The 480,301-nt window shown below is 33.3% G+C and overlaps 45 protein-coding genes and 3 long non-coding RNA genes across 110 annotated transcripts; 18 read left to right on the top strand and 30 right to left on the bottom strand.

Moving 5' to 3' along the window:
- The first annotated feature begins 2,061 nt into the window (after positions 1 to 2,061).
- LOC132940764 (uncharacterized) lies at positions 2,062 to 9,008 on the top strand. Of its 2 annotated transcripts, none has more exons than XM_061008500.1 (2): positions 2,062 to 2,636; positions 5,854 to 9,008. In XM_061008500.1, exon 2 carries the CDS (start codon positions 5,883 to 5,885, stop codon positions 7,344 to 7,346), a length of 1,464 nt encoding a protein of 487 aa, XP_060864483.1. In that variant the 5' UTR covers positions 2,062 to 2,636; positions 5,854 to 5,882; the 3' UTR covers positions 7,347 to 9,008. The 2 variants fall into 2 exon arrangements, with proteins under 2 accessions (XP_060864483.1, XP_060864484.1); XM_061008501.1 differs by lacking the exon at positions 2,062 to 2,636 and adding an exon at positions 3,572 to 4,178.
- A 9,437-nt stretch (positions 9,009 to 18,445) lies between these two features.
- Positions 18,446 to 35,271, top strand: LOC132940092 (pancreatic lipase-related protein 2-like). Its single transcript, XM_061007511.1, has 7 exons — positions 18,446 to 18,831; positions 26,681 to 26,804; positions 28,764 to 28,918; positions 30,399 to 30,647; positions 33,466 to 33,654; positions 34,489 to 34,657; positions 34,877 to 35,271. Exons 1-7 carry the CDS (start codon positions 18,768 to 18,770, stop codon positions 34,908 to 34,910), a joined length of 984 nt encoding a protein of 327 aa, XP_060863494.1. The 5' UTR covers positions 18,446 to 18,767; the 3' UTR covers positions 34,911 to 35,271.
- Positions 35,272 to 38,119: 2,848 nt separating this feature from the next.
- Positions 38,120 to 45,542, top strand: LOC132940088 (inactive pancreatic lipase-related protein 1-like). 6 transcript variants are annotated; one of them, XM_061007502.1, is made up of 7 exons: positions 38,123 to 38,360; positions 39,310 to 39,436; positions 39,527 to 39,678; positions 41,841 to 42,089; positions 43,679 to 43,870; positions 44,963 to 45,140; positions 45,209 to 45,542. In XM_061007502.1, the coding sequence occupies exons 1-7, from the start codon at positions 38,264 to 38,266 to the stop codon at positions 45,249 to 45,251; spliced, it is 1,038 nt and encodes a 345-aa protein (XP_060863485.1). In that variant the 5' UTR covers positions 38,123 to 38,263; the 3' UTR covers positions 45,252 to 45,542. The 6 variants fall into 6 exon arrangements, with proteins under 6 accessions (XP_060863487.1, XP_060863485.1, XP_060863486.1 ...); XM_061007503.1 differs by having other exon boundaries at positions 38,130 to 38,360; positions 44,963 to 45,125; XM_061007507.1 differs by having other exon boundaries at positions 38,241 to 38,360; positions 39,302 to 39,436.
- Positions 45,543 to 47,922: 2,380 nt separating this feature from the next.
- LOC132940091 (pancreatic triacylglycerol lipase-like) lies at positions 47,923 to 52,253 on the top strand. The gene is made up of 7 exons (XM_061007510.1): positions 47,923 to 48,111; positions 49,777 to 49,900; positions 49,982 to 50,133; positions 50,523 to 50,771; positions 50,893 to 51,081; positions 51,573 to 51,735; positions 51,821 to 52,253. Exons 1-7 carry the CDS (start codon positions 48,030 to 48,032, stop codon positions 51,861 to 51,863), a joined length of 1,002 nt encoding a protein of 333 aa, XP_060863493.1. The 5' UTR covers positions 47,923 to 48,029; the 3' UTR covers positions 51,864 to 52,253.
- Positions 52,254 to 53,747: 1,494 nt separating this feature from the next.
- LOC132940089 (pancreatic lipase-related protein 2-like) lies at positions 53,748 to 60,548 on the top strand. Of its 2 annotated transcripts, XM_061007508.1 has the most exons (7): positions 53,748 to 54,056; positions 56,640 to 56,769; positions 56,895 to 57,046; positions 57,274 to 57,525; positions 58,600 to 58,788; positions 59,330 to 59,498; positions 60,044 to 60,548. In XM_061007508.1, the coding sequence occupies exons 1-7, from the start codon at positions 53,966 to 53,968 to the stop codon at positions 60,066 to 60,068; spliced, it is 1,008 nt and encodes a 335-aa protein (XP_060863491.1). In that variant the 5' UTR covers positions 53,748 to 53,965; the 3' UTR covers positions 60,069 to 60,548. The 2 variants fall into 2 exon arrangements, with proteins under 2 accessions (XP_060863491.1, XP_060863492.1); XM_061007509.1 differs by lacking the exon at positions 60,044 to 60,548 and having other exon boundaries at positions 59,319 to 59,344.
- Positions 60,549 to 61,333: 785 nt separating this feature from the next.
- LOC132940086 (uncharacterized) lies at positions 61,334 to 116,749 on the bottom strand. Of its 2 annotated transcripts, none has more exons than XM_061007498.1 (30): positions 115,427 to 116,749; positions 114,354 to 114,602; positions 114,054 to 114,218; positions 113,783 to 113,866; positions 113,556 to 113,714; positions 80,752 to 112,524; positions 80,018 to 80,347; positions 79,563 to 79,871; positions 79,213 to 79,494; positions 78,792 to 79,085; positions 78,457 to 78,729; positions 78,135 to 78,386; positions 77,732 to 78,067; positions 71,299 to 71,811; positions 70,760 to 70,927; positions 70,197 to 70,691; positions 69,514 to 70,076; positions 69,140 to 69,446; positions 68,946 to 69,080; positions 68,642 to 68,790; positions 68,370 to 68,565; positions 67,947 to 68,276; positions 67,599 to 67,805; positions 67,153 to 67,526; positions 66,897 to 67,071; positions 66,619 to 66,819; positions 65,962 to 66,096; positions 65,579 to 65,851; positions 64,486 to 64,541; positions 61,334 to 62,468 (listed from the first exon to the last, which is right to left on the bottom strand). In XM_061007498.1, exons 1-30 carry the CDS (start codon positions 116,738 to 116,740, stop codon positions 62,252 to 62,254), a joined length of 40,314 nt encoding a protein of 13,437 aa, XP_060863481.1. In that variant the 5' UTR covers positions 116,741 to 116,749; the 3' UTR covers positions 61,334 to 62,251. The 2 variants fall into 2 exon arrangements, with proteins under 2 accessions (XP_060863481.1, XP_060863482.1); XM_061007499.1 differs by having other exon boundaries at positions 115,422 to 115,560.
- A 136-nt stretch (positions 116,750 to 116,885) lies between these two features.
- Positions 116,886 to 191,762, bottom strand: LOC132940087 (muscle-specific protein 300 kDa). Its single transcript, XM_061007501.1, has 95 exons — positions 191,501 to 191,762; positions 183,236 to 183,553; positions 176,200 to 176,261; positions 176,039 to 176,134; positions 175,890 to 175,973; positions 175,701 to 175,793; positions 175,592 to 175,627; positions 175,294 to 175,451; positions 175,003 to 175,198; positions 174,730 to 174,927; positions 174,490 to 174,636; positions 174,254 to 174,418; positions 174,036 to 174,197; positions 173,435 to 173,854; positions 173,224 to 173,364; positions 172,984 to 173,148; positions 172,794 to 172,923; positions 171,975 to 172,168; positions 171,726 to 171,911; positions 171,508 to 171,642; positions 171,303 to 171,440; positions 171,088 to 171,249; positions 170,709 to 171,023; positions 170,413 to 170,637; positions 169,819 to 170,346; positions 169,389 to 169,671; positions 168,943 to 169,196; positions 168,575 to 168,877; positions 167,848 to 168,047; positions 166,095 to 166,326; positions 165,719 to 166,011; positions 162,353 to 165,569; positions 162,152 to 162,295; positions 161,946 to 162,085; positions 161,690 to 161,888; positions 161,455 to 161,616; positions 161,222 to 161,386; positions 160,994 to 161,153; positions 160,633 to 160,921; positions 160,189 to 160,509; positions 159,914 to 160,109; positions 159,557 to 159,815; positions 159,317 to 159,494; positions 159,056 to 159,251; positions 158,404 to 158,478; positions 158,018 to 158,167; positions 157,125 to 157,934; positions 156,886 to 157,046; positions 155,905 to 156,067; positions 155,691 to 155,840; positions 155,282 to 155,449; positions 154,786 to 154,956; positions 154,543 to 154,698; positions 153,014 to 153,166; positions 152,626 to 152,947; positions 152,389 to 152,564; positions 152,158 to 152,289; positions 151,903 to 152,097; positions 151,558 to 151,842; positions 150,549 to 150,926; positions 150,300 to 150,482; positions 150,001 to 150,207; positions 149,636 to 149,824; positions 149,347 to 149,574; positions 149,073 to 149,279; positions 148,905 to 148,997; positions 148,174 to 148,820; positions 147,909 to 148,093; positions 147,120 to 147,765; positions 146,745 to 147,057; positions 145,639 to 145,812; positions 145,320 to 145,421; positions 144,846 to 145,127; positions 144,424 to 144,705; positions 143,900 to 144,272; positions 143,625 to 143,803; positions 143,415 to 143,538; positions 143,136 to 143,332; positions 142,705 to 143,034; positions 142,342 to 142,608; positions 141,954 to 142,277; positions 141,039 to 141,350; positions 140,625 to 140,960; positions 140,263 to 140,550; positions 140,036 to 140,187; positions 133,852 to 134,026; positions 133,224 to 133,337; positions 124,523 to 124,717; positions 120,840 to 121,019; positions 120,202 to 120,348; positions 119,973 to 120,131; positions 119,690 to 119,902; positions 117,659 to 117,808; positions 117,466 to 117,576; positions 116,886 to 117,026 (listed from the first exon to the last, which is right to left on the bottom strand). Exons 1-95 carry the CDS (start codon positions 191,652 to 191,654, stop codon positions 116,916 to 116,918), a joined length of 23,619 nt encoding a protein of 7,872 aa, XP_060863484.1. The 5' UTR covers positions 191,655 to 191,762; the 3' UTR covers positions 116,886 to 116,915.
- Positions 191,763 to 200,730: 8,968 nt separating this feature from the next.
- On the bottom strand, positions 200,731 to 202,476 carry LOC132940652 (uncharacterized). Its single transcript, XM_061008363.1, has 3 exons — positions 202,270 to 202,476; positions 201,602 to 201,818; positions 200,731 to 200,876 (listed from the first exon to the last, which is right to left on the bottom strand). Exons 1-3 carry the CDS (start codon positions 202,474 to 202,476, stop codon positions 200,731 to 200,733), a joined length of 570 nt encoding a protein of 189 aa, XP_060864346.1.
- Positions 202,477 to 222,059: 19,583 nt separating this feature from the next.
- On the bottom strand, positions 222,060 to 291,804 carry LOC132940534 (cell adhesion molecule Dscam2). Of its 50 annotated transcripts, none has more exons than XM_061008252.1 (35): positions 291,541 to 291,804; positions 274,586 to 274,767; positions 271,404 to 271,542; positions 262,143 to 262,310; positions 261,108 to 261,257; positions 254,267 to 254,390; positions 252,001 to 252,182; positions 251,621 to 251,878; positions 251,416 to 251,560; positions 251,099 to 251,361; positions 250,870 to 251,031; positions 248,698 to 248,994; positions 231,990 to 232,109; positions 231,733 to 231,915; positions 231,524 to 231,671; positions 231,254 to 231,402; positions 231,051 to 231,182; positions 230,811 to 230,978; positions 230,532 to 230,754; positions 230,109 to 230,350; positions 229,886 to 230,041; positions 229,672 to 229,811; positions 229,386 to 229,542; positions 229,056 to 229,325; positions 228,763 to 228,994; positions 228,510 to 228,686; positions 228,268 to 228,434; positions 227,954 to 228,133; positions 227,005 to 227,166; positions 226,708 to 226,854; positions 225,961 to 226,148; positions 225,631 to 225,796; positions 225,251 to 225,400; positions 224,013 to 224,076; positions 222,060 to 223,326 (listed from the first exon to the last, which is right to left on the bottom strand). In XM_061008252.1, the coding sequence occupies exons 1-35, from the start codon at positions 291,593 to 291,595 to the stop codon at positions 223,254 to 223,256; spliced, it is 5,919 nt and encodes a 1,972-aa protein (XP_060864235.1). In that variant the 5' UTR covers positions 291,596 to 291,804; the 3' UTR covers positions 222,060 to 223,253. The 50 variants fall into 50 exon arrangements, with proteins under 50 accessions (XP_060864235.1, XP_060864187.1, XP_060864215.1 ...); XM_061008204.1 differs by lacking the exons at positions 227,954 to 228,133; positions 254,267 to 254,390; positions 262,143 to 262,310 and adding exons at positions 227,734 to 227,922; positions 259,623 to 259,746; positions 263,150 to 263,314; XM_061008232.1 differs by lacking the exons at positions 248,698 to 248,994; positions 254,267 to 254,390; positions 262,143 to 262,310 and adding exons at positions 241,069 to 241,356; positions 255,529 to 255,652; positions 263,887 to 264,051.
- Positions 291,805 to 323,361: 31,557 nt separating this feature from the next.
- Positions 323,362 to 327,111, bottom strand: LOC132941654 (uncharacterized). The gene is made up of 2 exons (XR_009664182.1): positions 326,105 to 327,111; positions 323,362 to 323,480 (listed from the first exon to the last, which is right to left on the bottom strand). It is a non-coding gene; the product is annotated as an uncharacterized LOC132941654 (long non-coding RNA).
- A 1,098-nt stretch (positions 327,112 to 328,209) lies between these two features.
- Positions 328,210 to 329,005, bottom strand: LOC132940404 (histone H1A, sperm-like). Its single transcript, XM_061008000.1, has one exon. It carries the CDS (start codon positions 328,930 to 328,932, stop codon positions 328,318 to 328,320), a length of 615 nt encoding a protein of 204 aa, XP_060863983.1. The 5' UTR covers positions 328,933 to 329,005; the 3' UTR covers positions 328,210 to 328,317.
- A 144-nt stretch (positions 329,006 to 329,149) lies between these two features.
- LOC132940405 (histone H4-like) lies at positions 329,150 to 331,610 on the bottom strand. The gene has a single exon (XM_061008001.1). It carries the CDS (start codon positions 331,572 to 331,574, stop codon positions 331,137 to 331,139), a length of 438 nt encoding a protein of 145 aa, XP_060863984.1. The 5' UTR covers positions 331,575 to 331,610; the 3' UTR covers positions 329,150 to 331,136.
- A 6-nt stretch (positions 331,611 to 331,616) lies between these two features.
- Positions 331,617 to 332,169, top strand: LOC132940406 (histone H3). Its single transcript, XM_061008002.1, has one exon. It carries the CDS (start codon positions 331,754 to 331,756, stop codon positions 332,162 to 332,164), a length of 411 nt encoding a protein of 136 aa, XP_060863985.1. The 5' UTR covers positions 331,617 to 331,753; the 3' UTR covers positions 332,165 to 332,169.
- A 1,812-nt stretch (positions 332,170 to 333,981) lies between these two features.
- LOC132940407 (histone H2A-like) lies at positions 333,982 to 334,469 on the bottom strand. The gene has a single exon (XM_061008003.1). The coding sequence runs from the start codon at positions 334,403 to 334,405 to the stop codon at positions 334,028 to 334,030; it is 378 nt and encodes a 125-aa protein (XP_060863986.1). The 5' UTR covers positions 334,406 to 334,469; the 3' UTR covers positions 333,982 to 334,027.
- Positions 334,470 to 339,241: 4,772 nt separating this feature from the next.
- On the top strand, positions 339,242 to 346,570 carry LOC132941651 (uncharacterized). Its single transcript, XM_061009795.1, has 2 exons — positions 339,242 to 339,541; positions 345,841 to 346,570. Exons 1-2 carry the CDS (start codon positions 339,274 to 339,276, stop codon positions 345,930 to 345,932), a joined length of 360 nt encoding a protein of 119 aa, XP_060865778.1. The 5' UTR covers positions 339,242 to 339,273; the 3' UTR covers positions 345,933 to 346,570.
- LOC132941650 (histone H2B-like) lies at positions 343,387 to 345,136 on the top strand. The gene has a single exon (XM_061009794.1). The coding sequence runs from the start codon at positions 343,422 to 343,424 to the stop codon at positions 343,800 to 343,802; it is 381 nt and encodes a 126-aa protein (XP_060865777.1). The 5' UTR covers positions 343,387 to 343,421; the 3' UTR covers positions 343,803 to 345,136.
- LOC132941653 (uncharacterized) lies at positions 345,782 to 349,150 on the bottom strand. The gene is made up of 2 exons (XR_009664181.1): positions 348,524 to 349,150; positions 345,782 to 345,900 (listed from the first exon to the last, which is right to left on the bottom strand). It is a non-coding gene; the product is annotated as an uncharacterized LOC132941653 (long non-coding RNA).
- A 90-nt stretch (positions 349,151 to 349,240) lies between these two features.
- On the bottom strand, positions 349,241 to 349,955 carry LOC132941649 (histone H1A, sperm-like). Its single transcript, XM_061009793.1, has one exon. It carries the CDS (start codon positions 349,903 to 349,905, stop codon positions 349,291 to 349,293), a length of 615 nt encoding a protein of 204 aa, XP_060865776.1. The 5' UTR covers positions 349,906 to 349,955; the 3' UTR covers positions 349,241 to 349,290.
- A 5,305-nt stretch (positions 349,956 to 355,260) lies between these two features.
- LOC132940356 (histone H2A-like) lies at positions 355,261 to 355,748 on the bottom strand. Its single transcript, XM_061007901.1, has one exon. It carries the CDS (start codon positions 355,682 to 355,684, stop codon positions 355,307 to 355,309), a length of 378 nt encoding a protein of 125 aa, XP_060863884.1. The 5' UTR covers positions 355,685 to 355,748; the 3' UTR covers positions 355,261 to 355,306.
- A 6,899-nt stretch (positions 355,749 to 362,647) lies between these two features.
- LOC132940840 (histone H2A-like) lies at positions 362,648 to 363,423 on the bottom strand. Its single transcript, XM_061008627.1, has one exon. The coding sequence runs from the start codon at positions 363,069 to 363,071 to the stop codon at positions 362,694 to 362,696; it is 378 nt and encodes a 125-aa protein (XP_060864610.1). The 5' UTR covers positions 363,072 to 363,423; the 3' UTR covers positions 362,648 to 362,693.
- A 22-nt stretch (positions 363,424 to 363,445) lies between these two features.
- LOC132940843 (histone H2B-like) lies at positions 363,446 to 365,199 on the top strand. The gene has a single exon (XM_061008632.1). It carries the CDS (start codon positions 363,485 to 363,487, stop codon positions 363,863 to 363,865), a length of 381 nt encoding a protein of 126 aa, XP_060864615.1. The 5' UTR covers positions 363,446 to 363,484; the 3' UTR covers positions 363,866 to 365,199.
- A 645-nt stretch (positions 365,200 to 365,844) lies between these two features.
- Positions 365,845 to 370,043, bottom strand: LOC132940841 (histone H1-like). 2 transcript variants are annotated; one of them, XM_061008629.1, is made up of 3 exons: positions 368,778 to 370,043; positions 368,587 to 368,702; positions 365,845 to 365,963 (listed from the first exon to the last, which is right to left on the bottom strand). In XM_061008629.1, the coding sequence occupies exon 1, from the start codon at positions 369,966 to 369,968 to the stop codon at positions 369,354 to 369,356; it is 615 nt and encodes a 204-aa protein (XP_060864612.1). In that variant the 5' UTR covers positions 369,969 to 370,043; the 3' UTR covers positions 365,845 to 365,963; positions 368,587 to 368,702; positions 368,778 to 369,353. The 2 variants fall into 2 exon arrangements, with proteins under 2 accessions (XP_060864612.1, XP_060864611.1); XM_061008628.1 differs by having other exon boundaries at positions 368,587 to 370,043.
- Positions 370,044 to 370,184: 141 nt separating this feature from the next.
- Positions 370,185 to 372,534, bottom strand: LOC132940847 (histone H4). The gene has a single exon (XM_061008635.1). The coding sequence runs from the start codon at positions 372,482 to 372,484 to the stop codon at positions 372,173 to 372,175; it is 312 nt and encodes a 103-aa protein (XP_060864618.1). The 5' UTR covers positions 372,485 to 372,534; the 3' UTR covers positions 370,185 to 372,172.
- Positions 372,535 to 379,450: 6,916 nt separating this feature from the next.
- Positions 379,451 to 380,001, bottom strand: LOC132940844 (histone H2A-like). The gene has a single exon (XM_061008633.1). It carries the CDS (start codon positions 379,872 to 379,874, stop codon positions 379,497 to 379,499), a length of 378 nt encoding a protein of 125 aa, XP_060864616.1. The 5' UTR covers positions 379,875 to 380,001; the 3' UTR covers positions 379,451 to 379,496.
- A 6,835-nt stretch (positions 380,002 to 386,836) lies between these two features.
- Positions 386,837 to 387,612, bottom strand: LOC132940845 (histone H2A-like). Its single transcript, XM_061008634.1, has one exon. It carries the CDS (start codon positions 387,258 to 387,260, stop codon positions 386,883 to 386,885), a length of 378 nt encoding a protein of 125 aa, XP_060864617.1. The 5' UTR covers positions 387,261 to 387,612; the 3' UTR covers positions 386,837 to 386,882.
- Positions 387,613 to 387,673: 61 nt separating this feature from the next.
- LOC132940653 (histone H2B-like) lies at positions 387,674 to 388,054 on the top strand. Its single transcript, XM_061008364.1, has one exon. It carries the CDS (start codon positions 387,674 to 387,676, stop codon positions 388,052 to 388,054), a length of 381 nt encoding a protein of 126 aa, XP_060864347.1.
- A 1,979-nt stretch (positions 388,055 to 390,033) lies between these two features.
- On the bottom strand, positions 390,034 to 394,232 carry LOC132940842 (histone H1-like). 2 transcript variants are annotated; one of them, XM_061008631.1, is made up of 3 exons: positions 392,967 to 394,232; positions 392,776 to 392,891; positions 390,034 to 390,152 (listed from the first exon to the last, which is right to left on the bottom strand). In XM_061008631.1, the coding sequence occupies exon 1, from the start codon at positions 394,155 to 394,157 to the stop codon at positions 393,543 to 393,545; it is 615 nt and encodes a 204-aa protein (XP_060864614.1). In that variant the 5' UTR covers positions 394,158 to 394,232; the 3' UTR covers positions 390,034 to 390,152; positions 392,776 to 392,891; positions 392,967 to 393,542. The 2 variants fall into 2 exon arrangements, with proteins under 2 accessions (XP_060864614.1, XP_060864613.1); XM_061008630.1 differs by having other exon boundaries at positions 392,776 to 394,232.
- Positions 394,233 to 394,373: 141 nt separating this feature from the next.
- Positions 394,374 to 396,723, bottom strand: LOC132940848 (histone H4). Its single transcript, XM_061008636.1, has one exon. It carries the CDS (start codon positions 396,671 to 396,673, stop codon positions 396,362 to 396,364), a length of 312 nt encoding a protein of 103 aa, XP_060864619.1. The 5' UTR covers positions 396,674 to 396,723; the 3' UTR covers positions 394,374 to 396,361.
- A 4,595-nt stretch (positions 396,724 to 401,318) lies between these two features.
- LOC132941419 (histone H3) lies at positions 401,319 to 401,827 on the top strand. The gene has a single exon (XM_061009463.1). It carries the CDS (start codon positions 401,412 to 401,414, stop codon positions 401,820 to 401,822), a length of 411 nt encoding a protein of 136 aa, XP_060865446.1. The 5' UTR covers positions 401,319 to 401,411; the 3' UTR covers positions 401,823 to 401,827.
- A 1,812-nt stretch (positions 401,828 to 403,639) lies between these two features.
- Positions 403,640 to 404,127, bottom strand: LOC132941421 (histone H2A-like). The gene has a single exon (XM_061009465.1). The coding sequence runs from the start codon at positions 404,061 to 404,063 to the stop codon at positions 403,686 to 403,688; it is 378 nt and encodes a 125-aa protein (XP_060865448.1). The 5' UTR covers positions 404,064 to 404,127; the 3' UTR covers positions 403,640 to 403,685.
- A 4,772-nt stretch (positions 404,128 to 408,899) lies between these two features.
- LOC132941422 (uncharacterized) lies at positions 408,900 to 416,228 on the top strand. The gene is made up of 2 exons (XM_061009466.1): positions 408,900 to 409,199; positions 415,499 to 416,228. The coding sequence occupies exons 1-2, from the start codon at positions 408,932 to 408,934 to the stop codon at positions 415,588 to 415,590; spliced, it is 360 nt and encodes a 119-aa protein (XP_060865449.1). The 5' UTR covers positions 408,900 to 408,931; the 3' UTR covers positions 415,591 to 416,228.
- LOC132941423 (uncharacterized) lies at positions 415,440 to 418,808 on the bottom strand. Its single transcript, XR_009664160.1, has 2 exons — positions 418,182 to 418,808; positions 415,440 to 415,558 (listed from the first exon to the last, which is right to left on the bottom strand). It is a non-coding gene; the product is annotated as an uncharacterized LOC132941423 (long non-coding RNA).
- A 90-nt stretch (positions 418,809 to 418,898) lies between these two features.
- LOC132941418 (histone H1A, sperm-like) lies at positions 418,899 to 419,613 on the bottom strand. The gene has a single exon (XM_061009462.1). It carries the CDS (start codon positions 419,561 to 419,563, stop codon positions 418,949 to 418,951), a length of 615 nt encoding a protein of 204 aa, XP_060865445.1. The 5' UTR covers positions 419,564 to 419,613; the 3' UTR covers positions 418,899 to 418,948.
- A 3,031-nt stretch (positions 419,614 to 422,644) lies between these two features.
- LOC132941420 (histone H3) lies at positions 422,645 to 423,106 on the top strand. Its single transcript, XM_061009464.1, has one exon. It carries the CDS (start codon positions 422,691 to 422,693, stop codon positions 423,099 to 423,101), a length of 411 nt encoding a protein of 136 aa, XP_060865447.1. The 5' UTR covers positions 422,645 to 422,690; the 3' UTR covers positions 423,102 to 423,106.
- A 1,812-nt stretch (positions 423,107 to 424,918) lies between these two features.
- LOC132941208 (histone H2A-like) lies at positions 424,919 to 425,406 on the bottom strand. Its single transcript, XM_061009150.1, has one exon. The coding sequence runs from the start codon at positions 425,340 to 425,342 to the stop codon at positions 424,965 to 424,967; it is 378 nt and encodes a 125-aa protein (XP_060865133.1). The 5' UTR covers positions 425,343 to 425,406; the 3' UTR covers positions 424,919 to 424,964.
- Positions 425,407 to 430,183: 4,777 nt separating this feature from the next.
- On the top strand, positions 430,184 to 430,564 carry LOC132940654 (histone H2B-like). Its single transcript, XM_061008365.1, has one exon. The coding sequence runs from the start codon at positions 430,184 to 430,186 to the stop codon at positions 430,562 to 430,564; it is 381 nt and encodes a 126-aa protein (XP_060864348.1).
- Positions 430,565 to 432,542: 1,978 nt separating this feature from the next.
- On the bottom strand, positions 432,543 to 436,741 carry LOC132940364 (histone H1A, sperm-like). Of its 2 annotated transcripts, XM_061007915.1 has the most exons (3): positions 435,477 to 436,741; positions 435,286 to 435,401; positions 432,543 to 432,661 (listed from the first exon to the last, which is right to left on the bottom strand). In XM_061007915.1, the coding sequence occupies exon 1, from the start codon at positions 436,665 to 436,667 to the stop codon at positions 436,053 to 436,055; it is 615 nt and encodes a 204-aa protein (XP_060863898.1). In that variant the 5' UTR covers positions 436,668 to 436,741; the 3' UTR covers positions 432,543 to 432,661; positions 435,286 to 435,401; positions 435,477 to 436,052. The 2 variants fall into 2 exon arrangements, with proteins under 2 accessions (XP_060863898.1, XP_060863897.1); XM_061007914.1 differs by having other exon boundaries at positions 435,286 to 436,741.
- Positions 436,742 to 436,884: 143 nt separating this feature from the next.
- Positions 436,885 to 439,345, bottom strand: LOC132940369 (histone H4-like). The gene has a single exon (XM_061007922.1). The coding sequence runs from the start codon at positions 439,307 to 439,309 to the stop codon at positions 438,872 to 438,874; it is 438 nt and encodes a 145-aa protein (XP_060863905.1). The 5' UTR covers positions 439,310 to 439,345; the 3' UTR covers positions 436,885 to 438,871.
- A 6-nt stretch (positions 439,346 to 439,351) lies between these two features.
- Positions 439,352 to 439,904, top strand: LOC132940374 (histone H3). The gene has a single exon (XM_061007928.1). The coding sequence runs from the start codon at positions 439,489 to 439,491 to the stop codon at positions 439,897 to 439,899; it is 411 nt and encodes a 136-aa protein (XP_060863911.1). The 5' UTR covers positions 439,352 to 439,488; the 3' UTR covers positions 439,900 to 439,904.
- Positions 439,905 to 441,716: 1,812 nt separating this feature from the next.
- Positions 441,717 to 442,204, bottom strand: LOC132940377 (histone H2A-like). Its single transcript, XM_061007931.1, has one exon. It carries the CDS (start codon positions 442,138 to 442,140, stop codon positions 441,763 to 441,765), a length of 378 nt encoding a protein of 125 aa, XP_060863914.1. The 5' UTR covers positions 442,141 to 442,204; the 3' UTR covers positions 441,717 to 441,762.
- Positions 442,205 to 446,981: 4,777 nt separating this feature from the next.
- Positions 446,982 to 447,362, top strand: LOC132940655 (histone H2B-like). The gene has a single exon (XM_061008366.1). It carries the CDS (start codon positions 446,982 to 446,984, stop codon positions 447,360 to 447,362), a length of 381 nt encoding a protein of 126 aa, XP_060864349.1.
- Positions 447,363 to 449,341: 1,979 nt separating this feature from the next.
- LOC132940365 (histone H1A, sperm-like) lies at positions 449,342 to 453,539 on the bottom strand. 2 transcript variants are annotated; one of them, XM_061007917.1, is made up of 3 exons: positions 452,275 to 453,539; positions 452,084 to 452,199; positions 449,342 to 449,460 (listed from the first exon to the last, which is right to left on the bottom strand). In XM_061007917.1, the coding sequence occupies exon 1, from the start codon at positions 453,463 to 453,465 to the stop codon at positions 452,851 to 452,853; it is 615 nt and encodes a 204-aa protein (XP_060863900.1). In that variant the 5' UTR covers positions 453,466 to 453,539; the 3' UTR covers positions 449,342 to 449,460; positions 452,084 to 452,199; positions 452,275 to 452,850. The 2 variants fall into 2 exon arrangements, with proteins under 2 accessions (XP_060863900.1, XP_060863899.1); XM_061007916.1 differs by having other exon boundaries at positions 452,084 to 453,539.
- Positions 453,540 to 453,682: 143 nt separating this feature from the next.
- LOC132940370 (histone H4-like) lies at positions 453,683 to 456,143 on the bottom strand. The gene has a single exon (XM_061007923.1). The coding sequence runs from the start codon at positions 456,105 to 456,107 to the stop codon at positions 455,670 to 455,672; it is 438 nt and encodes a 145-aa protein (XP_060863906.1). The 5' UTR covers positions 456,108 to 456,143; the 3' UTR covers positions 453,683 to 455,669.
- A 6-nt stretch (positions 456,144 to 456,149) lies between these two features.
- Positions 456,150 to 456,702, top strand: LOC132940375 (histone H3). The gene has a single exon (XM_061007929.1). The coding sequence runs from the start codon at positions 456,287 to 456,289 to the stop codon at positions 456,695 to 456,697; it is 411 nt and encodes a 136-aa protein (XP_060863912.1). The 5' UTR covers positions 456,150 to 456,286; the 3' UTR covers positions 456,698 to 456,702.
- A 1,812-nt stretch (positions 456,703 to 458,514) lies between these two features.
- LOC132941752 (histone H2A-like) lies at positions 458,515 to 458,938 on the bottom strand. Its single transcript, XM_061009908.1, has one exon. The coding sequence runs from the start codon at positions 458,936 to 458,938 to the stop codon at positions 458,561 to 458,563; it is 378 nt and encodes a 125-aa protein (XP_060865891.1). The 3' UTR covers positions 458,515 to 458,560.
- Positions 458,939 to 462,678: 3,740 nt separating this feature from the next.
- On the top strand, positions 462,679 to 463,059 carry LOC132940656 (histone H2B-like). The gene has a single exon (XM_061008367.1). The coding sequence runs from the start codon at positions 462,679 to 462,681 to the stop codon at positions 463,057 to 463,059; it is 381 nt and encodes a 126-aa protein (XP_060864350.1).
- A 1,983-nt stretch (positions 463,060 to 465,042) lies between these two features.
- LOC132940366 (histone H1A, sperm-like) lies at positions 465,043 to 469,241 on the bottom strand. Of its 2 annotated transcripts, XM_061007919.1 has the most exons (3): positions 467,977 to 469,241; positions 467,786 to 467,901; positions 465,043 to 465,161 (listed from the first exon to the last, which is right to left on the bottom strand). In XM_061007919.1, exon 1 carries the CDS (start codon positions 469,165 to 469,167, stop codon positions 468,553 to 468,555), a length of 615 nt encoding a protein of 204 aa, XP_060863902.1. In that variant the 5' UTR covers positions 469,168 to 469,241; the 3' UTR covers positions 465,043 to 465,161; positions 467,786 to 467,901; positions 467,977 to 468,552. The 2 variants fall into 2 exon arrangements, with proteins under 2 accessions (XP_060863902.1, XP_060863901.1); XM_061007918.1 differs by having other exon boundaries at positions 467,786 to 469,241.
- Positions 469,242 to 469,384: 143 nt separating this feature from the next.
- On the bottom strand, positions 469,385 to 471,815 carry LOC132940372 (histone H4-like). Its single transcript, XM_061007926.1, has one exon. The coding sequence runs from the start codon at positions 471,807 to 471,809 to the stop codon at positions 471,372 to 471,374; it is 438 nt and encodes a 145-aa protein (XP_060863909.1). The 5' UTR covers positions 471,810 to 471,815; the 3' UTR covers positions 469,385 to 471,371.
- Between the last annotated feature and the right edge of the window lie 8,486 nt (positions 471,816 to 480,301).

Here is a 480,301-nt window from a genome sequence, read left to right on the forward strand (position 1 = left end):
TATATAATATATTATATTATTTTATGTCGTATACATACTGTCGTAGATACTCGCGATAAAATATAAATAACTACTGGCATGGCTATACTACTAATCGCATTCCACCGTGTTTTTTCCTTTGGAATACTTAAAATACTGTAAATATATTATTGTATATAGATTTATTTTTTTATATCGAACTGGGTAAATTACGACGACGACGCCATATAGCCATATAGCTAGTGATTAACAACTACAACAAGTATAAGTCTGATTTTTATCTCGAAAATCCATTAGAACCGTTGTTGTCTGTATAGTATATGGTTTGAATAATTCAGTTATTCACGTTCAATTTTTATTTTCACGAACACGTCAGGAATTTAAATTAATTTTTATACAAATGACTCTTTTTTATGCGATACATGGGCAAAATTGTTGTCTTACAAACAATAATTAATTAAAAAGGTTTATTGTATGGCTATTCATAATTATATTATTTATCCATCTCTTTCACTTGAAAAAAAAATCTCCCGGAGATAAGTAGACTTACACTAAACATAATACCAGGTAGGTACTACGTGTAGTTAAACTACAGTAGTTGTACGTAGTCGTTGAAGTGTTTGCTTTATTCGTCGTCGTATTTTATTGTCTCATGATTTGTGTGCTCGTATTGTGCCTAATGATCATTTAAATCACAAATCAAATGTATACTCGACTAATTAGCACACATAAAAACAACCACGTGCAGCAGATGAAATACACACTACATTTGCCGAAAACATTGTCATCCCAATCTATCGTTAATTATAATATGTTGTAGTGTAAACAAATGGAAATTTTAAACGTATGTTTTCAGAAGTCGTCTGACGTTAATTTTAATTTAAATCGTTCGTAAACGCTCGTGCAAAAAGCATAAATACCAAATTATCTATCGATAAAATGTAAAAATAAAAATAATTATACAGAAACAGAATAATCATTAAGACAATTCAAGGCGATAAAATACAGATGGAATTACTTCCAAAAGCCATAGGTTTAAGCTGGGTGCAACAGTTCAAAATGGTTATTAAAATGCAATTAATATGAATACGATTTCGGTACAACACAAGGGAACATAAAGGAAATAATAATTTAAACGATAACGACATGAGACGTTAGACGTATAAAGAATTATCTGTGTTTAATGTAATATCAAATCATATTCGACTTTGGAACATGGCAAACCAAACTCGAAAGATTGAGTAATATTATTAGTTTATTACTTATTAGTAAATAACAACTAACAAATAACAATGCGATTACTGGTTACGCTAAATTCTTTCGTGCTTGGGCCGCAATACTTGTCTTTATTATTGCAGCCCGTGAGCTGTACACGTGACACACGAGCTTATAAAACACAATATTTTGAAATTTAAACGCCAGAATGAGCACCTGCCCGGAACTCGGCGTAATAAGGTCATTACGAGGAGTCGACTTCGAAACGGGCTGCGTGTTTCGCGCGACACCGGAAAAACAACGGAGGTAGAAACGAAAACGATTTTTGTGCACGGAACGTCCGCGTATTGTAAAGCCGCGGCGACTCGGCAAGACATTATTCATAAAATTAATTAATTACATGGTTCATTAATTATTACATTATATTGCGTTTATAAATAAATTAATAGATAACATAATTATAATAATATAATATAATATTTATTAATATTGTCTTTGGCGCGACGAGTCGAATCCGTTTGGCGAGCGTCGTGCCGGCGATGGTAATGAAGGTGCGGGCGGGTGGGAGAGGAGCGAGCGGCGCCCGTCCGCCCGTCTTCGCCGATGTCGCGTTTGGTTGTCGGGCGCTCCGGCGGGCGGCGCCACATTACGGTCCGACCGTCGGGCGGCGGGCATGACGTCACGAGAGCACACGGTAAAGCGCGCGCACACGCACGCACAAACTTACGAAGCGGCGGCGGCGCGGCGGCCGACTCACATAACGGAGTTCCCCCCACCGTTCGGACCGTTCGGCGACGGATACAGCTGTGCGGTGGCGGGGTGGCGGCGGGGGGAACGAAAAAAAACGCACACGACGCGCGCACGGCGCGCCGCACATTCTCCAGTTCGCCTTCTGCCCGTCTGCCGGCCACAAGTGCCAGCTCTCGTTCCGCTCGCTCATCACACGGCTGCCGCCCGACGACGACGTCGCTACTCGCTCGCTCCGTGACCACCGACGCCGCCGCCGCCGCCCCGCCCCCGCGCCCACTGTGAGAGCGCGCGCGTGTGTAATTGATTCCATAATCTGTCCCAGTCTAATTTCGCGCGCCCGTCCGTGTGCGTCGTCGTGTCCGTCCGTCTTGGTGTTTTGCGGTGCGTTGTTTTCGTGTCTCCGCGCGACCGACCGCCAAAAATCGCATACGACTATTTACTGATATTGCTGATTTTTTTTTTCTTGTTAACCGTGCGTTGGTTTATGTGCTGCGGTGTTTGAATAATTATTTTTTGCGAAAAACATTGTTTTTTTCCGACTACTAGCGATTGTGCGTAATTTTTTTTTTTTTCAATCATCCAATCAATTATTGGTTATACCCGGTTCGTACCGAGATCGTTGACGATATTAATGGTGCACATCTGTTCCGGACACATTTTCGGATTACCGTTCTTCCGCTCCGGATTCACCGGTAAGTCGGATTTGTATTTACAACACCCACACTCCCGACGAAATCCATATCAACCAGTTCATCCCGCGTATAGGTCGTCGCGCCGAGTCTGCATGCGTTGCGAGGCTCGGCTCCGACGACGTCTTCTATCCCTCCGGCGCCGTCTAAGCTTAATCGCACGTGGCGGTGCTATGCCAGAAAATTTATTTTTCGCACGAAAATAATAGTCTTCTATAAAATTTTTTTTTTATTATATCTCGAAATTCGCAAATCTGACGTTTTCGCACGACCATGAATTTTTTGCAAATTATTTCTCGTCCGGAAAATGTTGACATGTCTCCCGTCGATGAATTGCGATTTATATTATGAATAATTTTTCTACTATTATTTATTAATAATTGTATAATCGCTTTCCAAAAGATATCTTTATGATTATTATTATGTTATTATAAAAATACACCTGTGGGCGGCGGCGGCCTAATAAGCGGCCTTGCCTGCGGTGTACAGTGTCGTTGCCGTCCCGCCCCTGCCACCGCCAAAGACTGGTAACCCGACAAAACCGGCCGCCCCTCCGCGCTCGCGGATATGACGCCGTCGTGTCACGACTTGCGGCCAGCCGCGTCTTCCGCGGTGAGGTGGCCTACATAATCGCCACCGATCCGCCGACACATCTCTCGTGGCCTAGCTTTTTCCCTAAACGTCGTATCATTTTTTTTCGGACCCGTTTTATTTTATTTTCGTGGATGGAAAAAATTCGCGAATTATTCTCAGACCGCAAAAATTACTCCACTGTGTAGGTATACGGAAAATCACGTTTTCCGTCTCGTTCTCCTCTGGCTGAGATTACCCATTCGATTTCAAGACGTTCCTTTCGCCGCGACTGTTTTGCCGTGTCGCGCGGAAATCCGTCGAAGTATTAATTTGATGATAATAACCACACGGTGGCGGCGTAGTCGCGGCACGCGCGAAGGTTGCGTGTGCGAGTGTGCGCGCCGTGTTGTGCTGTGCTCCCACGAGAGGAGAATAATATCTCCTGCTCCGCGGCAGAGGGGATCGAAAAAATAACAAAATTTATTATCTGGGTCAATGTCGCGGACGCCCGCCCGCCGGGGGCTGCCGTGGCCGTTTCAGCGGCGAGTGTCGTTCGAACGTTTATCGTCGTTACGTTTGTCGTTACGTTAGGCGTGTCGTTATAATATTTCCAGTTGGATCCAGCGTTTTAATTACAACGATTTTCGTGAGAACGATGTACAAACGCGCGCGTGTGTGTGATCCGTTCAAAACGTCAGTCGGACGGTCGTTTACCCGTTTACTCGATTTTTCACTCGTTGCCACCGCCACCGGTTGGCCGCCGTACTTGCGGTTTTGCGTTTCGTTCGGATCATTCGTCACGCACCGGAATGGCAACTGCGCAGCGCCGCGCCGCTTGGACGGACTAGAGAAAGTGTTGTCGACTTGCGATCGTGTTGTTTTTTTTCCCCACATAGGTTGCTTATTTAGATCTCGTGAAAATTGCGTCTCGGAACGATTTCCGATTGTACGGCAGTCTTGCACCGATTTGTGGTAGGTTTATAACACACCACCCACTCCGGTAGTTGAAAATATAATTGTATGCCTAATGGTCATAAAAATAATAATCTAATAATATGTCCATCACCAGTAGTTCGTTTAGCCGTCTAATTGGTTCGTTTGTAAAAACTAATAAGCAATAACAATTGGCGTACTTGCACAACACGACGTTTTGTCGTCGGTACCAATTACCAATAGTTTTTGCTGTAATACGTTCGCGAACAGTATTACGTTACGACCTTGTGGTCTTGTCCTTTTATAGTTTACCTTGAAGCCGAGATATATCGTAACGTCGACGAAAAGCTTTTCCGGTTAATTCGTATATTTACGTTTGTAACTTAAAATAATAATACTCCGTATCAGTAGTGTTGTAGGTATTACGTTTTTTTTTGTACGTAATTAATGTTTCGACAGCAGACCACTTTCTTTGACATTGGGATTCGTTCACGATCCGAGAATTATATTATATTATATTATATTATATTATATCGAACGTCGCCTCCGGCGTCGACTAAATACTCGCGTTGGAGTGTAATTCGACGAAATACCTAATATCGGTAGTCTTTGAATCTGTGTCTTTGGAAATCCATGCATTAACGGTTTTCAAATACAATATTCATCGCGTACTCGGTAATTGCCAAGGTCAATTTGGTGCACAATTTTTTTCTAGTCGTTAACTGATTTTTGCAATGACGTTGTGTTTCACGGAGTCGATGGTTTTTGCCGCACGCGTATGTTTGTGTATGTTATGATGTGCAAGTCGTGTACATCGTCTCGGCCTTGCCTTGGCAACCTCCAAGCGGCAGCGATGACGACACGCGATGACCTCCCGACTAATATTTACGCGTTAAATTTTCTCTCTCGATTGCTGTCACGACGCCGCGATTTTTGTGAAATTATCATCGCAGGTAATATAAATAAAAAACCTCTGAAAACGTCGTTGCTCCGTATAGGAGGACCACAGTATTACACAATCTCATTTTCGTGTCTTTTCGCAGCATAATATGTCGACAGCGTTTATCTTAAAATGACGTATTATGCGCCACAAGTACCTATGTATAATAAAAATATAACCTATTCATTATTATTGTTGTATAATATTTACACGCAGCGCGCGCATTAGAGTCTCGTGTTTGTTTGACACGGCGCAGCGGCAGTCTCTCTCACTCTCTCTTTTTATGTATTTGCATTACGGACGTCCGATTTCGGTTTGTTTCCCACACACCCTCCTCGAGGGGTGCTAACCACCACCGTCGTCGACGCAGTCGTCGTCTCCCGCGCATAGGGGTGCGGCATGCATGGGTACACAACAATGTGACGCCGAGGGGCTCTTTATATTAAAAAATACCTGACCCGTTGGCAAAAATGAATAATATTATATATACCTACCTACCATCCGTCCGTCGGCGAACCCTTTCCGAGATGTAAAAATTGATTGTTGCCGATCGTCGTTTTTTATGAAAATCGTTTCACCCCACCAACCACCACAATCCCTGATCGCGAATATGCGTCTAGTCTCTTGGATCTGTTATAACAAACACGGTATACCTAAATTATTCCAACAATACAATACGCGCGTATTACCTACCTATGCATGTATATTATAATATGCGTATGATATCATTTCAAACCGATTTTTAACAGTTTTTTTTCCTTGTTTCGTTTTCAGAATGATATGCTATTGGTGAATCACGTCAAATGCTTGTGGAAATGAGACCCGTTGAGTCCAGCGAGAACATAACGATCATGGACGAGATCGACGAGCTGTTAGGCACCCGGAGGAGTTACGGCTGGAACTCGGGTTCGCGGCCATCGATGATCAGTGCCAAGTACCGGCTGAAGGAAGAGCGGCGCAAGGTGCTCAAGATATCTGTAAACAAGATGAAGAAGATCGACGACGCCGAGAGCTCGTTGTGCCGGTCCGTGTTGATCAACAACACGGTGAAGAGGCTGCAGGCCGAGACCCGGGACGACCGGACCACGGGACGGACGTCGCCCGCCTCGCCACCCTCGCCGACGTCCACCGGTTACGGTTACCACAGTCCTCAGCAGTCGCAACCCTGCGGCGGCCAGGGCGGTAACCCGCAGCTCGTGGATATCACCAACCTCAGGGAATCGTCCTGCACCAACGGCACCGGCGGCGTTGGTGTTGGCGGTAACGCGGTCACGGTCGGCAAGACCCTGGCCAACAACAACAACAACAACAACAACAATATAAGCAGCATCAACAACAACAAACCGCTGACCGAAGCGCAGTCGTTGTTGTTGGCGGCCGACCACCACCACCACCATCACCACCTACTACACCACCACCACTTACAACACCACCACCACAACAACAACCACCATCACCACCACCACCATCAACAACTACAACAGCAACAACACCACCATCACCTACACCATCACCACCACCAACAGCAGCAGCAGTCGTCGTCTGCGACCGCGCCCGGTGGACCGTTACCGTATGGGTACGATGACGAAGTGGACGACGAAGATGTTGACGACGAAGAAGTGGACGACGACGACGTGGATGACGACACGATCGCATCCATAATGATGCATCTGCCATCGTCGTCACCCCGTGGCAAGCGGAAGCGGTGCGTGGACGAACCACTCGACGATCTGCTGTCGCAGTTCATCAACAACAACCAGCGTGAGGACGAGGATGTAAACGTGGTGGACCTGGACCTGCACGAGTATCCGGCAGCCAAAAGACTGAGAACGGACGAGGCAGCCGCCGCAGCGGCCGCAGCCGCAGTTGCTGCCGTCGTGGCGGGCACCACTCCGTCAGCAGCAGACTCCACGCCGTTGGCCACCGACCTGTGTTCGCCCGACTGTTGGTCGCTGATGGACGCGTGTTGCGACGACTCTCTCGACCTGTACGGCGGCCAGGTGCCGGCCGCGGTCGAACATCAGGACGTGCTGCTGCAGCCGACCTCCGTCACCGCCGCATCAGTGGACTGCTGTTCGTCGCTGTCGCTACCGCTGCCACCGCCACCCCCGTCACTCGACGAACAGCATCAGCATTACGGCGTGGGCGCATCGTCGTCGGCCACCGGGTCCACGTCGCCAACGAACCTGTCGTGCGGACAGGCGTCCATGTTCAGCGAGATGCAGTCGGCAATGTTCCGCAACCTGATCGCCTCGCTCGAGTCTTAACCGCCATCGCTGTCGTCACCCGACGACGACCGGAAATGTGGTCGACAAACCTAAACAAAAACGTATATTTTTGTTTTCACTTATACGACTGTCTCCTAAAGTATATATATATATATATATATATTTCATTTAATTGAGTACACACCCGTCTTTACGACACGTGTGTGCGGTGTGCGTCTTATCCTTTTACTACGTTTTTATGCACACGATCACGTGCGATATGTGTTATTATTTTATATGCAGTCCGGGAGACTTATTACAAAAAAAAAAAATGACCATTTTATTTTATTTTAATATTTTTATGTGCAATAAACGACCAATTCGCGCAAATGTTTTTTTTCGTTTTTCTCTGTATCTATTATTTTTTTTCGTCATTATTATTATTATTATTACTTTATATTACTATTATAAATATATATGAAATGTATCTTTTTTTTTTGTTTTTAAAACGTTTTTCATTGTTCGTACGAATAAGTATAATGTGCATTTGATTGTGTTCTTCATTTTACGCATGATCATATGTATCGTGAATGACGTGTACATAGATAATCATGATAACATAATTATGAATATTGTATTTTTTGTTTTTTCGTAACTGTAGATAATCAAACAAGGGCTGTGTTAAATTCATCCAATCGGTCTCTTTTTTTTTTTAATCGAACGAAAAGAGTATAAAATAAATTTATATAATATTATATTATAATATGTACGTATAAAATTAAAATATAATATTATGAGAATGTATAACTATATTATATGATATTAAACAACATAGACAATATATTATATTAAAGTAGACAATTTTATAGAAAACCGATTGGGGTATAGGCTAATCGGTAGTGATAGTACAAAAAAAAAATAAGAAAAAAAATGATAAATTTTAACAGTTTGTTTTTCATTTTGTGTTTTTGTTTTTTTTTTCGAGTAGAATCAGGAGCACAAGGGAGGGGGAATACTTTACGCGAGTTCTCATATTCGGCAGCCGTTTTCCTATTTAATACGTATATACAAATATTATTATATGATTAAATAATTATAATAATATTATATATATCGATATAATATATAATGATATGATAAAAGAGAGTTGTTTAACAATTTTTGTTCATAGTGTTTTTCGCTGCTACTAGACAAAACTTTTTTTAGTGCGATTATAACGTTTAAGCTATGTAGGAACAGTCTTCCTGACTTTTTCCAAACTTAATTTTTTTTAAACTGTGTGATAATAATATATTTACTATAGCGAGTCTAGCATAAAATTTTGTATAAAACGAGACGTATAGGTACGCGTGTAGACGAAAATAAATAAACAAACAAAATATGAACACTGTCCGGGCGGCTAATATTTATATCGTATTACGTTAGTAAAAATTGTTTTGTTTCTTAAAAAAAGAAAATAATAAAGAACCGCCATCATAACCTAACCCTTTAATTCACACTACGCGTGCAGGAGAAAGTGCAGCGGTCTTTCGCGCATTTTGTTTTATTCGTTTGATTATGTGTTGTTAATAATATTGTTCGTTTAGTGTAAAGTTCGCGAAAACGAAACAGGCCCCCCCTCTCACAATAAATGAATAAAAATACTCGTCTGGGCTCCGTTACTTAAGTCTTCCTTTATTTATTATTATTATTTTTATTATTATTATATATTTTTTTTTTTTTTTTTAAAAAACGTGAGATTATCAACAATATTTAATTGATGAGTATAAAATATGTTACCCGGGTGATAAGAAATAATAATTAATTGATACAATTTTTTAAACAAAACAAAAAAATTGATAAAACCGTAGATACGTTTATATAATAATGAAATTATATGAATATATTTTATTAATATTATTACGATACGAATAAAAAAATATTATATTGTATTTTTTTTAGAGCTTTATTATACTGATTATGTATGAAAAAAAAACATATGTATTCGCTAATAGAAGTTGTTTTTTTTTCGATTGAACATTACTTTTTTTTGTGTAAAATATTGCGAATAATATAATACATTTTGTTATTCCTTAAATACGTTGCGTTTTGTTCATTTATTTCTACCTTTCCGTCGCGGCGAAGACAACGTTGTCGATTTTCTCTCCTCTATAATAATACCTATAGCTATAGCATATTATCTATCGATTTATATTTACTGTACCTATTAAAAACTGGTCTGAAACGCGAAACGAAATCGCAATGCAGAGATCTGCGATTGCATGTTATAATATTTGGGTATGGCGAAAAAAAATTTACGCAATGACATGATATCACGACATAATAATATACGCATCAGGCGTGTGCGTCGGACCACAACCTGGCGGCGGCGGCGGCGGCGGACGAGTGCGAAAGTTGTATGTACATAATATGATATTATAGGGGCTCTGTGGAGGACGATTTTTTTTTTATTCAATTTAAATAGCACACGATGGTTCATAATAATAATATCAACTATTGAATTGATCGAATATATTGCGCACACAATGTATCGGATATTCTTTTTTTCTAAATTTTTTATTCTATCCGGGAGGGGATATCTATACTTTAAAGATTGTCTATACGCCAACGATCCTGCCGTTCTACTGAACTATTTTACTGATACACACTTATCTATATAATATATGTAGGTATTATATTATATACGCTTGACCAATAAAGTAAATCTTTCGAAGTTCAATCGGGGTGGCTATAATGCCCACCACCGTCCCGAAGTCCATCCACCATAACGATCGTCCAATCAGCTATATATAATAAATTATATCTATATGTATACCGCCGAGACTCGAGGTGATTGGTTTGGATCAATTGCAGGACAATACAATTATGTACCCAGAGCTTACTTTAAAGATTTTACAGAAGTGCTCTTGACTTCGATTCGGTGCACACTCGCACGATTACGGACCACCAACAAAAAATTGCACCACCCTCCGTTTTTAGGCCTGCAGGGCTATACGCGGCGTTCGAAACGCTGCAGAATACGCCGTGTACAGCCCCAGCCTTATAGAGCTACCTACTCAGAGTACATAAGTCCAAAAAAGTTAATGCTTTTGAAACAAGTCCTGCGACATATAATATACCTATCGTATATCGTGGAACACATGCGTGAAGTGTACATTTTTCAGGCCCCAAAACGTCCTTAGTTGTGCCAAATTTGTATCTCGGGCACTTGGTATCTACATACCTATAAGTATTTAGATACATAATAACATTATACTTTTAGGGCGAGCCACTTACAATAATTGCCCGAGTCGCCCACGCGCGCAACAAGTGCCTATGCGAGACCGTACACATAACCTCCAGCAGCGGTGTGCTAAACTTGAATTGGTCTAAATGGGCGCTCGCTCGGAACTATATGGGTAAAATAATCGGTGTGGCGAGGGGGGAGGGTTGGTCCGTGTCATATTTATTGTGCCTAATGATATACTGTCCACAGTGGTCGTGATAGTACTCACTTAGTAGCTATCACGGGGCCAAGTGTGACAGTGGCCCTGGGCCCCACAATATTGCGTGTATATATTTTGAATTTTTATAAAGATAATATTAGTTAGGAGTCCTGGGTTTTTTACTGCCCGGGGCCATTTACCATCTAGTTACGCCACTGCACGGTAGGTTTAAGTACATTATGCAATACCGTTTATAGTCGATAATATTATGACAAAATAAATATCTGACGTATATTTTGCTTTCCTGGTAGGAAAAACATCACTCACCACGTCACTGGTCACGACGCGTAACAGAATAACGTCTCTTCGGATACTGCAGGATAGCTGTTCACGCGATTGACAATCCCAACGGTATTATACAAAAATCGAGCACGAAAAAAATAAATCATCGGCCCGCGAGAAAAAATTTGTATTTGACGTTTGGGGAAAGGGTAAAATATATTGTATACAAATAATATAATAAAATTAACTAAGAATGGTTTCGGCGCAATAATCAAATTTCATAAAAATTATTACCTATGTATTTGTGTTACAAATAAAAACTTGTTATCATTGTATAAACAAATTAAAAACCAGCAACGTGAATGGAAATCCAAGACATAAAATAATTATTGTAATATTGAAACGGCGTGCGGAAAATTTGTCATGGGCATTAGAAAATATACAACAAATGTACGGTTTTAAAATACCTACCTATTCATAACTTGGTTTAAAATGAAAATATCAAAAAAAAACTTACGCTAGACCCTAGGGCCTAGATAATATTCTTTCTTTTAAGTTTGATAATAAAGTTCATCTATATTAAAAATAACAAATAGACAATTTTTAAGGAGTTCTGTATAGGCAATTTTATAACATATGCTTGCATGCGGGTCTTGAAAATGTATGCATAGCAGGGGTTCATTATAGTGCATGTGACTGTTGTATAAAATAAATAGCTCCCACACAGGTAGAAGTCACCACCGCGGTGTTGGAGACGTGAATGGTAAAGAATGTTTGTTTAATGCTCATTATTTATATTATGTACGTTTTATCAATCCTATCAATGGACCTGCCAAAGTGATGAGACTATAGAAAACTGATTTAAATTCGTTAAAAACTCTGCGCTTGTGGTCAATCAGGTCACATCCTAAGATTTTTTTATTTCGATTTCAGATAATCAACATTCAAAATGTCATACATTTAAACTAAACTCATATAGGATTCGGCGAACGAAACCTGAAAAAATTTGCCTGATTGATTTCAAATATACATAATGACAAATTCAAATCTGTTTTCAAAAGTATAATCGCATTAGTGCATTATTATAGGCCCCATCTGTATGACTAACTAAAAATTGGTAAATTTTGATTGAAATAACTGACCGTTCGCAATCCCCGTAAATGGTAATCTGTATCCTGAACATAAAATTAGCAGGAAGACGTCCTCTTGACTTGCAGGCACGTACAAACATCTAATTCTCAGTTTTAAATCTAGGCATTCTGTGTTAAGTATACTGTTAACCAAATGAGATCAAAAAACAACGAACTATAAAAAAACAAACAAACAATCAAATAGGTTTAACGCTTATAGTTGGAATAAGTTATGCCGTTATGGAGTGAACCATATAAGTGATTATACCAATGATTGATACCATGGCTTGGAGCTTACACCGAGTGTATATCCACGTTGTACGTACCTAGGTATTACTAGTAATATAATGCATGGATAGGGTTGGGAAAAAATACTATGATTTAAAATTGATATAGGTAAATACTAGGTAATATTTGTCAGTACTAAATGGTTCAGATGGATCGGCGGTGATTTAAGGAGAAAAATATAGGCAAATTTATATGACAATATTATTGTGACTTGTCGGTGTGGTGGCAAGTTAATTAGCATAAGCGTGTGTCGCGTGGGCGAGTCTTATCTAGAAGTTTTATTTTCACCTACGTAAAGTTGTCATCCCCTAAAAATAAAACCTTGATTGCAGTGAAAGTATAGAGAAGCAAATTTAAAAATGTATCTCGAAAATAGTTGCAAATTAGTTTAAGAATATTGACATGGGCTTGGAGTCAACAAGCTCATATCAAGGGACAAATTTCACGGACGTACTTGTTATAATATCTACTAAAAAGTATGAAAACGATAAAATGTTGTAACGAGTTAGGAGTTACATGATTTTTGCTGTATTTTTGAAACTTTGAATTATTATTGTTCTCCTTCATTAAAAACTAAACTAACTGAAAAATTTAAGTTTTTTTCAATATGTTATCAATTGACAATAATTATGTAACTCAATAAAATGGCGCGTTTTTATGAATTTTTAAGTGCTTTTAAATTATTTATTTTTTTTTGTAAATTATGCTACCCATGGCAGGCCATAATTTATATACATTACGTTTAAAAAAAACTACATCAAATATAATTTACAGTGGCTATACCGCATGGCTTTTTAATTAATTAACATACAACGAATAACTTTATAAATATCGAATGTTTCAGAACCAATAACAGTTAATTATTTATACAAGCATTTTCAGTTTTCGACGATCGGATACAGCTTTAGTGTAGACTCCGTAGAGGCAAACATTTGCGGGAATATTCCACCCCTTATTCCCCTCTCGTCGAAACTTGAAACGGTTTTATATAAAATAAATAGACAACGTTATGTATCGGGTTCGACGTTCGGTATTTTTGTGTATTGATGCCTTGAAAAAATTCTCTCCTCGAGAATGCGAAATCAACAATATTAGAATTTAAAGACAAAGCGAAAAACCCACGGAGAGAAGAATAGCCCTTTGAGAGCTTTATATTTTAGACATTTTATTTTTTATCATTATTTTCGAGTTATAACGAATTAATATTTATATAAGATTTAAGTCGACATTGAGGTGAATATATAAAAAGTCGATAGCGTTACTCGAGTTAGTATAATTATAGATATTCTATTCTTATGTAGATTAATCAACTTAACTTTAGTTTATTTTTATCGAAAAATCATCTTGAATAATTTTACAAATTCCAATAGTTATTATTTAAACAAAGGTTTAATTAATCAATTATATTGTCAGTATTAGGTACCATAAATAATTCACTTGTCATTAAAAAATTGTAATCTCTCTGTAATCTCTAATGAGCTATTTTTACCTCTTCTGATTTTAGATATACGAAGAATATGGAATATTAAGAAATGAAGGGTACCTAAATTTGTAGTATTACAATTTACAACTGGTATTCTCACAGAGGCATAATTTTCTTGAAAAAATCGGAATAAAAGCAAGCACAATGATAACAAATAAATAAAAGTACTGTACCCATTTATTCTTAATATTTGAACAAACAAAACACGGAGAAACCACAAACGTGTGTAAAATAGTGCCCGCGTGTCTGCCCTATTGTTTATTGTCGATATAAAACAAATACATTAATGATAAATAATATATATATCTTTTAAAAATAGTAATAATAAAACAATCAATATAATGATAGTTGCATTTATAATATTACATAATAGTATCTTACCAAAGTCGTTTCGAGTCTTCGACCTCAAGAATCGCACTGTATAATATCTTCGTATACCACACGTCCACATCTCCTATATCATTAATTATAAATAATAGGTAGTCTTTATAACCAATGGTAGGATGTACAGAGTGATACACCAAGTATGCTCACCCCAATTTTTCCTTTAATTTTGCTTGAAATCAAATTCTAATTTTTGGAATTTTTAAGCATATTTAAGATTATATTTTCAATGAATTATATTTTTATATAATTTAAGAAGTGTCTTGTGGCAGGTTTGTAAAGTTTCACCATTTTTTACTCTAAATTGTTAAGTAGATGATTTCAAATAAGTTGCTTTCAAGCTGTAAAACTTTAAGTAGGTACTATAAGGTCCAAGGATAATATTCTCTATGAAAATAGGGATTCGATGGGATTTTTAAAATTATAGTGATTATATTATATTAATGTATCAACATATTATAATTTATAAAAATTGTCGGAGTACCTATTTAATAATAGTAATTATTAGACTAAATACCTATTACATCTATTTAATAATTTTGTGAAACCATCATTATTAATAGGGACTATTATCCTTAGTATAAATACATTTTAATAATTTAAAAACTTTGTAAGTTCTTAAGGTGAGTCGCATTTTATTTATTAAATTGTTTTTGTTTTAATTAGATACATTGACATTTGAAAAAAAAATCAACGGCTTAATAATTTACAGTAGGATAAAGGTTGGTTTTCATTTAAAAAAAGGGAATTGAATTGCCACAGAGCACTCATTTAATATTGATATAAAATCTAAGAATCTATTTGAAAATACGATGGTCATTAAAAAGTAGGTGTACTAAAAGTTCTAAAATTCAGAATTCGAATAAATGCATAGAATCAAAGAGGAAACTGGTGGGGGGGGGGGGGTGAGCATATTTAGTGAAACACTCTAGCTGAAGTATAATAGAATATAATATATATTATAATATTACATTAAATTTTGAATATTATTGTGAGTGTGACTGTGCAATAAAACGTATAATTTATATACCAATATGCCTGGCTTAAAATAATATATAATTGCAGCACTCGACTGCGTGTTAACGAGTTTTTTTATTTTGTGCTGCATTTAATGGTGACGACAAATGTAAGTTTCACGTCGAAGATAATGTTTTGTAAATAAATAAATTTAAACTCGATCAATGACGAATGTGACTCTGCAGTATACATATTACATAATAATAATATTATATAGTATTAATGTATTATAATATATTTATACAATATACATTACACTGCGACGATACGACTGAAATCTGAAATAATATAATATTATAATTTTTATATCTGACGGTGCATCGAACAAGTATTAATATTATTATCCAAGTCATCAGCGTGTATCTGCACATTTAATAATAATATTATTATATTAGGTACGTTATGAGTTATGACGTTATTCAGTTTGCGTATTATTCCGTATTTATACATCACGTATGTCGTATAATGTCGTTTTAATATTGTATTAAATACGTTAAATAAAAATAATAATAATAATAAGTAGGTAGTAGGTATCTAAATAATAATAATTATATTAGTTTATAAGGTATTTATGATTATGACGTTTACGCGGAGCCTTATTATTAAAAAAATATTAAATTTTACTTTTGAAAGAGTAGTTTGTTCTCAGTATATATTGTAATCTGAAAAATCCTTGCAATTTTTATGAAAACAATTTTCGAAACAGCGTTCTGGTTGTAAAAATATATTCGGTAAAATAACTGAATAAATATTTATGGCGAGTGTTTTAAGCTTATAAACTTCGAAGATTACGCTGCCAAGAATTTCGTGCCATAAATAAAATCTTTTAGTATATATTATATTATTATATTTTGGAAAAAAAATAGTAAGTTTACAATAGCTTAGTAAGTATTTATATATTTAGAAAATTATATTTAATTGTAGGAATAATTCTATATCCTATAATAATTATGTTATTATACTACCGCGCAGTGTCGTGGTTAGACGATGAGACATACAAATCGGGCATTTTGACGTTTTTTGACTCTTTTGTATAGTTATCATATTTTTCCGAGTGTTGTTTATAAAGTGCATTTTATACAATATTATACTCACATTATATGCGTCCAGGTCTCAAATGTGTAATCGGATTTATGTAATTGCATTTTAAGAAACGATAGAGTCGTAGGTAGGTTAATCCAGCGGTTCTCAACCATAGGGTCGCCAATAATGTTAAATGGGTCGGCAACAATTTAAAACGTTGATATAATGTTTTTATTTTCGAGTCTGGCTACCTATATGAAATAGTTTTATAAATGATAAATCAAACCGTTTTTGTAAATTCATCTAAGAGTTACCATTATAAGTCATTCACAATATTGATTTTACGAATAATACGAAATTGGTACTCAGTTATAAAATGCTTATCAAATTTAATCGTTTCATTGAACATTATTTATAAAAAGGTCGCATGAAAAATTTGGTAAATATCTTATAGGTCGCCACTCGCCATTACATTGAGGTTGAGAACCGCTGGGTTAACCTATTGCAGCGACGCACAAGTTATAATTGTATGTGTAATATGTATAATTTAATGAATACTTTTATCAATTGTTCAGGAGAAGCAAAACAAAATTCTTAATCTCATTCACCTTTATGGGCGGGAAATAATTCTACTTCAGATATCTTTGGAAATAATAAAGCAATTTGTCTGATTGTTCTACCAAAATACAGATATTTCTTCCATGAATATTGAATAATATTCCACGAAAAACTAATTTTTGATAAAAATGGACTTGTCTGGTTGTTGCACGGAACCCTTCAATTCACCGACGTTTTTACCTGTACACATACAAAAATACAAAATAAATCGGATCAATTCAAAAAGAATACAGACTTCAAGAACGACAAACTGTACAGCGATTGCAGTTGTGCGTACTGCAGGTAGGTACAGTGTGGAGTGCAGTGAAATGGAAAATATTGTAATATTGGAGGAAAAACCAAACACATTTTATTAATTTCTATATAATATTATATAGATCGAGCTGTCTGCGGTTATGTTTTTTATGCTCACGGCGTTATTAATCGAGACGGCGGGATGTGCAAAATTTTCACGACGATTATATAAATCAAACTCTTATAGGTTATCAGCTGGTTTGTGCAGTGAATTTTGTCGTATATTTCCGAACCGTTTATTTTCCAGTAATGTGCGACTATATTATATTCCACGTCCACGGCCCCACAACCTGACGACTTGAGATTTGACTTTTAAAACTCTACTAAGATAATTGCACAAACACAAGTTTTTGTGTAGAACCTAGAAAATTAGCGCTCTTGCAGTGGAACTATCGTATTCGTTTTTATGTTTTATGTTTCTGCGAAGACTTTGCAGTGCAAAGTAAACAATAAAATATATTACAAAATGTAAGCGCACATGTTTTAAGTAGGTATGTTACAAGGTGTAACAGGATGACGTGACAAATGAAATAATTTTTGTTTCAAATAATACTTTAAAAAAAAAACGTTTTCATGTATAATTTATAGACGCTTGCACCATACTGCAGGTACAGTCCTTACTTTAAAATAAATAGTTTTATTTTTTAATATAGAAAATAAAAAAATTGAATTGAATTTTATTTTTATTGGAAAATTGTTATGGTAAAAATGTTTATTGAAGTCTAGAAGTTTATTTTTTTTAAATTATATAAAATATCAATATTTTCTGGATTAAATCCGTTTGAAATATAATGACATTTAAGAATATTTTTTTTGGGAATTTTGAGACATACCTACGAAAACCTTAAATCATTTATTATCCATAATATAATATTCATAGTTTTTTTCACGCGTTTGACTTGTATATATTTTTCATTTTTATTAGTCAGGTCTTCCTGTCACACCCTGTATATTATTGTTCTGCAGTGTTCATAAATCGTGATATAATAACTCATAAGTACGTTAAAACGAAACAACTTACGTCTAACGAGATCCGAGCGTAGGTACGGTTCAGTTTTCCGATTTCTCATATCGTATCGTTCTGTCGTCCGCCGATAATCTGCAACAGTATGCTTATGTGTGTAAGTGCGTATGTGCTTATGTATAATTATTATATTATTGATACGCGCTCGAGATTCACTCGAAATTATTGTTATTGTGCATACCTATTATTGTACAGTTATCGCCGGATCGTAGGCAGTACTCATGGCAGTAAATTGATTTTTCGTGTTTTGGCCAATAAATCCCTATCGGTTTGTGTTATATCGATTAATTGATTTTTTGTGCTCATTATACGGTGTCGTTTCGCGATTCGAGTGCGCTGATCCGAGGCGCAGATGGGTATTACAATATAATAGTGTATAATAAGTCTTTATGAGAAAACCACCGAGTCGTCTGACGATATTATATATTATTATATGCGAATTTTCCGTTTGTGATTCGAAAGGCGACCACTTACTATACCTTGGTAACCTGCGGCTGTGACATTTTCGACAAGATGTTGTCATCACTAGGCCGCGTCCAGTTTTATCTCCTTTGCTTGCAGGTATCGCACTACTACGGTAAGTACAGCGACGCGTGCTGAAGTTTGATTTTCGTTCTCAAACCTCTCATATAACTATACCGGTTTTTAAGTAGGTACGTTTTTTTGTATTTTTAAGCGGTCGATTCGTAACGGTAAGATTTTCTTTATTAAAACAGGCGATTTATTCCAACGCGAGAGTACAATATTTATAAAATATACTTATGAGTGAGATGATGTGTGATGTATTTTCCGTTAAAAAAAATGTGTATATACCATAACTTGGTGGCATAACCGACAACGAACGAAATTCAAACACGTGACATTGTAAGTTCTCAACGCTTTGGGTCGATGAAACTAAATCAGTATCACCTATCTATATGTATAATGCGCCACCACGGTCATTAATGCGTGACACATTTTTACTTCACCGGTGTTACACAATATTAATATATATTATTCATCGAAGAGAGATAAATCTGCGAAGGAACGAGTGGCGAGAGTGTGAGATTATCGTGTTTGTTTGTTGTATGAGTAAATATATCGCGGGAGTCACGTACCTATATATATATGCATACTAGATACATATGCATTACATTATAACACGACCTTTTTAAAATGTGAATTTTCCGACACATTTTCAAACCTTTTGTCCACCTCATAAGAGCCACGTCTATAATAATAATATACTTTATATAGTAATATTGCAGTTATATTATATGCTGGTCGTAATATAATCGTTTCGGTGCATAATATTATTGTATTGTCGGGTTACATTGAATTATTCTGAAACAACCGAGTTTCGCGGTATAAAAAAGGAGGGTACGAATAGATCCGGGAGAGGTCATCAATTTAAAGTGTAATCACGCACAAATAAATTTTTCATACGTTTTTGAATACTTTATAATATTATACAAGTAGTTATAGGCACTAGAGGTTACACTAGTTATACACTAGGTATACCTGCACTCTGCAGTATCATAATATGTAATAAATTTCTCTTTTTTTTATCCACGGTTAATGTCATATCAATTTCCTAGATTTAAGACTGCTTATTATTTAGTTTAAAAATCATTGACGTCGTTCATAAATAGTAATAGTTAAATTATAGGTACCTACCTAATATATATATTTAAATCTGTAAAGCGATCGATTAATGTGTTTATTATTTCTTGACGAATGCTCAATAGGAATATTTTAATTTCCATGTATCATTTATATATATGGTTGTATATTTAAATATAGGTACTTATGTTGTACGACATGATAAACGGAAGTCGGCCATTTGACGTGTTAAGATAAAACCGTTAGTCATATGAGCACGATTTCAATGACCGTATTTGCGTGCTCTATGTCAGGTTAGGATAAATCGTTTTATTGGGGATGTCAAGAGTGCGTAACGTTTTTACATTTTTACACTCAACCAGACTTAAAATCTGTAAAAATGTGTGTAAGCCAAAATAATAAAATAAACAATAATAACCAACTATAATAGTGGTATGCACCCTGGGTAACTTAAATGAACTGGAACGTATTCGGACTAGGTATACATAAAAAATATGGTATTTTTTTCTCGGGACGCACTCAGGTGATACCTTATTCCGAATGCACTTAAAATGAGGGTCTTTTCGATACATACTCGGGAAACTACTTTTTTACTCAAGTACATGAGAAGATAATAGTTCGACAGTCCAAATGAGAACAATTATAAAATATTCGATTTACTTTATAGGCTTATATAGCTTTTAATTTCTAGTACTTTATCATATTATTTATTTTTTACAACGAGTAGGTTCATGCATTATTAATTTAGTCTATGTTTAGTTAAAACATTTCAACTGTCGTTAAATTCTTTTGTTCTTAAGTACTTACTATTATTAAATACATGATGAAAGTGCTACAAAAAGTATTTTTAACAACAGGAATAAATGTTTAATTGATGATGGGTATAAGTATCAATTAACTAAAATTATTAAATAAATAATACAGTTTATTAGGTAAGAAATTTTATAAAGATAGAAGAAGAATAAATTATAAAAAAAATATTCGTTTATAATATAAACCTACACACAGACATGAGTGAAGTGAAGTAAATTATAGACTAATTATTTTTTAATTTACATAACAATCCTCGTTTAACACTAATAAGTAAAACTCGATGCTCAAATAAATTATACAAACAAAGCTTAGATGATCCATGGTAATAATTATAAGGTAAAAATTGTAATCGTGTTCAAATGGACAAAAAAGTTTGATAAAATTACTTACGGTAATTTTAGGGTAAGGTACGCGTGTGTTCAAACGGGCTACGGCGCAACGCCCTAATATAAACAATATAAACATTGATTATAATATACACTCATTTTATTATAAACGTATACAATTTGGACAAAAATTCAAAATATTATTAAATATTATTGAGTTACATTTTTTTCAAATTGAAGAAGTGTGTCCACCGGGAAGTCCGTAGCCCTTCCATCCACCAATATAGGTGTTGACAAGGGCAATAAAAGGGTCAAAGGTGATATGATGCGCGTGGAAGCCACTTATCGTGTATTATGATTATTATTTTAAACATTTGTAATACTGAAGGTTCTCACAGTAGAGATAGGTTTAGTAGCTATACAATATAATATTATATAAGTAGTAATAATGTTTATTGATTTTTAAATCACTTTTCAAAATTACATGTATTTGATTGGTATACATTTATGCGAGTACACTGTTATATAGATGCACATTGTCTTGTGTCTAGTCCACCCCTCTATTTTGTTTCATACCCAACTGTAGTAAATCCGTCCCTGCAATTTGGATTTCTCGATAATGCGCGTGTTCATTATAACTTTTTAGTTTTTTCGATTATAAAACGATCTTACGAGCCTTGGGAAATCTATACTGGTACTGAACTGCTCATAAATATGACCCTCTGGTAAACCACCTCCAAAACTGTCGAGCGATTCGTGTTATATACTATGCAATAATAGTCATACTAAATTCCGATATTCTTGACCATCGCAGATTACGGACAAAATTATTCTTAGGTACAATAAGGTATCTATACTTCTTACCAACTTAGAATATTATATTATTATTATTTCCAAGTCAAAATTAAAAATATGATTATTGTAGGAGATTTTTTTTATAAAAACTGTGAATATTAATTTTTTACATTGTGTAGTTATATTTGACAAAAATACGGAGGATGGCGGGGGTGAGCCAGAGGGGGGTGCATGGTCATTTTGCCCCTTGGAACTTGGATCCGCTACTGTACATATTTTGATGATGCCCTGTATATTATATTATCATGTCGTAAATATTATCATTATGACATTATATTCGTGTACACACACATGATATCGGCGTCACCACGCGAGTCGAACAATTTGGCAGACAAGGTATTGAATATAGGCGAAAACGTCCAACCGCGAGCGCAACACGTTCACAGACGAACACGCGTTGCCATAAATTATGATAATAATATTATTATGGAATTAAAAAATATTCGATAGCTGTACCTAGAGGCGTGCTCAGGAATTTTGAATGGGTGGGGGGGGGGAGGGAGGGGTTAAAAAAATAACGAATTGCCTGATCTAAAATTTAGAAATACAATAATATTTATAATTATATATTATGTATAAGTACATATACTACATATATATTTGTCAAGTGTCCATTGGGGAGGGGGGGAAGTTTGAACCTCCTAACCCTCAACCCCTTGAGCACCCCTCTGGTTGTACCATATGTATGCCGTGTGCGGTATTGATCTATACCGAGCGGTGTGCGAGTGTCAGAGGCTTCGTCTCTCTCGTCCGTCGCCGCGGACATGACCACTGTGTTTACGATAATATAATATTGTGTTATATTATGTATGCGTGCATTATGACGAGCACGACCGTAAATTGTAAAAAATATTATCATCGTAGGTGCGTGCAGTGTGTGTAGTTGTGAATTATTAGTAGGGTCATCATTATCATCATATTATTGTGGTTATAATTATCAATTTTTCGCGTTTTTTGCGTGGGCGATAAGAAACCGCTTTCACTATAATATTGTATGATGGTAGCTATATTATACACGTACCTACCGACAAAAATCTGATGCACACGTCTTGTTTCGCAAAAAAACATAGCATCTAAACGCGTATTTAAAACTAGCTGGAATTTCGAACGTCTGTTCCTAATCCGTTTATATACTTTATAATGTTACCTTCCGTTTATATCATTGTTTTCGCCACAAAACCCTGCAGAACTCGCTTCCTCTTCCATATTATATATCCTAAAAAAATCATTAAAAAGAAATATGTAACCACGGCGCACGAAACCCAACGTTTTATTGACTTTTTAAAACGCAGTAAACTACAGACGACAGAGAAAAACGTGTATACTATACTGTGTATTATTTTATAATAGCGGTGGTACGATCAAGTACCTACCTATACCTATATACTGTGTAGTGCATACATGTATTATGCATACACGTACGTTAAGCCCCCCTCCCAATCTGAATTTTGCAATTTTTTTTCGACTGAATAATTAGTGCCCATTTCCTGTGAACTCCAGACCGGCTTTTATAATTGTTGATCTACCCGTTTTCCCGGAAAGTCAAACTTTCAGATCTACCCACCTTATTCTAACTTTTTGCGTATCATTTACGTCGTCGCGGTGATGGACGAAAATCGCTTATATGTAACCAGTGAAAATAGATTGCCCAGTTTTTGACTGCATAATAATGATATATTATCGACGAGTAAAGTAATATAATAATTATTGATGATTCACCGCGGGTGACTGCCAATATATCTGTCACGAATGATGAGTTAAATTACCATGATAGCTCCATAATATAACGTCAATGGTTCAGAATTGTCTGTCTCGACCGCTCGAACATACAGTTTTTGTAAAAATAATTTGTACCTATATAATATTTTAAAGTTTGAATTTCACGGGGTGTCGCCAATGGGCAACTTCCCCCTCCTGTAAATCAATTTCCATCACATTTACTTATTGTATAACTTGTAAAGACAGATTGTGAATATTATGTTTTGTTCAATAAAAAAAAAAAGTTTGAATTCATAGTTCTTACGGTGGTCTCGATGAGTTATCGACGATGACTGCAATATAATAAGTAATAACGTAACCCTGGAGTAGATAAGTATGTCGAAACTCGTGTTATTGTTAATAATTGCAGTAATATCACATAAAACTAACATAATATAAAACGCAAATACCTTCGATCTTCACGGTTTTTTTAAAATAAAAATACTGTTTAGGATTACATACGAATACTTGTATTTCATACAAGAAGCGTCGAATTGAATGCGTTTTTGAATAATGAATTCTTTATAGAATATTATATTTTTTTGGTTTTCCAATATCATCCGACCAGCTATTAAAGTATATACCTACCTACCTTATATTTTTATATGCAGCTTTATAGATTCGTAAATTACACTTTTAACACACACACACGACACGTATAAATCCATTACGGTAGCGTGTGACCTTGACATAATCAATCATATATTACCGTTCCATGTACCTACCTAGATAATAATACCTACGCAAAATATAATTTTGCCAGTCGTGTTGATTTTTGTCATCACATATGCGAGTATATACGACATAGTATATAAATTATTATTGTTACCAATACCGTTTTTAACCATTACATATAGGCATAATTATTATATTTTAACAGGACTTAATTTTTGTGCCAAAAAACACACAAACTGCAGGATGTAGGAATGAAAAAAAATGAAGGCCTAAATATAAAATGTTCATTTATATCTATTGTTAAGTCATAAAATAATTTTTATTAATAAATAAGGTACTCGATTGTAGCAGACTAACAAGTGATAAACCAATACCTGGGTATAATTCTCACCCAGTTCATCTTGACACTCTTTATATTTTAGTCATCGGGATTATGCTTTTATTTTTCAATATAGATATAATATAGTTTTCGGATCACTGTTTTTTGAAATTGTAACGGTTGCCGAGTGCCTAGATAGTTATAAGTTATAACATAATATTATAAAGTATAGGTATTATATAAGTACCGTTAAAGAACATTGCCTAAGTATACTCCTTTTTGGTAAATTAACTAATATAAACGAGAAAGAATCCTTGAAATAGTATCTAGGGGGGGAGTTTCAAACCCCATAACCACCTCTCGTGACGACCCTTCTACAGCCACTTTAACACTTCCATATAATATTATAGAGGTGTCATGGCAGAGTTTTTAACGTACTTACATCACTTTTTTTGCATACATCGCACGGTAGCCAATATAATATTATTAATTATTGTACTTTATTTATATTGTTATTCATACATGTTTTATAATATCATGTATATTGTATATTCGTATATTATATCATTTTGGTAGCGTCAATAATGGTTTATATAATATATTGTAGTTAGGTTGTCTGAATGTATTGACTTGATTGGGAAATAGCATAATAGCTATAATATATAACGTTAATGATTGATTATTAGTGTTATCCGTATGTAATAGATTAGGTAATAAATATTACGCGTATGGAAATCAGGAAGTATTATTGGAACGATTGTGTTTTTCCTCACTTCTTTTATGTTTTAAATAATAACTATAATTAAAAAATAATAATAACAATATTGAATTCATATATTTATAAACCATACAATTTTATAATACGGAAAATCACGTTAAAAAAAAAATGATCTTATATTATCAAAATGCTTTTGCCAACTAACATATTTTAAACAGTTGATAGATTAAAAAAAACATGTCATACGTCACAGGCACGCCGTAGAATTTATAATTATAGATATTCGTAACACTCAGTGCAAAATCGCGACAGCGCAGTCCCGGAAAATACAGGAAAGTATCTATAACCTCAATATCAAAAAATAAAGGTAGTGTACCCACGTCCATTACATACGACATTATACGAATAATCATCGCGGGTAACCTGCACCGCGAATGCACATAATACAAATTTCCAATTAAGGTAAACATTGTTTACCATCATAAGTGTACGCCGCAGGTTCTCTTGACGGAGGAGGAAAGCGCGCATGCTTATGTTGCTTGTGTCGCCTCGTCATTTGTTTTGTTCACCAAGAAATCGTAAAAATTAACGTTTCGCCAATGTATGGATAAAACGATAGGTTAAAGAAATAGGTCAATAGGTGAGAATCGTTATCATTGACACCATTGTTAAATTTTTAAACGCATCAGCCGCCTCAAAAGAGATTTGTCCGGAGGATAATATCCTCTTTGTGTAATTATAAGTAACATATATTCAAAATCAAATTGTAGTAGGAGTTGCGACCATCACGCGTAGGTATAGTATTTATTTTAACAAAACATATTATTATACTCATTGTATATTATATGTTTTAAGACATTGTAAATATTTTCTATTTAAAAATATCGCATCCGTGTGCGTATCGATGTATGATTTGAATTCATATATGATTCGAATTGGCAACCGTCATCGCTATAACGGATGTATAGGTAAGCGCATTGTCAGTATGTATCATAATATCTTATATTATATTATGCACATTCGCACAAACTATTCATCGAATGCGACATTGACAATACTCAACAAGTGTCGTTTACCATACGAGATACATAATATATGTATATATTGTGTACAGGAGAGGTTCGTTTTTATAATGTCGATGCAGCTATATACGATATATTATATACTCAACATTTTCTCAATAAATTAAACAGGATACGATGATTTAATAATAATGTATATAGTATAAATTTTATATTATTAATTATATATAATGTGACATTTTATGTATACGCGCGTACGGCCGCGGCGGCGGAGGTACTATACTATAATATTATATTGTATAGACTATTACAGTGAAATGTTTATTTTATTCTTGCAGTGTCATCGACTCAAGTGAACTCGTTCGACAATTTATTTCATGGTAAAACAGGAAACTACGAATCTATGATGGACTCTTCTCGCGTCAGCGTAAACGAATCTGTGACGTTTTGGTTGTATACGAAGTAAGAGTTATAGGGTTGAAATGAAACTGTTGTTTTCTTCCAACAACAAAAATACAGTTCAAATCAGTGCTTGACTAGCAAAGGAAACTGTAGAGTTACCGAAAAACAAATGTTCGTTCCTATACCTAAATATAATATGTAATAATTATTATAACCAAATAATTTATGTTCCATATTATAGCTTATTAACTATTAAAAGTTTCAACCATGAGCGTGCACAGGTAGTTTTGTTTTTGTCTAAAATGTTTGAAATCAATTCCCAATATAATTGTATAAATATAACAAGAAACATGTAAGGTTGTAAGGACTAAATTGACAGTGCCCATAGGTTATAACTGTTCAACGTAGTTTATAGTATACATTAAACATTGTAAACAATTAACCTGTGGAACTGTGGGGTTTTGAACAGGTGTGTGTTTGTTTTGGCAGAATTTTTTTAAGTGGGCACCCGTAGGTATCTGTCGTGCCCGGGTGGGGGATGGCGGCCTCTCTCTCCGGACACCGTAATAGCGCTCAAGCAACGTTGTCGTAAATCGATGCCATCTCGATCGTGAATTTCACAATTACCTACACTCGCGTAAGTTTATGACATATCGTTACACTTGCGCGCAAGCAACACCGTAAACCGTAAACTTCCCTCACGGGCGACATCGTCATCGCCAGCTTCGGACGATCATCGCGGCCGAACAGGTCGTACTTCAACTTAGTATCATTTTTTTGTTGTATATCAACAAGCGATATTATTTAATTAGTCAATTTATCGTTATTCATTATGAATAATTATAATTTTGTTAAATCACAATATTATATTGGTATCTATGTAATTTGTTTGCTTATGATATTCGGCGTTTTATATTACGATGCATTGTAATACCATTGTTTAAACTCTATCCATCCTCCTTTTCTTTTTTATATACAGTCCACTTTTAAAAGGTTTCGTGTGCAACCCACTCGCATAATTGTTAACTTTGTAATTTTGTAAAAGATTGCAAATAAAGTACCGTTGTATATCTAAAAAAATAGGGAATATTCGTAAAAAACGTTATTATCCTACAAACGGTGGTTTATTGGACAAACCATAGTCACCATACACATTTATGACTTATAGAGATCATTGAAAAGCAAAGGATTTGCGAACGTACACGAACAATTTATTATAGGTATTTTTTTAACAAATTATGTTGAAAATTATGCGATTCAGGTTACGATGTTCAAGAAATCGTCAGACGACATTAACGAAAAAATAATTTATTTCTTGTGATGGTACCCCATCTGCGTTCGATTTCCAATTTATAATTAACGGATACATTGAACTTTTGAACCTCTCTTCTTATACGCGTAGGTATCCACATTTTTTTTTATCCTTTTCACGGTGGGCGGGTGCGTATGAGCTCACTAGTCATCTCTTATACCGATTTTAATACAGTGGTTGAATATTCATTAGCCTGTAATCGTGTGATATATATATATTTAAATATCCCATATGGAAAAGCTTATATTATAGAGTGTTATTTTGGGTAGCCGTCGATCGCCACCGTTCCTCTTTTAAATACACGATTTATTTTCGATCTTCACTGCGTCTTCATCGTCGTCACGAGGACTCAGATTTACATACATATATGTATGACGTTAAATTTAGTACTTACGTATAAAACAGACAGGTGCGATTGAATGAAAAAAAAATAATAATTCATATTAATCATACATTTTGGATACCTATAATAGCCTTGATATCTATTTACGTTGACAGTAGAGTCAGTAGATTTAGTTTACGATGTAGATACTTACTTACCTGTATAATAGGTACACACTTGACGGGAAGTATGTTTTGTTACTTCTCCACACGATGGATGACGGGATGATAATCTATTATTGACGTTTCTCGGAATGACCAGCGCCATCTATGCGTAGCCGTCGCGGACTTCAGTGTACTTGACGATCTGTATATTTTGTTTGTAGACAGCGCTCCAAGAACAGTCGAAGGCTGGTGCCTGACGACCCGAAATCTTTGGAGTCATCGGGCTTTGACGGTGGTAAACCGACCAAAATCTTGATTCACGGTTGGTTGGGTGACAGTGAAGACGAGCAAAGCGTCTGTTTGGCTTTGAAGACGGGTGAGTAGCTATTGGCAAAACATAATATATTTATTATTGTTGTTAGTGACAGTGCGGTCAGTATAGGTGCCAATATTGGGTTGGGTTATAATGATTGCAAATAGTCAGTTTTTAAGGAGATCAATATGGGCAAATTTTAAATTGCATGTACATGTGGGTTTTTTAAATGTGGTTATTAGTGTGTGTGTGACTGTTGTAGTATAAAAGATATAGCTAAGCGCTCGTATACAAGTCACCACCTCGGCGTTCTGCGCATGAACGGTAAACAATTCATGCTCATTTGCATGTATTTTTTTTTGTCAATCTTACCAATGGGCCTGATAACGCGGTATGACTTCTGAAAACTGATTTGATTTCATTAATATTATGTCTGCTTGAGACCGATCAGGCCGTATTTGAAGATAATTAATTTAAATTTCGAATAATCAACATTTAAAATATAATACATTTTAATTAATCAAACAAACATTTTAGGAGTTGACTGTTGTTAAACAATATTTAAAAAAATAGTGGCCTGTATGATCTTAAGTAGACATAATACTAATAATAATTTGTGTAAAGGTATCTTTGCTTTATTTTTTTTTATAAGCTGTACATTGAGTACGGTTCCGATTTATTTCAATGAATGGTTTTCGGTTTTTGTGTCCGTCTGGAAAATTCGATGTGCGTCGCGGTTTTCGCAACAAAACTAGATTATTTTGCAATCAATCAATTGGAGACCCGGGCTATATATGAATAGACACATTCAGCGAATTCTGTTGATTTGTTCGATCATTACCAAGAATATAGGTTGTAGACCACCGGGTCGAGTGCGCCAAACATCCAAGGTTACTCGTTCGGTGGAGATATGTGTCAACAGCATAATATTATAAAAACCGTCAAGAGCACTACAAAGTACCTATAATAGTGCATATAATATATCGTCCGTTAATAAAATAAACGATTAAAAATATTAAATTAAGCAATATGACGTGTCTTGAAAAAAAAATTAAAAAAAATTAACTGTCTTCCCAGGTGTAGATTACAGCTCGTTAAGTCGATACACATAAATCACAGGGTTGAACTAATGCTATATCTATGTGCCATTCGAATATCTATATTAAAAACATCATATAATAATTAAAATAAACAATTTATTATACTGGTAATTTCTTCAATGGGAGAATTTTTCATTCAGTGAATCGTGCCATTATTTTCAAACACATCATCACGCATTCGTTTATTGTTCAATACAACAGGTATTTATGAAACAGAATTTTTTAATTAGCCCATCTTATTCCCAGAGGTCTAATCTATCTCCGTGCCAAATTTTTATATAATATAGATAATAGGTATCTTGACAGTCAGTATTCTATAATTTATTTTTGGCTGTTGCATTAATTTAAAATTTACCTCTATAGATCCGCCACCGGCAGCCAGTAAGTTGCGGTTTTGTCGGGATTTCCTTTCAAAAATGTTGAAGCATTACAATTTTTTTCAGAATATTTCGCGTTGTACGATTACAATGTGGTGTGCGTGGACTGGAGCGTGCTTGCAGTGGATTTTCCGTACTTTACTGCTCGGATGCGGTGCAAAGAAATCGGAAACTATGTAGGTGAAATGATAATGACGATGACGGAAAACACGCCTCAGACCAATGACGATGTACACATAATCGGTTTTAGCATGGGCGCCCACATCGCCGGTTATGCCGGCAAACGACTTGAGGGAAACGTGCACAGAATCACTGGTATGTATTAATATAATAATTCCTATATGTAAATGAAATATCGAATACTATTATATTTTTTTTTGCGGTAGATATATTAAAAAAAAAATTGACGTTTTGTGATAGAATAATGATGAAAATAATATAGGTACCTAATAGCTAGGTGTATAATAAGTACTTACCTGTCTATGGTATGTAAGTATGTATAGTGCCCTGGTTTCGTACATTTGAAAATTTATCATAGTTTTTTTTAAAGAATTTAATTGTTTATAAGTTTTTGAAAACGACCATTTTGCGTATTATTTTTTTTTTATGCTTCATAGTACAAGTATATCTGTATATCGAAACATAAATTTTTTTTTAACACATTAGACATTTCAAAATTATTGTTTTTTAATCTAATAAGACCATTCGAACTTGTTTGGCTAATAATACTAATACGAATAAACCCGATTACTTGTAGCAGATTTTGTGCAGAAACGTGTGCGGGTGTAAGAGACACAGTACTTTAATGTATTGTTGATGACTGTTCAATACATTGAGTGGATACTCGACAAAAGATTAAACTGTTTAATTCAATAACAATGACTAATAGAAAAAAAGTATAGTGTGGATTTTGTAAGAGATCGGGTTAAATTCCATGCATAATTGAATGTTTTGATATCATTGTATTCCGTTTTTTGTTCGAATGAAAATGGTCATATTATAAATGTAACATTGAACAAGCCGTATATTTTTTGTACAGTAATAATTTGTCATTGTTATGTATGTATTATACAATATAGACGTATATAGTCAATATACCACTTGGATGGGTTCCTCGCAGATGTTGTTGAATTGGAACGGAATAAATACACATTACACACACACACACACACACACACACACACACACACACACGACACACATATAATTATTAAATCTAATTTACTGATGGATAAATCACGTCCTGTGCTTAGAATTGCATTTAACTTTACACACTTGTACTGGTATTAGGTATTCAATATAACATAATATGTATAGTCGTTAATTTCAAATTTTTTCCATTCTTGAGTTTTTCAAATCACACGTTACTTTTGTTTTATTCCGAAATTGTATGGGTACTTACTGTACGTTTATATTATAGGTGTTGCTTGTAATATACTCGATTTGGTTAGAAGCACTAACACGGTGACCTTTTGAAAAACAAATGTGGGTACTAATTAATGTATAATATACTAGCTCCACTATTTATTTATTTAATGTAGCACATAACTACAAACTTACAGCAGGCTGGAGCCAACAACAATATAAATTAATAGAACAAGTCTAATGAAATGTATATCAAGAATATTTAATTACAGTAAAACAAAATATTTAATAAATTACGATAAAAAAAAACGTGTATGTACCTAATAAATGACAAATGTATAGACGAGTTTTCACAGATGTGTTCAAATTAGCTAATGACATACGTACATCAGTGATGGAATTCATTATATTCATAATGAGTAGCAGATCTATAAATATGGGATTATAGAACCGATTAGCGAGTATAAAAGGTGAGAGAGGATTTTTAAAAAGACATAGCGACAAGCGATAGAGTCAGTTTTAACTGTTCAAGAGGTTATTCGGATAATGTATATTTGCCTGCGCCCGGCCAGGGAGTTTAAGTCCAGATGTTGTACCTATAGGGGAGTTAAACATGAGGTGGGCATTTGACATTTAATACGTAAGCAACACACTTTTAAAACTTACTTAGCAGTTGAAGCTGTACCATGAATAAAAAAAACTTATGAATTTAACGAGAGACGAAAGAGGTATTAAAATTCCATATGCAATAGAATTATATATACGAATTAGTCTTGCAGGTGCGTAATATATCTTTATATGTGTATATATATTTCTTCTGCCTGTGTGTATGTCTCCGAACTCCTCCTAAACGGCTGGACCACGTTCGATTTATACCAAGTGCTATATCCAATCCCACCACAAATGAATTGTCCAACTTGGTCGATTTAGTTCGCAAATTTGCATGTGAACTGAGGTAGGTAGGTACATTAAAACCAAGATACACTTATATAATCTAAGTTTTGTATTTTTGATTTTTTCACGTTAAAATCGTGTTATACATCTAAAATTGGATGTTGGTTCATCCGAAGTTAATAGCCTCAAAAAACGACTAGACCGTTTTCAATAAAAGTTACATCAAATAGATTACTTGAAACTTGAAGGGTGTTTATAGCTTGATTTTTCAACTCATATAGGCTATAGATAGCTAAAGGGCAGCTCACATAATAAATGTTTTTTATTCCGCTTACGAAAAAGACAATTTTTTTGTTTATCTAAATGGTTGTAATTGGTTATATATTATATTAATATTATAATTAGAAGAAATACGGTATATACATTTTTTACAAATATATTTATTAAAAATACAAATCTTTGGCGTGGAAAACGTCGGGCGGGATAGCTAGTTATGGTATAATTATACGATCTATGAACAATAATCGCGTGTCTAATGAAATCGTATTTGTTTTATTTTAAACAAATTTCTTTCTTTGCTCGCGAGATGAAGAATCAAGAACAACGCATATAAACATAAAGTAGGTAAATATAAATACACCCGCATCCACCTTGTTAACGCTTTTACATTTACTTTAAATACTTATGAATATAATTTGCATCGATGGTTGCTCTCTATACACTTCAGTATACCTGTTATCGAAAATGACATTTTTTTACGTTTGAAAATTCGATTAGCCCTGCATTACCGCATTGATTTTGTTCACGTGGGAAGGGATTTTTCTTAAACTTAAACGGATATTATTATGTTTTGTTTACGACGTACACGTTCCAGGCTTGGATCCCGCTAAGCCGATGTTCTCCAGCAAACGGTCCGCCGAGAGACTCGACCGAACCGATGCGCAATTTGTGGATGTAGTGCACACGACAAGTTTGGTGTTGGGGCAGCACAAGCCGATAGGAATTATCGATTTCTATCCGAATGGTGGAAATACGAAACAACCGGGCTGCGGATACGATTACGGTAGATATAAGCATACAACAACAACAATAATAATAATAATATCTATATTACGGTATAATCAATACGACCATATCGTATATACTGTCAACTCGATTATTTGGTAACGGTAAATAATAAGGGTGAAACCTATATAACGTTATTTTTTCGGTTAATATAATATATACCTATGTGTGTTCACTGATCAATAATAACTTAATAATTTGAATATGCGTAGGTACCTATATAGTATAGGTACCACTTACCTACTACCGAACTTATAATATATATATATTCATTCTGACAATATGCATGTTCTCGGTATTATATTATGTTTTCGTGTTTAAAAGCTTATATTATTTTTATTGGATATATTTAAGCTTTTCTTCACACTTAGGTACAGGTTTATCGCTGTTAGTATTTTTTACGTATCTAATGGTTTTAATTCTGTGGTTAACCAAAGACAATTTTTATCTTATTTGACGCTGTAAATAACTATTCGTTCATATAAAATATCAGAACTTTTATCATCTTGTTTCTAAGACAAACTTATATTGATTTGTATACAACCGTCTTAAAAAATAAGCTGAAAATGTTGATCTTGTATAATATGAGCGTAGTTATTAAAATATGTAGCTGAAATAAAAAAAAAATATAGTGGAAGGAGAAAAAACAATATTGTACTATACATCAATAGATGCATTTCAAGAATAATACGATATCGATTTGAAAAAATGCTTGAACATTATTATATAGCCGAAAATCGATAACTAAAATAATTAATACACTCATTGAACAACTAATAAAAAATTATAACACAACTGCAGTGTAATATCACAAGTCTTACATATTTTTTAGTGTACGGTGAGGTGTGTAGTCATTTTAAAGCCTACGAGTTTTACGCACGGTCCATCCGGTCCAAAGACGAATTCAAATCGATCAAATGTGACAAATGGAAAGATTACGAGCAGTCCAAATGCGAAGATCCCGAGAATTACACGTACTTGGGCGAATCCGCAAATTCAAGGTGAGTGATTTTTTAGTGATAACAACTACGATAGTAATATATTGTGTTATGTTTTATCACTTATCACGCGTTCAATAATTGTGGTTTTAAATACGGTGTTTTTGATATCGTGATACCGCATTATTGATATATTTCGTTCTGACTGTTTCCAACACATAAAATACTATACGATTAAAAGCAAACGATGATTAAACATATATATTTTTTAATTTTTTACAGTCTTTCGGGCAATTATTATTTGTCGGTTCTTTGAGCTGTGTCGATGATCGTGTATCGATATATCATACAAAAATTGTCCAACATTTTTTTTTTTTAAATTGGATGTGTTTATATATATTAACTAATAATTATATTATAAATATATACATAATCGCTTTATCAGTTTAACCATATTTAACGTTTTAATTAATACCTGTGTCCAATAGGTTTGATTTTATATAATCATTTAGGATTATATTATTATAATATTGCTAATGCAATCTAAACGAACATATCATATTATATTCATATATTATACAAATAAATAATAATTATTATATTTGTATACATATTTTCAAGAAGTGCATATTATACTCAACAAACAGTGATGTGTTATTAAAAAATATATACATCTATAGTATAATGTACTATTGGTTTAACATAAATTAAGTGTTTTTTTTGTTGTGCCTGTCATCATCACGTTTTGTCACAAATCAAGTTTGTTATTTTTTTGGGGTGATGGGGTGGGGTTCAAAGCAGTAAATTTCTAATACTTTTCTGAATAATTGAGAAAAAACTAAAAAAAAATCAGCTGGAAAATGGGAATGTTTACGCAACACATCCAGGGTTCGATTTGTATAATTGATTCTGGTTCTTTGTTGTAATTCAGGGGGGAATAATATCGTGGCGACTTGACATTTTTCCCAAATATGGTACAATGCTACAATATATTATGTACATCCATTATTGTAATACCGTGACCTACTTAATGGCAGGGTATACACTCGTAACTTACTTTGCATAAGAGAGTTTCCCAGTTTTCATTATTATTTATTTAAAAAGTCAATATTTAAATATATTTTTTTTATGCTTTGATTTTGTGACACCATCATTAATTTCGTCGCAGTCGTAATATAAAAGATTTCAGTACGGATGAAAATGATGGATTGGCCGATCGGTTACCAATGTTTAGTCCGATGTTGATTCTAACGGAGGTTTATACATCACCTATATAATGGCATATTTACAATAATAAAATATTTGTATTGTACCTATCTTTTTTAAAATTTTTTTTTTCAAAAGTAATTGCATTTTATAACGAACTACCATCACCAGCTAGCAGTAGTCTGACACAATGCACACTGAATAATAATAAAAAATTGATACCGGTCCAATAGGTCATCATTATTATATCGTGATTTACCCAATAGACGGACAACTGCATCAGCTCGCCTGCGGTCTATTTACTTTGCAATAGGTATGTATATTATATTATTATGTAATCTCAACTAGAGACCACGCTCTATTGTCTGCCGTATTTATTAAGTTTTTACGTTTTGTCATAGGAATTAAAATAAACATAAAAATATCATTTCACATCATTTTCACCACATAATTTTCTTAATTTTAGCAAACAAATATATTTTTTATGGAATTATTATATGTAGGACGTAGGTACAGGTAGTATATAGTGGTTACATTCAATTATATATTATGTAGATAATTTATGTAGGTATGGCGTTTATTATACTCACATAATATATTTTATGCAAGTTCATAATTTATTAATAAAGTTTAAATCTAATGATTTAAGCAAATTCAATTCAATTTGTCTTTAAGTATATGGAATTATTGTAGTTTGATTATTAGAATCGGAACGGATCACTGTCAAATATGTATCCATTGGTTTTCCAACAGTTACGTGTTTTAAAAAAAAAAAACCAAAAATGCATCTATTTTTGCTACAGAACAAAAAGCTCAAAAAGTAGAAACTCTACTTAGAGTGGAATCGGAACACGCTTGCATCTTGCACTTACCATACCTAGATCATCATTTATCCATACAAATAATTATTAAAATAGTCGATAAAAATAGCTGCAGAACAATTAAAAATACCTACGCCTAGGTATAAATCTCATAGGCGTGACTAGACTTAATCCGCAGTGGCAGCCTAGATAATGATCGGCGCTACCTTAATGAACCGAAAAAAATCTCTATACACCCATTCCGGATTTTTTTAGAGCTCCCTCCTAATGAAATATTTATATGACTTTAAAAAGTCTGTACTATACATTTTAAATTAATACCACAAAGTATTTTCAGTACCTACCTTTAAATTTTAAATTTAACTCTAGAAATATTTTCATCTATACATCAGCCCTGGTTTACACCACTTAGCTACAAATTCAAAAAATAATAAAACAATTATATTCAATAATAGGTGCCGTCCTCTGTGGTTTTCATTGTATAAGTTTTGTATAAGTCTGGAAATCATTTGGAAAATACATGTTATTAACAAAATAAAAATAGGATCTACCTAATTTTGTCGAACATACCTTTATAATAAGTAAATAGTAATTTATTTTAATGATGGATCAAAGAATTTTTTTTTTGAATAATAGTTATAACTCATATCTGACTGAAAACTCGGTTTATTACGATTTTTTTGAATTGAAACTATTAGGTAATGAACTTTGTTTTTATCTTTTAAGAAATAAAGTTGATATTTCTGTAAGTACAACTGCGTGCTTAAACATTTTGGAATTGTGATAAAAAAAAATACCAGTTAAAAAATAAAGCAACATTTGAATGAAAGCTTACATTTATAATCCCATATTTCAAACTTCCAAAGAGGAATATTTTTCTGATAATTTCAATGTAATATAAAAATCAAATTTCGTTCGACAAGGCGATTAATAGGTTGGGTAATAGTTAATACCAATTTTAAGTTTAGTCAAGTGGAATGGAGTGGCATAGGGGTACTCTGAAAAATGTAGCTATAAAAATGTAACTTATACACATCGATTGATGCGTGGGTTGAAATTTTCTTTTGGAAATCATCTATGAAAATAGATATTTGTACCAAAATCATAAACACAACGTTATTTACGATAATAGACGATAATAGTTAACAACACTGTATTATTATAAAATATACCATTTACGTTTTTTTATTTTTCCAGAACCGTTGTACATATAGTAAATGAATGCGCAATGCTTATCTTAAAATTTACATTACAATAAAATATGTGTATGACGAAAATATTTTGTAATTAATTATTTTCTACATTGTAGGCATTAGTAATTATTATTAATTATACCTATTTAATAAAATGTAATTATAATGAATTGCCTTGATTGATCAAATAATGTTATCTAAATATTATCTATTGTGCAAGAATTCAATTAAAATATAACACCTATATATATTTAGGTACATACATACATATATATAAAAATATATTTAGGTATTTTATACAAATGTATACTATTGACATAAACACAAGTGCATGTTAAAAAGACCGTTCGATTGAAATTTGTATCGTATAATTTAGTAGTATTTATGACAGTTGTATGTGTCGACTATTATAATCCAATATTTAGACACTGTGAAAACGATTTTGTCAAATGTCAGTTAAATTGTTAAATTATCCAATTACAAAGAAAATGGTGTTTTGCATGTTGACCATTTTTATTTTTAGCTATGATATTACATTGGGAAGCGGTAAGTTGTTTTATTAAGTCCACATACTTACCTACAGTTAAATTTGTACAACTAGGTCGATATTACTTTAATATGTATGTAATATGTAATTTAAAAAAAAAACAAATTTTTACCATTAAATAGTTCTAAGAAATAGTTTTATAGTCATTAAAATCAAGTCTATATCAATATATTAAGTTACCTTATGTATTCTTCAATCTGAGTTAATTACAGATTTCAGAGTTATTGTTATAATAATGATCCATTATTACCTTAGCCACATAATTACGTATTACAATTTAAGCCATTGTAAACAAAGTAACAATGGAGAAAAAATGTAAAGTAGCTACCTATAATCAATGAATTATAATTAATTATACAAATACGTACGTATTTTATGATTGTATGTTAAAATAAAAATAATAAACTATGTTTACCTGCAACTGTTTGTAGGCATTTATCCCAATACAAGATAATACGTTTATGTGCGTGTGTGAGTCATTAGATTAGAAGAAGTATATAATATTAGCATAGTATTTGGATTGGATAATTTAAATTTTGCCTTTAGGTTTTAATGCTGCTTCCTCTTTTAATTTTTTTAAAAAAACTAGGCTATAGGATATTATCGCGATATGAAGTAGGTATGACGTATGAATACTTAGTCATCAAAACAAATTAAATATATAAACACGTGATGTGGGAGAAATATTGTTAAAAATTATACTTAACAAAAATAGATAATTTTTTCTATGTATTTTTCTAATTTTTTAAATTATTATTTGAACTTATATTTGAAGTAAAATTAATTATATTTTCGAGGAAGAAAAGATAAAATCAAAAATGGGTTTGACTTGAACTAAATTCACGTAAGTTTCACGCACTTCAATAATAATATGATTGAATATTAAAATATTGTATCCTTACTAAAAATACATTTTTAGAATAAATATTAATCTTGACAGTTTTTCAGACTCATACGAACTTTACAATGAAGTGTTTGAAGATAACATATACAATTTTTACGACATTGATATTTATCACGAAAACTACGCACAATACCAAACGGCGAATCATGTATTTTACTGGCTATACACGAGGTTTAATTGTTAAATAGTATAATAACTAACGACTTAATTCGATTTTTAAATACAATTGCTTAATTGAAAGGTTTTTTCTTCAAATTTTAGAGATGATACCGATGGTCAAATGTTAAACAGAAGTGAGCCACACATGATCGAGTCGACGACGTACGATCCAACAAATCCAATTAAAGTAATAGTGCACGGTTGGCTTGGATCTACTCAAGAAAAATCGGGCGTTTGTTCGTACAACGTAAAATGTAAATTGTAATTTTTCTTATTAAATAGTGATAAGAAAAATATTATCTATATATTATATAAAAATGGAGCATGCAAAATGTACGTTACCTCATCAATCGAGAACGGCTGGTCCGATTTGGTTCAAATTTTTTTTAAGATGTTCGTATTCGCCAGGAGAAACCTTTAGGAAAATCCATTGGAAAAGTAGGAAATCTGGATGTAAAAAATACAATAGTGGCGCAACAGTGTATTATATATTGGTTGCTATTGGTTAATCGGACATATTTGTTGATTTGTATTATTATTTTTTGTCAACATATATATTTATATAAATGAATGTTTGTGTGTAGATTAGACCTCTGGGAAGAAGGCAGGCTAATTTAAAAATGGTTAAATTTGGTTTTTTTGTATTCATCTGATATTAGTAGGGTTAAGTTAGGTTAAGATTTTGTATTAATTGATTGTATTAATCTACCATAGGTGGAATACGACAAACTTGGTATAACTTTGATACTTTAGAGTTAAATTATAGACTTACGTACAAATAGCACGAGTTCTGCGATCTAATGCAGGTATATTATTGCCTACCTGATAATATACTGCTGCGAATCAGAATTTTTATCCTGGGAAACGGAAAAGTTAAGATAAATTTTGAACACCATACACCGAATATTCAATAACGAATTGAACAAAGTTTGAGTCATAGAGTCTAGAGTTGGTACATTTAACGGGCAACGAAGTGCACGGGATCAGATAGTAAATATAATATAACTGTTGACTTTTAATGAATTGCTTATAGGTAGTAGGTACCTGATAAACCTATTATTATTTATTATTAGATCTAGGATTTTACAGGATTTTATATTTTTTTGTTGTGATTTGTAAGATATTTGTCTTTCTAAGTAGGTACAAAACTTGATTCTGATACCAAAAAATTCAAGTATAATATTCTTTTTAAGGATTTTATTAATTTTGATGGTTGATTTTTATTTAAACATTATGTGGATTTGATTATTTTAGATTATAGATTACCTATTTATAAATTGTAATTTATGAATTCTAAATAAATTCTAAATAAAAATTTAAAAAAAATATAATATATTATACAGTGTAAAAGAATAAGGTCCTGACCAATAAAATATTGATACTAATTAAACGTATGATAAAAATTATGAAAATTGTATTGGTAATAAATAGTTTAAGAGAAATATAATTAGGTATGCCAGGAAATTTCCAATAAAATTATTTTGTAAACAGTTATTGCGTTTCAAATTAATTAACTCCAAAAAAAATAATGATATTTAAACAATTGTAAGAAATAAACTACTTGACTTAAATAAACGTTTTTATCACGAAAATTTGTCTAAAATTTAATTATTTAAAATAGTTGTATGTTGTCTTGAAATCTATCAAAAATTGGTACTTGTCAGTTATCGTACTCCATTGGCCGGTGGATCTGGAATTACGGATCCCATAATCGTTCTCCGCACTGTATTTAAATAATACAACTATCTGGTGTTACAATATTATACCTTCTTTATTTTATAAAACAAAGATTTAAAACATAAATTTAACTATTACTATGTAAGTATTACAATAATTATTTTTTAATAAAAATATATGAATGTAAAATAAAAATATTTTTGAAGAAGGCATGCATTTAGCAATGCATATTATAAATTGAGTAAATATTATACAGCAATTACTTGAATGTTTTTGTCATCAAAGTAACACACATACCTTGTGTAAGAAATAAGAATCTAACATGGACCTATGAGATCCCGATACCAGATTGACTTTTATTTTCTTCTTTAGTCAGTCACCATAGGCGTTCAACATGTTGAAATTTAATTTTATTCCATCATGTAGTATGATATCTGAAAAGTACCAAAATATTGACTTAAAATATCTGGTTGTAACCCTCAGCAATGTTGCAATGTGATAGTAAATTAAACTTAATATTTAGTAAGAATATAAGATATTACATAACATGAACACATGAGATAATTTTGTTTGTAGTATTAATTAATGAAAATAAATATAAATGTGATTAAATAAAAATGTATAGGACATTAATAGATGCGTTTACAGATGCACATTTTTAAAAATATTTTTTTAGTGCTTAAAATCTTAGCGCCCGACTATTATATTAGTTATTATACTTTTAGAAAATATTTTACAGCGTATTTTGAAGTGGGCAATTACAATGTGATCTGCGTGGATTGGAAACAATATTCGACTGATTTATCATATGCGGTCGCGAAGAAAAGATCCAAATACATTGCTCTGGATATTGTTAAGGTGTTGTTGAAGATTACGTACAACATGACGATGGGCTGCTATGATACTTTGCATGTAATAGGACACAGTATGGGAGCACACATTGCCGGACATGTTGGGAAAAATTTGCCCGGCGTGGATCGGATCACAGGTAACCTGCAACATGATGCATGCTGTGTGTTTAAGGGGAATAGTTGAATAGCATTGAACAATTCTATGAAAATGTACTTTTGTATTTCCAATAATATGGTTTATTGAGTGGTTTGAGAGTAAATACGCCTATTATCAATATTGTAGAAGAGAAGTTAATTTATGTCTGTTTAAAAGGCAATTTTAAATATTTTGATTACTAAACTCAATAATTCAAATTGAAAAAGTAAAATATCACAAGTTTTAGAGTTAAATATTGGACTTTGAAAATAAAATATCGAAAATCGACTCCTATACAAGCCTAGATAAACTTCTTCTCTTCAATTTGTATAATAGGTGTTCATACTGTAATGTCACTCAGTAAGCTATATTATTGGAAATACAAAACTAAGTTTCAGTGTTTCACTAAAATTCACATAGTTATAAATCATAATTATTCTTCGTTAGCTGAGTTTTCACTATAGACACATGCGCAATTACGCCCTTACCAATTAATGTACATAACCTTTTCACAAATACTGCAAACTGAAGACTATTTATTAATTATTCTAATTATTCAAGGGTCTTTAAACCACAGCCCTCTTGTCTTTAATTGAGGCCCATGAACACATTGTAAGCATAGAAATTTTAATAATTTAATACTATTTTTATCACAAACACGGCACGCGAGATTTTTTAAAAATAATATGTGTCCCGCAGCCCAAAAAGGTTAAGATTGAGGTTTGAGTCCCCTGTTTTAATTAGTGTTGTTGGGTTTTTCTTTGAAGGGCGCTAATAATGTGTATGCTTTACACGCAGTTTTTGTTTAAGGGGTCTCGGTACTGCCGTCAATTTTAGTTGAAAAGACCTAAAGTATTGACAAAATTAAAATTAGTTAACGTTGTCCGATTTTGATTCTGAAAAAAAAATTGAACTCACCAGAAAATTGTCCTACGAAGCACTTTGTAAGAACTAAATTTATTATTATTGTGAACTGTAGTTAAAATCTTGAAAATATGAACTTTTTCGAATCATAATTAAAATTAAAATTAATATTAAAAACGGAAAATATTTCGTACGATCTATAGACATTTTTTTGTTGAGTTCAAATATTTTTTCAGAATCAAAATCAGACAACGTTAACTAACTTTAATTTTGTCAAAACAAATGTATGTTTTTGTAAAATTTGTGTGATGAAAATCATAATTTAGGGTTATCTAGTTATCGACTTGTTCATTCGCATACGAGAGAGGTTTCCGTCGATACTAGCATTTAATTTCAATCATACTAATAATCATTTACTGCCAATACATAGATCCCGGGCGGCTATGACAATATTAAAAATTGCCTAAATGTTGCCTCTTAAATAATGACCGTAGTGAGGCCCCTTAACTAGGGTCTTCCATAACTCATACGTTTAGTATGCTGATGCCGACATTATATTTAAGGTTTCGGTTCCCATACAGCTATATAAATTTGTGTTTGTAATCACTTTCATATACGTCATAGAAATATTTTTTTAATTTTCTTAAAATTTCGGGGAGGGGGTTCTATGCACCCCCCTGCTACTCTACTGATGTATTTAATGTTTTTATTATCAATTTATTTCAGGGTTAGATCCTGCAAAACCGATGTACGAGAAAAGTGGACCAGATGACAGACTAGATATGACTGACGCGAATTATGTTGATGTAATGCATACTAACGCTGGTCAAAACGGGCTTAACAAATCTATTGGTCATATGGATTACTATCCAAATGGAGGAACAAAGCAACCCGGCTGCGTTGAACGTTCAGATAAACGTGATTAGTTAGAATATTAGTCAATATATAAAAAAAAATACTATAATTTAATGTAAACACCATCAATAGCCGATAGTTTCAGTTTTTTTCACTCATAGGTTTTCTCTTTTTTAAAAATAGGAAAATTTCTGTTCTCCTGATTGATCGTCAAATTTTTAATACTAAACAACTTTAATTTTATAATGCATAAAAAGCATAGTTTTCAATCATTATCGGATTTAAATCAATGTTTTTTAAACTAGTGTCCGTAATGCTCACAGTTACAAAACAGTAATTGGTTCACGGTCCAAGACCATTGACTCGAGTTTATGAATTAACACACACAGTTCTATCACCGTTATACTCTCTCATGTTATCACACAAAAAATCCACCTGATTGATACGTATAATAAGTTGCCTATCTAATTCCTAAAAATAGAATTGTGTAGATAAAATATAATATGATATACATATTATTATTATTATTATCTATTAATTACTCTCGATACACTTGTGAGTAACTTTGAATTAAATCTTAGTATTTAAATATATTTAAGGTTTAACATTTTAATTATACTCAAAATTTCATTAAAATCGCATAAATAAAACTATTTTAATAAAGTATTTGCGAATCGTCATAGAAACTCAAATTATCGTTGACTCAATACTACAAGTCTACGATATAAATTCATATGTTTTTGTTATGCCTACTTGAAACTTGGTAATTAAAAACCGGTAACCTTACTGATAACTGAAAAAAAACATCTTAGATGCTTAAGAAACCTTAAGCATTCCTAAATATTTATAAAACTAAATATGTATTTTTTACACGCATTTCAAAATATTCACGAATCACCTGTCGGAGTGACACAAAAACTTATATTTTACCTGCTCAAAATATTCAACATCAATTTTGTCAAAACTGTTTTCATTGTGTGGATTATTAGGGATGGGATTTTTACCATAGATGTAGACAAAGTTTGTTGGACATATTGTATAATATCGCACCGAGTGGCGAAATACCTAAAGCCGATCCTGCACGACGCCATAGCGGTGATGGCGAATTGTCGCGCATATTATTATATTTTAATGATATATTGTGTGTTTATATAGCTGGTGCGTGCAGTCACGTTAGATCCTATCATTACTATGCACACTCCATATGGTCCAGAAACGATTATATCGCATATAGGTGTTCCAGTTGGGCTGACTTTCAAGCGAATCGATGTGAAAATGCTTCCAAAAATCTGATGGGCGAATATTCAGACCGGGAGAAGTTCGTGGTCTATTTGTACACATTTTCCAGTCCGTTGTTTAAATATTATGTATTAAAAATATGATACGATTGTTTTGTTTCAGGGAAGACGGCGATTATTATTTAGAAGCACTCATCCAAGATTAGTAGACACACAACGTGACGTACAACACTGTTTCTGATTTACTGGACAATTTTAAATATAATTGTTAATTATAAGTATCAGTTTTAAACGTATTTGATATGTATATTGATGCTCGGTGGATGTCCATATTGATACTGTCCGTATCGATACATTTTAGTTTATTTTACAACACATAAATTAGTTTTAACTTTTGATCAACTCGGATCAACATTATTCTATAGTCTATGCTACGCTTGTATAATAACCGTACATTGAATCAAGTTAAATATATTAATATAATTATGATATCATGATTTATACTGTTAATAAAGTATTTGCTAATCGTCATCGAAACTCAAATTATCGTTGACTCAATAATAAAAGTCTACGATATAAATTCATACGTTCTTGCTGTGCCTACTTGAAACTTGGTATTTGAAAACCGGTAACCTTACTGATAACTGAAAAAGAACATCTTAGATAATAAATCTTAAGCATTCCTCAATGTTTATAAAATGAATGCATAATTTAGACGGATTTCATGTTATTCATGTGATTGCTTAAGACAAATGAATCACTTGTATAATTGCTGTAATCGGAGTGATACAAAGACTCATATTTTTAAATTTTTTAATTACCTGCTCAAAATATTCAACATACATTTTGGCAAAACTGTTAATCCAGATACCTGACTTTTCCTATAATGTTCTTTCATACAACCCCTGTCCTGACAATTACAAACAAAACAAAAAAATAATTAGTCAAATTGGTGCATCAAAAACACTTGTGGCCCTTGATTTTTATTTATAAGATTATAACAAAACAACTAATTATATATTATAAATATAATAAAATAAAAGAAGGTTGAGTATCCACCTTGACAAGTGGGCACTCTGCTGTACAATAGTTGTCGTGTATGTTATTGTAATGGATGTGTTAAATTTGAATTCGATGACGAATATCATCGTATACGAAAAACGATTCTGATCAAAGCCGGTGAGTCAGCCAAGCATACTTAAATAAATAATCAAATTTAATAATTAAAATAATATTAAGAAAATAGTAAATTAGTCATGAGCCATGATTATATAAATGGCTCAAAAAGAGTTAAAATATTTTGAATATTATAAATTATTTACTAGCTGAATAAAACAGCTTCATGTGCAGTTTTTTTGTGTTATAATTTTTTTCTGAAAAATCCGACCAAGAAATGACGTTTTGTATTTTTACAATTTGGGAAATTCTTTCTTGGTGGGTTTCTACATCATTGTTTGGTACGCTATTAATGTTATCGGTAGAACGACGCAACACCGGCCGGGTGTAACCGTGTCAATATAATATATATTGCTGTAATCAGTCGCACTTCCGAAAAGATCGGCGTAAATTGTAATATATATGCAACGTATTCGAGTTCGATAATCGCATTATTATTTATTCTAAATTACATTTGCATAAACTAAATAAAGAAAAATTATAACCCGAAAATCCAGCGTGAAAATTAATTGATTCTTGAGTACATAACGTAACAAGAACATTACAATCATAAAATAAAAAATAGTCCTTGATACGACGGATCTAGTTTTTGTTAATATATTCAGCTATTTTTTTTTATGAAAATCAGTCAAAAACTGGATTTGCATTAGGTCCATCCGTTTTAGACCTTTGTTGTTATATAATAGATAGCTGTAAAACCCGACTTCGCCCGGAAAAAATGAACATAATATTATGTAAAATACAACGCTATGTATATCGATTTGAGTGTACCTATCTCAGTTTTAGTGTATTTCACTTCACGGGCAAATCGTTGTCAGTGTACTTAGCTTTGAGAAATAATTCGAAATAGATGGGCAACCGAAAGCCGTGGATTAGATTTAGGACTTGATATATTTTGTAAACTTTTTTGATATTTCTAAAAACAATAGGTATTGCGGAGATTTTTGTCAAAATCAATCGAGTAACTTTTGATATAATATATAATTTCTGAAATAACTTAAAATATTGAACTATGAATTAAATCGTAAATTATGAATTGTTTTTCTTCTTTATCTTGTATTTATGTATTCTGTATATTTTTGTATATTATTGCTAATTGTAAATACTGCACTATATCTTAAATGGGTTTCCGCCCGTCAAGCTTAATTAAATAAATAAATATCTATGCTTTAAGTTCACCGGGCATTTATAAGTAAAATAAATAAATATATATAGTGGTAAATGGTGGTATAAGTATTACCTACTTAATACTTACATGGGGATCATAAACACGAAATTCTGTTAACTTCGTATGATTAATATTCTTCAAATAATAGTCTTGTAACCTAGTCATAGCAAATATTGATATGTTTAACAGTATTTCTGGATTATCCAATACTGATATCCAGTCTTCGTCCGTATCTTTGTTTTATGAAGATAGTGTGTATCGTATATAGGTTTTATTATTTTAAACTTACGGTGGCGTATGACCATCCTATGATCACATATATGTTTAAAAATGAAGTCAATTAAAATTAAACGCATTAGTATAATATATAATTCATTAAAATAAAATACAATAATTATATTTGATCAAACAGTGTTATCTATAATATAGTTTCTATATTATAATATAATTTATCGGAATTGAATAAAATAGCTTTTAAATAAATAAGTGCTATATTGACATGATCATAAGTATGTGTTAATTAAAGTATAAAATCATCATTCGATAGAAATCAGTGTTCTTCGTTAGTAGTTTTTGTGACAGTTACATTCAATAGTTGACTATAATATTATGTGCAATTTTGAAAAATAAGTTTACAGAAATGTTTAATTTTTTGAAATATTTTTTCATCAACATTTTGTTGATTGTAAGTGTTTATGCTTATGATATTCAATTGCAAAACGGTGAGTTGTTATTATTAATAATATACAGTGCACGTTTTAATGAAATAAATTAGAAGAAGTAATGATTTAATTTTTATCGATCACATTGTATAAATTTTAATATTCTACTTCATAAGAATATTATTGCCTGTTATGAAGACGTAATATAATAAGTAGGTTAGTACCTATAGGTATATCCTATCCATAGTATAATAAATTACGAAGTATCAAGTGGCTCAATTTGATAGCGACAATCGTTTTTATCCAATCACCAATAATAAGTAATAATCTAAATAGTTTGATTAAAAAAAAAATATATTTATGATTTCGTATAGGTACCTACAACAGGTGCAAGTACAACAAACCACATTACAAAGTACAAGCGCCTGCATTGAGTATACAAATAATATAATACCTAATAATATCCTGTTTGTATGTTGGTACTTATTTGCAAGGCTGGGCAAGTCATCGATTTTTTTTAACTCGTTAAGTTAAGTTAAGAGTTACTCGTATTTTTTTTCGTTAGGCGCCCGGTGCTGATGCCTTTTTATCCTCAAAAATGCACTCTGTGGGAATAACGATACCACCTTGTAGAATTAACCAAATTTCATAATTTTTTTTTTTTAATTGCTAGAAGAGAATATTCTACAGTCCACATCGATCTCTGTTTTTCAATATTTTATTCCAAACTTTATAATATGTCTAAGAAAATATAAGATAAAAAGCATTTTTTTACACATTTTTTAATACAATTATTCAAAATAAAATACAAAATCAGAAATCGATGCGGGCTATAGAAAATCTTCTTCTTTCAGTTAAAAAAATAGTCATCAAAATCTGACTATTCTACAAAGCTTGAGAGTTATTCCCGTAAAGTCATTTTTTTCGATATAATACACCCAAGTAACAACGCCCCATAAATAGGTATCGGGTAGTAGATTAGTGGAAAAGTCTTATAATTGAGGTGGCAACTAAAATATAAAATTTAATTTTCACATTTTATAGAACTGTGGAAAATTTGAAAAACTGGCACCGGGACCCTTAACTCGCTAACTTAAAAGTTAACTTTTAAAAAAAAGTAACTTAACTTACCTAGTGAAAAGTTAAAATTTGCTAATTTGCAAAAATAAAAAATTCTAGACTATAATAGGTAGTGTTTATTAGATAGTTTTTCTTTACGCTCAAAAAAATTACTGGGGAAATTTAAAATGATAGGTACATTAAAGTAAAAACGCATTCAAAAATTTACATTATGCTTCGGACGAAAATTAACTTAATTTAGATATTTTTGAAATAAAATGATCTTGAAGTTATAACTCCTTAATCTTGAAAAAAGTAACTTATTAAGTTAAAAGTTAATTTGAAAAAAGTAACGGGTTAATTTACTTAACGTTTTAACTTCATTTTAACTTGTAACTCGTCAATGCCCAGCCTTGCTTATTTGTATGTAACATATTGTATTATGTATTTATGTGATTTTTGTAATTTCTCCTTTATTATTTATTAATAGGTATTACTATTATACTATTAATACTATTGACTATTTCCATTATTCAACATGAATGTATGTATTATTTTTCAATAGTGTGGTGCGTTCCCTCACAATTTTAAATTTTTAGTCGACCACATTGAAATGTTTAAAAATATTATTGTGGAATAAATATTAATCTTAAAATCTTTATTCAGACTTAGTCGCCGTGTCTAACGCACTTAATGATGGCTATAAAAACATTAACGATATCGACTTTGATGATGAAAATGACGGATTGTACCATACATCGAAACATGTGTTTTACTGGCTTTACACGAGGTTGAATTGTTTAAAAATCAAATAATTTATTTCAATTATTCAATATAATTGCTAAAGAATTTCTTTATGTGTGCGTTTTAGAGATAATACTGACGGTCAACTTTTAAACAGAAGTGAACCACACTTGATTGAGTCAACAACGTACAATCCAGCAAATCCAATTAAAGTAATAGTGCACGGTTGGCTTGGTACCACTCAAGAAAAAGATAGTCTTTGTATGTGCAACGTTAATTGTAAGTTGGTAATTTTTCATAATTACCTATTGTCTATTGAGAGTTAGAAAAATATTATTTCTAATTATTTACTATGCATACTTATTTGTTCTAAATAAAATCGATACTAATATCGATTGGTTGGAAGAACATTATTATTATAAAATAAATATTAAGCATTTTTAGATAACGATATTCATATTTATTTATAGTTGTACACACCCGTACAAAAACTATTTTTCGTATATAAGACTTATAATTAGGAGTATTTTGGTATCTCCGCTACTTTTTTCTTTTATTTGTCTAATGAATAATCGTTTATAGATATTTGTACAGTATACCTACTGCATATCCTATTGGCGGAAGTTGACGTAGTTAAAAAATAATTTGTTTCATCAAATATTTTATAGCTTATTTTAAGGTGGGCGAATATAATGTGATCTGTGTGGATTGGAAACAGTATTCGACTGATTTATCATATTCAGTTGCAAGAGCACGAGCCAAACACATTGCTCACGATATAGCTAAAATCCTGACCAGGATAACGTCTAACATGACAGAAGGAGTTGAGACTTTGCATTTGATCGGACACAGTATGGGAGCTCATATTGTCGGATTCGTAGGGAAAGAATTGACCAATAAGATTCCTAGAATTACCGGTAAATACCCATATACCTAACTATAAACGTTCCTAGCAATGTATTTTTAAGAAGGTTTTTTTTTTTTAAAAATCAATACGTTTAACACAAATTGTTGTATTTTTTGAAAAATGTATTAAAGGATTGGATCCTGCGAAGCCACAGTACGAAAACAAAGGCCCAGCAGACAGACTCTATATTACCGATGCGCATTTTGTAGACGTCATGCACACTAATAGTGGCAATAATGGGATTAAAAAATCAATCGGTCATATCGATTTCTTCCCAAACGGAGGAAAGAGACAACCCAATTGTGGATTTTCAGACAGAAGTAATGTATTCGAAAATAGGTCCATGGTGTAAATAGCATACAATTAATCCAAATAATAATATACGTATATAATTTCTAACACAAGCCACCAGGGAAGTTGAACATTGAAGAATTTTTAATGCTCCAAAAGATGATACAGAAAAAAAACCATTTAATTGTACATATTATCTAGGTATATAACTAATATATTTATCCATATTTGCTGCTCTACTCAGTTCAGATCTAAAATTTATTCTTAAAGACAATTTCAATATTGAAATAATGTTTCGATTGCAGTTAACGACCATTTATATAAATATTTTAATTGAACATTAAGTAAAATGAATACTAAATTGAATAATTTTGATTATTGGTTCATCGAAAATACGTTTGTCATTTAATATTGTAAATCAACTTCTACCGTCCATTTTAGATAGTACTTTCAAACTTCCAAAGCATACAATAACGGTAATAATATTATATATTTATTTTGCGATTTTATTCGTTTTTAGCTACGGGTTCGTGTAGCCATATCAAAGCCTATCATTACTACGCACACTCTATATGGGCCAAAGAAGATTATGTGGCACGTAAATGTTCCAGTTGGGATGACTATAAAGCGCACAAGTGTGACAAAGCCAACAGCACTTTTATGGGCGAGCACGTGGACATAGAGTGCGTATAGTTTGTTGTCGAACGTTTTTATCATAATAAATTACGTAGCGAAGTTAAAATTAAATTGATCAATTGATTTCCTTAGGCAAACCGAAGATTATTATTTGGAAGCGTGCGAAGAGGATTGAGGCCTGAGACCTATAATTGAGGCCATATATTATAATCGCGTTGAACGATAGAATTTTTATTTGATTCGTGTACTTACTATTTAAATACAGTGCGCTTAGGGTAATTCTTTTTTTATGTCAATAAGGGTTAATATATAATTAGTTAAATTAATTATTATTTTTAATCAACATGCATTTATTATTCAAGGGTGGTTTGGGAAAACATTTCGGTGTGGGAAAATTGTAAATAGATCAGCACACAGCCAGGAGGTTCATAACCTCTTATGGTGCACTCACTTTTATATTATCTGATTTATCTTTTAATTAAACTTTTGTTTAAAACATTATTTTCTTAAATATTGTTAGTTGCCAGTCAATACATTGTGTTAAAATAAATATTTTTGTGGCTAATATATGTTTTTATTTATATATTAATCCGCAAGCACTTTTCTTGTCATACCTGCAATGCCTCCACCTAAATACACAGAACATATGCCCAGGGAAAAAAATATATTATTGGAAAGGTATTGTAGAGTAGATTTGCATAAAACATTTTTTACAAATAATATTATTATGATGACGTTAAGGTGGGTAGGGTAAATTACGAAAATAGAAATGATGTTGTAACCTGTTATGTAAAATATAATAAAAAAAAAAGCGGGAAAGTGGGAAACGTTGTGCCGTAGTTGTACATTTGGTGTCTAGGGAGTCACTGTAAATTGTAATGAATGTATTAAATTTGAATTCAATGATAGTAGGTACCTATACGAAAAACGATTCTGAGCGAAGAGGGTCTGTCAGCCAATATATAATATTACTAAGTACCTAACTATACTAGTATACTAGATGATATTATTGTAATTATTAAAGTAATTAATTTTACTATCAGTACAACAGTAGGTTAAATTAATTTTTTCTAACAATTTGAAAATGTCGTAGCGTGTATAAAATATTATCATAATATACTCGAAAAGTTTCATATACCCAAGAATAATATTTTTGAATTACAACAAAATATCTAAAATCTTGTCTTTAATATGTAATTTCGTCTAAACATGAACATAAAATGTACTTATGTAAAAAAAAAAAACTGTGTTTATATTTTATATATTTTTCTAAATGTGTTGGTTGCAGCATGAACTATTTATGAGTGAGAACCCGTGTTTTAAATTTACCTATAGGCTATAATAGGCGAATATCCTGAACAAGCTGTATAATATTTTATAGAAATTAAAAAAAGTCGTAATTTTAAATTTGTGTTATGACATATTATTAGCACAATATTATATAACTATATAAGCACAAGACCTGCGATGATAGAGTTCACAGCGAAACCATATATGTCATTACTTATTAACCAGGAAATTATGTAATTTTTCACTAATCACAATAAAATATAGGTATCACTCGCACGGTTAAACTTAAAAATGTGTGTTTTTTTATCTGACATTTTTTCATCAGAGTATTATTATAGGTATAGTAGGTATGCAATTTGTTCATAGTGTATCATTATATGTGTCATCGTTAAAAAGTATAGGCATACAGTTATATCATTGTATATTTACATAATCATTAACCAATGACAATTAACTGATAATACCTATGTAGGTATAATATAATGTGTCGTACGATTTATTGGTTACTGGTGTATATAGATAGATGAGCCTACCTACCTACCTACCTACCTATAGAAATCGCAATAATAGGTGTTTCGTCGTATTATTTTACGATCGGTATTTCGGGGTAGATGGTAGCTCGCCAAAATTGATAAAATCACATCTTAATCAAATAAAATATTTTTACATAATTGAGAGAGACGCACACACACACACACACACACACACACACACACACACACACACACACACACACTTACTTATATCTAGTCTTTTTGAGATATGATTCTTCACAAGTGTAGTACAAGTCGGCCGCGTGAAGTGTCGCATAAACAGTACAATATTATCACACTATTCGACAATAATTGTTTATTTACAGATAATTATACAATGTATATATAAGTATATTTCATTTATTTTCACGTTAAAGTGGCGGTGAAATTAAATTCGGTTATAAATTATTACGCACACCAATATTTTATATATTCGAAATATCGTCGTATAAAAATGATAACGGCTTCAATGTATTTCGCGAGTTGCAGCAAGGTTATGCTGTTAGCCATATTTATTCTGAAATATGGCATCGTGTTACAAAGCGGTAAGTACTTTTCATTTATGTCGACTTGACATTAATTGTGACGTGCCTTGTTTGGAAACTCTATATACAGCGTTTTCATCGAAAAAACTCCAAGTTAAAATTGTACAGCCGAGTCGATGGGTCTTGATACTATAGGTTTTGATAATTATTTAACAAAACGGCAGACAATTGTTTTTGGACTTATTACGGACGAATGAAGATTATTGTAATAATGACCGTTCCGATGACTTATGCTGTAATCGTATCTCATTACGATTGATTTTTTAAATTCTCACATATTATATTACAAATATTTTTTTTATGGTCCAAAATATATGGGTAACCATATGTTTAGGTAACTTTGAACCCCTCTCTCATGATATAATTTTGTAATAATCACGTTAATAATTATTAGCAAATGGTCGACAGTTGGTACACTATTGTTAGTCGTTTTATTTTCACGTACAAGTGGATTTATGTATTATTCGAGAAGACATTTCGTCCGTCTTAACTGCACTATACGCCTTATAGTTATACAATGGCTCGATAGTATAATATACTATGTCCTAAAGCTGTGCTCGGATCGGCAAAATTATAGTGGCAGGTCAATAATTATTGCGGTTTACTTACAAAAAAAAATCAGTATCTCCATCACGTCTTTTCCTGGCGTTAATTACACGACGACGACGGAGGTGACTAAAATACCAAATAAAACGTAAAAACTGTACAACAGTTAGGTACACCAAATAGAATAAAGATAGTCTATATATGACAAAGTCTTAAATTTAACAATAAAATAAATTGTGAATTATACAATTTTAATATTAAAAAACAACCAAACGGATTGACCATAAACATAGGAATTCTCCATACGCAAAAAATTATTATAAATCGATGCGTGTTATATTGATTGATGTAAAATAATATTTACAGTCAAAACATTTTATACTATAGAAAATTGCCCGATATGAATTATGTTAATCTTATGACACTGTTGCTATTGAGGCTAACGGAGCTTATCGCAGTTAGGAGAATTAGTCAAACCTACTTGTTCGTTTCATTATCTACAGCGTAAGTATACATAACAATTGTATATATAAATAATATACTATACAGAGTGTATCTTATATTCTTACGTACGCGTGCTGTTTTTAACAATTATAAAATAAAAATATAATTTCAAAAAAAATTAAAAAATAAACGTTTTACCTATCTGCACCTATATAATGTACCTATTGTTACGTGTTTGTCTTTTTAACGGGGATTTTTTTTTCACGATAATTTAATATGTCTTAAATTTTCTTTAGAGGAAGTATCGTTCTCGTTTGTGTTCTTTCCGTCTTACGTTTGAATATTATTATTTTGTCCTCTTGTTGGTTATTTATATAATATTTTAATTTTCAAGCGAGTTATAAGCATTTTTAAATATCAATATTTATATACTCATAACAGTCATAACATATGCTTAAACATTTTAAAAACGTATAAAACTAATTGAGAGAACATCGATAAATTTCGCACAAATTTGTTAATACTTGCAATTCATTCTAATATTTAAGCTAAGAATATAAAACTGCAACTATAGCAGTTACCGCTAAAAATAAATTTCGGTACCTATGTTCTGCAAGATGGGAAAAAACCATGGGTATAAGACGTCCTCATAAGCACAAAATTATAGTAACAACAAAATCAACCTTATTTTTTTTTTAAACGCTTACAATTATTTTATCAAACGTCGACAGTTATTTCTGTTAATTAGTTCTAGAAGTGCTCAATTTTTTTGAAGTGTTTATGGTTGAACATACGTAATATTTTAAAGTCGTAATGCAAGTCCCATTTAGATTAATTATAATTGTTTAAGCGGCACGCCGCTGCCAAACCGCGACATGTCGAAGTTTGTAGCGGCAGATTTCGGCCAAACGCGGTAGAAACGCTGCAGTGTGTCGCGTACCATATATAAATATGTGTTTAAATTTGGCGGTTACGCGGCCCTAAGGCTATATGACACAAAATACTTACTGGCTGCTCCTTTGTTTTGCTAAGGGGCCTCACTACTGCCGTCAATTTTAGCTGAAAAGACCTTAAGTATCGACAAAATTGAAGTAAACATTATCCGATTTTGATTCTGAAAAAAAATTTGAAGTCGCCAGAAAATTGTCTATAGATCCTACGAAGCACTTTGTAAAAACTAAATTTTATATTATTGTGAGCTGTATTGAAAACTTGAAAATATGAACGTTTTCGAATCATAATTAAAATTAATATTAAAAACGGAAAATGTTTCGTACGATCTACGGACATTTTTCTGCTGAATTCAAATATTTTTTCAGATTAAAAATCAGACGGCGTTAACTAACTTGAATTTTGTCAAAACAAATGTATGTTTTTGTAAAATTCGTGTAGTGAAATTTATATGGTTATCGAGTTATTGACATGTGCATGGGCGTACGAGAGAGGTTTCCGTCGATACTCGCGCATTTCGCTCACACTAATAATCATTTATACAACTAATAATACATATAAGATCCCGGGCGGCTATGACAAGATTAGAAATTGCCTAAATTGTATAATTATTAATGTATGCAATAACATTTAAATGTTTAGAGTTGGCCCACGCCATTGATTATTCGGTCAAAAACCAAGACCCTGCAACGTTCAAAGAAGTATATTTATTTTCCGACAAATATAAGATCTACAATATGTCAAATCGCGTGTTTTATTGGCTGTATACTAGGTAAAGTTTCGTAGTATGAGTCAAATAACGTATTGTTTGATATTTTAATAAACGTGGCAATATGCAGCAATATTCGCGTGTCTGTATCATTTAATACGTTTCACGTGTTTATTATTAAATTTCAGAGAACAGCCCAAAGGTCAACTTTTAAACAGAAGTGATCCGAACATGATAAAATCGACAAACTTTAATGTCGAAAATCCAACAAAAATTCTCGTACACGATTGGCTGGGAAGTTTTTACGAAAAAGAATGCTTTTGCGCACACATAGTGCAAGGTTTGTGATTATTTCATTCGCGCAACCTACCTACTGCAGTGAACCATTTTTAAATTAATTTTTTTAAGGAATAAACACAATCATGGGATTATGGTGTAAATCATAGTAAATAGAATTACATTATAGTAATACTTACGGTGAAATCGAAACATTTTTTTTCATACGATAAACGACAAATTTTTTTCCACATAATATAAACTTTTTCATTAACAAATATTTGTTTGCAGCATATTTACTCGTGGGAGTTTACAACGTGATTTGCGTGGATTGGATGCAATTCTCTTTTGATATAATGTATGCATCGGCAAAAATCAATGTTAAATACATCGGTTACGATATAGCTAAAGTTTTGAACATTTTATCGAATGACATGTCGAGTGTAGGGTCTGAGAATATCCACTTGATCGGTCACGGCTTGGGAGCCCATATCGTCGGATACACTGGGAAAATGTTAAGCGGTAAAATTTCTCGGATAACCGGTAGGTACCTACTTAATGGTTTTTTTTTTTAAGAAATATAACAGTTAAAATATGGTCTAGTATAGAGGTTCTCAAACTTTTCCCGGTATAAACATTTTGACGACTCACTTTTTGATTAGTTATCAAAATGTTTGCGAAAACTTTTAGTCGAACAGCGTCTTATGGTGACACGTCACTGGCACACTTGTAATCGTCGTGGATAACGATCAATGATAAAACTTAAATCGAACATCAATGTAAGATTTAGTTACACGGAAAATACTAAGTCATATTTATTTTAATTTACATATTATTATAGTATATTTTTTTCCTTTTTTATATTTAAATATTCTAAAGAAATCTAATATTAAATATTTCATATTACACGGATGTATAAATATTCCAAAACATTATGTGACCCACCAAAAATATAACGATGGTCAAAAAGTGGACCGTGACCCACAGTCTGGGAATCTCTGGCTCTAGTATTTATTGGATAATAACATAAAATTATTTTTTGACTCGGAAAATAGTTTTTACAACATTGTTTTGTTACAAGAAAAATACGTATAGGTAGTGTTCGTTTATTTTTACAAATACAGCCAATATGATGTATATTTTATAAATGTTTATAGCGTGTACCGTTATATTATATTAATAATTACGGTAATACAATTTCAACAGTTATTTGTTTTACATCATTCGTAAAAATATATAAATCATCTAGAGCAGCGTTTATCGACCTTATAGGCACCTACGTGACCCAAGATTTTTGTTATGACCTTTAGAAGTGACCTATAATATTTGTTGGCAATCCATTTTTTGCGACTAAGTGCCCGTTTTACGATCATAGTTTAAACCTCGGGTTACGCTTAACCCACTGATTTTACCGGCCGAATTCGGCGGTTCAACCATAGTTTAGCTATTGTAATACGGGCCCTAATAGGCATAGGGCCGAGAAAAGCAGATTTAGATTTTCTTTATTTTTGAGTGTACCGTGCATGTAGTGGTTAAACGGCTGACACTATATTTCTTGATTTTGTCTCGTTATTAAACTACCTGATACAGAAGATGTTTTTATTATGTATGTTTAAGGATTAGATCCTGCTAAGCAACTATACGAAAATACTGATCCGAAATACAGGATCAATAAAAATGACGCGACCTTTGTAGACATTATACATACAAACGGAAATGGTTTCGGGTTGATTGAGCCACTGGGTCATATCGACTTTTACCCGAATGGAGGAAAAACACAAATGAATTGCAGACTATTAGATAGAGGTATGTACCTAATTGCTTTTTAAGTAAAACATGTTAATCATCGGTCCGCTCAGAATCTAAAATGATGATATTTTAATATATATGCGTAAGACGTAGAAAATATAAATGGTTATTGAGAGATAATCAGTCAACTTAGGTGAGTTTCAATTTTGCTGGCATGAATAATAATAATAAAACTTGCAGACCAAAGATGGAGCTTGATTTTTGTCAGTTCTAAAATTATATGTCATTTTACCTCAGATCTCATTGTAAAAAATATTGTAACATTGGTATTGCAGTTTATGATTTTTAAATATATTTATCGAGAAAATGTGCAAACGATGTCAAACCAAAACTGCAGTAGAGAGTAATGGTGTGCATAGCGCCGGTTTTGATGAAAAACTCGACCGTTGTATCGTTATACACTTATATGATTGGCAAATTTTAATCGCGAATAGGTTTTAATATAATGTACTCACAGATTTGTATATGCATTAATATGTTTAGGACTATTAAACACTACTTAACCGTGTAATAATTAATTTGTTGAGACCGTTTCTAGTTACCGGCGGTGCGTGCAGTCACACCAAAGCTTTCAATTTTTTCGCCCACTCCATTTTGGCTAGAAAAGAATGCAAAGCACTCCAATGCACCAAATGGAGCGAGTACGAAGCGGGCGAGTGTGGTGAATTCGCCAAAAGTACATACATGGGTGAACACGTGGACAAAAAGTACGTATCTTTTTTGATCTCCCAAAAGAAAATATATTATCCATTATAATATAAAGTCAGTGGCGCCAGTGGTTTTCAACTAGTTAATAGGTCGCGATCTATGTATGCGTATACCCTATGGCCTATACACCTATATATTATAATGACTCATATTAATGAGTAATGACTTTTAAGTTTTAAATAGTTAAACAAATTTATAATTTATCAAAATGATTAATGTAAAACAATACATTTCCAGCGGCAAAATAACGAAATAAATATAGGTAAAAAAAAAAGTTAAAATAAAAAATTCACATTAGATAGTACGTTGGATATGCGTTAATCTGAAATTTTAATTTATTCCAATAATCATCAATAACCTGCATATGGGTCTCAAAAAAATAAAATATATTCACCGAAACGGGTAAAAATAGTATATTATATCGCGATATTCGAAGACCACTGGATTAGGTGTACCGTGTATAATAAATATAGATATAGATACAAATATAGATACCTACCTACCTGTAAACGTCTTACCATTTCAGTTTTCATATTTTTTTTAGTCAAACCGGAATTTATTATTTATGAATGCGACTCGACTGCGTGTACCATAATATCATAATTATTAGATGGACTCGGATTGGCTCGGACGTATTTATGTACATGAATATCACTGAGTATACTGAAACTGTCATTATAAAAATATGTAAACCGCAATACGTGAATATATATTATACATATAGCTGCTATGTTAACGAATAGTGTCGTATACATGTTATTGTTATTTTTATCTGTTGAAACTTTTAAGTGTATACAACTGTATAATATTATATATATATATATATCAAATGTAAGTTTGAGTCAAGTTTACACGCGTATTTCGCGGATCTACCAGACTTATTTTGTTTAGACTGTTGAAATTAATCTGGACCTGCATCCTCGCACGGATTTCAAATCCTCTTATTTTTAATCCGTGCGTTTATTTATTAGAAAATAACATATTCATTATCCGTCCTTAATTTGTAATGACTAATAACAATTATAGATAATATAGAATTTAAAAATGTATTTTTTTTTTTAATATTTTAAATTTGATGCATTTAATGATCGAAATAAATGCAAGACGAAAATGGTTGTTAAACACGATGAGTATACTTAATACATGGTAGTGATATTGTTTTTTTTAAGTATTGTATAAAATTGTTGATTTTAGTTTAGAGAGGTATATGATAATTCTATATTAATAATTAATTGAATTAATGGTTTAAAATGATTCTGTTACAACTAGTACTTTCGCAGGCACGTCAATGATTAGAGTTTTATCTACACAATATACATATCAAACGATCGAGTTGAATAAACATATTTATCTTCTCGCTGACTTTGTATTATAGTTGTAGATCAATAATATTCATAATTTTGTTGAAAAAAAAAAAAATTTGGTTTCAAAACTGTACTGTGTATAATATTAGTTACCTATATATCATTAATTAATATATTAACTCATTTTAAAATAACAGACAAATAAAACTTTGATGATAATGATATAATATATTATATATATATATATAGTCAATATCAATCAATATATTATATATATTATGCTAAAACCAAGAACAAAATCTATAATAATTTTAAAATTAAACATAAGTTAAAATATTTTATACTTTAATAAACAATAATAATATGAGAGTTAGTAGGGTTAATATTAAGCACGAAACTTAAGTTGATATATTACTAGGTAATAGGTATAAATGTTTTAATTAACCTTAAGAACGACAACGCTTTAATCATTTGTAACAACAATAATTAGGTATTAAAGATATTTTTTTTTATGGACGCAATATGACGTATTCAATATAATAATTATGCTTATTATTACTTTAAAAAGATAAAAATAAAAAATATACATAAATATGTATTAATATCAATAATAAATTGACAGTAATTTTAAAACGTACAAATCACACGTGTTCACAATAAATTTGTATTAATATTTTTTCAACAATGAACACAGAAAATATATATTTATATATAGATATTTGTTTCAACTATTCGTTAATAAATTAACGACTATTTTTTTTTTCGTACCCTGCACTTTGACAGTCTCGTATTATTATAATATCATCTTAGTTTCATTTTGATTTAACGTCGTATATATCATGATAATTAGAGTGAAAATCTAATAAACAAATTACCGTCAATATTACTATATAATATTATTGGCGAACGAGCCACACTAAATTACCAATAACATTATCAAAAAAATCATCATCGGCAACGGCAGCGGGTACGCTGTAAAAACTAAAAAGTGTTCTCAAAGCACCGCATCGGACGGACGAACTTGGGAAATGTTTAAAGCGTTCGTTTTACATGACAATATCTCTCGTGTGTCTACAATACATTTTGAAAACAGACATAATAATCTAAGGGGATAGGTTAGGCGTAAATCGCCGTCGTCGCTATTCGTACGTCATTATTACAACATAAATATTAAACATTACAGCGGTAAAATATACGAATAATATTATATAAACGATTTCGACAGGGGGCGTGTGTATGCGTGCGTTTAAAAATAATTGTACATAATAATAGTTACAATAAGGATAGTAATAATAATAGATTAAGAATAAAAATAATACAAAATAATGACAATAATGATCATAATATAGTGTTGATCGATATGGGTGATTGTGGTGGTGGTAGGGGGGGGGGGCACGTATTATTGTATGTGGGGTGTGTTTTGTGGCGGGGTGGTCATCGGGGTCGCTCTATACTGGTGGCGGTCCCCCGGGGTAGCGGAGTAACGGGTAAAGGCTCCAGGCGATGCTGTTGGACTCCATGCAGCTGAACTCCTCGTCAACGATTGGCACCAGAGAGGCGGCGCCCAGGACCAGCAGCATCAGCACCTGGAAAGGCAGGGACGCCCGCATCACCCGGCCGAAGAATCTGTAGCCGCGTCTCAGCACCGTCTCATCTCCGCCAACACTGTTGAAAAACCGCGTGGCGCGTGACGTATTATAATAATAAGTCAACTATATTATTATGTATTTATTACGGTAGGCATTGGTAGGTACCATCGTAACAACATTTTTTGCGACAATCATATTTTATAAAGTACGAACAACCGTGAGTCGTCGACAGGATATAGGTATAATATTGTAAATTATAATGTATGGCTTGTTATTGTACAACAATAATTTTTAATCGAATTTTTCGATAAAATAGACTGTTTTAAAGAATAATTGCTTAATTTTCTAAAACAAAAGAGAATCCTGTAAAATACAATTAAAATTTATCTAGAACAAGTTCTAGTCATCGAAATTAATCGAGTCTTACTAAGAATGTCAATAAATCAAAATAGACTAAAACGTCGAGGTAATTATTACAATAGAATATAACATTGTCACATGTCCAAATTCAAAAGATATAATTAAACGATTTTGCTATAAAAAATCTATAAGGATAATTCTCTGAAAAAATACCAGATAATCAGTATATCAAAATTAAAATGCATCCTTATTAATATTATATTATATTTATGCTTAAAAACATACATCTACGAAAATATGAATTTTTTCTTTATGCGTTTTGGTGTACATTTTTGGGGATGGGAAGAGTACGAGAAGTCATAATTGTACACTTTGCTCTGGGTAAAAATGTCTAAATCCGGCATTGGATATTATTGTTATCTAACACCTACGTTATTTTACACCATAAATGTTATCCATTGGTATCTACGATGAGATTAGGAAACAGTTTACATTGTTGGCTGTTTAGGAATATCCATAAACGCTGACGACTTGAGTTCGCGCTAAATGGAACTGGAGGATATTTTGATTTTAACCGTCATCAGGATTTTTAAGATTCGTGTTTTTAATGTATCAAAACGAATTTCCTAAATTCCAATTTCCAACATACCAACTCTGATCCGGACCATGATTTTTGGTCAACCACGTAATTTAAATACTAGTCAACGATAATAGACACCGACCTGTGTATGATGATTGATATCAGTATTGTTTTTCCTGATTATATTATCAAGTGCAAATATAAATAAGACGATATATAGGTATACTAAGTACCTATAGGTTAAAAAAGTATTATCACCACATGCACAACTAAATTTGTGTGTTTTTTTAATGTTTTTTTGATTTTTATATTGTTTTTTATTTTATATTTGTTTATATTATTAATAAAACGGATAGAAAGATCTACTCTCAATTATTAGACAACTCAATTTTCCGGACAATAACAACGTAAATGCTGTATAATATGTAAGAAATCGCAGAATTATGTGATGGTGGTATACAGTGGAACTAAAACGGAAATAGTTGAAATTAAGAAAGTTGGATTGCATCCAAATTCTAAATTCAGAATGTTTTCATCCCCCCAGAAATAAAGTGTCTATGATATAAAGTATATATATTTGTATATACATATAATATACATGTGTTCCTATAAACGGCACATAGGCATAGTCCATAGTATTTTTCGAGTTAACACGTGTGAAAATTTACTGAAAACTGATAAACATTTAAAAATATTTATTGCTCAATAACGATACTATACAATGCCCTAACGAATCTTGTAGATACGACTAAATTTTTTAGTTCTATCTATGTAAGGTCTCAATACAGTTAACTGTTAAAAAAATGTATTGGAAATGATTTAGAAAAAAATTGTATCCTAAAAATGTAATACGACCATAATAAATTATTTAAGAATATTATACTTAGTATTTGGACATATAGTTTAACTACCATCACCTTCTATTCGCACCCATGCATAGTAAATAATATTTAAGTATATCCAAGAATACCTATTTGAATAGGTAGGCTAGATACGCATTATTTATATAAATTTTATAGTTTGTTTAATTGTATTATATATTTAATATTATTTTTTTTTCATTAAAAATACACTATAGATAAGCCAAAAATAATAAAAAGTGTCACCGATAAATAATAAATAAGTACTAATAAAAATGTGCAGAGATATTTACTTTGTGTTCGGTTCTTCTTCGTTGGATCGATTCATAGCAGTGCTGGTATCGTCCACCTTTAAAACGGGAACAACAAATTATAAAAAAAAAACTGTGCAGACTAATCAAGACAGTATATGTCGTATGTGTATCAAAAATAAAATATATATATATAATATATAAAATACTTAAAAAAATAATAGTAAAATAAACGATAAAAACAACGTTACGGTCTACACAAAAATACTGTATAATATATTATAATTTATTTATAATATTATATATATATACGTACAACAGTAAAATATGTAGATCACGTCCTATGAAAATATTAATACATATAATGCTATTACAGTCTATTGGCGGTCCGGCGTATGTATTACAAACATATAATAAGCAATAATAATATAAGCGAACGTGTGAAAAAACGCGTTCCCGTCGAAATGCGTGTAAATAATTATTGTAAAAATAACGAAATGTCGGTTTTAAAAATAATCATATACTCATATAATATTATAATTGTATAGTAAAATTCGAGAATGAAACGGGAACGGAAAATAATACGAAAGTGACAATAATAATACCGACCGCCACACCGTGGAGCTCTGGTCGGCTCGTGTATACATATAACTACCCCTCGAGAGCGAAGAACTAAAATAAATATAGCCACACACGTTTTTGAACTGTGCTCGTCCAAAACGAGAATATCATTAAGTAGAGCGGTATATTATAAGGAACGAACTATGAAATGGATACAGAAATCTCATGGCGCCCAGTAGACATCTAATTACCGCACGTGGTGAAGATGTGTATCACAACATGTAGTACAAATGCGGTATGTTCAAATAGTTTTAAATGTTTTAATTCTAACGCGGATCGCTGCAGCAGATAGTACGAGAGAGTTATGTAAAAGCTTTTTAAAAAAAAAAAAATACCCAAAGAAAGTCGGGGTGGAATCGATACCCCCTCACCCGCACACCTATTCAACCGGCGAAAACGCATAGTTTCGCCTCTATAAGTACGCATAGGTACTATAATATTATATATTACAATAATTATTATAATTTGCGAAAAGTATGATATTTGGCTGGGGCCTGATCGCCGCGCATCGTACCTGGTGGAGTCTTATGCAAACGCTGTCCGGCGTCATGTCGTAGCCCAAAGTCGTGCCAAGTTTTGTCGTGTAGCTGGCCGTCATGTTTATCAACACCGTGAGACGGGCCCTGAGGTGTGACAGTCTCGCGTGAGAGTCGACGATGGTCTGATCGGATGTGGAGGCTGAGTGCGCCGTGGCGCCAGTTTTTTCATTTGCCTGGCGTAGCCAGTCGGCCGCCTCGAGCAGAGATACCACTCGTGGTTCGCACCTCTCCAGTTCCGTGTGCATGTTCTGACAAGAGAGAAAACAAATATAAGCAAAATAATCCGGTAAAAGGAACGCCGTTTTCTGTATTCAGATTTTTGAATTCAATTCAATATTTCCAACTTGTATTAATATACCTTAAACTTGTTGAATTTGTCCACTATGATAACCGTGTCCTCGGCCAGGTCCACCGGTTCGGTCGTTTTGATCGCTCGTTCCGTCTCGTCTAGCCAATCGACGAGCTCGTCAATAACGCCGTAAAACTCATCGTTCTGGAATAAACGCGAAATAAGATTAATAAACGAACTGCACGTTAAATTCAATACTATTAAGACTACGATTATTTCGAGATTTTATAAGCCGCAATAAATTATTACTCATAATATGTAGTAGGTACGTTTATAATGTATTGGATATTCGTTGTATGATATTATTGTCAACGATTCATGTTGAGACAAGATAAAGACCAATTTTAATATCACATAGGTACGTGAATCAGAGACGAGCTCAAGAATTTTGAATGGTGGGGGGAGGGGTTGAACAAAATAGCAAATTGCCCGAACTAAAGTTGAGAAATACAATAATCATAATTATATGTAAGTACATATATATTTGTCAAGTGTCCCACGTCCCACCCCACTTGAGCAAGCCCCTGATGTGAATAATGTTTTTAAATAATACTAAATTAACAATATATTCATACGGCTTTTTATCGTTTTGATCGAATAATGTTGACGTATAATTGGCATACCACGCTTAGATTTAAGATTTAAATAAATAGTTACGATCGATACCTCCATAAGTGCAGTTTGCAGTTTGGTCTGCCATTCTGTGCACGCAAAACAGACACGATCCCATCTGGAGTTGGTAGCAGATAAACGGTTTTTGATCTGAGCTGCTCTTTCTGCGTCGTTGCTGTGCTCGGCCAAGTGGTGTCCAATCACGTTCAACGACTGCACGATATTGCGGTGACTGTCTAAGTACAATAGGAGTTCCTGCAAACGAAATAGATAGCACAATTGTTAATAATTATGCTCCCCATTATTTCAATCCTCTAGTATACTACGCGTACTCTGTGCTCCTGTATGACGTCTTCTAGTTGTTCGATCTTCGATGGTGGTACCATCGGTTGGACGCTGAGCTTAGCTTCAGTTGACTGTATCCAGTGTTCTAAGCGCCACATGTCGTTCTCGAACTGTGACCAGTTTTGTTCAGAGCACAGTGGACACATCACCGAACTGCTAGTTCTAAAAACAAATATGGTGATTATCAAGATTATTATAACCAATTGTGCAAAGCACAGAAACCAAACTGTCCAGATTACTCACTTTGGTGGACCGACTTGCTGCTGTGAACGGAATTTTACAAGAAGTTCCTCGTATTTGGTCAATAACTCTTCAGACCTGACTATGGTTATGTCGGACTCTGACACTCCACACTGTGTTTTTAATATGACGCTGAGATGTTTGATCAGGTCTATGGACATTTGACACGTCGCAATATTTTTCGACAAGTTCTTGTCAGATTTTTGTATAGCTAATTCTAACTCGTTTAAGTTGGTATTAGCGTTCGCTATCGCCGTTTGTAATTCGTATTGGAATGAGTCTTTTCTGAGCAATTCGGTAGGAAGAGTGTCGACTTGCACTTGTGAATCTTTGCCAAACTTTAATGTTTCTACTTGAACTTCTTCGTTTACCGACCGCTGTTAGCCAAACAATTTAATTAATGACAATTATTCAAAAATTAATAGTTATTTTATCTATCAAATGTTTACCTTCTTTCTACACGAAGTTTCTTGAACACACGTCATCTTCAATTTTTCAATACGATTGTTGATATCCTTCCATAAAAGTTGGTACTCGTCAATCATTTCTTGAATATTTTTTATATCCTCAGGAGTACTATTAGTCATCAATTGCAGACCTAGTGCATCTGCTTTCTCGAGAAGTCCTCCGTATTTTTTTAACTCCATTTCTAATATCTATAAAATAAAATAATTTAAATTTTATGAAATTTTATTATGCACCCGATGTTTATAATGACGTGTAATAAAATCGTTTCAATTGTTACTGCATCAATATATTATATGTATTATTATTTATTATGAATAAATGATGGGTACCTGCAAATTTCCAAGGTCTTTCTCCATAACACGAGCACTTCCTTCGTCAGCATTATCACCTTTTTCTAACAACTCGAGTTGAATTAGTTTGGTATCGACTTGGGTCAGGGTCACTACCGCTCTTCCATGTGCATTGACGAAATCTTTCCACAATGTTAACGATTTTTTAAGAGAGATAAGTATCATATCGATTTGTTCCAACAGAGAATTTCGATTTCTACTAATTATTTCTATTTCTTCGTCAATGAACTTTGCGAAATATGTAGAACGAGATATAGACACAGCAAGTTCTAATTTCGAAAACTTGTCTTTTGCGGTTTGTTGTTCCTGCTAATATGATAAATATAATTTTTATAGTATTAGTAATCGAAACTGTTTATGATGAATAACCTATATTAACTTATGGACTCGTAATTTACTCACTTCAAAATTACTGATCAAGCCAGACAAACTTTTATGTTCTATAAATTTCTTTTTTTTATGTTCTTCAACGGAAATATTTAACCGACTCAGCCATTTGGTATCTACATCGATTAAACCAAGTATGGTTTGCAGTTCCTCCCATGCGTTTAATACCCGAACACGTTTGTCACTAATTTTGTTTTCTAGGTTCTTCCAACTAAAAATAGGTGCATTACCAATGAGTTAAGTAGTTACAAAATCACATTACGAACTGTAATTATTGCAGTATTTACCTGATTGGCAATGTCTTCGGTGGACACTGCAAATCTTGAGTGGTATCTGCAGAATCATTTGTGTTCTTATCATTTTTTAATTGTTCATTACAATTAGCCATTAATTCGTTATATTCTCCTTGTTTTTCTTTATACATATTACTTAATGCCTTAAAAATTACATTTATAAATATTACAATATTTTTAATATTTTTAAATAATTTTTAAGAACCACCAGAAAATTCTACTGATTTTTTTAAGTAGACATTTTTTAATTTTATTTGGGGTAAGTTCAATCACAAGTTAAAATTTAAATAATACTTACATCTAAAGATTTCAATTCTTCTTTTAAGTTGTATTCTGAACGATCGTTAAAAACGATTGGGCTGTGTATTTTTGATTCAAAGTCGCTGATCCAAATTTTGAAGATATTGATTTTATCGAATAATTTATTTGTATTCTAAAAATAAATGTATCATCGAATTAGATAATTAAAAAATATTTATAATTTAAACTTACCAAAATCGTTGTAGGCAATTCGATAGTATATTTGTACAATGAACTATTTAAATTATTCCAGTTTTCGTTGATTTCTTTTAAGTTAGATTCAGTAGTTTTTGCTAGTTGAGGATTTAGTTGCGATTCTGCTTTAATTAGTTGACTACCGGCTCCGTTTAACCAATTAAATTCTTTTTGTTTAGAATTAATCTGAGATTCAAATTCGGGTTTCAACACATCAATAGCGAACTGCGGATCTTTCAAGGATTTAGTTAAATTTTTCAACTGAGTTTCGGTATCAACAGTCCAGTTCCTAAATCTAGTGTATCTGTTGACAAAAAAAATATTATCAATATTAGCAAATACATGTAAATACAACATTATGTTTAAATTACCTATGAGTGAATTCTTGAGGTTTATATAACAAATTGTCTATTTGACATGAGTACAAAAACAATTGATATTGCAAATCTTTTTGATGATATACTAAAAACCTAAGTTTTTGTCCAAATGAACGAATTTCTATAGGATCTAATGAATCTTTTAACTTGTCTCGTATATCAGTAGTAGATGTGAATTGTGGATCTAATTGTTTCAAGCTGTTATTTAATTCCTGTATTTTATTGGACTCTGACTTCAGTTTATCAGATGGCACTATATCCTCGTTAGAACCAAATTCACGTTTCAGTGTATCAAGTTTAGTTTGCACATTTTGCAATACTTGATCTACTTCCACGCTTTGAACGTCAAAAGAGGTTGTAAGTTTTTCTACGTTTTCTAGGTATCCATTCCAAACTTCCAACGATGCCTGGATCTCGTTGACTCGTTGACTAATTGCTATCAGTTCTTTTCTGTAGCCGGTTTCCGTAGGCTTATCACAGAACGCAAAGATAGTATTTTGACGTTTTTCCAAGTCATCGATTTGAGAACGTTCCACAGCCAAATTATTTAATAGATTCTGAAAAATTATATTAAATAATGAAAATAAAATATTCCGAAAAACTATTCTAAACAAGTTATAATTTTTGTATCTCAGTCGGTACAATATTAAGTTTAGAGGTTGTATCTATATACTTACACTTATTTGAGATTTTAGTTGTGGCAGCCTTCTAGTGTTGATGAATTTAAGATTTAAATTTGAATGAACTTTTTCAACCTTCCATAGCCATTCATATACCTTTTTAACATTTGTTCGGTATTCTTTCCAGTGGCCTAGTTTGGTCCACACTTCTTGATGAGTGTTTTCGAGGTCTGTCATGGTTTCATTGTGTAAATCCATCAAAGATGTAAATCTTTCCAATACTGCTGGCTCAGATATGATGTCTGGCTTATTCATACAATTGGGTATAGTATCCATCTGACTGATCAATACTTCTTGGTGTACTTGACAAAGTCGTTCATGACTTGTTAGTGAATGGTAGTCACCCGGAACAGGAGATTTTAAAAATTCTTGTATATACATCAAATAGTCGTGCCATAGTTCAAATACAGCGACATTGTTTTCGTTTTCAAGTAAAGTACACGATAATCTACGATATTGATTGAAAGTTTCTTTGAATATTTGTTGCCAGAGCTAAAACAAAAAATTAATGTTCATGTATATTATTCTATTACAAAGTCTCATTAATTAATCGATGTTACCTGGAATACTTCGATTATAGAGTATGTTCGTTTTTCACTTAGAGGTATTTCAAAGTTATCTATGTCAAAAGATTCGTCCATTTCTTTTTTCGATTTGTTTAAGTCTAATAATTTAGTTCTTAATTCTTTTAGGTTCTCGTCATTGTTCTTGATGGCTTTTGATGAATTCTGAAAAGTTAATTAATACATTTATAAATTACACTTAATATTATTATTTAAACATTAAATATACATTTGAGTGTTGAATATTGTTGTAGTGTGTATATTATTATCTTTATTTAAGATGAGAATTATAGTAATTACGTTTAAACTTTTATAATACCTAACACAGGAAAGGTGCTAAAAGTTTTTGGAAATTGTTTTTGTTGATAATAGCACGCCTTTGTTTTTACTTCTAGGAACCATTAAAAACTTTTTATCGGATTATTAGTAAAGAGGGCAAATCAATAAGTAGTACAGATACCTATTGTTTTCGTATGTATATCTACTACATTTTCATTAAATATATTTTATAATTCTGTTAAATATTGAAAACATACTTTTTCGATATCATGCAAAAGTCGTTTCGCATCTTCGATGTCGTCCGACATTTTGTTCTTTTTGTCCGCAACATCTCCGAGTGCGGCGAGAACTTTTTGGACTTTCTCAAGTTTCAAACTCAGTTCTTCGATTTCGTTTAGCGGCACGTCATCAGGATTTAGTCCAATAGTTTCGGACACGTCCGTTATCATGTTCCGTAATTCGACCAGATTTTCTTGTTGTTTATCAATTGACTTTGTCTTGTCCGATACATCTTCGGTAGTTTCAATTGACAAAAGCTTACCATTCAACCAATCATTTGTAGATTCTCTTAGTTGTTGATAACTGTGTAGCGTTTTCGATGCCTTTTCATAACGTTCTACCAATTGTTTAACTGCCACCCCGGTGTCGTTCCATTGCGTCTGATCACCGTCAATTATTTCGTCGATTTGCTCTTTGTCTCCTTTTCTACGCAGGGATTCAATGTCAGCCAAAATAGCTTTATTCTCTTTATCGTAAGAGCTGCGTACATCCTATAAATAAAACAATAGTCAGTATTATTATATATACGTAAGTAAGTTATTGATATATTATATGCACGTATTTTATTCTCTTAAGCGCACCAATTACTGCTGCGGTTAAATAATTCGAATAAATCATGAGGTAACGTGTAACATGTAACCAATGCACGCAAATAATTAAATACTTAAATCATTATAGACATAACTGTATTGTTCATATCTGTATTACAGTCACATTTTGCAACATTAATGCGAATGTATTATAAGATTCTCAGAAGTACTAATACTCAATGAAAGTAACGATGAACGTTTAATTAAAATATACACATTACGAGTTTACACATTATCGTTTGTCTATTTGAATTCGTAGTTTCTAAAAAAAATTGTGATACCATAGTTGGGTGGACTGAGGCGAGGATCATTAAATATACAGGCCACGGAAAATATTTGTATTCAAAAGTAATTAAATATTCATGAAAAATGTATGCAGCAAATCAGTGTTTTCAATCACAGTTTTCCCAAATTCTCGATAACTAACGTAAAGTTAGAAAAATACCACTCTATAGATATATCTACTATATATCTACTAAATAACTAGTTAAATGTACATAGTATGATTAAATAATAAATGAAACTTTTTGGTATTTGAACGTCCACAAATAATTTTAAAAAAATTAACCATCATTGCCAAATAAAAATGGCTCGGCATCCCAAATCATAAAATTATGTTGTGTAGCTGAGTTTGTGTAGATTAAGAAATATGTGAATCGTTTTTATATTTATAAAGTTTATGATAAAGCAGTAGGTGCCTACGTTTTTATGACTTAAACAAACTACGAGTTATTTATACAGTTAAACTATATGGCATTGAATAAGTTTTAAAATCGAAGTGTTATATTTGCTATTCATTATGCTGGTGTTGTCTAGTAAATGATCAGAATGCGTAATATATTAGTGGACTTCGTGTGTATAATATACTGAAGTTATTATTTCAGCAAATAAATTATATCGTCAACATTCATTATGCAATTGAGTTTATTAAGTGTCGTTAATAGCTATGGAAAATGAGAGTGTTTAAAAATATGATAATAGGTATACTTAACGGCTCTTAAAGAAAAGTGTTGGTATGCACAATTTAAAATAATATCGCATTATCTGTTATTGTTATACGATTGTTATTATTTATATTTTGTTAACTAAAAAATATACTGTTATTCATTAACCGGTATCCACCTAATATTTAGAACAAATTAATATTAAAATTATACATTATTGTAGTAGGTAGGCATTTGAAATTCAATATAAATTAATGCCAATCATTATTTTCAAAAGTAGTTGTGCCTTAATATTTTATATTTTTAAAACTTTATCGAATTATTATAATCGACTAATTCAACTATTATTCAAATTTATGTTAATTTGAATTTGGTTTTATTATAGAAGCAATAAAATCTTTATAAGAAAATATAAAACAATTATAGATATTATGGTGACATTTTTTAATTCAATACTACAATATTATTATTACTATATATTTTTTTTTTGTTAAATAATTTTAAAATGTATAATACAGGTAAATTTCAGGTAATACAGGTATATTTAAGAATTATCAAAAATATGAAAACTTAACAATAATTATTCGACAAGAATTGGTTATTTCTTAAATTATGAATTTCATGATTATTAAAAAATAACAAGTTAATAAATTGATGATTTTGGTTATGTATTTTTACATTTACAATAATATATTAATATTTACATAAGAAGAAAGGCACGCCAGTTAAAATTTCTCTCAATTTTACACACGTGTAATAATAGTTAATACCTCTCACCGTATTGCACTCATTGATTAAATTATTAATGTAATTACGTATTATCTATAACCTATTATAACAATATTATAAACAATAACATTATCTGTGTTGTGTTGGAAGCTTTTTAAATATTTGTAAAAATAGTTGTTTATAATAATGTTTTTTTAAACAGCTATTTCAATTAATATTATTTTTTTATGATCAACATTTAACACCACATCTGTAGTAAATAGTTATCAAGTTAGTATGTCAGCGATAAAATGAACGATTTTGAACCATGATGTAATCAATATCGATTCTTTTTAATGACTTACTATAAAAAAATTAACTCCTGTACTTGAAATGTATGTGAAATAATAAGGTTAATGAAAATATAACAAACTATTAGAGATAATTCTAGCAAAATAAATATTGCTTAGTCTCTATGAGACCTTCGATTTAAATATTTGTTTACATTATATCGGGAATGCCAAAATAAGACAGACCTTCAATTATTAGAGTTTTAAATTTAAATTTTTACAATTTTATCAAGGACTTGAAGTTATATTAATTTTTGTCATCATCAATTTATTTTAAAATATAGGTTATTAAACTTCTAAGGGATATGGTACTTATTATCAACACCTAAATCCACTTAAGGACTGTTTACCTTTAGATAATACCATAGGCTCATATTAAATCCAAAAAAATGGAAGTTCCTATATAAAGTGTTAACAGTAGGTCAAAATTGGAATTATTCATTTTTCAAAAATAAATTTGAATTTTGTGATATATTATGGAACCATCTTCATTACGGTTTTTATCGGAATTGAAACTTATTAACGCGTAAATCATCACAATATTATTAATTTATTATATTAATATTTAATTTATTAGTTTCAATTACAAAATTGTTATTTATTACTCACATATTATATAGGTTATGTGATAACGTTTTGTTGTTAACTCAGTTTGTGAACATAATTATTATGCAATGGTGCGTGTAAAATTGCATGTGTAAAACGTTAATATAAATACGTAGGAATAGGAGATTTGGTCATTCTAGACCAAAGATTTGTAATGAAAGTTATAATTAATATGCGTTTTTAGTATTATAAAATAAATATTTTAATCATTTGATTTTTATGAAAAAAATATTAACTATTTACGATGATATAATTTAACCTTATTAAAAACACATAAAATATAATAGAACAACAGCCATAACTCATAAATATCAAGTCAACGTTTTAAAAAAGCAACCGGAACTTCTCCCGCTGTCTTACGTAAAATGTTTATATAATATATGCACTTTTTTTTATATCAAGCACCAACAGCAGGTACAATATATTATACACTTTTGTTTGCTTACATACTTATAGTACCTATAGTATTATAGCCGTGGTGTAACTTTATGTACAGATGATACCTACCTACCATGAATCACGTGAAGTTATTTTATTTCTACGACGGTCGACGGAATCTGTCATCGGCGGTTCTCAATAGTTATTATATTTAACGTTATTATTATTATTGTCGTAGTATATTATGTCTGTATTGTATTCAACGAGCGCAGTTACCCAAATGTTTTTACGCGGTCATACAGCCGGGCTGCAGCTTTTGGGTGTGCACAGCTGGCGTGAGCGCGAATTCCATACAGCACTACGTCGGCGGCGGCGATCGCGACAACAAATTTGAAAAAAAAATTCGACACGTACAGCGTACACTACAGCCGGCGCGAGACTATCGCGTGCGGCTGGTTGCAGCGTCGTCGTCGTCGTCATAATACCCGGATAAACGACGCGATTAACGATGTACGCGGGCATTACGTCGAGAGAGGCCCCCCCCTCCCCCTCGCGTGGTCGATGGTGCTGCGCAACGAAGGTATAATATGAATTGAAATACATTTTCGGGCGTACGCCAATTTTTAAAATCATAGAAGTTCTCAAAAAGTAAATTTTATCGGTCTCGTCGGATCGAATTTTTGAACATTTCGCATTACTCAAAAATCCAAATGCAATCTAACTCACTGTGGGTTCCAAACGAACAGCTAAGTTGGTGCGATAATAATACGGTAATTCAATCGTTCGACGACCAATTCAAATATCATTTTTATTTGTTATTAAATAAATGGCCGTGAATTATCATCTATGCGCTCAAAAAATGAAATATGCACTAATAATTCAAAAATATTATGCATAATAAACTGTATAACAATTTTTTACAATTATATATTTATATTTTATACCTATGTATATGGCTTGAAAAGTGGAGTTGAAAGTTAATAAATAAAATAGTAAAATTGTACATAAACAAATAATTATTATATCACGAAAATAAAATATAAATAAATGATCATAATATTGTATATTATAAAAAAAAAACGTTTGAAGAATGTGCAATAAAAGATTTCTATTTTAATTTTTGTATTAAAATGCATTAATGCTCATTTATTACAACACATTTGGCGAAATTAATAATTTCTCCCCCAAAATACGCAATAAAAACAGCATTTACATGATTTTGTAGTAGGTAAGTAAACTGATGTCTAAAATATACAAAAATATTCAGAACAAAAGGTTGTATTTAGTTTAGCATGGTAATGTTTAAAATCGAATTTGTACCTAGCTTATTTTAAATTCAGAATTAAATTTATCGATGTGCAAAATCATTAATTCGATACCTATACAATATAAGTTAAATCTGTTAATTAAATATAATTTATGTAGCATAGGTATAGTTGCACATAAAATAGGTATATTATAATAAATAATTTAGAGAGTTATAGTACTATAGTAGGTTGAATGTTTACTGTTTAATATCCAATTCTAAGTAACTTCGTCGGCCTTTGGCTGAAATAGTGTTTCTCCATACTATGCATTCAACTAAAAAAAGAAGGAGGTGGGGATACGCTAAAACATCTGAACAATATTATAGTTGCGATACTAAGTCCCTGGCGCCCGCACCCCTGAATCGACCACTATGACTATGATCTACAACTATATAGTGTGATCGACGAGAGGCACATACGAGTACTAAATACTTAAACACTTAGCCCTACGGTCACGTTATAATATATATTATGTACTCCGCACGGGAACGCGCACCGGAAATAGAACGGTTTTATTTTCGTACGCACATGTCGTTTGGTCTTGGCCGACGTCGGAAGAATGTGCCGTATACGACCGTCGAAAATCGGCGGAATTCTTTGGCCACCGTCGGAAGTCGATAGTTGGAGGAAAACGTCCGCAGAAACGATTCGTTAAGCCGGTATAGAATTTTTTTTTAATGCTTTTTAAATGCCTCCGAGTTTGAAACCACGACCGTGTAATCGATGAAATCGGCCACCGTCGTTTAACAAGTCAATATTATTGTTGTGCGCGGGAAATCTCCAAATATCGTGTTTTATGGATATCTCGCACAGTACTGTGATTAAGAGAAAGCACTTTGGGTTTACTAATCACGAAATTGCAACTTACAAGAAAAACAAACAACACTAATTTAAACATTATAAATTGTTTATTTGGATACAAGTCGTGATCTTAGAAAATCTTCATACCTACCTGTACTCTTGAATAATGAAAATCTATAGGCTACGTCACAGTGACATAAAGAAAATATATTTTTAATTAGTTTAACTTTAAAACTTGATACCGTTATAAGGAGTTCGTAATACATTTTTTTATACTTTAATTTTATTGATTTCTATGATATTTTATTGCGATATAAAATCGACATTGATTAAACGAAAATTATTTTTACGAGAAAACTTCTATGGATGTGTTAGGGACTATCGTTTTTTTTTTTGTAAAACAAATTAAAATAATTGATCAATTAAAACTTATTGTTTATCTATATTGTTAGTTTACATATCTTACAATAAATCATAATCCATGTGTCTGATGACAAACAATTAACTCGTATCTTTGACAATCAAATAGTAAACGAATAAAGTATGAAATAATTTATTATGAGAATCCATTATTAAAAAATAATAAATTTTAAGCCAAACAAAGATTTGAATTAAAACCATCAGCTAATTGCTGGAAAATTTACTCAAATAGAATATTATACTGAATCATACTATGTGTCTCATTGTAAATCAAAATATCATAAAGTAAAACATTCGAAATATTTACCTTGAGGTGCTTCAATATTGCTTCTAAATGTTTGCCCACTAGCGTGTCCGAGTCCAGTGGAATTATAGTTAAATTGTTTATATGGTTATTTTTTATTCTAATTTTTAGTAACAGCTCGTCGACCATTGTCCAATAATTGCATTTATTTTCCAACGTTTTAAGTACACTTTGATGTTTTGTTTTTAATAGTTTATACTGTTTTTCAACTTCATTCACTTCGGATTCCAACGATTTTCTGTCTTTTTTAAAGTGCTTAAGACCATCTTTTAATTGTTTTAACTGTTGAGAAATAGATGACAGCATTTGTTGCATGTTTTTCATATTGTCCGAAACTTGCTATTAATTGAATAACATGATTAAAATGTTTGATAAAATAAGTAAGTATATGAATAGTACAACTTACATGATACGTTTTGCATATTGCTGTTTCGGAAGTGTGCCTGTCTTTATGTGATTCGTTTTCCAATTCTGACAAAGTGAAATCAGAATTGTTTATGTCGTTAGTTAGCTCGAATAGAGTATTACGCAAAGTTTCAATTTTGCCATTTAAATCCGAATAATCTTTTAGTTGGCTGTTGCATTGACTTTGGAAGGCGCTTAATTGTTGGCCACTGTTCTCAAGGCTTTCGATAGCGCTTACTTCGTACGAAACACCCTGGAAATAGAACGAAATAATTAAATTAAATTTAAATTAAATTAAAAATAATTTATTATTCTATACATACTTTGAGTGTCTTAATATGGTCTAATAATGTGTCTTTCGGTTTTTCTAAAGCAGTTTCAAGGCGTTTAAATATTTTTGAAACATCACAGTTGTCCACAGTAGACCTTATTTTATGCAGTTTATCTTTTAATGCCTTACATTCTGTCGCAAGTGATCCCATAGTTTCGATTTCGCTTTGTCCATCGGATATAGGCAAAATATCGAGTGATTCATTTAAACTATCGGAACAAGTTCTAATAGATTCTTCTACAATCTCCAACTCGGATTGAATTATCTAATAAAACATTTTACAAATAAATACATACAGCGTGATTAGTAATAGTAACGCATTCTCACATTGTTCTCGACGATTTCTCGATTTGGTGTAATATCTTCCAAATTTGATGTAATGCGTGACAAACTCAACTCAACGTTGTTCTTGAGTTCACTGTACTTGTAAAATTGTTTCTTAAATGTTATCAAGCGTATTTCTTTTGCCCTTAAATTGTTTTTTAATTTGAATGTATCATTTGTATGCTGTTCACAAACATACAATAGCGGTTTCACATCGATTTGATTCTGGATTTTTTCTATAATGTCCTTCAAATATATAAGTTTGTCGTAATGAATAGCTACATCTGTGATTGTATTCTATAAACAATACAAAAAAAATAAAAAGCATATTAGTCCATCAAAATTATAAATATTTGACACAATACTAGGTATTTTTGAAAAATGTTAATAAAACAGAATATAATGATTTGCTTTAAATACTTACTTGTGTGTTAGATAGTGTTTGAACGTAATTTATTGACGTTATTTTCGTGAGGTCAAGAATGGACACTCCAACTTCATCTAACCATTTTTGTTCGGCCGTTAAAATATCTTCTAAACGAGTCCACTCATTCTGAATGGATAGAAGTTTTTTTATATTTAACTGCGTATTATTCAGTTCCGTTTCCAATTGTTTTATTACGTTTTTATCAGGTTTCTGAGATTCCGATAAAGTCTTTAATTTTATCAGTTTTGTAGTGACGTGGTGATATTTGTCAAGGTCCTCCTAAAACAGTTATATTTCCATAAGTCAAAATTACAAATTACTGAAAGTTATTTTAAAGTTCACCATACCAGAATATGTTTGATGTTATAATATTTAATTGTATTTTCATTAGAATTGTTTACAGCTCCACACACCAATTCTAATTGTTTGGAGTTAAAATTGGTGAAGTTATCTTTTTCGATTTCATCAATAAAAAATTTGGTTGTATTTCCCAATTCTTTATCTAGTTTGTTAGCAGTTCTTAAAAATTTATATGTGTCGTCTGGTAATTTATTTTTTGAGTTGCATTTCTTTTTGTAAATACTTATAATATCAAATAATTCTTCAATGACTAATTGATTATGAGCGGATAGTATTTCCAATTTTCGAAGTTTTTCCTAAACAATATAATAAACATAACACATTAGCTTAAAATTAATTAAACAAATAAAAAATAATTAATGAACATTTTGAGCATTCTATTTAAAATGGTGTATAATGATAGTATAAATTAGTAAATTCAAAATTATAATAGATAACTAACTTCATATGATGATTTTCCTTTTTTTATTTGTTCAAATTCTGACTTAAATTGATCTATTTTTTTATGAACATTTTCAATTGCAAATATTTGATTCTGCCAATCCACTAAATCAGCATCATCGTTGAAAGTATCAATTTGACGTTTAACTTCTTTTGTTTTATTTTGGAGTTTTTCCATCATCGATTTAATTTGTGCAAATTCATCATTTGTACTTGCATGTTTTTCTTTTATGTTAGATACTTCTTTAATGACAGATTCAATTTGATTCAAAATTGGCTTTGAGTTTATAGGTTCCTCCAAGCAAAATTCCAAGTCAGCATCACTGAATTTCTAAATAAATATAATAAAACAATCAAATATTATCCTATAGTATTATAAAAAAATGCACCATGACTGAAAAAACTTTAATTATTATCTTAACCATCAATTTGCATTTAAACTTTAATATGTTTGCAAGAAAAAATTCAAGAAAAACAAAAACTTGGTTTTTAATAATTTTAATCATATCCTAACATACCTCAATTAATGGTTTAATGTAAAAATTGTAAATAAAAAGGAAAGTACGGAAAAAAAAATTATAAAAATAAAAATAAACAAAACAATAACTAACAAAGTGTGCAATTATTATAAAATTACTAATTCAAAAATGCATATCTCAAAATACTTAGAATTCAGTCAACTATAATACAAACATAAAAGAAGAGAACAAATAATAAAAATAAAGGAGTACTTACTTTCTGTTTTGTGCAGTAGAATGTGATAACATCCAATAACTCCCAAATGTCCTCAAATAATATAGAATACATTCTATATTTATTTTTGTTGTCTGATCTCAAAATATTATTTTTAATACTATTAAGGTGATGGGACAAAATAGACAAGTCATTTAATTTTATAGTTTTTCCTATTGGTAATTGATCGTCAACCATTTCCATCACAAAATTCATTCTACCACTATCACTTATCACCTTCTTTAATACCATATTCATTGAACCTGACTTTAATAAAGAGTTTTCAACGCAAGGCTCATCACAAGAATCTGTTATTTTTACAGCACTGGGTTCGTCAATTTCCTCTTCTACTACGGACTCTTTTCCGTCGACAATAATTGTTCGCTTAATGATTCTACGCATTCTTGTAGTTGTGACACTTTCACTAGTATTCTTTACGTTATCGTTGAGAACAGACAACCGTAAGATCTTTTCGATTTCCTCTGGTTCGATAATATTCTCAACAACTTCCTCGCCGTTCCTGATTGTTTTTCTCAAGATACTTTTAACTGGTGCTCCATATTCAGGCTCATCAATTATCTCTTCTACCTCAATCTCTTTTCCATCTATGATAATGAAGCGTCTAACAACCATTCGTGATTTCCCCGAGGAGACCGTTCCCGTTTGATTGATCAGAATTTCAGATGATAAAGGCTTAAATATTTCGGTACCATCATTATTTTGCGGTACAATAGATTTTCCTTCTTCAATTGGTGTTTTTGAACTTTCTTCGTATCCAAGAGCGTCGATTCCAGAATTATCATCAGTTGCTGGTAAATATTGTACAACGGTACTCTCCCGTTCATTTTCAATAAAATCGTTCAACAACGATTTCGTTGTATCGTCTGATCCTAAGGGTTCGGTATCACCCTTGTTTTTTAATTTTATGTTCGTCTTCGACGTAGACATTTTTAGACCTTTTCGCAATTTACTTAAAAATGATGGAGCATTTGTGATTGGATTTACCAATAGATTTGTTTCTTCTTTGTCAACATATTCTGGTTCTTGGATTAGCTTTCGTTCATCGATGTCCAGATCCGGAATATTTTCGATTGAAACATCAGTTTTGACTCCTGGTACATCGGTGTCTTCGACTTGGACATGACCCTCCAGTCTAGAACTGGATGGAGTTTTGATATTAATACCAGGTACGGAAACTGATGAAATTCCAACAGAAACCGTTTCCTTTATATTGAATTCAATATCAGCAGATCCCTTGGGTGCCTTTCCTTTTTTAATCTTTATTTCTGGAGATTTGATATCTGCTGTTATGTCAAATTTAGGGATTTCTGGTGTTGTAATTCCTGCGGTAGATTTTCCACCATCCAGTTTTGGTGCATTCAACCCCGGAACGTTGAGTGCTGGCATATCTATGTCCTTGACTTTTATTTCTCCTTCAACATTAGGTATCGATGGCATTCCAATATCAACACTAGGTATTGATACAGGTGGAATGTCTACAGAAATCTTATCATCAACATTAATATCGAAATCAGTTGATTGATTTGATTTTTTATCATTTTTACTTTTAAATCCTGGTATTTTAATATCCGATAAGTCGAATTTGGTAGTCTTGACATCAGTTTTAGGAACTTTAACATCTAGCATAGGTGTTTTAACCTCTGGTACACTAATAGATGGTAAAACCGTGTTTTTGACTTGGACGTGATCCTCCAGTTTAGGTATCGATGGTTTTCCAATATCAACACTTGGTATAGATACAGATGGAATGTCAACAGACACCTTTTCCTTTATATTGAATTTAATATCAGCAGATCCCTTGGGTGCTTTTCCTTTTTTAATCTTTAATTCTGGAGTTTTGATGTCTGCTGTTATGCCAAATTTAGGAATTTCTGGTGTTTTTATTCCTGCTGTAGATTTTTCAACATCTATTTTTGGTGCTTTCAACTCCGGAACTTTTATTGCTGGTAAATCTATGTCCTTGACTTTTATTTCTCCTTCGACCTTAGGTATCGATGGTTTTTCTATATCAACACTTGGTACAGATACAGATGGAATGTCAACAGACACCTTTTCCTTTATGTTAACCTCGATATCAGCAGATCCTTTGGGTGCTTTTCCTTTTTTAATCTTTAATTCTGGAGTTTTGATGTCTGCTGTTATGCCAAATTTAGGAATTTCTGGTGTTTTTATTCCTGTGGTAGATTTTTCAACATCTGGTTTTGGAGCTTTCAACTCCGGAACTTTTATTGCTGGTAGATCTGTGTCCTTGACTTTTATTTCTCCTTCGACTTTAGGTATCGATGGCATTCCAATATCAACACTAGGTATTGATACAGGTGGAATATCTATAGAAATCGTATCATCAACATCAATATCGAAATCAGTAATTTGTTTTGCTTTTTTATCTTTTTTACTTTTAAATCCTGGTATTTTAATATCCGATAAGTCAAATTTGGTGGTCTTGACATCAGTTTTAGGAACTTTAACATCAAGCTTAGGTTTTTTGACCTCCGGTACACCGACAGATGGTAAAACCGAGTCCTTGACTTGGACGTGACCCTCCAGTTTAGGAATCGACGGTGTCTTGATATCAACACTTGGTACAGAAACCGTTTCCTTTATATTGAATTCAATATCAGCAGATCCCTTGGGTGCTTTTCCTTTTTTAATCTTGAATTTTGGAGTTTTGATGTCTGCTGTTATGCCAAATTTAGGAATTTCTGGTGTTTTTATTCCTGCGGTAGATTTTTCAATATCTATTTTTGGTGCTGTCAACTCCGGAACTTGTATTGCTGGTAAATCTATGTCCTTGACTTTAATTTCTCCTTCGACTTTAGGTATCGATGGCATTTCAATTTCGACACTAGGTGTTGCAATCGATTTTCCAACAGTTATATTCTCTTTTATGTCATAGTCAATATCGGTCGATTCTTTTTTAAATTTGATGTCTGGTACCTGTATGTTTGTGCGTTTAATATTATTTATATCATCGATGTCAGAAGATACCGATTCTGGCAGTTTTTTGTTATCGATATTTATATTGAAATCTGCAGTTTTATCTTGTCGGAAATCACTGGAGTCTTTCAATTCGTGTAATTTGTCTATTATGTGCTCGTCAACTGGTTCATCTAAAATTTCCTCTACCACTTTTTCTTTTCCATCTACTATTTTTATGCGCTTTATTATTTTTCGTATTCTTTTAATCGTACGGGTGGTTACTGATTGGGTCTTATCATTTTCAATGTTATCTAACACTACTGGCTCTTCATATATTTCAACTGTTTTCCCATTATCTTTTTGTATCTCACTCAAATCCGTAATATCACATGCATCAGGTTCATTAACTTCCTCCTCTACAAATGTCTCTTTACCATCCACAATTATTACTCGTCGTGTTATTCTTCGTGTTGTTACTGTTGTAATAATGTTATCGGTTTGAGTTTCGTTTATAAATTCAGAATTCCTATTTGTACCGATATCATGGGGATATGTGGTAATGTCGTAACTTTCTTTGTCATCTTTTTTAATTTCACTCTGCAATGATTCAGTTAAACCAAGATTTTCCAGTCCGTCCACTACCTCCTCTACAACCTTTTCTTTTCCATCCACCATTATTATACGCTTTATAACTCTCCTGGTAATAGTTTTCGTTATTAAATTTGGCTCAGTTACCACGTCACTGTTAGATGTTTGCACAGAAAACGATTTTTGGACATTATCGAGATTTACTAGCTGGCCTACTTCATCTAGTCCGTCACTGAACGATTTAAGAATAACCCTATCTGATATTTCGTCAATACCGGGTTCGTCAATTTCCTCTTCTACAACAGACTCTTTTCCGTCGACAATAATTGTTCGCCTAATTATTCTACGCGTTCTTGTAGTTGTGACACTTTCACTAGTATTCTTTACGTTTTCGTTGAGAGCAGACAAGCGTAAGATCTTTTCGATTTCCTCTGGATCGATTATATTCTCAACAACTTCCTCGCCGTTCCTGATTGTTTTTCTCAGTATACTTTTAACTGGTGTTCCATTTTCAGGCTCATCAATTATCTCTTCTACCTCAATCTCTTCTCCATCGATGATAATGATACGTCTAATAACCTTTCGTGATTTCCAAGGGGAAACAGTTCCGGTTTGACTAACCAGAATTTCAGATGCTAAAGGCTTAAGTATTTCGATACCATCAGATTTGTCATTATTTTTCGGGACAAAAATGTTAGGTAATAATAATGAAGGAATATTTTTTGATATTACATCCTGAACGTTAATACTGGAAGCAGCTGATGTTTTTGAGTATATTTCTTTATTAATGTTGTATCCCGGAACAACAGGCACTCCAAATTTGGATGTTTTGATATCCGAATTTATTTCCATGTTAGATACATTTTTTTTATCATACTCTGCTGTTTGAACTTTCATATTGTTTGATGGTAATTCCACGCCTTCCTCTTCGATCGAATGTTTGATGGATTCATTCTCCTTGATTTGTATAACAGCTTCAATAAATGGTATTGAAGATGTTTTCACGTCAAAAATTGGTGACGGGAGATTAACAGATTTCTTTTCATCGACTTTAATATCGAGATCAGTAGTTTGTTTTGATTTTTTATCTTTTTTACTTTTAAATCCTGGTATTTTAATATCCGATAAGTCGAATTTGGTAGTCTTGACATCAGTTTTAGGAACTTTAACATCAAGCTTAGGTGTTTTGACCTCCGGTACACCGACAGATGGTAAAACCGAGTCTTTGACTTGAACGTGACCCTCCAGTATAGGAATCGACGGTGTCTTGATATCAACACTTGGTACAGAAACCGTTTCCTTTATATTGAATTCAATATCAGCAGATCCCTTGAGTGCTTTTCCTTTTTTAATCTTTAATTCTGGAGTTTTGGTGTCTGCTGTTATGCCAAATTTAAGAATTTCTGGTGTTTTTATTCCTGCGGTAGATTTTTCAACATCTGGTTTTGGAGCTTTCAACTCCGGAACTTTTATTGCTGGTAAATCTGTGTCCTTGACTTTTATTTCTCCTTCGACTTTCGGTATCGATGGCATTCCAATATCAACACTAGGTATTGATACAGGTGGAATATCTACAGAAATCTTATCATCAACATCAATATCGAAATCAGTTTGTTTTGATTTTTTATCTTTTTTACTTTTAAATCCTGGTATTTTAATATCCGATAAGTCGAATTTGGTAGTCTTGACATCAGTTTTAGGAACTTTAACATCAAGCTTAGGTGTTTTGACCTCCGGTACACCGACAGATGGTAAAACCGAGTCTTTGACTTGGACGTGACCCTCCAGTATAGGAATCGACGGTGTCTTGATATCAACACTTGGTACATAAACCGTTTCCTTTATATTGAATTCAATATCAGCAGATCCCTTGAGTGCTTTTCCTTTTTTAATCTTTAATTCTGGAGTTTTGGTGTCTGCTGTTATGCCAAATTTAGGAATTTCTGGTGTTTTTATTCCTGCGGTAGATTTTTCAACATCTATTTTTGGTGCTTTCAACTCCGGAACTTTTATTGCTGGTAAATCTATGTCCTTGACTTTTATTTCTCCTTCGGCCTTAGGTATCGATGGTTTTTCAATATCAACACTTGGTATAGATACAGATGGAATGTCAACAGAAACCGTTTCCTTTATATTGAACTCGATATCAGCAGATCCCTTGGGTGCTTTTTCTTTTTTAATCTTTAATTCTGGAGTTTTGACGTCTGCTGTTATGCCAAATTTAGGAATTTCTGGTGTTTTTATTCCTGCGGTAGATTTTTCAACATCAATTTTTGGTGCTTTCAACTCCGGAACTTTTATTGCTGGTAAATCTATGTCCTTGACTTTTATTTCTCCTTCGACTTTAGGTATCGATGGCATTCCAATATCAACACTAGGTATTGATACAGGTGGAATATCTACAGAAATCTTATCATCAACATCAATATCGAAATCAGTTTGTTTTGATTTTTTATCTTTTTTACTTTTAAATCCTGGTATTTTAATATCCGATAAGTCGAATTTGGTAGTCTTGACATCAGTTTTAGGAACTTTAACATCAAGCTTAGGTGTTTTGACCTCTGGTACACCGACAGATGGTAAAACCGAGTCTTTGATTTGGACGTGACCCTCCAGTTTAGGAATCGACGGTGTCTTGATATCAACACTTGGTACAGAAACCGTTTCCTTTATATTGAATTCAATATCAGCAGATCCTTTGAGTGCTTTTCCTTTTTTAATCTTTAATTCTGGAGTTTTGGTGTCTGCTGTTATGCCAAATTTAGGAATTTCTGGTGTTTTTATTCCTGCGGTAGATTTTTCAACATCTATTTTTGGTGCTTTCAACTCCGGAACATTTATTGCTGGTAAATCTATGTCCTTGACTTTTATTTCTCCTTCGTCCTTAGGTATCGATGTATTTTCAATATCAACACTTGGTATAGATACAGATGGAATGTCAACAGAAACCGTTTCCTTTATATTGAACTCGATATCAGCAGATCCCTTGGGTGCTTTTCCTTTTTTAATCTTTAATTCTGGAGTTTTGACGTCTGCTGTTATGCCAAATTTAGGAATTTCTGGTGTTTTTATTCCTGCGGTAGATTTTTCAACATCAATTTTTGGTGCTTTCAACTCCGGAACTTTTATTGCTGGTAAATCTATGTCCTTGACTTTTATTTCTCCTTCGACTTTAGGTATCGATGGCATTCCAATATCAACACTAGGTATTGATACAGGTGGAATATCTACAGAAATCTTATCATCAACATCAATATCGAAATCAGTTTGTTTTGATTTTTTATCTTTTTTACTTTTAAATCCTGGTATTTTAATATCCGATAAGTCGAATTTGGTAGTCTTGACATCAGTTTTAGGAACTTTAACATCAAGCTTAGGTGTTTTGACCTCCGGTACACCGACAGATGGTAAAACCGAGTCTTTGACTTGAACGTGACCCTCCAGTATAGGAATCGACGGTGTCTTGATATCAACACTTGGTACAGAAACCGTTTCCTTTATATTGAATTCAATATCAGCAGATCCCTTGAGTGCTTTTCCTTTTTTAATCTTTAATTCTGGAGTTTTGGTGTCTGCTGTTATGCCAAATTTAAGAATTTCTGGTGTTTTTATTCCTGCGGTAGATTTTTCAACATCTGGTTTTGGAGCTTTCAACTCCGGAACTTTTATTGCTGGTAAATCTGTGTCCTTGACTTTTATTTCTCCTTCGACTTTCGGTATCGATGGCATTCCAATATCAACACTAGGTATTGATACAGGTGGAATATCTACAGAAATCTTATCATCAACATCAATATCGAAATCAGTTTGTTTTGATTTTTTATCTTTTTTACTTTTAAATCCTGGTATTTTAATATCCGATAAGTCGAATTTGGTAGTCTTGACATCAGTTTTAGGAACTTTAACATCAAGCTTAGGTGTTTTGACCTCCGGTACACCGACAGATGGTAAAACCGAGTCTTTGACTTGGACGTGACCCTCCAGTATAGGAATCGACGGTGTCTTGATATCAACACTTGGTACATAAACCGTTTCCTTTATATTGAATTCAATATCAGCAGATCCCTTGAGTGCTTTTCCTTTTTTAATCTTTAATTCTGGAGTTTTGGTGTCTGCTGTTATGCCAAATTTAGGAATTTCTGGTGTTTTTATTCCTGCGGTAGATTTTTCAACATCTATTTTTGGTGCTTTCAACTCCGGAACTTTTATTGCTGGTAAATCTATGTCCTTGACTTTTATTTCTCCTTCGGCCTTAGGTATCGATGGTTTTTCAATATCAACACTTGGTATAGATACAGATGGAATGTCAACAGAAACCGTTTCCTTTATATTGAACTCGATATCAGCAGATCCCTTGGGTGCTTTTTCTTTTTTAATCTTTAATTCTGGAGTTTTGACGTCTGCTGTTATGCCAAATTTAGGAATTTCTGGTGTTTTTATTCCTGCGGTAGATTTTTCAACATCAATTTTTGGTGCTTTCAACTCCGGAACTTTTATTGCTGGTAAATCTATGTCCTTGACTTTTATTTCTCCTTCGACTTTAGGTATCGATGGCATTCCAATATCAACACTAGGTATTGATACAGGTGGAATATCTACAGAAATCTTATCATCAACATCAATATCGAAATCAGTTTGTTTTGATTTTTTATCTTTTTTACTTTTAAATCCTGGTATTTTAATATCCGATAAGTCGAATTTGGTAGTCTTGACATCAGTTTTAGGAACTTTAACATCAAGCTTAGGTGTTTTGACCTCTGGTACACCGACAGATGGTAAAACCGAGTCTTTGATTTGGACGTGACCCTCCAGTTTAGGAATCGACGGTGTCTTGATATCAACACTTGGTACAGAAACCGTTTCCTTTATATTGAATTCAATATCAGCAGATCCTTTGAGTGCTTTTCCTTTTTTAATCTTTAATTCTGGAGTTTTGGTGTCTGCTGTTATGCCAAATTTAGGAATTTCTGGTGTTTTTATTCCTGCGGTAGATTTTTCAACATCTATTTTTGGTGCTTTCAACTCCGGAACATTTATTGCTGGTAAATCTATGTCCTTGACTTTTATTTCTCCTTCGTCCTTAGGTATCGATGTATTTTCAATATCAACACTTGGTATAGATACAGATGGAATGTCAACAGAAACCGTTTCCTTTATATTGAACTCGATATCAGCAGATCCCTTGGGTGCTTTTCCTTTTTTAATCTTTAATTCTGGAGTTTTGACGTCTGCTGTTATGCCAAATTTAGGAATTTCTGGTGTTTTTATTCCTGCGGTAGATTTTTCAACATCAATTTTTGGTGCTTTCAACTCCGGAACTTTTATTGCTGGTAAATCTATGTCCTTGACTTTTATTTCTCCTTCGACTTTAGGTATCGATGGCATTCCAATATCAACACTAGGTATTGATACAGGTGGAATATCTACAGAAATCTTATCATCAACATCAATATCGAAATCAGTTTGTTTTGATTTTTTATCTTTTTTACTTTTAAATCCTGGTATTTTAATATCCGATAAGTCGAATTTGGTAGTCTTGACATCAGTTTTAGGAACTTTAACATCAAGCTTAGGTGTTTTGACCTCCGGTACACCGACAGATGGTAAAACCGAGTCTTTGACTTGGACGTGACCCTCCAGTTTAGGAATCGACGGTGTCTTGATATCAACACTTGGTACAGAAACCGTTTCCTTTATATTGAATTCAATATCAGCAGATCCTTTGAGTGCTTTTCCTTTTTTAATCTTTAATTCTGGAGTTTTGGTGTCTGCTGTTATGCCAAATTTAGGAATTTCTGGTGTTTTTATTCCTGCGGTAGATTTTTCAACATCAATTTTTGGTGCTTTCAACTCCGGAACTTTTATTGCTGGTAAATCTATGTCCTTGACTTTTATTTCTCCTTCGACTTTAGGTATCGATGGCATTCCAATATCAACACTAGGTATTGATACAGGTGGAATATCTACAGAAATCTTATCATCAACATCAATATCGAAATCAGTTTGTTTTGATTTTTTATCTTTTTTACTTTTAAATCCTGGTATTTTAATATCCGATAAGTCGAATTTGGTAGTCTTGACATCAGTTTTAGGAACTTTAACATCATGCTTAGGTGTTTTGACCTCCGGTACACCGACAGATGGTAAAACCGAGTCTTTGACTTGGACGTGACCCTCCAGTATAGGAATCGACGGTGTCTTGATATCAACACTTGGTACAGAAACCGTTTCCTTTATATTGAATTCAATATCGGCAGATCCCTTGAGTACTTTTCCTTTTTTAATCTTTAATTCTGGAGTTTTGGTGTCTGCTGTTATGCCAAATTTAGGAATTTCTGGTGTTTTTATTCCTGCGGTAGATTTTTCAACATCTATTTTTGGTGCTTTCAACTCCGGAACATTTATTGCTGGTAAATCCATGTCCTTGACTTTTATTTCTCCTTCGGCCTTAGGTATCGATGGTTTTTCAATATCAACACTTGGTATAGATACAGATGGAATGTCAACAGAAACCGTTTCCTTTATATTGAACTCGATATCAGCAGATCCCTTGGGTGCTTTTCCTTTTTTAATCTTTAATTCTGGAGTTTTGACGTCTGCTGTTATGCCAAATTTAGGAATTTCTGGTGTTTTTATTCCTGCGGTAGATTTTTCAACATCAATTTTTGGTGCTTTCAACTCCGGAACTTTTATTGCTGGTAAATCTATGTCCTTGACTTTTATTTCTCCTTCGACTTTAGGTATCGATGGCATTCCAATATCAACCCTAGGTATTGATACAGGTGGAATATCTACAGAAATCTTATCATCAACATCAATATCGAAATCAGTTTGTTTTGATTTTTTATCTTTTTTACTTTTAAATCCTGGTATTTTAATATCCGATAAGTCGAATTTGGTAGTCTTGACATCAGTTTTAGGAACTTTAACATCAAGCTTAGGTGTTTTGACCTCTGGTACACCGACAGATGGTAAAACCGAGTCTTTGATTTGGACGTGACCCTCCAGTTTAGGAATCGACGGTGTCTTGATATCAACACTTGGTACAGAAACCGTTTCCTTTATATTGAATTCAATATCAGCAGATCCTTTGAGTGCTTTTCCTTTTTTAATCTTTAATTCTGGAGTTTTGGTGTCTGCTGTTATGCCAAATTTAGGAATTTCTGGTGTTTTTATTCCTGCGGTAGATTTTTCAACATCAATTTTTGGTGCTTTCAACTCCGGAACTTTTATTGCTGGTAAATCTATGTCCTTGACTTTTATTTCTCCTTCGACTTTAGGTATCGATGGCATTCCAATATCAACACTAGGTATTGATACAGGTGGAATATCTACAGAAATCTTATCATCAACATCAATATCGAAATCAGTTTGTTTTGATTTTTTATCTTTTTTACTTTTAAATCCTGGTATTTTAATATCCGATAAGTCGAATTTGGTAGTCTTGACATCAGTTTTAGGAACTTTAACATCAAGCTTAGGTGTTTTGACCTCCGGTACACCGACAGATGGTAAAACCGAGTCTTTGACTTGGACGTGACCCTCCAGTTTAGGAATCGACGGTGTCTTGATATCAACACTTGGTACAGAAACCGTTTCCTTTATATTGAATTCAATATCAGCAGATCCTTTGAGTGCTTTTCCTTTTTTAATCTTTAATTCTGGAGTTTTGGTGTCTGCTGTTATGCCAAATTTAGGAATTTCTGGTGTTTTTATTCCTGCGGTAGATTTTTCAACATCAATTTTTGGTGCTTTCAACTCCGGAACTTTTATTGCTGGTAAATCTATGTCCTTGACTTTTATTTCTCCTTCGACTTTAGGTATCGATGGCATTCCAATATCAACACTAGGTATTGATACAGGTGGAATATCTACAGAAATCTTATCATCAACATCAATATCGAAATCAGTTTGTTTTGATTTTTTATCTTTTTTACTTTTAAATCCTGGTATTTTAATATCCGATAAGTCGAATTTGGTAGTCTTGACATCAGTTTTAGGAACTTTAACATCATGCTTAGGTGTTTTGACCTCCGGTACACCGACAGATGGTAAAACCGAGTCTTTGACTTGGACGTGACCCTCCAGTATAGGAATCGACGGTGTCTTGATATCAACACTTGGTACAGAAACCGTTTCCTTTATATTGAATTCAATATCGGCAGATCCCTTGAGTACTTTTCCTTTTTTAATCTTTAATTCTGGAGTTTTGGTGTCTGCTGTTATGCCAAATTTAGGAATTTCTGGTGTTTTTATTCCTGCGGTAGATTTTTCAACATCTATTTTTGGTGCTTTCAACTCCGGAACATTTATTGCTGGTAAATCCATGTCCTTGACTTTTATTTCTCCTTCGGCCTTAGGTATCGATGGTTTTTCAATATCAACACTTGGTATAGATACAGATGGAATGTCAACAGAAACCGTTTCCTTTATATTGAACTCGATATCAGCAGATCCCTTGGGTGCTTTTCCTTTTTTAATCTTTAATTCTGGAGTTTTGACGTCTGCTGTTATGCCAAATTTAGGAATTTCTGGTGTTTTTATTCCTGCGGTAGATTTTTCAACATCAATTTTTGGTGCTTTCAACTCCGGAACTTTTATTGCTGGTAAATCTATGTCCTTGACTTTTATTTCTCCTTCGACTTTAGGTATCGATGGCATTCCAATATCAACCCTAGGTATTGATACAGGTGGAATATCTACAGAAATCTTATCATCAACATCAATATCGAAATCAGTTTGTTTTGATTTTTTATCTTTTTTACTTTTAAATCCTGGTATTTTAATATCCGATAAGTCGAATTTGGTAGTCTTGACATCAGTTTTAGGAACTTTAACATCAAGCTTAGGTGTTTTGACCTCTGGTACACCGACAGATGGTAAAACCGAGTCTTTGATTTGGACGTGACCCTCCAGTTTAGGAATCGACGGTGTCTTGATATCAACACTTGGTACAGAAACCGTTTCCTTTATATTGAATTCAATATCAGCAGATCCTTTGAGTGCTTTTCCTTTTTTAATCTTTAATTCTGGAGTTTTGGTGTCTGCTGTTATGCCAAATTTAGGAATTTCTGGTGTTTTTATTCCTGCGGTAGATTTTTCAACATCTATTTTTGGTGCTTTCAACTCCGGAACATTTATTGCTGGTAAATCTATGTCCTTGACTTTTATTTCTCCTTCGTCCTTAGGTATCGATGTATTTTCAATATCAACACTTGGTATAGATACAGATGGAATGTCTACAGAAACCGTTTCCTTTATATTGAACTCGATATCAGCAGATCCCTTAGGTGCTTTTCCTTTTTTAATCTTTAATTCTGGAGTTTTGACGTCTGCTGTTATGCCAAATTTAGGAATTTCTGGTGTTTTTATTCCTGCGGTAGATTTTTCAACATCAATTTTTGGTGCTTTCAACTCCGGAACTTTTATTGCTGGTAAATCTATGTCCTTGACTTTTATTTCTCCTTCGACTTTAGGTATCGATGGCATTCCAATATCAACACTAGGTATTGATACAGGTGGAATATCTACAGAAATCTTATCATCAACATCAATATCGAAATCAGTTTGTTTTGATTTTTTATCTTTTTTACTTTTAAATCCTGGTATTTTAATATCCGATAAGTCGAATTTGGTAGTCTTGACATCAGTTTTAGGAACTTTAACATCAAGCTTAGGTGTTTTGACCTCTGGTACACCGACAGATGGTAAAACCGAGTCTTTGATTTGGACGTGACCCTCCAGTTTAGGAATCGACGGTGTCTTGATATCAACACTTGGTACAGAAACCGTTTCCTTTATATTGAATTCAATATCAGCAGATCCTTTGAGTGCTTTTCCTTTTTTAATCTTTAATTCTGGAGTTTTGGTGTCTGCTGTTATGCCAAATTTAGGAATTTCTGGTGTTTTTATTCCTGCGGTAGATTTTTCAACATCTATTTTTGGTGCTTTCAACTCCGGAACATTTATTGCTGGTAAATCTATGTCCTTGACTTTTATTTCTCCTTCGTCCTTAGGTATCGATGTATTTTCAATATCAACACTTGGTATAGATACAGATGGAATGTCAACAGAAACCGTTTCCTTTATATTGAACTCGATATCAGCAGATCCCTTGGGTGCTTTTCCTTTTTTAATCTTTAATTCTGGAGTTTTGACGTCTGCTGTTATGCCAAATTTAGGAATTTCTGGTGTTTTTATTCCTGCGGTAGATTTTTCAACATCAATTTTTGGTGCTTTCAACTCCGGAACTTTTATTGCTGGTAAATCTATGTCCTTGACTTTTATTTCTCCTTCGACTTTAGGTATCGATGGCATTCCAATATCAACACTAGGTATTGATACAGGTGGAATATCTACAGAAATCTTATCATCAACATCAATATCGAAATCAGTTTGTTTTGATTTTTTATCTTTTTTACTTTTAAATCCTGGTATTTTAATATCCGATAAGTCGAATTTGGTAGTCTTGACATCAGTTTTAGGAACTTTAACATCAAGCTTAGGTGTTTTGACCTCCGGTACACCGACAGATGGTAAAACCGAGTCTTTGACTTGGACGTGACCCTCCAGTTTAGGAATCGACGGTGTCTTGATATCAACACTTGGTACAGAAACCGTTTCCTTTATATTGAATTCAATATCAGCAGATCCTTTGAGTGCTTTTCCTTTTTTAATCTTTAATTCTGGAGTTTTGGTGTCTGCTGTTATGCCAAATTTAGGAATTTCTGGTGTTTTTATTCCTGCGGTAGATTTTTCAACATCAATTTTTGGTGCTTTCAACTCCGGAACTTTTATTGCTGGTAAATCTATGTCCTTGACTTTTATTTCTCCTTCGACTTTAGGTATCGATGGCATTCCAATATCAACACTAGGTATTGATACAGGTGGAATATCTACAGAAATCTTATCATCAACATCAATATCGAAATCAGTTTGTTTTGATTTTTTATCTTTTTTACTTTTAAATCCTGGTATTTTAATATCCGATAAGTCGAATTTGGTAGTCTTGACATCAGTTTTAGGAACTTTAACATCATGCTTAGGTGTTTTGACCTCCGGTACACCGACAGATGGTAAAACCGAGTCTTTGACTTGGACGTGACCCTCCAGTATAGGAATCGACGGTGTCTTGATATCAACACTTGGTACAGAAACCGTTTCCTTTATATTGAATTCAATATCGGCAGATCCCTTGAGTACTTTTCCTTTTTTAATCTTTAATTCTGGAGTTTTGGTGTCTGCTGTTATGCCAAATTTAGGAATTTCTGGTGTTTTTATTCCTGCGGTAGATTTTTCAACATCTATTTTTGGTGCTTTCAACTCCGGAACATTTATTGCTGGTAAATCCATGTCCTTGACTTTTATTTCTCCTTCGGCCTTAGGTATCGATGGTTTTTCAATATCAACACTTGGTATAGATACAGATGGAATGTCAACAGAAACCGTTTCCTTTATATTGAACTCGATATCAGCAGATCCCTTGGGTGCTTTTCCTTTTTTAATCTTTAATTCTGGAGTTTTGACGTCTGCTGTTATGCCAAATTTAGGAATTTCTGGTGTTTTTATTCCTGCGGTAGATTTTTCAACATCAATTTTTGGTGCTTTCAACTCCGGAACTTTTATTGCTGGTAAATCTATGTCCTTGACTTTTATTTCTCCTTCGACTTTAGGTATCGATGGCATTCCAATATCAACCCTAGGTATTGATACAGGTGGAATATCTACAGAAATCTTATCATCAACATCAATATCGAAATCAGTTTGTTTTGATTTTTTATCTTTTTTACTTTTAAATCCTGGTATTTTAATATCCGATAAGTCGAATTTGGTAGTCTTGACATCAGTTTTAGGAACTTTAACATCAAGCTTAGGTGTTTTGACCTCTGGTACACCGACAGATGGTAAAACCGAGTCTTTGATTTGGACGTGACCCTCCAGTTTAGGAATCGACGGTGTCTTGATATCAACACTTGGTACAGAAACCGTTTCCTTTATATTGAATTCAATATCAGCAGATCCTTTGAGTGCTTTTCCTTTTTTAATCTTTAATTCTGGAGTTTTGGTGTCTGCTGTTATGCCAAATTTAGGAATTTCTGGTGTTTTTATTCCTGCGGTAGATTTTTCAACATCTATTTTTGGTGCTTTCAACTCCGGAACATTTATTGCTGGTAAATCTATGTCCTTGACTTTTATTTCTCCTTCGTCCTTAGGTATCGATGTATTTTCAATATCAACACTTGGTATAGATACAGATGGAATGTCTACAGAAACCGTTTCCTTTATATTGAACTCGATATCAGCAGATCCCTTAGGTGCTTTTCCTTTTTTAATCTTTAATTCTGGAGTTTTGACGTCTGCTGTTATGCCAAATTTAGGAATTTCTGGTGTTTTTATTCCTGCGGTAGATTTTTCAACATCAATTTTTGGTGCTTTCAACTCCGGAACTTTTATTGCTGGTAAATCTATGTCCTTGACTTTTATTTCTCCTTCGACTTTAGGTATCGATGGCATTCCAATATCAACACTAGGTATTGATACAGGTGGAATATCTACAGAAATCTTATCATCAACATCAATATCGAAATCAGTTTGTTTTGATTTTTTATCTTTTTTACTTTTAAATCCTGGTATTTTAATATCCGATAAGTCGAATTTGGTAGTCTTGACATCAGTTTTAGGAACTTTAACATCAAGCTTAGGTGTTTTGACCTCTGGTACACCGACAGATGGTAAAACCGAGTCTTTGATTTGGACGTGACCCTCCAGTTTAGGAATCGACGGTGTCTTGATATCAACACTTGGTACAGAAACCGTTTCCTTTATATTGAATTCAATATCAGCAGATCCTTTGAGTGCTTTTCCTTTTTTAATCTTTAATTCTGGAGTTTTGGTGTCTGCTGTTATGCCAAATTTAGGAATTTCTGGTGTTTTTATTCCTGCGGTAGATTTTTCAACATCTATTTTTGGTGCTTTCAACTCCGGAACATTTATTGCTGGTAAATCTATGTCCTTGACTTTTATTTCTCCTTCGTCCTTAGGTATCGATGTATTTTCAATATCAACACTTGGTATAGATACAGATGGAATGTCAACAGAAACCGTTTCCTTTATATTGAACTCGATATCAGCAGATCCCTTGGTTGCTTTTCCTTTTTTAATCTTTAATTCTGGAGTTTTGACGTCTGCTGTTATGCCAAATTTAGGAATTTCTGGTGTTTTTATTCCTGCGGTAGATTTTTCAACATCAATTTTTGGTGCTTTCAACTCCGGAACTTTTATTGCTGGTAAATCTATGTCCTTGACTTTTATTTCTCCTTCGACTTTAGGTATCGATGGCATTCCAATATCAACACTAGGTATTGATACAGGTGGAATATCTACAGAAATCTTATCATCAACATCAATATCGAAATCAGTTTGTTTTGATTTTTTATCTTTTTTACTTTTAAATCCTGGTATTTTAATATCCGATAAGTCGAATTTGGTAGTCTTGACATCAGTTTTAGGAACTTTAACATCAAGCTTAGGTGTTTTGACCTCCGGTACACCGACAGATGGTAAAACCGAGTCTTTGACTTGGACGTGACCCTCCAGTTTAGGAATCGACGGTGTCTTGATATCAACACTTGGTACAGAAACCGTTTCCTTTATATTGAATTCAATATCAGCAGATCCTTTGAGTGCTTTTCCTTTTTTAATCTTTAATTCTGGAGTTTTGGTGTCTGCTGTTATGCCAAATTTAGGAATTTCTGGTGTTTTTATTCCTGCGGTAGATTTTTCAACATCAATTTTTGGTGCTTTCAACTCCGGAACTTTTATTGCTGGTAAATCTATGTCCTTGACTTTTATTTCTCCTTCGACTTTAGGTATCGATGGCATTCCAATATCAACACTAGGTATTGATACAGGTGGAATATCTACAGAAATCTTATCATCAACATCAATATCGAAATCAGTTTGTTTTGATTTTTTATCTTTTTTACTTTTAAATCCTGGTATTTTAATATCCGATAAGTCGAATTTGGTAGTCTTGACATCAGTTTTAGGAACTTTAACATCATGCTTAGGTGTTTTGACCTCCGGTACACCGACAGATGGTAAAACCGAGTCTTTGACTTGGACGTGACCCTCCAGTATAGGAATCGACGGTGTCTTGATATCAACACTTGGTACAGAAACCGTTTCCTTTATATTGAATTCAATATCGGCAGATCCCTTGAGTGCTTTTCCTTTTTTAATCTTTAATTCTGGAGTTTTGGTGTCTGCTGTTATGCCAAATTTAGGAATTTCTGGTGTTTTTATTCCTGCGGTAGATTTGTCAACATCTATTTTTGGTGCTTTCAACTCCGGAACATTTATTGCTGGTAAATCCATGTCCTTGACTTTTATTTCTCCTTCGGCCTTAGGTATCGATGGTTTTTCAATATCAACACTTGGTATAGATACAGATGGAATGTCAACAGAAACCGTTTCCTTTATATTGAACTCGATATCAGCAGATCCCTTGGGTGCTTTTCCTTTTTTAATCTTTAATTCTGGAGTTTTGACGTCTGCTGTTATGCCAAATTTAGGAATTTCTGGTGTTTTTATTCCTGCGGTAGATTTTTCAACATCAATTTTTGGTGCTTTCAACTCCGGAACTTTTATTGCTGGTAAATCTATGTCCTTGACTTTTATTTCTCCTTCGACTTTAGGTATCGATGGCATTCCAATATCAACCCTAGGTATTGATACAGGTGGAATATCTACAGAAATCTTATCATCAACATCAATATCGAAATCAGTTTGTTTTGATTTTTTATCTTTTTTACTTTTAAATCCTGGTATTTTAATATCCGATAAGTCGAATTTGGTAGTCTTGACATCAGTTTTAGGAACTTTAACATCAAGCTTAGGTGTTTTGACCTCTGGTACACCGACAGATGGTAAAACCGAGTCTTTGATTTGGACGTGACCCTCCAGTTTAGGAATCGACGGTGTCTTGATATCAACACTTGGTACAGAAACCGTTTCCTTTATATTGAATTCAATATCAGCAGATCCTTTGAGTGCTTTTCCTTTTTTAATCTTTAATTCTGGAGTTTTGGTGTCTGCTGTTATGCCAAATTTAGGAATTTCTGGTGTTTTTATTCCTGCGGTAGATTTTTCAACATCTATTTTTGGTGCTTTCAACTCCGGAACATTTATTGCTGGTAAATCTATGTCCTTGACTTTTATTTCTCCTTCGTCCTTAGGTATCGATGTATTTTCAATATCAACACTTGGTATAGATACAGATGGAATGTCAACAGAAACCGTTTCCTTTATATTGAACTCGATATCAGCAGATCCCTTGGGTGCTTTTCCTTTTTTAATCTTTAATTCTGGAGTTTTGATGTCTGCTGTTATGCCAAATTTAGGAATTTCTGGTGTTTTTATTCCTGCGGTAGATTTTTCAATATCTATTTTTGGTGCTGTCAACTCCGGAACTTGTATTGCTGGTAAATCTATGTCCTTGACTTTAATTTCTCCTTCGACTTTAGGTATCGATGGCATTTCAATTTCGACACTAGGTGTTGCAATCGATTTTCCAACAGTTATATTCTCTTTTATGTCATAGTCAATATCGGTCGATTCTTTTTTAAATTTGATGTCTGGTACCTGTATGTTTGTGCGTTTAATATTATTTATATCATCGATGTCAGAAGATACCGATTCTGGCAGTTTTTTGTTATCGATATTTATGTTGAAATCTGCAGTTTTACCTTTTCGGAAATCACTGGAGTCTTTCAATTCGTGTAATTTGTCTATTATGTGCTCGTCAACTGGTTCATCTAAAATTTCCTCTACCACTTTTTCTTTTCCATCTACTATTTTTATGCGCTTTATTATTTTTCGTATTCTTTTAATCGTACGGGTCGTTACTGATTGGGTCTTATCATTTTCAATGTTATCTAACACTACTGGCTCTTCATATATTTCAACTGTTTTCCCATTATCTTTTTGTATCTCACTCAAATCCGTAATATCACATGCATCAGGTTCATTAACTTCCTCCTCTACAAATGTCTCTTTACCATCCACAATTATTACTCGTCGTGTTATTCTTCGTGTTGTTACTGTTGTAATAATGTTATCGGTTTGAGTTTCGTTTATAAATTCAGAATTCCTATTTGTACCGATATCATGGGGATATGTGGTAATGTCGTAACTTTCTTTGTCATCTTTTTTAATTTCACTCTGCAATGATTCAGTTAAACCAAGATTTTCCAGTCCGTCCACTACCTCCTCTACAACCTTTTCTTTTCCATCCACCATTATTATACGCTTTATAACTCTCCTGGTAATAGTTTTCGTTATTAAATTTGGCTCAGTTACCACGTCACTGTTAGATGTTTGCACAGAAAACGATTTTTGGACATTATCGAGATTTACTAACTGGCCTACTTCATCTAGTCCGTCATTGAACGATTTAAGAATAACCCTATCTGTTATATCGTCAATACCGGGTTCGTCAATTTCCTCTTCTACAACAGACTCTTTTCCGTCGACAATAATTGTTCGCCTAATTATTCTACGCGTTCTTGTAGTTGTGACACTTTCACTAGTATTCTTTACGTTTTCGTTGAGAACAGACAACCGTAAGATCTTTTCGATTTCCTCTGGATCGATTATATTTTCAACAACTTCCTCGCCGTTCCTGATTGTTTTTCTCAATATACTTTTAACTGGTGTTCCATGTTCAGGCTCATCAATTATCTCTTCTACCTCAATCTCTTCTCCATCTATGATAACGATGCGTCTAATAACCTTTCGTGATTTCCAAGAGGAAACCGTTCCTGTTTGATTGATCAGAATTTCAGATGCTAAAGGCTTAAATATTTCGGTACCATCATTATTTTGCGGTACAATAGATTTTCCTTCTTCAATTGGTGTTTTTGAATTTTCTTCGTGTCCAAGAGCATCGATTCTAGAATTATCATCAGTTGCTGGTAAATATTGTACAACGGTACTCTCCCGTTCTTTTTCAATAAAATCGTTCAATAACGATTTCGTTGTATCGTCTGATTCTAAGGGTTCGGTATCACCCTTTTCTTTTAATTTTTTGTTCGTCTTTGATGTAGACATTTTTAGACCTTTTCGCAATTTACTTAAAAATGATGGAGAACTTGTGATTGGATTAACCAATAGTGTTGTTTCTACTTTGTCAACATATTCTGGTTCTTGGATTAGTTTTCGGTCATCGACGTCCAGATCCGGAATATTTTCGATTGAAACATCAGTTTTGACTCCTGGTACACTGACCGACGGTAAATCAGTGTGTTTGACTTGGACGTGACCTTCCAGGCTAGGACTCGATGGTGTTTTGATATCGACACCTGGTACGGAATATGATGGAATTCCAACAGCAACCTTTTCCTTTACGTCGAATTTCATATCGTCAGATCCCATGGGTAATTTTCCTTTTTTAATATTTAATTCTGGAGTTTTGATGTCTGTTGATTTTCCAATTTTAGGAATTTCTGGTGTTTTAAATACCGATGTAGCTTTTTCAACATCAAGTTTTCGTGGTTTCACCTCAGGAACTTTGATTTCTGTTAAACCAATGTCCAAGACTTTTATTTCTCCTTCAACATTAGGTATCGATGGCATTTTTATATCAAAACTCGGTACGGAAACTGATGGAATTCCAACGGAAACCTTTTCCTTTATGTTAAACTCGATATCAGCAGACCCTTTGGGTGCTTTACCTTTTTTAATCTTTAATTCTGGAGTTTTGATGTCTGCTGTTATGCCAAATTTAGGAATTTCTGGTGTTTTTATTCCTGCGGTAGATTTTTCAACTTCTATTTTTGGTGCTTTCGACTCCGGAACTTTTATTGCTGGTAAATCTATGTCCTTGACTTTTATTTCTCCTTCGACTTTCGGTATCAATGGCATTCCAATATCAACACTAGGTATTGATACAGGTGGAAGATCTATAGAAATCTTATCATCAACATCAATATCGAAATCAGTAGTATGTTTTGATTTTTTATCTTTTTTACTTTTAAATCCTGGTATTTTAATATCTGATAAGTCGAATTTGGTAGTCTTGACATCAGTTTTAGGAACTTTAACATCAAGCTTAGGTGTTTTGACCTCCGGTACACCGACAGATGCTAAAACCGAGTCTTTGACTTGGACGTGACCCTCCAGTTTAGGAATCGACGGTGTCTTGATATCAACACTTGGTACAGAAACCGTTTCCTTTATATTGAATTCAATATCAGCAGATCCCTTGGGTGCTTTTCCTTTTTTAATCTTTAATTCTGGAGTTTTGATGTCTGCTGTTATGCCAAATTTAGGAATTTCTGGTGTTTTTATTCCTGCTGTAGATTTTTCAACATCTATTTTTGGTGCTTTCAACTCCGGAACTTTTATTGCTGGTAAATCTATGTCCTTGACTTTTATTTCTCCTTCGACTTTAGGTATCAATGGCATTCCAATATCAACACTAGGTATAGATACAGATGGAATGTCTACAGAAATCTTATCATCAACATCAATATCGAAATCAGTTTGTTTTGATTTTTTATCTTTTTTACTTTTAAATCCTGGTATTTTAATATCCGATAAGTCGAATTTGGTAGTCTTGACATCAGTTTTAGGAACTTTAACATCAAGCTTAGGTGTTTTGACCTCCGGTACACCGACAGATGCTAAAACCGAGTCTTTGACTTGGACGTGACCCTCCAGTTTAGGAATCGACGGTGTCTTGATATCAACACTTGGTACAGAAACCGTTTCCTTTATATTGAATTCAATATCAGCAGATCCCTTGGGTGCTTTTCCTTTTTTAATCTTTAATTCTGGAGTTTTGGTGTCTGCTGTTATGCCAAATTTAGGAATTTCTGGTGTTTTTATTCCTGCTGTAGATTTTTCAACATCTATTTTTGGTGCTTTCAACTCCGGAACTTTTATTGCTGGTAAATCTATGTCCTTGACTTTTATTTCTCCTTCGACCTTAGGTATCGATGGCATTCCAATATCAACACTAGGTATTGATACAGGTGGAATATCTATAGAAATCTTATCATCAACATCAATATCGAAATCAGTAGTTTGTTTTGCTTTTTTATCTTTTTTACTTTTAAATCCTGGTATTTTAATATCTGATAAGTCGAATTTGGTGGTCTTGACATCAGTTTTCGGAACTTTAACATCAAGCTTAGGTTTTTTGACCTCCGGTACACCGACAGATGGTAAAACCGAGTCCTTGACTTGGACGTGACCCTCCAGTTTAGGAATCGACGGTGTCTTGATATCAACACTTGGTACAGAAACCGTTTCCTTTATATTGAATTCAATATCAGCAGATCCCTTGGGTGCTTTTCCTTTTTTAATCTTGAATTTTGGAGTTTTGATGTCTGCTGTTATGCCAAATTTAGGAATTTCTGGTGTTTTTATTCCTGCGGTAGATTTTTCAATATCTATTTTTGGTGCTGTCAACTCCGGAACTTGTATTGCTGGTAAATCTATGTCCTTGACTTTAATTTCTCCTTCGACTTTAGGTATCGATGGCATTTCAATTTCGACACTAGGTGTTGCAATCGATTTTCCAACAGTTATATTCTCTTTTATGTAATAGTCAATATCGGTCGATTCTTTTTTAAATTTGATGTCTGGTACCTGTATGTTTGTGCGTTTAATATTATTTATATCATCGATGTCAGAAGATACCGATTCTGGCAGTTTTTTGTTATCGATATTTATATTGAAATCTGCAGTTTTACCTTTTCGGAAATCACTGGAGTCTTTCAATTCGTGTAATTTGTCTATTATGTGCTCGTCAACTGGTTCATCTAAAATTTCCTCTACCACTTTTTCTTTTCCATCTACTATTTTTATGCGCTTTATTATTTTTCGTATTCTTTTAATCGTACGGGTCGTTACTGATTGGGTCTTATCATTTTCAATGTTATCTAACACTACTGGCTCTTCATATATTTCAACTGTTTTCCCATTATCTTTTTGTATCTCACTCAAATCCGTAATATCACATGCATCAGGTTCATTAACTTCCTCCTCTACAAATGTCTCTTTACCATCCACAATTATTACTCGTCGTGTTATTCTTCGTGTTGTTACTGTTGTAATAATGTTATCGGTTTGAGTTTCGTTTATAAATTCAGAATTCCTATTTGTACCGATATCATGGGGATATGTGGTAATGTCGTAACTTTCTTTGTCATCTTTTTTAATTTCACTCTGCAATGATTCAGTTAAACCAAGATTTTCCAGTCCGTCCACTACCTCCTCTACAACCTTTTCTTTTCCATCCACCATTATTATACGCTTTATAACTCTCCTGGTAATAGTTTTCGTTATTAAATTTGGCTCAGTTACCACGTCACTGTTAGATGTTTGCACAGAAAACGATTTTTGGACATTATCGAGATTTACTAACTGGCCTACTTCATCTAGTCCGTCATTGAACGATTTAAGAATAACCCTATCTGTTATATCGTCAATACCGGGTTCGTCAATTTCCTCTTCTACAACAGACTCTTTTCCGTCGACAATAATTGTTCGCCTAATTATTCTACGCGTTCTTGTAGTTGTGACACTTTCACTAGTATTCTTTACGTTTTCGTTGAGAACAGACAACCGTAAGATCTTTTCGATTTCCTCTGGATCGATTATATTTTCAACAACTTCCTCGCCGTTCCTGATTGTTTTTCTCAATATACTTTTAACTGGTGTTCCATGTTCAGGCTCATCAATTATCTCTTCTACCTCAATCTCTTCTCCATCTATGATAACGATGCGTCTAATAACCTTTCGTGATTTCCAAGAGGAAACCGTTCCTGTTTGATTGATCAGAATTTCAGATGCTAAAGGCTTAAATATTTCGGTACCATCATTATTTTGCGGTACAATAGATTTTCCTTCTTCAATTGGTGTTTTTGAATTTTCTTCGTGTCCAAGAGCATCGATTCTAGAATTATCATCAGTTGCTGGTAAATATTGTACAACGGTACTCTCCCGTTCTTTTTCAATAAAATCGTTCAATAACGATTTCGTTGTATCGTCTGATTCTAAGGGTTCGGTATCACCCTTTTCTTTTAATTTTTTGTTCGTCTTTGATGTAGACATTTTTAGACCTTTTCGCAATTTACTTAAAAATGATGGAGAACTTGTGATTGGATTAACCAATAGTGTTGTTTCTACTTTGTCAACATATTCTGGTTCTTGGATTAGTTTTCGGTCATCGACGTCCAGATCCGGAATATTTTCGATTGAAACATCAGTTTTGACTCCTGGTACACTGACCGACGGTAAATCAGTGTGTTTGACTTGGACGTGACCTTCCAGGCTAGGACTCGATGGTGTTTTGATATCGACACCTGGTACGGAATATGATGGAATTCCAACAGCAACCTTTTCCTTTACGTCGAATTTCATATCGTCAGATCCCATGGGTAATTTTCCTTTTTTAATATTTAATTCTGGAGTTTTGATGTCTGTTGATTTTCCAATTTTAGGAATTTCTGGTGTTTTAAATACCGATGTAGCTTTTTCAACATCAAGTTTTCGTGGTTTCACCTCAGGAACTTTGATTTCTGTTAAACCAATGTCCAAGACTTTTATTTCTCCTTCAACATTAGGTATCGATGGCATTTTTATATCAACACTCGGTACGGAAACTGATGGAATTCCAACGGAAACCTTTTCCTTTATGTTAAACTCGATATCAGCAGACCCTTTGGGTGCTTTACCTTTTTTAATCTTTAATTCTGGAGTTTTGATGTCTGCTGTTATGCCAAATTTAGGAATTTCTGGTGTTTTTATTCCTGCGGTAGATTTTTCAACATCTATTTTTGGTGCTTTCGACTCCGGAACTTTTATTGCTGGTAAATCTATGTCCTTGACTTTTATTTCTCCTTCGACTTTAGGTATCAATGGCATTCCAATATCAACACTAGGTATTGATACAGGTGGAAGATCTATAGAAATCTTATCATCAACATCAATATCGAAATCAGTAGTTTGTTTTGATTTTTTATCTTTTTTACTTTTAAATCCTGGTATTTTAATATCTGATAAGTCGAATTTGGTAGTCTTGACATCAGTTTTAGGAACTTTAACATCAAGCTTAGGTGTTTTGACCTCCGGTACACCGACAGATGCTAAAACCGAGTCTTTGACTTGGACGTGACCCTCCAGTTTAGGAATCGACGGTGTCTTGATATCAACACTTGGTACAGAAACCGTTTCCTTTATATTGAATTCAATATCAGCAGATCCCTTGGGTGCTTTTCCTTTTTTAATCTTTAATTCTGGAGTTTTGGTGTCTGCTGTTATGCCAAATTTAGGAATTTCTGGTGTTTTTATTCCTGCTGTAGATTTTTCAACATCTATTTTTGGTGCTTTCAACTCCGGAACTTTTATTGCTGGTAAATCTATGTCCTTGACTTTTATTTCTCCTTCGACCTTAGGTATCGATGGTTTTTCAAAATCAACACTTGGTACAGATACAGATGGAATGTCAACAGACACCTTTTCCTTTATGTTAAACTCGATATCAGCAGATCCTTTGGGTGCTTTTCCTTTTTTAACCTTTAGTTCTGGAGTTTTGATGTCTGCTGTTATGCCAAATTTAGGAATTTTTGGTGTTTTTATTCCTGTGGTAGATTTTTCAACATCTATTTTTGGTGCTTTCAACTTCGGGACTTTTATTGATGGTAAATCTATGTCCTTGACTTTTATTTCTCCTTCGACTTTAGGTATCAATGGCATTCCAATATCAACACTAGGTATAGATACAGATGGAATGTCTACAGAAATCTTATCATCAACATCAATATCGAAATCAGTTTGTTTTGATTTTTTATCTTTTTTACTTTTAAATCCTGGTATTTTAATATCCGATAAGTCGAATTTGGTAGTCTTGACATCAGTTTTAGGAACTTTAACATCAAGCTTAGGTGTTTTGACCTCCGGTACACCGACAGATGCTAAAACCGAGTCTTTGACTTGGACGTGACCCTCCAGTTTAGGAATCGACGGTGTCTTGATATCAACACTTGGTACAGAAACCGTTTCCTTTATATTGAATTCAATATCAGCAGATCCCTTGGGTGCTTTTCCTTTTTTAATCTTTAATTCTGGAGTTTTGATGTCTGCTGTTATGCCAAATTTAGGAATTTCTGGTGTTTTTATTCCTGCTGTAGATTTTTCAACATCTATTTTTGGTGCTTTCAACTCCGGAACTTTTATTGCTGGTAAATCTATGTCCTTGACTTTTATTTCTCCTTCGACCTTAGGTATCGATGGTTTTTCAAAATCAACACTTGGTACAGATACAGATGGAATGTCAACAGACACCTTTTCCTTTATGTTAACCTCGATATCAGCAGATCCCTTGGGTGCTTTTCCTTTTTTAATCTTTAATTCTGGAGTTTTGATGTCTGCTGTTATGCCAAATTTAGGAATTTTTGGTGTTTTTATTCCTGTGGTAGATTTTTCAACATCTATTTTTGGTGCTTTCAACTCCGGGACTTTTATTAATGGTAAATCTATGTCCTTGACTTTTATTTCTCCTTCGACCTTAGGTATCGATGGTTTTTCAAAATCAACACTTGGTACACATACAGATGGAATGTCTACAGAAATCTTATCATCAACATCAATATCGAAATCAGTTTGTTTTGATTTTTTATCTTTTTTACTTTTAAATCCTGGTATTTTAATATCCGATAAGTCGAATTTGGTAGTCTTGACATCAGTTTTAGGAACTTTAACATCAAGCTTAGGTGTTTTGACCTCCGGTACACCGACAGATGCTAAAACCGAGTCTTTGACTTGGACGTGACCCTCCAGTTTAGGAATCGACGGTGTCTTGATATCAACACTTGGTACAGAAACCGTTTCCTTTATATTGAATTCAATATCAGCAGATCCCTTGGGTGCTTTTCCTTTTTTAATCTTTAATTCTGGAGTTTTGATGTCTGCTGTTATGCCAAATTTAGGAATTTCTGGTGTTTTTATTCCTGCTGTAGATTTTTCAACATCTATTTTTGGTGCTTTCAACTCCGGAACTTTTATTGCTGGTAAATCTATGTCCTTGACTTTTATTTCTCCTTCGACCTTAGGTATCGATGGTTTTTCAAAATCAACACTTGGTACAGATACAGATGGAATGTCAACAGACACCTTTTCCTTTATGTTAACCTCGATATCAGCAGATCCCTTGGGTGCTTTTCCTTTTTTAATCTTTAATTCTGGAGTTACTTTAGGTATCGATGGCATTTCAATTTCGACACTAGATGTTGCAATCGATTTTCCAACAGTTATATTCTCTTTTATGTCATAGTCAATATCGATCGATTCTTTTTTAAATTTGATGTCTGGTACCTGTATGGTTGTTCGTTTGATATTATTTATATCATCGATGTCGGAAGATACAGATTCTAGAAGTTTTTTGTTCTCGATATTTATACTGAAATCTGCAGTTTTACCTTGTCGGACATCACTGGAGTCTTTCAATTCGTGTAATTTGTCTATTGTGTGCTCGTCAACTGGTTCATCTACAATTTCCTCTACCACTTTTTCTTTTCCATCTACTAACTTTTTGCGCTTTATTATTTTTCGTATCCTTTTAATCGTACGGGTCGTTACTGTTTGGATCTTATCATTTGCTATGTTATCTAACACTACTGGCTTTTCATATATTTCAACTGTTTCTCCGTTATCTTTTTGTATCTCAGTAATATCCGTAATATCACATGTATCAGGTTCATTAACTTCCTCGTCTACAAATGTCTCTTTACCATCGATAATTATTACTCGTCTTATTATTCTTCGTGTTGTTACTGTTGTAATATCGTTATCGGTTTGAGTTTCATTTATAAATTCAGAATTCCTGTTTGTACCGATATCATGGAGATATGTGGTAATGTCGTAACTTTCGTTGTCATCTTTTTTAAGTTCACTCTGCAATGATTCAGTAAAACCAAGATTTTCCGGTCCGTCTACTACCTCCTCTACAATCTTTTCTTTTCCATCAACCATTATTACACGCTTTATAACTCTCCTGGTAATAGTTTTCGTTATTAAATTTGGCTCAGTTACCACGTCACTGTTAGATGTTTGCACAGAAAACGATTTTTGGACATTATCGAGATTTACTAACTGGCCTACTTCATCTAGTCCGTCATTGAACGATTTAAGAATAACCCTATCTGTTATATCGTCAATACCGGGTTCGTCAATTTCCTCTTCTACAACAGACTCTTTTCCGTCGACAATAATTGTTCGCCTAATTATTCTACGCGTTCTTGTAGTTGTGACACTTTCACTAGTATTCTTTACGTTTTCGTTGAGAACAGACAACCGTAAGATCTTTTCGATTTCCTCTGGATCGATTATATTTTCAACAACTTCCTCGCCGTTCCTGATTGTTTTTCTCAATATACTTTTAACTGGTGTTCCATGTTCAGGCTCATCAATTATCTCTTCTACCTCAATCTCTTCTCCATCTATGATAACGATGCGTTTAATAACCTTTCGTGATTTCCATGAGGAAACCGTTCCTGTTTGATTGATCAGAATTTCAGATGCTAAAGGCTTAAATATTTCGGTACCATCATTATTTTGCGGTACAATAGATTTTCCTTCTTCAATTGGTGTTTTTGAATTTTCTTCGTGTCCAAGAGCATCGATTCTAGAATTATCATCAGTTGCTGGTAAATATTGTACAACGGTACTCTCCCGTTCTTTTTCAATAAAATCGTTCAATAACGATTTCGTTGTATCGTCTGATTCTAAGGGTTCGGTATCACCCTTGTTTTTTAATTTTATGTTCGTCTTCGACGTAGACATTTTTAGACCTTTTCGCAATTTACTTAAAAATGATGGAGAATTTGTGATTGGATTTACCAATTGATTTGTTTCTACCATTTCAAGATTTTCTGGTTCTTGGATTATTTTTTGTTTATTGATGTCCAGATCAGGAATATTATCGATTGAAACATCAGTTTTGACTCCTGGTACACTGACCGATGGTAAATCTGTATGTTTAACTTGAACGTGACCTTCCTGTCTAGAACTCGATGGAGTTTTGATATCAACACTTGGTACGGAAACTGATGGAATTCCAACAGAAATCTTTTCCTTTATGTCGAATTCGATATCAGCAGATCCCTTGGGGTCTAAGTCAGTTACCATTTCAATTTTTTCAGTATTTTGTTTGCCTGAAGTTTTGGCGTTTTCAATTTCTCTTTCTGATTTATCAACGGGTTGTATTATATCAATGATCTTGGTAATAGGCAGATCATAGTTCGTAGTTTGGTTATCTATATTTGAGTCATTTATGTCTAAATCATATTTCGGCTTATTTATTTGGAACGAATGTTGCAATGTATTGTTTTCCCTTTCTTTTTCAAGGAAAAGATTTAAACTCGATTTTATTTTACTTTCCGTCTCTGAATTTTCAATATAACTGTTATCTCTTGATTTTTTATTATTTTTGGATGTTGACATTTTAAAACCTTTGCGCATAAGTTTACTCAAGAAAGATGGTGAGTTTTCAATTTCTTTAATCGATTTATTTAAATCCACGTTTTCAACAGGTTCTGTTTCGTTTGATTGCAAATCATTATCCTGTGTTTGGTTGCTATTCAAATAACTGTTTAATGACATTGGTTGGACATTTACTTCAAAATCGATTGATGGAATTATCTCAAAACTTTCTTCTATAGGTTCAATATCTATCGTGTCGTTAATTATTTTTTCTACATCCTCATTTGAAATTCCTTCATTTTCTGTTTCGTCAAACTCTTCTTCTACAACCGTTTCTTTTCCATCCACAAGTATTCTACGCTTTATTATTTTTTTTATGTTAGTCATTGTTGTTACCTTATGATCATTAATAGAATCGTTTTTCATTTCATGGAAAGCAATCGTTTTTTTTATTTCACCCGGATTAATAACCACCTCATCTATTTCATTGCCATTCTTTTTTCTCGTTAATGTTTCAGGAATTTTATTAATGACAGGTCCATCAACTTCTTCTTCAACGACTGACTCTTTTCCATCAACAATAATACCACGCAGAATGGTTTTACGTGTTTTTGTAATTGTTACACATGTGTTCTGTACGTCTTCGTTGGTTCTAGACGTCCGTAATATATTTTCAATTACTTCAGGATCGTTAATATTTTCAAGTTCTTCTTTACCGTCTTTAGTTATTTTTCTCAAAATACTCTTAACCGATTCACCAGACACAGGTTCATCAATTATATCTTCTATTTTAATTTCATTTCCATCAATTACCATTATGCGACTGATCGTCCTGCGGGAGTTATATATTACTGTGGGATCACTCTTTATAATTTGTATATCAGTTGTAACTGGCAAATCAGGATTTTTTAATATTTGAACTTGTTGAATTGTTTTATCAGATGGATATTTTAATTTATTTTGTTCAATTATCCGTGCCACTTTATCATTGATACTTGTCAGTGCAGTACTATTATCTTCTTTTGTAAAGTATAAGTCTTTTGGTTTTTGATCAATTGTATATTTTTCATTATTCAGTTGGTTTTCATTTTGTTGTTGAATTTTGGTATCATTACTTATACTGCTCATCCTTTTATACATTAATAGTTTGACATTATCATTTTCAATGTCTACATTTTGTTCTTGTGGATTGCTTAATATACTTTCAGTATCAATTTCACCTTGTTTTGATTTTTTCATAAACACATTTGGAATTTTAAAACGAAGAAATCCTTTAGATTTTTTATCTTCTTTTTTTTCAGGTGAGTCTGCTTTTCCAGATTGAAATTGTGTGTTGACATCTATTGATTTCATTTTCTCTAATTTTTTTTCTATTTCATAACGATTACTTGTGTCTAATTTGGTCTGTTCTAGAGAGCCTACTTCTTTGCTATCAACATTTATTTCAATTTTGTTAATGTTATGCTCATCTCGTAATGCTTGGTTTATTTTCCTCACTAACTTTGGACTTCTCAAAACTTCACTGTCTTTTAGCATATTTATTGTGTTTATCTCATTCTCTCTTTCAATGTTTTTCATTACACTCGGGAAGGTTACATAATCTTTTTCATGAGACTGGGTTCCTATTTTTGGGTGATTTAATGAGTAATTTAATTGTGGAATCATCATGCTTTCTACACTAGTATTATGTAAATCCTTAGGTGAATTCATGCAAGATAATTCAGTTGATATAACCGTGCTTTCAACATTGGATTTTGTGTCCTGAAAATAAAGCATTTTTGTTCTACATAAATATTTACACTTTTTAATTTCAGTGTTTAAAATGTATTGGACTCATTAAAATTATAGATTATTACCACATTGAATATAATTTTTTATTTGATTGTTATTATTAAATTATTTAGACGTTGAATTTATAATTTTTAAATAAATTATCTTACCAGTATGCACTATATACTACAAAAGGAACTCATAAACATAAACAAAATAAAAATGTTTATACTTAATGTTGTATTAAAAAGATTTGAAAATGTAATAATTATCATTACATAAAATGAGAACAATAAAATTACCTATTAAAAATGTTATAGTAGCAACAATATAATGGTTAAGATCGATAATTTAAATGTAACTATTCCTAATCTATACAATACAATTTTTGTAAATACCTTATAAGTTATAATGTTTCTTCATTAAATATATTTATTTAAAACATATTGAACCTGAACTTAATAAACCAAGTCGGTCACTTCTTAAAATTAAAAAATATTTGAACAGTAATTTGTTTGTTATTTTTCAAACAGTATTTTAGGTTTTTTTTATTCTATAAGATTTATTTTGTTATAGAATTTCCTTATACTCATTTTTGCTTTATAAACATTAGACAATATTTGTTCTTTTAAGATAAATAATATCTTTATTCAAAACACAAAACTATGAACATTATGAACTTTGAAGAAACGGTGGACATTTAATTCATATTATACTGTATATTCTAACATCTGTAGATATTGCTTTATGTTTTAACTGCAGTGTTCAACATCATTACACAAAAGTAGTCAACTAATAAAAACTATATTAATATGTTTAATATAATCTACTAACAATACCTATAGGTATATGTCAACTAAATGATACCATGCAATTTTTAAAAAATGTGATACTAATTAAATTAAATTCTACAGTTTAAAATTCTGTTTTATACAAAATCTAGTCTAAAAATCACATATACTCATTTACACTTAATAACATTCTAAATGTATAATTATTATTAAATAAGTATAAAACCATACCTTTTGATTCAATTGTGTAAAGTTATCTTTAATAATTTCAAGCTTTTCAATTATATATTGAAGTTTTAAAATACGTGTCTCATATTCAACATTTTCTTCATAGGTTTTCAATTGATGGAGTTTATTTTTTAATTCAATAATATCTCCTTCAATATTATCCTAAAATAATTGACAATTAATCAAAGAACGGTCAAAAGTAAATATAACAATTAAAAAAATATAATTACCACATATTTTGGGCCATCATTTTCAGTCGTTAATAACCAGTCTTCGTAATAACATATTGTATCATCAGCATCTTTTAGTTTATTCTAAAAAATGAAATAATAGTTACCATTTATGAGTGATTTTACAGAATGAAAATATTAACCAATTTGTAAAAATATATACTTGTTCATGTATTAAAATTTAACACACAAATAATTTATTCTATTTTCAAATAGAAACCTTGATTTATAATATAGGTAATAAAATCTTACTTAAGATTATTTTATTTACCTTAGTGGCCATTTTATTTTTGTTTATTACTAATTTCTCAAGTTTTTCGACGACAGTTCTAAGCCGAATAATTAATATTTGAAATTCTTCTATTTCTTCATACATTTCATATCTAGTTATGATCTCTTTTAATTTTATAACTTTAGTACTTAAATCATATGTATCCTATAGTAAACATATAAGTAAATGTATTTAATATTTATTTATTTAATTATATAACTGTAGATATACACTATACAGTGTTGCATATTATGTGAATTAAAGTAAGTACCTATATAATACTAAATTATTAATACTTACGTATTTATCTTCATTAGTTTCTAATTCTATTAATATTTGTTCATATTGTTCGATATTTGTTTTCAGTTCTTTAATTGCCTTAGTTTGTGATTGATCACCATCATCAGTGATTAATGAAGTGATCATAGTTTGTGTTGAAGTTAATTCAATTATTGCAGTCTGCCCTTCATCAAATTCCACAAATGGTTTCATTGCTAATTCTAATGGTATACTCTCATCGCTTAGTGCTTGTAAATGTGATTTGATAGTCTGAAAATTATACAATTTTCAAATAATTTAGACTATAATATTAAAGCATTATTTTTGTAATAATGAATAATTCACAGATCTAATAATATTAGTTGTTATATTATGCAACATATATTATAGCGACAAATAACAATAAAATTCACAAAAGCCATTGTTAAAAATTATTCAAAATTCTTGGATAAGGGTTATGTACTATATAATAATTATATAGTTGTAGTATGTAGACAGAACTTACTAATTACAATCACAAACATGTCTGTTAGTACCTATACAATTCATGACCTGCAGCTGTGTTTTTTCAAACAAATATCAATAGCTGTTTTAAAATATTAGTTATCTTTTTAAAATATGTGATACTTGTTAATACTATTATATAGATATTAACAATTATAGATATCTGGTGATCACATACATTTTATAATTATTAATTTTTATATACGTGTCATATAAATTATTTGAAATAAATTATTCCAACAATTTGTTTATTGCAAACTTTGAGATAAAACAGAAAAATTAAAAAATGTATAGTAAAATACTTAAATATGTCTATCCAATACAATAATAATAATATGCAAAGATCAGATTTTGAAAAATCAATAATGACAGGAACGAAATATTATGAGTTCTAACTCATGTAATTATATTAATTCAAATAGGTACCAGAAGTGTTTTTCTTTTTTGTATGCATACAAAAAATTGGCAAATAGTAAAATAGTAAAATACGAGAATATTAATCCAAACTATCACACAAATATTTTAAAAAATCCAAACGAAAACGATTTTAAAATCAGCACAAACGTCAATACTCAGGTAGGTAACCTTACAGACTCGTCGTGTTCGTTGTCAGTAGTTCCGTCTGATTGCTGTTGCATTTGCGTGTTTCCAAAAGGGGATAAGATAATAATATTATCAAAAGAACGTCTACCGGAAGTGGAGTCCCTATTGGTATGGTTTTTTACCGATCCAGCACTACGTTCGAAACGGCACGTGTACTTATTATTGTCATCGGTATCGGGGCTAGTAAATATCTGCGTGAGTTCGTTCAGGTCACGAGTATCGGATTTCGATCGCGGACGATCGACGACACGGTGGTGCCTGTAGTGTTTCTGATCGACCGAACCGAATATCCCTTTCAACCGTTCGTTCAGATCGAAACAGCTGTTCGAGCAATTGGTGCTGCCGAGCATACTATCCAACGACAATCGGGATTTTGAAAAGTCACCGATGACCGACGCGGCATTCAACGGTACCGCCTCAGTTGCGTCGTCGACGGTCAATATTTTCCAGTCACCGTCGTTAGTCACCGGGTCGTATGTCCCGGAGATTTGCTCGGCAAGGTTCCGGAATTGGAGATTATCTTCGCTGTTCTGTCGGGTTTTCACGTCCGATATTACGATTTCCGGTTTCTCTGTCGACGACGAACTCGTGGTGTCCACTGCGTGTCTTTTGGGTATTACTGCAGTTTCTTCGGTGTTTGCTGAGGGTTCAGCATCTAATTTGTTTGTTGATGGTTTGTTTCCGGAGTCTTTTCCGATTACATTTCGGTTCCTCCTGGACCGAGATCGTCGTTTAACGTGTCTAGGAGTCGGTGACGCGAGGGTAACGCGATCCTCCGAGCCGTCTTCCTTTGATTGTCTATCTTTAGCAAACTCTGATGCAGACGTCGGCGATTCCTGCAGTGTTGATACGTGTAAAGTCATGTTTTTTTTTAAATCCTTTGGTTGCCATCTGTCCTTTGGTGATTTACTCCTGGCTCTTGTCAACGGTAGCGTTCGGAGTAAATTATCGAAACTCGATTTTCTACTCATGCGTGTTCCACCCTCGACATCGACACTTTTCGATTCCGGAGTCGCGCTCCTACTGTTGTTCCTCGACAGTACGCAACCTGTTTTGAGGACTTCCGAGTACGTGGACGTTTCGCCTTTTATCCAAAACGGCGATGGGGACCGTGATCTTATTCGCATTTGGTGTTTGTCGGTTTCGGTTAAATTCAACACTATTCGGGGAGTTTTAATAATATTACGGCTTATTTGTTTCGGTGGATTTTTAAGATTATTTACGGGATCTGTACATGACGTGGATTCCAGCAAAGGATTGGAATCGATAAAATGTTCGATATGCGTTCGCACAGCATTCATTGTACAATCCAAACGTTGCCGATATGATTCCAGTGCGTTTCGAACGTCCTGCGTGACCGAATAAATGCCTTTAGAAACTAATTTTTATTTTGGAATTTTTTTTTTTTTTATAGCTTAAATAGAAATTTGGAATGAGTACGAAGGTATATAAATATAAATGCATTTAAATGTCTAATTAATTAAGTAATGGGTCGGATATCGGGGAGCCTCGTTGAATGATCAGTTTGATTCGTTCGGTTCTTGAGTTAATCTTGCTTTGCAGCACTCGTATTTGTTCTTGGAATGCCTGCAATGTTCCAATCAATGGAACGGTTTTTTTTTAATGTTTTCATTCAGAAGAGTATTATTTTTTAATTTGTACAATATCCAAAATGTCTTATAAATTATTATAATTAACCTTAGTACATTCTAACTGCAGCATACACATTATTAATTTAAAACTTTACTTTTAGACTTTAGACTCTATTTGGTCTTTACTAAAAACTTCATGTGTGAAATAAAATGTATTCTCTCTAGCTTATTTCAATACCTTCTTACCAAATATAATTTATGATGTTAAAAATAGACTAAAACAATTCTTTAAACATATGTTTGCAATCGTATTACTTTACAACATGACTATTTCAATATGTTTATGTAACACATAAAAATATCCTCTCGCTGTTGTTTTATTTTGAACAGTAAAATTACCAACTTTTGAAATTTAAATATATTAGAGTACTTACGTTTTGTTCTTGCACAGCTTTTTGTCTATCGTGAGGTAAATACGTTGGACTTTGTGTAAGTCTTAATTGTTGTTCAGCAGTAATGACTTTTTGACGAAGATGTTGTATTTCCTAAATTATAAAATTAAATAACATTTAATATTGCAATATTAATAGTATTTTTTTTTTTTTAAGAAATAATATTTTATATTACTTGTTGGTATTTGTCGAGCTGTGAGAGACTTTCTTCCAAATTATGTGCTTGCTCTTCGACAATTTTGAACAATTTATCTAGCTGAGACAAACTGTCTTTAGATAAATATTCAATGTTTTCACTACCTCCAAAACCAGCTCGGAAATGAATCTAAAATTCAATATTGATATAAATAATAATACCTACATAATTTTTACCTACTAAGAAATATATAGAATAATATTTTATCTTGAAAATATAAACAAACCTAATTTTGGATGTAAAATTATTTATTAAGTAAGTATATCTTATTTTTTTTACTATAATGAACTTACAACAATATTATTATACTAAATTACCTAATACTAAGATTGGGAAAAAAAAACTAAACATTTATTTTAGAATGTATTAATCATCATTACCAAGAAATATAGATTATAAAAATGTTTGATTTATTGTCATAATGGCCTAACATTAATCTTAGCACGTGATTGTCATTTGTCAAGCATTGAGACATGGATGGATATGACATTTAAATAATATAATATGATTTAACTGTAATTCAATTTTAAGTGATGAAAATCAAGTAAAAATTGTCATAAGCAGCTCATTTAAAAACTATAATAAATATTGAATCCATTTAAACTATCCATGGTATTTATACATACTTACTATATTATGTCTATACATGAAAATTAAAATATGTCAATGCAACAACATAAACTGCATAACATGTTGAACAGTTGAATTATCATTATCATTATTTATCAAAAAATAAAAGATTATTAGAATTAAATAATATTATGATCTAACTCTACATATTTTAAGATATTTCATCTTAAAATATTTTATAAATAAAAGTCAATTTTAAACAATTTAAATTTTAGTTATAACTTATAACTTGAATAATACATTTTTCTCATAACCCTAATATATACAATCGAATATTTAGCTGTGCTATTATTTTTTTTGAAGAAACAAACATAAATAACGAAGTAAATTCCAACTTTAAATGTAATAATGTAAGGTACCTACCTACTGTAACTGTGACTTGTAACCAGTTACAATTAATTTCCAATGTAGGTATAATATTGTATATTACCTAGTGCCTACCTTGTAATTAGATACCAACAATACCTATGTTAGTGTAACTTGTAACTTATTTACTTGTTACCAATTAAAACTAATTATGTAACTTGACCATATCTGTCCATATGTAGGTATACATTTTCAATAATTATTTATTATTAGTATGGTACATTATTTTTCAATAAAACCTATATCATGTAAATTTATTTTAAGGCAAACTAAATCTGTTTATGAATTAATTTGAACATTGTTGAATTAAGAAACAACTGCCACTAGTTCCCAAACAGTAAAAATATAATTATATTGTATTATTGTATATCAACACTTTTTTTTAGTCTATTTTTGTGGTTACGATTAGTTTTAACTTTTACAATTTTTTCTCAATAAAAATGATCAGGAACTCCCAAAGTGATCAATGACAACACATTTTTTGATTACATTTTAGATTATTTTGTATTACATAATATTTAATGAATTATGTTTATTTTTAAAATTTAAACATAAAAATATTAAATATTAAATAAGTATTAAATATTAACTAATCATTTTTAATCTGTATGTTTATATATTAATCATGGGAGCGAAAGAGGCATAAGAACAATTTTCTATTTTTAGGGTTGCTTAAACAAAAAAAATATAGGCAACCACTGCAGCTGCATTTTACTTTAAATGTACATACAATTGTACATGTTTCATGAAAAATCCATAGTAAAGTGGTCACAGAAAAATTACACAAACAACCTTAAGAACCCCAATCACACTTAAGTATTGAATAGTTAAAATAATTATGCCTATTGTTCAGTCATTTAAAAAAATTATAGATAAATAAAGCAGTGTAAATTAAATTTTAAATTTCGTAATATTATTACTTTATAATGGTTATAAGTTATAACTTATAACTTAATATTAACATACAATATCAAATTGTTATGTTCCATATATTATAATATAATAGTGTTTAACCTGCAATTTTTCAGTTGACAGTGTAATCTTATTTCTTTGTATTGTAATATCAGCCAACATCTTTTCCCTCAGATCATGTTGTTCACGTAAGGTTCGTTTTTTGTTAGCAGCTGATTCAATAGCATTTTGAGATTTTTCGATAAAAGATTTAACATCCTTTAATTTTCTTTCAAATTGCTCCCATTCTTCACATGTCTCGTGCAATAGAGCACTCTATACAATTATATTTTTATACATTTTAAATAAATGATAATTTGAAATTTGCTAATTAAAATTTTATTACTTTTTCTGAGAGTTTTCCCTCTACATCATTTTTAGCATTATTAGCTTCTTCTAGTTTTTCTGGCAACTGTCCAACATCTGTAGATAAAGCGATGATATCCAATTCTTTGCTCATTTCAGCTAGATGTTTGCTCTGTTGTTTGCTTGATTTCACAGCAGCCTGTTAAAGCATTAAAACAAATTTTAAAATTTATATCAATTATACAACAATATATAAATTGCTTTATTACCAAAAATTCATGGGCTTTTTGTTTTACTACTTCAAGTGAACTTAGAGTTATCGGTTCTTCTAAATAATTTGTTTTATTTTGGCACCAGGCCATCACCAAGTCATAAACAGATAAGAATTTTTGCCAGGCGTCCAAAGTGTCACCAATCTAAAAAAAAATTGTCAATTTAACAGATCAAAGAGTTTTATAATATGCAAAACATTACTGTAGTCTGGAGTGCTATTTTTTTTTTAAGTTAAAAATATGATATTGTATTTAAGATATTTATATATATATATATATATATGTATAGACTAATGTACATTTTATCATCTAAATCTAATATTTGTTTTTTATTTATAGTACCTATTTTATTATCTTGATGTATAAATTATTATTATGTTTATAAAGATTTATTTAATTAATTTATTATTGTTGTTGAATTTAAAGTACATATACATATGTATACATATGTATACATAATAACATATGGATTATAGGTATATATATAAGCTTTGAAAAGTATAATACAAAATATTTTAGTAAAAACATGGGCACCACGACCACACGTAAATACGTAATATACAGTATAAGAGTTTTTCCTCTCTATAGTTTATTAATTTCATAAGGTAATGATTTTAACGCATGTCTTAACTTACTTGATTACGTTTTTCGTCCAACCAATGTTTAACTTGGCTCATTTTTCCTACCAACGATTCAATCGTTTTTGGAATCATTTCTTTTTCTTCTTCGTCTTTTGTCTTTTCAATGATCTCTTTACCATGTTTAATAGCTTTATTTAGTTTGTCATTAATTGCACTTATCTCATCTTCAATCGTCTAAAAAATAAAACAAAACACTTTTAGTACCAACTTTAAACTTATGAAACAATTTTTAATTATTAATTATTAGTGGTTGTTTTTTTTAAAAGAATTGTATTAGGTATAACTCGCCACACAATACAAAATAAATAATATATACCTAGGTTACCTAATAGAAAGAATAGATACACTCATGTATAAAACGATTATTGTATTGAATAAATTGTATAAAATGTCAATAAAAATAACTTAATGGCAAGTTTGAAGTTGATCAATACTTATTAAATATCAACATTGAAGTCTATTAATTATTAGATAATTATAACGAAATTGCTATACTTTTTTATAGCATATAGGGTATATCCATAATAGGCTATTATTAAAATTGCTAAAATTAAAGAAAATTATTGCAGTTTTTTAACAGCCAATTGTTAGTAGAAAATACTATAAAAATGTTAAAACATGTTGTTAAATAAGTTTGTTTGCAAACCTAATTAATTGTAAAATATATTATACCTATTGATTTATATTCAAATAAATTTAAAAAGTATTTTATGCAGATGAAATAGGTAAACCTATCATGTTCATATATTAAATTCCTAGTAAAAAAAAAACCATAATAATATGAAAAAATTATATCGGTGTACCTAATTATAAAATCTACTTTTTATCAAAATATTCTATTAGTATTATTTTTTGAAAAACTTGAATTCCTATATTAACATTATATTTATATAAAAACAATTTATTGTTTTCTAATATATACATGGATATTCACACAAGGATAGTAGCCAGTAGGTAAGTAAAACTAGTATTCAAACAATTTAAGCTTAACATCTAAATGTATCAAAACCATGCAACTCATTTAACCATTAAAATTCTTAAACAAACAACTCGTACAATATAGTGTTCTCAAGTGACACAACGCCTCAATACTTCCTTAAGCAGAATCAAATGTGGTTTTAACTTATAACACCCTATCAATAGGTAGAACTTGAAAAAAAAAATCTTCTATAAGGAGGAATAACTGTGTAGTTCAAGGATACTGAACCCTCCCAGAGCCGAGATAAAATCAAAATGTATTCCTTAATTGTCGTTGATTAAAAATAAAGGCCATCTCAATCTTATATTACCTTTATATTGCCATTAAACTTTGAATGCAATTTTATAGCACCGTAGTAGGTATCTATTATAATAACTAATAAATAAAGGTAGGTAGTAGGTACTAAGGGTAAAAGGACGTTTCACCTCCGTCGTTTCTTCCCCGTCAAAAAAGCGAGTCCACGCTCGTTTCATCCCCGTCTATTATTAAGATAGGACATTTGGCATTTTGGCCCCGGGAGTTATGTGATGTTATTTATCTACCCATAGGACGTTTGGCCCCCGGTATTTTAAATCACTACATTTAAATAAAATGGCTTTTTTTAATTTCAAATTTCAATTATTTTTAAAAAACGTACAATTTCAATATAATCTATATTAATATGTGGGAATGGCCTCAAAATTAAAATTTGATTCAATAAATCAAAAAACATTCTAAAAACAACTACTTCACAAATAGTCCGGTGTGTTGCCTACCAACAACTTGTAACAAAATTCCTAATTTTGATTTTTTTTTCGATTCTTGCTCTAATTTAAAAACTTATATTTATTATTTGAATATTGATGTTGAATTTGTTCTCAGTTATTTCAACTATTGTCTTCATGTGTTAAATTAACAATAATTTTAGTCTTTCAATACACTGTACTCTTACCCATTGGGGTTTTACATATATTTATTAGATTCTGAGCGGAGCTAGGAAGATAGTGGTTTTACAATAGTGTTTATTATTTTTTTTTTTTTTTATATCCTGTATACAAAATTTTTAACCAGAAGAAGTGCTTCGATTTCAACATATAGTACTTAATCTTTTGACAAATTGGATCAAGATGGTACTTTAGGGAGGTCATTTTTCGATTTTATCAATAGTTATTTAATGTCACGGGAAAAACCACCGAAAAATTACGATAAACCGCTAAAAATGGGATTTTAATTTCCAATGCTTTGTTTATCACCATAGAAACGAATAAAAAATAATAATATTATAATATTAATTCAACTTAGGTACATGATATAATAAATAATAACAATATAAAATATCCAGACTGACAAATCGTCTCCGCTCAGAATCGTTTTTCTTATACAATGATATTATATCATTGTATTTAAGTTTAATACAATCCATTATACAATGACCCACTTGTTACCTACTGTACAGCAGAGCGACATCCACTTACCCGCTTTTTATATAATAAATATTATATTATTATTATTGTTGTTATTAAAACTAATCAAATTATATTAAAAATATTATTTTTGGGAATTTCCTAACATGTGAAATTACCAGTTTTGTTTGAGTTGTTCGGCGACAAAGACGACGACGACAACGACGTAATATTAACTCCCGGGGGCCAAATGTCCTATCTTAATAATAGACGGGGACAAAACGTCCGTGGGCTCATTTTTTTACGGGGATGAAACGGCGGGGGAGAAACAGGGCGTTTCAAGATATGACAAAAAATACAAACAAGTATTAGTATTTAGTATACGATATAAGCCCTATTATTTATTAATAATATTTTTCAACAAACTGAAAATGTATTGTTCGAGTTTTGTGTAAGTTTTAAATTTAACTTATTATTTTATGATGTGTATATTAAAAAATCAGACTCTAATAAGTGTATTTGGCGTGTTTAAATCGTGTTTAATTGAATATACAGCAAAAATATTCTTTAATAAATAACAATAAATTACGCTCAGTTTCATAAGAATCTAATAATACGTATTACTTTAATATTAAATTGTTCAACGGGCTTCATAAGATCTGACTATCTGAGGGATAAAATAGTCATAGTTTTAGAAATTTAAATATGACAATATTACATTTTATTAAAACCGTTATTCGTTAACGCCTAAATTTGGCAAACACTCAAAAATTCGCCTAAAACTATAAAAGATAAAATAAAGCTATTTGGACGCAACCCCTTTGTCGGTGACCACCGTCCACCGGAAAATTGTTAAGTATTATTATGATGCAAAATTAAAATAATGATTGAATAAACATACCTACTGTGTGCTCTATTACTATAAAATACCAATAATTAAACAGTCACGATTGCCTAACTGACTTGAAAAATATATGCATCTAACTAATATTTCATATTATGATATAAAAAATAATTTGGTAGATAATATAGATAATATAGATCCCCATCTCAATTTTTTTTTAAATTGTTTAATTCGTTAACTATTAAAACTACTTACAGAGTTATTATATTTATTTATTAAGGACGAACTCTTTTTTTCATTGTGTACTAACTGTATAGCGTGTATACTGCATAGTGTACATAGGTACTCTCTAATAAATCATTTTAAATATTAGAAACCAAATATAACAATATACCTTATAAGATTATAACTTTCAAGACTGTATAATATGAATGTACGTAGAATAATAATATTATTATTATTTAGGTCGTACCTGTATATGTTCTTTGATTTTTTTTGGTTCACTGCCGCGATCTTGAACCTTCACTTCGGCCTCCTGAAGCCATCTCTGCACGTCATCTACATACTTCAAATACTCTGTCCGAACGGTTTTGGCCCGTTTTAGGCCTCTGCTATTTGAATCCATCAGGCTTGTTAATTCTTCGGATACAAGCTCCAAAGGATTGAACTAAAAACGCAATTCCAGTTAGTGAAACAACAAATAACTAGGTATCTATTTAACTAGACGAAACAACGAAATTATAAATACAATTTAAAAAGAAAAACACCAAAATCAGTGAGCTGCAGGTATAGGTATGGTAATTAGTTTTATTTATTAATTTATAAACATTTCTTCGGCTTTTAATTAATTTGTAGATAATAACTGTGTAGGTATACGAATTACGATTACATTTTTTTAAACAATTAAATAATTGTTATAATATTAATTATGTTTAGGTAATTTTTTTAACACCACACAGCATAACGCGCCGACGAGAAACAAACAAACGATATTATACTATTATAACGTTGTGGTATTTGCGTACAACAGTCGAGTGGCACAGCAGAAAACGACGCGCTTGCGGCAGGATAAACAAATCGCAACAACTATAATAAAACGGACGAACGTTTAACCGCACTGGCGACGGAACACAGTTTTTAGTTGCGCATGGATGCTGTACAAACAGGTTTTATGCACATGAAGAATAATATTAGTCATCATAACAACAACAGTAAAGGACGTTTTATTTATAAGTCTTCGGTAATATACAAACACATTTGAGACGGTCCCGATATCAAACGGACCAAACCTAAAAGTTAATTTTCGGATGTTTGACCTCCGATTGTGTAATTTTATTGACGGACCAATCAAAACTATACAAGAGACCGACTATATTATGCTGTTCACCCACACTGCAGACGTTATTATTTTTACTTTTTACCAGCCATTATTATTATACCTACTTTTTAAATTTTATTCGAATATGATATATGGAGATAGGCGCTTATATCTTACTACTTATATTAAAATACGTTCACTGTTTAACGATCGATTGACACATTATTTTTTATGAAGCACAACTAATAAAAAAAATCACTTATAGTATAGATTGGAATGTTATTTGTCAACAGTCGAAATGTCATTTAGCGTTTAGGTATGATATAACATTGAAGAAAACTGTTATTTTTCTCGTATTCATATTATTCTCGTTACTCATTTTTTATAATTAAAAATAGAATTATAAGAAAACGGTTGAGTATATTACCATAATATATATTTACATAGTGCACACCTATAAGCAGGCTTGTCATTATTATTATTAAAATTCACAATAATGAAAGAAATCACATTATTAATGTGTGAAGATTATAACTTATAAGGTAGGTTGGAAGGAAGGTAGGAACCTACTATCCTATCTGGCTATCTACGGCAGTATAATTTATTAGCCTGCAGAATGCTATCTACATAAATTATAATAGGTTAGTACTTAGAATTTTTAAGACTTGCAGTGGGATGGCTATTTAGATTCATCATAATCATGAAGCAATAAGTATTTACATTTAAAATATAATTACGTAAAGTATGTTTCTGAAAAATATATATTATAATAGTTGTTTAAAAAAATATTTATACAGATATATATATAAATGATACACAGATGCAGTGCGTTCCCGAAATATGTATTTACTTATTTGTTTTCCGGAGAATAACGATCAAATTGTCGAAACCGTCATCTATTATCAAAGGCCATAAATGATTTAATATGTTATTTATTTACTTAACAAGAATTATTGTTCATATTTTTAATAAGATTAATAGACGATTTTATAATATTTATGAAAATAATATATAATTCGTAAATTGTTCGTCAGTCATAATGTAGTCACCCACATTACTGATATTAATTTGCATGAAGTAAAATTATTTAATTGAGTTTAAATTAAAATAAATTACAACATTATATTTTACGCATAATTAAAATTCATAAATATGTTCGTCTACTCTGCAGCTCTGGACCTTATGTTTCATGATAATATGCAATACAAACTATGAAGAGCACGCCGAAGGGACTGAATAAAAAACAATGATAATCATTATTCATTACCTATCCCGCAGAATCCCATTATTGAATGGCTAGAAAATGTAGTTTATTTTATGCAGGGAAAAAAACCATCTACTCCATATTTTTTAATAAAATATCGTGTTTGTTATTAGTAACCATTTTGTTATTATTTTTTGGTTGATTGGTTCAATTGAAGAGGTTTCATCAAATAAAAATGTACCTAGTACTACCTACCTACTTACATACAATTATTAGACAATTTACGCACATTCTTGTTTTGTCGTCTGATTATGCAATCATTAAATTTATAATAGAATCTGAATTAAATAGTGAACGATGTATTTTCTTAAAATTGGTGAAAGTACCTTTTTTTTTGTATTATCGAGGACCGGGGAAAGAACCACAATTTGCATTTCAGCTCCCCGGGCGAAAGTACCTAGAGTTGTCCCCATTTTTGACGTAAAAAATATGTATTACCTATATTGTAAAAAAAATGTTTTTCGTAAAAAATACTATTATAGGTTACCTACTTACTATATATTTTAGAATTTTCAAAATATCAATTAAAAAAATTCATCCGAAAAAAAAATGATATTGATGAAATAAAAATCAAGTATTATTATCATCATAAATTAAAATATTGAATAATTACTAATTACACATACATATTTTTATGAAGCCTTAAAAAATAAAGTAATAATAATAAGTGTTTTAATCCGTGATTACATTAATTAAAATTAAAATTATATAATATGCCACAGTAACTAGTAACCTAATTTTTTTTTCAACCTTTTCTGGTTCTAAGAATATAATTTATAATATCTCTAATAGTAAAAATTATTCGCAATTAATAAAACATTAAATGTTATATTTGATTTAATTTACTATCGTACCGGAGTGATATTAAAATAATTTTACCTTTATACACCTTAACTAAATAACTTGCAATGATAGTGGAATTAATTAATTGTATACATTATAATTATAACTACAATTCATATTGTAATAGATAATCGTTCTGTGTTTTTTTTATTATATTTTAAATAAATAGAATATAATGTACCTACTATATTATTGATTGAAATTGACATGGCAAGCTATGCTTTTATAGAGATTCAGTTTATAGTAAAAAATAGTTTATAGAAACAAGAAAATCCACCAAACGAATTGCTGCAAAAATACTCGTTCGATTGACGAAATATCTTTGAAGGTCGCGCGAGAGAAGGCTTGAAGGCATGGTCACACCAGAGTACTAGATAATAAATTATAGAAAGAAGCTAGCTTTTACACGATGGACAAGTAATATTAAACAAAAAGCAAGAAAAATAACTGTTTACTCACCGGTGTTTCGATCGGTTCGATTACATGATTATTATCGTTAGCGATTCGAAGTCAAAAAGATTTTATTCAAGAGGTTAAATATCAAGAATACTTTTGTCACGCTTCGGTAGGTACGAACGTAAGTTGTCGTCGTGATACGGCGTGGCGAACAATATTGGTAAATTGAAAATATGAAAATTATTATTAAAATCAGTCGGGCCAAAAATAAAATATGTAGACAAAATATGACGTTCGTCGAGCAATAGATTATTTAGGGTTACAGAATGAAAAAAAAAATAATAATAGTTCAGTGTTCAGACGCCCAGGCAGAAAACGTAATTTTACAGGTAGGCGTGGTAATTTGTCTCTTTACGACATGTACTACAGTGTAGCTATCGCGTACTGTACCTTATTCATCACAGAATAGAAAGGCCTTGGGAATGAATCGTTCTTAAACACGACGATGAACAATCGAGAAAAAAATTCCGACTTAATTAATTTGGACTAAAAAAAAATAATACCCGGAGCGCGCAGCACAAGTAGCCAACTTCTATAAATTCCGATGACAAACACCTGATTACTGATACACTGTATGCGCGCGACCAAATTTGAAAACAATTTACTAACAATATATCAATAGTGGGACGTGATCAAATGTACAAGATTAGCCAGTGTTGTATACTTGTGTATAAATATTTGAGAAAAAACTTCATACCTATATATTATATACGCCTGGCATGGCTGTAAAACATAATAACAATATTTGTTAATAATTTAAATCACACTTTACACTGTTTAAACTATTGTTTTTATCGGACAGATTTGAATAGTTATTATATTATCAACAGTTTATAGTTTAGGGACACAAGAAATAATTTTCACAATAAAACCTATACCCATAGTGTATTTATGCATAACATTTAATTGCATTAAAAACGCGATTACCTACTTAATACTTGAATTATTTTTGTCCGTGTAGGTATAGTTAATGCATATATATTATTATTTATTATAATAGATGCTTTGAATAGTTGGATAATATATAAATAGGACATTGGTAATATACTAACCGGTAACCATCACGAACGATATGGAAATAATTTTGAAAGGAAACAATTCATACAAAATATATACAATTATTATCCGAATAAAGGAGTTATTTTTTATTTAACGTGGTTTTTTAATATAGGTTATTAGGCTGTAATTTCAAATTAATATCCTATATTATAATAAATATATTTACAATAGTCAAATAATAAAATATAAAATAATAACTACTAAAGCTGTAATATTTTATTTTTCTAAACGCGTTTGTTCGATACACTAGAAACATGAAATTAAAAAACCAGATTTCAGGACATAAACAAAAAGCCAATGACGGCCGACGCGCACTCGTCCCACTTCGCTCACCTCGGCACGGGACAACAACTAATTTATTGTAATTAAATTATCAAATTCGAAAGACGACGGTGAGCGGATTTTGAAGAATTTAATAGAATATTAAGCATTTTCGACAGTTAATAGTTATTGGCAATTTTTCTTAACGCCATTGAAAAAATTGATAGTTATAACTTATTTTAACCTAGCCTATTTAATAAACATAACCATTTAACATTAAAATATCGGAAAAATTTGAAGCATTTCTATTAATTAATCCAAAAAAATGACAACAGAGTTAAAAAATGTAATTAAGAATTATACAAAAAAAAGAAGTTAAAACACAATATTATTCTATATACCTAAGGTATTTGTATTATAGTTATATAAATCAACGATTTAAATTGAACCATAAACTATAAACATATCTATAATAATGTACAATTTATAAGACCATAACCATTATTAAATTCCATCTTATAATTTTAATCAAAATGTTATTATAATTTTAAATTTTTCTTTTTTCGAACCAACCTAATAAATTATTATTTGAAGATGGTATAATATTATAATAGTATATGCCGGTAATATACTATTATCTGAGTTGGTAAATAAAACATAAATACGCGTTAAATAAATTATCATAAGTGTTGAATAATAGGCGTTGTAACTATACAATCAAATTACTACCTCATGACTTATTACATATTACATATATTTGAACATAATATTAATTACTGCCAAAGTATACTAAGATTATTAATTATTTTATAGTCAAATAACGATAACTCGAGTAATACAAAAGAAACATGGGAAAATTCTCCTAAATGATGATTTGCATTTTTCTAGTATTATGTAACAATATAATATTTTGTTTACCTACATTTAAACATTATTCACTAAATATCAATTAACAATATTGACGTATTATTTTTAAGGTATACTAACTGTATACTTATTTAACATAACATTGATACTTTGATAAAAGGTTGTTTTTTGTATTATTATAAAATATAATTCAGCGTTTGTTTATAGACACACAATTATCATGAATTAATCAGAGATTATCCCGCCCGAAAAATTAAAGCTTTCGACTTGGCAACATGTCAACGTGTCAAAATTTACATTGCATACATATTATAACATTGATTAGTGATTACCTATAGGTATTTTGGTGAGGGATAACACTCTCATTCAAACTACGATCTTAATTGTGTTCTTCAGACTCAAATGTAATTTTTATTGTTTACGATTGCAATTATAATAATCAGTGTCGTGTAACATACGATCCAAGTATTGCTTAGATGATTTGCGCTTTTGGCTATCATCGGTTCAAGCAACACCTTAAATATGGTTGGGTACTGAGTGGATATTGATATAAGGAAAATAGGACATTTAATCGATACCGGTCACCAAAAATTATTTAATCAACACCAATTGTTTTTTTTATTTATATACACGCCAGTGACGCTACTGATAATAATGTATTATAAACTATAACGATGAACATAATATTAACATAACAAGGAGGTGATCAACAAATACATTTACAACATCCACAAAATCTAAATATCTATAGCCTCTATAGGTATGTCCTATTATTTATTTATTTTAGATAAACTCATAGAATATAAATCGTCATCGAAAACGATAAACCAATAAAATTGATCGATAATACTCATAATAATAATTTGTTTAACGATAAATTATTTGTAAAATTAGTAAACCAACCAATCACTATAATGTATAATTTAGATTAGGAAAACATTCTCGTTGTTAGTATCTGAACTTAGGCATTTGAAATTTATTAAGTCATAAATTATAATACATTCTTTATGAAATACGTATAATAATATATACATAATAGACTAGGTAATGAGTTTAAAATAATATGTAAATAAATATGTATGTTCAAAATAAATGTGCATGAAAACATTTTTTTTTTATCAAACCAATACGAGGTAATACGGTATAGTTACCTAATAGTTGTTAAAACGCCATCACAAATCGTTGCTAGTTCTAACTAAAATACATTTTTAACCTAGAGATCTATACTCTATTAACTCTTGACAAAATTTAAATTAAATACCTGCAACAACCTATAAATATTAATATATTTTTCTATTATGCTATAAGAAACGGTAGGAAAAGTAAACTCTCAAATTGTTTTATTTTGTATGTACATTGGAATAAAACTGGTAATTTTACATCGAATAGTTTTATGCGTACAGTATTAAAATAAACTATTCACAATTTATATATTAGAATAAACTGCCCCCTCGTAACTCGAAAAGCATTTAAACAAACATAATGAGTGCTTATAAAATCCAATTTTTATTCAAACAATATGTAAAATTATTTCTTTTTATTCTTGTTTAATTTTATGCTTTCCTGAACACACAATGCAAATAGTAATAATACTATGAAGGAAACCATATACTTACATACATTTTATAAAAATATATATGTACTAATTTGCAAACTTGTTTTTACTATTAATTCACGAGATCGTATTGCATGGTATATAGTTCCGCTTTTGTCAAATAGTGAATGTACCTAAGTTGGTAGGTATTAAAAAGAATCTCTGTAAGTATTAAGATGTTTCTATATTAAATTAATATTTAGTTGGTTTTTAATTGTATAATTATTGAACAGTATTTTAAATAAAAAGTGTTCAGTTAAATTTATTTTATAAATTTAAACTAATTTAAGAGAAATACCATACAATTAAAAAAAAAAATAATAACCTAACCTAAAAAATAAAATATTTAGTGGTTTAATAGTTAGTTATTCAAACTCACTAGTATAAAAAAGTGATTGTATCATTTTCTAGATATTTGGAAATGCAAATTGTTTTTAAACTAGTAAATATAAAAGTACTAGTAACCAGGTAAAAAAAATGACAAATAGATATGAAATGTTATGGAAAATTATATAAGGGTACTTATTTTAGATTCTGAGCAGAGCAATTAAATGATGTATTGATTTTAGTGTATTTTTTTTTTGTGCATTTGGGAGGTCAAAATTTAAAATTTCCATTAGTTTTTGAAAGCGTCAGAAAACAAAAAAAGAAAATTCAGAAAAATGAGAATTTTCACGCAAAATCAATTTTATCTTTATTGATAAGTATAAGTTATACCATATAACTAAAAAATGTATCACCGTAGAAAATTTATATTTCACCAGGTGTTAAAGTGACTATTTTACATACATGATATATATCTAACATATTCAAAATATTTCGACTCTTTTCAATTATTTACAGTAATTTGAATTTTTTAAATTTTTAATTTTTTTCTCGATTAAAAACTTGAAATTTAAAGCTAGGTTTCTTATAAGTTTTTTTTTAGCAGTTTAAAAATATTAAAGATTCATATAGGAACGGTTATTTTTTGTATAACGCATTTAAAATTCAAATTTTGACAAAATGCATAAAAACCCCCAACCTAACCTAACCGAAAGTTTGCGAACTATTTTTTAGTTAGAAATTCATAAAAGATTATTTTTTTTAGCTAAAATTGGAAATTTTAATAAAAGATTCACCATAAGTTTTTTACCTTTAACAAAAAAAAGTTAACCGGAAAAATCCATAAGATATTTTCGATTTTTAATAATTTTTATTTTTATTTTAATTATTAAATTGTATTATTTATACATGTAAGCCAGCTAGGGTGACACACCGTCAGTGTAAGATTACACTCAGGAATCCTTTTTTGTATGCAATGATTTATCATTGAATTCAAATCTAACACATCTATTACAATGAAAACTACTCGACAGCTACTGTGTACAGGAGAGCGATACCCCAATATTCACTTCTCCACCTTTTTACGTTTGAAATAATTACAAAATAGTTTTAATGAAGTTTACTTAAATAATACCTATAAAATATAACGAATAGTAATAATAGTAAATAACATGTAAACAACATACCTTGCTTAATAAATCGTTTGGCACTGATTTTTGTGATGAAATGTAGTTGTTTTGTGTGTGTTCAATAAATTTTTTCAGATCGCTAGCGGCCTCTTTAACTTTTTCGGATAAATCCTAAAAAAATTATTGAAAATTATTCTTAATATATATTATAACAGATCTAAATAACAACGTATCACTTATATATGTTGCAAACAAAAAATATATATCTAATAAATCACTAGGTATACATAATAAATAACATTGCTTAGTTGGGAAAAATATTGTTATGAGCTATTCAATAAATATACAATTAATGCTTATTTACATCTTGACCAACTTAATTTAAGGCAGGACGTGTTTTTTTGAGTTAACATTTTAAGGAGCAGTCTTACGAGAGGATCCTTGGCCAGTGGAACTTTATTCATTATTATTTATAGGTACACTTATACATATTATACCTATTATAATACTACTATACCTAAAGTTATTATATTTGTGGAGCCGCGATAAGTCGTGTGTCTATCCGTTTAATATAATTTATGTTTTAACAATCGATAAATTTCCATTAATTTATGACATGAGTATTTGTGAAAACAAAATATTTATAAAATTATATAACAAAATTATTGTACTTCTGTGAACTTACGTCAAATTCCTTTTGGGTTTGTTCCGTATCTTGAGCGAACACATAAAAATATTCCACTTCAGGTTTAAGACTATTCAGAGACGACTCCAATTTGTCTAGTCGGGCCTCAACCTCGGTGAAATCGTTCAAATACACTTCAAATTGACTGAGTTCGTTGTTCAATTGTTGCGCGAGTCTGAAACAAAATTAACGTTTAAAACGCACTGGAATATACTGGATCTAAATCGCACACTTTTTCGCCACTACACTAGAAGGCACGTACTAAAAAATGCCAACAGTTTATTATTGTAATTCTGGTTACATATATTCCAGTTCTATATTTATACATATAACTTTTGGACAGGACCCAATTATTTAGGACTAAATTGTAACGATGCGAATGTTTTATTTTAGTCGAGCGTTTTGAGTAGCATTTCGCACTAAAAAAATTCGACAATATTATGAAGTCTGAGAATATTACGACCACCGATTTTTTATACAAATATAAATCAAAATATATTTACAGTTTCCCCACATGATGTTTGAAAAACATCAGAGTAAATAACAATAAAGTATTATTATTATTATTATTTTATCATGTAGACCTTTACTTAAAAAATAGTTATTTTATGACATAAATATATAATTATGAAACAAATATATTCTATTAAAAATGTATATAGGTACTCCGCCCGTAAATATTTGCAATTTTGTTGCAATTTATACGTTTTTGCTTGTGAAAACTACAAAAAAAAAATAGAAAAAAAGTTACAACTCTATGTAAAGTAGCGTACCTATTGTACCTACCAATTGTATCATAGTTCATAACATGCGTAGTAACAATTTAAATGATGATTTTATATGCATTTTGTTAGAGGCTTTTACTTAATATTAAAAATAATAACTTTTTAAAAAATCCAAATTAGAAAAAAAACTTTGAGAAAACAACGGATAAAAATATATTGTTCTCTATATTTTCTTACTATGAACTATGATACTACTAACTAAATTTCAACCATGTTATCACAATCTAGGGAGTACGGAGTAGGTTATAAGTACTAATAATTATGTAGGTATTGTACATACATATTGACAAAGGACAAATATTTTAAATGTTGAGCCCTCACTTATCAGTACGACAGTATAAGCTGTTAAGATAAAAGTAAAGCTGCGCAGAGGAGTTGAATTTCACGGAATTATTTATTGGTCAATTAAATATGTACTTTAAACTTAAATTGTTTCCAAAACTGAACTCCAATTTATAAGTATGGTGAACCTGAACAGCGCATTTATTTGATGAGTTCCGGTTCGTTCTGAGACCAAGAAATACATATAATGTAAATATTATAATGTACATCAATATGCATTAAAACATTTAAAAATAAGTAATAATTAAATTTTCTAGGAAAAAAATTAAATTCTGTATTAAATGCAGTTGAGTCTTGATATCTTGAATCTCAAGGTGAATAATAATAAATTCAATTTGTGTATTTTTAAAGTTATATACCTCAAACATAGATAAATTAGACACACTTTAAAGGGCAAGAAAAGAATCGAGTTATCGAGGTTATCGAGTTATCGATACTTCACTATAATGTGAAAGAATATTATGATCATTTTACATACAAGAAAGTACATATTTCTTAAAGACAGCTTTTAGTGACAAATTGTATGCGTCAAATGTACCCATTTATTATTCAACTTATTCCAGTGTTTTATACAATATCATACAATTATTATGTGTATTATTATTATTGGTAGTAGTAATTTTTACTTAGGTATTGTAAATTTGTCCTTATTTTTAAAAAAAATAGTATAATATTTCTCGGCCAAATATGTAGAAGTAAACATTAAAATTTAGAAAAGGAAAAATTCAGTGTCAAGTAAAGTTGTTGACAAATTCAACTCGGTTTTACCTATACAACAAACAGTATGTATGATGGAGAAAAAAGAACATAGGTGGTACTATTTGTGAAATAAAAGCTAATGAAAAACGTTCTCACCCACGACAGTGTAGTTTAGTGATACTGTAACGTATTACATAATAATATATTAATACATCATGTGCGATTACACGTGTTGATAGGTATTCCTATTTTTCTTTAAGAGGATCGCATCATACGTATTTTTCGTACGTTTTAGACCAATAAGCGGTGGTATATTACACATAATTCTGAATATCCAATTTTAATTTTTAATATATGTATAAATTCTTTGGCAAAATAACTAGGTTTTCTAGGAAGTCGATTTTCAATTTTCAATTTTAAGGGACCATAAAATTTGGATATTTTTTTAAAAAATCTCATGAAATAATTACATTCCATTTGTATTTATTTTGGGCTTTTTGGGTTTTATATCAAGAAAATGGTTACTACAAAGCATAGTCTAGGAGCTTACGAATTCTACCCTTTTTCGAAATTACAATCAAACTTCAGGAAATATGTTTAATTTACTACCGCTTTTTGTAGTTTTTATAGGTGATGCATAGAAGAATATATTTCGTTTTTCTCGATTTATTGACATGACGTGCGTGTGCGTGCGAGAGTGGCACATGGCGGATTCCGAACGTATCTACGCACACTAATGATCATTTACTTCGCACACAACCACACTGCGTAAAGAGTATAAGACATCGAATTGCCTATACGCGACCCCTTATTAAATCACCGCATTCAATCCCCTGGGGCCTGGTCGGGTGTCTTTAATAAGGGGCAATATTTAGGCAATATGCAATTTCGTTGCCGCTGTCCATGTCATTTGTGTTAGTCGTCAATGATGATCAGTGTGATTGTGATTGTATGCGGGTACCGGGCTATCTGCGTGTGCGCACATGTCAACGACACCGCCGACCAAAAATAAAATGAGTGATTTTTTGCTCAAAATACGCTTTACAGGAAAAACTCTCATGCATCATAGAGAGGTCTGATTTGATTAATTTTTTTTTTTTGAAAAGGGGATAATTTTCTACAGGGCGCATTGGACTTAGATTTTTAATTTCGTTGCTTAAAACAATAATAACAATTTAATAAAAATAACAAAATCTTGTGAAAATTGGTCATATTCAAAATCGTATTATATGGTTTATAAATAGAATTTTGAAAATTCAAGTCCAGTGCGCCCTGTAAGAAGTGTTTCTCTTTCAAATAAAAAAAAAAATTATCAAAATCAGATCACTCTACGAGACGTGAGAGTTTTTCCTGTAAGGCATGTTTTTGAGCAAAAAAACAGGTCACGTGCAGGCCCCTTAAATGTATAATGCTATACATTAAACGCTCGTTATGTCAAAGCACATGGGGAACAGAAATAGTGATAAATATATAATGTATCAAAAAGTTTGAGAACACAAATATTCAAGATATCGACGTTCAACATAATAAGAATCTACTATGGTTGTATTTTAATGTTATGCAATGTTAATTTTTATTTTTGGATCTTTTAAGTTGTGTCTGCTAACTGCTAAGAGATTCTACAAGACTAAAAACTGCAGTTTTAAAAAATCTACTACATTCGCAAAAATATAATAAAAAAAACATTAAGAATCAAAATGTTTCCATATCAAATCAAACTTAAAAATTAAAATAAACACTTTCTTAAAACAGAATGTGTTAGTTCATAAAACCTTCAATGTGTTATTATTTCAATATGAAATTATAATACCTAGCTGTAATACTTTGTCTTTGAGGAGTATGACATAATCAATTAGATGATCTAATACATTAATTATCTGGCAGCGTGCCAATGAGTTAGAATTTTTTTTTGAAAGCATGCGGTTTGTTCTGCTGAATGAGTCATATTATATCATATTATAGACTATACTAGGCTAACACACTACACATACCTACAATATTTAGACTCATCATTGCGGAGTAAAAATATATTGCGTATTAAGTATTTCATAAAATTAAATGAATAAAAATAAATAAAAATAATGAAAATAATACGTTACGACTATAAATTGTTTGCTTCAAAGTTTTAATGAATGTACCTATTTTCAATGGTCATAATAACTATGTCCACTGTTGAACTCTTCATAATATTATTATGACGGGTACCTAGGTATGCGTATTATATCTTGTATAGTTACGTAGTGTACCTACATACCTGTATTTGGAACTGGTGGCCCCCAGTTTTTTAAGGAGTTCAAACTTCGAATTAAGTAATTTTCAAATTGCATGCATGCAGATGGCAGGTCTTTTAAATGTGTGAGTAGTAAGTGATCATTAGTGTGTGTGACTATGTAAAACTGTAAAAGAAATAGCGGGGCGTTCCCGCATGCGCATGTACAAGTCACTGCCTTAGCGTTACGAGTTTTTTCTCAATAAGCTTGGATCAAATAAATGATATATTTTTTAAATAAACCACTTTAGGACTTTTTAATTCATAGGTATCCGCGTCACTACCCATTACCTATGCATTTTCATTATTTTTTTGTCATTACTCATTATATAATATAATAACTTGAATAGTACTAAAGCTTTTATAATAAAAACAAAATAATGTTATGTTAGCCAACAATAATCCCTTATCCACTGAAACATTGGCTAGCTCCGTCAATGTAATATAACAAGTTATTTTTATATTTTATGGTACCTGGATATGAAATAAAAAGTAGCTATAATTGTTGCGGTTTTGAATATTATAATATATTTATATCGTTAAAAATTATAGAACACAACACCTGGGTCAATTAACAATTTTACTGTTCAAATAAGTAACATTGACGATTGACCTATTACCCAGAAATAAATAAAAAGTTAATTTAAAAAAATATTAAAATATGCGCCTTGCATACTGTATAGCGGAAAAATGTGTTCAATTTTTTTTTAATTTAAAATAACCTAACGTGTGATTGATAGCTCTGAATATTTAAGGAATGCATTCAACAATGAAACTAATAAATAATATTGGGGGACGGAGTGGCCGAGCGGACTAAGGCGTCGGTTGTGACGCACACCGACGCTGGCTCAAACTTCGGTTCATGGGCGGCATTTTTCTTCGGGCAAGTCACGGTGTCCGGTGATAAGTTCCGCCATCCCCCACCCGGGCATGGCAGATACCCACTGGTGCCCACTAAAAAATCTGCCAGAACTACACACACGTGTTACACCTACAGTTCCCTCCCCTACAAACAAAAAAACAAACAGCTAATGGCCATAGTTGCCGGGCTTCACGATCAATAAAAAAAAAAAAATAATAAATAATAATTTTTAGTGAGGAACATCTTATAGATATGATATTTCTTAAACTACAAACTTATTAATTAATCATTTAATCATCGGTAAACATTGAAAATAGGTATTGGTGTAAGGGGCGTGTATATAAGTTCTCATACTGAACTTTATTTTCGATTAAAAATGATTACGTAGGTATCCTACATTCAACGCCATAAATTGAATCAAATTAATCACATAAATAATAAGACAAAAATAAGTTTTTATCAAAACGAAACTTTCTTTTGCTTAAAATCCTTATTTGTTGCACATGAACGTTCTATAAACAAAGATGTTTTTATGAGCCAAGATTATGTCAATATAGGTAATACAATACATGCATTACTATGAATGATACGATTACGCCCTTGTACTTAAATTGTATAAATTATATTTTCAACATAACTTGTGAGTTGGTCGGATGACCTTAAATACGTTTGCATTATAATTAATGCATTAAAAACGGCATTCGCTAATAAACTGTTTAATGACAATTTAAAATTGTTAATTATTTTCCTGCAAGGGAGTTTTAAATTATAATACTAAATGTAATGAACATATTTTTTTTTTATATTATATTATAGCTAATAGGTAATTACATCAAAATATCTATTATAATATTCAGTAGTTATAATCAGTGGCGTATCTACAGGAGGGATATGGTGGACATATCCCCCCCCCCCCCGAGACCAAAATTTGTACACAATACAACATGTACCTATGTAATAATATGAATATAATATGTGTATACTGAATGTCTATTAAAAATTGTATACCCCCCCCACACCCCTCCTGGAAAATTCCTAGAAACGCTACTGGGTATAATATAATTTTTCATTTTACTTGATATTCAGTAAGAATAGATAACATAATATTGTATACTACTTATAGGTATTTAAAGTTTAAAAATGATTTTATTTATTTATTTGTTTATAAATTACCGTCTGTAGGTACCTACTGTAGTTTAATCAGTAGAGCAAAATAATTTAACTTACGATTCATGTTTTTCGTCATGCGATTTAATGTCATCTTTCAAAATAGTGGATGCGGGATGGGATTCGGAAATTAAAAAGTTGAGAACACTCTCACCGACCGGCTTAGTATTATTGAGTTGATCACCACAAATATCCAAGTTGTCTTTAAGTTTCTAGAAAACAAAACCACCCCCAATGTTAATATGCAACTAGAAAAATTTAAAATAGGTGACATAGACAAGGCTTACGCGGAGTGTAGCTATAGACTCCACTATTTGATCTTTCGATCTAATCACTCGATCGACGCTCGTTAAAGCATCTTTAATGCGAGTAAATTCGGTTTCAATTTTCCTATACTCGTTTTCGATATTTTTCCATTTATCACCCACTTCGGTCACTAACATTATTCGAGATGACATTTGTTTTTCTAGTTCAGACCACTGTTTCACAAGCGAATCGGTATTAGATTGGATTTCATCGTTGCCGACAATCAGTTTTGATTTAGTCAGTAATGAATCCAGTTCGTTTTGTTGACGCTAAAAATACAAACATCAGGTACCGATATTAATAATTTTGATTACAAAACAACTTAAAAATATACATTACTTACAAGTAAATCGTTTTGCACTAATGTAATTTTTTCAACATTGAAGTATAAACCAGCTAAGTTCTGAATAGGATCTTCCTTGTATTTACAGCGGTCTAAAATCGATGATACTTTGTCGACAACATTTCTATATTCTTTAAAAATACCAAATTCGTCGTCCATTTTTTTCTGAATGGCTTTAGCCGAATTCATTACGTCGTTGAGGTCTTTATTGAAACCCCGTTGTTCTGCCGTCAGAACATCGTTTTGCTGAGAAGTTAAGGACGGTCTGATTTTATCTATGGAATGCTTGATTTTCTTAGTGACTAAATCATGAACCGTTTGATCACTGAAGAATGCCTGAAAAAAATAAAAATTGAATAAACGGATCAATTCAACATATATTATTATACAATGTACATCTTGCACTGTACATACTTTTAAATGCTCCATATTTGAAACCATATTTGCATAATCATTTTTGTCTTCTTCGACGGATGCTAATTTTTGTTTAGCTTCGTTAATCCACAGTATAAATTTGTCCTTTAACTGTTCGTAGTCTAGACGGTAGTCTTTATTTATATTTAAATATGTTTGTCTGTCTTGTAATTCTTTTGGTATAGTATTCAAAAATGAGCTAGCTTCACTCAAACATTCAAGCATTGTACTGTCTTCAATATTTTCGTTTTGGGCAGTTGAATGTATCGTCTTCAATCGAGACAAATGCTCGTCAACTTTTATTTTTAATTCCTTAATAGAAAAAAAAACATTACATTTAAAATTGTATATTATATTATATAGTGTCATACTATAATAGGTTATTAATAATAAATGTATGAAAAGTATTCATAAACTAAGTTTGCTTTCAAGTATAATGCATATATTATTTTAGTAGGTACTTAGGCATAAGTTTGTACATGTAATGTAACATTAATATATAATACTATTTAAATTTAACTACATACAAAGGGCATGTGTATTAACATATTTTTATGAACAATTGATTTCTATTAACTATTACCTATTTTTTTTTTTTTTTTAAATAAGTATATATTTTGTTATAATATATTTGGTAGGTATCTGTTATAGCCAATAGGATAAATTCCAAATATTTTTTTTATGAATCTAGAAACTTTCCATATTATTCATAAATTATAGGTAGGTACTATGATTTGGTTGAATTGGTGTCACTAAAATGAGTTTTACCTAGTTATTGTACAACGCATCATGAAAATAGATTTTATTCAAACACCAGTACCTATTCTATTAAATACTTTTGAACTAATGTTATGGTCCTATCCTAGTTTCAGAATGTGTATTTAAATTTATTTAAATTATTTAAAATAATATTACCTCATGTGCCTTTAAATCCATTTCAACACTATTGATATTAATTTCAAGCAGCGGTCTGGATTTAATGAGAGCCTCATTTTCACGTATCCAATCTAAAACTTGTTCTAAATCCGCAGCAAGTTTAATGTGTTCTGCTGCTGTAGCTTCAAGTTTTTGTCTTTCTTTTTCGACAGCTTTTCTCAAAGTAAGCAACTGTTGTTTTAATGATTGCAACTGCTGAGTTATGTTGTTATGATCGAATGCAGAACCTACTTCTGCAATTCTTTCACCTTTATCTGTTGCCAGCAAGAGAGTTGCTTCACACTCTTGAATTTTAACCGTAACCTTTAATGTATTAAATAATAATCAATGTAAAATGTATTGTAAGTATTTAAGAAAAATATAAAACCTCATCAAACTGCTTGATTTTGTTTTGAATAGTGTTTCCAGATTTTCCAATCTCATTGACAACACTAGAATATTTTGTAAGAAACATGACAATATCAGCAATCAATGTCATAAACTGCTCATGAAGGTGCAACAATTGTCCAAGTTTTGATAATTGTTTTTCAATAGTATTGATCAGTTCTTCTTGCTGCTTAACAATTTCGTTAAGTGATTCATTATCATTATCACTTAATTTATCATTCCATTCTTTTAATTCTTTTAACAATGTCTGCAAACAAGGAATATCATAAATAATTATCATTTTATACAAATATATTTGTATTGCCGTATAGGTACAAATTCTAAATATTTATAGTTGACTTACTTCATATGACTTTATCATGTCTTTGACATCATCCACAGTACTTCCCACTGGACGATCAAGCTCTTGCAAGTTTGACTGAACTTTTTGAATCATTTTCTTACTTTCGTCAACGAGTTTTGAAATATTTTTCATTTTTTCTAGATATTGTCCAATCATTTCAATTCTATCTTTGATCATAGCTTTTGTTCTTTTTTGACTGTTTTCTAATGATAAAATCTGATCGCTAATCTTTAATGTATCCGATTCACTTAGTACCATTTGTTCACTAATTGTTTTAATTTGTTTAATAGTATTATCAATTTCAGAACTGCGATTATTAAGATCATCATACTGTAATAAAAATATTTAATATTTTTTATTTATTTAATTAATGACGTGTTAAAAATAATAATACTTAATCATGAATTTTAAAATTAAAATAAATTATTTACCTTTTGCAGCTGATCTTCTACAATATTTAAGCTTGGTAAACGAACATCAGCAGACATGATCACTTCTACTTCACTAAACCATTGCTGACATAAATTAACATTATTTTCCACATTTTTCCTGTTTTCTAAAACAGATTTTGATTTTTCTTCAGCAAAATCACTCATTTTGTCAATTAGTTTAGTCTTATTGAGAACTTCTAAAAAAACAACATACATTTATTAAGTTAAGTTAATAGAATAAATACATCGGTTGTACTTCATTTAACAAAAATAATTTACCATTTAAGACTGATTGTATTACTGAAATATTGTCTTTATCACAAAAAGCAGATAACACTTGACTATTTTTTTCTAAGTCCGATAATTTTCCATCTTTAAAACATTGAATGTCTGTTTTTAAATTCTATTAACAACATTCATTTTAATTAAATAAGTTTATCCATCATTGATCATTATATATTATTAAATTAATAAATAGGTATATTTTACCAATATTTTCTCAACATTTTTCTCAGCTATAATAAATTCTAAAGGTTCAAGTTTATGTTTATCTGGTGAGAGATCTTTTTCACTGCGATCTAACCATACATTACACTGATTGAGTGAATTTTCAAACTTTTGACTGGCTTCATGCATGTTCTTAATTTTTAATAGATTTTCATTTATTTCTAGAACATACAGTAAGTATTTTATGATTTTTCAATTAGTTGTTGTAAAAATTAGGTTAGGTTGATTTAAAAATGCAAAGAACCTATTTGGCTTACTTGTTTTAAAATTGTCCAATTTATTGATTGTAGGCTTGTATAACTTTTCTTCAAGGTCATTGAACTCTATAGGCTCTGACTCAAGTTCTATAGCATTGAGTTTAACTGTAAGTGAATCAGTTAAGAAAATGTGTTTTGTCTCTGCTTCTTTATTAATATTTTTTAGTTCAATTAACTTCTTTTCAACACTGTTACTATCATAACTAACTATATTGTTTTCATCCAACAGTTGTGATTTTGTATCTATCCAACTATTGATTTCTTCTATTTGTGATCTGGCGTATAGTAAATTTTTTTGGGAATTTTCTAAGATTTCATATTTTCTTTCCATTCTTGTCCAAAAGTCTCTATAACGCCGATCAGCTGATTTCATCTATGACAAAATTAAATTATATAATTTTTTTAAAAGTTTCTGTAGTTACAACTTACAAATGTTCATATAATATAATAAATAGGTAATCAATAATTTATATACCTATGTATTATTATACACATGATAATATAACAAAATATGACAAATATACCTGATCATCAAGTAACTGAGCATCTGAAATACTGACTACTTCTTTTAAGCTTTGACAGTTCAACCTTAAATTATTAATAAGTTTTTCTCCATTATTAATATAATCTTCTTTGATATTATTAAACAGTTCTAGTTTGTGTTGACAAGTATTTCCACTGCCTTTTTCTAAGGACTCAATACATTTGGATAAATTATCAAACCAATTTTGTAAATCTGTTTCGCTGTTTTTATATACTAACAATGAGTTTTGATCAGATTGTTTTTTCAGAAGTATTTCATTTATCTATAATAAATAGAAAACAAATATTATTTAATTAATAATATTCATTAAATTTTAAATACTATTTATAGCTTAACACATTTAAATTTGAATGTAACTTTTAAATAGTTTGTTTAATATAGGTAATTAGGTACTAAATTTACCATATCTGTCAAATTTTCTATATCAGTAACAAGTTTATCTGATGTATCATCTGATACTAATTCAGCTATTTCCAATTTTTTATCGTTAACATTTTGTAATGTTTCATTTAAATTGGTTATTTCTTGAGCAGTTGCATCTATGTTAATCCTAGTTGGTTTTTCCTTCATTTTGTTCAAAATAACCATTTCTTCTTTAATCCATTCATAAATGATTGCTCGCTGGTTGTGTTTATTTTCCAAAACTGATATCATATTGATCAATTCATCAACAAAGTTTTGTACCTACAAATAAAACTTACTATTATAATCAAATTCATAAAAAAAAAACTCTTGTAATAATTTATGTTATGCTATTGAATCAATATTAACATGCACCTATTGTATGAACACACAATATTGTAAAGAATAGGTACATATTAAGAACACACATATACACAAACTATTAACAATTAATATAAAAACATTACTACATACATAATCAGTAAATGGAATTAAAAGTTTAGGTATGCCTGTGTCTTCTAAGTGTTCAAGCATTGATAACAGTGTTGTAGATGGTTTTGGTGTCAGTTTGCTTTTCTACGTAGCATAAACAACATGTAAAAACAACACTACTTTGTTAAATGAAATCAAAAACTACAAACATTAGTATTTACTAACACACAACTAATCATTTGTTTTATTTATAATATACGTTAATTAAATAAAATAAAATTATTAAAAATATTTAATAATAAATCAAAACAATACATTCCGATTATTATAAAAGTGTATTGTATTATGCAAAGTGGATTACCTGATCAAGATTTTCTTCCAAGCGTAAACGAATGGAAATTTCTTGTTCGGGAATCATAGAGTTGCTTGACTCCACAGGACTGCTAGGCCTAGAAATACTCGCTACTGCAGCTTCACAAGCCTGTACAGCTAAAGCCAACCTAGTTTTTTCCCCTTGTAACTTATTCAGGAGATCCTAAAATATTAAATAATATGAGTTAAAAAAATGTCATAAAATTATAATGTTAGAGAATTTTTACTCTTATGTAATATCATTGATATGTTCACAATTTATTTTATTCAAATTTTGGTCGATAACATTGCAACGCATGTAGCAGGTAGTGTTAATTGCTAATTAGTAATTTTTCAAGTTTTTATAAAGTAAATAATCAAACTATCTTTTTATATTTTTGTTTTTATATTAATTGTATAATTTAAGTACCAAGACATATTATAAAATTTTTTTAGAACATATTTTAAGTGCATATTTGTTGTTTTTTTAGTGCATATGTACATACATATTTCCAGGTTTACAAGTACTAGAAGTTCTCAGTCCCCTAGTGATTTCAAATATCAAAATGTCAGGTAGAGTACATCTTCAGAATTTTATTTGCACAAGCATCCACCAAGATTTTTAGCTATGCCTGATATACAGTCTTTTCTTTTGAGGGATCGGATAAAAGTATACATTTGTGAAAAAACATGTATATACTTTTAATTTAAATTTCCTCAAAAATTAAGATGTTAAAAAAATCAATATTTTTAGCTAAGTTATTATCATATTTGTTTCATAAATAAATATCTGTGTATTTTTGTACCTTTTATAGTAGTTTTCAAATATTGAGAATATAGAGTTGAAACATCATTATAAATTTATAAAACATAAACTTTTTACCACAGTCAACAAATACTACGATATTTTGATTGACTATATTATTATTTATAGATAAAATGATAATAATTAGGTATCTAGGCACCTAAATGAATGTTATTAGTTTATAAAAATGCTTATTTAATATATGGAGTAAAAAGTTATTTATCTTGATTTTATTGTTAGCTGTTTAAGCATAGGTAACATTAATTGTTGCCTGACTTACCAAAAAAAAATGTATAACAATTTATTCTTACCCGGTAAATTATTAATTGCTCTTTAGCTTCTGAAAGTGTCCAAGTATCATCTATGGTTTTATTCATAAATGGTTGGTAATCATCCAAATTGGACCAAATGCTTTCCAACATATCTTCATATTGTTTGAATTTTAATAGAGACTCTTCGAGTCTAGCTTTTATTTGCTGGGCTGTGTTAAACAAAGAATTATAACTATCTTGAATATTATTCAATTGTTGTTCAACTATAGTCTGAATTGATGGTGTAGATGTAACATAACGTTGTATTTGAGTTTTCCCCTTCGATTTTAAATCATCTAATACTTCTTGGTACCTAGGAACAGACAAAAATTTTAAATAAAATTATCCTTTATATTTTCAATTACAATATATTACTGAATAATTTCATTAAGTAAGACTTGGTGGTGACTTATTTGCTCTTGTGTCTGTTGTCTATTGGTGATATACAACGAGTTATGAGCCATCAACTGGAATGATATTTGTAATAACCATTTTTCAGATTCTTGAAGTGCTTGTAAATAATTGGAATGTTGTGATATTTCACTTTCTAGACTATCTATACGTTTCAATGTTTTTTCTTTAAGAATATTTTTCCTTGTTTTTAACTGTTTAATATCAGAATTTAGATTATTATTTTTACAGAACTTTGAGAGTTCTTCGGTTTCAGTGATAACATGGTTGAAATCGGTTTCTTTTTCATCAATCTCATTTATTGTATTATTTAATCTTTCGAGAATCGTTTTCATTTCTCCAACATCTGCTCTAAAATCATGCTTTTTAGTTGTTTTAGATTCTAAAGAACTTAGCCATTTCTCAAGATTATCTTTTGCTTCGTTGTTTTCTTCCCAGCGCGCTTGGAGAGATTTCAAATGTGCAATAACAGAATTTAAATCAATATTTAAACTGTTCCAACTGTTACTTAGTTCTTCCATAGAATTAACCAAAGCATTTCTTTCTGCTGCTAATGTGTTATTCAATGCTTTGGTGAAAACTTCCTGCATACCATTCATTAAATATTGACCTAAAATTTAAATATGCAATTTAAGCTAAGAGCTTTTGTTTGATAACAGTATTATTATTATTGTTTACACGGCAAAATGAAAATTTAATATCATAATATATATTCACAAAATTACATTTTTGTCATAAATAATTCAATAGTACCTTCTGTTATTCTAGAAGAAACCAGATTTACTGTTTGTAGTTTGTCTTTTACCCAATCTAAATCACCTTCACCAATGCAATCTTGAACTGTACCATGAGCACGATTTAACCATTCTTCAACTTTTTCTTTTGCCGCTATAAATTCAGTATGATCAGTCAAACTCTTTTCTGCTTTTGATACAAGTCTGTAAGACAGTTATAAATATAAACATCAGTACAAATTTTTTTAAAAAGTTATTCATAAAAATAAAAAAATAAAGTTTACCCTTGAGTACTAGTTAATAAAGTTGTATATGATGATTGTATTTTTAGTGTGTCGTCCCTAACCCAATTGCATGCACTTAATTCCATTAAAGATTCACACCGATCAGTTAGTTCTTCAATAGATACATTTTGATTAATGATTTCTTGTAGCCAACGTTTGTATTGGTCTAGATCATCTGGAGTGTATGCTTCATTAGACAATGAAGCTGTGTTGACTTTATTTGTTAAATCTGTTTCCCAATCTTTTAATGCCTTATATACTATATTAAAATCATCCCACGCCTTAGCACATTTATTTAATGCAGATAGCACTTCCTTAATAAAATGCTTCAGCTCGTCCCAGTCACTGTTCAATTGATTTTTATCTTGGTTCAATTTATCACAGCCTTCTGGTCCAGTACTGTTTTTCAGGGTTTCAATGAGTGCTAAAACATCTTTGATCATTCCTTCACCACTTTGAGAAGATTCTTCAATATCTTTTAGCTGTGTGATCTTAGAAGCATTAACTTTATTATCGCCATGTGTATCAGCACAACCTTGAACTGCAACACGAGTTTTTCTTAACCAATCATTTAAGTTTATAAACGCACCTCTATAAGCTTCATGTTCTGCTACTTGATTTTCCATAGCCGATAGTTTATTAGTTATCTATAATATAAATAATAATTAATAATAAAACAATATGAAATATAAATGATTGTTCATATTTTTATTATTATTTATTATTATTACCATATTAATAAGACTATTATATCTTGATACACAAGTTATGGATTCCTGAGGTGAAGAAGACTTATTATCAATATTGGATGATAAGCGATTAACCTGTTAATTGTTATTTTAATTATCAAACTTATTTAAATACAATTTTACGCTTAAATTGCTTAAATTTATACATACTAAATCATTGTGAGTATTAAGTTCATGAAGCAGGGACTTCAATTTTTCAAATGCAGTTTTCTTTTCACTTAAATCATTTAAGGGTTGATCAAGATCATTTCCATTGATTTTAGAGCTTATATCATCCAAGCATTCATTTAATATTTTTATACATTTCTCTAATTCTTCAAGTTGTGATACTCTCAATGTCAAATTATTGTTACAAACCTTTAAAATAATATTTTGTATAAGTAGTAGAACTTATTAAAATAGAGTAAAATAGAGTTTTACTAACTTGAATTTTATTAGAAAGTTTGTCAAATTCTTGTCTTAAATTTTCTGTATCTTCTTCGATTTTAACCGTACCTTGAGGTTCAGTACTTAGAACAACTTTTTCTTTTAATTCCATTATGTATCTCAATCGATTTTGACCTTGTTCGAGTGTTTGCCTAATCACTTTTAAGCTTTGAAGTTTACTCTTCACTTCATTTAAACTGTTAGGTATTTCTTCACATTCATTTAACTACAAAATTAAAATTAATTTTTTTAATGATTTTCTAGTAATATTTTCTTAGTGAAAATACCTTATCTCGAGTTCTTTCAAGCCAATCCAGACATTCCTGATACAGTGAATTATGTTGTTGGTGTTCTTGATAATGTAATTCTAAACGTCGCATTACTTCTTTAGCTAAAGAGAGTAATGTATTGTATTTGGTTGTCATCTGAGTGATTGAATTTGATAAACGTGTATCAGAACATGTTTCCAATAGAACCTAACAAATCACAGTATAAAATAAGAAGACTATTCATAAAAACTAATATTTTTTATTAAATATGCTAACAATAATGTTTTACAATTAATAAAAAAAAATTATTTAGGTACCTCCTTACATAAGGTATACAAATAATTTAATTAATTAAAAATAAATTATTTATATTTTTGAAATACCTGTGCTTTTCCATTTAAAATATCCAATTCCTTTTGCCAATCAAACAATGTTTGCAAATGAGTTTGAAATTCTTCCAATGCTTCTTTTTTTCCTTCTAAACTTGGCTGAAGTTTATTGTATGATTGAACAAGTTGTTCAGTATTATTCAACCATTCAGTTGCGCCTTTAGAATAGTCATCAAAGTCATTCCATTTATATATTCCGTCCTTAAGTTAAAAAAAATAGTTAATAATATATAAACTTTACAATCATCAATAAATGTTTAACAATATTGGTTAGTTAAATTTGTTTTATTTACCTCTAATAATGCTTTTGTTTTTTGAAGAGTGTCGTTGTGTATATCAAATTCTTCTTGTAGCATTACCACTTCTTGTTCAATTATTTCTTTTTCTTCTTCATCAGCAAAAGAACAGGCTTTCTCTGCTCTTTCAAGAGCAACCTCCAATTTGTTTTGTCCTGTAGGTAATTCACTCTGTAGTACCTATAACATAACAAACCATTTTTATAGTAAAAACAATAATCACAATCATTATTATAATGCCAGTACCTTGAATTGCACAGACTTCGCACTCAACATTTCTTTATCTCCTGTTGGTTCAGATATTTTACTAACACGTTCTTTAGCTGACCGTAGCCATGCAGCAAAATCATTTCCGGCATCTATAAATTCTTGATGTAATCTAACTGTTTCTTTTTGTCTTTCATATAGATCTTTTGCTTTGATACTCAATGTATGATATTTATTGGTAATTTCATTTGCAGGTACAGCCTGTTGCAAATCTTCAGCCTTAAGTGTCACTTTTTGAATCATAGGTTCAAATGAAACTATGTCTTGAACGATACTATTTGTTCTACGTAATGTTGCTTTACGTTCTCCAATACTTAGGGATCCGATTCCAACTTGATTTTTTTTTGCTTTTGATACCTAACAGTAAATACATTTGTAATTATTAGGTGTGTAGTATAATTCTTAGGAAGAATATATAGGTAACTATTCTTCATTGTTAAATTAGTAATATGATATTGATAAGTAAGTACAATTCAGAATGAAATTTAAACTATTAATGAATATAATAGAACATTTAGTTTTTTTTTTACAGATATTAATAGAGTACTAATTAAAGAAAAAAATTAAAAACCAAACTTAATTTATATAGATTAAGATTAAATCTAATAGTATTAGAATTAGTAGGTAAATATAAACAATATTATTTGATATTATATTAAATATGAAGGATAAATAATTGATAATCAAGCAGCACCAATTATTTTGTTTAATGAAAATTTAATATAACATTTATACCAGCGATGGGCAACTCAATGTTACTAGAGGGCCAATTTTTTGAAACCAAATAATACATAATAACTTAATTTGCTACCTTTATTATTATGTACACTTTTATTACTATATTACAATGCTATAATATAATTTATGAACAATATACTATTAAAAATTATTTTACATTAATTAATTTGTCTTCTGGGCTAGTTAGGAACAGCAAGTGTACCATGCTACAAGCCCATGATAAAAAGCTAATTTAAGATAATGTGATTACCTTAAGTTCGCAAACTTCGTCAAGTTTAGCTTCACGATCTGAAATCCATTGTTCTAGATGCGAGTATGATGAATTATAATCAGCCCATTGTAGAAGGCTTGTTTCAATATGTACTTTTGATGTTGCTATTTTCTTCACAAGCCTATCCCAGTCTGCTTGGATTTCTTTTAATTGATTATTTATTAGGTCTTTTCCATCCGATCTAGTACTTCTCAGAACTTTTTCACCAGAGTTTACAGTGGAATGAATAATTAATTGACCTTCTTCTTGTGATTTTAATAATTCCTATAATTTTTAAATGTTTAACATATTTTCCACTGGGCACAAAATATAATAGATTTTTACCAAAATATTATCAAGACGAGATTGCAAGACTTCTTTACTAGTGTTAGCTGTTGTTGTTTCATTTCCACACCGAATTGCTTCTTTTGCATCATTTATCCATGTTTTAGCTTTTTCTAAATAATTTTCATACTGCACATGGTGTTCAAGGTTAGTCTCTACTTTCCTTTGAACATCTTTCGCCAAATTCACTTGAACCTAAAATATTTTATTTCAAATGTTTTAAATAGTGAAATGAAATCAATTTTAAAGTATTACTTCATAACGGGAGTTAAGATGTCTTAACTGATTATTGACATAAGTTTCAAGATGAGATTTTAAAAGTGGGCTTGAACTTTCATTAAATCTCTCAATATTAGATTTTCCTTTTTCTAAATTATCTAACACGTCCTATAAAAGAAGTAATAAGATAACTTTATTTGTACAAAATAATTTTAAAATATTTATACAAAAATTATAAATATATCATGACAATTTTCGTCAATATACCTGTATTTGTTTTACTTGATCAGTCTTTTCTAATACAGTCGCTAACGGTGTATTTTTAATAGCCTTCATAGATATATCAATTTGTTGCAACCAATCTGATAGTTTTTCATATTCATCTTTATATTCTCTCCAATGTGTATGAATAGCATGAAGATTATCTTTTTGAGTTAATATATCTAGGTGAAAAGAATAAAATTAAATACAAATATTATTAAATAAGTATCTTTTTTGACATACCATCAAATAATTTATTCAATTCATCAGCTATTGATGAAATTTCTTGTTTTATAATTTTTTCTCCATTTTCAGAGGTACTTGTAATTATAATGCCTCCAATTGTGTTTAAGTTGTCTAAAAGCAATTCGCCTTGAGCTCTTTTATTTAATAGGGTTTCCAATGGTGTTATTGCATTTTCAATTGCTAATTTATCACTAAGTGGTCGTTCTTTCAGTGATGGTATTTTATCTCGAGATCTATTCAAAAAATTAGATAGCTCTTCATACGCTGCTTTATAGGTTTTATGATCTTTATATTGTTGCTCACGTTGATTAAGTAATTTCTGAAATTTAAATTATAAACATTGTTTTGTTTCATAGAAAACTATTCAAGCTATCAAATGTTTTACCTTGACTTTATCTGAAATTCCATCAAACTTATTAAATACTTCTTGTGTTTCTGCCACAGCATTGCTTTGATGCCCTGTCTTTAACATCTCTTGTGCTTTTGATTTCAAAGAATCCATTTCTAACTTTTCACAGCGGACTTTTTCGTCTAAATGCTAAAGTAAATTATAAAATTTATATATATATTTTAAAACTGAAAAACTCGCTTGCTGACTAGTATGTGTTGAGTATACTACATCATAGAGTAGGTCACTATAATGAATGTGTTTAATTATTTGAATTTAATGTTAAATCATTATATTTAATAAAAAAAATACTATTCTCAGTGGAATCAGTTGTCAGTCTAATAGTCTAGAAATTCATATAGAAATTCAAATTTTTATGCTAAGAAGAATCATAGGTTTCATTAATTTTTGATAAAAACCATTCCCATAGTTACATTAAATAGAAATTATTTTTATATTATTTTATAAAATATTACTAGCTGTTATTAACATAAGTGAATACCGACGTATTATAGACCAATAAAAATAGGTTCATGGTATAAGCAGCTTATAAGCAGCTAATCTAAATGCTTGGAAAATTTCATTGTGCTTAGTAAATAATAATATTATGATAATAATATACGTAGTAGCATTGAGTATATATTGTACAATATAGTATATATAGTAGTGAAAGTTTCAAGTCTCCACGAATAATGTTTTTCAATTACAACAAAATATCTAGTCATAATTTTTATTTAGTTAAACAATTTCAACAAAATTTGAAAGCTTTAACTATTAAAATTAAAATGTTATTAATTTACAAATTTTTGTGATGTTGATGAATTTTGTCAAAATATGAACTTCAAACGCTTATGAAAAATATCATGGCTATGTATTTTCAACATTTTTAAATTGGTATTAAAAAAACTTATACAACATCTTGTGTTACATTTTCAGATTTATGACCAAGCCTAAAATATTTTATCAACACTAAAAAAAAACTAAATCATTTGAAAATCAAATGTTTATTAACAGTTGAAATTTAGCCTAAATATTTTGAAAAAAAAATTATTATTTATGTTATAGGTAGTGGAATGTTTCAAGTGTTTAAGACTAATACTTTTTGAATTTCAGAATTTGCTATTTTACCTGTCATCAACATTTGAAATTCAATCACTTATAAAACTTTATTTAGTATTTGGCTTTAACGTCAAACTCTTTTTAAATTCCAGAAATCAAAACTCCTAAGGATTATTGAGTTAGATTTTGAAAAAATTTAAAAAAATTTTCTATAAATTAAATTGAAATTAAAACGTACATCATAGTAATATTAATACATTCAACGCTCTACTTAAAATCTAAAAATGTAAAATCAAAAAGAAATTTTAAAATTATTTTTTAAAATAAAAGTTTATACACTTGTGTAAAATAATTATATACATCACCTATAGTATATACGACTTGCATATTATTTGATTATGTTTATAAAATAGGTAGGTATACAAATATTTAAAACTTAATTTACGTAAGAAAAATAATATATTCACTTTTAATTTTTCTAATTGATCTCTTTTTTCAGACATGGTCCCTTGAAATTCTTCCAACTCTGGTAATGCATCATCAAACTTGTCTATTATCTTTCCTACTTGTTTGACATGTTCTAAAAATCCTGACCACCGCTGGATTGATTCATCAATATTTGTCTACATCATCAATTAAACAAGTATTATTTAATAAAGTTAATGATTAATGATTATTAATTAGTGTTTTGGAATATATTTTGTATCTACCTTAGTTTCAACCATCTTTGTTGCTAAACTACTCCAATGTTCTTGTAAAGATATAAGTGATTCATTTATTGATTTGTGACCATCAGGTGCGGTATTAGCCAAAACTATTTGTGCTATTTCAATGCAATTTTGAACTTTATTAAAACCATCATCTTTATATAACAAGATGTCCTAAGAAAAATATTTAAATTATTATTTTCCATACATTTTAATTTTTATGTCATGACATAATATCCACATTTAAAAACCACGACTTAAGTAAAATTTAAGGATATACATTTCATGAATTTCATATTTAATGAATCTCATGAAAATAAAATTAAAACCATATTATATAGTTTTTGCAATGTAGCTGTTGAAGTATCAAACATTTAATACAATATGGCAGTATACATGTATTATATGTGTGTAACAAATCAATGATTCAGCCAAACTATACATTTTAATTTATGCTTAAAATCAAATAAGAATAAATATTATGAATTTGTAATTTTACTTGAATAACAATTAGTTTTTCTTCTAAATCAGCTTTACTGGTAGATTTGAAGTCTGTACAACTTGTTAATTTATCGTCCGCAGTATCCAACCAAATAATGGCTTCACTTAAACTGCTTTCAAATTCCAAGTGATTGTTTACAAACTGTTGCCACTTTCCAACCAATTCCTTTTTTTTTAAATTAAAATAATTAAATATATAAATAGTAATGCATTAATGCATATATAAATGCAAAAAAAAGTAACGATGGTAATAACAATTATAATTTTGAATTTAAATTCATATTAAGTTGATTCTTATTGGCTATTGTCAGTTATATCTAAACTTGTTACAATAATAATATGCATTTGTGAAACCTCAAAATAAAATTATTACAATTTATTTGTTTATAATCAATGAATAAATTTACTTTTATTTTCATTGAAAGCTGATGAAATTTTTGAACAATTTCTGTGATTTGAGAATTTTTGGTAGACATTGACATTGTGTAAAGGTTTTGTGATTTTTCTGTGATTGAATCAATTTCTAACTCTTTAGCTCGAATCACTCCTTGTAACTCCTAGAGTTATAAGTTTAAAATGTATAAATATTATTAGGTAAATATTTACTATGAAAATTATTACCTTAAGTTCTTCCAGCTGAGTTTTCTTTTCTTGTAATGAATTTTTTAAGTCAATAGCATGAATTTTATAATCAGTTTCTCGTAACCATGTTAAACATGATTCCTTGAGTACATCAAATTCATTCCAACTATTAAGTTTACTTTCTAAAGCTTCTATTGATGTTCTACAGAATAAGATTAATATTTTCGATATATTACAATGCATATTTGTTTAGTATTAAAAAAATTAAATGTAAATTAGTTTCAATATTTTAATAATTGTTCAAAAAATAGCTAAAACATTCCCGATTTTTCAAATAAGGGTTTGTTGAAGTTCTTTAAAGAATACATTTTTTTTTATATACTCAGAATATTTGGATTTTCCTAAAGGTGCTCCTAATTGTCACAGGGAATTTTTTTTTTGTCAATTTTCGTTTACGTATCCATAATATTTTAGTCACACACTAATATGTGGGAAGCTTAGCTTTGCCTTTTTTTATTTAAATAAAAATGTTCTTACATAATATATTGACATATTGTTTAAATTCTTAAATAATTCAAATATAATTACATATACATATATTTGATTTCAATCATAAGTCAATAACTAATAAATTATAAATGCGTGTATTTTAATATGATTTTTGTGATAAATATGAAATAGGTAAATAATTATACTTTTATTAAAACCTTCCCATTTAAATTGAAATGCATGGTAAATGAGAAATAATAAGATAATTATCTATTATACATAATAACAAATTACGATAATTATCTTTGAAATATTAACAACTAAACTATATAGGTACTTATATGGAAACATTATCATAACATATTAGTTATAATATAACTAATATGTTATGATAATGTATTATATTATTATAAAACACATTAGCATTCTAAAACAAATTATTTAAAATACCCATTTGGAATAAATTATCTAAGTTATTATAATGTTTTTTATATACATGCATATACTATATGTATACAGTATACTACTCACTTTACTGTTGTCATGAGTCCTTCCCAATCTTGTTGTGATGAGTCAATTTGCGCCCTAATATTTACTTGACCATTTTCAACAGTACCAGGAATAACTTTTTCTGCTAGTTTTTGTATGTTATAAATCCTATTTTCTTCTTCAGTAAGACTTAATAACAAATTCTAAAGAATATAGTTACATAATTAATCATTAAGTAGGTATAACATATTTAATAAGTCTAAAAGAATGCCTATATTTACCTTTATTCTGTCCAGGTTGCTCAACAAAGAAATTTTTTCCAAATTTGTATCGCCCCAGAGCATTAACGTATTATGTGTTGCATCAAGCCATTCTTGCATTTCCATTACAGATTTAGTATATTGTTCATGGTCTTTTACAATAGCTTCATATTTGTCTACAAAATCTTGAATTTGTTTTAAAATGTCATCATGTTGTTTACTCATGGACGATAAAAGAATATCATTATTTTCTTGCATTTGCATTTTGCCAGTTAAGTCCTGTAACTTTACAATATCTTGCTTCCTTTTTAATGTGGCTTGGAGCATATCTCTGTAAATTTGTAACTGCATTTTCTTTTCATCCAATGTAGATTTGAGTACTAAATCCTTATTCAATATTTGTTTTGTATTATTGAACCATTGGTTTAGTTCATTGTACAGTTCTTCAAATCCACTCCATCTAGTAAGTTGATCTTTAACTTCTCTGTTAATGTTCAAAATATCATCGTACAAAGTGTCAAATACAGTTTGAAGTTCATCCAACTGACATTTTATGTTTTCTCTTCCCGACGTAGATGTACTCAAATATAATTTTTCTCCTAATTCTATACAACTATTCAACAAACATGTTACATTTGGTTTTGTGTCTAATAATTCATTTAATTTTCCATTTTTCTGAATTAAATATTGATGAGCTTGTGATGATAATGGAGGTTTGTTTAAGTTTTTAAATTGACTTTGAACATTTGAAAGTTGAATTGAACATTCGTTGTATTTATCCACATATTCTTGGTGGATTTTAATAGATTCATTACATTTATTTAAAATGTCCTTTTGTTATAAATAATAAATAGTTAATATAAAATATAATACAAATTAGTTTCAGTTATTAAATTATTCATTTTAAGCTTTACCTTTATTGTAGTTTGCATTGATTGATAACGAGATGATATTTGTTTTACTTTGGTTGACAGTCGTACTTCACCAGTAGATTCATAATCATTTGATTGATCAATAAGTTTGTCTACGTCTAAAACTTTCTTTTTCAGATCGTCTATTAATGACTAAAATGTTTATGAATAATTATTAATTTAAATTAAGTAATATATTTTCAATAATTTTAATAACTATATAATCAAAATTAACAAAATTAGATTTTATAATGTATCTACTTAATATAATATTAATTGTTATACATTATGTTTTTATATTTCTATGTATCTGTTTTACTTAATAATAATGTTAGTTAATAACATGGTTCATGCAATATTTGTTTTTTTTTTTTATAATTGTGTCTTACTTGTTGAAGGTGATCGCCAAATGCAATTAAATCTTTCACCGAATTAGATTTTCCTTTAATTTCTTTTTCTAAATCCTAGATGAAAGTTAAAAGATATATTATTACTTTCCGAATTTTTATTTTTTTTTAGCTAAATATATTTTAAGTTATGATTTTTATGCAGGTACCAAATAAAAGTTCTTAATAGTTATAAAGACATTTTATTAAAGTTCTTATTTTATTATCCAAATTTTATTCTCCTAATATGATAAAATTGAATAAAGCAATCAATTATTATAATAAAAATCCATAATGTACCAACATAGCAGTTAAATTAAAATAATTATATATTTAGCTTATAATAAACACATTAAATATTATACTGTTTTTATGTTTTACTTATCAATATAAAAAGCTGTTTACAGTAATTAAATGAAGATATTATGAAAATAAAAATGTATTTTTTATTATTAATCCAACCATGTCCTTTTTTATTTTTATTTTTTATTTAAATTAATATCAAAATGTATATACTTATAGTAACTTATAACTAATAAGTTATAACTTATAACATTATGATTTATGATGCATTAAATAATGATAATATTATTCGGTTATTTAAATATAGAACCTTATACTTTTATTGAAGATATTTTTATAAAAAAGTAATTACCAGAAATTTATTATACTGCTGAGTTTTTTCTTCAAGTGTACCCTTTTCTGAATAATTTTGCAATTTCTTTTCAGTATCATTGTGCCAAGAAATTAACTGATGCATTAAGTTTTCAAACTCTACCCATTGATTTATTCTACTTTGTAAACCTTCTAATAAATCATTTAACAATGACTGAAACTTTTCTTGTTCAAATCTATAACACAATTGATCATAGTAAATAATGGGGTGATTTGTTATTGAATATTTTAAATATTTTACTTTAAATTTGTATGATCTCTTAACATTGTATCAATTGCTTTTTGTGGAATTGTATCCTTAGAGTTTTCTACAAAACGTTCCATTGTCAATAAAGTTGTTTTATTGTTATTGAAAGTAGTTTGTATAACATTAACTTTATTTAATCGTGACTCTAAAATTTGTTTGTTTCCCGAATAATCTAAAATTATACATAGTAGTATTAAAACAATGAAAAAATAATGGCAAATTTGAATAAAATACCTGTATATATTGAAAGTTGGTCCCAAAGCTGTTTTTGAGTATCTTGGTATGATTTGTGTAAATCCTGATACTGTTGATAAGTCTCTAAGTAGTTTTCAAGTTGTGAAATAGAATTATTCATTTTTTCACGCAACAAATCATATCTGTCCTTCAATGACATATCTGAATCACATTCGTCTTTAGGCTTCTTTATTGTTTTCCCTTTCTCCATTATCGTTTCTATCATACGACTATGTGAATTTATTTCTTGCATTGTTGCCTATTACATAATTAAATGTTAGTAAATATAGTTTTTAAGTTTTAAAATTAAATCGGAAATATATATTATAGTGTTCATTTGCTGTTTTCCATCAATACCTTTTGCTTTAAAAGTTTTGATCTTATTTCTTGTGGAGAAGACCAAATGGGTGACTGGTTAGAAGCAATTACTTTTTCCATACCTTCCAACCAATTAATAGTTTGTAAAAGGGTTTCTTGATAACTATTCCATTGTTGTGATTGGACTCCAAGAGTTTTTTGAGCTGTCTTTACTTTTTCATCTAATGTATCCCATCTATATTACACAAATTATAAGTCTTAGTGTCTATTTTACATATATATTTATACCTTTATAATGATTTATTTATTTATACCTTTCGCGAATATCTTTGAGTTGTTGACGAATAGTTTCTCGCCCAGCAGCAGATGTATCAGGGTATAAACTTTCTCCAATAGACGTTAATAATGATATTTTTGCCGGTGTTTGATCAGAACTACCATAGATACTTAGTAATTGTGATAGTTTTTTGTTCAAATCTAAATCATTGTCATCCAGGATTTGAGCAGGTTTACTTTCCAAAGTTTCTAACCATGACTTGAATTCAGCCAATTTGTTGTTGAAATTTTTGTGATCATCAGCAATATTTTGCCATTTAGCCACAATTTCTTTACTTAAAACTAAAATTAATTGGTACCTGTAACAAATATATATAAAAAATGATCACAAAAAAAATTGTGTAAATATTTTTTTTAAAAATATTGAGTTTAGTTAGGCATGTTAGAAAATAAAATGGATTTTACGTTAATATTATTCTTACCGGTTTCCAACTTGAAGTATAAGTGGTTTTAGACGTTCTACTCCACTTGTATGCAACAAATTATTTGAATTATCAATGAACTTTTCAATTTTGGGCTCATAATTTAATACTTCGTTTCGTTTATCCACAAAAAGTTTTAATTTATTTTCTTTATTTTCAAATGTTGATTGCAATTGTTGATCTTTAATAAGTGATTCTGTTAATCTAAACCAGTTGGTAATCTCATCAAATTCACTTTCAAAATCAGTCCATTGAATCAGTACTTCTTCCATTTTTTCAATAATGGTATCTAAAATAAAATTTGTTTTATTGCTTATAAATTTAATTGTTGGGTATATTTTAACTTCTAAAAAAAAATTACCTAGCTGTATAATTAATTGTGATTTATCACTATCTATTTTTGATATTTCTTTTGACATAACATTAATTCCTTTCTTCGTGGTTGTTTTGCTAACCAATTGAAATACATCTCCAAGATGATTTCGTAATTCATTTTCAGTTGTATTTGCTGTTTTCAATTCCTATAATTAGTAATATTAAAATTATTAATGGAAATGATTAGGTCATTAACGAGCTATATAATATTTACTCTAAATATATTAATTTTTTTAACAATATTGTCTTTTTCTGCAGCAATACTATCATTTTCTCGAATTTTATCACGTTGTTCTTTTAAAATCAATTTAAGTTTCTGACAAACTTGATTGAATTCAGAATGATTTTGAACAGAAAGCTCTAACGAATCCATCAACTCCTAAATATAAATAAATAGATTCAATTTAAATTAAATGATAAAATTTAAATTAATTTTTTTTTATTAACCTTAGACTTTGTAACAATCTTTTCATAAAGATTTTTGATTGATTCTAAATACGTGTTTAAAGTGTTATCTTTTGTTTGATTCACGAGTTCTTGAGCCTTTTCACACACTGATTGTACAAGATTTTGATGAGACAATATTTCTTGATTGATAACAACATGGTTCTAATTTAAACAAATAATTAAATGGTTAATATTTGATAATATCTTAGTTTGAATTCAAGCATAAAGAATATACCTGAAGTTGAGCTTTTTTCTCTTGTAAGGTAGCTTTTGTTTCAGTGTGTTGTTGCATTGCTTGCTCAATATTTTTCAGCCATTTGGTCAGTTGTTCTTGCGACAATGAAAATTCAGCAAATTGCAATAAACAATTATCGAGCTTGCTTAGACTGGATTGCAAAGTCTCAGACACTGATTCCCACGCATTTCTCAAATCCCTAAAATCAAAATTAATTAGTATTTTTGACCAATACCTACCTAAAATAAATTGGTACTTCATATTTTGGCGAATTATTTCTCTTCCGTCTGGAGAGGTTTGGGCATATAATTTTTCCGCCATATTAACAAGGGACTCATACTGCACACTTTGTTGGCATTTCGAATCTGACAATGCTAATAGTTTTTTTTGCCTTGCCTTAATAATAATAATAAAATAATTTAAATATTAAAAATTTAAAAATTATATTTTATTATGATTTACTTGTAGAAGTCCTAAATCGCCAACAACTTCGCTGTAATTGTTTAGTTCTTCTGTTAAACATTTTACTAATCCAATAAACTCTTCATAACTTGAATCAAAATGTTGGTGTTCTCTTACAAAATTTTCATACCTTAATATTGATTCCTAAAATAAATTGTTATTTAATTATTTTATTCTCATTGCTTTTTAATACGTTAGTACCTTTGTTCTGGTTTTAACACTCTGATAAGTTTTTATTAAACTAGTAATTGCACTGTTTACATTGGGTAAAACCTCAATAGTTTCAGATTGTATTTCTAAAATCTCCTTGTGTTTTTTTGTGATATCTTCGTCAAATTGTTTCAATTTTTCTAAATATTGTTGTTTACTTGCTAATGAATTTTTTAAACTTCTATCTTTAATTTGTGTTTCAATTGATTTTAAATACTTATCAAGATTTTCAATTTTTGTTAAAATTTTATCATTTTGATTTTGTTTTTGGCTTAACATTTTTGAAGTATTTTCACAATTTAACATTAAACTTTCCCAGTTAATTTTAATTTCATCGAGTTCATTCTGTATTGCAGTCTTACCATCTACATCGGTTTCTTTTAATACAGTACTTCCAATATCACTACATTTTTCTAATAATGACTCTCCTTCAGATTTATGACCAATTATATTCATAAACACATCAGACTCAGTTTCTGAAACATTATTCACTGCAACTGAATACTCGTCTTGTAATACCTTGAGATAATTCTTAAATATTTCTACATTTTCTAAATACAATTCATGATTTTTCAAATGTGCCTCATTTAATTTTAAACATTTATTCACTCCTAATGCAATACTGTCATATTTTTTGAAAAAATCTTTAAGTTTTAAATCAGTGTCTGGTTCATTTAGTTGAGTTACCTTTTCTTTCAATTGATTAATGTTATCTTTATAAGCAATCAAATCTTGTTTCAATGTTTTTAAATTATTGCAATTAGTTTTTTTGTCTATAATATTGTTTCTCTTTATTCTTTTACAATCATTGAATTTTTCTTCTGTTTCATGAAGCCAATTTTGAATTTGATTACAACTTTCATCAAAAGATGATTTTTGTACTAAAATATTTTCAACTGTTTTTGTTATATTTCCACATTCGTCATTTAAATTTTCACACGCTAATCTTAATTGCTTAACTTTGGATCTTATTTCTTCCCGATTTTCCATAGTAATATCAGGGTACATACATTCACCTTTTGATACTGTGTCATTGACTAATTGTTGACTTTCTTCAAGTTGTTTGTTAAGATTTTTCATAATTCCTAAATCCGATTGTGCATTTTGAATAGATTTTTTGCCTGCAGATTGAGTGGTTTCAATAGATTTCAATTTATTATTTAATTCTTTTATTAATTTATTAGCTTTTTCAAAAGAAACGTTAAATTCTATTTTCATTTCTTTTAGATGTTCTATTCTTTCTAAGCCTTTACCGATGCTATTTTGATAAGAATCTAACTTCCGTTTAATTTTTATAGCTTGATTATCTAATGTTGATTTACTATCAATGCATTTGATATTTTTGACACAAGATTCAAGTTCATTCAAAAATTGTTTAGCTGTATCGACATTGAACTGAAATTTATTTACAGTTTCTTCCATTATATTTATTGAATTCATATCAATAGGAATTTCTACAGACATTTTTATATCATTTTCTAAAATATTTACTAATGGAAGGATATTATCGAGATATTTTTGATACTCAACCCAGAAATGAATTATTTTTTCTAGAGCTTCCTTTCGTTCGTTTATTTGTTTTTCAGTGTTCTCGAGGTTAACACTTAATAGCTCATCGTTGTTGCTCAAATCTTCTAAGTTTACATCAGACGATGAATACTGATTGAGGTATTCTAAGACATGGTCAATTTTAGATTTTTGTTCCTTAATCAACGATAGGTTTCCTTTGATGCCCTCAACAGAAACAAGTTTAGTTTCGATTTGTTCTTTCTCAATTTCTTCTTCAGGTTTACACCATGTTAGCTTTTCATCAATACTTTTTATCGAATGTAGAAGGTTATTTAAATCATCTTCTAAATGTTTTTTTAAATATGTCATTAATGTTGTTTCAACTTTATCCACCTGTTGAACAACACTTTCGTATCGTTTCTTAAGACTTTTCAATTCTTTGATTGCTGTTGATTCGGCAATTATAGGAAAAGTTTCAGTCATTTCTGATACTGAATGGTTAACAGTGTCTATGTTTAAATTCATTTTAATCAGTTCATTTTTGCATTTTTGACAAGATTTTAAATTAATCAATAATGTATCTAATTCATTGTTTAAGTTGTCACACTTATTAACATTTTCTCGTATTTGATTAATTTCAGTAGTACGTTTTTTTATTTCCGCTCTTATTGCTTCTTCTCGTTGAGAAAAAGCAGTAATTAGACGAACTAAATTACAAGCAATACTTTCAACGGCATCAAATTGATCATTAATCAATACACTTAATGAATCTAATGTTATAATAGGTTTATTTCCATTAAGTTTTTGTAATTTATTTATTTTTTCAGCAAGATTGTTTTTTAAATCTAAATTAAGCTCTTTTTCTTCTGAGTATTTAACAAGCTTGTTTTTAATTTTTTCAATGTCATCTAAATTGTTTGTGCAATCTAAAAGTTCAATGTTTACATCCGATAACCATTGTAAAATACTATCTTTGGTCTGGTTCACTTGTTTCCAAATAACTTGTTGAGAATGTGCTATTTCAGCATTTTCTTTAAGGTCAGCATGGTATTTTTCCAAACTTTCTAAGTCTTTTTTATAAATTTGATTAAATTTTTTAACATTAAGTTGTGGATAATTTTCAGCCAATGTCACCATTTTTTGCACAGATTCCTCAACTACAGGCAAGACATCCAATAAGGCTGTACTTTGTTTTAATGCTTTGTTATATTTGTCTTCTATTATCTGAGCCTCAGTTAAATCATTTGGCGTTTCTATTGATTCTAAAATAGTTTTGCATTCTTCTTTAGTTGTCTTTATTTTATTTTTTACATCGTTCATATTTAACCAATTATCGTTCAATTCTGTTAAATTTGCAATTGACTGTTCAGTCTTAGTTTTTAAATTAATCAACTCAGCGTTTATATCCAATAAAATATTTTGTATAAATATCGAACTACTTTTGTCTAGCTGGGTTAGTATTTCACCTTCTTTTTCCAAAGTCTTCAGTTGTTCAACAAGTTCACTTGTGTCTTTTAATTTCTGTAGTTTCGGAATTACAAGAGAAATATCTTTCCATGATTTTAATGTCAATACATGATCATTAACTTTACTCTCAACTATTTTAATTTGTTTTACCAAATTATCGTTTATTTCACTGACCATTTTTTGACAATCTTTTACTTTCTGTTCATTTTCTTCTTTTGCTTTGAGTTTTTCCCTAAAATAGTTAATTAAATACATATGAAAATAATTCTTTATCTATTACGTTATACACTAAAAATAGGGTGATTCATTAAAAAAGGGACAATTAGTTTTTTGGTAGATAATATCAATTGTTCTATCTGTGCAATAACATATTTTACTTACTGGATTTGTTCCAATTTCAATTGTAACTGTTTGAATTGCTCCGCAATTGATAATCCGGGAATAGTAGTTTTACTTTTATGCAATAAGTGTTCAATTGAATCAATATTATTTTTCCATTGATCTACTTCCTCAGAACAAGCACTTATATCATTTATTAAATTAATTTTATCTTGATTTGTATCAAATTGAAATTCAGCATGCTTCAACTTTTCTAATAATGTTTCATTCCAAATAAAAAATTCATTTGCTTTTTCGAGTACAATTTTTTTCTTTTGCATTAAATCTTGAAGTTCCTATAAAAGTATAAAAATTATAAAATATAAATAAAAATTGATATTTAAAAGAATATTATTAAAACTAGTTATATAGTACTTACTTTAAATTGCATAATTGATTGTTGTATTGAAACATTATCATCAAAATTTTTAAAATCATCTTCAATTTCAGTAAATAATGACTGTTTTTCCATGTGTTCTTCAGTAAATGTGTGAAGCTTTTTCAATATTTCTTCAATTGAAGTACTCGGAACAATATTGCATTTATTTACTTTTGAATCCAATTCATTTAACCATTCACAAAACGTATTTACTTTGATTTCATGTTCTTTTCTAAAATATATTCAACATTCTCATTTCTTAAAACTATAGAGTTTAAAATATAGATTACACTAAATCGAGTAAAATAGTAAAAAATTAATTATTAAGAGAAAAATAATTCTTTCTCATTGGGTTATAAATGTACCTACTCCCTATCTATATCATATAAAAATGAATACCCATTACCCAATAATGAGACTACGAGAGATTGTTATGAAAAGCTTTGAGCATACTATTTGTAATTTCAAATGCAACCAGAGTTTATCTTGTTTTAATAAATACATTTAATTTAGTCATAATAGAATGGTAATATAAATAACTAAAATTTTTAAAAACAATTATGTTAAGGCCCTTGCAAACACTATAAATTTTTCATCAAAATGACCTTAATGACTGATAAAAATTAAAGCACCTCTAGTGGTTCAATATAAATAATGTAAAAATTTTTGATTAGATAAAGAAGTTTACTTTGCATTAGTCAGAGGAGCATATTATTTTCAATATTTTAATATTTTTTAATATATTATCTAATAGAAAAAATAGAAAAGTTTATAAAATTTTAAATGTTGATTCCTGTCAAGAATTTACTAAAAATTAAAAAGTGCTCTGACTGATGCAAATTAATCTTGTATATGTATAAAAAGTCATTGCATTTTTTAAACCAGACCTTTGGAAGTACTTAAATTTTTGTCAGGCGTTTAGCTATTTCACGTTCATAAATTGATTTTGAATATTTTGATCTAATGACTAAATTACATGTGCATTCTGGTGTGTAATATGTATGATTTGAGTGATAGTTGGAGGGTATACACACACTAATAATCATTTATTACACACCCAAAGATGAGCAGTGACCGAAACAAACAAAAGAATTGCCAAAACACAACTCCTTAAAAATGACACATTTGCAGGGGTTAATAATAAGTAAAAAAAAAAATATAATATTATATATTATTATTACCTATTTATAAAAACTTATATTATCCATAATAAATTAACTGAATTTATATGTTAAAATTATAATAAAACAACATAATATTGTACATACAGTATACAGGGTGTCCCGCGAGGATTTACCTATTGCAATATCTCCCCGAGATAATAAATATATCATAAATCAATTTTTTTTATTAGACTCACAGAGACAAGGACTACACATATTTTATTTTGTAATTTAATTTAATTTTTGTTAAAAAAGTTAAAAAAGCGTTTATTATTTTATATTTTTATTTTTTGAAACAATCGAAGATAGCCAAATTTAGAGTTTATTTTTGTGAAAATGTTGACTTTTCAACATTTTATTTTTATTATTCTCATGATTTTTAATAATTTTTTTAGTTTATAGGTAAAATGACAAAAAACTGGTTTTTGTCTGGGCGTCGAGTCTAAAGGGTATATCCTCATGGGAAACTGTATATGCTGTTATAACATATATTTAAAAAAAATAATAATATATCTTATGTTAGCCTTAAGATAATTTTTAGACTATAATATTAGTAATGGTATTAAATATAATAAATTAAATTTATGTACTTGTCTGAAATTATATTGGAAATTGTTTGCATTTGTCCATGCATTATCTTTAAATATTCATTATTTTTGGTCTTTAAAGTAGACAACTTCTCCTTAATATCACTGGTAGTTTCAAGTGTAAAATGTTGGTTTAGTCCATTAAGGTTTTGTGAAAGACTAGAAATGTCACTAAGACATTCATTAAGTTCTTGAGTTAATGCCTAAAATTAATACATATTGTACCTAGGTATATTAATTTAAGAGGATGGACACCCTATGTGTTGTCTCTGTCTTACACACTAACAACATAGACAAAACGCGTTTAAGCTATTTGAGTAGAACTTGCTCAATTTTGGTTCTAGAGTAAAAATAGGTATCTACTATAAAATTTAATTGTGACAATATTTCTGAGGGTAAGTTGTTGTGTTATTTTCCATTTTACCCAATATAACGTTCATTACATTGTTTAGAAATAGAAAAAACTTTCAACATTTTTAAAATACCTTTAACTCTTCAAAATTTAAATTTTTAAATAAAAATGCATTGACTTGCCCTCGGAAATATTATCACAATTCAATTTTATAAAAGGTGTTTTTGCTCTAGAACCAAAATCGAGCGAGTTCTACTGAAACGGCGTAAACGCGTTTGTCTATGTCGTACGTGTGTAAGACGGAGACATCACATGCAGGTGTGACGTTCTCTTAAGGTAGAAAATAAAATAAATAATTATTAGTTCTTAAGTCCTAACCTTATGTTCCATTAATTTTTTTTCGAGTAAATCTTCTGAAATTGATTGATTTATAATTAATTCTTTCAATTCAGATAATAGTGGTTGATTTAGTTTTTCTTCTATTCTTTGAGCTTTTTCATTTAATTCATTCCAGTTATATAACAATCTTTGTAGACGGGTAGTTTGTTGTACTGCCGATGATTGTACAGATATACAACGAGACTGAATTGCATCTACTTCATTTAAAATAACTGCAGTCTTGTTCTCAGAAGTTATGGTTTTAAGATTTTCAATTTTTTCTTGGCATTCTAAATTAATCAACTAATCAAAAAACATCAAAATTATATTAGAGTACAAGGTTAATTTTTAATTTTAGCACAACATACTTGTGTATTTTTTAACCAATCATTGGCCATTTGCAATGTGATTGGTTTTATATGATCAGTATTTATTTTTTTTTCAGCGTTTTCTAACCAAGGTCTAATTTCTTCTAACTTTGCTTTATGAACTTGCCATTCATTAAGATCAATATTGATTTCTTCATTCTTACGATTAGTATTACACTCCAAATTTAAAATTGACATTCTTACTTCATCCAAATCTTGTCTGAGTTTTTGTGTTTCATTGGTGGTATCACTTTCTAAAAATAATAAATAAAATAAATACATAATTAAGTTTTTGTGTTCAAAATGGTTAGTTTGTAATATAAAGTTTAATTTTTTGTAAATATTTTGAGAAATGCATCTACTAATTAAAAATATAGGTTGTCATTTAAAAAACAAAACTTAATAAAATACTTTACTTGTCTTAATCAAAATTTAATGATATTTACCTTTTTCAAAGCTATGTAGATCTTCTGTTAAGCGTTCTAAGCTATTTCGCTGTTTTTGTAGTTCATCTTGAACTTCTTCAATTCCTCGTGCCTTAACTTCAGGATTTGTTTGATCTTGTTGTATTCTTTCTATGACAGCAGGAGCAGATTCAACAGACCAGACATGAATTTTGTTTAATCCTGAATCAAGTTCACATAGTTTTATTGAGAGCTTTTCTAATCGCTGTGTTTCTTTATCCACTGTTTGAATTGTTTCTGTTAATTTATTTTCTATCACACTAATCTGTATAATAAAAAATAAAAACAAAATTAAATTTATGTACAAAATATATCCAAGTCAAATCTAGTTAATAAATGAATTAAAATAAAATGTTACAGTAACAATAAATATTAGATATTTAGATTAATATTATTATTTATATAATATTACTTCGTTTTCAATTGCAAATTCTTTTTCAGGAATATGTAAATTTTGTGATATATCCCTCAATTTGTTTAACATATTTTCGGCTGCTTCTCGCAAGGCAAGACTTAGTTCTTGTTTACTTCTCAATTGCATTGAAATTTCTTGTGAGTTATGTTTATTATCATCAGATACTGTTTTTAGTTCATTTTCGGCTTTTTTAATTATTTCCATAACTTCATTTTTAGTTTTTGTGTAATCTATTAATAGCCTTTGAGCATTTTTTAATTTATTGAATTTATCAATAGAATCATTGTATACAAAACTCCAATCTGTTTCCAATTTGGAAACAAGTTGAGGAATAAAGTTTGGCACAGAAGAGGAATTTTTCACTAATTGCTTTCCTCTTTGTAATGTTGACATTACAATCATTCGTTGTTTCTCGAGTCTTTCAATTATTTGTTCCTGATTTTTAATGAGATCACTTAAATCATCCAATGATTCTCCTTTATTAAGTAATTGTTCATCTTTGGAATTTTCTAAAATTTTTCCAATCTAATAAAACAAATAAATTAAATTTGGAATACAAAAAAAAAATTTTATTAATATAAATCAACTAACTTCTGTGACTTCTTTTTTGTATACAAAGCATTTGGTGTACATTTCAGTTTTAGTTATTGTCATGTCTATGGTTGGTATTAAATGTTTATATCGACCAATTAATTCTTCAAGATTTTTTTGTTCTACTTGTTGCTGTTCATCAGATACATAAGGTAATAGACTATCTAGTACCTGAACCATCCATTTCATATCATCACGTTTACTATCTACATCACGACAAATTTCCTGAGAACAAAATTTATTTTACATATGTATAAAAAGTTATAAAATAGTTATTAATTAAATTTAACATTTACTTGGAATATAGATTTTTCTTTTTCAAATTCTTCATCATTTAAAAGTCCTTTTAATAATCTTTCAACGCTTATATCAACTGCATTCATCCATTTTTCTAGATTATTAAATTTAGATTTATAATCTTGAAACTGATTAGGTATTTGTTTACATTTTTGTCTCATTTCCCCAGTTCTCTTTTCTATGCTTTCAAATCGATTAATAGATTTGATTAGACTTGAATCAATAGATGGATTTGATATTTTTTTACTTTCGACAGACATGTTATTTAAACATGATTTAAGTTCTTTAACTATCATACCGTTATCAAAGTATTCCTAAACACCATTATATAAAATTATTAATGATTGTACAAATAATAATAAAGTAAATTCCACTTACAATGTTCCTTTTGAGTATCAAGTTTACATTTTCATTTCTACTAAACATTTGTTGTTCAATATTAAGTTCCTTTTCTGCTTCATTTATACATTGATTGAATGTGATTTCATTTATTTTAAATTCAACTCTTTTCATGTACGATGGGACCATGTTTAAACATTCCTATAAACAATATAAATCAACATTTGCTAATTGGTTGTTTAATGCAATATTACTTGATATTTTAACTTTATTGCTTTGGATCTATTTCTTATTGTTTCTTGTTCACTTGGTAAGATACATCTAAGTAGTTCACCTTCAACATTTTCTAATTCAGCAATCCATTTATTATTATTTGAATACTCAAAATACCCCTAAAAAATACAGTTTTTATTAACATTATTTAATAATGGATTAAATTTCTGTTTTAATTAAACTTACTTTTTGAGATTCTAAATTTTGCCTTGAACTCGTCTGTTCCTCTAAAAATACTTGTTTACTAGTTTCAATCCAATCTAGTATAACTTTTTCTATTTCAATAAAATTATGCCAACATCTCAAAGTCTGTTGTAATTTCTAAAATTAAAAAGTGTAGATGTTTTTTTGATATCAATATTACTATATAATATTTTATTTTTATATATTAAATATATCCATACCATATCCCACTGTTGACATTCTTGAGTTATTCTAGAAAATTTAGCGTTCAGGTCAGCCATTGTTTGTACAAACTCTGAATTATTTCCTTGATCTTTCTCTGGTTGAATTGATTTAATTATGCTTTGGAATATTTTATTCTTGCTGGATAACATAGACTGGTAATATGACATGCGTATTACAATGCTCTAAAATTAAAATTGAACATAAAATTAACTTTTAAAATAATAATAAATATAAGCACAACTTGCCTTTAAGTATTCAATATCTTCATGTAATTCTTTTTGACTTTTACTTAGTTTTAATGTGGACAAAAATTCTTCACAATTGTTTAACCAATGATTTATTTCTTGTTGTCCTGTCTCAAGAGCGTCATACTGAACGAGCATATGGTGAAGAGCATTTAAATGTACAGGTATGCTTGCTCTAATATTAACAAGAGATTCTATAAACAATACAAAACAAATTAAAACATACTGATAGGTTAAGTGTGAATGTGATCATATATTTTTGGTTTGCTATATTTTTACATTTTTTCAATTAAATTTATGAAATTTATTATTTTAGTATACCTTGAAAGTTCAAATGTTTATATAAATTGCATAGTATGTACAATAATACACAATTATGTGTATCTTAATGTATAAAATTCAAATTGCAATGATATTAAATTAGATTTTTAATCTCTAAAAATTTTTAAAAGTCTAATGCAGTACATACTCATCTAGGCCCGTATTAAGGTATACACAGTGTAGACTACAGCCTGAATAACGAGGATTAACCACGTATTTAGGGGTACCATACATGATATATATATTTTTTAAAATTAAAATAGAGACATCAAATTTTTCACAGTTTACCAGCAACGTAGACCTCTATAGATTGAAAATTTAACATTGACAAGGTTATGAAAAAAAATTTGTAAACAGTTTAAATAAAAACCAATTAAATTTAAAAAAAAAAACAGATCATTAAAAATTATAAAACCACATCTTACTTTTTTTATTCAAAACATAGAAAATAATGAAATATCTTATGTATATCTTATACATTTTATTAATTTGACTTGCCTTTTTCTCTTTTAACACACAACATCATCTCGTTGACTTCGTCTCTTGTTAAATCTTTTATTAACACTTGAAATTTTTTACTGATTGCCTTAAAAAGATCATCCATTTGATCCAATTGTGATTGAAGACTCTAAAACCATTTGTTTAAATTACAAATATATTCTAATTATTATAATAAACATTATCATACTTGGATGTCACCTAAGTATTCTTTAATTTTTTGTGATGAACTCAAATGTATTGACGACATAATTTGTTCTGCTTGTATGTTCCATTTGTGTAATGTGTCCAAACCTTCTAAATATTCTTTACGATTTCTGATCATATCACCAGAGTGCATGTAATCCTTAGCTTTCTATAAAAAAATATTTTATTTATTGTGACTTTTATTAATTTTTCTAGGTTACTTATTTGTTTATATTTTATTTACCAAAAATATACTTTCCCACGTAGCTGTTATACTTTGGAACTCTTGCTTTAATTCAGCACAAATTGAATCTTCACATGTTGCAATTAAAAAACTTACAGTATCATTAAGCAGTTCATATTTTTCTTTCCAGACACCAATATCCTATAAACAAAGTATAACTCATTCAGTTTTAATAACATAATATGTTTCAAGTTAAAGTTTACTTAAATACCTGGAAAAAATCAATCCGTTGCTCGTGTGGCAAGTTAATTTTTTTAACAGCATCCAATAACCATGCTTTCATATCTTCAGATAATGATTTCCACCGTCTCCAATATGCTATTACTTCTTCAAGCATACTTTGTGCACATCTCAGCTCCATTGCAATACTTTTCCATTGTTCAGCAGTCTGTTTCATGAATTTTTCAATTGCAACTGTCTCTTTGTACTCTATGCGACATTCATGTTTATACTCTTGTACAACATTTTGCATATCTATAAATGCCTTATTAAATTCTTGAAATATATTATTTCCTATAACGAAATTGTTGTATTTCTCGAGAAGTTGCAAAACATCCTGATGACGGCCATATTTAACAGTCCATGCTTTTAGTTTATTTTCAGTCAAATTTAAAAATGCAATCAAACAACACTAAAAATAAATAAACTTTCTGTCATTTTTGTAGGGTACATGCTTTTAGTTATATTTCAGACAGTCAAATTTATCGTATCAATCAAATGTATGATGCTTCAATGCTTGCAAGAATTTTAATTTAATTTTTTTTTATTGATGAAATATTATTTTAGTTGCATTATAAGAGTTATAAAAATACCTTGTGTTCTAAAAACTTTAGATGGGTTCGTCGTTTATGTGAATCTACTTCAATGTTATTGAGACGTCTCAATAGATCATTAACTTCTCTGTTTTGATTTTTAGTTTTTACCAACAGCTCGTTGAATTTTTGTTTAACTTCAGGTAAATCAGCAAAAAATGTCTATACAATGATAATGTTTAAATAAAAATGTCTTTAAAATATAAATAAATTTGTACCTTATGATCTTCTAGTTTTCTACTAATTATAACCGCAGTCTCCTCATTCATAATAGATGGGATATTATTGTCGTTTATTAGCTGCTCAGCTTTTGTAATCCATTCCCCAATTACTTTAAATGGTTCTGGTAAATAGAGGTCTAACTGCCATTGCCAATGTTTCATCTGTAAGAATATTTTTGATAAATATTACGATACTAAACATCATAAAATATTAAAGCTGGAATTTAATTTACAAGATTATCTAATAACGTCCAAAGTTTTTCTAGCTCTTTCCACGATTGTGCTGAAATACTAATTGACGAACCAGAATTACAGATTTTCTTTAGCCTGTTATATAAATGGCTCATAGAAACGATTTCATCTTGGGCAGCTGAAAATTCCTAATAAAAGTTCATAGGTTAGTAATATTATTTAGTTCTAGGTACTAAAGTGGTAAAAAAATACTTATATTTGTTATTTTTATAATTACTAACCAAAAAATCTTGAGATAAATTTTGTGACCAAGATAAGTATTGAGTTTTTTCAGTTAACCACGTTAAAAGAAGATTATAGTCTTTTTGAATTTTATCGATTGATTCTCCGCTTTCACTTCGAACTTCAGGATACTTATGCACAAATTGCGCTACATAAGTCATAACCGATCTCTCGTCTGGCCGATCTACATCGACATCCTAAAAATAAATTTTAGATAAATACCACGAGTATAGACTACTTTTAAAATATATTGTAATCAATTTTAAACATACTTCTGGATCCAGTAAACGAGCGATTCCTAAATCTTGTTCAGCGACATTAAATGCAGTTTCTAGTCTGGTACGGTTTGTTTCGTTTCTCAAAGTAGTTATATCAATTAAATTTGTTTGTATGGTATCTATAATAGTGAGGAAAGCTATACCATCCCTCCAACTTGGTCCAAAATCTTTTACTTTTATATTACTTTCCCTAAGTTGAACAAATATATTATCATCTAACTATCTAAGTACTATTTTAATAGAATAATATACATATCACTAATCACTAATCAAATAGGTACGTACTTTGGGATTACCGTTCCGACCCACTTTAACAAAGTTTTTTTAGCACCATCAGCTTTCCGGTTAATTTCCATCGTGGGAGATCGAATGCTTTCCAGGCTACTCGTGCTTCCACTAAAAGAGTAGTTCAACGACGAGAGTCCTTTTGTATTTTCTTCAATCTGTTAGACAACAACGAAGAAGCTTAAAGAAACAGACCAGATTATAATTTATAATTTATTTATTTACATTCTACAAGTTGCAACCATTTTTTTATAATATTATGTACAACATTATATTCGAAATGTTTATTTATACTCACGTCATTATTTGTAACAGTAATTCCAGTTTTACGAAGCTTAGAATTTAATTTTACAATAGGTAGTTTAATAAAATAAAAAGTAAAAATGTCTAAATTATAATTGTATTACCTGGAAATATAAAATTATAGTCCAAATGAGCCCTAAGACTATAGGAGGTCGCCCATCAACAATGTCAGCAGAATTTATATTTACTAATTTGATCTAAAAAAAATTATATATATATATATATTATTATATAAACAAATATTTTAAAATCATAAATTAATGTTAAATGCATTCAGAAGGATCGTTACTTACCCGTTTACTTTGTAAAAATTGTATTGCAGAGTTTACATTACTCAAAAAATGAGGCCTCCTCATGTTACGACCACGCTCAATAGCCTTAAAAAAATTTTTTTTTCAAAATAACGATTTTATTTTAACTGTACATTTCAATTGATATTTACCAGTCTTTCTCCTGATAAAACTTCCAACAATGCAAGTAGCTTAGTACCATCTTTAAGATCTTCGATCAAATCATCAATTTTCAGTGGCGGTATCCTCTACAACACAACAACAATTAAAAAAATACGATCAAATATACAATATTTTAATATGTGTACGTTACTTGGCTCAGATACGAGTTTATCCAGTTAACAAAGGTCTTCTTTTGCACTCTCTCCTGTTCATCTATACGATACAAAACACACGAACACAATATTGATATTAGTTACATGCGCCTTAAGGCTGTTTTATTCGAAAAAATAAATAAATAATAACATAGTGAACTCATAAAGATTCCGTGTGCAATTGTAATTTGTAATATTGTTTCAAAAACATGAAATATATAGGACAGTAGATCACTCGTTTTTATTTCAGGTTGTCACCGTGCCGGTATCTGAACTGACATAATAATAATGCAATAAGGGACAAATGTTTAATCGATACTATTATATTAAACGGCTTAGGAATATCGCACTACAATTTCATTTCTACAAGTCTTACGTAACGGCAAAAACCAAATAATCAGCAAGACTGTATAGGTAGGTACTGATACAATCATCATTGTTGTTGTCATAAACCGTAGATGGAACGTCAAATTAATATGCAATAAATAATAGTTTTTCAATTTAATATAAGTACGTTTATTAAACGATGAAAAACGGTTTTTAAAAACAAAAATGTAATGCGAAAAAGAATAATAACTATAAAAACCTTTTGCTAAATTCGTATACAAAAATAAAAGTTTAATTTCCAGTTAGTCTACTAAATAAACTGCAATAGGTATAATAAGAAAATTTTTCATTATACGAAGTTATAATATAGCTATAAAAAAACAGAAATACATTTACCATTCAATTTTCCAAGAATATTAATAAAACTGTAAAATAATATTCTATCATAAATTTAATACTTACCTATATAATTTTAAAACTAATTGAAAATATTTTTATTTATTTTTGTCAATATGCAGTACCTACGGTTAAATTCCTTATATAAATTATAAACTATGTAGCAATTTTTTTTTTAATATAGGTACTATAGGTTGTTTTTTTTAATTAGTAAAATTATTTTTTAAGTATATTTGCATATTAATTATTAGTATTTAGTACCTTCTCATTTCGATAACGATGAACAGAATACATTTAATATATTAATTTACACTTTATACCTAACAAATATTAAATACGTTATTTTGAGGCCTCGCTACTGCCGTCAATTTTAGCTGAAAAAACCTAAAGAATTGACAAAATTAAAGTTAGTTAACGTTATCCGACTTTGATTCTAAAAAAAAATTTGAACCCTCCAGAAAATTGTCCATAGATCCTACGAAGCACTTTGTAAAAACTAAATTTTATATTATTGTAAACTGTAATTGTAAACTTGAAAATATGATTTTTTTTGAATCATAAATAAAATCATAATTAATATTAAAAACGGAAAATGTTTCGTACGATCTACAGACATTTTTCTGCTGAGTTCAAATATTTTTTTTGTCACGCCTGCACCGAAAGTTTAGTTTTCGATGACGGTTGAAGCGTTGGAAAGCGACATTTTTCCGTCCAGCGGGCGGTAAAGTGGGAATCCCCAAAAGTATCGGGCGGTAAAGTGGAAATCCCCAAGAGTACTGAGCTCAGATATCACGCGTATTCTCTGAACAGACACTAAAATCTATACTACGGTCCTCATAGAACATAAACTTTTGGTTATATTATCTTATATTCATATTATAACCTCCTTGCATGGCGCGTAAACATTTTTCTTTCATGCAATTGTTTTCTTATAATAATTTGGTTGTTGCATATAGATCCCCGCATAATGCATTACGCGCCATAACGCACATTTGCCTTGATTAGGTACATTTTTTTATTCTTATTTTATTTTAATATAATAATTATTATTTATACTGAAATCTATACCACGGTCCTTACAAAACATAAACTTTTGGTTACATCTTATATTCATATTATAACCTCCATGCATGACGCTTAAAATAAATAAAACCAAAATCGTTTCTTTCATGAAATATTGTTTTCGTAGAATAGTCTGGTTGTTGCGTAGATCCTAGCCTGAATTACCTTTGCCGTGATGGCGCGATCGATGAATGCAGAGGCGTGACAAAAAATAGTATGTGTGGCTCGTGCGGTAAGGCAATTTCAGTCTTGGGCGAAAACATGTCACCCGCGACTGAAATAGCTCACTTCCCGCCCTTGCCACACATTATACTATTTCAAAATCAAAATCAGACAACGTTAACTAATTTTAATTTTGTCAAAACAAATGTATGTTTTTGTAAAATTTGTGTAGTGAAATTTATAATATGGTTATCGAGTTATTGACATGTGCATGCGCGTACGAGAGCGATTTTCGTCGATACCCGCATTTAATTGCACTCACACTAATAATCATTTACAACTAACACAATATAGATCCCGGGCGGCTATGACAAGATTAGAAATTGCCTAAATGTTTCCCCTTGAATAATGACCGTAGCGAGGCCCCCTAACTCAGGAACCTATTTAAGAAAATAACCGTTCAGGTAATATACCTATATATAGGTTTAAGGTTTTCGGATTCTTGAGGTTTTATACGAGTGTCACGGGTTTTTGTTAATTCGGGGGCAAAGCCTGTAAAATAAATGAAACGATTATAATATGTAGGGCCTGGAAGAATATATATATGACTGAAAACTACCAAAATATGCATGCGCATGCGGTTAAAAATAGGTACTGAAATTTGTGATAAAATATACCCTTAAATGTTTTTCATACTTATAGTTATTACCTATAAAGTACAAAACCTTTAATACTACAATTTTTATTTCAATTTAGTTGACTAGTAATTAAAACTATTATTATTTTTATACATTTAGAAATAATATAAAAGCTTATAATTCTTTCTCAAACATTGCAATTTACAGTCAAAGATTTTAATACATTTTAAAATGTAAACGAGCGCTGGTTATCGGCTAACATATGTTTGTATATTATGTATACCGATAAGAGCTTCGCTCCTCGACAACTAATAAAATTGGTAGTTATGTAATTAAAATGTATTAAAAAATTTAAAATATCATCTGGGTCTATTATCTATGTGTAAATTGATTTTTTTGTCCATTCAGTAATAACATCAAATGTCTAAACTTCCGTACCCTAATTATATTATGTAAAAATAAGGCCATGTTGAATAAAACTTCAAACGTTTGCAATAGGACGTATATATCTCATAAGTGACAAAGAAAACCTAGTTAGTTTGAATATTTTGATATTTCAACCAATTGTTTTTTTAACTTTCATACCCACAAGTCACAACCCACGCCACGTACTTATTTTATTTAGATTAGAATCAATGTAGGTATCTATACAAGTTTACTTTTGAGTTTTAACGCATGTACATATTATAATAATGTATTATATATATATTTTATGGTAAAGCTTTAAGCTTTTAATACGTGTTTTAATTAGATAAACGGTAATCGTTTAATGTTAAAAAACTTTTTTTCAACAATAAACCATTAAGAAACTAGTCACAAACATGCAATACATGTTACATTCAATGACGGCAAGACGGTATGAAAATAATAAAAAAAAAACTGAACATTTACCATAAATAATTGTAAATTTTGCACACATAAAATTCATAAAAATAACCGGTTTTATATTTTAGGATTTCTGAATAAATACAATTTAATAAGGGGCGGCTTTCTTATACCATCAAGTAAAATTATAAATGCAATCAACATTCAACATTTTCAAATATATAACGTTTATACTTAAGCAAAAAGATAGGTTAATATAACTTGTAAAAAATAAAAATTTAGCAGTTAAGTAGAACATATAAATAATATACAGGTACAAGATCTTATTATAGTATCATTGTAATTCTCTGCAGTGATTACCTACTGCAAGATTTCGTATAAATTTCAAACTGACAACAATAAATTTGCCACAATGTATCGATTTCATAGTAGGTAGTACCTACGTAAATTGTATACCTACCCATAGCCCATAGGGATAGGTATGTAACTGTTATCATAACCAAAACAGGTTTAAATTGCCGGTAAGGTATAATTACACGTTTAAGTCGATACGTAATGTATATGTAAATTAACAGCCAACATAATATTATATAGGTCATCCATCGTTCAAAAATAAATTTGTTTTAATCATAACATCTAATAAAAATCAATTAAATAAACGAGCATCAAAAGTAAAACAGCAATTCTGATAAAATAATAATTTAAGTTTATCTATGTCCATACCGTGTGTTCAACGATAAAGGTAACACGAAATATGTGGAACGCATGCCTTTGAAGTTGATAACGTTTTTTTTTGCTACATAAAGGACTTGCTTTACTATACCTACTAAAGATTACTAATTATTATGTATAATATTATACCTACATAGGCTACATTTATTTTTATATACTTTTTTCCAAGTATGAGTAAAATTATTTTTCGAAATAATACCCTCCTAAAGTATAATAAGATCAATTTTTTAAACAACCTACTTATATAATTTTTCAGTACCTTAAAAAATAACTGATTGAGAGCGATTTAATGATCTAATATCTGAAGTTCGTATTGTTTTTTTTTATTTTAAATAACAATCTATACCTTAGGGGCACAATATATTTATGTGGTTAGAATATACATATAAATTATATAAGTTTAGTAATCAATTACACAATTAAAATTAAATATTAATATGCTACACTTGATGTTAGAAGCCATTCACTAATGACACTCACTAAAGTTCGTATTTATTACATTTTTTTAAAAAGTTTTAACAATCTCTATGTCTGTGTAATTTTGTAATCAGTCAATTTTTAGAATAGAAAAACAAAATTAATAAGTCAGTCGTTTAAAAAAATCCCCAAAAATATTTTTTCTCAGATGTACGGAAAAAGTTTAAAATTTGAATTTTTCAATAATAAATGCAGTAAAAATAAAAACCGAATCAATTATAATGTGCATTGTGCATAGTAATATTTCGTGTTAACTTTATTATCGGACACTGTTTAATACTTAAATATATATAGGTACATGCTACACACAACCCTCAATATATATTTAAATATTTATAAATAAGTAAATAACTATTATTTACATATTATTTATTTATCTTTCATATTTATTAATATTCAATCATAGCTAATTTATGATTGATAATACAATTAATACATCTACAACATACCTACTTTACTTTTTTATAAAACGTAGGTTTATCTTGATTATACTAAGTATAAAATAAACTCTTTGAATTGTGATCATGTTATTAGGATAGTTATCACTTATCAGTCACATTTTTAATCCGACTAATGGTAGAGAGAAAGAGTAGGTACATTAATGATTGGATATGCGTTATAAGTTTTACGAGAAACCCATATTATAGCCTTAACGGTTTTATTTATTAAAAACAGCACTATTTTGAAATCGCGTGACTTAAAATCACAGTTATTACCTTAAGTTATATTAGACAATCAAATAATTGAAGGTTTATGAAACTCTCATAGAAATATTATTTTAATTGATCTGGTAAACGACCAAATTTCAATTGGACCATCGTCATTATTTAAACAAGGTTTCGTTTAAGTACCTCCTTAAAATAAATTTAAAAAAATGTTTGAGGTAACTTTAAGTAATTGATGTTTTGTAGTGTCAAAATAATTATATAGTCAAATTAAATAATGGTTTTTTTACAGTATTTCCCATAAATTTCCAAGTTATTATATGATTAAAAGATAGCAAATTAATAAGACTGTTTTATGTATGATGTTACATTTTCACATTGATATTTAGTTTGAGTATTAAATCTACAAGTGTATGTCACTTGAACTTTCAATTGGATTTTTATATTTTGGCTGAGTAACTGGACAGCGAATGATTTCACGATAGCCTAATTCATCCGGGGACAGCAGCTAATGGCTATAAATAAGATAATATATAAACTGCACAAAATTTACTTTCTGAAAGTCCACTGAAATCGATTAAACTTTTTTGTTGCTATTTTAATGTCACTCTCTATAAATAGATTGTTGTACGGTCGGTTTTTGAACCAGGCCGTCATTATATGGATTATATTATAATTTATAATGTTATGTTTGTCAGATTATTCGACGGGGAGTGGACTAAAATTAATTTAAAAAAAAATAATAACAGATTACTGCAACAATACTCTTACACATAAATGGTAGGTATAATAATAATGGTATATACGATATACCTATTAGCAAAATGAATAAAACACGAATGCTGAATGGTGTAATCATTATTACTATGACATTTAGTGAATTCAATCCCAGTGATGTCATTATAGAATATATAGGTACCTAATATGTTTAACAAATGTAATGTGAATTTGTAAAAATATATTACCTATATACGCGTATTTGAAAAATATCAAAATGTACGTTCTAATTGTTACTTTTATAGCGATTAGTCCGGATTGTAATACAATTTGTGTTGATCGATGAATAATTAAAATCAATATTCGCTAACACAGGTAACATTGATAAATAAATTAAATTAACAGATAGTTTTTTTAGATAATTTTTTTAGTTTTTTTTTTCTATAAATATCATTAAAATTTTATTTGTTGGGTAAAAAAGCGTGAAAATTTAATGCGATGCTCCTGATATATTGTTACAATAGCAGTTGAAAAATATTGAAAATATATAGGCACGATTTTTTTTATAAGCATTTAAAGTTAAAATTTTGACAACATTTATAAAATTTAAAATGTAATAATTATTTTGTAGTTAAAAATTTATAAAATGTTCAACTTTTGTAGCTAAGGATTAAAAATTCAAAACAAGGTTCCACGTAAATAGGTTATATACTTATATATAAATTACTTTATTCACAATAATATCATCAAATATACTTGGTAATATCATAGACTGACGGACCGTTTTCGCTCAGAATCGTTTTTCTTATACAATGATATTATATCATTGAATTCAAATTTAACACCATCCATTACAGTGACCCACTTGTAACATACTGTAAAGCAGAGCGACATCCACTTACCCACCTTTTTTAATGTAGTGTTTTAATTATTTATATGTATAAATTATATAAATAGTATAAAATACTAAAATGTATTAATAAAATAGTTCTAATAACTTTTTTAAACATCTAATATTCCAGGACATTGCTTACTTTTTATTTCTTCAATATGCAAGTCAAATTGTGACCGAGTACCGACGAACGATTTTCTCCAAGTGTTCGGGGACGAAAGACTATCCCTGGATGAAGACCTGCTCATTGAACCTTCTCGGTCAAATGATAACGAATGTTTGATAACGGGACTTGCTTCCGGGCTACTAATAGTTTTTACACTTTTGTGTACTGTTACCATGTTCACGATGACCATTTTGCCCTTTTTCCGACCATCTTTTGTATATACATCGCGTTCTTCAAGTACTTCTTCAAACGTTTCATCACCCGACCCATCACGCAATCCCTCGCCACCAACAGCTACTTGGTGAAAGTTTACATCAATTTGATTTTATTTCTCTTTTAATATTACGACTGTGATCATTGGTTGGTCATAATATATATTATGCATAATTGGCAAACATCAAAGTAATGTTGTATAAAAAATAAATGTTTAGTAAATATAAAAATAAAAACTGTATCATTACCAATATTGTTAACACCCACCTACATTCTAATTAATCTCCCGAACATGTAAACATACAGATTTTTAACATATTTATAATACATATTAGAGGCAATTTATGATTCGTTACATAAAATAAACTAATTTAAAATCTTTAATAATACAGAGCTGTACCTATTATATTGTCTATATTAAAAGCCTTTTAACACATTTAACAATATTTATTTGAGCAATGTTTACTTAAACTTTAAGTATTTCATATAGATACTTCAACAATAATTTAATCTGACGACTGCAAAGATTTATCTATTATATGATAAAAACATAATCGTATAACACTTTTCATATTAAATTGATTGTTAGGTTTATTTTTTGGCATCTAAGTTTGACAGAGAATATATTTTTACTACTAGTAATTTTGTTAAGAAAAATAATGTATTTATATATTTTGGATACAAAATAAGATACCTATTTATAGTTTTGAAATAAAATAATGATTTATCATTTCTTAACAAAATGCAATATAGTTAGTTGGCAAGCTCTTTTTAAATTATATTTTTTATTTCATTGCATGCAATTATACAAATATTATTTCCTATTTTAAAGCTGAAATTGTTTTATAGTTGTAAGAAACACAATTGAATATTTAAATAATGACACACTTAGGTGACAATAATACTTTCGATGGATTTAACTGTAGACGCACTAGGCACACTAGTACATTACTACACTGATCATCAAAGTTAGAATAACGTCCCTAATAGAATAAATGTAAATGTTGTCATCCATATGTGCTAAAGGATTGTGTTTCCACAAATCTAGTAAGCAACCTCTCGGAATTCTACCTGTATATAGCAACTGTTATGATAGTCATAACTGCAGTTGTAACATTGTTAAACATTATTTTCGTGTTTTTTAGTATAGAGTGTATATATTTGTGCCTGTAAGAACAATTGATAAGTAAGTGAAAATATCTACAATATTACAGGTACCTTGTAATTTGTATTTGGAAGAGGTACCTATATATTTTGTGATTGTTTTAAAAATTTAAGAAGGGTTGGATTTTTTTTACTATTTTGTAATATTTATTGTAATTATGTAAAAAAAAAAAATAGGTTAGGTTAGTATATAAATATATGATACGCATTGTTGCGTTGAATGTTGATCACTTAGTATAATGTTTCTAATGAAATCTATCAAAGTAAGTAGTCACAAAAGAATTTTTGATTATTAAAAGCGAAAGTGTAAGCCTCACAAAATTAAACAATAAAATAATTTTCAAAACAATGCGTGCTTTTGTACTCAATATATTCAGTTGATTCTCCTATAGATTAACATACGTGTGTGATTACTGGTTTAGAGTTCAGCTTCAGAATTTTAATGTACTTTATATACATACCTATATGTAGGTATCTGTATATACTTTAATCTTTACTCTTTAGTGTGTCGTGAAACGAAAATAATATATTGAATTTTAGATTCTGGGCGGAGCAATAAATGTATTGGTTTTACAATGTGTGTGTGTGTGTGTGTGTGTGTTTTTAGAGTAAAAAAAATGCTTTGATTTTCAACTTGATTTTTTTCTGGTAAGAAAGTGAATCTAGTTGGTACCTTCCTACCTACTTTGGGGCATCACAAATACAAAAAAGTTCCTACTTTTCTTAATAACTTCGAAATTCTCGAGAATCAATTTTCGTATTCAATGATTCATTTTTATTATTTATTTATTTCAATATTTATCTGTCATTGATCTCAAATTTAACACATAGGTACACCGAACCTACGTTACAGTGACATAACCAATAGTACGAGGTACCTATACTCGACACCTAGTGTACTGCAGAATGCCAGAATACCGATTATACCTTCCCCTTTTTTTATCTGTGAATTAAAAATAGGTAGCATTATATCAAGTTGTAATTATATCCAATTATCCAAATGATAAATAGTTAAAATAATATTTTTTTATTGTGAATAGGTACATTAATTGGTTTTTTTATTAGATTTATTTTATCAATAAAATCAAAGGTCAATTTAGTTATACAATTAAATTTTTGAGAAGAAACCTCACGATAAGTCCATATTAGTATATGTTAACTAATTACAGCTTCCTAATGAAAATATTTAGATTACAATAACGAGTTTAATATTTTGTTGTGTTTAATTTAAAAAAAACAATTATAAATTGTTGATGTGTGACATTGATAATACATCGAAATTTCAAATTTGCTATTGCAAAAAAGACCACGCAGTGCAAATTGAAAAATACCTGATAATTACCAATACCTTCAACACAAACAAAAAAGTAAATACCTAAAACCGGTTTAATAAGCCAATAGATATAATTATATGATTTATGCATCAGTATAATAATAGGGTTTCTTTTCTTTTTCAAAACGGATACCTAGTACTAAACGGATATTATCCTAATCGATGTTAAGCGATCGATATAATTTATTATTAAAAATAACGGTACTTAATGTAGTTCCAATATGCGAGTTAGGTAATGATATTAAAAAATTAAAAAACTTTTTCAAAAACCATATTTTAGAATTATACACAAATTTTTTTTATAATTTAAAATACGCAACTTGAAACCATTTATAAGTAGGTTACAAATATATATTTTACAGGTAGGCCAATGAAAAAAAAAATATAGGTAGGTAGGTAGGTAGGTATATAAAATATTTTAAAATTATAATTTTAATATAAATATCAGAACCTCGTAGAACACATTCCGTTAGGTTGACATAGGTTAAAATGATGTTACGTCAGTTAACGACAACTTTATGGATTAAAATCAATTATCACAGAACTTAATTCATAATGATTTTTAGATTTTTATGTAGGCATCCATAATAAAATATTTATTATATACCTACTTCAAAACTATTTACATTTTACATGTTTAAGGGTCCCGGTGCCAGTTTTTCAAATTTTCCACAATTCTATAAAATTTGAAAATTAAATTATATATTTTAGTGGCCACCTCAATTATAAGACTTTTTCCACTAATCTACTACCCAGTATTTATTTAGGGGAGTTGATAGAGTGTAATATATCGAAAAAAATGATTTTACGGGAATAACTCTCAAGCTTTGTAGAATTGTCAGATTTTTATGACTATTTTTTTAACTGAAAGAAGAAGATTTTCTACAGCCCGCATCGATTACTGATTTTGTATTTTATTTCAAATAATTGTATTAAAAAATTTGTAAAAAAAATGCTGTTTATCTTGTATTTTCTTAGACATATTAAAAAGTTTGATAATAAAATATTGAAAAACAGAGATCGATGTGGGCTGTAAAATATTTCCCTCTAGCAATTAAAAAAAAAATATGAATTTTGGTTGATTCTACAAGGCGGTATCGTTATTCCCGCAGAGTGTATTTTTGAGGACAAAATGGCATCGCAGCAACCGGGCCTTAAATCCAATATCAATCTATATAAAATAGTGATTGCTGATTACTCTTTTGTAATAATTTTTAAACAAATGATATTCGGGTTCTATATTTGTAATTTATTTAATAACAGCGTGTTTTGCTTGTAAAATCTGACGTAGGTAATGTGTAACCCATTTAATATTTAATATTCATCTGTAGCTGTTAATCAAAACACATTATTAACCATAATTATACTCTATCAAAATATAATGGACAATTAATTAAAAATAAAAATGTCTTAATAGTTTTCAAACGCGACGTGAAAAACAAAAGAAAATATTCAACTTTTATAGCTAAGGATTGAAAATTGAAAACAAGGCTCCACGTAAATAGGTTATATGTAAATTACTTTATTTACAATAATATCATCAAATATACTTGGTAATATCATAGGCTGACTGACCGTTTTCGCTCAGAATCGTTTTTCTTATACAATGATATTATATCATTGAATTCAAATTTAACACCATCCAGTACAGTGACCCACTTGTAACCTACTGTACAGCATAGCGACATCCACTTACCCACCTTTTTAATAATTATTTTAATTTTTAATGTTGTACTTGTACATATAATTCAAAATTAAGTATATGATAATAAATAAATTCAAGTAACATTTTAATTTTAATTTTTTTTATTACTATTAGATATTATTTTAGATTCTGAGCGAAGCGATGAATGTATTGATTCTACAATGATGTGTGTTTTTTTTTTTATTTTTTTTTTATTTTTGTGTCTCTCATCACCTTTTAGGACAGTAAAAGTGCTTGGATTTTCTTCAATAGTAACTTTTCTGATAGGAAAGTGAATCTAGTTGGTACTTTGGGGGGTCAAAAGTAAAAATTTCCCAGTAGTTTTCACAAGCGACGTGAAAAACAAAAGAAAAATTAAGGAAAAACGGGAATTTTTACGCAAAATTTGTTTTCGAGAAAATCGATTTTGGTTTTTGGTGTAACTCTAAAACAAATGACCGTAGGGACATGAAATTTTGACTGAATGTTTATATTAGCATTTCCTATACACCATAAAATTTACAAAATATTTTGACTCTTTTTGAGCTGTTTACGGCCATTGTCAGTTTTCAATTTTTTTAGTTTTTTTTTCTATAAATATCAATAAAATTTTATCTGTTGAGTAAAAAAGCTTGAAAATTTAATAGAAGGCTCCTAGGTTATTGTTTCAAAGGCAGATGAAAAAAATTAAAAATCCTTAGTCACAGTTTTTAATTATAAGCATTTAAAGTTCAAATTTTGACAAAATACGGAAAAATCACGAAAAATAGCAAATTATTTTGATGAGAATTCATAAAAATTTTTCTTTTTAAATCTAAGATTTGAAAATGTAATATAAGATTACTCATAAGTTTGTCTACCTTTATCAAAAAAAAAATGTCTAGAAGAAACTTAAATTAAATTTTTATGAGCGTCTGAAATTTATATTTTTACAACATTTGATATTTACTCGATTTCTCATGTAACAATTTTCTTATTTTATTGTAATTAAAAAACGAATGACTGTAGATACTTGAAAATTTCACTGAATGTTTATATTAGCATTTTCTATACACCATAAAATGTTGAAAATATTTTGACTCTTTTTGAGCTGTTTACGGACATTGTCAGTTTTCAATATTTTTAGTTTTTTTTCTATAAATATCAATAAATTTTTATTTATTGGGTAAAAAAGCGTGAAAATTGAATATAAGGCTCCTGATATATCGTTCTAATAGCAGTTAAAAAATATTAAAAATACATAGGCACAATTTTTTTTTATAAGCATTTAAAGTTCAAATTTTGACAACATTTATCAAATTTATAATTTATTAATTTTTTTGTAGTTAAAAATTTATAAATTTTTAACTTTTATGGCTAAGGATTGAAAATTTAAAACAAAGCTCCACGTAAATAGGTTATATATAAATTACTTTATTCACAATAATATCATCAAATATACTTGGTAAAATCATAGGCTGACTGACCGTTTTCGCTCAGAATCGTTTTTCTTATACAATGATATTATATCATTGAATTCAAATTTAACACCATCCATTACAGTGACCCACTTGTAACCTACCGTACAGCAGAGCGACATCCACTTATCCACCTTTTTTATTATGTAGGTACAGTGTAAAAATGTATTTAATATGTTTTTAATAATTATTTTAATTATTTTACATGCTTGTAAATAAAAATCACAATTAAGTATATATAATATAATATACAAATTCAAGTCAAATTTTTATTTATATTTCATTACTATTTTAATTTATCTAGGTACCAGGATTGTTGTGTTTAAAACATGAATTTAAAACATATGTTTAAAACAGTGTAAAATCCAAGAGAAAATTGTGTTTTTTTTGGCTTATTATTAATAATAAATAATAATAGATATCCTTCAGAAAAAACGTTAAGTAGGTATAAAATAATCATATCTTTTAACATCCTTCATTTTAATTTTTTTTTTTCATTTTATTGAATAAATTATTAAATTTAAAATGTTTTTACTTAATAGTTAGTATATACATAGGGGGACGGAGTGGCCGAGCGGACTAAGACGTCGGTTTCGACGTGCACCGTCGCCGGTTCGAACCTCGGTCATGGGCGGCACTTCTCTTCGGGCAATCACGGTGTATGGAGAAAGAGGCCGCCATCCCCCGCCGATGCATGGCAGATACCTACGGGTGCCCACTTGAAAATTCTGCCAAACACAAAAACGTATTCCCCCAACCGTTCCCTACCATCCCAAAAACCCTATACAGTACCATCCTACAGCTAATGGCCTAAATTGCCGGGCTTAAGACCAATAAAAATATAATAATAATAATAATAATAATATATATTATACCTACATAATAATATAATGTCCACATAAAACATCCATTCAAAAAATATTTTAAATACATTTCAAATACTTATGAGACTTAAAATAAGTAATAAATAAAGAGTGAAACATATACTAGGTACTATAATAGTACGCGGCATATTGACATATAAGTAAATTACATATTTTTGTTATTTTAAATATACTGTTTAAAACATTGTTTTTAACTGTATAAAACTCATACAGTTTATTTTGTTTAAAACATCGTCTTAAACAGAAAAAACAGTTTAAAAACAAAAATTAAAAAATAAACCAACTCTGGTAGGTACAGGGTAAATATGTATTTGATATGTTTTTAACAAATTCAAGTCATGAAATAATTTGATTTAAGCATTAATCACTAATTGGTGGTACACAGGACACATTGAAATAATTGAATGTACTAGGCAGAGACTATCTTTTAACGGAGGTATATTATCGTTGTTTATAAGTTATTTTTTCGAAAAGTTAATTATATTGTTACTCGGGACTCAATTTACTTAGCACGTTAAAGGTTTTTGGACCCGATTTACCTAGCCCCAAAATATTTACCGGATTATTTGGGACTCAGTTTACGGCCACTCCCGCGTTGTAGCATATTATATTGTAGGCATTAAATTATTACAATAAATCTATTAGGTATCTATTAAGATTTACATTTTTTGAAAATATTATTCAACCAACTATTGTTTATTATTACGCCATTGCTACATATACCTATATAATTAGTTCTTGTGATATTATTAAATACCTATCCAAGGATCTACTCACTTTAGTACCACTTAATACTATCTAAAATTCTAAACACATTCGTTTACTAACCTTACCTAACCTATACTATTGTAATATTTTTCTTTTTCAAAATCTTCATTACTTATTATTATAATTTTAATATTATTATCTTTATTATATGCATAAAAAATAGTTTGATTATGTCATAGTGTCACATCTTGCAGTCAGTAGGACTAGTTTTTAGTTTACAGTTTGTTTTACTTAATAAAAGTTGTTATTGCTCAGCCCAAAACCATTTTAAATTGTGCAAGAAATTATACAACGTATACCTACTATATAAACAATACTAAAATGAATAATCGGTGAAAATTTCGGGTCTATAACTTTCTAAATTACAACAGTTAGAATTTACCGACAACCGCGTTAAATGACGGGTACCTACGTTCTACACCATAAATTAATTACGTTTTTTCAAGTTTTTATAGTTTTCTGGAATACATTATACAGGGATGAAGTCTTTAAAGTTGTATGTACATTTCCCCATATAATACAGGTAATATAGTTACATTAAAATTATATTTGAAACACACACACTCAACGCTAAAAAAAAAACATTAATGTATGTGATGACACTAAGAAAAATATGATATGTCTTACATTTAATGTAAAGCTTACAATGAGTTATGTACCAATATACAACGTTTGATCACAGTCGTTCTGCAGGAGACAGGAGTATATTAAAGTAATTAAAATTATTCCGAAATTTACCAGCATCTTGCAGACTATCTTTAGAATCGGTGCTCTTTTCGAAAAAATCTACTTTATCCTTGAAAGATTTTTTCGTAGGCACCTTATCTTGGGACGATGCTTCATCTTTTTTCGGCGATTTTAACGAAAAAAAAGGCCTCTTGGGCCTGTCCATGTTATAGACTCTTCCCCTTCGCCGACCTCAGCGCATAATACCACTTCTTTATACTATATCAACTGCACTCAATAAGGTTTTCAGACAGATCTCCACGGTATATAATATATATGGTAAGAATCAAAAATGAATTGTATAATATTATACTTTACGTGGATATAATATCATATTAAACAAACTGACGACGCGTCGTTACACACTGACAGCGGACCGTAGTACTACAACAGTAGGCACGCAACGACTGATCGCCGGACTGCCGGGGAACCGGTTCAAAGTGTATATTATTGTACAACGCCGGTTCTACACGATATGTTTTGCACAGTGTTGCCTCATTAATCGAATTCATCGAAATAAATAACATGTAACAGACGAAAATACGATGTCTAACACAGCAGCATTACGACTGGCAACTGCTCGACGTGTGTATAGTTATGATCGCGGGAAGTCGGAAAAATCGCAATACTTTAATAATATTATCGTTCCCTTTCAAATTATTCTTACTTGCCAGTTTCCCACTATTCCTACCGCTAGCGCCTAGCATCTATATGGTGTATAATAGTAATAATAATACAATGTGACGACACTATAATAATAATACCATTATGATTTGTATTTAATAGACGGAATTGTGTGAAAAATCGGAACACTAAATATATAGGAATACTTCAACAAATATTTCCCATCATATAAATACCTACGTATATCGATTTAATAAAGTGTTTTATATTAAAAGAACAAAGTCAATGACATTTTAGTAGGTACGTACTTTAGTATAATATTTTGTTTTGACTCGAATCGAAACACCGCTGACGATTTAGTTTTTGTAGGAACATTTCATTAATATACCTATCAAATTTATATCCAGTTTTCGCAATGTTTTTTGTTTTTTTTTCAGAAATTTTTAAAAATTAGGTATATTGTTTTGACTTGTAGTAGTCTTTGTAAAAGTTTTCAGTGATTATTTATAAAGAAATAAGTACGTAATTTCATTACTTATTAAATAATTGTATACGATTGTTAAATACTCAAATGTATAGCTACACAAAGATATTTGTACATAATACTGTGTGCTGTCTTGGACGTTATAGGTATTTAAAGTAAAAATGATAGTATAATTTCTACATTTGTTTGAAATGTGATAAATTGTTGTGGTGGTGATGGCATTAATCAGAGCATGACCGTATACCGATTAGTCCGAAACCGTCGGCGATTTTACTTTGCCGAAAATTAACCGAATCCATTGCGTTTTTAAATGGGAAACTGGGAGTGATTACTTCGACCGAGGAGGTATGACGAACCAAGCTACCGTGTCCTACTCATAAAGAGGAATTAATATGCTTTTCGACAGCTGCGTAAGGATCGACAACGGGGAAATTTGAAATTTGAAAATATAAAATATATAATATTACGATAGTAGTTAAATGCCATCATCTTAAATTCTTAAATGATAAGAAAAAAAACGTGAAAACGTTTGGTTACGTCAAGATATACCTACGCACCTATGCGTAATTTAGTAATAACTAATAGGTAATTATTATGATACAGACGTGTTTGCGTTATCATTCACAAGGCCGTCTAGTGTCTACTCACGGGCCTCCGGAGTCCGGACGTACAATTTTTGTTTTCGAATCGAAACTATTGTAAACACTACGTCGCGTCGTATGTAACATATAATATAAACCCGTCTACACTATACACACGATACTGTTTCAAAAATAATAATAATAATAGTTAAATGTTTCAAACGTTTTTTTAGGTATTTTCCACCACCGTCTAGCACAGTACTCGGTCCGTGTAATATTGTATTTTCGTTCGAGGCATTTCGACTATAGCACACGTTTAGTTTATGATCTCGTGAGTTGCGTGTTTTTGCACGGATATTATACCGTTGTTGTTCGTGTACACACTGCCGGGCCAAAGACCGGCATAACGTCAATAAAAGTTTCACTTTCGCCGGAGCGCAGGACCGCCGCCGCCGCCGCCGTCGAACCACGTGTTCGCGGTGCATAATGACCCCAAAAAACGCTACGGCCTACTACAAACATAACTCGTAAAATACACAACGCGTGTGTGCCATATTATAACGTTACTATAATATCGATCTGGTAAACATTCGACTCTGTTATCACTACGACTACTAAACGCCGTGTCCGGGTAATTAAAATTATATTCTCGATTTGTGTGTCACTGTGTTTTTTTTTTTTTTTGATTTTTTATTGTAGCCAAATATAATACATTACGAGTAATTTAATACGATCAGAGAGTCCATATTAGGTATATTATACACACTATGATACGCGCACAGCGTATTACGTATGAATAAAGACTCGACCTAATTTTATCATAGGTAACACGACGTAATTTTGTATAATTTTTGTCTATATATAATATAGGTATTATATAATAACTTTTGGTGGCTAAAAAAAATATAGTGTGCGATTTGACGGATTCGTCGAGAGTAATTATTTTTGTTTTGTGTTGCTATTCGGTCAGTCGGGAGTGTTCGTTTATGATATTATTATGATGCGTGTTCGAGTAATCTATAATATAATAATAATGGTAGTAGGTATAGTCAAAACTTTTAATTTTAATAGAAAAAATGCACGCTTATTTAAATAATGATTCCCCTAATGTTTTCCTCTAACGAAACATTTATTAAAATTCTGATGTTTGTAATTTTTAAGTATATTAGAATTAAGAACTCAAAAACCATATTCTCAAGTTCTTAATCAGATTTATAAATTTGAATATTGTTTAAGTTGTATCCTGTGGGGATCCAAACATTCCAGACTTATTATTTAAAATGGGAACTTGCAGTCTTTTTTACAATAAATTATTTTGATCTGATGATATTTTCGAACATTTTGACGCACCTTTAAATCAAAACTTGAATGTATTAAAATATCCTATAATATTATGAGCATAATGTAAGGTCTAATGATAACTTACCTACACTCCAGAACTAAATTCATTATTTCAGGAACAATTGGAGTGAGCAATAGGCTTGGTAAATCATAGGTGTAAACATAGGTAATAAACAATATAGTATTATAATGATTATTATATTATTATTATGATGTTTATTTTTTTAACCTCGTTCTATTCGTGTTGTTGTATTAATAAATAATTTGTTAACGGATATGGTTCATAAACGAATACCTCGACAATCAGATTTTCTTAATACATAATTTGAATTAAATAATTTTAAATAATTTATAGTTCATCATCATCAATAACAATAACAATTAACTGAGAATAGTTCGTAATGGGAAGGAATCCGGGCACGATGTAGAGAATAATATAATATATTCTCTGAATCGTGATTTCAGGTTATCATTATATAATACGGATATAATAATATTATATTATGATAAAACAATAGTTAATTTAAAATTATTCATAATATAGAATGTTTTTTTTTAGAATTTTGGACTTAATACTAAATAGAAACCCATAATATTATACGTTCTAGGGAATGAATCTAAAATTAAAATAATTTATATTTTTAACTATATTACCTACCTGCGACTAAATACAAATTTTAGTAGATAAGGAAATTTGTTTAATTTACTAACGTACGTGTTCTTACTCTTTTTTTATTTAAAATTTAAATGAGAGAAAAAAAATGTTTAGGTATACTTATGCCGGGTTGCACAAAACATATAATGAATCAATAGTGGGCTAATGGTCCCTTAAACAAGATTTACTTAACCATTAAATGTAATAAATTGTTTATGCAACCCAGCAATAATATGTATCATATTTATCTTATCGCTATCTTAAAAAACAGGCAGATTATGGTAAAAACCACGTCTGTCCAGGTTATTGCTGGAGTTTAAAAATGTTTGTTTTGATTTTATTATGTATTGTTATTTGTTAGTTTGAACTTTGAAGTTATAGGTATGTTAATATTATAATAATATATTATAAAATCACATTTACTATTATAACGTTAGTTATATTTTTATAACACATACCTAAGTAATAATGAATCTTCATTACCTAGTGTCTGAAGTATGAAATATTTTAGTATATGGTGAAATATTTCACCATAACGCGAAACATTGAAATTTTTTTTAACACAAATAAAAATACAATTTATTAATTTTTTTAACACAATGTTCAGTGTTCTAAATTCTTATGTAAGAATTCAGTAGGTATACAATATACATGTATAATATTGTATACATACTTGTATCATTTAAACATTAAAATATTTAAACATTTTGAATACTATTTTAAATGTATAATACCAACGTTTAGGTTTTAGGTATACATTTAGATACCATACAATTATGAAAGTGATTTATGACAATTATATGTAAATATAAAACTTATATAAAAATACAACAAAATTTATTAAAATACTGAAATATTTCATTTTTTTAAATTTCATGAAATTTTCAAACACTAATCTTCATACGTAGGTATACCTAAATATATATATATATATATTATTAAAATGTACACATATCCAACTTAATATTATCATATATTATCATGTGATTATTATAAATGTGTAATTACTTTTAATTTTAGATTCTGAACGGAGCGAGGAAGTTATAGTGGTCTTACAGTGATGTTTATTTTTTTATCCTGTAAACGAAATTTCTACCAGAAGGAGTACTACGCGATTTAACATATAGTATCTTATTTGTTAGCAAATTGGATCAAGATGGTACTTTAGAGAGGTTATTTTTCGATTTTCTGAATAGTTTTGAACGCCACGGGAAAAACCACCAAAATACCCTATCGCTAAGCTATTTTTTTTCTAACGTTTTTTAATCAACATTGAAACGAATACAATTTTAAAATAACCGCTAAAAATGAAATATTATGAATTTATATTTATTCAATTTACTATTGAACATAAACATAATTTATGAATCTAATTTCAAATTATATAATATTATTTATTAAATTAAATTTATTTACTAATTTCTATATACAAATATATATATTGCTACGTATATAATTACTAATTGTTACACTGATCTTCCGCTCAGAACCGTTTTTTTGTCGAATGCAATCATTGCATTTAAATCGAATACTGTATAATAATACACTATGCTGTCCGAGGACCGAAGGAACGATGCACAAACTAAACCTAACCTAACTGGACATACTCCGCCACACTGTACTTATCCGCTTTTTTAATTTAAAATTTCAAAATTTTTATTTTAAATGACTTTAGGTACAATCTATACATAATAAGTAGCACAATAAACATAATAAATGTTTTATGTGTATGCAATGGCGTTATGCTACCGGTGAGACTTTCAATTAACTTTTTTAATTGTAATTTGTGTTATTTTTGTTAAATCCTGTTAGAACGTTGTGTGAAAAAATTGTATATATTGCACTACAATAGCAAAGTACTGCAATAATGACGTTGAATTAACAGCACTCTTATAATATAAGATATATCATAATTTTATTATAATGAATTATCCAGACGGATATATGTTTAGTGCATATAGGTATCGATAGTATAGCTATAATTCCTATAGGTAGTTAACCTAGGTATTGTAAACAAACTATACTTTGAATTGTAAATGCAGTTGAGAAGTATTTATGAATATATAATATGTACCAAAGTCTATCGTTGAATAAAATAATAGTTATATAATTTAATAGCTGCAGTTATTTCAAATTTGAACTATTTTTTTATTTTTTTAATGTTTTTTACTTAATTTGTAACTAGTAGGCGTACCTATACAATAATTTAATAATAACTTTAAATTACAACAAAATATAAATAGTTTCATAATTATGACAAACTTTTTGATTCAAATAATAAATATTTTAATTATTGATTTTGTTTCTACTGTGGTAGTAAAAAAGTGCCTACTATAAAAAACAAATCTATTTTAAACTAACTACCTACCTTACCTATATTATGTATACCTATATTTTTACACTAATTTAATTTTAAAATAATCATAATATTAAATTAAAATTTTTAAAATCATAATAATATTCGATTCTATACATTTGGGGAAAATCAGATAAATTATTTCGACTTTTAAGTAATAGGGAATGTGAATATGATTTTAATATTAAATCAATTAAAAAATAAAATACCTATATAATGTATTGTTTTAATAGGTACATATTATGTAACTTCAGTAATGATCAATAATTGTGGCGTGTGAAAATTATAAAGTACTTAATAGTTTTTTTAAAAATTCTCTAAAAGTTGTAGATTAATGTTTTCCTTCTTAGTTTTTCTTAAAAAAAATGTCTGAATATTATCTTAATAATATTCCCAACCGTCTTGAAATATTGTAAAATATCTGGTGTGGTTATTATATGAAATTCAATATCTATTAGTACCTATCTAACTTATAGGTACAGCCGATACAGGTACCAGCTATTGATATTGAAATTGATAAATAATAATAAAAACGAATAAGTATACATTGCTATACATAGCATAATATATAATTATGTATGTCCTTCGCCAATAATGTGACAGACGATTGTGTGGCCTCAGTTTGTCTCTCACACATCGCCTGCGGTGTAATAATCATGCCACAGCTGACACCAAATTGTTGTTGCGCGCAATGAATAAGACTGTTAGTAAACGTGGGAGTATTCGTACTAACAGCCTTGTGTTTGGCGTACCGTATAGCCCAACCGGTATAAAAACCGTTGGTAGGGGAACAATTTGTATTGTTCGTGTTTTAGCTATTATATGTTTACAATTGTTTTATTCCCCAAATGTTTTATTTGATTTTCGTTATTAGGTCAAAGTAAGTAAAAATAAAGCATTCCTTAAACAAATAAATAACTAATAAATTCATATCATATCATTACATTATGTAGACTGACGAGTGACGATACAACGATTCCGAGAAGATTTATTAAAATACTTACTTATTTCTTCCATCCTTACGTGATATAACTAATATTTTCAAAAAATATAAAAAATCGAGTAAGTAATTTATTACGCGTGTTTAAAACTTTAAAATACTATTTGTTTTCAGTCTCCGATTTATATAGAATTACTGTATGAACATGTTTAGCCAATGTACCATCGATTTTTAACCTAAAATGTAAAATAAGTAATACTTACTCAGGTACTTCAAGAAAAAACCAATATCTGTTAAAATTAAAATGTTGAATAAACAATATACCATAATATTATCATTATAATTAAATAATAAAGTTTTATTTTATCACCTTTTTAATTATTTTATGTCATTATTTATTATATAGACGTTTCATGGTTATATTATTTATTATATTTTTATCTATGTACTAGTTTAATCAAACCAAGAATAAATTGAACTCATTGTTTACTAATAATGTTACGAAGTTTATATTATATTGAGTGTGGAAATACTATAAAAGTAATTTAACATTAATTATTAATAAATTGTATCTGAACATTACACATTTATATCTAATCAGTACAGAGAGCGTTCGATATTCTTTAATATTGATGTCTATTATTTATTATTTAAAAATTGACCATTCAAATATTATTCATAATTTTATTATGATTATCTTCTCAACATTTTGCGAAAAAAACAAGAAGTAGACAGAAAAAATAATAACAAGTTAACCAAAATAAATATAACAATATATATATTGATATGTTTATAATAGGTATCTACCTACCACCTATATTTAAGAAGTCAGTATAGACTAGATAAATGAAAGGACTATCACAATCCGTTATATTTAAATTTACAATCCTAGTGATTATATCAGTGGACAGTAATGATTGGGGTGGACAGTGAATTAAATAAAATAGGTAAATCGTAAATGTATTTTAAAAATACTATATGTATATAATAGGTATATTATAATATACAGGATGACCCATTTAACATAATAGACAATCATTATTTCAGAAAACACTATTGTTTTTAAAAATATTTTTTTTTAATTATTTTAAATCGTTACAAAACAACATTTTTGGAAAAAATAATATTTTAAACAGTTTTTTTAGGTTTTTTTATTCTTTTGAATAGAAATTAATTTCATATTCCGAAAAAGAATATTTTGTAGGGTACCCTGTACCAATCCGACCCGCTCATCAAAACTTTAAAGAAGTATAATTATTCATAAGCTACTCGCCCAAAATTCGGTTATTATACATCGAAGTACTCCAAAAAATATGCTACTTTGAATAAGGAATAAAAAATAAAAATAAATAATAAAAATTATAACGATAAAAATAATAAAAAATAATAATAAAATGTTGTTTTTTATAACTACCTACTTAAAATTATGTAAAATGCTTTAATAATTTTTGAAATGATGTGTGTCATATGTCATATGGTTCACTCGTAGATGTTAGAATAGTGAGTAAATAATAAATAATAGATACTAATTAATGTTTAGTAGGTAGAAAGTAAAGAGATTGTGGCTAAAATTGCAAACGACTTTATGGTAATGTTTCTTTTATAGTTTTATATGTAGTTTATATTTAATATATACATAGCTGTTAATAGATAAATAGATTCCTGTAAAAACAATATAATAAACAATATGGGTTTATAGTAACTATAATAACTATATAATAGGTAGGTATACCTATTACGTAAGCACTACATTTTTTATTTATTTTTAGAAAATATAATTTATTTTAATATTAATTTAATAACTATTTAATTGATGAATAATGATAATTGTTTAGTAATAAATAATTATTCTAAATTACTAACTGCATTGTATAAGTACAATATGTTTGTAAATGTAACATTTTTTCAAGTACATTGTTTTTCCGAGTATCATTACTCAAAATATTGGCTGATTTATAAATTGTTTATATTGGTTAGAGGAAGGGTTGTAACTTGTAATATTATAAGAAATAATAATTGAAAAAGCCCCTATAAAATGCTAAAATATACATTTTATATTTACCATGATTATAAAATATATAAATAGATACACTGCACTCACTGCAGATCACAAATCACCTAAATAATATACCTATAGTTCCTATTTATAATTCTATAATGCTATATCACTATAATGTACCAAAAATATTTAATATGTACCCTAACCTGTGGAAAATAAAAGATTCTACATTTCTAAAACTATTTGATGTGTATCACAATTTTTAATTTGTATAACATACTTTTTCTATCTTGTGATACCAAATATTTACGTAAGTCTCGCACCAGCACCACCCAATAAAAAAATGTAAAATTGTTTGATGGACGGTGATGCTGGTGAGACAGACGTACACAAATTCTTCTTCTTCTTCTTAAAAAAAATAAATTTTTACCATTATTATTTTAGTTATTTTTTTCTTATATAGGTAAATTCAAGAAAATATATTAGAATATACTGATTCCATAGTAGTGGGTAGGGGGTTGAAAGCCTTTACACTCTTCCCATAAATATATCAGTGCTAAATATATTTCTTATGACCTAAAAATAAATGTTACACTTAATGACCTAAAATATGGAAGTAAGATAAAGTCTGCATGTTTTTTGTTTTATTAATTATTGTTGATGTCCTTTTATGGGTTTTTATAATACTATACAGTATACACTATAGAGTATAGACTATGCATATTAGTCATTTGAATAATAATAGGTATATGCGTTTAAAAAACTTTGTGAAATACATTTTGATTTGTGTATGTACACGATTTAAATGAATTGGCATAATATTTATTGGTAAACGTCTCAAGAACGTTTATGTTATATTACAGTAATTGTTGTCAACCATTTCCAATGTCTTATTAAGCACTTTAAGCAGTCACGACTCACTTTGTATATTGATAATATAATAATGACTATAATGAGTAATGGGTATTGTTAGAAGACTACATAATTGTTTCTAAAATGTGTAAGCTTAAGAGGTTGGTTTTCTCTCACTGTATAAGTTATTTAAAGACTATTCTTAAGGGTTCAGTTGCACACGCGGATTTTTTACCAGTCATAATAATTATTATGTATAAAACATATTTTATCATCATTACCTTGTAGCATGTAAATCGTAGCCTGATACTCTGCCAATTTTTCATCAACGTAATCCTGCGATTGTTGCGCAATTATTTCTGCAGTTGAACGGCCGTCGGTCATCGTGTTCTCTTCATCTGACCACTGTTGTGGTGACGGAGCTTCAAGCACCACAAATTCTCGAGGTCTATACGACGGCATCGATGTAGGCGATTCATATACTTGCGGTGACGGACACTTTAATTATAAAATTAATAATTAAAAAAGTGTGATGCGTAGTAGCCAGTTGTAGCCTGTAGGTAGTACCATTGATTATAAATACTAGCAGTATTTATAATCAATGGCAGTACATAGTGCATGAGTGGGTCACTAAGAATTAAGATATATAAATGATTTTTAAATCTAAAAGCAACGATATAATATATTTTGATATTTAAATAAAAATTTAGAGTTAGGCTTATTATTAATATCCCATGTTTTATTTTTTGTGTAAATATTGTATCGGTCTATGATTTACTATTTTTTCATTGTTATATATATTATTTTATAAAATAAACTACAAAGTAGTAAAAAATAACCGGCCTGCGGCCCAAAGTACAACTTATGGTTAAATTTTAAATTTTAGAAATTCTAATCTTATACAAGCAATAGGTGCTCTGTAGCTGATGTAAAACCATGGTGAATTTACCGGTGATGGGTATCTATAAGGTTGTGGTACAGCAGCAGGCAATGGAGATGATGTGGGCCTCATCGGTTTTGGGCACGGAATGTACGGTGGTGGGAGACGGTGGATCGGCGAGTGTCGTGTTGGGGTCGCAGGTCGGAAAGACACAGGCGGAGAAGTCACCGATGGTGTCGGTGCCCATCCTTTAGGATGTGCTGGAGGCCTCGACATTACGCAGAATGGATGAAATTAACCTAAAACAGTGATATAACAATAAATTACTTATTACTCATCTAATATTATAATATATTATTATTATTATTGACTCGTTTTATTTTATATCATTATTACAATATTACCCCGTGGCCCTCGTATCCTGTTAATAATTATTTACTGTATATTATAGTAGTTAAAACTAAATATACCTACTAATATAGTACTATTGTAATATTATCAATATTTTAGATTTTAATGGATGCATGCATGCATGTGCGTATTATATTTTTATTTAGGTAATGTTAAATATATGCACCTATAGCTTTTAAGTTGATCTGTATGCCTAAATTGAACGTCAATCAGTACCTACTCGCAAATCGAAGTAATTATAATATATTTACTCATGACGAAAATTTACATAATTGAACGGAAATTCCTTGGGATTTTCCGGTTTGTTATGTTCATTATCCTGACTACAACTTCGGAATTTCGGAAACAAACAGGAGTCTTTTTATGTGCTGCGTTTGTGCTGGTATGTGCTTAACTTTCAGCATTTGTGCACCAAACCCTGATTTTTAATGATTTTTTCAAGGCTTGAGGTGCCAAGGAAATGCACCTTCGTTAGTTTCTCATTTAGACTATTGTGTGATAATAAATCCTTGGAAAATCAATAATGTAATTCCAAAACTTACTATCTAGTGATATATATTTGTATATTTTATAATCTATTAACAATTCATAATATTACATAGATAAGTCACTTTAATGTGTATACTTCCATTTTAGTCACCACTTGTTGATTTTATTTTAACATACTTGATATTATACACATGACACGACGTATACGAATGTAATAAAAATATAAACTATTTTTGTTCTATTTGCATTTTTACACTATATATTTTTAGTTTAATCGTTAAATTTTAGATTCTGAGCGGAGCGATGAATGTATTGGTTTTACAATGAATGTTTTTCTTTTTTAATTTTTGTGTCAGTCACATGTCACATATCACTCTTCATATATTCATACACCATTTGGCATTTATTATTCAGAGCAGTACCTAATACAGCTTTAAATTTAACTTTTAAGGGTGGATTTTTGGTAGAAAATAGGATCTTGTAATTAAAAATTCACAGTACTTACCTTTTATTACAATCAGGAAAATTAAAAAAAATATTATGAAAAAGCCGAAATTTCTACGCAATAATGGAAAAACTAGTTTGTCACAAAATCGATTTTGTTTTTTTGTTGTAGGTATTTTTCAAAAATGAATAGCTGTAAAGACTTAAATTATTCACCAAATACAGTGTGATCACGATTTATGGTAACACTAAATATCTCAGGTGCATGACCTTGTATTGAACTGGGGTTTTCTGGAGGTGATAGGGAGCACTTAAATACATATTTTCAGACCAGTTTCAAATTTTTAGCTCACTCGGTACGCGCATGCGCCATACAACTTACTTTTTTTTAAATGGCAACCCCAGTTTTTTTCTGCAGTTTCAGGCAGAGTATTTTTTTTTAAGCATTTTTTGTATCAACAGTTTTTTTTTATTTTCAAAACTGACCAAGTTAGAGTAAGTCAAAATTTAGATTTATGCATAATTCGTATTTAATGAAATTTTTATTTATAACCACTGGAAATAATAAAATAAGTGCCAAATAAATGTTTAATTGGTATTTTCTGAACTTTATATTATTTCTAAATATTTAGGCTTTTTTTACGATATTTATAGACACTTTGAAAACGTTGACTTTTCCAAGTTATTTTTCGATTTATTTGTGAACGAAAAAGCTTTAAAATTAAGTACACGGTCACTTATAAATTGCTCTTGTTTAAAATTAAAATTTACATAATTTCGTGAACTTATTTTTAATTACTAGTTAGTACAATATATAGTGAATACTGAATACCTTCCTAGAATCGTAGATGTCAGATGACTAGATTATGAAATCATGTGCTAATTTACATCGAAATAATTTAAGAATTTAGGTACTTCAGGCACATGCTTAAAGATCCTAATTTCTATTAGTGTTTTATTTATTATAACGGATGAATTAGAATAAACAAATAAGAAACTGATATACACATAAATATAGTGCGTCTTACTATATACGCAGCCTTAGCTGGTAGTGTAACTGAGTAGTGTAATTTCCCAAACTAAATCTTTATTATTAAAATACCTACCTATATCATCAATGTATACTCCAGTTTCAGTACCTACCTAGTTCTGCTTATACTTGTATGCAATATTTTAAATTTCTTGATAATTTAATTGTATTGACAATTATATTTATACCTATAGATAGGTACGGAAAAATTATACAATGTATTATGCCTAATGAGTACTTACATATTTGTAAGTATAAACTATAATAAGAAATATTATTATGCAATATGATAATTATTTACACGAGATATATGAATATAGGTTATTTCCTATTGGCAATACTTCATTGAATACATGATAATAGAAAAACCTTATATTTTTTTTTTTTTTTTTTTTTTTTTTATTGGGTAACCCGCGGCAACATAGGCCATTGGGTGTGGGGAGGGCACTGTAGGTTTTATATTGGGTAGGTTGATACACGTGTGTTGTGTTTGGCAGAATTTCTAATGGGGCACCCGTAGGTTTCTGCCGTGCCCCGGGGTGGGGGGATGGCGGCACTTGTTCTCCGGACACCGTGACTTGCACGGAGAAAAATGCCGCCCAGTGGTCGAGGATCGAACTCGGACCGGCTGTGCCGAATCCGTCGCGTTGACCGCTCGGCCACCTTGTCCCCCCACCTTATATTTATCATGTATATTGAGGTACCTATGTATCTTTATTTATTTATCAATTAATTTAATTAATTAACGCCAATCAGCAATTGCATATAGTTGGTAATAATAATACCGTTATTGAATTTATATGTTATATAAACATATATGATATACATAATAACAATTTATAGAAATCATAGAAGAGAAAAAAAACTAGAAAATATTACAGCATTCTAATTGTTATTTATATACAGTGGTATCAAATAGTAAAGTGTGGTAATAAAACTAAGATAAAATAAATAGTGTTTAGTATAATACATGAAATAACAGTTTTAGGTGGTGTTAAGGAGGCGAAGCATTCTATATTCCTATATGTATAGGATGGTTGTGGTTGTGGTTCGTACGGTGAGAAGGGACGTAATATAAGGAGTGGTTTATAGTTGGATAGTCGGGAATACGACAAGAAATATAAGAAAGATCGGGGACATCAATAGAGTCATTTAGTAAAGATGAGATAAAGTGGATGTGTATATGTGTTATAATGTTTTATACTACTTATATAATATTATGTGCTTTCGATCATTTCCCATAACTTTTTATTACCTACAGTACCTGTTTCATTCTTCGTATGCGCATTTGTTTTAATGGCTTTATTCAGAAACAGACATAGTCTTGAGACTCATTATTCCTAAAACTTCCTGTTAGTTGTTACTAATAATACATAAAGTATTAACATTAGCGAATAGTTAAGCTATTATTTGTTAGGTACGTAGGTACTCATTTATCACTTCATACACACCTCAAACAATTTACAATAAGCTTTTTTTACAATGGTGTAGGTACATCCATACATTAAAATTCATTTACATGCATATCGTAAAAATACCATCTTTAATGACGACCGTTAAGTCATTTTATACTTTTAATTTTAAATAAATATAATTTAGATCATAACAATATAATGTCACATTATTAACGTGAAAGTAAATAAAAATAAACAACTAGACTTAATTAGAACCTATTAAGCGCCTATTCAAAGTAGGTAGGTATCCATATCGTATAATAAATTGTACAATATAAAATGTAAAATTAAGTAGGTATTTTAAATGCACGATTCCATGAATTTATTATAATTTATAAGCAGATAAATTTAATGGAATCAGTTAACATATTAACAAGTAAATATATTTGTAAATTAAATCATTTAAATGTTTTTCATAATTCACAACATATTTTATTTTTATCTTATTATTATTATTTATGTAAGAGTTGTTAAAAATATAGAATTTTCAAAAAATTGTTAATAGTTCCATTCATTAAAATATGTATATATATTAATGTTTGAAATTGTAAACAAGTGATTTATGAGCCAAATCTTTCATTTATAATATTTTTCAAAGGGAACTGCCGAAGTCAACCCAGTTGTTTGGCAAATGATTCAATTTCAATGGACAACTGACAGTTTTTTTTATAGCTTCGTTGAATAGCGAGAGTGACCATAATATAATAAATTAAATAACATTTTATAATATTATATTTTAAAAATGAAAATACAAATGAAGACAAAATAAATATGTAATAGGTACTTTTATTTTAAATTGCATACAAAATTTATATTGAGGCTCTTTTAACCTATAGTGTTAATGATATTTTTGTTTATCATGCAATCTAACATTTTCATTTTGTTACCATAACTTTTTGAAACATAATATAACTATAATAATACATTTGTATAGGAGTATATTAGGTACCAAAAATATTAATGTTTTTGAATCAATTCTAACGTTTTTGTACTTTTTGTAGTGCATAGTAAGAAATAATAAAAATATAAAATACTATCATAATTCATAATATTTAAGTAGTTAGATGTAAATTGTTTGGGTACCTACTTTTCTGTTTTATAACTTAAAAATGAAACTTGAAAACTTAAAGATAAGTTTAAAAGTACAATATTTATAATTTTTAAAAACGTTTATAGCAATTAATAATACCTGAAGTGGTTGGCGAACGTTTGTTGAAAAAAGTATAAACTGCACAGTGTGGGAATGTGGGAAGTACTGTTAATCGTGCCATGATTTCCTATGCAAATCTTTAAAACACTGTTACCGACGATTCATTAAAATGTATTTATAGTCTACTGAGTGGTTAGTATTATAACTTATAACTCTAAAAGACTAGAATAATCACAAGCAATTTGTTTAATCCAACACAAAGTACTAAACAGATTAAAGTTAGGTAGGTTCTTATATTATTATAATAATATAATATAGAACAATAGATTTAGACGAGTTTTTTAATTACGTCATATTTATGTTATATAATAATATACAAATAGTTTCTAAAACGAATTGTAATGCCAAAATATGTGAATATTAATTGTATTATGGTAATTTTTTAATGTATCATTTCATACATAATTTCAATCTTATTTTTATGCATAGTATCATTAAATCATATTTTAACAAGATGAATATTGTCTCAATGAAAATGGATTATCTTTTATTATATTATGCTATTAAAATGTTTTGAACGAGAAAACATGGTAAATACAACAGACTATATTCTTAGCGTAGGTGTCTAGGTTCCTAAATCATAAAATAATTCAAGTTAATACATTATATTCCTTGTTCCTGCTGTTATTATATTAGTTTATACAAACATGATATTAATAAACTACAATTATGAACAATTAATTAAGTTTAATGAAATAATAATCTTCCACGTATCAAAAAGTGATATAATCGTACCCTATAATCTATATGTTTTTCTAAGTAATTTTACATAGTTTTTAAATATTGACATAAGCCATTTGTTCAAAAAATTATTACGATATAATATTATACACACATAATATATAAATATATTATATATATATATATAAAATACAATTCAAATACAAATAAAACTACAAAACTTAAAAGTTATAAAATGTGTGTCTCGAGTCTATACATTCTATTCTAATTTTATATTTTATCTTATAAAAAAAACTAGATAATATCATATTATTATATTATATCTTTGGCAACTAGTTTTATGTTCGTATTTTATATGTACATAATATATTCAAACTTATAAAATATAAACGAACATGCTATAAAGTTGTATTATAATGTTGTTAAATTTTATCATTTTTGTCGTGCGCTATTCCTTAAATAAAAATATTGTAACTTGCGAAAAAAAGTATTTTCTATACGAGTAAATATTATTAACAAAATATTTGTACAGTTATTATTCATTAATAAATATGGAAAACTGAAAGAAAAAAATCCCACGCCCACTAAATTACCACCTACAGGCTAGAAACTGAAAAACCATCTGTTGCAAATGAAAAAAAAATTTTAATTACATTATAATATACAATAAAATGTTAAAGAACTAACATTTTAAGAAATGACAAATTTAATGTTCCGTGTTATAACTAAATTGATTCTTAAAAATATACTTTTTAAAATTTCCGTTTTTGCAGAAGATATAGAAGTACTATAATGATATATGATCAACGATGTATGTAGTATAGGTACCTATATTTAACTATACCTAATATTATCTGATAAAATACCAACAAATCTTCTTCTTTTTGGGTTTATGGTTTATTTGGCTCTTATGAGTTATGACCATCACGTCTCACTGTTAAGCCTCCACCCTTTTCTGTCGAATACTATAGGTTCCTCCAATCAGTACCCCCTCCCAAATGTTCAGCATCCTTTTTAGTTTTTTTATGACATCATCCCAGCGCATTCTTGGTATTTCCAAAGGTCCTTTCCCTACACTCTACAGGGTTCTGAAATCAATGCACGTAGCAGTGGGTTTTGGTTTCTTCAAGCATAATCATTGCAATATCTTCCTCTTCTGATAATTTTAAATATGTCTAAATGACTATATATAAATATATAATCTTTCAAGCTGCTCAATATTCTTTCATCGTTTCCACTCCCTCATTAAATTATTGATGGCCCTTAATTGGGCCATAAATTCTCCATGATATTTTTCTTTTACAAATCTATGAAATTTTAGTGCCCAAGTTTTATCCCCATACAGTTTAACTTGTAGTATTTGGGACGTATCCAGCTGTTTTTCATTCTTCCTAACAATGCTATTGTAACTTTAGCAACTTCATTAGTCCAAAATATAGCGAGAGGGGCAAAATATTTTTAACATCGACGTTCGATGTATCGATGAATCAAAATTTAATACATCGATTGTTTACAATCTAAACTTTAGATGTATCGAATATTCGAATTCTTGGAAAAAATCTCGATGTCTTTTGATGTTTGATAAAAAAATATTTAAATTCTGTTTTAAGCGTTCAACAATGTGTTATACGATTTGCAAATTAAGATTATATTTTTTTCGATACATTGGAGACCAAATATCTATATATTGAACAAAAACCTCGATGTTATATGCCCAAATCTAGTCCAAAGTAACATTTATAATTTATATCCATCCTAATAAATAATACATAACAAATAGGAAAGAATAATACAATTAAATGTAAAACTAATTTATTTATTGAGTGTTTATTCTAGATAAAAAACATTAATCTAACATACTACCTAGACAACTATCTATACTTTTTTAAATAAAATGTTGTTGTTCACATAATTTATAAATTTATTGTAGACAACTTAATTTTGAATGATGATTAATAAATTCAATAAGGATTATATTTTGTCATATGCGATTTAATTTTATAAAACATTGTAACAATGGAGAATTTAAATAAAATGTATTATTTTAAGGGTATTGAAAGCAATAGTGTTTTGTCTTCGTATCTAATACACGCGCAAAATAGGAATTTAGTTGTATTCTATTTCAAACGTACTAATTGATCAAGTGAAGCGATAAGAACACTGAAAACATTTTAATTTTATCGTACAGTCTACTATATTGACCAAAATTGTTGACTTATTTTTCCTAAAAATTTAAAAATGACATTTTTTTAATCTATACTTTCTTAGAATTTAGGGGGATAAAACAACAATTTGGAAAAGTCGGCTTCGAATTGATTTGAATATATGATAACAAAACCAAATTTGTTTTCCTAGACTAATTTACAATGGAGATATTATAATATCTACATATCTAAATTTCCATGTTGCGTATAATGCATATGTTAGACGAAGACAGATAATCATCGTTTTCGATCCCCTAAATAGTGAATTTAATATATATCATACATGGACAGGTTTTTTTTAAACATTAAAATACTTATTTTCTTTTAATTAGCTACACAATATAATTAAAAATTAGTCCTTTATATTTTTATAAATATAGATAATATAAGGTCAATTAATGGTAGTAAAAATAATAATTAATTCATAATTTGTGCCAAGTTGAGTACGAAAAAAAAATCACTTAAAATATAGCGCTGATGGTGTTTATAGTGACCTCAATATAAAACATGAGTAATGATCATAAAAATAGAGTGATGAGAAAATGACACTGTACCCACTATAAGTAATTAGCATACTGGAAAGAAAATGGTTTTACGACTTAAATGCAATCTAGTATTACTATATTTTAGTAAGATAATTAAAATATATTTATAACTATAATGTTAATAATAGCATTGATAATACATAGTACTATAACAGAGTAGATTAAATCTATTATATGGTATTTTGTAATATGTATTGTATAATCATCAAAGATAATAGTACCTAACTAATTGATGATTAAAATGTTTAAGATATAAATATCTAGTATTTAACATGGGTAGTGTGTACAAAATATTGAAATTATCAGTATAGTTTATTACGTTTTTGAACTTTATAAGTTTTATTTAGTGTAGATTTTTCATAAGCAAAAAATGTTCAAACTTTTACCAGTTTAACTAGGTAAATAAACTATAGGGCATCTATAAAAAAAACCTCTCAAGATCTTGAAAGAGGGGACTATTTTAATAGATACCTTATACACTAAATATAACAAATAATGCATCTGGGAATTTACATAAGTTGTACCTATCATTGTTTCAAATGTTCAAAATCATTGCTTAATTACTATTACAGGGATTTTCAAGTGTATCGGTGTTGTACTGATATTAGTGATATTATTAGATAAGTAAACTTAGATTTATATAGTCAAGCATGATTACCTATAAACCTATTATAAAATATATTATATATTATAAGTATTATGTAACTTTGTTCTCTATAATATTACAGAAGAAGTTATATAAATATATATTTTAAAAAAACCAAGTAGAAAAATGTTTGTATCTCATGGAAAAAATTATACATATAATACCCCTAATACTTTCTGAAACTACTGCCATTACTACATATAATACTATAAACATATATTAGCTATATGATGTTAATCCGGTAAATTATTCTTTTTGATGGGTGTAAATGCAAATTATAAAAAGATACGTATTTCTCAATCACATCATAATATACAATGTTTTTAATCAGGTAGGTTAATTTGCGTGATACAAATTAAGCACAGGTGCCTCAAAATCTGCATAAGTAGGTAAGGTATATCTAATAGCTGGTGTATATCATGTACCTAGGTAGGTATATAATATTACCTATATAAGTTATTAGTTAATTACAAATATTTAAAATATTCAATCAAAATATTGAAAGAACTTTTAACTTGAATCCATCATTGAACATTAATACATATGAATTAATAATTTCTTACGAGTCTTTGCTTAAGTATATAATACAGTAGCGTATATACGAATTAATTGCGGGGGGGAGGGGTTATAAAAAAAAAAATTCATTAATATTATAAATTAATCACAGTATTAAAATGCTGTTACAATAATACATTTCTGGGAGGGGGGAGTGGAACCCCTAAACCCCCCTTTATATGCCACTTATATAATATTATGTATAGTAAAAAAATATTTTTTTCCATTTTACCAAAATTGTATATAATCTTCTCTATACCAGGACCTATACATTCTTATAGAGGTATAAATAGTATTGTCTATGTTATTTAATGAGCACGGTAATGTAAGTGTTATATGAATATATAATGAATTCATACAATCCCACCAAATAAGTCTTTCATAACACATTGTTTGTACCTACATTGTACAACATAATATTAACAGTATTGAATTCACTATAATATAAAGCACGGAGATATTTATTGAAAAATCTTGTTTATCAACTAAACAAAATAATATGTTATATGTACCGTCACAAAAATGTACAATAAGTAGGCAGGTGATGTGGCATTGTGGCATAATAGTTATTTTAACATAATATTAAGAATTTAGGTAGTATATTTTTATATCCACTAGAACGAATGAGTATAGGTTCCGAATGCATACAAATTAAAATCAAATAAAATAGGTAATTATTTTTGAAATATTGGCCTTGTAATATCTATTATTATTCTCTTCCGACTTCCATATTTTAATAATAATATAATAATATTTTATCATACATTTTCTAAAACGCATTAAAGTTTACTCACCAGTTTATAACGGGATGAGTGATAATCCGGTGATCGTTCGCTATCACAAAACTTTATACGATATCTACTCGAAACGCTGTACGTATTATTGTATTTTAAGACACACTAAAACGAACACGTTTCACACCGGGGACGGTTTGTTTCAGGATAGGGGATTGTGCTGAAGACCACGAGGATACTGAAAAAAGATTTGACGCGCACGGCAACTGCTAGCCGCGAGTTGATTTTTTTTAAATATAGCATTTGGCACTGGCGTGGCCCTTCGGCGGGCGACCGATCTTTTTTCGTGCGTGTACACACACATACATATTACTATATTATATTATACACATTATACGCACAACTGTATAAATTAAATTTCCACTAAATCCCTACGCTTACTGCTTATTATATATAAAATAATACACATTCGAGGCTCAGTAAATAATTTTTATCTAGCCCCCCGAAGTGTTTTTAAGTTGAATTCATTTTTATTTCCCTTGAGATTCTAGTTGTCCATCGATACTCGCTGTATACATGCATTATGCATATTAGGCGCAAGTACGTAATAGGTACGTACATTAAATCTGTATACATGCCGGTTTTCAGTGTTTAACCATATAGGTACAATATCCAGTGGCATAGCAAGGAGGGGCCAGGCACGTAGCTAAGGGGGGGCCAGGGTGTGCCAGGCCCACCCTATTATGTGTCCGGCCGTAGGCCGGCCCACCCAAAGTATTCAGAGGGGCCCATTATTATACGGGGGCTTTTAATTTAAATGAAATTTAAAATTTTTAATATTGTCTAAATATTACACAAATAAAACCAAATATATCGGGTTTTAATTAGAATCTAAAATAAGTTACGTAACTAAATTCAATCCATGTCCATTTCTGGAATAAAATATGTATATTGTATTACATTTAAATTCTGTTCCTACTAAGAATCGGTGATAATTTATTTTTTATAAATCATAATATCGTCAACGATTGATTAGGAAATAATTGCTATTTAAAGCCCAACACTGGTACCATATTATTATAGTATACTAGCATGTCATGTTATTCTTATCTTATCTAGACAGTGACTGTTGTATACTTTTATGTCTATTTTTAAAATACTTTTGAGTAAGAGTATTGTCATTATATTGATTCATATTTCATATAGAATTATATTATTATTATGGTCGTCAACTCGTCTGTCGAACACCCCTACAACTGTACAAGGTAATATATTTAGGTAGGGGGCCCATCTAACATTGGCCCACCTAGTGAATATTTTCTGACTACGTGCCTGGGAGGGGCAATGGGGTCATGTCGTCCTTTCGCCCATCAGGTGATAATTTTTCCGAATATGAAAATGTATAGAAAAAGAAATATTGACCGCTTTTATAAAAAAAATCTCCTAGAAGAACGAAACTTTTACATTGGACTTGGAAACAATAATAATAGGCGTAGCGGTATAAAATAATTATAAACATGCCCTATAAATAGTTGTACCTAAGTTGTTTGTAATAAATTAATATAAATACAAAGTAATTAAAACTGGTCATAATATAGCATGATAAAAATTATAAAATTTATCTCTAGTGCAAAATACAAATTTCGTTTTTATTATGTTTTTTTACTTTCACTCCCCTTTTTGAAATCCTGGCTACGCCACTGACAATTTCATTGTGTGTACCTATATAAGAATTAAGATGACGCCGTTTATTCTGATATTTACCAAAATTGTGACCATTAACCTTTTCAAACATTGAATTTTTTTTTGATTCATCAGCTTGTTTTTCAAACATTTCACACATCCCCTATATAATATATTTATGCATTGTATACCTACATTTTTCAATCCCTCATAATATTGGATGCTTTCCGTATAGGTATCACGTTAAAAATTTAAAATAATTTTATATCGGTACAAAAATGAGAATATAATATGGATTAACCGTTAACTAAAATGTTGTTCCACATTAAACATCATGTTCCTACAGTACAGAATACCTACATAAATACATAATATATCGCATATTCGCGTGTACACAAGACATCCGTAATAAATTCATACTGTCTAAATGACGAATATAAACAGCAAAAACTGTGTCTTTACTTCCGAAGAATATAGTTATAATATATGACTAAATATTAAAATACATAATACCTATACATTATAATATTATAATGTATTGTATGATATCAAAATGTATTGTATATATCAAAATATAAAGTTTGTATTGTTTTTGTGGGTCTTTGATTTCAAAAATGTTTATCGTTTCGACATAATATCATATAGGCAGGCATATTATATAAAATATTTGTCTGTATCGGTGGCGCAAAGAGGATTTATTCAAGGGGGGGGGGGTCCAAAAAATGTATTTAACTACTGTTTTTCTGTTCTTTTCCTGAGTATATAGTATATACATACATTTTATTTCTTAATAAACACAATTTGCTTGGTTTAAAGCAAAAAAAAAAAACACTTATATTATTTACATTTTAAATTCTGAGTGAAGCGATATGAATGCATTGATTTTACAATGAATAATTATGTGTTTTTTTTTTTTAATTTCTTCTTTATTTTGTTTTTGTGTCTGTCATCATAATGAATTGGTGCAGTAAGACTGCTTCGATTTTCTACAAAAGTATTTTGTTCGATGGGAAAGTGAATCTAATTTAAACATTCGGGAGGAAAATTTTTAAATTCTCAATAGTTTTCAAAAGCGCTGGGAAAAACAACATAAAAATTAAGGAAAAACGGGAATTTTTAGGCAATATCGGTTTTCGACAAAATCGATTTTGGTTTTTGGAGTACCTAACTCTAATACATACACATACATAATATATATACATGAAAGTTTGACTAATTGTTTGTATTCATATTTTACATACACGATTAAATTTTCAAAATATTTTGATTTGTTTTGAATAGCTTAGGAACATTTTCAGTTTCATCAATTTTATTAGTCTATTTTTCTATGAATATCAACAAAATGTTATTTGTTGGGTAAAAACGCTTGGAAATTTAATACGAAGCTCCTACTATATTGTTGCAATGACATTTGAAAAATATTAAAAATCCTTAATCACAGGTATTTTTTATACGCATTTAAAATTCTTGACAAAATACCGAAAAATCACACAAATAATTTATTTTAAGTTGAGAATTCATAAAAATTTTTCTTTTTAAATCTGAGATTTGAAAATAGAATACAAGATTATTCATAAGTTTGTCTTCCTTTATCAAAAAAAGAATGTCCACAAGCAAATCAAATTACATTTTTATGATCGTTTGAAGTTCATATTTTTACAATATTGGATATTCCCTTGATTTTTCATGTAGCGATTTTGCTATTTTGTTGTTATTCAAAAATGAATAACTGTAAATTTCATGAAAAATTTACTGAACGTTTATATTTTCATTTTCTATACACCATAAAATTTTGAAAATATTTTGTCTTTTTTTGAGCTGTTTACGGACATTGTCAATTTTCAATTTTTTTACTTTTTTTCTACAAATATTAATACAATTTTATTTGTTAGGTAAAAAAGCGTGAAAATTTAATGCAAGGCTCCTGATATATTGTTACAATAGCAGTTAAAAATTATTAAAAATACATAGGCATAATTTTTTTTTATAAGCATTTATAGTTCGAATTTTGACAACATGTATCAAGTTTAAAATTTAATACCTAATTATTTTGTAGTTAAAAATGTAAACGTTCAACTTTTAGTTTTATAGCTAAGGATTAAAAATTAATATGTTAAGTATAGTATGTCAATTATGTATTATTATTAAGTTAATTAAATTATGGTATAGTCATATTATCTCATATTAGTATCATATGTAATAATTAGGGCTGAGAATTTGTAGGAAAGAGCATTTTTTTTTGGTGATTGTGAAACGTAACTTCGTAAGTACATAATTTGAATTATGTAACTACGAATCCATTTATGAAACTTTTAATTTGCATTTTTTGACGTTTTTAATTTTTTAAGGTCATTTTTTCAAATTTTTAGGTCATATTTTCTTTTTTTAGTTCATTTTCCGGTATTTTTAACTAAATTCCATCAATTGACGTGTTTGAAAAACATTTTTTGTTTTTGTCTAATATGCAATAGTTAAGACGAATGATGAATAAGGTACCCTCAAATAAATATATTTAAGTTTGTTTTATTATCTTAACAAAATAAATACATTAAAAAAAATGTTAAAAAACGTTTCAAGTGAATAGCATTATACAAAATTCAAATTCAATTAATATATTTATTATTTTTTTTTTATTAAATTAACACATTTTTATGCACGTAAAATGTATAATATCCTACTATAGTATTATATCAATATCAATATAAAATTAAATTAAAAATCATTTTTAGTGAATTTTATACTATAATTTTTTGCATTTTATATTGTATTATTTGAATTTTAAGTGCATATTTTATTGCATTTTTTCGACATTTTTAATGCATTTTTTAAGGCTGTTCAGTGCATTAAATTCACAGCCCTGGTAATAATCAATCTAATCAATAAATTTCGGTGAACATTTCAGGGAAACTTTTAAAAATAAAAATAAAACTATGACAAAAGCCAAGGGGGGGGGGGGGTGTCCGGACCCCTGGGTTCGCCACTGGTCTGCATATTAACATACCCATGTCCCATCTACTATACATATTATGTTATAAAAAAAAAAATCAAATTGTACATTTAACTGTATATAATTATAATAAGTAATAACCGACGGTGGCTAAACCTTCAACCCGCAGATCTGCGACGGATGTAAATTAATTAATAGGTTGAGAAATCCATATATGTACAACATAACTCATAAGACAACAAAGCTAATTATTATTAACGTTATGTAGGTATCAGACATGTGTATCACAATGGCGAAATATTATAATATTATCAATTATGTTAGGTACCTACATATACTAATAATACTAGGTATGTCCAATCGTTGGTAGGTATATAACACTGCGAACAAATACAATGTTCACATCATACGTAGATATTATTGGTACCTATCTCGTATGCGCCTTGATAATAGTTATACTCAAAATTATATATTTCGTAAGACAATAGTTAGAGCAACACGAGTACACGACATTATATTTACAGGAGATAAATACCTATATAAACAAAATAAAATAGACATTACAAAAATTTAGGTAAACAGAGATGATAATATTATTATTATTATGGTCTAGCAAGGACATACGCAGCACCACAAGAAGCTAACTATTATAGCTCGTAGATACCTAATTGGCTATTTGGACGTTAAAATTAATTATCAATAATAATCGTATATTATATTATAGAAATCACTAAAGGCATACATTTATGGAAACGCCTTTGATGTGGAAAATCCTAATTTATTCCGTTTGTTCACCCGCAAAAGTTCATCGGTTTGGGACGACGGACAACACGATCAATGATCATAGTCATAAAGTACCTATTATGATAATTATAATTGGTAATATTCACAATCGAATCAAAAAGCTAAAAATACTAACGAGTTTGTGGTCGCGTTCGTTGTCTTACACTTTTACGGAAATATAAAATACTTCATTAGGTATACCTTATAATAATAATCACATTTTCGCCGACTCAAGAAATACGCAGGTATCGAAACTCGATTATATTAATTTACCTACTGGCTACTACATAATAGGCTATAGCGATTGCATTTCCGCAAAGTCCAATTCCGTGATCCTCTTTGTCAGTTGTCACATGCCACATTATTTGATGATTTCACACCTGCTGGCCACGATATTATAATATATTAATCACCATTTACCAGATTACCATATCGTTTTCATTATTCACCTGAAAATTAATTAAGAACAAAAATGTTTTTCAAAACTTTGGTAGTGTCGACGTTTTGTTGTAGATACCCTCCAGCCGGGTTCCGTGACGATGATGATTCGGCTATTTGGAAATTTGCATAGTGAAGAATTTAGGGTATTAAAGCTCAGTTAGGGCTAACAAATAAATATCCACATCTACCTCCCCACTCTGACAAAATACAAATACCTACCAACTTTTCGTCATTATATTTATTTATTTATTGTATATAATATTATGTAAATTGTATTGTATATTATAGCCATTATGGTGAAGCCAGGTACCTATATGTTATTGTATAGAGTGCATCTTTATATTTAAGAAAAATAGAAACAAATTGTGAGTTGGTATCTAGTAGAGGTAACGATTTTAGACGTGTTTTTAAAATACACGTGTACACGAAGTTCGTGTGTTTAATGTATACGTGCAATAGGGACCACTAGTATCTATTATACAGTGAAATCTCAATAACTCGAATTGGTCGGAGACAACAAAAAATTCTAGTTATCAACAATTTGACTTAAAAGTTCGAGGTTCCATTACATTTAAAACGAGAACGAAGGATCAATTAAGAAACGCATTAGCGGACTACGAAGAGGTTCGTTGAAAAGCCACATGCCCGATGCCCACATAAGTATATAGACTTATAGGTAGTTGGCTGAGTATTTCAGAATGAATAGAGGTAATTGTGAGCGAGAGAAACGAGGGACTTTAACACTAATTAGGGATAAAAGTTTTGGAGAGTTAATATATCCAGTGCAGGGGCGGATCTAGAAATATGAAATGGTGGGGGGGGGGGGGCTATAAATTGTATTTCCGCCTTTGCTTCTGTCAAGAAAATCTATTTATGACATCGTCGATATCGATGGATATTTCTTTATGTATATGCAGTACTGCTAACCCATTTAGCCTGGCTTCTGTCATAGAAGATCTCATGTAATTTTTCAGTCGTCTTACGGAAGAAAATGATCTTTCAGCTGTTGCTGTTGTTATTGTAATTGTTGCAAAAATTTGTAGTAATATTTTAATGTTCGGGTAAAATACCTTACAATGTACCAATGTTTCAACAGCAGTTTGAGGCTTTGGATTTTCCGTGTTGGCCCATTGAAAACATGCCTATTTTCAAGGCTGGGCCAGTTAATGATTTTTTTAACTCAGTAAAGTTAATATGCACCAATAACAAAAAGTTAAAAGTTAAAAGTTAATTTAACTATAGGTTAACTCACTTAGTTAAAAGTTAATACACACTTTTTGTTAACTTTTTATTAAGTCAAAAAAAAGTTGATTTGTTTATACAACGCTAGCGTACTTAATTTTTTCCAACCCAAAACTAAATTATAGGATATAGTGTTTATACTTCATACAGTATTTCCATATAATTTAGATTCGAATGATATACATTTTTAACTTTAAACAATTTACGATACATATTTTTTGACATGAAACGAAATAGACTGAAATAGTGAAATATAATAAATAAATAAAATTAAAAACAAAATAAATTAACTTAACTTCTTAAAATGAAAAATGTACTCGGTAATTTAACGTTAATTAAGAAAGAAATTTAGTAAGTTAACAGTCAAGTTAATGAAAAGCCAAAAGTAACTAGTTAAGTTAAAAAGTAAATTTAATTTAAATTTTTTAACTTAACTTTAACTTTTTAACTCATTAATGCCCAGCCTTGCCTATTTTATGTTTGTTGACATTTCATGTCAGTATCTATGATATCCGCCGACATCGAACAGTTGTTGTTGCTCGAAAAGTATATAATGCATATTATATATAAGTATATACACGTCCAAAGGGAGAGGGGATAAATCCCCCCCCCCCTTGGATTCGCACCTGATCCAGTGCAAGAAGTCTAGTGAAAAATATTAATTTCGCATTATGCTTTTGGTCGATAAAGAAAGATATTCCTAACTCACAAGCAGCTACTGCCTCCCGCCCGTAGGATAAAATCCAACCCATGGTAAGTAGTTTAAACAAGTGGTGGAAAAAAGCCAATAAAAGGATGTCGATAAATTAATTTTGGTTTATCAGTTTTGTTTTTGTATACCTACTGCAGCTAGGTACTGAATGAAATTTGATTTTTAAATTTTTTTCATGCGCACATCTTGATTTTAATTTTGAGAATCTCATTATTCTTATATTGCCAGAGATGTACTTAAATAAGGGCAATTTTTTAAATATACCAAATTAATAAATTTCAAATAAATATTTTCTGTTTATTGGAAAATTATAATCCACATAAAATATTTTAGGGCTAAAAAGTAAAAAGCAATTACCTATCTGATAATGTTCATAATATTTAAAACACCGCCAATCTTATATTCGACATGACGTCTTAACAACTTTCATGATATTATATAATTAAAATATCAAAAACACTGTAAATAATTTATGTTATACTTTTTTTAATAGGTAAATATTAATAAAAATACTAAACGTTTATGGAATAATCATTTTATTAAGATATACGTACAGTAAAATAGCATTACAAATAGGTACGAATATAATATTAATATAATATGTAGTTAATACAGTAGTTATTATTATATATCGATAAAGCTGAGTATTAGGTACAATTTACAAAAAAAAAAAACAAAATATATATAATTAATAATAATATGTAATATTTAAAATGTTTAATTTTAAATGTATGTTAATATAATAATTAATAATAAACATGGGATACTATAATATCAGAGAAACATTTCCTACGTATGGCATTGTGAACTATTTAAAAAAAAAACTATATTTCCTAAAACCTTTATTTTATATTATTTAACATCTATTATTTCTGTACTTATTAAAAACCAAATTGATTAAATTATTTTACGATTTAAAATAATGTATTGTATCAAAGTCTAGGTTAATTAAGGTTTATTGTAATTATATCTGTAGTTCATATTATTTTAATATAGTCATCTAATTTAAAACGTTTAATTAGTTAATATTATAATAATAATAAATATGATAATTTTATTTGGGAACAGATATTTTTCTAGTACAATAACAATTTTTATTAATATACTTTTTAACTCATTGAATAAATTTTAAGATCTCTAAGATACAACTACACAATAGGTGAATCACCTTATCATTATTAAAATGTTAATTTAAAATATGTTATTAGTTAACTATGAGTTAACATTTTTTTTTAAAAATCTATTGAATGTTTTTTAGATAAACTTATATAAAATCTGCTCCCTAGTAATAATAATATACTAAAATCACACAAATAATTTAAGTTGGTATAAAATGTATTCATTACTATTATAATAATACATAAGTTTTTAATTTTCATCTATTACTTAAAATTCTATAAATTTAAAGATTTTTAAATTGTAGATATTTCATAATTTCAAAATTCCAAACACAAAGCAAATTTTGGCACTAGGTTTTATTTAATATTTAAATTTTATAGTACTTCAAATTTATAAAATGTAAAGAAAAGTATAATTTTGTTGTAAGGATAAAATTATTTGGAAAAAATATTTGTGTGAAAAGAGGAATTAATTATTAATTTGTAAAGTAATATTGAATGGAGAAAAGTAAAAAAAAACTTGAGCAATATTTGGTAAAAATAAAAAGTAATCAAACAATTGATACGAATGTGATTTCTTATGTATGTTTCTGAACTACTTATTAGAATATTAGGTCGCCACAAATTTTACTATATCTATCTTACACAATATAATATTATGATTACATGTTTTTTTTTATGAACAAAACACTCAACGTAAACATCAAACTTAAATTATAAAAATAAAACAATGACACAAAGCTGAAGTAAAATTAATAAAATATCAGGTTCCTTAATATAAAATATTATAAATTGGTAATTATAAGTTTATAAAGAAATACGTTTACAAAACTATAATATTGTATGCACCATTAAAATAAATTATTAACAAAATTAAAACAACTATTGTTTATATGTTAACTAAAGTAACATTAGATTCTCAGTAATAAATGTCTAAAAATTAAACAGTTCAAAGAATACAGAGAAGTACATTTTTAAATCATCTCTTGCTTAGTGGTTTGAATTTTGATAAAGTGGAAGAGCATAAAGGAAGTTTAGATTTACATAATTTCGATTTAGGTGCTAATAAATTTTTCTTAAAGATAGAAAAAATATATCATAAAGGGAAGAGAGAATTTACTTTTCTGAACTATAGAAATAATAATAATAGTATATTATACTTGAATGTACTTAAAAAGCATACATCTTAACTACATAAAATTTAGTAAATTGATTACCGTAGTGTAACCAGTTTCTAATATTTGTCTGAAACATCATAAATGGCGCATCAATACTTTTGTACTCGCGTAAAAGGAACTCAAAAAAATATTATTAGCGGAATATTTTTAATGGAATTATAAAATTCCTGTTATTTTTATTATTGTTATTTTTTTTTTGGTAAACTAATGACATAAAACTAAAAATGTCTACTAAAATATATAAAATAAACCTAATATTCACAGATCATTACATATAATTAAATTTTAAAATAGGACATTATTTTAAATATCTAAACCACTAAAGCGAAAAAAAGACACAACACTTAGGATTCTTATTGTATAAAACACTCATAATTGGGAAATTGTTATTAGAGTCTAATATTGTTTTACTCACATTATGTGCATAAGTAAATCTGTTAAAAACGCAATATAGTTTAAAGTGCAGATCAAATATTTTGGGAAAAGGATTTTTGTTTTTCGAGATAATTTGAAATATTAATATTTTGGTTGTAGGCTGACTAGAGGTTACACTGCCACAGTATCGTAGGTTGTGAGCCCTCCGCTTTGGAGGCGTTGTTGTCCTGCTGGGGCTTCGTTTCTACAAACAAATCAAAACAACATGTAAATATTTAATGAGCAAATAAAAAATTAACTGTTTTTGAAGTACCTATTTTGTAAGCTATTAAGATTGTTAGTCATAAAAAGGATATTTTTTAAAAATAATATTGTTTTAATAATAAGTAGAAGTAGATGGTTTTTATCTAAATCACAAATGTTGAAATGACAGTTTGTATGTACTGTGTCATACAAAATAAAATACCATATTGTCGTCTATGCATACTACTTAAAAACTCACATCACACAGTTCTACTTTTACTTATATAACACAATGCACGACAATATGGTACCTATTATAAATATTATTTATTTATTAGAGCGGTATAATTTAATAGCAAAAAAAAAAATACTTACGGTTTCCTAAGTTATGACCAATGCATTAAACACACACAAAATTAAATAACAAGTTAACATATGATTGTTAAACCTATAAGGCTAAAATCTAACTAATCTTCACGCTTATACTTTATAGTATAAATAATTTTAATAGTCCTAAAATGCATTTTAAATTCAATTTTGGTGATTTATTTGATTTTAATAGATTTACGGGGTAATTTTGGTTAGCCTAAAAAATTATAAAATATGCAGCTTATGTTAATTTATTTATTTGTACATCAGTATATACTAAAATATTCTGAACATGTTGTATAGCCCTATTTCACTGACCTTTCTATGAGTTTTCGAAGTTCTTCTGTGGTCATACCATCCTTGGTATTGCCCTTCAAATGCGCTGAAAATCAAAATTAATGGGCTACTTTCATTGGTATTCAGATGTTGAGTTTAAAAAATGGCTGTCGAAGCAACGTGAAATGTGTTGAAGCACCGTAAGCAGAATATGCTTTTGATAATGCATACAAGTCCATGTTAGTCCATCACTATTTAGTTGTTTATATGTTACAACAATATGTACATATTTTTTTTTTAGTTTGAAAGCATAAGTAGCAAAATTATTAGGTTTTAATGCAGATGAAAAATTAATTTATAAAAGCATAAACTAATTTTCATTAAATGTTGATCTCAACGGAAGTTGAGGAATGATCTTAAAATACCCAAAGGTACCTATGTGTTTTTTATTTATTTATTAATATTAAATCAAATTGAAAACTGTGTATTGAATATAATAATAAATCTTACCTTTTAGGCCTTTGCATGCAAAACCATCTACATTTTTAAATAGTAATAGAACACATGCATATTATGATAAGGATTGATTATTGGTGCATAAATATTTCATTGAGTTTTAGTTGTATTAGAAAGGTAATGGTAATATTGAGTAACACGTAGTTTAAACAATAATCATAAATATACAGTATATACCAAAGGAACAATTCAATTGTTAAGATATAAAACCTATAAAACCTATTAAATATATGTTAGTGCTCTCCATAGGTAAGTATAATAGATTAGGAACCAAATTATGTATTAGGTATCTTAGCCCTCAGGTCTATAGACCATAGTAAATTAATTTCAGTTTTAGGATTTCTGAGTTTAAATAAAGTTTGAAAAATAAGGTTAAACAAAATATATTATAGTATTAGGCGATTTTGAAATCATTAATAAATTATCTACATAATTTTGTTTTAGAATAATGTAAATGAATCACCATCAAGCCTATTGTAATAGTCAATTTGTTTACCTTTCATACCAAAATACCTCTTGCAGTGGGATGTGGCCGCAAACGTTTGCCTAGTTTTAATATTGTGTAAAAAGAAAAACAAATGCAATTAAGATACCAACTACTAATGCAAATGAAAGTTTGTGGTAATCCTAAGTCAGCTATTAACTTAATAAAGATAATATATTTTACATAAATTCATATTAACTATTAAAACATTGTTGCAACTGTTCTAAAAAGCGTTATCAATAATACAATTACTAAGTGCTGAAATAGCTTTCAAGCTTACCACCATAACTCTGAGTAGTTGGTTGTTGATGTTGATCACATTCTGCTTCAGAAATCTGGTTGCTGTCTTTGGAATCATTAGCTTCATTACTTGTGTTGCTCACATTTGGATCATGGTTACGAGGTGGAGGGGGAGGTGGTTCTGGGCTTCCTGTAATTATTTAATGTTTAAAATTGAAAAGTATTAAAAACACCAGATTAATATTTGTTTTAAGTTATCAATTTAATGTGCATGAAACATTTTTGTATAATAGTTAACACTATAAACATACATAACATGTTATGTTGGTACTAATATTTAGTTTATATATTTATAATGTATATACAAATTGAAGAACAATGTAACATTAATTCAGTGTTTAGGAGTAAAATAATTAGTACCAATACTACGTCCAGCCATTGATGCACGACTTTCATACTGTTCATAAGGAGCTCCATATTGCCCATACTGACTACCATATTCATCTCCCATATTGGCAGGATCATCATACTCGGGTGAAAACATGGAATTAGCACCGCCTACACGAGAATAACGTCCATTTCGAGGCTAAAATAAAATATTTATATATTAATAATATATAAATATTTATAAAAAAATTACAATTTTCATTGTTGCTTTAATATTTTTAAACTGTATGTAAAAATATTATAGTTAAAACATAAATTAAGTATTTTTTTTTGTTTTATAGATTAAACATTGTATAAGTTTACCATGGTTTGGGTTCCTGGGCATTGATGCATGAGACCATTACTAGCTACAGTTCCACCGGGTCCAATTGTACCACAATGTCCATTAGGATGAGGGAAAGTTTGGAACGGCATTTTTGAAGGATCCATTTCTTCACGAAAACCAAGTAAGTGGAATGTAGCATATGGACAGATGTCTTCACCATCTATTCCTGAAATTATTTAAAGTTTTAACCATATAAATATACATTTTTCATTCAAATATAATTTTGAAAAAAAAACCCAAAGCAACTCGCGACAGCGAAAGAAGGCACATAATAGTGTATACACAATACACATATTATGATAATATTAATATTTAAATATCATAATAACAATATTGTCAATTATCATATTCAGAGATGTAATTTACCTATTCATAAATAGTTAGCATTTTATTAATAGTAATATATTATTCAATAAGTTGTAACTATTGAATACTACTCAATAGAAATATTGCCATATAAAATTATAAAATTGTTAATTCAAAACTAATATTTCAACTGCAACATATTATACTGCTTACACCGATAGTGTTAATTTATTATGAATGTAATATCAATTAATACCAGCTTCATTTTTAAACATAGCTTTCAATAATATATTTGTAGCTTAAAGCTTCCACACTGTTCTAAATTGGTTTGTAAATGGTTAATGAAACTCTCACACTGCTGATATTAAATAATAAAGCTGCCGTGCAATAGTTGATCGTTCTTTTGTCATCTTTTTTACCTCTACACCTTGTGTACATTGTCTCGTCGGACCCTGGACATGGGGGCAAATGCCCCCTACACCTAGGATTACTACCATTTAGTTCTTCATACATATGGCGTGCTCTAGGGTTCCATGTACCGTGACCGTGGTAAGGGCCGGGAAAACCTGATTGATAAACGTGACGAGAACAAAAATAATATAGTTAAATGCAAAATAAAAACAAAATCGAGCGGACTCAAATTATAAAAAAAAGCAAAATAATATAAAACAAACATGGACAGTAAAATATTATATTAGTTAACTACAACAATGTACCTCTTTTAATCCTGTCACATGTATTGTAATTGGAACCAGGAACAGGTGGAAGTTTGCGGTTGGGAGGTGCTATGTAACCAAGTTCATCATTGAAATCTGCGTGTCTTTTGTCAAGTGTATTGCCTCCCATAATCATTGATTGATTATAAACAGTCATATCGTCTAATAATAACATTACATATTTTAATATATTCATATACAAAAATGAACAATGTGATATTTTAAAACTATCCAAGCTTATAGGCATTTTTTGTAAGTAAAATATTGTATACATTGACTGAATATTACACACAAATATCCATATTTTCTCTATAAATTCATTGATATTATACATACAAACAATAATAAACATGCCTACCAGGAGTATATAACTCATAACAAGAACCCAAAAATACATTATATTTTTTAAACATAGTTTAAAAATTAAATTATGTGTTTTAGTATATATTTTTTTAATGATTTATCAATAATTATTTTTTTTAAATTGGGTCTAATCTATCTCTGAGTTATCGTGTTGATCAGTTAGATTCATATTTTTTTTGTCTGTTACTCGTATAACACTTTTTTATGTAAGTATGTGTATTAGACTCTTCATGTTAGCCACTCCTGGTATATAACCTACCATATTTGTTATATCTATATTACAATGTCATATTATATTAATGATATTATGTAAACAGAAAATGCTTTTGATTTAGAGTTTATGTAGTTGAAGTTAATATGATGTACCTCTCAATCTAGTTTGTCCATTTTCATGAACTCTACGAGACCAAGCAAAACAAACCACAATTATACCAACAATAATGACTATAATTGTTGCGGCAGTTGGCACCACTACATTTAAATCAATCCATTTTGGTATCCACGGTAAATAAGTATAAATGGATGTAACATCTTGTGCAGGGGGAGCAATAGTACCTTAAAAAAAAAAAAAAAAAATACAACTAACCTTTGATATCTACTCCTCTTTTCTTTAAGTAACACAAGAAGATTATGGCCACAATAATAACTAATAAAGCTGATGTGACTGGTATAACAAGATTCAAATTTGCCAATATGATACGTATTGCAGTATCAGTAGCTGAACCAAAACCGTTGTGATGAACCTCACGAGCTGGGGCAATAGTACCTGGAACAAGGAAATAGGAATGCATTTATAAATAATATTTTCAAATCTCAGAAATTGTTCCAAGTACTAATAACACACCACCTAGTGAGCAAACGGTTTTGGAAGAAAGGACGGATTAAAAAAAAATTACTCACCTCCACTTAATGTAAGTGATGCAAATTCATACTCAGCCACAGAAAATCCAGCATTATTATGAGCAGTTACTCTTAAATGATACCATGAGGCAGGATCTAAATCAAGTACTACAAAATTTCCTCCTGGTCTTACATTATTTGAAACTTGAGTCCATTCTGATTGCAATCTTAATAATAACATAAGTATTCATAGTTTGAATTTAGTTTTTAATTATTGAAAAAAAACTTTTATCAAATGTTACTTTTTTTTATGTTCCACTACAAAGTATAGCATAGGACAACCACCATCTAACCAAGCATTTAAATGTAGTGTTACACTTGTTGCTGATACTTCAATAAATTTACTTGCTTCTGGAATTTTAGGTTTTGAACCAGTTGTTTTTGTATTCAATAAATCTGATTCATCACCCGTGCCAATTCTAAAATATACAATTTCAGTAATTTAATTAATTCAGTCTAAAAATTGTACTTTTGTAGTTTTAAATTTATTCTTACAAGTTGTATGCAGTCACAGCTATTTGATACCGTGAACCACACCACAAATTTTCTAATGTAAATTTAGGAGCCTTTGCAGCTACTTGAGCTGTTTGCCAATCACCAAATTCAGGTTTATATTTTATTGTATATCCATGAATAGGTTCTTTATCAGCAGCATGAGGTTTTAGATTTAATGTTATTGTATTGGATGTTGTTTCTCCAACAGATACTTCTGGTTTGTGAGGTGGTGCTGTAAAATATATTTAACATGAATTATCATACTCACATTGCGTACCTTTTTTATAAAATACCTAAGACAACAATGTGATGTGTAATTTTATCTTTTCCAAATGAATTTTCTACAAAGCAGGAATATTCTCCAGCATCAGTTCTAGTGACCGATCTAATTAATAGGGAACCTTCTGGTAACTGACGAATACGATCATTGCTCTCAAGGGGTGCACCCTTAACTTTCCATGAAATTTCTGGGGCTGGTACGCCAACAGTTAAACATGGAAGTTTTACATCTTCGCGGTATGTTGCGACAAATGAATCATCAAAAGATGCAATCATAGCAGGAACTTAAAATAAATACAAGTATTATTTATCTACTGTATTAACTATAATTAATTGTTAAATACCTCGAGTACTAGGTGCAATAACAATTGATTTGGTAGGTTGTCCTTCACCAATATTTGTCGATGCTGTAACCCAAAATTCATAAGGATCTTGCTTAATAAGACCAGATGCTTCAAAACTCATTTGATTTGGAGCAACTTTATGTGCCAATGGTTCTTTCTACAATAAAAAAAAATTATTTAATTATTTAATTGTACAACCATATTTTTATTGGTTTTATTATTTCAATTTACTTCAAAAGTTTTTACCAAATAAAATAAAAACATTTCCAATATTATTTATACATACATCTTTATTATCACCACTTGGTTTAATGTAAACTGTGTACTGATTTACATCTCCATTAGGCTCAGCTGGAGGTTTCCAACTAACTAAGACTGATTCTGTAGACATAACCAAAGCTTTGAGAGCAGCTGGTGCTTCTGGGACTGTAATTAATACACAAAAAAATTACTAACTACTGATTGTAAAGTAAAGTGCATTTTAAAGTATAAATCTTTACCATCTTGTTCAGTTTGGCAATATATTCTAGGAGCACGAACACCATCTCCACCTGCAGTGAACGCTAATACTTCCATACTGTAATTTGTAAACTTCTTAAGACCATGTAAAATAGTTTCACTTGATACTGTTATCTTTGTGTCTTTTGTACTTTCATCTAAATTTATAAAAATATATATAAATAAATAACATAAACATTAGTGGAATAAAATTATTATACTTACTAAACCAAGAATCACTAGGTCCATAAATTACTTTGTAACCTTTAATAACTCCATTAGCTGTATTTAGTGGCGGTGATACCCAAGAAATTCTAATAGTTTGAGAAGTCAAAGTCGTACAAGTTGTATCATGTGGTGGTTGTTCTGGTACACCTTCAGAAGTGTATTGTTTAATCTCATCAGACATTGGTCCAGCGCCTAATTTGTTAAAAGCTTGCACAACTATCGTATACTGAGTATATGTTCTAGATAACATAGAAGAAATAGAATATAGATACACAGAGTAGGTAAATGTTGTATGTGAAATATATGGGGGCATAAGGTATTTATTATAAATATAAATTGTATAAATATAATATTATACTAATTAAAAATCGTAAAAACTTTAAAAACTTTAAAAAAAATACCATATAGCAGTTAACCTACTTTAGATTAAATATTTCCAAATAATGTTCTTTTCCTTCTTCTTTACTGAATTCAACAGTTTCAAACACAAATTTGTTTTCAACTAACGACGATTGTTTATATCCAACATAATATCCTTGAATTTCACCATTCCAATCACTACGTTCTGGCGCCTTCCACATTACTTTTAGAGTATTTTCATCAATAGGATCAACATGAATGTTAGTTGGCTTTCCACCAGGAGCTGCATAACAATTAGTTTATCAGTAACGACAGTAAACAATGTATAAAATGATTTACCTTCTTCTGACGTAATTATGGTAACTGGATCAGAAGGTTTAGAAAGACCAACTCCATTTTCTGCAACTATTCTAAAATGGTATGTTGTAGCTGGATGAAGACTTACTACACTCATTTCAGTTTTATCTCCTGTAGCTTCAACTTTTTCAATGTCTGTTTCCCAAGTATCTGGTGATTAAATTACAATATAAATATATAAAACAATTTTAATTATTAGACATTTATTAATTATACAATTACTTTTCAACAATTTATATTCAACAATGTAACGAGTGATAGGAGAATTTCCATCATATGGAGCTAACCAAGACAATTGCACTGTTCGGCCAGACTTATCTAGTACTTTTAATCCAAACGGGATCTCAGGCACCTCTATAATAGTTAAATAAAACCATATTTGTATAGGAACAACAAATGTATAACAATTAGTGTTAAATGTGTACCTTGAACAATAAGTTGAACACTTGAATCATCACTTCCAAATGAATTAGTAGCAACACAAGTGAAAACAGCAGTATCAATTCGTTCAGATCTTTTGATGCTTAGGTCTGATTTTACTCCATCTGTTAATATTTCCTCACGAATTGTGTATCTAAATAAAATAACAAAAAAAAGGTTCATGCATTAATTTCAATAAAATAATATTGTAATTGATATTTTTATCTCTTAATCCTATAAGATACTTTATATACTTTTAGATTAAAATACAATACCTTTCTTCTTCCTTAGCATCTAGCCGTTTGTTATTCATATTCCAAACAATTCCAATAGGTTTCTCTCCTTTTGCCATACATTCCAAAACAGCAGGCTGTCCTTTTTCAGAAGTTTGATTTCTTGCCTTTATCTCAAAGTGTGGTGGAGCTTAATTCAAATTCCAAAATTATTAATTATATACATCCATAAATTTATTTTTACCACTCACCTTGTACACTGATAGTGATCACCGCTGACAGTCCAGAACCAATTCCATTAACAGCTTCACACAAATAGTGACCTTCATGATTTTTTTGAATATTATGGATAGATAATGTTCCTTCATCAACTTTAATATCATCACTGCCTGGTTTTAAATCCTTAATGTCCTTATAATCTCCTGGAGAATTACCTACAGTGCATATTACATTAAATAAAATAATTGTTTAGAGTCATCAATTGGTCAATTTATAAAATAATACTTACCAATAGCTTTTTTCCATGTCACTTGAGGCTTAGGGAACCCATCAGCTTTACATTCAATTTTAGCATCACCACCTTGTGCAAAGGCTTTGTCAGTAGGTTCGAGAATCCACCTGGGAGGAACTAAATAAAAAAACATAACTATGTAGATGATGAACTTGGACTTAAATAATGGAGTAGCAAGAGTCTATTGTTTTATATTCAATACTAATTTAATATTAACGAACATACATTATAGGTAGGTATATAAAAAATATATACATTATACATAGCGTATGTGGTTGTTAACAGTTAACCCAAAAAACAATAATTGAAACTCTTGCTACTTGATGTTAATAGTTTTTAAAATATAGCTTTTCTGGTGATGAAATTAAAATATTACATTTTATGCAAACAAAAATACATGTACCATTAAAGTAAATATATTATGCTTTTAACAACTTTGAAGTTTGAAATCATCATCACACAGATAAACTTAATTTTTAGTGCGTAAAAGCGTGCTAGGAAATAAAATGCAGAACTGCAGAAGTAAAACTGTAGGTACTAACTATGTATATCAATCAGCAAAAAATAACACAAATGTGTAGACAGATTACATAATATAAACTTATTAGAGACGTAATCGAATGAAGTAACATTTACGGAAAAAAAAGAAATTTAAAAAACAGTAACAATATTTTCAACATTTGTGAATGTCAACGAGTCTCACTGGTTCAATTGAAAAACGCCAAACAAGCAATATATTGTAAATTAAAGAAATATAAAAACGCGAAGTTTAGATAATTTGGTAGATAAAAATTGAATGACTGTAATTTGATCTTCACGCTGTGAAATAACTGAGAAAAAAAACGTAGTTGTGGTTTTGTGGGGTAAATACATATTTTGAAAAATGTCTACACATTTAAAATTGTTATCGAACAAAACAAAAATTATATAAAAAAACCGTATAATAATATCGTTACATTATAATATACAGGTATTAATTGCATGCACTTATTGTTATGATAAATTCAAGCGACTACACTATAAGCAACAGAAAGGATAGTGTAGGACGGATAATGACGGTTGGATTAAATTTAGGAAAAATATTCTTTTGAATTCTAAATGCGCGATCATTAAAACATAATATGGGCGCGATAACTTCTGCAACTTTCGATATGTAGATGAACACCATATAACACCATATGTAGATGAACACCTATAAGTATTATTTTATAAATACTTGCGACCTGCGTGGTAGGTATCAATACCACACGAAACCACGTATAGGTGGACCGGGATGAAAAAAAATCCAAAACTAGTACACACGTCACACATGTGTACACTCCATGGGTATAATTTATAAGGCGTACACGTAATAATATAATATATTTATATTGTCTACGTGGCTCTACGTATATTATGTCTTTCGGGGCCGAATCCCTATCGAAAAACTCGACGGACATCATCACGCGTGCGCGTTGATTATGTGAAGACTGGCTTACAGCACAGTGAAAACGAATCATAATATTATTGTACATCGAACAATCGCCATTTATACCGTTGAAAGCCAAAAATAAAGGGAAAAAACCACAAAATAAAGACGCGACGAAGAACTTCCGAGAAGTACCCAATTACAATATCGTGTTATATAGGCGGGCGGGACCATTTTCTTAAAAAAAATGAGACACTGTTTTCCTACATTGTTCATTTTTGTCCAAAAAAAGAGAAAGGCACCTTCCATTTTCCTCCACACATTGTCTTGAAATAGATTTATGTTTATTTTCTTCCAAATATTAAGATTTAAGATCATTTAGTATTAGTTTTTTAAATATTAAAATTATTACTAATTTATTATTTGTTTCGTGGGTATATGATGACACAAATTAGTTGATTTGTATTCATATATTAATAATATTATATAAGCGAATTTATAACACTCTTAATATTAATAATATATTATGAGTAGTTAAAAAATTTACGATCATTAATTGTATCTATTATTTTTTAATTATTATAAAAAAAATAATACCTATTTTACGATATTTTATCTCAATGATTTTTAACTATAAATAATTTCATATTTGATGTGTTTACCTACGCATAAAAATAATACTGAACAATACTATTGGCCAGACAATGATATAGGGTATATTTAAATTAATTAGAGTGTGACAATTTCTTATTTAAATAATGGAGGAAAATGGACAAAATTTGTTTTGTTTTTTTTTTCTGAGGAAAATGAACAATGCGGAGGAATACACTTCGATATCTCATTTTTGGAGGAAAATGGCTACGGCCATGGATAGGTAGGCGTATTTTTGGTTTACCCATGACTTTTAGAGTAGCCGTGCGCGAGGCGGAACCAGCTTCGTTTTGTGCGACGCAGCTATAGTTGCCAGCGTTTTCCGGCGACGCTCTGGTCAACGAAAGCAACGAAGTCAATTCGTCCAACCGCTGCACTTTGATACGGTCTCCGTTAGCCGCGTCTGCCAACTGACGGCCGTCGACGGTCCACGAGATGTGCATCGGCGTGTCTCCGGACGACGCGGAACACAAGATTTTCGTCGATCCCCCTTCGTTTAACGTACTATCGGTAATCGAGAACGGTTCGACTTCCGGTTTAACTGCAACACACACACGCGCACGAAAAAACCGTCGTCAGAGGACATTTCAAAATAAAAAAAATTAGACGGCAACAATATAACTCTATCGTATGATACGATACTGTAAATAAAAAAATGGAAGAAAGACTAAAATATTATTTGGCGACATCGAAGGCGTCGTCGTCACGACTCGCAGTGGAATGAAACCGAAAATTACTTCCACCGACAGAGAATTGAATAAAATATGATACCTATACTATATTATTGTCTATCCTAATGGTCGTAATCATCGTGCGGACATATGGGTAGATGCGACTACGATAAATCGGTGCCTATACGTGGGTTGTATTTATATACAATAATTTAAGAACTGTACCTTTTTTATTTTTAATATTAGGCGACCCTTTTATTTCGATCTAAACAAGAAATATTATTTTATCTCTATCGTTAAACAATAATAGGTATATTTAAAAGAAATCAATAAATAATTAGAAAAAAGTGTATTAGATTAGGTTAGGTTAGGTATTTATTTGTTATTTTTTATAATAATTACAAGAAATCGAACCGTGAAAATGTTATGACGATTTTATCGATATTCGAGCGAGAAAAAATTTACCAAATATTTTATTGTTGATTTAATAAATGCACCTATTGTTTTTTTAATAAAAACACTCATTAAAATTATATTGTGTTAAACACGGTTTTGACTAATAAATTCCTTATTGCAGAATAAAATGGGAACACAATCCCGAATATGTAACGAAATAAGTAATAGGCTAAAGAGGTATACCTAAAACTATAAGTCAACCGACCATACTGTCATGGTAGAGATTGGAGTAGGAGAGCAGAACTTAGAAAGTACGGCCGTGGCGATGGTGGTTCCCGATTCCCGAAACGCTGGAAAAAAATGGAAAATGAAAAATCATGTCGTAAACAACGTCTACAAAAGCACAACTGCAGGCACACGTTCGAATAAAACGGGATTCTGCAGCCATCGAGGACAAACATTTGTCCAAAGATCAGGGCGGTATATAATACTATGATATTACTGTAAAATAATAAGTAGGTAGGTGGCAACCGGTATAACCGCGGTAAGGGTGGTTGGTAGGGACCGCCGTGCAGTTTTACCATGGACGTTTAACGTGGCTGTGCGGTCAGCGCGACCGGCCCGGTTGGTGGCGACGCACGTATAGTTGCCGGCGTGACGGGACGACGAGGCGGCGTCGATGTAAAGCATGGACACCTTGCTTCCCATTTTGTTAACGGAAACACCGCCTCGGAGCGGTGAGGCGGCCGGGCCGGCACGTCCGCTGAACGTCCAGAACAAGTCTAACGGCGGATCGCCCTCCGAAACGAAGCACGTTACCTGCGTCGACTGTCCGTCGTACACGGGATCGCCGAAACTGAACGGCTCTATTCGGGGGGCAACTGAAACACAAGCGGTCGACCATCATACAGTGCACCAGGTCAAAACCGTAACTGTAGGGGGGGGGGGAACTGCAGAAGTCCGGAGTCCCTGAACTTTTTTAAAAAATTAGAACATTTTTAGCGGTAAATGTTAGGGATATATTGTTTATTGACAGTTGTATTAAGAATAATTTTATATTTTCGTTATAGCATTAATAAAGAGAATAAAGAATTTTACATTTTTAACATAAAAATAAAGAGTGTCCAGTATTTATATTAAAACAATAGTGGACCCCCCCCCATCTTTGAAATTTGTTTTCAGTTACGGCCTTGCAGCTGGTATACGTTTAGCACGGGTTCCTGTATTTTCCGATCATCATGTCTGCCTATTATACTGAACTAAAAATAAAAATGATGGTTTGCGAATTTTGAAAAAAAAATGGTTTACGGTCAAAATAAAAATCGTATTTTATAAAACAACAAAAAATCGATGCCCACACACGCATCGCGGACGGGATGAAAAACGACGTTTTTAACTGTATATACACCGCGAACGCGGATTGTGCGTCATAAATACAGAGTGGTATACGCGCGCGCGGAAAAGGCTGCAGATGGACGCAATAATATTATATTATATCATATAACAACAACAGGGACTGGCAATCCAAAAACTTACCAAAGGGCTAGTTTCAAAAACTTCCAAGCCCGCGGGCTGTGTATTGTATTTGAATGACAATTTTTTTATATTTGTTTTTTTGCTAATTTTCTTATAAAAATCTATTTAAAATCTATTATTTTATTAATTTTATTCATTAGGTATACAGTATACACTGGAAATCATAATCAAAATATAAATAAAAATAATAATGCTAACTGAGAATCTAAGTCTTTAATTGTATTAATTTATTTTATGTTAGACCGACATTGCGATACAGATATAAAATAAAAATGCCAGAGTTAATTATTATTTTCAATTTATAATAACTAATTAAATAATATATATTTGTAGATTTTTTTTTATATGGTAATAAATTAAATAAAATGTCATTCAAAGTACCTTTCTTATGTAACATTTGTGTACACATTTTAAAACTTAGTGTGAACCGCTAATTGCCGATCCCTGTTATGTGATATAAGACGATATAATGGATTTATACGCATTCCAATAACAAAAAGCGTTCATTCAAGCCGCGGAGTTGTATAGTTTTAAGGCCATAGGTAGTCGTCGCTTTACCGTGGACATTCAACGCGGATGTGTGTTTAGAACTCCCGGCTCGATTGTCAACGACACACGCGTAATTCCCGGCGAAATATGAAGACGTGGACTCGATGAATAGCATAGATAATTTACTACCCATTTTGTTCACCGATATGCCACTGGGCAACGGTCTCAGTTCAGACTCGTCGGATTTGCGAAACCACCAAGATATATTCAAAGGGGCGTCACCCTCAGACACCAAGCATGTGATTTGCGCCGACTGGCCGGAATATATAGGCTCGTCAAACGCGAACGGGACGATACGAGGAGGTACTAAAAAAAAAAACAAAAAAATTCCTAATCTTAAGGGTAAAAAAAAACGAGACGAAAAACGGTTATGGTTATGTCTATATGTTCGTTATAGTCTCAAAGAAATCAATTGATCCCCAAAACTTGATGGAAACAATTATAATATATTTGAGAGTCCGGATTTATACGCACTAAAAAAATGCTTAAACAGGCATTTAATAAAATACGCATATATCAAATAAATCGGTAACTATGTACCGATTTTTTTTCAAAATACCGCGTTGCTGAGGGAATAACGATCGCCGCGAGTTGTAAGAAGGGTAGGTAGTGGAAACCATTTATAGGGTAAGGTATTAGGTAATAACAATAAAATCAAACGAAATAATTTCAGATTTTACGAGGAGAGGAATATTAGGAAAAACAGGATCTGGCTCTCCAGTAAATTTAATTCAAAGCTGAAAATTTTTAAATTTCCCTTAAAAAAAAAATTATAATAATATACATAAATCCGGACTCTAATCATGACGGTATATAATAATATAATATATATTATTTTCGTTGGACGAGATATCAATAAAATGCAACAACGAAACAAACAAATACTGCAAAAGTTCGACTGCAGCCTCGAGCCACGGACAGGTGATAAGGGCATATGCGGGTATTACGAACTACGGTTTTATTATAATATAATATATATGCAATGTGTCCCGTGTAGAAGTGACCGACCATCGTCATATGATAGTATACCACAAGTAATGAAAAAAAACCTCTTTAATAGGGGGGGAGGGGTCTAATTTTTTATTTTTTTAGTTATGGGCAATTCAATTTTTTTTAAACAAAACCACACATTTGCTGACGTATCTTTAAAACTTTTCAATTTTTCATCGTAATTTTTTTTTATTTTAAAGTTATATTATTGTGCTGTCAACTAACATACATAGTCAAATCAGAATTGTACGAATTATTTTTATTAAATTAAAAAAGTTATAGAGCTTGCAAAAATTAGCATTTTTAAAAAGAAATCGCGTATAACTTCAAATAACCCAACATTTACTAGTTTTTATATTTATTTTATTATTCTACGGAATTCTACTTTTTTAATTTAATAAAAATAATTTGTACGTTTCTCATTTGATTGTGTATGGTTAGTTGATAACACAATAAAAGCTTTAAAATTAAACAAATTAGGATACAAAGTTTTGAAGATACATCAGCACATGTGCGGTAGGTTCGATTTGTTTAGTATAAAGTTGAATTGACCATAACTAAAAAAATTCAAAATTACACCGACCTTTTAAAGGGGTTTTTTTTAAACTTAAGGTATACTATATTATAATATGACGCCGGCCGGTAACTTCTTCACAGGACACATTGTATATTCGTTTATTTTATAATATAGTTGCAACTTGCAGTTGACAAGTATTCGTCACATGCTGAAAATCGTATAGCGACCCGGCTAAAATGCAGTCCAATCGTAAGTAGGTACCGTGTACGTTCAAGCCGGCCGTATAGGACGCCCGACCTGCGCGATTCGTGACGCGACAAGTGTAATTTCCCCGGTGAACGGAGTCGGTGTTGTCGATTGACAACAGACTGGTTTTCGTGCCAATGTTCAGCACGGACACGCCCAGACCGAACACGTCCCGGGGCCCGTCAAATGTCCACGACAACTCCAGCGGAGAATCTCCCTCTGAAACCGAACAGGCCACTTGGGCAGACTGCCCGGCGAACACTGGCGTGTCCCCGAACGTGAACGGTTTTATTTTCGGAAAAACTGCAGACGGGCAGACCAACAAAATAATGAAAAACATAAACAATAATATATAGGCGTTCGGATAGGAACAGAGAAAGAGAAATGGACTACCGTAAGTCCAACGGAATAATATAAACAACATAATATTATAATGCCTATGTGTATGCGTGTGGTATATAAGTAATGATGTTATAGCGTACTGCATGTATTTTATCGATTCACTTGTCACTCAATATTCTTCGACCCAACGTAACCTAAGACGAGTTCGAGCGAACCCCATCTGTTCAGCCCAACCCAGCTGCGACACGATTCCGCAATTTTGCGGAATCGTGTAGATTTTAATAATCAATATTCATTATTATATACATAATAATATATACTATACACGTTCCCCCGATTTAAATTTTTATGTACACGATTCCGCGTGGTTTTAAATACCACGTTGCCATACCAAACAAAACATACAATATAGTAACGTAGGTATTTACGTACATATCGTTTTTTGTGCAATAGACGACTATACCTACTGTTTTGAAAACAACACGATTTTTTATTTAACAATTAACGTTATTGGATGTATCATCGTATTCGATATTCTGACTTGGACTTAAGGTCTATTTCATAATGATTAGAGATGTATTTTGGAATAACAGATTTTGTAGGAACTTTCATATTAAGCTTTAATTTGATACTGAAATATGGTGTTGTTCGTAAGACGCTAACTTTATCAACGGTACAAAGTTGTACTTAAAATATATTCTCAAATTATTATTTTAATTTTATATATAATTAAGATACTGGTTTTCCGGATTTTTAGTAAACCGTTGATATATGTTGCGCGTAGTATAAAATACAAGTGATAATGAGTGATGACGGTACGTCGTAGTTCGTACGTATCACGTCACTTTTTACTTTTAAATTATAGGTAATTTATATTTTATAATAATGAGAGCTATCAAATTTAATGGCAACGTTGCATAAAACAATAAAACAATAATGCGGAATCATGTAGGTATATAATAATATATGCAATTTTCGGTATCATTCTGAACTGGTCCAAACGCTAGCTGGTCGGGTAGGGGTAATTAAGATTATGTCAGGTTAACGAATACCGGGTGTTCTGCGATATAAGAATCTATCCATATGTGTACGACCAAATCATCGTCACAAAAAGTGTTCTATATACGTAGGTATGAGGGATGATCGGTTTAACCAAAGACTACGCTAATTGGATTAAGCATATTTTTGTGTTATTGAAATAACAAAACTAATTTTTACTATATTCTTGATTTCACAGTCGGAAGTAGAATAACATTTTTACCATTTTTTTCGATTATATACATTTTGAATGTTGATCAAAATATTATTATTTTATTTATCAATGAGCAATATCAAAATTCAAAGTTTATAGAATAGTGGAAAAATATCACCCGGGCAATTGAATTCTGAAAACGTTTCTGTTCACTTACCTATCTATAAATTTATATATTTCAGATAGAAAAACCATACTATAATTCAGTATTTCAGTATATTTTATATATTTAAATAGGCACATCAACAACTTAAGAAAATGTTATTTTTCTTCCGATCGAATGATATTAAAAACATTGAAAAAACTATTAAGAAAAAAATAATGAGATATTTTCATTGAAAATCATTGTAATCCGCAGTAGTCAAAATGATCGTCCCACACACAATATTGACAGTTATTTGCAAAGATTTCTGCAATACTAGTGCGCATGCTAGGTTTATGTAGGTACCTAATACCATTAGATATAATATCCATTTACGACGACCCTGCCGCCCGGATTTTTATCAGCGGGTAGTTACCGTTCACGTACAATGACGCGGTGTGGCCCGTTTCGCCAGCCATATTTCTGGCGAGACACGAATAGTTTCCGACGTTCTTCTCCGTCAACGATTCCACAGTTAACGAACTGACTCGACGTCCGGTTTTCGACACGAAAACGTTCGCCAAGTCACTGGTCGATTTACCATTGAACGTCCACGCGAACTCGATGGGAATGTCCCCGGACGACACGGTGCACTGGATCGAAATCGTTTCACCGGCCTCGGGGATATCGTCACCGAACGTAAAAGGCATCATCTTAGGAGGGACTATGAAATGGAATTGTACAAATTGCAAGATTATTTTTTATATAACGTGATACGTGTGGACAATATTAAACAATAACATAAGTATAATATGTAGTTTAATAAAAGCTAGTCTTCCAAAATTAACGTTTCATAATAATTATTGTTATTTTTTCAAGATTTCTCTATCGTCTATAAACTTTGAAATTTGAATCTGAAAATACTCATACACATCATGGTTATTGGTTATACGTTCGGCACCTATGTGTTATAGTCTATCTGCCTATAGGGTTATCGATCAAAATAAACGGAATGATTAAAGGAATCATTTAAATTAAATGGTTACGGACGAAACTATAAACAATACGTACTAGTATAATACCAGCTATGAATAAGTTAGACAACAAATAAAATATCAGACGTTAAGTATTAAGGCAACGCTATATAAATCGCAAGCAAAACTTTGTTAAAATTAAAATGTGTACCATCGACGTTTATGTACGTTGAATAGTCATAAGATCCGATTCGATTAGAAGCTATACAGGTATATTTTCCCGTGTGTGCTGCAGACACGGTACCGATGGTAAGTACACTAGAACTTGAACCAAGCTTGGTTGTTGTCACACTCAGTTCCGAAGAGAGTTCGTCGTCGTTGAATAACCAGTTGAGCTCTAGAGGTTTATCCCCCTTTGAAACGTGACAGTTTAACTGAATGCTATCGCCAGACCTTACTTTCTCGTCAACAGAAAACGGGACGATATGCGGTAAGACTATAACACCATAAAATAAAAATGTATAAACACAGAAAACAATAATGATTGTGAAAAACCGAACAACCTACTCAAATAAACACAAAATGTATACCGATAAGAGTATATTACACTATATGATTTTACGAAATTAAAATCCAAAAACTAATTATGGCATCGGGTATTGCAGTCTTTAAGTTCGAACAGCCGTTGGATAAAGCATGGGTATTGATATAAAAATATGTATGTATTATTAGAGTATACAAGTGTTTCATTATGCTAATAGCGATAATATCGAACCTAGCTATCAGTGATAAAACGTTAATAAATTATTATCACGAGGACGAGATTGCGTGTATTCATTAAATTGGATAAATTACAGGAAAAAACTCACCACCTGTTGTAAGCGTTGTGCTGAGAACAATAAAATATTATGGTTTATAATGTACGGGACATGCGAAGAATATAAAAATAACACGTTATTGTACCGTTGACCATCAGTTGAGATGTAAACGAGTCGAGCCCAACCGAGTTTTTAGCGACACAAGTGTAATTTCCCCGATTCGAGCCACTGACTGAAGGGATCGATAAAAAATTTGTCGTGTCACCAAACATTTGCGTGGTGACACCCATGTGAGAAGACAGTTCTTCGCCATAAAAACTCCAAGTTATCGACATGGGTTTATCGCCTTTGGCCACTGAACAAGACAGTTGGACAGACTCGCCAGCATTGACGGGTCCGTCTCCAAAGGAAAACGGCAAAATTTTGGGTAATACTAAAAATAATTACCAACAACGTCCAAAAACTCATTCGTGTATAAATACAATATAAGTTAAGTGGTGTAGTGATAGGGGGAATACTATAAACTAAACAAATTAATATTTTACAGTTGGTATTTATATTCAGCTAATGATACCTTTACCGACATTGACGTCTAAACTAATATACCTATATAATGATAGTCGAAACGGTTTAAACGATTATAAATATATTTATAATAAATACCTCTAGTTATTGTTATTATAATAGAAATATTAAGCTGCAGTGCTGTTGTTAATAATGTCTCCTTATATAACTAAACGATAATTTTTTACGCGTTAACCATGCTGCTAGTTTTGTTAACATTATCGTTATTCCCGTTTTTTTTTTTTTTTTGTTAAATACCGTAGACCACGAGCTGTGAAGTATACGTGTCAAGTCCGGCATTGTTCTTAGCGATGCAAGTATAATTTCCTTGATTTGAAGGACCGGCCGAAGGAATAGACAAAAAATTAGTCGCATCTCCCAACATTTGTGTGGTCACACCCATATCGGACGATAACGCTTCGCCATAAAAACTCCAAGTTATTGACATTGGACGATCGCCCTTTGATACCGAACACACAACTTGAATAGATTCGCCAGAATTTACCGGCCCGTCTCCAAACGAAAAAGGTACGATCTTTGGTAATACTGAAATAGGTAGTTCTTAGTAATAAATTTAAATGTTTGACACGTGTGCTATAACCCAAATTCATTTTATTTTTAATCGTTTCAAAGGATTTTTCAATTATGATTCAATAGAATTAAATGAGGAAATATATGCATAATAAATAATAACTAAAGATTTAAAAACATGTGCACATTATATTATAGTAAATCTAATAGTTACTCTTAATTGGGGAGTAAAATCACTACCATTTACTAAGAGCTGAGCAGTAAAAGAATCATTTCCAGCTGAATTTTTTGCTAAACAAGTGTAATTTCCGCGGTTAGAAGGGACCACCGATGGTATAATCAAAACATTCATCGAATCTCCAACAGGCATAGTACTAACACCCATGTTTGATGATAATTCTTCGCCATAAAAATTCCAAGTAATACGTAAAGGTTTATCGCCCTCCATAACAGTACACCCGACTTGTACAGGATTTCCAGCGTTGCTTGGTAAATCACCAAAAGAGAATGGTAATATTTTAGGACGTACTGTAAGAATCAATATATAGGTAATATTGCCAAATGGCTGATTCATTTTTTTATAATATTGTACATTTTTTATAATTTTAAAATAAAATATTATTTTGTTGTAGGTACATCGTACATAATTATATAATTTATATGTGATGATACAACGATTTTATTTAATTAGGATGACAAAATGGTTGTATTTCTAACATATATTTATACATTCAATTTAAACGCTATTAGGATAGGGTTAGGATAAAGAGTGCTGCACTATATATACACATATAAAACTAATTAAAATCCGGGTAATATTGGATACCGTTAACTAAAAGTTGAGCTGTAAATGAATCAAGCCCAGCTGAATTTTGTGCAACACAAGTGTAATTTCCCCTGTTTGAGGGAGCAACAGATGAGATAAACAAAGCGTTCATTGATTCTCCAACGGGCATAGTACTAACGCCCATGTTTGATGATAATTCTTCACCATAGAAATTCCAACTAATACGTAACGGTTTATCACCTTCTGAGACTGTACATGCAACTTGAACAGTATTTCCAGCATTGCTAGGTGTATCACCAAAAGAAAATGGTAATATTTTTGGACGCACTATATAGGAAGTAAAAATATGTGTGCAATTTTTTTTTTCAACAATACAATTCTAATTCAATAAATTACAGTATAATTTAGTTTTGTTGGTTTATTCAGTACCTAAATATACAATTAATATATTTTTTTCAAACGATAAAAGGATTAATTAATAGGATTCAGAACTGTTGCACTACTAAACGATAGTTGCGTGTATTTAATAATACAAACTTAAATAAGACTAAAGAGAATAGGTATAATGTATACCATTAACCAAAAGTTGAGATGTATATGAATTATATCCAGCAGGATTTTTTGCAACACAAGTATAATTTCCTCGATTCGAAGGAGCAACAGATGGAATAAACAAAACATTCATTGAATCTCCAACAGCCATGGTGCTAACGCCCATGTTTGACGATAGTTCTTCGCCATAAAAATTCCAATTTATACGCAACGGTTGGTCACCTTTTGCAACCGTACATCCAACTTGAACTTTATCACCTGCATTACTGGGATTATCTCCAAATGAAAATGGCAAGATTTGTGGTCGAACTGCAAACGTACGTGTTACCTTATTATAACTTATTAAGTTATAAGTTATATTAATGATGATCATCAAAAACTATTTATGATTCTACCACCGAGTAATAAACGGTTTAATAGTTTTTAATATTTAGATGATTACCCTAATACTTATTTAATGAACTGACGAAAAAAAAATTAAGTTAGAAACTTATTGTCAAGTTACCTCAAGGATATACATCTACTGGAAGAGGAGTGCTGCATCATCTACAGTAAGCATACTAGTTTTATTTTAAAATGCTACCATTAACCAACAGTTGAGCAGTATACGAGTCATATCCAGCTGAGTTTTTAGATACACAAGTATAGTTTCCTCGATTTGCAGTCCCGACAGAAGGTATAGATAAGACATTCATCGAATCACTTACAGGCGTTGTAGTAATACCCATATTAGATGATAACTCTTCCCCATAAAAATTCCAACTAATACGTAAAGGTTTATCACCTTTAACAACAGTGCAGACGACTTGCACTGAATCACCAGCATTGCTTGGTGTTTCACCAAATGAAAATGGTAAGATTTTTGGGCATACTGTAAACAGTTTAAGATATTTATCAAGATAATGATTTCTAAACATCTTATAATAAATTCAGATTAGTCCTTTTATAAGTAAATATAAAAAAAAGAAATTGACTTTTGAATAATTCTCCACCAATATATTATTAGGAATACTATTTAATGCATTCTAAATACAATTTTTTAATCGTTTTTAAAATAAGTATTTTTTTTAGTTGATATAATTTGGTTTATATTTAGAAAGTTAAAAGATAACATACATTAGACAATCAAGTACTCATTTTTGAAATATTTAAATACCTAGGTTATAATGTTAGTATAGGTACTATTATGTTTAAGTAAGTTGTTAAGAATAATACACTATGGCAATAAACAAAACTGTGTAGTATGTATTAACTGGTAGTATAATATAATAATTTAAAATCAAATTTAAAGCAAATAAATTATTTTAGTATTCAAATAATATGTGAAGGTACAGACTAATGATGTTGTTTGAAAAAAAAATGTTAAATACCTACCAAATAAGTGTTTGAATACTTAACAAGACTGTTCGGTGCGCATCAACAATATTTTGACCATCGGCAATAGCTAAATACCGAATGCTCAATAGTTGTGCACTTGTGTAACAAATACATCACTATTTATCTAAATATTGAAAATATTCATTCTCTTAAATTGTTCAATAATATATTATTTTATCTCTGTCACACAAAATAACTCACCAATTATTATAATTTTTGGCAGATTTATAGAGATACACGATAAAATATTCTGTACTGCAATGGACTACCTAAGAAGTTTTAAGTTGAATACTTTTTTCTTAGATTTGTAAACTTTTTGTATTAATTAAGTATTTTTATTAAAAGGATAAGAAGGAAAATAGTGTAGTCATTATTCATTGAAAATCAAACCACTGAAACTATAATATACACCATCATCAAGTTATATAATCATACAATAATTAACACATTTATTTAAACCTAAAAAGATTGTACCATTAACTTCCAAATATGCAGAATAATAATCCATTCCTACGGCGTTTTGTGCCACACATGTATAATTTCCACCATTAGGAAGACCGGCTGAAGGAATGGATAAAATATTTGATCTATCACCCATAGAGCTTGTATAAACTCCAGTCTGAGACGACGTAAGTTCTGTGGTGTGGAAATACCAAGATATTCTTAAAGGCTTATCGCCTTTAGTCACAAGACATGTTATTTGTACTGGTTCACCAGCAAAAACTGCTGACTCAAATTCAAATGGTCTTATTCGAGGAGGCACTGGAAACCATGAAAATCAACTTCAGCTTAGAGTTTCATGTTTTTAATAATTCATTTATATTACAAACTTACATAGGTATATATTATTTACAAACATAACTTATTTTGTCTGTAACTATTGTTCATAATTTGTTTAATTGATAACAGGATCATAAGGAATATACTTGAACAGAAATTATAGGGAAATAAAGAATGTATAAAATATGTATTGCGATAAGCATAAATGTACATAAATTACTTAATGTTTATAGGAATACAATTAATTGTTTCTTAGTATTCTATATTGTACCATTTACTTCCAAATATGCAGAATATGAATCCATTCCAACAGCATTTTGAGCTACACATGTATAATTTCCACGGTTGGAAATACCAGCCGAGGATATTGACAAGCTATTAGCTCGATCACCCAGATTATTGGTTATTATACCAGTCTGAGGAACTGTTAATTCTTTGCTTTGCAAGTACCACGATATCCTTAAAGGTTTATCACCTTTTGTCACTAGACAAGTCAACTGAACTGGTTCACCAGCATAGACGGCAGATTCAAATACAAATGGCCTGATACGTGGAGGTACTAGAATTTTTAATGTGTTTTCTTATTATTTGAAATTGATAATCTTGCATCCATAAGTAATTGATTATAGTTAAATTAGTCTTTAAACAAATTAGATAATTTTTCATATAATTATTCTCTTTGAAGATTATATAAATTTTAAAATAAAAATTATCATACTAGTATAATATAGTTTAGGAATAAATAATGAAGGATAATGTTACATACATCACAAACTAACTACAAGAACATCAATATCCAAATGCCTTAATTGGTTGCGTCGAAATTATTTTAGTGGCTCCAGAAAAACAATTAAAAAAGCTTTTAATTTGTTACAAAGATTTTGAATAAAAAAATCATGTCCAAGTATATACCATTTACTTCCAAATATGCAGAATAATAATCCATTCCAACAGCATTTTGAGCTACACAAGTGTAATTTCCAGCGTTGGAAAGACCCGTAGAAGCAATAGATAAACTACTAGCTCTGTCTCCCATTGTGCTAGTTGTAATTCCAGTTTGAGATGTTAATTCTTTGCTATGTAAATACCACGATATTCGCAATGGCTTATCGCCCTTAGTGACAAAACATGTTAGTTGCACTGGTTCACCGGCAAATACTGCTGATTCAAACTCAAATGGTCTGATGCGTGGAAGTACTGTAAATATTTTAAACTTCAGGAAACTAAAAATTGAGGCACTTCCCACTAAATTCGATATAGATATTGCAAAAACCAAAATAATTTTCAAAAATCATAGAACATAGAAGAAAAGTCTCGATTTAATATTTATACAGTAGATCTTGATGTTGGACGTGATACTGTTTAAAATATTTGAGAACAGGAATAACACTGCAGTCGAATACAAGATCATTAACTATATATTTATTATTAATAAGTTATTACTAATAACAATTCCTGTTTTTTTTTGGAACTTAAAATTAAATATTTTTTAAAAAAGAAGACTTATAAACAATACTCTTTGAAAATATGGATAAATCTATTGAAAAAATTCTTTGGTACCAACACAATAATAGGATGGAAAAGACTTTGATACCTAACAAGGCTACAATTATCTGGACATGCAGATGTGCTGGAAGCTTAATAATAATATTGTTGTGCGAATCTAAACTGATTATCTTTACCGTTGACCATTAATTTTGCTGTGTGTTCGATAACACCAGCTCGATTTGTTGCTATGCATGTATAAGACCCTCTATGATATTCAGTTACAGACGGTATTTCTAGCATGAAAATTTTTTTCCCTATGCGATTAAGCAATATAGGCTCAGGTAATGATCCCACTTTTCCACCATCAGCACTTTGAAACGTCCAAGATATGTTAATTGGCATATCACCTCGTGCTACATGACATGTTAACTGAGCGTTATCGCCCACACTCAACTCGCCATCAACAGAAAAAGGCATTATTGAAGGGGGTACTAAAAATTGTAATAAAAGGTGTGATAAATAAATAGAAAGTTTTATTTAGTGTTGAGTATTATTTGTTAAAAATGCGTGGAAAATGGGAACTAGATAAACAAAAAGCATAATGTGCTAGTGCTAATGTTGCGTTGTTACAGTTGAGTTTTCAAAATATACGCCTCTGTATACCATTAACCATCAAAAGTGCAGTTTGATTGATGATTCCTGCTCTATTTTTCGCTATACACGAGTAGCTTCCTCGATGATATTCTGTTACTGTAGGTATCTCTAACATTGTTATTTTTTTTCCAATTCTATTTTCTATTATTGGCTGTGGCATAGGTTGTATACGACCATCTGGGCCTTGAAACACCCATGTTATTTCTAATGGTGTGTCACCTTTTATTACATGACAAGTGAGCTGAGCAGTATCACCAACATTTGATTCACCCTCGAACGAAAATGGTTTCATCAATGGTGGTACTAATAACAAGTACATTATTTTTAATATTGTAGGAAAATAATATGAAGAGGAATTATTTATTGTTTTAATCTAAAAAAATACTTTTAGCGCCATATTGTCAACAGTTAAGAGTAAGTAAGTACAATAGACATGCTACATTATTTTTTATTTGTCCTCCTTAATTGTTTACCATTTACAGATAAAACAGCAAATTGTGAAACTCGATCTGCACGATTATTAGCGGTACACACATATGTACCACGATGAAACTGTGTTACCACAGGTATCTCAAGTACAGCTATTTTCTTTCCTATCCTATTTATAGTAGTCAGTTCAGGAAGTGGAACTGAACGATTGTTGCCATCCAAAAAAGTCCAAAACAATTCAAGAGGCATATCACCTTTGCTCACATGACAAGTTAACTGGGCATTATCACCAGCATTGGTTTCTCCATCAAATGCAAATGGTAATATTACAGGTGGAACTAAAAATTATATTGTATATTCTGTTTGTTATACTATCAGAATTATGATAAACTTTTACCTTAATGGATTAAACTTAACAAACAACAAAAATGCACTTACCTGCAGATGTAACAAATAAATTAATAGTGTTGAGACTTAAACAATTGGATTAGGTATCGAATCAAAATATTATAATTTGATAATTCTAACTTAATAATATAATGTATGTACTGATATTAAACACCCTATAAGAATACCACTAGTTCATTTTTAAAATACATTATTAAAAATTGAAATATACATAAATAATTCATGTTGGTATGAATTTTTATTTATTTCTGATGTATATTATTCAGTGTATCAAAAATCAAAATATATATAGGTAGTAGTTATTTAATTTTTAATGTTTTGGAAAATAAGTAAAAACTGTGTAATATTTCTACAATAAATTAACTATGAACATTAATTATTATTAATGAATCATACATTTTTAATGAAAGGTAAAAACCGACTTTCATATAATTTCATACTCTAAAAATTCTTTTATTTTTATACGTTTAAAATAGTTTTTACAATTTTCTGAAATAATAAATTATGCTTTATAATCTATTCTTCATATTTAAATTATTATTTTACCATTATGAATTTTTAATTTTGTTGTCGATTGGATTTTATTTTTTATTTTTTATTCTTTATATTCCTTTCTCTTAAGTTATGTTGAATGAAAAAAAAAATTACAACCTTAAGTTTGGTTACAATAAAATTATAATTATGCTACTTTAAATTGTTCTAGGCATTTTGTTTTAAATTGATAAATTTACATAATAAATATGAAATAAAAATCCTAAATGAAATTTAAAATGCATTAAATAGAAAAATTTTACAATAAAAATAAGTTTTTTTTAGCAGATATGAAGAATAGATAGTAAATATTGTATAAAATGTGTAACAAAATATTAACATACCCATCACTTGCACTTCTAGATTTCCTTTAGCAGTATGTCCTTGGGCGTTTCGAGCAACACATGTATAAGTAGCTTGATCTGAAGACCTTTCAACATTTTCAATGATCAAAGTGCCATTTGGAAATACTTTTTGCTTGCGGTTGATAGGAAGCTGTCGATTGTCTAATTTATTGTAATTAAATTAATATAGTATTTTAATTATTGGTGAAATAAATGTATAAATGTCTACCTCTTTCCCATGTGATTGATTCCAATGGGTATCCAGCAACTGGGCAGGTAACAAAAAGATTTTCTCCAGACACTATATTTTTCTTATCCATTGGTCTAATAAAAGGAAGACCGTAAACATTGAGATGTGCAGTATGTTCAGCAGTACCGACTTTAGATACAGCTACACATCTATAGTGACCTCCATCATTAGTGTGCACTGATGAGATATTGAGATACGAAACTACTTCTCCTGCCATTGTAATATGTTGCCCAATACGAAGTCTAAACATATAAATTAAGTAGAATACAAATTATTAGAACTTTTATTCTACGGACCTTTCTGTGCTGCTAAGCCGTTTTGAATCTAATTCCCAGTTAATTTCAGGAGTGGGATTTCCTGATGCAATACATTTCAAATGCAAAGAGACTCCTGGCTGCATAGTGTTATCATTGAAATATTCTTTGATATGGGGTGGCTCAACTGTTAAAATATTTAAATTAAATTAATAAAAAAATATATATACATTGAAAGATTACATACACCTTCCTCCCAATTTGAGTTCAGCACTTCCTTGAGCGCTCTCTTGCTCATTCCTTACAAAGCATTGATACATTCCTTTATCTTCCTTGCGTACAGAATCAATTCTTAATACTCTTCCATCGTGAGAACTCAACCGTTTACCATCCTTCAACCAAGAAATGGTTTTTACTGGATTTCCTTCATAGTTGCAAGTCAGAGTAGCCGGTCGTCCAAAATCCACAGTTTGAATAGTAGGTTCAACAATTGCATTTAATGGAGCTGCAATTTCCAAAATATATATTATAATACTGAATTATAAGTATTGCAATTTATTCAATGAAAATAATTTATTTTATAAAAACTAATTTAAAAAGATGAATATAATTTTAAAATAAACTTACCTGTAACCGTCAGTACAGTTTCTACACTTTCACCACCAACAGAGTTATTGACAACGCACAAATATTTGCCTGAATCATCTACTTTAGCTTCACGTATTATCAATGTTCCAGAAACTTGTTTAATTCTATCATCTAATGTTACGGCCTGTTTTTTGTTCGATCCTTCAATAAACTTGTACCACCTGTCCACAAATATACTCATTATTGAATAATTTTGTGTATTTTACAATAATATATTTTAGAAGTGTGACTTTTAAAAAAAAATGAATTGATTAATATTTATAAAATTATGTTTTACGCTGTCAGTTTAAAATATCTAAATTAGTAATTACTTAAAGTCACATTTCTTTTTTGTTTTAATAAAAAAGGCAGTTTAGAAAGTAGGTATTCGTTTAAAAGGGATTTTTCACATGTATTAACAATTATTTTTAATATTAACTTTAATTCTTAGATATTCAAAATTAGGTTAATTAAAAATTATAGGTAGGTACTAAAAAGTTTTTAAATAAACATTAATTTTGTTATACTTATGTTAACATTTAACATAAAATTAAATATTTATTTAGTTTAGAAAATAAGAAGCAACTAAGTATGAAATTTGAATATCATATTTTAGTTAGAATTTTTAATAGCGGGATCATTACAAATAAAAAACATAATTTATCAATTTTGAAATTATAGAATAAATTATCAATCAATCATTCTATATATTAAAAAAAATTTGTTTACATTATTAAAATGTAAAAATCACAAAGTATTAAGTAAAACATATAATGTAAATATTAAATTTGGAAAAACTTCATACATTTTTGATAAACCTACGTATTGTGCAATGTCTGTTAATATCTATGGTTAATGTAAATTTCCATTTGTTAACAGAATTACTTGTTAGAATAAGTATCAAATATCAACAATCTTACAACACAGACTTAAGGAGCTGGGTATCCTTGAGTGGGATAGAACTGCAGAATTAGATCCAACACTAGTCACTAACTTATTAATTTATTTTACATAAATTATTCGACTAAGAATTTCTGTTTGTAACTCCAGTTGGATAACTGTTAATTTATCCCTGATACATCTGAACAGAAATTTGAGATAAAGTATATTTGAACAAAATTCAGTCATAACTTACTCGTATTTGGGAATAGGAAAACCTTGACCAGGGCACAAGAGTACGGCTTGTCCATTAGCAATAAAATGATTGCCTTCAAAACGTTCTTTAGAAACTTTACCGGCAATATTTGAATGCGGTTCTGTAATTTTGTGCTTTTTTATTGGAATATTTTAAGTATGAAATAACAGGACAGGGACCCCAATTAAATATTTATGAACACATTAAAACACTTAGATTTTTGAAGAATTTTTACAAAACATATACTGCTCCCAATAGTCCTAAAACTAATTTCAACTGTTTTACAGGTATCCTTAAAAAAATAGTACCTATTACATACCGATATATGGGAATGGGAAAACCAATCACATTGCAAACAATAAAGACATTTTTTTTAAAAGCAGTTGTTATTAATTTTCCACCTTCATATTTTTCACCGGGAGCTTTTGGAGATAAATTTCCTGTAGGCTCTGTAAATTTATTTAAACTAAGTGATTTTTGTAAAGTAGGTAGGTATGTCAAAAACAAAGTTAATATTAAAGATTACGAAAACCCAAATGTTAGGTAGGTAAATACTATTTATTTTTTGTTTTATAAGCACAATATAATTTAACCATTAAATTAATATATAAGTATAGAATATATTATAATTTTTTTTTTTTTAGGTGTAGGGTTAATCCTAATTAGGTATTTATATATATATTATATATTATATATTATATGTACATAATAACAGATAATCTAATGTAAAATGTAGGATCTAAATGTGACTGGCAATTCATTTAATCAGACTGGGTACAACACACACAAATATTATACTCAATTTACATACCGAAAATAGGGGACAGGGAATCCCTGAGCTGAACAAACCATTGATATATGAGATTCAATCATAAATGGTTTTCCAATTAAAATGGCAAGTTCTTCTTTTTTAATTTTTGGTGAAATACTTGTTTGGGGATCTAAGAACATGTATGGATATGATAATACAAAGAAACTATCTAATGCAAAAAATAATAATAGTCATCAATATAGTTCCTATCTTAATGAAGCCCGAAATATAATTAATAAATTATGGTTTATTGTCTTTTTTAAGTCATGTCAAGTTAGTATACAGTTAATGGTAGGTACACTTTAGTTCTATAAATCTACCTGAAAACAGGTACCGGATGACCTTGAGTCTCACATAATAATACAATATTTTGTCCAAAAACCCCGTCAACATGGTCAAACTTTGATTTTGTTGGTACTTTAGGAATCACTGTTCCTATTGGATCTGTTCAACAAAACCATTCAGTTGGTTTAATGTTTTTATTTATTTAAAGTGCACTAATATCTGACAGTACACATTGAAATAACTTTAGGTAGGTGCATTACTTAAAAACAAGGAAAACAAATATCAAAAACAAATTATATGAGTAAAATCAAAAATCAAAAATCAAAAGTTCTCCTCAGAATGGGTTTATTTTTTTTTTTTAACATGATTTATCAATTAATTTAATTTATAATGATATTACACAACTATAATTTTTTGTAGAGGTAAGCGATACCTGGAAAGATGAGTCCCAAAAACTTGGTTTATGGACTCAAGTTGGGATTTCTTTAGATCATCTTATTACCTACCTACCTATTTATTTATTAATATAGTACTTTATACTAATTATTAGCAGTTGAAAAATAAAACTTATAAATCATAATACAAATGTAAAAATCAATAAATATAATGATATAGGTATATTATTAGTGTAAATTATACTGTGGACACTAAATACAGTGGTGGATTTAGGGAGTGCTTGGAAGCTGAAGTTCCGCATATCAAACTTTTTTTTTGTTATTAATTACTTAGATATAACTAAAACGTAGAACTAAACTTATTAATTGTAGACCACAGGTACATACTACCTATTTATTGCCTACCAAAAAAATTGATTGATTAGGTTTTTAACCCAAAGTTGTTCATGATAAGTAGGTTCCTAAAAAATCCTAGATCTATCAATGACTAAATACATTGATTATTTTAGTCATTATTTCCTAGTTTATAATAGTTAATATTTTATAACATCTATTCCATACTCCTAATTAATAAAATAATTCAATGTCATACCTACACAGTATTGGGAACATGAAATTATAAAATAAGAAATATTCTACGGTTGTTTTTAAGAAATCTCTTTTTTTTAAAAAGTAAACAATGAAATACAATAATTACTTATACTTAAATCACAATTAATCACAATTCATCTTGTATAACTAATTAATAGTACTAGTTTAAATTCAATATATAATTTTTTTTTCTTCTTTTTTATATATACATATATAATCTATTTTCAAAATAAGTTTTTAATGCGAGTAGTGTTATTAAATAAGTAAAATATTTATCTAGAATAATAATAAAAGATTTGAGTAATATTTACCGAAAATTAGGAACTGGGAAACCTTGAGCTTGACATTGTAGACCAATATTAGAATTTAGCGATCGAATGTAAGCTGTAATTTTTGTATCAGTTGAAAAACTAGGAGATTTCATCCCAATTGGTTCTGAATAATATTTGTAACAGATAAAATAATAAAATTCTGTTATAGTTTTGAACTTTTGAAAAAAATTGTTTTAAATATACATAGCTAAATTAACTTATTATTCATACTATTATACAATATTGGTCTAAGTCTAGTTAAAATTTTATAATTAACTTTTATAATTTTATCTTTAATTATTTGTAGTGGAAAAGTTTTATTTGTACATTTAGTATAATATATAGCAATAACCTTTTTTTTAATATACAACTTTGTATAGGTAGGTAAATTAATGTAGATTTTTATAAATATATAAATTCTTATATTTCATAAAGAATTAAATTTTTTTACTGTGACTAATATTAAAATTATTTACTATACCGTATGGTTGCAATCGGGTATGCTTGAACTTCACATAAAAGAGCTATGTTAGAATATTGTACTCGTTCAAAAGAATGAATTTTATCGTCACTTGCAAATGTGGGTTTTTTAACACCAACAGGTTCTGGAATTGTTTGGATACTCATTTAATGACAATTTTAAACCTAACTAAACGAACCTGTATGCAGGTATAGGGTACGCTTGTAGTTGACACCACAACGACACGTCTTCATTCGCATATCGAAATGCAAAACGACTTTTTTCATCCAAAGCTAATGATGGAGGTTTGGCACCCAAAGGTTCTGTATTATACAGTATAAAAATAGATTTAAATTAATCTGTTATAGTTAAATCTGTCTTAAATTAACTAGTTAGTTGATATTATTATATGTTATTTATGTATTTTGTTGTATATTATTTAACTTTAGACTTAAAATATATCAATATTTATTTTTGTATTAGGTACTTGGTAAATAATAACCATAGAAAAAATAAATTATATTTTTATGTACTACCGACCTGAAAGACGGTATAGGAAAAGCCTGAGTCTGGCAAAAAAGTGTTATATATTGCCCTGAATGACGTACAATTGTTCTGCTTTTATCATCTGGTGCAGTAGGGGCTTTAACACCAACAGTGTCTAAAGAGGAAATATTTAATCAGATAAAAACATTTTCTTATAGTATTATTATTCCACAATGTTAAAAAATGAGAACAATTCTAATAAGAATCTTATAGGTATTAACTCAATAATAAACCTATGTATGCTTATGATTTTGCCTTACCGAGATAAAGGAACTGGGGAACCTTGTGCTAGACATAGTATACCAATCCCTTTATTAATTTGTCTTTCTATCCAACTACGTTTTATATCAGATGACAGTGAAGGAGCTTTTACACCAACTGGATCTATAGAAAATTAGTTTAACTTTAAAGAAAACCACTATCAATAGTATATTATTTCAAACCTGAATGCTGGGATAGGATATCCTTGTGCGTCACATAATAAATCCAAGTCAGCAAAAGACTTCATTTTAAATTTGTATGTTTCTGATTTGGCGGAAAACGCGGGAGATTTTAAGCCCATAGGCTCTAAAAAGTATAGCATCAAAATAAGTATTTAAAATTATTGTATAATGGTCTCACCTGAATTCTGGGACAGGATATCCCTGTGACTGACACAGTATAACAATTGCATTCTTAGAACTTTTTCTTAAACGAGTACCTTCAAAATCTGAAGATAGTGTAGGAGATTTAAATCCTATGGGTTCTGGATACAAATTAAAAAATTACTTGAATGCTTATTTATACAAACCAAGTTAAAATCTGAATGTTGGAAACAAGGTAAGTTTTTTTTAATTTAAAAATAGATAAATTCAAAATTTATAAGCATTTTCAGAATAAAATAATCAAAGTTAAAAATAATTTTAATACACAACAGTATAATTATAAAAAATGTAATACAACATTTTATTTATCATATTCAAATTAACGAAAAATAGACTTCCCAATAAATTAAAAAAGAAAACAATTTTGTCTACCTATGTAAAATTTGAAAATCATAATTTTTACCAATAATTCAATCATATCCCTACATAGAAAGTTAATTGGTCTTATTTAAAAAAATTACTTTGTAGAATTTACTATTTTAAAAATAAACAATACAAAAAATATTTTAACAAAATATGTTTAATAATAGATAATTGCTATTTAGTAATTTTTCTTTTATTACCCAATAGTTAATTCTGGGGCATTTTATTTTTCATAAAAATATGGTTGTTTACATTTTTTTTGTGTTTTATCATATTGACTGCTATATTAATTTAATTTTAATTAGAGGTAATTTAAAATTCAAAATTATAAGATTCACAACTAGTTCTCACCTAAAATCGGGTACAGGGTATCCTTGTGATTGACACAATAAAACAATTGGAATGTTAACTCGTTTTTTTAACCCTGTACTAGAAAAATCTGATGATAATGTAGGTGCTTTATAACCAACAGGTTCTGAAAATCCAGTAGGTATATGTTAGTTTTGTATCTTCAAGAAAATTAAATACTATTTTCTTTAAACCCAAATGCCAGTGAAAGATTTACCCATGCGACTATAATGTAGTTCATTAAAAAAAAACCTTTCTACATTTTCAACTACACCCTATATGGAAATATATCTACAACATTCTCTCACCTATGATCAGGAACTGGATATCCTTGAGATTCACACAACAACACGATATCAGATTTAGCCCTACGGTTAAATATAGTTCCTTTTGAATCAGATGAAAAAGCAGGTGATTTTATACCAACAGGATCTATAAATGATTGGATAGACAAAACAATGTAGATATACACGGAAATACATATAAGAACAAAAAATGTATCTTCAGCCAAAATGTCAGAATAAGGTAAGTCCCACTTTGTTTAAGAATAAACATTTTGTGTCTAGAACTATTGAAAAACAGAAATTTTTAAAAATATTTTATGTGAATGAAGACGAGTTAAATATACTAACATTATATTAACATTGTGGAATAATCTCACCTGAAACTTGGGGCAGGGTACCCTTGTGCTGAACATAATACTGATAAATCATTATTAGACCGTTTTCTATACCTTGCACTTTCTGCGTCAGATGAAAATACTGGCGATTTAAGACCTACTGGTTCTATAAATTATACCAAAAGATTTTATTATAAATGCCTAACTGTACCTGAATGAAGGGATAGGATAGCCTTGAGCTTCACAGAGTAAACTTATATTGTGTAAACTTTTTTTCTTGAATCTGGATGTTTCATCCTCGGATGGAAATGTAGGTGCTTTAAGACTATACGGTTCTGGAAGATGTAAATTCAATTTCGAGATTGTCTAGCTTTTTATTTTTATTCCTATTCATTATTTAAACTATAAATTATTAGATAATAATTTTAGCATACTACAAGTATTCATTATCATACAATTAACTTCAGAATTTCGTTACCTGTATTCTGGGACTGGGTACCCTTGTGCCGAGCAAAGTAAAGAAAGATGTTCCAATAAATTTTTAACAAACCAACTGGACTTTGAAGAAGACGGAAATGTAGGAGACTTGAATCCTACAGGTTCTGTTTTATCCCAAAATATATAAAGAATAAGTCGATAAAATATTTTACCTGAATGTTGGTACACCATATCCCTGTGCCAAACATAATAAACTAATACTTTGATCCATTTTTTTTATGTAGGTAACAGATTTAGCTTCTGATGGAAAACTCGGAGCTTTTAAGCCAATAGGTTCTATAATCGAAACCAAGAAATATCATTATACTCATAAAAATAATTTTTGAAATGAAACAAGTTTATGTTTAAACAGGGGTCTCTGCTAATTGCATTAAAGCTCAAGACTATTGCACTTTAATTATAGTTCAAATATTATTAATTAATTCAAATTACAAGATTTATACCTATACGCGGGAACTGGATAACCTTGCGCTGGACACAACATGTCTACACTTTGCAATAACCTTGATTTGAAAGATTCTGCCATCATTGGAAATTTAGGTGCAGTCGAACTTACTGGTTCTAATATTTTTTTAGAAGAACAATTTAATTTAGGTTTTTATAATGTCCTACCCACCTTGAAATTGGTACAGGGTACCCTTGTGAAGGACAAAGCATATCAAATGAACTATAACATTGAATTTTAAATCCTTGAATGTTTGTTGTTGACGAGAATTTTGGAGCAATACTAGTAATGGGATCTAAAATAAAATAAAATGTAAGACTACATATTATATAGAATAGTAATTATTGTAAAAATACATTGAAAGTTTGCTATATAATTTTCATAATTTAAAATTTAATTAAGTTTAACTAGTTTTCCTAACCTTTATACCGATGTGTTTTATTGAATTTATTCTATTCAAATTCTAGTCCTTACCTGTATGATGGTACTGGATGACTTTGAGCAGAACAAGTTAACACAAGACTTTGTCCAGATCTGAACTGATAACTCTTACCAGTTTCCAAAGAAGCAAATTTTGGAGATGAACTACCAACGGGGTCTAAGAAGTGATAAAGTATTTTCTAATGTCAGGATAATAGAAAAATGAAATAACTTAATTTGTATCAATATTTTATTTGATTTAATACTTTGCACAGCTGACTCGTGCTTTAATGTGTCGCAGGGGTACCCTATCCCAACATTCAGGCTTCATTTTCAAACACATATTTTTCAGTAAGCCAGTTTTTTTTCATTTTGACAGAATAAAATATTTTTCATTTCTTCATATGCAGTACAAACATTATTGTGTTAAATAAATAAAGTAATACAATTATTATAATTAAATAATCAATAATCATTATATTATAACTTGAAAACTGGACAAACTAAAAAATATGTGTTTGAATATATTATTAAATTAAAAATATAATATTAAAAAAGTAATACTATTAGACCATTGATGCATTTAATATTGAATATGAAAAATATGTTTAAACATTTTATTTATATAAAAACATTAAAATAAATGCAACAATGATCTTATTATATTATTTATTAAACCAAATAGCTAAATTACAATTCTTAAAATAACGAAATAATACATAATAAAAACTACGACATTAAAAAATAGTTTATATTTGGATTGATTTAAAATTAAAAATTCTATTTGTTATTATTATCTTTAACTCACAAAATTAAGAAAGAATAATAATTTAGCTATTGGGATTACACTAAGCAAAATATATTGGTAAATTATATTGAACAAATCATAAAAAAAATTAGAAACACTAGAAAGTTATGCGTATAAATATTTGCCAAAAGTTGTCATTTGAATTTATTATTTATTTAATTTGTTTGACAACTTCAAAAATACATAAAATAAAATGTATTTGTTATAAACAAGAATAAAAATAATTAATATAGAACTTAAAAAAAAATTAATTTGATAGCAATTTTAATTTAAACATAATTACACTAGAAATAATTGGTTTTTGCTTAGAAAATAAAAACTGTTATCATCAAAAGAGTTTTTAATATAAAATATTTAACAATATATTATATATATTACCAATATACTTTTTAGTGAAATTTTAGATAGTTAAATAATATTTTACTAACCTGTAATAACTAATCTTCCTTTAGTAGCACTAAGCCTTGTTTCTCCAGTTAATCTATGTTTAGTTCGACATTGATAAGACTTAGTTCCATCTTCTGGTGTTACGTCACGAATATGCAATTCTCCAGAAGGTAAAACCAAATATTTACCATCTTACAAATTAAAAATTAAAGACAATTAGAATTGATTTGTAGACATTTATTTTGCAGAAGCTTAGTAAAAATATAAAAGAGATTTCAAAAATTATTATGAATTTAATACAATAAAAAATAGATATAAAATGTTAAAGTAAACCATTTTTAATCATTATCAATATTTTATTTTGTTTAAGTTAATATTAATTGATGGTAATGAAATCTCACATAATCGATGCCAAATAAAAATATATGATATTAAGAAAGCGCAACAGTAACAATTTTCACTGTATAGGGAGCTGTAAAAAGGTCAATATAAAAACTTATTTTAAACAAATTAAAAATAGAGATTATTGTATACAAATTATAGAATTGGTGTGTTTAGTGAAATATGATACATGTGGCGCTCTCTTAATATTTATAACAATGAACGAAGTTCGCCAATATAGTTTGTTATATATTTATATATTAAGTTAAATATAATTTAGAATCGATTATTCTCATTTAAAAGCAAAAGCAATGAACAACTGAACAATCATTGAATCTTTATATTGATATAATGAATTTATTACCTACTGTTTAAATAATTAAAAATGAAAATAAATAAATACTATTAATTAATTAAACTGTATCAAAATGTAAAATTATTATGTTTATAGGTCTATTAAATATAAAGTATCCAATTGTTCAGTGTTAACTAACTACGTAACACATTCATTCATCACATTCATTCAGGATTCAGAGGAACATAAAGAAAAATGATAAAAATATTTGGATACAAAAAAGGAAAACCGCAACGTACCCTTGCCTTGTTTATTTTAGTAAAAAACCGAATCTTTTAAAAAATACGAACCTAAAAATAAAACTATAGACGATTAAGAATTTTTTTTTGTATTTCAATACCGTAAGCATGATTTGCATTAATTGAATACTCATCACCACCATCTGAAGTCCAACTAAACACAAACACATAATCGGACACAAAACTAGGGATGTGACATTTCAATATAGCAGTATTTCCACGAAGAACAGATTCATCCATTACATTAACAGTGTAAAGTTGATTGACCACTAAAAAGAGATAACAATTCAGAATAAACAGTCAGACAATTTTTGAAAATACATATACATATAATGAAATGTAGGTACCTATTTAACATCAATGTTTGGTAAACAATAACAGTGAAAAGTATAACAAAAGTTATAGTATACAGTATATTTAATGACATTTTCAACGATGAAATTATATATAACAAATACAGGACGAGAAAAAAAGGAAAATTATGTTATTTGATTACATTTTATAAAGTCTACAATAATAGACATTAATACCAAAGCTTTTATCGGATGATACAAAATATTTGTTTCCAACAGTATCTTCCCAAGAAACAATAGAAACATAATCAGCAACAAATGATGGAACAATACACTTAAAAATTGCAGTGTTTCCCTTGATGACAAACATATCATACAAAATTGCTTCATAATATTGATTTACAGCTGAAATCAACCAATTGAATAATACATTTTCTACATTTAAGTAGACATAGATACATAATCGAAATATGGTTATTAGATATTTACACATCAAAATATAATATAAATAACTATATGCAATTGATTAAATTAAGGCTTGGAGCTGCTAAAATTATATGAAACAGACAGCCAACTTTTTAAAATAAAATTAGGTATTAAAAAGTTTTTTTTACAAATTATATTGTAAAAATATATTGAAATGTCTTGAATAGAATACAAATATATTATTACAGAATTTGAATATGAAAAAAAACTAATTGGTGGAATTTTTTGTGACAGTTATATTTAGACAGGAAATATCAATTTATTCAATACAAACATTATGACATAAGTACGTCGATAATCACGTTCATAATATTATCAAAAATAACTACCATGATCTGTATTTGGAGTAAAATATGTTTCACCGTTAGTAGCTTCCCATGAATCGACATTAACATAGTCAGATACAAATGAGGGTACAGAACATTTAAAAATAGCTGTATTTCCTCTAATTACAAACATATCATAAACTTGAGCTTCATAATACTGGCTCACAACTGAAAAATATGCATTGAAAGTATATAGATGTATATTATATAAGTATACACATGTTAAACTTATGGTTTTGAGAAAACTCGTTCATGGGTTCAGTATAGTAGATGGAAAATAATTGTTTTTTTTTTTTTTGAAAATTGAAATCATACACTCCAAAATATAGGTAACAATTATTATTGTTAACACAAACCCTTATAGAGTTGATTTATAATGTAAGATTCTCCAGACTCGGACACCCACTCTATAATTTCAAGAAAATCTCCAACAAAACTGGGTACTATGCATTTTAATATTGCTGTATTTCCTTTGAGTACAAACTCATCATTAACCCGAAGTTGATATGATTGTTCCACAACTAAATTCATATTTTATTAATATTATTAATAGTATCAACTAAATATTTTTGTTTTGTATAATTGTATTATTCTCAAAGTTGTTATATTAAATAGTTAAGTATAGATATATTTTGTACTGATATCTTTATGATACATTGGATAGGAACTATTATATTTAAATTCAAAATCATTCATATTTCAATCATACACTAAATATTGATTCTAAAAATGTATTGTACCCTGTTTATCAACATTTGAACCGATATTGTTTCCACTATCGTCCACCCATCCTAACACATGAATAAAATCCGCTACAAAACTCGGAACGAGGCATTTCAAAACTACAGAATTTCCTAACAGCACGTATTCGTCAATAACTCTAGTTTGATAAGGCTGATTTACAACTGTATATATATAAAAAAAAACATAAACACATTAATAGGCAAGTGGGCAGAATAATATAGATGGATTCATATTTTTTCGCACACGATTTAGAAAAATATCATAAAATAAAGAATAACGTTTAGTATAATCAAAATTATTGAAATAAATTAAAGATAGGGTTGAAATAAATGCATAGCAGACGCAAGTACATAATAACATATTATATTTAACCAGACTACATTCCATACTACTATGAGTACTATGTCTTATAGGTACCATAATCATTATCGTGATAATACGAATTTCCAGTGGAGTCAACCCAATGAGTTACCGAAACAAAATCAGCAACGAAACTTGGTATTTCACATTTCATAATGACGCTATTACCTCTGATGACGTACTCGTTATCAGCCTCGACTTCATACGACTGATGAACAACTAGCAAAAATATATTATATGCCTATGATTAACACACGCATTAACAAACATAAGACAAATACATTTTTTAATTGGTCGTGAACATAGAAATAAATGTTTTGACTGCGAATAATTGTTAACTATTAATATTGCATATTGGATGTTAGGATATCTAGACAAATATTCGAAATAATAATCCTTATTATATTATTAAGGACTCTTACAATTATTATTATTCGCATTAAATAACGTATGAGCAGTAAAAGTAGTATCATTGTCAGCTATCCAAGCATCCACTGAGACAAAATCGGCAACAAAACTTGGGATTTTGCATTTAACTATCGCGGTGTTACCACGTATTACATACTCATTTTCAGCTTCAGTGACATAATTTTGAACTACCACTGTAAAATAATTAACACTTTTGCAAGATAAACAAAAAATAATTTAGCCTATATAAAAACTACCTATACAAGAAAGATGAAATCTGATGTATTTTGGATCATATATAAGGATTACAATTATACAGACATATTTTAAAAAGCATAATCTCTTTCTAAGATTTTTCATCAGGGAATTTGTTTACTTTCACTTGAATCCCTAGTAAACGTTTGCCCTTCACTCGTCACCCAAGATTCGACAGTAATAAAATCGGCTACAAACGACGGCACGCTACATTTTAGTATAGCCGAGTTTCCTCGTATTATATACTCTGTAGGCATCAATTCGGACTCATAATTCTGATTCACAACTATTTATAAAAACAGTGAAGTATAAGTATTAAAAAAAAATAAACGTGTACCTAAATATAAAGCCGAAGGATTTCAATATAATTATAAAGGAGTTTTTAGTGTTCATTAGAACGCAATACACTCATTCAATAGGTACGACTATGTTCAAATTACTATAGGTACCATATCTATCACTTAAATGACGGTATTCTTGACCATCAGAAGATATCCAAGATTCAATTGAAACGAAATCTGTTACAAAACTAGGCACTTTGCATTTAATCACTGCAGTGTTACCAAGTATTACATATTCATCTTCGGCTCCAGTAATATAATTTTGCAATACAACTATAAAAATATAATAAGTACTTCATCCTATCAATATAGGTACGCTTAAAATAAAAGTGAAATGTAAATAATCAATACCTAATACTTAATAGATTTTTTCTATAAGTATAAACTACAATGAAAAGTAATGTCCGACTTAATTATCAAAATATAATTTTCATACTATTTTAAACACACAAAAACCTAGCCTAACCTACACAACGACCATTTCAATATACTATTATTTAAACGTATAAAATATTTCTGGTTAATTCTTGAGAAAAAAACAATTTTAAATAGTAAATAATATAATATTATTAGGGTTTAAAATGTTAACTTTTCGAAATAAAAACTAAACAATCAAAGGTATATTTTAAACTTAAAGATGTTGGGTTTGAGGAATTGATGGAGTTAGTATGTATATTGTATACAGTATAGTCGATCGGGCATTGAAAAAAACATGATCTACCTACCATAATTATTATTTAAATTATGATATTCTTGGCCATCAGAGGATATCCAAGAATTTACAACAACGAAATCAGCCACAAACGAAGGAATAGTGCATTTTAATATAGCTGTATTACCACGTATCACGTACTCTGTTATCACTTCTGAAGCATACATCTGGTTAACAACTTAAGAGAAAATAAATCTATTACACGCAAAGAAATTAGTTAAAAAGAATAAATTAGTAACAATTGCATTGAAATACAATAACTTATTTAATATTGCACTTTGTTCTACGATGTTCACAAAAATAATAAAACTTCAAAATGTTCAAAAACTGAACCAATATTACTTCCTCCAGAAATAATACCTAAACATTTTAATATTTATCACAAAGGTACGTTTATAGTCTATACATGGATATCATTTTAAAATGAATTTTTGTGATTTATAAAATGCATCAAAATCTTATTAATAAAAATACCTTGAGTATTATCATGATGAAATATATTATACTCGTTTTCTGTATTATCGTTCCACGATAAAACTGTCACAAAATCGGCTACAAATGATGGTATACTGCACTTTATAACAGCTGAATTACCCCTGATCACATGTTCATTATTTACCTCTACCACATAATTTTGCGTGACCACTGATCGTAAAAAAAAAGATAATAGTTTTAATATCCACATTTAGATTTTAATCGAAGCGCTAACTTGAATAGTAAAATATTAAGAGATTAAAAAATTGCGTGTAGATTAGCAACGAGGGAATTTGTATTAAGTGTTTGTTCAGTATATTGTGTAAAACAAAGAACGACAACCTGGAGTATGATAGTGAGTGGAAGATTTAGTATAGCAGTACAATAATTTAAATTGAATGACACATATTCTCTTCATACACACATATGGTCTAATTTGCAAATACCATGGGTAGATTGGGTTGACATAGAGGGGAACACATTTCCGGCGTCGTCTTGCCATGATATAACAGACACAAAATCGGCAATGAAAGGCGGGATACCACATTTTAATACTACAGAATTGCCTCTAATGACATATTCCAAGCCGACATCACTTCTGTATGGTTCTTGTACCACTAAAATAATTCTTATTTATTTTATAAATTAGCAACAATAAATTAATAAATAATATAATTATTCACTAAATAATTATTAAAATCTTCATAATTTAACAAATTATTAGTGTGTTTGATAACTCAATACCTACTACTAACAATTTTTAAATAGTAATAAAGTTGTAGGATTTTGAAAAGGATTACAAATTTAGACTCAAACAATCGTATAGATTTAAAACCTTTTGTAGATACCATAATCGGTAGCTCCATTTTCATTGATGCTGTAGTAATTATTACCAGCGTCATCGATCCAAGAAATTACATTAACAAAATCTGCTACAAAAGGCGGAATACTGCATTTGAATAATAACGAGTTTCCCCTGATCGCATATTCTGGGCTAACATCACTTCTATACGGTTCTCCGATAACTAAGATCATTTATTATGTTAGGTATAACAAACCATTAATCAATGGATAGAAAAGAAATTTATCACACTAAAAATACTAGGATGTATGTATCAATAATCGTTCAATTCACCACAAAACCATTAAATTAAATACCATGATTATTTAATGAGTTTACGGGGTTTTCTTCAATTAATGATGGTTCGTATACATTCCCACTATTATCCTGCCAAGATACAACAGTCACAAAATCTGCGATAAATGGTGGTATGCTACATTTTAATACAACCGAGTTACCCCGTATAACGTATTCATTATTCACTTCACTTCTGTACGGTTCTTCTATAACTAAATAGACAATACAAAATGAAAACGTTACACGTTACGACAAAAATCTGATTTTAATAGGATTTCATCAAAAATGCATTAGGAATTTTTTCATATTGTACTAGTCACTAGATAATATTATATTATAGTCATGACCATAAAATACCATAATCTATTCCAGGGTAAAAATTGTCACCCTTATCAGTACTCCAGGATAATACAATAACAAAATCGGCGACAAATGATGGAATACCACATTTCATTACAACTGAATTGCCTTTTATCACTGGTTCTTTATTTACGTCAACTTCATAATATTGACTTACAGCTATAGCAAATTAAATAATTAATAAACTTTTCGTCTGTACACAGTACACACAAACATAATTTAACTCAATGGGCATATTATTGGGTGTAATTTTATAAAAGGTTAGATAGGAAACACTGGCACTTTCAATTATAAAATCAATTTTAATTAGGTTTAAATCCATTAAATTCACACCACCAAATTAATACCATTATCGTCGCCTGGATAATATACATTGCCATTATCAGTATGCCATGATATAACGGTTACGAAGTCTGCGACATACGACGGAGTTTCACATTTCATAATCACAGAGTTTCCACGAATCGCGTAGGCTTTATTTACATCAGTGTCATAAAACTGTGTAACAACTATAAGAAACAGTATATTATATCAGAGTAGGTAATAGATATTTTTTGAATATATAGGGGTGAAACATTTTAAACGTGTTTGGAAAGGGTAAAAAATATGAGTGGCTATTCATGTTTATTAATCTGGATACTTGACACATATATGAACTATGAAGTACTAAGTTACTGTGACGCTGTACATTATTATTCTCGGATCTAGAGCATCACGTACACAGAATAAATCATTACAATTTAAAAGTAAACTTAAATCGACTGAAAATTTGTAAAATGTATTCAACATTTGGAAATGAATCTAGGAAGAACACATTCGAAATTTTAACACACTAATCTTCCTACCGTAATCAGATCCTAAAATATATTCTGAATCTTCAGTAATCCATGATATAACATGTACGAAGTCAGATACATACGAAGGAACTTGACATTTCATTACAGCTGAATTGCCTTTAATAGCAAATTCTTTAATTACGTCAATTTCGTAATTCTGTGCGACAACTAACAAAATACCAAACATATTATAAACAACCAATATAACTATAACAATACATTAGTATATAAAAAAATCCAATAGTTGGGTAGGTACATATATCATCAGCTGTAAAGAAAAAGTCATATTAATATTAAACAGGGTATAAATGTATAGTATATTATCAAAAATAAAGTTTAAATTGATACATCATATTACGTAATAGGTACGTATTTATAAATAAAATACCTACTTTTTTGTTTTATTAGTAACTCATTTCATATAGTTTTTTTAAACGAAATCGAAAAATATATATTACCTAAGTCTCTGCCTCTATATATGAACTATATCGACTAGTTTAAGGCAAAATAAGTTAAGCGACATGATACCACTAGCCACTTGAAACATCGATATCATTTGGTGGGTGAGTCAATTTAGTGCCCCCTCTCGAAATATCGGTTTGGAAATTGGATATTCCCTTGTCAAAGGCATGAATCAGCATTAAAAATTACAATCCGTTAACATTAAAATAGGTACATATAAGATATAAGAAATAATATATTTTAACAATAAATAATATGACACACATTTATTTAAAAAAAAAATTATATTTTCGTTTATTGATTCATAAAAAGTCGCTCAACCTCTTTTGTATACAACTAGTCAGCATATTATACTGTAATCATACTTCATAGTATTCATACTATGGGTTTTGGGTGTTTCACCTCCCCCCCTCCCCCCTAATAAATATATTGTTTATAGGGTTCGGGAATGCTTGAATGTTTTATTGTAGTGGTCGTAATTAAATACAAAGTTTGAATTTGCATATTTGTGCATATTGTGCATTTTTTTAACTTAAATGTAGGTACGTACATACAATTGTCGGGAAAAATCATATTTGGATAACATTGAAAAATATCTTAAAAGGCGCTAATTTTGAGATTTGGGGAGCCTAAAGCCTAAAACCATACTATTATAAAATTGAATAAGCTTAAAAATATTTAGTAAATGTTTGGGAGGGCTGTTAAAGTTGTTGGTGGAGCTTGGCTACAGTTGGCTCTATTTTCGCATATGGCACGTAAGATTTTATAAGTCTCTATATGACAAAACTGTGTTAAGACTATAATTGACATTTAGATTCTAGATTGTACGAAAAAATGAAAATCAGTAGATATGTATTCGCTTATCACGGTGTTCGCATATCACGTTATTCGTCATTACTTATTTATTAACCTAGTATTTTATGCCAGTGTTTTTAAAAATTAAGTTGTTTTATTTCACAATAGTTTAAAAATGTCCAGAACATGCAATAGTGTCCTCTGTCCATCATATTAATCAATATAGGTACCTACCTATATTCAAATTAGTAAACCCGTATATAAATTATTTTTATCAAGTTTATATACCTACTTATTTTTTAGTTATTTATTACCAAAATTGTAATATGTTTTATGCATTTATCAAAAATAATATAAAAATGTAGCTGCATATATTTAAGCATATTTTGACTGCATATTTCGATAATTTTTAGTGCAACAAGTCAAGTCCCGAACCCTAAATTTATTTATATACGAAAACTGTAAAAACTTGGTTTTCATCTATACTTAAACACCCCCCATTTCATAATCCTGGCTACGCCACTGATTCATACCATTCTCTTATACATTTTTAAAGCTGAAACTTTGAGAAAACGTATGTCTCATCTGTATACCTACATATATGTATATAGGTTAATGTTAATTTATTTATTATAATGGTACTTGGTATATTTACTTTTAAAAACTCTGAACGCGTCGAAAATAACCCTGTGAATAGTTTTGGAAATGTTCCCAATTCCAGAAAACAAAAAAATAATTTATAGTTATCAAGCTCTCAAAATACTAACTAAATGTTTACTAACCTCATATATTAATATTTAATACAATATCAACTGTAACAAGGACCTAATAAGTGATATAAAATAATAATACAATAATAATAATAATAGTAGCAATTAGAGACAAAATTAAAAGAATTTATAGTATATGTGTTAATGTGTTAATGTGTTGGTACATAATGTCATAAAAGTTTATATCAAATTTCTTAATACTTTTAATATTAAAACTTGTGAAATATTTTATAGAGAAAAATGTATCCGTATTTAATAATCCCATATTACTAACAAAAAGAAAATTTAATGTAACCAAGCAGATATAGGTGTTCAAATTATTGTATGAATAATCGGATTAGTTAAAAAATGGCAACAATAAAATTATACAAATTAAAATATTAAAATTATTAGAATTATATAAAACGTACAAATTATTCTGTATAATATATTTTAACTCCAACCATTTTTATGTTATTATTATTTTTTTTAAATATTTTATATGTTTATATTAAATACTTTAATTCTGTATTTTACTTATTTTATTAAATTATTTTACTTCAAATATATAATTTAATTAAATTAAATAAGTTTGTTTAAAAAATTAATTTCAGTTTACATACCAGCTCGAACATTTACATCCCTAGAATGTATTACACCGACACGATTCTTAGCCATACAAATATAAACTTGGGCATGTACTTCTTGCTTATAATCTTCTGCTCGAAAAGGTGGAAATACCAAATTTCCATCTCCTTTGACCTATACAAATATTAGACAATTAATTAAAACCAAAAACATATCTTTCTTAGCATTTTATAAAAGGAGGCACCTGGAGCTGGTATTAATAGCGATAACCAATAGGAACGATTGGTTTGTCAGACAACTATTTTTAAGAATAGTCAATAATATAATAAGTGTAATATAGATACAGCGTATAGGTACGTAAAATGTATGGCTTATATTATTATGTGTACATTCATAAGAGTTTTATTTGAATTTTTATCACTGTTTTGTATAAGCAACAATACCTCTTTCTAAAGGTTTGGATTTTTATTTCAAAATATCTTGTAGGTATTCATGCCTTAACTAAAAGCTCTATAATCAGATCGGTTTTAAATCAGATAAATGCATACCTATATCATATTCATTGAATATCTGAAAACAGTAGATACAGCGTTAAAAACCGTTAAGATTACTCAAATTTCACTGAATGTTTATATTGTCATTTTCTAGGGAGCATACAATTTTGAAAATATTTTGACTCGTTTTGAGCTGTTTACGGACTATTTCAAATTTCAATTCTTTAGCTTTTTTTTCTATAAATATCAATAAAATTATATAAATTGTTTTGCCAAAAAGTGTGAAACTTTAATACAGAGTTCCTGATAATAGGTATATTGTTAAAATAGCAGATGAAAAATACTAAAATACATGGGCATGTTTTTTTTTTTATAATCATTTAAAGTTCAAATTTTTACGAAATTTATCAAATTGAAAATTTACAAATTTTTTTTTTTTTTTATTGGGTAACCCGCAGCAACATTGGCCATTGGGTGTGGGGAAGAGCACTGTAGGTTTTAAATTGGGTAGGTTGGTACACGTGTGTGTTGTGTTTTGGCAGAACTTCTACCGTGCCCCGGGAGGGGGGGATGGCGGCACATGTTCTCCGGACACCGTGACTTGCCCAAAGAAAAATGCCGCCCACGGCCGAGGTATCGAACTCGGGTCGGCTGCGTCGCAGCCGACGCCTTAGTCCGCTCGGCCACTCCGTCCCCAATTTACAAATTATTTTGTAGTTAAAAATGTATAAAATGTTCAACTTTTACAGCTGATTGAAAATTTAAAACAAGGATTCACGTAAATAGGTTATACATTATAAATTACATTATTCACAATATCATGAAATATACTTGGTAATATAATAGCTGACTGACCGTCTTCCCTCAGAATCGTTTTTCTTTTAGAATGATATTATATTATTGAACTTAAATTTAACACCGTCCTTTACAGTGACCCACTTGGAATCTACTGTACAGCAGAGCGACACCCACTTGCCCACATTTTTTTTATTAATATATTTGTTTATAAAATATATAGGTACTGTTTTTCCTATACATTTGTTAAGTGTTATGAATTAAATTTTTCATTATAATATATAATACGTACATCGTAAGTATGTTCTATATTAGCATAATATTATATATTATATTATATAAATTATGCCAGCTTATTGGTTATATAGCGTACCCTGCGTACCTACTTCATATATTTATTTTTTATTTACTGTTGTTTATTTTATCCCAACAAAAACAATTCCAAACTACGTGTAAAAATACGCTAAGTATAAAAAATGAACTTAAAGTTGTGATATAATTGTATAGCTTAGTCTTTGAACTATAGATATAATTTATGTTAAGAGGACGCCACACGGATATTTGTTGTCTCTGTCGTACAAGTGTGTAACATAACAAATTTACGCTAAGTAGATCACGTTTAGCTCCGTTAGTTTAAAAATTAGAGTGAATCGTCCTATTATGAAACTTTATGGTAAGAACGTATGCTGGATTTTTACGATACTTCAATTTTTTAGCAAGTTATGCGTAAATAATATAGCGTAAATTAAAAATGCTCATAACTCACTTAAAAACCGAATAGTCGTAAAAAATAAAAAAACCAATATACGAACACAGATAATGTTTTATTACCATCAACTTTCATAATAGGTCGATTCACTCTAATTTTTACGAAGGAGACAATAAATATCCGTGTGGCGTCCTCTTAAATAATTGAACTTAGATTGGTGACTTTATGACACTAGATTAGTATTACACTACCTATTACAATGATGGTAGACTATATTATGATGTAGGTACTCATATCATGCTATAGTATTTTTTGAATGTTAACTTAAGTCACCAAGCTATTTTCAATTATTTAGCAGACTATTTTAACATAAATTATATCTATATATAGTTCAAAGACTTAGCTATGAAATATCTCAACTTTTTTTTAGTCTTTTAAGTCTTTTTTTTAACTTGCCTTTGGTGTCGGGAATATTATATCTAGTAAAATGTTGAAAACACGGTTCAATAATTATTTCTAGTTGAATCATTTGAAAAATACAGCAATACAGCATACATAATATCTACGTGAAATTTTCAATTAAATGATAGTATTTTCAAATTTCATTATTTAACTATAACAAGTTTACTATGCTTTCTCAAGAAATGTTTTTCGTGAATCATGTTGCCTCCTGTAATTATATTCGGAAAGTTTTCACGTGTTGTATTGCTTATGTGTGCATTTTAAGGCACATTAAATATTGTACAGTAGATAACATCAGTGGCATACTAGCATAGTGGTGTAACTCGGAGCAGTCAGAAAACTCACGGTGGCCCGTGTGGTAGCTAGCCCAAGTGGTTATTAAATTTTTATGATTTTCATATCACCAGTAATTATTTGAGTACCCATTAGACAATAATTTCAGTATTTTATATATTAGTACTTCTATCTAGAAATTTAAAAATGTAATTTATTTTTTGGTCTACGGCCTACCAGGGATCACTCTGGAATGAATAAGAAGATCTAATATAATATAGGAATCATTTTGTTATCATATGGAATGTTTCTACCAAAGTACTTAATTACATAGACAAGATTACAAAATTCTAAGAAAAATATCCATTGCCATCTACTTCGTCCTATCAAACATAGGTGTAGGTGTGAAAACTAAAAATGATACTGTCTAAAACTGTGATTTTATCATACTTTTCATAAATTGTTAAATAAAATTGATTCTTACTTGTCGTAAACCAGGTACGTCTCCGACAGCAGTACCATCAGCACGTATCCAAATAATCTCAGGCCTGGGACTTCCTCTAGCAGTACACTCAACGATAGCTCCGGTAGTATTTGAAAAATCTACTCTGTTTTCAGGTTCTTTGATGAACATTGGTCCCATGGTCGTATCATCTTCACACAAAACTATAAAAATTTAAAATAAGAAAAAAATAGTTTTGTATAGGTAATTGTTGTTCATTTTCAGTAGGTCTATACAATAATAAATTATAAGTGCACAATTTTAAACAACTCATTAAATTGTAGATATCTTTTAATTTGATTAATAGGTACCTATATATCATTAGGTATTGTCGTATTGACTATATTATAAGATTTGATATTTTAATATAAGTATAGATAACGTTATTTATAAGTTCATTGTAGTATATTTAATTGGTAAATGTTCAAAATAATAAATCTTTATGTAATGAACTTGGATTGTTAAATTTTAAACTTAATAAACGATATAGTAAACTTACTATGAGCTTCAGTCCAAATTGTTTTTACGAATGTGAAGACTTATAATTGTATTAAAATAAATATATGTATTCCATACAGTAATCAGAATAAAAATCTCCAGGAAAAAAAATCCCCCGACAAACAACCCCGGAAAAAACCCCCGACCCTAGGAAAAAAAACCGGGTCGAGGTAAACGAAGCGAGTTGAGTTTCGTCACTTAATCAATGTGCATTATCCTTGGCTTAAAAACTGTTGTAGCTATTTGACAATATTTACAAACGTCCTACATTGCGATATATTAAAGTTTATATTTTTCAAGAATGATAATGTATTATGAAAGTTATATGAAGTTACAAATGCATTACAAGAAAGAACTCGTATGTTTTATACTGTAATAGTCAGTACAATAGGATCTTTTGATATTTTTGATGTACTATGATTACATTTATACGCCTTTGTTAAGTTTTTAGATTTAATTCATAAGGAGGAAGTTAAAACTTAAACTATATAATTTTATAAGATCGTTTTATCAAATTATAAGCTATAAACTATCCATTAAAATATTTTCCAATACGATTATATATTATTTATTATTTTACTTTTCTATTTTGTCATTAAAAATTAATTCAAGGAATAATAACACTCTCGATAATATACAGTCGATAATAACAATAACTCAAATGTCAAATAAAATAGAAATAAATTAAAAATACTTAAAGAGGGGCAAAAAAAAATCAGAGTTATCGAGGTTTTTGAGTAATTGAGATTCCAGTTATCGATACTTAAGAGGCCTCAACACCCACGTCTTTTTTTGTCAATAACTACTGTTTCTGGTTCCAACGATACGTGTCGACAATTATCACGATTTTCATTCTGAAAAAATATTCGGATTGTCCGTTTTATATACCAAGGGAACAATCGAGCCACATTTTTAATTTTTATAATTTAAATTACAATAAATACTGTAATATAATCAAAAAATTTAGAATTTCCAACTTAAATATTTAATTAACTATAGTCAGGAGAATAAAAAGTGGCCGCTGATGCGTATACTTCTGGTGGTGAATTTCTGTGATGGTTTCGCAGCACGCGTATTTTGAAGTATTAGATTTAGATATTACCTAGTATAAATGTGTTATAGAATGATGTTGTACATGATTTTTAGTGTCCCTGCTTTCCGGAGAAAAAAAAGGTTGCTAACATCCTTTTCATTCTCCCGACTTTAAATGCAATTTTAAAAATGTGCCTCGATCGAACACTCGTACATGTTGTGGAAAAAAAGAATATTTTGTCAGAATGCAAATCGAGGTAATCGTTGCGACGTATTGTTGGAATTAGAATCGTATGTTGGAGTGAAAAATAAATATTTTTTCATGATCACAATATTACATACTGACATGTGCGTGCGAGAGCCCTCCGTACCGCTACAATTGACCCGCATGGACTCCATACACACTAATAATCATTTACGACTAACACATATTATATTTCGGGTGGCGACGACGAGATTAGAAATTGCCTACATGGTTCTCCTTAAATCAATGCTATATTAAGCCCCTGAAGTGTATAAAATATAATTTCATTTCTAACAGTAAAAATTGAGATGAAAAAACTATGTATCGTATTGTAGAAGATGCCTTCTAGATGTTACCATGTAAGTAATTAAACAATTATAAAATTATTGTTTAAAAAAAACTTCAAATTTACTAAATCGTAGGTAAAGAAATTCTGCATAAAAATACCTTAAAAGTTAAAGTAGAAATAAATTGAAAATTTCGTCAAAAATAAATTATATTTTATTATAGGTAGGTACTATAAAATAATAATAAATATTAGTTTAAAAAAATGTATTGAACTAATAACAGTAAACAGTAAAGTATAATGATGACAAATACCTAAAATATTTAAATAAAAACCATAGGATTACATTATAATATAACCGGTCATTATTGAATTAAATTATTATGAACACATGTTCTCTGTATGAGGTAACAGACACATACAAATAACACGTGTTTGAAATATAAATGAAGTACACTATTCGGATCAAGAAATCGACATTTAATTTTTAAACGAGTTACAATTATTTAAGACTTCGTATTTAGTAATCTAAGTTGTAGACAAACGGGATAGGAATTTTCTATAAATAAACAGTGGTGGTATATGCTAGGTATATACATGTTAGGATAGATATACAAGAAATAAGGATATTTAAATAAATGTCAAGTAAATTTAGTTCTAAAACCTAACCACATATGCCTACAATAAATTGAATATAAGGTACTATTATAGCTAATAAAATAGATTTACATTAACCTTTATTTTAATATAATCCATATCCTAGTCTGTACGATTTTACCCACTAATTTCATTATAATTTAACTATTAAATTAATTGTATATTATATACTCGTTATTTACATCATATTAATTAATTGTTAAATATTAATATCATCAAACAAATTTAAATAAAATAATAATATTTATTTAAATATAGTTTTCATGATAATTTCATATATTGATATATTTAATTAAATATGAAATGGTAATATAAGTTTCTTAATCCTATTACTTTTGTATTATTATTTCAAATATAGCGGTTAAATTGATAAAATATTGTACATTGAATATACCGTTTAATCTATATTATATTATCTGAAAGTTATGTGGGTATTATTTAGTAATTTTCAAGGTTGTACTGACATAGAAACACGAAACATGACTAATATTGAATGGTTTAAGTATAAGTGAACGGAAAGCAAAATAATATGTGTGGATATTATCTTAAATAATGTATCCTCTATAGTCTAAATACCGTGTTAAAAGAAAATTAAATAATATTCATGACGCAAGCGTTTAAAATATAATATATTGATTTATAATATTATATATATATAAAAACATAAGTAAAATAATATAATATGTAGGTAGGTACTTAAAATATTATAATTATTCTGTTCTATGATTCTAGGACATTCCCTCTCGTGCCCCCCCCCCCCCCACCCCCCGAACGGGACAATTTATCAACGGGGAAAAAATGAAAAGTTAAAATATATACAATAATATACAATGCAAATCAATAAATGTACAAATGATTAAATTAATACCCTGATTAATATATAAATATAACTCAATAATACGTTATAATAAAATTATTGCCAATAGAAAATTCACAAATATAAATATTAAAGAATAATATACAAATTGCAAATTCAAATAAATAAATGTACTGTTTACGAGATTTTTATTAAATAATATTGTTAAAATAATATATAAATATAATTCAATAATACTTTCACATAACTTTGGTGTATCAATAATTAGCCATTTAATTGAGTAATAAACTAATAACTCATAAATCCATAACGTGAATGATGATAGTATATTTCAGGTAAAACAAAAGAACCTATTTTCCAACCTTTATTATTATGTGTAAAAATATATATATTGATTCAGAGGGGAAATGTCTCAGTTCAGGGGAGAAATGTCAAGTACTGCTAAACTCCGTGCGGGGAAAGGTACGGGGAAAATACCACATTGATTTACCTATTTATTGTTTATAGGTAAATAATTATTGTTATCTTAAAATATAAGTTTATCGATAGATTGTATCAGTATTATTATTTTAATCTACTATTAACCATGTAGGCTTCACTGTTAAATAAAATTTAATTTTTAGTAAATATTAATTAATTTGCAGCACATTATTCGTACAAATATAAAATTTATGACTAAATAATTTAATATAATTTAGGTAGTCTGTGTTCAATACACTTGTTAGCCAAACGAGCGACAAATTAAAATGCACAATGAAGACGAATTAAACTACAACGCGCTCAGCATTGACCTCATCACGGCGGTGTTCCCACGATGACAATTTCCACACAACTATACAAGCACAAACACACACATACTCACATGCAAATCTAATCACTGCACTGCCAAAGTCACGTTCGTACAGTTTTCCAAAGTAAATTTAACAGTTTTTGTATTTTAAAATACGTATAAATATTTTGCTTAAAAGTATGGCTATATTAACCAAGTCAGGTGGAAAAAACCTAACAGGTACAAACATTTTATTACTGCGATTTTCAACAGCGAGATTTTATAGGTACATTTTCATCAGCCACATGCATGTGTAACATAAACATGCGCCGAAAAAAGAACACCTGGCTACCGGTCGGCTCTCGTATCGTATACCGGTGGAAGAACGTGTGTGGGTCACAATTCGAATACTGGCAGCTGCAAAGCCCTACAACATCTGTCACGGTTTAGATCTCGCGATGTGTTTATAACCACGGATGAAAAGAACATTATCGAATAGAATCATATTTTTTTCTCTACCATCACCATAAAAATATATACGTATAACGTATCTAAAGTATTTTGAAAACGTTATAAACTATTGAAACAAAAGTGAAAAGAAAATAATATCTAATAATATTTGATAGGTACCATAAAATATATGATGCGTAAAGGTAATATCAATATAAATAACCTGATAGTAGGAAAAAAAGTCTTGGGAGTAAAAAGTTTTCTAAAGAAAATATCTAAAAATTAATATTATGTCAGAATAGAAAAAAAAATGTTACATAATTATAAAAATCCTAGTACTAGTTGTATAAATTGTTATCACTGTAACTTTTAAAAATTATTTTAATAGTTTAATGAACTTTTTTTGCACCGAGACTTTTTTCCGGGACTTTTTTCCGTTCCCCAAATAACCTAGATACATATTATAAATAAGTACCTATATACAGCAGACATTTTAATAAATAATTACTTAACACAATACCTATATTAAATAATATTTATGTCTACTGTCTAGTATATATTAGAATGAATCCTTATGTACAGAACCTATAATATTTTATATTATAATATATACTAATTACAATTAATATTATTTTTACTTAGGTATTTGTTATTATTATTATTATAACTTTTTTTGCCCCGAGACTTTTTTCCGAGACTTTTTTCCGTTTCCCGAATAACCTAGATACATATTATAAATAAGTACCTATATACAGCAGACATTTTAATAAATAATTACTTAACACAATACCTATATTAAATAATATTGATGTCTACTGTCTAGTATATATTAGAATGAATCCTTATGTACAGAACCTATAATATTTTATATTATAATATATACTAATTACAATTAATATTATTTTTACTTAGGTATTTGTTATTATATATAATAATACATACAACTATACATTGTATATTTTAACGGATGATACGTTGTCAATATTTTAATTTCAAAGTTCTAATAAACCAAAATAATTCATCAACTGGGTTTATTCTAGTATGAATACAAACTGCAGGTAAATCTTTGAGCAAAATTATTACATACGTGAGTCATAAATTCATTTTCTAAATCAAGTATTTGAAAATAAAATTATGTTAAGTATTGAAATAAAATATACTCGTGTAGGTATATATGAATAGAAGTGACAAAAACAAGACAAGTAGTAGGCATTTAGTAAAAAACTCGGTAAAAAAGTGAAATCACCTAGTGTTGGCGTTTATCTAGTTAGTCTAGTCTTGTTTTGGTCACTCGAAAAGTTTGAAGTCACCCCAGTTTAGGGTAGAGCTATATTGTTGTTGTATAATAGGAGTTAAACTTTAAGATTATAATTATTGATTTTTACAACGACGAAGTACCTATATCACTTTAAGTCAATTTCGGTCGGTACACAATATCAGACTAGCAACTTTGTGTTTTTTTTAATTCTTAATTTTAAATTATGCTATGAAATAATAGGTACATTTTAATATTTTATACTATTTTGTAGTTCACTTATTATAATAATTTATCATAATTATACATTTATACTAGCTGTTGCCGCGCATTTCGTTGCCCATAGAAAAAATTGTGATTGTGATCAACTCCTTTTGGGTGCAACTAGGATCGCGGACAATGTGCGACTGCAATACAGCATGCATATCAAGTATGCTATGAATGAAAATTTGATTTGATGCAGGCAGCAGGCTTGCGCCTGATTTGCCCGATTAACCAATGGCAACCAAATAATAAATACTACTTTCTACTAATTATTTCTCCTATAACTAATAGCAACCATTTATAAACAAAAATGTCCACTGTAGATCAAAAAAATCACCGTCTGACTACCTCCCCGGGTGGGGGTAGGAGGGAAAAAATACTTTACGACCTATTCTCATACCTACCAAATATACAAAAGAAAATTCATTAAAATCGGTAAATCCGTTTCGGAGGAGTGCGACCACAAACACTGTGACCTGAGTTTTTATATATAAGATATCTTAATTTATTCTTAGCGTTTATAAAATATGTTGTATACGAGGTTGAATACATATTATATTTTGAGTATTTCTTTCAGCCTATGTTTAAATATCTGATATTTAATATCATGAACGACATGAACTATACATTATAGTGTATTACCATCAGCCATCGGCGAGAAATTATACAAACGGCTGACTCACAGACTCATTTCTCCTCCCTCGGAATACCTATCTATTGTTTCATACAATTTGAAAGTCAAATTGTAACATGGACGTTGTCGTAACTAATTATTGTTATTATTTAAATGTACGTGGACGACGATATTTTGTTGGTAAACGTAAAACCATTCTAAGAACAATAAACTGAGTGATTACATGAAACGCGGTCGAGCATAACGTTATTTACGATGTATATGTTGAACACAGTTGTAACCGAAATGGTTTGAATCTTATTATTATATTTAGAATTTTAGACAAGGATTTTTCATTACAAATTTCTGTTTTTAAATTAAAATAATATACCTATAACTAAACTTGTAACCTATATCATTGGTTATACCTAAAGGTAGGTACTAATTGTTTGTTTACGTATTTATAAAGTAACGTGGGTGGTTACACACTAGATTGTATAGTGTAGGTACACTGCGTGTAACGGTTACGCCACACAAACATGATCGATCTGTTATTTGGGCGCGGATGCTGTTTCGCGGGAAGTTCTTTCAGATAAGTGGTATTCCCTCCAAAATGCGCTTGCGTAAGGTGCACTGTATTTACATTTCTCACTATAACTACTAAGTTGATGTATAAAATATTTACAACCATTCACCTTAACATTACCTTGGTTACACCAAAACTACCCATGTTTCACTTATAAATTATTGAAATAGTAGTTTATATTTTTATAGTACCTACTTGGTGCTTTTGAATATACTTAATATTATTTTGTTTTAAATACAGAAAACAGCGCTAGGTATGTAGTATAATATGCTGTTGACTATTAACAAATGAGAAATTAAAAATACTAAGTTCATAATATATTTTAAGAGCTTTGGAAGTCATCAATAAACATATTGGAGGAATGCCATATATTATATCCAAACAAAATTAATAATGTGTGAAAGTAAACTGGGATAGACTTATATAATTAGGTATAACTACAAGTATTTAGTATACAATATTGTATACACTAAATTCAATCATATTATATTAGACTTCCTACAATTATCACGATCAATAAAGGAATCTATATAAGAAAAGGTCGAAGAGTAGGTAGGTATAACTGTACAAGCCACAAGGTACTAAAATTAATTTTAATGAAAACATTGTCATTCAAATTATTATCAAAGACTTTACATAGTATAAATGCTAAATGTAAGGTATAAATAATAAGGGAAATAATATGTTCCGTTTCAAATAAAAACTAAATAAATTAAAGGATAGTAACTCATCTTACCTTTATTTTAATTAAGAGCGTGGGACGCAATTCGAAGGACTACAGATACGCAATTCACTCGGCAATTCATTTGCATTGGAAATAGCGGCAATCAATATTTCTAAGAAATGTTTTAATGGATGTCAATAGTTAGGAACTATCCTACTTTTAGAGACTATTAGAGAAACTATCACTAGAAATTAAAAACTTTTTATAGACACTCATATATTTTGTCCCTTTAATAATTAATATAAATAATTAAGGTGCTTTCGAGGGTGCATTATACATATATGTCAATGTATATAAAAAAGGGTATTGGTGTAGCGCAGTGGTTGGCCGCAGTCACTGATAATGTGTTCTGAGGTAAAGCACCGTCTAGCGTCACTGGCTCCCGGATGGGTGACCACCTGTACTCTTGGTGACGAGTCCTTGTCCCACATAATCACGTGTTTTTAAATCAACCGTAACCCCCCCCCCACCCCCCAAAAAAATACTGAATAAATGTCCGATGCTTAAGATAAATTTGAAAAAAGTGGGTGTCACTCTGCTGTACGGTAGAATACAAGTGGGTCACTACTATGGGTAGAATTTTTATCGAAACGAAATTTAAAAATAACTAATAATAATTTATAATTTCATAAGCCTATGAAAATTGAATGGTGTATAGAAAATGTTAATATTAACATAGCTACATATCGTGTACACAGACAAACAAAAAAATAATACATATCATTGTAAAATCAATACATTCATCGCTCAGAACCTAAAAGGTATTACGGAGGGTATTACAGAGAACTTGCCTACATTAAAAACTAAATATAATATACCTAATAATTAAGAAAATTTAATTCAGTGTGAACTAAACTGTATAAGCCATAGTACAATTTATAATGACAAATGTACACTGTACAAAGTTTCGAATACAAAATAGGTAATAAAATATCGAGTAAAATATTGATATATACAGGATGGTTCATGTTTTTAGTTTCCCATACCTATATTATACCAATTTAAATAATGAAAAAACAATAAATGCCATTCCTTATGCATTAAAACATTAGTTATAAATATTCAATAAATTAGTATAAACTAATGAAATGAAAAATCATTCTTAAAATGTTGTCTATGGAACATGAAAAAAAACCAATACATTCATCGCTTTTTTCGGTCCACAGCGATTTCTGTCCCGTTTTGTCTACCACATTTTAGATTCTGAGTGAAACGATGAATGTATTGATTTTACAATGATGTGTGTTTTTTTTTTTATTTTTTTTTTTATTTTTTTATTTTTGTGTCTGTGTACACGATAAGTAGTCGAAATAATGCTTCGATTTTCGACTTCAGTATCTTGTTCGATGGGAAAGTGAATATCGTTGGTGCATTGGGGAGGTCAAAATTTTAATTTCCCAGTAGTTTTCAAAAGCGATGTGAAAAACAAAAGAAAAATTAAGGAAAAACGGGAATTTTTACGCAAAATCGATTTTTAACAAAATCGATTTTGGTTATTGGTGTAACTCTAAAACAAATGACCGTAGATGCATGAAATTTTCACTGGTTGTTTATATTTGCATTTTCTATACACAATACAATTTTGAAAATAATTTGACTTTTTTTGAACTGTTTACGGACATTGTCAGTTTTCAGTTTTTTTAAATTTTTTTTCTATAAATATCAATAAAATTTTATTTGTTGGGTAAAAAAGCTTGAAAATTTAATAGAAGGCTCCTAGGTTATTGTTTCAAAGGCAGATGAAAAAAATTAAAAATCCTTAGTCACAGTTTTTTTTTATACACGTTTAAAGTTCAAATTTTGACAAAATACGGAAAAATCACGAAAAATAGCAAATTATTTTGAGTTGAGAATTCATAAAAATTTTTCTTTTTAAATCTAAGATTTTAAAATCTAATACAAGATTACTCATAAGTTTGTCTAACTTTATCAAAAAAAAAATTTCTACAAGAAAGTCAAATTAAATTTTTATGAGCGTTTTAAATTCATATTTTTACAACATTAGATATTCACTCGATTTCTCATGTACCGATTTCCTTATTTTCTTGTAATTCAAAAACGAATGACTGTAGATCCTTGAAAATTTCACTGAATGTTTATATTAGCATTTTCTATACACCATAAAATGTTGAAAATATTTTGACTCTTTTTGAGCTGTTTACGGACATTTTCAGTTTTCAATTTTTTTAGTTTTTTTTTCTATAAATATCAATAAATTTTTATTTGTTGGGTAAAAAAGCGTGAAAATTTAATATAAGGCTCCTGATATATCGTTCTAATAGCAGTTGAAAAATATTAAAAATACATAGGCACAATTTTTTTTTATAAGAATTTAAAGTTCAAATTTTGACAACATTTATCAAATTTAGAATTTATTAATTATTTTGTGGTTAAAAATGTATAAAATGTTTAACTTTTATGGCTAAAGATTGAAAATTTAAAACAAGGCTCCGAGTAAATAGGTTATATATAAATTACTTTATTCACAATAATATCATCAAATATACTTGGTAAAATCATAGGCTGACTGACTTGAAAATATTTTGACACTTTTTGAGCTGTAACGGGCATTTTCAGTTTTCAATTTTTTTAGTTTTTTTTTCTATAAATATCAATAAAGTTTTATCTGTTGGGCCAAAAAGTGTAAAAATTTAATACAAGACTCCTGATATATTTTTACAATAGCAGTTGAAAAATATTGAAAATACATAGGCACAGTTTTTTTTTATAAGCATTTAAAGATCAAATTTGGACAGAATTTATCAAAATCTCGAAAATTATCAACCATTGTAATTAATAAATTATAAAATGTTCAGTTTTTATAGCTAAGGATTGAAAATTTAAAACAAGATTCCATGTAAATAGATAATTCGGTTACCAAAAAATCTAAAAAATACACAAGCACAGTTTATTTGTATAGTCATTTTAAGTTCAAATTTGGACGAAATTACATAAAAACCTAGAATAACTATTTTAGTTATTTTGTTGTGATTGTATAATATTATTCGTGGGCACTTGAAACTTCTAATTTGTAATATTTTCATCGATATATTATGATGAATGATGATAGTATCACGGTTTGTTGTTGATGTATAACGCGTTATATGTACCTAATGGATATTGTGATATGATTAATTTGGAATTTATTATAGGTCAATTTTTTTTTTAATACCATAGATAAGTGTATAATATGTCTTATACCTAGACTGACATATCGTCTCCACTCAGAATCGTTTTTCTTATACAATGATATATCATTGAATTCAAATTTAATACCATCCATTATACAGTGACCCACTTGTAACCTACAGTACAGCAGAGCGACATCCACTTGCCCACCTTTTTCAAAATTTACTTAGCTTAGGTTAGTATAGCTATAAGTACACATAGGTTGTAATTCATCGAATTTTTAACAACGCTGAAAACCGTAAAATTGCCAATGCCAAAAAAAATGGTACCTACCAAGCTAAACAGAAAACGGAACATATTTAATAAGTAAAAACGTAACACGGCGGAATACGTCAGAAAATCTTGTATAGGTATATAGTATAAAGTAATAACTAATAAGTAAGAACCAATATAGGTACCTACTTAGATTTAAAATAATTATATATAATTAAATAATAATTATTCATTATACATTTGTTTTTGTATCAATTTCAGATAAGAGTAAAAAGCTTCCACATTAGCAGGTCAAAATTATTTTAATTGAAAACTAATATCGGTATTTTACACGATGGATAATTTTATTATAACTGTAGGTATGTATTGGAAATTATTTCCCGGATATGCAACGACATCCCTCCGCAAAGGAAATACGTGATATCATTCCGTGTCTACTACGTATCGTATGTTATTAAAAAATGATAAAATAAGTGTATCTCGTCTGGTAAAGCCGGAAATCAAAAACAGGTTCACATTATTTATCAAACAATTATAATAATTATTTAATTAAAATATGTAATAATATTGTATACGTCGGTTTATAGCTGGGGCACGTGCACAAACATTTTCTCGGCGTATAGGACGCTGCTGTTGAGTGTTCAGAGTATTGTTTGGACGGCAACAGGATTTTAGTGATCTCCATGGCAACATGGGAGGCCCAATGAACCCGCGTGTGCTGCCAGACAGGGTTGTAGGACGAGTAGAAGGTGCAGTCACGTTAAAAGCGTAGATCGATGAGAGGGATACACACGTAACACTAATATTTAATAATTATTTCTGACATTATACGCACTTTTCTTTTTGTTTTAACTACAAACCAATAACCAATAATTATTGTGAATATTGATGCAATATACAGTTTTATTTCCATACATTGTTTGGAAATTTCTTCATAGATATTTTAGTTGTTTTTTAAAACACAATACATTATTATAAGTTATAACCGAGATTATGGCACCAAAATAAACTACCTATAAAAATTATTTATTTTGTTAGACAACATAAATAATTAATTATAATTACCATACAATTATATTAATAGATATTATAACTATAAATTAGTAACTTAAAACTATTACATATTATACTGTCCTGTTATTTCAATTAAATAGATCCCATAATTTATGATGCATCAAATGTATTTACTAATTAAATGGAACTTGTTCAATACTGAGATTAATTATACTCTGAAGCTTAAAAGATGGTGTTAGAATTTTATGTGACGCAAAATTGTTCAAACAGGAATGTGGGTTCTCATTTAAGAGTCGAATAAGAACAAATTTATTTTAATTATTATTTGAGATAAGTAAAATTAGTAGGTAATAGGTACCTATCATCAGGTAGATAATAGTAGATCATCGTAATGTAGGTATATTGTATATTTAGTATTTAGTTTAGGTACCAGCATTAAATACATATTTAAAAAGGTGGGAAAATAATATTTTACTTATAAGTATTTTAAACAAAAAATGTATGGAATTATACAAAAAAATTAAACTTAAAATAACGATAGAAAAAAGGTGGGTAAGTGTGTGTCGCTCTGCTGTACAGTAGGTTACAAGTAGGTCGCTGTAATGGATGGTGTTAAATTTGAATTCAATGATATAATATTAATATAAGAAAAACGATTCTGAGCGAAGACAGCCTATGATATATTGATATTACCGAGATATTACTAAGTATATTTGATGATATTATTGTGAATAAAGTAATTTATATATAACCTGTTTACGTGGAACCTTGTTTTAAATTTTCAATCCTTGGCTATAAAAGTTGAACATTTTATACATTTTTAACTACAAAATTTGATAAAGGCTGTCAAAAATCAAACTTAAATGTTTATAAAAAAAAATGGTGCCTATGTATTTTTAATATTTTTCAACTGTTATTTAAGCAATATATCAAGAACCTTGTATTACATGTTGACACTTTTTGGCTCAACAAATAAAATTTTATTGATATTTATAGAAAAAAAAAACTAAAAATTGAAATTTGAAATTGTCCGTACAAACAGCTCAAAACAAGTTAAAATATTTTATCAAGTATAGGAATCGATAAAATAAACATATTATAATATAAATTTAAAGAATCTACGGTTATTCGTTTTTGAATTAGGTATTACAACAAAATAAGAAAATCACTATACATATGAGAAATCGAGTGAATATCTAATGTTGTAAAAATATGAACTTCAAACGATCATAAAAATTTAATTTGACTTTCCTATAGAATTTTTTTTTTTGATCAAGTTAGATAACTTTTTAAGGAATCTTGTATTATATTTTAAAATCTTACATTTAAAAAGAAACATTTTTAGGAATTTCTAACTCAAAATCATCTGCACATTTTCGTAATTATTACGCCTTTTGTCAAAATTTGAACTTTAAATGCTTGTAAAAAAAAGTTGTGACTATGGATTTTTAATATTTTTCAAATGTCATTTTAACAATATATTAAGAGACTTGTATTACATTTTCAAGCTTTTTTCTTCAACAAATAAAATTGTATTGACATTCATAAAAAAAAAAAACTAAAAAAAAAATTGGAAACTGAAAAATCAGTTCAAAACAAATCAAAATATTTCGAAAATTTTATGGTATAGAAACTGCTAATACAAACAACCAGTGAAAATTGCATGTACCTATCATTTCTTTAAGAGTTAAGCCAAACATTTTGTCGAAAACCGAGTGTGCGTAAAAATTTCCGTTTTCCCTTAATTTTTATGTTGTTTTTTCTGGCGCTTTCAAAAACTTTTGGGAATTTTAAATTTGGACCTGTCAAATGCACCAACTAGATTCAATTTTACATCGAACAAGATGTAGCTGTTGAAAAAAATCGAAACAGTTTTACTGCCCAAAACGGTGGTGACAGACACAAAATTAAAAAACACATATTGTAAAATCAATACATTCATCGCTCCGCTCAGAACCTAAAATTGAATACATTATTTTTTAATAATAATTATTTATTACTTATGAATTATGACTAATGTATTTTTAAAAAAAGCACAAGACATTTTTATCACTTTTATATTCTGCTTAACGAAGAAGGACATGTTTTTATTAAGAGTATTTTTAGATTGACATCTTATGTCTTGAACTCCTATATAATAGGTATAAGTACGACTAAATGTATTAAAATAAATAAATTTAGAATATTTATTTAATTTATTATTTATCAGAAGATTATTTATCAAAATCGTTTTTCTATTTTAAAATCAAAATCTATTACAATTTCGTAAATAAATATAGCGACATAGTTTCTTCCTTTCGTCACACCCAGAATTATACTTACATGATTCATAATATATTTTACATACTACCTTTATAAAATATGCAAACCAACTTATTTAAATAATTTACAAAAAGTATTTAAGTAAATATATTTTAAATAAAGATATACCTATATAGTCAATGCAGTCTATACAGTCATGCTTTAATTATTTTATATATTATAGTCGAGATTATAGTATTGTAACTATTATATAATCTGATAATATATTAATTCATCGGGGTACGTAATTTAAACACGCAGTTTCCTTTGAAACGACCATTTAAAAAAACCTTAGGAAAATGCCTAGGTACATGGGCATGCTAGAAAATCTTGTACTAAATAAAGGTTAAAAAGAAACCTTGGTAATTTAATAGTAAGTTGTGGTAGACAATCAAGGTAGCGGCGATAAGACAGATATCCTTTGAGGGTTTTGTAGGTATTTAGTCAACGATAATTATTTCATAACTTCGTGTTAGAACCCATACAATAACAAATTTTTATAAAATAAAAGAATACTACTAGAAAAACGATTTGTACGTCTATATTATGATACCTATATTATGATTAAATATGATTAAGTACTATAGTTTTTTTTTAACAGCCACAAAACTAGAGAGGTCAAATTCTATTAACCCGAATAATAAAAGGAGATCATAACAAACGATGATAAATTGTAAGGATGGTATACAAATAAATATGATTGTGAATGTTTCTTGGAAATCATGAACAATTAACATAAATTAATTAGGTACCAGAATAATTATGTTCTTATTATAATAAGCATATTATTATTAATATGAATACTTAAATTTTTTAAGGCTTTTGTAGTTTGAATAATTTTAAGTAATCTTCTGCATTATAATTTAAATAATTGTACGAGATGCCTCGTAATATTATAGCAATACGAGTAGCAATATCACATGAATATTGAATTATACTATATAGGTATCCGATACACAATGCAATACGTCAAAATAAATCTTTGGATAAATCGATATAATGTTTGATACATAAAATAAGGTTGTATAAATATAATACGTATAAAGGTCCTTATATCATCAGCTATTGACTATATATAGTCTTCAAAAATGAATAAATAATAAATAGGAAATTAAACATTTTTTTTTAAATCCACAAATAAAAACATTACTTATTCGGGCTACTCGTAACTCGGTTAATTATTATTATTTTTTTATTTAAATATTAAATGCAGCTTAGACAATTCTCGAGAAAATTAAAACTTGACAGTTCGAAATTTCTATTTCAGCACAATTTAAATAATATATCATACGCATATAGGTACGGATTGAAAATTAAATATCCACATTTTTTTCTTTAATGAAACAGAATTAAAATTCTAGTCGAGAATAGCTACTCATAATCAATTGTGGAACACAAAAGTAAAATTAGAATTTCGTAAATATAATCACATTAGCCCATACAATAGTCAATAGGTATGATAGGTAGTTAAGTGCTTACGTAAAAAATGGTAGGTATTTAATAAGATCCTACGGGTATAGGTTTATTTCGAGATCTGACGAAAGGAGACCTATTATATAGGAATCCAAAAATGTCTACTACGACAGTGATGTGCATCCGAACAGAACGCCCCCATTTCGACAACGTCCATGACTCATTCGTTCACCCCCGTTCATTGTGAGCACAAAAGGGACTTCCTGTCGGTACGGGCGTAAAAAATTAAATCAAACAATTTTATTTTACTAGTTTAAGCCAACGCTGGACTGTAGTAAATATTTTTGGAACAAGAGAAGTCGATTACAGTACACACACGTCAATTATAGGTACCTATTAGTGTTCCAAGAACGTGTGAGTACATACACCTTTATTTACGAAACATTACGGTACCTACAAAGTTCATAACAGCATAACATTTAAGTGCTGAGTATGTAAGAACCTAGGTAGTAAACTTACTGCACACGATAAAATATTGTTTGTTGACTCGCGTTCGAATTCTATAATTGTCCAGACATAACTTATACAAATACTGTCACTAGTAAAACTCACCCTTTGTGGCGAACGTAAAGATAAGGGCCAGCAGAAGCTTTCCGCAAGACCCCATCTTAAGGACTCTGCACGCCACTCGAGTCGAGCCGGAAAACCTCGATCACTAGTTTCTTTTTCGACACAAAACCAATAATCCGATAGAGTTCACAAAGCCGGAAAACGCACAATATAATATGATTATATGATGAAGAAAAACAATAACATGCACCACACAAATGAAACGCGTAGGAGACACAACGCAGAAACGCGAGACACCGCGAACACCAAAACACGGACTGCCGGTATGAAATACGAAGGCTCAAGGCACTACCACTACGCTCGAGCGGCGGGCGCGGTGACGAACGGCTTCGCAGTGTGGCCACCAACACGGTGTATGTGTACACATTTTTTATTTTGATATTATATGTTAATATTTATAATATTATACTATTATTATTAATTAATAAAAATATGCCTCGTTTGAACTTTGAGTTAACCATATCGTCCATACCTACCTACTACGCAGACACTCGGTACTCGGGCACTAGTATACTTATAATAATTACGCGTCTATGTAGGTTTACCTAATTAGGTACTTAAATGTACGCATATTTTACGCTAATAACGACGTGCGTCTATTGGCTATTCCTATAAAAAAAAAATAGATAGGAAGTCGGATTGTATTATATTATGTATATATATAATTTATTATATAATATGATTTAATCGACTATCCATGGACCCGTATCTATAACTATGATTTATATACCTACCTAATAATTTATTTTGAAATCCAAGCAATAATAGCGGTTTTTTTTAATAGCACACATTTTTATCAGTATTTACCAGTGTTGGGCAAAAATGTCAGTGATCAACCCATGATTTCAAGTTTATAATTTATATATATGGATTATGGATAACCTAACCTACAAATTAAAATGTATGAATTGTATTATACACAATAAACATACAACGAATTTCTCAATGCTTTTTATAACATGACTCAGTTATAATATAATAAAAATAAAGTTAAACAAAATTAATCATTATTAACTTCACTAACTTGTTTTAAATAGATAAATTGTATTTATTTAAACGTTACTATTATACTATCTAAATTCTAAATCCTTAAAGTGTTGACAATTTCAATGAATGTTTATTTACAGAAAAGTATCAAGTTTTGGAACTTATACTTTTAAAAAACTAAGTACTTTATAAACTTAGATCATCTGTTAACCGTAGAAGTTTTTTGACCAACATAATTGCCCATCGGCCAACGAGACCACCACTGCTAGACATACCTATTATGTATTATTCAGATACGACTGCAGCAGTTATACTATTTGTATCGTGCGCATCCATTCGCATACATAATTTAACACGGGTGATACCTTGAATATAAATTGAAGGTATGTCACCAATAAAATGTACCTCGTGTCTATATAGTGATCATATTACTATAAACGTATTAAGTTTTTACTGAAGTATATGCTACAATACCTCTTGTTTTTGCTGCCAAGTCTGAATTTCCCAAACAATTGTAATTTTAGAACCCACACGGTACACATGATATAATTATGTGCAGGTAATATATACACATGACTTAATAATATAAACATACCCATCATAAGCAAAATAATGTATCTTAAATCTTAATCCTATTACCATGTATAAAGACAACAGCTAGTAAATAATATTTGTAGACTGTAGGTAGTCAAGCATTTCGGTAAAAATGTCACAGCGACAGCTGAAAATCATTTTGTAACTTTTCAATAATACATTTATGTATAAAATAGTAAAATACCTATACGTACCTACCTAATTAATAAACATCAATAGAGACATAGAGTAAATAAAGCTGATGATTTAAATTTTGAGATATTTCTTCCCTTATTTAACACCCGCATTTTGTATGGTTGTTAACCGCAGACAATTTACATATGTATTACTGTTTCCGATGTTGGTATAAAATTATTAAAAACTATTCCTGATTAATTATAAATGAAATATAACGGCTAATATTTTTAATATAGGCACTTTGATATATCAAATCATTTACAAAAAGTAATATTATATTTATTTTTTTTTTACTGTTACGCCTATCAATTATCATAACAGATAAAATAATATTATTTCATAAAATAGTTAGGTACAAACAAACATTTATGATTTATATAGGTATTTACATGTAGATGTAATTTTTTTCTAGTAAAAATATCACAAAACATTTTAGCGAATTTTCCAATATTGTGTCTTCATTATCAATATATTATGCTTGTTGACAATTAATTTTCAATATTGAGCATAACTGGTTTTAACCATAATATGGTATATTATATAAAACAGTGAGTTGAATAAACTTTAACCACCGTTGAAGTTTTGACACGTCTCATTAGCTATATTAGACCTAACGAATAACCATCATGAAATAATCATAAAAAAAAATATAACATAAAATAGGAAAAAAATTTTTCTATTTCAATATTTAGTGGGCTCAATTCCTAAATCCTCCACCTCCAGCTCAAATTATGGAACCTCATCTTTGAGTAAGTAAAATGATGTATTAATTATACATTTGCAATTTGAGCCACATTTCGCCCAATACTGAAATTGCCTTCCCGCACGAGCCACACATACTATTTTTTGTCACGCCTTTGTCACGCTGCATTCATCGATACCCGCAAAGGTAATACAGGGATCTGTGCAACAACTAGACTATAATTATACGACAACAATATATTTCATGAAAGAAACGATTTGGTTTTATTTATTTTAAGCGTCACGCGTGGAGGTTATAATATGATTATAAGATGTAACCAAAAGTTTATAATTTGTAAGGAACCGACGACCGTGATATAGACTTTAGTGATTGTTTTTCAGGGTATACGCGCGTCGCGCGTGAAATGTGCGCGCAGCATTTTTTGGGATTTCCACTTTACCGCCTGGCACTATTAGGGATTCCCACTTTACTGGACTGAAAAAGGACGCTTTCCAACGCTTCAACCGCTATCGAAAACCAAACTTTCGGTGCAGGCGTGACAATAACAAATTTTTCATACCTATTTTATTTAATTTACCACTATCTAATTTATTATTAAATTTAATTTTTCTTTCCGACAAAACGTGGACCGATGTGATATAAATATTTCTTAATATCATTGTCAAGATTAAATTCATTACATTTTAGGTTTTGAGTTGAGCAATGAATGTATTGATTTTACAATGATGTGTGTTTTTTTTATTATTGTTTTTTGTGTATGTGTACATGGTATAGAGTCGAAATAATAATTTAAAATTAATATCGAAAAATTACTGGGCCTCACTGAGAAAAACTCGTGTGTGAAATGCTTTGATTTTCAATTTCAGTATCTTTTTCGATTGTAAAGTGAACCTAGTTGGGAGGTCCCAGTTAGTAAAATTCCCAGTAGTTTCTTAAAATGCTGAGAATAAATTTGGTTTTCGACTAAATCAATTTTGGTTTTAAGTGTAGGTAAATCTGAATAAATTACCAATCTGAATAATTTTCACTGAATGTTTATATTAACATTTTCTATACACAATTAAATTATTTTGACTCATGGTAAGCTAGGTTAGATTAGGTTAGGTTAGGTATGAAATTTCCGATGATTATTAGTTTTTTAAAGCGGAACGAGGAAACTAGTGGTTTTACAATGATGTTTAATATTATTTTTTTTTTCTGTAAACAAAATTTCTACCAGAAGGAGTGGTTCAATTTCAATTTATAGTAACTTAACTTTTAGAAAATTTGATCAAAATGGTACTTTAGAGAAGCCATTTTTCGATTTTCTGAACAGATTTTTAACGCCACGGGAAAAAAAACACCAAAATAACCTATCACTAAGCTATTTTTTTTCTAACACTTTTTATCAAATTGTATTTTAATAACCTCTAAAAAAAATGAAAACTTGTGAATTTATATTTATTCAATTTATTATTGAACATAAGCTAAATGAACAACTAACAACTGTAGACACTTAAGATTTACACCAACTGTTAGTTTCTCTATACTTGATAAAACTTTAAAAATATATTGAGACGTTTTGAGCTGCTTACAATCATTTGAAATTGTCTATTGTTTTAATTTTGTTATATCTTAAATTTCAAATTTATCACATCGATTACAGTGACTATCTAAACACCTAATATGTACACTGTACAGCAGAGCTTACTTGTCAGCTTTATTGTTCTTTCAAATATTGATTTTTTCCACGTACCTAACCTAAAATAATTTAAAAATAGTTAAATTTGGAAAACCACCCGTGAACTGTATGTTACTAACTTACTACCATAGTATTTTTACTAGGCGGTAAGTGGTAGAATGTGTAGGTGGTATGCGTGGTTACTGGTTAGTTAATATGCATCACCATTATCACCACTCGCCCATACTGCATACTGCCACTGCTTTTGGCTCTGAGATTTGTCGACTGAATTTAGTTAATTATTAAAGTAATTAAATAGAAAGTATACTGTATGTCTGTTGTCTACTATACCTACTATATTTAGTATTTTCACTATATTATACAATACCTAATACCTACCTATAATATGTCAAGTAGTCATCCACCGACCAACCACATAAAAAAGTTCTGGGGTATTTACCCTACTAGCCATGCATGTTCGGCGCCACAGGTTCCACGTAAATAGGTTATAACTTATAATATATAAATTACTTTATTCACAATAATATCATCAAATATACTTAGTAACATCATAGACTGACTGACTGTCTTCGCTCAGAATCGTTTTTCTTATACAATGATATTATAACATTGAATTCAAATTTAACAAAAACCTTTACAGTGACCCACTTGTAACCTACTGTACACCAGAGCGACCCAATTTGCCCACCTTTTTTATTTTTCTTATTTATCTATACATACGAATGTTTGGTTTTTTTTTATTCGTCAGATTTTAGCACGGTCAGTTTAGGATTTTGTATTAACCCGCCTTGGGTTAGGACGGTTAGGTTGTCGTAAAAAAGACAAACTTGGTATAGTTTTGATACTTATGAGTTTATTTATACACTTACGTACAAACCACACGAGGCCCGCAGGTATATTGCCTACCTGATAAGTGATAATATAATGCTCGCATAATCACAAGCTAATCTCACGGACAAGGCAGGGTGGGATGGCTATACATTAAAATATAATATCATTTACACTTAAAAAGACATTGTTCCCACAGCGTCTTACACCCAAAAGGAGTTGAACATAGTATTATTTAGCAGCTAGTCTTAAATAAAATTATATTTTTTGGATATTTTGGTTACCTACTGGATGAACCACTTACTATGCATTTACACGGAACCTTAAGTTGTTGTACAATTTTAATCCTTGGTTATAAAAATTGAACATTTTATAAATGTTTAACTGTAAAATAATTTGTACATTTTCAATATTATGATACATTTTGTCGAAATTTTTTTTAACTTGAATTGTTAATAAAAAAAAATATTACTTATGTATTTTTAATATTTTTAAACTGATATTGTAACAATGTGTGAGGACTGAAAATCCAGCTTGTATTACTTGTGACACGAATAATAAGACGGAATCGTTTATCGATAAGACGATAACAGCTTGAAATTTCACGAACCCGTCATATTCTTGATTGAGACACTATTCTATAATCAGCTGTTTAAAAATTTAATTTTTCCTTTGATTCAAAAAAAATATTTGACATAAGTCATTTAATTAATTCAGAGCAATATATTGCGTGGGTAGTTTATAGTTTATTAATGGATAAAGACATTTTTAATTTAATATTTTTTATCATTTAGGTAAGGAATTGATAAAAAGAAAACCACACCAATAATTTGATCAGCATGGTTTCCTGAATAGGTACATTAAATTGAAAGCATAAAAATCTTAAGAAATTATTTAGTATCTATTTTCAAAATATGTTTTTGAGTTATGGAGTTAAACCGTCATATTCAATTCGCATATTCTAATTCTAAATGAGAACTAATTATGTAAAAAATGTAGAATATAATAATTTATTATTGCTTGTTCAACATGAAAGTCTTTACAACCATGCTTTAAAAAAGCCTTATTCATAATATGTTGTACATGTGAATTGTGAATTAAAATTTAGTTTCGACTGTTCAAGTCAAAAATGACACCAAGATTCTATATTTCGTTTATTCGAGTTATCTTTATATTGTTAATAACATAATATTATAGCAATGATATTATAAAGTAGGTAGTACATATTTTCCTCAAAAGAAAAATAATAAACCAATCAATAAAAATGTTTAAATGGTTTTGTAGTAATCAAAAATTATTATCACATTTAACTAGTTCAATCAATTAAACACCATCGGCAAAAATTGACAATTTGGAGCGTTTTATTTTATCGGATACCATCAATTATAAAAAATAAAAATAGTAAAGGCGACAAGTGGCCACCTTGAAGGACATCGGACAAAACATTTATAGTTTCAGATAAAATTCTAATATTTTTTTATTTCTTCTACTTTCTTATTTTTTTCTTAAAGTAATATTTTAAATTTACAACAATAGCAAACAAAATACAAATCAACAATAATAAATTATTTTCATTGTTTTCTAATTAACATTTGAGGATAAGCCAATAAGGTTATAAATTATAATTTATTGATTTATTATTACTAGAGCGTGGATTTCTATGCAATTGCATATTTTTTCCTTTTAATATTTTTGAATTTTTATCAGTTATCTCCACGAATCATCATAATTTGAAACTAATGGTGAAATTTTTTTTGCATACTTCTGCATAATTAAATGTTATTGCATATTTTGGCAAAATTCAAAATTTATTGCATATTGAAGCAAACATTTAAAAAATTTATAAAATAATATTTTGTCAGTTAGAAAAATTAAAATTAAATTTTATAGGTACTTAATTATAATTTATATAAAAAAAAAAATAAATAATCGATTACAACGTAAACTTAATCGTTCTTGATGTGTCAGTCGATTAATACTAAAAAGTGATAGTCATAAAAAACTGGAAACTCAAAATATGACGTTACATAACAGCTTTTCAATAATTGACGAAACGAAAGAAAAAATTCATTATATTCCTGATCGAAAGGTGCAACACTTCCAACAAAATTAAACGAGCTTTCCAATAAAAATAAAGGCATGGGAATTCTATGAATAATTAATGCAGTATTATTTAGGTGAAAACGTTCAGCTCGAAGATCTTTATCAAGACCCGATTATACTAAGTTTCAAATATGCCCCAACAACTTCAGTTGACGTGGAACGTTGATACGTTCGTTCTCAGTCTTTAAAAATATGTTAACCGATAAACGTCACAGCTTCACAGAAGAAAAACTCGAAATGCATATGATTATTCATTTTAATAATAAATAAAATTTAAAAAATACATTAAGTTGTTCAAAAAATGTCCCACATTTTTTTTTATTAAATATTTAAGTAATTAATTATTATAAGCTGTATAATTTGTAAATTTTGAAAAAAAGAAAAAAATTCTTGCATATTTTTTGCATAATATTATCGTGTTTTTACTGCATATTATATGGCATATTTCAATACTTTTTAGTGCATAAAAATCCGCGTTCTAATTATTACAATATTACCTAATTTTATAATATTAGTAAGAAGTTGATGGATAGAAAATGTTAAAATGTACATAACTGAGTAGTCATTCTGGTGGCGCCCTCTACCTATCTTCACTGAACTAATACTTACTTATCAACGCTGCTGCGGCCGTATTGTGTGACAGCTAAACATAAATCGTAAATTGTTCCAATCTATAACATTTATGGTTTGATATGGTTAGGTTATAAAAGCTATAACTTTTATTGGGTCAAAAGCTCTACTTATAAGAAGATTGATTAAGGGGGCTGGAGCGTAATCCATTCTAAGGATTAAAAACTAGACATTTTATATTTCAGTTAATTTTAATCTTGTGAATGTGTTGAAACTTTGAAAGTAAATGAACATTAGTGTGTGTAATTCGTAGTACCGATCACGTTGTATAGGGGCATCATAGCGGATGTAAAGGCGCGTCCAGACGGAGCAGCATTTGACCCTCGCGACGGCTTCGCGGCCTCCGGCGCAGGGGCGTCATTGGGGGGGGGGGGGCAGACTATGGCAAATGCCCTACTCTAAGAAATTTTAAAAAGTCGGCAATTCTTTGTCCGATGATCAAATGCTAAAATCTGTAAATACTAAATTTGTATTTACTATTTTGTATTGAGAAATCAGATAATCTAAATGGTTTATGGTTTATTAAAATGTTGGGAAACACTGGCTCCTCGGTTTATGATAATCGCTAATGCGCAAAACAAGAAAAATTCTAAAAATAGATATCATGGATTTACAACAAATTGTTAGTGTAGATAACATCGAACGCCAATTGCCGACTTCCATAATCCATGATGACATCTAACCACTAATCAGTACTACTAGTATTATTACTTTTATTATTGTTATTAATTATTATACAATTTAGAATAATAATATGTGTTCAATTGATGATAGTCAAAAATTGCTTATGTTTTGGACGGTGTAACGACGTAACGTGTTTGTTTATTTGATATATTTGTATATTGTACTCATAACTCAAACGTGATTGTGGTTTATTACTTAGTAATTAAAATGAGTGAAGTTTCTTTAAAAAAAAGAAAAAGAATTAAACTAGAATGTTTGATTTGTGGCAGTGTGTTTGACGACGACTATCGTAGCAAACACGAAAATAAAATACATGGAGGAAAACGTGTACGGGTTAAACATGTCGGAGCACCAAATAATCCTTTTGATTTAGCTCGAAAAAATTTCCAAAAACAAGTAATTATTAAATAATTTGACTTTGATAACCTACTGAAAGAAATATATATTATAAAAACATACTAAAACCAGATATTTATTTTATACTTAAATCTCTATCGGAACTTCCAAGCGCATTTAAAGAAACACTAAAAATTTTGACTATTTTATTAACTTTGCCTGTCACTACAGCTACCAATGAGCGATTTTTTTCTTCTTTAAAACACGTTAAATCATTCTTAAGAAGTACAACTGGGGATGAAAGATTAAGTGATTAAATGGTAATTAATGTTGAAGGAGAGTATGCAAGTCATGTTAACTTGGAAGAAGCTGTCGATATGTTTGCTAATCTTAAGAATCGAAGATATCCATTAATAGTTTAATGCGTTTAATTTTTAATTTTAATTTATGTTAATTTACATAATTTACATTTACGATAATTTTATGTTTTCATTGTAAGTTATTTTAACTGCTGTAAAGTATTAAATATACAAATAATTAAATAATAAGTATTTATTTAATTAGATTTATATTATTATTCCAATAAACTTATTGATAGCCGATAGGTAACTAATCCTGTAAGTAAACGAATTAATGTTTTACTATCTTTAATGTTGTTATTTAATTGGGTAAATTGAAACGTTTTATGTTCTTTATTGTTTATCATCATGTAATCATAATTCATTACTAATTTTGATCCCTTACATGTTTTGTTCCGAAAAAATATTTTATTGATAGTCTATACGTCCATAAAATTAAATACATAGGTAACCTAAATTTTTTTTAATATTATGAAGTCGGCAAATTTAATAAGTTGCCCCACCCTTTCAAAAGCTGAAATGACGCCCCTGCTCCGGCGGCTCCGTGCCACGCCGCGAATACGCGTCCACACATTGTGGCATTTGAAAAAAGTTCGTTTCGCTACTAATTACTTAAAAAAATTTAAAAACTTCAAAAATAAGACGTACTGATGTCGCGCGGGTTTGCCGAAATTACGTCCACACACACAATGCATAGGCGAACGGCACAAGCCGCGCGGATTTCCTTTGATGTAGACCGCCTACTAGGCCGATCAGAAATTATGCCACGTGCAATCTAAAAAAACCACAAAAATGTATTTATGTATTCATACACATGCCGGGGGCCATCAAAAAAAGCCGCAAAAAATGTATTTATGTATTCATACTCATGCCGCACGGCCGTGCCGCGCGGCAAAAGATGCTCCGTCTGGATGCGCCTTTATGAGCGTCCGTCATAAAGCTGATTTGAATTCTTTTCTAAATTTACTATGCTTTAACTGTCGTATATTTTTCATATTCTATATCAATGTATTTAAATTTGAATTATGAATATAATCTATTTTTACTCTTTTTGTTAATACATTTCTAAATAAAAAAAAATAAAAATTAGAAAAATTAAATTGTTAAGTATAGATAATTTAGTGACGAATTCAAATCTGCTTTAAACATTAATAGCAGAACATTATATTGGGTGTAATGATTGAAGTCGTGAGTTATGTTTTCAACCAAAAATGAATCGCGCTCCACCCGTTTAATATTGTTCAAAATCAAGGATTGATTATTTTTTAGTAAGTGTCTTATTGTACTATATTATAGCCTTGATTTCATCCAGGGGTGTCTATTGAGGTATTGCATAGTATACTTAATTTATGTAAACTTACCTAAAATTTAACAATATTGTATTTTAGCCAGACTATAAATTTTTTGTGCAGGGCAAAACATGTATGGTGGTGAAGAGGAACCGGCCCACTGACTCACCCACTCCCCAAAATTACGACCTTGTAATTTAGAAAACATCATGGTTTTAATGTAAATGTAAAGTTAAATATAATAGTATTGCTAGATGTGATGTGTTATTTTCAAAATGTTTTTACCAAATATCTTGTTATCGACGGTAATACCAGCACGGCGACTGTTAATAATATGAATATCCATCGTATTAATAGTACTATATTATATTTTATCATGTCTATCATAGGGGCAGTGATTTTAGTATATTTATCACATAACCGGATGACCAGCATTTTTTTTTGTTATTTTATTTTTTATCTGACTTTTTGTGTATTAATTATGCTGAAAAAGGTGGCTGAATCAGCACCCATTCGACGACTATAGGTTTCTGTTAAGAAGCTAACGCACTGTTTCGTGTTTTTTGAAATGATATTCAACCACATTATTTATTTATTTATTCAAACGGACAAAGACTAATAACAGTTTGAAATCGAAACATAATAACATAACGACAAAATATTTGGAAAGAAAAAGAAAAAAAAACAAATAATAATATATCATTTAAACAGAGTGAGATTAATAGATACGTCATGAAATAGCAAATAATAAATTAAGTATAATATTAATAGTAATTAAACATAGTATATAAAGTTTAATATTAAATATTAATTCATGATTCACGCATAGTAATTAATAATGTAAGAATTTGTAGTTTTCACACCACCAGAAACTACCCACGACCAAAGCGGAACACTTTGGTCGTGACCTATGAGCCGCACCGCGTGTGACCCGTGGGTCAAGTCGGTGAAACACATAGGTTTTTTTACACACAACAAATGAATGTTGAGGATCTATGATAGGGAAAAGTAGAAATGATATTAATAAAAAAATGAAATAATAAGGGTGAAGTTTTAAGGTAATCATGAGGTTTTTTATTTTTGACATAGTAAATAATAGTTATAATAATATTGGCAATTGTTTATAATAATAATTTGGCCTTCACACATGTGAATAATAAAGTATGAGTATAGGTAATATAATAATTGCCAATTGGGCACATGGCAGGTGTGGGAAAAAGTATAATAATGAACCTGTCGCAAGACATCATAATTTGTATAACGAATCTCCGTCTTATAGTACATAATATTGAAATTGAGGCCCTCAGGAGACCGCACGCCGCATAACTCGTGGCGTACTCTCACAGGGTTACCTACTTACCTGGGGTGAACATGATAGTCTCCGTTTTAGTTAAGGATATTTTTTAAAATACACTGGAGAGTAGAGCTTGCAACAGCTTGGTTAGAAAAATATGAAAAGGACACGCGTCTTGCGACGCTATAAATCGTGCTTTTAAAGGGGGGACATAGGGAAATTTATTTACGATATTTGACGGAAACAACGACCGACGATTTGTGATGTATCTTGAGTGGAGATTCCGTGTGTCTGGTCTGCTTGGCCACCAGCGGCCCATATTTGTAGCTTATCCCATAATGGCGGTGTTTTCATGAAAAGAAACCGGGTTCAAAATGATGGCGTTTGTGGTTGGTTGGTCACGAGGTTTTTACTTTTTTGTCGATGGTCTCGGAGACGTGTATTCCTTGGACGTGTGTAAAGGTCGTCGGTTGCAAAAGAAGTAATTGTGGAATCGGCCACGGAGCTTCGTGTTTTTTGTGGAAAAGTGGGGCAGGTCAGTGTCGGCGTTGTTGTCATTATTTTACAATAATATGATTAGGTAATACATTTTTTCAGACAGGATGTTCTGCCGGTGTTATGATGCCGGGCGCGACCGAGGCGCTGACGGCATCGGCAGCCGTGGACAACGGCGTGTGGACACTGCAGGTTGTGGGGGTCGGAGGATATCTGTTGCATAATACTGCGATCATTTACGCATTAACGCGCGATACTATTTGTTATATAATGACCATTGTATGAGAGTAGGTACGCGCAACCGTAGATTGTAACCACTAAGGTACGCTCGGGGATTGTTTTCCATAAAATAATGTGCCAAAAAATGCTGTGATGTTACAATAATATAATTATAAAAAAACTCAATAGAGTTAATATTAAATAAATCTACCTGTGTAGCAATACGAACATTAATTAAATAATTGCGTAAAAAAAAAATGTAGATATATTTTTACATTGTGAGACACACAAATTTAAATGATTAAGTAGTTCAATAGAATTAACGAAACCATTAACCACATTATTCTATGACAACAATTTTTCAGGGGGCCACCGATATATATTTCACCAGTAAAATATTACTACATATTTCAATAATGTGAATTTAATGCCAAAGATTGTTGGGTGCAGAATTCGAGTTCAAATTTCGCGCGGCACCGTTGAGCGTCGGAGCACAACGTGCGCCACCGGAGCGTGACGTTTGGCACGGGATGCGCTGCAGTCGTTCTCGTCGTAGCCGTACCGACGGCTCCCGCGGCCGCGATCACGATCGAAGTTATTGTATCGCTATTGCTATTCGCTAGTTCGCTACCGTCGGCGTCACTCTTCAGTCCGTATAGTCGCAGTCCGAGTGCCCAAACCGCGTGTAAGTCCCGTTCGGCTTCGTCCGATTGCCGTCCGTCGTTTCACCACGCGAATATGTCGGCACTTCGTTTGTGTGTCGCGTTTACGCGGCGACGACAAGCCCGGTTGTCATCACCAGTTCGCTCTCACGGCCATTGCCGCTCGCTCGTCCGCCCTGTGCAGTGCGAACACGTGGTATCGCGCTGATTGCTTGGCTGTTTGTCGGATCTGGCGGCTGCGCCTGGCGTGCCTATCCGTACAACGCGTTTGCCCGAGAACACACGTCAAACAGACGATTCGGGTAAGACTTGAAATTATTATAATAATATTTAAAACTTAAAATACCGGAAAGCCGTCACTGTCGAATAATTCTACAATGCTACAATGTCCACGACGGGACGTCTAAAATATAAATTACAATACACGATAGTACATGGCACTACCGGCTGCCTGACTATCGTCTGTTTATTTATAGATACTTTTGTCCCGCTTTCTGGGGAAGTTTGATAAATAGGCACGCCATGATTTATTCCCGTAAAAATTGACATTGTTATAAGTATTACTCGTATTACTGATAATTGATAAATAAACAATAGTTATCTAGGATTCTCGGTGGTTTCTCTATGGCTTCAATTGCGTAAAATACCGATTGTACCTAAATTAAAAATTCCGAAAGGCCCAAGTTGACATTATAGACGGGTTAACCATATGGTTTACTCAGTCGTTCGTGCTAATATTAATTTGTCCATTACCACGGATCGACCGTCAACAACACTTAATAATGAAACTGCCCCGTGCCCATACGATGGGTTATTTTTAGAATGTATTTATTTTACTTTAAATTTCTCGTTATCGACGGTAATACCCGCACAACGGCTTATAATGATATTAATATAATAATATCCATCGTATTTCTAGTAGGGTCTACTTTTTATAGTTCGTTTCGCAATCAGAGTCCAGAGTACCAGACTATTCGCCGCAATCTTTTCACTGTCTAAACTATTCGCCGCCGGACTATTTGCCGCAATCCTTTCGCCCCCCGAAGTCCGTATATCTGGTGGTCCAGGAGTTTGGTCCAAGTTTATATTTTTAAATAAAACAATTAGATTTGAAGTTTGTATATTTTGAACGTAAAAATTATAAGTGCCCAGTCCAATATAATTTTAATTATATTGGACATTTGGACCCCCGAAATTTCAGTTATGGCCTTGTGACACTTCCAGATTATTAGCCGTGGTCCATCCGGTAGGGACCAGGTTGAGACCTAATTACAGCTAGACATAATTTGAAAACACTATTTTGATAAGTTTATCAAATTTTATAGTTCTCCATGTAAGATGGGGTGGCGTTTTTCAATTTTGTTTTTAACAATAATTTTACAGAAATAGGTATACAAATAATACGAATATATGATTACCCATTTTTTATTTACAGTTGTTTCAGAATGAATAATAACCAATAACCTTTATGGTGGTATTTTAGTATTTATATAGGCACCCTAATAATTAACCCACCATGGTATACATACCTATATGGCTATATCAAATTAAAAATGTCTGAATGAGTACGCTACATACAAGATTCTTATTTATATTATACTATTATGGAAAAAGCCTCGGAAAAAGCTCTTTGCAATATTATATTGGTAAATATTTACAGGTAAAAAAAAAAATTAATTGATCAACAATTTCAAATCCTTCATTCTACCTACTTACACATTGTTACAAATACATTTTACTAAATACGTTTTTAGTAATGGTTATGAGTAGAAATTATTATTTATTTATTGTTGATTGCCATTGGTTATTTGGGCAGATCAGGTACATGCATGTATCAAATCGAATTTTCGCACATTTGCCTAGGTACCAACGTTAGCACTAAGGAGTTGCACCTATAGCAGGTGCGGATTGCCTCCTTGATATTCTGTTGTACATTGTCCGCGGTCCGACGTAGATATCAGCCACCCTAGTTGCATTTAGTGCAGCGAGTTACACGCAAAAAGAGTTGAACAATCACAATTTATTTTTAAGTATTAATTTTTTACGAGGAACGCAGTGCGCGGGATCAGCTAGTTTATAATATAATTATTTATTTATCAGTCTTTCATATATTTTTTTTGTATAGCACAAAATATAATATAATAATATGGAGTTGTTAAAACTAAATGATACATTTATTTTGAAGTTAAAAGGAGGCCCACTAAGTGTATGGTGTCCCGGGGCCCAATTGATCCTTAATCCGGGCTTGCTCTGGTGAGTTAAATTAAATCATTGTGTTTTGAGTAACATTTTTAATGTGCCAATTAATATTTAATTGATTTAAATAATGTTTATTCATCTGCAGTAGCGTAGATACGGGGCTAGGTGTCTTAACTCCCCCCGCCCATCTCATAAAGTATTCAAATAACAAAAGAATACCTAATTATTCTGAATATTTTTTTTTATTTTTCCATTCATTTTTAAAATACTGTTTTTTTTTTAACTCCAAAAAACTGTTTATATTTGAGACAAAACAAATTTTTCTATTATAAACCAGGCACATGTCTCGACTAAGTCATGACTCGACACTCATGAAGTCTGAAGAATAGTTTTTTTCTCTTATTTGATTGACGTCCAGTAATTTCTAACCATTTAACTATTCCAAAACTGCTAAAAATTAGAGGGAAAAAATATCTTCTAAAAGTAATCGAATATGTTTTTTTAAATGTATTCAAATAGGTACCTACGTATTTGGAATACCTTTAATACTCATTTATTCGAAGACACAAATACACAATTAGGTACACGTTTACACGACTGCCCCCCACCATAAAAAAGGCAGCAATAACTATATTAACTATAAATAATACCTGTATTAATATATTATGTATTTATGTTTAACAGCAAAGGAATATCATGTTTCTGAAATAATTAATATAAAAATTGTTCGAATATCGATAAAGTTTGACTATTATTTTGATTATTTACAACTTATTTATTAGTGTCGTTCATTATTTTTACATGAAAATATTTTTAGGTACCTACATTCTAATTTAATATCTATAAATCAATTATAAAGATATGTTATCTATTCATTGAAAAATACAAATAAGCTCAAAAAAAGTTTCTAATGAATTATCAAATAATAAGTGTAAGCTAGATTAAATTTCAAAAATATACAAAAAAAATTGGGCATGTAGGTAACCACTCTGCTGTACCTACAGTTAGACAGTGTAGGTAACTCATCATTGAGCACTTTTAATACCTACTTTAATGGATGTGCTAAATTTGAACTTAATGCTAAATAATTATATACCTACCTACGAAAAACAATTTTGACCGGATTATGGACTTGGTTTGTCAGCCTATATCCCTGCCTATATTGAGTGTCTATATTACTATGTATATCTTATGATATAATGAAAATGAATAAAATTAAGATAATTCATAACATTTATGTAAAAGTTTTAATTAACAGAAATTATTTAAAATATTGAATAAAGTAGGTAATAAAAATTAAAAATAACCTAAAAAGACCTAATAAATCAAACAATGTCAAAAATTGACTATCTAAATAAACTTAATAAACTTACCTAAAGGATTAGAAATTGTACTTTAATATATTATTATAATTAATTTACTTATTAAGACTTAAGAGGATGTCAGCACATAGGCGGAATTCCATTAAAATTTGGGGGGGGGGGGGGTTGGGGTTCTATCCCACACAAATAAAAAAAAATGGGGCTTTGTTTTGCGGGACTAAGCCCCCTCAAATCCTCCCGATTTCCGTCAGTGTTAGTTCAATATTATTGTTTCCTCTTTCACACGCATCATAGATAAAACGCATTTGCATAAAATCATTTTTTTGACTTTTAAGTAATCATAGAGTAAAATCACCTATTACTAATATTATAGAAGATAATTTTTCTGAGTGTTTGAATATATACGTATTGTACTATTATATTTTATGGTTATTTGATTTAATTGATATACTGCCCTCCTAGTGGAATAAGCAGTAAGTGCCAAACTTTAAAAATTGAGATTAGTTCATATTCGGTATACCTAATTGGACAATTCCGTGTCTTTTTTTCCTTAGGAAAAATACCGTAACTCCACTAGAAATACAAAGAAATACCTTTAAAATGCATTATAAAATGTCGTATCAACCAAAATATTGTCAAATACTAGGGAAATACTCAGTATATAGCAATTCATAGAGAATAAAGCAGTATGTACAATGGAGATACTGCTTCTTTCATTAGTAAAATAATTTCCCAATGTACCTATATATTGCATAAATACCTACTAATAGCTAAAACGGGTTTGCACTTTGCAGTATGTACACTTTATCGTCTTTATCTTTTATCAATAAATGGTCGCGACTCGCGGTATGAATTAAATAGATAGTTATAAACAAAAACATATTTTATTGAGATAAATCCTCGGATAAATCAGATACCGTGGGACTATCTACAACTATTATATTGTGATAGTTACTCTGGAGGTACTGCATTTTTTAAAGTTTCTTTTTCATTTTATACACAACTTGCCAGAGGAGCGCCCTCGGGTTTCTGTTTTATATATGGAGATAATACTAGATATAAAGGCAGTACCTATATCCTTAAAGATGAAAAAAAAAACCAAAATTAATGAACCAAGTATAAAAAAAAACTTTCAAAAAATTAAGGATGCCTACAACTACCTAATAATAGATGAAAAACGTGTGTAAAAATAATGATTTTTGAAAACAAAGAAATTGAAAACCTCATTTTCCCAACAATTCAATTGTTGGACATACTGCCTGTTCCACTAGGAGGTCAGTATAGTAGTATATTTGACTTTTTAAATTTAAAAAAATGTGTAGGTACATAATATTTTAAATGGATATTAAATTGTTTTGGAACAATATTTAGATAAGTGGATATGTAGGGGGATATGTCATACCATCAGTGCCGCGTTTAGACATTTTGCACCCAGGTGAAAAAAATTGCTCTTCCCACGGAAAATATGTGAGATAGATCCTCATTAACCTTTTAGATTTTGAGCAAAGAAAAGAATATTTGTTTTACGAGTGCTTTTTTTTTAAAAATATTGTTTAGTAATTGCTTGATTCCTCCTCAAAGATATATTGGAATTTAAGTCACTTAAACCTTGCTAATAATTTATCATATAAGTTGTTTTTTTTTAAACATATGTAGGTACTTCATGAATAAATAAAATAAAATTATATAAAACTATGCAAATAAATATTTTATATTTTTTTGTATATAGTATTTTATAAAATTAATGTAACTATATATAGGACTGGAAGTGGTTAAAGCTATTTAAAAAAGTGACTGAATTTATTCGTAAAAGTGACAAAAAAGTGACCTGCATAAATTTGTTTCATAACAACTTATTAGTTATTAAACATTAATTATCTTTGAATCTCTACATACCTATAGTTTAATTGATTCTTACTTACTTAATTTTGTAGAAAGTACAAAAAATAATGATTATAATAAACACAAAATTGAATAGCAAATAATTAAATAATATTACCTATTTAAATTAATAATGTTTATAATATAGAATAATATTCAAGATCATTGTTTAGGAACTTCCTTTATTTTAATCATAAGTACAAAACTATATAATATAATATTTAAATTTTTCTTCTACTCTGTAGTGTTGCAAATTCTTGAATTACATCATCAAATTGAATATTAGTTGTTATATCAGCTTCAATATTCATGATAGCTAAATAATTTAGCCTTTCTTCAGAGGTACTAGACCTCAGATATGTTTTACTACGTTTTAAACATGTGAAAGACCTTTCCGTCGAACAATTACTAACTGGTGTGCATAACAGCATTCTCAGAGACACATCAATATAAGGATACATACCTATCAAATCATTTTTTCTCAGAAAACTATACATTTCCTGAATGGTTTTAGTGGCCGTATCACCGATAGATAATAAGTAATTATAATAAATATATATAAATATTTGTATATAAATAAATTACATTTAAGCTCATATACAACAGCATTATAAAAAAGGAGACATTTTGGTTTCATTAAAGTTAGTCTTAGTACAAATTGTTTATTTTGTTTATGCAGTCTTATAAATGAAAGGAGCTGCATTTTAGTATCATTTTATTTTTTGTAAATTAGATAGTTTTATTTAAAATATATACCTAATGAATATTTATAAATAATTACCCAACTAATTAAAGTAAATAATATTTAAGAACTTTAATTTAATTTATTTAATAGTTTATTACTTTTTAGTTTTTATCTACGACTTACCCAGGAATGACATTGTAAACAGTCTGCTACTTTTGAAAATGTTTTCTGATCTATCTTCTGAATGTCTATCTCAATTTCCTCAAGGACTTCTGTTTTAAAATATATTATAATTAATTTGAATGCAAATAGGTATATAATCAAAATTATAAAAAATATTAGCTTATTACGAGGCTTATTACCATTGTAAACAGGCTCAGCTACTCTTGAAAATGTTTTCTGATCTATCTTCTGAATGTCTATCTAAATTTTCTCAAGGACTTTAGTTTTAAAATATAGTTCGAGTCAAATACTGTACATGAGCTGTTGGGTATTTACTTACAATATTATTTTAATAATGTATTAATGTTTGTTTATGTTGGCTGTTTGTGTTCAGTTCTAGACTGTGTTTATAGACGCATTGTATCTAGTTAAACGTTTAATTCATAACTTATATGTATATCCTAATGATGGATAGAAATAATATATGATAATAATAATATTTATTAATTCTCCAACATAAAATATATACAAGTTAAATTACTATTAGACAAATTTTTTGTTGGATCACCTTCAAAGCCAAAGGCTGTGCTGAAGGTGAGAGTTCATGCAATTACAATATTAAATAAACATATCAAGAACATAACATAAGAGAAAATAAATAAATAAAGTAGATAATAAACAGTATAAGAAAGTAATAGTGAAATTACAATATAAAAATAAAATAATATAAACTATAAGCAATTCAAATCAAACTAAGGTATTTAATCCTAAAGACATAAGTTTTCTTTTTAATTGTATAAAATTATTAAATTCATGAATGCAAATTTTATATTTAATACTAAAATTAATAAACACAAAATATGGTCCTGACTGACAAAAAGTAGTTCTTAATATAGGCAGGGATAAATTAATATCTTTAACAAATCGTGTGTTATATTTATGTGTAGGAGTACTATTTGTGTTAGTAAATTTAAAAACAACCGCAAAAACATGTATTATATGGAGAGACTTCATATTTAATATTTTACATTCATTATATAATAAAGTTGTTGGAAAGAGTCTTGGCTTATTGAAGATATATTTTACAAGACAATTTAATGTTGTATTTAATTTTTTAATATGAGTTTGATGAGCGTTACCCCAAAATGCTATATCATAAGACACTATTGATTGCACTAGAGATTTATAAACTACTGTTTTTACGTTAACAGTTAAAATATTTTTCAAACATTTAAATACGTAAAAGAATTTTCGAACTGACTTTATTAAATTATCTATATGGACATTCCATTTTAAGAGTTTATTAAAATGTATACCTAGATATTTTACAGAGGATGTTTTATTTATTATAGGACAGACACAGTTATTTACTCCTCTTTTACAAAGAACAGTGTGTAAAATTAATTTATCAAAGTTTAAGTTATTATTATTATTTTTTATTCTAAAATTTACGAAGTTGGATTTGGTAAAATTAAGTTGTAATGAATTATTATCCAGCCAATTCTTAATTAAATTAATACTTATATTGGCTTCATGTTTTAAACTATTCAGACAAGAGTTACTAACAAAGAAAACCGTGTCATCAGCAAAACACAAAACCTTACCTCCTAAATTTAGGTTAAGCAAACCATTAATATAATATATTATAAAAAGTAGTGGCCCAAGAACAGTTCCTTGAGGTACAGAATAATTAACTAATAAGTCATCACTATAAACATCATTCATTTTAACCTTTTGGTATCTATTTCTAATAAATGATTCTAATAGTTTTAATGGAACTTCTCTTATACCACAGTATTCAAGTTTTTTTAACAATAAATTATGATCTACAGAATCAAAAGCTTTTTTCAAGTCTAAAAATATACCAACAACATGCTTTTTTAAATCAAGATTGTCATATATAAATTAGTAGCACAAAATAATGCATCATTAGTAGATAGATTATTCCTGAAACCAAATTGATTATCATTAAAAAATTTATGTCCATTTAGGAAGTTAACAAGTCTGGTTTTAATACATTTTTCTAGAAGCTTAGCGACAGTCAAAGTAAGAGTGATTGGTCTATAATTATTACAACTTCTTATATCTTCTGTTTTATAAAGCGGAATAACTATTGATTTTTTAAAGCTAGAAGGAAAATCACCTATGGAAAAGCATTTATTGAAGATAATAGATAAGGGTAATGATATATTAATTGATGTTTTTTTCAAAATAGTATTAGATAACAAACCTTGATAATAAGATGAAAAATCTTTATATTTCATAATCATACTACTTATTTCTATAGGGTCAATAGGGCTTAGAAAAATTGATTTTTCAATATGGCAGTTATGATTAAGTTCCTCAAATGTTTTGTATATAAAACCATCTTCTCTAATATTTGAGGCTATATTGCTTCCAACATTAACAAAAAATGAATTAAAAATATTAGCGATGTCTTTAGAGTTATTGATAATCCTACCCGATTCATGATTGATTTCTCTAATGATTATATGTTTATTAACTTTGGTATTCGAAGCTATTTTTATAAGATCCCACACTTTTTTAATATTATTGCCAGATAATTCTATTTGTGTTTTATAGTATGCATTTCTAGCAGTTTTTATTAAGTTATTTAGTATATTTCTATAAATAAAATAACATTTTCTATAATGAGTATTAAAAGGTTGACGCCTCAATTTATTATACATTTTTTCTCTTACTCTAATAGATGTAATCTAATAGAGAAATCCATGGTTTTAACTTGCACTTTTTATTATTATTACTTCTTTTAGTATGTTTATAAAAACTTGTAGATGCAAAGATTAAATCATTGATTTTATTAATAAAAATATCAATAGAATTATCAACATTTTTATCATCTAGTAGGATATTCCAATCTTCAATTCTAATTAACATATTCAGATGTTTAAAATCAATAGTTTTAAATTCAATATTTAAATTATTGCTAGCCATGGTTTTCTGAATATTTAAATCGTCAATATTAATATTTAATATTAAACTAAAATGGTCAGTAATGCTACTACGTAACACATAAGATGATACTTTTTTAATATTAAAATTTTTTAAAAATAAGTGATCAATACATGTATTAGAATGACTACTGATTCTGGTAGGATTATTACAAGCAGAGTAAAAATTATTGCTGTATAAGATATTCAAATAATCAACAGTTACAATATTATTTGATAATTTATTAATATTAATATCACCATACAAGATTTGATTAACATTTTGAATATATTGTGATAAATAATTATTCAGAGAAAACAAAAAATCTTTCAAAATATTACTAGGTGATCTATATAGACCGGTCAGATAAAATAAGAAATTGTCTTTATTGATAGTTATTTCAATAGAATTACAATTAGATATAATATGTTTTCAGACATTTTTAATTTTACATAATATGTTACTTACAAATATTGATAATCCATCTGATTTATTTAGTTTGCAGAGTGAATGTATAGATTCATAACCGTTAATCATAAAATTAATATCTTCATTCTGCCAAGTCTCGCTCAACACAATAACATCAAAACTATGATTAATAGAATTTAACAGTAATAACAGTTCATCAATATTAGCTTTCATTTTTACTAATATTCATACTAAAAATGGAAAGACTATTTACATAGAAATACTTATTTTCTAAACTATCAATATTTACGGTTTGAACATTATTTATATCTTTTAATTCATGTAATAGGTTATTTAAATTGTTAATCATTATGAAATAAAATTACATTTAAAATAATTACAATCACATCCATAACTCACTTATTTTCTAATCAGTATCTAAATCCATTAATTTATGAGAAGTAGTAATTTTTAGTAGTAGTAGTAATAGGTAATAATAATTTGTTAGTTTTGTCTACGATAGTGAAGTTAGCCCCACCAACTCGTCTGATCGACTCCAAACCGGTGTCAATATTTTGCAAATTAATTGCAAATAATTGCAAATTGGGTTTCGCAATTTGCAAATTGATACGGACGCCACAAAAAGAAATTTTCGTTTGGTGGGGCTAAATTCACTCAGCCCCACCAACCCCTCCGATCGACTTCAAACTGGTGTCAATATTTTGCAAATTAATTGCAAATAATTGCAAATTGATTTTTAGAATTTGCAAATCAAAATTGTAATTTTGGCGAATATTTTGCCAAATTTAGTCAGCCCCACCAACTCGTCTGATCGACTCCAAACCGGTGTCAATATTTTGCAAATTAATTGCAAATAATTGCAAATTGGGTTTCGCAATTTGCAAATTGATACGGACGCCGCAAAAAGAAATTTTCGTTTGGTGGGGCTAAATTCACTCAGCCCCACCAACCCCTCCGATCGACTTCAAACTGGTGTCAATATTTTGCAAATTAATTGCAAATAATTGCAAATTTGGTTCTGGTATGAATAATATGTTTAAATTGATTTACACCGGTTTGCAACACCACCCATACTCCGGAAAATATGGTTTCCTGATGTACGTGCACAGGTATCGCCTATATTCAGCAAACTGGTGTCAAATGTTGCAAACTAATTGCAAATTGGGTTTTGGTGTCAATATTTATTGATTTACACTAGTTTGCAAAACCACTCTTACGCCAGAAAATATGATTTCCGATTTGTGCGATACTTGCTCACAGCATCAACATTTTTCAGCTATTGAATTAACCAGTGTCAATATTTTGTAACAAATTACAATACCACATTATGAAATTTTCTTCTTAACCTTTATCAAGTGAAAACTCATTTTCTCTTATTGTTATTAAATTAATGCTGCCCCATACCTACAAGTCCATGATGTTTGCACTCCGAATTATTAAATCTAATTCAAACTAGTACTAAGTTTTTTAAAAATATTTGCAACAATTTGCAGCCCCAAAAAATAAATTTTAACTACATTTTTACTGTTTTTATATTATAAAAATCTTAAAAAAATATACGAAATATTATTTTTTTACCAACATTATCATGTTTAAATGTTGACAACTTTGAATATTATTTAAACAAAAAATAACAATTATTATTTATAATTCAAAATGTATTATTCTTATGCATAAGTCCATGATGTCAGAACTTAGTTAGGCCTTCGCGCCGGGCTCAACGCCATTTGAAAAAAACTAAAATTACAGGTAGGTTGGAATAGTATAAATTATAATACTTAAATACCGCATAACGTATTATGTATTGTTTGACTGAATGTCTCCACGAAAATTCGTTAAAAATAAAATATTTATCAGTTGTACCTATAATAATATGTTCAATAATATTTATTAAATTAAAATGTATCATATCCATTACAGCGACTCAATGACGAGGTACATATGATACTTTGTGTTACACGCCCTGTATAATATATAAAGATTGATTTTTAGGTTTTAAATTTTTTTGCCAACATTTTTGAAATGCATTTTTTGATGCAAAATGTTTATTAATATTAAGTATTTGAAACTAATACTACAATTGAACCTAGAAAAATTTAAAACAATAACTACAATCAAATATTTGATAACACTAGGCTACTTATACAGAACAACATAACGTAAAATACAAAATTTCAATAAACAAAATTTTAAAAAGGTGGATAAGTGGATGTCGCTCTGCTGTACAGTAGGTTACAAGTGGGTCACTGTAATGGATGGTGTTAAATTTGAATTCAATGATATAATATCATTGTATAAGAAAAACGATTCTGAGCGAAAACGGTCAGTCAGCCTATGATATTACCAAGTATATTTGATGATATTATTGTGAATAAAGTAATTTATAAATAACCTATTTACGTGGAGCCTTGTTTTCAATTTTCAATCCTTAGCTATAAAAGTTGAACATTTTATAAATTTTTAACTACAAAATAATTATTAAATTATAAATTTGATAAATTCTGTCCAAATTTGATCTTTAAATGCTTATAAAAAAAAACTGTGCCTATGTATTTTCAATATTTTTCAACTGCTATTGTAAAAATATATCAGGAGTCTTGTATTAAATTTTTACACTTTTTGGCCCAACAGATAAAACTTTATTGATATTTATAGAAAAAAAAACTAAAAAAATTGAAAACTGAAAATGCCCGTAAACAGCTCAAAAAGTGTCAAAATATTTTCAAAATTGTATGGTGTATAGGAAATGCTAATATAAACATTCAGTGAAATTTTCATGTATCTACAGTTATTCGTTTTTGAATTACAAGAAAATAAGGAAATCGGTACATGAGAAATCGAGTGAATATCTAATGTTGTAAAAATATGAATTTAAAACGCTCATAAAAATTTAATTTGACTTTCTTGTAGAAATTTTTTTTTTGATAAAGTTAGACAAACTTATGAGGAATCTTGTATTAGATTTTAAAATCTTAGATTTAAAAAGAAAATTTTTTATGAATTTCTAACTCAAAATAATTTGCAAATTTTCGTGATTTTTCCGTATTTTTTCAAGATTTGAACTTTAAACGTGTATAAAAAAAAACTGTGACTAAGGATTTTTAATTTTTTTCATCTGCCTTTGAAACAATAACCTAGGAGCCTTCTATTAAATTTTCAAGCTTTTTTACCCAACAAATAAAATTTTATTGATATTTATAGAAAAAAAATTTAAAAAAACTGAAAACTGACAATGTCCGTAAACAGTTCAAAAAAAGTCAAATTATTTTCAAAATTGTATTGTGTATAGAAAATGCAAATATAAACAACCAGTGAAAATTTCATGCATCTACGGTCATTTGTTTTAGAGTTACACCAATAACCAAAATCGATTTTGTTAAAAATCGATTTTGCGTAAAAATTCCCGTTTTTCCTTAATTTTTCTTTTGTTTTTCACATCGCTTTTGAAAACTACTGGGAAATTAAAATTTTGACCTCCCCAATGCACCAACGATATTCACTTTCCCATCGAACAAGATACTGAAGTCGAAAATCGAAGCATTATTTCGACTACTTATCGTGTACACAGACACAAAAATAAAAAAATAAAAAAAAAAATAAAAAAAAAAACACACATCATTGTAAAATCAATACATTCATCGTTTCACTCAGAATCTAAAATCAGTAACTAGCGTTTTTAGAAGAAGTTTATTTTGGGCATGGTCGTTTTTGACCAAAAACATTTATTTGTAACTAAACTTATAACATAAGTATTTTATTTAAACCCAATTTAATATGACTACTGCAAAATTTTAGATTCTGAGCGAAGCGATGAATGTATTGATTTTACAATGATGTGTGTTTTTTTTTTAATTTTTTTATTTTTGTGTCTGTCATCACCTTTTAGGACAGTAAAAGTGCTTGGATTTTCTTCAATAGTAACTTTTCTGATAGGAAAGTGAATCTAGTTGGTACTTTGGGGGTCAAAAGAAAAATTTCCTAGTAGTTTTCACAAGCGACGTGAAAAACAAAAGAAAAATTAAGAAAAAACGGGAATTTTTACGCAAAATCTGTTTTCGAGAAAATCGATTTTGGTTTTTGGTGTAACTCTAAAACAAATGACCGTAGGGACATGAAATTTTGACTGAATGTTTATATTAGCATTTTCTATACACTATAAAATTTACAAAATATTTTGACTCTTTTTGAGCTGTTTACGGCCATTGTCAGTTTTCAATTTTTTTAGTTTTTTTTTCTATAAATATCAATACAATTTTATCTGTTGAGTAAAAAAGCTTGAAAATTTAATAGAAGGCTCCTAGGTTATTGTTTCAAAGGCAGATGAAAAAAATTAAAAATCCTTAGTCACAGTTTTTATTTATAAGTATTTGAAGTTCAAATTTTGACAAAATACGGAAAAATCACGAAAAATAGCAAATTATTTTGAGTTGAGAATTCATAAAAATTTTTCTTTTTAAATCTAAGATTTGAAAATGTAATATAAGATTACTCATAAGTTTGTCTACCTTTATCAAAAAAAAATGTCTAGAAGAAACTTAAATTAAATTTTTATGAGCGTCTGAAATTTATATTTTTACAACATTTGATATTTACTCGATTTCTCATGTAACAATTTTCTTATTTTATTGTAATTAAAAAACGAATGACTGTAGATACTTGAAAATTTCACTGAATGTTTATATTAGCATTTTCTATACACCATAAAATGTTAAAAATATTTTGACTCTTTTTGAGCTGTTTACGGCCATTGTCAGTTTTCAATTTTTTTAGTTTTTTTTTCTATAAATATCAATAAATTTTTATTTGTTGGGTAAAAAAGCGTGAAAATTTAATATAAGGCTCCTGATATATCGTTCTAATAGCAGTTGAAAAATATTAAAAATACATAGGCACAATTTTTTTTTATAAGCATTTAAAGTTCAAATTTTGACAACATTTATCAAATTTATAATTTATTAATTATTTTGTGGTTAAAAATGTATAAAATGTTTAACTTTTATGGCTAAGGATTGAAAATTTAAAACAAGGCTCCACGTAAATAGGTTATATATAAATTACTTTATTCACAATAATATCATCAAATATACTTGGTATTTGGTAATATCATAGGCTGACTGACCGTTTTAGCTCAGAATCGTTTTTCTTATACAATGATATTATATCATTGAATTCAAATTTAACACCATCCATTACAGTGACCCACTTGTAACCTACTGTACAGCAGAGCGACATCCACTTAACCACCTTTTTCTTTTTAAATCTAAGATTTGAAAATGTAATACAAGATTCCTAATAAGTTAATCAAAAAAAACCCCCATTTATTAATGTATGCTTTGAAGTAATATGTTTTTAAAAACATTTTTTTTTTTTATTGTGAAATCAAAGATGATATTTACTTTGTTTTTGTAATTAAACAATGCTATTTTAATTAAAAATAATTCAAGAAGTACATTATTTATTGTATAATAGTTGAACGTAGTACTTTTGCTTTAAAATAATTTTAGTAACAAGTTATTTTTATGAGGTCAAGAATAATATTTGTTGGTATATTACGATTAGGTTATTTTAGTTGATACAAATACAAAACTAAAATTATGTTATTTATACTACTATATTATTAGTCCAAATTACGAAGGTTGCTGTTATCCAAAACCATATTAATTTTTTAACTATTTACTGAAATAATAAATTTTTTCTTGGAATATAATAAGACTACTAAAATCTTTTTATGTATTTTTTTTTTTTGCTATGATATGAGCTAATATTTTGCTGGATATTGGCTAATTTGGTCATGAAGTTGCCCACCTCATTCATAATAATTATTCAAACTAGTTCCAATTTTCCAACAAATTTTATTAGTTCTACCCTCTCTAGCTTTGTCCAATCTATGCGCCAAAGTATCGCCAATATCAAGTGATTCAAATTCTAAAAAAAATATTTAAATTTCCGTGTTTTCTGGTTTCTAAAAATATGTATATGTCAAAAATTATTAAAAATTAATTTACCATTGCGATTAAAACAAGTACAATTAATAAAAGTAATATTAATAAAAAAGTTTAAAACATAAATAAAAACAATTAATTAAAATCACAAATTAAGGTTGTTAATAAATTTATATAAGAGTAAAATTCATTAATAAAAAAAAATTTTGTTAATAATTTACCAAAAAATAATGCATATTTGAAATTCATAAAAATATTTTACAATGTCATATATAATGAATTAAACTAAAATAAAAAAAAATTTTAAATAACATGTTACAAATTAATTAAAAAGACCAATTAGCATTATAAATAAAAAACAGTAAATTAATAAAACTCAATTATAAAAAAAATGTATATTAATAATAAATACAAACAAAATATTTAGAAATAATAAATAAAAATAACTTGAAAATGATTAATACAATTTAACCAAACAAATGTGGAAAATTAATGTGGGTATATTACTATATTTATAATTAATGAAAGTATAATATTTAATAATAATTTATACAAAATCCCTATATTCATAATTAAATTGTTCAATGTTATTTAAATATAATAATTGAAATGATTCAAAATGATAAATCACTGTTGCATTTTTAATCATTTATTGTAGACAATTTTATTTATTAATTGTATAAATGTTTTTTTATATATGATTTTTTTAAATTATATTAATGATTTAATCAATTTTTACTAAATATTTTGTTATGTAATTATGTTTATTATTAGTTTCATATATACCTACATTAATTTTATAAAGTATTTCTGAGCCATTAGAGGTTATTTTTAAAAAAAATATTGTTCGTTAATTATTAATATACAGAATTGTACCTACTAATTATTTTGAATATTATATATTTATTAATTATTAATATACATTAATTTTATTTATCATTTTTATGCGTTAATTTTATTAATTAGTTTTAAATAGGTATTATGTTTTTTTACAAATTATTAATGTAATATAATTTTATTTATCATTTTTATTAATAATTTGATTTAACGAGTACATCAAATTAATTATTATTAGTTTTAGGTATTTTTAAATATAACATTATATTTTAGATAATTTTTATTGATTTCTTTTAGTAATTTACTATTTACAATTAATTCGCACGCCGTCAGTGAAGGAACTAAGGCTGTGACCAAGTACACCAGCTCCAAATAAGTCTCCCGTTTTGAAATATCATTACTCAACTAAAACGGCCCTTTTCAGGGCCACCAATCGCTATAAAATTTCTGTTCTCTAACAACCATTATTTTTGAACTAAAACTATCGCACGTAGAATATTTTGAACATTTGCAGTGTGTACAGAGCGGGGAGCACTGCGTGATTATCGGGATAATTAAAAAAGAAAACAACGAAAAAAAAATGCCGTCCGGTTACGTGAGAAATTTACTAAAACATCGAGTTCTTCTTTGATAGAATGATATAATATCGTGTGTATTATTATAAATGCGATGGATATTAATAGACGTTGTGCGGGTTTTACCGTCGAAAACACGAGATTCGGCAAAAACATGCTAAAAATAACCAATCTTATGGGCACGGCAAATTTCATTATTATTATTTAACTGTCGGTCGATCCGTGGTAATGAAAAAATTAACGTTAATATATATTTGAGCGACTGTGAGTAATAGCTATACCTAACCAGACTGTAATGTCAACATGGGTCTTTCGGGTTTTTAATTAGGTACAATCGGTATCTTACGTAATTGAAGCCATATAAACACCGAGAATCCTGGATAATTATTGTTTATTTATCGACTATCAGTAATAAAAATATATTTATAACAATGTCAATGTTTACTCGGTAAATGGCGTACCTATTCATCAAACTTCCCCAGAACGCGGGACAAAAGTATCTATAAATAAACAGACGATAATCGGCTGCTAGTGTCGTGTATAATTATAATGTATGTTTTATACGTCGTGGTCTCGTGGATATTGTTGCACTGTTGAATTATTCGATTCCCGACAGTTATCCAAATTAAATAATATAGTCCATCCAAATAACAAAAATGACCATCCGCCAAATTCTGGTTCAAGTGCCACGGTTGTACCAAAAGTACGACAACGGCATTGTAATATTTTTAACATTAAAAAAAGGGTTTTTTTTAATTTTTATTATAACATTATCATAATATCCCAGGTGGCAAGATGACATTTTATTTTATTTATGATAAAAAAATTATATTTTTATTTATATTTTCCACACATCTTACAATATTATTATTAAAATATTTTTACTCTTTTTGAGCTATTTATAGGTACAAGTAAATTTCGAATTTTATTAGATTTTTTTTTTAACCTCAAAACCTATAGATAATAGGTGTAGCTAAATAACACAAAATTACAACGTGCAAAATTTACAATTTCACAAAACGTATCATTGAAATATGTAGTAATATTTTACTGGTGACATATACATTGGTGACACTGATAAGGGCTCAAGAAAAATTGGTTGTTATTGAATAATAAACTCGAATGAAATTTTAAAATACATGACGTAGGTAATGCGTGAAGTTCTGAACATCAGCTGAGTGTCGTCAAACGCTGATTCAACCATATTTTTCAGCAAATAGTCGGGTGAAAAAAAAAATTCGGTGTCCGGTTATTTAAGGATTTTATCGGTCCCTATGATGTATATGGCAAAACATATAATAGTATACTATAAATACGATGGATATTCGTATCATTAATAGCAGCTATTACCGTCGATAACAAGGAATTTGGTAAAAACGTTCTAAAAATAAATCATCAATGAAAAACCTATAGAAATACCGATACAAGCAATAATGTACCGACGTAATTAAAATGTTATTATCATTTAAATCGTTTATACGTCACCGAGTTAGCAAATTGTCCGTGTCGATAAATATTTAATTCAATTCAAGTCTAAAATGGTAAATTTGAGCACCAAAATAAAATTAAAACAAACTTACGCGTAAACACCGACTCTTCCGACGAAACGTAGAGATGTGTCATAAATATTATATATATATATATATATATTTCATGCCATCAGTGAAGGAACTAAGGCTGTGGCCAAGTACACCAGCCCCAAATAAATCTCTCGTTTTGAAATATCATTACTCAACCAAAACGGCCCTTTTCATTATTTTAATAATATTGTCTATGCATACTATGTAAGCTGTTTTATTTTACTTATGAATTAACAATATTCATTTTATTAATTTAGGTGACAATGATCCAGATGATCCAGTCCCATTGACACACTGCAGTCATACGGTTGAAGAATCTGAAAAAGTTCGAGTCAAATACTGTACATGAGCTGTTGGGTATTTACTTACAATATTATTTTAATAATGTATTAATGTTTGTATATGTTGGCTGTTTGTGTTCAGTTCTAGACTGTGTTTATAGACGCATTGTATCTAGTTAAACGTTTAATTTATAACTTATATGTATATCCTTATGATGGATAGAAATAATATTGTAATAGGTAATAATAATTTGTTAGTTTTGTCTATGTGCGTGCTATGTTAGGTTTACTATTAATTGTGTTCAGTGTTTGGTGGCAGACCGGTCCAGGCTACTAAGTGCAAAGGCATATATATTTTTACAAAGTTAAATTATATTTTACCGTTTAAGATATATTATTTAAAATATGGTTAGGTTAGGGCTTTATGCCACACGAGCAAATATATACATTTTGAACCATGTTGGGTCAATGTTTTGTAGTTGACTTTTTATTATGTATATTAGGTAAATAAATATTGTAATTTTTTGCTTTTGCAGTAACCATTAACCAATAAACCTTTTTACTAATTAGTTTTATTAGGTATACCTAACTGATAATATTTGTGTTGATCAATGTTGTGTCTTTATGTTTCTCGATACTTCATATTATTTAAATGTTGTTATTTACTAAGAAAACAAGTTGTACAATTTTAAACATTAAATGATCAAACCGAGTAAGTATTGTGTACTAAATTTAAATTGTTCATCTTATGCATGAATTCTGAACATTTTAGATCCTGATGATCCTGCTAATTTATTACCGGCATCCCAGTTAGAACGTAAATATAGGGTTGTTCGAGGCCCATTTCAACCCAAACTTAAATCGTATCCACGAACAATGTTTGGAGATAGATTGCGGTGCTTTAATAAATCTTGGTATGAATAATTATTCAATTGGCTTGAGTACAGTGTGAAACTAGATAGAGCTTTTTGTTTTCCCTGTCGGATGTTCACCAATTCTTCAGGAATAAATGCCGGCTATACAGATTCTGCGCATTCAAAAGTTGGATTTAATGATTGAAAACTAGCTACAACTAAATTTAAAGCACACCAAACCTCAAACACACTCATTTAAATACCATAACTTCATTAACAAACTTTTTGCATTTAAATCCAATAGATATAGTTTTAGATGAAGAGAGAGAACTTATACATAGTCAAAAAGAACAGCAAATATTAAAAAATAGACAAATCATGCAACGCTTAATTGATATAACTCCTCTTTGTATTGGTGGACGTTCATTCCGAGGAAAAAATGAGAAGGAAAGTAGTTACGATAAAGGTCTGTTCAAAGATGTTGTTACACTTTTGGCCAAATATGATCCTCTTCTTAAATCTCACTTAGAATTAGGTCCAAAAAACGCGACTTATTGTAGTGATATAATTCAAAACGATCTAATTATATCCAATAAGTCAAGTTTCTAAAAAATCAGTTAAAACTTAAAATTGAAAATAAAAAATATCAATTATTGCTGACGAGACAAGCGATTTCGGACACCACGAACAGCTATCAATAGTTTCAAGGTATTTTGATGATGTACAAAAATGTCCAGTGGAGCAGTTTGTAGGTATGAACAGAACAATGTCAACTGATCCGCAGACTATTTTTAATGCAATAAATGATGTTGTTAACGACTATGGTATAAAATGGGAGATTTTAAATACAACCATATTAAAATATTTACCGAACATTGAACTTGGAAACGATATTATATTTGAAACGTTATAATATTACTATTCGTTTAGTATTTATGAACTATCGTCAGCGAGATTTTAAAAAAAAAATAAAGTAAATTACTGGACAGATGATGATGCCAAAGATAAAGCTTCATAATGTCATAAACGCAACGGGTGCGTAATAATTTATATTCTGCGCGTTTTTATGTTCACTAATGTGCTGTTGTTATCTTAAACAAATTGTTAATTATCTTTACGTTTGTTACCACCAAATAACTAGAACGGACTATTTCCGTGTTAGTATCGTATTCCAACCAAGTGTTCAGCAGTGAGTTATCATTACTTTGGGTTATAAACGATGTATAGAAAAAAATGGTGGCCCTGAGAAGGGCCTTTTTAAGATGTTTTAAAACTTCAAAAGTAAGTATTGTCAGTATTTTACATTGTTTCTACCCGAAATTTTAACGAGGCAGACTTTATCAATAAATCTCGTCTTAATCGTACTTTACCGAAATCATACAATAAATACGGGAAGGTAAAATGGGAATCTGTTTTATCAATGTGCTTCGATGGTGCAGCAACAATGTCGGGAAGTGTAAACGGAGTTCAAGCTAAATTCAAAAAGAAAAATGATAAAGCGTTCTTTGTTCATTGTCTCAATTTGATTTTAGTAGATTCAGTTGGGAGAGAAAATAGAATAACATTTGATTTTTTCGGTAACATTCAGTTGATCTACTCATTTATTGAAGGCAGTTGCACTAGACACGGCGGTATTTTGGAAACAATTGCAAATTCTTTAAACTTAATGTAATTAAAATGATGTTATTTTTATAAATCGTTTATACGTCACCGAGTTAGCAAATTGTCCGTGTCGATAAATATTTAATTCAATTCAAGTCTAAAATGGTAAATTTGAGCAGCAAAATAAAATAAAAACAAACTTACGCGTAAACACGGACTCTTCCGACGAAACGTAGAGCTGTGTCATATGTATCAAGGACCAGACGTTCAGATGTCCGCCGCCGAAGAAACAGCTGCCTTTGTCCCGCTCCGAACTGAAACTTGAAAGTATCGAAATATTTGATGAAAATAACCCGAACGTAACGAAATGTGCGAGTTTAAGTTATATTATTTACTGCTTAACGACTTGTCTTTCTATTCACGTCTCGGTTTATTATTTTTGTTCGATTGAATTATTTGAACGTCAACACAATTGGCGATTGTCACAGGCGATATAAATATAACATTATAATTTGATAATAAATAATATTCATATCGTTAATAACCATTGTGCGGGTCACGAGGAATTTGGTAAAAACATTCTAAAAATAACTCATCAATGAAAAACCTATAGAAATACCGATACGGGCAATAGTATCTCGACGTAATTAAATGTTATTATTAGTCGGTTATAAATAATATTGAATTTGGGAATTCCTTAACAATAATTGTAACCGATGTTTTCATTTTGATCGATTGCAATATAATCAAACTGCAACTGGGTACGTTTCACCCGTCCATAGTCTGAAACGACCAAACACGCGAACGGACTTTATAAAATATTATTTTCTAAATCACGCGTAATACAATCGTACACAGCTTACTCTGCCGTGCTTAGCGAAAAAGCAGTATCTCCATCTAAGCAAAATGTTGGGAAATCGACTAAACAGGTTTAGACTCATTACTGATCCGTGCACCAAGTATAATTAACATACGATCCTAAAATAAACGTGTATATACTAATTTTATATCATAGAATTGATTTTATGAGTTTTTAAATATTTTCGTTAATTCCTTGACCATTAAAATGGACTTACTGCTTATTTTATAAGCACTATCAGAAGCAAATTTACAGTATATCCATTTCTATGGAGATACTGTATATTTTATTCTAACAAAATTTATTATAATAGGGAGATACTGTTTTTTTTTTAAACTACCTATGTAATATTATAAGGAAAATTAATAGAAAAATCTATAAAGTAATTACTAACTTAGTAGTAAATAGTAATAACTAATAACATATTTATACAATACATTTGGTTACAGTACATTATTATATAAATAAATAAGTTGCAAATACTTTTGAGCAAGTAAGTACTTTTTACTTTAAATTAACAATTTTTAAAATAATTAAAAATAATTTAATCAGACTGACATTTTTATAATAATAACTATCATTATATTAATATTTTTAATTTTCGTAGTCACTGTATAAATCTGGTGCTTCCATAGCACATGGAAAATCTAGCCAGAATTGTTTCCTTGTTTCTGGCATTAAAGGAACTAATGTTTTTATGATACTTTCCTTTTTGATTGGATAAATACCAAGAACTTTAATTTTTTGATCTGGTTTTGAAATTCCATTTTTAATGATGTTGTTTTTTAAAAAATCAAGTTTTCCAAATGGACAATATTCACTGTAGTCGGTTTTGTAAAGCAAATAATTCAACCCTATTTCTGCCTTTATATGAACAATGTCACTAAGCATTGGTCTTATATTTTATATTTATACTTTTACTAAATTTAAAAATCTACAAAGAGTCAACGATATTACAGTAACAAAATTATAATGATTCAGTGATGCATTTGAATTTTGTAATAATTCAGTATTCCATCAAATTGATTATGGACATATTAGCTGTGTGACCATGATTGATATACCTTTAATATAAATCTGAAACCGTGGTTGTGACTACAGAATATAATTTATACACCAATATTATCAAATATACTATACGGAGATACTGTGTTTTTAGTTACTGTTTAAAATGTTTTGAAAATAAGCGAAATAACAGTAACTCCACGTCACTTACTGCTTATTTGCTACTTATTGGGATCTACTGTATTTTTGCTACTAGTTTCACAAAAATTATGGACTTACTATTTATTTTCTTAATTTCAAATGCTAATTTTCAATGTTAAATATTGGATATACTGCTTTTTTACTGCGAAAAATGGTACAAAACCACATTGTTAACCCCCACGTAGCAATATCTCAATTTCGACTAAAATTGGAGATACTGCTTTTTCGCTTAGCACGGCAGTACTGTAAATGTATGAAATATATTTATTGAGAGAAGTGCGAGTCATAAAATTGGTGGTCCTGAAAAGGACCGTTTTAAGGAAGGAAGAGGGGATAGTATTTTACTACCGCACTACTTCTTTTTGGGAGCTGCGGTTTTCTTGATCGGAGTTTTCTTCGATTTGGGTTTGACGGCGGCCGGCTTTTTCGCTTTGGCTGGGGCCTTCTTTGGTGTAGTCGCCTTGGGTTTCGTCGCAGCGGCCTTTTTCGCTTTTTTGGCTGCTGGTTCACCCGCCGCGGGTTTCTTGGCGGCTACGAGCTTCTTCTTCTTCGGTGTTCCGGCGGCTTTGACTTTTTTGACGATGGATTTCTTCTTCTTGGCTACAACGGCCTTTTTCGGCTTGACCTCGGCGACGGGCAACTTGAAGTGTCCCGAAGCGCCGGTTCCCTTGGTCTGGACGACGGTACCGTTGGCGACGGCGGCTTTCAAAAACTTCCTGATGAAAGGCGCCAGCTTGGCGGGATCGACTTTGTAGTTGGCGGCCAAGTATTTCTTGATGGCCGGTAACGACGAACCTTTCTTCTCCTTGAGCTCCTTGATGGCCGACGTGACCATCACGGCGGTGGTCGGGTGCAACGCAACGGTCTTCTTGACTTTAGAAGCCGACAACTTCTTCTTGGCAGGAGACTTCTTCGCGGCCGGCGATGCGGCGACTGGAGCCGGAGTTGTAGCGACGGTGTCTGTCATGTTGATGATGATATTGTTCAAGTAAATATTAAAAACGATGGATGATTCGCCTGTTCACTGCGGTGATACCAAACGGGTTAAAAAATGTGTAAATATATACAGTGCACCGTGCCAACTAGTAAACCAGTGTGATTCGCGTCGTCGTCCGAGCTACGGTTGTACAATCGTTTTTCACAATATCTCAACGGGAAATGGTGGTAAAAATCTGGCTTTGAACTTTTTGGAAAGCTAACTAAATTCTAAACGATCGCCAATGATTATTGCATCGCCACCCAGTACCACGAAACCACCACGAGTCGTTATTTCCACACTTCCGACCGCGTTTTCGTAAACCGTATTTGAAGGTCTGTCGTATGACTGAAACCAGTCGAAAATTGACAAAAATATTTTGGATGAATTCTCCACGAGTTTCCCGAGACCATAGAATTTGCAGATTTCCAATCGACCGATTTTCCGACGAACAGTGGCTGTTCGAATATGAAGGTTTTAGGACTCTGCTACGGCACGGTGTCACCGGCGTTTCTACCTGAAATTTTAACGAGGCAGACTTTATCAATAAATCTCGTCTTCATCGTACTTAACCGAAATCATGTTGAATACACAATTATAATAACACATTGTCAGAGGACTTCGGTCGAAACTCAGTGCAAATTTGCAACAATTTATGTTCATTTGTATGCACTTTTTGTCAGACCTACCGATGGACCGGATAACGTGATGAGACTTTTGAAAACTGATTTGAATACACTAATATATTTACTTGAGATCGATAACAACACATTTTCTCGTTCCTAAACTCCTATCGATTTTGTTTAAATATTTAATATTTTCCAAAATTTTTAAAATTCAAATAAAATAAATAAATAATCTTAAAACGTGTGCTGATCGACCTCAAGACAAGTAATCGTATTAACAACTGCAAATAAGTGTTCAGGAGTCTCATCGCGTTATATCTGGATAGACGAAAAGTAAAAAAAAAAAAGTAAAAAAATGAACGTGAATTGTTTACAGTTCACCTGCGCAACGTCGTGGCCTGTACGTACACGCATTAATTGTTGTCTCCGTCTTACAAGTGATAAAGTACATGAAAAAATTCACGCAATGCCCTCAATTAATATTTTAATTCGAAGTTTCGTTGTAATTAGTTAAAATAAAACCATGGATTATAATTAAGAATTTCCCAAATGAAATTTTATTTATAACCGCATCAATGATTTAACTTATAATGACATTTAATTACGCCGAGATATTATTATTATTCCCCGTCCCGGTATTTCTATAGAAACTAATTTTCTGAATTTTAGTTCTTACAACAATAATTTACATTTTCTACGTTTTTGGACACCCTTTTTGCCAGTATTCTCAATATCATTCTATGAGGTTTTTCATTGGTGAGTTATTTTTAGAATGTTTTTACCAAATTGTTTGTTATCGACGGTAATACCCGCACAACGGCTATTAATAATATGAATATCTATCGTGTTTATAGTACCTATACTATTATACATGGTCATCATGGTTACTCTATCATATTATGGGAACCGATGTTTCTTGCAATATATAACAATTATAATGTATACAATGAAATTCGAAAAAAAAAAACATTCTAAAAATAAATCATTAAACAAAAACCTCGTGGCTTATTCATGGTAGGTTCACGTAACGAATGACGTAGTGAAATAGTAAATCACCACTGGAATTCACAAAAAATAATCAACTGATCACCAAACCAAACCAGGCAGCAATTTATTCGATAATATCATTAGAATAATAGCTTTAGAACTCGATTAAGCAATTAATATTACAACATTATCCTGGGCTGGAAGAAGCAATGATTGACTCGAAAAATATATTTCTTGAAGCTTTTTTTGTAATATTGAATTCAAAGTCCCGCAATAATATCATAACAAGATTACGGTTACCAACGTAACGGTTATTTCTATGTTTTGACTTAGGGTAGTATTTCAATTGTAATCATGGAAAAACGTTCAAAGAACAATATTATGGATAATCTATTATATTCGGAACGTTATTCCGCGTGTTTTCTTAAACAAATTGGGAATTATCATTGTCGCCACCGAATATAACCAACTTGAACGGAATGTTTTCTTTTATTCTAAGGTTTTATAAACGATATACTATGGTCATATGGTGGCCCTGAAAAGGGCCTTTTTAAGATGTTTTTAAACTTCAGAAGCAAGTATTTAACCTCCGAAACCGTACAGAGTACGACCTTGTCGTTTGAGAGCGTACACGACGTCCATGGCGGTGACGGTCTTCCTCTTGGCGTGCTCGGTGTATGTGACTGCGTCACGGATCACGTTTTCCAGGAATACCTTCAGAACTCCGCGGGTCTCTTCGTAGATCAAACCGGAAATACGTTTAACACCGCCTCGGCGAGCCAACCGACGGATAGCGGGCTTGGTGATTCCCTGGATGTTATCACGGAGCACTTTACGATGACGTTTCGCGCCTCCTTTTCCCAGACCTTTTCCTCCTTTGCCTCGTCCTGTCATTTTGAATGTTGGAAATAGTGTTGGACAACTTGCTCGGATGTGAACTGAACGTTGACTGATACTTTTCTTCAGGTCGCAGTCCCTTTTAACCGTTTCTCTCGACACCGAACCACCAATCGGAACCATGACCGGTTATCCCCCCACCCCGCCGCTAAAATTCTAAACGTTAAACATCGTCCAATGAGGACGACGCATACTGTTCCCATTTACGTATATATACCGGTCGACAGTGTGTTCGAACCACATCAGTCGTCCGACATCCACGTTTTGCACACCAACTCAGAACAATCTAATCCAGCAGCGCAATGGCACGTACCAAGCAGACAGCTCGTAAATCCACCGGCGGAAAGGCGCCCAGGAAACAGTTGGCCACCAAAGCCGCACGTAAGAGCGCACCCGCCACCGGAGGAGTGAAAAAACCACATCGTTACCGTCCGGGAACCGTTGCCCTCCGTGAAATCCGTCGTTATCAGAAGAGCACAGAACTTTTGATCCGCAAATTGCCGTTCCAACGTCTAGTGCGCGAGATCGCCCAGGACTTCAAGACCGACCTGCGTTTCCAGAGCTCCGCCGTCATGGCGTTGCAAGAAGCCAGCGAGGCATACTTGGTAGGTCTGTTCGAAGACACCAATCTTTGCGCGATCCACGCCAAGCGTGTCACCATCATGCCAAAGGACATCCAGTTGGCCCGTCGTATCCGCGGTGAACGTGCTTAACTTGATCATCGTCATTAGTTATCATACCTTAAAAAGGCCCTTTTCAGGGCCACCAAAACGTAATTATAGTCTGGCGATGGGCACGAATAGTGATTGTGAATATTGCGCTAGCGGCAGTATATTATTATTATTGTTGTACAGATTTTACAAAATAGGAGAATGATAAATAAACAACCCAGGCCAAAATTATGAGATGGGGAATCGAATAATTCAACGGTGTGACAATCTCCACGAGACCACGACGTTACATAATACACGACACTACCAGCCGACTATCGTCTGTTTATTTATGGATACTCTTGTCAAGATTTCCCGCGGAGTTTGATAAATAGGTGTACGCCATTTACCATGTAAACATTGAGATTTTTATTACCGATTATCGATCAATAAACAATAATTATCCAGGATTCTCGGTGTTTACATGGCTTCAATTAAGTAAAACACCGATAGTATCTAATTAAAAATTCCGAAAGACCCATGTTGACATTGTAGACGGGTATAATATGGTTAGGTATAACTTTCGTCAGTCGTTCACGTGTTGATGTTAATATTTTCATTACCACGGATCGACAGACAACAACGCATAATAATGGAAACCATACAAAGGGGTTATTTTTAGAATGTTTTTACAAATGTCTTGTTATCGACGGTAATACCCGCATCACGGTATTTACAATACAGTTAAGTACTAATCGCGATACTTTATCGCGTCGTCATTTCCCAAATAACCGAAAACAGATACCTATTAGAATATTTTTAGAACAACATACTTTAGAATATATTTTGTATTTCATTGTTTAATTGTCAATCATCTGATTACCTCGATAATTCGTGCTATATTCATTTCCGGGTTTATTTGATTGACGTCTTGTCAAATTATACAACATAACTAGCTTATTTTTAATGTCACAATCAGACCAAAAGTGAACAATCGTCATTGTGAGGCTTTAAAATATTTTGGTCTACTTACAGTTAACACCGGGCGATTCTTTTATCAAACAACAACCAATATTTCATAAAGTGTAAATATTTTTTTACATCGTTTCAAATCGCTTATAAAACAACGTTTTTATTAAAAAATTGTATTTTTTATCCTTATAATTTTTTAAGTTTTTCACTTTTTTGTATGACAACATAGGGTTTTAATTTTATATTCCAAAGCAGAGTATTTTACTTGGTATTTCGATACATGAAAATCGAATTTGGGACGAGTAGTTTATGAGTTATAAGTATTTAAAGTTTAGATGAGCGGAGTGGAGTGGTACGGGGTTACCCCGCGAAATGTTTGTCCACTTCTATGTGTCGAAATACTAAGAAAAATATTCTGCTTTGGAATATAAAATTAAAAAACACTATGTTGTATAAAAAAAGTAAAAAACTTAAAAAATTATAAGGATAAAAAATATAATTTTTTAATAAAAACGGTTGTTTTGTAAGCCGCCAGTGGTCAGCGTAGCCGTATTTGAGTAAAATCAGCGTTTAATTCTAAACATTCGTTTGACGACGAGCCAGCTTATGTTGACGGTGTACCCATAGTAATTCGATGGGATAATTTTTTAATACGATTTTTAAGGTTTAAGGCCACCCACAAGTGACGGCTTCTTCTTCGAAATATGAAGGAAATGGAATTAAGGCCCTTCAGAATCGTTATCCAAGTATATTTAATGTAAAATCGTGCCCGATCTCGATTGAAAAATTTCAAGGCATTCGCTTAAAAATCTGAAAGCAACGACAGCTACACGTGTAGTACTAACACAATCTAGTGTATCTGCTGGAAAAAAATTCGGACGGACCGTTTGTTTTAATTTTGGTGGCCCTGAAAAGGGCCGTTTTAAACTGTGTTTGTAGGGTAAGGTAGCAAAGTTAGGCCTTCTTCTCGGTCTTCTTGGGCAAGAGCACGGCTTGGATGTTGGGCAACACACCGCCTTGAGCGATGGTTACTCCGGACAACAATTTGTTCAACTCCTCGTCGTTCCTGATGGCCAATTGCAAATGTCTGGGGATGATACGAGACTTCTTGTTGTCACGGGCGGCGTTACCGGCCAACTCCAAAACTTCAGCTGCCAAGTACTCCATGACGGCGGCCAGGTATACCGGTGCTCCGGCTCCGACACGTTCGGCGTAGTTTCCTTTTCTCAACAGACGATGGATACGACCGACCGGGAACTGGAGTCCGGCGCGGGACGACCTGGTCTTGGATTTGCCTCCCTTCGATTTTCCTGCTTTGCCGCGTCCGCTCATGATTGTAATTGTGCTTGGAATGGTTCAGATTCGATACTAAATGAGACTGATGTGCGATTGCTTTGCTTTGCTTTGAAAGGGATGGCTATGCCGTTTACTATTCCAGGCTTGTGCCTCTACTAGTGGATGGAAATTAAGAAGAAATGGTTAAATTTATTGTTCTGTCCAAGAGAGTGGGTAGGGTTTCAATTTACGTTTAGTATTTGGGGGAGGGTGTGTTTTACCTAGAAGTCGGATGTGAGTATGATTCGAGAAAGAATTTTTGTAGAACATTGATTTGGTTTGGGAACGAATGGAGGTTTGAATAGATTTGAAATTTGTCGATTTTAGAAGGACCGAATTTCTAACGATAGTGGGCATACGCGTTATGGTGCGTATGCCGATGTTTTGGACGGATTCGATTTGGTTCCATTGAGAGGGTCCTATAAAGGGTGCCCAAGAAGAGCCAGCGTACGTTAGGATTGGTGAGACGTAAAGTTTTAGTATGTTAAGTTTCGTTGTCGTTGGGACGGGGCTAGTGCGATTTAGTATGGGGTAAAGCAAACCTCGGATGCGGGTGGCCTTTTTGGTGATGTTTTGAATATGTTTGCCGAAAGTGAGTTTGCGCCCGATGGTGACGCCGAGGTATTTTGCTTTGTCGGACCAGTTAATGGAGTGGTTGTCGAGTAGTAGTGGTGGTACGTGGGTGGTATTTGAGTGTCCGAAAATGATACCTACAGTTTTGGTCGCGTTTATTTTGATTCGCCATCGGTGAAACCATGTGGTTGCAAGGTTAAGTTGGTGTTGTAACTGTATGGCGGCTCGTTTTTGGTTGTGGTCGTAAGTAAAGAACATCGTGTCGTCGGCGAATAACGAGAGATGAGCTTTTGAAGTCGTCGGAATGTCGTTTATGTAGGTCAAGTAGAGAGTTGGTGATAGGCAGGATCCTTGAGGGACGCCTGCGAGAATGTGTCTGGTGGACGAGAAAGAGTCTTCGATTTTAGCGATAAAAGTGCGGTCGGTGAGAAAGGATTCTATAATTTTAATGATTTCGGTCGGGATGTTGAGTTGAGAAAGTTTGTAAAGGAGTCCGGCGTGCCAGACTCTGTCGAAAGCTTTCTCCACATCAAGAAATATAGAAGCGGTGTTAATGTTGTTGTTAAAGTTCTGGCTGAGTTGGTGAGTGAGTTTGGTCAGTTGGTGGGTAGTAGAGTGTTCGGGTCTGAAGGCAAACTGTTCTGGGCGGATTTTGTCACGGAGTATGTTTTGCAGGTGAGTGAGTATGAGTCGTTCGTAGATTTTTGATAGGGAGGAAAGCAGAGCGATTGGGCGGTAGTTTACGGGTAGTTTGTGGTCTTTGCCTGGTTTGGGAATGGAAATTATGACTGCTTTTTTCCAGGCAAGTGGAAAGTAGCAGATTCTGAAGGAGCTGTTTATAATTTGCGTTAGGGATAGTAAGATATTGTTGGGAAGAAATTTAAGAGCCGTGTTGGTGATGAGATCATCGCCTGGGGCTCTCTTCTTGCGAAGGTCGCTTATGATTTTTTGAACGGTGCCGGGGGTGGTGAACAGGTTAGATTTTATAGTATTGTGGTTTTGTAGTGAATGGTAGTACGCGGTCACTTCTGGTATGTCGGGACCGGGGTTGGTTTGGAATTGTTGTTCGAGAGAGTCCGCTATCAGCTCGGCTCGGTCTTTGGCCGGAAAGACAAGACCGTTTGGCCCGGTCAGAGGGTGAGAAGCTGGACGTTTATGAAGGAGGCTTTTGTTGAGTTTGTAAATGGAGTTGTCTTGTTGGTCGAGAGAGTTTAGGAAGGAGTCCCATTGGTCAGTTTTGTGAGTTAGAAGTAATGTACGAATTAGTGCGATTTTGGCGTTAAGTTGGCGTTTAACGGTTGGGTCACGGTTTCTCTGCCATAGACGGCGTAGTTGGTTTTTTTCCAGTTATTTCTAGTTTTATGTAGTCGGGAAGTAAGAGGGACGAGTTTTTGAGTTTAGGAGTAAATACGCTAGCTTCGATAGCGTGTTGCAGGTTTTTGGTCAGACAATCGACTGCTAGGTCAATTGAATGTTTGTCATTTGTCGGTGGTACGGGAGAGTTTGGTAAGTTGGTAAGGATCGTTTTGTATTTTGTCCAGTTAATGAAGCGGTTAGTAGTAGGAGGAGACGATGAGATCGGAGTACATAGAGTCTCCAGAAGTATAGGGTTATGGTCGGAAGATAGTTCGTTGAGGTTTTCGATTTGGGTCGGGTATGGTAGACGTGCGAGGGCGATGTCAAGTACGTCGGGTCTGTGACGGGTGTAAGTGGGAAAATGTGTGGGGGAAGAGGGGGCAGTAATGACATAGTCCGAATGTTGAACGTGATCGAAGAGAACACGGCCGGCTGCGTTTGTTGAGTGGCTGTACCACAGTGGGTGTTTGGCGTTGAAATCGCCTGCCGATATTTGCCATTCCGCGCTTTGGGTAAGTAAGTCTAAGTCAGGTGTCGAGAGAGTGGCGCCAGGTGGTTTGTATACCGCTGATACAAGTATTTCATGGTTGTTAAGTTTGATAAGGACTGAAGAGGTTTGAATGGTTGTGTTAAGAGTCATAGGTTGGTGGACGATGCGACGGTGAATAAGGACGGCCGTGCCGCCGTGAGGGGGCGAGCCCCGGGTAGTCGGTAGGTCGTTCCTGTACGTGAAGTAATTTGGAATGTGAAGGTTGGTGGAGGGAGATAGACGAGTTTCGTTAAGTAAGATTATGTCGGTTTTTAGTTGGAGCGCGAGAGCTGTTAGTTCATTAAGTTTGTGTGTAATACCGTTGGAGTTCCAAAACAGGATTTTTAAGTTATTCATTGGGAGGCGTGAGAATTGTCAGGAATGCTTTTATGGTCGTTTCCATCAGTGTTTTGGGGTTCTGGTTGGTTGCCAGGGCAGTCAGTAGGTTGGTCAGGAGGTTTAGAATCAGGGACAGGTTGATTTGTGGTGCTTGGGGAGTGGGGGAGGGGGGAGCTGCTCCGGCAGTTGCAGTAGCGTAGGACAGGGTTGGCCTAGGTGCAGGTGGGGGAGGTGGTGTTTTTTGAATAGGAAGGGTTTTGTTTGGTTTTTGGACGGTTTGGGCCTGAGTTTGTGGTTTTGGTTGGTTTTGGGCCAGTAAGTGGGGGCAACCTCGGAAATTTGCGGTATGTGATCCGCCGCAGTTGCAGCATGTGGGGGCCTGTTCGCGGGTTTTTTGGCAGTCGCTAGCCAAGTGGTTTCCTGCACATTTCACACATCTGGGTGGGTGACCGCAGTCGCGTGAACCGTGGCCGAAGCGTTGGCACGAAAAGCATTGGGCTGGGCCGGAGGGTTTGAGGGGTTCGACGGAAATTTGTATATAGAAGAGATTGTTTAACAGGAAAATGTCTTTTGAATTTGGATTTGACGCGATGTGTACCACACAAATTGGCATCGGTTTTTCCGGGGTGCCGAAACGGCGGATGAATTTAACGGAGAATCCAAGGGTTTCCAGCTCCCCTTGGATTTCGTCGACCGGGATATCATGTGGGATGCCCTTCAGCACGACTTTGATGGATCGTTCTTCGGGGAGTGAAAAGGTGTGGAATTCGATACCATGATGCAGTAGGGTTTTCTGGATTAGTCGGAAAAGGGTCGCGTCAGAAGTTTGGACGGTGACTTGGCCGTTGGAGGACGATTTGGCGGTTAGAGAGGTAGGGGCAAGGTTTGGGAGGGCGTAGATCACGGGAGCGATCTTCCGCCAGGAGCCGGAGCTTAGCATAATTGGTGGTGGTCTAGCGGATGTAGGTTTAATCGGAGTTTTTGGTGTGTTTGGTGCGGAAGTAGATTGATTAGATGCGGTGGTGGTTTGATTTGGTGTGGAGGTTATTTGGTTTAGTGAGGAGGAGGTTTGGTTTTGTACGGAGGTGGTCTGATTTTGTGCGGAGCTATTTGTTTGGTTTGGTTTAGGTACGGAAGTTAATGTATCTGTAGATTGTACGGAAGTTAGTGAGGATCGAGAGTGTTGTGTCGAGGCGCTTGAGTCAGAGAAGGAGTCTAACGTTTCGGAGTCGGAAGTTTTTGATGGTGTTGGAGAGGGAGGAGCAGAACGCTGACGTGCGAATTTTAGTAGGTGGTTGGTAGGGGGGTTACCCCCTTTGCGTTTTTTGCCCATGTTTGATTGGCGTGGGTTTGTTTAGGGAGGGGATGGGTTGCTGTGGCTATGTGAGGGCGCGGCCCCACGACAGCTATAACGGAGGGACGTCGCTTCCGCGACGGCTTACTTGTGGGCGCTGGTGCCCTGTTGGAGAGCGGTGAAAACGGCTGTTTGAGTTGAAGGTTCGTGGTGTGAACCGTAGGCGCTGGAGCCCTGTTGAAGCAGTGAGAACGGCTGTTTTGAGGTTGTGGGTTCGTGGTGTGAACCGTGGGCGCTGTTGCCCTGTTGAAGCGGTGAGAACGACTGGCTGTAGAGTAGTTGGCAGAGGACGTCTTGCTCGGATGTGAACTGAACGTTGAATAATGTTAGTGATAATGATGTGCGATTCGCCTGAAATTTTCGTATATATAGTAAAATTGTGGATAGCAATTCTGTGATTGGACAGAGATAACAACACTACGATACTACGTCACACCGTTCGGTTGACTTTCATTACCAAACGTTGTGGTTTTCGTTCGACATAACCGTGAAACGTACTCGTAGAGAAACTTCTATTTTCCGTTGTTATGGACAAATCGACGATTCTATTTATATCGTCATCACTGTGGGTTTTTACACCAATAAACGAACGGCATGTCGCTTGGGTTTGGTAATATATACCCCCAGTGATGTACTGCCAAATCAGTTATTGCCCAGTGTTCATCCCGTGCAGACGTAGCTACAACATTAGATTGGCGCATATCGACGTACACTATGGGCGGCCGCAGAGGCAAAAGGAATCGGACTCCTCCGGTTACCGAACCGAAGAAACTCCGAAACGGGACCTATTCTCCGCCACCGCTACTGGTTGCCACATCACAGCGGCAGCGTGCTGAACCGCCATCGCCCGATCAATCGGACTCCGAATCGCTGTCAGGCGAATCTTACGCCTCATCGGTAAATTCTCGACCAACCAGCGATATTTCGGAAACTGACAGGCAAATGGCCAGTGTGTCCGCACCTTCTTCCACACTCTCATCGGGTAAGTCAATCATTATTACTAATAATAAGTTAATCCAAACTCTGGACCCCTCCACCCCAAGTTCACCGATAACCAGGTTGCCACCGCCCTCTCGCAGTTCTAGTCCACAGGCCAAAACAAATATTCCTCCGATCATCATTAACTCCAACGACTGGCGCAAATCTGCCAAAACTATACTAGAAATAACTGAACTCAACACAAATGACTTTACAGCCAAAATCGACTCTAAAGGCTCTGTCCGCCTACAGATGAAATGTCCTACAAATTTCAGGAAAATCCAATCAGCGTTGAGAACCAATAAAATTGCGTTTACCTCTTTTTCCCTCCCTGAAGATCACACCCTAAAAGTGGTCATCAGAGGAATACCCACTGACATAGCTGAAGAGGAAATCACTGCCGAACTTGAACTCCGAGGGTTCACGGTCAATACTGTAAAACGCTTCGGTGCAAACTCCCGTCCACTTCCTATGTGTTTAGTCATCCTGACCAAAACTCCGCAATCTACGACTATATACCAAATTACGTCTATGTTTTATCTCTCAGTTAGAGTAGAATCATTTAAAAAATCGGGTCCAGCGCAATGCTTTCACTGCCAACGTTTTGGCCATGGCTCAAAAAACTGCGGCCACGCACCACGCTGCGTCAAATGTAGCGGTAATCACTTGGCCAAAGAATGTACCAAACCAAAACAAGATCCGCCATCTTGCTGCAACTGTGGGGGTAGTCACACGGCCAACTTCCGCGGTTGCTCACACTACCTACATGTTGTAGCGTCATCGAAGCCTGCTGTAACTAAACCACCCCCACCTACACAATCCACTCCGGCCTCTATCGCTCAGCCGAAAACAAATACTAGTTATGCTGATGTCGTAAACTCAGACAAAAACCCATCTTCCGACGAAACAAAAATAAATCAAATCAATATCGATGAAATAATTACTCTACTCACTGACCTACTCACCGCCCTTACATCTGATAGCGACCCTAAATCTATTATGGTATCAACAATCAAGTCTTTCCTCTCCCTACTCACTAGTCGAAATGGATAATGAACTAAAAATTATTCATTGGAACTGTAACGGCATATCAAACAAAATTCTAGAACTTCAATCACTAATTCAAAAAATCAGAGCCGACATTATTTTACTTGGAGAAACCAAACTAAACCCAAATACCAATATCAAATTTAATAACTTCCACATATACCGATCGGATAATGAAGCGCGACCAGGAAAACCTTCATACGGGGGCACTGCCATACTCGTCCACAAACGCATAATCCACCGCCAATCTATTTTCAAAACATCAATGAAATCTACGTCAATTGACATATCAATAAACCAACACATCATCCGTATATCTTCAGTCTACAAACGTCCTGGCGTCCCGTTCGTCGACAACGACCTCCGTGTGCTGCTAAACGGCTGCGATTGGTTCATAGTCGCGGGCGACTTAAACGCAAAACACCCGCTTTGGCACAGCCGCTGCATAAACACAGCCGGTCTAGCACTTCACAACTACGTCCAAAACATGGACCTTACAGTCGTAGCTCCTGACTCGCCTACCTTCTTCTCGTCAATACCAAATCACCGCCCAGATGTACTCGATATCGCCCTGGTCAAACTTCCACACCTATCAATATCATCTACATCATTAAATGAACTGTCATCCGACCATAATCCAGTTCTTCTGCTAATCAATGACTCTCCAATAACTTCTTCACCTCCAACCCCCGCAAACAGAATAAACTGGAAAAAATTTAGCGACACTCTAGAAACTATCTCCAAGGGTAAATTACCACCAATAAATACTCGTGACGACATAAACCGTGCAGTAGCCACCCTCACGTCAAATGCCCAAAAAGCACTAGATGTCTCGAAATATGCAATCAACAATAGATTATTTTATCGCGACCGTTTGCCACCTGAAATCATAAGTGAAATAAATGCAAAAAACCGTCTACGGCGTGAATGGCAAAGGTACCGCGACCCGGCCACAAAACGACAACTTAACCACAGAACTGCCTTCATAAAGTTAATGCTTGCCACTCACAAGCAGGACGAATGGGATAAGTTTCTCCACTCGTTGGACCCATCTGATGGGTCCATCTACAAACTTAACAAAAGCCTTCTTAAAAAGAGACCAGCAACTCATCCGCTTATGGGACCAAACGGCCTAACTTACTCGGCCATTGATCGTGCAGAACTATTTGCTGATACGTACCAAGAACAGTTCACACCAAATCGTGGCCCAGTCCTCCCCGAAGTAATTAGCAGCCTAACATCTATCTTTGACGCACAAGTCAGTAGTAATGATTACACAACCCCTGGGTCCATCAAAGACATCATAAACCATCTACCCAAACGGAAAGCCCCCGGCGAAGATCATATCACGAATAACGCACTTAAAAACGCTCCGAATAATTTTATTCTCAGGCTAACGCATATATACAACGGTTGCATTCGACTTTGTTTCTTCCCGGACGACTGGAAAAGAGGTCAGATCATAACCATACCTAAACCGGGGAAAAACCACGCTGACCCCGTTAGTTACCGTCCTATCACGCTCCTACCCACTATTGCCAAGATGTTTGAAATAATCATCCTCAGAAAACTAAAGTGCCAAACTGAGCACCTGATCAGAGATGAACAGTTTGCCTTCCGTCGTCAACACTCTACCGTTCTTCAACTAATTAAGCTCACGGACCAGCTCTGCAAAAATCGAAACGACAAAAAATTCACTCCGGCTATTTTTCTCGACGTAGAAAAGGCCTTCGATAAGGTCTGGCACGAAGGTTTACTCCACAAGCTATTCAAAATTGGTACCCCAATCCACTTAATTAAGCTTATCCAATCGTTCTTATCCGACAGATATTTTAACGTTCGTGTCGATAATTCTGTCTCCAGTAACCGTCCAATCAGAGCAGGTGTGCCACAAGGCTCCTGCCTGTCACCATACCTATACCTGATATACACAAACGACATACCTGTTAACGCTAACAGCAGTCTCGCTTTATTCGCCGACGACACCATGTTTCTAGCCTCAAATCGTAACCCTAAATACGCAATTAATGCACTTCAAAGGCAAATTAACCTGGCCTTAACATGGTTCAAAAACTGGAGGCTAGGCATCAACACAAGTAAGACAGTAGCTATTTTGTTCAACAAAAACACCACGTTTAATTTGAGTCAAATTACCATGGCAGGTGTACCCATCCCGTGGACAAACCATGCAAAGTACCTTGGAGTCACTTTCGACAAATACCTAACATTCAACAACCACGTCAAAAATACTCTCGTCAAAGCGCGCAGATGCAAAAATATGCTCAACCCAGTCCTAAATAGCCGCAGCCCAGTGCCGCTCAAATCCAAAATTCAAATCTATCTCATGTACATAAGACCTCTCTTAACATACGCCGCCGAGGCCTGGGGCCCTTGTATTTCGCCATCTAACTGGAATCTCATTGAATCAGTTCAGACCAGTTGCGTACGGTCCAGTGCTGGCCTCTTGAGATTCGTATCAAACCAGAACATTCGTGACTCTGCCAGAATAAAAACCATACATGAAGTAGTAAAGGATAATTCAAAAAGACTATTCTATCAAAACACCTTCTCAAACCACAATCATATTAAAAACTTGGGCCGTGATGAAGCCGTATCGACAATAAGATCAACTCCTAAAATACGACCATTCGATTGGTCACAGTCATAGTATACCTAAACCTACCTGCCATATCATTCATCTCTTAATAGGCATCCGCCTGAAAAGAGCACATAGACCAATCTATGGTCGTCCTACTTGCAATGCAATGCATGCCAAATCATCACTCAGTACACAACGTTTCAGTCGTCAACAAGTTTTCTATTTACAACTATTCGAAATGGCTCCAGGAGGAAAATCGGCGGGCAAAGCAATGAAGAAGTCGTCCGGCAAGGCACAAAAGAACATCGCCAAGTCCGACAAGAAGCGCAAGCCCAAGAGGAAAGAATCGTACGCAATCTACATCTACAAAGTGTTGAAACAAGTACATCCCGACACCGGAGTCTCGTCCAAAGCCATGAGCATCATGAACAGCTTCGTCAACGACCTGTTCGAGCGCATCGCCGCCGAATCCAGTCGTCTGGCCCACTACAACAAACGTTCGACCATTACCAGCCGGGAAATCCAAACTGCCGTCCGACTCTTGTTGCCCGGTGAATTGGCCAAGCACGCCGTCAGTGAAGGAACCAAGGCTGTGACCAAGTACACCAGCTCCAAATAAGTCTCCCGTTTTGTGAAATATCATTACTCAACTAAAACGGCCCTTTTCAGGGCCACCAATCGCTATAAAATTTCTGTTCTCTAACAACCATTATTTTTGAACTAAAACTATCGCACGTAGAATATTTTGAACATTTGCAGTGTGTACAGAGCGGGGAGCACTGCGTGATTATCGGGATAATTAAAAAAGAAAACAACGAAAAAAAAATGCCGTCCGGTTACGTGAGAAATTTACTAAAACATCGAGTTCTTCTTTGATAGAATGATATAATATCGTGTGTATTATTATAAATGCGATGGATATTAATAGACGTTGTGCGGGTTTTACCGTCGAAAACACGAGATTCGGCAAAAACATGCTAAAAATAACCAATCTTATGGGCACGGCAAATTTCATTATTATTATTTAACTGTCGGTCGATCCGTGGTAATGAAAAAATTAACGTTAATATATATTTGAGCGACTGTGAGTAATAGCTATACCTAACCAGACTGTAATGTCAACATGGGTCTTTCGGGTTTTTAATTAGGTACAATCGGTATCTTACGTAATTGAAGCCATATAAACACCGAGAATCCTGGATAATTATTGTTTATTTATCGACTATCAGTAATAAAAATATATTTATAACAATGTCAATGTTTACTCGGTAAATGGCGTACCTATTCATCAAACTTCCCCAGAACGCGGGACAAAAGTATCTATAAATAAACAGACGATAATCGGCTGCTAGTGTCGTGTATAATTATAATGTATGTTTTATACGTCGTGGTCTCGTGGATATTGTTGCACTGTTGAATTATTCGATTCCCGACAGTTATCCAAATTAAATAATATAGTCCATCCAAATAACAAAAATGACCATCCGCCAAATTCTGGTTCAAGTGCCACGGTTGTACCAAAAGTACGACAACGGCATTGTAATATTTTTAACATTAAAAAAAGGGTTTTTTTTAATTTTTATTATAACATTATCATAATATCCCAGGTGGCAAGATGACATTTTATTTTATTTATGATAAAAAAATTATATTTTTATTTATATTTTCCACACATCTTACAATATTATTATTAAAATATTTTTACTCTTTTTGAGCTATTTATAGGTACAAGTAAATTTCGAATTTTATTAGATTTTTTTTTTAACCTCAAAACCTATAGATAATAGGTGTAGCTAAATAACACAAAATTACAACGTGCAAAATTTACAATTTCACAAAACGTATCATTGAAATATGTAGTAATATTTTACTGGTGACATATACATTGGTGACACTGATAAGGGCTCAAGAAAAATTGGTTGTTATTGAATAATAAACTCGAATGAAATTTTAAAATACATGACGTAGGTAATGCGTGAAGTTCTGAACATCAGCTGAGTGTCGTCAAACGCTGATTCAACCATATTTTTCAGCAAATAGTCGGGTGAAAAAAAAAATTCGGTGTCCGGTTATTTAAGGATTTTATCGGTCCCTATGATGTATATGGCAAAACATATAATAGTATACTATAAATACGATGGATATTCGTATCATTAATAGCAGCTATTACCGTCGATAACAAGGAATTTGGTAAAAACGTTCTAAAAATAAATCATCAATGAAAAACCTATAGAAATACCGATACAAGCAATAATGTACCGACGTAATTAAAATGTTATTATCATTTAAATCGTTTATACGTCACCGAGTTAGCAAATTGTCCGTGTCGATAAATATTTAATTCAATTCAAGTCTAAAATGGTAAATTTGAGCACCAAAATAAAATTAAAACAAACTTACGCGTAAACACCGACTCTTCCGACGAAACGTAGAGATGTGTCATAAATATTATATATATATATATATATATTTCATGCCATCAGTGAAGGAACTAAGGCTGTGGCCAAGTACACCAGCCCCAAATAAATCTCTCGTTTTGAAATATCATTACTCAACCAAAACGGCCCTTTTCATTATTTTAATAATATTGTCTATGCATACTATGTAAGCTGTTTTATTTTACTTATGAATTAACAATATTCATTTTATTAATTTAGGTGACAATGATCCAGATGATCCAGTCCCATTGACACACTGCAGTCATACGGTTGAAGAATCTGAAAAAGTTCGAGTCAAATACTGTACATGAGCTGTTGGGTATTTACTTACAATATTATTTTAATAATGTATTAATGTTTGTATATGTTGGCTGTTTGTGTTCAGTTCTAGACTGTGTTTATAGACGCATTGTATCTAGTTAAACGTTTAATTTATAACTTATATGTATATCCTTATGATGGATAGAAATAATATTGTAATAGGTAATAATAATTTGTTAGTTTTGTCTATGTGCGTGCTATGTTAGGTTTACTATTAATTGTGTTCAGTGTTTGGTGGCAGACCGGTCCAGGCTACTAAGTGCAAAGGCATATATATTTTTACAAAGTTAAATTATATTTTACCGTTTAAGATATATTATTTAAAATATGGTTAGGTTAGGTTTTATGCCACACGAGCAAATATATACATTTTGAACCATGTTGGGTCAATGTTTTGTAGTTGACTTTTTATTATGTATATTAGGTAAATAAATATTGTAATTTTTTGCTTTTGCAGTAACCATTAACCAATAAACCTTTTTACTAATTAGTTTTATTAGGTATACCTAACTGATAATATTTGTGTTGATCAATGTTGTGTCTTTATGTTTCTCGATACTTCATATTATTTAAATGTTGTTATTTACTAAGAAAACAAGTTGTACAATTTTAAACATTAAATGATCAAACCGAGTAAGTATTGTGTACTAAATTTAAATTGTTCATCTTATGCATGAATTCTGAACATTTTAGATCCTGATGATCCTGCTAATTTATTACCGGCATCCCAGTTAGAACGTAAATATAGGGTTGTTCGAGGCCCATTTCAACCCAAACTTAAATCGTATCCACGAACAATGTTTGGAGATAGATTGCGGTGCTTTAATAAATCTTGGTATGAATAATTATTCAATTGGCTTGAGTACAGTGTGAAACTAGATAGAGCTTTTTGTTTTCCCTGTCGGATGTTCACCAATTCTTCAGGAATAAATGCCGGCTATACAGATTCTGCGCATTCAAAAGTTGGATTTAATGATTGAAAACTAGCTACAACTAAATTTAAAGCACACCAAACCTCAAACACACTCATTTAAATACCATAACTTCATTAACAAACTTTTTGCATTTAAATCCAATAGATATAGTTTTAGATGAAGAGAGAGAACTTATACATAGTCAAAAAGAACAGCAAATATTAAAAAATAGACAAATCATGCAACGCTTAATTGATATAACTCCTCTTTGTATTGGTGGACGTTCATTCCGAGGAAAAAATGAGAAGGAAAGTAGTTACGATAAAGGTCTGTTCAAAGATGTTGTTACACTTTTGGCCAAATATGATCCTCTTCTTAAATCTCACTTAGAATTAGGTCCAAAAAACGCGACTTATTGTAGTGATATAATTCAAAACGATCTAATTATATCCAATAAGTCAAGTTTCTAAAAAATCAGTTAAAACTTAAAATTGAAAATAAAAAATATCAATTATTGCTGACGAGACAAGCGATTTCGGACACCACGAACAGCTATCAATAGTTTCAAGGTATTTTGATGATGTACAAAAATGTCCAGTGGAGCAGTTTGTAGGTATGAACAGAACAATGTCAACTGATCCGCAGACTATTTTTAATGCAATAAATGATGTTGTTAACGACTATGGTATAAAATGGGAGATTTTAAATACAACCATATTAAAATATTTACCGAACATTGAACTTGGAAACGATATTATATTTGAAACGTTATAATATTACTATTCGTTTAGTATTTATGAACTATCGTCAGCGAGATTTTAAAAAAAAAATAAAGTAAATTACTGGACAGATGATGATGCCAAAGATAAAGCTTCATAATGTCATAAACGCAACGGGTGCGTAATAATTTATATTCTGCGCGTTTTTATGTTCACTAATGTGCTGTTGTTATCTTAAACAAATTGTTAATTATCTTTACGTTTGTTACCACCAAATAACTAGAACGGACTATTTCCGTGTTAGTATCGTATTCCAACCAAGTGTTCAGCAGTGAGTTATCATTACTTTGGGTTATAAACGATGTATAGAAAAAAATGGTGGCCCTGAGAAGGGCCTTTTTAAGATGTTTTAAAACTTCAAAAGTAAGTATTGTCAGTATTTTACATTGTTTCTACCCGAAATTTTAACGAGGCAGACTTTATCAATAAATCTCGTCTTAATCGTACTTTACCGAAATCATACAATAAATACGGGAAGGTAAAATGGGAATCTGTTTTATCAATGTGCTTCGATGGTGCAGCAACAATGTCGGGAAGTGTAAACGGAGTTCAAGCTAAATTCAAAAAGAAAAATGATAAAGCGTTCTTTGTTCATTGTCTCAATTTGATTTTAGTAGATTCAGTTGGGAGAGAAAATAGAATAACATTTGATTTTTTCGGTAACATTCAGTTGATCTACTCATTTATTGAAGGCAGTTGCACTAGACACGGCGGTATTTTGGAAACAATTGCAAATTCTTTAAACTTAATGTAATTAAAATGATGTTATTTTTATAAATCGTTTATACGTCACCGAGTTAGCAAATTGTCCGTGTCGATAAATATTTAATTCAATTCAAGTCTAAAATGGTAAATTTGAGCAGCAAAATAAAATAAAAACAAACTTACGCGTAAACACGGACTCTTCCGACGAAACGTAGAGCTGTGTCATATGTATCAAGGACCAGACGTTCAGATGTCCGCCGCCGAAGAAACAGCTGCCTTTGTCCCGCTCCGAACTGAAACTTGAAAGTATCGAAATATTTGATGAAAATAACCCGAACGTAACGAAATGTGCGAGTTTAAGTTATATTATTTACTGCTTAACGACTTGTCTTTCTATTCACGTCTCGGTTTATTATTTTTGTTCGATTGAATTATTTGAACGTCAACACAATTGGCGATTGTCACAGGCGATATAAATATAACATTATAATTTGATAATAAATAATATTCATATCGTTAATAACCATTGTGCGGGTCACGAGGAATTTGGTAAAAACATTCTAAAAATAACTCATCAATGAAAAACCTATAGAAATACCGATACGGGCAATAGTATCTCGACGTAATTAAATGTTATTATTAGTCGGTTATAAATAATATTGAATTTGGGAATTCCTTAACAATAATTGTAACCGATGTTTTCATTTTGATCGATTGCAATATAATCAAACTGCAACTGGGTACGTTTCACCCGTCCATAGTCTGAAACGACCAAACACGCGAACGGACTTTATAAAATATTATTTTCTAAATCACGCGTAATACAATCGTACACAGCTTACTGTAAATGTATGAAATATATTTATTGAGAGAAGTGCGAATCATAAAATTGGTGGTCCTGAAAAGGACCGTTTTAAGGAAGGAAGAGGGGATAGTATTTTACTACCGCACTACTTCTTTTTGGGAGCTGCGGTTTTCTTGATCGGAGTTTTCTTCGATTTGGGTTTGACGGCGGCCGGCTTTTTCGCTTTGGCTGGGGCCTTCTTTGGTGTAGTCGCCTTGGGTTTCGTCGCAGCGGCCTTTTTCGCTTTTTTGGCTGCTGGTTCACCCGCCGCGGGTTTCTTGGCGGCTACGAGCTTCTTCTTCTTCGGTGTTCCGGCGGCTTTGACTTTTTTGACGATGGATTTCTTCTTCTTGGCTACAACGGCCTTTTTCGGCTTGACCTCGGCGACGGGCAACTTGAAGTGTCCCGAAGCGCCGGTTCCCTTGGTCTGGACGACGGTACCGTTGGCGACGGCGGCTTTCAAAAACTTCCTGATGAAAGGCGCCAGCTTGGCGGGATCGACTTTGTAGTTGGCGGCCAAGTATTTCTTGATGGCCGGTAACGACGAACCTTTCTTCTCCTTGAGCTCCTTGATGGCCGACGTGACCATCACGGCGGTGGTCGGGTGCAACGCAACGGTCTTCTTGACTTTAGAAGCCGACAACTTCTTCTTGGCAGGAGACTTCTTCGCGGCCGGCGATGCGGCGACTGGAGCCGGAGTTGTAGCGACGGTGTCTGTCATGTTGATAATGATATTGTTCAAGTAAATATTAAAAACGATGGATGATTCGCCTGTTCACTGCGGTGATACCAAACGGCTTTGCTTGCTTTGGGAGGGGCGGCTATGCCGTTTACTATTCCAGGCTTGTGCCTCTACTAGTGGATGGATTTTGTGGTTGATTGGTAGGTTCAGTTATGTTAGTCAGTCCAATTTAATGGGTATGGTTTGAGTAAACGTTTGGTGGTTGGAGGGGAGTGGGTTTTACCTAAGAGGCGGATATGATCGTATTCGGAAAAAGAGTTTTTGTAGAACATTGTTTTTGATTGAGAGCAAATGGAATTTTGAATAGATTTGAAGTTGGCTGATTTTAAAAGGGCCGAGTTTCTAACGATGGTGGGCATACCGGTTATCGTGCGTATGCCGATGTTTTGGACGGATTCGATACGTCTCCAATGGGAGGGGCCGATAAAGGGTGCCCAGGAAGAGCCAGCATATGTAAGTATAGGGGTCACGTAGAGTTTAAGTATGTTAAGTTTTGTTTTCAGCGGAACGGGACTGGTACGGTTAAGTAAGGGGTAAAGCATACCACGGACGCGGGTAGCTTTTTTGGTTACGTCTTGAATGTGTTGGTTGAATGTAAGTTTACGTCCAATCGTGACGCCTAAGTATTTGGCCTGTTTTGACCAGTTAACGGGTTGGTTATCGATGGTTAGAGGTGGAATGTGGGTTGTATTAGAACGCCCGAAGAGGACGCCTACTGTTTTGGTCGGGTTTATTTTGATTCGCCACCTGTGGAACCAGTTGGACGCGAGGTTGAGTTGGTGTTGTAGTTGTATGGTTGCACGTTTGGGGTTTTTGTTACTAGTAAAGAACATCGTGTCGTCAGCGAAGAGTGAGAGGTTGGCTTTAGGAGTCGTTGGAATGTCGTTAATGTACGTCAAGTATAGCGTCGGTGAGAGACAGGAGCCCTGAGGGACTCCTGCGAGTACGTGTCTGGTAGTAGAGAAGGAGTGTTCGATTTTAGTGGTAAAAGTACGGTCGGTGAGAAAGGATTGGATGATTTTTACGATTTCTAACGAGATGTTGAGTTTGGAGAGTTTGTAGAGTAGGCCTTCGTGCCAGACGCGGTCGAAGGCTTTCTCCACGTCGAGGAAGACGGAAGCAGTGTTTAAGTCGTTGTTAAAGTTTTCGCTCAGTTGGTGGGTGAGTTTGGTCAGTTGTAGTGTGGTCGAGTGTTCGGGTCTGAAGGCGAACTGTTCGGGACGGATTTTGTTTTTGAGTTTGTCCTGTAGGTGGGTGAGGATGAGTCGTTCGTAAATTTTGGACAGGGAGGAGAGGAGGGCGATTGGTCTATAGTTTTCGGGTTGTTTATGGTCTTTGCCAGGTTTGGGAATGGAGATGATGACTGCTTTTTTCCAGGCAAGGGGAAAGTAGCAGATTCTGAAGGCGCTGTTGATGATCCGAGTAAGGGACAGTATAACGTTGTTCGGTAGGAATTTAAGAGCCGTGTTGGTGATGAGGTCGTCACCTGGGGCTTTCTTTTTGCGAAGGTTGCGAATTATGTCTTGTATCTGGCCGGGAGTGGTAAAGAGGTTAGATCGGGTGATGTCAAGGCCTTGTAGGTACTGGGAGTGAGCGGTTACGTCTGGTAAGTCGGGGCCGGGGTTTGTTTGAAATTGACGTTCGAGCGAGTCGGCTATCAGCTCTGCTCGTTCGTTGGCCGGAAAAACTAGGCCGTCGGGGCCGGTTAGTGGGTGAGATGCTGGACGTTTGTGTAAGAGACATTTGTTGAGTTTGTATATTGAACCGTCTTGGTGGTCTAGTGAGTTAAGAAAGATGTCCCATTGGTCAGTGTTGTGCGTTGCGAGTAAGGTACGTATGAGGGATATTTTGGCGTTTAGTTGTCGTTTAATTGTCGGGTCGCGGTTTATTTGCCATTCGCGGCGTATACGGTTTTTGTCTTGTATTTCCAGTTTAATGTAGTCTGGTACTACAGTGGACGGGTGTTTGCGTGTCGGTACGTATACGCTGGATTCAACCGCTTGTTGGATATGTTTTGTGAGGTTTTCGATTGCCAGGTCGATAGACTCGCGGTCGTTGGTCGGTTGAGTGGTTGAGTTCGGTAAGTTCGTGAGAGTTGTCGTGTATTTTTTCCAGTTAATAAACCGATTCGTAACCGGTGGAGAAGAAGAGATCGGAGTGCAGAGTGTATCTAGAAGAATGGGGTTGTGGTCGGAAGATAGTTCGTTGAGGTTAGTGATTTGGGTTTGATAGGGTAGTCGTACGAGGGCGATGTCGAGTATGTCAGGTCTGTATCGTGTGCATGTCGGGAAATGTGTGGGAGAAGAGGGAGCAGTTACAGAGTAGTCCGATTGTTGTGCGTGGTCAAAGAGGACACGGCCGGCAGCGTTAGTCGTGTGGCTATACCACAGCGGATGTTTGGCGTTGAAGTCGCCTGCCGAAATTTGCCATTCGGCACTCTTTGTCAAAAGGTCGAGGTCGTTTGTCGTTAGTAGGGTTCCGGGTGGTTTGTATACGGCTGAAATAAGTACTTCGTGGCCGTTGAGTTGTACGAGGATGGAAGAGGTTTGGATGGTTGTGTTTAGAGTAACTGGTTGGTGAACGATACGTCGGTTGACGAGAACGGCCGTGCCTCCGTGGGCGGGCGAGCCCCGCACGGGCGGCAGGTCGTACCTGTACGTAAAAAAGTTAGGAATGTGAAGTCTGGCCGAGGGTTTTAGGTGGGTTTCGTTAAGTAGGATTATGTCGGTTTTCAGTTTTAGTGCTAAAGAGCGCAGTTCGTCAAGTTTGTGGTTAATGCCGTTTGAGTTCCAAAATAGAATTTTTAAGTTATCCATTTTGGGGGGATAGTATGGTTAAGAATGATTGTATTGCTGTTTGATACTTTTCTTCAGGTCGCAGTCCCTTTTAACCGTTTCTCTCGACACCGAACCACCAATCGGAACCATGACCGGTTATCCCCCCACCCCGCCGCTAAAATTCTAAACGTTAAACATCGTCCAATGAGGACGACGCATACTGTTCCCATTTACGTATATATACCGGTCGACAGTGTGTTCGAACCACATCAGTCGTCCGACATCCACGTTTTGCACACCAACTCAGAACAATCTAATCCAGCAGCGCAATGGCACGTACCAAGCAGACAGCTCGTAAATCCACCGGCGGAAAGGCGCCCAGGAAACAGTTGGCCACCAAAGCCGCACGTAAGAGCGCACCCGCCACCGGAGGAGTGAAAAAACCACATCGTTACCGTCCGGGAACCGTTGCCCTCCGTGAAATCCGTCGTTATCAGAAGAGCACAGAACTTTTGATCCGCAAATTGCCGTTCCAACGTCTAGTGCGCGAGATCGCCCAGGACTTCAAGACCGACCTGCGTTTCCAGAGCTCCGCCGTCATGGCGTTGCAAGAAGCCAGCGAGGCATACTTGGTAGGTCTGTTCGAAGACACCAATCTTTGCGCGATCCACGCCAAGCGTGTCACCATCATGCCAAAGGACATCCAGTTGGCCCGTCGTATCCGCGGTGAACGTGCTTAACTTGATCATCGTCATTAGTTATCATACCTTAAAAAGGCCCTTTTCAGGGCCACCAAAACGTAATTATAGTCTGGCGATGGGCACGAATAGTGATTGTGAATATTGCGCTAGCGGCAGTATATTATTATTATTGTTGTACAGATTTTACAAAATAGGAGAATGATAAATAAACAACCCAGGCCAAAATTATGAGATGGGGAATCGAATAATTCAACGGTGTGACAATCTCCACGAGACCACGACGTTACATAATACACGACACTACCAGCCGACTATCGTCTGTTTATTTATGGATACTCTTGTCAAGATTTCCCGCGGAGTTTGATAAATAGGTGTACGCCATTTACCATGTAAACATTGAGATTTTTATTACCGATTATCGATCAATAAACAATAATTATCCAGGATTCTCGGTGTTTACATGGCTTCAATTAAGTAAAACACCGATAGTATCTAATTAAAAATTCCGAAAGACCCATGTTGACATTGTAGACGGGTATAATATGGTTAGGTATAACTTTCGTCAGTCGTTCACGTGTTGATGTTAATATTTTCATTACCACGGATCGACAGACAACAACGCATAATAATGGAAACCATACAAAGGGGTTATTTTTAGAATGTTTTTACAAATGTCTTGTTATCGACGGTAATACCCGCATCACGGTATTTACAATACAGTTAAGTACTAATCGCGATACTTTATCGCGTCGTCATTTCCCAAATAACCGAAAACAGATACCTATTAGAATATTTTTAGAACAACATACTTTAGAATATATTTTGTATTTCATTGTTTAATTGTCAATCATCTGATTACCTCGATAATTCGTGCTATATTCATTTCCGGGTTTATTTGATTGACGTCTTGTCAAATTATACAACATAACTAGCTTATTTTTAATGTCACAATCAGACCAAAAGTGAACAATCGTCATTGTGAGGCTTTAAAATATTTTGGTCTACTTACAGTTAACACCGGGCGATTCTTTTATCAAACAACAACCAATATTTCATAAAGTGTAAATATTTTTTTACATCGTTTCAAATCGCTTATAAAACAACGTTTTTATTAAAAAATTGTATTTTTTATCCTTATAATTTTTTAAGTTTTTCACTTTTTTGTATGACAACATAGGGTTTTAATTTTATATTCCAAAGCAGAGTATTTTACTTGGTATTTCGATACATGAAAATCGAATTTGGGACGAGTAGTTTATGAGTTATAAGTATTTAAAGTTTAGATGAGCGGAGTGGAGTGGTACGGGGTTACCCCGCGAAATGTTTGTCCACTTCTATGTGTCGAAATACTAAGAAAAATATTCTGCTTTGGAATATAAAATTAAAAAACACTATGTTGTATAAAAAAAGTAAAAAACTTAAAAAATTATAAGGATAAAAAATATAATTTTTTAATAAAAACGGTTGTTTTGTAAGCCGCCAGTGGTCAGCGTAGCCGTATTTGAGTAAAATCAGCGTTTAATTCTAAACATTCGTTTGACGACGAGCCAGCTTATGTTGACGGTGTACCCATAGTAATTCGATGGGATAATTTTTTAATACGATTTTTAAGGTTTAAGGCCACCCACAAGTGACGGCTTCTTCTTCGAAATATGAAGGAAATGGAATTAAGGCCCTTCAGAATCGTTATCCAAGTATATTTAATGTAAAATCGTGCCCGATCTCGATTGAAAAATTTCAAGGCATTCGCTTAAAAATCTGAAAGCAACGACAGCTACACGTGTAGTACTAACACAATCTAGTGTATCTGCTGGAAAAAAATTCGGACGGACCGTTTGTTTTAATTTTGGTGGCCCTGAAAAGGGCCGTTTTAAACTGTGTTTGTAGGGTAAGGTAGCAAAGTTAGGCCTTCTTCTCGGTCTTCTTGGGCAAGAGCACGGCTTGGATGTTGGGCAACACACCGCCTTGAGCGATGGTTACTCCGGACAACAATTTGTTCAACTCCTCGTCGTTCCTGATGGCCAATTGCAAATGTCTGGGGATGATACGAGACTTCTTGTTGTCACGGGCGGCGTTACCGGCCAACTCCAAAACTTCAGCTGCCAAGTACTCCATGACGGCGGCCAGGTATACCGGTGCTCCGGCTCCGACACGTTCGGCGTAGTTTCCTTTTCTCAACAGACGATGGATACGACCGACCGGGAACTGGAGTCCGGCGCGGGACGACCTGGTCTTGGATTTGCCTCCCTTCGATTTTCCTGCTTTGCCGCGTCCGCTCATGATTGTAATTGTGCTTGGAATGGTTCAGATTCGATACTAAATGAGACTGATGTGCGATTGCTTTGCTTTGCTTTGAAAGGGATGGCTATGCCGTTTACTATTCCAGGCTTGTGCCTCTACTAGTGGATGGAAATTAAGAAGAAATGGTTAAATTTATTGTTCTGTCCAAGAGAGTGGGTAGGGTTTCAATTTACGTTTAGTATTTGGGGGAGGGTGTGTTTTACCTAGAAGTCGGATGTGAGTATGATTCGAGAAAGAATTTTTGTAGAACATTGATTTGGTTTGGGAACGAATGGAGGTTTGAATAGATTTGAAATTTGTCGATTTTAGAAGGACCGAATTTCTAACGATAGTGGGCATACGCGTTATGGTGCGTATGCCGATGTTTTGGACGGATTCGATTTGGTTCCATTGAGAGGGTCCTATAAAGGGTGCCCAAGAAGAGCCAGCGTACGTTAGGATTGGTGAGACGTAAAGTTTTAGTATGTTAAGTTTCGTTGTCGTTGGGACGGGGCTAGTGCGATTTAGTATGGGGTAAAGCAAACCTCGGATGCGGGTGGCCTTTTTGGTGATGTTTTGAATATGTTTGCCGAAAGTGAGTTTGCGCCCGATGGTGACGCCGAGGTATTTTGCTTTGTCGGACCAGTTAATGGAGTGGTTGTCGAGTAGTAGTGGTGGTACGTGGGTGGTATTTGAGTGTCCGAAAATGATACCTACAGTTTTGGTCGCGTTTATTTTGATTCGCCATCGGTGAAACCATGTGGTTGCAAGGTTAAGTTGGTGTTGTAACTGTATGGCGGCTCGTTTTTGGTTGTGGTCGTAAGTAAAGAACATCGTGTCGTCGGCGAATAACGAGAGATGAGCTTTTGAAGTCGTCGGAATGTCGTTTATGTAGGTCAAGTAGAGAGTTGGTGATAGGCAGGATCCTTGAGGGACGCCTGCGAGAATGTGTCTGGTGGACGAGAAAGAGTCTTCGATTTTAGCGATAAAAGTGCGGTCGGTGAGAAAGGATTCTATAATTTTAATGATTTCGGTCGGGATGTTGAGTTGAGAAAGTTTGTAAAGGAGTCCGGCGTGCCAGACTCTGTCGAAAGCTTTCTCCACATCAAGAAATATAGAAGCGGTGTTAATGTTGTTGTTAAAGTTCTGGCTGAGTTGGTGAGTGAGTTTGGTCAGTTGGTGGGTAGTAGAGTGTTCGGGTCTGAAGGCAAACTGTTCTGGGCGGATTTTGTCACGGAGTATGTTTTGCAGGTGAGTGAGTATGAGTCGTTCGTAGATTTTTGATAGGGAGGAAAGCAGAGCGATTGGGCGGTAGTTTACGGGTAGTTTGTGGTCTTTGCCTGGTTTGGGAATGGAAATTATGACTGCTTTTTTCCAGGCAAGTGGAAAGTAGCAGATTCTGAAGGAGCTGTTTATAATTTGCGTTAGGGATAGTAAGATATTGTTGGGAAGAAATTTAAGAGCCGTGTTGGTGATGAGATCATCGCCTGGGGCTCTCTTCTTGCGAAGGTCGCTTATGATTTTTTGAACGGTGCCGGGGGTGGTGAACAGGTTAGATTTTATAGTATTGTGGTTTTGTAGTGAATGGTAGTACGCGGTCACTTCTGGTATGTCGGGACCGGGGTTGGTTTGGAATTGTTGTTCGAGAGAGTCCGCTATCAGCTCGGCTCGGTCTTTGGCCGGAAAGACAAGACCGTTTGGCCCGGTCAGAGGGTGAGAAGCTGGACGTTTATGAAGGAGGCTTTTGTTGAGTTTGTAAATGGAGTTGTCTTGTTGGTCGAGAGAGTTTAGGAAGGAGTCCCATTGGTCAGTTTTGTGAGTTAGAAGTAATGTACGAATTAGTGCGATTTTGGCGTTAAGTTGGCGTTTAACGGTTGGGTCACGGTTTCTCTGCCATAGACGGCGTAGTTGGTTTTTTTCCAGTTATTTCTAGTTTTATGTAGTCGGGAAGTAAGAGGGACGAGTTTTTGAGTTTAGGAGTAAATACGCTAGCTTCGATAGCGTGTTGCAGGTTTTTGGTCAGACAATCGACTGCTAGGTCAATTGAATGTTTGTCATTTGTCGGTGGTACGGGAGAGTTTGGTAAGTTGGTAAGGATCGTTTTGTATTTTGTCCAGTTAATGAAGCGGTTAGTAGTAGGAGGAGACGATGAGATCGGAGTACATAGAGTCTCCAGAAGTATAGGGTTATGGTCGGAAGATAGTTCGTTGAGGTTTTCGATTTGGGTCGGGTATGGTAGACGTGCGAGGGCGATGTCAAGTACGTCGGGTCTGTGACGGGTGTAAGTGGGAAAATGTGTGGGGGAAGAGGGGGCAGTAATGACATAGTCCGAATGTTGAACGTGATCGAAGAGAACACGGCCGGCTGCGTTTGTTGAGTGGCTGTACCACAGTGGGTGTTTGGCGTTGAAATCGCCTGCCGATATTTGCCATTCCGCGCTTTGGGTAAGTAAGTCTAAGTCAGGTGTCGAGAGAGTGGCGCCAGGTGGTTTGTATACCGCTGATACAAGTATTTCATGGTTGTTAAGTTTGATAAGGACTGAAGAGGTTTGAATGGTTGTGTTAAGAGTCATAGGTTGGTGGACGATGCGACGGTGAATAAGGACGGCCGTGCCGCCGTGAGGGGGCGAGCCCCGGGTAGTCGGTAGGTCGTTCCTGTACGTGAAGTAATTTGGAATGTGAAGGTTGGTGGAGGGAGATAGACGAGTTTCGTTAAGTAAGATTATGTCGGTTTTTAGTTGGAGCGCGAGAGCTGTTAGTTCATTAAGTTTGTGTGTAATACCGTTGGAGTTCCAAAACAGGATTTTTAAGTTATTCATTGGGAGGCGTGAGAATTGTCAGGAATGCTTTTATGGTCGTTTCCATCAGTGTTTTGGGGTTCTGGTTGGTTGCCAGGGCAGTCAGTAGGTTGGTCAGGAGGTTTAGAATCAGGGACAGGTTGATTTGTGGTGCTTGGGGAGTGGGGGAGGGGGGAGCTGCTCCGGCAGTTGCAGTAGCGTAGGACAGGGTTGGCCTAGGTGCAGGTGGGGGAGGTGGTGTTTTTTGAATAGGAAGGGTTTTGTTTGGTTTTTGGACGGTTTGGGCCTGAGTTTGTGGTTTTGGTTGGTTTTGGGCCAGTAAGTGGGGGCAACCTCGGAAATTTGCGGTATGTGATCCGCCGCAGTTGCAGCATGTGGGGGCCTGTTCGCGGGTTTTTTGGCAGTCGCTAGCCAAGTGGTTTCCTGCACATTTCACACATCTGGGTGGGTGACCGCAGTCGCGTGAACCGTGGCCGAAGCGTTGGCACGAAAAGCATTGGGCTGGGCCGGAGGGTTTGAGGGGTTCGACGGAAATTTGTATATAGAAGAGATTGTTTAACAGGAAAATGTCTTTTGAATTTGGATTTGACGCGATGTGTACCACACAAATTGGCATCGGTTTTTCCGGGGTGCCGAAACGGCGGATGAATTTAACGGAGAATCCAAGGGTTTCCAGCTCCCCTTGGATTTCGTCGACCGGGATATCATGTGGGATGCCCTTCAGCACGACTTTGATGGATCGTTCTTCGGGGAGTGAAAAGGTGTGGAATTCGATACCATGATGCAGTAGGGTTTTCTGGATTAGTCGGAAAAGGGTCGCGTCAGAAGTTTGGACGGTGACTTGGCCGTTGGAGGACGATTTGGCGGTTAGAGAGGTAGGGGCAAGGTTTGGGAGGGCGTAGATCACGGGAGCGATCTTCCGCCAGGAGCCGGAGCTTAGCATAATTGGTGGTGGTCTAGCGGATGTAGGTTTAATCGGAGTTTTTGGTGTGTTTGGTGCGGAAGTAGATTGATTAGATGCGGTGGTGGTTTGATTTGGTGTGGAGGTTATTTGGTTTAGTGAGGAGGAGGTTTGGTTTTGTACGGAGGTGGTCTGATTTTGTGCGGAGCTATTTGTTTGGTTTGGTTTAGGTACGGAAGTTAATGTATCTGTAGATTGTACGGAAGTTAGTGAGGATCGAGAGTGTTGTGTCGAGGCGCTTGAGTCAGAGAAGGAGTCTAACGTTTCGGAGTCGGAAGTTTTTGATGGTGTTGGAGAGGGAGGAGCAGAACGCTGACGTGCGAATTTTAGTAGGTGGTTGGTAGGGGGGTTACCCCCTTTGCGTTTTTTGCCCATGTTTGATTGGCGTGGGTTTGTTTAGGGAGGGGATGGGTTGCTGTGGCTATGTGAGGGCGCGGCCCCACGACAGCTATAACGGAGGGACGTCGCTTCCGCGACGGCTTACTTGTGGGCGCTGGTGCCCTGTTGGAGAGCGGTGAAAACGGCTGTTTGAGTTGAAGGTTCGTGGTGTGAACCGTAGGCGCTGGAGCCCTGTTGAAGCAGTGAGAACGGCTGTTTTGAGGTTGTGGGTTCGTGGTGTGAACCGTGGGCGCTGTTGCCCTGTTGAAGCGGTGAGAACGGCTGGCTGTAGAGTAGTTGGCAGAGGACGTCTTGCTCGGATGTGAACTGAACGTTGAATAGTGATGAGATGATACTTTTCTTCAGGTCGCAGTCCCTTTTAACCGTTTCTCTCGACACCGAACCACCAATCGGAACCATGACCGGTTATCCCCCCACCCCGCCGCTAAAATTCTAAACGTTAAACATCGTCCAATGAGGACGACGCATACTGTTCCCATTTACGTATATATACCGGTCGACAGTGTGTTCGAACCACATCAGTCGTCCGACATCCACGTTTTGCACACCAACTCAGAACAATCTAATCCAGCAGCGCAATGGCACGTACCAAGCAGACAGCTCGTAAATCCACCGGCGGAAAGGCGCCCAGGAAACAGTTGGCCACCAAAGCCGCACGTAAGAGCGCACCCGCCACCGGAGGAGTGAAAAAACCACATCGTTACCGTCCGGGAACTGTTGCCCTCCGTGAAATCCGTCGTTATCAGAAGAGCACAGAACTTTTGATCCGCAAATTGCCGTTCCAACGTCTAGTGCGCGAGATCGCCCAGGACTTCAAGACCGACCTGCGTTTCCAGAGCTCCGCCGTCATGGCGTTGCAAGAAGCCAGCGAGGCATACTTGGTAGGTCTGTTCGAAGACACCAATCTTTGCGCGATCCACGCCAAGCGTGTCACCATCATGCCAAAGGACATCCAGTTGGCCCGTCGTATCCGCGGTGAACGTGCTTAACTTGATCATCGTCATTAGTTATCATACCTTAAAAAGGCCCTTTTCAGGGCCACCAAAACGTAATTATAGTCTGGCGATGGGCACGAATAGTGATTGTGAATATTGCGCTAGCGGCAGTATATTATTATTATTGTTGTACAGATTTTACAAAATAGGAGAATGATAAATAAACAACCCAGGCCAAAATTATGAGATGGGGAATCGAATAATTCAACGGTGTGACAATCTCCACGAGACCACGACGTTACATAATACACGACACTACCAGCCGACTATCGTCTGTTTATTTATGGATACTCTTGTCAAGATTTCCCGCGGAGTTTGATAAATAGGTGTACGCCATTTACCATGTAAACATTGAGATTTTTATTACCGATTATCGATCAATAAACAATAATTATCCAGGATTCTCGGTGTTTACATGGCTTCAATTAAGTAAAACACCGATAGTATCTAATTAAAAATTCCGAAAGACCCATGTTGACATTGTAGACGGGTATAATATGGTTAGGTATAACTTTCGTCAGTCGTTCACGTGTTGATGTTAATATTTTCATTACCACGGATCGACAGACAACAACGCATAATAATGGAAACCATACAAAGGGGTTATTTTTAGAATGTTTTTACAAATGTCTTGTTATCGACGGTAATACCCGCATCACGGTATTTACAATACAGTTAAGTACTAATCGCGATACTTTATCGCGTCGTCATTTCCCAAATAACCGAAAACAGATACCTATTAGAATATTTTTAGAACAACATACTTTAGAATATATTTTGTATTTCATTGTTTAATTGTCAATCATCTGATTACCTCGATAATTCGTGCTATATTCATTTCCGGGTTTATTTGATTGACGTCTTGTCAAATTATACAACATAACTAGCTTATTTTTAATGTCACAATCAGACCAAAAGTGAACAATCGTCATTGTGAGGCTTTAAAATATTTTGGTCTACTTACAGTTAACACCGGGCGATTCTTTTATCAAACAACAACCAATATTTCATAAAGTGTAAATATTTTTTTACATCGTTTCAAATCGCTTATAAAACAACGTTTTTATTAAAAAATTGTATTTTTTATCCTTATAATTTTTTAAGTTTTTCACTTTTTTGTATGACAACATAGGGTTTTAATTTTATATTCCAAAGCAGAGTATTTTACTTGGTATTTCGATACATGAAAATCGAATTTGGGACGAGTAGTTTATGAGTTATAAGTATTTAAAGTTTAGATGAGCGGAGTGGAGTGGTACGGGGTTACCCCGCGAAATGTTTGTCCACTTCTATGTGTCGAAATACTAAGAAAAATATTCTGCTTTGGAATATAAAATTAAAAAACACTATGTTGTATAAAAAAAGTAAAAAACTTAAAAAATTATAAGGATAAAAAATATAATTTTTTAATAAAAACGGTTGTTTTGTAAGCCGCCAGTGGTCAGCGTAGCCGTATTTGAGTAAAATCAGCGTTTAATTCTAAACATTCGTTTGACGACGAGCCAGCTTATGTTGACGGTGTACCCATAGTAATTCGATGGGATAATTTTTTAATACGATTTTTAAGGTTTAAGGCCACCCACAAGTGACGGCTTCTTCTTCGAAATATGAAGGAAATGGAATTAAGGCCCTTCAGAATCGTTATCCAAGTATATTTAATGTAAAATCGTGCCCGATCTCGATTGAAAAATTTCAAGGCATTCGCTTAAAAATCTGAAAGCAACGACAGCTACACGTGTAGTACTAACACAATCTAGTGTATCTGCTGGAAAAAAATTCGGACGGACCGTTTGTTTTAATTTTGGTGGCCCTGAAAAGGGCCGTTTTAAACTGTGTTTGTAGGGTAAGGTAGCAAAGTTAGGCCTTCTTCTCGGTCTTCTTGGGCAAGAGCACGGCTTGGATGTTGGGCAACACACCGCCTTGAGCGATGGTTACTCCGGACAACAATTTGTTCAACTCCTCGTCGTTCCTGATGGCCAATTGCAAATGTCTGGGGATGATACGAGACTTCTTGTTGTCACGGGCGGCGTTACCGGCCAACTCCAAAACTTCAGCTGCCAAGTACTCCATGACGGCGGCCAGGTATACCGGTGCTCCGGCTCCGACACGTTCGGCGTAGTTTCCTTTTCTCAACAGACGATGGATACGACCGACCGGGAACTGGAGTCCGGCGCGGGACGACCTGGTCTTGGATTTGCCTCCCTTCGATTTTCCTGCTTTGCCGCGTCCGCTCATGATTGTAATTGTGCTTGGAATGGTTCAGATTCGATACTAAATGAGACTGATGTGCGATTCGCCTGAAATTTTCGTATATATAGTAAAATTGTGGATAGCAATTCTGTGATTGGACAGAGATAACAACACTACGATACTACGTCACACCGTTCGGTTGACTTTCATTACCAAACGTTGTGGTTTTCGTTCGACATAACCGTGAAACGTACTCGTAGAGAAACTTCTATTTTCCGTTGTTATGGACAAATCGACGATTCTATTTATATCGTCATCACTGTGGGTTTTTACACCAATAAACGAACGGCATGTCGCTTGGGTTTGGTAATATATACCCCCAGTGATGTACTGCCAAATCATCACTCAGTACACAACGTTTCAGTCGTCAACAAGTTTTCTATTTACAACTATTCGAAATGGCTCCAGGAGGAAAATCGGCGGGCAAAGCAATGAAGAAGTCGTCCGGCAAGGCACAAAAGAACATCGCCAAGTCCGACAAGAAGCGCAAGCCCAAGAGGAAAGAATCGTACGCAATCTACATCTACAAAGTGTTGAAACAAGTACATCCCGACACCGGAGTCTCGTCCAAAGCCATGAGCATCATGAACAGCTTCGTCAACGACCTGTTCGAGCGCATCGCCGCCGAATCCAGTCGTCTGGCCCACTACAACAAACGTTCGACCATTACCAGCCGGGAAATCCAAACTGCCGTCCGACTCTTGTTGCCCGGTGAATTGGCCAAGCACGCCGTCAGTGAAGGAACCAAGGCTGTGACCAAGTACACCAGCTCCAAATAAGTCTCCCGTTTTGTGAAATATCATTACTCAACTAAAACGGCCCTTTTCAGGGCCACCAATCGCTATAAAATTTCTGTTCTCTAACAACCATTATTTTTGAACTAAAACTATCGCACGTAGAATATTTTGAACATTTGCAGTGTGTACAGAGCGGGGAGCACTGCGTGATTATCGGGATAATTAAAAAAGAAAACAACGAAAAAAAAATGCCGTCCGGTTACGTGAGAAATTTACTAAAACATCGAGTTCTTCTTTGATAGAATGATATAATATCGTGTGTATTATTATAAATGCGATGGATATTAATAGACGTTGTGCGGGTTTTACCGTCGAAAACACGAGATTCGGCAAAAACATGCTAAAAATAACCAATCTTATGGGCACGGCAAATTTCATTATTATTATTTAACTGTCGGTCGATCCGTGGTAATGAAAAAATTAACGTTAATATATATTTGAGCGACTGTGAGTAATAGCTATACCTAACCAGACTGTAATGTCAACATGGGTCTTTCGGGTTTTTAATTAGGTACAATCGGTATCTTACGTAATTGAAGCCATATAAACACCGAGAATCCTGGATAATTATTGTTTATTTATCGACTATCAGTAATAAAAATATATTTATAACAATGTCAATGTTTACTCGGTAAATGGCGTACCTATTCATCAAACTTCCCCAGAACGCGGGACAAAAGTATCTATAAATAAACAGACGATAATCGGCTGCTAGTGTCGTGTATAATTATAATGTATGTTTTATACGTCGTGGTCTCGTGGATATTGTTGCACTGTTGAATTATTCGATTCCCGACAGTTATCCAAATTAAATAATATAGTCCATCCAAATAACAAAAATGACCATCCGCCAAATTCTGGTTCAAGTGCCACGGTTGTACCAAAAGTACGACAACGGCATTGTAATATTTTTAACATTAAAAAAAGGGTTTTTTTTAATTTTTATTATAACATTATCATAATATCCCAGGTGGCAAGATGACATTTTATTTTATTTATGATAAAAAAATTATATTTTTATTTATATTTTCCACACATCTTACAATATTATTATTAAAATATTTTTACTCTTTTTGAGCTATTTATAGGTACAAGTAAATTTCGAATTTTATTAGATTTTTTTTTTAACCTCAAAACCTATAGATAATAGGTGTAGCTAAATAACACAAAATTACAACGTGCAAAATTTACAATTTCACAAAACGTATCATTGAAATATGTAGTAATATTTTACTGGTGACATATACATTGGTGACACTGATAAGGGCTCAAGAAAAATTGGTTGTTATTGAATAATAAACTCGAATGAAATTTTAAAATACATGACGTAGGTAATGCGTGAAGTTCTGAACATCAGCTGAGTGTCGTCAAACGCTGATTCAACCATATTTTTCAGCAAATAGTCGGGTGAAAAAAAAAATTCGGTGTCCGGTTATTTAAGGATTTTATCGGTCCCTATGATGTATATGGCAAAACATATAATAGTATACTATAAATACGATGGATATTCGTATCATTAATAGCAGCTATTACCGTCGATAACAAGGAATTTGGTAAAAACGTTCTAAAAATAAATCATCAATGAAAAACCTATAGAAATACCGATACAAGCAATAATGTACCGACGTAATTAAAATGTTATTATCATTTAAATCGTTTATACGTCACCGAGTTAGCAAATTGTCCGTGTCGATAAATATTTAATTCAATTCAAGTCTAAAATGGTAAATTTGAGCACCAAAATAAAATTAAAACAAACTTACGCGTAAACACCGACTCTTCCGACGAAACGTAGAGATGTGTCATAAATATTATATATATATATATATATATTTCATGCCATCAGTGAAGGAACTAAGGCTGTGGCCAAGTACACCAGCCCCAAATAAATCTCTCGTTTTGAAATATCATTACTCAACCAAAACGGCCCTTTTCATTATTTTAATAATATTGTCTATGCATACTATGTAAGCTGTTTTATTTTACTTATGAATTAACAATATTCATTTTATTAATTTAGGTGACAATGATCCAGATGATCCAGTCCCATTGACACACTGCAGTCATACGGTTGAAGAATCTGAAAAAGTTCGAGTCAAATACTGTACATGAGCTGTTGGGTATTTACTTACAATATTATTTTAATAATGTATTAATGTTTGTATATGTTGGCTGTTTGTGTTCAGTTCTAGACTGTGTTTATAGACGCATTGTATCTAGTTAAACGTTTAATTTATAACTTATATGTATATCCTTATGATGGATAGAAATAATATTGTAATAGGTAATAATAATTTGTTAGTTTTGTCTATGTGCGTGCTATGTTAGGTTTACTATTAATTGTGTTCAGTGTTTGGTGGCAGACCGGTCCAGGCTACTAAGTGCAAAGGCATATATATTTTTACAAAGTTAAATTATATTTTACCGTTTAAGATATATTATTTAAAATATGGTTAGGTTAGGTTTTATGCCACACGAGCAAATATATACATTTTGAACCATGTTGGGTCAATGTTTTGTAGTTGACTTTTTATTATGTATATTAGGTAAATAAATATTGTAATTTTTTGCTTTTGCAGTAACCATTAACCAATAAACCTTTTTACTAATTAGTTTTATTAGGTATACCTAACTGATAATATTTGTGTTGATCAATGTTGTGTCTTTATGTTTCTCGATACTTCATATTATTTAAATGTTGTTATTTACTAAGAAAACAAGTTGTACAATTTTAAACATTAAATGATCAAACCGAGTAAGTATTGTGTACTAAATTTAAATTGTTCATCTTATGCATGAATTCTGAACATTTTAGATCCTGATGATCCTGCTAATTTATTACCGGCATCCCAGTTAGAACGTAAATATAGGGTTGTTCGAGGCCCATTTCAACCCAAACTTAAATCGTATCCACGAACAATGTTTGGAGATAGATTGCGGTGCTTTAATAAATCTTGGTATGAATAATTATTCAATTGGCTTGAGTACAGTGTGAAACTAGATAGAGCTTTTTGTTTTCCCTGTCGGATGTTCACCAATTCTTCAGGAATAAATGCCGGCTATACAGATTCTGCGCATTCAAAAGTTGGATTTAATGATTGAAAACTAGCTACAACTAAATTTAAAGCACACCAAACCTCAAACACACTCATTTAAATACCATAACTTCATTAACAAACTTTTTGCATTTAAATCCAATAGATATAGTTTTAGATGAAGAGAGAGAACTTATACATAGTCAAAAAGAACAGCAAATATTAAAAAATAGACAAATCATGCAACGCTTAATTGATATAACTCCTCTTTGTATTGGTGGACGTTCATTCCGAGGAAAAAATGAGAAGGAAAGTAGTTACGATAAAGGTCTGTTCAAAGATGTTGTTACACTTTTGGCCAAATATGATCCTCTTCTTAAATCTCACTTAGAATTAGGTCCAAAAAACGCGACTTATTGTAGTGATATAATTCAAAACGATCTAATTATATCCAATAAGTCAAGTTTCTAAAAAATCAGTTAAAACTTAAAATTGAAAATAAAAAATATCAATTATTGCTGACGAGACAAGCGATTTCGGACACCACGAACAGCTATCAATAGTTTCAAGGTATTTTGATGATGTACAAAAATGTCCAGTGGAGCAGTTTGTAGGTATGAACAGAACAATGTCAACTGATCCGCAGACTATTTTTAATGCAATAAATGATGTTGTTAACGACTATGGTATAAAATGGGAGATTTTAAATACAACCATATTAAAATATTTACCGAACATTGAACTTGGAAACGATATTATATTTGAAACGTTATAATATTACTATTCGTTTAGTATTTATGAACTATCGTCAGCGAGATTTTAAAAAAAAAATAAAGTAAATTACTGGACAGATGATGATGCCAAAGATAAAGCTTCATAATGTCATAAACGCAACGGGTGCGTAATAATTTATATTCTGCGCGTTTTTATGTTCACTAATGTGCTGTTGTTATCTTAAACAAATTGTTAATTATCTTTACGTTTGTTACCACCAAATAACTAGAACGGACTATTTCCGTGTTAGTATCGTATTCCAACCAAGTGTTCAGCAGTGAGTTATCATTACTTTGGGTTATAAACGATGTATAGAAAAAAATGGTGGCCCTGAGAAGGGCCTTTTTAAGATGTTTTAAAACTTCAAAAGTAAGTATTGTCAGTATTTTACATTGTTTCTACCCGAAATTTTAACGAGGCAGACTTTATCAATAAATCTCGTCTTAATCGTACTTTACCGAAATCATACAATAAATACGGGAAGGTAAAATGGGAATCTGTTTTATCAATGTGCTTCGATGGTGCAGCAACAATGTCGGGAAGTGTAAACGGAGTTCAAGCTAAATTCAAAAAGAAAAATGATAAAGCGTTCTTTGTTCATTGTCTCAATTTGATTTTAGTAGATTCAGTTGGGAGAGAAAATAGAATAACATTTGATTTTTTCGGTAACATTCAGTTGATCTACTCATTTATTGAAGGCAGTTGCACTAGACACGGCGGTATTTTGGAAACAATTGCAAATTCTTTAAACTTAATGTAATTAAAATGATGTTATTTTTATAAATCGTTTATACGTCACCGAGTTAGCAAATTGTCCGTGTCGATAAATATTTAATTCAATTCAAGTCTAAAATGGTAAATTTGAGCAGCAAAATAAAATAAAAACAAACTTACGCGTAAACACGGACTCTTCCGACGAAACGTAGAGCTGTGTCATATGTATCAAGGACCAGACGTTCAGATGTCCGCCGCCGAAGAAACAGCTGCCTTTGTCCCGCTCCGAACTGAAACTTGAAAGTATCGAAATATTTGATGAAAATAACCCGAACGTAACGAAATGTGCGAGTTTAAGTTATATTATTTACTGCTTAACGACTTGTCTTTCTATTCACGTCTCGGTTTATTATTTTTGTTCGATTGAATTATTTGAACGTCAACACAATTGGCGATTGTCACAGGCGATATAAATATAACATTATAATTTGATAATAAATAATATTCATATCGTTAATAACCATTGTGCGGGTCACGAGGAATTTGGTAAAAACATTCTAAAAATAACTCATCAATGAAAAACCTATAGAAATACCGATACGGGCAATAGTATCTCGACGTAATTAAATGTTATTATTAGTCGGTTATAAATAATATTGAATTTGGGAATTCCTTAACAATAATTGTAACCGATGTTTTCATTTTGATCGATTGCAATATAATCAAACTGCAACTGGGTACGTTTCACCCGTCCATAGTCTGAAACGACCAAACACGCGAACGGACTTTATAAAATATTATTTTCTAAATCACGCGTAATACAATCGTACACAGCTTACTGTAAATGTATGAAATATATTTATTGAGAGAAGTGCGAGTCATAAAATTGGTGGTCCTGAAAAGGACCGTTTTAAGGAAGGAAGAGGGGATAGTATTTTACTACCGCACTACTTCTTTTTGGGAGCTGCGGTTTTCTTGATCGGAGTTTTCTTCGATTTGGGTTTGACGGCGGCCGGCTTTTTCGCTTTGGCTGGGGCCTTCTTTGGTGTAGTCGCCTTGGGTTTCGTCGCAGCGGCCTTTTTCGCTTTTTTGGCTGCTGGTTCACCCGCCGCGGGTTTCTTGGCGGCTACGAGCTTCTTCTTCTTCGGTGTTCCGGCGGCTTTGACTTTTTTGACGATGGATTTCTTCTTCTTGGCTACAACGGCCTTTTTCGGCTTGACCTCGGCGACGGGCAACTTGAAGTGTCCCGAAGCGCCGGTTCCCTTGGTCTGGACGACGGTACCGTTGGCGACGGCGGCTTTCAAAAACTTCCTGATGAAAGGCGCCAGCTTGGCGGGATCGACTTTGTAGTTGGCGGCCAAGTATTTCTTGATGGCCGGTAACGACGAACCTTTCTTCTCCTTGAGCTCCTTGATGGCCGACGTGACCATCACGGCGGTGGTCAGGTGCAACGCAACGGTCTTCTTGACTTTAGAAGCCGACAACTTCTTCTTGGCAGGAGACTTCTTCGCGGCCGGCGATGCGGCGACTGGAGCCGGAGTTGTAGCGACGGTGTCTGTCATGTTGATGATGATATTGTTCAAGTAAATATTAAAAACGATGGATGATTCGTCTGTTCACTGCGGTGATACCAAACGGGTTAAAAAATGTGTAAATATATACAGTGCACCGTGCCAACTAGTAAACCAGTGTGATTCGCGTCGTCGTCCGAGCTACGGTTGTACAATCGTTTTTCACAATATCTCAACGGGAAATGGTGGTAAAAATCTGGCTTTGAACTTTTTGGAAAGCTAACTAAATTCTAAACGATCGCCAATGATTATTGCATCGCCACCCAGTACCACGAAACCACCACGAGTCGTTATTTCCACACTTCCGACCGCGTTTTCGTAAACCGTATTTGAAGGTCTGTCGTATGACTGAAACCAGTCGAAAATTGACAAAAATATTTTGGATGAATTCTCCACGAGTTTCCCGAGACCATAGAATTTGCAGATTTCCAATCGACCGATTTTCCGACGAACAGTGGCTGTTCGAATATGAAGGTTTTAGGACTCTGCTACGGCACGGTGTCACCGGCGTTTCTACCTGAAATTTTAACGAGGCAGACTTTATCAATAAATCTCGTCTTCATCGTACTTAACCGAAATCATGTTGAATACACAATTATAATAACACATTGTCAGAGGACTTCGGTCGAAACTCAGTGCAAATTTGCAACAATTTATGTTCATTTGTATGCACTTTTTGTCAGACCTACCGATGGACCGGATAACGTGATGAGACTTTTGAAAACTGATTTGAATACACTAATATATTTACTTGAGATCGATAACAACACATTTTCTCGTTCCTAAACTCCTATCGATTTTGTTTAAATATTTAATATTTTCCAAAATTTTTAAAATTCAAATAAAATAAATAAATAATCTTAAAACGTGTGCTGATCGACCTCAAGACAAGTAATCGTATTAACAACTGCAAATAAGTGTTCAGGAGTCTCATCGCGTTATATCTGGATAGACGAAAAGTAAAAAAAAAAAAGTAAAAAAATGAACGTGAATTGTTTACAGTTCACCTGCGCAACGTCGTGGCCTGTACGTACACGCATTAATTGTTGTCTCCGTCTTACAAGTGATAAAGTACATGAAAAAATTCACGCAATGCCCTCAATTAATATTTTAATTCGAAGTTTCGTTGTAATTAGTTAAAATAAAACCATGGATTATAATTAAGAATTTCCCAAATGAAATTTTATTTATAACCGCATCAATGATTTAACTTATAATGACATTTAATTACGCCGAGATATTATTATTATTCCCCGTCCCGGTATTTCTATAGAAACTAATTTTCTGAATTTTAGTTCTTACAACAATAATTTACATTTTCTACGTTTTTGGACACCCTTTTTGCCAGTATTCTCAATATCATTCTATGAGGTTTTTCATTGGTGAGTTATTTTTAGAATGTTTTTACCAAATTGTTTGTTATCGACGGTAATACCCGCACAACGGCTATTAATAATATGAATATCTATCGTGTTTATAGTACCTATACTATTATACATGGTCATCATGGTTACTCTATCATATTATGGGAACCGATGTTTCTTGCAATATATAACAATTATAATGTATACAATGAAATTCGAAAAAAAAAAACATTCTAAAAATAAATCATTAAACAAAAACCTCGTGGCTTATTCATGGTAGGTTCACGTAACGAATGACGTAGTGAAATAGTAAATCACCACTGGAATTCACAAAAAATAATCAACTGATCACCAAACCAAACCAGGCAGCAATTTATTCGATAATATCATTAGAATAATAGCTTTAGAACTCGATTAAGCAATTAATATTACAACATTATCCTGGGCTGGAAGAAGCAATGATTGACTCGAAAAATATATTTCTTGAAGCTTTTTTTGTAATATTGAATTCAAAGTCCCGCAATAATATCATAACAAGATTACGGTTACCAACGTAACGGTTATTTCTATGTTTTGACTTAGGGTAGTATTTCAATTGTAATCATGGAAAAACGTTCAAAGAACAATATTATGGATAATCTATTATATTCGGAACGTTATTCCGCGTGTTTTCTTAAACAAATTGGGAATTATCATTGTCGCCACCGAATATAACCAACTTGAACGGAATGTTTTCTTTTATTCTAAGGTTTTATAAACGATATACTATGGTCATATGGTGGCCCTGAAAAGGGCCTTTTTAAGATGTTTTTAAACTTCAGAAGCAAGTATTTAACCTCCGAAACCGTACAGAGTACGACCTTGTCGTTTGAGAGCGTACACGACGTCCATGGCGGTGACGGTCTTCCTCTTGGCGTGCTCGGTGTATGTGACTGCGTCACGGATCACGTTTTCCAGGAATACCTTCAGAACTCCGCGGGTCTCTTCGTAGATCAAACCGGAAATACGTTTAACACCGCCTCGGCGAGCCAACCGACGGATAGCGGGCTTGGTGATTCCCTGGATGTTATCACGGAGCACTTTACGATGACGTTTCGCGCCTCCTTTTCCCAGACCTTTTCCTCCTTTGCCTCGTCCTGTCATTTTGAATGTTGGAAATAGTGTTGGACAACTTGCTCGGATGTGAACTGAACGTTGACTGATACTTTTCTGCTTTGCTTTGAAAGGGATGGCTATGCCGTTTACTATTCCAGGCTTGTGCCTCTACTAGTGGATGGAAATTAAGAAGAAATGGTTAAATTTATTGTTCTGTCCAAGAGAGTGGGTAGGGTTTCAATTTACGTTTAGTATTTGGGGGAGGGTGTGTTTTACCTAGAAGTCGGATGTGAGTATGATTCGAGAAAGAATTTTTGTAGAACATTGATTTGGTTTGGGAACGAATGGAGGTTTGAATAGATTTGAAATTTGTCGATTTTAGAAGGACCGAATTTCTAACGATAGTGGGCATACGCGTTATGGTGCGTATGCCGATGTTTTGGACGGATTCGATTTGGTTCCATTGAGAGGGTCCTATAAAGGGTGCCCAAGAAGAGCCAGCGTACGTTAGGATTGGTGAGACGTAAAGTTTTAGTATGTTAAGTTTCGTTGTCGTTGGGACGGGGCTAGTGCGATTTAGTATGGGGTAAAGCAAACCTCGGATGCGGGTGGCCTTTTTGGTGATGTTTTGAATATGTTTGCCGAAAGTGAGTTTGCGCCCGATGGTGACGCCGAGGTATTTTGCTTTGTCGGACCAGTTAATGGAGTGGTTGTCGAGTAGTAGTGGTGGTACGTGGGTGGTATTTGAGTGTCCGAAAATGATACCTACAGTTTTGGTCGCGTTTATTTTGATTCGCCATCGGTGAAACCATGTGGTTGCAAGGTTAAGTTGGTGTTGTAACTGTATGGCGGCTCGTTTTTGGTTGTGGTCGTAAGTAAAGAACATCGTGTCGTCGGCGAATAACGAGAGATGAGCTTTGGAAGTCGTCGGAATGTCGTTTATGTAGGTCAAGTAGAGAGTTGGTGATAGGCAGGATCCTTGAGGGACGCCTGCGAGAATGTGTCTGGTGGACGAGAAAGAGTCTTCGATTTTAGCGATAAAAGTGCGGTCGGTGAGAAAGGATTCTATAATTTTAATGATTTCGGTCGGGATGTTGAGTTGAGAAAGTTTGTAAAGGAGTCCGGCGTGCCAGACTCTGTCGAAAGCTTTCTCCACATCAAGAAATATAGAAGCGGTGTTAATGTTGTTGTTAAAGTTCTGGCTGAGTTGGTGAGTGAGTTTGGTCAGTTGGTGGGTAGTAGAGTGTTCGGGTCTGAAGGCAAACTGTTCTGGGCGGATTTTGTCACGGAGTATGTTTTGCAGGTGAGTGAGTATGAGTCGTTCGTAGATTTTTGATAGGGAGGAAAGCAGAGCGATTGGGCGGTAGTTTACGGGTAGTTTGTGGTCTTTGCCTGGTTTGGGAATGGAAATTATGACTGCTTTTTTCCAGGCAAGTGGAAAGTAGCAGATTCTGAAGGAGTTGTTTATAATTTGCGTTAGGGATAGTAAGATATTGTTGGGAAGAAATTTAAGAGCCGTGTTGGTGATGAGATCATCGCCTGGGGCTTTCTTCTTGCGAAGGTCGCTTATGATTTTTTGAACGGTGCCGGGGGTGGTGAACAGGTTAGATTTTATAGTATTGTGGTTTTGTAGTGAATGGTAGTACGCGGTCACTTCTGGTATGTCGGGACCGGGGTTGGTTTGGAATTGTTGTTCGAGAGAGTCCGCTATCAGCTCGGCTCGGTCTTTGGCCGGAAAGACAAGACCGTTTGGCCCGGTCAGAGGGTGAGAAGCTGGACGTTTATGAAGGAGGCTTTTGTTGAGTTTGTAAATGGAGTTGTCTTGTTGGTCGAGAGAGTTTAGGAAGGAGTCCCATTGGTCAGTTTTGTGAGTTAGAAGTAATGTACGAATTAGTGCGATTTTGGCGTTAAGTTGGCGTTTAACGGTTGGTTCACGGTTTCTCTGCCATAGACGGCGTAGTTGGTTTTTTCCAGTTATTTCTAGTTTTATGTAGTCGGGAAGTAAGAGGGACGAGTTTTTGAGTTTAGGAGTAAATACGCTAGCTTCGATAGCGTGTTGCAGGTTTTTGGTCAGACAATCGACTGCTAGGTCAATTGAATGTTTGTCATTTGTCGGTGGTACGGGAGAGTTTGGTAAGTTGTTAAGGATCGTTTTGTATTTTGTCCAGTTAATGAAGCGGTTAGTAGTAGGAGGAGACGATGAGATCGGAGTACATAGAGTCACAAGAAGTATAGGGTTATGGTCGGAAGATAGTTCGTTGAGGTTTTCGATTTGGGTCGGGTATGGTAGACGTGCGAGGGCGATGTCGAGTACGTCGGGTCTGTGACGGGTGTAAGTGGGAAAATGTGTGGGGGAAGAGGGGGCAGTAATGACATAGTCCGAATGTTGAACGTGATCGAAGAGAACACGGCCGGCTGCGTTTGTTGAGTGGCTGTACCACAGTGGGTGTTTGGCGTTGAAATCGCCTGCCGATATTTGCCATTCCGCGCTTTGGGTAAGTAAGTCTAAGTCAGGTGTCGAGAGAGTGGCGCCAGGTGGTTTGTATACCGCTGATACAAGTATTTCATGGTTGTTAAGTTTGATAAGGACTGAAGAGGTTTGAATGGTTGTGTTAAGAGTCATAGGTTGGTGGACGATGCGACGGTGAATAAGGACGGCCGTGCCGCCGTGAGGGGGCGAGCCCCGGGTAGTCGGTAGGTCGTTCCTGTACGTGAAGTAATTTGGAATGTGAAGGTTGGTGGAGGGAGATAGACGAGTTTCGTTAAGTAAGATTATGTCGGTTTTTAGTTGGAGCGCGAGAGCTGTTAGTTCATTAAGTTTGTGTGTAATACCGTTGGAGTTCCAAAACAGGATTTTTAAGTTATTCATTGGGAGGCGTGAGAATTGTCAGGAATGCTTTTATGGTCGTTTCCATCAGTGTTTTGGGGTCCTGGTTGGTTGCCAGGGCAGTCAGTAGGTTGGTCAGGAGGTTTAGAATCAGGGACAGGTTGATTTGTGGTGCTTGGGGAGTGGGGGAGGGGGGAGCTGCTCCGGCAGTTGCAGTAGCGTAGGACAGGGTGGGCCTAGGTGCAGGTGGGGGAGGTGGTGTTTTTTGAATAGGAAGGGTTTTGTTTGGTTTTTGGACGGTTTGGGCATGAGTTTGTGGTTTTGGTTGGTTTTGGGCCAGTAAGTGGGGGCAACCTCGGAAATTTGCGGTATGTGATCCGCCGCAGTTGCAGCATGTGGGGGCCTGTTCGCGGGTTTTTTGGCAGTCGCTAGCCAAGTGGTTTCCTGCACATTTCACACATCTGGGTGGGTGACCACAGTTGCGTGAACCGTGGCCGAAGCGTTGGCACGAAAAGCATTGGGCTGGGCCGGAGGGTTTGAGGGGTTCGACGGAAATTTGTATATAGAAGAGATTGTTTAACAGGAAAATGTCTTTTGAATTTGGATTTGACGCGATGTGTACCACACAAATTGGCATCGGTTTTTCCGGGGTGCCGAAACGGCGGATGAATTTAACGGAGAATCCAAGGGTTTCCAGCTCCCCTTGGATTTCGTCGACCGGGATATCATGTGGGATGCCCTTCAGCACGACTTTGATGGATCGTTCTTCGGGGAGTGAAAAGGTGTGGAATTCGATACCATGATGCAGTAGGGTTTTCTGGATTAGTCGGAAAAGGGTCGCGTCAGAAGTTTGGACGGTGACTTGGGCGTTGGAGGACGATTTGGCGGTTAGAGAGGTAGGGGCAAGGTTTGGGAGGGCGTAGATCACGGGAGCGATCTTCCGCCAGGAGCCGGAGCTTAGCATGATTGGTGGTGGTCTAGCGGATGTAGGTTTAATCGGAGTTTTTGGTGTGTTTGGTGCGGAAGTAGATTGATTAGATGCGGTGGTGGTTTGATTTGGTGTGGAGGTTATTTGGTTTAGTGAGGAGGAGGTTTGGTTTTGTACGGAGGTGGTCTGATTTTGTGCGGAGCTATTTGTTTGGTTTGGTTTAGGTACGGAAGTTAATGTATCTGTAGATTGTACGGAAGTTAGTGAGGATCGAGAGTGTTGTGTCGAGGCGCTTGAGTCAGAGAAGGAGTCTAACGTTTCGGAGTCGGAAGTTTTTGATGGTGTTGGAGAGGGAGGAGCAGAACGCTGACGTGCGAATTTTAGTAGGTGGTTGGTAGGGGGGTTACCCCCTTTGCGTTTTTTGCCCATGTTTGATGGGCGTGGGTTTGTTTAGGGAGGGGATGGGTTGCTGTGGCTATGTGAGGGCGCGGCCCCACGACAGCTATAACGGAGGGACGTCGCTTCCGCGACGGCTTACTTGTGGGCGCTGGTGCCCTGTTGGAGAGCGGTGAAAACGGCTGTTTGAGTTGAAGGTTCGTGGTGTGAACCGTAGGCGCTGGAGCCCTGTTGAAGCAGTGAGAACGGCTGTTTTGAGGTTGTGGGTTCGTGGTGTGAACCGTGGGCGCTGTTGCCCTGTTGAAGCGGTGAGAACGGCTGGCTGTAGAGTAGTTGGCAGAGGACGTCTTGCTCGGATGTGAACTGAACGTTGAATAGTGATGAGATGATACTTTTCTTCAGGTCGCAGTCCCTTTTAACCGTTTCTCTCGACACCGAACCACCAATCGGAACCATGACCGGTTATCCCCCCACCCCGCCGCTAAAATTCTAAACGTTAAACATCGTCCAATGAGGACGACGCATACTGTTCCCATTTACGTATATATACCGGTCGACAGTGTGTTCGAACCACATCAGTCGTCCGACATCCACGTTTTGCACACCAACTCAGAACAATCTAATCCAGCAGCGCAATGGCACGTACCAAGCAGACAGCTCGTAAATCCACCGGCGGAAAGGCGCCCAGGAAACAGTTGGCCACCAAAGCCGCACGTAAGAGCGCACCCGCCACCGGAGGAGTGAAAAAACCACATCGTTACCGTCCGGGAACCGTTGCCCTCCGTGAAATCCGTCGTTATCAGAAGAGCACAGAACTTTTGATCCGCAAATTGCCGTTCCAACGTCTAGTGCGCGAGATCGCCCAGGACTTCAAGACCGACCTGCGTTTCCAGAGCTCCGCCGTCATGGCGTTGCAAGAAGCCAGCGAGGCATACTTGGTAGGTCTGTTCGAAGACACCAATCTTTGCGCGATCCACGCCAAGCGTGTCACCATCATGCCAAAGGACATCCAGTTGGCCCGTCGTATCCGCGGTGAACGTGCTTAACTTGATCATCGTCATTAGTTATCATACCTTAAAAAGGCCCTTTTCAGGGCCACCAAAACGTAATTATAGTCTGGCGATGGGCACGAATAGTGATTGTGAATATTGCGCTAGCGGCAGTATATTATTATTATTGTTGTACAGATTTTACAAAATAGGAGAATGATAAATAAACAACCCAGGCCAAAATTATGAGATGGGGAATCGAATAATTCAACGGTGTGACAATCTCCACGAGACCACGACGTTACATAATACACGACACTACCAGCCGACTATCGTCTGTTTATTTATGGATACTCTTGTCAAGATTTCCCGCGGAGTTTGATAAATAGGTGTACGCCATTTACCATGTAAACATTGAGATTTTTATTACCGATTATCGATCAATAAACAATAATTATCCAGGATTCTCGGTGTTTACATGGCTTCAATTAAGTAAAACACCGATAGTATCTAATTAAAAATTCCGAAAGACCCATGTTGACATTGTAGACGGGTATAATATGGTTAGGTATAACTTTCGTCAGTCGTTCACGTGTTGATGTTAATATTTTCATTACCACGGATCGACAGACAACAACGCATAATAATGGAAACCATACAAAGGGGTTATTTTTAGAATGTTTTTACAAATGTCTTGTTATCGACGGTAATACCCGCATCACGGTATTTACAATACAGTTAAGTACTAATCGCGATACTTTATCGCGTCGTCATTTCCCAAATAACCGAAAACAGATACCTATTAGAATATTTTTAGAACAACATACTTTAGAATATATTTTGTATTTCATTGTTTAATTGTCAATCATCTGATTACCTCGATAATTCGTGCTATATTCATTTCCGGGTTTATTTGATTGACGTCTTGTCAAATTATACAACATAACTAGCTTATTTTTAATGTCACAATCAGACCAAAAGTGAACAATCGTCATTGTGAGGCTTTAAAATATTTTGGTCTACTTACAGTTAACACCGGGCGATTCTTTTATCAAACAACAACCAATATTTCATAAAGTGTAAATATTTTTTTACATCGTTTCAAATCGCTTATAAAACAACGTTTTTATTAAAAAATTGTATTTTTTATCCTTATAATTTTTTAAGTTTTTCACTTTTTTGTATGACAACATAGGGTTTTAATTTTATATTCCAAAGCAGAGTATTTTACTTGGTATTTCGATACATGAAAATCGAATTTGGGACGAGTAGTTTATGAGTTATAAGTATTTAAAGTTTAGATGAGCGGAGTGGAGTGGTACGGGGTTACCCCGCGAAATGTTTGTCCACTTCTATGTGTCGAAATACTAAGAAAAATATTCTGCTTTGGAATATAAAATTAAAAAACACTATGTTGTATAAAAAAAGTAAAAAACTTAAAAAATTATAAGGATAAAAAATATAATTTTTTAATAAAAACGGTTGTTTTGTAAGCCGCCAGTGGTCAGCGTAGCCGTATTTGAGTAAAATCAGCGTTTAATTCTAAACATTCGTTTGACGACGAGCCAGCTTATGTTGACGGTGTACCCATAGTAATTCGATGGGATAATTTTTTAATACGATTTTTAAGGTTTAAGGCCACCCACAAGTGACGGCTTCTTCTTCGAAATATGAAGGAAATGGAATTAAGGCCCTTCAGAATCGTTATCCAAGTATATTTAATGTAAAATCGTGCCCGATCTCGATTGAAAAATTTCAAGGCATTCGCTTAAAAATCTGAAAGCAACGACAGCTACACGTGTAGTACTAACACAATCTAGTGTATCTGCTGGAAAAAAATTCGGACGGACCGTTTGTTTTAATTTTGGTGGCCCTGAAAAGGGCCGTTTTAAACTGTGTTTGTAGGGTAAGGTAGCAAAGTTAGGCCTTCTTCTCGGTCTTCTTGGGCAAGAGCACGGCTTGGATGTTGGGCAACACACCGCCTTGAGCGATGGTTACTCCGGACAACAATTTGTTCAACTCCTCGTCGTTCCTGATGGCCAATTGCAAATGTCTGGGGATGATACGAGACTTCTTGTTGTCACGGGCGGCGTTACCGGCCAACTCCAAAACTTCAGCTGCCAAGTACTCCATGACGGCGGCCAGGTATACCGGTGCTCCGGCTCCGACACGTTCGGCGTAGTTTCCTTTTCTCAACAGACGATGGATACGACCGACCGGGAACTGGAGTCCGGCGCGGGACGACCTGGTCTTGGATTTGCCTCCCTTCGATTTTCCTGCTTTGCCGCGTCCGCTCATGATTGTAATTGTGCTTGGAATGGTTCAGATTCGATACTAAATGAGACTGATGTGCGATTGCTTTGCTTTGCTTTGAAAGGGATGGCTATGCCGTTTACTATTCCAGGCTTGTGCCTCTACTAGTGGATGGAAATTAAGAAGAAATGGTTAAATTTATTGTTCTGTCCAAGAGAGTGGGTAGGGTTTCAATTTACGTTTAGTATTTGGGGGAGGGTGTGTTTTACCTAGAAGTCGGATGTGAGTATGATTCGAGAAAGAATTTTTGTAGAACATTGATTTGGTTTGGGAACGAATGGAGGTTTGAATAGATTTGAAATTTGTCGATTTTAGAAGGACCGAATTTCTAACGATAGTGGGCATACGCGTTATGGTGCGTATGCCGATGTTTTGGACGGATTCGATTTGGTTCCATTGAGAGGGTCCTATAAAGGGTGCCCAAGAAGAGCCAGCGTACGTTAGGATTGGTGAGACGTAAAGTTTTAGTATGTTAAGTTTCGTTGTCGTTGGGACGGGGCTAGTGCGATTTAGTATGGGGTAAAGCAAACCTCGGATGCGGGTGGCCTTTTTGGTGATGTTTTGAATATGTTTGCCGAAAGTGAGTTTGCGCCCGATGGTGACGCCGAGGTATTTTGCTTTGTCGGACCAGTTAATGGAGTGGTTGTCGAGTAGTAGTGGTGGTACGTGGGTGGTATTTGAGTGTCCGAAAATGATACCTACAGTTTTGGTCGCGTTTATTTTGATTCGCCATCGGTGAAACCATGTGGTTGCAAGGTTAAGTTGGTGTTGTAACTGTATGGCGGCTCGTTTTTGGTTGTGGTCGTAAGTAAAGAACATCGTGTCGTCGGCGAATAACGAGAGATGAGCTTTTGAAGTCGTCGGAATGTCGTTTATGTAGGTCAAGTAGAGAGTTGGTGATAGGCAGGATCCTTGAGGGACGCCTGCGAGAATGTGTCTGGTGGACGAGAAAGAGTCTTCGATTTTAGCGATAAAAGTGCGGTCGGTGAGAAAGGATTCTATAATTTTAATGATTTCGGTCGGGATGTTGAGTTGAGAAAGTTTGTAAAGGAGTCCGGCGTGCCAGACTCTGTCGAAAGCTTTCTCCACATCAAGAAATATAGAAGCGGTGTTAATGTTGTTGTTAAAGTTCTGGCTGAGTTGGTGAGTGAGTTTGGTCAGTTGGTGGGTAGTAGAGTGTTCGGGTCTGAAGGCAAACTGTTCTGGGCGGATTTTGTCACGGAGTATGTTTTGCAGGTGAGTGAGTATGAGTCGTTCGTAGATTTTTGATAGGGAGGAAAGCAGAGCGATTGGGCGGTAGTTTACGGGTAGTTTGTGGTCTTTGCCTGGTTTGGGAATGGAAATTATGACTGCTTTTTTCCAGGCAAGTGGAAAGTAGCAGATTCTGAAGGAGCTGTTTATAATTTGCGTTAGGGATAGTAAGATATTGTTGGGAAGAAATTTAAGAGCCGTGTTGGTGATGAGATCATCGCCTGGGGCTCTCTTCTTGCGAAGGTCGCTTATGATTTTTTGAACGGTGCCGGGGGTGGTGAACAGGTTAGATTTTATAGTATTGTGGTTTTGTAGTGAATGGTAGTACGCGGTCACTTCTGGTATGTCGGGACCGGGGTTGGTTTGGAATTGTTGTTCGAGAGAGTCCGCTATCAGCTCGGCTCGGTCTTTGGCCGGAAAGACAAGACCGTTTGGCCCGGTCAGAGGGTGAGAAGCTGGACGTTTATGAAGGAGGCTTTTGTTGAGTTTGTAAATGGAGTTGTCTTGTTGGTCGAGAGAGTTTAGGAAGGAGTCCCATTGGTCAGTTTTGTGAGTTAGAAGTAATGTACGAATTAGTGCGATTTTGGCGTTAAGTTGGCGTTTAACGGTTGGGTCACGGTTTCTCTGCCATAGACGGCGTAGTTGGTTTTTTCCAGTTATTTCTAGTTTTATGTAGTCGGGAAGTAAGAGGGACGAGTTTTTGAGTTTAGGAGTAAATACGCTAGCTTCGATAGCGTGTTGCAGGTTTTTGGTCAGACAATCGACTGCTAGGTCAATTGAATGTTTGTCATTTGTCGGTGGTACGGGAGAGTTTGGTAAGTTGGTAAGGATCGTTTTGTATTTTGTCCAGTTAATGAAGCGGTTAGTAGTAGGAGGAGACGATGAGATCGGAGTACATAGAGTCTCCAGAAGTATAGGGTTATGGTCGGAAGATAGTTCGTTGAGGTTTTCGATTTGGGTCGGGTATGGTAGACGTGCGAGGGCGATGTCAAGTACGTCGGGTCTGTGACGGGTGTAAGTGGGAAAATGTGTGGGGGAAGAGGGGGCAGTAATGACATAGTCCGAATGTTGAACGTGATCGAAGAGAACACGGCCGGCTGCGTTTGTTGAGTGGCTGTACCACAGTGGGTGTTTGGCGTTGAAATCGCCTGCCGATATTTGCCATTCCGCGCTTTGGGTAAGTAAGTCTAAGTCAGGTGTCGAGAGAGTGGCGCCAGGTGGTTTGTATACCGCTGATACAAGTATTTCATGGTTGTTAAGTTTGATAAAGACTGAAGAGGTTTGAATGGTTGTGTTAAGAGTCATAGGTTGGTGGACGATGCGACGGTGAATAAGGACGGCCGTGCCGCCGTGAGGGGGCGAGCCCCGGGTAGTCGGTAGGTCGTTCCTGTACGTGAAGTAATTTGGAATGTGAAGGTTGGTGGAGGGAGATAGACGAGTTTCGTTAAGTAAGATTATGTCGGTTTTTAGTTGGAGCGCGAGAGCTGTTAGTTCATTAAGTTTGTGTGTAATACCGTTGGAGTTCCAAAACAGGATTTTTAAGTTATTCATTGGGAGGCGTGAGAATTGTCAGGAATGCTTTTATGGTCGTTTCCATCAGTGTTTTGGGGTTCTGGTTGGTTGCCAGGGCAGTCAGTAGGTTGGTCAGGAGGTTTAGAATCAGGGACAGGTTGATTTGTGGTGCTTGGGGAGTGGGGGAGGGGGGAGCTGCTCCGGCAGTTGCAGTAGCGTAGGACAGGGTTGGCCTAGGTGCAGGTGGGGGAGGTGGTGTTTTTTGAATAGGAAGGGTTTTGTTTGGTTTTTGGACGGTTTGGGCCTGAGTTTGTGGTTTTGGTTGGTTTTGGGCCAGTAAGTGGGGGCAACCTCGGAAATTTGCGGTATGTGATCCGCCGCAGTTGCAGCATGTGGGGGCCTGTTCGCGGGTTTTTTGGCAGTCGCTAGCCAAGTGGTTTCCTGCACATTTCACACATCTGGGTGGGTGACCGCAGTCGCGTGAACCGTGGCCGAAGCGTTGGCACGAAAAGCATTGGGCTGGGCCGGAGGGTTTGAGGGGTTCGACGGAAATTTGTATATAGAAGAGATTGTTTAACAGGAAAATGTCTTTTGAATTTGGATTTGACGCGATGTGTACCACACAAATTGGCATCGGTTTTTCCGGGGTGCCGAAACGGCGGATGAATTTAACGGAGAATCCAAGGGTTTCCAGCTCCCCTTGGATTTCGTCGACCGGGATATCATGTGGGATGCCCTTCAGCACGACTTTGATGGATCGTTCTTCGGGGAGTGAAAAGGTGTGGAATTCGATACCATGATGCAGTAGGGTTTTCTGGATTAGTCGGAAAAGGGTCGCGTCAGAAGTTTGGACGGTGACTTGGCCGTTGGAGGACGATTTGGCGGTTAGAGAGGTAGGGGCAAGGTTTGGGAGGGCGTAGATCACGGGAGCGATCTTCCGCCAGGAGCCGGAGCTTAGCATAATTGGTGGTGGTCTAGCGGATGTAGGTTTAATCGGAGTTTTTGGTGTGTTTGGTGCGGAAGTAGATTGATTAGATGCGGTGGTGGTTTGATTTGGTGTGGAGGTTATTTGGTTTAGTGAGGAGGAGGTTTGGTTTTGTACGGAGGTGGTCTGATTTTGTGCGGAGCTATTTGTTTGGTTTGGTTTAGGTACGGAAGTTAATGTATCTGTAGATTGTACGGAAGTTAGTGAGGATCGAGAGTGTTGTGTCGAGGCGCTTGAGTCAGAGAAGGAGTCTAACGTTTCGGAGTCGGAAGTTTTTGATGGTGTTGGAGAGGGAGGAGCAGAACGCTGACGTGCGAATTTTAGTAGGTGGTTGGTAGGGGGGTTACCCCCTTTGCGTTTTTTGCCCATGTTTGATTGGCGTGGGTTTGTTTAGGGAGGGGATGGGTTGCTGTGGCTATGTGAGGGCGCGGCCCCACGACAGCTATAACGGAGGGACGTCGCTTCCGCGACGGCTTACTTGTGGGCGCTGGTGCCCTGTTGGAGAGCGGTGAAAACGGCTGTTTGAGTTGAAGGTTCGTGGTGTGAACCGTAGGCGCTGGAGCCCTGTTGAAGCAGTGAGAACGGCTGTTTTGAGGTTGTGGGTTCGTGGTGTGAACCGTGGGCGCTGTTGCCCTGTTGAAGCGGTGAGAACGGCTGGCTGTAGAGTAGTTGGCAGAGGACGTCTTGCTCGGATGTGAACTGAACGTTGAATAGTGATGAGATGATACTTTTCTTCAGGTCGCAGTCCCTTTTAACCGTTTCTCTCGACACCGAACCACCAATCGGAACCATGACCGGTTATCCCCCCACCCCGCCGCTAAAATTCTAAACGTTAAACATCGTCCAATGAGGACGACGCATACTGTTCCCATTTACGTATATATACCGGTCGACAGTGTGTTCGAACCACATCAGTCGTCCGACATCCACGTTTTGCACACCAACTCAGAACAATCTAATCCAGCAGCGCAATGGCACGTACCAAGCAGACAGCTCGTAAATCCACCGGCGGAAAGGCGCCCAGGAAACAGTTGGCCACCAAAGCCGCACGTAAGAGCGCACCCGCCACCGGAGGAGTGAAAAAACCACATCGTTACCGTCCGGGAACTGTTGCCCTCCGTGAAATCCGTCGTTATCAGAAGAGCACAGAACTTTTGATCCGCAAATTGCCGTTCCAACGTCTAGTGCGCGAGATCGCCCAGGACTTCAAGACCGACCTGCGTTTCCAGAGCTCCGCCGTCATGGCGTTGCAAGAAGCCAGCGAGGCATACTTGGTAGGTCTGTTCGAAGACACCAATCTTTGCGCGATCCACGCCAAGCGTGTCACCATCATGCCAAAGGACATCCAGTTGGCCCGTCGTATCCGCGGTGAACGTGCTTAACTTGATCATCGTCATTAGTTATCATACCTTAAAAAGGCCCTTTTCAGGGCCACCAAAACGTAATTATAGTCTGGCGATGGGCACGAATAGTGATTGTGAATATTGCGCTAGCGGCAGTATATTATTATTATTGTTGTACAGATTTTACAAAATAGGAGAATGATAAATAAACAACCCAGGCCAAAATTATGAGATGGGGAATCGAATAATTCAACGGTGTGACAATCTCCACGAGACCACGACGTTACATAATACACGACACTACCAGCCGACTATCGTCTGTTTATTTATGGATACTCTTGTCAAGATTTCCCGCGGAGTTTGATAAATAGGTGTACGCCATTTACCATGTAAACATTGAGATTTTTATTACCGATTATCGATCAATAAACAATAATTATCCAGGATTCTCGGTGTTTACATGGCTTCAATTAAGTAAAACACCGATAGTATCTAATTAAAAATTCCGAAAGACCCATGTTGACATTGTAGACGGGTATAATATGGTTAGGTATAACTTTCGTCAGTCGTTCACGTGTTGATGTTAATATTTTCATTACCACGGATCGACAGACAACAACGCATAATAATGGAAACCATACAAAGGGGTTATTTTTAGAATGTTTTTACAAATGTCTTGTTATCGACGGTAATACCCGCATCACGGTATTTACAATACAGTTAAGTACTAATCGCGATACTTTATCGCGTCGTCATTTCCCAAATAACCGAAAACAGATACCTATTAGAATATTTTTAGAACAACATACTTTAGAATATATTTTGTATTTCATTGTTTAATTGTCAATCATCTGATTACCTCGATAATTCGTGCTATATTCATTTCCGGGTTTATTTGATTGACGTCTTGTCAAATTATACAACATAACTAGCTTATTTTTAATGTCACAATCAGACCAAAAGTGAACAATCGTCATTGTGAGGCTTTAAAATATTTTGGTCTACTTACAGTTAACACCGGGCGATTCTTTTATCAAACAACAACCAATATTTCATAAAGTGTAAATATTTTTTTACATCGTTTCAAATCGCTTATAAAACAACGTTTTTATTAAAAAATTGTATTTTTTATCCTTATAATTTTTTAAGTTTTTCACTTTTTTGTATGACAACATAGGGTTTTAATTTTATATTCCAAAGCAGAGTATTTTACTTGGTATTTCGATACATGAAAATCGAATTTGGGACGAGTAGTTTATGAGTTATAAGTATTTAAAGTTTAGATGAGCGGAGTGGAGTGGTACGGGGTTACCCCGCGAAATGTTTGTCCACTTCTATGTGTCGAAATACTAAGAAAAATATTCTGCTTTGGAATATAAAATTAAAAAACACTATGTTGTATAAAAAAAGTAAAAAACTTAAAAAATTATAAGGATAAAAAATATAATTTTTTAATAAAAACGGTTGTTTTGTAAGCCGCCAGTGGTCAGCGTAGCCGTATTTGAGTAAAATCAGCGTTTAATTCTAAACATTCGTTTGACGACGAGCCAGCTTATGTTGACGGTGTACCCATAGTAATTCGATGGGATAATTTTTTAATACGATTTTTAAGGTTTAAGGCCACCCACAAGTGACGGCTTCTTCTTCGAAATATGAAGGAAATGGAATTAAGGCCCTTCAGAATCGTTATCCAAGTATATTTAATGTAAAATCGTGCCCGATCTCGATTGAAAAATTTCAAGGCATTCGCTTAAAAATCTGAAAGCAACGACAGCTACACGTGTAGTACTAACACAATCTAGTGTATCTGCTGGAAAAAAATTCGGACGGACCGTTTGTTTTAATTTTGGTGGCCCTGAAAAGGGCCGTTTTAAACTGTGTTTGTAGGGTAAGGTAGCAAAGTTAGGCCTTCTTCTCGGTCTTCTTGGGCAAGAGCACGGCTTGGATGTTGGGCAACACACCGCCTTGAGCGATGGTTACTCCGGACAACAATTTGTTCAACTCCTCGTCGTTCCTGATGGCCAATTGCAAATGTCTGGGGATGATACGAGACTTCTTGTTGTCACGGGCGGCGTTACCGGCCAACTCCAAAACTTCAGCTGCCAAGTACTCCATGACGGCGGCCAGGTATACCGGTGCTCCGGCTCCGACACGTTCGGCGTAGTTTCCTTTTCTCAACAGACGATGGATACGACCGACCGGGAACTGGAGTCCGGCGCGGGACGACCTGGTCTTGGATTTGCCTCCCTTCGATTTTCCTGCTTTGCCGCGTCCGCTCATGATTGTAATTGTGCTTGGAATGGTTCAGATTCGATACTAAATGAGACTGATGTGCGATTCGCCTGAAATTTTCGTATATATAGTAAAATTGTGGATAGCAATTCTGTGATTGGACAGAGATAACAACACTACGATACTACGTCACACCGTTCGGTTGACTTTCATTACCAAACGTTGTGGTTTTCGTTCGACATAACCGTGAAACGTACTCGTAGAGAAACTTCTATTTTCCGTTGTTATGGACAAATCGACGATTCTATTTATATCGTCATCACTGTGGGTTTTTACACCAATAAACGAACGGCATGTCGCTTGGGTTTGGTAATATATACCCCCAGTGATGTACTGCCAAATCATCACTCAGTACACAACGTTTCAGTCGTCAACAAGTTTTCTATTTACAACTATTCGAAATGGCTCCAGGAGGAAAATCGGCGGGCAAAGCAATGAAGAAGTCGTCCGGCAAGGCACAAAAGAACATCGCCAAGTCCGACAAGAAGCGCAAGCCCAAGAGGAAAGAATCGTACGCAATCTACATCTACAAAGTGTTGAAACAAGTACATCCCGACACCGGAGTCTCGTCCAAAGCCATGAGCATCATGAACAGCTTCGTCAACGACCTGTTCGAGCGCATCGCCGCCGAATCCAGTCGTCTGGCCCACTACAACAAACGTTCGACCATTACCAGCCGGGAAATCCAAACTGCCGTCCGACTCTTGTTGCCCGGTGAATTGGCCAAGCACGCCGTCAGTGAAGGAACCAAGGCTGTGACCAAGTACACCAGCTCCAAATAAGTCTCCCGTTTTGTGAAATATCATTACTCAACTAAAACGGCCCTTTTCAGGGCCACCAATCGCTATAAAATTTCTGTTCTCTAACAACCATTATTTTTGAACTAAAACTATCGCACGTAGAATATTTTGAACATTTGCAGTGTGTACAGAGCGGGGAGCACTGCGTGATTATCGGGATAATTAAAAAAGAAAACAACGAAAAAAAAATGCCGTCCGGTTACGTGAGAAATTTACTAAAACATCGAGTTCTTCTTTGATAGAATGATATAATATCGTGTGTATTATTATAAATGCGATGGATATTAATAGACGTTGTGCGGGTTTTACCGTCGAAAACACGAGATTCGGCAAAAACATGCTAAAAATAACCAATCTTATGGGCACGGCAAATTTCATTATTATTATTTAACTGTCGGTCGATCCGTGGTAATGAAAAAATTAACGTTAATATATATTTGAGCGACTGTGAGTAATAGCTATACCTAACCAGACTGTAATGTCAACATGGGTCTTTCGGGTTTTTAATTAGGTACAATCGGTATCTTACGTAATTGAAGCCATATAAACACCGAGAATCCTGGATAATTATTGTTTATTTATCGACTATCAGTAATAAAAATATATTTATAACAATGTCAATGTTTACTCGGTAAATGGCGTACCTATTCATCAAACTTCCCCAGAACGCGGGACAAAAGTATCTATAAATAAACAGACGATAATCGGCTGCTAGTGTCGTGTATAATTATAATGTATGTTTTATACGTCGTGGTCTCGTGGATATTGTTGCACTGTTGAATTATTCGATTCCCGACAGTTATCCAAATTAAATAATATAGTCCATCCAAATAACAAAAATGACCATCCGCCAAATTCTGGTTCAAGTGCCACGGTTGTACCAAAAGTACGACAACGGCATTGTAATATTTTTAACATTAAAAAAAGGGTTTTTTTTAATTTTTATTATAACATTATCATAATATCCCAGGTGGCAAGATGACATTTTATTTTATTTATGATAAAAAAATTATATTTTTATTTATATTTTCCACACATCTTACAATATTATTATTAAAATATTTTTACTCTTTTTGAGCTATTTATAGGTACAAGTAAATTTCGAATTTTATTAGATTTTTTTTTTAACCTCAAAACCTATAGATAATAGGTGTAGCTAAATAACACAAAATTACAACGTGCAAAATTTACAATTTCACAAAACGTATCATTGAAATATGTAGTAATATTTTACTGGTGACATATACATTGGTGACACTGATAAGGGCTCAAGAAAAATTGGTTGTTATTGAATAATAAACTCGAATGAAATTTTAAAATACATGACGTAGGTAATGCGTGAAGTTCTGAACATCAGCTGAGTGTCGTCAAACGCTGATTCAACCATATTTTTCAGCAAATAGTCGGGTGAAAAAAAAAATTCGGTGTCCGGTTATTTAAGGATTTTATCGGTCCCTATGATGTATATGGCAAAACATATAATAGTATACTATAAATACGATGGATATTCGTATCATTAATAGCAGCTATTACCGTCGATAACAAGGAATTTGGTAAAAACGTTCTAAAAATAAATCATCAATGAAAAACCTATAGAAATACCGATACAAGCAATAATGTACCGACGTAATTAAAATGTTATTATCATTTAAATCGTTTATACGTCACCGAGTTAGCAAATTGTCCGTGTCGATAAATATTTAATTCAATTCAAGTCTAAAATGGTAAATTTGAGCACCAAAATAAAATTAAAACAAACTTACGCGTAAACACCGACTCTTCCGACGAAACGTAGAGATGTGTCATAAATATTATATATATATATATATATATTTCATGCCATCAGTGAAGGAACTAAGGCTGTGGCCAAGTACACCAGCCCCAAATAAATCTCTCGTTTTGAAATATCATTACTCAACCAAAACGGCCCTTTTCATTATTTTAATAATATTGTCTATGCATACTATGTAAGCTGTTTTATTTTACTTATGAATTAACAATATTCATTTTATTAATTTAGGTGACAATGATCCAGATGATCCAGTCCCATTGACACACTGCAGTCATACGGTTGAAGAATCTGAAAAAGTTCGAGTCAAATACTGTACATGAGCTGTTGGGTATTTACTTACAATATTATTTTAATAATGTATTAATGTTTGTATATGTTGGCTGTTTGTGTTCAGTTCTAGACTGTGTTTATAGACGCATTGTATCTAGTTAAACGTTTAATTTATAACTTATATGTATATCCTTATGATGGATAGAAATAATATTGTAATAGGTAATAATAATTTGTTAGTTTTGTCTATGTGCGTGCTATGTTAGGTTTACTATTAATTGTGTTCAGTGTTTGGTGGCAGACCGGTCCAGGCTACTAAGTGCAAAGGCATATATATTTTTACAAAGTTAAATTATATTTTACCGTTTAAGATATATTATTTAAAATATGGTTAGGTTAGGTTTTATGCCACACGAGCAAATATATACATTTTGAACCATGTTGGGTCAATGTTTTGTAGTTGACTTTTTATTATGTATATTAGGTAAATAAATATTGTAATTTTTTGCTTTTGCAGTAACCATTAACCAATAAACCTTTTTACTAATTAGTTTTATTAGGTATACCTAACTGATAATATTTGTGTTGATCAATGTTGTGTCTTTATGTTTCTCGATACTTCATATTATTTAAATGTTGTTATTTACTAAGAAAACAAGTTGTACAATTTTAAACATTAAATGATCAAACCGAGTAAGTATTGTGTACTAAATTTAAATTGTTCATCTTATGCATGAATTCTGAACATTTTAGATCCTGATGATCCTGCTAATTTATTACCGGCATCCCAGTTAGAACGTAAATATAGGGTTGTTCGAGGCCCATTTCAACCCAAACTTAAATCGTATCCACGAACAATGTTTGGAGATAGATTGCGGTGCTTTAATAAATCTTGGTATGAATAATTATTCAATTGGCTTGAGTACAGTGTGAAACTAGATAGAGCTTTTTGTTTTCCCTGTCGGATGTTCACCAATTCTTCAGGAATAAATGCCGGCTATACAGATTCTGCGCATTCAAAAGTTGGATTTAATGATTGAAAACTAGCTACAACTAAATTTAAAGCACACCAAACCTCAAACACACTCATTTAAATACCATAACTTCATTAACAAACTTTTTGCATTTAAATCCAATAGATATAGTTTTAGATGAAGAGAGAGAACTTATACATAGTCAAAAAGAACAGCAAATATTAAAAAATAGACAAATCATGCAACGCTTAATTGATATAACTCCTCTTTGTATTGGTGGACGTTCATTCCGAGGAAAAAATGAGAAGGAAAGTAGTTACGATAAAGGTCTGTTCAAAGATGTTGTTACACTTTTGGCCAAATATGATCCTCTTCTTAAATCTCACTTAGAATTAGGTCCAAAAAACGCGACTTATTGTAGTGATATAATTCAAAACGATCTAATTATATCCAATAAGTCAAGTTTCTAAAAAATCAGTTAAAACTTAAAATTGAAAATAAAAAATATCAATTATTGCTGACGAGACAAGCGATTTCGGACACCACGAACAGCTATCAATAGTTTCAAGGTATTTTGATGATGTACAAAAATGTCCAGTGGAGCAGTTTGTAGGTATGAACAGAACAATGTCAACTGATCCGCAGACTATTTTTAATGCAATAAATGATGTTGTTAACGACTATGGTATAAAATGGGAGATTTTAAATACAACCATATTAAAATATTTACCGAACATTGAACTTGGAAACGATATTATATTTGAAACGTTATAATATTACTATTCGTTTAGTATTTATGAACTATCGTCAGCGAGATTTTAAAAAAAAAATAAAGTAAATTACTGGACAGATGATGATGCCAAAGATAAAGCTTCATAATGTCATAAACGCAACGGGTGCGTAATAATTTATATTCTGCGCGTTTTTATGTTCACTAATGTGCTGTTGTTATCTTAAACAAATTGTTAATTATCTTTACGTTTGTTACCACCAAATAACTAGAACGGACTATTTCCGTGTTAGTATCGTATTCCAACCAAGTGTTCAGCAGTGAGTTATCATTACTTTGGGTTATAAACGATGTATAGAAAAAAATGGTGGCCCTGAGAAGGGCCTTTTTAAGATGTTTTAAAACTTCAAAAGTAAGTATTGTCAGTATTTTACATTGTTTCTACCCGAAATTTTAACGAGGCAGACTTTATCAATAAATCTCGTCTTAATCGTACTTTACCGAAATCATACAATAAATACGGGAAGGTAAAATGGGAATCTGTTTTATCAATGTGCTTCGATGGTGCAGCAACAATGTCGGGAAGTGTAAACGGAGTTCAAGCTAAATTCAAAAAGAAAAATGATAAAGCGTTCTTTGTTCATTGTCTCAATTTGATTTTAGTAGATTCAGTTGGGAGAGAAAATAGAATAACATTTGATTTTTTCGGTAACATTCAGTTGATCTACTCATTTATTGAAGGCAGTTGCACTAGACACGGCGGTATTTTGGAAACAATTGCAAATTCTTTAAACTTAATGTAATTAAAATGATGTTATTTTTATAAATCGTTTATACGTCACCGAGTTAGCAAATTGTCCGTGTCGATAAATATTTAATTCAATTCAAGTCTAAAATGGTAAATTTGAGCAGCAAAATAAAATAAAAACAAACTTACGCGTAAACACGGACTCTTCCGACGAAACGTAGAGCTGTGTCATATGTATCAAGGACCAGACGTTCAGATGTCCGCCGCCGAAGAAACAGCTGCCTTTGTCCCGCTCCGAACTGAAACTTGAAAGTATCGAAATATTTGATGAAAATAACCCGAACGTAACGAAATGTGCGAGTTTAAGTTATATTATTTACTGCTTAACGACTTGTCTTTCTATTCACGTCTCGGTTTATTATTTTTGTTCGATTGAATTATTTGAACGTCAACACAATTGGCGATTGTCACAGGCGATATAAATATAACATTATAATTTGATAATAAATAATATTCATATCGTTAATAACCATTGTGCGGGTCACGAGGAATTTGGTAAAAACATTCTAAAAATAACTCATCAATGAAAAACCTATAGAAATACCGATACGGGCAATAGTATCTCGACGTAATTAAATGTTATTATTAGTCGGTTATAAATAATATTGAATTTGGGAATTCCTTAACAATAATTGTAACCGATGTTTTCATTTTGATCGATTGCAATATAATCAAACTGCAACTGGGTACGTTTCACCCGTCCATAGTCTGAAACGACCAAACACGCGAACGGACTTTATAAAATATTATTTTCTAAATCACGCGTAATACAATCGTACACAGCTTACTGTAAATGTATGAAATATATTTATTGAGAGAAGTGCGAGTCATAAAATTGGTGGTCCTGAAAAGGACCGTTTTAAGGAAGGAAGAGGGGATAGTATTTTACTACCGCACTACTTCTTTTTGGGAGCTGCGGTTTTCTTGATCGGAGTTTTCTTCGATTTGGGTTTGACGGCGGCCGGCTTTTTCGCTTTGGCTGGGGCCTTCTTTGGTGTAGTCGCCTTGGGTTTCGTCGCAGCGGCCTTTTTCGCTTTTTTGGCTGCTGGTTCACCCGCCGCGGGTTTCTTGGCGGCTACGAGCTTCTTCTTCTTCGGTGTTCCGGCGGCTTTGACTTTTTTGACGATGGATTTCTTCTTCTTGGCTACAACGGCCTTTTTCGGCTTGACCTCGGCGACGGGCAACTTGAAGTGTCCCGAAGCGCCGGTTCCCTTGGTCTGGACGACGGTACCGTTGGCGACGGCGGCTTTCAAAAACTTCCTGATGAAAGGCGCCAGCTTGGCGGGATCGACTTTGTAGTTGGCGGCCAAGTATTTCTTGATGGCCGGTAACGACGAACCTTTCTTCTCCTTGAGCTCCTTGATGGCCGACGTGACCATCACGGCGGTGGTCAGGTGCAACGCAACGGTCTTCTTGACTTTAGAAGCCGACAACTTCTTCTTGGCAGGAGACTTCTTCGCGGCCGGCGATGCGGCGACTGGAGCCGGAGTTGTAGCGACGGTGTCTGTCATGTTGATGATGATATTGTTCAAGTAAATATTAAAAACGATGGATGATTCGTCTGTTCACTGCGGTGATACCAAACGGGTTAAAAAATGTGTAAATATATACAGTGCACCGTGCCAACTAGTAAACCAGTGTGATTCGCGTCGTCGTCCGAGCTACGGTTGTACAATCGTTTTTCACAATATCTCAACGGGAAATGGTGGTAAAAATCTGGCTTTGAACTTTTTGGAAAGCTAACTAAATTCTAAACGATCGCCAATGATTATTGCATCGCCACCCAGTACCACGAAACCACCACGAGTCGTTATTTCCACACTTCCGACCGCGTTTTCGTAAACCGTATTTGAAGGTCTGTCGTATGACTGAAACCAGTCGAAAATTGACAAAAATATTTTGGATGAATTCTCCACGAGTTTCCCGAGACCATAGAATTTGCAGATTTCCAATCGACCGATTTTCCGACGAACAGTGGCTGTTCGAATATGAAGGTTTTAGGACTCTGCTACGGCACGGTGTCACCGGCGTTTCTACCTGAAATTTTAACGAGGCAGACTTTATCAATAAATCTCGTCTTCATCGTACTTAACCGAAATCATGTTGAATACACAATTATAATAACACATTGTCAGAGGACTTCGGTCGAAACTCAGTGCAAATTTGCAACAATTTATGTTCATTTGTATGCACTTTTTGTCAGACCTACCGATGGACCGGATAACGTGATGAGACTTTTGAAAACTGATTTGAATACACTAATATATTTACTTGAGATCGATAACAACACATTTTCTCGTTCCTAAACTCCTATCGATTTTGTTTAAATATTTAATATTTTCCAAAATTTTTAAAATTCAAATAAAATAAATAAATAATCTTAAAACGTGTGCTGATCGACCTCAAGACAAGTAATCGTATTAACAACTGCAAATAAGTGTTCAGGAGTCTCATCGCGTTATATCTGGATAGACGAAAAGTAAAAAAAAAAAAGTAAAAAAATGAACGTGAATTGTTTACAGTTCACCTGCGCAACGTCGTGGCCTGTACGTACACGCATTAATTGTTGTCTCCGTCTTACAAGTGATAAAGTACATGAAAAAATTCACGCAATGCCCTCAATTAATATTTTAATTCGAAGTTTCGTTGTAATTAGTTAAAATAAAACCATGGATTATAATTAAGAATTTCCCAAATGAAATTTTATTTATAACCGCATCAATGATTTAACTTATAATGACATTTAATTACGCCGAGATATTATTATTATTCCCCGTCCCGGTATTTCTATAGAAACTAATTTTCTGAATTTTAGTTCTTACAACAATAATTTACATTTTCTACGTTTTTGGACACCCTTTTTGCCAGTATTCTCAATATCATTCTATGAGGTTTTTCATTGGTGAGTTATTTTTAGAATGTTTTTACCAAATTGTTTGTTATCGACGGTAATACCCGCACAACGGCTATTAATAATATGAATATCTATCGTGTTTATAGTACCTATACTATTATACATGGTCATCATGGTTACTCTATCATATTATGGGAACCGATGTTTCTTGCAATATATAACAATTATAATGTATACAATGAAATTCGAAAAAAAAAAACATTCTAAAAATAAATCATTAAACAAAAACCTCGTGGCTTATTCATGGTAGGTTCACGTAACGAATGACGTAGTGAAATAGTAAATCACCACTGGAATTCACAAAAAATAATCAACTGATCACCAAACCAAACCAGGCAGCAATTTATTCGATAATATCATTAGAATAATAGCTTTAGAACTCGATTAAGCAATTAATATTACAACATTATCCTGGGCTGGAAGAAGCAATGATTGACTCGAAAAATATATTTCTTGAAGCTTTTTTTGTAATATTGAATTCAAAGTCCCGCAATAATATCATAACAAGATTACGGTTACCAACGTAACGGTTATTTCTATGTTTTGACTTAGGGTAGTATTTCAATTGTAATCATGGAAAAACGTTCAAAGAACAATATTATGGATAATCTATTATATTCGGAACGTTATTCCGCGTGTTTTCTTAAACAAATTGGGAATTATCATTGTCGCCACCGAATATAACCAACTTGAACGGAATGTTTTCTTTTATTCTAAGGTTTTATAAACGATATACTATGGTCATATGGTGGCCCTGAAAAGGGCCTTTTTAAGATGTTTTTAAACTTCAGAAGCAAGTATTTAACCTCCGAAACCGTACAGAGTACGACCTTGTCGTTTGAGAGCGTACACGACGTCCATGGCGGTGACGGTCTTCCTCTTGGCGTGCTCGGTGTATGTGACTGCGTCACGGATCACGTTTTCCAGGAATACCTTCAGAACTCCGCGGGTCTCTTCGTAGATCAAACCGGAAATACGTTTAACACCGCCTCGGCGAGCCAACCGACGGATAGCGGGCTTGGTGATTCCCTGGATGTTATCACGGAGCACTTTACGATGACGTTTCGCGCCTCCTTTTCCCAGACCTTTTCCTCCTTTGCCTCGTCCTGTCATTTTGAATGTTGGAAATAGTGTTGGACAACTTGCTCGGATGTGAACTGAACGTTGACTGATACTTTTCTGCTTTGCTTTGAAAGGGATGGCTATGCCGTTTACTATTCCAGGCTTGTGCCTCTACTAGTGGATGGAAATTAAGAAGAAATGGTTAAATTTATTGTTCTGTCCAAGAGAGTGGGTAGGGTTTCAATTTACGTTTAGTATTTGGGGGAGGGTGTGTTTTACCTAGAAGTCGGATGTGAGTATGATTCGAGAAAGAATTTTTGTAGAACATTGATTTGGTTTGGGAACGAATGGAGGTTTGAATAGATTTGAAATTTGTCGATTTTAGAAGGACCGAATTTCTAACGATAGTGGGCATACGCGTTATGGTGCGTATGCCGATGTTTTGGACGGATTCGATTTGGTTCCATTGAGAGGGTCCTATAAAGGGTGCCCAAGAAGAGCCAGCGTACGTTAGGATTGGTGAGACGTAAAGTTTTAGTATGTTAAGTTTCGTTGTCGTTGGGACGGGGCTAGTGCGATTTAGTATGGGGTAAAGCAAACCTCGGATGCGGGTGGCCTTTTTGGTGATGTTTTGAATATGTTTGCCGAAAGTGAGTTTGCGCCCGATGGTGACGCCGAGGTATTTTGCTTTGTCGGACCAGTTAATGGAGTGGTTGTCGAGTAGTAGTGGTGGTACGTGGGTGGTATTTGAGTGTCCGAAAATGATACCTACAGTTTTGGTCGCGTTTATTTTGATTCGCCATCGGTGAAACCATGTGGTTGCAAGGTTAAGTTGGTGTTGTAACTGTATGGCGGCTCGTTTTTGGTTGTGGTCGTAAGTAAAGAACATCGTGTCGTCGGCGAATAACGAGAGATGAGCTTTGGAAGTCGTCGGAATGTCGTTTATGTAGGTCAAGTAGAGAGTTGGTGATAGGCAGGATCCTTGAGGGACGCCTGCGAGAATGTGTCTGGTGGACGAGAAAGAGTCTTCGATTTTAGCGATAAAAGTGCGGTCGGTGAGAAAGGATTCTATAATTTTAATGATTTCGGTCGGGATGTTGAGTTGAGAAAGTTTGTAAAGGAGTCCGGCGTGCCAGACTCTGTCGAAAGCTTTCTCCACATCAAGAAATATAGAAGCGGTGTTAATGTTGTTGTTAAAGTTCTGGCTGAGTTGGTGAGTGAGTTTGGTCAGTTGGTGGGTAGTAGAGTGTTCGGGTCTGAAGGCAAACTGTTCTGGGCGGATTTTGTCACGGAGTATGTTTTGCAGGTGAGTGAGTATGAGTCGTTCGTAGATTTTTGATAGGGAGGAAAGCAGAGCGATTGGGCGGTAGTTTACGGGTAGTTTGTGGTCTTTGCCTGGTTTGGGAATGGAAATTATGACTGCTTTTTTCCAGGCAAGTGGAAAGTAGCAGATTCTGAAGGAGTTGTTTATAATTTGCGTTAGGGATAGTAAGATATTGTTGGGAAGAAATTTAAGAGCCGTGTTGGTGATGAGATCATCGCCTGGGGCTTTCTTCTTGCGAAGGTCGCTTATGATTTTTTGAACGGTGCCGGGGGTGGTGAACAGGTTAGATTTTATAGTATTGTGGTTTTGTAGTGAATGGTAGTACGCGGTCACTTCTGGTATGTCGGGACCGGGGTTGGTTTGGAATTGTTGTTCGAGAGAGTCCGCTATCAGCTCGGCTCGGTCTTTGGCCGGAAAGACAAGACCGTTTGGCCCGGTCAGAGGGTGAGAAGCTGGACGTTTATGAAGGAGGCTTTTGTTGAGTTTGTAAATGGAGTTGTCTTGTTGGTCGAGAGAGTTTAGGAAGGAGTCCCATTGGTCAGTTTTGTGAGTTAGAAGTAATGTACGAATTAGTGCGATTTTGGCGTTAAGTTGGCGTTTAACGGTTGGTTCACGGTTTCTCTGCCATAGACGGCGTAGTTGGTTTTTTCCAGTTATTTCTAGTTTTATGTAGTCGGGAAGTAAGAGGGACGAGTTTTTGAGTTTAGGAGTAAATACGCTAGCTTCGATAGCGTGTTGCAGGTTTTTGGTCAGACAATCGACTGCTAGGTCAATTGAATGTTTGTCATTTGTCGGTGGTACGGGAGAGTTTGGTAAGTTGTTAAGGATCGTTTTGTATTTTGTCCAGTTAATGAAGCGGTTAGTAGTAGGAGGAGACGATGAGATCGGAGTACATAGAGTCACAAGAAGTATAGGGTTATGGTCGGAAGATAGTTCGTTGAGGTTTTCGATTTGGGTCGGGTATGGTAGACGTGCGAGGGCGATGTCGAGTACGTCGGGTCTGTGACGGGTGTAAGTGGGAAAATGTGTGGGGGAAGAGGGGGCAGTAATGACATAGTCCGAATGTTGAACGTGATCGAAGAGAACACGGCCGGCTGCGTTTGTTGAGTGGCTGTACCACAGTGGGTGTTTGGCGTTGAAATCGCCTGCCGATATTTGCCATTCCGCGCTTTGGGTAAGTAAGTCTAAGTCAGGTGTCGAGAGAGTGGCGCCAGGTGGTTTGTATACCGCTGATACAAGTATTTCATGGTTGTTAAGTTTGATAAGGACTGAAGAGGTTTGAATGGTTGTGTTAAGAGTCATAGGTTGGTGGACGATGCGACGGTGAATAAGGACGGCCGTGCCGCCGTGAGGGGGCGAGCCCCGGGTAGTCGGTAGGTCGTTCCTGTACGTGAAGTAATTTGGAATGTGAAGGTTGGTGGAGGGAGATAGACGAGTTTCGTTAAGTAAGATTATGTCGGTTTTTAGTTGGAGCGCGAGAGCTGTTAGTTCATTAAGTTTGTGTGTAATACCGTTGGAGTTCCAAAACAGGATTTTTAAGTTATTCATTGGGAGGCGTGAGAATTGTCAGGAATGCTTTTATGGTCGTTTCCATCAGTGTTTTGGGGTCCTGGTTGGTTGCCAGGGCAGTCAGTAGGTTGGTCAGGAGGTTTAGAATCAGGGACAGGTTGATTTGTGGTGCTTGGGGAGTGGGGGAGGGGGGAGCTGCTCCGGCAGTTGCAGTAGCGTAGGACAGGGTGGGCCTAGGTGCAGGTGGGGGAGGTGGTGTTTTTTGAATAGGAAGGGTTTTGTTTGGTTTTTGGACGGTTTGGGCATGAGTTTGTGGTTTTGGTTGGTTTTGGGCCAGTAAGTGGGGGCAACCTCGGAAATTTGCGGTATGTGATCCGCCGCAGTTGCAGCATGTGGGGGCCTGTTCGCGGGTTTTTTGGCAGTCGCTAGCCAAGTGGTTTCCTGCACATTTCACACATCTGGGTGGGTGACCACAGTTGCGTGAACCGTGGCCGAAGCGTTGGCACGAAAAGCATTGGGCTGGGCCGGAGGGTTTGAGGGGTTCGACGGAAATTTGTATATAGAAGAGATTGTTTAACAGGAAAATGTCTTTTGAATTTGGATTTGACGCGATGTGTACCACACAAATTGGCATCGGTTTTTCCGGGGTGCCGAAACGGCGGATGAATTTAACGGAGAATCCAAGGGTTTCCAGCTCCCCTTGGATTTCGTCGACCGGGATATCATGTGGGATGCCCTTCAGCACGACTTTGATGGATCGTTCTTCGGGGAGTGAAAAGGTGTGGAATTCGATACCATGATGCAGTAGGGTTTTCTGGATTAGTCGGAAAAGGGTCGCGTCAGAAGTTTGGACGGTGACTTGGGCGTTGGAGGACGATTTGGCGGTTAGAGAGGTAGGGGCAAGGTTTGGGAGGGCGTAGATCACGGGAGCGATCTTCCGCCAGGAGCCGGAGCTTAGCATGATTGGTGGTGGTCTAGCGGATGTAGGTTTAATCGGAGTTTTTGGTGTGTTTGGTGCGGAAGTAGATTGATTAGATGCGGTGGTGGTTTGATTTGGTGTGGAGGTTATTTGGTTTAGTGAGGAGGAGGTTTGGTTTTGTACGGAGGTGGTCTGATTTTGTGCGGAGCTATTTGTTTGGTTTGGTTTAGGTACGGAAGTTAATGTATCTGTAGATTGTACGGAAGTTAGTGAGGATCGAGAGTGTTGTGTCGAGGCGCTTGAGTCAGAGAAGGAGTCTAACGTTTCGGAGTCGGAAGTTTTTGATGGTGTTGGAGAGGGAGGAGCAGAACGCTGACGTGCGAATTTTAGTAGGTGGTTGGTAGGGGGGTTACCCCCTTTGCGTTTTTTGCCCATGTTTGATGGGCGTGGGTTTGTTTAGGGAGGGGATGGGTTGCTGTGGCTATGTGAGGGCGCGGCCCCACGACAGCTATAACGGAGGGACGTCGCTTCCGCGACGGCTTACTTGTGGGCGCTGGTGCCCTGTTGGAGAGCGGTGAAAACGGCTGTTTGAGTTGAAGGTTCGTGGTGTGAACCGTAGGCGCTGGAGCCCTGTTGAAGCAGTGAGAACGGCTGTTTTGAGGTTGTGGGTTCGTGGTGTGAACCGTGGGCGCTGTTGCCCTGTTGAAGCGGTGAGAACGGCTGGCTGTAGAGTAGTTGGCAGAGGACGTCTTGCTCGGATGTGAACTGAACGTTGAATAGTGATGAGATGATACTTTTCTTCAGGTCGCAGTCCCTTTTAACCGTTTCTCTCGACACCGAACCACCAATCGGAACCATGACCGGTTATCCCCCCACCCCGCCGCTAAAATTCTAAACGTTAAACATCGTCCAATGAGGACGACGCATACTGTTCCCATTTACGTATATATACCGGTCGACAGTGTGTTCGAACCACATCAGTCGTCCGACATCCACGTTTTGCACACCAACTCAGAACAATCTAATCCAGCAGCGCAATGGCACGTACCAAGCAGACAGCTCGTAAATCCACCGGCGGAAAGGCGCCCAGGAAACAGTTGGCCACCAAAGCCGCACGTAAGAGCGCACCCGCCACCGGAGGAGTGAAAAAACCACATCGTTACCGTCCGGGAACCGTTGCCCTCCGTGAAATCCGTCGTTATCAGAAGAGCACAGAACTTTTGATCCGCAAATTGCCGTTCCAACGTCTAGTGCGCGAGATCGCCCAGGACTTCAAGACCGACCTGCGTTTCCAGAGCTCCGCCGTCATGGCGTTGCAAGAAGCCAGCGAGGCATACTTGGTAGGTCTGTTCGAAGACACCAATCTTTGCGCGATCCACGCCAAGCGTGTCACCATCATGCCAAAGGACATCCAGTTGGCCCGTCGTATCCGCGGTGAACGTGCTTAACTTGATCATCGTCATTAGTTATCATACCTTAAAAAGGCCCTTTTCAGGGCCACCAAAACGTAATTATAGTCTGGCGATGGGCACGAATAGTGATTGTGAATATTGCGCTAGCGGCAGTATATTATTATTATTGTTGTACAGATTTTACAAAATAGGAGAATGATAAATAAACAACCCAGGCCAAAATTATGAGATGGGGAATCGAATAATTCAACGGTGTGACAATCTCCACGAGACCACGACGTTACATAATACACGACACTACCAGCCGACTATCGTCTGTTTATTTATGGATACTCTTGTCAAGATTTCCCGCGGAGTTTGATAAATAGGTGTACGCCATTTACCATGTAAACATTGAGATTTTTATTACCGATTATCGATCAATAAACAATAATTATCCAGGATTCTCGGTGTTTACATGGCTTCAATTAAGTAAAACACCGATAGTATCTAATTAAAAATTCCGAAAGACCCATGTTGACATTGTAGACGGGTATAATATGGTTAGGTATAACTTTCGTCAGTCGTTCACGTGTTGATGTTAATATTTTCATTACCACGGATCGACAGACAACAACGCATAATAATGGAAACCATACAAAGGGGTTATTTTTAGAATGTTTTTACAAATGTCTTGTTATCGACGGTAATACCCGCATCACGGTATTTACAATACAGTTAAGTACTAATCGCGATACTTTATCGCGTCGTCATTTCCCAAATAACCGAAAACAGATACCTATTAGAATATTTTTAGAACAACATACTTTAGAATATATTTTGTATTTCATTGTTTAATTGTCAATCATCTGATTACCTCGATAATTCGTGCTATATTCATTTCCGGGTTTATTTGATTGACGTCTTGTCAAATTATACAACATAACTAGCTTATTTTTAATGTCACAATCAGACCAAAAGTGAACAATCGTCATTGTGAGGCTTTAAAATATTTTGGTCTACTTACAGTTAACACCGGGCGATTCTTTTATCAAACAACAACCAATATTTCATAAAGTGTAAATATTTTTTTACATCGTTTCAAATCGCTTATAAAACAACGTTTTTATTAAAAAATTGTATTTTTTATCCTTATAATTTTTTAAGTTTTTCACTTTTTTGTATGACAACATAGGGTTTTAATTTTATATTCCAAAGCAGAGTATTTTACTTGGTATTTCGATACATGAAAATCGAATTTGGGACGAGTAGTTTATGAGTTATAAGTATTTAAAGTTTAGATGAGCGGAGTGGAGTGGTACGGGGTTACCCCGCGAAATGTTTGTCCACTTCTATGTGTCGAAATACTAAGAAAAATATTCTGCTTTGGAATATAAAATTAAAAAACACTATGTTGTATAAAAAAAGTAAAAAACTTAAAAAATTATAAGGATAAAAAATATAATTTTTTAATAAAAACGGTTGTTTTGTAAGCCGCCAGTGGTCAGCGTAGCCGTATTTGAGTAAAATCAGCGTTTAATTCTAAACATTCGTTTGACGACGAGCCAGCTTATGTTGACGGTGTACCCATAGTAATTCGATGGGATAATTTTTTAATACGATTTTTAAGGTTTAAGGCCACCCACAAGTGACGGCTTCTTCTTCGAAATATGAAGGAAATGGAATTAAGGCCCTTCAGAATCGTTATCCAAGTATATTTAATGTAAAATCGTGCCCGATCTCGATTGAAAAATTTCAAGGCATTCGCTTAAAAATCTGAAAGCAACGACAGCTACACGTGTAGTACTAACACAATCTAGTGTATCTGCTGGAAAAAAATTCGGACGGACCGTTTGTTTTAATTTTGGTGGCCCTGAAAAGGGCCGTTTTAAACTGTGTTTGTAGGGTAAGGTAGCAAAGTTAGGCCTTCTTCTCGGTCTTCTTGGGCAAGAGCACGGCTTGGATGTTGGGCAACACACCGCCTTGAGCGATGGTTACTCCGGACAACAATTTGTTCAACTCCTCGTCGTTCCTGATGGCCAATTGCAAATGTCTGGGGATGATACGAGACTTCTTGTTGTCACGGGCGGCGTTACCGGCCAACTCCAAAACTTCAGCTGCCAAGTACTCCATGACGGCGGCCAGGTATACCGGTGCTCCGGCTCCGACACGTTCGGCGTAGTTTCCTTTTCTCAACAGACGATGGATACGACCGACCGGGAACTGGAGTCCGGCGCGGGACGACCTGGTCTTGGATTTGCCTCCCTTCGATTTTCCTGCTTTGCCGCGTCCGCTCATGATTGTAATTGTGCTTGGAATGGTTCAGATTCGATACTAAATGAGACTGATGTGCGATTGCTTTGCTTTGCTTTGAAAGGGATGGCTATGCCGTTTACTATTCCAGGCTTGTGCCTCTACTAGTGGATGGAAATTAAGAAGAAATGGTTAAATTTATTGTTCTGTCCAAGAGAGTGGGTAGGGTTTCAATTTACGTTTAGTATTTGGGGGAGGGTGTGTTTTACCTAGAAGTCGGATGTGAGTATGATTCGAGAAAGAATTTTTGTAGAACATTGATTTGGTTTGGGAACGAATGGAGGTTTGAATAGATTTGAAATTTGTCGATTTTAGAAGGACCGAATTTCTAACGATAGTGGGCATACGCGTTATGGTGCGTATGCCGATGTTTTGGACGGATTCGATTTGGTTCCATTGAGAGGGTCCTATAAAGGGTGCCCAAGAAGAGCCAGCGTACGTTAGGATTGGTGAGACGTAAAGTTTTAGTATGTTAAGTTTCGTTGTCGTTGGGACGGGGCTAGTGCGATTTAGTATGGGGTAAAGCAAACCTCGGATGCGGGTGGCCTTTTTGGTGATGTTTTGAATATGTTTGCCGAAAGTGAGTTTGCGCCCGATGGTGACGCCGAGGTATTTTGCTTTGTCGGACCAGTTAATGGAGTGGTTGTCGAGTAGTAGTGGTGGTACGTGGGTGGTATTTGAGTGTCCGAAAATGATACCTACAGTTTTGGTCGCGTTTATTTTGATTCGCCATCGGTGAAACCATGTGGTTGCAAGGTTAAGTTGGTGTTGTAACTGTATGGCGGCTCGTTTTTGGTTGTGGTCGTAAGTAAAGAACATCGTGTCGTCGGCGAATAACGAGAGATGAGCTTTTGAAGTCGTCGGAATGTCGTTTATGTAGGTCAAGTAGAGAGTTGGTGATAGGCAGGATCCTTGAGGGACGCCTGCGAGAATGTGTCTGGTGGACGAGAAAGAGTCTTCGATTTTAGCGATAAAAGTGCGGTCGGTGAGAAAGGATTCTATAATTTTAATGATTTCGGTCGGGATGTTGAGTTGAGAAAGTTTGTAAAGGAGTCCGGCGTGCCAGACTCTGTCGAAAGCTTTCTCCACATCAAGAAATATAGAAGCGGTGTTAATGTTGTTGTTAAAGTTCTGGCTGAGTTGGTGAGTGAGTTTGGTCAGTTGGTGGGTAGTAGAGTGTTCGGGTCTGAAGGCAAACTGTTCTGGGCGGATTTTGTCACGGAGTATGTTTTGCAGGTGAGTGAGTATGAGTCGTTCGTAGATTTTTGATAGGGAGGAAAGCAGAGCGATTGGGCGGTAGTTTACGGGTAGTTTGTGGTCTTTGCCTGGTTTGGGAATGGAAATTATGACTGCTTTTTTCCAGGCAAGTGGAAAGTAGCAGATTCTGAAGGAGCTGTTTATAATTTGCGTTAGGGATAGTAAGATATTGTTGGGAAGAAATTTAAGAGCCGTGTTGGTGATGAGATCATCGCCTGGGGCTCTCTTCTTGCGAAGGTCGCTTATGATTTTTTGAACGGTGCCGGGGGTGGTGAACAGGTTAGATTTTATAGTATTGTGGTTTTGTAGTGAATGGTAGTACGCGGTCACTTCTGGTATGTCGGGACCGGGGTTGGTTTGGAATTGTTGTTCGAGAGAGTCCGCTATCAGCTCGGCTCGGTCTTTGGCCGGAAAGACAAGACCGTTTGGCCCGGTCAGAGGGTGAGAAGCTGGACGTTTATGAAGGAGGCTTTTGTTGAGTTTGTAAATGGAGTTGTCTTGTTGGTCGAGAGAGTTTAGGAAGGAGTCCCATTGGTCAGTTTTGTGAGTTAGAAGTAATGTACGAATTAGTGCGATTTTGGCGTTAAGTTGGCGTTTAACGGTTGGGTCACGGTTTCTCTGCCATAGACGGCGTAGTTGGTTTTTTTCCAGTTATTTCTAGTTTTATGTAGTCGGGAAGTAAGAGGGACGAGTTTTTGAGTTTAGGAGTAAATACGCTAGCTTCGATAGCGTGTTGCAGGTTTTTGGTCAGACAATCGACTGCTAGGTCAATTGAATGTTTGTCATTTGTCGGTGGTACGGGAGAGTTTGGTAAGTTGGTAAGGATCGTTTTGTATTTTGTCCAGTTAATGAAGCGGTTAGTAGTAGGAGGAGACGATGAGATCGGAGTACATAGAGTCTCCAGAAGTATAGGGTTATGGTCGGAAGATAGTTCGTTGAGGTTTTCGATTTGGGTCGGGTATGGTAGACGTGCGAGGGCGATGTCAAGTACGTCGGGTCTGTGACGGGTGTAAGTGGGAAAATGTGTGGGGGAAGAGGGGGCAGTAATGACATAGTCCGAATGTTGAACGTGATCGAAGAGAACACGGCCGGCTGCGTTTGTTGAGTGGCTGTACCACAGTGGGTGTTTGGCGTTGAAATCGCCTGCCGATATTTGCCATTCCGCGCTTTGGGTAAGTAAGTCTAAGTCAGGTGTCGAGAGAGTGGCGCCAGGTGGTTTGTATACCGCTGATACAAGTATTTCATGGTTGTTAAGTTTGATAAGGACTGAAGAGGTTTGAATGGTTGTGTTAAGAGTCATAGGTTGGTGGACGATGCGACGGTGAATAAGGACGGCCGTGCCGCCGTGAGGGGGCGAGCCCCGGGTAGTCGGTAGGTCGTTCCTGTACGTGAAGTAATTTGGAATGTGAAGGTTGGTGGAGGGAGATAGACGAGTTTCGTTAAGTAAGATTATGTCGGTTTTTAGTTGGAGCGCGAGAGCTGTTAGTTCATTAAGTTTGTGTGTAATACCGTTGGAGTTCCAAAACAGGATTTTTAAGTTATTCATTGGGAGGCGTGAGAATTGTCAGGAATGCTTTTATGGTCGTTTCCATCAGTGTTTTGGGGTTCTGGTTGGTTGCCAGGGCAGTCAGTAGGTTGGTCAGGAGGTTTAGAATCAGGGACAGGTTGATTTGTGGTGCTTGGGGAGTGGGGGAGGGGGGAGCTGCTCCGGCAGTTGCAGTAGCGTAGGACAGGGTTGGCCTAGGTGCAGGTGGGGGAGGTGGTGTTTTTTGAATAGGAAGGGTTTTGTTTGGTTTTTGGACGGTTTGGGCCTGAGTTTGTGGTTTTGGTTGGTTTTGGGCCAGTAAGTGGGGGCAACCTCGGAAATTTGCGGTATGTGATCCGCCGCAGTTGCAGCATGTGGGGGCCTGTTCGCGGGTTTTTTGGCAGTCGCTAGCCAAGTGGTTTCCTGCACATTTCACACATCTGGGTGGGTGACCGCAGTCGCGTGAACCGTGGCCGAAGCGTTGGCACGAAAAGCATTGGGCTGGGCCGGAGGGTTTGAGGGGTTCGACGGAAATTTGTATATAGAAGAGATTGTTTAACAGGAAAATGTCTTTTGAATTTGGATTTGACGCGATGTGTACCACACAAATTGGCATCGGTTTTTCCGGGGTGCCGAAACGGCGGATGAATTTAACGGAGAATCCAAGGGTTTCCAGCTCCCCTTGGATTTCGTCGACCGGGATATCATGTGGGATGCCCTTCAGCACGACTTTGATGGATCGTTCTTCGGGGAGTGAAAAGGTGTGGAATTCGATACCATGATGCAGTAGGGTTTTCTGGATTAGTCGGAAAAGGGTCGCGTCAGAAGTTTGGACGGTGACTTGGCCGTTGGAGGACGATTTGGCGGTTAGAGAGGTAGGGGCAAGGTTTGGGAGGGCGTAGATCACGGGAGCGATCTTCCGCCAGGAGCCGGAGCTTAGCATAATTGGTGGTGGTCTAGCGGATGTAGGTTTAATCGGAGTTTTTGGTGTGTTTGGTGCGGAAGTAGATTGATTAGATGCGGTGGTGGTTTGATTTGGTGTGGAGGTTATTTGGTTTAGTGAGGAGGAGGTTTGGTTTTGTACGGAGGTGGTCTGATTTTGTGCGGAGCTATTTGTTTGGTTTGGTTTAGGTACGGAAGTTAATGTATCTGTAGATTGTACGGAAGTTAGTGAGGATCGAGAGTGTTGTGTCGAGGCGCTTGAGTCAGAGAAGGAGTCTAACGTTTCGGAGTCGGAAGTTTTTGATGGTGTTGGAGAGGGAGGAGCAGAACGCTGACGTGCGAATTTTAGTAGGTGGTTGGTAGGGGGGTTACCCCCTTTGCGTTTTTTGCCCATGTTTGATTGGCGTGGGTTTGTTTAGGGAGGGGATGGGTTGCTGTGGCTATGTGAGGGCGCGGCCCCACGACAGCTATAACGGAGGGACGTCGCTTCCGCGACGGCTTACTTGTGGGCGCTGGTGCCCTGTTGGAGAGCGGTGAAAACGGCTGTTTGAGTTGAAGGTTCGTGGTGTGAACCGTAGGCGCTGGAGCCCTGTTGAAGCAGTGAGAACGGCTGTTTTGAGGTTGTGGGTTCGTGGTGTGAACCGTGGGCGCTGTTGCCCTGTTGAAGCGGTGAGAACGACTGGCTGTAGAGTAGTTGGCAGAGGACGTCTTGCTCGGATGTGAACTGAACGTTGAATAATGTTAGTGATAATGATGTGCGATTCGCCTGAAATTTTCGTATATATAGTAAAATTGTGGATAGCAATTCTGTGATTGGACAGAGATAACAACACTACGATACTACGTCACACCGTTCGGTTGACTTTCATTACCAAACGTTGTGGTTTTCGTTCGACATAACCGTGAAACGTACTCGTAGAGAAACTTCTATTTTCCGTTGTTATGGACAAATCGACGATTCTATTTATATCGTCATCACTGTGGGTTTTTACACCAATAAACGAACGGCATGTCGCTTGGGTTTGGTAATATATACCCCCAGTGATGTACTGCCAAATCAGTTATTGCCCAGTGTTCATCCCGTGCAGACGTAGCTACAACATTAGATTGGCGCATATCGACGTACACTATGGGCGGCCGCAGAGGCAAAAGGAATCGGACTCCTCCGGTTACCGAACCGAAGAAACTCCGAAACGGGACCTATTCTCCGCCACCGCTACTGGTTGCCACATCACAGCGGCAGCGTGCTGAACCGCCATCGCCCGATCAATCGGACTCCGAATCGCTGTCAGGCGAATCTTACGCCTCATCGGTAAATTCTCGACCAACCAGCGATATTTCGGAAACTGACAGGCAAATGGCCAGTGTGTCCGCACCTTCTTCCACACTCTCATCGGGTAAGTCAATCATTATTACTAATAATAAGTTAATCCAAACTCTGGACCCCTCCACCCCAAGTTCACCGATAACCAGGTTGCCACCGCCCTCTCGCAGTTCTAGTCCACAGGCCAAAACAAATATTCCTCCGATCATCATTAACTCCAACGACTGGCGCAAATCTGCCAAAACTATACTAGAAATAACTGAACTCAACACAAATGACTTTACAGCCAAAATCGACTCTAAAGGCTCTGTCCGCCTACAGATGAAATGTCCTACAAATTTCAGGAAAATCCAATCAGCGTTGAGAACCAATAAAATTGCGTTTACCTCTTTTTCCCTCCCTGAAGATCACACCCTAAAAGTGGTCATCAGAGGAATACCCACTGACATAGCTGAAGAGGAAATCACTGCCGAACTTGAACTCCGAGGGTTCACGGTCAATACTGTAAAACGCTTCGGTGCAAACTCCCGTCCACTTCCTATGTGTTTAGTCATCCTGACCAAAACTCCGCAATCTACGACTATATACCAAATTACGTCTATGTTTTATCTCTCAGTTAGAGTAGAATCATTTAAAAAATCGGGTCCAGCGCAATGCTTTCACTGCCAACGTTTTGGCCATGGCTCAAAAAACTGCGGCCACGCACCACGCTGCGTCAAATGTAGCGGTAATCACTTGGCCAAAGAATGTACCAAACCAAAACAAGATCCGCCATCTTGCTGCAACTGTGGGGGTAGTCACACGGCCAACTTCCGCGGTTGCTCACACTACCTACATGTTGTAGCGTCATCGAAGCCTGCTGTAACTAAACCACCCCCACCTACACAATCCACTCCGGCCTCTATCGCTCAGCCGAAAACAAATACTAGTTATGCTGATGTCGTAAACTCAGACAAAAACCCATCTTCCGACGAAACAAAAATAAATCAAATCAATATCGATGAAATAATTACTCTACTCACTGACCTACTCACCGCCCTTACATCTGATAGCGACCCTAAATCTATTATGGTATCAACAATCAAGTCTTTCCTCTCCCTACTCACTAGTCGAAATGGATAATGAACTAAAAATTATTCATTGGAACTGTAACGGCATATCAAACAAAATTCTAGAACTTCAATCACTAATTCAAAAAATCAGAGCCGACATTATTTTACTTGGAGAAACCAAACTAAACCCAAATACCAATATCAAATTTAATAACTTCCACATATACCGATCGGATAATGAAGCGCGACCAGGAAAACCTTCATACGGGGGCACTGCCATACTCGTCCACAAACGCATAATCCACCGCCAATCTATTTTCAAAACATCAATGAAATCTACGTCAATTGACATATCAATAAACCAACACATCATCCGTATATCTTCAGTCTACAAACGTCCTGGCGTCCCGTTCGTCGACAACGACCTCCGTGTGCTGCTAAACGGCTGCGATTGGTTCATAGTCGCGGGCGACTTAAACGCAAAACACCCGCTTTGGCACAGCCGCTGCATAAACACAGCCGGTCTAGCACTTCACAACTACGTCCAAAACATGGACCTTACAGTCGTAGCTCCTGACTCGCCTACCTTCTTCTCGTCAATACCAAATCACCGCCCAGATGTACTCGATATCGCCCTGGTCAAACTTCCACACCTATCAATATCATCTACATCATTAAATGAACTGTCATCCGACCATAATCCAGTTCTTCTGCTAATCAATGACTCTCCAATAACTTCTTCACCTCCAACCCCCGCAAACAGAATAAACTGGAAAAAATTTAGCGACACTCTAGAAACTATCTCCAAGGGTAAATTACCACCAATAAATACTCGTGACGACATAAACCGTGCAGTAGCCACCCTCACGTCAAATGCCCAAAAAGCACTAGATGTCTCGAAATATGCAATCAACAATAGATTATTTTATCGCGACCGTTTGCCACCTGAAATCATAAGTGAAATAAATGCAAAAAACCGTCTACGGCGTGAATGGCAAAGGTACCGCGACCCGGCCACAAAACGACAACTTAACCACAGAACTGCCTTCATAAAGTTAATGCTTGCCACTCACAAGCAGGACGAATGGGATAAGTTTCTCCACTCGTTGGACCCATCTGATGGGTCCATCTACAAACTTAACAAAAGCCTTCTTAAAAAGAGACCAGCAACTCATCCGCTTATGGGACCAAACGGCCTAACTTACTCGGCCATTGATCGTGCAGAACTATTTGCTGATACGTACCAAGAACAGTTCACACCAAATCGTGGCCCAGTCCTCCCCGAAGTAATTAGCAGCCTAACATCTATCTTTGACGCACAAGTCAGTAGTAATGATTACACAACCCCTGGGTCCATCAAAGACATCATAAACCATCTACCCAAACGGAAAGCCCCCGGCGAAGATCATATCACGAATAACGCACTTAAAAACGCTCCGAATAATTTTATTCTCAGGCTAACGCATATATACAACGGTTGCATTCGACTTTGTTTCTTCCCGGACGACTGGAAAAGAGGTCAGATCATAACCATACCTAAACCGGGGAAAAACCACGCTGACCCCGTTAGTTACCGTCCTATCACGCTCCTACCCACTATTGCCAAGATGTTTGAAATAATCATCCTCAGAAAACTAAAGTGCCAAACTGAGCACCTGATCAGAGATGAACAGTTTGCCTTCCGTCGTCAACACTCTACCGTTCTTCAACTAATTAAGCTCACGGACCAGCTCTGCAAAAATCGAAACGACAAAAAATTCACTCCGGCTATTTTTCTCGACGTAGAAAAGGCCTTCGATAAGGTCTGGCACGAAGGTTTACTCCACAAGCTATTCAAAATTGGTACCCCAATCCACTTAATTAAGCTTATCCAATCGTTCTTATCCGACAGATATTTTAACGTTCGTGTCGATAATTCTGTCTCCAGTAACCGTCCAATCAGAGCAGGTGTGCCACAAGGCTCCTGCCTGTCACCATACCTATACCTGATATACACAAACGACATACCTGTTAACGCTAACAGCAGTCTCGCTTTATTCGCCGACGACACCATGTTTCTAGCCTCAAATCGTAACCCTAAATACGCAATTAATGCACTTCAAAGGCAAATTAACCTGGCCTTAACATGGTTCAAAAACTGGAGGCTAGGCATCAACACAAGTAAGACAGTAGCTATTTTGTTCAACAAAAACACCACGTTTAATTTGAGTCAAATTACCATGGCAGGTGTACCCATCCCGTGGACAAACCATGCAAAGTACCTTGGAGTCACTTTCGACAAATACCTAACATTCAACAACCACGTCAAAAATACTCTCGTCAAAGCGCGCAGATGCAAAAATATGCTCAACCCAGTCCTAAATAGCCGCAGCCCAGTGCCGCTCAAATCCAAAATTCAAATCTATCTCATGTACATAAGACCTCTCTTAACATACGCCGCCGAGGCCTGGGGCCCTTGTATTTCGCCATCTAACTGGAATCTCATTGAATCAGTTCAGACCAGTTGCGTACGGTCCAGTGCTGGCCTCTTGAGATTCGTATCAAACCAGAACATTCGTGACTCTGCCAGAATAAAAACCATACATGAAGTAGTAAAGGATAATTCAAAAAGACTATTCTATCAAAACACCTTCTCAAACCACAATCATATTAAAAACTTGGGCCGTGATGAAGCCGTATCGACAATAAGATCAACTCCTAAAATACGACCATTCGATTGGTCACAGTCATAGTATACCTAAACCTACCTGCCATATCATTCATCTCTTAATAGGCATCCGCCTGAAAAGAGCACATAGACCAATCTATGGTCGTCCTACTTGCAATGCAATGCATGCCAAATCATCACTCAGTACACAACGTTTCAGTCGTCAACAAGTTTTCTATTTACAACTATTCGAAATGGCTCCAGGAGGAAAATCGGCGGGCAAAGCAATGAAGAAGTCGTCCGGCAAGGCACAAAAGAACATCGCCAAGTCCGACAAGAAGCGCAAGCCCAAGAGGAAAGAATCGTACGCAATCTACATCTACAAAGTGTTGAAACAAGTACATCCCGACACCGGAGTCTCGTCCAAAGCCATGAGCATCATGAACAGCTTCGTCAACGACCTGTTCGAGCGCATCGCCGCCGAATCCAGTCGTCTGGCCCACTACAACAAACGTTCGACCATTACCAGCCGGGAAATCCAAACTGCCGTCCGACTCTTGTTGCCCGGTGAATTGGCCAAGCACGCCGTCAGTGAAGGAACCAAGGCTGTGACCAAGTACACCAGCTCCAAATAAGTCTCCCGTTTTGTGAAATATCATTACTCAACTAAAACGGCCCTTTTCAGGGCCACCAATCGCTATAAAATTTCTGTTCTCTAACAACCATTATTTTTGAACTAAAACTATCGCACGTAGAATATTTTGAACATTTGCAGTGTGTACAGAGCGGGGAGCACTGCGTGATTATCGGGATAATTAAAAAAGAAAACAACGAAAAAAAAATGCCGTCCGGTTACGTGAGAAATTTACTAAAACATCGAGTTCTTCTTTGATAGAATGATATAATATCGTGTGTATTATTATAAATGCGATGGATATTAATAGACGTTGTGCGGGTTTTACCGTCGAAAACACGAGATTCGGCAAAAACATGCTAAAAATAACCAATCTTATGGGCACGGCAAATTTCATTATTATTATTTAACTGTCGGTCGATCCGTGGTAATGAAAAAATTAACGTTAATATATATTTGAGCGACTGTGAGTAATAGCTATACCTAACCAGACTGTAATGTCAACATGGGTCTTTCGGGTTTTTAATTAGGTACAATCGGTATCTTACGTAATTGAAGCCATATAAACACCGAGAATCCTGGATAATTATTGTTTATTTATCGACTATCAGTAATAAAAATATATTTATAACAATGTCAATGTTTACTCGGTAAATGGCGTACCTATTCATCAAACTTCCCCAGAACGCGGGACAAAAGTATCTATAAATAAACAGACGATAATCGGCTGCTAGTGTCGTGTATAATTATAATGTATGTTTTATACGTCGTGGTCTCGTGGATATTGTTGCACTGTTGAATTATTCGATTCCCGACAGTTATCCAAATTAAATAATATAGTCCATCCAAATAACAAAAATGACCATCCGCCAAATTCTGGTTCAAGTGCCACGGTTGTACCAAAAGTACGACAACGGCATTGTAATATTTTTAACATTAAAAAAAGGGTTTTTTTTAATTTTTATTATAACATTATCATAATATCCCAGGTGGCAAGATGACATTTTATTTTATTTATGATAAAAAAATTATATTTTTATTTATATTTTCCACACATCTTACAATATTATTATTAAAATATTTTTACTCTTTTTGAGCTATTTATAGGTACAAGTAAATTTCGAATTTTATTAGATTTTTTTTTTAACCTCAAAACCTATAGATAATAGGTGTAGCTAAATAACACAAAATTACAACGTGCAAAATTTACAATTTCACAAAACGTATCATTGAAATATGTAGTAATATTTTACTGGTGACATATACATTGGTGACACTGATAAGGGCTCAAGAAAAATTGGTTGTTATTGAATAATAAACTCGAATGAAATTTTAAAATACATGACGTAGGTAATGCGTGAAGTTCTGAACATCAGCTGAGTGTCGTCAAACGCTGATTCAACCATATTTTTCAGCAAATAGTCGGGTGAAAAAAAAAATTCGGTGTCCGGTTATTTAAGGATTTTATCGGTCCCTATGATGTATATGGCAAAACATATAATAGTATACTATAAATACGATGGATATTCGTATCATTAATAGCAGCTATTACCGTCGATAACAAGGAATTTGGTAAAAACGTTCTAAAAATAAATCATCAATGAAAAACCTATAGAAATACCGATACAAGCAATAATGTACCGACGTAATTAAAATGTTATTATCATTTAAATCGTTTATACGTCACCGAGTTAGCAAATTGTCCGTGTCGATAAATATTTAATTCAATTCAAGTCTAAAATGGTAAATTTGAGCACCAAAATAAAATTAAAACAAACTTACGCGTAAACACCGACTCTTCCGACGAAACGTAGAGATGTGTCATAAATATTATATATATATATATATATATTTCATGCCATCAGTGAAGGAACTAAGGCTGTGGCCAAGTACACCAGCCCCAAATAAATCTCTCGTTTTGAAATATCATTACTCAACCAAAACGGCCCTTTTCATTATTTTAATAATATTGTCTATGCATACTATGTAAGCTGTTTTATTTTACTTATGAATTAACAATATTCATTTTATTAATTTAGGTGACAATGATCCAGATGATCCAGTCCCATTGACACACTGCAGTCATACGGTTGAAGAATCTGAAAAAGTTCGAGTCAAATACTGTACATGAGCTGTTGGGTATTTACTTACAATATTATTTTAATAATGTATTAATGTTTGTATATGTTGGCTGTTTGTGTTCAGTTCTAGACTGTGTTTATAGACGCATTGTATCTAGTTAAACGTTTAATTTATAACTTATATGTATATCCTTATGATGGATAGAAATAATATTGTAATAGGTAATAATAATTTGTTAGTTTTGTCTATGTGCGTGCTATGTTAGGTTTACTATTAATTGTGTTCAGTGTTTGGTGGCAGACCGGTCCAGGCTACTAAGTGCAAAGGCATATATATTTTTACAAAGTTAAATTATATTTTACCGTTTAAGATATATTATTTAAAATATGGTTAGGTTAGGTTTTATGCCACACGAGCAAATATATACATTTTGAACCATGTTGGGTCAATGTTTTGTAGTTGACTTTTTATTATGTATATTAGGTAAATAAATATTGTAATTTTTTGCTTTTGCAGTAACCATTAACCAATAAACCTTTTTACTAATTAGTTTTATTAGGTATACCTAACTGATAATATTTGTGTTGATCAATGTTGTGTCTTTATGTTTCTCGATACTTCATATTATTTAAATGTTGTTATTTACTAAGAAAACAAGTTGTACAATTTTAAACATTAAATGATCAAACCGAGTAAGTATTGTGTACTAAATTTAAATTGTTCATCTTATGCATGAATTCTGAACATTTTAGATCCTGATGATCCTGCTAATTTATTACCGGCATCCCAGTTAGAACGTAAATATAGGGTTGTTCGAGGCCCATTTCAACCCAAACTTAAATCGTATCCACGAACAATGTTTGGAGATAGATTGCGGTGCTTTAATAAATCTTGGTATGAATAATTATTCAATTGGCTTGAGTACAGTGTGAAACTAGATAGAGCTTTTTGTTTTCCCTGTCGGATGTTCACCAATTCTTCAGGAATAAATGCCGGCTATACAGATTCTGCGCATTCAAAAGTTGGATTTAATGATTGAAAACTAGCTACAACTAAATTTAAAGCACACCAAACCTCAAACACACTCATTTAAATACCATAACTTCATTAACAAACTTTTTGCATTTAAATCCAATAGATATAGTTTTAGATGAAGAGAGAGAACTTATACATAGTCAAAAAGAACAGCAAATATTAAAAAATAGACAAATCATGCAACGCTTAATTGATATAACTCCTCTTTGTATTGGTGGACGTTCATTCCGAGGAAAAAATGAGAAGGAAAGTAGTTACGATAAAGGTCTGTTCAAAGATGTTGTTACACTTTTGGCCAAATATGATCCTCTTCTTAAATCTCACTTAGAATTAGGTCCAAAAAACGCGACTTATTGTAGTGATATAATTCAAAACGATCTAATTATATCCAATAAGTCAAGTTTCTAAAAAATCAGTTAAAACTTAAAATTGAAAATAAAAAATATCAATTATTGCTGACGAGACAAGCGATTTCGGACACCACGAACAGCTATCAATAGTTTCAAGGTATTTTGATGATGTACAAAAATGTCCAGTGGAGCAGTTTGTAGGTATGAACAGAACAATGTCAACTGATCCGCAGACTATTTTTAATGCAATAAATGATGTTGTTAACGACTATGGTATAAAATGGGAGATTTTAAATACAACCATATTAAAATATTTACCGAACATTGAACTTGGAAACGATATTATATTTGAAACGTTATAATATTACTATTCGTTTAGTATTTATGAACTATCGTCAGCGAGATTTTAAAAAAAAAATAAAGTAAATTACTGGACAGATGATGATGCCAAAGATAAAGCTTCATAATGTCATAAACGCAACGGGTGCGTAATAATTTATATTCTGCGCGTTTTTATGTTCACTAATGTGCTGTTGTTATCTTAAACAAATTGTTAATTATCTTTACGTTTGTTACCACCAAATAACTAGAACGGACTATTTCCGTGTTAGTATCGTATTCCAACCAAGTGTTCAGCAGTGAGTTATCATTACTTTGGGTTATAAACGATGTATAGAAAAAAATGGTGGCCCTGAGAAGGGCCTTTTTAAGATGTTTTAAAACTTCAAAAGTAAGTATTGTCAGTATTTTACATTGTTTCTACCCGAAATTTTAACGAGGCAGACTTTATCAATAAATCTCGTCTTAATCGTACTTTACCGAAATCATACAATAAATACGGGAAGGTAAAATGGGAATCTGTTTTATCAATGTGCTTCGATGGTGCAGCAACAATGTCGGGAAGTGTAAACGGAGTTCAAGCTAAATTCAAAAAGAAAAATGATAAAGCGTTCTTTGTTCATTGTCTCAATTTGATTTTAGTAGATTCAGTTGGGAGAGAAAATAGAATAACATTTGATTTTTTCGGTAACATTCAGTTGATCTACTCATTTATTGAAGGCAGTTGCACTAGACACGGCGGTATTTTGGAAACAATTGCAAATTCTTTAAACTTAATGTAATTAAAATGATGTTATTTTTATAAATCGTTTATACGTCACCGAGTTAGCAAATTGTCCGTGTCGATAAATATTTAATTCAATTCAAGTCTAAAATGGTAAATTTGAGCAGCAAAATAAAATAAAAACAAACTTACGCGTAAACACGGACTCTTCCGACGAAACGTAGAGCTGTGTCATATGTATCAAGGACCAGACGTTCAGATGTCCGCCGCCGAAGAAACAGCTGCCTTTGTCCCGCTCCGAACTGAAACTTGAAAGTATCGAAATATTTGATGAAAATAACCCGAACGTAACGAAATGTGCGAGTTTAAGTTATATTATTTACTGCTTAACGACTTGTCTTTCTATTCACGTCTCGGTTTATTATTTTTGTTCGATTGAATTATTTGAACGTCAACACAATTGGCGATTGTCACAGGCGATATAAATATAACATTATAATTTGATAATAAATAATATTCATATCGTTAATAACCATTGTGCGGGTCACGAGGAATTTGGTAAAAACATTCTAAAAATAACTCATCAATGAAAAACCTATAGAAATACCGATACGGGCAATAGTATCTCGACGTAATTAAATGTTATTATTAGTCGGTTATAAATAATATTGAATTTGGGAATTCCTTAACAATAATTGTAACCGATGTTTTCATTTTGATCGATTGCAATATAATCAAACTGCAACTGGGTACGTTTCACCCGTCCATAGTCTGAAACGACCAAACACGCGAACGGACTTTATAAAATATTATTTTCTAAATCACGCGTAATACAATCGTACACAGCTTACTGTAAATGTATGAAATATATTTATTGAGAGAAGTGCGAATCATAAAATTGGTGGTCCTGAAAAGGACCGTTTTAAGGAAGGAAGAGGGGATAGTATTTTACTACCGCACTACTTCTTTTTGGGAGCTGCGGTTTTCTTGATCGGAGTTTTCTTCGATTTGGGTTTGACGGCGGCCGGCTTTTTCGCTTTGGCTGGGGCCTTCTTTGGTGTAGTCGCCTTGGGTTTCGTCGCAGCGGCCTTTTTCGCTTTTTTGGCTGCTGGTTCACCCGCCGCGGGTTTCTTGGCGGCTACGAGCTTCTTCTTCTTCGGTGTTCCGGCGGCTTTGACTTTTTTGACGATGGATTTCTTCTTCTTGGCTACAACGGCCTTTTTCGGCTTGACCTCGGCGACGGGCAACTTGAAGTGTCCCGAAGCGCCGGTTCCCTTGGTCTGGACGACGGTACCGTTGGCGACGGCGGCTTTCAAAAACTTCCTGATGAAAGGCGCCAGCTTGGCGGGATCGACTTTGTAGTTGGCGGCCAAGTATTTCTTGATGGCCGGTAACGACGAACCTTTCTTCTCCTTGAGCTCCTTGATGGCCGACGTGACCATCACGGCGGTGGTCGGGTGCAACGCAACGGTCTTCTTGACTTTAGAAGCCGACAACTTCTTCTTGGCAGGAGACTTCTTCGCGGCCGGCGATGCGGCGACTGGAGCCGGAGTTGTAGCGACGGTGTCTGTCATGTTGATAATGATATTGTTCAAGTAAATATTAAAAACGATGGATGATTCGCCTGTTCACTGCGGTGATACCAAACGGCTTTGCTTGCTTTGGGAGGGGCGGCTATGCCGTTTACTATTCCAGGCTTGTGCCTCTACTAGTGGATGGATTTTGTGGTTGATTGGTAGGTTCAGTTATGTTAGTCAGTCCAATTTAATGGGTATGGTTTGAGTAAACGTTTGGTGGTTGGAGGGGAGTGGGTTTTACCTAAGAGGCGGATATGATCGTATTCGGAAAAAGAGTTTTTGTAGAACATTGTTTTTGATTGAGAGCAAATGGAATTTTGAATAGATTTGAAGTTGGCTGATTTTAAAAGGGCCGAGTTTCTAACGATGGTGGGCATACCGGTTATCGTGCGTATGCCGATGTTTTGGACGGATTCGATACGTCTCCAATGGGAGGGGCCGATAAAGGGTGCCCAGGAAGAGCCAGCATATGTAAGTATAGGGGTCACGTAGAGTTTAAGTATGTTAAGTTTTGTTTTCAGCGGAACGGGACTGGTACGGTTAAGTAAGGGGTAAAGCATACCACGGACGCGGGTAGCTTTTTTGGTTACGTCTTGAATGTGTTGGTTGAATGTAAGTTTACGTCCAATCGTGACGCCTAAGTATTTGGCCTGTTTTGACCAGTTAACGGGTTGGTTATCGATGGTTAGAGGTGGAATGTGGGTTGTATTAGAACGCCCGAAGAGGACGCCTACTGTTTTGGTCGGGTTTATTTTGATTCGCCACCTGTGGAACCAGTTGGACGCGAGGTTGAGTTGGTGTTGTAGTTGTATGGTTGCACGTTTGGGGTTTTTGTTACTAGTAAAGAACATCGTGTCGTCAGCGAAGAGTGAGAGGTTGGCTTTAGGAGTCGTTGGAATGTCGTTAATGTACGTCAAGTATAGCGTCGGTGAGAGACAGGAGCCCTGAGGGACTCCTGCGAGTACGTGTCTGGTAGTAGAGAAGGAGTGTTCGATTTTAGTGGTAAAAGTACGGTCGGTGAGAAAGGATTGGATGATTTTTACGATTTCTAACGAGATGTTGAGTTTGGAGAGTTTGTAGAGTAGGCCTTCGTGCCAGACGCGGTCGAAGGCTTTCTCCACGTCGAGGAAGACGGAAGCAGTGTTTAAGTCGTTGTTAAAGTTTTCGCTCAGTTGGTGGGTGAGTTTGGTCAGTTGTAGTGTGGTCGAGTGTTCGGGTCTGAAGGCGAACTGTTCGGGACGGATTTTGTTTTTGAGTTTGTCCTGTAGGTGGGTGAGGATGAGTCGTTCGTAAATTTTGGACAGGGAGGAGAGGAGGGCGATTGGTCTATAGTTTTCGGGTTGTTTATGGTCTTTGCCAGGTTTGGGAATGGAGATGATGACTGCTTTTTTCCAGGCAAGGGGAAAGTAGCAGATTCTGAAGGCGCTGTTGATGATCCGAGTAAGGGACAGTATAACGTTGTTCGGTAGGAATTTAAGAGCCGTGTTGGTGATGAGGTCGTCACCTGGGGCTTTCTTTTTGCGAAGGTTGCGAATTATGTCTTGTATCTGGCCGGGAGTGGTAAAGAGGTTAGATCGGGTGATGTCAAGGCCTTGTAGGTACTGGGAGTGAGCGGTTACGTCTGGTAAGTCGGGGCCGGGGTTTGTTTGAAATTGACGTTCGAGCGAGTCGGCTATCAGCTCTGCTCGTTCGTTGGCCGGAAAAACTAGGCCGTCGGGGCCGGTTAGTGGGTGAGATGCTGGACGTTTGTGTAAGAGACATTTGTTGAGTTTGTATATTGAACCGTCTTGGTGGTCTAGTGAGTTAAGAAAGATGTCCCATTGGTCAGTGTTGTGCGTTGCGAGTAAGGTACGTATGAGGGATATTTTGGCGTTTAGTTGTCGTTTAATTGTCGGGTCGCGGTTTATTTGCCATTCGCGGCGTATACGGTTTTTGTCTTGTATTTCCAGTTTAATGTAGTCTGGTACTACAGTGGACGGGTGTTTGCGTGTCGGTACGTATACGCTGGATTCAACCGCTTGTTGGATATGTTTTGTGAGGTTTTCGATTGCCAGGTCGATAGACTCGCGGTCGTTGGTCGGTTGAGTGGTTGAGTTCGGTAAGTTCGTGAGAGTTGTCGTGTATTTTTTCCAGTTAATAAACCGATTCGTAACCGGTGGAGAAGAAGAGATCGGAGTGCAGAGTGTATCTAGAAGAATGGGGTTGTGGTCGGAAGATAGTTCGTTGAGGTTAGTGATTTGGGTTTGATAGGGTAGTCGTACGAGGGCGATGTCGAGTATGTCAGGTCTGTATCGTGTGCATGTCGGGAAATGTGTGGGAGAAGAGGGAGCAGTTACAGAGTAGTCCGATTGTTGTGCGTGGTCAAAGAGGACACGGCCGGCAGCGTTAGTCGTGTGGCTATACCACAGCGGATGTTTGGCGTTGAAGTCGCCTGCCGAAATTTGCCATTCGGCACTCTTTGTCAAAAGGTCGAGGTCGTTTGTCGTTAGTAGGGTTCCGGGTGGTTTGTATACGGCTGAAATAAGTACTTCGTGGCCGTTGAGTTGTACGAGGATGGAAGAGGTTTGGATGGTTGTGTTTAGAGTAACTGGTTGGTGAACGATACGTCGGTTGACGAGAACGGCCGTGCCTCCGTGGGCGGGCGAGCCCCGCACGGGCGGCAGGTCGTACCTGTACGTAAAAAAGTTAGGAATGTGAAGTCTGGCCGAGGGTTTTAGGTGGGTTTCGTTAAGTAGGATTATGTCGGTTTTCAGTTTTAGTGCTAAAGAGCGCAGTTCGTCAAGTTTGTGGTTAATGCCGTTTGAGTTCCAAAATAGAATTTTTAAGTTATCCATTTTGGGGGGATAGTATGGTTAAGAATGATTGTATTGCTGTTTGATACTTTTCTTCAGGTCGCAGTCCCTTTTAACCGTTTCTCTCGACACCGAACCACCAATCGGAACCATGACCGGTTATCCCCCCACCCCGCCGCTAAAATTCTAAACGTTAAACATCGTCCAATGAGGACGACGCATACTGTTCCCATTTACGTATATATACCGGTCGACAGTGTGTTCGAACCACATCAGTCGTCCGACATCCACGTTTTGCACACCAACTCAGAACAATCTAATCCAGCAGCGCAATGGCACGTACCAAGCAGACAGCTCGTAAATCCACCGGCGGAAAGGCGCCCAGGAAACAGTTGGCCACCAAAGCCGCACGTAAGAGCGCACCCGCCACCGGAGGAGTGAAAAAACCACATCGTTACCGTCCGGGAACCGTTGCCCTCCGTGAAATCCGTCGTTATCAGAAGAGCACAGAACTTTTGATCCGCAAATTGCCGTTCCAACGTCTAGTGCGCGAGATCGCCCAGGACTTCAAGACCGACCTGCGTTTCCAGAGCTCCGCCGTCATGGCGTTGCAAGAAGCCAGCGAGGCATACTTGGTAGGTCTGTTCGAAGACACCAATCTTTGCGCGATCCACGCCAAGCGTGTCACCATCATGCCAAAGGACATCCAGTTGGCCCGTCGTATCCGCGGTGAACGTGCTTAACTTGATCATCGTCATTAGTTATCATACCTTAAAAAGGCCCTTTTCAGGGCCACCAAAACGTAATTATAGTCTGGCGATGGGCACGAATAGTGATTGTGAATATTGCGCTAGCGGCAGTATATTATTATTATTGTTGTACAGATTTTACAAAATAGGAGAATGATAAATAAACAACCCAGGCCAAAATTATGAGATGGGGAATCGAATAATTCAACGGTGTGACAATCTCCACGAGACCACGACGTTACATAATACACGACACTACCAGCCGACTATCGTCTGTTTATTTATGGATACTCTTGTCAAGATTTCCCGCGGAGTTTGATAAATAGGTGTACGCCATTTACCATGTAAACATTGAGATTTTTATTACCGATTATCGATCAATAAACAATAATTATCCAGGATTCTCGGTGTTTACATGGCTTCAATTAAGTAAAACACCGATAGTATCTAATTAAAAATTCCGAAAGACCCATGTTGACATTGTAGACGGGTATAATATGGTTAGGTATAACTTTCGTCAGTCGTTCACGTGTTGATGTTAATATTTTCATTACCACGGATCGACAGACAACAACGCATAATAATGGAAACCATACAAAGGGGTTATTTTTAGAATGTTTTTACAAATGTCTTGTTATCGACGGTAATACCCGCATCACGGTATTTACAATACAGTTAAGTACTAATCGCGATACTTTATCGCGTCGTCATTTCCCAAATAACCGAAAACAGATACCTATTAGAATATTTTTAGAACAACATACTTTAGAATATATTTTGTATTTCATTGTTTAATTGTCAATCATCTGATTACCTCGATAATTCGTGCTATATTCATTTCCGGGTTTATTTGATTGACGTCTTGTCAAATTATACAACATAACTAGCTTATTTTTAATGTCACAATCAGACCAAAAGTGAACAATCGTCATTGTGAGGCTTTAAAATATTTTGGTCTACTTACAGTTAACACCGGGCGATTCTTTTATCAAACAACAACCAATATTTCATAAAGTGTAAATATTTTTTTACATCGTTTCAAATCGCTTATAAAACAACGTTTTTATTAAAAAATTGTATTTTTTATCCTTATAATTTTTTAAGTTTTTCACTTTTTTGTATGACAACATAGGGTTTTAATTTTATATTCCAAAGCAGAGTATTTTACTTGGTATTTCGATACATGAAAATCGAATTTGGGACGAGTAGTTTATGAGTTATAAGTATTTAAAGTTTAGATGAGCGGAGTGGAGTGGTACGGGGTTACCCCGCGAAATGTTTGTCCACTTCTATGTGTCGAAATACTAAGAAAAATATTCTGCTTTGGAATATAAAATTAAAAAACACTATGTTGTATAAAAAAAGTAAAAAACTTAAAAAATTATAAGGATAAAAAATATAATTTTTTAATAAAAACGGTTGTTTTGTAAGCCGCCAGTGGTCAGCGTAGCCGTATTTGAGTAAAATCAGCGTTTAATTCTAAACATTCGTTTGACGACGAGCCAGCTTATGTTGACGGTGTACCCATAGTAATTCGATGGGATAATTTTTTAATACGATTTTTAAGGTTTAAGGCCACCCACAAGTGACGGCTTCTTCTTCGAAATATGAAGGAAATGGAATTAAGGCCCTTCAGAATCGTTATCCAAGTATATTTAATGTAAAATCGTGCCCGATCTCGATTGAAAAATTTCAAGGCATTCGCTTAAAAATCTGAAAGCAACGACAGCTACACGTGTAGTACTAACACAATCTAGTGTATCTGCTGGAAAAAAATTCGGACGGACCGTTTGTTTTAATTTTGGTGGCCCTGAAAAGGGCCGTTTTAAACTGTGTTTGTAGGGTAAGGTAGCAAAGTTAGGCCTTCTTCTCGGTCTTCTTGGGCAAGAGCACGGCTTGGATGTTGGGCAACACACCGCCTTGAGCGATGGTTACTCCGGACAACAATTTGTTCAACTCCTCGTCGTTCCTGATGGCCAATTGCAAATGTCTGGGGATGATACGAGACTTCTTGTTGTCACGGGCGGCGTTACCGGCCAACTCCAAAACTTCAGCTGCCAAGTACTCCATGACGGCGGCCAGGTATACCGGTGCTCCGGCTCCGACACGTTCGGCGTAGTTTCCTTTTCTCAACAGACGATGGATACGACCGACCGGGAACTGGAGTCCGGCGCGGGACGACCTGGTCTTGGATTTGCCTCCCTTCGATTTTCCTGCTTTGCCGCGTCCGCTCATGATTGTAATTGTGCTTGGAATGGTTCAGATTCGATACTAAATGAGACTGATGTGCGATTGCTTTGCTTTGCTTTGAAAGGGATGGCTATGCCGTTTACTATTCCAGGCTTGTGCCTCTACTAGTGGATGGAAATTAAGAAGAAATGGTTAAATTTATTGTTCTGTCCAAGAGAGTGGGTAGGGTTTCAATTTACGTTTAGTATTTGGGGGAGGGTGTGTTTTACCTAGAAGTCGGATGTGAGTATGATTCGAGAAAGAATTTTTGTAGAACATTGATTTGGTTTGGGAACGAATGGAGGTTTGAATAGATTTGAAATTTGTCGATTTTAGAAGGACCGAATTTCTAACGATAGTGGGCATACGCGTTATGGTGCGTATGCCGATGTTTTGGACGGATTCGATTTGGTTCCATTGAGAGGGTCCTATAAAGGGTGCCCAAGAAGAGCCAGCGTACGTTAGGATTGGTGAGACGTAAAGTTTTAGTATGTTAAGTTTCGTTGTCGTTGGGACGGGGCTAGTGCGATTTAGTATGGGGTAAAGCAAACCTCGGATGCGGGTGGCCTTTTTGGTGATGTTTTGAATATGTTTGCCGAAAGTGAGTTTGCGCCCGATGGTGACGCCGAGGTATTTTGCTTTGTCGGACCAGTTAATGGAGTGGTTGTCGAGTAGTAGTGGTGGTACGTGGGTGGTATTTGAGTGTCCGAAAATGATACCTACAGTTTTGGTCGCGTTTATTTTGATTCGCCATCGGTGAAACCATGTGGTTGCAAGGTTAAGTTGGTGTTGTAACTGTATGGCGGCTCGTTTTTGGTTGTGGTCGTAAGTAAAGAACATCGTGTCGTCGGCGAATAACGAGAGATGAGCTTTTGAAGTCGTCGGAATGTCGTTTATGTAGGTCAAGTAGAGAGTTGGTGATAGGCAGGATCCTTGAGGGACGCCTGCGAGAATGTGTCTGGTGGACGAGAAAGAGTCTTCGATTTTAGCGATAAAAGTGCGGTCGGTGAGAAAGGATTCTATAATTTTAATGATTTCGGTCGGGATGTTGAGTTGAGAAAGTTTGTAAAGGAGTCCGGCGTGCCAGACTCTGTCGAAAGCTTTCTCCACATCAAGAAATATAGAAGCGGTGTTAATGTTGTTGTTAAAGTTCTGGCTGAGTTGGTGAGTGAGTTTGGTCAGTTGGTGGGTAGTAGAGTGTTCGGGTCTGAAGGCAAACTGTTCTGGGCGGATTTTGTCACGGAGTATGTTTTGCAGGTGAGTGAGTATGAGTCGTTCGTAGATTTTTGATAGGGAGGAAAGCAGAGCGATTGGGCGGTAGTTTACGGGTAGTTTGTGGTCTTTGCCTGGTTTGGGAATGGAAATTATGACTGCTTTTTTCCAGGCAAGTGGAAAGTAGCAGATTCTGAAGGAGCTGTTTATAATTTGCGTTAGGGATAGTAAGATATTGTTGGGAAGAAATTTAAGAGCCGTGTTGGTGATGAGATCATCGCCTGGGGCTCTCTTCTTGCGAAGGTCGCTTATGATTTTTTGAACGGTGCCGGGGGTGGTGAACAGGTTAGATTTTATAGTATTGTGGTTTTGTAGTGAATGGTAGTACGCGGTCACTTCTGGTATGTCGGGACCGGGGTTGGTTTGGAATTGTTGTTCGAGAGAGTCCGCTATCAGCTCGGCTCGGTCTTTGGCCGGAAAGACAAGACCGTTTGGCCCGGTCAGAGGGTGAGAAGCTGGACGTTTATGAAGGAGGCTTTTGTTGAGTTTGTAAATGGAGTTGTCTTGTTGGTCGAGAGAGTTTAGGAAGGAGTCCCATTGGTCAGTTTTGTGAGTTAGAAGTAATGTACGAATTAGTGCGATTTTGGCGTTAAGTTGGCGTTTAACGGTTGGGTCACGGTTTCTCTGCCATAGACGGCGTAGTTGGTTTTTTTCCAGTTATTTCTAGTTTTATGTAGTCGGGAAGTAAGAGGGACGAGTTTTTGAGTTTAGGAGTAAATACGCTAGCTTCGATAGCGTGTTGCAGGTTTTTGGTCAGACAATCGACTGCTAGGTCAATTGAATGTTTGTCATTTGTCGGTGGTACGGGAGAGTTTGGTAAGTTGGTAAGGATCGTTTTGTATTTTGTCCAGTTAATGAAGCGGTTAGTAGTAGGAGGAGACGATGAGATCGGAGTACATAGAGTCTCCAGAAGTATAGGGTTATGGTCGGAAGATAGTTCGTTGAGGTTTTCGATTTGGGTCGGGTATGGTAGACGTGCGAGGGCGATGTCAAGTACGTCGGGTCTGTGACGGGTGTAAGTGGGAAAATGTGTGGGGGAAGAGGGGGCAGTAATGACATAGTCCGAATGTTGAACGTGATCGAAGAGAACACGGCCGGCTGCGTTTGTTGAGTGGCTGTACCACAGTGGGTGTTTGGCGTTGAAATCGCCTGCCGATATTTGCCATTCCGCGCTTTGGGTAAGTAAGTCTAAGTCAGGTGTCGAGAGAGTGGCGCCAGGTGGTTTGTATACCGCTGATACAAGTATTTCATGGTTGTTAAGTTTGATAAGGACTGAAGAGGTTTGAATGGTTGTGTTAAGAGTCATAGGTTGGTGGACGATGCGACGGTGAATAAGGACGGCCGTGCCGCCGTGAGGGGGCGAGCCCCGGGTAGTCGGTAGGTCGTTCCTGTACGTGAAGTAATTTGGAATGTGAAGGTTGGTGGAGGGAGATAGACGAGTTTCGTTAAGTAAGATTATGTCGGTTTTTAGTTGGAGCGCGAGAGCTGTTAGTTCATTAAGTTTGTGTGTAATACCGTTGGAGTTCCAAAACAGGATTTTTAAGTTATTCATTGGGAGGCGTGAGAATTGTCAGGAATGCTTTTATGGTCGTTTCCATCAGTGTTTTGGGGTTCTGGTTGGTTGCCAGGGCAGTCAGTAGGTTGGTCAGGAGGTTTAGAATCAGGGACAGGTTGATTTGTGGTGCTTGGGGAGTGGGGGAGGGGGGAGCTGCTCCGGCAGTTGCAGTAGCGTAGGACAGGGTTGGCCTAGGTGCAGGTGGGGGAGGTGGTGTTTTTTGAATAGGAAGGGTTTTGTTTGGTTTTTGGACGGTTTGGGCCTGAGTTTGTGGTTTTGGTTGGTTTTGGGCCAGTAAGTGGGGGCAACCTCGGAAATTTGCGGTATGTGATCCGCCGCAGTTGCAGCATGTGGGGGCCTGTTCGCGGGTTTTTTGGCAGTCGCTAGCCAAGTGGTTTCCTGCACATTTCACACATCTGGGTGGGTGACCGCAGTCGCGTGAACCGTGGCCGAAGCGTTGGCACGAAAAGCATTGGGCTGGGCCGGAGGGTTTGAGGGGTTCGACGGAAATTTGTATATAGAAGAGATTGTTTAACAGGAAAATGTCTTTTGAATTTGGATTTGACGCGATGTGTACCACACAAATTGGCATCGGTTTTTCCGGGGTGCCGAAACGGCGGATGAATTTAACGGAGAATCCAAGGGTTTCCAGCTCCCCTTGGATTTCGTCGACCGGGATATCATGTGGGATGCCCTTCAGCACGACTTTGATGGATCGTTCTTCGGGGAGTGAAAAGGTGTGGAATTCGATACCATGATGCAGTAGGGTTTTCTGGATTAGTCGGAAAAGGGTCGCGTCAGAAGTTTGGACGGTGACTTGGCCGTTGGAGGACGATTTGGCGGTTAGAGAGGTAGGGGCAAGGTTTGGGAGGGCGTAGATCACGGGAGCGATCTTCCGCCAGGAGCCGGAGCTTAGCATAATTGGTGGTGGTCTAGCGGATGTAGGTTTAATCGGAGTTTTTGGTGTGTTTGGTGCGGAAGTAGATTGATTAGATGCGGTGGTGGTTTGATTTGGTGTGGAGGTTATTTGGTTTAGTGAGGAGGAGGTTTGGTTTTGTACGGAGGTGGTCTGATTTTGTGCGGAGCTATTTGTTTGGTTTGGTTTAGGTACGGAAGTTAATGTATCTGTAGATTGTACGGAAGTTAGTGAGGATCGAGAGTGTTGTGTCGAGGCGCTTGAGTCAGAGAAGGAGTCTAACGTTTCGGAGTCGGAAGTTTTTGATGGTGTTGGAGAGGGAGGAGCAGAACGCTGACGTGCGAATTTTAGTAGGTGGTTGGTAGGGGGGTTACCCCCTTTGCGTTTTTTGCCCATGTTTGATTGGCGTGGGTTTGTTTAGGGAGGGGATGGGTTGCTGTGGCTATGTGAGGGCGCGGCCCCACGACAGCTATAACGGAGGGACGTCGCTTCCGCGACGGCTTACTTGTGGGCGCTGGTGCCCTGTTGGAGAGCGGTGAAAACGGCTGTTTGAGTTGAAGGTTCGTGGTGTGAACCGTAGGCGCTGGAGCCCTGTTGAAGCAGTGAGAACGGCTGTTTTGAGGTTGTGGGTTCGTGGTGTGAACCGTGGGCGCTGTTGCCCTGTTGAAGCGGTGAGAACGGCTGGCTGTAGAGTAGTTGGCAGAGGACGTCTTGCTCGGATGTGAACTGAACGTTGAATGATGTGCGATTCGCCTGAAATTTTCGTATATATAGTAAAATTGTGGATAGCAATTCTGTGATTGGACAGAGATAACAACACTACGATACTACGTCACACCGTTCGGTTGACTTTCATTACCAAACGTTGTGGTTTTCGTTCGACATAACCGTGAAACGTACTCGTAGAGAAACTTCTATTTTCCGTTGTTATGGACAAATCGACGATTCTATTTATATCGTCATCACTGTGGGTTTTTACACCAATAAACGAACGGCATGTCGCTTGGGTTTGGTAATATATACCCCCAGTGATGTACTGCCAAATCATCACTCAGTACACAACGTTTCAGTCGTCAACAAGTTTTCTATTTACAACTATTCGAAATGGCTCCAGGAGGAAAATCGGCGGGCAAAGCAATGAAGAAGTCGTCCGGCAAGGCACAAAAGAACATCGCCAAGTCCGACAAGAAGCGCAAGCCCAAGAGGAAAGAATCGTACGCAATCTACATCTACAAAGTGTTGAAACAAGTACATCCCGACACCGGAGTCTCGTCCAAAGCCATGAGCATCATGAACAGCTTCGTCAACGACCTGTTCGAGCGCATCGCCGCCGAATCCAGTCGTCTGGCCCACTACAACAAACGTTCGACCATTACCAGCCGGGAAATCCAAACTGCCGTCCGACTCTTGTTGCCCGGTGAATTGGCCAAGCACGCCGTCAGTGAAGGAACCAAGGCTGTGACCAAGTACACCAGCTCCAAATAAGTCTCCCGTTTTGTGAAATATCATTACTCAACTAAAGCCCTTTTCAGGGCCACCAATCGCTATAAAATTTCTGTTCTCTAACAACCATTATTTTTGAACTAAAACTATCGCACGTAGAATATTTTGAACATTTGCAGTGTGTACAGAGCGGGGAGCACTGCGTGATTATCGGGATAATTAAAAAAGAAAACAACGAAAAAAAAAATGCCGTCCGGTTACGTGAGAAATTTACTAAAACATCGAGTTCTTCTTTGATAGAATGATATAATATCGTGTGTATTATTATAAATGCGATGGATATTAATAGACGTTGTGCGGGTTTTACCGTCGAAAACACGAGATTCGGCAAAAACATGCTAAAAATAACCAATCTTATGGGCACGGCAAATTTCATTATTATTATTTAACTGTCGGTCGATCCGTGGTAATGAAAAAATTAACGTTAATATATATTTGAGCGACTGTGAGTAATAGCTATACCTAACCAGACTGTAATGTCAACATGGGTCTTTCGGGTTTTTAATTAGGTACAATCGGTATCTTACGTAATTGAAGCCATATAAACACCGAGAATCCTGGATAATTATTGTTTATTTATCGACTATCAGTAATAAAAATATATTTATAACAATGTCAATGTTTACTCGGTAAATGGCGTACCTATTCATCAAACTTCCCCAGAACGCGGGACAAAAGTATCTATAAATAAACAGACGATAATCGGCTGCTAGTGTCGTGTATAATTATAATGTATGTTTTATACGTCGTGGTCTCGTGGATATTGTTGCACTGTTGAATTATTCGATTCCCGACAGTTATCCAAATTAAATAATATAGTCCATCCAAATAACAAAAATGACCATCCGCCAAATTCTGGTTCAAGTGCCACGGTTGTACCAAAAGTACGACAACGGCATTGTAATATTTTTAACATTAAAAAAAGGGTTTTTTTTAATTTTTATTATAACATTATCATAATATCCCAGGTGGCAAGATGACATTTTATTTTATTTATGATAAAAAAATTATATTTTTATTTATATTTTCCACACATCTTACAATATTATTATTAAAATATTTTTACTCTTTTTGAGCTATTTATAGGTACAAGTAAATTTCGAATTTTATTAGATTTTTTTTTTTAACCTCAAAACCTATAGATAATAGGTGTAGCTAAATAACACAAAATTACAACGTGCAAAATTTACAATTTCACAAAACGTATCATTGAAATATGTAGTAATATTTTACTGGTGACATATACATTGGTGACACTGATAAGGGCTCAAGAAAAATTGGTTGTTATTGAATAATAAACTCGAATGAAATTTTAAAATACATGACGTAGGTAATGCGTGAAGTTCTGAACATCAGCTGAGTGTCGTCAAACGCTGATTCAACCATATTTTTCAGCAAATAGTCGGGTGAAAAAAAAAATTCGGTGTCCGGTTATTTAAGGATTTTATCGGTCCCTATGATGTATATGGCAAAACATATAATAGTATACTATAAATACGATGGATATTCGTATCATTAATAGCAGCTATTACCGTCGATAACAAGGAATTTGGTAAAAACGTTCTAAAAATAAATCATCAATGAAAAACCTATAGAAATACCGATACAAGCAATAATGTACCGACGTAATTAAAATGTTATTATCATTTAAATCGTTTATACGTCACCGAGTTAGCAAATTGTCCGTGTCGATAAATATTTAATTCAATTCAAGTCTAAAATGGTAAATTTGAGCACCAAAATAAAATTAAAACAAACTTACGCGTAAACACCGACTCTTCCGACGAAACGTAGAGATGTGTCATAAATATTATATATATATATATATATATTTCATGCCATCAGTGAAGGAACTAAGGCTGTGGCCAAGTACACCAGCCCCAAATAAATCTCTCGTTTTGAAATATCATTACTCAACCAAAACGGCCCTTTTCATTATTTTAATAATATTGTCTATGCATACTATGTAAGCTGTTTTATTTTACTTATGAATTAACAATATTCATTTTATTAATTTAGGTGACAATGATCCAGATGATCCAGTCCCATTGACACACTGCAGTCATACGGTTGAAGAATCTGAAAAAGTTCGAGTCAAATACTGTACATGAGCTGTTGGGTATTTACTTACAATATTATTTTAATAATGTATTAATGTTTGTATATGTTGGCTGTTTGTGTTCAGTTCTAGACTGTGTTTATAGACGCATTGTATCTAGTTAAACGTTTAATTTATAACTTATATGTATATCCTTATGATGGATAGAAATAATATTGTAATAGGTAATAATAATTTGTTAGTTTTGTCTATGTGCGTGCTATGTTAGGTTTACTATTAATTGTGTTCAGTGTTTGGTGGCAGACCGGTCCAGGCTACTAAGTGCAAAGGCATATATATTTTTACAAAGTTAAATTATATTTTACCGTTTAAGATATATTATTTAAAATATGGTTAGGTTAGGTTTTATGCCACACGAGCAAATATATACATTTTGAACCATGTTGGGTCAATGTTTTGTAGTTGACTTTTTATTATGTATATTAGGTAAATAAATATTGTAATTTTTTGCTTTTGCAGTAACCATTAACCAATAAACCTTTTTACTAATTAGTTTTATTAGGTATACCTAACTGATAATATTTGTGTTGATCAATGTTGTGTCTTTATGTTTCTCGATACTTCATATTATTTAAATGTTGTTATTTACTAAGAAAACAAGTTGTACAATTTTAAACATTAAATGATCAAACCGAGTAAGTATTGTGTACTAAATTTAAATTGTTCATCTTATGCATGAATTCTGAACATTTTAGATCCTGATGATCCTGCTAATTTATTACCGGCATCCCAGTTAGAACGTAAATATAGGGTTGTTCGAGGCCCATTTCAACCCAAACTTAAATCGTATCCACGAACAATGTTTGGAGATAGATTGCGGTGCTTTAATAAATCTTGGTATGAATAATTATTCAATTGGCTTGAGTACAGTGTGAAACTAGATAGAGCTTTTTGTTTTCCCTGTCGGATGTTCACCAATTCTTCAGGAATAAATGCCGGCTATACAGATTCTGCGCATTCAAAAGTTGGATTTAATGATTGAAAACTAGCTACAACTAAATTTAAAGCACACCAAACCTCAAACACACTCATTTAAATACCATAACTTCATTAACAAACTTTTTGCATTTAAATCCAATAGATATAGTTTTAGATGAAGAGAGAGAACTTATACATAGTCAAAAAGAACAGCAAATATTAAAAAATAGACAAATCATGCAACGCTTAATTGATATAACTCCTCTTTGTATTGGTGGACGTTCATTCCGAGGAAAAAATGAGAAGGAAAGTAGTTACGATAAAGGTCTGTTCAAAGATGTTGTTACACTTTTGGCCAAATATGATCCTCTTCTTAAATCTCACTTAGAATTAGGTCCAAAAAACGCGACTTATTGTAGTGATATAATTCAAAACGATCTAATTATATCCAATAAGTCAAGTTTCTAAAAAATCAGTTAAAACTTAAAATTGAAAATAAAAAAATATCAATTATTGCTGACGAGACAAGCGATTTCGGACACCACGAACAGCTATCAATAGTTTCAAGGTATTTTGATGATGTACAAAAATGTCCAGTGGAGCAGTTTGTAGGTATGAACAGAACAATGTCAACTGATCCGCAGACTATTTTTAATGCAATAAATGATGTTGTTAACGACTATGGTATAAAATGGGAGATTTTAAATACAACCATATTAAAATATTTACCGAACATTGAACTTGGAAACGATATTATATTTGAAACGTTATAATATTACTATTCGTTTAGTATTTATGAACTATCGTCAGCGAGATTTTAAAAAAAAAATAAAGTAAATTACTGGACAGATGATGATGCCAAAGATAAAGCTTCATAATGTCATAAACGCAACGGGTGCGTAATAATTTATATTCTGCGCGTTTTTATGTTCACTAATGTGCTGTTGTTATCTTAAACAAATTGTTAATTATCTTTACGTTTGTTACCACCAAATAACTAGAACGGACTATTTCCGTGTTAGTATCGTATTCCAACCAAGTGTTCAGCAGTGAGTTATCATTACTTTGGGTTATAAACGATGTATAGAAAAAAATGGTGGCCCTGAGAAGGGCCTTTTTAAGATGTTTTAAAACTTCAAAAGTAAGTATTGTCAGTATTTTACATTGTTTCTACCCGAAATTTTAACGAGGCAGACTTTATCAATAAATCTCGTCTTAATCGTACTTTACCGAAATCATACAATAAATACGGGAAGGTAAAATGGGAATCTGTTTTATCAATGTGCTTCGATGGTGCAGCAACAATGTCGGGAAGTGTAAACGGAGTTCAAGCTAAATTCAAAAAGAAAAATGATAAAGCGTTCTTTGTTCATTGTCTCAATTTGATTTTAGTAGATTCAGTTGGGAGAGAAAATAGAATAACATTTGATTTTTTCGGTAACATTCAGTTGATCTACTCATTTATTGAAGGCAGTTGCACTAGACACGGCGGTATTTTGGAAACAATTGCAAATTCTTTAAACTTAATGTAATTAAAATGATGTTATTTTTATAAATCGTTTATACGTCACCGAGTTAGCAAATTGTCCGTGTCGATAAATATTTAATTCAATTCAAGTCTAAAATGGTAAATTTGAGCAGCAAAATAAAATAAAAACAAACTTACGCGTAAACACGGACTCTTCCGACGAAACGTAGAGCTGTGTCATATGTATCAAGGACCAGACGTTCAGATGTCCGCCGCCGAAGAAACAGCTGCCTTTGTCCCGCTCCGAACTGAAACTTGAAAGTATCGAAATATTTGATGAAAATAACCCGAACGTAACGAAATGTGCGAGTTTAAGTTATATTATTTACTGCTTAACGACTTGTCTTTCTATTCACGTCTCGGTTTATTATTTTTGTTCGATTGAATTATTTGAACGTCAACACAATTGGCGATTGTCACAGGCGATATAAATATAACATTATAATTTGATAATAAATAATATTCATATCGTTAATAACCATTGTGCGGGTCACGAGGAATTTGGTAAAAACATTCTAAAAATAACTCATCAATGAAAAACCTATAGAAATACCGATACGGGCAATAGTATCTCGACGTAATTAAATGTTATTATTAGTCGGTTATAAATAATATTGAATTTGGGAATTCCTTAACAATAATTGTAACCGATGTTTTCATTTTGATCGATTGCAATATAATCAAACTGCAACTGGGTACGTTTCACCCGTCCATAGTCTGAAACGACCAAACACGCGAACGGACTTTATAAAATATTATTTTCTAAATCACGCGTAATACAATCGTACACAGCTTACTGTAAATGTATGAAATATATTTATTGAGAGAAGTGCGAGTCATAAAATTGGTGGTCCTGAAAAGGACCGTTTTAAGGAAGGAAGAGGGGATAGTATTTTACTACCGCACTACTTCTTTTTGGGAGCTGCGGTTTTCTTGATCGGAGTTTTCTTCGATTTGGGTTTGACGGCGGCCGGCTTTTTCGCTTTGGCTGGGGCCTTCTTTGGTGTAGTCGCCTTGGGTTTCGTCGCAGCGGCCTTTTTCGCTTTTTTGGCTGCTGGTTCACCCGCCGCGGGTTTCTTGGCGGCTACGAGCTTCTTCTTCTTCGGTGTTCCGGCGGCTTTGACTTTTTTGACGATGGATTTCTTCTTCTTGGCTACAACGGCCTTTTTCGGCTTGACCTCGGCGACGGGCAACTTGAAGTGTCCCGAAGCGCCGGTTCCCTTGGTCTGGACGACGGTACCGTTGGCGACGGCGGCTTTCAAAAACTTCCTGATGAAAGGCGCCAGCTTGGCGGGATCGACTTTGTAGTTGGCGGCCAAGTATTTCTTGATGGCCGGTAACGACGAACCTTTCTTCTCCTTGAGCTCCTTGATGGCCGACGTGACCATCACGGCGGTGGTCGGGTGCAACGCAACGGTCTTCTTGACTTTAGAAGCCGACAACTTCTTCTTGGCAGGAGACTTCTTCGCGGCCGGCGATGCGGCGACTGGAGCCGGAGTTGTAGCGACGGTGTCTGTCATGTTGATGATGATATTGTTCAAGTAAATATTAAAAACGATGGATGATTCGTCTGTTCACTGCGGTGATACCAAACGGGTTAAAAAATGTGTAAATATATACAGTGCACCGTGCCAACTAGTAAACCAGTGTGATTCGCGTCGTCGTCCGAGCTACGGTTGTACAATCGTTTTTCACAATATCTCAACGGGAAATGGTGGTAAAAATCTGGCTTTGAACTTTTTGGAAAGCTAACTAAATTCTAAACGATCGCCAATGATTATTGCATCGCCACCCAGTACCACGAAACCACCACGAGTCGTTATTTCCACACTTCCGACCGCGTTTTCGTAAACCGTATTTGAAGGTCTGTCGTATGACTGAAACCAGTCGAAAATTGACAAAAATATTTTGGATGAATTCTCCACGAGTTTCCCGAGACCATAGAATTTGCAGATTTCCAATCGACCGATTTTCCGACGAACAGTGGCTGTTCGAATATGAAGGTTTTAGGACTCTGCTACGGCACGGTGTCACCGGCGTTTCTACCTGAAATTTTAACGAGGCAGACTTTATCAATAAATCTCGTCTTCATCGTACTTAACCGAAATCATGTTGAATACACAATTATAATAACACATTGTCAGAGGACTTCGGTCGAAACTCAGTGCAAATTTGCAACAATTTATGTTCATTTGTATGCACTTTTTGTCAGACCTACCGATGGACCGGATAACGTGATGAGACTTTTGAAAACTGATTTGAATACACTAATATATTTACTTGAGATCGATAACAACACATTTTCTCGTTCCTAAACTCCTATCGATTTTGTTTAAATATTTAATATTTTCCAAAATTTTTAAAATTCAAATAAAATAAATAAATAATCTTAAAACGTGTGCTGATCGACCTCAAGACAAGTAATCGTATTAACAACTGCAAATAAGTGTTCAGGAGTCTCATCGCGTTATATCTGGATAGACGAAAAGTAAAAAAAAAAAAGTAAAAAAATGAACGTGAATTGTTTACAGTTCACCTGCGCAACGTCGTGGCCTGTACGTACACGCATTAATTGTTGTCTCCGTCTTACAAGTGATAAAGTACATGAAAAAATTCACGCAATGCCCTCAATTAATATTTTAATTCGAAGTTTCGTTGTAATTAGTTAAAATAAAACCATGGATTATAATTAAGAATTTCCCAAATGAAATTTTATTTATAACCGCATCAATGATTTAACTTATAATGACATTTAATTACGCCGAGATATTATTATTATTCCCCGTCCCGGTATTTCTATAGAAACTAATTTTCTGAATTTTAGTTCTTACAACAATAATTTACATTTTCTACGTTTTTGGACACCCTTTTTGCCAGTATTCTCAATATCATTCTATGAGGTTTTTCATTGGTGAGTTATTTTTAGAATGTTTTTACCAAATTGTTTGTTATCGACGGTAATACCCGCACAACGGCTATTAATAATATGAATATCTATCGTGTTTATAGTACCTATACTATTATACATGGTCATCATGGTTACTCTATCATATTATGGGAACCGATGTTTCTTGCAATATATAACAATTATAATGTATACAATGAAATTCGAAAAAAAAAAACATTCTAAAAATAAATCATTAAACAAAAACCTCGTGGCTTATTCATGGTAGGTTCACGTAACGAATGACGTAGTGAAATAGTAAATCACCACTGGAATTCACAAAAAATAATCAACTGATCACCAAACCAAACCAGGCAGCAATTTATTCGATAATATCATTAGAATAATAGCTTTAGAACTCGATTAAGCAATTAATATTACAACATTATCCTGGGCTGGAAGAAGCAATGATTGACTCGAAAAATATATTTCTTGAAGCTTTTTTTGTAATATTGAATTCAAAGTCCCGCAATAATATCATAACAAGATTACGGTTACCAACGTAACGGTTATTTCTATGTTTTGACTTAGGGTAGTATTTCAATTGTAATCATGGAAAAACGTTCAAAGAACAATATTATGGATAATCTATTATATTCGGAACGTTATTCCGCGTGTTTTCTTAAACAAATTGGGAATTATCATTGTCGCCACCGAATATAACCAACTTGAACGGAATGTTTTCTTTTATTCTAAGGTTTTATAAACGATATACTATGGTCATATGGTGGCCCTGAAAAGGGCCTTTTTAAGATGTTTTTAAACTTCAGAAGCAAGTATTTAACCTCCGAAACCGTACAGAGTACGACCTTGTCGTTTGAGAGCGTACACGACGTCCATGGCGGTGACGGTCTTCCTCTTGGCGTGCTCGGTGTATGTGACTGCGTCACGGATCACGTTTTCCAGGAATACCTTCAGAACTCCGCGGGTCTCTTCGTAGATCAAACCGGAAATACGTTTAACACCGCCTCGGCGAGCCAACCGACGGATAGCGGGCTTGGTGATTCCCTGGATGTTATCACGGAGCACTTTACGATGACGTTTCGCGCCTCCTTTTCCCAGACCTTTTCCTCCTTTGCCTCGTCCTGTCATTTTGAATGTTGGAAATAGTGTTGGACAACTTGCTCGGATGTGAACTGAACGTTGACTGATACTTTTCTTCAGGTCGCAGTCCCTTTTAACCGTTTCTCTCGACACCGAACCACCAATCGGAACCATGACCGGTTATCCCCCCACCCCGCCGCTAAAATTCTAAACGTTAAACATCGTCCAATGAGGACGACGCATACTGTTCCCATTTACGTATATATACCGGTCGACAGTGTGTTCGAACCACATCAGTCGTCCGACATCCACGTTTTGCACACCAACTCAGAACAATCTAATCCAGCAGCGCAATGGCACGTACCAAGCAGACAGCTCGTAAATCCACCGGCGGAAAGGCGCCCAGGAAACAGTTGGCCACCAAAGCCGCACGTAAGAGCGCACCCGCCACCGGAGGAGTGAAAAAACCACATCGTTACCGTCCGGGAACCGTTGCCCTCCGTGAAATCCGTCGTTATCAGAAGAGCACAGAACTTTTGATCCGCAAATTGCCGTTCCAACGTCTAGTGCGCGAGATCGCCCAGGACTTCAAGACCGACCTGCGTTTCCAGAGCTCCGCCGTCATGGCGTTGCAAGAAGCCAGCGAGGCATACTTGGTAGGTCTGTTCGAAGACACCAATCTTTGCGCGATCCACGCCAAGCGTGTCACCATCATGCCAAAGGACATCCAGTTGGCCCGTCGTATCCGCGGTGAACGTGCTTAACTTGATCATCGTCATTAGTTATCATACCTTAAAAAGGCCCTTTTCAGGGCCACCAAAACGTAATTATAGTCTGGCGATGGGCACGAATAGTGATTGTGAATATTGCGCTAGCGGCAGTATATTATTATTATTGTTGTACAGATTTTACAAAATAGGAGAATGATAAATAAACAACCCAGGCCAAAATTATGAGATGGGGAATCGAATAATTCAACGGTGTGACAATCTCCACGAGACCACGACGTTACATAATACACGACACTACCAGCCGACTATCGTCTGTTTATTTATGGATACTCTTGTCAAGATTTCCCGCGGAGTTTGATAAATAGGTGTACGCCATTTACCATGTAAACATTGAGATTTTTATTACCGATTATCGATCAATAAACAATAATTATCCAGGATTCTCGGTGTTTACATGGCTTCAATTAAGTAAAACACCGATAGTATCTAATTAAAAATTCCGAAAGACCCATGTTGACATTGTAGACGGGTATAATATGGTTAGGTATAACTTTCGTCAGTCGTTCACGTGTTGATGTTAATATTTTCATTACCACGGATCGACAGACAACAACGCATAATAATGGAAACCATACAAAGGGGTTATTTTTAGAATGTTTTTACAAATGTCTTGTTATCGACGGTAATACCCGCATCACGGTATTTACAATACAGTTAAGTACTAATCGCGATACTTTATCGCGTCGTCATTTCCCAAATAACCGAAAACAGATACCTATTAGAATATTTTTAGAACAACATACTTTAGAATATATTTTGTATTTCATTGTTTAATTGTCAATCATCTGATTACCTCGATAATTCGTGCTATATTCATTTCCGGGTTTATTTGATTGACGTCTTGTCAAATTATACAACATAACTAGCTTATTTTTAATGTCACAATCAGACCAAAAGTGAACAATCGTCATTGTGAGGCTTTAAAATATTTTGGTCTACTTACAGTTAACACCGGGCGATTCTTTTATCAAACAACAACCAATATTTCATAAAGTGTAAATATTTTTTTACATCGTTTCAAATCGCTTATAAAACAACGTTTTTATTAAAAAATTGTATTTTTTATCCTTATAATTTTTTAAGTTTTTCACTTTTTTGTATGACAACATAGGGTTTTAATTTTATATTCCAAAGCAGAGTATTTTACTTGGTATTTCGATACATGAAAATCGAATTTGGGACGAGTAGTTTATGAGTTATAAGTATTTAAAGTTTAGATGAGCGGAGTGGAGTGGTACGGGGTTACCCCGCGAAATGTTTGTCCACTTCTATGTGTCGAAATACTAAGAAAAATATTCTGCTTTGGAATATAAAATTAAAAAACACTATGTTGTATAAAAAAAGTAAAAAACTTAAAAAATTATAAGGATAAAAAATATAATTTTTTAATAAAAACGGTTGTTTTGTAAGCCGCCAGTGGTCAGCGTAGCCGTATTTGAGTAAAATCAGCGTTTAATTCTAAACATTCGTTTGACGACGAGCCAGCTTATGTTGACGGTGTACCCATAGTAATTCGATGGGATAATTTTTTAATACGATTTTTAAGGTTTAAGGCCACCCACAAGTGACGGCTTCTTCTTCGAAATATGAAGGAAATGGAATTAAGGCCCTTCAGAATCGTTATCCAAGTATATTTAATGTAAAATCGTGCCCGATCTCGATTGAAAAATTTCAAGGCATTCGCTTAAAAATCTGAAAGCAACGACAGCTACACGTGTAGTACTAACACAATCTAGTGTATCTGCTGGAAAAAAATTCGGACGGACCGTTTGTTTTAATTTTGGTGGCCCTGAAAAGGGCCGTTTTAAACTGTGTTTGTAGGGTAAGGTAGCAAAGTTAGGCCTTCTTCTCGGTCTTCTTGGGCAAGAGCACGGCTTGGATGTTGGGCAACACACCGCCTTGAGCGATGGTTACTCCGGACAACAATTTGTTCAACTCCTCGTCGTTCCTGATGGCCAATTGCAAATGTCTGGGGATGATACGAGACTTCTTGTTGTCACGGGCGGCGTTACCGGCCAACTCCAAAACTTCAGCTGCCAAGTACTCCATGACGGCGGCCAGGTATACCGGTGCTCCGGCTCCGACACGTTCGGCGTAGTTTCCTTTTCTCAACAGACGATGGATACGACCGACCGGGAACTGGAGTCCGGCGCGGGACGACCTGGTCTTGGATTTGCCTCCCTTCGATTTTCCTGCTTTGCCGCGTCCGCTCATGATTGTAATTGTGCTTGGAATGGTTCAGATTCGATACTAAATGAGACTGATGTGCGATTGCTTTGCTTTGCTTTGAAAGGGATGGCTATGCCGTTTACTATTCCAGGCTTGTGCCTCTACTAGTGGATGGAAATTAAGAAGAAATGGTTAAATTTATTGTTCTGTCCAAGAGAGTGGGTAGGGTTTCAATTTACGTTTAGTATTTGGGGGAGGGTGTGTTTTACCTAGAAGTCGGATGTGAGTATGATTCGAGAAAGAATTTTTGTAGAACATTGATTTGGTTTGGGAACGAATGGAGGTTTGAATAGATTTGAAATTTGTCGATTTTAGAAGGACCGAATTTCTAACGATAGTGGGCATACGCGTTATGGTGCGTATGCCGATGTTTTGGACGGATTCGATTTGGTTCCATTGAGAGGGTCCTATAAAGGGTGCCCAAGAAGAGCCAGCGTACGTTAGGATTGGTGAGACGTAAAGTTTTAGTATGTTAAGTTTCGTTGTCGTTGGGACGGGGCTAGTGCGATTTAGTATGGGGTAAAGCAAACCTCGGATGCGGGTGGCCTTTTTGGTGATGTTTTGAATATGTTTGCCGAAAGTGAGTTTGCGCCCGATGGTGACGCCGAGGTATTTTGCTTTGTCGGACCAGTTAATGGAGTGGTTGTCGAGTAGTAGTGGTGGTACGTGGGTGGTATTTGAGTGTCCGAAAATGATACCTACAGTTTTGGTCGCGTTTATTTTGATTCGCCATCGGTGAAACCATGTGGTTGCAAGGTTAAGTTGGTGTTGTAACTGTATGGCGGCTCGTTTTTGGTTGTGGTCGTAAGTAAAGAACATCGTGTCGTCGGCGAATAACGAGAGATGAGCTTTTGAAGTCGTCGGAATGTCGTTTATGTAGGTCAAGTAGAGAGTTGGTGATAGGCAGGATCCTTGAGGGACGCCTGCGAGAATGTGTCTGGTGGACGAGAAAGAGTCTTCGATTTTAGCGATAAAAGTGCGGTCGGTGAGAAAGGATTCTATAATTTTAATGATTTCGGTCGGGATGTTGAGTTGAGAAAGTTTGTAAAGGAGTCCGGCGTGCCAGACTCTGTCGAAAGCTTTCTCCACATCAAGAAATATAGAAGCGGTGTTAATGTTGTTGTTAAAGTTCTGGCTGAGTTGGTGAGTGAGTTTGGTCAGTTGGTGGGTAGTAGAGTGTTCGGGTCTGAAGGCAAACTGTTCTGGGCGGATTTTGTCACGGAGTATGTTTTGCAGGTGAGTGAGTATGAGTCGTTCGTAGATTTTTGATAGGGAGGAAAGCAGAGCGATTGGGCGGTAGTTTACGGGTAGTTTGTGGTCTTTGCCTGGTTTGGGAATGGAAATTATGACTGCTTTTTTCCAGGCAAGTGGAAAGTAGCAGATTCTGAAGGAGCTGTTTATAATTTGCGTTAGGGATAGTAAGATATTGTTGGGAAGAAATTTAAGAGCCGTGTTGGTGATGAGATCATCGCCTGGGGCTCTCTTCTTGCGAAGGTCGCTTATGATTTTTTGAACGGTGCCGGGGGTGGTGAACAGGTTAGATTTTATAGTATTGTGGTTTTGTAGTGAATGGTAGTACGCGGTCACTTCTGGTATGTCGGGACCGGGGTTGGTTTGGAATTGTTGTTCGAGAGAGTCCGCTATCAGCTCGGCTCGGTCTTTGGCCGGAAAGACAAGACCGTTTGGCCCGGTCAGAGGGTGAGAAGCTGGACGTTTATGAAGGAGGCTTTTGTTGAGTTTGTAAATGGAGTTGTCTTGTTGGTCGAGAGAGTTTAGGAAGGAGTCCCATTGGTCAGTTTTGTGAGTTAGAAGTAATGTACGAATTAGTGCGATTTTGGCGTTAAGTTGGCGTTTAACGGTTGGGTCACGGTTTCTCTGCCATAGACGGCGTAGTTGGTTTTTTTCCAGTTATTTCTAGTTTTATGTAGTCGGGAAGTAAGAGGGACGAGTTTTTGAGTTTAGGAGTAAATACGCTAGCTTCGATAGCGTGTTGCAGGTTTTTGGTCAGACAATCGACTGCTAGGTCAATTGAATGTTTGTCATTTGTCGGTGGTACGGGAGAGTTTGGTAAGTTGGTAAGGATCGTTTTGTATTTTGTCCAGTTAATGAAGCGGTTAGTAGTAGGAGGAGACGATGAGATCGGAGTACATAGAGTCTCCAGAAGTATAGGGTTATGGTCGGAAGATAGTTCGTTGAGGTTTTCGATTTGGGTCGGGTATGGTAGACGTGCGAGGGCGATGTCAAGTACGTCGGGTCTGTGACGGGTGTAAGTGGGAAAATGTGTGGGGGAAGAGGGGGCAGTAATGACATAGTCCGAATGTTGAACGTGATCGAAGAGAACACGGCCGGCTGCGTTTGTTGAGTGGCTGTACCACAGTGGGTGTTTGGCGTTGAAATCGCCTGCCGATATTTGCCATTCCGCGCTTTGGGTAAGTAAGTCTAAGTCAGGTGTCGAGAGAGTGGCGCCAGGTGGTTTGTATACCGCTGATACAAGTATTTCATGGTTGTTAAGTTTGATAAGGACTGAAGAGGTTTGAATGGTTGTGTTAAGAGTCATAGGTTGGTGGACGATGCGACGGTGAATAAGGACGGCCGTGCCGCCGTGAGGGGGCGAGCCCCGGGTAGTCGGTAGGTCGTTCCTGTACGTGAAGTAATTTGGAATGTGAAGGTTGGTGGAGGGAGATAGACGAGTTTCGTTAAGTAAGATTATGTCGGTTTTTAGTTGGAGCGCGAGAGCTGTTAGTTCATTAAGTTTGTGTGTAATACCGTTGGAGTTCCAAAACAGGATTTTTAAGTTATTCATTGGGAGGCGTGAGAATTGTCAGGAATGCTTTTATGGTCGTTTCCATCAGTGTTTTGGGGTTCTGGTTGGTTGCCAGGGCAGTCAGTAGGTTGGTCAGGAGGTTTAGAATCAGGGACAGGTTGATTTGTGGTGCTTGGGGAGTGGGGGAGGGGGGAGCTGCTCCGGCAGTTGCAGTAGCGTAGGACAGGGTTGGCCTAGGTGCAGGTGGGGGAGGTGGTGTTTTTTGAATAGGAAGGGTTTTGTTTGGTTTTTGGACGGTTTGGGCCTGAGTTTGTGGTTTTGGTTGGTTTTGGGCCAGTAAGTGGGGGCAACCTCGGAAATTTGCGGTATGTGATCCGCCGCAGTTGCAGCATGTGGGGGCCTGTTCGCGGGTTTTTTGGCAGTCGCTAGCCAAGTGGTTTCCTGCACATTTCACACATCTGGGTGGGTGACCGCAGTCGCGTGAACCGTGGCCGAAGCGTTGGCACGAAAAGCATTGGGCTGGGCCGGAGGGTTTGAGGGGTTCGACGGAAATTTGTATATAGAAGAGATTGTTTAACAGGAAAATGTCTTTTGAATTTGGATTTGACGCGATGTGTACCACACAAATTGGCATCGGTTTTTCCGGGGTGCCGAAACGGCGGATGAATTTAACGGAGAATCCAAGGGTTTCCAGCTCCCCTTGGATTTCGTCGACCGGGATATCATGTGGGATGCCCTTCAGCACGACTTTGATGGATCGTTCTTCGGGGAGTGAAAAGGTGTGGAATTCGATACCATGATGCAGTAGGGTTTTCTGGATTAGTCGGAAAAGGGTCGCGTCAGAAGTTTGGACGGTGACTTGGCCGTTGGAGGACGATTTGGCGGTTAGAGAGGTAGGGGCAAGGTTTGGGAGGGCGTAGATCACGGGAGCGATCTTCCGCCAGGAGCCGGAGCTTAGCATAATTGGTGGTGGTCTAGCGGATGTAGGTTTAATCGGAGTTTTTGGTGTGTTTGGTGCGGAAGTAGATTGATTAGATGCGGTGGTGGTTTGATTTGGTGTGGAGGTTATTTGGTTTAGTGAGGAGGAGGTTTGGTTTTGTACGGAGGTGGTCTGATTTTGTGCGGAGCTATTTGTTTGGTTTGGTTTAGGTACGGAAGTTAATGTATCTGTAGATTGTACGGAAGTTAGTGAGGATCGAGAGTGTTGTGTCGAGGCGCTTGAGTCAGAGAAGGAGTCTAACGTTTCGGAGTCGGAAGTTTTTGATGGTGTTGGAGAGGGAGGAGCAGAACGCTGACGTGCGAATTTTAGTAGGTGGTTGGTAGGGGGGTTACCCCCTTTGCGTTTTTTGCCCATGTTTGATTGGCGTGGGTTTGTTTAGGGAGGGGATGGGTTGCTGTGGCTATGTGAGGGCGCGGCCCCACGACAGCTATAACGGAGGGACGTCGCTTCCGCGACGGCTTACTTGTGGGCGCTGGTGCCCTGTTGGAGAGCGGTGAAAACGGCTGTTTGAGTTGAAGGTTCGTGGTGTGAACCGTAGGCGCTGGAGCCCTGTTGAAGCAGTGAGAACGGCTGTTTTGAGGTTGTGGGTTCGTGGTGTGAACCGTGGGCGCTGTTGCCCTGTTGAAGCGGTGAGAACGGCTGGCTGTAGAGTAGTTGGCAGAGGACGTCTTGCTCGGATGTGAACTGAACGTTGAATGATGTGCGATTCGCCTGAAATTTTCGTATATATAGTAAAATTGTGGATAGCAATTCTGTGATTGGACAGAGATAACAACACTACGATACTACGTCACACCGTTCGGTTGACTTTCATTACCAAACGTTGTGGTTTTCGTTCGACATAACCGTGAAACGTACTCGTAGAGAAACTTCTATTTTCCGTTGTTATGGACAAATCGACGATTCTATTTATATCGTCATCACTGTGGGTTTTTACACCAATAAACGAACGGCATGTCGCTTGGGTTTGGTAATATATACCCCCAGTGATGTACTGCCAAATCATCACTCAGTACACAACGTTTCAGTCGTCAACAAGTTTTCTATTTACAACTATTCGAAATGGCTCCAGGAGGAAAATCGGCGGGCAAAGCAATGAAGAAGTCGTCCGGCAAGGCACAAAAGAACATCGCCAAGTCCGACAAGAAGCGCAAGCCCAAGAGGAAAGAATCGTACGCAATCTACATCTACAAAGTGTTGAAACAAGTACATCCCGACACCGGAGTCTCGTCCAAAGCCATGAGCATCATGAACAGCTTCGTCAACGACCTGTTCGAGCGCATCGCCGCCGAATCCAGTCGTCTGGCCCACTACAACAAACGTTCGACCATTACCAGCCGGGAAATCCAAACTGCCGTCCGACTCTTGTTGCCCGGTGAATTGGCCAAGCACGCCGTCAGTGAAGGAACCAAGGCTGTGACCAAGTACACCAGCTCCAAATAAGTCTCCCGTTTTGTGAAATATCATTACTCAACTAAAACGGCCCTTTTCAGGGCCACCAATCGCTATAAAATTTCTGTTCTCTAACAACCATTATTTTTGAACTAAAACTATCGCACGTAGAATATTTTGAACATTTGCAGTGTGTACAGAGCGGGGAGCACTGCGTGATTATCGGGATAATTAAAAAAGAAAACAACGAAAAAAAAATGCCGTCCGGTTACGTGAGAAATTTACTAAAACATCGAGTTCTTCTTTGATAGAATGATATAATATCGTGTGTATTATTATAAATGCGATGGATATTAATAGACGTTGTGCGGGTTTTACCGTCGAAAACACGAGATTCGGCAAAAACATGCTAAAAATAACCAATCTTATGGGCACGGCAAATTTCATTATTATTATTTAACTGTCGGTCGATCCGTGGTAATGAAAAAATTAACGTTAATATATATTTGAGCGACTGTGAGTAATAGCTATACCTAACCAGACTGTAATGTCAACATGGGTCTTTCGGGTTTTTAATTAGGTACAATCGGTATCTTACGTAATTGAAGCCATATAAACACCGAGAATCCTGGATAATTATTGTTTATTTATCGACTATCAGTAATAAAAATATATTTATAACAATGTCAATGTTTACTCGGTAAATGGCGTACCTATTCATCAAACTTCCCCAGAACGCGGGACAAAAGTATCTATAAATAAACAGACGATAATCGGCTGCTAGTGTCGTGTATAATTATAATGTATGTTTTATACGTCGTGGTCTCGTGGATATTGTTGCACTGTTGAATTATTCGATTCCCGACAGTTATCCAAATTAAATAATATAGTCCATCCAAATAACAAAAATGACCATCCGCCAAATTCTGGTTCAAGTGCCACGGTTGTACCAAAAGTACGACAACGGCATTGTAATATTTTTAACATTAAAAAAAGGGTTTTTTTTAATTTTTATTATAACATTATCATAATATCCCAGGTGGCAAGATGACATTTTATTTTATTTATGATAAAAAAATTATATTTTTATTTATATTTTCCACACATCTTACAATATTATTATTAAAATATTTTTACTCTTTTTGAGCTATTTATAGGTACAAGTAAATTTCGAATTTTATTAGATTTTTTTTTTAACCTCAAAACCTATAGATAATAGGTGTAGCTAAATAACACAAAATTACAACGTGCAAAATTTACAATTTCACAAAACGTATCATTGAAATATGTAGTAATATTTTACTGGTGACATATACATTGGTGACACTGATAAGGGCTCAAGAAAAATTGGTTGTTATTGAATAATAAACTCGAATGAAATTTTAAAATACATGACGTAGGTAATGCGTGAAGTTCTGAACATCAGCTGAGTGTCGTCAAACGCTGATTCAACCATATTTTTCAGCAAATAGTCGGGTGAAAAAAAAAATTCGGTGTCCGGTTATTTAAGGATTTTATCGGTCCCTATGATGTATATGGCAAAACATATAATAGTATACTATAAATACGATGGATATTCGTATCATTAATAGCAGCTATTACCGTCGATAACAAGGAATTTGGTAAAAACGTTCTAAAAATAAATCATCAATGAAAAACCTATAGAAATACCGATACAAGCAATAATGTACCGACGTAATTAAAATGTTATTATCATTTAAATCGTTTATACGTCACCGAGTTAGCAAATTGTCCGTGTCGATAAATATTTAATTCAATTCAAGTCTAAAATGGTAAATTTGAGCACCAAAATAAAATTAAAACAAACTTACGCGTAAACACCGACTCTTCCGACGAAACGTAGAGATGTGTCATAAATATTATATATATATATATATATATTTCATGCCATCAGTGAAGGAACTAAGGCTGTGGCCAAGTACACCAGCCCCAAATAAATCTCTCGTTTTGAAATATCATTACTCAACCAAAACGGCCCTTTTCATTATTTTAATAATATTGTCTATGCATACTATGTAAGCTGTTTTATTTTACTTATGAATTAACAATATTCATTTTATTAATTTAGGTGACAATGATCCAGATGATCCAGTCCCATTGACACACTGCAGTCATACGGTTGAAGAATCTGAAAAAGTTCGAGTCAAATACTGTACATGAGCTGTTGGGTATTTACTTACAATATTATTTTAATAATGTATTAATGTTTGTATATGTTGGCTGTTTGTGTTCAGTTCTAGACTGTGTTTATAGACGCATTGTATCTAGTTAAACGTTTAATTTATAACTTATATGTATATCCTTATGATGGATAGAAATAATATTGTAATAGGTAATAATAATTTGTTAGTTTTGTCTATGTGCGTGCTATGTTAGGTTTACTATTAATTGTGTTCAGTGTTTGGTGGCAGACCGGTCCAGGCTACTAAGTGCAAAGGCATATATATTTTTACAAAGTTAAATTATATTTTACCGTTTAAGATATATTATTTAAAATATGGTTAGGTTAGGTTTTATGCCACACGAGCAAATATATACATTTTGAACCATGTTGGGTCAATGTTTTGTAGTTGACTTTTTATTATGTATATTAGGTAAATAAATATTGTAATTTTTTGCTTTTGCAGTAACCATTAACCAATAAACCTTTTTACTAATTAGTTTTATTAGGTATACCTAACTGATAATATTTGTGTTGATCAATGTTGTGTCTTTATGTTTCTCGATACTTCATATTATTTAAATGTTGTTATTTACTAAGAAAACAAGTTGTACAATTTTAAACATTAAATGATCAAACCGAGTAAGTATTGTGTACTAAATTTAAATTGTTCATCTTATGCATGAATTCTGAACATTTTAGATCCTGATGATCCTGCTAATTTATTACCGGCATCCCAGTTAGAACGTAAATATAGGGTTGTTCGAGGCCCATTTCAACCCAAACTTAAATCGTATCCACGAACAATGTTTGGAGATAGATTGCGGTGCTTTAATAAATCTTGGTATGAATAATTATTCAATTGGCTTGAGTACAGTGTGAAACTAGATAGAGCTTTTTGTTTTCCCTGTCGGATGTTCACCAATTCTTCAGGAATAAATGCCGGCTATACAGATTCTGCGCATTCAAAAGTTGGATTTAATGATTGAAAACTAGCTACAACTAAATTTAAAGCACACCAAACCTCAAACACACTCATTTAAATACCATAACTTCATTAACAAACTTTTTGCATTTAAATCCAATAGATATAGTTTTAGATGAAGAGAGAGAACTTATACATAGTCAAAAAGAACAGCAAATATTAAAAAATAGACAAATCATGCAACGCTTAATTGATATAACTCCTCTTTGTATTGGTGGACGTTCATTCCGAGGAAAAAATGAGAAGGAAAGTAGTTACGATAAAGGTCTGTTCAAAGATGTTGTTACACTTTTGGCCAAATATGATCCTCTTCTTAAATCTCACTTAGAATTAGGTCCAAAAAACGCGACTTATTGTAGTGATATAATTCAAAACGATCTAATTATATCCAATAAGTCAAGTTTCTAAAAAATCAGTTAAAACTTAAAATTGAAAATAAAAAATATCAATTATTGCTGACGAGACAAGCGATTTCGGACACCACGAACAGCTATCAATAGTTTCAAGGTATTTTGATGATGTACAAAAATGTCCAGTGGAGCAGTTTGTAGGTATGAACAGAACAATGTCAACTGATCCGCAGACTATTTTTAATGCAATAAATGATGTTGTTAACGACTATGGTATAAAATGGGAGATTTTAAATACAACCATATTAAAATATTTACCGAACATTGAACTTGGAAACGATATTATATTTGAAACGTTATAATATTACTATTCGTTTAGTATTTATGAACTATCGTCAGCGAGATTTTAAAAAAAAAATAAAGTAAATTACTGGACAGATGATGATGCCAAAGATAAAGCTTCATAATGTCATAAACGCAACGGGTGCGTAATAATTTATATTCTGCGCGTTTTTATGTTCACTAATGTGCTGTTGTTATCTTAAACAAATTGTTAATTATCTTTACGTTTGTTACCACCAAATAACTAGAACGGACTATTTCCGTGTTAGTATCGTATTCCAACCAAGTGTTCAGCAGTGAGTTATCATTACTTTGGGTTATAAACGATGTATAGAAAAAAATGGTGGCCCTGAGAAGGGCCTTTTTAAGATGTTTTAAAACTTCAAAAGTAAGTATTGTCAGTATTTTACATTGTTTCTACCCGAAATTTTAACGAGGCAGACTTTATCAATAAATCTCGTCTTAATCGTACTTTACCGAAATCATACAATAAATACGGGAAGGTAAAATGGGAATCTGTTTTATCAATGTGCTTCGATGGTGCAGCAACAATGTCGGGAAGTGTAAACGGAGTTCAAGCTAAATTCAAAAAGAAAAATGATAAAGCGTTCTTTGTTCATTGTCTCAATTTGATTTTAGTAGATTCAGTTGGGAGAGAAAATAGAATAACATTTGATTTTTTCGGTAACATTCAGTTGATCTACTCATTTATTGAAGGCAGTTGCACTAGACACGGCGGTATTTTGGAAACAATTGCAAATTCTTTAAACTTAATGTAATTAAAATGATGTTATTTTTATAAATCGTTTATACGTCACCGAGTTAGCAAATTGTCCGTGTCGATAAATATTTAATTCAATTCAAGTCTAAAATGGTAAATTTGAGCAGCAAAATAAAATAAAAACAAACTTACGCGTAAACACGGACTCTTCCGACGAAACGTAGAGCTGTGTCATATGTATCAAGGACCAGACGTTCAGATGTCCGCCGCCGAAGAAACAGCTGCCTTTGTCCCGCTCCGAACTGAAACTTGAAAGTATCGAAATATTTGATGAAAATAACCCGAACGTAACGAAATGTGCGAGTTTAAGTTATATTATTTACTGCTTAACGACTTGTCTTTCTATTCACGTCTCGGTTTATTATTTTTGTTCGATTGAATTATTTGAACGTCAACACAATTGGCGATTGTCACAGGCGATATAAATATAACATTATAATTTGATAATAAATAATATTCATATCGTTAATAACCATTGTGCGGGTCACGAGGAATTTGGTAAAAACATTCTAAAAATAACTCATCAATGAAAAACCTATAGAAATACCGATACGGGCAATAGTATCTCGACGTAATTAAATGTTATTATTAGTCGGTTATAAATAATATTGAATTTGGGAATTCCTTAACAATAATTGTAACCGATGTTTTCATTTTGATCGATTGCAATATAATCAAACTGCAACTGGGTACGTTTCACCCGTCCATAGTCTGAAACGACCAAACACGCGAACGGACTTTATAAAATATTATTTTCTAAATCACGCGTAATACAATCGTACACAGCTTACTGTAAATGTATGAAATATATTTATTGAGAGAAGTGCGAGTCATAAAATTGGTGGTCCTGAAAAGGACCGTTTTAAGGAAGGAAGAGGGGATAGTATTTTACTACCGCACTACTTCTTTTTGGGAGCTGCGGTTTTCTTGATCGGAGTTTTCTTCGATTTGGGTTTGACGGCGGCCGGCTTTTTCGCTTTGGCTGGGGCCTTCTTTGGTGTAGTCGCCTTGGGTTTCGTCGCAGCGGCCTTTTTCGCTTTTTTGGCTGCTGGTTCACCCGCCGCGGGTTTCTTGGCGGCTACGAGCTTCTTCTTCTTCGGTGTTCCGGCGGCTTTGACTTTTTTGACGATGGATTTCTTCTTCTTGGCTACAACGGCCTTTTTCGGCTTGACCTCGGCGACGGGCAACTTGAAGTGTCCCGAAGCGCCGGTTCCCTTGGTCTGGACGACGGTACCGTTGGCGACGGCGGCTTTCAAAAACTTCCTGATGAAAGGCGCCAGCTTGGCGGGATCGACTTTGTAGTTGGCGGCCAAGTATTTCTTGATGGCCGGTAACGACGAACCTTTCTTCTCCTTGAGCTCCTTGATGGCCGACGTGACCATCACGGCGGTGGTCGGGTGCAACGCAACGGTCTTCTTGACTTTAGAAGCCGACAACTTCTTCTTGGCAGGAGACTTCTTCGCGGCCGGCGATGCGGCGACTGGAGCCGGAGTTGTAGCGACGGTGTCTGTCATGTTGATGATGATATTGTTCAAGTAAATATTAAAAACGATGGATGATTCGTCTGTTCACTGCGGTGATACCAAACGGGTTAAAAAATGTGTAAATATATACAGTGCACCGTGCCAACTAGTAAACCAGTGTGATTCGCGTCGTCGTCCGAGCTACGGTTGTACAATCGTTTTTCACAATATCTCAACGGGAAATGGTGGTAAAAATCTGGCTTTGAACTTTTTGGAAAGCTAACTAAATTCTAAACGATCGCCAATGATTATTGCATCGCCACCCAGTACCACGAAACCACCACGAGTCGTTATTTCCACACTTCCGACCGCGTTTTCGTAAACCGTATTTGAAGGTCTGTCGTATGACTGAAACCAGTCGAAAATTGACAAAAATATTTTGGATGAATTCTCCACGAGTTTCCCGAGACCATAGAATTTGCAGATTTCCAATCGACCGATTTTCCGACGAACAGTGGCTGTTCGAATATGAAGGTTTTAGGACTCTGCTACGGCACGGTGTCACCGGCGTTTCTACCTGAAATTTTAACGAGGCAGACTTTATCAATAAATCTCGTCTTCATCGTACTTAACCGAAATCATGTTGAATACACAATTATAATAACACATTGTCAGAGGACTTCGGTCGAAACTCAGTGCAAATTTGCAACAATTTATGTTCATTTGTATGCACTTTTTGTCAGACCTACCGATGGACCGGATAACGTGATGAGACTTTTGAAAACTGATTTGAATACACTAATATATTTACTTGAGATCGATAACAACACATTTTCTCGTTCCTAAACTCCTATCGATTTTGTTTAAATATTTAATATTTTCCAAAATTTTTAAAATTCAAATAAAATAAATAAATAATCTTAAAACGTGTGCTGATCGACCTCAAGACAAGTAATCGTATTAACAACTGCAAATAAGTGTTCAGGAGTCTCATCGCGTTATATCTGGATAGACGAAAAGTAAAAAAAAAAAAGTAAAAAAATGAACGTGAATTGTTTACAGTTCACCTGCGCAACGTCGTGGCCTGTACGTACACGCATTAATTGTTGTCTCCGTCTTACAAGTGATAAAGTACATGAAAAAATTCACGCAATGCCCTCAATTAATATTTTAATTCGAAGTTTCGTTGTAATTAGTTAAAATAAAACCATGGATTATAATTAAGAATTTCCCAAATGAAATTTTATTTATAACCGCATCAATGATTTAACTTATAATGACATTTAATTACGCCGAGATATTATTATTATTCCCCGTCCCGGTATTTCTATAGAAACTAATTTTCTGAATTTTAGTTCTTACAACAATAATTTACATTTTCTACGTTTTTGGACACCCTTTTTGCCAGTATTCTCAATATCATTCTATGAGGTTTTTCATTGGTGAGTTATTTTTAGAATGTTTTTACCAAATTGTTTGTTATCGACGGTAATACCCGCACAACGGCTATTAATAATATGAATATCTATCGTGTTTATAGTACCTATACTATTATACATGGTCATCATGGTTACTCTATCATATTATGGGAACCGATGTTTCTTGCAATATATAACAATTATAATGTATACAATGAAATTCGAAAAAAAAAAACATTCTAAAAATAAATCATTAAACAAAAACCTCGTGGCTTATTCATGGTAGGTTCACGTAACGAATGACGTAGTGAAATAGTAAATCACCACTGGAATTCACAAAAAATAATCAACTGATCACCAAACCAAACCAGGCAGCAATTTATTCGATAATATCATTAGAATAATAGCTTTAGAACTCGATTAAGCAATTAATATTACAACATTATCCTGGGCTGGAAGAAGCAATGATTGACTCGAAAAATATATTTCTTGAAGCTTTTTTTGTAATATTGAATTCAAAGTCCCGCAATAATATCATAACAAGATTACGGTTACCAACGTAACGGTTATTTCTATGTTTTGACTTAGGGTAGTATTTCAATTGTAATCATGGAAAAACGTTCAAAGAACAATATTATGGATAATCTATTATATTCGGAACGTTATTCCGCGTGTTTTCTTAAACAAATTGGGAATTATCATTGTCGCCACCGAATATAACCAACTTGAACGGAATGTTTTCTTTTATTCTAAGGTTTTATAAACGATATACTATGGTCATATGGTGGCCCTGAAAAGGGCCTTTTTAAGATGTTTTTAAACTTCAGAAGCAAGTATTTAACCTCCGAAACCGTACAGAGTACGACCTTGTCGTTTGAGAGCGTACACGACGTCCATGGCGGTGACGGTCTTCCTCTTGGCGTGCTCGGTGTATGTGACTGCGTCACGGATCACGTTTTCCAGGAATACCTTCAGAACTCCGCGGGTCTCTTCGTAGATCAAACCGGAAATACGTTTAACACCGCCTCGGCGAGCCAACCGACGGATAGCGGGCTTGGTGATTCCCTGGATGTTATCACGGAGCACTTTACGATGACGTTTCGCGCCTCCTTTTCCCAGACCTTTTCCTCCTTTGCCTCGTCCTGTCATTTTGAATGTTGGAAATAGTGTTGGACAACTTGCTCGGATGTGAACTGAACGTTGACTGATACTTTTCTTCAGGTCGCAGTCCCTTTTAACCGTTTCTCTCGACACCGAACCACCAATCGGAACCATGACCGGTTATCCCCCCACCCCGCCGCTAAAATTCTAAACGTTAAACATCGTCCAATGAGGACGACGCATACTGTTCCCATTTACGTATATATACCGGTCGACAGTGTGTTCGAACCACATCAGTCGTCCGACATCCACGTTTTGCACACCAACTCAGAACAATCTAATCCAGCAGCGCAATGGCACGTACCAAGCAGACAGCTCGTAAATCCACCGGCGGAAAGGCGCCCAGGAAACAGTTGGCCACCAAAGCCGCACGTAAGAGCGCACCCGCCACCGGAGGAGTGAAAAAACCACATCGTTACCGTCCGGGAACCGTTGCCCTCCGTGAAATCCGTCGTTATCAGAAGAGCACAGAACTTTTGATCCGCAAATTGCCGTTCCAACGTCTAGTGCGCGAGATCGCCCAGGACTTCAAGACCGACCTGCGTTTCCAGAGCTCCGCCGTCATGGCGTTGCAAGAAGCCAGCGAGGCATACTTGGTAGGTCTGTTCGAAGACACCAATCTTTGCGCGATCCACGCCAAGCGTGTCACCATCATGCCAAAGGACATCCAGTTGGCCCGTCGTATCCGCGGTGAACGTGCTTAACTTGATCATCGTCATTAGTTATCATACCTTAAAAAGGCCCTTTTCAGGGCCACCAAAACGTAATTATAGTCTGGCGATGGGCACGAATAGTGATTGTGAATATTGCGCTAGCGGCAGTATATTATTATTATTGTTGTACAGATTTTACAAAATAGGAGAATGATAAATAAACAACCCAGGCCAAAATTATGAGATGGGGAATCGAATAATTCAACGGTGTGACAATCTCCACGAGACCACGACGTTACATAATACACGACACTACCAGCCGACTATCGTCTGTTTATTTATGGATACTCTTGTCAAGATTTCCCGCGGAGTTTGATAAATAGGTGTACGCCATTTACCATGTAAACATTGAGATTTTTATTACCGATTATCGATCAATAAACAATAATTATCCAGGATTCTCGGTGTTTACATGGCTTCAATTAAGTAAAACACCGATAGTATCTAATTAAAAATTCCGAAAGACCCATGTTGACATTGTAGACGGGTATAATATGGTTAGGTATAACTTTCGTCAGTCGTTCACGTGTTGATGTTAATATTTTCATTACCACGGATCGACAGACAACAACGCATAATAATGGAAACCATACAAAGGGGTTATTTTTAGAATGTTTTTACAAATGTCTTGTTATCGACGGTAATACCCGCATCACGGTATTTACAATACAGTTAAGTACTAATCGCGATACTTTATCGCGTCGTCATTTCCCAAATAACCGAAAACAGATACCTATTAGAATATTTTTAGAACAACATACTTTAGAATATATTTTGTATTTCATTGTTTAATTGTCAATCATCTGATTACCTCGATAATTCGTGCTATATTCATTTCCGGGTTTATTTGATTGACGTCTTGTCAAATTATACAACATAACTAGCTTATTTTTAATGTCACAATCAGACCAAAAGTGAACAATCGTCATTGTGAGGCTTTAAAATATTTTGGTCTACTTACAGTTAACACCGGGCGATTCTTTTATCAAACAACAACCAATATTTCATAAAGTGTAAATATTTTTTTACATCGTTTCAAATCGCTTATAAAACAACGTTTTTATTAAAAAATTGTATTTTTTATCCTTATAATTTTTTAAGTTTTTCACTTTTTTGTATGACAACATAGGGTTTTAATTTTATATTCCAAAGCAGAGTATTTTACTTGGTATTTCGATACATGAAAATCGAATTTGGGACGAGTAGTTTATGAGTTATAAGTATTTAAAGTTTAGATGAGCGGAGTGGAGTGGTACGGGGTTACCCCGCGAAATGTTTGTCCACTTCTATGTGTCGAAATACTAAGAAAAATATTCTGCTTTGGAATATAAAATTAAAAAACACTATGTTGTATAAAAAAAGTAAAAAACTTAAAAAATTATAAGGATAAAAAATATAATTTTTTAATAAAAACGGTTGTTTTGTAAGCCGCCAGTGGTCAGCGTAGCCGTATTTGAGTAAAATCAGCGTTTAATTCTAAACATTCGTTTGACGACGAGCCAGCTTATGTTGACGGTGTACCCATAGTAATTCGATGGGATAATTTTTTAATACGATTTTTAAGGTTTAAGGCCACCCACAAGTGACGGCTTCTTCTTCGAAATATGAAGGAAATGGAATTAAGGCCCTTCAGAATCGTTATCCAAGTATATTTAATGTAAAATCGTGCCCGATCTCGATTGAAAAATTTCAAGGCATTCGCTTAAAAATCTGAAAGCAACGACAGCTACACGTGTAGTACTAACACAATCTAGTGTATCTGCTGGAAAAAAATTCGGACGGACCGTTTGTTTTAATTTTGGTGGCCCTGAAAAGGGCCGTTTTAAACTGTGTTTGTAGGGTAAGGTAGCAAAGTTAGGCCTTCTTCTCGGTCTTCTTGGGCAAGAGCACGGCTTGGATGTTGGGCAACACACCGCCTTGAGCGATGGTTACTCCGGACAACAATTTGTTCAACTCCTCGTCGTTCCTGATGGCCAATTGCAAATGTCTGGGGATGATACGAGACTTCTTGTTGTCACGGGCGGCGTTACCGGCCAACTCCAAAACTTCAGCTGCCAAGTACTCCATGACGGCGGCCAGGTATACCGGTGCTCCGGCTCCGACACGTTCGGCGTAGTTTCCTTTTCTCAACAGACGATGGATACGACCGACCGGGAACTGGAGTCCGGCGCGGGACGACCTGGTCTTGGATTTGCCTCCCTTCGATTTTCCTGCTTTGCCGCGTCCGCTCATGATTGTAATTGTGCTTGGAATGGTTCAGATTCGATACTAAATGAGACTGATGTGCGATTTCTCTTTCTCTCTGCTATGGGTGACGGCCTGTAGCCTAATGGGAAGTACCAGACTTATGTCTTTGTCTTCCTGTATGATGTAATTCTCGGAGTTTTGGCTTGTTTATTTAGGTGTTATTTTTTGAAGTAGAAAGGTCTTGATTTACATATAGGGTCTTCTGGGTCTGGTACTCCTAATTTTTGAATGTGTGGGTAGAGGGATCTTGTGTTTTTATTAAACATTATCGTAGTGGCTTTCCTGGCATCTTCCTCTATTGACGGGATTTTAGTTATTGCGAGTAAGGATTTGTTTGACTGGTATGGTGGAATGGCTGTTATTGATCTTAGTCCTACGTTTTGCACGGCTTCGATCTTCTTCCAGTTTGACCTACTAATTTTAGGCCCCCATGCAGGTGCGGCGTAGAGGAGGATGGGCCTTATATATATTTTAAATAGAGATAGTCTTGCATTAATTGGGATATGGCTTTTGCTATTTAGCAGCGGATAGAGTGCCGCTCTTGATCGTTTGGCCTTGTTAATTATGTCCTCAACATGATTGTGGAGACTTAGGGACTTGTTTAATGTTACTCCTAAATATTTTGCATCTCTTGACCAGTTGATTTCCGTGTTGTGGATCGTAATTTTCTTTAATTTAGTTGTTGCTTTCGTTCCAAAGAGAATTGCAACTGTTTTGGAAACATTTAGTCGTAATCTCCACTGAGTGAGCCATCTCGTTGTTATGTTTATTTGCCGTTGTAGTCTTAGTATAGCGTAGGTAGCGTTTTTGTTGCTAGTGTGAAACATAGTGTCATCCGCAAACAGAGATGTTGATACCTGTGGTTCGGAAGGTAGGTCGTTGATGAACACGGTATACAATAGTGGGGATAAGCATGAACCCTGCGGAACGCCTGCTTCGATTTGCCTTGTTGTTGACTGGTGGTGGGATATCTTGATAAAGAATTGTCTATTGGTCAGGAATGATTTGATGAGTTTTACCAAGTTAATGGGTGTTCTCGTACCGAGGAGTTTGTGTATAAGACCGTTGTGCCATACCCTGTCGAATGTGCGATGTGCGATGTGCGATACGCCTGAAATTTTCGTATATATAGTAAAATTGTGGATAGCAATTCTGTGATTGGACAGAGATAACAACACTACGATACTACGTCACACCGTTCGGTTGACTTTCATTACCAAACGTTGTGGTTTTCGTTCGACATAACCGTGAAACGTACTCGTAGAGAAACTTCTATTTTCCGTTGTTATGGACAAATCGACGATTCTATTTATATCGTCATCACTGTGGGTTTTTACACCAATAAACGAACGGCATGTCGCTTGGGTTTGGTAATATATACCCCCAGTGATGTACTGCCAAATCATCCTCCCTCATCCCCCACACACTTCCCGACAAACGCTAGATACAGACCTGACATACTTGACATAGCACTCGTTCGACTACCTTATCCTACTCAAATCGACAACCTCAACGAGCTATCTTCTGACCACAACCCTATCCTTCTGGAGACCTTGTGTACTCCGGTATCATCGTCCCCTCCAACGACTATCCGCTTCATTAACTGGACAAAATACAAGACAATCCTATCCAACTTACCAAACCCAACTGAACGACCGACCATCAACAGTGAGTCGATCGACTTGGCAATTGATACTCTCACCAAAAACATACAACACGCGATCGAAGCTAGCGTATTTACCCCTAAACACAAAAACTCTTCCTTTTTACTACCTGACTACATAAAACTTGAAATAACGGAAAAAAACCAATTACGCCGTCAATGGCAAAGAAACCGTGACCCGACTACCAAACGTCAACTTAACGCCAAAATCTCACTAATCAGAACTTTACTCGAAACTCACAAAACTGACCAGTGGGACATTTTTCTTAATTCTCTTGACCATCAGGACGGCTCTATATACAAACTAAACAAATGTCTCCTCCACAAACGTCCTGCATCCCACCCTCTCACCGGCCCCAACGGTCTAGTTTTTCCGGCCATCGATCGAGCCGAGCTGATAGCTGACTCTCTCGAACTCCAATTCCAACCAAACCCTGGTCCCGACCTTCCAGAAGTTTCTGCCCACTCCAACTTACTTCGAAACATAAGTATCACCAAATCTAATTTATTCACCACCCCTGGCACAATCCAAAAAATCATAAACAACCTCCGCAAAAAGAAAGCCCCTGGTGTCGATCTCATCACCAACACTGCTCTTAAATTTCTACCGAATAACATTCTACTTTCCTTAACACAAGTTATAAATTGCTCCCTCAGAATTTGCTACTTTCCACGTGCTTGGAAAAAAGCAGTAATAATTTCCATCCCTAAGCCGGGTAAAGATCACAAACTTCCCGAAAATTACCGACCCATCGCTCTACTCTCCTCAATATCAAAAATTTACGAACGAATCATCCTCTCTCACCTTCAAACCAATCTTCGAGACAAAATCCGCCCAGAACAATTTGCTTTCAGACCTGAACACTCTACCACTCTACAACTGACCAAACTTACTCACCAACTTAGTCAGAACTTTAACAAAAACGTTAACACCGCCTCCATTTTCCTTGACGTGGAAAAAGCCTTCGACCGGGTCTGGCACGTCGGCCTCCTCTACAAACTGTCCCAACTCAACATCTCGACTGAAATCGTTAAAATCATCGAATCCTTTCTCACTGACCGCACTTTTGTCACAAAAATCGAAGACTCATTCTCGTCCACCAGACACATACTCGCAGGCGTCCCTCAAGGATCCTGCCTTTCACCTACTCTCTACTTGACTTACATTAACGACATACCAACAACTCCTAAAGCTCACCTCTCACTATTCGCTGACGACACTATGTTCTTTACTTTCGACAAAAACCCGAAACGCGCAGCCATACAATTACAACACCAACTCAACCTAGCTACCACATGGTTTCATCGCTGGAAAATCAAAATAAACCCTACCAAAACAATAGGTATTCTTTTCGGACGTTCCAATACTACTCACATCCCACCACTACTACTCGACAACCATCCAGTGACTTGGTCCAATCATGCCAAATACCTCGGCGTTACAATAGGACGCAAACTCACCTTCGACAAACACGTTCAAGACATCACCAAAAAAGCCACTCGCGTCCGCGGAATTCTTTACCCCATTCTCAACCGTTCTAGCCCTGTCCCAAAATCTTCAAAGCTCAATATTCTAAAACTCTACGTCTCTCCAATTCTTTCATATGCTGGCCCCTCTTGGGCTCCTTTCATCGGTCCCTCACATTGGAGACGTATCGAATCTGTTCAAAACATCGGCATTCGCACGATAACGGGTTTACCCACTATCGTTAAAAATTCGGTCCTTCTAAAATCGACAAATTTCAAATCTATTCAAAACTCCATTCGTTCCCAAACCAAATCAATGTTCTACAAAAATTCTTTCTCGAATCATACTTACATCCGACTTCTAGGTAAAACACACCCTCCCCCAAATACTAAACGTAAATTGAAACCCTACCCACTCTCTTGGGCAGACCAATAAATCTAACCATTTCTTCTTAATTTCCATCCACTAGTAGAGGCATAAGCCTGGAATAGTAAACGGCATAGCCATCCCTTTCAAAGCAAAGCAAAAGCCAAATCATCACTCAGTACACAACGTTTCAGTCGTCAACAAGTTTTCTATTTACAACTATTCGAAATGGCTCCAGGAGGAAAATCGGCGGGCAAAGCAATGAAGAAGTCGTCCGGCAAGGCACAAAAGAACATCGCCAAGTCCGACAAGAAGCGCAAGCCCAAGAGGAAAGAATCGTACGCAATCTACATCTACAAAGTGTTGAAACAAGTACATCCCGACACCGGAGTCTCGTCCAAAGCCATGAGCATCATGAACAGCTTCGTCAACGACCTGTTCGAGCGCATCGCCGCCGAATCCAGTCGTCTGGCCCACTACAACAAACGTTCGACCATTACCAGCCGGGAAATCCAAACTGCCGTCCGACTCTTGTTGCCCGGTGAATTGGCCAAGCACGCCGTCAGTGAAGGAACCAAGGCTGTGACCAAGTACACCAGCTCCAAATAAGTCTCCCGTTTTGTGAAATATCATTACTCAACTAAAACGGCCCTTTTCAGGGCCACCAATCGCTATAAAATTTCTGTTCTCTAACAACCATTATTTTTGAACTAAAACTATCGCACGTAGAATATTTTGAACATTTGCAGTGTGTACAGAGCGGGGAGCACTGCGTGATTATCGGGATAATTAAAAAAGAAAACAACGAAAAAAAAATGCCGTCCGGTTACGTGAGAAATTTACTAAAACATCGAGTTCTTCTTTGATAGAATGATATAATATCGTGTGTATTATTATAAATGCGATGGATATTAATAGACGTTGTGCGGGTTTTACCGTCGAAAACACGAGATTCGGCAAAAACATGCTAAAAATAACCAATCTTATGGGCACGGCAAATTTCATTATTATTATTTAACTGTCGGTCGATCCGTGGTAATGAAAAAATTAACGTTAATATATATTTGAGCGACTGTGAGTAATAGCTATACCTAACCAGACTGTAATGTCAACATGGGTCTTTCGGGTTTTTAATTAGGTACAATCGGTATCTTACGTAATTGAAGCCATATAAACACCGAGAATCCTGGATAATTATTGTTTATTTATCGACTATCAGTAATAAAAATATATTTATAACAATGTCAATGTTTACTCGGTAAATGGCGTACCTATTCATCAAACTTCCCCAGAACGCGGGACAAAAGTATCTATAAATAAACAGACGATAATCGGCTGCTAGTGTCGTGTATAATTATAATGTATGTTTTATACGTCGTGGTCTCGTGGATATTGTTGCACTGTTGAATTATTCGATTCCCGACAGTTATCCAAATTAAATAATATAGTCCATCCAAATAACAAAAATGACCATCCGCCAAATTCTGGTTCAAGTGCCACGGTTGTACCAAAAGTACGACAACGGCATTGTAATATTTTTAACATTAAAAAAAGGGTTTTTTTTAATTTTTATTATAACATTATCATAATATCCCAGGTGGCAAGATGACATTTTATTTTATTTATGATAAAAAAATTATATTTTTATTTATATTTTCCACACATCTTACAATATTATTATTAAAATATTTTTACTCTTTTTGAGCTATTTATAGGTACAAGTAAATTTCGAATTTTATTAGATTTTTTTTTTAACCTCAAAACCTATAGATAATAGGTGTAGCTAAATAACACAAAATTACAACGTGCAAAATTTACAATTTCACAAAACGTATCATTGAAATATGTAGTAATATTTTACTGGTGACATATACATTGGTGACACTGATAAGGGCTCAAGAAAAATTGGTTGTTATTGAATAATAAACTCGAATGAAATTTTAAAATACATGACGTAGGTAATGCGTGAAGTTCTGAACATCAGCTGAGTGTCGTCAAACGCTGATTCAACCATATTTTTCAGCAAATAGTCGGGTGAAAAAAAAAATTCGGTGTCCGGTTATTTAAGGATTTTATCGGTCCCTATGATGTATATGGCAAAACATATAATAGTATACTATAAATACGATGGATATTCGTATCATTAATAGCAGCTATTACCGTCGATAACAAGGAATTTGGTAAAAACGTTCTAAAAATAAATCATCAATGAAAAACCTATAGAAATACCGATACAAGCAATAATGTACCGACGTAATTAAAATGTTATTATCATTTAAATCGTTTATACGTCACCGAGTTAGCAAATTGTCCGTGTCGATAAATATTTAATTCAATTCAAGTCTAAAATGGTAAATTTGAGCACCAAAATAAAATTAAAACAAACTTACGCGTAAACACCGACTCTTCCGACGAAACGTAGAGATGTGTCATAAATATTATATATATATATATATATATATATTTCATGCCATCAGTGAAGGAACTAAGGCTGTGGCCAAGTACACCAGCCCCAAATAAATCTCTCGTTTTGAAATATCATTACTCAACCAAAACGGCCCTTTTCATTATTTTAATAATATTGTCTATGCATACTATGTAAGCTGTTTTATTTTACTTATGAATTAACAATATTCATTTTATTAATTTAGGTGACAATGATCCAGATGATCCAGTCCCATTGACACACTGCAGTCATACGGTTGAAGAATCTGAAAAAGTTCGAGTCAAATACTGTACATGAGCTGTTGGGTATTTACTTACAATATTATTTTAATAATGTATTAATGTTTGTATATGTTGGCTGTTTGTGTTCAGTTCTAGACTGTGTTTATAGACGCATTGTATCTAGTTAAACGTTTAATTTATAACTTATATGTATATCCTTATGATGGATAGAAATAATATTGTAATAGGTAATAATAATTTGTTAGTTTTGTCTATGTGCGTGCTATGTTAGGTTTACTATTAATTGTGTTCAGTGTTTGGTGGCAGACCGGTCCAGGCTACTAAGTGCAAAGGCATATATATTTTTACAAAGTTAAATTATATTTTACCGTTTAAGATATATTATTTAAAATATGGTTAGGTTAGGTTTTATGCCACACGAGCAAATATATACATTTTGAACCATGTTGGGTCAATGTTTTGTAGTTGACTTTTTATTATGTATATTAGGTAAATAAATATTGTAATTTTTTGCTTTTGCAGTAACCATTAACCAATAAACCTTTTTACTAATTAGTTTTATTAGGTATACCTAACTGATAATATTTGTGTTGATCAATGTTGTGTCTTTATGTTTGTCGATACTTCATATTATTTAAATGTTGTTATTTACTAAGAAAACAAGTTGTACAATTTTAAACATTAAATGATCAAACCGAGTAAGTATTGTGTACTAAATTTAAATTGTTCATCTTATGCATGAATTCTGAACATTTTAGATCCTGATGATCCTGCTAATTTATTACCAGCATCCCAGTTAGAACGTAAATATAGGGTTGTTCGAGGCCCATTTCAACCCAAACTTAAATCGTATCCACGAACAATGTTTGGAGATAGATTGCGGTGCTTTAATAAATCTTGGTATGAATAATTATTCAATTGGCTTGAGTACAGTGTGAAACTAGATAGAGCTTTTTGTTTTCCCTGTCGGATGTTCACCAATTCTTCAGGAATAAATGCCGGCTATACAGATTCTGCGCATTCAAAAGTTGGATTTAATGATTGAAAACTAGCTACAACTAAATTTAAAGCACACCAAACCTCAAACACACTCATTTAAATACCATAACTTCATTAACAAACTTTTTGCATTTAAATCCAATAGATATAGTTTTAGATGAAGAGAGAGAACTTATACATAGTCAAAAAGAACAGCAAATATTAAAAAATAGACAAATCATGCAACGCTTAATTGATATAACTCCTCTTTGTATTGGTGGACGTTCATTCCGAGGAAAAAATGAGAAGGAAAGTAGTTACGATAAAGGTCTGTTCAAAGATGTTGTTACACTTTTGGCCAAATATGATCCTCTTCTTAAATCTCACTTAGAATTAGGTCCAAAAAAACGCGACTTATTGTAGTGATATAATTCAAAACGATCTAATTATATCCAATAAGTCAAGTTTCTAAAAAATCAGTTAAAACTTAAAATTGAAAATAAAAAATATCAATTATTGCTGACGAGACAAGCGATTTCGGACACCACGAACAGCTATCAATAGTTTCAAGGTATTTTGATGATGTACAAAAATGTCCAGTGGAGCAGTTTGTAGGTATGAACAGAACAATGTCAACTGATCCGCAGACTATTTTTAATGCAATAAATGATGTTGTTAACGACTATGGTATAAAATGGGAGATTTTAAATACAACCATATTAAAATATTTACCGAACATTGAACTTGGAAACGATATTATATTTGAAACGTTATAATATTACTATTCGTTTAGTATTTATGAACTATCGTCAGCGAGATTTTAAAAAAAAAATAAAGTAAATTACTGGACAGATGATGATGCCAAAGATAAAGCTTCATAATGTCATAAACGCAACGGGTGCGTAATAATTTATATTCTGCGCGTTTTTATGTTCACTAATGTGCTGTTGTTATCTTAAACAAATTGTTAATTATCTTTACGTTTGTTACCACCAAATAACTAGAACGGACTATTTCCGTGTTAGTATCGTATTCCAACCAAGTGTTCAGCAGTGAGTTATCATTACTTTGGGTTATAAACGATGTATAGAAAAAAATGGTGGCCCTGAGAAGGGCCTTTTTAAGATGTTTTAAAACTTCAAAAGTAAGTATTGTCAGTATTTTACATTGTTTCTACCCGAAATTTTAACGAGGCAGACTTTATCAATAAATCTCGTCTTAATCGTACTTTACCGAAATCATACAATAAATACGGGAAGGTAAAATGGGAATCTGTTTTATCAATGTGCTTCGATGGTGCAGCAACAATGTCGGGAAGTGTAAACGGAGTTCAAGCTAAATTCAAAAAGAAAAATGATAAAGCGTTCTTTGTTCATTGTCTCAATTTGATTTTAGTAGATTCAGTTGGGAGAGAAAATAGAATAACATTTGATTTTTTCGGTAACATTCAGTTGATCTACTCATTTATTGAAGGCAGTTGCACTAGACACGGCGGTATTTTGGAAACAATTGCAAATTCTTTAAACTTAATGTAATTAAAATGATGTTATTTTTATAAATCGTTTATACGTCACCGAGTTAGCAAATTGTCCGTGTCGATAAATATTTAATTCAATTCAAGTCTAAAATGGTAAATTTGAGCAGCAAAATAAAATAAAAACAAACTTACGCGTAAACACGGACTCTTCCGACGAAACGTAGAGCTGTGTCATATGTATCAAGGACCAGACGTTCAGATGTCCGCCGCCGAAGAAACAGCTGCCTTTGTCCCGCTCCGAACTGAAACTTGAAAGTATCGAAATATTTGATGAAAATAACCCGAACGTAACGAAATGTGCGAGTTTAAGTTATATTATTTACTGCTTAACGACTTGTCTTTCTATTCACGTCTCGGTTTATTATTTTTGTTCGATTGAATTATTTGAACGTCAACACAATTGGCGATTGTCACAGGCGATATAAATATAACATTATAATTTGATAATAAATAATATTCATATCGTTAATAACCATTGTGCGGGTCACGAGGAATTTGGTAAAAACATTCTAAAAATAACTCATCAATGAAAAACCTATAGAAATACCGATACGGGCAATAGTATCTCGACGTAATTAAATGTTATTATTAGTCGGTTATAAATAATATTGAATTTGGGAATTCCTTAACAATAATTGTAACCGATGTTTTCATTTTGATCGATTGCAATATAATCAAACTGCAACTGGGTACGTTTCACCCGTCCATAGTCTGAAACGACCAAACACGCGAACGGACTTTATAAAATATTATTTTCTAAATCACGCGTAATACAATCGTACACAGCTTACTGTAAATGTATGAAATATATTTATTGAGAGAAGTGCGAGTCATAAAATTGGTGGTCCTGAAAAGGACCGTTTTAAGGAAGGAAGAGGGGATAGTATTTTACTACCGCACTACTTCTTTTTGGGAGCTGCGGTTTTCTTGATCGGAGTTTTCTTCGATTTGGGTTTGACGGCGGCCGGCTTTTTCGCTTTGGCTGGGGCCTTCTTTGGTGTAGTCGCCTTGGGTTTCGTCGCAGCGGCCTTTTTCGCTTTTTTGGCTGCTGGTTCACCCGCCGCGGGTTTCTTGGCGGCTACGAGCTTCTTCTTCTTCGGTGTTCCGGCGGCTTTGACTTTTTTGACGATGGATTTCTTCTTCTTGGCTACAACGGCCTTTTTCGGCTTGACCTCGGCGACGGGCAACTTGAAGTGTCCCGAAGCGCCGGTTCCCTTGGTCTGGACGACGGTACCGTTGGCGACGGCGGCTTTCAAAAACTTCCTGATGAAAGGCGCCAGCTTGGCGGGATCGACTTTGTAGTTGGCGGCCAAGTATTTCTTGATGGCCGGTAACGACGAACCTTTCTTCTCCTTGAGCTCCTTGATGGCCGACGTGACCATCACGGCGGTGGTCGGGTGCAACGCAACGGTCTTCTTGACTTTAGAAGCCGACAACTTCTTCTTGGCAGGAGACTTCTTCGCGGCCGGCGATGCGGCGACTGGAGCCGGAGTTGTAGCGACGGTGTCTGTCATGTTGATGATGATATTGTTCAAGTAAATATTAAAAACGATGGATGATTCGTCTGTTCACTGCGGTGATACCAAACGGGTTAAAAAATGTGTAAATATATACAGTGCACCGTGCCAACTAGTAAACCAGTGTGATTCGCGTCGTCGTCCGAGCTACGGTTGTACAATCGTTTTTCACAATATCTCAACGGGAAATGGTGGTAAAAATCTGGCTTTGAACTTTTTGGAAAGCTAACTAAATTCTAAACGATCGCCAATGATTATTGCATCGCCACCCAGTACCACGAAACCACCACGAGTCGTTATTTCCACACTTCCGACCGCGTTTTCGTAAACCGTATTTGAAGGTCTGTCGTATGACTGAAACCAGTCGAAAATTGACAAAAATATTTTGGATGAATTCTCCACGAGTTTCCCGAGACCATAGAATTTGCAGATTTCCAATCGACCGATTTTCCGACGAACAGTGGCTGTTCGAATATGAAGGTTTTAGGACTCTGCTACGGCACGGTGTCACCGGCGTTTCTACCTGAAATTTTAACGAGGCAGACTTTATCAATAAATCTCGTCTTCATCGTACTTAACCGAAATCATGTTGAATACACAATTATAATAACACATTGTCAGAGGACTTCGGTCGAAACTCAGTGCAAATTTGCAACAATTTATGTTCATTTGTATGCACTTTTTGTCAGACCTACCGATGGACCGGATAACGTGATGAGACTTTTGAAAACTGATTTGAATACACTAATATATTTACTTGAGATCGATAACAACACATTTTCTCGTTCCTAAACTCCTATCGATTTTGTTTAAATATTTAATATTTTCCAAAATTTTTAAAATTCAAATAAAATAAATAAATAATCTTAAAACGTGTGCTGATCGACCTCAAGACAAGTAATCGTATTAACAACTGCAAATAAGTGTTCAGGAGTCTCATCGCGTTATATCTGGATAGACGAAAAGTAAAAAAAAAAAAGTAAAAAAATGAACGTGAATTGTTTACAGTTCACCTGCGCAACGTCGTGGCCTGTACGTACACGCATTAATTGTTGTCTCCGTCTTACAAGTGATAAAGTACATGAAAAAATTCACGCAATGCCCTCAATTAATATTTTAATTCGAAGTTTCGTTGTAATTAGTTAAAATAAAACCATGGATTATAATTAAGAATTTCCCAAATGAAATTTTATTTATAACCGCATCAATGATTTAACTTATAATGACATTTAATTACGCCGAGATATTATTATTATTCCCCGTCCCGGTATTTCTATAGAAACTAATTTTCTGAATTTTAGTTCTTACAACAATAATTTACATTTTCTACGTTTTTGGACACCCTTTTTGCCAGTATTCTCAATATCATTCTATGAGGTTTTTCATTGGTGAGTTATTTTTAGAATGTTTTTACCAAATTGTTTGTTATCGACGGTAATACCCGCACAACGGCTATTAATAATATGAATATCTATCGTGTTTATAGTACCTATACTATTATACATGGTCATCATGGTTACTCTATCATATTATGGGAACCGATGTTTCTTGCAATATATAACAATTATAATGTATACAATGAAATTCGAAAAAAAAAAACATTCTAAAAATAAATCATTAAACAAAAACCTCGTGGCTTATTCATGGTAGGTTCACGTAACGAATGACGTAGTGAAATAGTAAATCACCACTGGAATTCACAAAAAATAATCAACTGATCACCAAACCAAACCAGGCAGCAATTTATTCGATAATATCATTAGAATAATAGCTTTAGAACTCGATTAAGCAATTAATATTACAACATTATCCTGGGCTGGAAGAAGCAATGATTGACTCGAAAAATATATTTCTTGAAGCTTTTTTTGTAATATTGAATTCAAAGTCCCGCAATAATATCATAACAAGATTACGGTTACCAACGTAACGGTTATTTCTATGTTTTGACTTAGGGTAGTATTTCAATTGTAATCATGGAAAAACGTTCAAAGAACAATATTATGGATAATCTATTATATTCGGAACGTTATTCCGCGTGTTTTCTTAAACAAATTGGGAATTATCATTGTCGCCACCGAATATAACCAACTTGAACGGAATGTTTTCTTTTATTCTAAGGTTTTATAAACGATATACTATGGTCATATGGTGGCCCTGAAAAGGGCCTTTTTAAGATGTTTTTAAACTTCAGAAGCAAGTATTTAACCTCCGAAACCGTACAGAGTACGACCTTGTCGTTTGAGAGCGTACACGACGTCCATGGCGGTGACGGTCTTCCTCTTGGCGTGCTCGGTGTATGTGACTGCGTCACGGATCACGTTTTCCAGGAATACCTTCAGAACTCCGCGGGTCTCTTCGTAGATCAAACCGGAAATACGTTTAACACCGCCTCGGCGAGCCAACCGACGGATAGCGGGCTTGGTGATTCCCTGGATGTTATCACGGAGCACTTTACGATGACGTTTCGCGCCTCCTTTTCCCAGACCTTTTCCTCCTTTGCCTCGTCCTGTCATTTTGAATGTTGGAAATAGTGTTGGACAACTTGCTCGGATGTGAACTGAACGTTGACTGATACTTTTCTTCAGGTCGCAGTCCCTTTTAACCGTTTCTCTCGACACCGAACCACCAATCGGAACCATGACCGGTTATCCCCCCACCCCGCCGCTAAAATTCTAAACGTTAAACATCGTCCAATGAGGACGACGCATACTGTGATATCAATCATCATCATCTTTTTTTTCATCACTATCCTGTTAAGACGTCCACTGCCAACTATACTCTGCAGCCAGCCGTTCTCAACACTTCAACAGGGCAACAGCGCCCACGGTTCACACCACGAACCTACAAACACAAAACAGCCGTTCTCACTGCTTCAACAGGGCTCCAGCGCCCACGGTTCACACCACGAACCTTCAACTCAAAACAGCCGTTTTCACCGCTCTTCAACGGGGCACCAGCGCCCACAAGTAAGCCGTTGCGAAAGCGACGTCCCTCCGTTTTAGCTGTCGTGGGGCCGCGCCCTCACATAGCCACAGCATCCCATCCCCTCCATTTAACACACACACCCACGCCTATCAAACATGGGCAAAAAACGCAAAGGGGGAAACCCTCCTACCAACCACTTACTTAAAATATCACGTCAACGTTCTGCTCCCCCCTCTCCAACTCCGTCAGGAACTTCCGGCTCCGAAACTCTAGACTCCTTTTCTGACTCAAGCATCTCGACTCAACACTCTCATTCCTCACTAAACTCCGTACTATCTACAGATACATTACTTCCTGCATCAACCAACACCGTCCCAACAACCCAATCACCGTACAAATCTCCAACAATCCACAGACCACCTCCCATAATCCTGAGCTCCGTTTCCTGGCGTAAGGTCGCGCCCACCATTTACGCACTCCCCAACTTGCAACCAAGCTCTCTGTCGGCCAAGGCCTCCGGCGATCGGGTGACCTTAAAGGCCGCCGATGCGACCCTTTTCCGGCTAATCCAAAAAACTCTACTGAAACTTAGTATCGAATTCCACACCTTTTCACTCCCCGAAGAACGATCCCTTAAGGTAGTTCTGAAGGGAATACCCAATGACATAACCTCTGATGAACTCAAGGACGAACTTGAGTCCCTGGGTTTTTCCGTTAAATTCGTCCGCCGCTTTGGAACCCCAGACAAACCAATGCCTATATGTCTCGTGCATATCGCTGCCAACCCGACTGCCAAGGATATATTTCTCCTCACTAACTTGTTCTACTTAGAAATCTCGGTCGAACCCCTTAAACCCTCCGGCCCAGCCCAGTGCTTCTCGTGCCAACGCTTTGGCCATGGTTCCCGTAACTGTGGTCACCCGCCACGGTGTGTTAAATGCGCTGGTAACCACGCTGCCAACGTCTGCCCCAAAACCCCTGAACTTGCTCCGACTTGCTGCAACTGTGGCGGTCCGCACACGGCAAACTTTCGAGGCTGCCCCCACTTCTTGGCCCAAAAACAGCAAGTATCTCCACCACCGAACCAAAAGTCCGCCCAACAACAAGTCTCACAGCCAATCCCGACCTCTCCTCCACCACCACCTCCCCACCAGCAAAACTCTACAATCACTTACTCTGCAGCAACTTCTAAATCAGCGAACACTTCTCTAGTTTCTCCAGTCCCACAATTTAACTTACCAATTATTCTCAACCTGCTCACCAACCTACTGACTGCACTATCTAACAATCAAGATCCAAAATCACTCATAGAAACTACAATTAAAACATTCCTGTCCATTCTCTCACCCCCAAATGAATAACTTAAAAATCCTATTTTGGAACTCCAACGGCATCAAAAACAAACTCAACGAACTACGCTCCCTCGCTCTCCTACTGAAAACTGACATAATCCTACTAAATGAAACCCGTCTATCTCCTTCTACCCAACTTCACATTCCAAATTTCTTCACATACAGGAATGACCTGCCGCCCGTCCGCGGCTCGCCTGCTCACGGCGGCACGGCTGTTCTAATCCACCGACGCATCATTCATCAACCTATAACTCTTAACACACTCATTCAAACCTCTTCTGTCCTCATCCAACTAAACGGCCACGAAGTCCTTGTATCAGCGGTATACAAACCACCAGGTGCAACACTCACGTCTCACGACTTGGACTTGTTGACCCAAAGTGCCGAATGGCAAATCTCTGCAGGTGACTTCAACGCCAAACACCCTCTCTGGTTTAGCCACTCGACAAACGCTGCCGGTCGCGTACTTTTCGACCACGTTCAACAATCGGACTATACCATCACTGCTCCCTCATCCCCCACACACTTCCCGACAAACGCTAGATACAGACCTGACATACTTGACATCGCACTCGTTCGACTACCTTATCCTACTCACATCGACAACCTCAACGAGCTATCTTCTGACCACAACCCTATCCTTCTGGAGACCTTGTGTACTCCGGTATCATCGTCCCCTCCAACGACTAACCGCTTCATTAACTGGACAAAATACAAGACAATCCTATCCAACTTACCAAGCCCAACTGAACGACCGACCATCAACAGTGAGTCAATCGACTTGGCAATTGATACTCTCACCAAAAACATACAACACGCGATCGAAGCTAGCGTATTTACCCCTAAACACAAAAACTCTTCCTTTTTACTACCTGACTACATAAAACTTGAAATAACTGAAAAAAACCAATTACGCCGTCAATGGCAAAGAAACCGTGACCCGACTACCAAACGTCAACTTAACGCCAAAATCTCACTAATCAGAACTTTACTCGAAACTCACAAAACTGACCAGTGGGACATTTTTCTTAATTCTCTTGACCATCAGGACGGCTCTATATACAAACTAAACAAATGTCTCCTCCACAAACGTCCTGCATCCCACCCTCTCACCGGCCCCAACGGTCTAGTTTTTCCGGCCATCGATCGAGCCGAGCTGATAGCTGACTCTCTCGAACTCCAATTCCAACCAAACCCTGGTCCCGACCTTCCAGAAGTTTCTGCCCACTCCAACTTACTTCGAAACATAAGTATCACCAAATCTAATTTATTCACCACCCCTGGCACAATCCAAAAAATCATAAACAACCTCCGCAAAAAGAAAGCCCCTGGTGTCGATCTCATCACCAACACTGCTCTTAAATTTCTACCGAATAACATTCTATTTTCCCTAACACAAGTTATAAATTGCTCCCTCAGAATTTGCTACTTTCCACGTGCTTGGAAAAAAGCAGTAATAATTTCCATCCCTAAGCCGGGTAAAGATCACAAACTTCCCGAAAATTACCGACCTATCGCTCTACTCTCCTCAATATCAAAAATTTACGAACGAATCATCCTCTCTCACCTTCAAACCAATCTTCGAGACAAAATCCGCCCAGAACAATTTGCCTTCAGACCTGAACACTCTACCACTCTACAACTGACCAAACTTACTCACCAACTTAGTCAGAACTTTAACAAAAACGTTAACACCGCCTCCATTTTCCTTGACGTGGAAAAAGCCTTCGACCGGGTCTGGCACGTCGGCCTCCTCTACAAACTGTCCCAACTCAACATCTCGACTGAAATCGTTAAAATCATCGAATCCTTTCTCACTGACCGCACTTTTGTCACAAAAATCGAAGACTCATTCTCGTCCACCAGACACATACTCGCAGGCGTCCCTCAAGGATCCTGCCTCTCACCTACTCTCTACTTGACTTACATTAACGACATACCAACAACTCCTAAAGCTCACCTCTCACTATTCGCTGACGACACTATGTTCTTTACTTTCGACAAAAACCCGAAACGTGCAGCCATACAATTACAACACCAACTCAACCTAGCTACCACATGGTTTCATCGCTGGAAAATCAAAATAAACCCTACCAAAACAATAGGTATTCTTTTCGGACGTTCCAATACTACTCACATCCCACCACTACTACTCGACAACCATCCAGTGACTTGGTCCAATCATGCCAAATACCTCGGCGTTACAATAGGACGCAAACTCACCTTCGACAAACACGTTCAAGACATCACCAAAAAAGCCACTCGCGTCCGCGGAATTCTTTACCCCATTCTCAACCGTTCTAGCCCTGTCCCAAAATCTTCAAAGCTCAATATTCTAAAACTCTACGTCTCTCCAATTCTTTCATATGCTGGCCCCTCTTGGGCTCCTTTCATCGGTCCCTCACATTGGAGACGTATCGAATCTGTTCAAAACATCGGCATTCGCACGATAACGGGTTTACCCACTATCGTTAAAAATTCGGTCCTTCTAAAATCGACAAATTTCAAATCTATTCAAAACTCCATTCGTTCCCAAACCAAATCAATGTTCTACAAAAATTCTTTCTCCAATCATACTTACATCCGACTTCTAGGTAAAACACACCCTCCCCCAAATACTAAACGTAAATTGAAACCCTACCCACTCTCTTGGGCAGACCAATAAATCTAACCATTTCTTCTTAATTTCCATCCACTAGTAGAGGCTAAGCCTGGAATAGTAAACGGCATAGCCATCCCTTCAAAGCAAAGCAAAGCGACGCATACTGTTCCCATTTACGTATATATACCGGTCGACAGTGTGTTCGAACCACATCAGTCGTCCGACATCCACGTTTTGCACACCAACTCAGAACAATCTAATCCAGCAGCGCAATGGCACGTACCAAGCATCACTCATCACAATCAACACACAGTTCACGTTCAGTTCACATCCGAGCAAGACGTCCTCTGCCAACTACTCTACAGCCAGCCGTTCTCAACGCTTCAACAGGGCAACAGCGCCCACGGTTCACACCACGAACCTTCAACCACAAAACAGCCGTTCTTACTGCTTCAACAGGGCTCCAGCGCCCACGGTTCACACCACGAACCTTCAACTCAAAACAGCCGTTTTCACCGCTACTCCGACAGGGCACCAGCGCCCAAGGTAAGCCGTCGCGAAAGCGACGGGTATCCACCTCCCACCGTTTATCTGTCGAGGGGCCGCGCCCTCTCATTGCCGCAGAATCCCATCCCTGACCAAACCAAACCCCCCTAAAACCCCCCGTCACACCACCAGAAAATCGCTCTTTTCAGAGCTACAGTGTTAAAACCCTGAGTTTGTTACGGTCTTGCCATGGGCAAGACAGCTAACAAGCGGAAGGGCCCCGCGCAAACACCCGGGAGTTCCAAGAAGGGACGACCACGTGCCTCGCCATCCCCACCGTCCACCTTCCTAAAAGGTCCACAGAGGGATTCCCCACCCTCTCCAACTCCGTCGACCGACTCATCAATATCAATGTCGTCAAACTGCTCCTCTTCCGACACCGAATCAAACAAATCCGCCCAACACTCCGCCCCGACTACTAAACCTCCACCAGCCAAAACATCCGAACAACAAACCCCGACATCAGCCAAACCCAAGCAAATCAGGCCCCACCCCCCTTAGTCTTAAACTCTGCGTCCTGGCGAAAAATCGCACCAACCATTTACAAACTTCCGAACTTCACTCCATCGGCAATTACAGCCAAAACCACATCCAATGGACAAATAACCGTCCAAACTACCGACCCCACCCACTTCCGACAAATTCAGAAAGTCCTAGTTGACAGCAAAACTGAATTCCATACCTTCAGCCTCCCTGAAGATCGTTCCCTTAAGGTCGTTCTAAAGGGCATACCGATCGACATCACCACTGACGATCTAAAATCCGAACTAGAAACCCTAAACTTCCAAACAAAATACATCCGCCGTTTCGGTACTCCCGAAAAACCGATGCCCATGTGCCTCGTACACATTGCGGCAACCCCGAACGCCAATGATATCTTCCTTCTCAACTCCCTATTTTAGCTTACGATTTCGGTAGAAGCCCTTAAACCTTCCGGCCCGGCACAATGTTTTTCGTGCCAACGTTTTGGACACAGTTCCCGTAACTGTGGCCACCCACCCAGATGCGTCAAGTGCGCAGGAAATCACTTGGCATCTGAATGCCAAAAAACTCCCGACCAAACCCCGACATGCTGCAATTGCGGCGGGCCTCATACGGCTAATTTCCGCGGATGCCCACATCTCTTGACGATAAAACCCAAAATCGCACCACCAACAACCAAACCCCAAACCCTGCCACCGACAACTCAATCTTTTACACCACCCCTGCCCCCACCAACAACTACAATAAAACCCCAAACCCGCTCGTACAGCCACCACCGGCCAAGCGCCCCCACCACCACCACCACCAAAACCGACCAGTCCCGAAGCCCCACAAATTAACCTGTCCCTCATTTTAAACCTCCTAAACAACCTCTTAACAGCCATAGTAAACAACCAGGACCCCAAAACCCTGATACAAACAGCAATACAATCATTCTTAACCATACTATCCCCCCAAAATGGATAACTTAAAAATTCTATTTTGGAACTCAAACGGCATTAACCACAAACTTGACGAACTGCGCTCTTTAGCACTAAAACTGAAAACCGACATAATCCTACTTAACGAAACCCACCTAAAACCCTCGGCCAGACTTCACATTCCCAACTTTTTTACGTACAGGAACGACCTGCCGCCCGTGCGGGGCTCGCCCGCCCACGGAGGCACGGCCGTTCTCGTCAACCGACGTATCGTTCACCAACCAGTTACCCTAAACACAACCATCCAAACCTCTTCCATCCTCGTACAACTCAACGGCCACGAAGTACTTATTTCAGCCGTATACAAACCACCCGGAACCCTACTAACGACAAACGACCTCGACCTTTTGACAAAGAGTGCCGAATGGCAAATTTCGGCAGGCGACTTCAACGCCAAACATCCGCTGTGGTATAGCCACACGACTAACGCTGCCGGCCGTGTCCTCTTTGACCACGCACAACAATCGGACTACTCTGTAACTGCTCCCTCTTCTCCCACACATTTCCCGACATGCACACGATACAGACCTGACATACTCGACATCGCCCTCGTACGACTACCCTATCAAACCCAAATCACTAACCTCAACGAACTATCTTCCGACCACAACCCCATTCTTCTAGATACACTCTGCACTCCGATCTCTTCTTCTCCACCGGTTACGAATCGGTTTATTAACTGGAAAAAATACACGACAACTCTCACGAACTTACCGAACTCAACCACTCAACCGACCAACGACCGCGAGTCTATCGACCTGGCAATCGAAAACCTCACAAAACATATCCAACAAGCGGTTGAATCCAGCGTATACGTACCGACACGCAAACACCCGTCCACTGTAGTACCAGACTACATTAAACTGGAAATACAAGACAAAAACCGTATACGCCGCGAATGGCAAATAAACCGCGACCCGACAATTAAACGACAACTAAACGCCAAAATATCTCTCATACGTACCTTACTCGCAACGCACAACACTGACCAATGGGACATCTTTCTTAACTCACTAGACCACCAAGACGGTTCAATATACAAACTCAACAAATGTCTCTTACACAAACGTCCAGCATCTCACCCACTAACCGGCTCCGACGGCCTAGTTTTTCCGGCCAACGAACGAGCAGAGCTGATAGCCGACTCGCTCGAACGTCAATTTCAAACAAACCCCGGCCCCGACTTACCAGACGTAACCGCTCACTCCCAGTACCTACAAGGCCTTGACATCACCCGATCTAACCTCTTTACCACTCCCGGCCAGATACAAGACATAATTCGCAACCTTCGCAAAAAGAAAGCCCCAGGTGACGACCTCATCACCAACACGGCTCTTAAATTCCTACCGAACAACGTTATACTGTCCCTTACTCGGATCATCAACAGCGCCTTCAGAATCTGCTACTTTCCCCTTGCCTGGAAAAAAGCAGTCATCATCTCCATTCCCAAACCTGGCAAAGACCATAAACAACCCGAAAACTATAGACCAATCGCCCTCCTCTCCTCCCTGTCTAAAATTTACGAACGACTCATCCTCACCCACCTACAAGACAAACTCAAAAACAAAATCCGTCCCGAACAGTTCGCCTTCAGACCCGAACACTCGACCACACTACAACTGACCAAACTCACCCACCAACTGAGCGAAAACTTTAACAACGACTTAAACACTGCTTCCGTCTTCCTCGACGTGGAGAAAGCCTTCGACCGCGTCTGGCACGAAGGCCTACTCTACAAACTCTCCAAACTCAACATCTCGTTAGAAATCGTAAAAATCATCCAATCCTTTCTCACCGACCGTACTTTTACCACTAAAATCGAACACTCCTTCTCTACTACCAGACACGTACTCGCAGGAGTCCCTCAGGGCTCCTGTCTCTCACCGACGCTATAGTTGACGTACATTAACGACATTCCAACGACTCCTAAAGCCAACCTCTCACTCTTCGCTGACGACACGATGTTCTTTACTAGTAACAAAAACCCCAAACGTGCAACCATACAACTACAACACCAACTCAACCTCGCGTCCAACTGGTTCCACAGGTGGCGAATCAAAATAAACCCGACCAAAACAGTAGGCGTCCTCTTCGGGCGTTCTAATACAACCCACATTCCACCTCTAACCATCGATAACCAACCCGTTAACTGGTCAAAACAGGCCAAATACTTAGGCGTCACGATTGGACGTAAACTTACATTCAACCAACACATTCAAGACGTAACCAAAAAAGCTACCCGC

The sequence above is a fragment of the Metopolophium dirhodum genome, chromosome 3 (genome assembly GCF_019925205.1).
Source record: "Metopolophium dirhodum isolate CAU chromosome 3, ASM1992520v1, whole genome shotgun sequence".
NCBI classification, from domain to species: Eukaryota; Metazoa; Arthropoda; class Insecta; order Hemiptera; family Aphididae; genus Metopolophium; species Metopolophium dirhodum.

Bases quoted from the DNA above. Each gene is read 5' to 3' on its own strand.
- LOC132940845 (XM_061008634.1), bottom strand. From the start codon at position 387,260: ATGAGCGGACGCGGCAAAGCAGGAAAATCGAAGGGAGGCAAATCCAAG.
- LOC132940407 (XM_061008003.1), bottom strand. From the start codon at position 334,405: ATGAGCGGACGCGGCAAAGCAGGAAAATCGAAGGGAGGCAAATCCAAG.
- LOC132940405 (XM_061008001.1), bottom strand. From the start codon at position 331,574: ATGGTTCCGATTGGTGGTTCGGTGTCGAGAGAAACGGTTAAAAGGGAC.
- LOC132940356 (XM_061007901.1), bottom strand. From the start codon at position 355,684: ATGAGCGGACGCGGCAAAGCAGGAAAATCGAAGGGAGGCAAATCCAAG.
- LOC132941418 (XM_061009462.1), bottom strand. From the start codon at position 419,563: ATGACAGACACCGTCGCTACAACTCCGGCTCCAGTCGCCGCATCGCCG.
- LOC132940848 (XM_061008636.1), bottom strand. From the start codon at position 396,673: ATGACAGGACGAGGCAAAGGAGGAAAAGGTCTGGGAAAAGGAGGCGCG.
- LOC132941421 (XM_061009465.1), bottom strand. From the start codon at position 404,063: ATGAGCGGACGCGGCAAAGCAGGAAAATCGAAGGGAGGCAAATCCAAG.
- LOC132940406 (XM_061008002.1), top strand. From the start codon at position 331,754: ATGGCACGTACCAAGCAGACAGCTCGTAAATCCACCGGCGGAAAGGCG.
- LOC132940087 (XM_061007501.1), bottom strand. From the start codon at position 191,654: ATGGACAGGCCCAAGAGGCCTTTTTTTTCGTTAAAATCGCCGAAAAAA. The intron at 156,068-156,885 runs GTGAGTAGTATA...CTTATTCTGTAG, and splicing joins GGACTCATGACAACAGTAAA to AACATCAATAGAAGCTTTAG. The intron at 152,565-152,625 runs GTATGTCAAAAA...CTTTTCACCTAG, and splicing joins ATTGAATAAATTATTTGATG to ATATATTAACTCAAAAAGAT.
- LOC132940842 (XM_061008631.1), bottom strand. From the start codon at position 394,157: ATGACAGACACCGTCGCTACAACTCCGGCTCCAGTCGCCGCATCGCCG.
- LOC132941651 (XM_061009795.1), top strand. From the start codon at position 339,274: ATGGGCGGCCGCAGAGGCAAAAGGAATCGGACTCCTCCGGTTACCGAA. The intron at 339,542-345,840 runs GTAAGTCAATCA...TTATTAATTTAG, and splicing joins TTCTTCCACACTCTCATCGG to GTGACAATGATCCAGATGAT.
- LOC132940843 (XM_061008632.1), top strand. From the start codon at position 363,485: ATGGCTCCAGGAGGAAAATCGGCGGGCAAAGCAATGAAGAAGTCGTCC.
- LOC132941208 (XM_061009150.1), bottom strand. From the start codon at position 425,342: ATGAGCGGACGCGGCAAAGCAGGAAAATCGAAGGGAGGCAAATCCAAG.
- LOC132940364 (XM_061007915.1), bottom strand. From the start codon at position 436,667: ATGACAGACACCGTCGCTACAACTCCGGCTCCAGTCGCCGCATCGCCG.
- LOC132941650 (XM_061009794.1), top strand. From the start codon at position 343,422: ATGGCTCCAGGAGGAAAATCGGCGGGCAAAGCAATGAAGAAGTCGTCC.
- LOC132940365 (XM_061007917.1), bottom strand. From the start codon at position 453,465: ATGACAGACACCGTCGCTACAACTCCGGCTCCAGTCGCCGCATCGCCG.
- LOC132940847 (XM_061008635.1), bottom strand. From the start codon at position 372,484: ATGACAGGACGAGGCAAAGGAGGAAAAGGTCTGGGAAAAGGAGGCGCG.
- LOC132940844 (XM_061008633.1), bottom strand. From the start codon at position 379,874: ATGAGCGGACGCGGCAAAGCAGGAAAATCGAAGGGAGGCAAATCCAAG.
- LOC132940091 (XM_061007510.1), top strand. From the start codon at position 48,030: ATGTTTAATTTTTTGAAATATTTTTTCATCAACATTTTGTTGATTGTA. The intron at 48,112-49,776 runs GTGAGTTGTTAT...ATCTTTATTCAG, and splicing joins TGATATTCAATTGCAAAACG to ACTTAGTCGCCGTGTCTAAC. The intron at 50,134-50,522 runs GTAAGTTGGTAA...AATATTTTATAG, and splicing joins TTGTATGTGCAACGTTAATT to CTTATTTTAAGGTGGGCGAA.
- LOC132940372 (XM_061007926.1), bottom strand. From the start codon at position 471,809: ATGGTTCCGATTGGTGGTTCGGTGTCGAGAGAAACGGTTAAAAGGGAC.
- LOC132940652 (XM_061008363.1), bottom strand. From the start codon at position 202,476: ATGTCGAGGCCTCCAGCACATCCTAAAGGATGGGCACCGACACCATCG. The intron at 201,819-202,269 runs GTAAATTCACCA...TTATAATTAAAG, and splicing joins CTTATAGATACCCATCACCG to TGTCCGTCACCGCAAGTATA. The intron at 200,877-201,601 runs GTAATGATGATA...ATTTTTTTTAAG, and splicing joins TACGATTTACATGCTACAAG to AAGAAGAAGAAGAATTTGTG.
- LOC132940764 (XM_061008500.1), top strand. From the start codon at position 5,883: ATGCTTGTGGAAATGAGACCCGTTGAGTCCAGCGAGAACATAACGATC.
- LOC132940655 (XM_061008366.1), top strand. From the start codon at position 446,982: ATGGCTCCAGGAGGAAAATCGGCGGGCAAAGCAATGAAGAAGTCGTCC.
- LOC132941752 (XM_061009908.1), bottom strand. From the start codon at position 458,938: ATGAGCGGACGCGGCAAAGCAGGAAAATCGAAGGGAGGCAAATCCAAG.
- LOC132941419 (XM_061009463.1), top strand. From the start codon at position 401,412: ATGGCACGTACCAAGCAGACAGCTCGTAAATCCACCGGCGGAAAGGCG.
- LOC132941649 (XM_061009793.1), bottom strand. From the start codon at position 349,905: ATGACAGACACCGTCGCTACAACTCCGGCTCCAGTCGCCGCATCGCCG.
- LOC132940370 (XM_061007923.1), bottom strand. From the start codon at position 456,107: ATGGTTCCGATTGGTGGTTCGGTGTCGAGAGAAACGGTTAAAAGGGAC.
- LOC132940534 (XM_061008202.1), bottom strand. From the start codon at position 291,595: ATGGGGTCTTGCGGAAAGCTTCTGCTGGCCCTTATCTTTACGTTCGCC. The intron at 231,183-231,253 runs GTACACATTTAA...TAACTATTATAG, and splicing joins TGTTCAACTTATTGTTCAAG to AGGTGCCTGAGATCCCGTTT. The intron at 225,401-225,630 runs GTACTAATTATT...AAATAATTACAG, and splicing joins AATGGCTGGACGTAGTATTG to GAAGCCCAGAACCACCTCCC.
- LOC132940089 (XM_061007508.1), top strand. From the start codon at position 53,966: ATGATAACGGCTTCAATGTATTTCGCGAGTTGCAGCAAGGTTATGCTG. The intron at 57,047-57,273 runs GTTTGTGATTAT...ATTTGTTTGCAG, and splicing joins TTGCGCACACATAGTGCAAG to CATATTTACTCGTGGGAGTT. The intron at 58,789-59,329 runs GTATGTACCTAA...GACCGTTTCTAG, and splicing joins TTGCAGACTATTAGATAGAG to TTACCGGCGGTGCGTGCAGT.
- LOC132941420 (XM_061009464.1), top strand. From the start codon at position 422,691: ATGGCACGTACCAAGCAGACAGCTCGTAAATCCACCGGCGGAAAGGCG.
- LOC132940404 (XM_061008000.1), bottom strand. From the start codon at position 328,932: ATGACAGACACCGTCGCTACAACTCCGGCTCCAGTCGCCGCATCGCCG.
- LOC132940086 (XM_061007498.1), bottom strand. From the start codon at position 116,740: ATGAATGCTGTGCGAACGCATATCGAACATTTTATCGATTCCAATCCT. The intron at 78,730-78,791 runs GTGAGAATGCGT...ATGTTTTATTAG, and splicing joins GAGAAATCGTCGAGAACAAT to ATAATTCAATCCGAGTTGGA. The intron at 64,542-65,578 runs GTACGATGCGCG...CCCGTTTTAAAG, and splicing joins TTTGCATAAGACTCCACCAG to GTGGACGATACCAGCACTGC.
- LOC132940092 (XM_061007511.1), top strand. From the start codon at position 18,768: ATGTTGTCATCACTAGGCCGCGTCCAGTTTTATCTCCTTTGCTTGCAG. The intron at 26,805-28,763 runs GTAAGAGTTATA...TTTTGTTTGTAG, and splicing joins ACGTTTTGGTTGTATACGAA to ACAGCGCTCCAAGAACAGTC. The intron at 33,655-34,488 runs GTAGATATAAGC...CATATTTTTTAG, and splicing joins GGGCTGCGGATACGATTACG to TGTACGGTGAGGTGTGTAGT.
- LOC132941422 (XM_061009466.1), top strand. From the start codon at position 408,932: ATGGGCGGCCGCAGAGGCAAAAGGAATCGGACTCCTCCGGTTACCGAA. The intron at 409,200-415,498 runs GTAAGTCAATCA...TTATTAATTTAG, and splicing joins TTCTTCCACACTCTCATCGG to GTGACAATGATCCAGATGAT.
- LOC132940088 (XM_061007502.1), top strand. From the start codon at position 38,264: ATGTCAGTTAAATTGTTAAATTATCCAATTACAAAGAAAATGGTGTTT. The intron at 42,090-43,678 runs GTAACCTGCAAC...AATTTATTTCAG, and splicing joins CGGCGTGGATCGGATCACAG to GGTTAGATCCTGCAAAACCG. The intron at 43,871-44,962 runs GTGATTAGTTAG...GTGTTTATATAG, and splicing joins CGTTGAACGTTCAGATAAAC to CTGGTGCGTGCAGTCACGTT.
- LOC132940374 (XM_061007928.1), top strand. From the start codon at position 439,489: ATGGCACGTACCAAGCAGACAGCTCGTAAATCCACCGGCGGAAAGGCG.
- LOC132940656 (XM_061008367.1), top strand. From the start codon at position 462,679: ATGGCTCCAGGAGGAAAATCGGCGGGCAAAGCAATGAAGAAGTCGTCC.
- LOC132940653 (XM_061008364.1), top strand. From the start codon at position 387,674: ATGGCTCCAGGAGGAAAATCGGCGGGCAAAGCAATGAAGAAGTCGTCC.
- LOC132940375 (XM_061007929.1), top strand. From the start codon at position 456,287: ATGGCACGTACCAAGCAGACAGCTCGTAAATCCACCGGCGGAAAGGCG.
- LOC132940840 (XM_061008627.1), bottom strand. From the start codon at position 363,071: ATGAGCGGACGCGGCAAAGCAGGAAAATCGAAGGGAGGCAAATCCAAG.
- LOC132940841 (XM_061008629.1), bottom strand. From the start codon at position 369,968: ATGACAGACACCGTCGCTACAACTCCGGCTCCAGTCGCCGCATCGCCG.
- LOC132940369 (XM_061007922.1), bottom strand. From the start codon at position 439,309: ATGGTTCCGATTGGTGGTTCGGTGTCGAGAGAAACGGTTAAAAGGGAC.
- LOC132940654 (XM_061008365.1), top strand. From the start codon at position 430,184: ATGGCTCCAGGAGGAAAATCGGCGGGCAAAGCAATGAAGAAGTCGTCC.
- LOC132940377 (XM_061007931.1), bottom strand. From the start codon at position 442,140: ATGAGCGGACGCGGCAAAGCAGGAAAATCGAAGGGAGGCAAATCCAAG.
- LOC132940366 (XM_061007919.1), bottom strand. From the start codon at position 469,167: ATGACAGACACCGTCGCTACAACTCCGGCTCCAGTCGCCGCATCGCCG.